Source organism: Pipistrellus hanaki (assembly GCF_964339955.1).
Source record: "Pipistrellus hanaki genome assembly, chromosome: 1".
Lineage (NCBI taxonomy): Eukaryota > Metazoa > Chordata > Mammalia > Chiroptera > Vespertilionidae > Pipistrellus > Pipistrellus hanaki.
The window spans coordinates 20,199,749-20,758,713 of NC_140503.1; the positions used below are offsets into that span (position 1 = coordinate 20,199,749).

Consider the following 558,965-nt stretch of genomic DNA (forward strand, 5'->3'; position numbering starts at 1 on the left):
TAGTAACCATGGGAAAAATTACGGAAGAGAGACAAGAAAAAAGTAAGCATTTAATCCCTGAAACCCTAAAACACTAAAAAGCAAACAGAACTGATACCCTGGAAAAGTTTAGCAATTTCTTAAAATTTAAACATAAACATACCATAGGGCCCAGCAATTTCACTCCTGGGAGTCCAACTAAGAGAAATGAAAACATATGTCCACACCAAGACATGTGAATAATGCCCACAGGGACATTACTCATAATAGCCTGAACTGGAAACTCAAATGTCCCTTAACTGATGAGCAACAGTTAAACAAAATGTGGTATGAATCCATACAATGGAACACCTGTCAGCAGTCAGAAGAAAGAACTACTGATACCTGTTACAACACGGACGAGCCTGGAAAACATGCTGAGTGAAAGTAGCCAGATTCAAAAGGCTACATAGACTACGATCCATTTATATGTACGAAGGTAGAGGGTTAGGAAGCAGGTTAACAGTTGCTGAGAGTGGGGTCGGAATTAATGTAAAAAAAGGCCACTGGATCTGGGTAGGGTGATGAGAATGTCCTAACACTGTATTGTGGTGATTGGTTGCAAAACTCCATAAATTTACCCAAACATCTGAACTGTACACTTTCGGCGGGTGAATTGTAAGGCATGCATGTTCTTCCTCAATAACAGTGTTATAAAAACAGAACTGAACAGCTCTAGTGCCAAGCCGTTCTATGCACGGCTGAATGATGCATGGGGGGAAAGGAAGGTGGTAGCCCTTAGCAAAACACGGGTGTTGTTGCAATAAAATACCCAATGTGACTTATCCTGTCAATCGCATCCAGTTCTAAAATCTAACAGCAGTCAGCTTTAGCGGGTCTCACCATCCTAAGAGGACAGCACAAATATTATCCCCGCTTTACAGACGAGAAAACGGAATCTGAAAGGGAAAGCAGCTCACGCGAGGACCCACAACTACTAAGCGGCAGAGCTGGGCCTGGGACGTGGGCCTGCCTGATTCGGAATCTGTGTTCTGTACCACTGCTCCTACCCTCCTCCGCCTACCGCCTCCCCCTGACCCTCTGGCCGCCAGCAGAAACGCACAGCAATGCTCAGGCAGGCAGAACAAGGATGCTAAGCTGTCCATCTTGCTGGAGCAAACACAACCTTTTACTTAGGTCTCCAGCACCAATGGTCCCTGGAGCCCCCCTAACCGCTGATCAAGAAAGGCCTGGATGCACGTAAGCAGCACATTTGGGTGAGGGCACTAGCGTCAGCTTCGGCCTGGAACGCGTAGTTCCCAAAGCCTGTCTGAGTGTCCCGGGGTTTAGCAAAGATGAGCCAACACTCAGGGGTAGAGACGACCTTAGGTTCAGCCATAGGCCTGCCCAGAAGAACTGCTCACTCAAGCTTTGCTTCGGAGCTGCAGGTTTCCAGAGAGCACTCCACGCCGGGCCCTACCATGCCACCCTGTCCTCCCCGCACACCGGTCTGGCAGGGAGCTGGCAGCAGCCTCCTCACCTCTGGCCCGTGGCAGACGGAGCTCATTGTTCCCTCTCTCTCGTAGCATTACCTGTTCGCTTCTGCCAGGCCAAGGCACAGAGAGACTGTGCAGCCGTTTCAATAACATTTTCTGGAGATTTCCTGGCAAGCCCACGGAGGCCTAAGGCAGGGGTCCTCAAACTTTTTAAAGTGGGGGCCAGATCACGGTCCCTCAGAGAGCTGGAGGGCCGGACTATATGAACTACTAATCCCTACTGTAACACCTCGGCTGCGCTCACTGCCCAAAAAACCTGGCAGGCCGGATCAGACTCCCCTGGGGGCTGCATGTGGCCCACGGGCCGTAGTTTGAAGACCCCTGCCTAAGAGTGTGCGAGTCTCTGAAGGGAGTGGCCCCCGCAAGTCCAAAGTCTTTCCTGTGATAAGCCCAGGCGCTGGGCACACTTGACAGGGCGTCTTCTCTCCCCTTGTCCCTTCTACCCCAGACACACTGGCTTCCTGCCGTTACTCAGGTCCATGTCCTCCTGCTGGGATTTAAAAAAAAAAATCTGTACCTGAGGAGGATATGTCATTTATTGATATTAGAGACAAAGGCGGGGAGAGGAGGGAGAGAGAGAAGAAACATTGATCAGACTGGCCACCCCTACACACGCCCCAACAGGGGTCGAACCCAAAACCTAGATAAGTGTGCCCTGACCAGGAATGGAACCACAGACCTTTGGAGTTAAGGACGTCGCTCCAACTAAGCTAACGGCCAGCGCCTCCTGCTGGCTTTTTACAAGAACTGCCCTCACTCTTTGGAACATTTCCCCAGGTACCATCTTCTTCCTTCTCCTACCTTCCTCAGGTCTTTGCTCAAATGCCACCTTTCCAGGGAGGCCTTCCTGACCACCATTTAAAATTGCAACCCTCCGCACCCCAGCACTCCCTTCCCTGTTCTGCCATATTTTCCCCACAGCGTCTACTCCCATGTCATTCTACCTATTCCCCTGATTTGTCCATCTCCCTCCCCCAGGGGTGTGCTAGGAGGGGAGGGAGTTTGCCTTTTCTAGGTCTGTCTCTATAGTGCCTAGCACAGAGCCTGACACCGACTAAGTGTAACCACTATCTTAGAAGGAGTAACGCAGACATCAAGGGAGATTTTGTCAGAGACCAGCTAGGACTTCTCAAGCCTGCTCGGAGGTGACACCAGCAAGTCTAGGAGAAACCAGGAAGGAACTGTCAACATGCCACATGGAGACAGCTGTACCAAGACACAATTCATGCCTCCCCCACACGTCTGCACAAAACTGTACTGTGGGTACCTGCAGGTGCTGGTCCATTCTACAATACCTCGTGGGCCAGCTTCTTGGGAGGCCCTCTGAAGTCTGGGTGGGCGATCCCGCTGGCTGGAACATAAGGAAGGCATCTCAGACGCCGAGTAAGAACAGGGTGGATGTTGGTTCTGGAACAAACTGTCATTCCGCAGGAACTCTGAAGAGGTGATGTCAAGTGCATGGTTAAGCGTGAAGCCCGGACAGGGCCTGGTCTGGGCACAGGCAGCTGCCAGGGGAACTGGCCACACATGCCTGAACCCGGCTCTTGTCCAGGCTTAGCTCACATCACTGAGCACCGTTCCTCTCCTGGGTCCATAGCTTCCTCCCCACCCACCTGGGCCAGGACTGTTGAGCTCAGCCATGACGACGAGCTTCACATCGAAGCTGACAGCAGCCCTCTGCCTGTGGTCACTCCATACAAAGAACGGACGCCTGGTCAAGGGCGGAGGGGTGGCAGGCAGTTTCTCCCAGCGCATTGCTCATTCTGTCCACTCGAAACCAGCTCCCTTTCCCAAGCTGAAGGCAGTAGAGGGGGAACAAAACCACAGGCGTTAAAAGCACAGTAGTGTCAGACAAGTTGGTTTTGAATTCCAGCTCTGCCACCACGTAGATGGGTAATCTTGGGCAATCTCTTTACCTCTCTGACCCTCAGTTTCCTTATCTGTAAAATGGGCTCACAACGGTATCAGCTTTGTTGGGTAGTTGTGAGAATTAAGCAGAATTCCTACGTGCAAGCCCAGTTCCTGGCAGGTGGTTAAGTGTTCCATACATGTTAGATCTTGTTGCTGCTGTTGTTATAAAATAAAGGAAGAGAGGGAGGAAGTCAACCTCTAGCTACTGGCTGCTGACAGCTGAAGACCTCCAAGGTTATGAGTCCCCAGGCAGTGAATTTGCTGGTAATTAAGGTACCAGAAAGGCAGCCTCTCTCTTTTGGGCTTCAGAATGGTGCAGGCCCTCTGAAAGGAAAAACCAGCCTGAAAGGAAACTTCTCGGTGACCATGGGAATTATTCCAGAGAGGGGCTGTCAGGGCTAAAAGTGTGACCCTGGAGGGGGAGGAGAAGAGGCCCCAAAGCCACCAAATCCCCGAGTTTATAATTAGCGGCCCAGCGTCCTCTGTGCCTGCACGAGGGCCTACCTGGCTCAGGGGGAAGGGCACACACAGTCACACAAAAACAACCCCCCAGTGGGTTTTTGAAGTGCTGAGCCTCTTTGTTTGTCTGAATTTTAATGAGGGGACGGGCAGGAGGAGAGCAGCACTCACTCCCTGGCCGGGAGTGGGCTTCGTTAGCCGCCAGCCCGCGTGGGCCTGATCCAAAGTGGCCTCTAGGAGCGGCGGGCCCTCAGATGCGATGTCTTGGGGAGGAAGAGAGAAAAACAAAAACTAAAGATGCCTCTGTTTAGAAACAGGCTGGGGCTCTGCGCCAGATCGCAGGGCATGTTGGAGACAGGCGGGGGCGCTGCGTGGGGGAGCTGTGGAGACAAGCAGCTGCGTGTCTGAGAGGGCGGAGGGAGGCCGGCTCCCTAAGAAAGCGTTTCTGCGGAAGGCTCAGGGCTGCCACGCTGGCCCCTGCTTCTGAGAACCAGGAACGAGGCTCTGGAACCTGGGGCAGAAGGAAACATGCTTTGGGAGTCTCAGGCACAGGTGGCGGGAAGAGGGTGAAAGGGGAGTGCTATCAGAAAAGCCACCAAACCCCAATGTAAGGAAGGGGTCACCTTATCACACCCCCTTCCTGCTGTGTCTTCAGCTAAGCCACCTACAAGCATGAAGGAGATAGTGTAACTTCACTAATTCAACCGAAAGTCCGCAGTAAGAAAGGTGTCCGCCAGGCCACCCAGCAGGCAGCCGCTTGCAACCCCCTTACCCCTGAAGCTTACAGGCAGATGCTCCAGGGAACTGCTGTGGCCTCTGTGATTGAATAACTTCAAGGAGGAGTGTCATTCCTTTTCTCCCTGAGCTAGCTTTCCCTCATGCTCTTCCATAGTAGGCAGAGCTCTCATAAAATTGTTTAAAAGTTGCTTCCTTCATCTCCATGAATCTTTCCAAGAGGGTGCTGCAAAGAAATGGAAGAGAGAGCCATAGGAAAAAAAAACAATTTAGCCCTGGTCCATTGCTCAATGGTTAGAGCACTGGCCTGTGGACCAAACGGTCGTGGGTTCGATTCCCTGGCAAGGGTATGTGCCTCGGTTGCAGGTTCCTCAGCCCCTGTGGGGGCGTGTAAGGGAGGCAACCAATTGATGTCTCTCTCTCATGTTGATGTTTCTCTCTCTCTCCCCCCACTTCCCTTCCTTCTACTTTCTCTAGAAATCAATGGAAAAAATATCCTCTGGTGAGGATTAAATAAAAACAATTTTAAAAGAAAAAAGCAATTTATTACAACTGAAAGATCAATGCAGTCTCCTGAAAATAAGTATTTTTATTACAAAATATTCCGTATGAAAATTCTAAGCTCTTTGCAAGCTTTTTTAGTTTTAGGCCTATTGAATTTTTTAAAAAGTCCAAAGTGGACTTTAAAAAGTCCAAAGCGGAGGTTATTCTGTGCAGAGAGTGGTCTGTTGCCCCAAGGGCTCAGGTGTGTGCAGACTGTCCCACGGGGTCCTCCTCCTCTGCCTGCAGCAGGTCTCACTCGGTGAGAAGCTCTGAGGACACCTCAGTGTACAGATGGTCCCAGTCCCAGCCGACGTCCTCCTGCCGAGAGAGGTACCGCTAACTTTCTTGAGACAAAGGAAGGCCTTTCCCTGCAGCCAGAGCCCACCACCCAAGCCCAGCAGCCAGGGAGGCAGGGGTCAGCCTGGGGAGCCAGCTGGTTAGAGGAATGATGCAGCTGAGGGAGCAGGAAGCTGCTACTGCTACGTACTTCCCTAACTTCCTGTTCTGGCGCAAGTACTTTGGTGAGGAGCTTCAAGTCGATCACTCCATCCTGTGAATGCAAAAATATATATATATATATATTTTTAAAAATGGATGTGCATTTAAAAATGGATATGCATTTCAAGAAAGATGTACTTTACAATTAACTCTTGTAAAGTGAGGAGGATCAGGTTGTGGGGGGCAGACTTCCCAAACCCAGAGCTACAGGAATGCTTCCTGAAAGAGTAAGAATGTGAGTGGACCACACAGCCACTGAGGGAACGCCACGATACCCCGCACGCTGGGCATTCTTTGGAGGAAGGTCAACATCAGGAGGGCAAGGCATGGCAGCAGCCTTTCTCTAGGCCTGCTTATCTATTGACCCCGAGTGGGCAGCCATGGAAGCAGGTGGGAGCTGCGCTGGAAAACACTGGAATGTGCGGCCCGCAATACCCAAGGACGATGCCTCCAGCAAAAGGACTGTTGCCGGGCAACCTCAGAGGCCCCTGGAGGAGATGAAAAATCCCTGGGGATGCTGCCTGGAGCCCCGCCCTCTATGCAGGAGCATCTCCACTCACCAGGGTCTGAAAGGCTGCGCACTTCATGAGGTCATTGTCCAGGTCACGGTAGGTCATCACCCGGTTTACCTGGACGCTGCAGGAGAGAGAGTGTGAGGAAGAACCAGAGGCAGGACCAGTTGCAGGAGTGCTGCTGGGCCACTGTCCACAGAGCCTCCTAGGCAGCTAGGGAAGACCAACCTGGGAAGAAAATGTCTAATAAAATGGGAACCCTGGGAGGAGCCCTCCACCAGCATCTGGGCCTGCACTGGGGGGCAGCACCACTGTGGGTGGCATTTGAAGTGTATCAGTTCACATGTTCCCTGCCTCCCTCCAGCTTTATAATCTAACATACCTGGGAGGGGCTGCCACCTGCAACACAAAATCTTCTTCTTGAACTTCTTCCAGATCCGGAATAACAGGAATATCTGCAATGAGAAGAGGCAGCAAAACTGTCAGCAGCATGAAGCGGGATCTTACCTGCTTCTTTATATATTACTTATTCCTTCAGCCGGCCAGCATGGGGCTACCAGCTCAGGCAGAATGGAGAGACACAGTCTCTGGCCTCCAGGGGCTCCCAGTCCAGGGCTATGGGACTGAACTACAGGTGCACATTAGAATCAAAGGTAGAATGTCAACAAGTCCCAATCCTAGGCTTTACCCCAGAACCAGCTGGGTTAGAACCTCCGGCGTAGGGCTCAGGCATCTGTATTTTCCCTAAGATTTCTTCGGCGATCCTGATGTTCACTCCAGGTTCGGAGTAACTGGTTTGGGTCTCCAAGGAGAAATGTAAAGAAATGAGAAGAGCTCCCAGACAGCATTAGAGGGAAAGAGGGAAGAGGAATCAGTGAATAGGCCTGGAAACAGAGGAACTGAGAAGGCGCAGTGCCATGAGGTGAAGGTCACTGACCTCCCCGTGACCAAGGTGCACATGTGCATTAGCTCATTGTAGTCCTTGCAATCATCACAGTCTCCATGGCCCTGAGCCTGCGTCTGAAGGTCACTTGACACGTAATGCTACAGCCTGGCTCCCAGCCGTGTATCCGAGACCAGGCCTGCATTTGCCAGGTCTACTGCAAAACAGTGCTGCTTCTAAAGATGATGCTTCTCTTGCTGTCGCACAGAGACTTTCCTTGCCTGGACTCTCCATATGAGACAGACATACAGACATAGAAGGAGTCACTTCCTTCACCAATTTAACAAAGTCATGCAAATGGAGAAACACAGACATCACTTAATTGTGGCAACTGACTTAAGGTACAAAAATAGCCCATGCTCTCCTGGGGACAACCTAACACCCGACAGAAGAATGTCCTTCTCCAGTGAGTATTGCTGACTGGCAGAGGGGTTTTCTTTGTTTTAACCAGACTGCAGAGAGGGGCAGAGCGAACAAAGAGGTAAGGCCGGAAAAAGACCAACTGGGCTGAGACAGTGTCAGAATTCCCAAAGTAACACAAATATCAAAAGGAAGGGGAAAATCCCAGAGAGGAAAGTGAAAAACCCTTCATTTCTGCTTCCATGGATTGAATGCAATATTATTTTTAAACGAGATGCAGAATCATTTCAAAAAAATGAAGACCCTCGCCTCTTTCAGGCTATTCAGGACTTAAACTGCAGTCAAAGTGAAGCCCACGTATTTGTGTGGCAGTTCCAAGCCCGGAGTCTTTACTACTGCTTCAGACTGTGACATTCCGGATGCTGTACCTGGAAAAAGAGAAAGTATGAAAGGGAGACACAGAAAATAAGACACACAGAGAAAGAGACAGGCGAAGAAAGATAGTGATTAAAAGAATGAAGAGGTAAAATAAAAAGAAATGGCTGCGCCAAAATGGTTTGGCTCAGTGGATAGAGCATCGGTCTGCGGACTGAAGGGTCCTAGATTCGATTCCGGTCAAGGGGCATGTACCTTGGTTGTGGGCACATCCCTGATGGGGGGTGTGCAGGAGGCAGCTGGTCGATGTTTCTCTCTCATTGATGTTTCTAGCTCTCTATCCCTCTCCTTCCTCTCTGTAAAAAAATCAATAAAATATATTTTTTTTTTAAAAAGGGAAAAGAAAAGAAATGGCTGATAGGGAAAATAGACATATTCAACCACCTCTCCCCCCAAATGATGAAGCACATTCAGCAAGTCCTCTTAGAAAGAAGCTGCTCAGCGTTAGACTGCATCTCCCTATCCTGCTAAAGAATTAGAGATGGAATTCTCTAAGATTCTGTCGTATGCTAATGGAAATTTATTGTAGCTTTCTTCCTCATTCTCGCTCTGTGACTAACACTCCACGGTGAGGGCTGCCGCTGACAGTGCCGGAGCCAGGGCGGCGGGGCCCCCAGGCTGGTGTGAGGCGCAGACCCAGCAGCAGGGTGGGGGGAGGCTGGCTGTGCCATGTGCCATCAGCAGTGTGACAGTTTTGGAGTGATCCAGTTAGCTGCTCCTGGCCCTCCTCGGACGCCGAGTCCAGCCTGAGATGAATATTCAGAAGTTGGTAAGAAAGTGCCCCATGCTGAGTGTAGGGCTCAGGACGGGTCTTCCCGAAGTCCCCTTTCCCTCCACAACACTAGCATTTGGGCCCTGTCAACTCTGCCCAGCTTCTCCAGCTCTGAGAACTGCACTGCGGCCCAGTGTCCACCCTGACTCCCCACAGGCCTCGCGCTTCATCCCCACCCCCTCCTCCAAATGTGCACCAGGGAGTGTGGGGCTGGCCCATCTGTGACAGTTCAGAGGTCAGTCTGGGCCTTGGCACAGGCGCCTCTCAGAGTGGCACTGGTGGGGCTGGCCACACAGTGGGATTTCTCTCTAATTGGAAGCCTGGTGCCCGACAGAACCCGGTGCACCGCCTGAGTGGGACAGAGCCAGCGATGACAGCCAGGCCAAGGCAAGCTGGAACATTCCGGTGCAGTGACAGCTTGAGCCATCGCAGCAGAGTCAGGCCATCCAACTCCCGGCCCCAGTGGAACAGGTGGCGGTGGAGCAGGTTTTGGGCAAACTTCAAACAACTTCACAATTTTACAGTTTCTGATTTATAATCACGGACAAGTTCTTGCTCACGTGTACATAATATGTTCTTGGGAATTTCTGTTCTTTCTCTCCTTCCGCGTTCCCTCCACCCCCCCGCCTCCCGCTCCCACCTTGCCCTAACCCCACACACATACCATGAACAAATCTAGAAAAAGAAAATGGACTTGAGAAATTCACCTCTTCACAAAATTACCTACACGAAATGGCCCCACCTGCACACAGCACAGCTAGTTGTGTGTAAACCTGGACTGGTGACCCAGTCTGATTCAGGTTGTCAAGTTTAACTTTCAAACGCTCAGGATTTTAATAGATACAACAAGAGAAATACAAGAGTACTGTTGAAAGCTACCGCTATTTTTTAAAACCTAATAATTATGTTGACTTTATTCTCATTTTCTTCCACGATGCTGAAGAACATGAACAGAAACGATGAGTTAAGCATATGGGTAGGACTCCTGTCCAGCAGTTAAGAGTGCAGGCTCTGGAGGTAGGATGGCTGGCTTCAACTCTCCCATGTCCTAGCTGTGTGACTTTATCCTCTCTGTGCCTCAGTTTCCTCATCTATGAAATTGGTATAATCGTGCCCAATGCATTCAGTTGTTGTTGAATATTAGGTGCAACAATCTTTATAAAATGCTAAGTGCTATGCTATTTGGATTCATTTAACAGAGATAATATTGAGCATGGAGAGAAAAACTATATAGGTCTCTACCATCATTTTCTCATTTACTCCTGCCCATTTTCCAGATGAGAACACTGAGGCTGAGAACATTAAGCAGTTTGCACTAGGTGAAACCATTAATAACAGAACCAGGCTTCCCACTCCTGTCTGACTGACCCAGAGCTTGTCCACACCTCACCTGTGCTCTTTGCAAAGGCACAAAGATGCCTTCTAGAGGTGAGACACTGCCTGCTGACAAACAGCTTCCACTTTTCACTCAATGTCCTCTGCTCTTGGGTATTTCTTTTGATACCAATAGCCATAAAGAAGCTAATTCTCTTACCCTAGCCCGTTTTGCTCAGTAGATAGAGCATCGGACTGCGGAATGAAAGGTCCCAGGTTCGATTCCGGTCAAGGGCACATGCCAAGGTTGCAGGCTCTATTCCCAAGGTTGTAGGCACATCCCCTGTAGGGGGTGTGCAAGAGGCATATGATTGATGATTCTCTCTCATCGATATTTCTAACTCTCTATCCCTCTCCCTTCCTCTCTGTAAAAAAAATCAATAAAATATATATTTTTTTAAAGAATCTGTATCAGCCATGCAACAGGGGGCGTGCAACAGGTAGCTGATCAATGATTCTCTCATCATTGATGTTTCTATTTCTCCCTCTCCCTTCCTCTCTGATGAAAAAAATAAAATAAAAAGCTTCTTTAAAAAAAAGAAGCTAATGCTCTCCCTCATTATGTGCCCTGACTCGCTACTTTCCTACAACAAGGCTAATCGGAGCAGCATGAAAACAGTGCATTGTCTCCAGAGCACCAATCTGGCTCTGAGTCCCACAGAAGCCTTCCTCTCTATGTCCCTTTAGGGTCTACTTTTTTGATTTGCTGATTTCTTGGTTGGAGCTTTCTTTTTTCTTTAAAAACAGAACAAAACATGTTTTTATTCTTTTTTCTTTTTTAAAGCAAGAGAGGAAAAGGGAGAAACATGGCTGGGCTGCCTCTTGCACACCCATTACTGAGGATTGAGTGAATCTGCAACAGAGCATGTGCCCTGACTGGGAATCGAACCAGTGACCTCTTGGTACATGGGGTGATGCTCAAGGAGGCTGGCTGGGGCTTTGAGTGGAATTTCCTGGTCACTATGGTTTCTAGAGCTCCGTAAAGACTGTGCTATCCTCCAGCACTTACCCTGACGCCTTAGTAAGTAATACAAGGTTGGTCTAACTTACCAGGTTCCTTGAGGTCCTTATACTGATGACATCTGTCCCTCGCTTCAACCACTAACTGAGCTCTCAATGCCAAAGGCCCTGCCTGGTAACACACAATCTCTTCCCACTCAGTGCCCTGGCCACTGCAGAGCACCCACAGGCCGTGATGGGCCCACAGCCACCCTCCACAGCTAAGTTCAACAACCAATCAACATGAAAGGGATCCGAAAATACTGTTTAGAGACACTCCAATACAAGCAACCCCTAATTTTGTGACCAGAGTCAACAGACCTCAGCAGAGCTCATAAGCAAAAGGAAGCAACATCCACAGTTTTAAGAGATGGCAACTTAAACCAGAAATCATAATTTTTCTCTGCCGCTGCAAAACTTTGTTTTACTGAACGCCGTTACCTTCTGCATCACGTATAGGGAATTTTAAACAGGCAAATGGAAGAAGGTCTGATTGAAGATGAAGTTAAGTGAAAGAAATTGGTCTCATTTAGCCCGTGACAGGATTCATCTGTGTTCCCAAGTCCACTGAGGTGGCATCATGGGCGTTTCATATTCATGAGCTGCGGCGACACTGTCCCCTCATTTACAAAGAGCCGTGTTCAGCAAATTCTGTCCCTGTGGATACTCCGTGCATTTCATGGTCTTGTCAGAGAGACATCAAACACTCCAGTAACCAAATACCAGAAAATGGCTTTAATTAGTGGATCTCAATCGTATAAATAATTTTTTTCTAAGTGAAAAAATGGAGAATTTTTTTTTAAAGGGAGAAGAAAAGGGGAAAGCAGTAGGCAACAGGCTTCAAACACCCGAAGGAACAAGGGGAAGAGACAGTCTCAGAGGAGCTCCTGAGTGAGGCCGGGCCCAGCACCATCGGTCTCTGCTCTCCCAGAGTCACAGTTCGAAGGGCAAAGACCCGCCTGCAGGTTCCTGGCTTTATGAGGACTTATCTCTTGTGTTTCACCCGACTCAAGCCGGCCCAGCCTGCACTCATTACAGGCAGAGTGGGAGAAAGGCAAAGAGAAAAGAGTCTGGAAACTGTGATGTTGGCTAAAGAGCCAGGCTGCCAAGGCTGAGAGCCGTGACTGGCCGTGAGCTAACTGCGTGGCCCAAGGTGCTGCAGAATGTCCGGGAGCAGGTCCCGGAAGAAGAATGTGATAGAGCAGCAGAGGGGAAAAGATGCACCATCCGGAGGTGCCAGGTTGGGTTTGTTCATTTGATTTTCACCCGTGTCCTATATGTTGAAATACCGCCATGCTCCTGCCAAGCCGAATCTCTCCTAATGCTGCTGGGGGAAGATCACAGACCTTAAGATCAAAATAGCTGATTGTTCCTCACAGCCCCCAAGTTGTGGGGATTCTGCTGGTGGACGATGGGTTGGAGAGGGGGGTTCAGACTGATTTCGGTTTCTGAGATAAGCCCAGCCTCAGCACAATGAGTGTTGCTGGTTCATGAGCAGAAAAGGGGCTTTGCTAAGAGTGGCGACTCAGCTCGTGGTCTATCATGGCCTGTGAAAGCCAGATCTCATCATATCTTCCACAGAGGGATGTTGTAACGTTTCTGAAGGAACCAGGAATGCAACACCTCAGAATAAGGTTTTTCCCATCACCCGAAGTCCATTGAGTGCTGAATAAGATTCTGTATTGCCCTGGCCAGTGTGGCTCAGTTGGTTGAACATCATTCCGTGCACCAAAGATTGCCAGTTCAGTCCCCATCAGGGCACATACCCAGGGTTCCAGCTTGATCCCTGGGAGGGGGTATACGCGATGCAGCCAATTCATGTTTCACTCTCACATCAATGTTTCTCTCTCTCTCTCCCTCTCCCTTCCCCTCACTCTAAAAAAATCAATAAAAAAAGAATCTGCCAAAACCAGTTTAACTCAGTGGATAGAGCGTCGGCCTGTGGACTGAAAGGTCCCAGGTTCGATTCCGGTCAAGGGCATGTACCTTGGTTGTGGGCATATCCCCAGTAGGGGGTGTGCAAAAGGCAGCTGATTGATGATTCTCTCTCATCGATATTTCTAACTCTCTATCCCTCTCTCTTCCTCTCTGTAAAAAAACCAATAAAATATATTTGTAAAAAAGAATCTGTATCAGCCATGCAAAGGGTCATCAACCAGGATGGAGCCTTCAGAACAATTCAAAGGTAGTGCTCGCAAGAGACAAGCACAGCTCAACAAGGTTCTCTATGGGAAAAGATCCATTCAGCCCCGGAGCCTGGCATTGGGAGGACCTGCTGCGGTGACCTCTAGGGAACATTGCATCACTGGCTATGGACAGTTGGAGAAAACAAAGAACAATGAATAGCAATGCTCTTCGCCATTCCAACAGCTCTCAGAGCTCCGTGGTGGTTCCAGCTTTGATCTGTTGAGTTATGTGAAGAACAAGGAGGGGTAAAGGTCTTTAAAATTTTAGAGGAATAAAGTGGCTGGAAGGAATGGAAACTGAGTAACTCTCCACTCTCTTCAATAGGACCCAAGATGAGTGACAGAAAACTCCTTCTCAGAGCCGCCAGAAGAAGTGTGTTAGAAACCAGGCATATCTGATTCTATTTCATCCTCTTTGTGTTACACTCAAAAAAACAAGACAAACTACACTGCTTTCATAATAAATCCTTAGTTTTGTATTTTCCTTATATATATTTATTAAAAAAATGCTACTTTGATCAGTGCCACCCGTGCCACCCTCACACACGGAACTCTTCTGAGCGGTCCCCTCCGTGCAAGGCCACTGCTGGTGACAGCCAGCTGGTTTTGATCACAGCCATTCCGAATCGAATTTTCATAAGATAGATGAGGAGTCTTACTGCTGCTCTCTCTCTTATCAGATGAGAAACAGAGGGGGAGGGGGGAAAGGGTCCTGAGGGAGCCACTCAACAATCAAGGGCTGTGTGGTTCTTTCTCTGTCCCTCCACTGCTGCAATTTTCAAAGGCGTTCGCCTCGGGCACTTTTAAATGATGGTGTCTCAATTCTGTAATCATCTTTCAAGAACTTTCTCTTAAAGGGCCTTTTAGGTAAACCTAGTCTGTCAACCACACTTATGGACTCAGGAATCACATTCCCAATATGTGTCCTGTGTGTGTATAGACAGACGAACACACACACACACACACACACACACACACACACACACTGAACATGTGAATTTTTAGAAAGTTGGTAGAACTAAAGCTAGATTAAGTTCATTTCTTGCTAGGGTAAAAGGTCCCCTGTACCTCTCCTTGAGATTTCTGCCCTAGCTAGAATAGATCCTTCTTTGGGAACTAATTTCCATGGGTGAGAAGTCAGCAAGAAAAGACTTCTCCACCTGAGGGGTAAGTGATGTGCTATGTCCAACCCAGATGCATAAACATGCCTGTCCCTTCCCACCTCACCTAAGCAGTATCTGGCCGTCAGTCTTCCAACTAAGTAATGCATCGTGGCCGTGTATTTGGGAGAACACAAAGCCACAATGCTACTAGTCATCCGAGGCCACAACTTGCTGTCATTTTGGTTGCAAAGACTATTTTGGAGCAGCTCTGCAACTCTACCTTCTCTTCTCATTGCAGAAAACATTATGGCTCTTTATACAGACTCCATCTTTTGAACAGACATCCTAGAGCCGCGTTTCTTTCCAGTTAATACAAATCTAAGTGGTCTAAGATCTCCCTGGGCAGTGGTCCTCACCAATATGGGCCTGTCTGCATTCAAGGCCTCTCACCTCCTCTCATCACTCATTCATGCATTCCTTCACAACTGTGTGGACAAGTCCCGTGCCTCTCCCAGAGAGCCGAGCACTGCTTAAAGCAGTCACATCTGGGACAGTCACAAAGTAAAGGGGATTGGTTTTGTCCTATCCTGATCCTGTCTTCTGTATTCAGCCAAGACAGAATCCAAGGAGTCACAGAACAAATACCCTGATCTCTATCATGATTTCAGGGAGAGTCAGCTGTCTTTGACTTGTCAGCGCTTAATGTTGGATGATTTATTATTAATCACACTCCTCCAGACGGTAGCATGATAGAATGCTGTCGTAGCTTTCTCTGTGTTCCTGGAGGGAGGTATTGCAACCTACTTCATTTCTAGAGTGCATGGCACAAGACCTGCATTCTCCCCCTTTTGACTCTTCAGATGGGGACATGCAGGTAAGCCTCTCACATGAACAAAGTAAATGGAACCCCGAGAGGTCACTACCAACTGTGTTTCAGGCAGAGATGCTCATGAAGGTAAGTTTGGAAAGTCTGGTGTGACCTAGAGATTTCAGGGCACCACCAGGGGCATAACGAGGTCTGTCCCAGTTCTGCCAAAGAAGCAGGAGGGCTGGGCCAGACTCCGGGCTATGCTTGGACCAGGGTAAGGTAGAGGATGATGAGTTCTCCTCTCCAGAGGACACAGCATAGACATAAGAATTCATTATCTAAAAGCAATCGCAATGGATTTGATAGAAGAGAAACCATGACAAGAAAGAGAGGACTGGTGAAGACTGAAGATTCTGCTTCATGTCACAGAGTTTTAAACACCCGGCCTCTGGCTCTTCTCTACTCAGCCCGGGTTTGTTGTAGACATGACTTCACAGTGGGAGGCTCAGCAGAGCTGAAGACATGGGCCAGCAGTTAAGTCTGTGCATCAGGACAGGAGAGCCAATATCCAATCTGAGTGGAGACAAGCCTCCTCAGCCAGCAAGCCTGAGAAACGAGCCTACCACTTTCCACAGCAAAGAGGGAGGCCATGAGGGCGGATGATGCCCAAAGCCCATGTCTGAATTCCAGCTCCGCCACTACTAGTGGTGGCGGACTAGAGCAGCTGGTTCGTGCTGGCTTGTAAGAACCAAAGGCTAAGTTTTTAGGAATTCTGCATGCAGGTTGTGAAACCTAAACATTATTAAAGATTATAGACTTTGCAATGAAATAAACTACATTAAAAAGAAAGGTAATGCTCAAAACTCACCGTTTCCTAAATATTACTATATCTTACTTTAACTATGCTCTCGAAATTATTGACATCTACTGTTACAGTATGATGAAAATATGATATACGCACTAGTGTGCTACTGACCATCTCTTCCCAGATCTGTGGTCGATTATGTCATGTTGGGAGCCTGAAACCAACCATGGTGCAAGTATTTACACCACAGAAACTGGCAAACACTACCAATGAAGCTGTCTCCCCCCACCAAGAGCTGGATGTTAAATACAGTAGCCCTCCGCCCCTTATCTGCACAGGTGTCAAGACCCGCAGCAGATGCCTGAAACTGAGGTAGAACCAAACCCCATACATACTATGTTTTTTCCTATATGTACATAGGTATGAAAAAGTTTGATTTCTAAATTAGGCACAGTAAGAGATTAACAACTAGTAGTAGAACAGAACAATTATAACAAATACTGTGATAAAAGCTATGTGAGTGTAGTTCTCTCTCACTTTGACAACTGATCTGATAACAGAGGCAGCTACTAAGTGACTAACACGCAGAGTGCACACAGCATAAATATGCTGGACAAAGGGAAGAGTCACGTCCTAGGAGGGACAGAGTGGGACAAAGGGCGCTTTCGCCACGTTACTCAGAACATCGTGCCATTTAAAGTTAACTGCCTTGCATGCAAAACGGAAACCTTTCCCACACACCACGACGTTTTGAATTTAATTAAAAAATCAATTTGCAATGAATATATAAAAATAAATATATTACTCACAATTCAGGTGTTCTTGAATATTTTCAGCTGCAAATTCTCACGAAAAAACGATTTTAAAGTTGGTCAGGGCTGCCATTTAGGGAAAACATTTCTTTTTATGGACGCGTGTGGCGTGTGGGGAAGGTCCGCCACTTGCATCTACAGACGCTTATGGCGTACAATGGGTTAAAACTTACGAATTGCTTATTTCTGAAAATCTCCATTTACTATTTTGAGACCACCCTGACTATGGGTAACTGAGACCGCAGACAGCAAAACCATAAATAAGCGAAGATGTCTGTATTTACCAGCACATCACTACTTATTAGCCACGTGACTTCTGGGAGTTACTTAACTTCACAAGCTTCAGTTTCTTCCTCTGTGAAAGGGTGATAATCAGTGCTCCTCACAGAACTGGGAGAATAATGGAAGGACTGCAGGACTGCAGTGCTGGCTCCTGGTAAATACTTGAACATGCATTATCAATACCATTTCTTCAATACATGACTGACTTCCTTTTTCAAAATTCTTACTCAATATCTCACTAAGAGAACAAAGCACAGAGACAAAAGATAGGACCGCTAATCTCCACCCCCCCACCCCCGCCCCCCACCCCCGCCTCTATCCCACCCCATTCCTGCTGTGGATAAGTGTAAATAAAAGGTGTTACTGTGCATGTTTGTGTCAGGGAAAGAAGAGGAGGCATGGATCTAGCATCTAGACCTTAGCATCTAGTCCTAATGACTTTAAATTTAAAACACAAATTGATTTTAAGGAACATTTAATTTAAAAATCCAGTGCCTGTTAGAATCGTTTTTGGAGAGGTAAAGGAACTAGGTTTAGGAACCACTTGAAAAATCCCTGATGCTGTATTGAGCCCAAGGAAGGAACGCTAATATAATGAAACAGTCTTACTCAGCAAGAGGAAGGAATGGAGACATCAGGGTTCCAATTGACCTGCGCTTAAATAATTCTTTCCACCTTCCCTTTCTCTGCATTAAAGCTGTTTAGGCTCAGAATGACTGCTACTTGCAGGAGAAGGGATGAAGGATATAGTGGAAGGATTAAGCAAAGAGTGAGAAAGAACCCGAAAGAGAGTTAGAAAGCCTGAAGACAGAGATGAATGGGAAGAGGGGAGAGCGAGGGCGACTGAGTGATAGCCCTCTATAGATAGCATTTTTCTAATTCCACTGACAGTCTGGCATCTCACATCTCATCCAGCCTCATTGCTTGGCTGTGTTCAGCCACTTTTACCTATTTTCCCTGTTGACATGGATAGAAAATTGAGCAATTACCCTTAAACTCGGAGCTCTCAGATCATCCAGATTGCTACACTTGCAGAATTAAGTCCCCAATTGCCCCTGGCTAGAAGGGGCTCAATTCAGCTTGTCCTTTAGGAATTAAACACTTTTTGGTTGGCAATAAGGATTTATTATTCCTAGGGTTTTGAGATAGTCGATTCTGTGAGAACTGGACCCCAGGATGCAAAGAGCACAGCCCTCTCCAGGGGGGGACACGGCTTGCTCAAGTGGCACCGGGAGCTGCCAGAAGAGGGGCGACAATTCCACCCACAGTCCTGGGTTACCCCAAGATGCAACGGTTATTAGTATATGCAAGAAAGAGCTAATCCTTTTTTTTTTTTTTTTTTTAAAGCTTCTGTGTCCAACTTGTGAAAGAGGAAAGGGAATGTCCCACCCTCAGGCTGTGATAAGGCCTGTGAAATCATTTGGCCTGGCCCGGCCAAAGCATTAGGGGTGAGTTAATTAAATGTTTGACCCAATATAGCAGGCTGATTTTCAAGCTGATAATTTTGTAAGGCCTGCAAACGAGGTAATAAGTATCCAAATAGCCCTTGGCAGAAAAAAGCTTCCCCACCCCTATTCTAAAGTCATATTTTGAGGCTCACAAATTCTTTCTTAATTTGAATTAACTCTCAGGTAAACTTTGAAAGCTGAGTCCATATCTGTGTTTTCAGAGATTGTCTCAATTTGAATACTGTTCACCTTTTTTAGAAATGAGGAATTTTTCTCCCCATTGGTGTGCCTCTCAATGTTCCTCCTTAAAATTTCACATTCTATGCAGAGTTCACACTCTAAGAGCTGGAAGAGACCAAACAGGCCTGGAGATGCTTCTGGGGTTAGGTAGGTGACATGCCTTTGCACCTGCTGTTTTCTCTACCAGGGTCTCCCACCCAACTTCTCCCCCCACTGCTGGCAACTCTATCTCCCTTCAAGTTGAAGTTTAAGTCACTTCATAGTGGCCTTCCCTCATCACCCAATTCTAATAACAGATTCCATCACAATATGTCCTTACTTATTTAGTTGTGTGACAACTTATTTAGTCCCAATTTCCCTAATTAGATTGTAAGCTTTATAAGGACAAGGACTAAGAATGTTCCGTTCACCATCATATACCCAGTGCCCAGCCCTATGCATTATACACAATAGGTATTCAAGAAAAGGTGGTTAAATGAATGAATAAATGGATGAATGACTTGCCCAAAGTCACTTGCAGAGATTGGGCTCAATCCTATTTCAAAGCTGACGTGTTTCTCTAACATATATAACTTTCCATGACAGAAGAAGTCTAAAAGCCTTAGAGCAAATAAGTAACTTGATTCCAAGAATACAATGGATGATTATGTCACTAAAAGATGGTCATCTAAGTAGAAAAATCAGTTTTGCCATCCCACAATTTGGGGATCCTGAGGTCATTTTGGGTTTGGGCTGTCCATCATTCTCAATTGTTCTCCATAACCATGAGTTCCAACTTCCCTGAAGCATTGTGTTAGCTCTGGCTGATTCTACCTCGAATCAGCAGTCATCAAATTTCATTAAAGGCTGTTTATGTGAGGACATTGATTATGTGCAGATGAGAACCAGAATCAAGGCTTAACTCTGCAGAATGACTTCTCTTCTAATTACCACGAATTCTTTATTCCTTCTCCACATGGAGTCTCCCATTATGCCAGGCAACTTGCCCGTAAGGTAGGGGTGTCGAACTCAATCAGAGAAGGGGCCAAAATCTAAAATCCAGCCTAAATCGCGGGCCAAATGGTTTACTGAACAGTCATAAACTGACAATGTCATAAACTGACAGCGGAGTGCAGTGATGACAGCGCGGTGCGGGCCACATTGCAAGGCCTGGCGGGCTGGATTTGGCCCACGGGCCTTGTGTTTGACACATGTGCAGTAAGGCCTTTCACTTTCTTCGCTTAAACAAGTCTACCCATCCTTCAGGGCCCAGAGCAAGATCTTCTTCAAGTGCCCTCAACCTGCTGGGATCACTTCCTTTTCTGAACACAGGGCCCTTAATAATGCCAACCACCCATAGCAACCACTATTTGCTGCCTTGGCCATTCATCATACTGTTGTCTATACTAATTCCTGTAATGCCTTTCATCTTTTGTCCCCCCAACAGAGTTCTGTGTTCCTTTAGAGCAGAACCCTATATCGTCTTCTAACCCCGCAGTCGCCAACCGGTGGTCTGTGGACCACTGGTGGTCTGTGAGGTCCGAAAGGTTGGCGACCGCTGTTCTGAAGGACTTGCAAATCATTTCCCAAAGGCCTGATCTAACTGGCAGATGCACTTTGTTCCGTTTATGAAGTGATTTTTTAAAATTCTGTCATTTTTTTGAAATACAAATTTGAAAACCTTTAGGCTGTGCCATCTCCTGTTTGGGATCACCACAGGCCCCACCATTCTTCAGTGTCTACCCTTCTGCTGTGCATGTGATTACATCATCTGCCTGGCCTCTAAAGGCACTTGGGCTTGTAGCTGGTGATGTTTTTGCAAACAGTTCCCATGCAACACATTCTGCTTGACCAATATCCCCAAACCACCTCTAACTATCACTCACTCTCTGTTTCTCATTCTAAAACATGCTTCTCTTGAAAGTTCATCTCTTTTTCTACTTTTCTCCTCTCTTCCTTCAGAAGCCTAAGGGAAGAAGTGCTCCTCTTCTCTCCCTAGGCATCTTCCCCAGGTGCCAAGAGTGAAGCGAGGGAGGCTGGATGCTGAGAAACACATCGAGAGACATGGCTCTGAAGGTTTTCTATAAAAGAAGGGGAGGGAAGGAAGGAGGGCCCCTCACTGGATCAGAAGCTCCTGGAGCACAAGGACTGTCTTGCCACCATCTCCAGCATCCAGAACAGCATGGCCACAGGAGGCACTGTATAGACACATCTGGCTGTCCTCTCGAAGGCCCGAAGGCCCCAAGGCCTAGGGTGGAAGAAGGCCTGAACTTTACACATTCACCTTTATTCCCTGAGGTTCATCTTCTTCTTTGAGATTGCTCGCCAGTCGCCCACCCCTACCAAGTACAAGGAAAATAGCTCCTTCCCAGGGATAATGCTCTTATAGCAATGACGACCTCAAAGAGCCTGGATGTGATTTTCTTAAGGGAACCAGTAAGTTCCCTTACAGGTGCCCACATATCTGTTAACGTCACTGCTGAATGAGCGGCCAGGGGTGACTCAGGGCGATCACTCATGGAGCCTCCCCACCCATTGGTTATTCTAAGTTCAAAGAAGCAGCCTTCACTAGCCAACCAAGTAATTCTCTGAGCAAAGATAATTCCAGAAACTAGTTATATGTAACATATGATTCCTACTGCATAATGGATTCTAAACATTCCCATACAGTGAAATGGACTAAGCCAAGTGTGAAGTGTAACATATGAACTGATTTTCCATTAAAGGACTCAGGCATAACTGCACGGACAAGAGATTTATGCCCGGAAGAGGCATTCCCTCCTAGAAGGTAAAATCAAGTGCACGCTCTAACAAGAAGGGTTTTATGCTTCAAAACTCCAGAGCCAAAATAAAGGCCAAATCACAAATTTCACATTGTAAGTTTATGACAGGGAAAAAAAATACTCGGGGTATTCTCTGAAAATTTTCTTCTCTCCTTTCTTAATGAAACTGAATTAAGCATTCTATCAATCATGCGGGGTGCTCTATATTACAAATTTGGGAACTAACACTAATACACCTACCTGTGGAAGGAGATGCCACCATAGCTGGGGGTCATATCATTTGTTACAGCCCTGAAGCCAAGAGCAAGGACACTGGGGTCAAGATCTGTATTCAAGTCCTGGTCTGGGTTGTGCAGCACTGGTGGTACAGTGGTAAGCACAGTAGTCTTCCCACCTTGCTGTCATTTACAAGTTGTGTGGTCTTGGGCCAGGTTAACTTTCTTTGCCTCGATCTGCTCATGTTTAATATGGGAGATAAAGAATAATAAAAATGTCCTTTAACGGACAAATAACAAAAATGTGGCATGCCCATACAATGATTGTTATCAATAAAAATGAACAGGCCAATGATATATGCAACCACCTGGATGAATCTCACAATCATTACAAGTGAACAAAGCCAGACACAAAAGCATACATATATATGATTTAATTTATATAAAATCCCAGAAAATGCAGACCACTCTATCATGACCAAAAAACAGGTCAGTAGTTGCCTGAGGACAGGGGTAGAGGAAGGATGGACTGAAAAGTGACATGAAAGACTTTTGGGGGTGATGAAAGTGTTCTATATACTGGTTGTAGAGGTGATTTCATGGGACATATTCATCTGTCAAAATTCAAACTGTGCACTTTAAATGAAGGCACTTTATTATATGTAAATTAAGACGTCAATATAGTTGATTTTAAAACTTTTCCATAGATTTGTTTTGTGAATTAGTGAGAGAAAAAATAGTGACTCACTAGGCTTAGTAGCTGGTACATGGCCAATGTTTGGTAATGAATGGTGATGGCAGTGATACTGTGGACACCACGGCATCAGAGCAGAGTGTTCTCTTCAGAGTCAGAAAACCAGAGTTCCCCACCAAGCTTCTTTGTATAATCATCTCTAAGCCTCAATTTCTTAATCTGTCAAATGACAGGTTAGGACAAGACAGACTACACAGCTGCTTAACGCTACAACAATTTGATTCTAACCGATGGCAGCCAGCACAACCTTCTAACAATATGCATTTATGATGTGTGTAAACCATAGTATTCAGAAGGTTTTGCTGTAACATTCAACAGCTAAAATGTATCGGTTGAAATGTATCATTTTTAAAACGATCAAAAAAATGGAGCAAGTAGGATTCCTTTGAAGGGAGTTGGGAAAAAGGTGCAAGGAAAGGTGTAGAGAGGCCTGAAGAAGAATACCAGTTGAGTAAACCTTCTGTAGCCATGAATTTAAAAAGCATCTCAGAGTTATCAGCATCGTAATTTCCATGTGCACTGCTCCCCAACAGCCTCGCAGCTTTGCTAATGTCTGGCAGGGGCCCTGCTGTCTTGAGTCCTTTGGCACATCCTTCTGGATGGTGCCCCTGCTTCCCTAAGCAACCAATGGCTATAGCAACAGGCCAGTTGTGAGGACAGGCAGAACAAAAGTGTGGCCAGCAGCCACCAATCACCAAGACACCACAGGACCCAGTTAACACTGCAAGGACATCCTAGGTACAGATCTAAGAGAACAGATTTTGGGAACAGAAATGCAGAACTCGTTGGGAATGATTAGTGGGTGGAGAAGCGACGAGGAGTTCAGTGATTAGAGCTAAGGAGAAATATCTGGCAAAAAGAAATAAGCTTGTCAATAAGAGATCACGAGACAGCAAAGAAAAATACTGAAGAATGAGAGATGCTCATAAGCTCTTAACAAATCCGAGATGGTAGACTGAATTCTTGACCTCCAGTGGCTGCCTTAAACCCCTTTGGAATGAGATGAGGGAGAAATCCTTTTCTCTCCAGTCTGAGTTCTGGCTTTACTAGTAGAGGCGCTACACCAGGGTTGTCAAACTTCAGTCTGCAAAACAATCATTCAGGGAGCTTATTGAAATTCATGCACACTCCCAGGCCCCAACTTTGTGGGTGGCCTGGGAATCTGCATGTTAAACATCATCCCAGAATATTTCACAAATGTTCTATATGACCCTTGCCCCAATCCTGTGAGTAGCTCTAAAACACAGGTAGTCATCCAAGTTTTATTGACTTAATTCTCTCCTTTACGTTGGCGTCACATGCAAAGGTTAGTTAGTACAAGGCTGTGGGACTCCTTGTATAGTCTTGAGAAAGTAACTGGTACTAGACTTGCTTTCCTGCTGGAAACAGTTAGAAAACTGGAAAAATATAAGGTACGACTGTTTTCAGACAGAGGGCAAGGTAGAACAGGATTGTGATCCCGAGAGAAGGGGGCCCTGCAGTCACCCTGGCTTTCTGCCTAGAGGCACTGCCTGGATGCTGGCACAGTGAGGTGGAGCCCCCCGAGGAGCATGGAGGTCTTCCTGAGTTGAGGAGACAGAGGTCAAGGTTTAGGGCGCTAAAGTGGCTGGAATTTGAGAAGCAGGATGTGAGAGAGGGGAGCTATGCAGGAAAAGAGATCCACAAATCTAGATGGACTGCATACTAAGCTGTGCATGTACAGGGTCAACCTCCACAAGGCTGGGCAGAGAATTACGACCAGCAATGTATGAGCTAGCGATTCCCACGACTGCCACAGAACTGCCAGAGGAACAGCTCCGCCCAGGCCAGTGGAGAGTCCCTGTGGAACAAGCAGGAATTCAGCAGACACCTGAGTAGTCTTACAGTTTAGGGCTAACTCCAGACTTGCATTAATAAAGCTTAAAAACAATTCTCAAAACTGTTGAGAACCCTAGCAGAGTCGCCTAAGATCATCTGAAAACACAGATATTTATATTATGATTCATAACAGTAGCAAAATTACAGTTATAAAGTAGCAACACAAATAATTTTATGGTTGGGGATCACCACAACATGAGAAACTGTATAAAAGGGTTGTTGCATTAGAAAGGTTGAGAACCACTGATATAGACACTCAATCTGTAACATTCATAATGGCCAGCAGCCAAGTGACAAGCTACTAATCAAGCAGAAAAATAAGAAAAATAAGTCAATAGAAACAGACTCAGAAAAGATAGAGATCATAGAATTAGCAGAAAAGGACTTTAAAGCATTTATTATAAAGGTTGCTATCAAGGAAAAATAAAAACATGAATAATATAAGGAGATAAATGGAAGATACATATGGAGAGAGAGAGAGGGAGAACTGAGAGGAGCTTCTAGAGTAGAAAAACACAATGTCTGAAACAACAGATTCACTGGATGGGCTTAAGAGCAGATTAGACATTATAGAAGAAAAGATCAGTTACACAGCAACAGAAAACTATCCAAACTGAAGCAAAGTTTAAAATAGATTAGGAAGCCGAAACCGGTTTGGCTCAATGGATAGAGCGTCGAATTGGGGACTGAAAGGTCCCGGGTTCGATTCTGGTCAGGGGCATGTATCTTGGTTGCAAGCATATCCCCAGTAGGGGGTGTGCAAGAGACAGCTGATCGATGACTCTCCCTCATCGATGTTTCTAACTCTCTATCTCTCTCCCTTCCTCTCTGTACAAAATCAATAAAATATATTAAAAATAAATAAATAAATAAATAAATAAATAAATAAATAAAATAAAATAGTTTAGGAAAAAATAACAACTAGAGCCTCAAGACCTGTGTGGCAATTTCAACTGATATAACCCACATGCACATAACTGGAGTCCCAGTAGGAGTGAGGGGGAAAATATACTCAGAGAAATAAGGGCTAAAATTCTCCAAATCTGATGAAAACAATAAATCGACAGACTCAAGAGGTTCAAGTAGATAAGCCCAAAGTAAGCCACACCAAGGCATATCATAACCAAATTGCTGAAAGTAAAAGATAAAAATAAATAAATCTTAAAAGCAGCCAGAGAAGAACAAGACACTGCATGCCGGAGAACGAAGATGAGAAGTACCACTGACTTCTCAGAAACAATGCAAAGCAGAAAACAAATAACATTAGTGCTAAAAGGAGGGGAAAGTTGTCAGCCTAGAATTCTGTATCAGGTGGAAAGACATTTTCAGCCAAGCAAGGCTGGGAGAATTTGTGGCCAGAGGACCTGCTCTACAAAAATGTTAAATGAAGTTTTTCAGGCACAAGGAAAATAACACCAGATGGAAACCGAGTTCTACACAAGGAATTGAGCGTGGAAGTGGTAAATATATGGTTTTTAAAAAAGGCTTTGATAATTTAGCCCCAGATATAATCTCCTCTCTAGTAAGTTTCTTATTAAGAGCTACACACAAACGTTATCTTTTCTCTTGAGTCTGAACACGGGCCTTAGCTGTGCACAGCTACTGGCCTACTTAGTGCTGTTTCTCCTTCGCTGGCCAGGCCAGCCATTAATTGACTAGCACACACAGTGTACTGATGATGCAAAGACAAATAAGATGTGGTGTCTGCTGTCAAGGAATTTAGAGCCCAAAAGGAAGAACATTCAAGTCAACAAAAAAAACTAAGTGTGACAGTCACTTAGCTCTGTGACTATGGGCAGCTTACTTGACCTCTCTGTCCTTTGTTCCCTCAACTATAAAACGGGGATAATGGCATTACTATCTCATAGGGTTGTTGTGGAGATTAAATGCTCTAACATCTATAAACTGGTAGACCAGTGCCTGATGTATAATTAACACCTAACAAACATTAGCCATTGCTGCTGCTGTTAATGTGCCCAGGAGATTGTAGACGCATAGAGAAAAATCAACCAATGAACTTGAATGTGTACATGTGTAACCTAGGAATACAGACACTAGAATGGTGAAGGCCTGGGGTGGGTGCGGGGCAGGCTGGGAGAGGTCAATGGGAAAAGAAGAGGACAAAGGTAATACTGTCAACAATAAAGTTTTTTTTCGTTTTTTTTTTTTTTTTTTTTTTTAAAGAACATTTATAACTCAATAGCAGAAAGACAAGTAACTCTTTTTTAAATGGAGGGGAAAAAAGGACATGAGTCAGAGAGGGAAGGCATGGCAGAGGAGGTGATGCATCAGCTGATTTTTGAAGGATGAGTAGGGTTGGCAGATGAAGAAGGGGTAAGCCCTAGCTGGTTTGGCTCAGTGGACAGAGCGTCAGCCTGAGGACTGAAGGGCCCTGGGATCATGTCCGGCCAAGGGCACATGCCTGGGTTGCGGGCTGGATCCCCAGTAGGGAGTGTGCAGGAAGCAGCCGATCAATAATTCTCTCTCATCATTGATGTTTCCATTTCTCTCTCCCTCTCCCTTCCTCTCTGGAATCAATAAAAAAAATATATATATATATTAAAGAAAAAGAAGCAGGAGAGGTACTCTGGGCACAGGCTGTAGCACTAGAGCAGCCGGTGCCTTAGCTGCAGTGCAGAAAATGCCTCGGGGGCCCTGGGACATCTCTGCAAGCCCTTCAAATTTCCTCCAAGAACGTCTTACCTCCTCCGTCATCTGATCCATCCAGGCTCTTCGGTCTGAGGCGATGACTGTGCCCAAAAAGGAAGGAAAGTAGAAAATCAGTTTTAAGCACAGAAAGAAACAACCCAAATTTGTACTGTATCCATTCTTTCTCCTAGACCAGTGGTCAGCAAACTCATTAGTCAACAGAGCCAAATATCAACAGTACAACGATTTAAATTTCTTTTGAAAACCAAATTTTTTTAAACTTAAACTTCTAACACCACTTCTTCAAAATAGACTCACCCAGGCCGTGGTATTTTGTGGAAGAGCCACAATCAAGGGGCCAAAGAGCCACATATGGCTCGAGAGCCGCAGTTTGCCGACCACTGTCCTAGATGAAAATGTCTCTGGACCCACTCTCCTCCAACTTGCTCAAACCTAACTGGGCATCTGGGTCTGCCACGTATGGCTGCCCAAGCTGGTATTGCATCATTGCACGGGGTAGCATCACACAGACTATGATGTGAATGCTCTCCTACCTCTGAGGTGCAAAATTGGATGGCCCTGACTTTATACTCCATCTTCACCAGGAAACTTTTTAAGAATGTAAGTCTTAGGAGAAGGTGAGGCTTAGAAACTGGCACTGCCTCTGGCCATCTATATCAATACAACAGAACCCATGAGTCAGTACTCTGATACCTAGACATGTAATTCTAAAAACCACAGGGTAGGAGGTATGACAGGCACCAAGGCCAAAGCCCAGGCCTTCAGTGGGAGACGCTGCATTAGTCAAACCCTTGATTCAGGAAGCATGACTCCAGCCCAGCCACAGCCAGACTCATACTGCCTATTTTGTGAATGCTGCTCAACAAAGACTGCACTGTCGACAAACATCCCCATAGGGTGCCATAAGAATACTGCAAACATACTCTTCCGCGTCTTCAAAAGCCCTCCTTCCTGACCTGAAAGAAAGAAAGAGAAGGGTTATGAGAACCTACTAGTCTCGTGCATTGGCAGGGTATGCTGGACAGAGGGTTTCAAAAGTATCATAGATGCAAATGAGCATATCCCAGCTGCTTTATTTGTCTGGATTCCTCTTTACAGACCAAGGCTCATATTCACCATGAGGGAATTATAGATACTGCAACGCCTTCTTATAACCTTACTTCAGCATGTCTCCAAATTAAATGACTGAGTTTAAATGAGCTCAAAAGTCAAATGAATATAGACGCTATGACATCCTCCTTTCTTTCAACAAGTACTGACCAATTTATTGAGCACTTTTTAGGACTGAGACCTTGGGTCCTAGTTGGAGCTGTTGTGTTAACATGTGCAGCATCTACGAACAGAAAGGAATGAGCTAGCCATGCAGAGAGGCTGCAGGCTCAGGGCCCGTCTTTCTGTATCCTCCACGTGAAGGACCAGAAGCCCTGTGAGTGATGCTGGCTAGTGCCCTCGGATATTCCGTGGGAACAGGAAGCCTGTCACACTTGTTAAGGCACTGGTTCTCAAACTTGACTGTGCACGGGAACCACTGGTAAGCCTGACAGACATGCCGACAGTTGGACGTGCTGGCCCTGGCAGCAGAGATGTCTGGATCAGATGACCTGGGGGATAGGCAGCCCAGGAATATGCATCTTAAACAAATTTCCAGTAATTCTAACCCAAGTAGAATACTACTGAGAAACACCCATCTTAAGTCTTCTGAATGAGACTGGCAAATGTTGACCATCGTTAAAGTCGGGTGATGGGAATACGTGATTACTTTTCTGTATGCCTGAACATCACAATAACAGAATTTTTATTTTTTATGACTTCTTTTGAGTTAGAAATCGTCGCCATGATAACAGGGACAAAGGGCAGTGGCAATGACATAATGGCCAGGAGATGCATGAGATGGCCCTCAACAGTGCTGGCCCACAAAGCCCCACCAGTAAGAGCTATGTTGGAACCAAACAGCAATTCCTGCAAATGCAAATAATTGCCCCCCAACAGCATAATCATAAATTAAGCCCAAGTTTAAATAGATTAGTTTCCACTAAATTCAGACCATACCAACTGCACTGTGAAGGGAGGAAGGAAGGAAGAGAATGGATTTTGGATGAAGTCAAGAAGAGGATAGGTAGGTGAGGTTGGATGAACAGGGTGAAACAACTTTGAGGGGATCTCCCAGACTATGTTTTTTGTCTCTTAAAGGGCCAAGTAAAGAGACTGAGCAACCAGAAATAGAAGGACGAGTGGAACAGAAAGGGCAGGAAGAGGCCCAAGGCAGGCTGCAAAGTGATGTCCAGGGCAGCGCCACCATGGAGCTGCTGGGTGATGGAGGTTTCCAATGCTGTTCTAAGTCAAACAAATCCTAACAGAGTCCGAGGCAGCCGCCAAAGATGCCTCTAAGTGAGAGAGAGAAGGCTCTGCTCCCAACTCACTGCCTCTAATTGTCTCGGTGAAGTTGAACTCTATAAACCCACTGTCCAAATGGCTTGATATGCCACCAACGGTAGGAGGGCTTGAATGAAAACAGGATTAGAGAATAAGGGTATTAAAAAGGCCAGGGAGCCGAAACCAGTTTGGCTCAGTGGACAGAGAGTCGGCCTGCAGACTCAAGGGTCCCAGGTTCGATTCCGGTCAAGGGCATGTACTCTGGTTGCGGGCACATCCCTGGTAGGGGGTGTGCAAGAGGCAGCTGATGGATGTTTTTCTCTCATTGATGTTTCAGTCTTTCTATCCCTCTCCCTTCCTCTCTGTAAAAAATCAATAAAATATATTAAAAAAAAAAAAAAAAAAAAAAGGCCAGGGAGCCTAGGCCAGCAATGCCTTTGTACACAAGAGACATATTCATCTCCAATTACTCTTAGGAATTATGACTGCATCGGTTCCTCCTAAGCAATGGAGGTGGCAAAAGTAGCAGTGATTTTGTCTGAAGGAGACAATAATGATAACGCTAATCTTTGGGGGAAGGCTGATTAATTGCCATTTATCCACTCCACATCCAAAAAGGGGATGAATTTTATATGTGGCTTAATTGCTGCTGAGCCCACATCTTGCTCTCTCTCACTCTAGGGGGAGCCAAGAGTCCTCCGGCATCCCATTTCACCCCATGGGAGGGAGCAAGATCAAAATGGAGCCCTCAAGGATGGTCAGCGGGATGCCCTCAGGTGGTGTTTTCTCGTGTTTTCCCCCCCCCCTCTCCCGCCCAACCCCGCCGAAGTACAGGTTCAGTGTGAGCCTTCTGCTCTGCTATGGAGATGAAAATGGCACAGAACGCTCTGCCTTTGATGAAGTTGGCCACTTCCAGGCCTTATCTAGCTTGCATATAAGTTTGGTCTGGACCACACAGCTGTTTGTTTGTTTATTTATTTAAAATATATTTTATTGATTTTCCACAGAGAAGAAGGAAGAGAGATAGAGAACTAGAAATGATGAGAAAGCAACATCGACCAGCTGCCTCCTGCATACCCCCTACCAGGAATGTGCCCGCAACCAATGTACATGCCCTTGACCGGAATCGAACCTGGGACCTTTCAGTCCGCATACCGACGTTCTAGCCACTGACCCAAACCGGTTTCGGCAACAGCTGTTTATTTTTATTTTGTTTTGTTCTGTTTTAACATCAATTTCTTGTCCAAATTCAAAGATTTTGTACAAAAAAACGAATTTCTAAATTCTTCAGATACAAACCCTAGCAACACTGGACCTACATTCCAGTGTTTTCTACAGGGACCTACATCTGAGTGTGGCTGCCCCTGAGCTCCCAGCAGTCCGTATCCAGGTCCAGTACTGGTTCTGCATCACCCAGTCTGCACTGCTAGGTCTCTACGGAAATGCAGAGGCCAGTGAAGTACGCAGCTAGGCAGCTATCAAACATGGGAAAGCAAAGGCAGACTAAGTGGGAAGCAAATTTTAGGAGACTTGGCCAAGAGTAAGTATCTTCATAGAAGTAAGAATACGCAAATAATCAGCATATGTACCTCAGTAATATAATTTAGGTGCTATTCCGAAATAAATCCACACTTCACAGATTTACTTTACCTACCTGGTCCCCAAAGGCACGGAGTCCAGTGCCAGGGCACAGAGTCCAGCACGGTGATTTTCAAAATACAGGTCATGGCCTGTTAGTGACTCATGAAATCAAGTTAGTAAATCACCACTGGTCTTTTTTTAATAGCATAGAGGATAAAAGAAAGTGAACTGCTCACAATAAGGATAGGTCTTTATCCTTATTAAAATTCTTTTCAATTTTATATGCTCACATACCCAGTCATGATGGAGAGTGTATTTTTAAATGGCGGTGACAGGTTAGACAAAATGAAAACAGAGTTGGTCTACCACCGCCCACCAGAGGACTTGGGGCCGAAGCCCTGCCTGCCACAGATTGTGGAGGCCGAGGGAGAGAACTGTAGTCCTGGGTCATCTCTTCCTTACGACATACTTCTGCGGCAACTGACCCGGTCAGCCCTCTGGAGGGGACATGCCTTTTTCCCTAGAAGTGGCTATGAGAAGGTTTGGGAACAGGACAATTATAATGATAATGTGAGACTGTCTTACACAGAGAGAGCACTCTGCAGCACTCGTCAAAGACTCGCTCAGCTGAGTGCTGGAAATGAGGCAGAGCAGGTCTCAGCGGCACGGTGACAGACGCTGGGCACTGTGCTGTGCACTTCACCCAAACCACAGAGCCAGTTAGTGAGGAGGCTGAGACCAGAATCCTTGTCTCCTGACGTCCACCCTGGCTTCCAAACACCACCTGAGCCTTCTCAACAGCAGGCACAGCTGGTTTTCAGATGCCCCACAGGCACCCAGACAGCTGTTTGGATTTACTGTGCAGACACTCCATTCCTGACTTACCACACTTAGAGAAATAAAAGATGGAGAGAATCCTTTAAACCAGGAGCTCTTAACCAGGGAGGCACAAGAGAATCACACTCAGGAAGTTTCTTCAGGGTCTATGTGCTGGGCCTCACCCCAGGCCTCTGGGCGAGTAACTTCCAGAAATGGGACCCGCTATGTGGGTGAGAATCACTGCCCTAAACCTTATTTCAGATGGTTGGCTGGACTGTCCAGTTGCTAAGCAGTGAGATGGAAACCTCCTGTCCTATCCTTCTGAGTTGCCTGCTCTCTTCTAACAAAAGTGTTGGTGAACTCTGCCTTGACCTCCAGGCTGAGCAAGGAGATGGATTCACAGACTGAAGCCCCATCCTGAGTGATCCTGAGCTGGTTATCTTGAAATTCAGACAAGACTCCATCATGTTCATAAAAACTGAGCAGTTGCTCCCAACCCTGGCAGGTCCGATTATAGAGATGCTTGTTCAATATTCAAAATGTAAAACATAGAGGTTGCTGAACCAGCACTTTGAAAAGTTAATTAAATGCCAGGTTTCTTTTTAAGAGCTACTCCATCACTTGCTGATTGCTTTGGCCATTTTGCAGAATGAAGCCTTCACTCTGGACAATGAGTAAATGTTCTCCCTCACCTCCCACCTTGTGGAGACAGGGCACTCTGGCTGCCTGCTTTCCAGGGATGATGCAGCGGCCTGGCCGGTGACTTGCAGGAGGGGAAAGCGGGGCTGTCCCGCTGGCCCTTTCCCAGTCAGCCTCCCGGGAAGCTGCCAATTCCCTGCACTTCAGGTTCTCAGGTGGAAGGCTTCAAGGTTAAGGGTGTGGTTTCATCACCTCCACCTCCATTTAAAGCCCAGTCCTTCAGCTCAACACGCACCCCGTGCCCTTCTGGTTTCCACCCCCACTTCTCTATGACTCACATGAGGTCTCTCCTCCCCGGCTTCACTGGGCACCTCAATACTCAGGGAAAGACCATCTCCAGGACCCGCCCCCACAGGCCTCTTACAGGATGACGTAACATCAGTAACATTTATTAAACTTATTGGGTGCCAGGCACTGTCATTCTATTTTCTTGTTCATATATTACATATATTATACATGATACGATATGTTATTTCATCATCGCATTATCTTATTTACTCCATTTTACAGACAAGCAGACTGGGGCTCAGAGAAGTGCAGTAACTTGCGTAAGGTCACCCAGCTAGAAAGTGGTAGGATTGGAAGACAAGCTCTGGGCAGTCTGACACAAAGCCCAGTGCAAGGGAGAGGAATATGCGGGCAGTTCTACACCAGGGGAAGCCTCATTTTATACTCTGCTTTCGGATCCAACTGATATTTTCCATGACGAGTATATACTCTCAACTTATAGAACTATCACTTGGTCAGCCTTGACAATTTGGTAATTAATACTGGTTTAATTCTTCCATATGATTTATTATGTATGTTTTATTTGCAGCATAACAGCTTGCGTAGGGCAAAGAAAGAGATTCCATGTAGCTAAGTCATCTTTCTCTCCAAGTCCTCTCCTTTTCTAAGTTCTTCTGCTCAAATGCAATGCCTTCCTTTTGGCATTCAGATGCCAAACTGGCATGCCATGGGCATGATTTGCTCAACTGATGACAAGACTAATCGCACTGGCACTTCCAGGACTGCAACCACACAGGACCATTGCCAGACACTCCATTTCATCCTGGGGCTCAGGCAGAGAGGTGCTGCAATGTAAAAACCCCGCCTGTTTCCCCACCCGCCTGGCCTGCCGTATCAGATGGAGGCCTCAGCGCTGCTTACACAGGGTACGTGCTCAAGGGTGAAAGGCAGCCCTAATGTAGACATCATCTCAGTTAAAATGTTTCTCGCGAGTTTAATGGAATACTTCAGAGATCTAAATGGAGATGAAGTACCACGGCTCAGAGAACAGCCAGGATGCTATCTTTATGCAGCATGACAATGTTCAGTGGTTAATTAGACGCCGTTAACCTATTTTAGCAGGGGACATAACTGGGATAAATGGGGGGAAGTGTCCTTGAAGTCTCTTAATATCCACATCACATACTGGACCCTAGACTCGCTCCCTGCTGCACGATGGAACAGGCTTTAAAGAGACCAAAGTGCCGGGCATCCAGAGCCCCGCCAGGCCCAGTGGAAGACCCTGCCCTAGCCCATCCAACATGGACCCCGGCCTCTGCCCCTAGGAGGCTGTGCAGGGCCTGTACAAATGGTTGCTATTACAACGTGCCACCCTGAGAGAGAGAAGCTAGAGCCACAGTAAGGAGCTCACAGGGCTCCCATGACAAAAGGAAGAGACTGTAGCCAGAGGCCAAATCTGTAAAGAAACTCATGGCAAGGGGGAGAACAGGACTAAGATACCAGCTGAACCGGAGCCAAAAGCATCACTCCTTTAAAAGAAATCAAAATGCCATTTTCTTGGTTTTCTACCCTCATAATTTTAAAATGCTCAATAACAATTTCGCAAGTGCCTCCAAACCTCATTGAGGAAAATTTAACCAAGGCATGAGTGAGAGAAGGGGCTCTGTCTCAGATCATGTAACACACCATTAGCACACCCCAAACCAAGGTTCTACTTCATAAGTTGTGTGACCCATCAAACAAACCCTCACAGGGAAACCCCAAATCTGAGCAAAGGGAAACTTTGCCATCGTAATCTTGGGCTATTGTGTCCATTCGGTATGAGGCAGTGGACTGGTTAACTGCAGTCCTTCTGCTCTAGGATGTCCCCATGCATGTAATACTGATTAAAAACCAGGTATTTCTCACGGACTGAGGTCTTCCTTGGCCAATAGATTTCTCCTAAATGAAATCTCTCCTGAAAGAAGTCCCTTCTCTTCCTCCCCTTGGTTCCTACTGCTTGCCATTCATGTGTTTAGTGTCCAGCATGTGTTTCATATTGTATTTTCTCCCTCCTTTTAAAGACAAGAAACAATTCCCCAGCACCCAAAATTTTGGCACTTTATGATTTCAGGTCACACTAGATCATATTTGGCTACTGCCGGCACGGTGTCAACAACAAGGTATTTTGTAGAAAGATGAAAACCAATGTCTATGTCCTGTCTGTAGACTGCCAACCCCTGTCAAGTTGGAGGTATATAGTGAATTATAAGGCAATTCCTGGGTGAAGTTTGCCCCCTGCTGGTCAGATTCAAAATAACAACTTTGTTCTGAATTAATCTTACAGGAGCATTTATCAGGAGGAAAAGGACATGAAATACATAGAAACAGTTTTAGTAGCTAAAAACAGTTATAGGAACATAAAATGTATGTACATGCCTGTTATCAAGAAACTTAAAAAGTGGGAAGAGTTTAGAACTCTAGATCTTGGACACTCAAATGAACATTATCTTATTCAGAAACCTTCAGTTGTCTATGAGGCACAGATGGGAGGTGTGGGAACTGGGTCATCTTTTAGCTCAGATTTACAATCTGGCTGAAGACTCACATCGTGCAGTGACTGACATGTCCTACCACCACCCACCCCATGCATCTTCTAGATGAGGAAATGGAGACCAGGAGTTGTTAAAGGGACCTGACTAAAGCCCCAAAGCTAGCTGGAACTAAGAACCAAGGTTCACACTTTCTCATCTGCTGCTGGTCCAATTATGCCCCAAACTTAACAGGGCAAGGGAGGCAGGTGCAAGCAAAATGTCATGGAAGCACTAAAAAGAAGAGGGAGCCTGGGGAGGCTTCTCAGAAGACCTGCCAAATGAAAGATGAGAAGGCTTGCAACAGGCAGGAGGCTGCCGGAGGGCTTTTCCAGCTGGAAGAAACAACCTGAGTAAAGGCAGGAAGCATGGAAGAGTCTGTATTTCTGAAAACAGCTGAAATACAGAGGAAACGCAGCTAGGAGAAGCCAGCAGGACAGTGTTTCCTTACATCTATCACTTTCAAATGCTACCTTCACTAATTTTGCTATAGTGGTGTACTTTCTGCATCTACTTTCTATTTTAAGTTGATTCCTTAATTTTACTTTAATAAATTTACTTAAAGAAAACATAACAACCTCAGCTATATAGAAGGTAACTGTAAAAAACAATACAGTTTGCCAGGCCAGTGTAGCTCAATGGTTGATCGTTGAACTATGAATCAAAAATTCCAGGTTTGATTCCCCGTCAGGGCATATGCTTGAGTTGTGGCCTAGATCCCCCGTGCAGAAGGCAGCCAGCCAATCAATGAGTCTCTCTTATCACTGATGTTTCTATCTCTTTCTCCCTCTCCCTTCCTTTCTGAAATCAATGAAAAACACAAAATGGATTTTATTATAGCTAGATATTACTACTATATTTGCCAAAAGTCTGAGCCTATGGCTTTTTTCATTGTTAAAAAGGTAGATTAGCAAGGTTAGGTAGTATGAAAGCAATCCTAGCTGCAAACTGAGACTTTTTCATTGACATGATGAGGGGGACTATGACTCAATGCCAGTCTCTGGGAAATGCAGCTGTAAGGGCAGAGAGTGAAACGGCACAGGATGTGCTGATTGAAGTCCTGGGTCCACAGTCAGGGAGCAAACTTTTATCACTGTTTCTGGAAACCTTTACTAGTACGTCAGTCCACTTTTAATTGCTCAACAGAATGGGTCTTCTACTTCTCTTAAAAAGCATTTTCTGCTCTGGAGAAACCTGTGATTTCCTTCCAGTCACTTACCCATTGTTTTCTCTGCTCTTTCCCATCCCCCAAAATGATGGTGCCCTCAGAAGCCCATGAATACACTGAGATTCAACCACGTGAGAAGGTGCTGGAAGAGGAGAGGTGCCTCCTGGCGGCAGAGGTGCCCTTTCCAGCTGCCAGCATGGGAGGCTGTCAGCACTGCAGGACTGTGTGTGGCAGCTCCTGGAAGGCGCAGGACCCACCCTGGTGAATCCCTGGTGTAGGTGAACCAAGGACACACTGGCACAGCCACCAGTAACCAGCTGTGGTGAGGGTAGCATAGGTCAAAAAGTAAAGTCACTGGCAGACTCTCTAGACCAGGCTGTGTGAGGGGGCTCAATTTCATGCGCACTTATACCTACGTATGCCTAAGCTGCTGCTTCTAAATTGAAACTGCGTCTAGTTACTCCTCAATAAAGGACTAAGAAGAAAAGGGAAGAAGTAGGTATGATGTTCACAGATGCATTTTATTTTTGAGAAGCTGAATCCATCAAAGGGAGAACAAGGAAATCATTTATGTCAGGAGACTTTTAACCAATGGCTGCCATCTCTAGCCATTCCCTCCTGGCTTTTAGCAGCTCACGCTGCAAAGCAGCGAGTCCCCCTTAGCAGGGAGCTGGCTCAGGGGACACAACTTTTTTCCTTGCAAGTTTTTTTGTTCAATAAGATTGCTTCATATGATCAACATCTCATTTCTGAGAAGGTCCCGGAGGATAGCAGTAAAGATAATTTTATTCTAACAGACTCGCTACTGCACAAATAGTATAGTCTGTGGCCTTTTCATGAACTTGAGATAAATGTGTGCAGCTTTCAAGGTTTGAGGATGGGCATGGCTGCATGAGAGGCACATTCTATTACACTAATTAGCTGCCTGACCTTGGGCAGTGGGCAAGGTGACATTTAAGGGCTTTTTAAAGATTCTATAACGGCGTCATTTAACCCCCACCTGCAGCCCTTATCTTCTCTATCTCTAAACTAAAGGGGCCACACTCCATGATTTCTCAGGTCCTTCCCCCCACTGTGAATGACACGGACGGACCCTGTCTCTCCGGATCCTGGCCCCCACCCCATCTGTTCCTCATAAATATCACTCTCTATCCTGAAAACCCCCAAGCAACACTTTCCACAAAATGCACCACGGAGCTGCCACAGCAGCCCTAGGCTGCGGGCCCTGGGCCTCGTTTCCTAAGACAAACCTCTTTCTGCTTAAGCCTCTGTTGATGAGGTTCTCTGTTGCAACCTCAACTAATACAGCACATCTAGTGGTAAATGAGAGGTCATTCTAGTCCAGAAGGAATGCATATGCTCTGAAGAAAACCAATCTCATCTATATAGATAAAAGCCTAAGCGACCATTTGACCAATGGTTATGACGTGCACTGACCACCAGGAGGCAGATGCTCAATACAGGAGGTGCCCCCTGGTGGTCAGTGCACTCCCACAGCAGGAGCACAGCTCAGCTGACCCGATGGGTGCCAGATGCCGGGCTCACGGCTGACAAGCGCAGCTGTGGTGGTGCGATACTCTCCCACAGACACTCCCGCTGTGCACCCTTCCCCCATCTAGACTGGGACCAGGATGGGGGTCAGCAACGAGACTGACTGGATGCGAGCCCCCAGTAGCTTCTTGGTCATGGGCACGCCAGTATCACCCTAGGACGGGAGAACAGAAACCCCAGTGGAGCGGCAGTGAGCCTACCCAGTGGTGGCGGCTGCTGTGGCAGGCACAATGGGTTAGGATGAGAGGGAGCAAGCAGTGTGGTGCCTGGCCCAAGCTCGGGCTCCTCCCCCCGCATGCCACTTCACACACTACTACACCCCTTGGGGGATGTTGGACTGCCAGTTTCAGCCTGATCCCCGCAGGCCACGCCGAGGGACCCCACTGGTGCATGAATCAGTGCACCAGGCTTCTAATATAATCACAATTAGTTAACCTTAGAGATGAGCAGGCCTCCACTCTAAACACTCCACTATAAAGAACAATGACGAGGCAATCCTTACAAAGAGAACACTACACTCGGAAAAAAATGGATGTCTTTTTACATTAGCAAATATCCCCAGATCCTAATTATGCCACATTAAACAGGTGTTCAGATGAAATGTGATAGTGTGTTCCTTGCATCCTTGGTCATACACCTGTCAACATTCCAGGGGCTCCCTGTTCCCTAAATAATAAAGTGCATGCCTAGAGTTCAAGGCTCTGCACATGAGCTCCTCTTACCTGTCTACCTCCTTCTTCCTCTAGGTAATCCCGGGCTTCATCTCCCACTCTGCTCATTCCAAACCCACGGGCACAGCCATGCCCCCACGTATCAGCCCCTGAACCGGAAGGCCTGTCCTTGCCTCCGTGTTTGTCAGCTATTTCAAGGCAACGATTTGTAGACTAAACTGACTTGCTTCAATCAGCCGCCTAGAAAGCATATTTAGAAGTTCAAACACACTTTCTGAATTGTAGAGGGCCTTTGAGACCACTTAGTTTTAATGCCGGAGAGACAGAGCCCAAGGGGGCAGAGCTAGTGGCACAAGGTTACACTGGATGTCTCCTGCTCATTTCTCTCAGCTCAATGCTCAGTGCAAAGAAATCCTGTGCACACCAAGGCTCGTGTATTTGGGATTTCCTGGGGTCATAACATCCTAGGGCTGAAAAGGGAACTTTGAGATTATCTACTCCAACCTCCCCCGCCACCCCTGCCCAAGGAACCTTAGCCCCAAAAGCCCACAGGACTTGCCCCATCACATGGCCAGTGAGTGGCAAAAGAGGACTAGGACACAGGCAGATGTCCCGACTCCTCATACATACGTGGGGAAGGGTGGCCCCAAAAAAGGCAGTGACCAGAGTGAGCTAAGGAAGTGACCTCCAAGGCAGATGCCTGACCGTACTGAATGTGCGCGTGGAGCACCTCGCTCTGAGCTGAGAGCCCCTGGGTTACTCTGCCCTCGGCCTTGCAAAGGGGATGCAGGTCTGAACCCAGAGGTGGGGCTGCCGGTGCACCAGTATCTGAACCGCTCCCTAGCTGCTGCCTGGGAAAGGATCCAGTTCTTGGAGGGCACTGCAGGGTTAGAAGGAATGATCATTTCCAATGCCTAATTGAACTTAATGACCAGCCTAATTAGGCCTTTTAACGGCGGGACTGGCATGGCCTTGGCTCGTGCCCCTAAGCACAGGCTGCACTCACATTCTTCTCGGGTCAGGCACCTGGCTGAGCACAGCGCTGCGGACAGGAGGCCGGAGGAGGTTAAGAAGCGGGTGGGTCCTACATTCACTCCCCGATATTCTTCCCACAGGCCAAACATGCTCGAGGCGTGTTAAGATAGCCCTCGGGGCTCTACACAGGGCAGAGGCACTAGCATTAAGCCAGGGGCCAAGGGCACAAAGATGGAAGGTGGTGAGGCACAGAGAACAAGAGCATGACCCCATACTCAGACTCACCTCAATTCAAATCCCACTGCCTCCTTACTAGCTGTGTGACTTTGCGGAAGTTACTTAACCTTTCTGAACTTCCATGTCATCAACCTGAAACCAGGGATAATAACAGAACCTTCACCTCATGGGGTTGTGTTGGAAATAAAGTAAAACAACTATGCTTAGCAAAGTACCCCGCACAAAAGACAAATAAATGCTATGTGTGTGTGTGTGTGTGTTCCAATCCATACAACAAGAGAGCTAGACAAGATGTATGGGCCGCCCACATTCAAGTTCTGCAGCAGGGTCCCAGAAGGCAGAATCTGGATCAGAGGACGAAACTGCAAATTTCCTAAAGATGAGCCATTTTTATTTATATATATGTATTTATTTATTTATTTATTTAAAAATATATTTTATTGATTTTTTACAGAGAGGAAAAGAGAGAGATACAGAGTAGAGTTAGAAACATCGATGAGACAGAGTCATCGATCAACTGCCTCTTGCACGCCCCCCCTGGGGATGTGCCTGAAACCAAGGTACATGCCCTTGACCGGAATCGAACCCGGGACCTTTCAGTCCGCAGGCCGATGCTCTATCCACTGAGCCAAACCGGTTTTGGCAAGATGAGCCATTTTTAGAAATCAGGGGGTTGATAATGGTATAAAAATTAGAAATACCCTAAATGTCCACCAACAGGGGAACAGCACATCCATGAGATGGGATCATTATGCAGCAGCTAGAAAATGAGGTAAATCTACCTGTGCTAAAAGATCTCCAAGATGGACTATTACATGAAAAGTGAAAAAAATTAAGGAGAAAACAAAATCTGATCCCATTTATGTAAAAAATGTATATATATATAAAATCTAAACTATACATCTATTGGTGAGATACCAACAAATTATTACCAGTAGTTCCTTCTAAAGAGATGATTACGTTTGGAGAAGATGGTAGTTTCAGGCAAATTTAGTTTGTGTCTTGTTTGAATTTTGTATCATTAAAGTGTTCTTGGTTTGCTTGTACAACTAAAAAAGACTTTATTTAAAAATATACTTCCACTGAGTTCCCCATAATGGAGGAATTCAAGCAGAATGTGACAGGAGATTGGATGAAACTGGCTCTACGCTTCCAGCTTCAAGGCTTCTGCACTGTGTGATAACAGACAAGGGAATATTCCATAGGACACTGTGCTTTTTGGCTGCTGTTACTTTAAGGAATATTTCTGTGCGCCTGTCATTTCTTTCCTGACCCTCAGAGACTCTCCTACTTTATAATCCTACCCCTGGCTCCAGGAAATGACCAGCTCCAGTCACAGGAGAATTTGCACTTCTGCAAAACTAGAAACTATAAAGGGCTAAAAGTCAAAGCCTTCCCAGGCAGGCTAAGAGCCCACTCTAGAATCACTCCTGGTTTTCAATTTCAAGTTAACTTGTTAACTTGTTAAGAAAAGCTGAAGGCCTGAAAGGAAGCTGGGAGCAGGCTCTGGGGAAGGTGAGGATCAGGGCCCCAGCTTTGCAGTCTCTGGCAGGGCTCTTACAGGCCTCCCTACAGGCAAACAGAAGCAGTACTACTGACTTGAGCCTTAGAAATACAGCGGTTGTACGCTGTGGGCCTTGGCTGTCCTCTCCTGGTGCACATAAGCGTCCCAAGTCACTGCATGTGCTCCTCCCTCCTCCCTGGGCATCAGGCACTCACTTCCGCTCCAGAGAGGGAACCGGACAGAGCCACTTGTCAGGAAGACTGCTCCCCTTTTCAGAGTGGGAAGTGAAGTATCCAAATGCTGCTACTCCACACGGGGCTTACAGAACAGACTGCTATCACCTTCAATTGGGAGGCACTTGACAGAATTGCAAGATTCCAATTATTTCATATTTAGTCATTTGCATAAATAAATTGGTTTTGTGACATAAGACAAGCCACCCAGGGCCCTACACTGCAATGAATATCACACAGAACATCTCTGCTTGCTCTGAACCAAAAATCACTGTCAAGACACGTGGAAGTGCATGAAAATGCCCCCCACCAAATCCTCGGTGAGAAAAAGGTGGGAAATATGCTGTGTCTCAGACACCATGTGGAGGAGAAGCATACATGCAGGCAGAAGCAAGGACAATAAAGCTGAGGCAGAGGTCCAAGCAGGAAGCACTTATAGGCATCTCCAAACCCTACAGAAACAGGGACAGGGGCCTGAGCCCTGGCAGAGCTATTTCAAATGGTGCACAACTATCTACCTAACACTTTTCCCTTCCCAACCGTCTCACATGCAACCGCCTCACCTGGTTTCACCCAATACTGGGCACTCATCTCTGATGCATGAGTGACCTCGCTGAGAACCAAATTAAGTGTTCACCCAGGATGTCCAAAACCCCTGGGCATGCCATACCAATTCTGAGCGCCTTGTGGCTGAGGGCAGCATGTGGAAAATAAATTCTCAATAAGATTGTGTTTACTGATGAAAATGTGAAGGTGAAGGATTAAGTTCTATTTCACTGGGATTCAGGGACACCTGGTCCCTTTTTAATTACTGAAACTCCCCTAATGCATCCTTGGCCTCATAAACGGTATCATTTTGTTTTTCACACCCATATGTACACCTTCTTAGGATTAAATAACGATATACCCTTATATGTAAGTAACACAGAACTTCCCCATCTTGTTCAAGACTGGAAGCAGCAAAAATAAAAATAAAAATAAAAAAGACACCTGAATGGAAAGCTGAGGTGGGCCAATGAGACTGCTCAGAGTTACAGTGACAAGCCTGGGGCCTTGGCAGATGTAGGCCTGGACCGACAGGTCCAAGGGCAGACCACCCACTACTTGGCACACCTGCACCCAAAGGGGAGGTTCCAGCTAAACTACCCTCTGTGACACCTTCCTAAGAAACTGACTTCTATGGGGATGGACAGCCTGTAACAGAGCTGAGGTGAGGGGATAAAACACGCATTTGCATCTGTGCTTACAATTCTAAGAGCCCAGCAGCATACTTTTAAAGCTTAATAAGAATTAACTTCTCGCTGCTAATAAGAAGGTAGAGACTCTGGTATGGTAGTGACACAGAGGGAGAGGACAGGAGCCCTTTAGTATTCTTGGAACATCAGGACCATGAAAAAAAAGAAAGAAAAAGCACGAGGGAGAGGAGGAGGAGGGAAGGGGCAACCTCAGGACCAGCACACGGCTGTTCTGCTGCCATCTTGATGTCCTTGAGGTGTGCAGATGGTGTGGAAGTAGCTGGCACCAGAACAGCCCACGAGAAGGAACGAGCGGCCAATGGAGATTTATGTGAGGAGAGTGAGATGGACAAGGTAAAATTGTCAGGAGGAGTTGTTAGAAAGTAAAATATATTGTGACAATTCCACTCCTGCCGTTCATCAATAAACTGACAGATCATTTAGTGTCAATTAGGAGTGATAGATGGACAAGTCCCCATGATCCTGGGCCAAAATTAATGGCTGGGAGGGAGAGGGTGATTGAAAATGACGGCTGACATTGAGAGCAAAGTCCTGAAAGTCCCTGAGGGGCCATTACTTGCCTCATTCCCTTGCAGATCAATGCAGGGACAAACCCAAAATCACACACACTTAAAGGCAAAACTTAACCAGACTACCTTTCCTTCCTCTCTTTACCAAGTCTGGATGCCTCTCTTTTAGCTCCATTCCCTATGGCCAAGTCAGTGTCCCACTTCAGGCAACTTCAGAGCCAACAAAAGCCTGGTTCCAAGATGGAATCTGACACAGAAATGACTTTGGTGACAGGAGAAGGGACAGGTTGTGACCCCAGGTCCTAGGCAGTTCTTGAATACAGCCTGTTCCTGTGGTGCAGGGATGAGCATATGAGTTCCAACCCCCAACATCTCTAGTCCATTCCATGCTCTGTTCTCTGTCTTGGGTGATGTTATGCAAATAAATTAAAGGTATCAACAGTAACAAAGAAGAAAATCCTAACTTTTTTTTTGGTAGCATGGATGGACCTGGAGAGTATTATGCTAAGTGAAATAAGCCAATCAGGGAAATACAAATACAAATGACTTCACTCATATGTGGAATCTAATGAACAAAATAAAAAACAAAATAGAAACAGACTCATAGATACAGAGAATAGATTGACAGCTGTCAGAAGGAAGGGATTTGGGGGGCTGGGTGAAAAAGGTGAAGGAATTAAAAAAACACACACACACCTCATAGTCAAGGCAACATTATAATGATTACCAGAAGGAAAGAGGGGTAGGGGAGGTAGGAGAAAGTAAAGGGCGGTAATTGGTAATGGAAGGAGAATTGGCTTGGGGTGGTGAACACACAATATACAGACAATGTATTATAGAATTATACACCTGAAACCTATATAATTTTATTAACCAATGTCAATCCAATAAATTTATTTTTTTAATATATTTTATTGATTTTTTACAGAGAGGAAGAGAGAGGGATAGAGAGTTAGAAACATCAATGAGAGAGAATCATCCATCAGCTGCCCTTGCACACCCCCTACTGGGGATGTGCCTGCAACCAAGGTACATGCCCTTGACCGGAATCAAACCCAGGACCTTTCAGTCCACAGGCTGACGCTCTATCCACTGAGCCAAACTGGTCTCGGCTCACTCAAATAAATTTAAATGAATCAATTCATCAAACAAACAAAGGTATCTGAGAAACTCACATCCTATGGCTGTGAGGGCCTAAGTCAGATCTGTAACGAGCCCTTCTAGTTCCTACTGCAGCTTCAGTGTCCTCCTACCTCCTATCCTCATAAAAGGATACCTACCTTACAGAATGGAACCCACCTAACAAGAGTTTGTGTAATGCACATATAAAGTGTGGAATGAATATTTATGCTTCCCCTAATCCCTAACGTGATGATGTTTGGGTAAGATGAGGTCATGAGGATAGAGATCCCATGATGAAACTAGTAATCTTGTTCTATATATATATATATATATATATATATATATATATATATAGTTATTATTATTATTAAATTTTTACAGAGAGAAAGGGAGAGGGATAGTTAGAAACATCGATGAGAGAGAAACATCAATCAGCTGCTCCCTGCACACTCCCTACTGGGTATGGGCCTGCAACCAAGGTACATGCCCTTGACCAGAATCAAACCTGGGACCCTTGAGTCCACAGGCCAATGATCTATCCACTGAGCTAAACTGGTTAGGGCAGAACTAGTATTCTTATAAAATGAGGAAGACACAAAACATCTCTCTCCTTGTGTGTGCACACACCAAAGAAGTCTATGTAAGGACACAGCCAGGGAAAGGGCCCTCTTTAAGTACCTGACCATGCTAGCACCCTGATCTTGGACTTCCAAACTTCAGAACTGTGAGAAATAAATGTTGTTTAACTGCCCAGTTTATGGCATTCTACCATAGAAGCCCAAACTATCATCCCAAACTATCACCTGTGCAAGCACAGGTGCCTCACACATTGCCATTATCATCATCCCACAAGAATTTAAGAAAAGTACACTACTTTTTAGTGTGAATCCTCTGCTCTAATCAGACTGACAATGAGGTTACTACCCTGGAATACTAATGCCTATATCAATTCTTGAACCAAATACCCTCCTCACAATCCTCTTTGGCCATCAGCTTCACCCAACTTGACATCGTTCACCTCTGCACGGGTCTCCCTGACCACTGTGATTACTTTCCTTTGAGGCCACATCATCAGTCTCAGCCATTCCATTCATTTCTCACTTACCATATGCTCCTTCTGCCTTCCTGATTTTTGTGAATGAAAATGCTCATCTCCCTAACTGGAATCCAAGCTCTTGCAGGGCAGGAAGCACATTTACACTCTGGACTCCCTGGAGCGCCCTGCGAGTAGCCTGTTTCCCAGCCTTCACGGGGCAGATTCTCAATGGAGCCCAACCATCGTCTGTCTTACCCTGAGTCAGCTCCCTTTCCTTTTTCTCTCTCTAATCTGTTCTACTTGCCTCCAGATGCCAGTTCTCTTTTGCTCCAACAAGTTCAACAGTCAAGTTGCCTTCCTACTTTGAAAAAGAAAAAAAAAGGCCAATCCAAAGGGAAATTTCCTAGTCCTCTCCAGCTTTCTTTCTTTTTTTTTTTTTTCTTTTTTTTTAAAAATACATTTTATTGATTTTTTTACAGAGAGGAAGGAAGAGGGATAGAGAGCTAGAAACATCGATGAGAGAGCGACATTGACCAGCTGCCTCTTGTACACCCCCTACCGGGGATGTCCCCGCAACCAATGTACATGCCCTTGACCGGAATCGAACCTGGGAACTTTCAGTCCGCAGGCAGACGCTCTATCCACTGAGCCAAACTGGTTTCGGCCTCTCCAGCTTTCTTGATAACTAACCCAGCCTTTCCAAGTTTTCTCCTGTCTTAGATGAAAAATTCTCCCACCTTCTCCAGTCCAAAGTTAGTTAGTCTCTCTTAGAAGATCTTAACTTTTTTTCTCCTTTAGGATCCTACTCCTTCAAATCCGCCCTATTTCATCTGACTCACTCTTTCCCCAGATACTACACACACGATTCACAACACAGACTTCCCTTTCAAATACTGTTTTTCCTTTGTTCCTCAGTGCAGTAGCCTACACTTCCTTTTCCTTCACTGTAATCTGCCTTCTGCCCCAAAGCAAATCACTGTAACCACTTTCTCAAATGTCCCTAGTATCCCCAAACAGCCAAGTTCAAGGTTCCATCCTTGTCCTCTTCTATTTGTGTGAGAGTTGACTCAAATTGCATTTCCTTTTTGCACTCTCTTCTAGACTCCCAAACTGTGGAAACTATCTACAGGACCACCACCAGCCCCAAACAGGTGTCTCTTCCTGCATTATCTATCAGACGGCACCACTATGTATCCCAGGTGTGGGATCATCTGGCCCGGGGGCCGTATAAGGCCCACAAAATCATCTGGTCTGGCCCTGCCAAGACATTAGGGTGAGTTAATTAAATGTTTAACCATATATAGCAGGCTAATCCTTAAGTTGATAATTTTGTATGGACTGCTAACAATGTTATAAAAATCCAAATGGCCCTTAGGAGAAAAAAGGCTCCCCACACCTGAAACCAGTCCTCAAAGATAGACACCTCGCAGTGACCTTCAACTCCTCCCTCTGCCCTACACTCAGCCAATGACGCTTCTATTAACTCCACCTCTAAAATGTCTCCAAAGCTCCTCAACTGTCCATGCTCACACCACTGACGTAGTGCAGGCTTTCATCATCCTGCACAGAGTGTGACCTTCCCAACAGGTCTGCCAGCCTTATGGAGCTCTACTTCCCACTGAAAGCCAAGTGATCAATCAGAAATACTGATCTGATCATTCATTTGCTCAATAAATAGTCACTGACTGCTTATTATGGACTGGCACTGTCTGAAGTATTGGAATAAGATATCTCTGAGTATATCTTTCTATACCATTTTATACAATAAAAAGTACCAAGTGCTTTTTTCTTGCCAAAAAGCATTAACATGCCCTTGACGGTTTTGTTCAATGGATAGAGCATTAGCCTGCAGACTGAAGGGTCCTGGGTCCAATTCCAGCCACGGGCATATGCAGGGGTTGCAAGCTCCATCCCCAGTAAGGAGCATGCAGGAGGCAGCCAATCAATGATTCTCTCTCATCGTTGATGTTTCTATCCCTCCCTCTCCCTTCCTCTCTGAAATCGATAAATATTTAGAGATTAAAAAAAAAAAAAAAAGCATTAACTTGAATCTTATCATGAGGAATCAACCAAGGAAATGTGAATGTGCAACATTCTACCAGAAAGCTGGTCTGAATTCTTTTTTTTTTTTTTTTTTAAAAAGTCAATGTTTTGGGTGGAGGTGGCGGGGGCGAGGGAGGGGGGCAGGGAGGCTGGAGTTATTTTAGATCAAGAGACTAAAAAGAGAGAATTACCAAACACAATGACCCCTGATTGGATCCTGGAGCTACAAGACCTTTTTGGGACAACTGGGAAAGTTAAAACTAGATATTAAGTCATTATTGAATTTCTTAGTGTGATAATGACACTGATATTTGGAGGATGTCCTTCATCTTTAGAATGCATGCCGAAGTCTCTAGAGGCAAAATGTCATGATGACTGCACTGCTACTTGTTTTGAAAATGATTCAGGGGCAAAAGTGAGAGAGAGTGAGAGAAAGAGAGAGAGAGGGAGTTAGTTTAGAGGTGGGAAGAAGAAGGTGTAAAAAATTGGGGGGGAAATTTGATAGTGCTATTTTGAAGGCAATAACTGATAAAGAAAATTCTGACAAAAAGTAATGTATATTCTCTGAGGAAAAAAAAATCTCTTCCTAAGTATATCTTAAGTTGTTAAAATAGATAGTTGGCCAGCCCACCGGTGTAATAAACACTTTTTTCGTTTCCCTTTCATCTAAAACTTAGTGCAAAGAATTAAAGACCAAAATGATTTGTAATCTAGCAGTTACTAACAGGCAACTCCATTCTGTTTAGAAAATTACACTAAGAACAACACTGAATGCTACAATATGAGTGAACTTCTGCCAAGTGAAAGAAGCCAGTCACAAAAGACCACATAATATATGATCCCATTTATATGACATATCCAGAACAGGCAAATCATAGAGACAGAAAGCAGATTAGTGGTTGCCTAGGGCTGGGGAGGTTGGGGGGACATGGGAAGTGACTGCTAATGTGTATGGGTTGCTTTGGGAGGCAATAAAAATGTGGTGATGACAGTACAACTCTGTGACTACACTAAGAATGACTGAATTGTACATCTGAAATGGATGGACTGTAAGGTACATGAATGCATCTCAATACAGCTGTTATAAAAACAGAAAAGAACAACATAGGAGCAAAATGCCCAAACCCACCCTGCGCACCCTCACCTCCCACAAGCTGCTGGCACTCACTTGGAAGCCTTCATGGAATCATCGGCCCAGCCTCCTTGCCTGCGGCGGGGTGGCTTGGGAGGGGGATCCTACAAGGAAAGAGAAGCCAAAATAACAATCACTCAACATGTGCATTCCAGCAATGGCTGAGGGTAAAGTCACCTAACCCAATACTCAACCTATCAAAATTTTTCAAAGAAAAATACAGCAACCTTTCAATTCACTACAAAGATCTGGGTGTTTTCATACCCTTCTGGTGGATATAAACTGGCAAGATCTGGAGGATAATCTGGCAATGTCTATGGAAGGCCTTAAAAATAAATGTTCATGCTGTTTGAGCTACCAATTCTAATTCAAGGAATTTATCCCAAGGAAGTAATCAAAGAGAAACACAATGTCAGTTTTGAACAGTGAATACATAATTGGAAACAAATGAAACAGACAGCAATAGGCATTAAGTAAATCACAAAATACACATGTGAAAATACTGTGCAATAATAAAAAACTATGTTAAAAAGGATATTTAATAATATTAGGTTCATTATACATTTAACTTTCAAAAACATGTAAAACAGTAGGCATATGCTTCTGATTTTGTGAAAAGACTATTAATACCGAACATCAATTAGCTCTAAGTACATGGGTGAAAGGGGACTTCAGTGACTGAATTATGGGAAATTTTTATTTTCCTTCTTTGTACTATTGGGAATCTTCCAAATTTTTAAATAATCAACTTATACTACTTTTATAAAGTAATGAAATAAATATGTGTGAGAGGTTTATTATTGTCCGGCATATCTCAACTAAAAACCCCAAAGGACCATCAAGCAATCCACTCAATCACTCAAGTGAGATAAAACAAAGAACAGTTCCTATTTTTAATTACCCAGCATTTACCTAGATTTTTTTGAATACCTTATCCCGCCCCCCCCCCCCCCGAACTTCAAACAATCATAACTGTTGTTCTCAGTCCAAGGAGACACTTAGGTAAATGCACTAACACAGGGTTGGCAAACATTTCCTATGAAGGGGTAGGGGTAAATATTTTGATTTTGGAGGCCATCCAATTTCTGTTGCAACTCTTCCACTCTGATAGTGCAGGGCACTAAACAGCCACAGGTAATAAGTAAGCAAGTAGGTGGAACTGTGTTCCAATAAAACTTTACAAAAATAAGCTGCGGGCCAAATTGGGCAGGAAGGATGTGGTCTCCCAATGCCTGGACTGAAATGTGTCACTAACCGTCCTTTAAATCTGTTGCTTAAGGGCTAATATAACTTTTTAAGAAAACACTCCCTCAACATGCCAGAATGCCTTTCTACCAGTTTGACCCAACTGGAACCAATGGAATTCTCTGTCCCAGGAATCTGGAATTGAGGCTCAGAGGTTAGGCTGTTCAGACCGCGCTGAGACTGGAACTGCAAGGACCAGCTGGAATCAGAATAACCCAAACTGCACCAGCCAAAGTTGTGTATAAGCAGAGACCAAGAACCTTGTCTTGTTGAGCTCTTACCGCTGGAAGGCACTGTGTTGGGAGACTTAAATATTAAGGAGAACTGTACTGAACCACAGCAAGATGTTTTTACACCCATTTGCCTTTAAACCATCTATGTGCTTTTGCAAATAACATCTATATTTCATTACCCAAGGTTAGAGCCATTTTGTGATAATGTGAATTCTTGAGTCTAAAGGTCTCAAACTTGTAGCCACATGGTTTGTTTGGCCACACAGTGGTTTGTTTTAAAATTTAAAAAGTTGGGGCGGAGGTAAGGACCCTTTTACATCTGGCCTTAGCTGTCACTTTGACTAATGATGAATATCATATAGTTAATAAAATTTCCTAAAATTAAAAAACCAAAATGATCGCTTTATCCTCTTTAACCACAAACCCAAAGAAGCCATGGCTATTGGGAGGATGAATGAAATCCTTCCCACCTAGAGGTAACAGCATGACCCATTTTCTCTAATTCTCTCCACTGCAAAATGGTACCAGTAGCTAAATTAGGACAGCATCTTCAAAATGTGGGCGAAAGGGGGTGCTATAATAAATCTAACAGAAAGTAACCTCACAGGGTGAACTGATTACCAATTCCTACCTGGGCAGGTCATGAAGTGCCAGAAGTAATCCTCTTTTCTGACCATTCAAAGGCTAACCACCCTCTTTTTAACTATCCTGTAACTTGCTTTCTACCACCTTCATGTAATCTTCCTTACATTCCCTCCTTAATTCTAAATGTATAAAAGGAAGTGCTTAACTGTTATTCTCTGAAGCATCTGAGATCTTGCTTCCTGGCCACTGTCATCAGTTTGGCTCAAATCAATTCTTATAAAAATTCTCTACAGGTCTGGACATTCTTACATTGACAAAAACAAAAAGACCACCACGTAACAATCACTCCTCCACATCCAATAGAATTCGACAACTAGTTCCAAAATCAAAGGTTTTGTGTTTGGTTTTCTTCATACTAATGAGGCCAGGCTTCATAATTTGGGATTTGTGGCAAAACTGTGCACTACTTTTCACCGAGATCACCTGAGAGAGGAAGACTTACAGAGAAATTCTCTGCACGATATGAGGCAGGATTATAGCTGTCCTCTACTACCCTGTGGGAGTCTTGGCCATCCTCAGGAGAGAATGCCAAGGCAGATGGGAGATGGGAGGGCAGACGGAGTTTACTGTCTACAAGTTAGGCGTTGGGCATTTCATGGGAGAAGTCTCTTTCCTGATGGGGAATCCTCATGTTCATGACTGAGTACCCTGAGTCCAAGGATAAAAATTTTTTGTAAATACTCTCAACCCTGAGTCTTTGTTGTGGCCACATACAGATACCCTGTTTGGATGAGACAGACTTAACTAACCATTGTTAACCAAGTTATAAAGGCTCTTCCCCAGAGTTTACCTGTGTTCTCTTGCTGGGGAGCTGGGCCTGTCCTACGCGTTAGAAAAAGCAGGATTTCATGCCTGTCCTCAAATACTGCCTCAGTTCAGTGAAACTTAATTGAGGCGGAATTCAGATTTCAAACGGCATCAAGGCTGTTTGAAATCTATGTAACTGGACGTTGCTTAATCTGAAACTTAAGAGGCCACAATGGGGGCTGAAGGAAGGTATTGGGGATGGAGGTACTGAGTGCCCTTTCATGGAGAGGCTGCATTCAGGGTCCAGAAATGAAACTGAGGAGGACTCCTCAGCCATGGGGCAGACCCACTGACTTCTGCTGTTTTCTTGTCACTTTTGGTGTTTTTATTGGGCCACTTTCTCCTGGGACATCACTAAGACTGTGTGCTCTGGCAACATGAATAAACCTTTATAGGTAACTGAAGGCTAACCATACTTGTACAAATTTGAGAAGAACTAAGGACAAGGAAAGATCCAAGTAGCTGTATGGGAAAAGTGTGGCTCACTCCAGATTGGTAAGAAAGCATTCCAGAAGCAACTAGATATAAGGTGCAAGATAGCATATAATACTCGGGCTGTAGCAAATGCTATACACTGATCATCATATTGGAGGGGTCCCTGAGAAAACTCTTGGTGGAGGGGGAGGTATGATGAGCTCCTCAGCATCCATTACTTGACAATGTAACTGATGTAACTCAAGCACAATGCAAGGGTTTGAACTTAGGTGCAAATGACCTATTTGAAACGTTGCTGGATGAGTAGCTTTTAGGGCCTGGGTGGACAGTTTGGCCTTTGGATGCCTGGCTGCTTTCCCTCAGAGCCATGATGACATCTAAATACCTATTTAGCCCTGTTTCAAAGAGCCCACGGCTCTCTCCCCAGGGTGATCTGCCTACACCAAGCCACTACTCCTAGATCAAGCTGCTCCTTTTAGGACCAGGTGCCAGAACTGCTGTGCTTCCCCCTCCCCATGTGGTCACAGATCAGATGCTGGGGCAGTTAGGAGAGGGGCGGGCCTGGATGCCCTCCCCAGGGCAAATGTCACAGCCCCAGTCCACCTGCAGTGGTAAGAAGTTGTAACCTTTAGTTACGGATCCCTCCATTTGGGCCAGGGAGCCTTCCCTCCCCAGCCCACCAAGTCTGGATAGTCAAGAAAAGACATGAATATGTGATTTATTTTTTCTCAAATCTTGTGTGTCTGAGTTTTCTGTGTTCTGAGTTGTCTGTGTAATGGCCTGGGGATTTAAAGGAAAGGGAATTTACTCTTGCTTCATCCTTGAACCTAGAAACTTAATCTTTAGGCAGGCTGAGGTCATTGTGGCACTTTTCTCATGGAGCACACACCAGTTCCAGAATCCACCTTAGCCAAGCACTTGGGAAGAAATAGCCAGTCTGTTTGAGTTATGACTTGGGAAGAAATCTGCTATTTGTTAGGAAGGAACAAAAAGAAAAGACTTGAATGAATGAGAGAGGATAGAACTCAAGTGATCTTAAAAAGCCAAAAGAGAAGGCCTGATCCTAAAATTCAAAAGTGCTGGTGTATTCTTTAAATTGTTCTGCTTGTGAAATTTTAGGGCATCATCTGCTGAAAAAACAATTTCCAATTTTGGCAGATTTACTGCCAGGTAACATTACTCAAACTTGTTTTTAGAAGAGAGCCTTAAAATGTGTAACACTGGGAGGGACAGAAACAGGGATGGTGAGGGCAGCCCTAAGACAGTGCATCCTTCGTGTTCTCTCCTGAAAGCTCGAGTCACGTCTTGGAGTGTGGGAAATGAGCACAGTCTGCCGAGTCTGCAGCCTGATGGACAGAAGGGGGCAGGACCCCGCATAGCTCCTGAGGAGAAGCAAAAATGTGCTCCCTCCAAAAATAAACAGGGGGCAGGAATAACTGTGAGTAAAGAGTGGGAAGCACATGACTGGTGGTTGCAGTCCTGAAATACCAGCTTTCTACAAAAAGGATCCTGTGACAGGCAGAGAGCGGGAAATTTAGGAAACGGCCTCTTTATATGGTCTCATCCGAATGGCCAGGATTCAACCAAGTGGAATTACCAAGTCAGAGGGAGCCCTTAGGGCCAGACTAGTTTCTGATCTTTATATGGTTCCCCCAGATTCTTAAGATGCCAAAATAGAAAAGATACTGCAGTGCCAAAAAAGGAGCCTTTTGAGTTTAGAAACTTCTCACATACTCTCACAAATCCTAGATCTAGAAATCCCATAATATGAATCAGCCCCAAATCCAAACTATAACCTGTTTCAAAAAACTAGTTCAAACACATGAATTCCCAGCAGAAAAAGACATTTGGTTAAGCAAAACCCACTGCAACTTCACACCTACCCACCTTTCAGCTTCTAGGAGCAAAAGAACTCTCATGCTCAAATCCGGATTACTGGCTAACAAGTTTCCCTTCCTTTCCCCGGCAATCTGAAAGGAGACCCGGGTTCTTATATGCTTGATGAGAGAGGATACTAACACTTATTCATAAGTGCAGACACTGTAGGGCTGGCATTTAGTCCTCAAATCTGTTGGCCGTGCACTGTTCCATTTCTGCCATTGCTTCTTCCTGCCTCAACCCTGGGTGTGACAACTAATTAATTATAGACCCGAGTTTACCCTCATGGATTTAAGGTCATAAAAGTAATGGACCATCTAAGAAACCCTATGAGTAAACAGAGCTCTTTCAAGCCGAAATGGATTTATCGAAATCAAAAATCCATTTTAAGTATAAGAAAGAAAGCTGATCATCAATAGATGTTAAAACCATTAGGTGAAAGATTGATTAATGAGGAACTGGACATTTTCTTGGTGCCAAAAAATTACCCCATATACTGAGTACCAGTTGCAATGGAGAAAACGTTCCTTAACAACAGATCTCTCCCATCATCCCACCTCAGAGATCACACACAGCAGCATTAGCAGTGGAACCCGATGTGCTGCCGCCTGAAGCACACAGCACCATTTGGGAAAAATTCTGTCACAAATGTCCAACAAGGAATCTAATCAAGCCTTCCTGTCTGATTTCCAGCTTCCTGGAAATAAGTTCAATGAGATGAAGAAGAAGGAATCAGACAAATCCAACTGGCCCACTCCCATCATCCTGGCCAGTTCTCTCAGTGGTTAGAACGTCGGCCCATGGACCGAAGGTCATGTGTTCAATGTTCAATCCCCAGTCAAGGGCACACACCTCAGTTGCAGGTTGATCCCAGCTCTGAATGGGACATGTCCCAGAGGCAAACAATCGTGTTTCTCTCATGTCGATGTTTCTCTCTCTCTCTCTCTCTCTCTCTCTCTCTCTCTCTCTCTCTCTCTCTCTCTCTCTCTCTCTCTCCCCCCCCCCTTCCACTCTCTCTAAAAGTCAATGGAAAAAATATCCTAGGATAAGGATTTAAAAATAAATAAAGTATAAAATAAAAGCTGGCAAAACATATTTTTAAAAAAGCCAATACCATCCTAGCTGGTTTGGCTCAGTGGATAGAGCATCGGCCTGTGGACTAAAGGGTCCCAGGTTCGATTCTAGCCAAGGGCACATGTCTGGGTTGTGGGCTCGAGGCTCCCCCCACCACCATCCAGTAGGAGGCAGGCAAGAGACAGCCAATCAAGGATTCCCTCTGATCATTGTTTCCATCCCACTATCCCTCTCCCTTACTCTCTGAAATCAATAAAAATATGTTTTTTAAAAATTTAAAAATCAATACCATTAAAAAGGTGAGGGTAGAGTAGGAGACTATTCTAAACTAAGACAAGAGAAACCTAATTGGGGTAGTTCTTAATCAGATCCTAGTTTGAAAAAAATAGCTATAAAAGACATTTTGGAAACAACTGGGGAAAATAAATTCCAGACTGGATAAGAGATGATATTAAGGAATGGTTAATACTATAAAGTGAGGAAAAATGGATTTCTAGGAAAAAAATAAATGCTCCTATTAAATGACATGTCATGTTTGCTTCAAAATAATTCAGCAAAAAATTATATATAAAAGACAAATGCATATTTTAAAATATTTTATATATGATCATTTAAGCAAATATGGCAAAATGCTGATAATGGTATCTGCTGATGATATGTTCAGTAAGAAAGGACCAGAAAGTAGCTTGGTCTTACCCTTCTCTCTTTAGTGAGGCAAGCAGAGAGAGGGCTAAGTGTAAAGTCTGGATTAATGAGTGATACCCAAAATAAACTGTAATAGCTTGAGAACTGAATTCAGCATACATCTTGGTACTTGGGAATTTAGTGAATGTCACAGGATTTCTCATACTAACAGAGCAGTAACTTTAAGAACAAGTGACTAAACTGGGAAGGGAGAAGTGAGTTTACCAGAAGGAAGTAAAAAGGGAAATCTATGGTTTTAAAGGTGTGGTGGGAGAGGGAAGGAGAGGTCAGGGTAGAGGGAAATGAGGAACAGTCCTGGGTTCAAATTCTAGAACTGTCACTTTCTAGCTGTGTAACCTTGGGCAAGTCACATCTTCACTAAGCCTTCTTTCCCATCTGTAAAATGAGAATGTCATGAGTCCCTTACAGATCTACTGTAAGCACTGGAGACAATCTCTGACACAGAGCCAATACTAATAAATGTGAGGGGGCTACTATATTATGTATCAGAAGTAATCTATTGGGTCGGCAACTAAGTAATTGCGGGTTTCACACATATATGGCTTCAGTTGAATTTTTAGGTTTGCAGACGTAGTACAAATGTAAAACACATTTTGTATTTGATAGTTGGCTATTCAGCTGTTAATCAGTAAAAAAAGTTTTTTGATCTGTTTTGTAGTTTTTGTTTGGCGTTCGTTGAAAAATGGAAAATCAAAAGGAACATTTTCGTCATATTTTGCTTTTTTATTTCCGCAAAGGGAAAAACGCATCGCAAGCTCATAAAAAGTTATGTGCTGTTTATGGTGACGAAGCCTTAAAAGAACGGCAGTGTCAAAATTGGTTTGCCAAATTTCGTTCTGGTGATTTTTCACTCAAAGATGAAAGACGCTCTGGTCGTCCAGTTGAAGTTGATGACGCCCTAATCAAAGCAATAATCAATTCGGACTGTCACAGTACAACATGTGAGATTGCAGAGAAGCTTCATGTATCACATACATGCATTGAAAATCACTTAAAACAACTTGGCTATGTTCAAAAACTCGATACATGGGTTCCTCACGAACTGAAAGAATCACAGTTAACGCAACGCATTAGCAGCTGCGATTTGCTAAAGAAACGTAATGAAAATGATCCATTTTTAAAACGACTGATAACTGGCAATGAAAAATGGGTTGTTTACAACAATATCAAGCGGAAAAGATCGTGGAGCAGGCCAGGTGAACCAACTCAAACAACATCAAAAGCTGATATTCATCAAAAGAAGGTTTTGTTATCAGTTTGGTGGGATTACAAAGGAATTGTCTACTTTGAACTCTTACCACCCAACCGAACGATCAATTCTGATGTCTACATTGAACAATTAACGAAATTAAACAATGCAGTTGAAGAAAAGCGGCCCGAATTGACAAATCGAAAAGGTGTTGTATTCCATCATGACAATGCAAGGCCACACACATCTTGGTCACTCGGCAAAAATTAATGGAGCTTGGTTGGGATGTTTTGCCACATCCACCATATAGTCCTGACCTTGCACCATCTGATTACTTTTTGTTTCGATCTTTACAAAACTCCTTGAATGGTAAAAATTTCAATAATGATGATGATGTCAAATCGTACCTGATTCAGTTTTTTGCTAATAAAAACCAGAAGTTTTTTGAACGTGGGATTATGATGCTGCCTGAAAGATGGCAAAAGGTCATTGATCAAAATGGGCAATACATTACAGAATAAAGTTATTTAGTTCCATGAAAAAATTGTCTTTGATTTTCTTTTAAAAATCCGCAATTACTTAGCTGCCGACCCAATATAATAATAATAAAAGCTTAATATGCTAATTAGACCGAACAGCCGAACGGCCTTCCAGGCGTCGTTCTGAACATCCTTCCGGATGAAACCATGGCAGCGGGGGGCCGAGGCAGGGGCGGTTAGGGGCAATCAGGCAGGCAGGTAAGCGGTTAGAGCCAGCGGTCCCGGATTGAGAGAGGGATGTCCGACTGCCAGGCTGAGGGACACCCCCCTTCTGCCCACATGAGTTTTGTGCACCGGGCCTCTAGTGACGGTAATAAAATGAAGACTTTGAGGAAAAAACATTTAATACCTAGGGTTGAGACCATGGGAAGTTTCTGTTAGGAAAACACTGCAGGGCCTTTCATTTGGGACTGCCTTGCAAAGTTTCATTCTAGGGGTCCACCTCTCAGCTATTTCAGCTTCCCTAAAGAGAGTAACGCTGTCAAGTATCCTGAACCAGGAGAAGAAACACAGTTTTGCTGCTCGCTGAGAAGTCAACATGATGCTCAGGACAACCACAGCACCTGGAAGTTACTCTGGTGGTGTCACATTCCTCAAATATTCCCACATACCTTATAACAAAAAGGCCCATAAGCTATATCTCAATACAGTCTTCAAACTGCCCACTTCAAATGACTCATGGCATAGGGCTACCTGCAGTTTTTTTAAGAGGCTGACTCAAAGAAAACAGATTTTTATCCCTGAAAATCATTCTTAAAATTCATCCTGAATTTTCCTCCCTTCGATAGCATCCTCTTAATCTCAATTACATCCTATTGGGTGATCCAGTTCTCCCCTTTTCTTGGGTCTATACCTCCCAGACACATAAAGAAATGTCCTGTTCTCCCATACATTTTGCAGTTCAGCCAAAATAAATATTTCTTACAGCTTTCACCATTAATCAAAACCTTTATGTTCTTGTCATTCTCATAAGTTCTTGCAGTTTGTTAAAATCCACCCAGCACGTGTGTAGCCAGAAATGTGCACAATGTCGAGAGTGTAAATTCCCAGCACTCCAAGAAGCAAGCCCTCCTGGCACCTGTGACTTTGTATAAGCAGAGTCTAGACTTGCTACCTCAACCAAATCTAGACTGGAATCACTTGGAGCAAGTTGAGAGCAGAGGAGCAAGCTGTCACCTGTGTAAGAAACCTGATCTCGCCGAGGCCGGTTTGGCTCAGTGGATAGAGCGTCGGCCTGTGAACTGGGGGGTCCCGGGTTCGATTCCAGTCAAGGGCATGTACCTTGGTTGCGGGCAAATCCCTGGTGGAGGGTGTGCAGGAGGTGGCTGGTTGATGATTCTCTCTCATCGATATTTCTAACTCTCTATCCCTCTCTCTTCCTCTCTGTAAAAAATCAATAAAATATATTAAAAAAGAAAAAAAAAAGAAAAAAGAAACCTGATCTCTCACAAGACTCCTTCAGGGTGATGATGGAAAGCAGTGGAGGAAGCTGGAAAGCAGTATTAAACCCGGCACTGGCGGCCCGATCCTGTGAGGCCTAGAGAGGAAGGCCGACCGCTCTGTTCACAGCAGTGAGACACGGACACTGCAGGTCTCTCCCTGCAGTTCTTCTTCATGCTGCTTCAGTTGTAGGAGCAAGAGAAGACACTCAGCACAGGCAGGGTCATGGCTGGCAAATTAGCACACAGTTTACTCTACCTCCTGACAACATTTCAAGTGACCCTAATAACCCTAAAAATGTTTTTAATTTCTAAAACTGTTTCCCATATTTCTAGATTTCACAAACTGTCAGTATTTCAACAAACAAATTTTATTTGTGGGGGGTTGATGTGGTTGGCAGGGGGGAGTTAATAGTTTTTAATTTTGTTAAGAATGCTTTTTTAAAAATCATCATTTCCTCTCATCATCATTGCATTAAAAAAGGGACCTTCTCAATCTCACCAGATTAGACAGGACAAAAACCAGGATAAAGAGTGATCCTTGGAGATCGAAGATGACTGCCGAGGGAAAGGCACACTGTAAGATAGTGTATGAGTGAGAGAACTAAAGGAGAGTGTGTGGATGAATGGGGAGTGTCTATCTGTGAGTGAGGGACAGCTATATGCCAAGGGACTGTGGGGGACTGCCGGACCAGGCTCCGCTGACGGGGCAGCCTCTACTGCTGCTGAAATCTCTCCCAGAGCGACTGGCTCTGCCACAGAAACTGCGCCATCTTGAAGGGGAGAGTGGCTGTGATTAGAAGTCTATTCTTACCTTCAATCGGGAATAATCAGATACCTCCTCCCAGGTGCCTACAACCACAACACCCAGGGACAGCTGCAAACCCACAAACACCAGATCTCAAGCAGTGCAAATACCCGGACTTGGACAAGCTTTGCACCTTCTCATGGAAAGGTCAGATTTCACCCATAGAAAGGTGAGGTCTGCAATCCAGGATGATGGGAGAAATGCATGCAGCAGGATCTAGAGGTTCAGAGGAAGTCTGCACCCCACAAAATCTGTGGCTGTTGGGGCCAACGTAGTCCGAGAATATGAAAGGGGGTCCATAGGGCTGCTAACAGAAGGGAACTCTAGAAATCAACACATAGCTGGGCTGGGTACAAAAAGGCAGCCTGAAGCCTTACCAGTAAACCGGCTGCGCTGTGCCAGGGGTGAGCACAGTTGCACGCAGTGCCGGAGTGAAAAAGTTGTGAGTTCGAGCACTTACTCTGGCTCTTTTTTCTCTTTAAATCCTTGCTTTAAAGAGATTACTAAACCCAGTACATAAATCACCCACTTAAAAACACTCTCAGAGTCTGCAGGGGAAAGTTGTTTTTGTGGATATCAGAGCAGGGAGAAATGAACAGAAAACCACCTCTGGGGCAGTCCATACCCCCAAACCAGCATTAAGTGCAGCAGGGAAAACAACTTCTAAATTCTGTGTAGAGAGGACTTATAGCCCCAAATATTAATACAGAAACACTGCCACCCAGAGGTTGAGTCACAAATTGACTCTTGTGTAAATACAACCACAGACAGGCTAAAAAACAAACAAATACTGCCTGCTTGAAAACAAGATTGTGGCTTATGACAAAGAGAAGTTGTGAATGCAGAAAACTTCAATCCTGTCCTGACTACCTGACATGAAACAGGCATGCCAAACAGAATATCAGAGGAAGTGAATGACCTTCACTACTGCACATTTTTTTAAAAATATATTTTATTGATTTTTAACAGAGAGAAAGGGAGAGAGATAGAGAGCTAGAAACGTCGATGAGAGAGAAACATCGACCATCGACCAGCTGCCTCTTGCACACCCCCTACCGGGGATGTGCCCGCAACCAAGGTACATGCTCTAGACTGGAATCGAACCTGGGACCTTTCAGTCCACAGACCGACACTCTACCACTGAGCCAAACTGGCTTCGGCTGCATATTTTTATCTTTTATCTTTTACTTAAGAAACTAAATTTTTTTCTCACTTGATTTTACCTTTTTAATTAATATGTTTTTATTTTTAATCAGTATTATAACTTCTATTATCTTATCTTTTTTAAGTTTAATTTTATTTTCTCTTTATTTTATTTTGGGATTAGTGTTCTACATTCTATTTTCATTTAACTTTTAGCAAGTTAAACGATAAGTGCTGGAGAGGATGCGGAGAAAAAGGAACCCTCCTTCACTGTTGGTGGGAATGCAGACTGGTGGAAAACAGTATGGCGTTACCTCAAAAATTTAAAAATGGAACTGTCATTTGACCCAGTAATATTACTTCTAGGAATATATCCTAAGAAAACAGAAACACCAATCAGAAAGGCTATATGCACCCCTATGTTCATAGCAGCACAATTTATAATAGCTAAGATTTAGAAACAGCGTAAATGCCCATCAGCAGATGAGTGGATTAGAAAACTAAGGTATATCTACACAATGGAATACTACAATGCTATAAAAAAGAAGGAACTTTTATCATTTGCAACAGCATGGATAGAACTGGAGAGCATTATGCCAGGCAGTGAGAGAAAAATACCACATAACCTCACTCATTTATGGATAATAAAGAACATTATAACCTGATGAACGAAAAGATAGATACAGAGGCAGAGAAGAACATACTGTCAAATTACAGCGGGAAAGCTGGGGGGGGGAGGGAGGTACTGGAGGGGAGGTAAGAGATCAAACGAAGGATTTTCATGCATGCATATAAGCATAACCAATGGACGCAAGACACGGGGGGAGGGGTGATGGTGGTGAGGGCATGTATGGGGGGGGAGGTCAATGGGGGGGGAAGGAGACATATGTATTACTATTTGTAATACAGTACTTTAAACAATAAAATAAAATTTTAAAAAGAGAGTAATCCTTTAGGCAGCAATGGCACCTCCCCTAGGAGTCTAGGGCTCACCAGACCCTCCCCTAGGATATGGCTGAGGTCGGCCAGACCCTGCTCCACTGAAACCATGTGTGCAAAGGTGGTGATTAAAAATGCCAATATGTCAGAGGAGATGCAAAAGGACTAGATAGAACGTGCTACTCAAGTGTTACTAGAACTGTAACATAAAAAACATTGTGGCCCATATTGAGAATGGGTTTGACAAGAAGTACAACCCTGGTACTGACTACATCATGGGGAGAAACCTGGATAGTTACATGACACAGGAAATCAAACACTTCATCTGCTTCTACCTGGGCCAAGTGGCCATTCTTCTGTTCCAATCTAGTTAAAAGCATGGTCTATGTCACATACCCAGTGATTTATCCAAAAATAAGGACTGCAGCATAAATTCCAAATACCAGAGGCTGAAATCTACAGCTTTGCCTGAAGGAACACCTTGATCTTGAACCTTTATTGTGTTGTTTTGCACAAGGCATTCTCTGTACTCATTTGTTTTGGTTATAATTAGAAAAAAGAAAAAGAATGATCCTTCATTTATTTATTATTTATTTTTAGAGAGAGGGGAAGGGAGAGGGAAGAGAGAGAAACATCAATGTGAGAGGGAAACATTGATTGAGCCTGCAATCTGGGCATGTGCCCAGAATATAACAGGCAACCCTTTGGTGCATGGTATGACACCCAACCAACTGAGCCATACTGGCCAGGGTGAGAATTATTCTTTAAATTGAATAAATGTTGTTAATAAAAAACTTACTACATTGTTCTTGGTTTTCTCATTTTGGTAAAAACTTCCTCATAGACCAGTGTTAAAACATGCTATGCTCTTATCAGTCCAAGGCCAAGGTTGATTTCGCAGACTCTCTTCCTACTCTTTCTCTAACAAGAAAGGTTAAAGGCCATTCTATTTCTCCCGGTGACAATGGCCTGACATGAAAGGCATGGCCTGGGTATAGTAACTTAATCTGTAAGTTTTGCTACACAGTTGAGGCTATAGAGGAAGACTTCTTGCCCATCCAAAGGACACTGCCAACCTCTCCAACTCTTAAGAGGCCATTCTAGATGAATTTTTCAGAGTGCTCAGTACAGCATCTGCATGGATCAGTACTTAATCCTAGATCTACAGGATAAAATGAAGAACAATGAAAATGGTAGACATGTGAGTGAATATACAAGACTATCTCTTTAATTCCTCTAAATGACAAGTGGTATTGTGGGGTTTATAACATTACTTTTAAAGTGTATGACATCACTGGCACAAAGGATGAGAGGGGACAAGTGGGACAAGTGGGACTTATAATGCAGCAAAGATCTCATATTTCATGTGAAGTGGTATAATATAAATGCTACGTAGCCTGTGATAAGAGTGCGTATTCAATCCCTACAGTGACCATTAAAAATAAAACAAAACTAAACAAAACAAAAAAAACAGTACAGAAAGCTATACCTAAAAAGCCAATAAAGGGATTAAAATGGAATATAAAAGCAATCAGCTAACATGGTGACATAATTCTCTATTATGGTGGGTAAAAGCATGTGACCAAAAATGTTTCAGTCTATCACCAATGACATTTAACATTAGTTAGTACCCTTTTCCTGTATTAAAAGAATATTTTACTATCATTTTACTCCTTCTCAGTAATTATTGACATGCTACATAATGAGAAGAAATCTAGCCTAGCTAATGATTTCAATGAGGCTAAGCAGATCAGATATTCTCTATTCACACAGCACTCTTGCCATCTCCTTGCCTCTCCTAAAACTTGGCTGGCTTTCCCCTGTGAACTTCATTTCTCTTGAAGTTCTCTCAAATACAGCCTTCTTATTCTTGAAAACCAGAGTCCTGTCCAGCTGGCATGGGCCAGTGGTTTTAACGACAACCTAGGAACCAGGAAGTCGAGGTTCAATTCCCAATCATGGCACGTGCCCGGGTTGCGGGCTTGATCCCCAACGTGGCAGCCAATCGATGTTTCTGTCTCTCTCTCCCTCTCTGAGATCAATTTTACACACACACACACACACACCAGAGTTCCCAGATAACATTCCTGCCTCACCTCTCAAAGTTCCTCTACACCAGCGGTCGCCAACCAGGGCCGTGAAATCCGAAAGGTTGGCAACCACTGCTCTACACCATTACTCTTCCACATTATTACAGAACACTTCCTTTGAAACTTATACTATTCAGCTACATCACCTTCCTTCTGGTCACTAACAATTACCTGAGTACAGATTGATCAAAAACTGGGGTATTCCTGCTTCAATATCATCCTATCACCGGAAGTCAAAGTTCACATGAACAAGTCATCTAGTGCTTTACCTCAAAGTTTCCTAACCCTTTAAACACCTACTTTTTCAAAGTTGTTATAACCTGGAATTGCTTAATCTCTGAAATATCTAGTCCCCTCCTTCCCTCCTTATCTGAAAACTACATTTTGGTTTCACTTCCTTCTCTATCAACCCAGCTCCAAGGTCCACCATATCATGCCCCACTTCCTTGTCCTTTTACCACATTTGCTGGAGAAATCCCCAAACCTGGATCAAGCCAACCATATGCCCCCACTGTGTCAACACCAAGCCTACTGAGGGGTGTTGGGGAAAATGCACAAAAATGCAAATGAAGGCTTAACAAGCTCCTGTTCTGCTTTCTCTCATCTGGGTCCTACCTGATCTCCCTGCTGCTAGTCTCGCCTTCCTCTCATCTACACTCCATACCTGCCTGGGCCCCTGGATGTTACCAAGTACCAGATAGGAAGGGGAAGCTAGGTCTCAATCAGAAGGCTTTTCTATGTAAGCATTTCTGCTATAGTGCCTAAGGCATCCTCCAAAGAAAGGCATCTTAATATTCAAGCCTATAATAACTTACCTATGATTCCTTTTCTCATTATAAATATTTACTTTCCTAATTTTGAATTATTTTTCTTGAAAAAAGTTAACTCAAATTCAACATGCCCAAAATTTAAATAATTATCTCTTCTTACTCCCCCACTCCTGATCTTAAATTCTCAGCCTCAAAAACATCATTACCTATTCAGTCCTTTTAGCTACCATGGGGTCAACTCCAGACTCTCCTTCCCTCTCACTTCCAACAGAAAATCTAATACCACAACCTATCCATCTCCCCTTACAAATGGTTCTGGGCACTGACCTCTCCTCTTTACCCCTCTGCCAGGCTTCAGTTTATTGTTTCCCCAAATCAGATACAAATGCCACCTCAGGGGTCCCCTCCTTTAGGAAGCTTTCCTGAAGTCCCAGACAGGGTTATTGCTCCTTCTGTGTTCCCACTCTGACACTACTTAAGCACTATAATTTTTGTGTCTAGAGTTAGATTATTCATTTTTATGTTGGAAAGTGTGTATACTGAATATAGGATAAATGAGTGAATGAATAAATAAATGGGTAAAATTCTACTTATAAGTATATCAATAAAAATATATATGACAGGATGGGGAAAGAAGTATGGGGAATTGAGATCTTTGTTATCACTGGTGAAGAATTAAAAAACAGGAAGAGATACAGAAAAAAAAGAGAAAGGGGAGAAAAAAAGAAACAGAAAAAGGCTCAACAGGAGAGGAAAAAGCAAAGAGAGATTTGGGAGGGAGGTCGAGGGGCCTTTTACATTTGGTGATGAGTGCATGCACACCATAATGTATTCAATGCTTTCATATTTACTAAGAACCTTCCTGTGAGATGGTATTATGCAAGGCACACACAGTCCCCTCTCTAATTGCTTCCCTGAAAGTACAGGGACCCCAAGCACAATGCCTGGCACATAGAAAGCTCTCAATCAAGTTTCATAAGTGAATGAATGGCTAAATGGATGTTACTTTCTACTCCAAGGTCACAGAAGTCAATGGATGTTACTTTCTACTCCAAGGCACCCTTCTCAATTTCTAACCCATATGCCCCCAAAACAACAAAATGATGTAAGTAAACAATTAAGAATTGTTCTCTTGTAAGGTATTGGCAAATAACTAGTCAGTGGCATAGGTAAAGGATGCTACTAGAGAAGACAAATTAAATGGGTCTCAAGCAGCACAAAAATTCTCACCTAAAGGATGCCTCATCCAAATGTTTCTTTGTCTTAAGACCCAGAGAGTTCCATGAAATAAGAATTTCTCTGTATCTTGAATAGAACTGTATCCTATATAATGAAGATAAAATATGCAAATTGACTATCACTCCGTCACAAAGATGGCGGTGCCTGAACGAAGCGGGGGCTTCTGTAACACAAGATGGGAGGCCGAGTTCCCATAACGAGCCTTAATGAGCAATCAGCAGGAATCTGAGGCTCCGCACACACACACCCTCTCCCCACCCCCTACCCCGTGGGGCTTGACAGGAAACCTCAGGCCGCACTCCCTACACTGGCACCAGTCTGGGGACTTCAGGCCACACACCCTCACCCCAGTTCCAGTCCAGGAGACCTCAGGCCATGCCCCCTTCCCAGTGGGGCTTGACAGGAGACTTCAGGCCACACTCCCACCCAGCAGGGTTTGCCAGGGGACCTCAGGCCATGTCCACCACCCTGGCACTGAGCCAGGGGACCTGAGGCTGTGCCTCCCGCCTGGTGGGGCTTGGCAAGGTTGGGTCTGGCCAGGTCTGTATCTATCCCAACGGAGTGGGGCTGGCTGGTCTGGGTCTTGTGTGATTTCAATGCGCACATGGATGGGCTGGGACTTGACTGTGGGTCCTGTGGTGCGCCCCAGACTCTGACAGGAGGAAGATTTTCATATACATTTTACTAATTTTCTTTCATCTCTGACACTTCTATTATAGAGAAAGGGCAAATAGCAATATTAAATTATTTCCTCTAATTTATCCTCTTTTAATGTACATGAATTTCATGCTCCAGGCCACTAGTTTGAAGATAAACTGATAATATTTTCTAATTCTCATGTGACACAGATAATAATAACAACAAATAATAATAGCATGTTAGGGCACTATCTTAAGACCTTTATCTATACTATTATTTAACTTCTAACAACTCTATGAGATAGCTACTAGTACCATCCCCACTCAACAGATGAGGAAACAGGCTTAGAGTGGTTAAGTAACTTGCCCAGGGCACATACCAAGTAAATGACAGAACTGGGATTAAAGACAGAAAGATCATCTATTCTACTTCTCATGTGTTTCAATAATAACAATAGCTAACTTAATGGTGCACTGCACTAAACTCTTTACATGCATTTCTCATTTAACCCTCCGAAAGGTGAGGAAGAGAACCTCAAAGCACTCTTCCCTGCACCACCTTTCACCCGGGGCTTGTAGGAAGCCAGCCATCCAGGGCAATTCTCTGCTTTATAGGGAGTAAAATGAGGCATGAGCTGTGGGAAGTGAGTTGTACTGGGAGAATGAAAGAGCAGGAGCCAGTGCTGAAGGAGAATCTTGAAATGCTACTCCTAAATGCAGGCTCTCCTCTAAGATGACATTCCCTCCCACACAGTGATGGGCCCCAGGGATGTGTCAGTGATGCGCCTATGTCCATCCCAAGGGAGAGTTCAAAACTGAAGCATGCAAAGCATGACATAAATATGAAGTGTGGAAAACACATTCCTCATGAACAGTTCTACATCGAATTCCCTGCGTCCCTCTTGGACAACGTTATCAGAAGCATCGTTTAATCCAGCCCACTGGAGAGGGACTGTGAAAAAGGCCGAAAAATGTGACCAATAGGGAAAGTTATTTTTGTGAGAAAGAAGAAAAATGTCACCAAAAAGGGTCAGCAGATAACCCTATTGGGCTGAAAATAACTGCCGCGCTGGCAGCCCTGTCGGGGGGGAATGGGCGGAGGGCGAGAGACGTAATGCCAGGCGCTAAAGGAGCTCCAGCTGAGCAAAGCTGCTGGGGGATGAGGAAATTGGCCTAATTTGGGAACATGAGCCCAGCAGCATTTTTGAGATTCCTTGGAGAGAATCTGGCTAACTTGCAGTCTGAGTCCTTGGAGGAACACCGAGGGATCAGGGGAGAGAAAGGGAACAGCTGTGTGACTCAAACACTTCTCTAGACAAGTGGATGAATAGAGTGATCAAGTGAGACTTACTCCCTCTCCGAAAGGACTCCAAGAGAGAATCAACCAAAGTCTCTCCGCTCTCTCCAAAAGTCTTTCTCTCCTGGGAGGTCTGTGTATCTACCTAGCGAGGAGGTAGGAGGTTAGGTGGTGGGTCAGTAGCTAGCCGGAGTCAGAGAAACTAAACTAGAGGCAGAGATAAGTTGAAGGACTCGGGACAAGTCACCCAACATCTCGAAGTCTCATAGCTAGAATCAGATAATAATAGCGTTTACTTCATGAGCTACCCTGGAGCTTAAATAGGATACCGCAGGTAATTAACAGAGAGGTAGCAACTGTTCCAATGTCAGCTCACATTGCTTTATTATTGCAAGGACCATCTGCAAAATAAAAGCTAAGCCACAGAGAGATCTACACCCAAGAGAGACGTGCTCACCTAAAAGACAGGCCAGCCCTGGAGATGTTTTGCCCAAGATTACTTTTCTCCAGCCTCCAGGTATGACAGTGTAACTTTACGGCAGAAAGTGTTAGGTCTTTTCTTAAAGGAGCTGTATTAAGAGTAGCATCATTTGAATGGCTACAAGGTGAAAGTTCAAGCACAGAAATCAAATCCAGTTCGATTATCAGAGCTGGTCTCCCTAGAGAAAATTATGTGCTGTAGACAAGTGAAAACTATCCTGAAACTATCTTGCAGTACAATTCCCAGTAATCGTAATGCCAACTGGAATTGCTAACTGAAATATGCATCTAGTGATCCAAGCCTGATTTGTGACAGGTGGCCAAAAAAAGCCAAACACCAGAAGAGTGCAGTCATAAACTTTTTTTAGGATTCGCCATTTCTTAAGAGGTTCCAGTATGCTGGATATGATGCTAAGCACTTTATGTGCATTACCTAATTTCATCTTCAGGACAACCCTAAAGAAGGAGACACAATTCTAACAAACTCTGAGCCAGTAAGGGTAAAACTATCAGAAGAGTTCATTGTTCTGATCAATCAGCACAATGAAATAGTTAAGTTCCTTGAACTTTACCAAATGACCAAACAGAGACCTTCCCTCTTCTTTGAGAGAGGAAGGACTGAGCCATACATGAATGTTACAGCTTGAGTGTCTATATCAGTGGTTCTCAACCTTCCTAATGCCCTTTAATACAGTTCCTCATGTTGTGGTGACCCCAACCATAAAATTATTTTCGTTGCTACTTCATAACTGCAATTTGCTAGTGTTATGAATCGTAATGTAAATATCTGTGTTTTCCGATGGTCTTAGGCGACCCTGCTAGCAGTTCTCAAACCCACAGGTTGATAACTGCTGCTATTGAGCCTAGGATCATCGGAAAACACAGTGTAAGCGAAAAGCCTCCAGGTGTTAGAAATAACTAGAGGAGAGTGACAGGAAATTTTATCAAGATTTCCTGGAACTTCAAGGGCTTACAATTTTTCACAGAACACTACACAAATTTAAATTTAAAAAACTAGAGAGGAATGTGGGTTGTTGTTGTTTTTTTAACTACTAAAGAAGGAGGAGGAAGAAGAGGGGGAGAAGAGAAAGCAGCCGCAGCAGCCACCCTAGCTGGTTTGGCACAGTGGATAGAGTGTCGGCCTGCAGACTGAAGTGTCCCGGGTTTGATTCCAGTCAAGGGCACATGCCCGGGTTTCGGGCTCGATCCCCAGTAGGAGGCATGCGGGAGGCAGCCGATCAATGATTCTCTCTCATTATGGATGTTTCTATCTCTCTCTCCCTTCCTCTCTGAAATCAATAAAAACATATTATAAAAAAAAAAAAAAAAAAAAAGCCATGGCCAGTGACTCAATTGGTTGGACGTCGTCCCATGCACGGAAGTTGCCAGTTCAATTCCAGGTCAGGGCATATGCCCAGGTTGCAGGTTCAATCCCTCATGGGGGGGCTTGTGGGAGGCAGCTGGTTGATGTTTCACTCTCACATCAAAGTTTCTTTCTCTTTCTCTTCCTTCCTTTCCCTCTAAAAATCTATCTTTAAAAATCTTAAAAAACAACCACACACGCACCTTTGCATAAATTCTATTTTTTAAAAAGGAAAAACATGTCAGTGAAAATTGCCAACCCAACAGCCATTGTATTCTCCTCTCCTCTCTAACAAAAAAACAAAAACACCCAATGTATGGGTGTTGCCCAGTTGAACACTCCTGTGCAAAATAAAGTGAATGTAAGACCCATTTCTGACCAATAAAATGTAACTGTAAGTCCACTTGTGAGGTCTCTGGCTACTGTTTTCCTAGAAAGAAAGGAGGGACACACTTGGCTGGCATGCACCTTGAACTCTTCAACTATCCTCTCTCTTCCTCTTTAGAATGCAGCTCTGATCCCAAGGGAACAACCAGCCACCCTGCTACCATGAGAAGAGGTCATAACCTCCAGATGGCAGAGCTGGAAGCTAGGAGGGGCAAGGGTCATGCAGGACATTGTCTAGTGACTGCACCAGCCCGGCCCTGCCCTCCTCTGGGCTTCTTGCTGTGAGAAAAATCATGCCTGTCTGATTCAAGCACTGGGGTTGAGTTTCTGATGGATGCAGCCAAATTCAACACTAACACACAAAGATACCTGAAAACCAATCCACCTTGAAAAAGCAGGAGTTTGAAACTCAAATGGAAGTAGAAGCCAACCAGACCAAATGTGAGTAGAACTGACCAGGTGTATTACAGTTAGAAGTGGCCAAGGAGCGAAATGGAGAGGGCAGGACGCATGTAAGCGAGTACTGTTACCAGCTCCAGCCTTGTGGGAATGCCAGCCCAGCACTCCCACCGTGCCAACACTTCTGATTTTAGAAAGAAGCCCACAATTTAGATTTTCACATGAAGTTTCCTAATTTATAAGTGATAACAACCAAGTAAAAAGAAAAAAAAAATTTAACTCTGCCCACATCAGTCAAGACATGACTGCAGGTGAAATTCAGCCTGAAAACCACCAGTTTTCAACCTTAGTAGAGATGGTTAAGGCAAACTAAAAAGAAGAGAAGTCTAGAAAAATAATGGTTAGCAATATATTGAGCATTTATGTGCCAGACTGTGTTAAGAGCTTTACATTTATGACCTCATTTTTTTTCTCTCTAGCCACCCTTACAGAGTATGTAATATTAATATCCCTGTTTTACCAACAAGAGAACGGAGGCTTGCCGAAACCAGTTTGGCTCAATGGATAGTCGGCCTGCGGACTGAAGAGTCCCGGCTTCGATTCCGGTCAAGGGCATGTACCTTGGTTGCGGGCACATCCCCAGTAGGGGGTGTGCAGGAGGCAGCTGATCGATGTTTCTCTCTCATCAATGTTTCTAACTCTCTATCCCTCTCTCTTCCTCTCTGTAAAAAATCTATAAAATAAAAAAATAAAAATAATAAAATTAAAAAGAAAAAGAAAAAGGAGGTTTAAAGAGATTAAGTAACTTGCTCGGTCAGAATCATAGAACTAATCTGAGGCAGAGCCAGGATTTGAGCCCAGGCCGGTATGACCCACCTGTTTGATCCCGAGGCCTGCGCTGTTATCCACTCGTAAAAGGAATGTCCAGTGCACCCAGAAAGCACAAAAACTGCTTGGGATCCCTACTTCTGGTGACATGAGCAGCAGCCTTGAAGAGCCTTTCCAATCAGTTCTAACAGAGACCCAGGCTTACATCCTCCTTCCTTACTAAAAACAGCAGAGCACTGTCCAATACTCCCTTATTCACTAGTTTACTGTATGAATGAACGTTTGTGCCAGGCTTCCTAGTTACTAAAGTGCTTTTAAATGCATATTTCACTTAATCCCCACAGCAACCTGGTAGTATTGTTACCACTATTTGACAGATAATAAAATGGAGGATTAGAGAGATTAGTGGACTGGTTCAAGATCCAGGCAGTTAATTAACGGAGCTGTCACAAGCCCTGGTCTTCTGATGCCAAGTCCCGTGCTCTCTCTCTTCCCGTGGGCCACTTCTCTGCTTCCTTCGCCAGCGCTCCCAACTCTGCCATCTCACTTCAAGATAACTTGTTTGAACTAATTTCCTACTTAACTCTAAAGTAATTCCAGTATGTCTGACAAGCCCAGGTACCATAGTTAGTTTCATGAATAGCCTCATCATAGAATAGAGTCAGCGAGAGGACAAAAATAAATATATCAAGTAATACACTCGGAATGTAAATGGGCACACACACAAGTCTTAGAATCTAATTTTAGAAAGAAACAGCCAAAAAGTCCCACACAGCACAGTGAGCATCTGGCCCCGGCGGGGAGGCTGCCCACACTGCTTTGAACCTCAGTTAACCCTGGGAGAGAAGGAATCCTGGAATTCTGACAGCCATTTCACTGTCAGATACACCCATGAGATAAAGAAGAGAATGACTTTTCATCATGTTCTCCCAGAAAAATGCTAACGCTCATAGTTTAAAAGAAAAAGAAAAAGAAAAAAGGAAAAATCTCTGAGGAAATAAGCAAGTATTCCAGAAAGGCTGAAACCCTAAAAGATTCATCAGAGTGTGACACTGGAGTTGTGTGCTTACAGAACTGACTCTTGCTGGAAGCCAAGGGACAGGGGGTGGGTAGATGAACAGTGCTTACTGACCCCAGCCGAGGAGCCCATTTGGTATGGGGGCCACACAGGGCTTCAAGGCCATAGGTCATCCCAGGACATCCTGGCCCATCACAGGCTCGCTCACCTAACCACTGCAGGCTGTAACCTCCTTCACCATTATGTAGACTTGTATTTAGTCTTCCTAACTGCCAATAATCACAAGAATATAAGTTCTGTTAGGGCAGGGAACCTTGTCTCATTTGTTCGCTGAAATATGCCAAGCCCTAAAATGGTGCCTGCACGCAGAAAGCTTCAATAAATATTTGTTGAATAAATGAATAAGTCATCTGGTATTGTGATGGATCCTCCTAGAAGTACAGTTTAAAGTGGCCAGAGACCAAGAATACATTTCCATTAACCCAATCATCTGCCCATTTTCTCTTTAAAGATGCACCTTACTACAGTTCAGGCTTCTTGAGATCCAGGTTGGGGATGGTAGGCCTTCTTTCACTGTCTTTTTATATTATACTACCATATCCAAACAGTATTACTCAGCCTCTAAGATCCCCCATCACACACTATGCAATTCATCCCTCCTTCCTTTGCAATGTCAAATGCATACCTGTTCTGTGACAGACACTGTGATAACAAAGATTACAATGGTCAGACACAATCCTTGCCTCCCAGACGCTCACATTTCATGAGGGAGCCAGACATGTAAATTGTTAGAATATAATGTAATAAGCACTAGAATGTGGGTGTTATGGCCAAAGTCACATACTAACAACCGTCAGGCCTAATCTAGGCCATACAGCAATTTAATTTTTGTAATTAATGGCTAACCTTTAAAAATGGTTTCTTTCATATAAAAGTTTAGACTGCCAATATCCCTTGCAAAGTCAGAGGATCTGGCAATAGTGGGCCTGTGTTCCCCACAGCATCAGTCAGCTCTGGCTATGCAGGGGTTACCCTTTTAGAAGGGTTCCCACAATCCAACTCACATTCCCCCTACTGTTTTCAGGCAATGAGGCCAAGGGTCAGCTGCCAACTTTTCTGTGCTGGCATGGTTGGTATCCTAGAGAAATTATTCTCTGTATCCACTTTTCTACAATAAATGAGAAAAATGCAAGATAAATCGAAAGGGCCACATGGAGCACTTGAAGAAACGCTGGAAAATTTATTTCGCATAAAAATGAATATGCCTATACATGTGATAGGTAAGTAAAGTGTATCTGTGTCCTGTTGCCAGAATGCTGTGCTCATGCATCCTTCTTGCCCATTGGGCTTCTCTAAACCTATATGGGGCCAGAAAATGGAGAAGCCTGCTGTCAGAGAACTCAATGTCTAGCGGGGCTGACAGACACGTAAAACGAAAATCAGCATTTAATGTGAGTTATTCTATGGAAACTGAAAAGAAGGAGCCCCACCTCAACCTGGAGAAGAGCTGACAGAGGGGATTACCCTGAAGCTGACTCTTGAAAAGGGCAAAGTTTTTTCAAACAGACAGAGGAAGGTGAAACTGCCGAAAATAGTACCCTGGCATTAAAAGTATATCGCTCATCAGGATTACCCCCCCTCTACAAAGAAGCCGGATAAATTCCCATAAGTCTGAGCTACTCAGAGGAAAGTAAGGCCAGAACTGATCCCCTTCCTCCCTGACACTGTAGGAAGTGCAGGTCCCCATGAAACGTCCAGTTGTGTAATCTAATTGATGTCACCAGCATGCCTCCCTGACCTTCATTCAGTAGAAATAAACACCGGGACTTCAACTACATTTTGAAACTTCCCAGTCCCTTGTTCAGCTAACTTTGCAAAGTTCTTCACTGAGAATATAAAGCAATGCACAGAAACTATTCTAGCATCAAAGATAAAGTGTTTCTTTTTCATTTCTAACTCAGATGACAAATGCCTAGGGAATTCCCAAATCAAGATAGAAGAGCTGACATTAAAGAGAAGAAATATGGAATACTAAATCTTTGCTCATTAGGTAATCGCTAACTTGTAGCATTTTCTCAGATTTTTTAACACCCACCTCTCCAATCAGAATCGAAGAATTCTTGCCACTGAGGTTATTCTCGGCTTGAGCTGACTCCTGTTGAGCTCGGCGACCCATCTTGGGCTCCTGTAAGAAGAAATGAGGGGCGCTGCTAACCCAAACATCTCTGAGCCACTATGAGGACAATTATTCTCGGAAGGTAAGCAAGAACTAGATTTATGAATACATGGTGGAGTAATTCGAATATTATTAGAAAATGCTCCAAACCCTAGAAGCAGTTGAGGTCAGTTCTCTTTGGTAGAAGAATAGGAAATTCATGGGTTAATGATCATAAGGTTTTCATTTAATCGCCCCACATCATTTCTACACAAAGAAATGAAACTAGAAATTCCTCTGGAATGGGCAGAGACCTCACACCACAGTTTAAGGAAGAGTGTGTAAAGGCTCCCCGTGTTCATGCAGGATTTTAGGAAGACCTAATTTCAAAGCTGCACCTTGATGTGAGAAAAGTTATTAAAAAAAAAAAAAAAAAAAAGTTTTGGGAAAGAATTCCTAGATTCCATGAGAACTGCCCAAAGAGAAATACAGGTAGCATTTGCTTTAACGTGTAAACTAAATTGGATTTCCATTTACAACATGAAAAAAAAATCTCTTACAAGAATGTTGAAACATCAGCTTTGGAAATCAGAACAATTCAAATTCTGAGTCATCACATGAACCATTGCAGCTTTTCCCCAAAGTCCTCCTGGGGTGGAAATTCTGTATCTCATATGCTTCACACCACATCAAAAACTTTATTTAGGCAGACCAATGGGCATCAAAATACTTATCTTTTCATTTGTTGGCTTTTTAAAAATATATGTTTTTATTAATTTCAAGGAGGAAAGGAAAGGGAGAGATAAACATCAATGATGAGAGAGAATCATTGATTGGCTGCCTCTTGCACGCCCCCTACTTGGTATCGAGCCCACAACCCAGGCATGTGCCCTTGAGAGGAATCAAACCTGGGACCTTTCAGTCCACAGGCTGATGCTCTATCCATTGAGCCAAACCAACTAGGGCTGGAATCTCAGTTTTATGATGTCCTAAGAACTAACTGTACTGACAAATTGAGAACGGTTACATGGGAGCTGTATAAAAACTCTGATGGAGTGTTTACATTTCAAATTTTGTTTTTAATATATTTTTATTGATTTCAGAGAGGAAAGGAGGAGAGAAACATCAATGATAAGAGATAATCATTGACAGGTTGTCTCCTGCACACCCCCCACTGGGGATGGAGCCTGGAACCCAGGCATGCTGACTGAAAATTGAACCCTGACCTCATGGTTCATGTTGATGCTCAACCACTGAGCTACACCAGCAAGGCCATTTTGAATTTAAACCAATCATTCAGGTTTCAGAGATGATGGAAACAATCTTCCTGATAATAAGCAGCTCATTTTTTCCCCTAAGGCAGACAATCCCATTGCTTCACCTGTGGTTATGCTTTTCCACTTATCACAGCACTGGATATATAAATATGGCATACCATAAGCAGTGGTTGTGCTACAACAAAAATTCAATGATCTTGTCCCTAAATGCTGTTTATAGATGATTGCTCTAAAAATTAAGTATTTTAAACTTTTTGAAGACTCTGTATAAGTCCACATGTATGGCTAATAGAAAAACTATTTCATTACCCAATTTTATATATTTTGAATATGTAGTCTGTTTATTGTCCATCTTGCCTCACTGGAATATAAGCCCCATAAGGGCAGGGACTTTGTTTTATTCACTGCACCTATGAAAATGCCTGCTCCCCAATAGAGGCTCAATAAATGTTTGTTGAAAGGATGAAGAACTACGTTTATATAACCAGGCACTAAACAAGTTCTCATATCAGAAAAGCCTGGTGACCTAAATATTCTTCTCCTTGGTCAGTCAAGCAACCTGCTTCGGCCTAGAACAATTTGTTCCTATGCTTCAGTTCCCCCTTAGGGAGGTGTGCCTTGGAGACACCAGATGCTATCAAGGTATTAAAAAACAACACTTAAGAGACTCCGCAGTCCACTGTGCAAACTTAAGATCTGCCCTGGGGCTCAATCTTCTAGTAAGTGTAATCCTGATTATTCTAAAGGTAAAGTGGCTTGGAGGGGGTGTGATGGGAGTTAAAACAAAGATCACTCTAGCTTGGTGTATTCCTGACCCTAGGACCTTGGGTAAACCACAGCTGCAGAAAGGCTGCAGCGAACTTTGCATAAGCCAGGCACTGTGTCAATGCTTTTGCGTGCATTATCCTATTTCGTCTTCGCTGCAACTCCTTAAAGCAGACAGCAACATCATTCTGAGACGAGGAACCCGAGGTTCTGAGAGGTTAACTTTTTCAGGCCCTCGCAACAGCTTCAGACTCCATCTGACCTCTGGGTCCCCAGCCCTCAACGTTATAAATCTGACTCTTGTTTTCCTTAACATAAAACAGAGGAAGCCAAAACCGGTTTGGCTCAGTGGATAGAGCGGTGGTCTGAGGACTGAAGGGTCCCAGGTTCGATTCCGGTCAAGGGCAAGTACATTGGTTGCGGGCACATACCCAGTAGGGGGTGTGCAGGAGGCAGCTGATCAATGTATCTCTCTCATAATCGATGTTTCTAGCTCTCTGTCCCTCTTTCTCTCTCTTCCTCTCTGTAAAAAACAAACAAACAAAAGTACTGAGGAAAAGCCTACCTTCCCCGGGGCTACCGGCAAAAAAAAATAGGCCCAACCCTGCCTTCACGTATAATATAGTGCGGTTTTTAATGTAAGCCTGCCCCCAAGAAAAGCCCTACGGGAAAGCTCTAGAATGGGCGCCAGGGCGACCCTGGCCGGGCGCCTCGTCACCCGCAGACCTGTCCTTTCTAGGGAAGTTGGCACTTGGGGCTCCAGAAAGCAAGGGAAAACGGGGGACATTTCCACTGACCCCGGAGGCCGGCGGGAGCAGGAGCGGGAGCGGTTTCCCACTTTTGGGGGATTTTACAGAAAGCGAACCCCCGGCCGAGCCCACCGCGGCCCGGGGGCGGGGCGCACGGAGCCACCGCCTCCTCCCCGCCTCCCGCCGCTCCGGCCGCGGGGCCAGGCCGCGCGAGGCCCGCAGGGAGCCGGGCCGCGGAGCAGGCCCTCCCCGCCCGCCAAAGCCTGGCCCCCGCCCGCTCTCCGCTCCCGCCATGGTCCTCACGGAGATGGCCGGGCCGCGGCGCCGCTCCTCGCCCAGGTCCAGCACGTCCTCCATCGCCACGGTCGCCTGACGTCACTTCCTGGAAACCTAGCGGCCCCTCGGCGTCCCTGACCACGGCCCCGCTCTTCCGCCCCGAAATTTAAAGGGTCAAGGCATTATTCCTGGATTCTCTGTGCCATCCTCCAACTTAAATATTTCCTAAACGTGCCTTGCTTGACATCCGGTAGAAACCACCAGGTATCGCATTCCGGCAAAGCTGCTCCTGTGGGACAGTGGAAAAGCATGTGTCCTTTTTTAAACACATAAGTTATTAATTGCAAAGCAAAATGGTAGTAATTATTCTGATCCCTCTTATTTATATAGTTCTTTACAATGTACGGAGGCCCTTCACAGTTATTAGCTCATGTGAAGGGCATGGCAACCTTGTATGGGAAGCAAGATATATTGCATTATCTCCATTGCACAGATGAGGAATAGGGCTACAAGGATCTGGTGTGAATAAGTGGTTTACAACAGAAAATGCAATACACATCATCTCTGTCTTCAAAAACTTCACAGAGAGGTTTTGATGTTTTTGAGCCAACACATCAAAAACCCCAGTACTAATAACTTGCAAAAGTAAATTACTCAGTTCAATCATTCATCCATGTGTTTATTGGGTAGGGTTGTGACAGCAACAGCATTACCTGGATATCAGAAGAAGTGAGGTCTCATGCTAGTTCTGCTCACAACTACCTGTGTAAACCAGGCAGAGTCTCTCTGGCCTCAGGTTTTTCTCCCCTGTAATTACTCTTAGAGATTATCCCTAATACCTTGTACTTACTGACTCTGATTCTCAGGGAGAATATTAGATTTTTTAAAAATATTTTTTTAATTGATTTCAGAGAAGAAGGGAGAGTTAGAGTGAGATAGAAACATCAATGAGGAGAGAGAATCATTGATCGGCTGCCTCCTGCACACCCCTTTCTGGTGATCAAGCCATGGCATGTGCCCTCCTGGTGATGACAATCAAACCACTGAGCCATGCTGGCCAGGCTACCCTATTAGATTTTAATCTGAATAAACACTCATTGCCAAAAATCCAAATCCCAAACAGATGAAATACAGGCTCCAGTGCATCCCTGCTCCCTTCTTCCTTGGCACCAGAAGAGGAAGAAGGAATTAACCTTTGGATATTTTCATTTCTCGTGAGCTCACAGACATACCACAACCACCTTATACCTAGCTTCCAAACCTTCACTCCCTCTTCTCCCTGAAAGCAAAAGTTGACCAATGCAGCCCTGGCTGGAGTTTCTCAGTGGTTAGGGTCACCCATTCCCTTCCCAATCAAGGGCATGTACCTGGGTTGCAGGTTCGATCCCTACCCAAGTCTCCCCCACACCCTCTCTCTCTCTCTTCCTTGCCCAACCCTCCCCTCCACTCTCTTTAACAGAACCAATGGAGAAAATATTCCTGGGTGAGGATTAACAACAACAACAACAACAAAAAGTTGACTGCTGCTCACTCTGGGCAGAAAGAAGCCCTATAATAGTGGCTTCCAAACCTTGATGGGCACCTGGGTCACCTGTGAGACTTGTTGAAAGAACATATAACAGGGCCCCATCCCTAGAGACCGATTCAGTAGAGGTGGGGTCCAGATATAACTTTAATAGTTTTCCTGCCTATTTTGCAAGTGTTTGCATAAAGCTTCGGTAAGGCATTCTCTGACTTAAAACTAAAACATCTACTTTAAACTCCAACAGCCCCTCCCCACCCCCCAAGTAGGCACTCCCTAGCCTCTTTTCCTGTTTTATTTTCTTTCATTTATTGCCTTCTCTACTGCCCCACCTCCATCTCTAGAATGTAAGCTCCATGTGCGCAAAGATTTTGTTAGTTTGTCTATGTTCACTGTGTATCCACAGAGCCTATTGTTGTGCCTGGCATATAGTGAACATCAAACATATCTTTCCAAGGCTGACTGAACTTCAGAGGCATCATTGCACTCATAGACCTGCAACAGAATCCTCAGTCTAAATGTCAGTGGTGATACATACTGGCTATATGACCTTAGACAACTTATTTTTAAGCTTCCTACACGTAGGTTTCCTCATTTGTTATGCAAATGACAATAATGCCCACGCAAACCAGAAAGCCCCTATTAAACATCACCTCCAGCACTCATAAGTCTTTTATTTGATTTTATTTTGCTTTTAAATGTGTTTTTATTGATTTTTAGAGAGAGAAGAAGGGAGAGGGATAGAGAGAAACATACATGAGATGGAACATCACTGATCAGCTGCCTCCTGCACGCCCCCTACTGGGCAACCAGAGCATGCGCCCTGACCAGAACCTCTTGGTTCCTGGGTCCACGCTGAGCCACACTTGCTGGGCAGCTGTGTGGCCTTTCAAAAATCTCTCTGTGGCCCTGGCTGGTTTGACTCAGTGGATAGAAGCTTGGCCTGTGGATGAAGGGTCCCGGGTTCCATTCCAGTCAAGGGCACATGCCTGGGAGGTGGGCTTGATCCCCAGTTGGGGGCATGCAGGAGTCAGCCAATCAGTGAGTCTCTCTCATCATTGATATTTCTCTCTCTCCCTTCTCTCTGAAATCAATAAAAGTATATTAAAAAAATAAAAATCTCTCTGTACCTTAATTTCTTCCATTGTAAAATGACCCATCGCTTGCCCCGGGATGTGGTGAGCATCCCCTTTCCTCGGTTAGTAACCTAGGAGCCAGGAGCAGGAACCAGACCAGGGGCCTGGAAGGCTGGGGTGAGGTGGGCGGGTGGCAGGGAGCAACACTGATTTCTAAGAAAGTGATCCCCTTCAGGGGCTGGTCCTGGGTGGATTCTCTCCTGGGGAATACCTAGAAGCTCAGGTTGAGGAGGAGGAGGGAGGGAGGCAGAGGGGAAAATTCCCCTCACCCATCTGGGAAATGGGCTCCTGCCAACTGCTGACTGCGCTCGCTGACGCAGATCCCCGAGGAACCCCGGGCGGGAGGGAGGCCACGAACATCTGGAGGACATTTCTGAGAGAGAGAGAGAGAGAGAGAGAGAGAGAGAGAGAGAGAGAGAGAGAAGGAGAGAGAGAGAGAGACTGCAGCGCTGGGCTCGGGGGAGGGAGAGGTGCACTTGTGTGCATGCCGGGGCCAGGCCGGGCTGACAGGGAGACTATTCTGTGAGGGCCAGCGTGTGTCACTCTGCCTCTCTCCAAGCCCCTTCTCCCCAGGGCCAGCAATAGCCCCATCCCCATCCCCATCCACAGCCACAGCCACAGCCACAGCCCCAGCCACAGCCACAGCCCCAGCCACAGCCACGGCCACAGACCCATCCACAGCCCCAGCCCCATCCACAGCCCCACCCCATCCACAGACCCAACCCCAGCCCCATCCACAGACCCACCCCATCCACAGACCCAACCCCACCCCCATCCACAGCCCCAGCCCCATCCACAGCCACAGCCACAACCCCATCCCCAGCCACAGCCACAGCCACAGCCACAGCCATAGCCACAGCCACAGCCCCCCAGCCCCAGCCCCAGCCCCATCCACAGCCCCAGCCTCAGCCCCATCAACAGTTCCAGCCCCAGCCCCAGCCCCAGCCCCACCCCATCCACAGCCCCAACCCCAGCCCCAGCCCCATCCACAGCCCCAACCCCACCCCCATCCACAGCCCCAGCCCCATCCACAGCCACAGCCACAACCCCATCCCCAGCCACAGCCACATCCACAGCCCCACCCCATCCACAGCCCCACCCCCATCCACAGCCCCAGCCCCATCCACAGCCCCAGCCCCATCCACAGCCACAGCCACAGCCACAGCCACAGCCACAGCCATAGCCACAGCCCCCCAGCCCCAGCCTCAGCCCCATCAACAGTCCCAGCCCCATCCACAGCCCCACCCCATCCACAGACCCAACCCCAGCCACAGCCCCATCCCATCCACAGACCCCACCCCTATCCACAGCCCCATCCACAGCCACAGCCACAGCCACAGCCACAGCCACAGCCATAGCCACAGCCCCCCAGCCCCAGCCTCAGCCCCATCAACAGTCCCAGCCCCATCCACAGCCCCACCCCATCCACAGACCCAACCCCAGCCACAGCCCCATCCCATCCACAGACCCCACCCCTATCCACAGCCCCATCCACAGCCCCAACCCCACCCCTATCCACAGCCCCAGCCCCAGCCCCAGCCCCATCCACAGCCCCAGCCCCATCCACAGCCACAGCCCCAGCCCCAGTTCCAGCCCAGGCCCTCCCAGCGCCGACCCGCAGAGCCTCTGTCACTGGCGGCCTCGCCACGCCAGAGGGCACCCTCGATCTGCCGGAAAACGCCACCATTTTCAGGGCCCCTGGAGCATCCCCAAGCTTCTCCAAGCTGCCTGGCTCCAAGCTTGTCAATGAAAGGGGGGGGGGGGGGGGCGGGGGGGGCGGTGCAGGATGGCCACGGAGCTCAACCCAAGCCCAAGCCCGTTCCAACCCCGGGCGCCACCCTTCCCCGAGGCGGGGACACGGCCGCCGCCTCGCCCCGCGCGCTCCGGCCCCTGCCCGGGTCCCGCCAGGCCCGGGGCGGCCCAGGACGCGGCCGGGGAGGGAGCGGAGAGCCAGCCAGGAGAGGACGGACTGACAGCTGGAGAGGGAGCCGGAGTTGGGGGAGAGAGGAGGGAGGGGATTCACCCGAGTAACTTTCCAGAAAAACAGTCAACGTGTAGCAGGAGTGACTCCAAGAGGAGAGAGAGAGAGAGAGAGAAAAAAAAGTTCAGTGACCACGTCGAACGAACGAGAAGGACTACTCGCAAAGTATTTTTCAAACGGGCTCGGCTTCCCCTGCGCCTGTTTAAAACATTAAGACCGTGCAGCCAGAGAGGCTGCTGCGTGCGCCGGTGCCTCCCTCCCCCACCCCGGACCAGAGACGTCATCGCAGGGAGGTATAAAATTTCAGCAGAGAGAAATAGAGAAAGCAGTGTGTGTGCATGTGTGCGAGAGAGAGGGAGAAGAGCGAGAGGGAGAGGGAGAAGCAGGAGAGAGAGAGAGAAAGGGAGGGAAGCCGAAAGCCAAGTCCGAGGGAATGAGCAAGGGAGACAAGAGAGACAGGAGAAGAAGCCTGAGAAAGAAGGAATAACAGCTTCTCCGGAGCAGGCGCGCGGCGAGCTGGCTTCTGTTTTATTTTTCCTTCTCCTTTTCTTTTTTATTTTTTAAAGAGAAGCAGGGGACAGAAGCAATGGCTGGGGGAGAAGACACGCCGAGGGGCTGGTGACCCTGGGCATCCAAGTGGATTATTGGGGCTGCTCTCCAGGGGCCTGTCCTCCCTGGCTCCCAATTTGCACAAAATCCCCACATCCCAGCCAAGGAAGGCAAGAGGCAGCAGCGGGAACCAGGTGATTGAGAAAGCCCCCGAGGAAGTGCACCCCAAAGAGAAAGCATGAATGGTGTGCCCGGGAGACAAGTGTGTCCTCCGCTGCCCTCACCTTTAGCCCGGCCATCAGCAGCCCAGCCCTGCCTCTCCCTGCCTCCTCGCTGGTGATCAGACTTTTTTTTTTTTTTTTACTTTTTTTTCCCTTTCCTTTTTCATTCTCTTTCCTTATTTTTCTTCGGGACCCAAGCCATGGTCCTTCTGCTCCTTCTTTAAAGAAAAGAAAAGAAAAAGAAAAAACAAACCACTTTCTCTCCATCGCCAAGCAGCCTTTGGCAATATCAGATATCCGCTCTATTTATTTTTACCTAAGGAAAAACTCCAGCTCCCTGCTTACTCCCAGCTGCCTCGCCACCCCTCCCAGCCCTCCGCTTGCCCTCCACCTGGCTTGCTGGGAGTCCAAGCCCAGCAGAACCTGTTTAGACACATGGAGAAGAAACCAAGAGCTCCAAGGCACACAGTCGGCTTCTTCGTGCTCGTGTTGCCAGCACTTCCTGGAAGTCCTGAAGCTCTCGCAGTGCAGTGAGTTCATGCACCTTCTTGCCAAGCCTCAGTCTTCTGGATCTAGGGAGGCCACCTGGTTTTCCTCCCTCCTCCTGCACGCCTGCTGGGGTCTCCTCCTCGCCAGGCCTCACAGCCCCCCCGCCCCCAGCCTCTCTCCCCGGCTCGCCCATGAAGATGCCCTTGCAAAGGGCTCTGGTGGTCCTGGCCCTGCTGAACTTCGCCACGGTCAGCCTTTCTCTGTCCACTTGCATCACCTTGGACTTCAGCCAAATCAAGAAGAAACGCGTGGAAGCCATTAGGGGACAGATCTTGAGCAAGCTCAGGCTCACGAGTCCCCCTGAGCCATCGGTGATGACCCACGTCCCCTACCAGATCCTGGCCCTGTACAACAGCACCAGGGATCTGCTGGAGGAGAGGGAGGACGGCTGCACTCAGGAAAACACCGAGTGGGAGTACTATGCCAAAGAAATCCATAAATTCGACATGATCCAGGGGCTGGCGGAACACAGTAAGTCCGAGTTTTCATGGGGGTGTCTGCTCTAGAGGGTCTGAACGGGAGTAGGGAGTCCCACCTAGGGGGGCCCGGTGGTGGCCACACAGCAGGGTCCCCTGGTCCACCCACACCAAGGGCAGGAGGCGGGATGCACAGTCAGGGTTGGAGAGGTGGGTGGGGAGGGAGACAGAGCCGTTCTGCTAAGACCTGGCACTCCTGGGAGCCCAGCAGTCCTGGAGCTGAGCGGCTCGCAGAACTCACATCCCATCCTTGGCTGATTTTAACTCGGAATTGCATGGTGTCGTCCCGTTAACATATGTGCTCGGTCGCACATGCGCACGGGCCGGTGACTGTAGGCATCTAGGTGTCAGAAAGGGGCAGGGCCGCACTCTCTCTCAAGCCCTACAGTGAGTTCCAAGACTCGGGGAGACCCCGTCTTCTCCCTGCTTTTCACAACTCACTGCGACACGTGTCCGGTTCAGTGTTTCCAGTTTTGGGGGAAGGAGAGCTACACATGAATGTATGTCATGCTTCTGAGGCCCAGGCAAGAGGCATCGTCTTGCTGTCTGGATCCTTCAGTCTCTGCCACACACGTGACCCACGTGAGCTGTGGGCGTGGGGGAAGGGCGCACACCTCTGTCCACACGGACGTGTGCTTTATGGCAATGGATAGCCTGGATGTGTACAGTAGGTAAATGCATGTGCTCAAAATGGGTGCCTTCTCGGTCTGTGGGCATGGGAAGTCGGGGCTGTGGCTCTCACGTAGATGGTCGCTGGCGGCCCTTTTGTGTCTGCGTGTCCCGGGAAGGGTGGGAGGTGGGAGGTGTGGCTGTGGGTGCAGAGGGTTCGTGGCCTGGGAGTGTGTCCTCCCAGGAGGCTCCCGTCGGTGCCGAGGAGCTGGGAGGCTTCTGGGTGAGACATCTGTGTGTTTGTACACGTGTGGAAGTCATGTGTGTTTATTGAACAGGGATTTTAAAAACTTCAACACGAGAGGGAGAGATTTGGCAGATGCTGAGAAACTGACAGCCCAGGAAGGAAGAATGTGAGCCAGGGACACTGGGAGCAGCTCTGTTTGCTTTTCCTACCAGCAGGTGTCCTCGCCACCCTGACTACCTCAGCCCTGGCTCACCTGGGAGGTGGGCAGTGCCCAGAGGGGGGCTGGAAGGTGGGATGGAGCATACTGTGTGAGGATGGTCAGCAGGGGGGGAGCTGCAGGGGGGAGCTGGCCAGAGAGAAGAGAGAGGAGTAAGTGGCTGATGGAAGGACCAGCTCTGGCTGAAGGTGCAAAAGGCCCTAGTGGGAGCCTGTGGTTAGGGGCAGGGGTTCCCGCTTCTGTGTCCTGTGGCTGCCTGGCTCGCCCTGCCTTAGGATGTGGCTACTGTGTGGGGCGGAGGCTAGCGCTCACAAGGCAGAACTAGTGCTCCCTGCCCACCGTCCTCTACAGTGGACTGACTCAGGGTCTGCCAGGGGTCCACAGTTCCCGGAGGCACCAGTGCAGCTGCATGGCTAAGCCTCCACCCCCTGGCACCTGTGAAGGCAGGAGAGAGTGGCCCTGGTCGTGGAGGAGGGTGGAAAGCTGAGGCCAGCAGGAGAGGTCTGAGGAGAGCCCAGGGCAAGAGGGAAGGACTGGGGCCCTCATGATCCAGGTCAGGAGGAGGAGTCCCGGGGAGGAGGGCTTGTGAGTCACCGGGGCCCAGCCAGCCTGGAATCCCCAGCTGAGAATGAATGAGCCAGAGAGATGCAAGGGCACCCAGGTGCCAGTGGGCCTTCATTTTGTACAGTTTCAGGGCACAGGCAGTGGAAAGTCTTGGGAAAAGCTAAAGGCAGGGGTAGGCCGCTCCAAGCTGCAGTACTAGGACCCTAAATCTAGCCGGCCAGGGGTCGCCCTGGGGCCAGGGAGCCATGGTCAGGGAGCCGTGGTCAGGCAGGGAGCAGCAAACCCTGGCACAATGAGCAGATGCCACACAGGATGTCGTGGGGATGGGCAGGGCCCAGTGGGACACGGGCAATGCCAAGGAGGCTTGCAGGTGCAAACAGGAAGCAGGCCCAGACTCTCTGCAGCTGTTGGAGGTGACACAGAGGCTGAGCAGACACAGCCTGGGCCCGCCCTGCAGCTGGTCAGGTGCTGAGCCAACCCTGGAGAGGCAGACACACAAGGCACACTGCTTATAAAGAAGGCAGTGGGCAGATGCCTACGCCCAACAGATGCTGAGCCGGAGCAGAGAGCCATCATCAGAGGCTTAGGTGAGGGGAGCCTGTCCTGAAGTGGAGAAGGTGGCAGAGGTGGTGCTGGGTCTGTGGTGGGGCACTCACGGGGTCTCCGTGCCAGGATCTCAGTGCCAGAGCCTCTGCTGAGAGAGGATGAGAACGCATTCCAGTCCCCATTTTGTCACTCTCAGTCCCCTCCCTCACCAGTGAGCAGGCACTGGGCAGAAGTGCTGGGGCAAGGTGCAGGAGTGCCCAGAGAGCTGAGAGCAGGAAGGAGTCACTTCCTGTGGTGCAGGAGAAAGGGCACAGAGGTGAGAGATGAGGGGACTGCATCAGTTAAGTAATTTTCCCCAAAAGATCAGGGACCCTCACCTAGACCTTCTGCCTGCGGAAGATATGCTGTGAAGCACTAATGCAAATGTGCAGAACACACATCTGTAAGTCCTACCTTTAACCTGTAAGCTCCTATAGAATTTTGATTAACAGCATGAATGAATCACATGCTGGGCCAAGCAGGATGGCATAGGAGCTATTCTCTTAGTAACCCTGGGGAAAGATTGCAATGAACTGAGTGCCTTCTTTCTTTGCTCTGCCTTATTTTATAGCCAGGGGATTCACATTGCTCCAAACTTCCCCCAAATTCAGCGAAAGTTTTTTTTTTTTAAATATTCATTTTTTAACATATATATTTTTAATATTGCTTATTGATTTTAGAGAGAAAGGGAGAGATAGAAACATCAATGATAAGAAAGAATCATTAATTTACTGCCTCCTGCACGCCCCCTTCCCCGTCTACCCCATTGGGGATTGAGCCTGAAACCTGGAGAAAGTGACCCAATCTGGAATTGAACCTTGACCTCCTGGTTCATAGGTCAATACTCAACCACTGAGCCACACCAGCAGAGCAAAGGGTTTTTCTTTATCTAATGAAGAGTCTCAAGCAGACTATGCAAGTGCACTGCATTGAAGCTAGTCAGGTTACCTCCCTGAGCCTCAGTTTCCTCAGCTGTAAAGTCAGAGATAATCTCTAAAGTCCTTTTGAGCTGAAACAATTTTTATGGTTCCATCTGGGATGATTCAACATAAGTCTCCGCCAGAGAGTGAAGGCAAGACTGTAATTCCTTTTATAATTCTCCAGGACTTTGCTATGGGAAGTGGGTTGAGGCTTTCTCTGACCCGATGTTGGGGAAGATGTGGCTTTCTCGGTTCCTTGATTACCCGTGTTATCAAGATATCCCCAGGGTGGTGTCATTTTGTCTCCTGCCTTTTAATTACCTGTGTCTGGCGGGAGACTCTTATTTTCATCCAAGGGAGGTGCTAAGACGGCTAGCCAAGCCCAGAGTCGCTGAGCAAACTTGGTCTTTTTAGCCTTTCTTTCTTCTTGGCTGCTACATTTAGATTGTGTTCATTCTGAAAATGAAAAGATGTATCCAGAGAACTCATTTGTTCTAGTGTAAGGTGAGGAGACATCCCGCTTTTGTTGGGACAGTCCCAATTTTTAACAATTTGTCCCGCGTCTCGTGGCTTTTTTAAAAAGTCCCGATTAGAGGAGACAAGGTGGCATCAGATCAGACAGACTTGTTCTGAGCCTAATCCCAGAACAGATAGAATCAGCTTCTAGGAGTCACACAGGGAGTACAGATTAGCAAGCTAAGGGGTAGCAGAACTCTAAAAGAAGGTAAGGGTCCTTTGGACAGGATTTCATGACCAAGCAGCCAGTGCTGCGGCGGTGGAGACCTCTCCCGGAGCTCTGGGCTCAGAGGGAAGGCTGCGCCATATTACCAAGAAAGGAGGACCTTCTCTGAGGCCTGGAAAACCCACAGCAGAGGAGACCATCGAGCAGCTGTGACGCCCCAATCGGCGCAAACACGTGGATTCAAGGGAGTTCTTCAATCACTCACGGAAAGGTCAGAGTTTACGGGGAAAACATGAGGGTTCTGGGTCACCACTGCGCAGGCAGTGACTGTACCTGCGCTGCCACCAATGGCCCCGCGCCCAGAGCTGCGCCGAAAGAGACAGGCTGCAGAGAGAATCGCGCACTGCAAGACCCAGTGCTGGGTTTGGCGTGATCTTCCCAAAAATCGGGTCTTTTTAAAACAAAAAAAAACACACCAAGGGACTTGGGACAAATTGTTAAGAATCGGGACCATCCCGCCAAAAGCACAACATCTGGACACCTTGGCGCAGACCCATCCTGCGCCTGATCCCCTTCACCCCCTTGCTTCTGAGAACTAGGGAAGGATTGCCCAGTTTGGCATATCCTGGGAGACAGCAGGGGGAAATTGCCTTCCTGGAAACAGGGGATCAGAATGAGAAGAAACAATCTGGGAACCAAGTCAATCTGGGAGCCAGCACCCAGGCAGCTTTCCTCGACAAAACATAGAGCCATAGAAAAAGAAGGCTAGAGCAGCCAAAAAGACTGGGAAGTCAAACCAGAAACACCGCCACCTAGGGGCTGAAATACAAACTGATCACCCCCCCCCTTTTTTTTTACCTTTCTTTCTTTCTTTCTTTCTTTCTTTCTTTCTTTCTTTCTTTCTTTCTTTCTTTCTCATTATTATTATTTTATTTTTTTTTATTACTTTTAATTAATCAAAAGTAAATGGACACAAATAACTAAGAAATAGCCTACTTAAAATTAAGGACTAGCTTACAAAACTGAGGTGCAGTGGAACGCAGGGGTCTGCAATACTGTCTGTACTGAGAAATACGTGTGCCAAATATAATAACAGAGGAAGTGAATGAGCACTACTGCACATTTTTATACTAATTTTTCTATTTTGTATTTTATTTTCATCTTTTACATCTTTTAGTTTATTTTCATTTTTTACATCTTTTAATTAAGAAACAAATTTTTTTTCTTTTTTCCTCACTTGATTTTACCTTTGCAATTATTACATTTTTCAATTTCAATCATCATTATTATTACTGCTATTTTGCACTTTTTGTTTCCGTTTTGTTTTGTTTGTTTGTTTGTTTTATTACCATTTTAATTTCTTTTTATTTTACATTTGGATTAGTCTTCATTCTATTTTAATCTCTACTATAGCATTCAAGCCTATCTCAACTTGACCTTTATACCATCATTCTCTTACTAACCTTTACCCTTTTCATCTCCTGTTTATCTTATCCCTTTCCAGATTTAGTTTTTCCCTATTCTTTCTGTATACCCCCTGCTAAAATTCTCATCATACTTATAGTCCTAATTTTCAACCCCCTGCTCCAAGTGCATAAATACGACTCCCTTTGCTATATTAACTAGTTAACAAAAGAAACAAAACAAAACAAAACAAAACCAAAACTGTTATCCTCTCTATCCTTTTTGTTATGGTTTGTGTGAATGTTGATTATATTGAATTTTTATGCTTTTTAGTGAAACTGATATGCTTATTCTTTTGTTGTTATTGTTGCTTAGTATTTTTTAATTGCTTTGTTTTTATTTTTTACTTCTGTTTATCGTAGCCTTGCTTAATAATAGTGGATATTGTAGTTTGTATTAATCTCCAAGTATTGTTGTGGGTATTTGCGGGGATTAGTGGTAGTTCTATGGAATTTTCTCTCTCTCTCTCTCTCTCTCTCTCTCTCTCTATATATATATATATATATATATATATATATATATATATGTATACACACACACACACACACACACACACACACACACACATATATATATATATATATATATATATATATATATAGTTTGTTTCCCCTTTCTCTCTTAGTCTTCTCCTTCTCCTCCTCCTCCTCCTCCTCCTCCTCCTCCTCCTCCTCCTCCTCCTCCTTCTTCTTCTTCTTCTTCTTCTTCTTCTTCTTCTTCTTCTTCTTCTTCTTTCCCTCTCTCTCTCTCTCTCTCTCTCTCTCTCTCTCTTACCTTCTTTCTCCCCTCCCCCCTAATTTGCCTTTCTCTAGTGATCACCTTTATTAGAGGTTATTATATATCGTAAATACATTCCTGTTCAGTGCTTTTTGTGTTGTACCTGGTAGTGGTGTATTTTGTGCCTTTAAATCAACCCAGGAGAAAGAAAAGCACATAACCAGACATCCTGAAAAGAGAGATCATGGGCAGACAAAGAAATAGCCCACACATGAAAGAAAAGCAGGCATCACCAGAAAAGGAAGTAAACGAGTTAGAGGCAAGCAACCTACCAGAGCAGGAATTGAGTAATGATCATAAGATGGCTAAAAAGAATGGAAGAGAAATTTGACAATAACCAAGAAGAAATGAATAAGAACCATGAGGAACTGAAGAAGAACCAAGAGGAAATGAAGATGAACCAAGAAGAAATGAAAAATGACATCGCTACCATGAAGAACTCAATAGAAAGCATCAAGAGTAGACTAGAAGAAGAGAGGACCGCATCAGTGAGCTAGAAGACAAGATGGGAAAAAATACCCAATTAGAGCAGCTTCTAGAAAAAAAAAATTTAAAAAGCAGGAGGAGAGCCTATGGGAGCTTTGGGACAATACAAAACAAAACAATATTTAAATAATAGGGGTTCTGGAAGGAAAGGAAACTGAGGTAGACATGGAAAAAGTATTTCAAGAAATAATGACAGAAAACTTTCCCGAGATAGAGAAGAAAAAACCCACACAAATCCAAGATGCTCGCAGAGTCCCAAGCAAAATGAATCCCAGAAGACAGACGCCAAGGCACATTATAATTAAACTGGCAAACACCAACGACAAAGTAAGAATCTTAAAAGCAGCCAGAGAGAGACAGAAAGTTACATATAAAGGAACCCCCATCAGACTAACAACTGATTTCTCAACAGAAACTCATCAGGCCAGAAGGGAATGGGATGAAATATATAAAGTCATGCAAAGGAAGGGTCTGAATCCAAGAATACTATATCCAGCAAGGCTATCAATCAAAATTGAAGGGGAAATCAGGAGCTTCACAGACAAAAATAGACTAAAGGAATTTATCTCCACCAAACCAGCAATGCAAGAAATGCTAAAGGGTCTACTGTAAAAATAAAGAAATAGGAAGCAAAGAAGGAACACAGTGGTATAGAATAAAAATGGCGTCAAATGAGTACCTATCATTAATAACTTTAAATGTAAATGGTTTGGATGCTCCAATCAAAAGACATAGAGTAACAGACCCATACATCTGTTGTCTACAAGAAACCCACCTCAGAAAAAAAGACGCACACAGACTGAGGGTGAAGGAATGGAAAAAGGTTTTCAAGGCAAATGGAAATGAAAAAAAAAAAAGCAAAAAAAAAAGCTGGGGTAGCAATACTTATATCTGACAAATTAGATCTCAGAGTGAAGGACATAACAAGAGATAATGAAGGCCACTTCATAATACTAAAGGGAGCAATCCAACAAGAAGAAATAACCCTGGTAAATATATATGCACCCAATACAGGAGCATCCAAATACATAAAACAAACAAACAAAAAAACAAAAAAACAAAACAAAACAAACAAAAAAACTGCTGGAGGACATTAAGGGAGAGACTAATAGCAATACAATCATAGTAGGAGATTTTAATACCTGTCATCCTTTGACAAATCATCTAAACAAAAAATCAGCAAAGAAATATCAATCCTAAATGACTCACTAGACCAGATGGAATTAATCGACATCTTCAGAACATTCCATCCCAAAGCCACAGAATATACATTCTTCTCAAGTGCACATGGGACATTCTCAAAGTTAGACCATTTTTTGGACATGGGCAAAGTCTCTTCAAATTCAATAAGATAGAAATCATATCAAGCATCTTCTCAAATCATAGTGGCATAAAACTGGAAATTAACTACAATAAAAATAATCCAAAGAAATCAAACACATGGAGACTAAACAGCATACTATTAAACAAGGACTGGGTTACCAGAGAAATCAAGGAAGAAATTAAAAACATCCTGGAAACAAATGACAATGAAAACACAACAATCCAAAATCTATGGGACACAGCAAAAGCAGTTTTGAGAGGGAAATTCATTTCCCTACAAGCCTATTGCAAAAAACAAGAAAAAATGGTAACAAATCATCTAACTCTACAACTCAAAGAGCTAGAAAAAGAGCAACAAGAAAAGCCCAGTGTAAGCAGAAGGAAGGAAATAACAAAAATTAGAGCAGAGATAAACGACATAGAGTCCAAAGAAACAATACATAAGATCAACAAAACCAAGAGCTGGTTCTTTGAAAGGATAAACAAGATAGATGAACCTCTAGCCAGGCTAACCAAGAAACAAAGAGAGAGGACCCAAATAAACAAAATCAGAAATGAAAGAGGTGAAATAACAACAGACCCCGCTGAAATACAAAGGATTGTTACAAAATACTACGAACAACTCTATTCCAACAAACTGAACAACCTGGAGGAAATGGACATATTCCTAGAGAAATACAACCTTCCAAAACTCAATCAGGAAGAATCTTAAAATCTCAATAGAACAGTAACTTGGGAAGAAATTGAAACAGTCATCAAAAAGCTTCCAGCAAACAAAAGCCCAGGGCCAGATGGCTTCACAGGAGAATTTTACCAAACATTCAAGGAAGAACTAAAACCTATCCTCCTCAGACTATTCCAAAAAATTCAAGAGGAAGGAACACCTCAAAACTCCTTCTATGAAGCCAGCATCACCCTAATACCAAAACCAGATAAAGACAACTCAGTGAAAGAGAATTACAGGCCGATATCCCTCATGAACATAGATGCCAAAATCCTCAACAAAATTCTAGCAAATCGGCTCCAGCAGAGCATCAAAAGATCATACACCATGACCAAGTAGGATTTATTCCAGGAATGCAAGGATGGTAGAATATCTGCAAATCAATAAACGTGATACATCACATAAACAAATTGAAAGATAAAAATCATATAGTCATATCAATTGATGCAGAAAAAGCATTTGATAAAATCCAACACCCTTTCCTGATAAAAACTCTCAACAAGGTGAGAGTACAAGGATCATACCTCAACATAATAAAAGCTATATATGATAAACCCACAGCCAACATTATACTCAATGGACAAAAACTAAAACCATTCCCTCTAAGAACAGGAACAAGACAGGGATGCCACTATCACCACTCCTCTTTGACATAGTACTGGAAGTACTAGCCATTGCAATTAGACAAGAAGAGGAAATAAAAGGCATCCAAATTGGAAAAGAAGAAGTAAAGTTATCCTTATTTGCAGATGACATGATATTGTACATAAAAAACCCAAAAGACTCCATTAAAAAACTAATTGACTTAATAAATGAATTTGGCAATGTAGCAGGATACAAAATTAATGCCAAGAAATCTATGGCATTTCTATACACCAACAGTGAACTTATAGGTACAGAGACTGAAAAAGCAATTCCATCTACCATCGTACCAAAAAAATTAAGATACCTAGGAATAAACTTAACTAAAGAAGTAAAGGACCTATATGTGGAAAACTACACGACACTAAAAAAAGAGATAGAGGAAGATGTAAACAGATGGAAGAGAATACCATGTTCATGGATTGGTAGAATCAACATCATCAAAATGTCCATACTTCCAAAAGCAATCTATAAGTTTAATGCACTCCCTATTAAAATACCAATGGCATATTTCACTGACCTAGAAAGAACTCTCCAAAAGTTCATTTGGAACAATAAAAGACCCCGAATAGCCACAGAAATCCTGAGTAAAAAGAGTAAAGTAGGAGGGATCTCAATACCAGACTTCAAGCTGTATTACAAAGCCACTGTTCTCAAAACAGCCTGGTACTGGCACAAGAACAGACATTTAGATCAATGGAATAGAATTGAGAACCCAGATATCAACCCAAATCACTATGTTCAATTAATATTTGGCAAAGGAGGCACAAATATACAATGGAGTCAAGACAGTCTCTTCAATAAATGGTGTTGGGAAAATTGGACAGATACATGCAAAAGAATGAAACTAGATCACCAGCTTACACCATACACAAAAATAAACTCAAAATGGATACAGGACTTGAACATAAGACGGGAAACCATAAAAATACTAGAGGCATCCACAGGCAGCAAAATCTCAAACATATGCTAAAAGAACTTCTTCACTGATACTGCCCCTAGGGCAATGGAAGCTAAAGTGAAAGTAAACAAATAGGACTACATAAAAATAAAAAGCTTTTTTACAGCAAAAGAAACCATCAACAAAACAACAAGAAAGCCCACTGCATGGGAGAACATATTTGCAAATGTTACCACTGATAAAGGTTTAATCTCCAACATCTACAGACAGCTTATACAACTAAATAAAAGGAAGATGAATGATCCAATTAAAAAATGGGCAATGGACCTAAATAGAATCCTTTCAAAAAAAGGCAGAAGGAAGGCCAAGAGGCACATGAAAACATGCTCAAAGTCACTAATTATCCGAGAGATGCAAATCAAAACAACAATGTGGTACCATCTCACACCTGTCAGAATAGCCGACATCAACAAATCAACAAACGACAAGTGTTGGCGAGGTTACGGAGAAAAAGGAACCCTCGTGCACTACTGGTGGGAATGCAGACTGGTGCAACCACTGTGGAGGACAGTATGGAGTTTCCTCAGAAAACTGAAAATGGAACTCCCATTTGACCGAGTAATCCCACTCCCAGGAATATATCCCAAGAAACTAGAAACACCAATCAGAAAGGATATATGGACCCCTATGTTCATAGCAGCACAATCTACAATAGCTAGAATCTGGAAACAGCCTAGGTGCCCGTCAGCAGATGATTGGATCCAAAACCTATGGTACATCTATACAATGGAATACTATGCTGCCACAAAAAGAAGGAATTCTCATCATTTGCAGAAACCTGGATAGAATTAGAGAACATCATGCTGAGTGAAATGAGCCAGTCAATGAAAGAAAAATACCTCATGACCTCACTCATTTATGGATATTAAAGAACATTATAAACTGATGAACCAAAAGATAGATATAGAAACAGTAAAGCAACAAGCAGGCTGTCAAATTAAAGTGGGGAGGGTAGGGAGATCTGGGGGAATAAGAGATCAACAGAAGGACTTGTATACATGCATATAAGTATAACCAATGGACACAAAACTCTGGGGAGGGAGGGTAGGTATTGGGGAGGGTAATGTTAAAACATGTGCACAAATAATAATTTAATTAAAAAAATAAAAATAAAAAAATAAAGAAATATTAAAAAAAATTAAAAAAATAAAAAAGTCCCAATTTTTATCCAAAAATCGGAATTTTTAAAAATGCTGCGGGACAAAAATCGGGACTGTCCTGCCAAAAACAGACGTCTGCTCACCTTATTCTAGTGCCAATGCCTTCTCCCCCCACCAACTCAGTGTTTGTCCTAATGCAGTCCAGAGGATGGGTGAGTGGGGAGGCTGGATTCCCAGGCCCACCGTTACAGAATCAGAATCTCTGGGGATTCTGTATTGTCAAACTTCCTATTGCTTCGTAAACTCGCTGAAGCGGAAGGCTCAGTGAGCTAGGGCACAACCTTCCCTTAGAGGGGCTGCACATAGGAGTGCTCACAGAGGCCGGGCAGCTAATGCCAATGACCCAGCAGAAAAGTCACAGCCCAAGCATCAGGGCAGACTGCACAGGTCTTAGGTCATAGAGAATGAGAGTGCATAGGGAAGGTGGGTGGCTAGGTAGTGGTGGGGGGTCTGAAGGGCACACACCCCATTAAGAAGGGGTACCCAGCGGGAACTGGATTGACTCAGTGGATAGAGCGTTGGCCTGCAGACTAGAAGGTTCGGGTTCGATTCTGGTCAAGGGCATGTGCCTTGGTTGCAGGCACATCCCCAGTGGGAGGTGTGCAGGAGACAGCTCATCGGTGTTTCTCTCTCATCAATACTTCTAACTCTATCCCTCTCTCTTTCTCTCTGTAAAAAAACCAATAAAATATATTTTAAAAAAAGAAAGAAAGAAAGAAAAAAAAGAAAAAAAAAGAAGGGGTACTCACAGCTCAGTTTGGGCTGAGTTTTGCAGTTAGGACTCTAGTCCAGCTTGACTAGAACATTTCCCAGAACAGCAGAAAATCTGCATCTTTCTGTAAACTTTCCCAACTTTTAACACTAGATTAAAATGCTTATAGTATTCTTATTCTAAATTAAAAAAAAAAAAAAGATGCATTGGCCAAACAACATGTCTAATACATTTAAAGGTTAATCCATTGAAAGGCTAAACCATTAAAGCTCTGGTTTCTCAAACTTCCACAACATCTGGAAGCCATGGCACCCTTTGCAAAGCACTATAAACTGTGGTTCTCAACCCTGGCTACACATTAGAATCATCTGGAAATCTTAAAAAAAAAAAAAAAAAAAAAAGCAAGCAAGCTCTGGACCCACCCACACTCCAATGTAGTGAGAATCTGTATTGGGGAGTGGGTCCAGGCAGCATCTGTTTTTAAAGGTCTCCAGGTGATTATAACACACCGCAGGGATAAAGAAGCTCGGCCACACTGATATATGTAGTCCGGTCACTGGAACCGGCAGTACTTTTCCTAGCAGAGATGATGTATACAAGCAAAGGCACAGCTATGAGCCCAGGTGTCTGCAAACATTTCAAATGGCATGGCCCAAAACCACAGTCAGCTGTTTCCAGGTTTTTCCATGAATACTCTCATAAATGTTTTTTTTTTCTTGTTTTTCTCTCAAAAGAGAAAATGGCAGCCATCGATCTATATAGTTTGTGCGTAATGGAAAAAGCTGGTCATGATTTAATTTGTAAAAGTCAGCCCTCTCGCCCAGCTCTCAGGAATACTAGTGTTCTGCAGAAGCAGGAGTTCGGCCACAAAGCTGACTGGGAATTGGTTCTTGTTGGAAGCACAGGTTGGCATCCATAGACCCATTTCGTGGAACCCTGCCCCCTTTTGTTGGTGAAACCATCCCTCCACTGGATGACCTCTCAGGAGACTTCAGAGTCTCCCCTTCAATAAAAGATATCAGAGGACCTGGTTCAAATCCCACCTCTGCCACCTATTGGCTGAGTGACCTTGCATAAGTCATTGATCTTTCCTGATGCTCCCTTTTCTCATTTGTGAAATGGTAAATTTTACTTATTCTCATTCTCCTCAAGGATTGTTAGAGGGTCAACTGAGTTAATACAAGTTCTGTGCAATGCAAGGTTGTGCTATTATACTTTGTTTACTTATTTACACTCTGACTTATTCCATAAATGATTTAAACATCATTATTATTCAGTGAATTTAATGGTCAAGAAGATGATCACATTTCCTTTTCTCTCCCGGGAAGTTCTTTTTACATCAATAACAATTGTGCCTGAGTTCTGCTTAATAGTGTTAATCTGCTCCCGTGTGACATGGCTAAGACCCCTCTGGACATCCATTTCTTTATCTGAAGGGAGACAACCCCCTGACATCTGATCTAACTGTTAGAAATCTGTAGGTCTCAGTGATAAAAAATAGTGACCTTCTTACCTCCTTGAAATTCCCACCAAGAGGAGTCAGTCCTTCTTAGAGAACAGATATCTAATTGATGGGCTGGAAGAAACCAAGGAGGGATGGTCACTAGGGTGTCTTGAAGACTCTCTTAGCTCCTTGCTCCCTCATCTCCTGGCTGCCTGTGGTCTGGACCCCTCACTGGCACGTGCCATTTTTCTGTTCCCCTTTTCCTTTTTATGGCAACGCACACATTGCATTGACATATCCTTTCCTCCCTCCTTCAACAGTTCCTGGAGGTGCTATTATAACTGAAGTCATGTTGATGACAGCTCCCTCCAGAACCAAGGATGTCAGTACTCAAGAGGGTTGCCGGTCCAAGTTGCTTGTCCATGTCTGGAGGGTTATAAACTTAAAATTTAAATTGCCATCATGAGTCCTCTTTTCGGTTCTCTCTGAAATGGTTCAGGGAATACTTGGCAAGATTTGTTCTTTCAAAGCCAATTATTAATCAGGGCTTCATTAGGTGGCATTCACACATTTGTTTTTCTAACATCTGTTCCATTAGTTTCCTAAGAACCAGTGTCAGGCCCACCAGATGGCAGTTTCCAGAAACGCTCACTCATCCTTTCCTAAAGATCAGTAGCGCATTTGCTCGTTTCCAGGCCTCTGATCCTTCCCACTTTGTCGTGACTTCCTAAACCACCCCTCGGGTGATTATGAGCTCATTCCAGTCATGTCCATTATGTGTGGAATCTGGGTCTCTGAGCTTGAGTTTCAAGTTCTGGGACCATTTGTGTAGAAAGTTTTTCTCTGGGTGTTAATGCTGCTCAGAGCTTGAGGTTGTCAAGTGTGTACAGGAGAAAAGATAAGATCTTTCTTTTATCTGGCTGTCAGGGGTGGGGAAGAGTATTCACTGCTTTTTGTCTCATGAACAGGGACTAAGAGGCCGTGGGGTAATGGAGGCTGGTATAGCAGGGACAGTCAAGAAAAGAAAGTCCTAGAGAGAAAGGAGCCATGGTGATGGACCAGCTTGGTCTGAAGAAACATTTAAACCCTGTTTGTCTACCAGGCAGGAGATGTGGGCTCCTTGTCAGACCAATGTTGCCTCATTAGGTTTTAAACCCGCTGTGGGTTATGTCGCTGAACTACTCTGACACTTTCCATGTCTCCCTACTGTTAATGAGGTAAAATCCAACCCCTCGGTCTGATATTTCAGCCTCCCTGCATGTGGCTCCCAATCTACTGTCTTAACTGGATCTCATTTGCTCCAGTGCGGCTCCTTGTGGTCACTCTTACTCACCTGCATTTCCTCCCCATCCTGCCTTTTTGTCCAGCAGACCTTACCTGTAAAATTTCTCTCCTCCCCATCCTCAAACTCTCTCCTACTACAGGACTCAGCTCAAATATCTCCTCTTCCATGAATTGTTCTCTGTTTTCTACATGTTCTGATCTCTTTGCAGTATCCTGGGCTTCTCTGCAAGCCCTCAACACTTTCCCTCTGGTCCTGTTATTTGGGCCCATGTGTTAATGATCTCCCCTGTATATTAACCTCCTTGAAGGCAGGGATCATGTCTATTCATTTTTTGTGTCTGGTGTTAGCATTGTTATTGGTATGTAGTATTTATTCAACACATCCTCAATAAATGAATGAACAGCCTGACCAGTGTGGCTCAGCGGTTGAGCATTGACCTATGAACCATGAGGTCATAGTACAATTCCTGGTCAGGACACATGTCTTGGCTGTCAGCTCAATCCCGCAGTGTGGGGCATGCAGAAGGCAGCCAATCAATTATTTTCTCTCATCACCCTTCCTCTCTGACATCAATAAAAATATTTTTTAATCCTATATAATAAAGATGTAATATGTAAATTGACCATCACTCCAACACACAAGGTGACAGCCCCATGTGGTCAAAGATGGCTGCCCCCACATGGACACAAGATGGCTACCACAAGATGGCCGGCAGGGGAGGGCAGTTGGGGGTGATCAGGCCTGTAGGGGAGGACAGTTAAGGGTGACCAGTTCGGTAGGTGAGAGCAGTTAGGGGTAACCAGGCTGGCAAGGGTGGGCAGTTAGGGGCAATTGGACTGGCAGGGGAGTGGTTAGGGAGTGATCAGGCTGGCAGGCAGAAGTTGTTAGGGGCTATCAGGCAGACAGGCAGGCGAGCAGTTGGGAGCCAGCAGTCATAGGTTATGAGAGTGATGTCTAAATGCTCCCCTGAAATCAGGCCTAAACGGGCAGTTGGACATCCCTCGAGGGGTCCCAGATTGGAGAGGGTGCAGGCTGGACTGAGGTACACACATCTACCCACACCCCACACACAACCCATGCACTAATTTTGTGCACTGGGCCTGTACTAATAAAACAAATGAATGAAAAAATACATGAAGGAATGAACCCACTGGCTATGAGATGATTAAACTATAGGAGGGACAGCTGAGATCTCCTGAGAATCTGTATTTTCTAAAAGAGTTGGAAGAGCAGGCCAGAAAGCCTGCTGGAGATGATGTTAAGGCAATGGGAGGAGGGTGATTACAGTTGACTGGCCTGCCTTCTGTGTCATGTCCTGGGGCTCAGGAGTCTCTCTGCTCCTCTCTCAGGTCTGTGTGTGATTTCAGGGCCACCAAGAATCTTCCTCCTATCTGCATGTTTAGGTCTGAGGCCTCAAGCCTCCAGAAAGGTCACAGGTGGGACCTTGGCCCCTTGGCGAGTGTCTGTTGCTATCACATTGCTCCCGTGGGCCTCACTCCTGCTGCACCTCCCTGTTGCTTTGTCTCCTAGATGAGTTGGCTGTCTGCCCCAAAGGAATCACCTCCAAGGTTTTCCGCTTTAACGTGTCTTCAGTGGAGAAAAATGGAACCAACCTGTTCCGAGCGGAATTCCGGGTGTTGAGGGTGCCCAACCCCAGCTCCAAGCGCAATGAGCAGAGGATCGAGCTCTTCCAGGTGAGCCCCTCCCAGAACAGAAGCCAACCTGGTGGGAAGCCCAGCGTGGCAGACCTGGGTGGGAATCCTGCCTCTCTGAGCCTTCGCTTCTGTGTGCCACTAAGAGGACTGAGCGTTACCTTAGGTGCTCAAAGCAGCATTCAGAAACGTGGTTTCCTCTTGCTGCCCTCACCTGCCCTGCACTGTGACACAGCCTGTGGGACTCTGTCTGGGCCTCGGGTTCCTACCCCTGTCTCTGTCCTGCAGATACTCCGTCCAGATGAGCACATCGCCAAGCAACGCTACATCGGCGGCAAGAACCTGCCCACGCGGGGCACCACCGAGTGGCTGTCTTTTGACGTCACTGAAACCGTGCGTGAATGGCTCTCTCGAAGAGGTAGGTCGACTCTGAGAATAAGCGTTTTTGAAAGGAGCCTGAGGCTCTTTTATCCTTCATAAAACAGAGGGGGGAAGACAGAATGGGGGGAGTTGCGGATCTGGGTTTAAGACCTAGCTTTGCCACTGACTCCCTGTGTGTTCTTCCTTCATTCACTCACCTCGTATTTATTAACTGCTCACGCTGCGCCAGGTCCTGGATTCAGCAATGAACAAGACAGGTGAGACCCCAGATCCTATGGGGCATTGGTTCTGGTGGGAGAGACACATAATACACGAATAAACGTATTGACAAGGAAGAACTTCAGAGAGTGATAAGTACCATGAAGAACAAAGAGTGGGTAATGTGATGACTGGGTAGGATCCAACATAGGATGCTCAGGGAGGGTCTCTAAGAAGAGGGAATTTGTGCCCTGAGGTCTGAGTGAGGAGAAGGAACCAGCCTGGGAGAGTCAGGATAAAGGATGTTCTAAGCAAAGCAAACATCAAGGCCCAGGTCCCCGGGCGAGAACAAGCTTGATTTGTTCTAGTGGCAGCAGACAGACTGGCATGGCTGGAGCCGAGTGGGCTGGGGGTCAGAGAGGTAGCTGGGGCCATATGGACCTGTCAGGCCATGGTGAGGGTTAAGTACTTATTCCAAGTGTGATGAGCTATCCTAGGAGGGTTAGAAGCAGGGCTGGGGATACGGGGTGAGGTGATTTGGTTTACATACCCCTCTGGTTGCCCTGAGGTCAATGGAAAAGCATGAATGCCAGGTAGGGCCTGACAGCAGTCTGGATGAGAGCAATAAGCACTTCAGTTAGGTAAGTAGCAGGGGGTATAGAGATGACGTGGATTTATTCTATATTTTGGAGGAGAAGCCAGTAGGACAGGCGGATTGCATGTGGTGTATAAGGACAGAGAAGGAGCCTAGAGCAGTGGTCGGCAAACTGAGGCTCTCAAGCCATATGTGGCTCTTTGGCTCCTTGAATATTTAGCAAAGGCCAGCTTAGGAATACCCTGATTAAGTTAATAACAACGTACCTACCTATATAGTTTAAGTTTACAAAATTTGGCTCTCAAAAGAAATTTCAATCGTTGTCCTGTTGATATTTGGCTCCGTTGATTAACGAGTTTGCCGACCGCTGGTCTAGATGATTTCAAAGATGTTTGGACTGAACTAACACTTATTGAAATAGGAAGACTGGGAGAAGAGCATGTTTGAGGAAGGTTCTGTCTTGGGTCATTAAGTTTGAAAGGCCTATTAGACATCTAAGAGAGCTGTTCGAATTTTACACGTCCCAAACGTCTCGCCCACTCGCTGATCCCTCACCTGGTAAAGAAGGCAATGGTTCCTTCCCTGCATGTCACCACAGGCCCCACCATTCCCCCGTGTTCCCCAAGAGTGAGGGTAGAAGTCCCGACTTAGCATGAGTGAGCCAGCTTGCTTTGCTCACTCACAGAACCTGCCTGGGCTCTGGGCATCTGAGTTTGCAGGTCCCCACCCAAGGGACATTACCTGGTGGCCGAGCTGGCAGATGGTGGGCTGGAGGCCCTGCCTCGGCTCCAAGGTCCCCGAAATCTGTCCTATCTCTCTTCCTGAGCACCAGAGAACCATGTGGCTCAGCTGACAGCAGCACTGGTGGGAATTCTGACTCAGATAGCACTCCGCCTAGACCCCGATGTGGCTGCAGAGAGAGGCCAGGGAAATGAATATCTCTGCTTCCCTGCCTGATTTTGATCAGCTCCACCTGGATGTCTCTGACGCCCTGAAGGAGTTCTTATTTTCACAGCTGCAGAACTCAATGAGCAGCTTGCATTGAGAATGATTTCCATCCTTCTGGAGACATCAAAAAGATAATTTCGCAATAGAATCTATGGGTCCCCCACCCTCCAGCCCCACCGCTGCCAATTCTGAGTTTAGTTCTTCAGTGGAACCTTCCGTTCCCTCTCGGCAGATGCTGCCCACCCCCTGCACAGACCTTGCCTTCTGTAGAGCTCAGGAGCCTCTTCTGAGACGTGGCCCCAAACAAGGCAGCGAATGAAGCAGTTGGGTGTGTGGACTACTGAGGAAACTGAGTCACACATCTGGTGTTGCAATTATTTATCAAACATTGGACGGCCTACGATGTGCCCAGTTCCCAGGCTGCTTTCTGGGTTCCAGACATGGCTGGGGCTTTCTCTAGGGTTTGGGTCCCCTGAGCTATTGCTCTACCCCACCTGCATTTCATTCATGTGCAGAGCCAGGCCTCCTGCAGCAGGTGGGGCAGGGAGCACGTCTAGCATCTGTCCCCAGGAAGGGTGGACACTGGGAAAACACAGCCATTTTGCATCTCAATGAGTGTGTGGGCATCCTCCTTGCTGATCTGTGTTGGCCTTCTCTCTCTCTGTCTCTAACAATCAGGAGTGTAGCTCTGGCATCAGGCTGCCTGGGTTTGAATCTGGTTGAGTACCTTGGACAAGCCATTACATTTCCCTAGGCCTCCGAGTCCTCCGTGTAACGAGGATAACAACAGTTCCCACTTTGTAGGATTATTATAAAGATTCAAACGCAGCATGGAGGGCTCAGAGCATGCTCTCAGGAAGTCCAGGGATGCTGGTGATTATTGCCATCACTCTGAGCTCCCTGCCTAGATAGACGGTTCGGTCCAGCCAAGCCATCATTTCACACCTGCACCCTAACCCTGACTTTCTCCCGCACATCTCTCTGCACCTTGACTTTTCAACTCACAGAATCATAGAACTTGTCTGCTCCAGGTCTCTCCCAGCCTACCTTAACGCTTCGGGATAGCAGGACGTCTTATGTAGCCCATTTCAGCTGCTCCAGCGCCTTCCTTCAGTGGCCTTAAACCAACAAGAGTCCACTCCTTACATCTCCCTCTTATACCTGACCACTATTGCTTCTGGATCAATAGAGAGTCTCTAATTGTTGTATCCACCAGAACTAACATGATACCAAAACCAACCTGGTTTCCCTGCACAAAACTACTGGATTCAGTTCAGTTTTATCACTTATTTTTCTTCCACTTCACTCAACTTTTTGTACTCATCTCCTCGCTTCACCAATTTTAGTTACTAAAACACCTGATCCCAGAACTCCTAGGAGAAAAGGCCAGAGCTATCTCTCTTCCTCCAGAATATCAGTCATCAAACCCGGCACCTTCCTGGGGCTTGTTCTCGCCGGCTCATGCCATCTGGACCCTTGGCCATGGCCCTCCTCTGGCCCAAGCTCTGGTCTCACCACTGTCTCCATGAGCAGTCTGCTTCCTCCCAGTGAGCCCTCCCCCTTCAGACTTCCCAGTGAGCAGAACGAGGATTCCCAAAGAAGCCTCCGAGGAGCCTTTATCTGCTCGTGCCCTTGCTCCTTAAGGAAAATATAGCCAACTGTCATGTTCCTTTTATCTCCTCTGGGATCTACCTCTTTATGGCAACAATCCCAGCCCTGGTAGAAATGCTGGCAGCTTCCACCCAGACTGATTCTGCCACCTGTTTGACACTGATCTTGCTCGAGCATGCTCCTGATTTAAGCTCAGACTCCACCACCTTCCTCCCATCTTGTGGCCCTTTGCGTTTGGGGCCTTTGGAATCCCTGCCTCTCAGTCCCAGAGTTCTTCAAGTTTCCCCTTTCCCTGGTCTCTCCCAGCCCCTCTGCCTCTTCCCTTCATCCTTGGCTCGAGTACCTCCTCTCCCAATAAGCACCTTTTTTATCTTCTGTCCTGCTCCTTTAAAAAAAAAAAAATTTTTTTTAATGTTTTGATTTCAGAGAGAAAGGAAGAGGGAGAGACAGAAACATCAACGATGAGAGAGAATCATTGATCGGCTGCCTCCTGCATGCCTCCTACTGGGGATTGAGCCCACAACCCAGGCGTGTGTCCTGACCGGGAATTGAACCATGACCTCCTGGTTCATAGGTCGACACTCAACCACTGAGTCACACTGGCTGGGTGCTCCTTATTTTTTTTTGCTTCCACGCATGAATGTGACAATTTTTTCCTAATACCATCTTTTAAACATAGATGAATATTGAAATTTTCCTTCCTGATCCCCACTAGTTACGCCTCCAGAAATCCATGGGGTGTGGCAGCATGAGTGGGAAGGTCTGCGCTGGCTTTGGCATCACTTTCTGTCTCCTGTGCCCCTCAGGACAGCCCTCTTCTGTCTGTGGCAACAGAGACCCTGGCCCTCTGGTGCATGGTTGTTATGCTCAGACTTCATGATCCCCAAGGACCAACCAGGGAGCCGAGACCGATGCCATAAGCAAAAGAGCCTGTCCCACTCACGCTGACAGCATGGCGGAAGACAGAGCGAATTTCGCCAAGCCCTGGGGTTTTACTCCGGTGGTGATGTCACTGCTTTGGCTGACTCTGATTGGTTGGGTGAGGGCCAGGTGCCAGCTACACAAAATGGAGGATAACTCCGCTCTGCCCCACAGTGGAGTCAGGAGTTTAATCCTCGCCCCACCCTGCCCTCTCATCCCCGTCTTGTCTTACGTGCATGAGTCAAATCATTGACTCAGCCTACTTCCTTTCAGCATAAACAACAAATACAGTTACCAAGACCCTTAGTACCACAATTCCCATCAGTATTGTCCTCACTGAAGTCCAGTTCCCCTCCTGCAGGCATCAATTCTCCTCCTGGCCTGCGTGGAGCCCAGGCTGGGGATCTCACAGGTGAGGCTGCTAGTTGCTAGGATCCAGGCCATGCAGGAGCTGGGAGTCATGTAGTCAGGTCCGGGTGCCGCGTTTCAACAGCCATGGGCGTGCTCAGGATAACAGTGTAGTGTCCCTTTGAGTCCTTGGGCAGTGAATTTCTTTATCCACACTGAGTTCCCAGGCTACAGGGTCTGTGGTGGGCACTGGCAGCGCATCTGGAACAAGCAAACTGCAGAGCCTGTAAGGACTTGAGCAAGGGAATAGTTACCATACATGATCTCCTCCAAAAAAGGGGAAACTTGTCCCAGTAAGGGGTACACCTGGCCCATAAGAGGGCGAAGGACAGGGGTTGGTCCAATTTTTACTGATTCTAGGACACATTTAGTTAAACCCCTTTTCCATAGTCTCACTTTACCTGTCCTAAGGCTAGAGCTATACTTTGAGATAACTTGGCTACAAAGGTGGGGCTGTTATCTGATACTGGCAGTCTGAATCTAGGTATAATCTACTAGTACTATATTAATCTCTTGATTACTATAGAGGCAGTTTCCATCCTAGTGGGATATACTTCAACCTAATCTAAATTGTCTACAAAAACTAGACCTTATTGATGGTGGCTTAATCTCTAAAATCCACCTACCAATGCTCTCCTGGGGAAGTTCCCTGGGACCCGAATTCCCAGGGGGACCCCCTTACCTTGCTTAGCATTTACCTGTGCACATATAGTACTTCTAGCAACTCTGCCTCACAGAAGTTCAGAAGTCTTGGTGACACTTAAATGGGTAACCTGGTGTCACTGGGCAACTCTGACCTAGAGCCTCTGGGACCAACAGTCTTGCATATGGAGGGTCCACCAATCATCTGGTCCTTAGGTGGCTTGCTTCTGTCCAGCCAATTCCTTCCGATTGCAGTTGGTAACCCTCTTTTCTCTGTGGATGGCACAGTGTCTCCATCAAAGGGCCTGGATTAAGGCCAAAAGTTCAGGAACTGTGCCCAAATGGTGTGGTCCAGGGTGACTACCACTGCCTCTGCATATCAGGTCCCATCCTGATGTAACTGCTCCCATCTGTGAACAGTACTTGTCGTCTGTTACCTCTGTGCAGTCATGAATGGGTTCCTCCATCATCATCTGGAAGCAGGCTGGCAGGGTTGATGTCCAGAGTCTTATGAATCTGGAGACAGGGCTGGTCCAGGAGAAAAGCTTGGCCCATAGTCTGCTTATCTGCCTCCTTCACCAGCAATGCTATGGTGGCCAATGCCTGGAAGCAGCTGGCCACCCTGCTGCGACAGGATCCAGTCTCTTAGACAGATAGGCAACAGGTCTCTTCCAGGGATCTAGAGTCTGAGTGAGAACCCCTTTGGCAATGCCCCTTACCTCACTCACATAGAGGTGGAAACTGGGCTTCATGACATCTGGCAAGGCTAGGGTAGGTGCTGAGACGAGAGCCTTCTCTAGCTCCTCAAAGGTCCATTGTCCAGTTCAGCAGCTGCATTCCTTTAGTACATGTTCCTTCTGAGGTCCACAGTCTTTCAATGTCCAAGGAGGCTTCCTGCTTTCTACAATAAACATACTAATTCCTTCCTATTAGTTGCTGGCCTTTTATAATTTCAAATTAACTTCTAAACTTTCTTTCTATATCCTTCAAAAATACATAACCATGCCTCAAATTTTAAAGAAAAGGCAAGGGAGGAGAGAGCAGGTCCAGTACCCTGTTCCCAGGCCTTCAGCCACTTGAAATTTAAAATGCCACATTTTTCCTACAGATACAGATTTATCTGCATTTCTAACCCCCCCTTCTCCCCCACGCAGAACATCGGTGAAAATTCTCCAAGCAGTCGCCGGGGGGGGGGGGGGGGGGGGTTAAATCATACAAATAATTATTTTCACATTGTTTTAGCACAATTCTAAATAAACATTTGTGATGAAGTCCACTTAAATCTATAAAGTAGACACACATGACCGAAACTAAAAATAACTCCCTAAAGTTTACAAAATACAAGATGCAGGTACAAGCCCAAATTCAAGCTTACAATGTGATTACAAATGACAACAATGGCATATAAAGCAAAACAAAACAGATCAAATATAAAAGATTGCATGTTACATTAAAACATCACTTCAGAAAAACTGACTTCTGTAATGCCCAAGTGTCATAAACCCCAAAGACTACCAGGGAGCCAAATCTGATGCAATTGCAGAAAGCCTGTATTTATTCCGACTAGTCTGAGCTTGGTCCCACCTACACCAGCGATGGCATGGCAGGAGAGAGAAAGAACTTAACATATCAATGGGTTTTATAGGGGGGTGGTGCCACTACCTTGGCTGACCTGATTAGTTGGGTTAGGGCTAGGGTCCAGTTACCAGGAGCTGGCCCTGCCCCGCCCTGCCCTCTCACCCCGCCCTGCCCTCTCATTCCCCCCTTGTCTTGAGACTTAATGGGCCCAATCATAGGACCATTTGCACTTCTGAAGGGTGCATAAAGTTCCTCCTTCCTGGTGCCCTGATCTGACATTTTGATCTGACAGTGTATGGGGTGTGGGTACTCCTGCAGCCAGAGCAGCCACAAACAGAATTTCCAGTATCAGGCAGGTTGAGTACGCCGTAACTTGAGCTTGAGGGGGCTGTTTCGGTCTCGGTCGATGCTCCATCGATTGGTGAAGTCTTCCCGGATCGCAGAGGAGTCAGCTGGCCGAACATGGGTGTGGTGGACCCAGGTTGCAATGCTGTCCACTTTGAGGGCAGTAGGCGTCGTCAGCACCACAATGTATGGTCCTTTCCAACGTGGTTCAAGTGTCTCCCGGCGGTGTCTTTTGACAAAGACCCAGTCTCCCGGCCGGTACTGGTGGGGCGTCAGGATCTGGCCAGCCTCATAGGTGGCCTGTAGGCATGGCCAAATGTCCTCATGCACCCTCTGGAGCCTTCTTAAAGAAAAAGATATTTCTTGGCTTTCAAATTCAGTTAGCAGTTCTGCCTTAAGATTGGGAATGATAGGCGGGGACCTACCAAACATAATTTCATAGGGAGTGAAGCCTAGTGTATAGGCTGAATTCCTCACCCGGTAAAGAGCATAGGGAAGGAGAGCCACCCAGTCCCCGCCAGTCTCCATGGTTAGTTTAGAAAGGGTCTCTTTTAATGTTCTATTCATTCTTTCTACCTGTCCTGAGCTCTGGGGCCTATATGCACAATGTAATTTCCAATTTGCCCCTATAGCCTTGGTTACTGCCTGTGTTACCTGTGAGATGAAAGCCGGGCCGTTGTCTGATCCTATCATAGCTGGGAAACCGTACCTGGGTAGAATGTCCTCCAGTAGCTTCTTAGCGACCATCTGGGCTGTTTCATGCTTAGTTGGGTATGCTTCTACCCATCCAGAAAAGGTGTCTACAAAAACTAGAAGATATTTCTACCCATCCAGAAAAGGTGTCTACAAAAACTAGAAGATATTTATAACCATACTTTCTCGGTCTTACCTCAGTGAAGTCAATCTCCCAGTGCACCCCGGGCTTTGTTCCTCTGAGCCGGGTTCCTTTTCCACTTGACCCGGCCCTTGCATTTGTAAGCTGGCAAGTTTTACAGGCTGATACAATTTGATCTATTCTGGCGTCCAGTTGGTGAATTTTGATCTTAGCAGGCCGGACCAAATCCTTTAGTTTCTGGGACCCTAGGTGAGTCGATTGGTGTATGTGTTTCAACATCGGGATCCCAAGCAGGTCTGGTAGCAGGAGCTTCCTGTCTGGAGCATACCACCAGCCTCTGACTTCCTTGTTCGTGGGATGGCTTTTGATTCGCTGTAATTCTTCCTGGGAGTATCAGGGCTGATTCGGCAGAACTCGGTTCCCTGGGTCTGGCAATTGCAGGGCCAGTGCAGGGACTGCAGTGAGGGCTACTTCTTTGGCCACCTGATCAGCCTTCTTGTTGCCCCTGGCTACAGGATTGTTGGCTTTCTGGTGTCCTGGGCAGTGGATGATGACTAACTTGGCTGGGAGCCATAAGGCAGCTAGCAAGTCGAGTATTTCTTGTTTATTTTTTATAGTCTTTCCTTCTGCAGTCAACAGCCCTCTCTCCTGATAGATTGTCCCATGGATATGAGCTGTGGCAAACGCGTATCGGCTATCTGTAAAGACATTGAGTCGTTTCCCGGCCCCTAGTGTCAATGCCTTTGTCAGAGCGATGAGTTCTGCCCGCTGGGCTGACGTTCCAGATGGCAGAGCCTCTGCCCATAAGGTGTCAGTCTCAGTTACTACTGCTGCACCCACGTACCTGTGCCTGTTTCTCATGAAGCTGCTCCCATCGGTGAACGATGTGGCCTCTGCATCTGAGAGGGGCTAGTCCGTCAGGTCCTTCCGGAGTCCATGCACCTGTTCCAAGATCCCGGTGCAGTCATGTAGCAGGGCGTCTAGGTCGGAATCAGGCAGGAGAGTTGTGGGGTTGAGGGCTGCACTGGGGCAGAACCACACTCTGGGAGGGTTTAGGAGGAGGCACTGGTAGTGAGTCATGTGTGCATTACTCATCCATCTATCAGGTGGCTGTTTTAGAACTCCCTCAATGCATGGGGGGTTATAATCCAGATTTCTTGCCCTAGAGTTAGCTTGTCTGCATCCTTCACTAGGAGTGCTGTTGCCGCAATAATCCTCAAGCACGGTGGCCAGCCGGCAGCCACTGGGTCTAGTTTCTTAGACAAGTAAGCTACTAGACGGCTCCAGGGGCCCAAGGTTTGAGTTAAAACCCCCTTCGCTACCCCTTTGCGCTCATCTACAAAGAGGTGAAAGGGCTTTGTAATGTCTGGCAGTCCCAGAGCTGGGGAGTGTAGGAGGGCCTTTTTCAACTGATAAAAGGCAGCCTCCTCTCTCTCTGTCCATTCAAATGTCTTCCCCTCTCTGGTAGCTTCGTGCAGGGGCCTGGTGATCTCAGCAAAACCCAGAATCCAGAGACGGCAGTAGCCGGCCGACCCTAAGAATTCTCTCACTTCTCTTCCAGAGGTGGGTGTGGGGATCTTTAGGACAGTTTCTTTTCTGGCATCTGACAACCGCCGCTGTCCGCCCTCCAAGATGTACCCCAGATAATTCACCCTCTCTCTGCATATCTGTGCCTTCTTCGCGGATGCCTGATACCCCAAGGTCCCCAGGGTGACCAGCAGATCCTGGGTTCCTTGTTCACAGTCCTTGGCCGTGTCGGCAGCAATCAGGATGTCATCTACATACTGTAGGAGGGTGAGGCCAGGGTGCTCCCTTCTGTACTCACCCAGGTCTTCGTGTAGTGCCTCATTAAAGATGGTGGGCGAATTCTTGAACCCCTGAGGCAGTCGTGTCCAGGTGAGTTGTCCGCTGTAGCCCTCCTCGGGATCATGCCACTTGAAGGCAAACAAGCGTTGGCTTCTGGGTGCTAGAGGCAGACTGAAGAAGGCATCCTTTTAATCTAATACAGTATACCAGATTCTAGTGGGCACCAGGGAGCTCAAGAGAGTGTATGGATTGGGGACAGTTGGGTGTATGTCCATGACTCTTTTATTTACTTCCCGGAGATCTTGCACCGGTCGATAGTCATTTGTGTGAGGCTTCTTGACCGGCAGTAGGGGGGTGTTCCAGGCAGATTGGCAGGGAACCAGCACCCCTAGACTCCGCAGTCTCTGGATGTGTAGCTGAATTCCCTTCCGGGCCTCCTGAGACATGGGGTACTGTTTGATCCTTACCGGACCTACTCCTGGCTTTAGCTCCACTAGGACTGGGGTCCTGTGAGCAGCTAGTCCTACCCCTCCTGTCTCTGCCCAGGCTGTGGGGAATTCTTGTAGCCATCTGTCCATGTTATCCCCCCCTTGTGAGCGCCTCCTGGTGGAGGCGGTACTCATCCTATAGCCTCAGAGTCAGAATGTGGATGGGGTGGCCCTTGACATTGGTGACGTGAGGCCCCCCTTGTCTGAAAGTTATCTGAGCTCCAATCTTGGTCAGTAAATCCCGTCCTAACAGTGGGTAGGGGCATTCCGGTATTACCATGAAGGAGTGGGTTATCCGGCCCATCCCTAAATCCACTGTTCTTGAATACTGGTTCATACCAGTTGCCCCTTGCACCCAGGAGTTTTTGCTAGGTAATTTTTCTTGAGGAGTGCAGAGGACCGAATGCTGTGCTCCGGTGTCAACAAGGAAGTCCACAGGGGTCCCCTCCACTCTAAGAGTTACCCTGGGCTCGGGGAGGGGGTCCGAACCCTGACTCCCCTAATCACTTAGTTCATCAAGCCCCAAGACCTTTACTCGGTGTGTCTTGCTCCCCTTCCCACTGTCTCTCTTAGGATATTCTTGAGCCCAATGCCCTATCTTCTTGTAGTATGCACATTGATCCCTCTGCAGTTTCCACCTCCCTTCCCCAGAGGTCTCCTTACCCTTCTTTCAATCATTTGCAAGTTGTCGGAGGCGGAGGTCCCATTTCTCAGGGGAGTCCGTAGTGGTGGCCCACAGGATCCTAGCCAGGTCTCGGGTCTGCCTGCGAGCCTGTTTATCTTCAGGGGACTCCTGGTTATTGTACACCTTTTCAGCCACCACCAACAGTCCTGCAGACTCTTCTCTCCCAGTCTATCTATTCTTTGCAGTTTTCTCCTAATATCTGCAGCAGACTGGTTTACAAAGGCTACAATAACAGCTGCCTTACTCGCAGGAGCCTCTGGATCCATGGGGGTAATAGGTGCGGAATGCCTCCATGATCCGCTCTAAAAGGCTGCTGGAGATTCATCTTTCTCCTGCTGTATGCTCTCTACCTTAGCCAGATTAGTCGGCTTTCTGGCAGCCGCCTGAAGACTCCCCATTAGAGCCTGGTGGTAGACCTGGAGCCTCTCCTTACCTTCTGCTGTGTTGAAATCCCATTCAGGCCTAATCAGAGGAAAAGAGGTATCTATCTGAGCCTGGTTGGTGGTAGGATTCCCATCCACGCCTGGAACCAGCTTCCAGGCCTCATTAAGGATCCTCTCCCTCTCCTCGGTGGTGAACAGGACCTGCAAGAGCTGCTGGCAGTCGTCCCAGGTTGGCTGATGGGTAAAAATGATAGAATCCAACAGATTAATAAGTCCCGCTGGCTTCTCAGAAAACTCAGGATTTTGAGCATTCCAATTATAGAGGTCGCTAGTGGCTAAAGGCCAGTAGTAATGGGGCTGATCACCCCTCTCATCTGGGGGACCAGTGGCTCACAGGGGTAAAATCTTAACAGTGGAGTTGGCGACAAAGGCAAATGGTTCCCTCTGGGCTCTTTGTCTGATATACGGCGGGCTTCCCGCTCTCCTCGTGGCGTCTGCTTCCCTCAATGGAGGAGGGTCAGGTCCCTCCTCTGGCACCCTGGGGAACTGATACGGGGGAGGAAAAATTAATTCTTATTTAGTTCCCCTCTGCAAGACAGAGTAGGGGGGAGCTGATGGCAGGGTGATTTTCTCCTCTGTCCTCTCCGTTCCCTGTAAGGCAAAAATAAGTTCTGCCTCTGAGGGGCGCGGAGCCATGAAGGGCTTAAGCCAAAAGGATGGGTTCTCCACAAGGTCCTGCCACATGATAATGTATGGGAGCTGATCGGGGTAACCCGGCTTGGGTTGAGAGACAACACTCCGAACCCGGCGAATGGTATGGAGATCGAATGTTCCCTCTGGTGGCCATCTGACATTGAAAGCTGGCCACTCACTTGAACAAGTCTGCCATTCGTTCTTCCAGACCTCCATACTAAAATTGTTAGCTTTTTCCTCTACTTCCTGAAAATGATTAATCACAATGCTCAAAGGAGTAATCTGAGTCTGTCCCATAACATCCATACAGTGAGTCCATAAAATAACGCATAAAATCACAAAAGCCACCAGGAGAAGAACTCCCCACATCAACATTTTCAGTATTATAACAATTCAATACATTCAGATGTAAGTTTTTATAGCAAATTTACAAACAAGAGCAAACTGAAACCCTTCCCTTACTTATACAAACATACAAACATACAAACAAACAAAGAACACAGGAACAGATGGGGGGGCCCCCAAGAACAGCCTTCCAACTCCGTGGAAGCGGCGCCTAAAACTAAACAACGGCCTCACGCCAACTACCTCGTCCTGAGAGGGAATTCTATGTCCCTCCTAAAGGAGGATCAAAACGTCTTTTGATCTCTCCGGCCCGTGGTCTTCAATAGCGCGTCCGCTAGACCTTTCGGGCACTTCCCACAGGAATCCCTTCACACACTTCTACCGTGGCCAGACAGGCTCTCTGGATTCAGTGTCCCTCAGTCTTGGAGATTTCGGACAAGGCCCCATATGTAATACCCAAGTGTCATAAACCCCAAAGACTACCAGGGAGCCGAATCCGATGCAATTGCAGAAAGCCTGTATTTATTTTGGACTAGTCCGAGCTCGGTCCCACCTACACTGGCAATGGCATGGTGGGAGAGAGAAAGAATTTAACATATCAATGGGTTTTATAGGGGGATGGTGCCACCACCTTGGCTGACCTGATTGGTTGGGTTAGGGCTAGGGTCCAGTTACCAGGAGCTGGCCCCGCCCCGCCCTGCCCTCTCACTTCAAAAAATACTGCATCACTGACTTAAAATAATTTTTTAAAGTGTAAGCATTATATAGATTTCTCATCTGACAAATGAGAACAAATCAATCCTTGAGATCTTTGATCATTACTGCTTATTTTTAACACATGTAATATAGTTCAGCCTGCCATCAATTCTGTGAGCCAAATTTAAACTTTACTTTCCTATGTCTCTTCCTTCTCTTACATCCTGCTTACTTAGGGAGAAGTTTCAGCAACAGATCTGGCCATTCCCTGTAGATTACTCGGGGAGGAATTGGACAATGGGAAAGATGGCTGTAGCCATTCAAATGCAAATGAACACATTCTTTAGCTGAAGACTCCCAGCATTACTATCTAGTTCCTGTCTCAGGGCCGGAAATTTCAAAAGCTGCTTACAATGACTTGGGAAACCAGTTTTAATTTCTCTCCCAGTTAACCTCCACCATTTTTAAAGCTCATTCTGTACACAGAAAAGAGTTTAAGTACAGCCCAAAACTATGCGCACTCTTTTGAACTGGCCTTTTCGCTTTACATGAGCACAGAAATTCGAGATGCATAAAAACTTTCTTGAGGAGTGGCTTCGCCACGTGTCTCCCCTCTCCCACCTCCTGCCTGCTTTGGGGGGAGAGAGTAGCAAATTTTCAAAGAACACAGAAACAGACAGAGGGCTCCTGAGAATAGTCTTCCAACTCCGTGGAAGCCAAACCAAACAATGGCCTCACGCCGACCAGTGGCCCTCCGACACTGAAAGCTGGCCACCTACTAGAATGAGTCTGCCATTGGCCATTCTGGACCTCCACCACACAGAAAATCACAACAACCAACAAGAGGGCACCCAACATCAACATTTCAACTTGAAACCAGACTTGGGAGAAGTCCACTTCTCTCTCGCCCTTACAAGAGCACAGAAATTTGCCCATGAGGCCTCTTCTCCCTGACCTGATGCCGCCACGCTGGCCCAGGCCCCCGAGCGAGGCTGCTGCCACCGCCACCCCAGCCATGCTGCTTGGGTGGCCCCGAGGAGTAAGTGTGGGTCGCCCCAGTGGCTTCCTGGCTCCGCCTCCCCTTCTCCAGGCAGCCAGCAAAATTAACCCATGTGCCTGCCCCCCCACCCCCTCCAGCAAGTCCGCCGCTGCCCAGCCGCTCTCTGACGCACAGATCGAGCCCCGCAGAAGGCCCCCCTACAACCCAACGCCGCCAGGGGGCCCCGTGCCACCACGCCGGCCACACTTCGCCGGCTCCATCCTCAGGCGCCACGCCTCCCACCGACACCAAACTCAGACCTGGGAAAATCTCCAGTCACTTTCCCGCATGTGAGGCACCAGCTTATGCCACTCACCTCGTCCTGGGAGAGGTTCCCATCCCTCTCCCCATCTGAGGGTCCCTCTAGGAGAGGATTCCACCTCTCTCCTGTCTAAGGGGCCCTCCCAGGAGGTCAGAATGTCTTCTGAATCCTCAGGCCCGTGGTCTTAATGGCGCGTCTTCCAGACGTATTCGGGCACCAATGACACAAGGGGTTCCCACGTCCCTCCAGAGTGCTCACACAAGGACACAGACAAACACACACTTATCGCGGCCAGTCAGGCTCTTCGGATCAGGGTCCCTCATGGTCCTGGGGATCCTGGACGAATTCCCCCATATGTTATGCCCAGACTTCGTGATCCCCAAGGACCACCAGGGAGCCGAGTCCGATGCAATAAACAAAAGAGCCTCTTCCATGCTAGCATGGGCTCTGTCCCACTCACGCCGACAGCATGGCGGAAGAGAGCGCAAATTTCGCCAAGCCCTGGGGTTTTACTCTGGTGGTGATGTCACTGCTTTGGCTGACCCTGATTGGTTGGGTGAGGGCCAGGTGCCAGCTACACAAAATGGAGGATAACTCCGCCCTGCCCCACAGTAGAGCCAGGAGTTTATCCTCGCCCCGCCCTGCCCTCTCACGTATATACGTCTCGATCACACAGAGTGCTTTTCTCACCCACTCCATGTCTTATTTTGCAGAGTCCAACTTAGGTCTGGAAATCAGCATTCACTGCCCGTGTCACACCTTTCAGCCCAATGGAGACATCCTGGAAAACATCCATGAGGTGATGGAAATCAAGTTCAAAGGTAACTGAGTGCACAGGACAGGAGACCCTTCTACACCCTGGGCAGAGGAACCTAGCTCCCTGGCAGAGATGGCCACTCTCCTGTACTCGAGTCATTCTGCTTTGCCCCCAAAGCAACAGGTGTGACTGTCAGTTTCTAGTCATAGAGCACACATTAGCATTTTGGAAGACACTGTTCGGTTGGTCAGAGCAGTGAGATCGTGTGGATGAGTGGTACCATCGCTCGCGGTCAGTAAAATGGGGGTGTGAGCACCTCTTTCCCAGGGTTGCTATGCAAATTAAATGAGATAACAAGTGTATAACCCAGTGTCAGGAATGCTCAATAAATAGTAGCTGTCTTCCCCTTCCCTAAAAGCAGTGGACGTTGGTGGCTGTGAATTGAGGGGTCCTGACTACTGAGCCTGCGGGTGTTACAGAGCCCACCAGATCCTTGCCCCTGCGGCACCTGGGTTTGAATGACGGCTTCAGGGCTCTGGATGTTTGTGATGAGATGGTGAAAAAGTTGAGAGCCATTTCAGGTTTTCCAGTGTGTTTCTAAGGCGCTCAACCTAGACCAGTGGTCGGCAAACTCATTTGTCACCAGAGCCAAATATCAACAGTACAACGATTGACATTTCTTTTGAGAGCCAAATATTTTAAACTTAAACTTCTTCTAACGCCACTTCTTCAAAACAGAATCACCCAGGCCGTGGTATTTTGTGGAAAAGCCACATTCAAGGGGCCAAAGAGCCGCATGTGGCTCGCGAGCTGCAGTTTGCCAACCAAGGACCTAGACCAGCTTTGGGTTTTCCTTCCATGTCTATTTTGGGTAACTGAGGCACACCTGAAGCCAGGTGGTTTATCAAGGTCAAAGCAACCATGCCATAGCCTGAGGTCCGAGGCATTTCTGAGAAATGGTGCAGGCCTGTTGGCTCTCTGCCCTGGGCAGGCCCCTTACCCATCAGGGCCTCTATTTCAGAGCCTTTTTATTTTTTAAGCCAAGCATTTGACATGCTAATTACAGAACCTCAGATTCAGATCTTTGGAGTCTGTACCGCCAGGCCAGGTCAGAACAAAATCCTTCCACCATAGTTTTGTTCATAAAGATCGTCAGGGAAGAAAATTGAAAACCCAGGCCTCTCGTTCATCTCACAGCCCAGGTCCAAGTCCCTCCAGTTACATGTAAATTAACCTCCTGGATCCTGTCTTGCGTGGAGATGGACCATCGCTGGCAGCTGTCTGTCACAAAATAGATGTCCTTTCAGCTGAGACTCTTTCTAATCCAGTCTTCAATCTTTTCCTTTTCAGGTGAAATAGCAGGTTTTCTTCCCAGAGTTTGCTTGCTAAGCTGATTATTGTGCGCTCCATTAGTGTCTCTGCGTTTTATAGTGAAACCATTTGAATGGGAACGATTATTCAGTCTCATTCCTCTGGCTTCTCTTCAAGATGTCTTACAATTGTGACACCCTAAGTTACAGCAGGGACTTCCGGGTGTCTTGACCAATTCAGATCATAAGAGGGAACTCACACCCACAAGAGTCCAAGTCCCAGAATCTAAACTAACAGCCCAAAGAAATGTTAGGTAGCTACTCAGTGACAGTTGTTCACGGGTCCAGGAGCATCTCAGGAAAGGCTCGCTGCGTCCTAAAAAAATATCTTTATTGTTGAAAGTATTACCTAGCTCACCCTCAGTGCTCCACCCCCTTCCCCCGCTTGGCCTCTTCCAGCCCATTCCCATCCACCCACCCACCTCTGGCTCTCACCACCCCATTGTCTGTGTCCATGGTTTATGCATATAAGTTCATTGGTTGATCTCTTCCCACCCACCCTCCCCTGACTTCCCTCGAAGCTCCATAATCTGTTCAGATGTACACACACACAGGAGGCATGAGAGGTCTGACCAGGGCTGTCTTGTGGGTTCCTCTGATACCGGTTCCCCCATTGAGTCTTTTCCTTCCTCACAGACCACACTGCCCTCCTCCTGGGCAGGGATGGGATGGGATGGGATGGGATGGAGTGAGAAGGCGGCCTCCACTCTTAGACAGGAGAGTGTCACCTTCCTTCCCTCCTGTAGGCGTGGACAGTGAGGACGATCACGGCCGGGGAGACCTGGGACGCCTCAGGAAGCAGAAGGACCACCACAACCCGCATCTAATTCTCATGATGATCCCCCCACACCGGCTGGACAACCCTGGCCAGGGCGGCCAGAGGAAGAAGCGGGCCCTGGACACCAATTACTGCTTTAGGTGAGCCTGGGCCACTCGGGATCTGTGAACTCCTGAGGTCGCCTGGACTGGTACCTACTGTGGGGTAGGCCCCACTCAACCAAGGGTCCCTGAGGCTGTTCACAAACGTCTTCAGGAAAGAAGATTTACAAACCTTTCTGTCTCTCTGGGAGCCCCCTAGTTTCCTGCAGCCCAGCTCTGTGAGGCCAGGATGAAGTGCCAGGAGATTGTGGGCTGAGCCTCTTCATAGTTCTCATGTTTTTAAAAAAAATGTTTTTATTGCTCTCAGAGAGGAAGGGAGAAGAAGCGAGAGACTGAAACATCAATGATGAGAGAGAATTATTGATTGGCTGCCTCTTGCAGGCCCCACATTGGGGATCGAGCCTGCAACCGGGGCATGTGCCCTGGCTGGGAATCAAACTGTGACCTCCTGGTTCAGAGGTCAATGCTCAGCCACTGAACTATGCTGGCCAGGCAATAGTTCTGTTTCAGAGTACGTGCGGGGTGTGTGTGCCTGTGGGCGATGCTTGCAGGAATCCCCATGAGAGAAGTGCTCAGTTCCCTGTGAAGCGTCCAAGGATGCTACGGGAAGAGGGGAAACAGGGCAGTCTCCATTTGTGCCAGGCAATCTGAGCTCGAGAAATTCATAAACTAATCAGATGCTGTTCAGTAGCCTCAGTGAAGAGGTTTAAAAACAAACAGAGCCTCTTGTTTTATTTAGGAGTCGTTTAGCTTCTTCTTGTTTATAACGAAGGGGCTGCTGAAGCATGCACAGCGGTTAGTAAAAGGTAGAAATGACCACATTCATGAGAAGGTCCGAAGGGTACGTGCTTTAAGAATTTGGAGCTCATCTGCGGATGCAAGGGAGGCTTCAGAGGGTGTGGAATCCCAGCCTTGGAGGACCAGTGAGTGTGGGTGGGGCCATGGGAGGAGGAGGCACTTCCAGTAAAGGAAGGGGCATGAGTGGGTCAGTCTGGCTGGAGGGGAGGGTGCCTGGATAGAGCGGGGGAGAATGACTTGGGAAGATTTTAGCTCTAAAACCATGTCTTGTTAGGAAGAGTCGAACGAATGAGGGATGCTGAGCTTGGGGAACAGAAGGGGTAAGAGAGGCCATGTGGTTGCCTCCAACTGTCTGAAGGCTGGTGTGTGGATTAGTTCTGTGTGGCACATAATCAGTTAGGAATGGATGCTCTTGGTTGCAGGGATTTGTTGTTCATAAGAGGCTGGCAGCAGCAGGCTCAGGGTTGATCTGGCTGCTTAATTATGCCACCAGGGACACAGGCTTTCCCTCTCTCTTCAGTCTGCCACGCTTAACATGGTGCCTTGCTTTACATGCTCTTGCTCATGGTCACAGTGTCTGCTGGAGCTCCAGGTAGCTTGTCTGTGCTGAGGACGAGAAAAGGGAAGAGGCAGAGCTAGTAGTGTTCCTCTTCTATGTGCGACTTTTATATGGAATCAAATATTTCTTTTTGTTGTTGCCAGAATTGGCCCTCATCGCCTGCATGCTTCTCCTTATGTCTGGTCATTGCTGTTACATGACCACCCCCATCTGCAAGGGAGGCCAGGAAAACAAGTATCTGGCGTTCTAGACTCTGTCATGGGAAGTAGCAAGAGAAGGGGGTTAGGAATGAAAAGATAATAAAGAATGTCTGCCACGGTTCACCCTCAGAACCCACAAGAAGCCAGGTTTTGGCCTTGGAAGCAGCAAGTCCTAGGTCTCAGCAGATACTGAAGTAAGACTAGCTCCCACCTGCCAAGGGTACTGCCCAATGGGCTTCTGCAGGCAGCAGAACTGATGTGTCCTGATGATCACATTGGGGGTGGTCTAGGAATCGTGAGTCTGATCATAGAAGGATATGCCTCATTTTGATTCGATGGCCTTGAGATGTAATCTAAGCAGTCTTCTCCCACAGCACATAAACTGCGAGAGCTTAAAGGTCATTTCTGGCTGGGTGCACAGTAGGAAGGTAATCAAATCAACCTCCACTGAGCTGAGTTGGCTGATAACATTCAGTGCTTGGTTTTCTGTGGAGCGATTTATGTCTCTGCTTTGATTCATAAAGTAAAAAGGAGCAGGGCCCCCTCTGTCTTTTTGCTCTTATTCATCATCTATAATACATCTGCTCGGTATGTCCCTGGGACCAGGGTCTTTAACAGAAAACTCTCTTATAGTCTATAAGGCTCCTTGCACTTGAACCCGAGGTTCCATCGATTAGACCCTGTGTTAGGATGACCAGGAAGGACTCCAAGTGCAAAGATGAGGGCCGCTGTGAAGTTGTTCATGTCAGTGGCCTGCTTTTAGGTCGGGTTTCTGTAATGTGTTTTGTGTTGCAGCAATGTGGAAGAGAACTGCTGTGTGCGCCCCCTCTACATCGACTTCCGCCAGGATCTGGGCTGGAAATGGATCCACGAACCTAAGGGCTACTATGCCAACTTCTGCTCAGGCCCTTGCCCGTACCTCCACAGCGCAGACACAACCCACAGCAAGGTACCTATGGAGCAGGACTCAGGCCCCAGGGAGCGCCAGGGCTGAGTGGACCAGGCACCTGTTTGAAATTGATGCATGAAGGACTGAATGCCGAGTGAGGGAACGATGAGCTGGAGCGAGTCAAATCCCTTCTGTGAAGGTTTTGATCTTGGCACTCTGGCCCAACCCTACTCGGGCACATTCTACCCTTCATAATTACTTACTACATAGTTTCGGCCTGGCTTTTCATCTTCTCTGTCTAAAGCATTTGTATTGTTCTGGAATTAATTTGCTCCATGCCACCCTGTATGTCGGAGATGTGTGCGCCTGGCTGGCAGGTGATGTGGGCAGAATGGCTTCCACCACCACCTGAAGAATTCTGGTAATTCCAGCCTCCTGACTGTAGAAAAGTCACTTAGGAAGATGAGGTAAAGCATGCAGAAGCAGCTAACTGAAACAACAGGAAGAAAAGGGGAGAGGGGGAGGGGAGTCCAGGACCCTGAAACCAGCTTATCTTTCCCTGGTGGGTGGGGTGAGGGGAATAAAACCAGGGCAGAAATTCACAAGGCACTTTCCGTACAGCTCATTGTCACTACATCTAGTCTGGCAATTAGCAAATGGCAAGGTTTTGTGAAGTCCATTTCTCACCAAAGTGGCCAATTAGAACTGGGAAGACCAATATAGGAGTGTTTTCTTCACAGAGAGAGAGGATTCCATGACCAATGTCAAGTCCCCCATAGCTGTTAATGTGTCAAACTGTTAACAAGCAGGTGCAGATGCTCTCCATTCCTGCTCCGTGGACGAACGGGACTGGTCACTCACGCCAACTGTTTGCATGTCCGTGGTGTTGACCACGTGCTCGGTCTCTGGAGCAGCCCCAGAGGGCGAGGAGGGTCTCAGGCCTGAGGCCTGGCTTTCCAGCTTCTAAGCGATGTCTCCTCCCCAGGTGCTGGGCGTGTACAACACCTTGAACCCCGAAGCCTCCGCATCGCCTTGCTGTGTGCCCCAGGACTTGGAGCCCCTGACCATCCTGTACTATGTCGGAAGGAACCCCAAGGTGGAGCATCTCTCTAACATGGTGGTGAAGTCCTGTAAGTGCAGCTGAGGCCCCGCCCGCAGCCCGGGGAGCAGAGAGAGAACTGCCACAGCCGGCCTGCCTGCTCCTCGGGAAACACAAAAGCAACAGACCTCACCTGGAAGCCTAGAGCCCACAACCTGCGGCGTCGGGCAAATGGCAGAGACGGAGGCTCCCTTCTGGAACGTTCCTTTCTTTTTGGCTGTGAGGATCACTGTGGCAAAGAAAGTGGGGGTCTGGTTAGGGGAAGGCCGAACTCTTCAGAACACACAGATGTTTCTGGGACGTGGACAGGTGGTGGACGGTGGAAGAGGGATGGCGAGCGGACAGTGGTGTGGCAATGGGGTTGGGGAGACGGGGAGGAGAAGAGGCAGAGAGTGGCAGGGACAGGGCCAGGCCGGAAGACACGTCTGACCGAGGTCAGATTTGCTCATCGCTGCCGCACGTCGGCTCTAGGGAATCTGGATCACGTTATGCATGGCAAGCATTTCACTTCGGACAGGTTACCAAAACATGGTCCCCAGTGTTGTCTCTCATACAACCTGGGGTGAAGGATGAAGTCTGTTAGTTTTGCAAACCGTCCTCTGGACACCCATCAGCATCAAGGGGCATTGCAGGGAAAATGGCCAGGTAATGTAGATCCCGGGCCATCAGCTCCACGGGGCCCTAGGGGTACATTGAACTCAGAAGCAGAAGGTGCGAAGCGACCCTGCTCCCGTCTGCCCTCTGGGTCCCTCCTCCCGCCTTCTCTGGTGGCATTTCCCCTGGGACATTTGGCTAGACACCTTCCAGGTCAGGGTACACATCCGATGGGGGTGTGTGCAGCCCTGGGGGCATTATGGGCTTCCGCCTGCCCTGGGCCGTGTTCACCTGGTGTTCCTGGAAGCAGGTGCTATGTGTGGGGCACGGGGGGAGGTCACTCGTGTGCCACGCAATGACTCGGCCCAGAAGCGTAGACTGAGGTATAAAGACAAATACAAATATTAATCTCAAAATCTATGTATAAATAAAATTTTTTTGGGAACCTTGCATCGTTTCCTCTTCTGGAAGATTGTTTTTAGGACAGTAAAAGCCTTATTCTAAGGTGTAAATCTGATTCAATAGATGTCCTTAGTTACCATTTCCTTAATTTCCTGTCCATGCCTGCTAATCAGAGGTACCGGGAATACGGGGTAGAGAATGGCAAATGTTTATCAAATACATTGCTTAGCGCTGTGGATGGCAAACTGTGGCTCTCGAGCCACATGCAGCTCTTTGGCCCCTTGAGTGTGGCTCTTTCACAAAATACCCCGGCCGGGGCGAGTCCAATTTGAAGAAGTGGCGTTAGAAGAAGTTTAAGTTTAGAAAATGGATGGGAGAGAGATACATCGATTGGTTGCCTCTTGCATGTGCCCCAATTGGGGATCGAACCCCCGACCTTCCAGTGCACAGGGTGATGCTCCAACCAACTGAGCCACACCAGCCAGGGCTGTTTTTAATTTCAAACTATGATCTCGCAGTTCTTAGAACTTTACCTGTAGGGATTACTAGAGCTTGGAATTGAAGGAGGATCCTCCAGAAAAAATAAGCATTTTATTCTATTAGGTGCCAGGAGCCACTACTAGCTTAGGGGACCACCTTAAACTAAATTCTCAACATGAAGGTTTTCAGGGCAGCTAGGAAATATGAATTCATGCCCAAGCTCACATGGACGCCAGCTTGTACTTCTGAAGAATCACGGAAGAGGCCCCTATATGCTCTCACTCAGCAACCAAGTTCAAGGCAGGAAATTTTCTTCCAGTGCCTGAGGGGGTGGAGGTGAGGGATTATTTCTGATTGACATAAATACAGAGAATACAGCCTTTTGGGATCCCAACTATACACGAAGGGTCTCCCACTGGGCTTCCCACCTTGGGATTTAACTGTTACCTTTCACGTGGTGCCATAATTCTGGCCCAGTACGGCTCCAGTACCACTCCTGCCTGGTGACCCCCTGCTGGGATTTAAGGGCAGAAAAGGCACCCAGGAAAATGATGTGATGGAATTTCCCCCTCATGGCTTCTGTGGCCATGATCATAACCATTCTCTTTCTCTCTCTCTCTCTCTCTCTCTCTCTCTCTCTCTCTCTCTCTGGATTTTGAAAAACCAGTCATTGACATTAACCCACTTTCTTCTTTTCTGTTTTGATGTCCTGTCCTGGAAATTCTTTTTTGCTTGGTTAAATGTCTATGGATCATACTGTTTATTTATACACTTACTTGGTGCTTATCATTAAATGAAGGTCCATTGTATCAGATTAGTTCTACAGTCAATGAGTAACACGAACATAAAATATCGTGAGAATTGCTCCTAAAATTTTTAAAGCTCCCGTGAACTACATTGTATTGGTTTGGCAGCTATCAGAGAGTCCAACACACCCGGTTTCTCTGCCAGACGCCATTCTTCCATTAGCACCGGGTTAAAGTAACAGGCTGGCATTACTTTGACACCGTGAATGAAACTATTTTTAACCCCTGGGATTGACATTTGCCAAGGTGAAGTGCATTACAAGAGGCACCCACACATAAAGAAGGCCGAGGGACCAGCACATTCCCGTTGCATGCTCACTCTGAGGCATAAGGACCCTGAGGGCAATCCTGGAGAGTTTTCCTATGTTTCTGGGGGCGAGGGACACTCCCACTTGCATGAATCACTCATTTCCCCCTTGCACACTTTTTTTTTTTTTTAATATATTTTTATTGATTTTTTACAGAGAGGAAGGGAGAGAGATAGAGAGCTAGAAACGTCAATGAGAGAGAAACATCAACCAGCTGCTTCTTGCACACCCCCTACCGGGGATGTGCCCGCAACCAACGTACATGCCCTTGACTGGAATCGAACCCAGGACCTTTCAGTCCGCAGACCATGCTCTACCATTGAGCCAAACTGGTTTCGGCCCTAGCACACTCTTTTAAATGCAGAGACTACATCTTACAAATCTTCACCTGACCTGAGCTTCCACCATTTAAAAAAATATATATCTTTATTGATTTTAGAGAGGAAGAAAGAGGGAAAGAAACATCAGTGATGAGAGAGTATCATCAATTGGATGCCTCCTGCACGCCCCACACTGGGGATCGAGCCCGCAACCAGAGCATGTGCCCTGGCTGGGAATCAAACGGTGACCTCCTGGTTCATAGGTCAAGGCTCAGCCACTGAGCCACGCTGACCGGGCGAGCTCCCAGCATTTAGCCATGTAAATATTTACTTGGGAGCTGCTGGGTAAATATCAGATGCTCTGATGTGGGGATGACCATGAGCAGTGTTTCCTATGGGGCAGAAGACCTCCACCTCCATGCAAACTGCATCTGCCAACTGCAAAAGGCCTGCTGAGGTAAGCAGCGACCCACGCTCTAGACCAGGGCTTCTGCGCCCTCCAGCTGTCTGAATGAAATGGATGCAACATTTCAACATCTGCATCGTGGCCTGTCCCATTGAGAAAAGACAGAATTCATCATGATTTCCAGGCCGGTAGAGAGGGCCCAGACCTCAGACAATAGGAACATATACATGCTTTTTCTCCCTCCAACATCTGAGGTGAAGAAGAGAAAGAAAGTTAAAAAATGACTGACATGCAAAGACTTTTAGAAATTGTGCCTTTTCAGATTTGCCCCTAAGGTCTTTCCAACTGATCAGAGGGGCCCTGGTAGCATTCCCTGGCAACTCTTTGGTTTGATGAGAAAGAGCCTGAATGAATAAACTTATTTATATCCTGAGTGACACTAGGAGAGAGGGACAGCTGGGGAGTGAGGGCCAACCTGCTGGCCCCTCACCTTCCCGGGCACAGCTCCAGTTCACAGGAATGAACAGCACAGGCACAGGAGCAGCAGATCCATTTCAGGAAACCCTGCCTGGGTGACAGGGAGGCGCCGGGCACAGCTGCGAGGGGTTTGCTCAGAGCCCAGGCAGCCCCTGAGTCAGTCTGAAAGGCAGCAGCAGGGAGCAGGGAGCTGGCCTACCATGGAGGCACCATGGAGCTCGCAGCCCCTCCCAGGGACCCTCCCTCTTCATCTCCAATGAACATTATAGACACTTGTCTTAGCTCTTACGTGCTAACACCATGCAATGGGGGAGATTTACGTTTTACTTGCAAAATCTGAGTGTCAATAAAACACTATATTAAGGAATTCTACTGTAAAGAACTAAAGTCTTACACACAATAAGCCTAATTATTCTAAGAAAAATGGATATAATTCATTTCAGTAAGATGGGCATGATAAAATTACATCATGAAATAGAAAAATATAAATCTATTTTAAGGACTTTCAAACGCCACGCAGTAAGAAGTGTTTCTTTTTGTAGCTACAGTTATTAGTTAGTATCCCAAGGGCAGACAATTTAACATGTGGCAGGCTTGCCCCCGTAAGGATACTCTAACTTCTTCCTGGCTTTTGAGAAGTTCTTTGTCTAAAGATCAGAACAGCAGACTTTTAATTATTGGAGGAAGTAAATGAAGGGACCCTCTAGACCAGTGGTCGGCAAACAGCGGCTTTCGAGCCACATGTGGCTCTTTGGCCCCTTGAGTGTGGCTCTTCCACAAAATACCAATTTGAAGAAGTGGCATTAGAAGAAGTGTAAGTTTAAAAAATTTGGCTCTCAAAAGAAATTTCAATCATCGTCATGTTGATATTTGGCTCTGTTGACAAATGAGTTTGCCGACCACCGCCCTAGACCAGTTACTTTCACACTTATTTTTTAACTGCAGTGAATAGTAAAAAATACATTTTATATGAACACACACATAAAGATCTATGACTTAATCAAAAGTCTCATAAAACAATTCTTCCTTTTATTATAGATGGACCCTGGCATTTTTCTTCTAGTTCATTCTGTTCCATTGCAGGGGGCCGGGGCGGGGAGAGAAGTGATGGCTATGACTAGAGGTATGCTAGTAAATGTGTAACAACTGGTTCTCTGTGGTAAGACAAAGAAAAGCCCGGCCGATTTTGTGTTGCTGGCCGATTTCCACCCCAGCCGACTTCACATAACTAACTAACATGCAGGGACTGAAGGCCGCGTTGGGAAGAGACACGCACTACCAGCTCTCATGAGCCTGGATGTGACCCACTCACTGACTTGATGATCCTTTGTTGGGTCACGACCCACAGTTGAGAAACCACTGCTGTGGAGTCTAGACCATCAAACTCCATAGTAGTTTATGGGAAGGAGAGCGTGGCCAGCAGACCCTGCTTCAGGAGGTACTGAATGAGAGTGCATGTGCGAGGGATGACAAGCTGCCCAGGCACTAGTGGGCAGCACCTCGTGCCGGCTCTGACTTGGGCACCTCTAAAGTACTCTGCCTTCAGCTTCCCCCAAACTGGTCAGCTTGGGGAGTGAGAGGTACCCAGCAATAACTTTAGGAAAATTACAACCTCTCTGAGCTTCTTCCTTCTTGTAATATGGGAATAATAACTTGTGTACTTTACTGCGTTGTTTTAAGGGACAACTAAGCATTCTAAAAATTACAAAGGACTCTGCAGGGTAGTATTCCTATGAAAATGATTCAACTTGACAAAACCTTATGCACAGGCAATTAAAAAATATCATTTGTCGCCGAAACTGGATTGGCTGAGTGGATAGAGCGTGGGCCTGAGAACTGAAAGGTCCCAGGTTTGATTACGTTCAAGGGCATGTACCTTAGTTGCGGGCACATCCCCAGTAGGGGGCGAACAGGAGGCAGCTGATCTATGTTTCTCTCTCATCTATGTTTCTTACTCTCTATCCTCTCTCTTCCTCTCTGGAAAAAATTAATAAAATACATAAAAAAAAGTCTTAGCATCTGAGTTCATCGATCATCCCCACCCACTTTGGACCCCATCCACCCTGCCCCTCCCCTGTTTCCAACCCCTCCCCATCCCCACCCTCTTGGTCTCCCCTCTGTGGGTCTCTGAGACTCTCCTGGGACTACTCCCTGGCTCCTCCTTCTTTGCAATTTGCTGTTCTTCCTTACATTCTTTCCCTAAGCGATTTTATCCACTCACAGCTTTGACAGGAATCTGTATAGGGATGGCTGCTAAACTCTGCCGCTGGCTCTAACTTCTCCGTGGCTTTTGAAAGACTTTTCTGAGTTTAATGTTCAGCCATCATATTGAATTTGACTTTTAAAATACAACAGTATTATCTGTCCCACTCATCCGCAATTCTGAGTGCTTTAATTCTGTCTATGGCACTCACATTACCTCAGGCCCCAAGGTTTAATTTAAAAGACCACCTCATGCATTAGGATGGTTACTATCAAAAAAGAAAAAGAAAATAGCAAATGTTGGTGACCATGAGCAGAACTGGAATCCTTGTGCACTGCCGGGAGGTGTGTAAATGGTCAGTCACTATGGAAAACAGTATGGTGATACCTCAAAGAAAATTAAACATAAAATTACTGTACAATTCAGCAATTCTACTTCTTGGTGTATGTACCCAAAATAACTGACAGCAGACTTGAACAGATATTTGTATACTATGTTCACAGCAGCATTATTCACAATGGTCAAAAGGTGGAAGCAACTCAAGTATCCATCAACAGATGAATGAATAAACAAAACGTGGTCTATACATATAAAGAAGTATTATTCAGCCTTACAGAAAGAAATTTTGACACATGCTATAATTTGGATATGCTAAGTAAAATAAGCCAGTCAAAAAAGGACAAATACTGTATGATTCCTCTTACATGCAATATCCAGAATAGTCAAGTTCATAGAGATAGGAAGGAATATGGTGGTTGCAGATGGTGGAGAAGGGAGAATGAAGTTAGTATTTAATAGGTATCAAGTTTCATTTTTGCAGGATTTAAAAAAGAACTTCTAGAGGTGGATGGTGGCAATGGTTGCAAAACAATATGAAAGCCCCCATCCCCTTGGCCATAGCAACTGCCTTAAGAGATGGCATGTCACCCAACCCAAGCCAATCACAGCCCTTCCTTGAGATTTATATATACTAATGTAGAAAGAGAAACGCTCCCCTTAATTCTGTGGTCATGAGGTGGAAAGAATAAAGCTGGAGCTGATCAAACTATACCCCGCCACCTGATCTTGCTATAAGGAAACCATAGAAGGAAGGAAAAAGGAAGATTAATGAAGCTGTGAAGATAAATTAAAAGAGATAAAGACGGAGAGAAAGAAGAGAGCGTGATGAAGAGAAAGAAAGATCTGACTATATGTAGTTTTTATCCATCCTAATGCTCTCTCATCATGTGAGTCAAAAGATGTACCTCTCAGATGTCTGAGTTTGGATTTTTACTAAAACTAAATGATTTTTTACAGAGAGGAAGAGAGGGATAGAGAGTTAGAAACATCGATGAGAGAGAATCATCCATCAGCTGCCTCTTGCACACACAGTACTGGGGATGTGCCCCCAACCAACGTACATGCCCTTGACCAGAATCGTACCTAGGACCTTTCAGTCTGCAAGCCAACGCTCTATCCAGAGCCAAACCAGTTTTGGCTGTTAAATTAATTTTTTAGGAAAAACATTCTAATAATGCCAGTGGAGGTCTAGATTCAGAGAAGGGGAATATCCCAAAGCAGAGTCCAGGTGCTCTGTTGAAAGTATTCTCAACAAGGAATTGGGGCATCCGGGTGCTTCGCATTGGTCCATATGAGTGAATCAGAAAAGCATCTGGTTTCTCAGTCTTAGCTTCCTTCCTTGTTAAATTCATCAAATGTTTAACAAATGTCTCCTACTGGATGGCAAGTAGTAGAAGAGTTGCACAGAACAGAATGAACTGGAAGCCTGACTCAACCTAAAGACATTGCACCCCTCCAGAAGGTTTGCACATTTGAGGAAAGGGAAGAAGTCAGTATGGCTAAGGCATAGAGAGCAAACAGAGTGCAGAAAGGAGGCTGGGACACCAAGAGCCAGAACATGCGTGGCCGTGGGGGCTCTGTGTAGAATTCTGACACAGTAACATCCCATTGGCCCGAAGATTGTCACAAGACAGACATCTGAGAGCACTTTCAAGATGAAGTAACGACTCGAATACATGATGAACACAAGCCTATTTTTGCTCAGAGGGTAAGCCTACAGATAAACGAAGACCTAAAAATTATGATCTAAACATTACGAACACTAACACTAGTTAGAATGTGAATGTATGCTTCCTTCAAGTAGACTTTTAAAAATTCTTAAAACTTTTTTACCTAATTAGAAGCCTTTATCACCCATTCGGAGTTCTCCTTTTGTATCACAAATTTTGTTACTGGTTGTACAGTACTATCAACACCACTTTCACTATGCATGCATTATAAAAGCTTTAAATGTGAAATAATGTTCACAGAAAAATACTATAATGGACAAAATACATAGGACTTTGTACTAAACGAAGTCTGGCAATTGATTCCGTCTGTAGACACCACATATGAAGCAACATAAGGAAAATGTCATTTTCTGTGGCAAGGTCCAAAGGAATGAGATTAGATGTTCTTAGGAAAAGGTTGCCCTCTAGATAGACATTGCTAGCATTATTTTTGTCCTTTATATATTTTATTTTATTTTATTTTTATTTATTTATTTATTTATTTATTTATTTATTTTTAATATATTTTATTGTATATTTTATTTTTTAAGATAAAAAAAAGATGAACTGAGTAGCATTAGTAAAATGTTATCCAGCCCTTCCATATTGAAGTCTGAGAATGAACCACTTTAGGGAAATGTGTCCAAAGGTCCTGGGCTAGGCAGACCTGAGGGGGACCAAGGGATCCTGCATGGCCTGACAAAGAACAAAACAACTGCAGAGGTCGAGGACCGCTGTATTTTCAAAGAACCAATCGGAGATGTTCCATCTCTGCGAACCCAACGGGAAACTGAAGTGCTGTTCACTCACCTCCGCCTCTGACCCAAACAAGGGGAACAAAGACAGTGCTCAGTCCCTGGAAGCCAAAGGGAGTCTGTGGGGTGCGGCAGGTCCCCAGAGGGCCCAGGAGATTTGCCGCTGCTTCAGAGGACAAGGAAGCAGAGGAGCAACACGAGGGCAGGCCTGGGGCACCGGCTCCACAACATACTGGCATTCCCCTCCACCAGGTGTCCATGTCCGGGGGCCTGACAATCTGAGGGAGAGGCTCCGATGGAAGAGAGGAGGAGGCAGAAATGGGCCACCCAAGGCTTCTATTTTCACCACCTCATTTCAATACCTGAGCTTCTGTGTGAAGAGTGCTTGCCAGAGGCTTGATCAGTATGGGGGCTGAAGAACATTTATTCACTGTGGTGACAACCATATTTTCAAATTCATGGAGGTGGGGGTTTTTTGTTTTGTTTTTTAATATATGTTATTGATTTTTAACAGAGAGAAAGAGAGAGGCATAGAGAGTTAGAAACATTGAAGAGAGAAAATCATTGATCAGCTGCCTCTTGCACACCCCCTACTGGGGATGTGCCCCCAACCAAGGTACATGCCCTTGACCGGAATGGAACCTGGGACCTTTCAGTCTGCAGGCCGATGCTATATCCAGAATCAAACCAGTTTCGCCTGTTAAATTAATTTTTCAGGAAAAACTTTTTTTTAAAATAAATCTTTATTGTTCATATTATTACAAATGTTCCCCTTCCCCTCCCCCCTCCATTGCTCTCCTCCACCAAGTTCCCACCCCACCCTCTGCCCTTTCCCCACCCCCCATTGTACTCATCCATAGGTGCACAGTTTATGTGCAGTCTCTTCCCACATCTCCCTCTCCCTTTTTCCCCAAGAATCGTCAGTTCACTCCTCTTCCATACCTCTGATTCTATTATATCCTACAGTTAATATTGTTCATCAGTTGTATTTTTTTTTAATTTCCTTGATTTTTAGATTCACTTGTTGATAGTTACGTATTTGTTGTTCATAATTTTTATCTTTATTTACTTTCTCTTCCGAAAGATCCCCCTTCAGCAATTCATATAATTCTGGTTTAGTGGTGATGAACTCCTTTAGCTTTTTTTTTTTTTATTTTTTATTAGTGAAGCTCTTTATATGGCCTTCTATTCTGCGTGATAGCTTTGCTGGGTAGATTATTTTTGGCTGTAGGTTCTTACTATTCATCACCTTGAATATTTTTGCCATTCCTGTCTGGCCTGCATGATTTGTGTTGAGAAATCAGCTGATAATCGTATGGGTGCTCCTTTATAGGTAACTACCTGCTTTGCTCTTGCTGCTTTTAATATTCTCTCTTTGTCGTTTGCTCTTGGAATTTTAATTATGATTTGTCTTGGTGTGGTCTTTTTTTGATTCCTTTTGTTTGGAGTTCTGTGAGCTTCCTGGACTTGTAAGTCTAATTCTTTCACCAGATGGGGGAAGTTTTCTGTCACTATTTCTTTCAGTAGGTTTTCAATATCTTGCTCTCTCTCATCTTCTGGAACCCCCATAATTCTGATGTTGGTTCGCTTGAAGTTGTCCCAGAGGTTTCTTACATTATCTTCAACTTTCTGGATTCTCTTGCCTTCTTGCTTCTGTGGAGGAGTGTCTTCTGGCTCTTTATGTTCCAAACCTTTGACTTGATTCTTGCAATCTTCCATTCTGTTTTTAGGACTCTGTATAATACTTTTTATTTCAGACAATGTATTCTTTATTTCTTGTTGATCCCTTATTATTTCTTGTTGATCCCTCATTATTTCTTATTGATTCCTTATTAATTCTAGTTGATCTCTTTTCACATCCTCATAGGCCTTATCGACGTTTTCTAGGAAATTCTTGAAAAACTTCATAAGTGTTGATTTGAACTCTATATCCAGTCACTTTTTGTCCTCCATTTCTTTCATTTGTGATCAATTTTCTTGTCTTGGCATTTTCAGAGCTTCCCTGAGTTGGTTGCCTTAAAAGTCTCTGTGTTCTGCTTGGATGGGGCAGGGTATCAGGGTGGAGCCTACAGCCTTGGCTTCCATCAGCCCGGCCCTATGTGGCTCCTGAGTCTCAGTATTCCCCAGGGACCTTCAGTACTCACTGCAAGCACCTCTGAGAGAAAGGTGCCCTCGATTTTTCCCTGCTACCAAACAGTCTAGGCTCTCCCCCAATGAGCCCAGAACTGGGGTTCAGTTCAGTTGGAAGTGGAGTTGGAGGTGGCGTTCAGAGCAGTCTGGAGCTTTTGTCTCCTTCCCGCCAGGGCAATCCCGTGGCACAGCCAACCGTCCCTTCTCTGTGCGCAATATGCACGCCTCCGGAACCTCCTTTCGCCGCTCCACCCGAATTCCGCCTTACAGACCAGCTCCCTCTGGATGAGCCTGGATCCCTGGGGTCTGGCCTAGAACTAGGGTTCAAAGCAGTCAGAACAGGGGCCCAGCACAGTCCGGAGCCTTTGTCTCCTTCCTGCCAGGGCAATCTAGCAGCAGAGTGAACAGTCCGTCCTCTTGTGCGCAATGTGTGCACCTCCGGGATTCTGCCTTTCGCTGCTCTCCTGGGATTCCGCCTCACAGCCTCCGCTCCCTCTGTTTCAGCCTGTGTCCCCAGGGTCTGGCCTAGAACTGGGGTTCAGCGCTGTCGGGTCTGTGGTTCAGCACAGTTGGAGCTTTTATCTCCTTTCCGCTAGGGAACGCCAGCCAGGCACTCAGCCGCCCCTCCTCTCCGGATCGGTCCTCTCAGCACGCGCCCCGTGTCTTTGTTCCTTAGGCATTTACAGCTCCTCCGCTCTTCCTTCTGGTTTTCTCCTTGCTTCTCATTGTAGAATTTCTAGTCAGTCGACTTTACTGTAGTTCTGGGTAATATCCATTTTATATTTTAGTTGTATTTTATTGAAATTTTTGCGTGCAGCTGTGGCTAGGTATTTACCTGTGCAGCCATCTTGGATTCTCCTCTCATGCCAGGAAAAAACTTTCTAATAATGCCAGTGCAGGTCTAGATTCAGAGAAGGGGTATATCCCGAAGCAGAGTCCAGGTGCTTTGTTGAAATTATTCTCAGCAAGGAATTGGGGCATCCGGGTGCTTCGCATTGGTCCATATGAGTGAATCAGAAAAGCATCTGGTTTCTCAGTCTTAGCTTCCTTCCTTGTTAAATTCATCAAATGTTTAACAAATGTCTCCTACTGGATGGCAAGTAGTAGAAGAGTTGCACAGAACAGAATGAACTGGAAGCCTGAGTCAACCTGAGCCCTCTCCCAGACACTACACCCCTCCAGAAGGTTTGCACATTTGAGGAAAGGGAAGAAGTCAGTATGGCTAAGGCATAGAGAGCAAACAGAGTGCAGAAAGGAGGCTGGGACACCAAGAGCCAGACCATGCGTGGCCGTGGGGGCTCTGTGTAGAATTCTGGCACAGTAGCATCCAGTTGGCCCGAAGATTGTCACAAGATGGACATCTGAGAGCACTTGTACTTTCAAAGTGAAATAACCACTCGAATACAAGATGAACACAAGCGTATTTTTGCTCAGAGGTTAAGCCTACAAATAAACGAAGACCTAAAAAATGTGATCTAAACATTACAAACACTAACACATATCGGTAGTTAGAATGTGAATGTATTCTTCCTTCAAGTAGACTTTTAAAAATTCTTAAAACTTTTTTACCTCATTAGAAGCCTTTATCACCCATCAGGAGTTCTCGTTTTGTTACTCGTTTTTCAATACTATGCATGCATTATAAAAGCTTTAAATGTGAATTAATATTCACAGAGAAATACTAAAATGGACAAAATACATAGGACTTTGTATTAAACAAAGTCTGGCAACTGATTCCATCTGTAGACACCACATATGAAGCAACATAAGGAAAATGTCATTTCCTGTGGCAAGGTCCAAAGGAATGAGATTAGATGTTCTTAGGAAAAGGTTGCCCTCTAGATAGACATCGCTAGCATTATCTTTGTCCTTCATAAATTTTATTTTTTAAGATAAAAAAGATGAAATGAGTAGCTTTAGTAAAATGTTATCCAGCCCTTCCATATTCAAGTCTGAGAATGAACCACTTTAGGGAAATGTTTCCAAAGGTCCTGGGCTAGGCAGATATGAGGGGGACCAAGGGTTCCTGCATGGCCTGACAAAGAACAAAACAACTGCAGAGGTCGAGGACCGCTGTATTTTCAAAGAACCAATCCGAGATGTTCCATCTCTGCGAACCCAACGGGAAACTGAAGTGCTGTTCACTCACCTCTGCCTCTGACCCAAACAAGGGGAACAAAGACAGTGCTGAGTCCCTGAAAGCCGAAGGGAGTCTGTTGGGTGCGGCTGGTCCCCGGAGGGCACAGGAGACTTGCCGCTGCTTCAGAGGACAAGGAAGCAGAGGAGCAACACGAGGGCAGGCCTGGGGCACCGGCTCCACAACATACTGGCATTCCCCTCCACCAGGTGTCCATGTCCGGGGGCCTGACAATCTGAGGGAGAGGCTCCGATGGAAGAGAGGAGGAGGCAGAAATGGGCCAATCAAGGTTTCTATTTTCACTACCTTATCTCAATACATGAGCTTACATGGGAAGAGTGCTTTCCGGAGGCTTGATCAGTATGGGGGCTAAAGAACATTTGTCCACTGTGGTGACAACCATATTTTCAATTTCATGGAGGTATTTTTTGGTTTTTTTTAGTATATTTTATTTTTTTTTAACAGAGAGGAAGAGAGAGGGATAGAGAGTTAGAAACTTCGATGAGAGAGAATCATTGATCAGCTGCCGCTTGCACACCACCTACTGGGGATGTGCCCTCAACCGATGTACATGCCCTTGACCGGAATGGAACCTGGGACCTTTCAGTCTGCAGGCCAACGCTATATCCAGAGCCAAATGAATTTCGGCTGTAAAATTAATTTTTTTAGAAAAAAAGTTTCTAATAATGCCAGTGCAGATCTAGATTCAGAGAAAGGGAATATCCCGAAGCAGAGTCCAGGTGCTCTGTTGAAAGTATTCTCAGCAAGGAATACGGGCATCTGGGTGTTTCGCATTAGTCCATATGAGTGAATCAGAAAAGCATCTGGTTTCTCAGTCTTAGCTTCCTTCCTTGTTAAATTCATCAAATGTTTAACTAATGTCTCCTACTGGATGGCAAGTAGTAGAAGAGTTGCACCGAACAGAATGAACTGGAAGCCTGACTCAACCTGAGCACAGTCTGAGACACTGCACCCCTCCAGAAGGTTTGCACATTTGAGGAAAGGGAAGAAGTCAGTATGGCTAAGACATAGAGAGCAAACAGAGTGGAGAAAGGAGGCTGGGACAATAAAAGCCAGACCATGCGTGGCCGTGGGGGCTCTGTGTAGAATTCTGGCACAGTAGCATCCTGTTGGCCTAAAGCAGGGGTCCTGAAACTTTTTAAAATGGGGGCCAGATCACGGTCCCTCAGAGCGCTGGAGGGACGGACTATATGAACTACTAATTCCTACTGTAACACCTCCGCTGCGCTCACTGCCCAAAAAACATGGTGGGCCGGATCAGACTCCTCTGCGGGCCGCATGTGGCCCTCGGGACGTAGTTTGAAGACCCCTGGAAAGATTGTCACAAGACGGACATCTGAAACCACTTTTAAAGTGAAATAACTAGTCGAATACAAGATGAGCACAAGCGTATTTTTGCTCAGAGGGTAAGCCTACAAATAAACGAAGACCTAAAAAATGTGATCTAAACATTACAAACACTAACACATATCGGTAGTTAGAATGTGAATGTATTCTTCCTTCAAGTAGACTTTTAAAAAGTCTTAAAACTTTTTTACCTCATTGGAAGCCTTTATCACCCATCAGGAGTTCTCGTTTTGTTACTCGTTTTTCAATACTATCAACACCGCTTTCACTATGCATGCATTATAAAAGCTTTAAATGTGAATTAATATTCACAGAGAAATACTAAAATGGACAAAATACATAGGACTTTGTATTAAACAAAGTCTGGCAACTGATTCCATCTGTAGACACCAGATATGAAGCAACATAAGGAAAATGTCATTTCCTGTGGCAAGGTCCAAAGGAATGAGATCAGATGTTCTTAGGAAAAGGTTGCCCTCTAGATAGACATCGCTAGCATTATTTTTGTCCTTCATAAATTTTATTTTTTAAGATAAAAAAGATGAACTGAGTAGCTTTAGTAAAATGTTATCCAGCCCTTCCATATTCATGCTTGGGAATGAAACACTTTAGCCAAATGTGTCCTAAGGTCCTGGGCTAGCCAGATATGAGGGGGACCATTGGTTCCTGCATCAGAGACGTCATCGCAGGGAGGTATAAAATTTCAGCAGGGAGAAATAGAGAAAGAAGGGTGTGTGCATATGTGCAGTGAGTTCATGCACCTTCTTGCGAAGCCTCAGTCTTCAGGATCTAGTTGAGGCCGCCTGGTTTTCCTCCCTCCTCCTGCACGCCTGCTGGGGTCTCCTCCTAGCCAGGCCTCATAGCCCTCCCACCCCCAGCCTCTCTCCCCGGCTCGCCCATGAAGATGCCCTTGCAAAGGGCTCTGGTGGTCCTGGCCCTGCTGACCTTTACCACGGTCAGCCTTTCTCTGTCCACTTGCACCACCTTGGACTTCAGCCAAATCAAGAAGAAGCGCGTGGAAGCCATTAGGAGACAGATCTTGAGCAAGCTCAGGTTCACGAGTCCCCCTGAGCCATCGGTGATGACCCACGTCCCCTACCAGATCCTGGCCCTGTACAACAGCACCAGGGATCTGCTGGAGGAGAGGGAGGACGGCTGCACTCAGGAAAACACCGAGTGGGAGTACTATGCCAAAGAAATCCATAAATTCGACATGATCCAGGGGCTGGCGGAACACAGTAAGTCCAAGTTTTCACGGGGGTGTCTGCTTTGGTAGGGAGTCCCACCGAGGGGGGGAGGGCTGGTGGTGGCCACACAGCAGGGTACCCTGGTCCACCCACACCAAGGGCAGGAGGTGGGATGCACAGTCAGGGTTGGAGAGGTGGGTGGGGAGGGAGACAGAGCCGTTCTGCTAAGACACTGGCACTTCTGGGAGCCCAGCAGTCCTGGAGCTGAGCGGCTTGCCGAACTCACATCCCATCCTTGGCTGATTTTAACTCGGAATTGCATGGTGTCGTCCCGTTAACATATGTGCTCGGTCGCACATGCGCACGGGCCGGTGACTGTAGGCATCTAGGTGTCAGAAAGGGGCAGGGCCGCACTCTCTCTCAAGCCCTACAGTGAGTTCCAAGACTCGGGGAGCCCCCGTCTTCTCCCTGCTTTTCACAACTCACTGCGACACGTGTCCGGTTCAGTGTTTCCAGTTTTGGGGGAAGGAGAGCTACACATGAATGTATGTCATGCTTCTGAGGCCCAGGCAAGAGGCATCGTCTTGCTGTCTGGATCCTTCAGTCTCAGCCACACACGTGACCCACGTGAGCTGCGGGCGTGGGGGAAGGGCGCACACCTCTGTCCACACGGACGTGTGCTTTATGGCAATGGATAGCCTGGATGTGTACAGTAGGTAAATGCATGTGCTCAAAATGGGTGCCTTCTCGGTCTGTGGGCATGGGAAGGCGGGGCTGTGGCTCTCACGTGTAGATGGTCGCTGGCGGCCCTTTTGTGTCTGCGTGTCCCGGGAAGGGTTGGTGGGTGGGAGGTGTGGCTGTGGGTGCAGAGGGTTCGTGGCCTGGGAGTGTGTCCTCCCAGGAGGCACCCGTCAGTGCCGAGGAGCTGGGGCCAGGGAGCCATGGTCAGGGAGCCGTGGTCAGGAGGGAGCAGCCAACCCTGGCACAATGAGCAGATGCCACACAGGATGTCGTGGGGATGGGCAGGGCCCAGTGGGACACGGGCAATGCCAAGGAGGCTTGCAGGTGCAAACAGGAAGCAGGCCCAGACTCTCTGCAGCTGTTGGAGGTGACACAGAGGCTGAGCAGACACAGCCTGGGCCCGCCCTGCAGCTGGTCAGGTGCGGAGCCAACCCTGGAGAGGCAGACACACAAGGCACACTGCTTATAAAGAAGGCAGTAGGCAGATGCCTACGCCCAACAGATGCTGAGCCGGAGCAGAGAGCCATCATCAGAGGCTTAGGTGAGGGGAGCCTGTCCTGAAGTGGAGAAAGTGGCAGAGGTAGTGCTGGGTCTGTGGTGGGGCACTCACGGGGTCTCCTTGCCAGGATCTCAGTGCCAGAGCCTCTGCTGGGAGAGGATGAGAACGCATTCCAGTCCCCATTTTGTCACTCTCAGCCCCCTCCCTCACCAGTGAGCAGGCACTGGGCAGGAAGTGCTGGGGCAAGGTGCAGGAGTGCCCAGAGAGCTGAGAGCAGGAAGGAGTCACTTCCTGCGGTGCAGGAGAAAGGGCACAGAGGTGAGAGATGAGGGGACTGCATCAGTTAAGTAATTTTCCCCAAAAGATCAGGGACCCTCACCTAGACCTTCTGCCTGCGGAAGACATGCTGTGAAGCACTAATGCAAATGTGCAGAACACACATCTGTAAGTCCTACCTTTAACCTTTAAGCTCCTATAGAATTTTGATTAACAGCATGAATGAATCACATGCTGGGCCAAGCAGGAGGGGATAGGAGCTATTCTCTTAGTAACCCTGGGGGCAGATTGCAGAGCAATGAACTGAGTGCCTTCTTTGTTTGCTCTGTCTTATTTTATGGCCAGGGGATTCACATTGCTCCAAACTTCCCCCAAATTCAGTGAAAGTTTTTTTTATTAATATCCATTTTTTAACATATATATTTTTAATATTGCTTATTGATTTTAGAGAGAAAGGGAGAGATAGAAACATCAATGATTAGAAAGAATCATTAATTTACTGCCTCCTGCACGCCCCCTTCCCCGTCTACCCCATTGGGGATTGAGCCTGAAACCTGGAGAATGTGACCCAATCCAGAATCGAACCTTGACCTCCTGGTTCATAGGTCAATACTCAACCACTGAGCCACACCAGCAGAGCAAAGGGTTTTTCTTTATCTAATGAAGAGTCTCAAGCAGACTATGCATTTGCACCGCATTGAAGCTAGTCAGGCTACCTCCCTGAGCCTCAGTTTCCTCAGCTGTAAAGTCAGAGATAATCTCTAAAGTCCTTTTGAGCTGAAACAATTTTTATGGTTCCATCTGGGATGATTCAACATAAGTCTCCGCCAGAGAGTGAAGGCAAGACTGTAGTGTAATCCCTTTTATAATTCTCCAGGACTTTGCTATGGGAAGTGGGTTGAGGTTTTCTCTGACCTGCTATTGGGGAAGACATAGCTTTCTCAGTTCCTTGGTTACCCGTGTTATCAAGATATCCCCAGGGTGGTGTCATTTTGTCTCCTGCCTTCTAATTACCTGTGTCTGGCAGGAGACTCTTATTTTCATCCAAGGGCGGTGCTAAGACAGCTAGCCAAGCCCAGAGTCACTGAGAAAACTTGGTCTTTTTTAGCCTTTCTTTCTTCCTGGCTGCTACATTTAGATTGTGTTCATTCTGAAAATGAAAAGAGAACTCATTTGTTCTAGTGTAAGGTGAGGAGACATCCCGCTTTTGGCGGGACAGTCCCGATTTTTAACAATTTTAACAATTTGTCCCGCGTCCGGCGGCGTTTTAAAAGAGTCCCCATTTTTGTCCAAAAATCGAGACTTTTTAAAAATGCCGCGGGACAAAAATCGGGACTTTCCTGCCAAAAGCGGGACGTCTGCTCACCTTATTCTAGTGCCAATGACCTTCTCCCCCCACCACGTCACTGGAGGCTGGATTCCCAGGCCCACCATTACAGAATCAGAATCTCTGGGGATTCTGTATTGTCAAACTTCCTATTGCTTTGTAAACTCACTGAAGCAGAAGGCTCAGTGAGCTAGGGCACAACCTTCCCTTAGAGGGGCTGCACATAGGAGTGCTCACAGAGGCTGGGCAGCTAATGCCAATGACCCGTCAGAAAATTCACAGCCCAAGCATCATGGCAGACTGCACAGGTCTTAGGTCATGTATAGTGAGAGTGCATAGGGAAGGTGGGTGGCTAGGTAGTGGCGGGGGGTCTGGTTGCGCATACACCCCATTAAGAAGGGGTACCCAGCTGAAACTGGTTTGGCTAAGTGGATAGAGCATTGGCCAGTGGACTGAAAGGTCCTCGGTTTGATTCCGGTCAAGGGCATGTGCCTTGGTTGCAGGCACATCCCCAGTGGGAGGTGTGCAGGAGACAGCTCATAGGTGTTTCTCTCTCATCAATATTTCTAACTCTATCCCTCTCTATTCCTCTCTGTAAAAATACCAATAAAATATATATAAAAAAAGAAAGAAAGAAAGAAAAGAAAAGAAAAGAAAAAAGAAAAAAGAAGGGGTACCCACAGCTCAGTTTGGGCTGAGTTTTGCAGTTAGGACTCTAGTCCAGCTTGACTAAAACATTTCCCAGAACAGCAGAAAATCTGCATCCTTCTGTAAATTTTCCCAACTTTTAACACTAGCTTAAAATGCTTATTGTCTTCTTATTCAAAATTTAAAAAAAAATGATGCATTGGCCAAACAACATGTCTAATACATTGAAAGGTTAATCCATTGAAAGGTTAAACCATTAAAGCTGTGGTTTCTCAAACTTCCACAACATCTGGAAGCCATGGCACCCTTTGCAAAGCACTATAAACTGTGGTTCTCAACCCTGGCTACACATTAGAATCATCTGGAAATCTTAAAAAAAAAAAAAAAAGGAAGCAAGCTCTGGACCCACCCACACTCCAATGTAGTGAGAATCTGTATCGGGGAGTGGGTCCAGGCAGTATATGTTTTTAAAAGTTTCCAGGTGATTATAACGCACCGGAGGGATAAAGAAGCTCGGCCACACTGATATATGTAGTCCGGTCACTGGAACCGGCAGTACTTTTCCTAGCAGAGATGATGTATACAAGCAAAGGCACAGCTATGAGCCCAGGTGTCTGCAAACATTTCAAATGGCATGGCCCAAAACCACAGTCAGCTGTTTCCAGGTTTTTCCATGAATACTCTCATAAATGTTTTTTTTTTTTTTTTCTTGTTTTTCTCTCAAAAGAGAAAAATGACAGCCATCGATCTATATAGTTTGTGCGTAATGGAAAAAGCTGGTCATTATTTAATTTGTAAAGGTCAGCCCTCTCGCCCAGCTCTCAGGAATACTAGTGTTCTGCAGAAGCAGGAGTTCGGCCACAACGCTGACTGGGAATTGGCTCTTGTTGGAAGCACAGGTTGGCATCCATAGACCCACTTCGTGGAACCCTGCCCCCTTTTGTTGGTGAAACCATCCCTCTACTGGATGACCTCTCAGGAGACTTCAGAGTCTCCGCTTCAATAAAAGATATCAGAGGACCTGGTTCAAATCCCACCTCTGCCACCTATTGGCTGAGTGACCTTGCAGAAGTCATTGATCTTTCCTGATGCTCCCTTTTCTCATTTGTAAAATGGTAAATTTTACTTATTCTCATTCTCCACAAGGATTGTTAGAGGGTCAACTGAGTTAATACAATTTCTGTGCAATGCAAGGCTGTGCTATTACACTTTGGTTACTTATTTACACTCTGACTTATTCCACAAATGATTTAAACATCATTATTATTCAGTGAATTTAATGGTCAAGAAGATGACCACTTTTCCTTTTCTCTCCCGGGAAGTTCTTTTTACATCAATAACAATTGTGCCTGAGCTCTGCTTATTAGTGTCAATCTGCTCCTGTGTGACCTGGCTAAGACCCCTCTGGACATCCATTTCTTTATCTGAAGGGACACAACCCCCTGACATCTGATCTAACTGTTAGAAATCTGTAGGTCTCAGTGATAAAAAATAGTGACCTTCTTACCTCCTTGAAATTCCCACCAAGAGGAGTCAGTCCTTCTTAGAGAACAGATATCTAATTGATGGGCTGGAAGAAACCAAGGAGGGATGGTCACTAGGGTGTCTTGAAGACTCTCTTAGCTCCTTGCTCCCTCATCTCCTGGCTGCCTGTGGTCTGGACCCCTCACTGGCACGTGCCATTTTTCTGTTCCCCTTTTCCTTTTTATGGCAACGCACACATTGCATTGACATATCCTTTCCTCCCTCCTTCAACAGTTCCTGGAGTTGCTATTATAACTGAAGTCATGTTAATGACAGCTCCCTCCAGAACCAAGGATGTCAGTACTCAAGAGGGTTGCCAGTCCAAGTAGCTTCTCCATGTCTGGAGGGTTATAAACTTGCAAACTTAAAATTTAAATTGCCATCATGAGACCTCTTTTCGGTTTTCAGGGAATACTTGGTGAGATTTGTTCTTTCAAAGCCAATTATTAATCAGGGCTTCATTAGGCGGCATTCACACATTTGTTTTTCTAACATCTGTTCCATTAGTTTCCTAAGAACCAGTGTCAGGCCCACCAGATGGCAGTTTCCAGAAACGCTCACTCATCCTTTCCTAAAGATCAGTAGCGCATTTGCTCCTTTCCAGGCCTCTGATCCTTCCCGCTTTGTCATGACTTCCTAAACCACCCCTTGGGTGATTATGAGCTCATTCCAGTCATATAAATTATGTGTGGAATCTGGGTCTCTGAGCTCGAGTTTCAAGTTCTGGGACCATTTGTGTAGAAAGTTTTTCTCTGGGTATTAATGCTGCTCAGAGCTTGAGGTTGTCAAGTGTGTACAGGAGAAAAGATAAGATCTTTCTTTTATCTGGCTGTCAGGGGTGGGGAAGAGCATTTGCTGCCTTTTGTCTCATGATCAGGAAGGAAAAGAGGTGGGGTGATAGAGGCTGATATAGCAGGGACAGTTAAGGAATGAAACTCCTAGAGAGAAAGGAGCCATGGTGATGGACCAGCTTGGTCTGAAGAGACATTTAAACCCCTGTTTGTCTGCCAGACAGGAGATGTGGGCCCTTTGTCAGACCAATGTTGCCTCATTAGGTCTGAAACCAGCTGTGGATTATGTCGCTGAACTGCTCTGACACTTTCCATGTCTCCCTACTGTTAATGAGATAAAATCCAACCCCTTGGTCTGATATTTCAGCCTCCCTCCATGTGGCTCCCAATCTACTGTCTTAATTGGGTCTCATTTGCTCCAGTGCAACTGCTTGTGGTCACTCTTACTCACCTGCATTTCCTCCCCATCCTGCGTTTGTTTCTAGAAGACCTTACTTGTGAAATTTCTTTCCTCTCCACCTTCAAACTCTCTCCTCCTGCAGAACCCAACTCAAATGTCTCTTCTTCCATGAAGTGCTCTCTGCTTTCTCCCTCCTCCGATCTCTTTGCAGCACCCTGGGCTTCTCTGCAAGCCTTCAACACTTTCTCTCTGGTCCTGTTATTTGGGCCCATGTGTTAATGATCTCCCCTGAATATTAACCTCCTTGAATGCAGGGACCATGTCTATTCATTTTTTGTGTCTGGTGTTAGCATTGTTATTGGTATGTAGTATTTGTTCATCACATGCTCAATAAATGAATGAACAGCCTGGCCAGTGTGGCTCAGCAGTTGATCATTGACCTATGAACCAGGAGGTCACAGTTCAATTCCTGGTCTTGACACATGCCTTGGTTTCCTGCTCAATTCCCCAATGTGGAGCGTGCAGAAGACAGCCAATCAATTCTTTTCTCTTATCACCTTTCCTCTCTGAAATCAATAAAAATATTTTTTAATCCTATATAATAATGCTGTAATATGTAAATTGACCATCACTCTAACACACAAGGTGACCACCCCCATGTGGTCAAAGATGGCTGCCCCCACATGGACACAAGATGTTATCACAAGATGGCCGGCAGGGGAGGGCAGTTGGGGGCGATCAGGCCTGCAGGAGAGAACAGTTAAGGGTGACCATGTCAGTAGAAGAGAGCAGTTAGGGATGACCATGCTGGCAAGGGAGGGCAGTTAGGGGTGACTAGGTCAGCAGGGGTGGGCAGTTAGGGGCAATTTGACTGGCAGGGGAGTGGTTAGGGAGTGATCAGGCTGGCAGGCAGAAATGGTTAGGGGCTATCAGGCAGACAGGCAGGCGAGCAGTTGGGAGCCAGCAGTCATAGGTTATGAGAGTGATGTCTAACTGCTCCCCTGGAATCAGGCCTAAATGGGCAGTTGGACATCCCTCGAGGGGTCCCAGATTGGAGAGGGTGCAGGCTGGACTGACGTACACACATATACCCACACCCCACGCACAACCCATGCACTAATTTTGTGCACTGGGCCTGTACTAATAAAACAAATGAATGAAAAAATACATGAAGGAATGAACCCACTGGCTATGAGATGATTAAACTATAGGAGGGACAGCTGAGATCTCCTGAGAATCTGTATTTTCTAAAAGAGTAGGAAGAGCAGGCCAGAAAGCCTGCTGGAGATGATGTTAAGGCAATGGGAGGAGGGTGATTACAGTTGACTGGCCTGCCTTCTGTGCCATGTCCTGGGGCTCAGGAGTCTCTCTGCTCCTCTCTCAGGTCTGTGTGTGATTCCAGGGCCACCGAGGATCTTCCTCCTATCTGCATGTTTAGGTCTGAGGCCTCAAGCCTCCAGAAAGGTCACAGGTGGGACCTTGGCCCCTTGGCAAGTGTCTGTTGCTATCACATTGCTCCCTTGGGCCTCACTCCTGCTGCGCCTCCCTGTTGCTTTGTCTCCTAGGTGAGTTGGCTGTCTGCCCCAAAGGAATCACCTGCAAGGTTTTCCACTTCAATGTGTCTTCGGTGGAGAAAAATGGAGCCAACCTGTTCCGAGCGGAATTCCGGGTGTTGAGGGTGCCCAACCCCAGCTCCAAGCCCAACGAGCAGAGGATCGAGCTCTTGCAGGTGAGCCCATCCCAGAACAGAAGCCAACCTGGTGGGAAGCCCAGCGTGGCAGACCTGAGTGGGAATACTGCCTCTCTGAGCCTTCGCTTCTGTGTGCCACTAAGAGGACTGAGCATTACCTTAGGTGCTCAAAGCAGCATTCAGAAACTTGCTTTCCTCTTGCTCCCCTCACCTGCCCTGCACTGTGACACAGCCTGTGGAACTCTGTCCGGGCTTCAGGTTCCTACCCCTGTCTCTGTCCTGCAGATACTCCGTCCAGATGAGCACATCGAAAAGCAACGCTTCATCGGCGGCAAGACCCTGCCCACGAGGGGCACTGCCGAGTGGCTGTCTTTTGACATCACTGACACCGTGCGTGAATGGCTCTCTCGAAGAGGTAGGTTGGCTCTGAGAATAAGCATTTTGAAAGGAGCCTAGGGCCCTTTTATCCTTCATGAAACAAAGTGGAGAAGACAGAACAGGGGGCGTCACGGATCTGGATTTAAGACTTAGCTTTGCCTCTGACTCCCTGTGTGTCTTCCTTCACTCACTCACCTCGTATTTATTAACCGCTCACGCTTCGCCAGGTCCTAGATTCAGCGGTGAACAAGACAGGCAAGACCCCAGATCCTATGGGGCATTGGTTCTGGTGGGAGAGACACATAATACACGAATAAACGTATTGACAAGGAAGAACTTCAGAGAGTGATAAGCACCACGAAGAACAGAGAGTGGGCAATGTGACAATGACTGGGTAGGATCCAACATAGGATGCTCAGGGAGGGTCTCTAAGAAGAGGGAATTTGTGCCCTGAGTGAGGAGAAGGAACCAGCCTGGGAGAGTCAGGATAAAGGATGTTCTAAGCAAAGCAAACAGCAAGGCCCAGGCCCCCGGGCAAGAACAAGCTTGATTTGTTCTAGTGGCAGCAGACAGACTGGCATGGCTGGAGCCGAGTGGGCTGGGGGTCAGAGAGGTAGCTGCGGCCATACAGACCTGTCAGGCCATGGCCAGGTTTAAGTACTTATTCCAAGTGTGATGAGCTATCCTAGGAGGGTTAGAAGCAGGGCTGGGGATGCGGGGTCAGGTGATTTGGTTTACATACCCCTCTGGTTGCCCTGAGGTCAAGGGAAAAGCAGGAATGCCAGTTAGGGCCTGACAGCAGCCGGGATGAGAGCAATAGGCACTTTGACTAGGCATAGCAGGGGGTATGGAGATGATCTGGATTTATTCTATATTTTGGAGGAGAAGCCAAAAGGACAGGCGGATTGCGTGTGATGTATAAGGACAGAGGAGGAGCCTAGAGCAGAGGTCAGCAAACTGAGGCTCTCGAGCCACATGTGGCTCTCTGGCCCCTTGAGTCTTTAGCAAAGGCTAGCTTAAGGATACCAGATTAAGTTAATAACAATGTCTCTACCTATCCTGTTTCCCTGAAAATAAGACAGTGTCTTATATTAATTTTTGCTCGCAAAGATGAGGTAGGTCTTATTTTCAGGGGATGTCTTATTTTTTTCATGAAGAAGAATACGGTACACATATATTGTTAAATGAAAATAAGGGAAATTTACTACCTGTATATGGTAAGGTAGTACGGTAGCTGTCAACACAAACCAGACAAACTGTGAATCCTACTATATTAAGAATTTACTCATTTATTCAATGACAATCATGTCATCATCTTCTGGAACATCATCATAACAATCGAATTCCTAAATTTCCTGGTGAATTTCTTGTGACTCCATTTCTTTCAGAATCAGTGGACCAAATCTCTCATGTTTAGCCTAGGGGGGGCCTTATTTTCCGGGGGATGCCTTATATTTCACTCAGAAGGAAACCTGTAAGTAGGTCTAATTTTCGGGCAAACACGGTATACAGTTTAAGCTTAAAAATTTTGGCTCTCAAAAGAAATTTCAATCGTTGTACTATTGATATTTGGTTCTGTTGACTAATGAGTTTGCAGACCACTGGTCTAGATGATTTCAAAGATGTTTGAACTGAACTAACACTTATTGAAATAGGAAGACTGGGAGAAGAGCATTATTTGAGGAAGGTTCTGTCTTAGCTCATTAAGTTTGAAAGGCCTATTAGACATCTAAGCAGAGCTGTTCGAATTTTACACATCCCAAACGTCTCGCCCACTCGCTGTTCCCTCACCTGGTAAAGAAGGCAATGGTTCCTTCCCTGCATGTCACCATAGGCCCCACCATTCCCCCGTGTCCCCCAAGAGTGAGGCTGGAAGTCCCGACTTAGTATGAGTGAGCCAGCTTGCTTTGCCCACTCACAGAACCTGCCTGGGCTCTGGGCATCTGAGTTTGCAGGTCCCCACCCAAGGGACATTACCTGGTGGCCGAGCTGGCAGATGGTGGGCTGGAGGCCCTGCCTCGGCTCCAAGGTCCCAGGAATCTGTCCTATCTCTTCCCGAGCACCAGGAGAACTCAGCTGACAGCAGCACTGGTGGGAATTCTGACTCAGACAGCACTCCGCCTAGAGCCCGATGTGGCTGCAGAGAGAGGCCAGGGAAATGAATCTCTCTGCTTCCCTGCCTGATTTTGATCAGCTCCACCTGGATGTCTCTGACGCCCTGAAGGAGTTCTTATTTTCACAGCTGCAGAACTCAATGAACAGCTTGCATTGAGAATGATTTCCATCCTTCTGGAGACATCAAAAAGATAATTTCGCAATAGAATCTATGGGTCCCCCACCCTCCAGCCCCACCGCTGCCAATTCTGAGCTTAGTTCTTCAGTGGAACCTTCCGTTCCCTCTTGGCAGATGCTGCCCGCCCCCTGCACAGACCTTGCCTTCTGTAGAGCTCAGGAGCCTCTTCCGAGTCTGTGGCCCCAAACAAGGCAGCAAATGGAGCAGTTGGGGGTGTGGACTACTGAGGAAACTGAGTCACGTATCTATCTGCTGTTCTATTCATTTACCAGACATCGGACAGCCTATAATGTGCCCAGTTCCCAGGCTGCCTTCTGGGTTCCAGACCTGGATGGGGCTTTCTCCAGGGTTGGGGTCCCCTGAGCTATTGCTCTACCCCACCTGTATTTCATTCATGTGCAGAGCCAGGCCTCCCCCAGCAGGTAGGGCAGGGAGCACGCCCAGCATCCGGGCCCTGGAAGGGTGGACACTGGGAACACATGACCATTTTGCATCTCAGTGAGTGTGTGGGCATCATCATTGGTGCTCTGTGTTGGCCTTCTTCTCTCTCTCTGTCTCTAACAATCAGGAGTGTAGCTCTGGCATCAGGCTGCCTGGGTTTGAATCTGGTTGAGTACCTTGGACAAGCCATTACATTTCCCTAGGCCTCCGTGTCCTCCGTGTAAAGAGGATAACAACAGTTCCCACTTTGTAGGATTATTATAAAGATTCAAACGCAGCATGGAGGGCTCAGAGCATGCTCTCAGGGAGTCCAGGGATGCTGGTGATTGTTGCCATCACTCTGAGCTCCCTGCCTAGACAGACCGGTCGGTCCAGCCAAGCCATCATCTCACACCTGCACCCTAACCCTGACTCTCCCCAGCACATCTGTCTGCACCTTGACTTTCCAACTCACAGAATCATAGAACTTGTCCGCTCCAGGTCTCTCTCAGCCTACCTTAACGATTCGGGATAGCAGGAAGTCTTATGTAACCCATTTCAGCTGCTCCAGCGCCTTCCTTCAGTGGCCTTAAACCAACAAGAGTCCACTCCTTTCACCTCCCTCCCCTTCCCGACCACTGCTGCTTCCGGATCAAAAGAGAGTCTCTAATTGTCAAACCCACCAGAACTGACGTGATACCAAACCCGACCTGGTTTCCCTGCCCAAAACTACTGGGTTCAGTTAAATTTTTTTCACTTATTTTTCTCCCACTTTACTCAACTTTTTGTACTCATCTCCTCGCTTCACAAACTTTAGTTACCAAAACACCTGATCCCAGAACTCCTAGGAGAAAGGGCCAGAGCTATCCCTCTTACTCCAGAATATCAGTCATCAAACCTGGCACCTCACACTGACTGGGGCTTGTTCTCGCCGGCTCATGCCATCTGGACCCTTGGCCATGGCCCTCCTCTGGCCCAAGCTCTGGTCTCACCACTGTCTCCACGAGCAGTCTGCTTCCTCCCAGTGAGCCCTCCCCCTTCAGACTTCCCAGTGAGCAGAAGGAGGGTTCCCAAAGAAGCCTCCGAGGAACCTTCATCTGCTCGTGCCCTTGCTCCTTAAGGAAAATATAGCCAACTGTCATGTTCCTTTTATCTCCTCTGGGATCTACCTCTTTATGGCAACAATCCCAGCCCTGGTAGAAATGCTGGCAGCTTCCACTCAGACTGATTCTGTTGCCTGTTTGACACTGATCTTGCTCGAGCATGCTCCTGATTTAAGCTCAGACTCCACCACCTTCCTCCGATCTTGTGGCCCTTTATGTTGGGGCCTTTGGGATCACTGCCTCTCAGTCCCAGAGTTCTTCAAGTTTCCCCTTTCCTTGGCCTCTCCCAGCTCCTCTGCCTCTTCCCTTCAACCTTGGCTTGAGTACCACCTCTTTCAATAAGCAGCTAAACTCTAATTGTCATACCCATCAGAACTGGTCTTAGAAGGTTTGACATTTTTATCTTCTGTCCTGCTCCTCTTTTTTTTTTTTTTTAATGTTTTGATTTCAGAGAGACAGAAACATCAATGATGAGAGAGAATCATTGATTGGCTGCCTTCTGCATGCCTCCTACTAGGGATTGAGCCCACAACCCAGGCATGTGCCCTGACCGGGAATCGAACCATGACCTCCTGGTTCATAGGTCGACACTCAGCCACTGAGTCACACTGGCTGGGTGCTCCTTATTTTTTTTGCTTCCACGCATGAATGTGACAATTTTTTCCTAATACCATCTTTTAAACATAGATGAATATTGAAATTTTCCTTCCTGATTCCCACTAGTTACGCCTCCAGAAATCCATGGGGTGTGGCAGCATGAGTGGGAAGGTCTGCGCTGGCTTTGGCATCACTTTCTGTCTCCTGTGCCCCTCAGGACAGCCCTCTTCTGTCTGTGGCAACAGAGACCCTGGCCCTCTGGTGCATGGGTGGGGAATACACATCTCGATCACACCAAGTGCTTTTCTCACCCACTCCGTGTCTTATTTTGCAGAGTCCAACTTAGGTCTGGGAATCAGCATTCACTGTCCATGTCACACCTGTCAGCCCAATGGAGACATCCTGGAAAACATCCACGAGGTGATGGAAATCAAGTTCAAAGGTAACTGAGTGCACAGGACAGGAGACCCTTCCCAGACCCCGGGCCGAGGGACCAAGCTCCCTCGCAGAGATGGTCACTCTCCTGTACTCGAGTCATTCTGCTTGGCCCCCAAAGCAGTGGGCATGACTGTCAGTTTCTAGATGTAGAGCACACATTAGCATTTGGAAGACACTGTTTGGTTGGTCAGAGAAGTGAGATCTTGTGGGTGAGTGGTACCATCGCTCTGCGGTCAGTAAAATGGGGGTGCGAGCACCTCTTTTCCAGGGTTGCTATGCAAATTAAATGAGATAACAAGTGTATAACCCAGTGTCAGGAATGCTCAATAAATAGTAGCTGTCTTCCCCTTCCCTAAAAGCAGTGGACGTTGGTGGCTGTGAATTGAGGGGTCCTGACTACCGAGCCTGCGGGTGTTACAGAGCCCACCGGATCCTTGCCCCAGTGGCACCTGGGTTTGAATGATGGCTTCAGGGCTCTGGGTGTTTGTGATGAGATGGTGAAAAAGTTGAGAGTCATTTCAGGTTTTCCAGTGTGTTTCTAAGGTGCTAAACCTAGACCAGCACTGGGTTTTCCTTCCATGTCCAATTTTGGATATCAGGCACACCTGAAGCCAGGTGGTTTATCAAGGTCAAAGCAACCACACCAAAGCCTGAGGTCTGAGGCTTGTCTGGAAAATGGTGCTGGCCTGTTGGCTCCCTGCCTGGTCTCTGTTTCAGTGCCTTTTTAATTACATTTTATTTTTATTATTTGAAAAATATATTTTATTGATTTTTTACAGAGAGGAAGGGAGAGGGATAGAAAATTAGGAACCTCGATGAGAGAGAAACATCGATCAGCTGCCTCCTGCACACCCCCTACTGGGTATGTGCCGCAACCAAGATACATGCCCTTGTCCGGAATCGAACCTGGGACCTTTTAGTCTGCAGGCCGATGCTCTACCCACTGAGCCAAACGGGTTTCAGCTGTCTTTATTTTTATTTTTTAAGCCAAACATTTGACATCCTAATTACAGAACCTCAGAGCTCAGATCTTTGGAGTCTGTACCACCAGGTCAGGTCAGGACAAAATCCTTCCACTTCAGTTTTGTTCATAAAAGATCATCAGGGAAGGAAATTGGAAACCCAGGCCTCCTATTCATCTCAGGGCCCAGGTGCCCTTGTGTGAGGTCCAAGTCCCTCCAGTGACATATAAATTAACCCCCTGGGTCCTGTCCTGTGTGGAGATGGACCATCGCTGGCAGCTGTAATGTCCTTTCAGCTGAGACTCTTTCTAATCCAGTCTTCAGTCTTGACCTTTTCAGGTGAAATAGGTTTTCTTCCCAGAGTTTGCTTGCTAAGCTGATTATTGTGCACTCCATTAGCGCCTCTGAGTTTTATAGTGAAAACATTTGAATGGGAACGATTATTCAGTCTCATTCCTCTGGCTTCTCTTCAAGATGTCTTACAATTGTGACACCTTAAGTTACAGCAGGAACTTCTGGGTGTCTTGATCAATTCTGATCATAAGAGGGAACTCACACCCACAAGAGTCCAAGTCCCAGAATCTAAACTAACAGCCCAGAGAAATGTGAGGTAGCTGCTCAGTGACAGATGTTTCACGGGTCCAGGAGCATTTCAGGAAAGGCTCGCTGCGTCTTAAAAAAAAAGTCTTTATTGTTGGAAGTATTACCTAGCTAATCCTCAGTGCTCCACCCCCTTCCGCCACTTGGCCTTTTCCAGCCATTCCCATGCCCCCCAACCCCCCAGCTCTCACCACCCCATTGTCTGTGTCCATGGGTTATGCATTTAAGTTATTGGTTGATCTCTTCCCACCCACCCTCCCCTGACTTCCCTCAAGGCTGCATAGTCTGTTCAGATGTACACACACACAGGAGGCATGAGAGGTCTGACCAGGGCTGTCTTGTGGATTCCTCTGATACCAGTTCCCCCATTGAGTCTTTTCCTTCCTCACAGACCACACTGCCCTCCTCCTGGGCAGGGATGGGATGGGATGGGATGGGGTGAGAAGACGGCTGCAACTCTGCCTTCCTTAGACAGGAGAGTGTCACCTTCTTTCCCTCCTGTAGGCGTGGACAGTGAGGACGATCAGGGCCTGGGAGACCTGGGACGCCTCAGGAAGCAGAAGGACCAGCACAATCCGCATCTAATCCTCATGATGATCCCCCCACACCGGCTGGACAACCCCGACCAGGGCGGCCAGAAAAAGAAGCGGTCCCTGGACACCGAATACTGCTTTAAGTGAGCCTGGGCCGCTCGGGATCCATGAACTCCTGAGGCCACTTGGACTGGCACCTACTGTGGGCAGGCCTGGCTCAACGGAGGGCCCCTGAGGCTGGTCACAAATGTCTTCAGGAAAGATTTACAAACCTTTCTGTCTCTCTGGGAGCCCTCCAGTTTCCTGCAGCTCAGCTCTGTGAGGCCAGGATGAAGTGCCAGGAGAGTGTGGGCTGAGCCTCTCCTTAGTTCTCATGTTTAGTTTTTGTTTTTAATTTTTTTTATTGATATCAGAGAGGAAGGGAGACAAAGAGAGAGACTGAAACATCAACGATGAGAAAGAATCATTGATTGGCTGCCTCCTTCATGCCCCACACTGGGGATCGAGCCCGCAATCTGGGCATGTGCCCTGGCCAGGAATCAAACTGTGACCTCCTGGTTCAGAGGTCAGTGCTCAGCCACTGAACTACACTGGCCAGGCAGTTCTCCTGTTTCAGAGTACGTGTGGGGTGTGTTTGCCTGTGGGCAATGCTTGCAGGAATTCCCATGAGGGAAGTGCTCAGTTCCCTGTGAAGGGTCCGAGGATGATATGGGATAAGGGGATACTGGACAGCTCCATTTGTGTCAGGCAATCTGAGCTAGAGAAATTAATGAACTATTTTAGACGTTTTTAGTAGCCTCAGTGAAGAGGTTACACAGAGCTTCTTTTCTTATTTAGGAGTCATTTAACTTCTTGTTTATAAGGAAGGGGCTGCTGAAGCATGCACAGCGGTTAGTAAAAGGTAGAAATGACCACATTCATGAGAAGGTCCGAAGGGTACGTGCTTTAAGAATTTGGAGCTCATCTTAGGATGCAAGAGAGGTTTCAGAGGGTGTGGAATCTCAGCCTTGGAGGATCAGTGAGTGTGGGTGGGGCCATGGGAGGAGGAGGCACTTCCAGTAAAGGAAGGGGCATGAGTGGGTCAGTCTGGCTGGAGGGGAGGGTGCCTGGATAGAGCGGGGAAGAATGACTTGGGAAGATTTTAGCCCTAAAACCATGTCTTGTTGGGAGCAGTGGAACGAATGAGGGATGCTGAGCTTGGGGAACAGAAGGGGTAAGAGAGGCCATGTGGTTGCCTCCAACTGTCTGAAGGCTGGTGTGTAGATTAGTTCTGTGTGGCGCGTAATCAGTTAGGAATGGATGCTCTTGGTTGCAGGGATTTGTTGTTCATAAGAGGCTGGCAGCAGCAGGCTCAGGGTTGATCTGGCTGCTTAATTATGCCACCAGGGACACAGGCTTTCCTTCTCTCTTCAGTCTGCTACGCTTAACATGGTGCCTTGCTTTACATGCTCTTGCTCATGGTCACAGTGTCTGCTGGAGCTCCAGGTAGCTTGTCTGTGCTGAGGACGAGAAAAGGGAAGAGGCAGAGCTAGTAGTGTTCCTCTTCTATGTGCGACTTTTATATGGAATCAAATATATATATATATATATATATATATATATATATTTTTTTTTTTTGCCAGAATTGGCCCTTATCCCCTGCATGCTTCTCCTTATATCTGGTCATTGCTGTTACATGAGCACCCCCATCTGCAAGGGAGGCCAGGAAAACAAGTATCTGGTGTTCTAGACTCTGTCATGGGAAGCAGCAAGAGAAGGGGGTTAGGAATGAAAAGATAATAAAGAATGTCTGCCACGGTTCACCCTCAGAACCCACAAGAAGCCAGGTTTTGGCCTTGGAAGCAGCAAGTCCTAGGTCTCAGCAAATACTGAAGTAAGACTAACTCCCACCTGCCAAGGGTACTGCCCAATGGGCTTCTGCAGGCAGCAGAACTGACGTGTCCTGATGATCACATTGGGGGTGGCCTAGGAATCGTGAGTCTGATCATAGAAGGACATGCCTCATTTTGATTCGATGGCCTTGAGATGTAATCTAAGCAGTCTTCTCCCACAGTACATAAACTGTGAGAGCTTAAAGGTCATTTCTGGCTGGGTGCACAGTAGGAAGGTAATCAAATCAACCTCCACTGAGCTGAGTTGGCTGATAACATTCAGTGCTTGGTTTTCTGTGGAGCGATTTATGTCTCTGCTTTGATTCATAAAGTAAAAAGGAGCAGGGCCCCCTCTGTCTTTTTGCTCTTATTCATCATCTACATCTGCTCGGTATGTCCCTGGGACCAGGATCTTTAACAGAAAACTCTCTTATAGTCTATAAGGCTCCTTGCACTTGAACCCAAGGTTCCATCGATTAGACCCCGTCTTAGGATGACCAGGAAGGACTTCAAGTGCAAAGATGAGGGCTGCTGGTGAAGTTGTTCATGACAGTGGCCTGCTTTTAGGTCGGGTTTCTGTAATGTGCTTTGTGTTGCAGCAATGTGGAAGAGAACTGCTGTTTGCGCCCCCTCTACATCGACTTCCGCCAGGATCTGGGCTGGAAATGGATCCACGAACCTAAGGGCTACGACGCCAACTTCTGCTCAGGCCCTTGCACGCACCTCCAAATGGCCGACACAAACCACAGCAAGGTACGTACGGAGGGGGCTCAGGCCCTAGGGAGTGGACCAGGCACCTGTTTGAAATTGATGCATGAAGGACTGAATGCTGAGTGAGGGAACGATGAGTTGGAGCGAGTAAAATTTCTTCCCTGAAGGTTTTGATCTTGGCACTCTGGCCCAACTCTACTCGGGCACATTCTACCCTTCATAATTACTTACTACATAGTTTCGGCCTGGCTTTTCATCTTCTCTGTCTAAAGCATTTGTATTGTTCTGGAATTAATTTGCTCCATGCCACCCTGTATGTCAGAGATGTGTGCTGTCTGGCAGTTGATGTGGGCAGAATGGCTTCCGCCACCTCCTGAAGAACTCTGGTAATTCCAGCCTCCTGACTGTAGAAAAGTCACTTAGAAAGATGAGGTAAAGCATGCAGAAGCAGCTAACTGAAACAACAGGAAGAAAAGGGGAGAGGGGGAGGGGAGTCCAGGACCCTGAAACCAGCTTATCTTTCCCTTGTGGGTGGGGTGAGGGGAATAAAACCAGGGCAGAAATTCACAAGGCACTTTCCGTACAGCTCATTGTCACTACATCTAGTCTGGCAATTAGCAAATGGCAAGGTTTTGTGAAGTCCATTTCTCACCAAAGTGGCCAATTAGAACTGGGAAGACCAATATAGGAGTGTTTTCTTCACAGAGAGAGGATTCCATGACCAATATCAAGTCCCCCATAGCTGTTAATGTGCCAAACTGTTAACGAGCAGGTGCAGATGCTCTCCATTCCTGCTCCGTGGATGAACGGGACTGGTCACTCACGTCAACTGGACGCGTGTTCGTGGTGTTGACCAAGTGCTCGGTCTCTGGAGCAGCCCCAGATGGCGTGGAGGGTCTCAGGCCTGAGGCCTGGCTTTCCAGCTTCTAAGTGATGTCTCCTCCCCAGGTGCTGGTCATGCACAAGAACTTGAACCCCGAAGCCGCCCCCTCGCCTTGCTGCGTGGCCCAGGACTTGGAGCCCCTGACCATCCTCTACTATGTCGGGAATATCTCCAAGGTGCATAGTTTCTCTAACATGGTGGTGAAGTCCTGTAAGTGCAGCTGAGGCCCCGCCCGCAGCCCGGGGAGCAGAGAGAGAACTGCCACAGCTGGCCTGCCTGCTCCTCGGGAAACACAAAAGCAACAGACCTCACCTGGAAGCCTGGAGCCCACAACCTGCGGCTTCAGGCAAATGGCAGAGACGGAGGCTCCCTTCTGGAGCATTCCTTTCTTGTTGGCTCTGAGAATCACTGTGGCAAAGAAAGTGGGGGTCTGGTTAAGGGAAGGCCGAACTCTTCAGAACACACAGATGTTTCTGGGACGTGGACAGGTGGTGGACGGTGGAAGAGGGATGGCGAGCGGACAGTGGTGTGGCAATGGGGTTGGGGAGACGGGGAGGAGAAGAGGCAGAGAGTGGCAGGGACAGGGCCAGGCCGGAAGACACGTCTGACTTGCTCGAGGTCAGATTTGCTCATCGCTGCCCCACGTCGGCTGTAGGGAATCTGGGTCAAGTTATGCATGGCAAGCATTTCACTTCGGACAGGTTACCAAAACATGGTCCCCAATGTTGTCTCTCATACAACCTGGGGTGAAGGATGAAGTCTGTTAGTTTTGCAAACCGTCCTCTGGACACCCATCAGCATCAAGGGGCATTGCAGGGAAAATGGCCAGGTAATGTAGATCCCGGGCCATCAGCTCCACGGGGCCCTAGGGGTACATTGAACTCAGAAGCAGAAGGTGAGAAGTGACCCTGCTCCTGTCTGCCCTCTGGGTCCCTCCTCTCGCCTTCTTCTCTGGTGGCATTTCCCCTGGGACATTTGGCTAGACACCTTCCAGGTCAGGGTACACATCCGAGATGGGGGTGTGTGCAGCCCTGGGGGCTTTATGGGCTTCCGCCTGCCCTGGGCTGTGTTCACCTGGTGTTCCTGGAAGCAGGTGCTATGTGTGGGGCACGGGGGGAGGTCACTCGTGTGCCACGCAATGACTCGGCCCAGAAGCGTAGACTGAGGTATAAAGACAAATACAAATATTAATCTCAAAATCTTTGTATAAATAAAATTTTTTTGGGAACCTTGGATCGTTTTATCTTCTGGAAGATTGTTTTTAGGACAGTAAAAGCCTTATTCTAAGGTGTAAGTCTGATTCCATAGTTCAATCCTACTATCGACATTTGGCTGTTGACTAATGAGTTTGCCGACCACGGGCTTAGTGTGATCAGCCTGTACGTGGCTCACAAATCCGCCTTCCGCCGTCTGAGAGACCACACTCTTGTGTTCTGCTTTCTTCAGTGCGTAATATTCTCAGACACACAGAGGAAGTGGCTCAGACGTGCAGACATTACACTGTATGAATTTGACCTCCATTTAACTGTGGGCAAAAGCACTTGGGATGGGCTTGCATATGGAAATGCGTTCATTTGTACATTCAGTATAAGTGGCCAACATCATCCATTTTCAAAATCTCATCTCAACATCCGAATCAATGGAGAGTTAGAGACACTGCCTGTGGCAAATGGCCTGAGAATAAGCGGCCACTACTGCCATCAGAGGAAGCCTAGGCAGAGCCCAGCAGGGGCCCCTTCTCAGACCAGGGGCCTCTTGCCAGGGCTTGGGGATGGGAGGGGACCGAAAAAGCGCAACTCAGGAGCTCTGCGTGGGTCACAGAGCCCAGGCTGCACAGAGTCCGCCCTGCCACCGATGTCCACCTGAAGCAAGCAGCCTTGTGCAGGGGTGAGGCACACGCTCCTCTGTGGAAATCGCTTTGCCTCTGGTGAAATCAGTCTAGCCTAGGCTAGATGTCTCAGGTCGAAGGATGTGGAGGATGCTGGTGGGTGTGCAGCTTGCTCCTTCTGGAGATCTCCCATTTTGAGCTCCTGAGTTTGCACAGCCGGACCTTTTCCTGCATTGTCCGTGCCCGGCCAATGCCAAGTGCTTCTCTCCCAGCCTTCATTCCATGTGGCATCATTTACTCCCACTGTACTCAGATTCTCAACCCCCCCCCCCCCCCCCCCCCCCGCCCTATAATCATGGCAGGTAGACTGATACAATTCTGGCAGGTGGACTGTGTTCCTTACCCACAGGAGCCAGTAGAGCTAGAGGGGGTGTAACACTCCCAGCCCTTTGGCTGTAGCCACTGCTATCCCAGCTTTCAGTCTGCTCACCCATGGCTGTCATTCTCAGACTTCAGTGGGTGTGAGAATGACCCCAGCGTTTATTTAAACCGTACAATTTCAGGCTGCAACTCCAGGGATGTCTTTAGGCCTGGGGCAGGGTCCATGCTGCCTAGAAACTACATTTTGAGACACAGTGTGTTATATCTGACACCGTCGGTCCTTACCTGAGGCTTACATAAGAGGGAAATAATCTCTGCGGTCCTACAATCAACTTTCCTTATTATCCAACCCCACAGGACATCACGAAAACATTGGGCTGTGGTTCATCCTAAAGCACCAAGGCAATGTGATGTGTTTCCTGAAGTATTCCAAAGAAAGCAGCACACACTGGGATTCCAATGTTCCTTTTCTGTTGGAGCTCTGCTCTGACGTAATCAGCAGATACAAATACGGGCAGGGGCCTGGATCCACCCTCCCCGGTGCACATCACTTACGGGCACTACAGAGTTCTGAGCCATTGTCTGTCCATCTGCAAAATATATGCTTGTTCTGGAGGAGGGGGAGGAGGGACCCTGGAAATGACACTGCTGTGGGAGGGGATCTTGTGATCTGTCTGGTGTACTACGACACCTGACTTCCCAACGCCAGCAGGGGACTATGAAGGATTTCTATCTAATTTGTCTCTGAACTCAATTCACAACCAAGTTAGCAAACAGCTAAGGTGGCCCTCGGACTATGAACCAAGAGAGGTCCAGAACCAGTAAAAACGGCTTGAGTTCACCTGCCTAACTGAAGGGAGTCTGGTCCTTCAGTGATCAGCACTGTGAGTGCAGGAAGAAATCAGCTCGAGATTCAATTCTGATTAGTCACCGAGGGCAATTCCAAGCACTCTCATGGTTCCAAAAGCTTTTACTGAGCCCACACCCTCTTGTCCTTTCACAAGACCCATATGGCCAGTCTCCCAAACACCTGATTTCCCAATTCTAAGCGCCAGCAGGGGACTAATTAGGCATTCTCTTTTGTCTCCAAACCACTGACAACCTCAGCAAACAGCTAAGGTGGCCCTCAGACCCTGTTCCAACCGGAAGTCCCAGGAACATCTGGAACAGTCTCTCTTTTCTCTTGCAACTGACAGACCGCATCCTTTACAGGCAGGCAAAGGGCTTCATTCAATGTGTCCAAACCTTGGTTCCCATTCATTGTGAAAGGCACCAAAGTTCCTTTCCTCTCTGCTTCTTTGGGTGTCCTTTTCTTTTGGGGTTTCAATGCTGAGTCTAGGGCACATTGTTGGAGATGCCCCAGGCACTGGGTTCTCACTCAATACCTCCCCAGGCAGCTGAGTCAGTCCTTTGGTGGGCCTGCCACCTTTTCTCCAGCAGAAGCCAGAGAGAAGACCTGCAGAGATGAGGGAGTGAAAGTGCAGAGGACAGGTGGGTAGGAGACCACCAGGCCTGCGTCGCTGTAAACGGGTTGTCTGGCCCGCATGCCAGCGGAGGACCTGTGTGTCCCCGTCTGATCATGGAGACATCGGCACCGACCAGCCTCCCAGGGGCAGGAGTAGCCTGGACCCATCGCCTGCTGAAACCAAGTGTAAGAATAAACCACCTCTTTATCGCCCACATTTCCAAAAATGAAGGTTTAAAATTTTCCCAGCAATGACACAAAATGAGGTGATCCCACCATTTTAGTCTCATTGGTGAATCCTGATGGATGGGAAATTAATCAATGGAAAAAAAAGAAAATAAAAATAGAATTACTTTATTAATTTTAGAAATCAGCAATGCCAAAGGGTGCCTTTGCCGTGGCCCGTGTGGTCAGCGGCACCCTGACTTTCCTCCTCTCCGGGAAACCCGTGCCGGAAGCTCCCCTGCCCTCCCCCCCCCCCCCCCCCCCCCCCCCCCCGCCCGAAAAGGGAAGGGCAACGCTGGTGGACAGTGTTGTGGGGAGTAAAGTTAATACTGCAATCTGGAAAAGAAGAGGAAGCGCAATGCAAATAGCCAAAGAGCCTCTTTTATATCATCTGTGTGTGGCAGCAGGAGAGGGACAGAGATACCTAAGCAGGCGGGGGGAGGGGGAAGGGGGGGAAGATACACGTGTGCTCTGACGGGGTGGATCACGCATCCGCTGAAGGTCCCCTCTGCCAAGTTCCATCCGAATCCAGCTGATGTGTTTTCCTGTCCTCTCAGTGAAAGGCTGGATTGGCTGGTTGGCAACCCACTACTGCCACTTCTGCTGGAAGGCCTTGGGGACTGAGGCAGCAAAAAAAATACTATGGACCCCAGCTGCACCCAGGGGCAGAGGAGCAGTGGGCAGGTCCTTCCTCCGCACGGTCTCGTGGCTCATCTCTTAGAGGGAGCAGGATCTGAAGAGAGAAAATGAACGGCTGAGTGACCGCAGACGGCCATGCCTGGTTTAGTTAGTATCACCGCGGAATAAAGAAGTGGGGGCCCGAAGTAAATGAAGTAGGAAACTTTTCACTTGAACTTTCATTGGAAACCTTTCTAAAACACTCCTGTTCTGCTGCTGCTGCTGCTGCTTTGTGAAGTTCCTTTTCTTCAATTTTCCCTGAGTATCATCGGCTTGCTTCTTAAATAGAAGATGCTAAATATGTTAACCTTTTCTAAAAACTCCCGGCCAGCCGAAACCGGTTTGGCTCAGTGGTAGAGCGTCGGTCTGTGGACTGAAAGGTCCCAGGTTCAATTCCGGTCAAGGGCATGTACCTTGGTTGTGGGCATATCCCCAGTAGGGGGTGTGCAAGAGGCGGCTGGTTGATGTTTCTCTCTCATTGATGTTTCTAGCTCTCTATCCCTCTTCCCTTCCTCTCTGTAAAAAATCAATAAAATACATTGAAACAAATGAACAAACAAACCAAAAAAAAACAAAAACAAAAAACAACTTGAGGTATAATTCACTTAACATAGAATTCACCATTTAATGTGTAAAATTCAGTGGCTTTTAGTATATCCATTGAGAGTTGTGCATCATCATCATAGCAATTCTCAAACGTATTAATTGAAAGAAAATGAAGCTCTATACCTCTTAGCCCTCAGCCCATGCATCTCATCCCCAGCCCTAGACAATCACTAATCTACTTTCTGTCTCTGTAGATTGGCCCATTTTGGACATTTCATATAAAGTGGAATCATACAGTATGCGGTTCTTTGCATCTGGCTTCTTTCACTTACCAATGTTTTCAAGGGTCATCCATGTTGTAGCATGTATCCTACTCCATTCCTTTTTTATGGCCGAATAATATTCCATGGTATGTACACATGGCATTTTATTTATTCACCCATCAGCTGATGGGCATTTGGCTATTATTAATAATGCTGCTATAAACACTCATGTACAAATTTTTGACAAGACATACGTTTTCATTTTTGTTGGGTACATACATAAGAGTGGAATTGCTGGGTTGTAAAGCAACTCTGCGTTTGATGGTGAGAAACTGCCAAACTGTTTTCCAAAGTAGCTGCACCACTGTACAGGCCCATCGGCAGTGTATGAAGGCTCCAGTTTCTCCACATCCTCACCAGTCCTTGCTAGTGTGTCTTTTTGTTTTAGCCATGCTGGTGGGTGTGAAGTGTATCCTGTGTAGTCTTGGTTTGCATTTCTCTCCCGTGGCTAATGATGTTCAGAATCTTTTCATAGGCTTATTGGCATTGTAGATCTTCTTTCAGGGAATCTGTTCAGATCCTTGGCCCACTTAAAAAAACTGAGTTGTCTTTTTTGCTACTGAGTTATAGAACTTCCTTACATAGTCTAGCTATAAGAACTTTATCATATACACGATTTACAAATCCTCTCTCCCATTCTGTGAGTTGCCATTTCACTTTCTTGATGGTTGTTTATAACCCGTTTCCCTACACTCTTTATATATATATTTTTTCTTAAAGGTTGTTTTATTATTTTTTAATTTATAAGTAAAGTCCTACTCAGAGATAAAAACTAGACTGCATTTAGATATACACACTTAACAAGTGATCTTTTTAGAAAATGGTTTTAAAAAAATATTAAGACTGCCCTGCCTGGTTGGACTCAGTGCATAGAGTGTCAGCTTTTTTTATTTTTTTATTTTTTTTATTAATCTTCACTTGAGGTTATTTTTCCATTGATTTTTAGGGAGAGTGGAAGAGAGAGGGAAAGACAGAAAGACACATCAGTGTGGAGAAACACATTGATTGGTTGCCTCCTGCACATGCTCTGACCAGGGACTGGGTCAGGGAGGAGCCTGAAACCAAGGTATGTGCCCTTGACCAAAACTGAACCTGGGACCCTTTGGTCTGCAGGCCTACTCTCTATTGCCTGAGGCAAACCGGCTTGGGGTCAGTCTCTGACTACCTGAAACATTTAGTCCACTCACATGTTTGTAATTACTAAGCTATTAGTTCCATTGTTTCTGTGTTTCCTTTTCCTCCTTACGGATTTCGTTTTTCCTCATCCAATTTCTCCCTACTATTTTGGAAGTTTTATATTCCTATTCTTTTAGTAGTTACTTGATTCATTTCTGCATTTGTATATATTGACTATGTAAAGCTGAAATTAAAATCTTTAACCTCCTCACTGTATAAAATCAAGTTAGACAACTTTAAAAGTTAGACTACCTTAACTCTGATCATACCTTCCCCCTTGATTTTCAGTGTTTCCCAAACTTTTGACATATGTGTACTCCTTCTATAATTTTCGTAACGCTGAGTACCCCTCGTACTCATGAGAACGTAGAATTAGGCACAGCTAAGCACAGTGCAGTGCATATCCCCACCAAACTCCGTGCAACATGTACCCCCACCAAACTCTTCCCGTACCCCTGGGGGTACGCGTACCACACTTTGGGAAACACTGATTTACATGATACTGGTGTTGAATATCTTTATCTCCCTCCACTTCTCTCCGCCCCCTGACTCCCGTCCCCCGCCACACACACACAAACACACCGCCTTTTAAACCTCATAAGAACATTATCATCACTTTATTGGTTATTTTTGTATTTGCCCATATTTTTAAACACTCTTGGCTCATAATTCTTTCTGGTCTCTCAGACCATTTTCTGGTATCACCTTCTTCTGTTGGAAACATATTCTTTAGAATCTTCCCTTTTGTCAAGGTGTACTAGTGACCAATTGTTTGGGGTTTTATGTGTTGAAATATGTCTTTATTTCATCCTCACTCTTGAAAGGTATTTTTGCTTAAAACATACTTTTGATTTGGTAACTATTGTCTTTCACCAGTGGCCACATTACAATGTATTGTGATCCCCTGTTGGTGTTGAGTGTGTGCTGTCAAACAATCGGCAGTCCTTTGGTAAGCCTTCTTTGCACTCTAGCTGCTTTTAACATCCTTGTCATTTGTATTCTGAAGTTTCAGTATGGTGTGTCTAGGTGTGGATTTCTTTAAAAAAAATTGATTTGTGAGAGAAAGGGAAGGGAGGGGGAGAGAGAGATTTGTTGTTCCACTTATTTATTGGTTGCTTCTTGTATGTTTTACCTGACTAGAGGTAAAACCTTGAAACCGTAGTGTACTGCAAGCATGTCAAACGCAAAGACTAACACAAGCCAAATAAACAAGGTTTAAGTTTCTGTGGGCCGCAAAAAAACAAAAACTTCAATTTTCATAGCAACATATGTTTATTTCGATAGAGACATGCTGAATACAAAGGGCTGAAATAAAAATCGTTAACAGAAAATAATAGAACGTTTTAATATTTTTTTCTTGAACATTAACTTACCAGATACTGAATAACTGCACAAATTAATAAGCATAACACAAATAAACCTATTTTTCTTGTTCTCCAAAAGTGAAATATTGCCTGTTGCGCACACCAAACAAGTCAGTCCAAGACTAATGACGTGGCAATCTGCTGCTAAAATATTAGCTGCTAGTATTAGTGGAGAGAAATGGTGCGCTTACGTGTAAGGGAAATGAATACAACAGGATTACAGTAACCAGTCATTAGGAAACGTCGTAGTTTGTTATTAATAATTATGTATAACAGGATATTGTAAAAACTAAGTTAAAAAATGTATTACAATGTTTCTTACATACTGTTATATTGGCTGGATTGCATGCAACCCGTGGGCTGTGAGTTTGACATGCTTGGTGTACTGGGATGATGCTCTAACCAACTGAGCTACCCAGCCAGGGTTTAGGTGTGGATTTCTTGTGATTCACTGCAATTTGATCATCTTTCATTAGTTCGGAAATTTTTTAGCCATTATCTCTTCAAATATCCCTGTCCAGTTTATTTCCAGAACTCCAATTAGATATTAGACTTCTCACTTGTTTTCTTCCATCACTTTTTCTTTCTGTGCTACATTCCAGGTAATGTTTTTAAATATATCTTCGAGCATGTTAAATCTCTCTTCAACTGGGTCCAATCTGCAGTTAAACTCACCCATTGACTTTTAAACTGTAATTACTATGTTATTTTTTTCATTCCAAAAATGCTATTTGTTTTTTTCAGATCTGCTTGGTCATAATTTAAATATAAATATATATGTATATATATTTCACAGTGGAAGGGAGAGATAGAAACATTAATGATGAGAATCCTTGATCAGTTGCTTCTGCATGTCCCCTGCTGGGGACTGCGCCAGCAACCCGGGATTATGCCTTGGGGACCTCCTGGTTCATTGGTTGATGTTCAACCTCTGAGCCACACTGGTTGGGCATCTTGGTCATAATTTTTTATTTTTTTATTTTTTACAGAGAGGAAGGAAGAGAGATAGAGAGCTAGAAACGTCGATGAGAGAGAAACATCGACCAGCTGCCTCTTGCACACCCCCTACCGGGGATGTGCCCACAACCAACGTACATGCCCTTGACTGGAATCGAACCCAGGACCTTTCAGTCTGCAGATCACGCTCAACCACTGAGCCAAACCGGTTTCGGCCCTAGCACACTCTTTTAAATGCAGAGATTACATCTTACAAATCTTCAGCTGACCTGAGCTTCTATCATTTAAAAAAATATATATTTTTATTGATTTTAGAGAGGAAGAAAGAGGGAGAGAAACATCAGTGATGAGAGAGTATCATCAATTGGATGCCTCCTGCACGCCCCACACTGGGGATCAAGCCCGCAACCAGGGAATGTGCCCTGGCTGGGAATCAAACGGTGACCTCCTGGTTCATAAGTCAAGGCTCAGCCACTGAGCCACGCTGACCGGGCGAGCTCCCAGCATTTTGCAGTGTAAATATTTACTTGGGAGCTGCTGGGTAAATATCAGATGCTCTGATGTGGGGATGACCATGAGCAGTGTTTCCTATGGGGCAGAAGACCTCCACCTCCATGCAAACTGCATCTGCCAACTGCAAAAGGCCTGCAGAGGTAAGCAGCGACCCACGCTCTAGACCAGGGCTCCTGCGCCCTCCAGCTGTCTGAATGAAACGGATGCAACATTTCAACATCTGCATCGTGGCCTGTCCCATTGAGAAAAGACAGAATTCATCATGACTTCCAGGCCGGTAGAGAAGGCCCAGACCTCAGACAATAGGAACATATACATGCTTTTTCTCCCTCCAACATCTGAGGTGAAGAAGAGAAGGAAAGTTAAAAAATGACTGACATCCAAAGACTTTTAGAAATTGTGCCTTTTCAGATTTGCCCCTAAGGTCTTTCCAACTGATCAGAGTGGCCCTGGTAGCATTCTCTGGCAACTCTTTGGTTTGATGAGAAAGAGCCTGAATGAATAAACTTATTTATATCCTGAGTGACACTAGGAGGGAGGGACAGCTGGGGAGTGAGGGCCAACCTGCTGGCCCCTCACCTTCCCGGGCACAGCTCCAGTTCACAGGAATGAACAGGCACAGGAGCAGCAGATCCATTTCAGGAAACCCTGCCTGGGTGACAGGGAGGCGCCGGGCACAGCTGCGAGGGGTTTGCTCAGAGCCCAGGCAGCCCCTGAGTCAGTCTGAAAGGCAGCAGCAGGGAACAGGGAGCTGGCCTACCATGGAGGCACCATGGAGCTCGCAGCCCCTCCCAGGGACCCTCCCTCTTCATTTCCAATGAACATTATAGACACTTGTCTTAGCTCTTACGTGCTAACACCATGCAATGGGGGAGATTTACGTTTTACTTGCAAAATCTGAGTGTCAATAAAACACTATATTAAGGAATTCTACTGTAAAGAACTAAAGTCTTACACACAATAAACCTAATTATTCTAAGAAAAATGGATATAATTCATTTCAGTAAGATGGTCATGATAAAATTACATCATGGAATAGAAAAATATAAATCTACTTGAAGGACTTTCAAACGCCACGCAGTAAAAAGTGTTTCTTTTTGTAGCTACAGTTATTAGTTAGTATCCCAAGGGCAGACCATTTAACATGTGGCAGGCTTGACCCCCGTAAGGATACTCTAACTTCTTCCTGGCCTTTGAGAAGTTCTTTGTCTAAAGATCAGAAGAACAGCAGACTTTTAATTATTGGAGGAAGTAAATGAAGGGACCCTCTAGACTAGAGGTCGGCAAACAGCGGCTTTCGAGCCACTTGTGGCTCTTTGGCCCCTTGAGTGTGGCTCTTCCACAAAATGCCAATTTGAAGAAGTGGCGTTAGAAGAAGTTTAAGTTTAAAAAATTTGGCTCTCAAAAGAAATTTCCATCGTCGTACTTTTGATATTTGGCTCTGTTGACAAATGACTTTGCCGACCACCACCCTAGACCAGTTACTTTCACACTTATTTTTTAACTGCAGTGAATAGTAAAAAATACATTTTATATGAACACACACATAAATATCTATGACTTAATCAAAAGTCTCATGAAACAATTCTTCCTTTTATTATAGATGGATCCTGGCATTTTTCTTCTAGTTCATTCTGTTCCATTGTAGGGGGCCGGGGCGGGGAGAGAAGTGATGGCTATGACTAGAGGTATGCTAGTAAATGTGTAACAACTGGTTCTCTGTGGTAAGACAAAGAAAAGCCCGGCCGATTTTGTGTTGCTGGCCGATTTCCACCCCAGCCGACTTCACATAACTAACTAACATGCAGGGACTGAAGGCCGCGTTGGGAAGAGACACGCACTACCAGCTCTCATGAGCCTGGATGTGACCCACTCATTGACTTGATGATCCTTTGTTGGGTCACGACCCACAGTTGAGAAACCACTGCTGTGGAGTCTAGACCATCAAACTCCATAGTAGTTTATGGGAAGGAGAGCGTGGCCAGCAGACCCTGCTTCAGGAGGTACTGAATGAGAGCGCATGTGCGAGGGATGGCACTAGTGGGCAGCATCTCGTGACCGCTCTGACTTGGGCACCTCTAAACTACTCTGCCTTCAGCTTCCCCCAAACTGGTCAGCTTGGGGAGTGAGAGGTACCCAGCAGTAACCTTAGGAAAATTACAACCTCTCTGAGCTTCTTCCTTCTTGTAATATGGGAATAATAACTTGTGTACTTTACTGAGTTGTTTTAGGGGTTAACTAAGCATTTTGAAAATTACAAAGGACTCTACAGGGTAGTGTTCCTATGAAAATGATTCAACTTGACAAAACCTTATTCACAGGCAATTAAAAAAATATCGTTTATCTTATCATCTGTGTTCATAGATCATCAACACCCTACTTTGATCCCACCCACCCCGTCCCTCCTCTGCTTTCACCCCTCCCCATCCCAGCTCTCTTGTTCTCCCCTCTGTGGGTCTCTGAGACTCTCCTGGGACTACTCCTTGGCTCCTCTTCCTTTGCAATTTGCTGTTCTTCCTTACATTCTTTCCCTAAGCAATTTTATCCACTCACAGCTTTGACAGGAATCTGTATAGGGATGGCTGCTAAACTCTGCCACTGGCTCTAACTTCTCCGTGGCTTTTGAGAAGACTTTTCTGAGTTTAATGTTCAGCCATCATATTGAATTTGACTTTTAAAATACAGCAGTATTATCTGTCCCACTCATTCGCAATTCTGGGTGCTCTAATTCTGTCTATGGCACTCACATTGTCTCAGGCCCAAAGGTTTAATTTAAAAGACCACCTCACGCATTAGGATGGCTACTATCAAAAAAGAAAAAGACGCCAGGACCGGTTTGGCTCAGTGGATAGAGCGTAGGCCTGTGGACTGAAAGATCCCGTTTTCGATTCCGGTTGAGGGCATGTACCTTGGTTGTGGGCACATTCCCAGTAGGGGGTGTGCAAGAGGCAGCTGATCGATGATTCTCTCTCATCGATGTTTCTAACTGTCTATCCCTCTCTTCCTCTCTGTGAAAAATCAATAAAATATATTTTTTTAAAAAGAAAAAAAAAGGAAAAGAAAAAGAAAATAGCAAATGTTGGTGACCATGGGGAGAACTGAAATCCTTGTGCACTGCCGGGTGGCGTGTAAATGGGCAGTCACTATGGAAAACAGTATGGTGATACCTCAAAAAAATTAAACATAAAATTACTGTACAATTCAGCAATTCTACAATACTTCTTGGTATGTACCTAAAATAACTGAAAGCAGACTTTAACAGATATTTGTATACCATGTTCACAGCAGCATTATTCACAATGGTCAAAAGGTGGAAGCAACTCAAGTATCCATCAACAGATGAATGAATAAACAAAATGTGGTCTATACATATAAAGAAGTATTATTCAGCCTTACAGAAAGAAATTTTGACACATGCTATAATTTGGATATGCTAAGTAAAATAAGCCAGTCAAAAAAGGACAAATACTGTATGATTCCTCTTATATGCAATATCCAGAATAGTCAAGTTCATAGAGATAGGAAGGAATATGGTGGTTGCAGATGGTGGAGAAGGGAGAATGAAGTTAGTATTTAATAGGTATCAAGTTTCATTTTTGCAGGATTTAAAAAAGAACTTCTAGAGGTGGATGGTGGCAATGGTTGCAAAACAGTATGAAAGCCCCCATCCCCTTGGCCATAGCAACTGCCTTAAGAGATGGTCACGTCACCCAACCCAAGCCAATCACAGCCCTTCCTTGGGATTTATATATACTAATGTAGAAAGAGAAAGGCTCTCCTTATTCTTTGGGCATTAAGCTGGAATGAATAAAGCTGCAGCTGCTCAAACTATACCCTGCCACCTGATCTTGCTACACGGAAACCATAGAAAGAAGGAAAAAGATTAATGAAGTTGTGAAGAGAAATTAAAAGAGATAAAGAAAGACAGAAAGAACAGAGTGTGATGAAGAGGAAGAAAGATCTGACCATATGTAGTTTTTATCCATCCTAATTCTCTCTCGTCATGTGAGTCAAAAGATACACCTCTTAGATGTCTGAGTTTGGATTTTTACTAAAACTAAATGGATTTTGGATACCACCAATGGAGACTCAGATGCCAATCATTAGAATGATGGTTTAAGCTGAATAAATGAATAAAATAATTTATTGTACAGAAAATGAATAAAATAATTAGCCCACAGAAAGAAAACAAAGACAGGAAAAAGCCAAAGAGCAGACTGACCCATTGAACCCTTAGGAGAAAGGCCACGGGTTTGCGAAGCAAAGTGCTAATCAGAGATTTCATAGAAAATTAAGCTTGGAACTTTGTCCTCTCTGTTTTCTAAAAAGTCCCAGGGGAAGGAATATACAAGTTCCAGCTAAGAAATGAGGTGGTAAGAAACATTTCTCATGTGATTATTGGAATGAGTAAGTGAAAAAAATCCACCTAAGATATAGTAGGTGCTCAATACATAGCTGATATTACATTAGGAATTTCCAAACTACAATGACAAAAAGAAAAGAGAGTTGGAAAACTGAAATCACCATGTAGATGAGCATAACCAATGGACACAGACAGTAGGATGGTGAGGGCATGTGCTGGGGGGTGGGAGTGGCCAGGGGGAGGTCAATGGGGGAAAAAGGAGACATATATAATACTTTAAATCAGTGGTCTGCAAACTCATTAGTCAAGAGAGCCAAATATCAGCAGTATAACAATTGAAAATTTTTTTGCGAGCCAAATTTTTTAAACTTAAACTTCTTCTTAATGCCACTTCTTCAAAATAGACTTGCTCAGGCCATGGTATTTTGTGGAAGAGCCACACTCAAGGGGCCAAAGAGCCACATGTGGCTAGCAGCCGCGGATTGCCAACCACTGCAATGAAGAATTTTAAGGAATTACCATGTAGAGAGAATAGAGCACATGTTTAAAGGCTATAGTAACTTTAATTTCTTTAAAAAAAAAAAATTGTTTAAAGTATTATATATGTCTCCTTTTTCCCCATTGACTCCCCTTCCCCGCCACCATTCCCACCCGCCGAGGGCAAGCCTCCACTGCCCCAGTGTCTGTATCCATTGGTTATGCTAATATGCATGCACAAAATCCTTTGGTTGATCTCTAACCGCCCCCCTCCCCTGCCTACTCTCTTAGGTTGGGTGGTCTGTTTAGTGCTACCTTGTCTCTGGATCTATTTTTGTTTATCAGTTTATGTTGTTCATTATATCCCACATATGAGTGAGATCATGTGATATTTATCTTTCTCTGACTGGTTTGTTTCACTTAGCATAATGCTCTCCAGTTCTATCCATGCTGTTGCAAATGGTAAAAGTTCCTTGTTTTTTAAAGCAGCGTAGTATTCCATTGTGTAGGTATACCAGTTTCCACTCATCTGCTGATGGGCACTTAGGGTGTTTCCAAATCTTAGCTATGGTAAATTGTGCTGCTATGAACATAGGGGTGTATATATTCTTTGTGATTGCTGTTTCTGGTTTCTTGGGATATAGTCATAGAAGTGGGATTACTGGGTCAAATGGGAGTTCCGTTTTTAGTTTTTTGAGGAAATTCCATATTGTTTCCCACAATGGCTGTACCAGTCTGCATTCCTACCAGCAGTGCACAAGGGTTCCTTTTTTCTCCAAATCTTCACTAGCACTTGTCATTGATTTGTTGATGGCAACTATTCTGACAGGTATGAGATGGTACTTCATTGTTGTTTTGATTTGCATCTCTTAGATGATTAGTAACTTTGAGCATGTTTTCTCATGTTTCTCATCCTTCTGTATGTCCTCTTTTGAAAAGTGTCTATTTAGGTCCCTCGCCTGTTTTTTGATTGAATTATTTTTCTTTTGTTAAGTTGTATGAGTTCCCTGTAAATGTTGGAGATTAAACCCTTATCTGAAATACCATTGGCAAATATGTTCTCACATGCAGTGGGCTTTCTTATTGTTTTGCTGATGGTTTCTTTTGCTGTTCAGACACTATTTTGATGTAGTCCCATCTGTTTATTTTCTCCTTAGTTTCCATTGCCCTAGGAGCTGTATCGGTAAAACTGTTGTTATGACATATGTCTGATATTTTGCTGCCTATGGAGTCTTCTAAGATTTTTCTGGTTTCCCATCTTACATTTAAGTCCTTTAACCATTTTGAGTTTGTTTTTGTGTATGGGGTAAGTTGGTGATGTAGGTTCATTTTTTTTTGCATGTATCTGACCAAATTTCCTAGCACCATTTATTGAAGAGACTGTCTTGACTCCACTGCATGTTCTTGCCTCTTTTGTCAAATAATAATTGAGCATAATGGCTTCGGTCTATTTCTGGGTCCTCTGTTCTGTTCCATTGATATATATGTCTGTTCTTGTGCCAGTACCAGGCAGTTTTGAGAACCAGGGCTTTGTAATATAGCTTGATATCTGGTATTGTGATCCCTCCAACTTTGTTCTTCTTTCTCAGATTGCTGTGGCTATTCAAGGTCTTTTTTAAAATTTTTATTTCAGATGAATTTTTGGAGTTTGTTCAAGATCTTTGAAATATGCCATTGGCATTTTAATGGGGATTGCATTGAACCTATAAATTGCTTTGGGTAGTATTGACAGTTTAATGATGTTGAGTTTACCAATCCATGTATGTTCTTCCATTTGTTTATGTCTTCCTTTATCTCTTTTTTCAGTTTCCTGTAGTTTTCCACATATAGGTCTTCTACCTCCTTAGTTAAGTTTATTCCTAGGTATCTTAATTTTCTTGGTGCAATGGTAAATGGGATCGTTATTTTAGTTTCTCTTTCTGTGAGTTCATTTTTGGTGTATAAAAAAGCCATAGATTTCTGAGTATTAATTTTGTATCCTGCTACATTGCTGAATTCATTTATTAAATCTAGTAGTATTTTGATGGAGTCTTTGGGGTTTTCTATGTACAGTAACATGTCAGTTGTACAGTAACATGTCATTTTTACTTCTTCTTTTCCAATTTGGATGTCTTTTATTTCTTCTTCTTGTCTGATCACTATGTCTAGCTAGCACTTCCAGTACTATATTGAACAGGAGTAGTGGAAGTAGGCATCCCTGTATTGTTCCTGCTTAACTTTAATTTCTTTCTCTTTAAAAACGGTTTCTATTTCTGTTTTTTTAAAAGTAATTCAAACCCTAGCCCATTTGGCTCAGTGGATAGAGAACTGGCCTGTGGACTGAAAGGTCCCAGGTTCGATTCTGGTCAAGGGCATGTACCTTGGTTGCAGGCTTCTCCCAGGCCCGGGCCCTGGACAGGGCACGTGCAGGAGGCAACCAATTGATCAATTGATATGTTTCTTTCACATTAATGTTTGTCTCTGACTCCAACTGAAAAATATCCTTGGGTGAGGATTAAATAAATAAATAAATAAATAAATGTAATCCAAGCACAATTTTTTAAAAAAATACAAACAATACAAAAGGGTATAGATATAAGAATATGTCTGCTTCCCTAGATTCATTATTAGAGTGTATGTGTCCCTTTCTCAGAGCAGTCTATGATCACACAAACATATATTCCTTTTCTCCTTTTTATACAAATGGGCTACCGTGGAGTGGTTTTTGTGGGCATCTTTTATTTAACAATATAGCTACGAAACTGTTCCATACCAACATAAATACCTACATCAGGAGAACTTTTTAGTGATCCACAGAAATATTCAAATTCCAGAAACCTTTTTGGTGTGGGTCATCTTGTGTGATCCTCTCACCACCTCACTCTCTAGTTCCACAGCTTTTTGTAAGGAAAATGAAATGGACCCTAGAATCAGTCCTTCATCTTGTTATCATTCAACCAGGAGATAACAGGAAACAGCTTCTTCCTCTCTTGAAAAACAAAGGGCCACCCTGGGGGCAGTTCCAATGAGGCAGGAGCGAATTAATTGGAGCTCAATATTTGGAGATGTTATTATACGTGACAACTCTTAGAGAGCTCTGCAAAGTAAAGGAAGAGTTTAGATTCATATTGGCAGCATTTAAGAGACCGAAAAGAAGGCTGTTGGTGAAAAGAAACTTGTCCTTGGTTGGGAATACTGACAGCTTTGCCACATGGACTCTGATGGTTAGACAACCATGAGACAATCTAGTTGACAATGAGGCTAATTTTAGAGGCTGAAGCTCCTGGAAACTCAGCGTTCTTATGAGGAGTCAGATGTCAGCTCGCTATCACCACAGAGCAGATGTCCTCTGGATTCTTTGAACTATAAAGCTTGGGTTCAACCTAGCCCATCCTACTCTTGTCAAATTCTTCCTATTAGTTCTCAAAAGGCTCCTGAGTATGTCTGTTATTTACTTTACATATATCTTCCAACCTAATCCATAGAGCCCACTAATAGTTTTTATGACTCTTCACTGGATTTTCTAAAATGTATCATTTCTCTGGGCATTATGGTTCATTGCCAGTCCACATATAAGCATGCAGCCCGAATCCCTCTTTTTATCTATTACCAATGAAAGAATTAGGGAGTTTCTCAGCCTTTTATGACCATCAGCCAAGAAAACTTTGCTCAGTTGTACTTTCTCTACTTTATGAAAGCTGTTTCTTCTTACTTTCCACACATAAAATAGTTTGACTATACTTCCTCCCACTTCTCGTTTCCACTCATCCCCTCTTGGTATGCACCTCTGGTTGAGAATCTCTATATTAGACATACACTTAAGGATTCACTGTACTGTTTCTCTGTAGTCCAGTCCATAAAACGCTCCTTTTCACACACACAAAACCTTCTTCAGAACATCAACATTTTATATCTTCCTGGTCGTAACAATCTCAGCTTCACAGAACGATAGTATGGCCAACACATTAAATCAGTCAGAGTGCCCGTGTATTTGATGAAGTTGAATCTACTTCCTCGTGTCAAAATTGCCATTTGTACACCTAACTTTTAATTTTTAGTTTATTAATAACAGAACTAAATGAGTGTAGTAGGCAGCCTTTGAGATGGCCCATGGTGATTCCTGCCTCCTGATATCCATGTCCTTGTGTAACCCCCACCTCTTGAGTGTGGACTGAACTTACTGACTCACTTCTAACACAGATAATGCAGCAAAGCCCTAGACATCACTTCCAAGGTTAAGTGATAAACACTGCGGCTTCTGCCTCGGCCTCCTCACTCTCTCTGGCGCTGCTTGCCCAGGGAAGGCAGCTGCGTGCTGTGAGGCAGTGCAGCAGTTGGCTGGGGCCTTCGTAACAAAGTACCACGAGCTGGTGGCTTTAACAAGAGACATTTACTTCCTCACAGTTTGAGAGGTTTATGTCCAAGATCAAAGTGTTGGAGGTTTGTTTCCTTCTGAGGTCTCTCTTGTTAGCTTATTTAGCCTATTAAAGACAGGCACTCTAGCATATGCTTGTTCCCTCTCCATGGAGATCTCTGGGTGAATGAAGATGAACACTAGGAACAGCTGACTGCAAAAACGGCAGTTTCTTTTTCCTCCAAAAGTCTAAGGGACAGAAAGCTTAGAAATAGTTTTTAAAACACTCATGATGTATAGGATATGAACACGGCATAGCTGCTCTTGACACTGTCTAAAGACTTATTTGGCTTATGTTAAATCTTATACAAAATAGCAACAGGTATTGATCTTTCCCACATTCACCTGCTGAATACCTACTATACGCCCAGCACAGCACTATGAAAAGGGTGGTGATAGAAAGTAAATGACTTAATTCCTAATGCCTCTGGGAGTGTATATATAACCTACAGAGCAACAAGTAAAACAAAAGAATATTATTTTAGCAAACCTATCACCGAGGAAGGAAAGGGTGACACAGCATTGATGGCAGGAGATGGAAGATGGGTAAGATCTGGGATGGGCAGGAGCTAGCCAAGGTGAGATGGGGTTTCTATGTAGAGGAGACATCCAGTGCAATGGCACAGAACCTTGAGATAGGATGACAAGTCGTTCGCAATGACTAGGATTTAAAGGGACGCAGTGAGGGAGTGGTGGAGAGAAGAGAGCAGACCATGAGGGCTGTTACCCAGTTTAGGTGCTTTCACTTTAAAGGGAGCTTTTGGAGACTTTCTAGTGGGAAAGCATCCCAATTGTAACTGCTTTTAAAAGACCTCTGTAAGCTTTATCGGTGTGAAGGAGAAAACCAGATGAGACGGAGGGCGAAGATATCCGCATGGAAAACGCTGCAGTAATTACAACAAAAAGTGGTGCCTGAATTAAGGCAGTGAAAGGGAATGAGATTGGGTGTAAGACCTGACAGGTATTTAAAGAGAAAAAACCCATTGGGTTTGTGGAGTGAGGGGAATAACTAGAATGATTCTTAGGTTCCTGGCTTTGCCTTGGATGAAGGTGAACAGGGATGGCCACAGGAGGGATGTGTCTGAGGGGAAGTGTGTTGGGTTTTAGACGACTATGGGCATTCAGGAGAGAGGCCTACAGGTGGCTGGGAGGTACAGATCCCGAGAGCGGTGTGGGCCGAGCGAGGGCTGCTGCGTGCATGTTTTATGTGCATGGCACCCCCAGGAGTGTGCAACGCTCAACCAATCTGTGGAGCCACAGGGACCGCCCGGAGTGGAAGTACAGGTTTGGAACGAATGACTGTGGAGGGCAGCTAGAGAAGAGGATCACAGACCGAGCCTAGAGCTTTATAAAGAGACTAAGCCGCCACCAGAGAGGTGAGAAAGGAGAAAGCCAACAAAACGCTATCCCCAAACTCAACATTTAAGAGGGACACTGTATGCAGATGTTACTCTAACCATTCTTGTTTATTCCTTACAAGACTTATCATTAGTCATACTTTTTATGCTGGTAGATGGTCTGGCTAAGGCTATCTTAGTCAGACTCAATTTTATCCTCAGTATTTATTGCCAGGTAAACTGCTGCTTCCTCAAGCCCCAAAAGTCCCATCGTAGCCTGATCCTGTTTACACAGTGTTTGCCTCATATATCTCTTATTTGACCCCTACTCCCGCTTTATGTTTTATTTTCATTGCTGCCTTGAATTCCTTGTTCTCTGCATCTTCTCAGTAGATATTTAATTAATAGGAATTTGTAATCATTCTTTTTCTTACTAAAAATTCTGAACTTTTTCCTTGTATATATGCTTGTCCTCTAAATTGAGATTAGAAATATTGTGATTTATTCAGTTTATTCCTTATGAGCATCTAATAAGTGTGCTGAGCATAATTATTTATTCAGAGAAAATTCCTGCCACACCCCCAAAGGCCATATCTAAGAGAACTAAGCACCTGAAAGGCGAGTTCCAGAAAACCTTTTCACAACTCTCGTTACAAGCCTGTGTGGCTCTGAGTGATTGCTCTGGCTCTGAGGTTCAGTTTTTAAAACTGGAGGTCACCTTGCCACATATGAAATCCTTTCCCCCCCCCCCGTGAATGAGATTTGAAAGCATAGTGTTACTTTAAATTAAGGGTGGTAAATGTGGCATGCGACAGGTTTCAGATGTGTAGCATTTTGAAGCTGAGCTTCAATTCTCACGGTGTCAAGATAGTTAATCGGCATAACCGGAAAAGCAGTTCCAGGTCAGATACATTTGAGAAATGCTAGGTTAAATGCAAGTATGTTTACTGAAAAACTCCTCCGAGGCTTTACTATACTAACATATGCCCCTTTAAGAAACAGCGTAATGTAAATAGCATTTCTCCATTATATTTGACTGCGAAGACTTGTATTTCACTTTGGGCAGCATTCACCTAGTTTTACAGACGAGGGCCCGGAGCCCATAGAGGTTTGGTGACTTGCCCAAGATCATACAAACATTAGCAAAGCTGCGACTTTTACATTGGGACCTCTTTTCATGATGCCACGCTGCTGGCACGCTACTGACTTTTCATCTAAGCCTTTCGGGGAGAGCGGAGCACAAAGCTGATACGGCTGACCCACAGAGATCCTGCCTTCCAAGTCTCCAAGGTTCCCTTCCCCCGCGGCAATGACAAGATGATCTTTCTGGGAGGCTGTCAGCTGCTCTGTGGCCATGAAGTCAGCTGTGGGGCGGGGAGGTGCGCAGGGGAGAAGCTCCCCGGGATGCGGTAGGGTGCTTAAAAGAAAAATGGATTTGTGCCGAGGATCATTCCTGGAACAGATGTGAAACCAAATACTTCGCATCCCAATCCTGCCCCCATGCTTTCTGAAAGGGAAATGAAATAGCAGGATTAACCTGCTCTTCGTCAGATCAGGCTTTGTTTCTTTCAAAAGTCCCATGACCGGGGCAGACTCCATTTCCTGCTACTCCCCTTCCGACAGCCATGGGAGCGCCAGGAGGGAGAAGAGGCTGTGGGTGCTCCTGCTCGGGGCTTGGGGCAGAGCGGTGGGGCTGGAGGCGGGCATGGCAGTCAAGGCAGGGTAAGGCCTAACACTTAGCATGCTACCTCCCGGGACCCGGCTGGGCATCTCCCTCTCCGTGCCCTTAGAAAGCTCTCCTGTAAATGTAATGGACACTTTAGGACACTGATAATCCATCAATCTGGAGAGAGGGAAAAATTAGAATTAGTTTAATTCTAGGCTTTCTGAAAAGAGTACTTAAAGACTGTAAAGCGACTCACATTTCTGAGGTGGGAAGCATAAAATCCAGGATTTGTGAAAGAGATGGATGAATGTTTTAAATAAACGATAACATCCCGAGCAGGTAGTGACAGAACAAAGCAGAAAGACAGTGTATAATATGTATCATCATCACAAAGCCAGCTGTTCCATGGTTTAAAGGGATTTAATAACTCAAGTGCTGGAGCATGAACTCTTCTTAAGAGCCCAAAAGGACTAGAGGTTTCCCACTGCCTGCACTTAGCAACAAAATGCCGCTCTCCCAGTGACCCTGGCGATGAGGCCAGGATCTCGGGGGGTAGTTATCTCCTCTTAACGCGGAGCTTGATTGGAAAGTGTAATTAGCTGCTCCTGGAAAGGAACATCAAGAGCATCCTGGCAGCCGGGACTGGGTCACTTGAGGTGTCTCTAAGAATCACCTTTCAAAGCCCCAACCACTTGTTCAGTCGTGTCACAAGTGGGCAGCAGGGCAGTGTACAGGGAGCGGTGCCTGTGGACGGCAGAATGAAAGGGATTAACAATGGGAGAGGAGCAATTGGTGGCACAGCCAGCCCCATTCTCAGCTGCTCTGTCTTGGATTTGGAGCACAAGGTGAAGCTTAGGGCTCTGAAACTATAGTCATGGTCCTTCTTGCTCTGTGCTGACTAAAGCAACTGAAATACCCTGGGGCCCGACACCTTTCCAAACGGGGAGGAAAGTGAGTGAGGCCGGGCCCAGGCACAGCTGCTGGCCCAGGCACACTACCTTACTTGGAAGTGCAGAGAGCTCAAGGCAAAGCTGGGTGCAGGCATCCCTCCGCCAGGGACCCAGCAGCCCTCTGAGCACAAAGGAGGCAGTCAGATGTTTGTTGAATTAATGTACAGGAGGCACTGAATCAGTATTTATTAAAGAATTTGGCTAAGAAGTAAATATAATTTCGCTGCTTACACTGAGGCTTTTTGTTTTATTTTCTACTCTTTAAGATATCAACTTCTTTAAGGTTTGAGATATACACCACATACTAATAAAACTTACCTATTTTAAGTAGAGAGCTCAGTGGTCTTTAGTGCATTCACAGAGTTGTGTCACCATCACCACAATCTACTTTTAGAACATTTCATTACCCCAAAAAGAAACCCTATGTCTAATAGCAGTCACTCCTCATTGCCCCTCCTCCCACCCCAGCCCGGGCAGCACTCATGTCCTTCCTGTCCCTATGGATTTGCCTATTCTGGATATCTCACATAAATAGAATCATATAATACATGGTCTTTTGTGACTGGCTTCACTCAGCATTACATTTTCAAGGCTCATCCATGTTGCAGTATGTATCAATACTTCATTTGTTATGGCTGAATAATACTCTATTGTATGTACACATTATATTTTGTTCATTCACTAGATGATAGACAATTAGGCTGTTTTCACATTTTGGCTATTGAGTAATGCTGCTATGAACATTCATGTACAGCTTTTATGTAGACATTATGTCTTTATTTTTCCTGAATATATATTTAGGAGTTTAATTGCTGGGTCACCTGGTAACACTATGTTTAACTGTTTAAAAACTGCCAAACTCCTTTTTCAAATCATCACACTATCTCACATTCCACTACCAATTTCTCCATAAACTCACCAAGACTTGTTATTACTTGTCTTTTGATTACATCCATCTAGTGGGTACTAAGTGAATCTCATTGTGTTGGTTTATTATTATTTTTATTTTGCATGCCCCAAATGCTTAGTGATGCATCTTTTCAGGTGCTTATTGGCCATTTGTATATCCTATTTGGAGAAATAGCTATTCAAACTCTTTGCTCATTTTAAAATTGGATTTTCTGTCTTTTTACTGTTGAGCAAATTCTGGGTATGCATCCCTTGCGGACATACGATTTGCAAATATTTTCTTCCATTCTATGGACTGTCTTTCCACTTTCTTGATAATCCCTTTGGAGCACATAATTTTTAAATGTTAATGAAGTACATCCCATTTAATTTTTGTTGTTGCTTGTGCTTTTTGATGTCATATTCCTTAATACATAAAGATTTACTCCTATGTGTTCTTCTGGGAATTTTATAGTTGAGCCCTTATATTTAGATCTTTTACCATATTGAGTTAATTTTTGTGTGTACAGTGTGAGGTAGGGGCGCCAAACAATTCTTTCTCATGTAGGGAACCAATTTCTTTAAATGAAACAGGGATAATTAACTACTTCTCTCCTTTTATAAAGCAGCTGCTGTGTGAGCAAAATCTTAGGAAAACAACATACGTGAACAGAATTTGTATTACCATTAAACTTACAGTAAGTTCTTCTCAATAATTTGAGTAAACATAATCATTCTGCTACAGGATAACCAGGAGCAAGTGTAAATAACTCATGTGGGTGAATGTGGTATATCAAACAATTATACTTAGAGCAAATTTGTCATTTTAACAAATAAACACATTTATAGGATTCTTCCCCCCACTCCCTTTTCTCTATGGCTTATTTTTTTCTTCCCTCCTCACTTATAATGACCTTTCTTCCTGGAAAATGAAGACTCCTGTGTGTTCCTGAAACCTCCATCTGACATGCACCCCACTCCACTGAATAAGAGTGAGGTCCGGAGAACTAAGGTCTAGGAATGGCATTTCCATTTGCAGCAGTCAAGAAGCGGGTGGAGGGGCTGCAGAGAGGTGCCGGGCTCCACCCAGCAGGGGAGGAGACTCTGTGGGGAAACGTGTTGTGACAAACTGACAAATGCTTCTCAACATGCATTCCCCCTTCTTCCTCCAGTTGGAGGGAAGGCAATGTGGCCAGCCAGGAGACTCTCTCTCCAGAATCCCTGTTGCTAGGGAAAAGTGGGCCTGGGCTGGTCATTAATGAGTTAGTTGGAAATGCCAAGCCTCCAAAAGAGCTTTTTAAAAAGTGGACGGATTTAGCAGGCATCTGTCTTCGCCCATCTTCCCAGCCCCCGCTCATGCCTGGGACATGGACACAATGCCAGTAGGAACAGCAACCACCTTATGACCAAAGAGATGAAAGTCAATGCGTTAGGGCTAGAAGGCAGGAGAGAGGAGCCTGGCTGCTCAGCTATGTCTCTGCAGAGCTGCACTAGCCTTGGACTGCCTGACTCCAAACTTCTTGACATGCAAGAAAAATAAAAATAAATCCTTTGCTCCTGTAAGCCACTGACTCTTTTCTGTAACCTGCAAAGTATGTGCTCCTAACTAATCCAAGGTGATTCCTAACCCCTTCTACCTCCTACCTTTAGCTCCACCCTCCACTGCAGAGGGCTTCGTCCCCATCTAAGTACTCCATCCATGGAACCCCTTTAAGAAGGCAGAAGGCCAACCTTGATCTTATCCTCCCCTGCTCAGGTCTGTCTCCATGGAAAAGAAGGAAGTTAAATGGCTGGATTAAAGGCAAGCAGCCTCATCAGCATTCGCCCCACACCCCTTGCTGAGCGATTAGATACCACCAGACACTTCAGGCAGTCCTGGCTGGAGAGCTTGGTCACCAACCACTTAACTCCATGAAGAAGGGAAGCTGGAAACATGGCATCATCATGAGAGGCCCGGAATTCTGATATGAGGGGACCGTTCAGCAGGCTCTGATAAAGCTGCCTGGATTGGAATTTCAGCCCCATTCCTGACTGTGTGGCTTGGACAGTCACACAGTGACTTTCCAACTTTGTAACTTCTCTCAGAGATAACAAAGCCACCTGCTTTTGCAGGGTTAAAGAAGATAAAAAGTGACAACTATACAGTGCTTAACACAGCCCCTAGCATATAACAAGTGCTCAATGAAATGCCGGCGACAGTTATTATTAGGGGTTAAGAGCCTTTGAAGTCAAATCTAGATTCAAACCTGTCTTCACCACCTGCCAGTTATGTGAACTTGGGCCATTTCCCAGTCTCTGTGCCTTAGTTTTGTCTTTTCTAAGCGAGGTAGGCAACTCACTCATTCAGTAACTACCAAAGATAGGCCTGTTCCACACCAACTTTTACATTCAACCCTGGGCAAAAGAAGGTGAATTACAGGCACACAGTTTCTGTCCTCATGTAACTTCCAGTTTTATGAGAGCGACAGACAATGATGGAAAATCACGAAGAACTGTACCAAATGCTACAAGGAGACCTATACAGGTCTCAGTGAAAGGGGAACGTGCCCTCATCAGAGAGGCCGGAGGAAGGAGATGCACTGGAGAGCAGGAAAGGGCATTCCAGGGGAACGGCATCTGCAAAGGCTCTGCGGGCCCACAGGCTGTGGGGAGTTCAGAGAGGGCCGGGATAGTAAGTGTGGAGACAGCATGGGGAGGGGAGTGAGGTGGTGGAGGTGGAGGGAGGTAAGAAGAGAGGACAGAGAGGCAATATAAGACCTTTTGTCTAATTTTTTCATTATCTTAAGAACAATAAGTGGCGTGTGCATGCGCATGTCAGACACGGTCAGTGTGCATTTTGAAAAGCTCACCCCACAATGATGTGAGAATGGAAAGGAGGAGCACCAGGGAGGGTAAAGCTTGATGCTTTAAGAAACCAGTAGAGTAAGTGCAAGTGAGAATGTCTGGTGACTTGAGCTTGTTGGGAAATATAATCCATGTTTTAAATCAGAGAGTTAAATCTACAACTATGAGTTTTTGGGTCAAGCTGAGGATCCTTTCCCAAAAGAAGGGGCACAAATGCAGCACACTTGATGTTCTGTACAGTTTCAGGGGAGTCATAGGTCAACTGAAGCCACGACCACAGGCCACAGCTCTTAGGTCAAACCCCATGAATTAGACAAGGCAGCTTGATAAACTCTGTGAATGCATCACTTGGTTTCACTAGTACCTCTTTCCTGAAGGTTATACTCTGCTTCTCAGACCTCCACTCGCTGCTCCCTCATCTCTCTATCCCTGTACCAAATGTCCTGGGAGGATGATGACAAGAGATCAGTTTTCCTTAGATCAGTTTTCTTTGCCCCATGAATAGGAGCTGCATAATGACCAACAAAGCAAGGAAAGGTCTTTGTTCCTTTCATCCATCAGATCCTTATTAAAAACTCCACCTCTTCTCTTAGTCATGTGATTGGATCAAGGAGGAAGCAGAAGAAAACAGTGAGTTATGCTCTTTTCATCCTACATTCTAGAATTCTTATAAAAGTTAGGTATTGTTACTAATGTTGATAGTGTGTATTGCTCTATGGCACTGAATCTGAAGAAAGAGTAAGAGGTTAAGAGTCGAGAGAACTTTAGTTTTGTATTTGAGAACATCGTGGGTTAACCTTTTTATGTGAAGCCAAGAAATAGACTACATTCCACAAAAATTTTATGCATGCTATGTATTCTTTTCTTTAGGGCTTATATTATAGGTAATGAAGCTTTAGAAGAATTGCTAGGGATTCAAGGAACATACAGAATATAATCCTGCCCTCAAGGAGTGTGTGGTCTTATTGAAGAGACAATTCACCTATGAAGTAAGTAAGTGGCAAAATACAATAAAATGATAAACTTTGTGGCAAAAATTCTAATGCTTTAGAGATTTAAAAATGGCAAGATAAATGCAGCTATAAAAATAAGGATAACTGCAGGAGACAAAACTTAACCAGATCTTTAGAGCAGCAGTCGCCAACCTTTCGGACCAGTGGTCCGCGGACCATCAGTTGGCGACCACTGCTCAGGATAAGAAGGATTTGCCTACGTGGACAGGTGTCAGCAAAAGAATAACCAAAAACAGAAATATGATAACTCACCCACTCATCCAATCAGAATTTCATATGTCTCTACACTACAGTCTGGGCACTGTGCTGAGCTCAGGAGTTTCAGAATCAAATCAGACCTCATCCTGGTCTTCCAGGGAATTCCAGCCCAGTGAGGAAACAGTCAGGTCACCTATAGAGACACTAGAGCATTGTAAATTCCACAGTCAGATAAAGTTAATCCCAGCGTTCCACTGGAGCACAGTCAAAGCCATCTAAATTGGATTGGGAGTGGGAATGGGGTATGATTAAAAAGGAGAAATGTAGGACAAACAGAAATAGCAATATTGGAGAGGAAGGGGACAAGAGGAGGCAGATGGTACCTGGGCAAAGAAAACGATATGTAAATAAAGGAACAGAGAGCAAACATGCAGTATGATGGGTGGGAATACTGCTTCGCTTCCACAGGGTTCACAAGAGATTAGCTCTGACACCTGCTTTCCAAAGCATATAGGTGCACCTTCAGTCAGCCACACAGAAGACCAGGCAACTGGCCCTTGCCTGAGAGCACAACTAGCTCCGGTCAAACAGTCAACTAGAGAAGTTATAGCTAGGGCTGCCTAAGACACATGCAATCCATGCCTTCCTCTACCTGACCAATAGCTTATCTTTGGATTACGCGGACCAAAAAGGACTTGGACTATATTAGTTGTGTCCCTCACAAAATTGTTTTATTTTTTAAAAAAAATCCTGACCAAGGATATTTTCCCACTAATTTTTAGAGAGAGTGGAAGGGGGAAACACCTGCAGAGAGAAACATCGATGTGAGAGAGACACAGAGATTGATTGCCTCCCACACGAGACCCAAACACGGCCGGGATCAAGCCCTTGACTAGAATCAAACCCAGGACCCTTCAGTCTGAGGGCTGATGCTCTATCCACTGAGCCAAACAGCCTAGGGCCTCACTAAACTGCTTTTATCGACTTGCACTGTAATAATGTGTTGCTTTTGTGTAGATCATGAAGAAGTAGTCCTGTGAACTCACTGCTACGTTGGCTTGTTGACGGCACCATTGCTTCATTCAGTGTCCTCTGTACAAAGTATGTAAAATACTTCTTACAGAGTAAAAGCTAGGAAAAAAAATAATTTTCCTCCAGAGTATTTCTTTTTAAAAATAAGAACTACCTACTCTGATTTATCATGCTTCCCTTTCTGTCCTGCCTATTAGGAGACTTGGAACCAAATTTAAACTCAATTATAATACTTTTATTTGGCCTTATATTTGAAAAATGTGAAGTATTTGGTTTTTGGCCATGATTTTCTCTTTATACTTTATTATTTTACTAGAGGCCCAGTTCATGGATTCATGCACTGGAGGGATTCATCCCTCTGGCCTGCACTCTCTCGCAATCCGGGACCCCTCAGGGGATGTTGGGTAACCGGTTTTGGCCAGATCTCTGCAGGCCCACTCCAGATAGGAGGGAGCCAGATCCAGAAAGGAGGGAGCCTGATCCTGTGCGTTGAGCGTCTGTCCCCTGGTGGTCAGTGCGACCATGAGGTCTGCTTAGGCATTTATATATATGAATTATTTTACTGCGTGTGGTTTTACATTTGAAGACTTTATGCTAACTATGATCCCACCTCCAGGAAACCACCAGAAGTGTGTAAGTTGGCAGGTTAGAGCCACATAATTAAGCCACACAGCAGCAGGCTGGCATGGCAGAAGGCAGCAGCCTTCCTTCAGCTTTGCCCATCCGCCAGTGGCACTTTGCTGGACGAATGACTGCGAAATATTCTGCTCCCATCTTTAAGCTGAATGTGTAGGTGGAGAGGAACAATGGCAGAGAGAGGCCGAGCTCTGAGTGTTGAGAACAATGGGAGCCAGCCGCTCAGGGGACAGCACGTGACCTGGTCGGAGGGAGGGGCTGACAGACTTGCTGTTTAGCCACTAGAGGTACTAATCACCCCAAGTAAGGGTGCCGGTTTTCATGAGGTCTGCTTCTTGAGAAGGTTTCTTCCCGTGTTTATGAACAATAACTGCTTAACAGAGCTGACCGGAGGGTGTCTCTATTCTTGATAACAAGAGCTATTTGGGACAACTCAAATTCTCTGCATAAAAAGAGGGTAAGTATATGTACACATGCATGATGGCAATTTCTATTTGAGAATAGTAGAAAGGATGAGAAAATATAAAACAAAAGGCCTGAGAGGAGTCATATTTCTAAGACAGAGTTGTGGCTTTAAAAATATCATATTCCATTATCTGATTAAAAACTATGAATAATTCATTACCTAATAAATTTGACAGCTCAACCGTAGTAAGTTAAAAAACAAACAAATAACTCTTGTCAAATTCCAAAATATCTTCAGATGGGCTTGTCACATGTCTTAATTTCTGCAGGGAGGAAATGAAAAGTGAATGGGAGGGGGGACCTCAGAGTCACTTTTCAGTCCAAAAGACATAAAAACAAGTGATTCCTCAAATAGATATAAAACAAGTGATTCCTCTACCTAGCAACAACAACCACACACAAAAGAACAGCATAAGCAACTTCTAGCCAGCTTTTTTCCTTCCCCACATCATCTTGCAACCAGGTTGGCTTTCCAAATCGTATGTCCATTTTACACTGGGGATGCATGCGATGCTTTACTGCTGCATCCAGGGACATCCCACACATCCAAGCTCTTCCTCTCTGCTATCAGATAACTATAATAGTTAACCTGGGTTTAGGTTTCAAGAGGGAGGGCTCCCTGATACCTGCGAGAGCCCCACAGCCATTACCTGTAGGTTTGAGGGGTGAGAACAAAGAGTGTAACAGAGGGACTGCTGTTTTACTTTGACTAGTGATGCTCTTCCTTCTTCGAACTGAAGAGAAACTGGATCTTTTTCTTGATGAGCATAATGAGAGAGAATAGAGGGCAAATATCAAAGCCAATCATGCCAACAGGCGATATTAAGTCATCTTTCTCCATGCCCTGCAGTCACACACCCACACTCCATGGGTCCCCATTCAAATTCTACAGATCAGACAAGCGGAGGTGTAAACATTTCCATGTGCAAAACTCGCCTTTTCCAAAGACAGGCATGGCTTAGCATGTCGCCTTCTTTCTTTAGCACTATCAGGCACAATTATGTCCTCGGGATAAAAGGATGGCAAAACAAAGGTATGTGCCTACAACAAACATCTCATTGAAACTAGCAGCAAAACGAATAACCACAGAATATACATGATAACGTGCAATGATAAGACTCACAGAGTAAGGCAATGCTATGCTGGTTACTTGCCCAGTTCAGGGCTACAAGAATAAACAGGACCTTTTTCCACTCAAAGCGAATGGGTACGACACAGGACAGGACGAATCTGCTACAAGATGCAGTGGCAGGTACAGCTGACAGTCTAAGCTGCCAAGAATTTTCCCCAGGAGGTGTATGGGCTTCTGCAATGGAAATGTAATTGGAGAAAGGGACCCGGCGCTTCCCAGTCTCTTTATAACAAAGTAGTAATTGTTAACAATTGAAGAATCATCACTCCTCTCTTGGGACTCTGCCAGCTCAGCAAAAGACAATATCAATTTTTAGATGTTATCTTTCTCAGTAGTCCAATTCTTAATTCATTTCAGAAATAGAGTTCCCTTGCTTTCCTTAAGTCAAATGAATGCCCTTTGGGTGGGTTCTTAGGGGTACCCCCTTCGGTCTCCCCAAACTAAAAGCCAGTTGCTTGCTCCCCCACTCCCAGGTTGTTGAGCTATGCTGGTTTTGTTTCTGAATGCAGAAACAGTTACTAAATGAAAGAGGCCTCAGGACAGGAAAGCTTGAAATTTCAATGGCTGGCAGCCAGGCGATTTTGCCATGGAGAGGGATCCACATCCTTCTTGTGTGGCCGCAGCCAGGTTGAGGCTGGCAAAACACACAGTTAAAACATCATGGGTGTGACAGCCTGCAATGAAGGCAGCACTGTGACCGGCTGCTGGAACTAGGTGGTACAAACCTGACTGATTCAGGTATTTGCCTGGTTCCTTACCCTGCAAAGGAAAGCCACTCTTCCTAGGGATGTCTGCTCTAAGAATACACATGTTGGGGATGGTATGGAGAAGTCGGTGTGGCCTCAGGAGATGAGGGAGAAGCCGGTTTCGGTCACGGGTCCCTGGGAAGGAGGTCACCGCACATCATGCAGGGTCACAGGGAAAGAACACCAATGCGGTCAGGAGACAGAGGTGGGGGCGAGGGGAATGTCTGGGTCAGGGCCTTATTTGGGGTTTCCTTGGGAAAGGCAAAGAAAAGGACAAGGTAAGCAGCTTAGGACTAGCTAGTCTGAATGGTCTGGTGGGCTTTGGGCTATAGGCCTCTGGTTGTTTGGTACCCAGCCCTGGAGTGATTTAGGGCAAGGGGAACTTTGGCTTGCCCTGTGAGAATTCTTAAGGAGAAGGTGGGAATATAAGATTGGGAATTAGTTGGTTTACATAGGAAAGGTACGCTCCTGGGCAAGCTGATATTGTCTTTAGGAATTAGCTTGGCCCGGGAGGGGTAGTCTCCCTGGGTCTGTATATGTGCCCCCCCACCCCCAATGCTAAAGCATCAAGAACATAGAAAATATAATTAGCCCTATGATATACAGATGCTGAACAGACAATACAGAATCTAAGACACAGACAATGTATGTATTAAAATATTGACATTTGCCAGGGGCAGTTACGTAGGGTTCTTTAGTCCCTAATATTCTTCAGCACAGCTCCCTCCATTCTTTGATAGGGACAAATGATGGTTTCCCAGCCTTACAGACCAAGCTGCACACGTACTTGGAATCCTCTATGCCAGTGTTTCCCAAAGTTTTGACATATGTGTACCCCTTCTATAATTTTCGTAACGCTGAGTACCCCTCGTACTCATGAGAACGTAGAATTAGGCGCAGCTAAGCACGGTGCAGTGCATATCCCCACCAAACTCCAGTGCAACGCATACCCCCACCAAACTCTTCCCATACCCCTGGGGGTACGTGTACCACACTTTGGAAAACACTGCTCTATGCTAACCTGACGGCCTCCCTTAAACCCACACAGAAAGAGGTTTGGGACTGGTTACAGCTGGTGATGACTTTCATTTGTAACGGGGTTGAAGGGGCCTCTGCCCGAGCAGTGATTCAGCCTACAATGCATTTACACACGAAGAAAGCACACACTCTGGCGAAGGGCTGTGGGCTGTGGGGCCTGCCTCCTCACTCTGTAAACACCTCCTCCCCCTGCTCACGGAGAGGCAGCCCACTGCCATCTGCCAGGCTGGTGGGTCTGCCGCTGAAGCCCCAGCAGTTACGCTGTGCGTGGGAGGCAGGACTTCTGAGGGCCTCTGACCCACTCTGTCTTCTGAGCCCATGCACACTTGGCATATGCTTTCACCCCTTCAGCTGATCACAAAGCCCAGCATCACCCATCCCTACTTATGTACACAGCTCGGGCTCATGGCGGTGGTGTTTGCAGCAGCGATTTAAGTGTTGAAAGGTAGGCTCTTTCCCAAGGCTTCTTTGAAGATGATGCTATTTCGCCATGTAATGTTCTGGGGGGATTGTAAGGGATACTAATGAAACAGGCTCAAGGAGAGTGATATTATAACTGTGGCAGGTCCAAGTCTCCCAGTCTTGGAAATGGATGGACATTAGTACTTCTTGGCAGGCCATCGGCTTGGTTTGGAGCTTGATGTCACATTTATTCTTTTGGCTGCCAGCCTCCTGAAGGAAATACTGACCTTCTCGCTTCAGTTTTCTATATTTTCTTAGTTGTTCATCATTGAATAGACTGCTGAGGATCAGAATTAAAGCACCACTGGCTAAGTATTACCGATAGAACTCTGGCTGTTTTCAGTTTCTCTGGTACATTTTGGTAGGTGACCAAGCCATGGATTTGGTGTTCCCTTCTCTCCCCTCATTCCTTTTTGGAAGGAGTTTAGATGGGCTGGGGAAAGACATCTGAAGCTTTCTGATCCAATGTAAATGAATCCTGTGGTGGGTAAATAGTTTTCCTCCCTCTTTTGCTCTCCTGGGGTATTTTGATGAATAATGCTTCTCAAATACATTTATAAATATTCCCCTAGAGGTAAGAAGAGTATTAAGCTCATAGCAGGTGTGCAATTAATGCTTTAGAATGTAGGGCAGAGCAAAGGGGAAAGCAATCATTAAAACCTGTGGTGTCATAGAATTCTCTGAAAAGTTTTGAAAGCCACCGCTGTGAACAAAACATTGAGTGCAGCGCTGGTGCAGTGTGGACAGAGCCTCACAAGATCAACTCAGGCCAGTCCTTTAGTGTAGAAGCTCCTTTTGGATGGGGGGTAGGAGGGGTTCATAGTCTGTTTTGCTGCCAATTATGGCATATGTTTATCTTAACTCAAAATAAAGTGTCATTAATTTAAATGGCCTCACCAAAAATTTAAAAAATTGTGTGTGTGTGTGTGTGTTTTAATTTTAATTGGCCCCTTTTTTGGTCTCCCATTATTTGCAAGTCTAGTTCACAATTAACCCAACTCTAGTCTTGATGCCTTAATTAATAATCATGCCACTGCAATTTGACCTACAAATATTATGTTTTTAGGTTTATTCTGTTACATTTTACTTGTAATTCAATTATGGCTTTAGTGTCTTTCATTGATTGGCCTAGCCATCACCATATTTTTAAACAAAAGCCTCTGTAATAACAAGGAATTTATTACTGCCACAGCGCCACCTACTGGGAGGCCATTACAGAAGCAAGATAGTTGTAGCTTAACTTTGACCCACAGTTTTTAGAGTTCTTCTGAGCTTTGTTTTTAGAAAATCCCAATTTCCTTGTCATTTTGAGAAACTGTAACTTATTTTGATAGCTACTGAGTCTCTTGCTGCAGCATAAAATCAGCAAGTTAGAATAAAAAATATGCTCTTACTGTTGTTACCTTAAATTGGCCCTGACTTCACCGACTTTGATTTTCTCTGTCCTATAATTGTAGCAGGGGCTCCAGATTGGGTGGGCAAAGGTTTGGATCTGGCGAAAATAACTTGGGGAGCTTCCAAAGATCCTGAAAAATGTAAAAAAAAATCTCTACTTAACACTTTACTTGATCTTAGCTGAAAGGACAAGAGGTCAAATCTAAAACTAGGATTTAGGGCATCAACATTCTCCCAGATGCTGCCATCCCCCCCCCCCCCCCCCCCCGCCCGTCCTACCAAATACCAAATCCATGCTCAGTTTCTTGCTTTCCAACAGCGTAACAGTGGGTAACCAACCCAAATTCTTATCCCTATGGCTCTGGGGAAAGAAGAACTTTTGGGGAGCAATAAAGGGCATAACACACTAAGGCAAGCATCTCAAGAGCTTTATTTATTTTTATTTTTAATCTATTATACTCCAGAGATCCACCCAGGATATTCAACAATATAGAATGCATGGTGACAAAAATAAGAATCTGATGGTGAGAATAGCTCATTCCACTGAGAGCTGCCAGGCAAGTAATTTCACTTGGAAGTTAAAGCGATTTCTAGATCTGTAGGGTCTTGGCTCCACTGGGTTTACTTTATAATAAAATCAGTTCTTTTATCTTGTCTCTCAAAGACAGTGAGGGGGCAGGCAGAGTCACACTGATGCGCTGATGCCGCATCCCCATGCAAAGAGCATGGAGTTAAAGTGCATTTTACCAGGACCCGGAATAACACTGAACAAGCACACTGCTTCTTGCTTCTTGTAAACAGAACCCATCATTGGTTTTCAAAAAGTGGCAAGGTTTCTTCTATCAACTACAGACCATTGAGAGCTTAAAAAGCACACTGAAGAAGAAGAAAGAAGAGGAGGAAGAAGAGGAGGAGGGGGAGGAAGAGGAGGGGCAGGGAGAGGAGGAGGGGGTGGGGAAATGGGAGGGGATGGGGGAGAGGAGGGGGAAAAGTGGAAGGGAACTAGGAGGAGGAGGAAGAGGAGGAAGAGGAAGAGAGGAGGAGAGGGAGGAGGAAGAGGGGGAGAAGGGGAAGGGGGACTGGGGCGGGTAGAGATTGACTGCAGGACAGGAGAGATGCAAGCAGAAACTGAGGTGCCACACTGAGGGCAGCTGGTATGGCTTCAGACCCCTACAATAATGGTAGCTGACACTATCGAGTCAGCATGAGAGAAATGTGGGTTATCTAATCTGCCTCTCTGCTATTTTAGTTCACCATCGCCACTTCAGAACTCAAGAACACCGTGGTCATAAAAAAGGAAGGCATTGGCTTTGGCTTTGAGCCAAAGGCCTTCACGACAGCTTCCTTCTCAAATTTCCAAATTTGCTGACTCCATACCTTTCCTTCCATGGCCTGAATATACAGAATACATGGCCTGAGGAAGGAAGTTGAGGGAAAATATCATCCATGGGACATCTCAGGCACTCTGCTGGGAGCTTTCACATTCACTACCTCATTTAATGTTCACAATAAAAATGTCACTGTGCCACCATCTGTGCAAAAAGACTGAGTTTTTTTCAACAGCACTCTGAGATGAATGCCTGAGAACAAAGCCACTCAGCGTTATGGCCTGCTTGGCCAGACTTGGGGAAGGCTCAAGGGACCAGGGAATAGACTTTTGCTACATTCAGGGATTCATTAATAACCATGTTATCCACCTGAGTTAACTGGATAAGACGGGTTAAAACCTTCAAAACCAGTTTAGTGATTCCTGGGTGGGCACAGACTTCTCAACTATGAGAGAGATGTGTAAATTTTTTGACTTACTATGAGGTTTATTTTTCCTTTTAAGTTTAAAGAAAAATGTTTCTGATAGCAACCTAATCTTTTTATAGCTCACCCTTCTGAACCCCTTTTAAGTCTATACAGGATATAGAAAAACACATGATTTTAGTTGAAACAATGAAGTGTCAGGTAGTTACCCCATTTCCCTAAAAATAAGACATTGTCTTATATTAATTTTTTTCTCCCAAAGTTGCGCTATGTCTTATTTTCAGGGGATGTCTTATCTTTCCATGCACTAGGTCTTATTTTTGGGGAAACATGGTATTTACTAGCTGTATAAATAACTCTAACAGGATTAGTTCATACTAATTAGCTATACTGCTCAGGTAAAATGTTTATTGGGAAGTATGGAAAATGCCTGAACCTATTCCCTCAGGTACACCGGTGTTTTCTTAAGGACCAGGACATCAGAAAAGCCATACAACAGAAACAAGTTCAAGGGACTATAGAGGCCAAGAGTCATCTGTGACTACAGCAGTAAAAAGGCTACCTAAACAAGGTGAGCAGAATATATGCTCATCTGACATAGAAGGGGGAGAAAGGTAGCTTTTAGGATCCAAGGGGAAGTGCAAGTTCTCTTTGCTCTGTGGTTTTATGCCGATATCAAATTCAGTAGGAATGCTACAAAATCTTCCAAGTAACTTCAACCGTCAGTAAATATTAACTCATGATCAAGATGCTGAAAGTCTGACCCACCTGGCCCCTCACATTTCCACTGTCCTCAGGCAGAGTGCATGCAGAGTTCAGTTCAGTACTTATCAATTAGACATGCAGATGAAATGGGCCAGGCTCTCGGATCTCACAGGCTTTGTAAACCTCTCCAGTTTCAGACCTGAAGAGCTGCAGGGGCTCTAACCACTGTACTAACGAGTACCCTTCCAACTAGACCATGATTCTCTGAGCCACTCATCCTCAGTCCCTAACCGTTCCAGGCAGAAATTTTATTTTCTTAAAAATAATTATCATGTTCTAATAATTCTTTTTTTCTCCTGAGGGGAGGGCAAGTTGATGCACATCAACAATTTCTCAAATTCAGTTCCTAAGATTTTAAGTGCAGAATAAAATCCTTATACTATTATATTATTACCTTACCTGGATGTAGTTTCAGAATCTTTCTCTCTATATTGCTTCATTTAATCCTCATAGTAACTCTATGGGATATATGAAACCTGGCTTTTCAGAGATCTTATAATCATTTTAAGGTGCGTTATGTCAACCACCAACCTGTCCCCCCTCCTTCCCCCCATACACATACGCACATTCCTTGATGGCCCCCTACTGCTCTTAAGGCCAAGCTCCCTGCACGGCTCATAAACTGCCCCTGCCACCTGCCTTTTCTCTTGCCGCTCCTGCTCCTGCCTCAGTCCCAGGTACAGGAAGGGTTCCAGAACACAGCTTTGCACACATCTTCCCTCTTCCTAGACCTCCTTCCACTCCACGCCTCCCCTCTCCTGGCTGACCTGCTCACATTCAAACCTCAGCTTTAGATGTTTCTTCCTCTAAGCAGCCCTCTCTCTAAGGGCTTGGGCCAGATTGCTTGGGTTTAAAGACAGCCCCACCGTTTACTAGCTGTGAACTTTTAGGCACGTTTCATAAGCTGCCTGTGCCATTATTTCTTCAGCTGAAAAATGGGGAGCACGGTTCCTCTATTATCAGCCTGTTTGTGAACAAATGAGTTTTACACACAAAGCGATCAGAACTCTGCCCCACACACAGCAAATGCTCCGCCAGTGTTATCTATGTGATTCCACTCGGCCCCGTCCCTGGCTTGGATGGCCCCGCAGCATGCTCCATGCTGACTGCTCTCTCGCCCTGAGCCTGTAAGGTCCCTGACAGCAGGGACTGTCTTGTTCACCGTGCATGTACCTCCGCGCCCAGAATGTTCCTTTTTCCACCGTGGGTGACCAACAAGAAATATGTGATTTTTCTCCCACTTGTCTGGTTACTTATGAGTACTTCCTCATGCATTATTACTCATAGCAAACTATCCGTGGTCCAAGGATGCCTAACTTACATGTAGGTTCCCACATTGAGAGGCTCTGAGCCCTCAGCACCTACCTGGCAAGAGACCAGTGACATTAGCATGACAGGCCTCAGATCAAAGCCCAGAGCTCAGTCTGCTCCAGGCCCCTCAACTTTCTGAGCCTCAGTTTCCTCATCTGGGGCAGCGGAATAGGAAGATCCAACTTACAAGGCTGTCATGCAGACTACGAGAGATACTACATGTGGAAATACTAGATAAACAGTCAAATACAGGCATTTTTTTTTTTTTTTTTTACTAAAGAGGATCCGACCGAAAATGGGAAATTTCAACTGTCCCAACTATCCAAAACACTATTCAATCCCAAACTGCGAATGTCCATTTTAAAGAGGAATGTAACAAACTGCCCTTTGCCAGTGCAGGAAAGCCCGAAAGCCCGCGTGCTTCCTTATTTGAACGGGAGCTCTCTTCGAAGGCAGAAGAGGGCGTGTGCCAATCCCAGTATCCTCCCTCGAGGGCGGGACAGCTGCTGAGCCAACTAACCTGAGGAGTTGGCGATGGGTACGGCTGAAGCAGAGTTAAGGTTGCTCTGGAGTCCGTTCAGCTGCCCTTCCGTGGTGGACCCTCTGAAACACAGACAGTTGGTTAGACGTATAGAATGAAAGGCAAGGTCAAGTACTGGCCCTCCAATGGCTTGCTTCTTGCTCTCGGCGCTCCCTCTCATGTGGCTCATTCTCTTGCTTTATTTCAAGCCCTTGTTGAAATGTCCTCTTATCAGAGAGGGCGTCTACGACCAACCCATCCTCTCCTTCTGAAATATTACATATTTTAAAAGGCATGGTCCATCTCTCCACGGAATGCAACTTCAAGAAAGCACAGGCTTTCATTGCTGCTGTGTCTCCAGTGCTGAGAACAGTGCCTGGCACCTAATAAGTATCCTGTTTCCCCAAAAATAAGACAGTGTCTTATATTAATTTTTTCTCCCAAAGTTGCGCTAGGTCTTATTTTCAGGGGATGTCTTATCTTCCCATGCACTAGGTCTTATTTTCGGAGGATGTCTTATTTTTTGGGGAACACGGTAAGTAATGAACATTTCTTTATTGAACGGACAAATTAAATTCCTGGCACTGACTTGAATAAATCATAAGGAAGCAAAAAGACATTTTAAAAAAAGCAAGTTTCATTAGAGCAGTGGTTCTCACCTGGTGGAGCGAGGGGGGACAGATTTTGCGTAAGGGACATCTGTCTATGTGGAGACATCTGTGGCTGTCACAACTGTGGGGGTCTAATGGGTAGAAGCCAGGAATGGTACTAAACATCTCCTACAGGGCACTGGGAAGTGCCCTCAGATAAGGCATTATCTCACCCAAGATGCCAATCGTGTCAAGGTTGAGAAACCATTACACGGAGGCACCTCCCCTCATGCCAACTTTGACAAGAGATGGGATAGAACAGTTTGCCACCCGGTTGACTAATGAGTTTGCCGATCACTGGGATAGAGTATGTTGGGTTCCCCACCATGTCTGAGGAGGTCTATGACTAGCTCAATGCCCTACAGACCATTTCAGGTCTCCGTGTTGTTTTTTTGTTGTTTTTTTGGCATTTACGAAAATTATAATTATGAAGTTGTGTAACTGGTTGCATAATATGTTATCCTTGCTAGATTATTTGTAAGTTCCATAGAAACAGAGATTGTCTCAGTCTTACACAAAATTGTATCCATAGTGCATTTTGCATACCTTGGATATTTAATAAATTTTTTTTTTTTTTTTAAATAATCTGACCCAACGCCCCCTAAACACACTTACTGTTGGGTCCATCTACCTTGATTTTAGTTGATGTGTAAAAAGTTTAGATGGTAGATTCAAGTTTCCATATGCTCAGTTCTTTATTTGTTCAGCAGCATCCAATCCCACTCTTAGTACCCCCTCTCTCAGCACTGCTTTTCCATTCATTCATTCACACACAAAATATTTATTAAGCATTCCCTGTGCTTGGTGCTAGAGAGGAGGTAGACATCACGCAAATACCTAAGTTATAAACTGTGTGATAAATGTTCAGGAAGAGAAGTATAAGATGCTATAAGAGAATGAAATGGGAGAACCAATTTAGATGGTAAAGAGAATGGTCAAGGATGATTTTTTTTGCTGTCTCACCCCACTGCTGCATAAGGGAAATCAGGCAATGTTGAGGAAGTCATATTTCAGCAGCATCATAAAGTTATGAGAAGCATGATCCTGAGTCAGAGAGGGGCTTATGATGTCAGACGAACTTTTAAAGACCAGCAAGGTAAAGGGAAAGTCAAGCAGTGTTTGACAAACATGTCCATCATACAGCTTCCGGGCCTTTCTGTTGGAACTGCAGATTCAGTGAGCTCAGATGCAGCCTGAGAACGCGGACTCTTTATGGCTCCCAGGGAAGTCATGGAAACGCTGGCTAGTGGGTAAAGGAAGGCGGGATGAGCACCACTCGAAGAGTCTGGCAGAGGCTCAGGTGCCCAGGTGGTCCCTACACGGCTGGTGGAGACAGGTCCCTTGAGAACACACCCCAACCATGATGCAAGGATCACACTGTCTTATACCCCCCCCCCCCACCTCTCCCCTCCCCACTCTCTCTTTCCACTTGCATTTTGAGGATGCCACAGGGCCCAAGAGGAGAGAATGCAGTGCAGGTCTCCACCCTTTTCCACAAGCTGCACCCTTGTTTACCTACATGGGGAATGTCTATGCATTTTAGTTCAGCTCCTTATAGAGCCCCACAACCACCCTGAGCATCCACAGGCTGGTATTTGCTCTTCCAGGCCCAAGCGAAAAGAGAAATGTTCTAAGATGAGCTTTCTTTTAGAGAAGTTAAAAGCCTTTAGGGTCATTCACCTGTGTGAGCAGCAGCTGCACTAGGGAAAAAAAAAAAAAAAAAGCAGCAGCAGCCTGGGGCTGTCTCAGTTTCATAGGGATACCCCAAGTGTCAGCTGTAAAAGGGAAGCAGGCTGGCCAAAATTTGGGGGTCAGGAGAAGAAATAAGGCCACACAGGAGATCCAGAGGTTCGACCTAGAGAGTTCATGGTCCCCCAACTCTCTCATCTTCTCCCTCTGCCCTCTAGCATGGCCATCCTGTCCTGTGCCCTCACAAGCTTTCTCCTGTTTCTCCTGACCCCATGTCCCCTCCGTACCCAGTTCCACTCACTCCTCCACCCTCCGCCCTCTGTCAACACCCACCTCAGGCCTCGAGTCACCATGATTTATGTGAACGACGTTTCTAGGGACTCTCCTGTTTCTAGCACAGGTCCCCCTTCCACAGCCACCCAAGAGGAAATTCTGAGTGAACTTTTCCATGAAAACACTGGTACACAAAACGGTTTGGGTCTGTTTTTACTACTTTAGGCACATTATGGGTAAATATGCTCTTCTTGTGATAACGTCATTTCCTTTGGAAAATACATTTCAACTTCTGAACAGCACATTTCTAAACGAGAACCTGAAATACAGCTTGTCTGGAGCCTGCATGTGAATTTTCACTTGCTGATCTGCTCCTGCAGCAGCTCTTGGCTGCTTTCCTGGGAATACCCGTGTTTTGGGAAATACACAGAAAGGTGTGTATGCGCTTCCTTGGTTGCCTCTCCGTCACTCACTATGTTTTAACATCAGGATAAAAGGGCCTACCTCAGAGGGTTGTTGCAGATTAGATGAGATGGTGGGTGAAAAACACATCTTAGCAGTGTCTGATAGTATATCAAGGGCTAAATAAGCATAATTTGTAATTTTTACTTAGAAATATCAACAATCTTTGTATTCCCTGTAAGTTTACTACACACAGAAATATTAAACTGGATGACTCACTGCCTCCAACTCAGGTTGGACTATTAGTGCTAAACTATAGAAGAATGACCGTAAGACATTCAGATCTGAACGTGAACAGCAATTTGCTATTAAGATCAAAAGGTAATTAAATGGCAACTGACAAGACAGAAATCTCATAGTCAAAATTATTCTAAAAATCCTTTAGGAAGGAAGGTCTCATTTGAGATTCACAAACCATCCCTTAATAAATTTAACACACATTTTTCCTTCCTGTATCAGAATGAGTCACCATATTTTTTTCAATTGTGCACCGAACGAGGCACTTGGCTTGCAGCAAAGGGCCATGCTGTGTAAAATGCATGTGTGAACATGAGAATAACACAGATACAGAGTTGCCTTCCTATGAGAGGCTCATAGGAAATGAGACCAATTGGAGGAAAACACAACTCCTGTCTTATTCTGAGCAGAACATCAACTGGAATCAGCCACTTTATTGAAACTACTTTCTTTTTCTCACTGAATTCCTGAATATGCAAAGTTAAATGTGTGTTTGATGTTGTGACCTGCTGTTTTCTGATCATAGCTCATATGGAATAGGAAGAGATGGCTAATGATGGACTCAGAACCACCGGAATGGTGAAAGTATCAGAGCTGTACAATGGGAAATACTGAAAAGGCGGGACGAGAAAGATGACATTAACTGTGCATCATACACATCCATTCTGCGAGCACGAGGTGTGACTCTCTGGTCCTCTAAGTGCTCCTCCATTGCTCTTCTTGGAGACGGTGTGCATTCTAGCAGATACAAAGTGTCAGATGCAGTCCCAGGTGAGAGTTAGAGGCTCAGTACAACCTCAGCTGTGGTCATGGGCTCAGGGAAGGGTCGGGACTGTTTAGAATTGTCAAAAGCTGCTGGAGGGCAGCCTTCCTGATTAACGGAGCCACTTAAAAACTGAGATAAGAAAGTGGCCATGCATGGCAGCAACAAAGAAGAATTCCATGAATACTGACCTGCTCTTTTTCCTGGGACATGTTCAGAGCCAGCACCTGAAGCGTTTCCTTACGTATTAAATGTACACGTCTTAACCCAGACTCCAGTTCTCCGGCTCCATTCCTATCTACCCCTCTTGCTCTTCCATGTTCCTGCGCCTGGCATGGGCACTACTACTCTGAGGAAGGGTAGCAAAGACATTGCTCAATCAAGTATTACAAATAGCCTCTATAAGCTGAAAGTGGCCGGCATCCATCATTGTGAAAGATTTTTTTGAGTGCAAGTCTCTCCTTAGGGAATACAAGTTGATCAAATAGCTGGCTAGGAATTCCACTGGCATCCAGACCACACCACACCATACAGCGGCCTATACTGTCTAACGTACCATCACCAGTCTAGGTGGGTCATACTGAGCAAAATCCCCATTATCCCTTTTGCTGGTAAGGCTTCTGGCAGGCTTTTTGGTGAACCTTTAGCTCCTTTATTTGTGGTTTCCTCTGTTCTTTCTTCCCTCCATTATTTTGATCAGTGGAAACTTTTATGAAAGTGATATGCTTTCTTTAAGATCTGTTTTGTTCATTACTTCACAAGGGTGACTGTGGTTTGGTGCTATATTGCTTCTCTCTGGGTTCTTTTCAAGGCTTTCCATGTCTCTGACACAGGAGTTCTAGCTTTCTGTTTCAATGGTTTAGTAAAAGTTTATCTTGGATTCATGCCACCACATCAAGGATGACCTTTCTGTAGAAGGAAGGACCCACAAAAGGAAAATACTCAACGTTTTACAGGAAGAGTGGAGCTACCTGTGCTGACCTCGCCAGGCCTGTGGCAAACAGACATAGTGGCATCTATGAAGGTCCTGAAAAGAGCCACCCCATTTTTATAAAATACCTGTGAAGGCCATCCTCTTTCAATTCCCAAAGGAGAGAAGAAATCTCAAGGCACAAGTTAAAGACTGAATACCAAAGAACGAACACGGACTTTTCTCACAGATTAAATATTTTACAGCTTTCCTTACAACACACCTATGTGCACACAGTGTATGTGCACCTTCTCCTTTATCTATCAGTCCAGGGATTATATATATAAGGTGTCCCCAAAAATGTATTTACCTTTTAACAGCTGACAACTCACTTAATTTTCACTTCTTTTCAGGTTTTTAATACTTTCAACAATGATGATTTTTAAAAAACAACAACAACTTAACTGTGTATACTACTTGCCCCACAAATAAGTGTGTGTGTGTGTGTGTGTGTGTGTGTATTTTTAAAATTAATTTCAGAGAGAAAGGGAGAGAGAGAAACATCAATGAGAGAGAAACATTGATGGCTGCCTCCCTGCTATTGGGGATTAAGCCTGCATCTGGGCATATAGGCCCTGACTGGGAATCTAAAAGTGACCTCCTGGTACATAGGTCGATGCTCAACTACTGAGTCACATTGGCAGGACTCCTTTTCAGGTTTAACTGATTTGAAATAGTGGGTGAAGACAGACTAAGCTTTCAACAAACAAAAAAATTATCTTAAAAGTGCCACTAAAATTTTACGTGGGAATACATATAAGATAAAGTTTATGGTACAGATTGCAATAATTGACAAATTGAGGGCACACAAATATTGAACAAAATAATATTTGATGTTTGCAATTTCATTGCTTCACGTTATCAGCAGTGCCTGATTGCAGGAGTCCATGCCTAGCTACTAATGTTTTTCTGATTGAATTGTGACTCATAAGGGCATTGTACTAGTAAAATTTAGGGGACACAATCATCATTTAAAAAAACACCCAGGGAATCCTTGAACTTTCTGCTTCATATACATATAGATATTTTTATTGGGTTGCATGCTAAATGTATTTTTAAAATCACAAGTGGTGGTAAAAAAAAGATTAAAGGCCACTTATTAAAGCAAATTGTTACTTCATTTAAAATATTCAGAATCCTCAGAAATTTTTGTTTTTGAGTTACACTAATATATTTAAATAAATCTTCCACTATAATGATACTTTGCCAGTTTTTCTTATAATTCTGCCAGCTTCTAATTCATATATTTTGAATTTATAATATTAAGTGCATACAAAAGCTATTCTTTATTTCTATTAATTCTATTTTTTTCTATTGCTATATTAATTTTCCTTCTAATTAGTATTGCATGGCTTATCTCTTCCCAAGTCTTTGCCATTCTGTGAGATTCTACTTTAGGTATGTCTCTTTTAAGCAGCCTATAATGGAACATTTTAAAAAATGCAGTTTGATAATGTATTTTTCAATAGAAGAATATAATCTGTTAAACATGTATTGTTCTTACTCATATATTTGGATTTATTTTTATTACTTTGGTTTTGTTTTCCATTATCATTCTTTTTTAAAAAAAAATAAATCTTTATTGTTCATATTATTACAAATGTTCCTCATTTCCGCCTCCCCTCCATTGTTCCCTTCCACCAGGTTCCCACTCCACCCTCTGCCCTTTCCCCACCCCCCATTGTCCTCATCCATAGGTGCACAGTTTATGTTCAGTCTCTTCCCTTTCCCCCCCGAGAATCGTCAGTTCACTCCCCTTCCATACCTTTGATTCTATTATATTCACCAGTTAACATTGTTCATCAGATTTTTAAAATTCCCTTGGTTTTTGGATTCACTTGTTGATAGTTACGTATTTGTTGTTCATAGTTTTTATCTTTATTTTCTTTCTCTTCCGAAAGAACCCCCTTCAGCAATTCATATAATTCTGGTTTGGTGGTGATGAACTCCTTTAGCTTTTTTTTTTTTATTAGTGAAGCTCTTTATCTGGCCTTCGATTCTGAGTGATAGCTTTGCTGGGTAGATTATTTTTGACTGTAGGTTCTTGCTATTCATCATCTTGAATATTTCTTGCCATTCCCGTCTGGCCTGCATGGTTTCCATTGAGAAATCAGCTGACAATCGTATGGGTGCTCCTTTAGAGGTAACTACCTGCTTTGCTCTTGCTGCTTTTAATATTCTCTCTTTGTCTTTTGCTCTGGGAATTTTAATTATGATGTGTCTTGGTGTGGTCTTCTTTGGATTCCTTTTGTTTGGAGTTCTGTGCGCTTCCTGGACTTATAAGTCTAATTCTTTCACCAGGTGGGGAAGTTTTCTTTCACTATTTCTTTCAGTATGTTTTCAATATCTTGCTCTCTCTCATCTTCTGGGACCCCCATAATTCTGATGTTGGTTCACTTGAAGTTGTCCCAGAGATTTCTTACATTATCTTCAACTTTCTGGATTCTCTTGTCTTCTTGCTTCTGCGGAGGAGTGTCTTCTGGCTCTTTATGTTCCAAATCTTTGACTTGATTCTTGCGATCTTCCATTCTGTTTTTAGGACTCTATTATTTTTTATTTCAGACAATGTATTCTTTATTTCTTGTTGATCCCTTTTCATCTCCTCATAGGTCTTATCGACCTTTTCTAGGAAATTCTTGAAAAACCTTATAAGCGTGGTTTTGAACTCTATATCCAGTCTATTCTTTTCCTCCATTTCTTTTGTTTGTGATCTATTTCCTTGTCTCGGAATTTTCACAGCTTCCCTGAGCTGGTAGGGTGGCTTTGTGTGCTAAGGTGTCCTATATGGTTCAGTGAGTCAACCTCCCAGTTACCTGAGGTGGACAGTCTTGGTGTAGCCCTTTGTGGGCTGTGTGTGCAGTCTTGTTGTTAAGCCTTGCTTGTTGTTGGTATCACTGGGAAGCGCCAATCTTCAAGCCAATTGGCTATGAGGATCAGAAGTGTCTCAGTTAGGAGGGTTACTGTATTCTGCTTGAATGGGGCAGAGTCTCGGGGTGGCACAGACAAGCTTTGTTGAATCCTACACAATTGGTTGCAGACAAGCTTTAGATTCCTGTCTGCCCCTCCCTAGGAGAGTCCTATTGGCAGCAAACGAGGAAGCGAGCCACTGGAAGGGCTTCTGTTCTCCACTTAGATGGGGTGGAGTCTTGGGTGGTGCAGACAAGCTTTATTCAGCCCCTCCCTACGAGGGTCTGGTTTCTGAGTCACGTAGTAATGGCAGCTGGCTTCACACACCTCCGAGAGATCTCTGCCCACTGCCTGACAGTCTGGTCTCTCCCTATCTGGGGCCGTCTATCAGCACAATAGGGTAATTCTGTTTTCCTCCCAAACAAGAAAGCCAGCCGCGCGTTAGCTGACTGTCCTCTCCGTGCACAGGGAGTAAGCTGATAGCGAACTCAGCCCGCCCTCTCCACGCTCGCAAGCAAGCTGGCAGCGAACTCTGCGGCCGCCTTTTCACGTGCACTGTTCTCCGCACCTTCACAGTTCCTGAGGTTCAGCGTGCCTTCTTTCTCCTTCCCAGATGGTAGAGCCTCCTCTCAGCCAGCCGTCCGGCGCTTCAGGGTGATGTTTCCCGTTCTTCAGTTCTAAATTCAAATTTGTTGTGGTAGGCTGCATTCGGGTGTCTACCCTATGCCGCCATCTTGGTTTCTCTTTATTTTCCATTATCATTCTTCCACCAGATTTGTAAAATTTTTACCCCCCCCCCCCCACTTTATTGGTTTGAAAGTTACAGAGCTAAATATAACAATTATTTAGTTCTTGTTTTCCTAAGAAAATGCTTCTGAGTTGCCCTTAAATGTGACACAGACCTACCTTCACTATTTACTGACTACTTGTCCTTGAATGTTTTATTTTTTTTTAAGCAGACCAACAATTATTTTTATAGTTACTAATATTCACTGGCTGTACTTTACTGTTTCATGTTATCTAGCACTTCTGTGTTCCCTTTTATCCTAAGTCTTCACCAATTCTTTCACTGAAGGCCATGGCTCCTCTTAGATTTTAAATACTTCAAATTGTATTTCTTTTGCCTTCTCTCTGGAATGACAGGTTAGCTATGCATAAAATTCTAGACTGCAAGTTGTCACTTGAACACTTTATGAGCTCTTGTTTTCTGCTGCCTACTATTGCTGGAGAGAAGAATCCTGGTATTCTGTGTTCCTATGGAGTTCGAGTGAATTTTCTCTCAGGTGTATTAACATTTCTCTTTATGCTTAATGTTCTGTTTCACTATGATGTGTCCAGATATGCATTTATTTTGGTACATGAAATTTATTTTTTAGCTGAGGACTCATCATTAATTCTAGAAAATTCTCTTATTGTATTTTGAAGTATTGCTTGTGCACCTGTCTCTCAGGCCTCTCTAGTGATACGCCTATCAGAGTCAAATGTCATGCCCCGCAAGACACTCCTATTAGATACATCATCTATTTTTAAATGTACGACCATTTAAAAATATGAATTTCATCTGTAAGGAATTCATCTTCTAGTTGTTGATTCTGTTGGCAACCTTTCTTAGTATTAGATTATTCATGTGTTTAGGAATTTTGGTTTGCAGGCTCATTTGGAATAGAAATCATTTCCCCTTGCCTCTCTAGTTGCTTATCTCTTGCAATCTGAAGATTTTATAGTTGCCTTCACCCAGACCCCCTGACCACAGACCAGATTTATAGAAGTATTTTGGTGCCTTTGCCTCAGTGATTTTTAGAAGTACAGGTGAGTTCTGAGACATGGACAGTTACAAGGGCATGCCATTATCTTCCTGTGTAGGCCCATAGTCTCATATAAAGGTCCATGCCAGCTTTACCAGTCTCCCATTGGGAGAGCCCACTGCATCCTTTAGCTCAGGTGATGTTTTTTCTTTGTGTGTTTGTTTGTGTGTGTGGGGAGGGGGTTTGCCTTGGTATTGTTGACATTTTTAGACTGGGTAATTCTTTGTTTGAGGGGAGCTGTCCTGTGCTTTACGAATGTTTAGCAGTATCCTGAACTCTACTCATTAGAAGCCAACAGCAACGTCCCATCCCCAGGCGCCCTGTTATGAAAACCCAAAATGACTCCAGAGATTGCTAACATCATCTCCAGTTGAAAACCACTGTTTTCTTTTCAGTTAACGAGCCCGGTTTTAGTCTCTCCTTTTGGGTAGGGCACTTTCCGGTCCAATATGCCACAGGAGCTGAACTGCAGGCTGCCCCGGCCTGCTTCCAAAGCAGAGGTCAGAAAGTTTGCTGCTGCAGCCTCCTTCACGGATTCTTTTATTTTTGTACATTCGGGGGCCAAGGAGATGCTCCCCTTGTTTTGAAGCTCAGCTCTGTCCTTTTGGTTTTCTTCTTTAAGCTTTTATCTCTCTTTGCTATGTGTTTGAAGCAGAGGGAGAATATTAAGTGTGAACTTATGGAGCCAACTTGACTGGAAGTCAGTAGGTCCAAATCTAATCTTTTGTTTTGTTTGAAACTAAGCCTTTGCCTTCAATAGTCATCAGTTATTAGTGTTCAGGAAATCAGAATGTGTTTGAATTTCCATAGCCTTGCTAGCTAGAGCCAAATCACACTTACGAATATCTTACAACAAAAATGTGACTTCTTTTAATGGGGAACAATGGCCGCGACAGAAATTACAATTACACCAACCAGCATGCATGGACACTAAATATATGCCAGGAAAATACATTATCTCAATTAACCCTAAGGACAACTCCAAGACATAGGTAATCTGTTTCAGATAATAAAACAGAAGCTTAGAGGTATCCCTAAATAATGGTTAATTAAGTGAAGGAAACAGGATTCAAATCTAACTGGAAACCTTGGGCTGTTATCAGCCGTACGCTTCTGCTTCTCCTAGCACTCTACACTGTATAAATGATCAATGGTAATTGCTATTTAGTGACCTCTGGTGAACACACCTTCATGCAAAGAACCATGTCACTACCACCAGCACCATTTCCTGAGAACTCATCATGCAAATAAGCTCTCTCAAGAGCTGGGGCCTGAGCTTCTCTCTTCTTTCTCAAAAACAAACTTCAAGAAAGCAGGGCTTGTTTCTGTTTTGTTCACTGGTGTTATCACCAATATGCCAGAGCAATGCACAGAATAATGGACATTTAATAATATAGATACCATAAAACAGTGAAGACAAGATATATGTCCCTAAGAGATTTATGGGAAACAGAACACATATAAAGAGGAAAAATAAGCAATAAACTAAAACCTGATCTTGAATAAGAGGCAGGACTTAGATTCAAGAGGCTACAAGCATTCTGTAGAGGGGATGGGAATGAGCATGTGGGAACAATAGGGGAGCAGACTGTGCAAGGGGGTAGTATAACATAGGAAATCCAGAGACATGACAAAGGACACACTGCAGAAGGCTTTAATGTCAGAGTTGGGGCCCAACCTGATCTTGCAGGCACTTGAAAGCCTCCATAGATTTCAGAAAAAGGCTCAAAAACAATTTGAGATGATATATATTTTGTATCCCCACCCAAGGATATATTTATTGATTTTAGAAAGGTGGGACACACACACACACACACACACACACGATGTGAGAGGGAAACATTGACTGGTTGCCTCTTGTACTCGCCCTGACCAGGGATCAAACCTGTAACATTTTTTGGTGTATGGGATGATGCTCCAACCAACTGAACAACCAGGCCAGGGCTAGAGATGGTAATTTAAAAATTGCTTCCAAGGCTTGCTTGTGTACCCTATTTCTAGATAAATATTTTATTGATTTCAGAGAGGAAGGGAGGAGAGAAGTAGAAACATCAATGATGAGAATCATTAATTGGCTGCCTCCTGTACGCCCCCTACTGGGGATTGAGCCTGCAACCCAGGCATGTGCCCTGGCAAGGAATTGGACGTGACCTCCTGGTTAATAGGTCAGTGCTCAAGTATTGAGCCATGCCGGCTGAGCTACCCTGTTTCTTTAAGAACCAATTTGTATAGTTTAAAAACTTTTGCCTTGTTCTACTTGATTTTCTTTTTACTTAACTGATAGTTTTCAAAATGACACCCTTCATCCAGTTTTTAAAATTCAGTAGCATACAGTCGTGCACAGTGCCCTTGTAATTTTTCAATCTCCCCTATGTCTACTTTTGAAACCTCTTATTTGAATTCTCTTGTTTTTCTGGCAGAGCTATGTTTATTTTCTCCTTCCTTGGCCCCAAACTAAATACGTAGTGTTTCAAACTTAACTAATTTTATTGCTTACTTTTCACTTTATATTGCTTTTTTTCTTAATTTCCTTTGATCTGTTTTTCTTAGCTTTTTCTTATTGACTCTTTTCTATGTTCAAGAGATGAGAGCTTAGTTCAGGTATGACTAATAGTTTATGTGCATCTTCACCAGTTCAGGGTCTTCCCTGTCTGTGGTAGACATTACTGATCTATCAAAGCACTCTTCATTGCAAAATTTGAGCAGTCCTCATAATTACCTTCAACTTGACACTCTGGGAAAGCAGCAGGAGCCAGAGTACCAGTTGAAGCCAATCTGCCATTTGTGTCTTGGTTAATTTTTTTCAATATTCCTATGTTTTAACAACAAAAATAACTATGATTATAAATTTCCCTTTTAGTACATATTTAACTACACTTCAAATATAAGTTTTGATATGTACAATTCAGCCCTAGCCAGTTTTGCTCAGTGGATAGAGCTCTGGCCTGCAGACTGAAGGGTCCCAGGTTTGATTCTGGTCAAGGGCACATACCTCAGTTGTAGGCTCAATCCCCAGCCCTGGTTGGGGCATGTGTGGGAGGCAACTAATCAATGTATCTCTCTCACAACAATGTTTCTCTCTGTCTCTCCCCTCCCTTTTACTCTCTCTCTCTCTAAAAAAAGGAAAAATATCCTTGGGTGAGGATTAATAACCACACAAATAAAAATAGATTTCAATTTACGTTATACATATTTGAACCACCAAAGGAAGACCCATCATTCTATGGCTCTCATGCACTTCTTTTCCCCACTGGACCATACACATCCCAAGTAACTTTTAGTTATCGTACCCAGTTCTCTGAATGTGCTGTTGTCTATGTCCAAAACAAGCCTTAAGATCTCCAAATGCCACCACGATCAAGGTCCAAATCCCACCACGATCAAGGTCCAAATGCAGATGACTGGTAGAGGAGAGAGTCTAAGTGGCAGAGTCCTTGACTGGCCCTTTCTACCTCTTGCTTTCTCCAGGTCCTTAGAGTGAGAGGGTCTCCCACTGATTTCTGAGACTACACCCTCATAGGATAAAACCCTCCACATCATTCTTCAATCTAATCCTTCCACATTTAACAGAAATCACCCAAAACCTCAACATAAGTGAGATACCAATTCTTCCTCCTGTTGAATGTTTTACTGGCCATTTAAGTGGGAAAACTGGTGGGGTGGGGGGGGTGGGGGGAAGGAGTGTAAGTTCTTAAGTGCTTAGATTGCACTTTCTCAAAGGCAGTATTGTGGATGACTGACTTGCCATTTGCTGTATAAAACGAATTTGAATAGATTGGCGGGGCCTTTGAAATCAGTGGTCTACTAAGAAGAGCCTGGGGTTAACCCAGATATGGATATCAGTTTGTTTGTTTTTAAATAAATCTTTATTGTTCATATTATTACAAAAGTTCCTCATTTTTTTCCCCTCCACCAGGTCCCCACCCCACCTTCGGCCCTTTTCCCACCCCCCATTGTCCACATCCATAGGTGCACAGTTTACGATCTTCCCGCACCCCCCACTCCTCTTTTCCCTGAGAATTGTCAGTCCACTCCCCTTCCATACCTCTGATTCTATTATATTCAACAGTTAATATTGTTCATCAGGTTTTTTAATTCCCTTGTTTTTAGATTCACTTGTTGATAGTTGCATATTTGTTGTTCATAATTTTTATCTTTATCTTCTTCCTCTTCCTAAAGAACCCCTTTGAGCAATTCATATAATTCTGGTTTGGCAGTGATGAACTCCTTTAGCTTTTTTTTTTATTTGTGAAGCTCTTTATCTGGCCTTCTATTCTGAGTGATAGCTTTGCTGGGTAGAGTATTTTTGGCTGTAGGTTCTTGCTATTCATCATCTTGAATATTTCTTGCCATTCCCGTCTGGCCTGCATGGTTTCCATTGAGAAATCAGCTGACAATCGTATGGGTGCTCCTTTAGAGGTAACTACCTGCTTTGCTCTTGCTGCTTTTAATATTCTCTCTTTGTCTTTTGCTCTGGGAATTTTAATTATGATGTGTCTTGGTGTGGTTTTCTTTGGATTCCTTTTGTTTGGGGTTCTGTGCGCTTCCTGGACTTCTAAGTCTATCTCTTTCCCCAGGTGGGGGAAGTTTTCTTTCACTATTTCTTTCAGTATGTTTTCAATATCTTGCTATCTCTCATCTTCTGGAACCCCCATAATTCTGATGTTGGTTCGCTTGAAGTTGTCCCAGAGTTTTCTTACATTGTCTTCAACTTTCTGGATTCTCTTGCCTTCTTGCTTCTGTGGAAGAGTGTCTTCTGGCTCTTTATGTTCCAAATCTTTGACTTGATTCTTGCGATCTTCCATTCTGTTTTTAGGACTCTGTATAATATTTTTTATTTCAGACAATGTATTCTTTATTTCTTATTGATCCCTTATTATATCCTCATAGGTCTCATTTATTTTATCGGCCTTTTTTAGGAAATTCTTGAAAAACCTTATAAGTGTGGTTTTGAACTCTATATCCAGTCTCTTCTTGTCCTCCATTTCTTTCATTTGTGATCTGTTTCCTTGTCTCGACATTTTTGCTGCTTCCCTGAGTTGGTAGGGTGGCTTTGTGTGTTAAGGTGTCCTATATGGTTCAGTGGATCAGCCTCCCAGTTATGCGAGGTAGATGCTCTTGGTGCACCCCTTTGTGGACTGTGTATACAGCCTGTTTTAGTTAAGTCTTAATTGTTGTTGGTATCACTAGGAGGAACTGACCTCCAGGCCAATTGGCTGTGAGGATCAGCTGTGTCTATGCTGGGAGACAGCCTTATTCAAAAGCCTCTGTGCTCAGCTTGGATGGGGCGGAGTTTCAGGGTGGAGCCTACAGCCTTGGCTTCCTGTCAGACCCGCCCTATGAGGTTCCTGAGTCTCAGTGTTCCTCAGTGTCCTTTGGTACTTGCTGCAAGCACCCAACAGAAAGGTGCTCTTGAGTTTCCCCCACTACCAAACAGTCTAGTCTCTCCAATGATCCCGGAACTGGGGTTCAGTGCAGTTGGAAGTGGGGTTCAGTGCAGTCTGGAGCTTTTATCTCCTTTTTGCTAGGGCAATCCAGCGGCACAGTCAACAGTCCGTCCTCTGCGCACAACGTGCGCGACTCTGGGGCTCTGTCTTTCGCTGCTCCGGAGTTTCCGCCTTACAGTTTAGAATCCCTCTGTATGAGCCTGGGTCCCCAGGGTCTAGCCCAGAACTGGGGTTCAGTGCAGTCGAAACTGGGGCTGAGCACAGTTTGGAGCTTTTATCTCCTTCCCACTAGGGAACTCCAAACAAGCACTCAGCTGCCCCTCCTCTCCGGCTCCGTCCTCTCCCCAGGTGCGCAGTGTCTCCGTACCTTGGGCTTTTACAGCTTCTCTGATTTTCCTCTGGTTTTCTCTTTCCTTCTAGTTGTAGAATTTCCAGTCAGTCAAGTTTCCTGTAGTTCTGGATGATGCCCACTTTATATTTTAGTTGTATTTTTTGAAATGGTTGTGTGAGGCTGCAGTTAGGCATTTTACCTATGCCGCCATCTTGGTTTCTCCTCCGATTTCAGTTCTGGCTCTGCCTTGGACCACCTGTGTACCTTGCTACACTCATGGCCTCATATTATGCCTCTATTTCTTTATATTCCAGCACTAAAAGTCGATGGTTATTGTGATAGCATGATTGATGATGATAAATATACATTTGGTCTTCTCCTGTTTTTGGCTTATAGCTTCTGAAACCTTGGAGTTCCCTAAATGCTGACAGTGATAAAGGTGTCTTCTGCTAAATTAATGAGGGAGATTTTGGAAGCACCTAAAAATGCAGGCTGGTTTTTAGGAGAACCAACTATGTGGTTAGAGGACTGGAATTTCCAGTTGAATCAATCACCAATAGGCCAATAATTAATCAATCATGCCTGTGTAATCAAAGCCTCCATAAAAACCCAACAGGATGAGGTTTGGAGAGCTCCCAGGTTGGTGACATGGGAAGACAACATGGCAGTTTTGCACCCCTTGCCTTCTGCATATCTTCCAGCTGGCTTTCTTGAACCATACCCTTTTATAATAAACTGGTCTCCAGTAAGTAACCTGCTTCTCTGGGTTCTGTGAGTCATTTTAGCAAATGAATTGGAACCTAAGCAGCAGGTTTTGGGAACCACTGGTTTATAGCCAGTAGGTCAGAAGTACAGGTAACACCCAGACTTGCACTAACATTCTGAGTTGAGAGGGTCATTAGAATTATCAATCTATAGCTCTAATCTATAGCTGCCTGGTCAGAAGCACAGGTTAAAAATCTGGGTCTGAGGCTGGCACCTGAAGTGTATGTATGTGTGTGCACACTGTGCACAGTCTTATAGGACTGATTCCTTAACCTGTGGAATCTGCTGCTGTCTCCAGGTAGGTAGAGTTAGAATGGAGGTGGATTCCTGGACACCCTGTTGGTATCTGAAAACTGCTTGTTGATGTTGAGGGGAAACCTCCCCTTTCCTCTGCCCACCTTGGATCTGGCTCCAGGAACCCTTTTTAGCTATATGTTTTGGAAATGTATAATTTAGAGAATCCTATATTTAAGGATGGATATGCCACAGATTTAATCATATTTCTTGAAATTATAAATAATAAAAGGCTAAAAGGCTGACAGAAGATGGTCAACCTACAATATGACATCTATGCTCACGTCAAGTACCTGTATTCCTGGATCACTTCAACTCCCGATCACTTTGCCTCATTTTAAATGAATCCTAAGTTAAAAAGAAATTGCTTTAAAAAGAAAAAGAAAAAAAAAAAAAAAAAGAAGAGCCGAAACCAGCTTGGCTCAGTGGATGGAGCGTCAGCCTGTGGATTGAAGGGTCCCAGGTTCGATTCTGGTCAAGGGCATGTACCTTGGTTGAGGGCACATTCCCGGTGGGGGGTGTGCAGGAGGCAGCTGATCGATGATTCTCTCTCATCGGTGTTTCTAACTCTCTCTCCCTTTCTCTTCCTCTCTGTAAAAAAAATCAATAAAATATATTTTAAAAAATAAAAATAAAATAAAATAAAGAAGAATAAACACCTGATCTTTATGTTTACATTTTTCTGATGTCACCATTCAGGTCAGATGAACTGGTACTTGGTTTTAGCATCCTGCTGAGCTCCTACCGCTTTTTTCCCACCTAATGCCTAGCAGCTTTTCACAAACACCCCTGTCCTGGGTGCTGACACAGAGCAGCAGTTACCTTCGATTTCCACTGAGGTCACCCTGAGGAAGAATATCCTATAACCTGGATAAGGAAAGTGAGTCCCAGCCGATGGAAGAAGAGCAGTTTAGGTAAGTGTGGTACAGCAGCTTTGACCCTGCCCTTCCCAGCTCATCTCTAGTCAACAAGTTTTGCCCTAGCAAACTTGAACCTCCTCAGGTTTCTTTCTTCCCATTTCCTGGAGAGTGTAACTGGCTCTGAAGAAGGGCCCTTACAAGGAAGAGACAGTCTGTGTGCATGTACTTGTTCAGAGGCTGTCATACTTCCTGGTTCAGCTGACTGCCTGGGAGAAATACCACAGCCAGTTCTGAAAGGACAATCTGAAGTGGGTACTAAATTATGAAGTGTTGCAAACACTAGAGAGGAAAATCAAGGAAGGCTATTGGCACTATAGAAAAGGTTAAAAAAATCAAAATCATTCTCTGCACAGAACTGACGAATAAGATTTAGCTAAAGGAAATATAAGACTATGACTCTGGGAACGCTAACAAAGAACTGTTGGGCCAAAAAGGGATGATGAAAATGGCTGTAAAGCACCAGGATTAAAAAGCAAATGTGCTCATAAAAAAGCTTTCAACGGAATAGACAGAAAACAAGCTATTTTGGGTAATTATTCAGTGGGGACAGTGGTTTTGTTTTACAGATGGGAAACTGAAACCTTTAGAGGGAAAGTGACCTGAATATTATCATAAAGAAACAGAACTCCACTGTTCTGACTCTCAACTCCCTTTGCATCCAAATCCAACGACATTCCATCTTTTATGTTCCATTGTTCTCTAAAATCAACCCTCTCGGATGTGGAAACTTTGATGCTCTTGGAAATTGCTTCTATATTTGTCTAACGCCAATTTCTGTGCTAGAGAATGTTGAAGTTCAACCCCCAAACAGGACTTGGCATGGTCTATAGCTCATTACAACTTCTCATTAGTTGTGTCTCTTGGGGCAACTATGGCATTCCTGAATGTGACTCAGTATCACCAGACACAAAGGAGGGTTCCTGATTAACCTGAACTGAGCCAGAGTAAAGACTGCAAAAAGCTCTAAGCAAATGAAGTAACACAGCTTGTATGAAGAAAGTAAAACAATTATACAAAAATTTCCTGAAATGCCATCTTAGTATTAACCACAATGCCTAACACTTATTTTACATATATTACACACTTGGCACTGTATTTGTGCTTGGCATTCATTAATAATTTATTTCTGTCAATGACCCTATGAGGCAGGTACTATGATTATCCCTATTCTAAAATAGAAACTGAGTCACATAGATGTTAAGTAACTTGCTGTGCAGGCAAGAAACATGAATTACTTTAGAATAATTGGACTATATCAACTGATACTGAGAATCCTGATTTCAGAAACCTTGGAAGAGCTCTGTAGGTTAAAAATAACTTCATCAACCCAAATAAAGTATGGAGTTTAGTTCACAATAATGTACCAATGGAAGTTTCTTTGTATGGAACACCCTTTAAATGTGCCATGGTGATGTAAGATGTTAAAGGCAGGGAAAACTGGGTGTATTCATCTTTACGAGTAATGTCTTTACAACTTTTCTATAAATCTAAAACTATATAATAAAAGCCTAATATGCAAATTGTCCCCTCAACCACGAGTTTGAATGTGAGTTCGACCAAGGGGTGGGGTCAGCTGGAGGCCCAGGCCGGCGGAGGTGGCAGGCAGCTGGGGAAGGGAGGCCCCAGCTGGCAGCCACTAGGGATCCTACCCTTGCATAAATTTCGTGCACTGGGCCTCTAAAATTAAAAAGTTCTTTAAAAAAACACACACAACACTTTATTTGTATACTTCACAGAGGGAGCTTTTCACTGAGTCAATGCAGATAAAAACAATGCTTTTCTTTCAGAAGAGCATCGAAAACTGTGGGGCTCGAGCCCTGACCAGTTGGTTAGAGCATCATCTTGATATGCCAAGGTTGTGGGTTCAATCCCTAGTCAGGGCACACACAAGAATAAACCAATGAATGCATAAGTGAGTGGGACAACAAATCAATGTTTCTTTCTCATATATAAATAAAATTACTGTTTAAAAAAAGAAATCTGTGGGGGCTCTCACAAGACTGCACATTTCACATGTAGTAAGATAATGTTCAGGTCCCCTTTAGTGCTAATTTATTTAGCTGCAGAGACTTGTGCTGGAGTTTTAAAGGCAAATTGGAAACTATTTCCTGGAACAACGCCTCACAGCATGCCTTTTGATTCTTGGATTATATTTCTTGAATTCTGAAGAAATCTGCTTTTTTCCCCCCTTCTGTGCATTTTTGGTGCTGAGCTGTTTCCGGTTTTCCCACACTCCTGCCTGTCAGAGAGAAGAAACCACAAAAATGCAGCAAAGCAAAGTTTGTCCATAGAGTTGCAATTCCACCTCTGAAGGCTGGAGAGCTCTCCTGCCAGCAGTGGGTTCAGGGCAGCGAGCGGCGCCTTCAGATGGCCAGCCCGCTGCCTGCTGCCCAAGCCTACCTCTCCACCAGCAGACCAGCTAGCCACATGGGCCATCAGGCCATCTCAGGATACTGGCAACCATCAGAGAATCCACAGACAGAAAGTGTGCCGGCAAATGCAATATTCATTTGCGGCTCACTCATTTTCCTGCCTAACTGTGTGATTCTCAAACCTGTACAAGAGTGTGATTTAGAAAGCGTGTGCCAGGTCCATGTACTTAACAAGTATTAACTCTACTAATATTTATCAACTGAAGCAGATATTTTTTTCACCTCCACTTCACAAATGAGGAAACTGAGGCCAGAGATTAAGTAACTAGTAACTTGCTGGAGGTCTCCAGTCAGTAAAGCGTGGAGCTGGGATGTGAATACAGGCAGTCTGCCCTGAGGCTGCACCCTTAGAATCGGACTCTCCTCTCTCCAAGGGGAGAGGCCATACAGCTTCCTTCCTATTGTGCTTCTGGCTTTCAACCAGGAATGGCAGCCTTCCTACTGCCCTTCTCTACTGCTCCAGAGAGATCTGTAAAGTCATGACAACACCAATAATTTCCAGAATGGTGCTTGACACTCAGTAGGCACTGAATATGTACTTGTTGGATAAATGAATAATGGCAGCAATGTAATTAAAACAGCCAGAAGGGATTGTTTTCAATTCAAATTCAGAATTTGATTCACCGTGCAAGGGGATAGCTGGGGGAACTGAACCATTTTTGCCATATCCTAGGATTCTTTCTTACCGAATCTGGTTTTATAAAGGACAAATGAATGAGGAGCTGCAATGAGGACAAGAGAAATACACAAAGCTCCTCCAGGTGTTTATACATTAGGAATGCCTGCCTCTTTCACACTGAAAAGTGCCCCAATTTGAAATGGAGAATTAGACCCAGCACCCTTTACCAGTCTATTTCTGGCTCACTAGCAGGAGGTAGAATGAAGGATGTGACCTACAAACATTTGATTCAGGAGTGGAAATGTGTTTTTGAGGTAAAATAGGTAGACTCACACGGCATTGAAGGGAACCAATGTGTTGCCACCCTGAAGCTGGTTTTTTGGGTTCTTGACTCTAAGAAACGAGACTCAGAGGGAGCCTGTGGCCCTCTCCACTTTCCTGCCCAAGAGATTCAGACAGAGTAGCCTACTTGGGAAGGAAGCCTTGGCTTACTCCCCTTAAGGATCTTTACCCCGGCAGGAAGACTCCAAGCCTGCTTGGCGGTGATCAGCTGAGCCCACTGGTTTTGAGTTGCCTGGCAAGAATTTTCCTGCCATGTTCCCCTTTTCCTCAGCTATCTATATAGCACCTATTCTCACTTCTGAAATCTAAGACCCCACCCCCCATTTTCTCCCTTGTCAAAATGTCTTATACACTCAATGTTCCTTGCTGTCTTTGGAATTTTCATTCTTATGTGAATTCCCCATGTGCATGTATTAAAACTCTGATTTTCTCATGTTAATCTGTCTCTATTAATTTGATTATTAGCATATACAGCAGAACTTAAAAGGCAGGAGGAAAAGTATTTATGTATATGTGTGTGTGTTTACTGATTTGAGGAAGAGAGAGAGAGAGAAAGAGAGAGAGAGAGAGAAATATTGATTGGTTGCCTCTGCACACAACCTGACTGAGGACTGACCCCTCAACCTGGGTATGTGTCTTGACCAGAAATCGAACCCGCTATCTCTTAGTGCAGTGGTCGGCAAACCGCGGCTCTTAATGAGTTTGTCGACCACTGTTAGTGTATGGGACGATGCTCCAACCAAGTGAGTCATGGCCAGGGCAGTATTATTATTATTTTAAGGCCCACAGTATCAAAAAATGTTGCCTCGGAGCCTGCTGACGAATGTCAGTGATAATCTTCATAATAAAATCCCACCCCTATGTCTTCCTATTCAAGTGCCTAAAACTGAGCAAACTAAGGAGGGAGTGGCAGGGTATTGAATTTTATATGAAATTCTGCGGCTCTGACTCTGCAGAATGACCAAGAGAGGAATGCCTCCAGGAGGAAGTTTGCATTTCCTTTCTCCAGGCCCCCAGCTCTGCATCGTTACCTGGTCCACTGTCTGATTGTAGCTCCTGCCAGAAGCTGGAAGGGCTGGTTAGCAATGACCCTGAACCCGTGGTGGTGGCAGCTCTCATCACAATCCCTGGGAACCTAAGAGAGCAGTGCCTGCCCCTCTCGCAGGGTAAGCAAGAGCCCAAATGCAGTTATGTTTCCATAGCTCCCCAGGCATTTCCAATTTGGAGCCAGAGCTGAGAACCAGAGTTAGCCTTTATCACCCATCAGGCATTCTCATTTTCAGCAAGTCAGTACAAACTGTCCTGAAGATTCCGTAAGTAAAGAGGACTATTAGCACAGAGCTGATATAATTCAGAAGATTATGGCAAACTTACTTGGAAGCCCTCTGCGATGTTGCCTTTTTGAGGACTTGTTTGTGATTGGATGGGGGTTTGGGGACCAGGGACGAGGAAGAACTTGGAGGTGGCACCACTTTCTGTGGCAGAGTGGCTGGCTTCTGGCCACCAGCCGTGGCACTTGAAATTCTGCAAGCTGCACCATTATTTATTGTCCATAAATTGGAGTTAGGTAGTGTCTGGCTGCCAAAGATAGCCTATCAGAAAAAGGAAAAAAAGAAAAAGAGAAAAAGATCAGTGGTGATGCCCTTTACAATTCAGTTGCTATAATTGGACGAGAGGTTTGTAATCCTTCGGTGGGACAAAAGGAAAAGGGAAATTGTTAAAGTAATTTTTAAGGAAAGACTTTTAATAATGCCAGTGCAGGTCTAGATTCAGAGAAAGGGAATATCCTGAAGCAGAGTCCAGGTGCTCTGTTGAAAGTATTCTCAGCAAGAAATCTGGGCATCGGGTGCTACACATTGGTCCACACGAGTGAATCAGAAAAGCATCTGGTCTCTCAGTCTTAGCTTCCTTCATTGTTAAATTCATCAAATGTTTAACAAATGTCTCCTACTGGATGTCAAGTAATAGAAGAATAGCACAGAACAAAAGGAACTGGAAGCCTGACTCAACCTGAGCCCTCTCACAGACACTGCCCCCCTCCAGAAGGTTTGCACATTTGAGGAAAGGGAAGAAGTCAGTATGGCTAAGGCAGAGAGAGCAAACAGAGCGGAGAAAGGAGGCTGGGACACCAAGAGCCAGACCATGCGTGGCCGTGGGGGCTCTGTGTAGAATTCTGGCACAGTACCATCCCGTTGGCCTAAAGATTGTCAAAAGATGTACATCTGAGAGCACTTGTACTTTCAAAGTGAAATAACCACTCGAATACAAGATGAACACAAGCGTATTTTTGCTCAGAGGGTAAGCCTACAAATAAACGAAGACCTAAAAATCATGATTTAAACATTACAAACACCAACACATATCGGTAGTTAGAATGTGAATGTATGCTTCCTTCAAGTAGACTTTTAAAAATTCTTACAACTTATTTATCTCATTAGAAGAAGATTATTTTGTATCACAAATTTTGTTACTGGTTCTTCAATATTATTAACACCACTTTCAATATGCATGCATTATAAAAGCTTTCAATGTGAAATAATGTTAACAGAGAAATACTGTAATAGACGGAATACATAGGACTTTGTATTAAATGACGTCTGGCAACTGATTCCATCCGTAGATACCACATATGAAGCGACATGAGGAAAATGTCATTTCCTGTGGCAAGGTCCAAAGGGAATGAGATTAGATGTTCTTAGGAAAAGGTTGCCCTCTAGATAGACATCACTAGCATTATTTTTGTCCTTTATAAATTTTATTTTTTAAGATAAAAAAGATGAACTGAGTCGCTTTAGTAAAATGTTATCCAGCCCTTCCATACTCATGCTTGGGAATGAACCACTTTAGGGAAATGTGTCCAAAGATCCTGGGCTAGGCAGACCTGAGGGGGACCAAGGGTTCCTTCATGGCCTGACAAAGAACAAAATAACTGCAGAGGTCGAGGACCGCTGTATTTTCAAAGAACCAATCCAAGATGTTCCATCTCTGCGAACCCAAGGGGAAACTGAAGTGCTGTTCACTCACCTCCGCCTCTGACCCAAACAAGGGGAACAAAGACAGTGCTGAGTCCACGGAAGCCAGAGGGCTCAGGAGCCCTGCTGCTGCTTCAGAGAACAAGTAACCAGAGGAGCAACAAGAGGCTAGGCCCATGGCACTGGCTCCACAACATACTGGCATTCCCCTCCACCAGGTGTCCATGTCCGGGGGCCTGACAATCTGAGAGAGAGGCTCCGATGGAAGAGAGGAGGGAGGTAGAAATGGGCCACCCAAGGCTTCTATTTTCACCACCTCATTTTAATACGTGAGCTTACGTGTGAAGAGTGCTTGCCGGAGGCTTGATCAGTATGGGGGATAAAGAACATTTATTCACTGTGGTGACAACCATATTTTCAAGTTCATCGAGGTGTTTGTTTTTAATATGTTGTTGGATACGCAAAAAAAAAAAATTTGCTGGACATGCATAACCCACAGACACAGACAACAGGGTGGTGAAGGCCTGGGGCAGGGGCAGGCTAGAAGAGGTCATTGAGGGGAAAAAGGGGATATACGTAATACTTTCAACAATAAAAATTTATTTAAAAAAATAGAACAAAATATTCAAACTAAAATCTTGCTGGGCCATCTAAACACAAAGAGTAAATGAAAAGAACAAGATCAAAACAATGAGTATAGTAAACATCTTTGTGTTAAAAAAAGGTACATATATAACAACATATACACAAAGACACAATGTTAATATCTGCATGGAACAATTCTGAAAGATTACCAAAAAACTGGTAACTTCCATGGAGAACTGGTTAACTAGGGGGTTAATGTGGGAGAGAAACTAATTTTTTACTATATACATATTTATCTTTTTGGATTTTGTACCATCTATATGTAGTTATTTATTAAAAAATAAATTACAAAAAATGTCAAAAGGAAGTCGAGTTCTAGTAATATTTAAGCAGGTAACAAATTAACTCTGAGTACAAGTAGAAGTGCTCAAATAAAGCCCAAGTTTCTCCCGGGTGGCAGAGGCTGAAGAAGGAACTGTCTGTTCCACACTATGGCTGCAAAACCAGGTTAGGTCATCGCGAGAGGCAGAGACCCAGGCAAGGGGGAAAGAGCATGGCTTTCCACTCACATGCTGCCGAGGCTCACATGGAGGCTCTGTCACTTATCAACTGGTGACCTTTCCCAGCTACTTAACCTCTCCCAAGCTTCACCCTCCTCATAAGCAATTAGTATTACTTTGTAGGATTGCTGGGGATTAAATAAAGATCACATAAGCAAATCTAGCCTAAGCATTCAATAAAAAGTTCTTGAAATAAAATTAAAGCACCAGATACACACAGCAGACATTCAACTAATGTTCCGTTCCTTTTCGAACCTCAAACGTCCACCAAGGGCAGAATGACATGCAGCCTGCCTCTAGCTGAATGCTTGTGAGAGGCAGCTGGTTAGGTATCTCTCTAGTCTCACGATGATGCTCACTAGCTGTGAAGTAAACTAGTGAAAACGAAAACATATGCTTAGGTTCCCTACATCATATTTGCTCAGTTCTCTTTGGCAGGAATACTCTTCTCCTCTTTTGAAGCTTATAAAAATTTATTTGTATGTCTTATCACATTTAGCACATTCTACCTTGTATTGCAGCCACTTATGTATGTATTTTTTTCTCTGTCTGGACAATACACATTGGAAATGGCTGGATTTCTATCTGATTAATTTTTGTTTCACCCATGGTACCTGGAATGACTTGTGCATAGAAGGTGTTTAAGAAACATATACTCCATAAATAAGACAACAACACAACACTTACATTATAACAATTATTCATTTCTTTTAGCAACAATAAATTCCTGTATAAGAGAATAGGAAAGCTTGTGTTTACATAGAAATGTAATCTTATAATAGGGCCATTCTCTATTACACTGAATAGTGCCTATTGTGTTATTTGTATTCAAGTGACCCCCAGCCCAACATGTAAGTAAGCCCTTCTGCAGATCCCAAACAAAAGTAAACTCACTTTCCCGGATGCGCACTTTGTGGCAGGACCTCAGACACTGAAATCCTGTAATAGTAGGGTCCATCTTTACAGAAACAGCAACATAAAATAAGTTAGGTGAACTTACTGCCTCTTACCTGGGTATCACTTCTTCCTTTCTTTCTAATACCACTGCCCTGGTTTTATTTGGGTAATGTGTGTTCAGCTAAAAATTATGTTCCCTAGTTCCTCCTGTACCTAGAAAAAACAGCTCTGAAATGTAAACAGCTTCCAGGTGCAGCTGTGGGGACAGCCTGTAAGGGAGGTAGTCTGGGTTGGGACACATGTTTTGCCCTTTATTGTTCTTACCCAGTGCGATATCTAGCCAGAGGTGGGCAGGCATCAGGGAAAAGTTTCCTGCTGAGGATTGCAGAGAAAGATAGAGACAGAAGGAACATGGGCTCCTGACAGCAAGCACCATGGAGTTTGGGTGAGCCTATCTCTAGACTTCGGATTATATGGGGATAAAATACATCTCTAACTTGTTTAAGCCATTGGGGGAAGGGAGGAGAGAGGGTTCAGTTACACTGCAGCCAAATGGAATCCTGAGTTGAGAAATAATTCCGAATCTACTAGTCAAGCTTGTTTAAGCCTCAATGCAACATGTATTACTGCAGCTCAGAAAAGCAGACACTTTTCAAATCAAAAGCTTCTAGGTTTTGATTTGTTTGGTGAGCAGACTCTGCTATACTGCATGGAATGAAACGATTACAACTCTATAATACACCAAATTCCAAGAAGTCTGTAATGTAGACAGGTCCCCAGGTGTTTTACCAAGGCCAAGGCTAAATGGGATGAGATTAAATCAACCAAATCTGATAAGAAACCCAGGAAAATACCCAGGCAATGGTAAAAGCAAAGATATAGATGGATATATTTAGACTAGCAGCAGCAATCCGTCTCCCCAGCCCCACAGCCTATGTGAGCCCCAATCCGAGAACTCCAATAACAGGTCACGTGAACTGTTGTGCCCTGAGAGTCGTTCATAAACGGACAGAAAAACTGTATAAAGTTCCCTCTGTACAATTTCTAAGAAATGGGAGGTGCGGGTATACAATATTAGCACTCTGTGCTTGTGGGCTGACAACCCAGGGATGGGGGCTGCACTGTCATCAGTCAATGTCCCGGGAATGTGAGGGCTGTGTAAGCACTGGCCTCCACTCAAGGCCTGGTCAACATATACAAGACTTTTGCTTCTTTATTGAGTGTGGGAAACAGCCATGCTTTAGCAAGGAGACTCAGAGAAAACCACAGTTTGAGGGTTGGCATGGCCCCAGGCTAAAGACTGGAAAGGCCCTCCTTCTCCCACAACAGAAGGGGACTCGTGGGTGGGAAGGAGGAATTTCTGATAGACAGAACGCAGGCTGCAACTTGGAAGGTCACGGGGAAGCAAGATCTGGGCTCTCTTACTAGAAAGATAATACTATTTAGAGATTAAATTCTGGGAGGTTTTTTCCCCCTAAATTCCTTCCAGAAAACACTCCTTTTGGTCTTAGGCTTCTTGGTGATGAATCTGATCTGGATGGTTCTTTGTAGTAAAATAACTCTAAATTAACTTTTTGAAAATGAAGGGGGCTAGGGCAGGCAATGGGTAATCTCTACTTGAATGGGTTAATGTCTCTGTGCCCTTTTTACTCTGATTTCAGAATAGCAAACATTTCTAGGTCTTATCTCTCCACATAAGATTTCATCCTAATTTGGGATAAAGTTCCTGTTACTCAGAATACAAAGCCACTTCTAGCATGTTTCTCCCTGGCAGCTCCAGTGCCGGGATGTGTATCTTTCTGAGCATGTAAGACACTAATCACTCACCTTACGACGACCAGACCCAGAGCTGTTCAAAGAACACATTAGGTCCTTTGTTGCATCCATACGACACTGTAAAAGCTCAGGGCCGAGGTGAGGGTGAGGGTGAGGGCGAGGGTAGCTATTTCTCTTTTGGCAAAATCAAGCTTCCAAAAGGCCTTTGTCTCCCACTGTATGGAGTTCTTGGCTGTCTTCCATTCACAGTGTTTGTCAGTTGGGATAAGACTGGAGGCTGAGCAGAGAAACAGAGTACAATTTCTGGTCCTGCTATAAGGCGCTGGGCGGTGCTGTGTCCCTGAGAGGGCTGGGGCAGAACCCCTCAAAACACTCCTGTTCATACAGAGAAAGACAGAGGCACAAGTACCGGAGGCAGCACTCTGAGCTGTCAGATGTTGAACGTCCTCTGGCACATCTTTCCATTTCTAAGATCAAGAAGCCCCTTTAGCAACTAGGAAAGAAGACTCTTTACCAGTTCAAATGATCGACTCAAGAATGTACACATGGGTGGTCACCAGGACAGAACAATTTAGGAGAAACTGATTAAGCAGCCAAAGAAAGCCACTGTGCTTCAGACAATCCCTAAATCAAGTGTAGGTGCTAACATCTGCGCAGCAATGCAGATCGTTAAAAACAGACATTCAAATACACTCATGAGCCTCAGACCCCTTCATCTACCCAAACTGAAGATACCAACAGTAGTCAGTTGCTTCCTGTAGGTGCCCCAACCAGGGACCAAAGCTGCAACCTAGGTATGTGCTCTGACAGGGAATCGAGAACCTACAACCTTTTCGTTGCACAGGAAGATGTTCCTCTTCTCACATCTTTCTCTAGCAATTGTGAACAAATTAAACTGCATGTATCTTTTGATTGTCTAAGTAAGTAAAGGTAGTAAAAAGGTAACTAATACTTTAGGAGCCTTGAACTTCTAAAACATCTTCAATATTGACTAATTTTTACTTCTGGCACAGGGGTTGAATGATAAGGCCATGTACATTTAAGGTTACAAGTAAAACATGATAGAAAAGATATTTGCACACGTTCACTAAAGCTTTAAACAACAGCTAAGCTGTAGAAGCAATCTCAGTGCCCACTGACAGATGAATGGATGAAGAAAATGTCTATACTTACAACAGAATATTATTCAGCCTTAAAAAAAAAGAAAGAAATCCTGTCATATGCAGCAAGATGAATAAACCTTCAAGACATTGTGCTAAATGAAATAAACCAATCACAAAAGGATAAATACTGCATGATTCCATTTATATGAGGTATCTAAAGTAGTTAGACTCATAGAAACACAAAGTGGAATGGTAGTCGCCAGAGGTTGAGGGGAGAGGGATATAAGAAGTTGTTCATGAGTACAGTGTTTTTGGTCATCCCAGATGACATTATTATAATGACCTATTATAAAATAATGTACATATAGCTATCAATATTGTACACTTGAAAATTGAGAGGGTATCCTTGGCTGGTTTGGCTCAGTGGATAGAGCACTGGCCTGTGGACTTAAGAGTCTTGGGTTCAATTCCTGTCAAGGGCACATGTATGGGACTTGATCCCCCGTAGGAGGCATACATGAGGCAGCCAATCAATAATTATCTCCCATTATTAATGTTTCTATCTCTCTTCCCTCTTCCTTCCTCTCTGAAATCAATAAAAATATACTTTAAAAAATTAAGCGGGTAAATCTATGCTATGGGTTTTTGTTAAAGTGAAACAAAAAATAAGACATAACAATAAGATCAATGAAACTTTATTGAGCTTTTACGTTGGGTCAGCACGGCTCTGAGCGCTTTAACATGTTATCATTTCATCCTCCCCAGCATTTGAGGTGGATCCCATCATCATCTCACACCAACCAAGTAAGGAACCATTGCACAAAAGGTTCCACAATTTGCTCACAATCACAGTTACTACTACACCCAGGGAGGAGTCTGACTTCAGAGACCCACTGCACTACACGGCCTTCCTTATTTATGCTATGCTGACTTCCTTTTACATTAAATCCACTTAAATAAATCCTCCTTCTGAAGCAAATCTAAAGCAAACCTAGTGATATGTCCAATTTTCATCAGATACACGTAGAAAACAGAATTTCACTTTCTTTACTCCAAGAAAAGGTTAAAAAAGTTTGTAAGCAAATCATTACTTAATTTTTTAAAGTATATTTTTACTTATTTCAGAGAAAGAGACAGAACTTCAATGATAAAATAGAATCATTGATCAGCTGGCCTACTGCATGCCCCCTACTTGGGATCGAGCCTGCAGTTCAGGCATGTGCTGACTGGGAATCAAATGGTGACCTTCAGGTTCATGGGTCACATTCAACCAATGAGCAGCAATGGCCAGGCCATCTTACTTATTTAAAAAGTTAAAGAATGTATGTATGTATTTATGTATATAAAAGTAACCTCAAAAGATCAGTGATGGCCCCAATTGGTGAAAAAAGAATTTATAGCCTCATTTTCAATGATCTCTTTAGCTAGCAATTTTAGGGAATTATTTATATACCAGGACACCAGTTCCCCTAATAAAAGGTTTGTGTCTTATATCTCCTGATTATATAAAATGATCTAATTAGACAAGGTAATCTCTAGATTCCCTTACTACTTTAAATTCAGAGTTTATAAAAATCAAACTTGTCTCTGTCTTCAAATGCATAATTTGTTTTATTTGACTTAGAATCTCGCATGGTTGATCTACAGTGTATCTTGCACAGACTTGCTATCATGTTTATTAAGCTTTTCCCGAGCCTGCATCCATCTCAGATGGATGGGCTTCTTTATGTTTAAAGATGAGGTCTTCCCTCACCTCACAAAGCTACTGCAGCGAGTCCCTCATACCCACAAACAGAAATAAACCACAGGTCACAGAGTGAGGGAGGAAACACATTTCTCACCAGGCAGCTGTAGTAAAGCCACATTTTAAGAATATGCAACAAACAAGATCAATCCCAAGCAGCTGATAGGTGAACAATTCTTTTATTATACCCATAACCATGGAGAGTTCTGCATTTTACTTCATAAAACTGATTCTTTCTTTTATATTTGTGTATATGAGTGTATAGCAGCAGCAGCAGCAGCAGCAATAGAATTGGAATGCCTATGTGACTGATGATAAATGTGCAAAACAAGAAGCAAAGGAACAGTCACTCTACAAGGGTACGGTGGGAGTGTGGGAAGGGCTTCGGAAGCCCTCCCGCCTGGGCTGACTGTTCTCTCTGCGATCAGCTAGCTGTGCAGCCTTGCAATAGTTACTCCAACTCCCTGAGCACCAGTTTCCTCACCAGTGGCATGAACATACTACATCTAGCACTTAGGAGACTCCCACTATACGTCCATTTCCCTGCCCTCACTTTCCTCCCACTGAGCTTCTAGGGGACACTACTCTAGGAGCAGCTCAGAAAACAACCTGATGGAAACCAGCGGACTCCCACTACTATTAGTAATTAATCAGCATAATGAACTGAGGTCTGCATTATAATAATGCATTAAGAATTAGATTTAGCCGAAACGGGTTTGGCTCAGGCCTGCGGACTGAAGGGTCCCAGGTTCGATTCCGGTCAAGGACATGTATCTTGGTTGCAGGCACGTCCCCAGTGGGGGGTGTGCAAGAGGCAGCTGATCGATTCTCTCATCGATGTTTCTAACTCTCTATCCCTCTCTCTTCCTCTCTGTAAAAAATCAATAAAATATATATTTTAAAAAAAGAATTAGATTTATATGGTACTGAACAAGCAAAATAACATGAATCATGCAAAGGTGTCATCTGTGGTATTCACATTCATAGGCACCTGCCATATTTCCTGGTAGTCTTCTCAAAGATACCTATCACAGAAATAAAATTAAAATAGTATGACCAGTAAAAATAGCAGGATTGAAAGGCCAAACAATGTGTTATACAGATGACGTTGTAGAATTGCACACTTGAAACCTATATAATTTCATTAACCCATGTAACCCCAATAAATTTAATAAAAAATTTAAAAAGGCCAAAGTGATCACTAGAGAGACAATTCCTGCTATTAGTAACAATCCACATAAGTGCTCACAATCTCCAAAGTTCCAGGAGTCCCTAATCCTGTTACTGAATAAAACAAGCACAAGGGAGGGTAAAGTAAGGGCATTGCTAAGAGTTATAAGCCCAGAAACACCTTCTTAAGACATTTCTTGAAGAATCTGTGTTAACCAGAATAAAGTCTAGGCCTGAGTTCACTGATGTTTAAGTAAATCTTTTCTTTTGAGACAGTACATAGTTAGGGTACCTGACAACAACTTTTTAAATAGAGTTTTATAGGTGTCAATAAGTTCTTGTTGAGTGTATAAACTAAGCTAAAAATTTATATAATAATACATATGGCTACTATTTATTGAATGCCTTAATAGAGTGTCAGGGAGGTGGCATATAGCATGATAGCCAAGAGTTTGGATGCTGAAGGCTGACACACCTGGATTCAAATCCCAGCTCTTCCATTTGTCACTTATGTGACCCTAATAAGGTTACATAAATGATGTTCTGTTTTTTCATCTATAAAAGGGGCTAATAAGAGGACAGGTGTGCCTAGCCAGCATGGCTCAGTGGTTGAGTGTTGACCTATGAACAAGGAGGTCATGGATTCAATGCCTGGTCAGGGCACATGGCCAAGTTTCTGTCGATCCCTAGTGTGGGATGTGCAGGAGGCAGCCGATCAATGACTCTCTCTCATCATTGATGTTTCTATCTCTCTCTCCCTCCCTCTCTGAAATCAATAAAAAAATTATTTTTTAAAAAGAGGGCAGTTGTGAGGATTCAATACAAATATAACTTCTAGTTCAGTGCTTCATACATTGTAGTGTCCCGAGGATTATAATCCTCATGATAACTCACAGGTATATTATCATCTCCGTATCAGAGATAAGCAAATTGAGATTTCAAGATGTTTGAATAACCTGTCCAGGTCACAGGCTGGGCAGGGATAAGATTTAAACTGAGGATTATCTGGCTCCAAAGCTTGTTCAGCCTGCCTATTTCAAACAACTGGATGTAGTTTTACATGTATTATCTCACATGTTTTCAATGTGTTTGTATGAGGTAAGACAAAGAAAAGAGTTTGATTTGACAAAATCTACTAACTCAAATGGTTCTAAGAAAATTCATCATCATTACCATCATTATCATCTAGAAACTAAGTGTTACAAGAGTTCCTGATAAAGGTCAGAAGGAAAACCAAAACAGAACAAAAAACCCAACCCAAACCAAACAAAACCAAAAAAACAAAGCAGCAGTAGGTTATGACATTTAAGTCAACCTGCCCCGGGAATCTAAGCACACAGGCCTCAGTTCTCTCCCTTGCGTACAAACCCCCAGCGCAGCCCCCTCACAAGTACTGTTAGCAACACGCAGAGACTCCCCTGCGCAGTGAGGCTGTTTGCTTGCTCTCTTTGTGCCATGCTGAGGAGCTAGCGTGTTATTGCTGGCTGCCTGGAAAAGCCGGTGCCTGCTGAATTTCTCTCTTTCCCCTCCCCCACAACACAAACACACAGCAGCTGAAGACTTGGAGACACGGTATTCATTCCACCAGGGGGGCAGAATTTTTCTAGACACATGCAATGAACTTTTAGGAGCAGAATAACAAGACTTGGCTGGGTTTATATGGGAATCCTTTCCACACCTGTGAGGTTGTGCATACATGTGCATGTGTGTGTGTGCACGTACACACACACACACACACACACACACACACACACACACACACTCCCCATTAGCAAAAAGCTGATTATATATGACCCTTAAGATGTTACTAGCACACGGAAGGAGCCCTAGATGAGAACACTGAGCTTTCTGCCCCCCTGCTAATCTGAAAAAATTGGGATGGTGGGAAGCGGGAAGGTAAAGAACAGATGGAGTGGAAATATGAGAATTTAGGATGCAGTTTTCTCCTGCCTTGAATTATTTCACTATGTTGAAAAGTAAGTCTACTAAAAATTGAAGGGCTTCAGGAACCAGTAAAAAATTAAAATCCCCCTCTCCAACTTGGTCGTTAAAAGAAATTTCAGCAATTCTGCCTTGGCCATCAAAATGTCCTTAATTTTTCTGTTTTGGGGCTTTTTTTTTTTCCTCTTCAGTCTGGATGAGGCTGAGAAGAGTGGGAGGGAAGGAGAGGGGGCTGGGAGCAGAAGTTTAACAAAGGATCACTTTAACAGAAACTACTGAGTAATAGCTCTGTCCTGGGCCAAGAATAACATCAGCTCAATGTCGGCAATTAGAATCAGGTCAGTCGGGCCTCACAGCCTGTGAAGCCCTCCTCACAGACCCCAGCATGGAGGGCTACTCATGCTGATGTCACCAAGTCAACCGTTGCTGAAGAAAGTCCCACGACTCAGCTGAAAGAAAAGTTTTTAACTTTTTCCTTCAGGGGCAGGAAGCCAGTCTGAGAAGGAAGTGAGAAACAGAGGGAAATTAGAGAGGAGACACACACAGGGACACATCAGCACGTAGCAGTCATTTTCTCATCCCTAGACTATCAAGATCCTGCCATTTCCCCAACCATCCTGACACTCATTTTAAATGAATTAGTATATGTGAAGCACCGGAATAGTGGCTGGACCTCGGTAAGTGCTTATTAAGTGTTGTATGATTATTAAAACACAGGGGAATAATGTGTCCCATTGCTTATCTCTTATCCACTAAAAACTTGAATGCTGGGAGCAATGGTTGCTGAGCACAATGTACCTGATAAGAAGAGTGAGCAAGAAGGTTTTCAAGATTGGAGTGAGAAGATAGAACAAAGTTCCTATAAAAAATGATTGCTGAAAATTTTATAAGGGCAACATTAAAATTTAACATATTCAATCTCCCTTCCAAAGGACAGAAAACAAATAACAAAGGGGAACATTTGTAATCTCTTTTCCTCTAATCCAATGTTTCTCAACGTGAGATACCCAGAAAAGCAGCTTTACTATCACCTGGAAACTTAGAAATGAAAATAAGTGAGCCCCATCCCAAATCTACTGAATCATAAATGGGGTTGTGGAAGCAATTGGTAAACACAATAGGCCCTCCAATTTTGTGGCTCAAAACCAGGGGTCTACAAACTAGGACTTGCAGGCCAAATCCAGCTTGTTGCCTGTTTGGTAAATAAAGTTTTATTGGAAAACAGCCACAATCATTCATTTACATATCATCTATGGCTGTCTTCATTCTCCCATGACTAAGTTGAGTAGTTGCCACAGAGACCCTATCTACAGCCTGAAAGGTCTAAAATACTTACTATATAACCATTTACAGAATAAGTTTGCTGAACTCTGTTCTGATTTGGAACAATGTCTTGAAAAAACAAAACAAAACAAAAAACCCAAACACCAAAACTGCTGGTTTTACCCATCAACGTGCAAAACCTCATAGTTTCCATTTTATCATGGTCTCTATCAAAAGGACTGAATCCCGCCAATGTCTGTACCTCTGTCCCTGAAAACCTTTGCCAATGGCACTGGGTGACTTTCCTCTCCCACACCCATGTTATAGGACCAGTTTTTAGCAGGAGTAGATTCAGTGAACAAACATTTCTAGATTTATGAGTAAAGTGCTCAACAGATATGGAGATCAAAACCAACTCCACAAGAATGTTTTGAGATGCCCATTTCCAAACTCATATCCTGAATCAGAGTGGGCCTTCTTGAAATGAATACCTTCAGTAAACTGACTACCTATCTGCAGAAAAGGATGGAGAACTTTCTCTGCAAGTAATGCAAGAAAGGCTGCAAGATCTTCCCAAAACATTTTTTAGGAGATCAGTATGAAAAGCACTGTCATGTACATAATTAATATATGGTAACATGATATACACTCTAATATATAATAAATGTAATAAATACAATATAATAAAATATAATGAATATAATATTAGAGGCCCAGTGCACAAAATTTGTGCACTGGGTGGGGGTCCCTCAGCCTGGTCTGTGCCCTTTGGCAGTCTGGCAGCCCTCAGGGGATGTTGGACTGACAGCTTAGGCCCGCTCCCCCTGGGGAGCGGGCTTAAGCCAGCAGTTGGGACATTCTTAGTGCTGCCACAGAGGTGGGAGAGGCTCCAGCCACTGCCACTGCACTTGCCAGCCATGAGCCCAACTTCTGGCGGCTGAACAGCGCTCCCCTGTGGGAGTGCACTGACCACCAAGGGGCAGCTCCTGTGTTGAGCACCTGCCCCCCTGGTGGTCAGTGTGCGTCATAGTGACTGGTCATTCTGCCGTTTGGTCGATTTGGATATTAGCCTTTTATTATATAGGACTAGAGGCCCGGTGCACAAAATTTGTGCTCAGTGTGTGTGTCCCTCAGCCCAGCCTGCACTGTCTCCAAGTCTCCAATCTGGGACCCCTTGAGGGATGCCTGACTGCCCATTTAGGCCTGATCCCACCTAAATGGGCAGTCGGATATCCGTCTCACTATCCAGGACTACTGGCTCCCAACTGCTCACCTGCCTGATTGCTCCTAACAGCTTCTGCCTGCCAGCCTGATCACCCCTAATTGCCCTTCCCTGCAGGCCTGATTGCCCCCAACTGCCTTCCCTTGCAGGCCTGGTCCCTCTCAACTTCCCCCTCCCCTGCTGGCCTGGTTGCTCACAATTGCCCTCCCCTGCTGGTCATCTTGTGTCCACATGGGGGGGGGTCATCATTGACCACATGGGAGCGGCCATCTTGTGTGTTGGAATGATGGTCAATTTGCATATTATCCTTTTATTAGATAGGATAATATAACAAATATAAAGAATCCTTTAATGTCATGTTCTATTAACAGGTCTATCTTGTGAATGAATGATAGGTAAATCAGATTTCAAGTCTATCCGCTGCTCTGAAACCAAATTGTTATATCAATGACTACCTACACTCAAGTAAAATAAATCCAAAGCATAAGAAGTTTATCAGAGAAACCATCTCTATTCTAAAGCATAATCCAAGGACAGAAATGCAGGACATATTGAGAATGCAAGCCATCTTCAATCAACAATTTAGTGGTAATTCTAACAGTCAAATCTAGCACTTTCATAAGGTGAGCTGAAAACAGAGGCTTAAAATCTCATAGGGTCTGTTCCTTTTGTAAAGCAATTCTTGTCCTCTGAAATAAAGTGCTCTAAGTTACTAAATATCCTTAATGTTAGAACATTTATTATCTTATTTGCTATTTTATTAGTTATAAACTCTTCAAGCTAATCAAATTTAGTCTCTTTAGCTCCCTCACAGCCCCAGTACTTTACTCTTCTTTGTTTTTATCTAAATAAAACTATGGGTTAGAAGAACTGGGGAAGAAAGAAAATGATGGTATAAACATATATAAAACTGTGATGAATGATCTTCTGTTCCCTCTCCAGGAGACACGAGCTAACTCCCTTCTTGGGAGTTCTGAGTCCTCCCTAAGATAGATATTCTGACAGATTCAAAAAAACATATTTTCCATATACTTCATAGTTCAGTGAAACTCAAGTAGTATAATCCTCAGTGAGAAAAAAAAAATCCACACAAGAATGGTAATACTCTGAATTTTCAAAGGAATGTGAGTTGCTGGAAGCTAATCAAAAGAATGAGGATTTATAAATGAAGCAGTTTCTAAAAGTGAACATTAGCAAAACTGTCTCCTTCTTTAAAACTTCAGTGCCCTGCAAGCACCTCCTTGTGTTTTTTTTTAAATCACCCACCATTTCAAGGTATGGAAGCATTAAAAATTACAAGAGACCAACTGTCTGGATATGTCAGGCTGTGGATTATAAGATTATGTTCAGATATGAGGAATAAGGCTACATATGACACCTCCACTATCTAGTATCCGATTCAGTTGGTATTCTCAAGTACTTTGAATGATGTTGGCTTTAGAAGTTTAAGGAGTTTTTAAAAAATTTAAACATTAAAAAATATCAAAGACACACATTTATATCTATAATTGTGAGAATGCAAACTGGCTTAAATGGATTCTCTATTCCTTAGATTTTCTAGAAAAGAGTATTTTTACCAGACAAAGGGCAGTGTAGTGATCAAAATGAGATGCTACATTACATATTTTCCAGATGAAAAGTATGGATATTTCTCTAGAAAAATGACCTAATGAACTACTTCAAAATGTCTGCACTTAGAATTTCTCAATTATAATGAATTAATCCTATATAATAAAAGCCTAATATGCTAAATATCTGGTATTCTAGTTGGCCGTTCAACCAATCAAAGTGTAATACGCTATGATATGCTAAGGTTGCTCAACTGCTCACTATGACATGCACTGACCACCAGGGGGCAGACGCTCCAACCGGTAAGTTAGCTTGCTGCTGGGGTCCGGCTGATTGGGACTAAGCAAGATGGGCCAGACACTCCCTGGAGCCCTCCCAAGATCATTCCCTAGCTGGCCAACCTCCCACATCCCTCCCTGGCCCCAATCGTGTACCCGTGGGGTCCCCTGGAGAGCTGGTTTCGGCCCTATCCCACAGGCTAGCCCAGGGACTCCACTGGTGCACGAATTTGTACACTGGGCCTCTAATAATAATATACAGAATACACTAAAACAGATAAAGGTAATCAAGTGCTCAATGATACTGCAATAAGAAAAAATGTTTGGCCGAAACCAGTTTGGCTCAGTGGTAGAGCATCGTCTGCAAACTGAAAAGTCCCAGGTTCGATTGGGTCAAGGGCATGTACCTGAGTTGCGGGCACATCCCCAGTAGGGGGTGTGCAAGAGGCAGCTGGTCGATGTTTCTCTCTCATCAACGTTTCTAGCTCTCTATCTCTCTCCCTTCCTCTCTGTAAAAAATCAATAAAAAATATTTTAAAAAAAAGAAAAGAAAATATGTTTGAACTGGGATAGTAGTTGAAAAGGTAAGTAATGATAGAGAGCACAATGACAATTATTTTATTTAGAAGAAAAACTTTGGTAAACATTGCCTTAGCCATATTTTAATTTTGCACAAACTAATGAACACTACATTTTTATAAAAAGAGCAAAAGCTGATAGAAGACATTTCTTCAAAAAACCAAATATCAGGGAAGCTCATAGCATCAATACTGATTCAGCCCAATAGAACACGTGGGACATGGTAACTGAGTCTAATGATAATCCTGAATCATAAAGAAACATTTAACTCTTTATAGCCTGTCTTTTCTGTGAAGCCATCCTTTCTCTGTAATGGGGGCCATTCTGATACACAAGTATAAAATACTCAGATAGCTCCCTCACACATATATTCAAAAAGAGTTTCTGTCACATTATAGATAGTGAGTAGGGACTCAATATTTCACTAGAGCATAGCTCCATGACAGCAAGATTTTTTAGTTCATTTTATATTTTTATTTACACTGTTTTGAGTACAAACTATCAAACCAGAAGACCAACAACTTAAGTTATGACCATTTCATGCAAGAACTTCAAAGTGATTTAGTCCTTGAAAATTTTGATAGGTTAGGAAGGATTAACATGTACTTATTGGGCCAAGTTTATGAAAACAGAGTACACTTAGAAAAAGATTAATAAAAATGCTAACTTCTAGGTATCTGAGAATTAGACCCTTTTGGGAAGTTACTAAACTAAGATCATATAATAGGAAGAGTAACTACTACACTAGAGACTTTGTGGGGAAACATTCAAATGAAAGAAAGAATGTCAAGACTGGTTCGGCATCACTTTACAGCAAAGCCAAGGCTCTGGCTTCAGAACATTTCTTCCCTGAGAGCAGAATTCCCCAGGAGCCATCCGAGCCATGGTGGTGTTTGTAAACTGTATTCCTACATTTTCCCATTGACCTTATTACTGTTATTTTTACCAATAGAAGGAAGACATTAGCACGTGGAAAATCTTGAATTACCTGGTGCCGGGCTCGACTCTGGTCCAGAAGCTGCCGGGACTGAAGTTTCTGTTGTTCAAGTTGCTGCAGGGCAAAATGGAGTTGGTAACTGCCAGCTGTGGGGTGATACTTGTGCTGGGGGACTACCCCGGTAGCCTTGCTATACGCGTTGTTTTCTACCTCTCCCTCCCAGGCAAAGCCACCTGTCTGGAGGCCCCTAAAGGGAAAAGAAAGCAGATTTCTTAGGGTGGTTGGGTGAACAAACTTAAGAGAAGAAATATCTCAGGTATTTTTCCTTTATAGAACTAAACACAGTTTGAATTACAAATCTATTTGTGTGATAAATGATCTGAATCACCCACTAAAATGTAGCTCCATGAACATAAAGACAGGTCTTACTCTGCTCTCCTTTCTATTCATTGTTTTTTAAAAATAATTTTTTCACTGATTTCAGAGAGGGAGGGAGGGAGGGAGGGAGGGAGGGAGCGAGGGAGCGAGGGAGGGAGGGAGGGAGGGAGGGGAGAGAGAGAGAGAGAGAGAGAGAGAGAGAGAGAGAGAGAGAGAGGGAGGAAGAGAGAGAAACATCAATGATGAGAGAGAATCTTTGATCAGCTGCCTTCTGCACACCCCGCACAGGAGATCAAGCCTGCAACTTGGACAATGTGCCCTGACTGGAAATTGAACCGTGACTTCCTGGTTCATAGGTCATCGTTCAACCACTGAACCATGCTGGCTGGGCTATCTGTAGCTCTTATAAGGCTTTGGCACATGGCCAATGCTCAATAAACATCTGTTGAATGTTAATTAATTAAAATAGTAATTTCACCTCCTGGTGACTGCCACAAGGTCCCCTAAGAGGAGCCCAGAGAGTCTCGAACGCAGGCTAGTAGGTTAAAGTAGGAATGGAAGCACAATCATCTTTTCTAACATCAACTTTAAAAGTATAAGGGTGAATTATACAGAATTCTTGTTTTTGCTTTTGTTTTTTTAAACCATCCAATTTAGACCTATCTAAATCTTTTAAACAAGTGTTCACATATATTTGGGCTTATATTCTCATCATAGGATGTGTGAAAAGATATATTTGTCATTATTTTAAACTTACCTCACAGCGTCTTCCTCATCCAAGTTGACACGTAGCCTGAAAAGAGGAGAAAGGTAAAGGGCCTGTGGCCTTTTGGACTGTTTAGTAGCCATGCTATGCATTTGTTAAACACTATCTCCCTTGTCCAAATTCTAAAATTTAGATTCTGGTGCCTCATCTGTGTACACCTGAGTCAAAGTCTTCACAACTATAGGTTCCTACATATCTCTAATCTCTTCCAGGTAGAAAATCCCCATTTATACCATATAATACCCATGAGGATGACTATTATTTAAAACAAAACAAATGGAAAATAAAAAGTGCTGGAAAGCATGTGGAGAAAGTGGAACTCTCATGTATAGCTGGTGGGAATGTAAAATGGTATGACTGCTGTGGAAGCACTCTGGTGGCTCCTCAAGAGGCTTAAAACAAAAATTCCATATGACCCAGCAAGTCCATTCCCAAGCATATATCCAAAATAATTGAAAGTAGGGACTCAGATACTTGTACAGAGCAGAATTATTCATAATAGCCAAAAGGTGAAATCAACCCAGCTGCCCATTAGCAGATGAATGGATACACAAAACGTGATATCTATCTATCTATCTATCTATCTATCTATCTATCTATCTATCTATCTATCTATCCATCCATCCACACACACACACATACACACACAAAATGGAATATTATTCAGCCTTAAAAGGGAAGGAATTTCTGACACATGCTACAAGGATGAACTGAAGACATGCTAAGTGAAATAAACCAGTTACATAAGGGATTTCACTTATACAAAGTACTTAAAATAATAAAATTGAGAGAAGAAAGTAGAATGGTTGGTGTCTGGGGCTGGAGAGACAAGGGAATGAGGACTTATTGTTTAATGAATACTGGGTTTTAGTTTGGGGTGATGAGAAAGTTCTGGAGAGAGATGGTAGTCATGGTTACAAAACACTGTGAATATACTATATGCCACTGAACTATACACTTAAAAATTGTAAATTTTAGACGATCCAAGATGGCAATGGAATAGGTGGATGTCACACTCACCTCCTCCCAGAACCAAACTGGAATTATAACTAAAATATAAAGCAAAAAACCTGAATAACCAAATGAAGACTAGCTTAAGGATTTAAAGAAGAAGCCACATTACGTCTGGTAGGAAGGGCAGAGACATGAAAAGGGCTGGCCCTACTCCCATGGGTGGCAAATGAAATTTCAAAGGGATATCTCAGCTGCAAAGGTTACCCCTGAGAAGCATGGGTATCAGCACAGAGCACTAGAGGCACCCAAAATCTCGTTCCGCATGCACCCAGGTCATGAAGAGGCAGGCAGAAACTGTATTGCTTTGTAGCTCCAAACAGGTTGCCAAGAACCAGTCACAAGCAGTGTCTGACATTGGCCTGCACCAGAGTCCCTTCCAAGAGGCCTCAGAACAAATACACCCAGTGGCCAGCTTCAGACATCTCTGACCATGATATGAAACTAGAAATTAATCATAAAAAAAAAAAATCAAAACACACACACATGGAGGCTAAATAACAGGTTACTAAACAATGAATAGGTTAACAATGAGATCAAGGAAGAAATCAAAAGATAGCTTGAAAAAAATGAAAATGAGAACTTGACAACCCCAAGTCTATGGGACTTAGCGAAAACAGTCTTAGGAGGGAAATCCAGAGCATTACAGGCCTATCTCAAGAAACAAGAAAAATCTCAAACAATCTAACTTTACACTTAAAGGAACTTAAAAGAACAACAAACAAAGCCTAAAATGAATAGAAGAAAAGAAAATAATAAAGACTAGCATGGATGGACCTGGAGAGAATTATGCTTAGTGAAATAAGCCAGTTGGAGAAAGTTAAGTACCATATAATTTCACTTGTATGTGGAATCTAATGAACAAAATAAACTAACAAACAAAACAGAAACAGACTCTCAGATACAGAGGACAGATTGACAGCTGTCAGAGGGGAGGGGAGTTGGGGGACTGGTGAAAAGGTGAAGGGATTCAACAAACAGAAAAACTCATAACACAGACAGCAGTATGGTGACTGCCAGAAGGAAAGGGGGTGAGGGAAATAGAAAAGGGTAACGGGGGATAAATGGTCTTGGAGGGAAACCTGACTTGGGGTAGTGAACACACAATATACAGATGATGTATTACAGAATGTACACCTGAAACCTATATACTTTTATTAGTCAAGGTCAACCCAATAAATTCAATATTTTTTTAAAGAGTGGTAAATTTTATGTTATGCATATTTTCCCACCATTTTTTTAAAAAAAGGTCCCCATATATTTTAGAAGTCTCATTTAGCAATTCTTCAATATCCTTAATACTTTTAGTTATTCTCTGAAACTTCTTTAACTATCCTGAATTTTTTCCTTTTTAAGGTACAATGACCAAAATATTGTACCTAGAAGAAACTTTAAAAATTTCATATTCGATATTTTTAAATCCTACCCCAAATCCTGCTTACAGAAATGAAATAGTGCCTAATTTAAAGGTTCAACACACACACAATCTCATTCTACATGCATAGTGATTTAAATCCTCATGTGATTCTTTCCTGTATGAATGTCCTTTGGTATTAATGGTCATCTCAATGGCAGAGATGCAGCAACACTGAGGTGGGGTTGCAGACCTCCCTGGTCCTAACCTATAGGCTGCCTAGTTATGTATAGCTTAGGTCCTAATGACCCTGACAGAGACCTGTGGGGAGAAGCAAAGTGGGTGCCAGCTGAGCCAGAAGTCCCTGCCCCTTTCTTGACCTCCCGCACTCATATTGGTCTCTGCTTGGATTCCCTGCTTTCAAAGAGCTTTCCAAGTACCTGGTTCAGAGAAAGTCTGCGTACTGTGTTCCAAAGTCTGTGGATGAAAGGCTTTCTACTCACATAATCTCACTTCCTATGTGTCACATCCCTTGATCATCTCCTCCCACAGTTTGGCTCCACAGTTCAGTTGCACGATTACACACTTTCAGCTAATCTTGAAGAACAGTACCAAAAACCTCAGAGCTTATTTGAGTATGACATTTGATCCTCAGTAATCCCTTCTGAAATGCCTCAATGTGCGAATTGCTATACAGTGAAAAAGACATGATCTTTCCCAAGGGGCTTCCGGAGGTATGACGAAACATGGCCAGCAATGACTGAATACAAATACGACTTAAATACATGGATAAAACTTTAATGTTATTTGCAAAGTGAAGTGCTGAGCAAGAGTCAAACAGGAGTTATAGGGTTAGGAAAAGTGGGGCCAGAGAAACCTGTTAACTCTTTCATTAGAAGGGAAGAGGGAAGCTTACTGAAGGATAACACTTGCAAGAAATGACTGATTGGCTAGGGAAACTAGGTGAGCTCTGAGGGGAAGGAGGGGCAAAGAAGAAAGGAATCCAGATATAAATGAAGAGAAGGTTCAGGCAGAATGGACTGAGCCAATCCTCCTTATATATAAGAACCCTGGGTCCATCGCATTCGAAATGATCAGGAGGCTCGACCATTTGCCAGGCTGCATGAGCAGCAGGCAAGTGGATTGAACTGCTGACTTCCTGGAGAAAGAGAGAGGCGGGGCTAATCAGTAGTGACAGAGGCCTGGACAGAGAAGCACAGTGATCAGACCCTGCTTCTCTCTCCCTCACCAGCAGCCAAGCCTCTTTCTCTCTCTCCCAGAGGTCAGCAGTTCAGCTGCATACCAGGAGCCTGGAGCAGCTGCTGATCAGCCACGCCTCTATGATCAGGCCAGGAGATGCTGACTGGCATAGAAACCGACCAATCAGAACCAAATCTGGGTGAATTGCAAGGAGCCAATGGCTGCCTAAGAGGCTGGGCTTTTGACTCTGACTGGCATAGAAACTGACCAAGCAGAACCAAATTGGCCAGCAGAGGAGGGCAGTTGGGGGAAACTGGGCTGGCAGGGGAGGACAGTTGGGAGTGATCGGGCCAGCAGGGGAACAGTTAGATGTTAATCAGGTCACCAGGGGAGCAGTTGGGGGGTGGTCAGGCTGGCAGATAGAAGAGGTTAGGGGCAATCAGCCAGGCAGGCAGGCAGGTAGGCAGGCAAGCAAGCAGTTAGGAGCCAGCAGTTCCGGATTGTAAGAGGGATGTCCGAGGGATTGTGACAGGGATCAGGCCTAAATAGGCAGTCAGACATCCTCCAAGGGGTCCCAGATTGGAGAGGGTGCAGCCTGGGCAAAGGGACAAACCCCCCCCCCCCCATGCACGAATTTTGTGCACGGGGCCTCTAGTGAACAAATAAACAGAAGGGAAAAGACAGATGAGACAGCAGGAACTGCCTGGATGAATAACCTTGAGATTTCTATACAAATTGGAGCAGGTATTTGAATCTGGAATAAAACTATTATTTATGATAACTGGACCAATGGTCAGAAAATTCATCAATTATTCCTCTGCTTCCACTCCTGGCTTGCAAGTTTCTAGCCACGAGTAGCAATCTAGACTAGGGATTAGATATTAAAGGATTTATGTAACCATGTATCTTATATCAGAATTCATCTCAACAGCTAGCTAGATAGGTTTTATTTCTAAAAAACTGTTTTAATAACAAATATTCCTAAGAGAAAATTGCTTTACTGCCTTCTCATTATATATCAGACATCAGAGTCTGTAATGAGGCCCCTTACTTGGAGATGAACAGCGTTAGATTCTCAGGTGTGTGAACACAAAGCCACGCATGGATGCGAGGGGTAGGATAGTCAGCAACAGAAGATCAAATAAGGGTCTTGGGATGAGAGGAGGTTTATTCATCCAACTGCACACATATTGAACAGCCTGCATCATCATAAACTTTTATAGGGAAAGCTGTTTTTAATCTCATCAGTAACATAAGCCCAGCCTCCAAATCACAAAAGCAAGTTTCTCAAGCGAGTAGAAGCTTTCCACAGAGGCAGCAATGTTTATAGTGCGACACTGGCTGGGGGCAGGAGTGCTCAGCTGCGCAAGGCAGTGTGGTAAGCTCCATGAGAAACGTACTGGCTTTGAGTTGTGGGTGTTACTCGGCCATGGGATCTCCCAATTAAAGCCCAAGCCTTTGGGGTTTGCAGTATGCAAGTGCTCTAATGACCGACACAGAGGAGGCCAGGTGCGCGCTCTCGTGGGCTTTGCCTGAGATTATATAGCTACACATGCCTCTCTATGGCACCTAATAGTTTCCTTTTCTACCCCAAATCCCATCCCACTTTCTGGAACCTCAATTCATTCTAGCTTACCAGTCATACATTTTTTACTTCCACCAAATTTTTGAGATTCATTCAACTGTGCTTCTAAAATTTGTGTTTTAGTCTATTATCCTCTAAGTATTATTCTTTGCTTAATATTAAAACATAATATTGTACATATCCCATGTAAATAACTTCTATAATAGTAGTTTTATATAATTCTAGAATGAAGTACATAGGGACAAGCAAGTTAACTGTGGGAGTGTTTAACATTTGATTCAGATTCAAAGATTCAAAATGAACTATGCTGCATTTTGCCTTTAGTACACATGCAGCTATAAGCAACACTATGGTATTTCTCACAACCACATTCTCATTAGACTATTCATGTAGAACTTTATCTTGCTTTGTTACACTGTGGCACTGCAGGGCTAAATGTTTCTCGCCATGACTGCCTTCCTGAGAACACCTCAACCTCTAGCTAATACACACCGAAGGGCAATGCTTCTCCCTCCGCTTTAATATCTGGTCCATCAAATGGATGTTGGTTCTAAGGAACCTGGAGGCAATATGTAAAATGCACCACTGGTCCTGAGTAAAGCAAAAATGTTCAGCAGGCTGATGCACTGTCCGTAAAGAAATGCCCTCAGGGTGAACGTTTCCTGAGAATGATGTGATGTCACAGTGTGGGATGTGGCAGAGGAACATGACAGCCTCCTCCACCCAATCCCAACAAAGCCTGAGCGACCAGGACAGGGATGCCACTATCCCTCTTTGGGGTGTTGGGGAAAGTGGGGGTATGCTTCCAATTGTCATGCTAATGGGGGTGGGGGTTACTGACATTTAATAGGTGGAGGTCAAGGCTGCTGCAAGTTTACAGATGCAAGAAAGGGCCCGGTACTAGGAAAATTACATGCTGCTCAAAATGCCAGTGGTGCTTCTAATGAAAAACACCGCATGGCCATGAAGAAAGTGCTTTCTGGGGGAATCTTACTACTTAAAAAATATCCACCCATTTCAGGCACTTTATGGAACGTGTAGATATTTAAGGACAGCAGAGGCTGCATTTTATTCTCAGTCTCACACAGAGCAGTTCTGGCACACCGTAAGTACTGCAAAGGAGCTGTAAATGCTACAACCCTGCAGGACAGAAGGGTTCTCTGAGCAATACCAAGCAGAGCTGGCCAGGATAAGGAACTTACATGATCAGAGAGGCAGGTCATAATGTGGTGGGAACCCTCCCCTTGACTTTGGGGAGTATTTGTGGGCATCCTATATAATAAATACATAATATGCAAATTGACTGTACCTCAGCTACACCATAAACCACACCCACCAGCCAATCAGGAGTGAGTATGCAAATTAACCCAACCAAGATGGCTACAGCCTCAGAGCAAAAGGGGCTTGGGTTTCCCTGGCACTGGAGGAAGCCAAGCTTTCCGCCCGTTCTGGCCAGCCCAGGCCTCCTCTCAAGGCTACAAAGTTTCAATTATATAAGATAAATAAATCCCAACAAAAATGGCTGCAGCCACGGAGTCAGCAGGAGGCTTGAGTTTCCCCAGCCACGGAGGAAGGTAAGTTTCCTGCACACCCTGGCCAGCCCAGGCCTTCTCTTGGGTCGCCGAGGGGACGTAGCCAGCCTGCAAACCACCACAGGCTCCTTGCCAAGGCCACCCCATGCAGCAAGGGAACCTCCACCCTGATCCAGAACACCCTTCAGGGCAAACCAGCTGCCCCCCACCCATGCACCAGGCCTTTATCCTATATAATAAAAGAGTAATATGCAGATTGACCATCACTCCAACATACAAGATGGATGCCCCCATCTGGTCAAAGATAGCTGCCTCCATGTGGACACAAGATGGCCACCACAAGATGGCCAGCAGAGGAGGGTAGTTGGGAGGGACCAAGGCCTGCAGGGGAGAAAAGTTGTGGGGGAGCAGGCCTGCAGGGGATGGTAGTTATGGGTGACCATGCCTGCAGGGGAGGCAAGTTAGGGGCAATCAGGCTGGCAGGGGAGAAGTTAGGCATCAATCAGGTAGGCAGGGGAGTCGTTAGAGGTGATCAGGTTGGCAGGCAGAAGCAGTTAGGAGTAATCAGAAAGGCAGGCAGGCCAGCAGTTGGGTACCAGCAGTCCTGGATTATGAGAGGGATCCCAGATTGGAGAGGGTGCAGGCTGGGCTGAGGGACAACCCCTTCCCCCGTGCACGAATTTTGTGCACCAGACCTCTAGTAAATAATGCTGATGCTGTCTACCCTGTTTCCCCGAAAATAAGACAGTGTCTTATATTAATTTTTGCTCCCAAAGATGCGCTACGTCTTATTTTCAGATGTCTTATTTTTCCATGAAGAAGAATACGGTACACATTTATTGTTAAATGAAAATAAAGGAAATTTATTACCTGTATACAGTACGGTAGTACAGTAGTTGTCAACACAAACCAGACAAACTGTGAATCCTACAGTATCAAAAATTTACTCATTTATTCAATGATAATCATGTCATCATCATCTAGAACATCATCATAACAATCCAATTCCTGAATTCCCTGGTGAATTTCTTATGACTTCATTTCTTTCAAAATCAGTGGACCAAATCTCTCATGTTTAGCCTGGGAGGGGGGGGGCTTATTTTCGGGGGAATGCCTTATATTTCACTCAGAAGGAAACCTGTAAGTAGGTCTTATTTTCAGAGGATGTCTTATTTTCGGGAAAACACGGTACTAACAATTCTTAAGACTTGCTGTTGGTAACTTGTGACTGAGAACAGGGAGAGCTAGCCAAATAAAATCTGGGCTTAAAATTATTTAAGTGGAATGAGTTAGATGGACCTGCCAAGAGATTTTATGCTCATGGTGACCAGTATCTTGATTTCTAAGATATTTTGGTGTTGGAATGTGATTTGAAATGATCTCTGAAAATGCATGTGTCAAAGACTAAAATTTATATTTTACCTTTGAGTTTGCTCTTTAAGACTATATACTTTTAAAAAAAAATCTGGATATTGTTGTTTGGGTTTTTTTTTATTATTAAATTTTATTTGGGGTGACATTAGGCAACATGAACATATAGGTTTCATGTGTGGATTACTAAGTTACAACTATAGACTACATACTTTTAACTTCTGTTTTGAAGCTATGTATTGAGATGATTCTTTTGCAGGAAGAGGCAGTGCTAAAGATATAGAAAAGCTCAGAAATTACTATCTGGAAAAACTATGTGAACTTTTGATGACCCTTATGCTAGGTCAAAACGACAGAACTATATGACATTATAAACGGAAGCTGATCTTTCTGCCGGAAAACAGGGCAAAAGGGCTTAAAAACCTGTAAGTATTTTGTTTATTTGAGAGGATGAAAGGCTCTTGGGAAAGGATTAAAGAAATAATCCAAGAAAGAAGGCAAAAAGAAATAAAAGGTTTTGGATGGATGCTGGAAGGAAATAAAAACCAATGCAAACGCTGGGTTAGTAGTGACAGAATCCTGGAAGAAGAGCAGAGGCCCCGTGCCCCTGGATTGCACCACAGGCTCTCAACTAGATGACCCTCAGAACAGGAGGCACCTCAACTTAGTGACCAGGAGCTGGGCTCTAGAACAAGACTGCCAGGTTCAAATCCTGGCTCTACAACCTAAAGCAACATAAACTCTCTGTGCCTTGCTTTCCTCAGCTGTGAAGTGGGAACAGAAATCAATACCACCTCTCACAGGGTTTGTCCAAGATGTAAAAGTGATGGCCCATGTAAAGCATTTAGCACAATGTCTGGCACACATAATAAATGCTCAATAAATGTGAGCTGCCATTATTAACATTCTTTCCACGGAAAATAAATCCAACCCTTTGGGGAAAACAAACAATAAGAGCAGCAAGGAACAGGTGTGAGCAAATCTATTACTTCTCATGCTAGAGAATGCCCTAACCATAGGCAGGGTGCTGGCCCTGATGGGGAAGGGAGGGCTCACTAATAATGCTGACCGCCAGGAAGGGGCAGCTGGCCAGGGAGAGGATGTGAGCGCTGATGAATGAGGGAGAGTAATCAATCCTCCTTTCCCACCTCCAATTCTGTTAATAAAAGCTTAGGTTATTAATAGTGATTACAACCCCCTCCCTTTCACCTTTTCAAAATGAAACAAAAGTAATTTTTTTTTTAAAAGGGCAAGCAAAAACAATATATCCTCAATACCATAACCTGAGAAACACAATAAGAGAGAAAGGCAAAATCCAAGTCACCTCTTTTGTCATCCAACAGCCAAAGGTGGCTACCAGACCACCTTGCTGACATTCTGATGTATGCACTTCCTCTGGGTGGATTCCTGCTGTCTGCTATAGAGTCTCATCTGGCAATGTCGTGAAAAACTTTCCACATGCTAGTCCTGATTTTTGGCAGTTCTCACTCTACTGTTACCATCTCTTACACTTAAAGTTAACCTAAATAAACCCTTCAGCCTTCTTCACACTTGAATGTTGGAAACCAAGTGACAGCTTTATGTTTTTCCTTATCAAATTCCATGAATTAGGCTCATCATTCAAGTCTGTTTAAATCTTTGTGAATCCTGACTGTCATTCAAAGTATTCAGTATCCCACCCTACTCATGTCATCTGAAAATAGGATTAGAATGTCTTCTAGATATATAAGCACCTAGAATATAGTAGGCACTTAGATAAATATGAAAGGATAAGCAAATTCATTGATAAAAATGGTGAACTAGTGAGCAAATGACAGAGCCCCAGGGACTTTATTCTCAAACTTACACTGATTCATTGTTTGCATACAGTTGCTCATTTAGTCACCAAATATCCCTAATGATAGTACTGTCCTGTTCACATTTCTCTTTTGTGTCCATGAGATTTCATTACATCTTGCCAAAACCCAGTTACAGTGATTCTTTTTAGTCCCCTGATCTTCTTTTATTAAGTCATTTTGACACAGACAACAGTATGGTGATTAACAGAGGGAAAGGGGGGTGGGAGGGTGGGGAGAAGAGAGTAAAGGGGAGATAAATAGTGAGGAAGGAGACTTGACTTGGGGTGGTGAACACACAATACAATATACAGATGATATGTGATAGAATTGTACACCTGAAACCTATATAATTTTATTAACCAATGTCACCTCAATAAATTCCATTAAAAAAAAACCTTATATGTTAGAATACAAAGAGTGCTCAATGAAAAATAAAGAATTCTACCATGAAGGGAAATGAGGATTAGTCTAGCATGACTTATTTCTTTCATGAATCAATGCTGGGCTTAAGTGGTTCCCTTTTCCTTCTCTACAGGCTGCCAAATCATTGGTTTGCTAATCCATTAGATTTGGGCTTGAATCTGACATCTCAATTACCAGTTTATATATTCAGCATCTAATTTATTTCTAGCTCTTCCCTTCCTTTCCCAGTGTCTGAGCTCCTTCTCTGCATATTAAATCAAATGCTGAATCACAATCACGAGGACTAGAATCACAAATCACGAATTAGTAATCACAAGGACTGTTCCTCTTTGAACACAGAAATTCAATTATTAAGTAGAGGAAATAAGATTGATAGCTCGTGTGAGTTTCATTTTCCTTGAGGAATAAAGGGTTTGGATAGGACAAAGATGTACCCTGAACTAAGAACCCAAATAAGAAGGAGACTTCATATGAACTGGCACCTAAAAAATAAATCTGCCACCTATTGTTTATACACATCTTTACAGAAAAGCCAGAAGTGGAAGTGGGATAACAAATTAAAATAAGATGGCTCAAGCCCTGGCCCATGTGGCTGTTGGCTGAGAATTCACCCATGCACAGAGAGATTGCAGGTTTGATTCCTGGTCAGGGTACATGCTCAGGTTGTGGGCTCCATCCCTATAGGGGTAGTGCAGGAGGCAGCTGATCAATGTTTCTCTATCTCTCATCAATGTTTCTTCCTTTCTTTTTCCCTCTCCCTCTCTTTTTAAAATCAATAAAACCATTAAAAAAAAAAAAATAAGGTGGCCCAAAATCAACAGAAGCCTCCCCTAAAAGATTCAAGAAATCAAAAGAAATTAAGAACACGAGTAGAATCCAGATAAGGTATATATTTTAAAATATATAATTTCAAGCAATTGTGAGGGGGAGCTTTCTGATTATTCAGTCAATAGCTGAGATACAGAAAAAGAAAAGGAAGCAGTAGTGATGATGGGAAGAATTCTAGGGGGAGTAATTTAGCTAACTACTTTGATTTTATTAAATACTGTGTGAGAATAACATAAACTTGGGAAGAACACCTGAGGTATCAGGTCAAAAAGCTAAGAGCTGATATGCCTGTTCTTTAAAAATACAGTGAGATCCCAGCCAGTTGGACGTGACAATGGATACAGAATGGGAACCAGACTTCTGCTGTCTCCACACTCGTACCACTCCGTGATTGATGGAATGATCCCCAGGAGGAGAAAATAAGGGCAGAAGTTGGATTTCTCAGTACATCTGGCAGAGACTCTAGGGGCAAGCTTTATGGAACGCAAAGCTGGGTATAAAGCCAAACCTTTCAGAAGGTAAAGTTCAGAGCACTGTTCTAGAAGGCAACTTAGGGTTCTGGGAGCCAGCTAGTTATGTAGATGGAGCCTCCTTGGGCCTTTATTAGCAAACTGAATCTGAAAAGGCAGACTGATCCTTAGCCTTATGAACAAGAAATGTCTTTGATCTAGCTCTTTATTTTGGCATAACCAGCATACCACATGAAGCCTGAAAAAATGAACTAAAAAAGTGAGCAGAGTGACCTTTAAGAAAGCCAAAGGAGAACTCCCTGACACCAGTTCATTCAGCAATGAAGACTGAGTCCAGCGCAGCAGGATTTTTATCAAAGTCTGATGCCTCTGTGACAAGTGCAGTCACACACGAGCACAGCTGACCCTTGCAGAACTGGACCTCCACCGCCTAGCGTTCACACCCTGCGAAGATAAGCTAGGAAAAGCCCTGAAAGTGGAAGTTAATGTGCACGGTGTCTACGGCAGCTGACATGCCAGTTTCCAACTACTTTCACATTGAATTGAAGCTGGGTTCAAACCTAGTACACACAAACAGCTTGTGAAGCATCACAAATTTAGAATGCCTGCCTCATCACATCAGTTAAGCTGTGTTAGTTTCTCCTCTTTTCCCCAAGAAGCAACACAACAGGCATCTTGGAACAGTCAAAGTCTACAGCTTTTCTGGCTTCAGTAACCTGTCTCTGCCCCCTTACTTTAATTGGCCAAGGGAAGTGGGAGACAACTCCAAAAACTCCCCTTTCCTTCCTTCTTTTCCCTCCCTCCCTCCATCTCTCCCTTCTCTACCCCACACCTTCTCCTCTTGTCATTTTTCTTTTCTTTATAAAGATTTTTAAATTTTAATTTTTTATTGATTTGAGGGAGAGAGAGGGGGTGAGGGAGAGAGATATGTCAATGTGAGAGTAAGACATTGATCAGTTACCTCCCGCACATGCCCAACTGGGGATCAAGCCTGTAACCTGGGCATGTGCCCAGACTGGGAATTGAGCCCATTACCTTTTAGTGTACGGGACGATGCTCCAACCAACTGAGCCACACCGGCCAGGAAAAGATTTTAAAAATATAAAATAGAAAAATACTAGGGAAATCAAGAAAAGATTAAAAAGGAAAACCATTGGATTAAAGGAGGGAAATAAAATGTGTACTAATGTTCAAGCCTTGTTTTACTTGAACAATCTATGAAAACAAACAAACCTTCATTGTACCAGGAACTGGCCTCTTAATCACCATGTCCATCGCATGGCTGCAATGGCACATGCTTCTCTCTTGTCAAGACAAGTCTACAAAAATTTGCTGTCCTCAAGATTTACTAGAGGGCTTAGTGCAAAGTCACAGCTGCTGCGAAACACAGGCACCTGCCTCTGCTAGGATCAGACATCACCCTGGTTCTCGGCTGCTTGCACTGAATTACCAGCCCCAGAGAGGCAGCACAGCAGAGCATCACCTGCGAATATGTTAAAAATAAAAATAATCCAGCCTTACCCCAGATCTACTAGAACCAGAGACTCCGGGATTGGGCCCAGTAACCTGTGTTTTAATAAGTCCTTCAGGAGAGTTGGACACACCCCACTGAGAACCACAGGCAGAGTGGTTAAGAGCATGGATGGATTCTGGGGCCACTTGTTTGGGTTTGAATCCTGACTGCCATTCACCAATGTGTTATCCTGGGCAAGTCACTTCATTTCTCTGTGCTTAGTCTCTTCATCTGTAAAATGAGGATGGTAATAGTACCTGTCTCAGAGGCTAACTGTGAGCACTAAGTCAGTTAATACATGTAAAGCTTGGAAAACAGCTGCCGGCACACAGTAAAAGCTATTGAATGAGATAAAGTACATAAAGCATTTAGGGCCTGGTATACTGGAAGCACTATGTGTTACTCTCAGCTACTATCATTTCTTATCTATAATCTTATTTTTGAGGTTCATACCCTAGATTTTTCATAGACCAATAGGTAATCCATATTCTTATGTGGTAAACTGTGTCTTCTTGGTATAGAGAAGCTAATTAGTTTTGGTATGACTATGATAAAAGTCAAAATATAGAATTTGAATTTTAGGAATTGAATCAAACATAAATTCTTTTTCTCTAAGATCTCTAAATCCAGACATTACATTTGCTGATGAAGAAATGGATGATTCATCTCTGAGTCTGGCTATGGCCTGATTCTCAACACACACTGAGTCCATAAATGGCCAGGAGACTAACAGGGACATCTTTCATTATCTCTTCTTCTTCTTTACATCCCTTTCATGAATCATGGTTCGCTTCTACACTTAATCTCGGCCAAAAGACCGAGGAGTGATGGATCCCTTCTAAAATACCATAGCTGTTGAACAATGTTTGTTAAACCACAGTTAAAATGACAAATCGCATTTATATGACATGTTGACAAGCAGTTGTATGATGAAGCCATTGTAAGAAACCAAGAGACCCAAATTCCACAATTTCCACCCCCTAGAATCACGGTTGTTCCCTAGTATGGAATTACCCACTCTCTAAAGTAGCCATCCTAATCTTTCAGACCTGCTGGTTCAGATCCGTGAAAGAAATTAAGTTATATCCAGAAGAGTCAGCACACAAAAGCAAGTAGAAATTTAACCCAAATTATAAACACAAGCCATACACTTACAGTTTCTTCAGTCTCTTTATGTGCTCTGCCCACACATGAAGTGTGGTATTAGTGCCTGATGCAAGTGAAAAATTGTACAGATTCATAGATGACAGTAAAGATAATTGTAATGCTGAACTATATAGCTCCAGCTACTAAAGCTTTCTTCACTTTTTGTTGTGTTGTTAATCCTTAACGGAATATATTTTTCCATTGATTTTTAGAGAGAGTGGAAGAGAGAGGAGAGACGGAGAGAAAGAGAAATATCGATGTGAGAGAGACACATTGATTGCTGCTTCCTGCACAAGCCCCAATTAGGGTAGGGGATCAAACCTGCAACCGAGTTACATGCCCTTGACTGGAATCAAACTTGGCACCCCTCACTCTGCAGGTCAATGCTCTATCCACTGAGCCAAACTGGCTAGGGCAGTTTTCTTCACCTTTGTTCGCAGAAAGATTGTTTCTTATATTTCATCAATGAATTTTTTATTTCCACCTCTCCTTTGCACATTATCATTAGTTATATATATATATATATAAAAGGCTAAGTAACCAACTGTCTGTCCATCCGACCGGTATATATGACACACACTGGTAATTTAAAAGTAAATCTTGACTCATGCATGCGCAATACATATAAAGTTGGTCACTGGGCCTTTTTTAAATATATATATATACACACACACATACATACATATATATATACATATACATATACATATACATATACATATACATATACATACACACACACACACACACACACACACACACACACACACATATATATATATATATATATATATATATATATATATATATATATTGCCAGTCACTTAGCCTTTTATATATGTAGATTTTGACATGTAATTTTCTGCATTAACATAATTACTGCACCAATCTTTCTTCTAACTAATTTCCTTTCAATGCCACTGTGAGAAGACTGGAGCTGACTTTTCTCTCCCCATTAGTGATTCCAATTAAATCACTAAAGGGCATGTGACTAGGCACTTATAAAGGGCATTTTCTCTACTAAAGGTCATGAGCTTTTCCATCAGAAAGAATTGACCCAAATGTGAACATAGCTAATGCTATTTCATCATCTATACTTACCAGGTAAGGATAAGACCTATGTAACAGCCATGTTTTTTGGAAATAAATATGATAAATTATACAAAGCATAAGAGGTGGCATGGACTGGACTCTCAATAAATGTTAGTCCTCCCTTCCTTTTGTTATCCTCTTTAACAAATGACAAAATAGAATCCTATCACTTTAAAACAAGGGAGAAATGTTTCTGAATAACAAATTGCAAGACATATTAAACAACATAAAATCAATTTAAAATTAATATATGCTTACTATGAAAATAAGTACTGAAAAGTGTAAAGAAAGATAAAAAAGTCACCCATAGTTCCATTTTGTAACCATGGTAGTTGGTATATTTCATTCTAGTCTTATTCTAGCACATTATATTTATACTAGAGGCCCGATGCACAAAATTCATGCATCCTTAGCGCTGATGAGGAGGCGGGAGAGGGTCCCACCACTGCTGCTTTACTCATCAGCTATGAGCCCAGCTTCTGGATGAGTGCACTGACCACCAGGGGGCAGCTCCTGTGCTGAGCTACTGCCCCCTAGTGGTCAATGTGCATCATAGCGACTGGTTGTTACACGGTTTGGTAGATTTGCATATTAGCCTTTTATTATATAGGATTATCCAATTTTTATCATTTAATGCAGTCAAGACATATGGATATATTTTATTTATGAATTTAAAAATATGTGTGTGTGTGTGTGTGTATGTGTGTGTGTGTGTGTGTGTGTGTGTGTGTGTAAGAAAAAACTCTCCAAACTCTGTATGCCACTGTGCTGGGAAAGGACATTAGATTTAGAAAACAAGAGGAAAGAGCCCTAGCTGGTCTGGTCCAGTGGATTCAGCGTGAAGAAGGGAGCATGCCATATGGGAGAAATCAAGGAAGGCTTCAAAGTAGAGGTGGTCTCAAAGATGTCTAGCAATTTGACAATTGGAAAGGATACCTCAGGGAGAAGGAATAGCATATACAAGAGCAGGGAGCAATAGGAAATCCAATGTAGCCAAATGTGGGGGTGTTGGAAGAGGGAGAGATGCTATAATCAAAGCTGGTAAGACATGGATTTCTCATATAACCTGAAATAGAAATGTTACTGGTAAAAATTTCCATTTAAGCAAAGCACAGCACACAACTTTAATTGGAATCACTCGTGCTCATAATGAAGCTACAATGAAAAGGCTAAAAAAAGCTAAGGTTTGTGGAAGGCAAAGGGCATGAGCAAGTGTGGCTTAGGACAGCCAAGCACAGAGAAACCAAGTGTTACTACCACTACTACCATTAGTGTGGGGCTTTCTAAATGCCTGATTTCAAGCTACCGTAATCCCCTTTCATGCCTTACCATGGCTAGTCTTCACAGAGGTTATTCTATTTTACAGAGGAGGAAACTGAGACTGAGGCTAAATAACTTCGGTGTAATTTTACACAGAAAGTAAGTGAAAGAGCTGCTTTAGCACCTCAATCTGTATGACTCCAAAGTTACAATGAAGAACGTAAGATTAGAAACAAAAATAATACTCGCTAAAACAGGCCTTTGTTTTGGGAATACTAAGACCATCCAAGACACACAAATACGCTCAACTGAGTTTTGACAAAGCTGGAAAAACCAATAGCCATTTGTTTGTTAGCAAATGGAGCTGTAGCAATTGTACACCCATAGGCAAAAAACTGAACCTCAAACTATCCTCATACTTCTGTTTTTATTGATTTCAGAGAGAGGAAGGGAGAGGAGAGAGGGGTAGAAATATCAATGAGTAGAGAGAATCACTGATTAACTGCCCCTTGCATGGCCCCTATTGGGGATCAAGCCCAAAACCCAGGCATGTGCCCTGACTGGAAATCGAACTGTGACCTCCTGGTTCATGGGTCAACACTCAAACACTGAGCCACACCAGCCGGGCTAACCTCATTCTTCTTACAAATATGAATTCAAAATGGACAATGGATTTAAATGTAAAACATACAACTATAAAAGCACCCCAAATATAATTTTTAAGAACATTTGAAACGAAGACATGCTTCAGTTTTAGCTATAGGCCCAAAGAAGATAATGATGAAGACAGGGAAGAGTAGATGCCAGGCAGTGTGCTAAATGTTTTCATTCTTTAACTCACTTTATCCTTAAACATTCCAAGAAGGCAGAGACTAACATCATAGATGAGACAACCGAGGGCAAAGAGGTCAAGCTCACACAGAGACCAGGCACTCATGTACCCTGCAGAGCCACCTGCCCTATTGCTACCTCTGCCCTACAGCAATGGGGGGTTGGGAGGGCTGGCCCTCTGAAATGATAAATATTAGACATAAAAAGTAAGATTTTTCTTTTTGATGCATGGTTGACTTTTTAAAAAATATATTTTTATTCATTTCAGAGAGGATGGGAGATTTAGAGAGAGAGAGAAACATCAATGATGAGAGAACCATTGATCAACTGCTTTCTGCATGCCCCTCACTGGGGACTAAGTCTGCAACTCAGGCATGTGCCTTGACTGGGAATTGAACTGTGACTTCCTGGTTCATAGGTTCATAGGCAACCACTGAGCAACATCAGCTGAGCCACAATTGACTTTTTAAGGTGCCTGAACAAAGTTTAAATCTAGATGGAAGATGAACTAGGAACTTCGTTCATTCTTCCATCCCTTTTCATCCTCCCTCTGTAGATAAATGGCGAGGCCAAGAGGCAAGTGCCTGTCCTTGACCACCTGGGAGTCACAAGGTCAGGGGATGCCCTTCAGCTCCAAACCATCTTCACATCTCAATCCACAGTGGCAGGTGTGGACTTCCAAGATAAACAAAGGCCGGGGCCTCCAGAGGCGCACATACTTCCACCCAAGAGCACTTCAGACCCCAGGGCAGGCTGTTACTGATGGAGGGACTGCCTGTCTGTAACATGGGGGTTCTCATCTTCTACGCTCCTCTTCAGGAAGCAAGGGGAGAAGATAACATCACTCATACCTGGTAAAACTATTGGTCAAGCAGGCTGCTCACTGTCCAGTATGAAAGCCTAATGTGGAAAGATAAATTTAGGCCTACTCTGAGGCGTTAACAGCTGTTCCTTTTTATTCCACTGCTTGCGCCCACCTTCCTTCTTTTTGCAGGAAGGGACACAGAAATTCTCTACACAACCGGACTTCTTCACAGGGGCACCACCTCTGAAAGCCGACTGGGAGCAGCTGCCCAGGTACGGAAGGGTTAAGGCGAGTCCTGTGCTGTTGGCTCTCCGTTGCAATCACTTTGAAAAGCCGCTGGGTTTACAGGAAGAGTGTGAGAATGTTGCAGCTTTCCCAGCCAACATTTGGTTCCCATTACCGTGAATAATCTCTCTCCTCCCTCCTGCCCTAGCCCCCACCCTTTTTCTACTTTTTCCACATTTTATATTAAAAGTACATCAAACACTTTTCTTCCTTTTTAATATTTTCCTTAAGCTTCCTTCACTCAATCTGCTGGGTTCTGTGATTTTTCTGGTTATTCATTACTTAGGGAGGAGGAAGGGGCAGACTTCTTGGATGAAATCAGTCAAAAACAAAACCAGGAGAGAAAAGCACCTAAGCAGTGTGGGGGAAAGCAGCTGACTCACAGGGATTCCTTCTTGGCTTAACTAACGTTAAGGAAAGAAAGAGCCCACTGAGAACCCTTTACTTTCCAGCTTCTCGGCCCCATTGTGGTGTACTCCTGTCCTAAAACAAAGCAGCCCCGAAGTAAAGTATCGGAAGACAGGGTCTACTCCTAATGCCATCATCAGTACAAATAGGAGAGAGTTTGTGAGAGGGATAAGTGATAGTCCAGAGGTTCGAGAGAAAGATCAATGGGCTGCAACGCTGGCAGGGTGTGGGGAAAGGGCACCCTCTCACTGAAGGATATATTGATATAGCCTTTTTAGAGGCCAATTGGACAGTAAAAATTCAAGTAATACATATCATTTGGTGTAAAAAAAATTCCACTTCTTGGAATGTATCCTATAGAAATACTTGTACATGTACAAAAGATATTCACACAGATCTCTAAGTTGGATATAATTTCGTACTCTTTAATAAAATGGTAAAATACATTATGGTGTACCGTCAAACTTAGGAAAACTACATACTGGCTAAAAATATTTAAGTGCATATGAACAAACAAACAAAGGAAATATTAGGGGGGAAAACTCACAGAAAAATACATAGAAAACTACACACTGGGGCAGGCTTCCTCTAAGGAGGAGACTTTATGTTTTCATAAACTATAAATATGTATTTCTATTAGATTAGTTTATGATATGGCTACATGTATTACCTGTACCATTAATTTGTATAAAGTATACACAGAAATATTATCTAAAGAATAGGAATATGTGTAATATATGCATTATTGTATTGTAACCTATTCTCACAACTACTAGAGACCTGGTGCATGACATTTGTGCATGGGTAGGGTCCCTAGGCCTGGCCAGCGATCAGGGCTGATTGGGGCCTTCTGAGTGCTGACTGGGGGCGCCCTTCCCTAACTGCGGGCCTTCCTTTGTTTCACGCTGCCCCCTGGTGGTCAGTGCATGTCATAGCGAGCAATCAAACTCCTGGTTGGTCGAACTCCTGAGGGGACACTTTGCATATATATATATATTCCCCCTTTGATTCAGCCCTTTATTGACTGTCTTCAACTGGAAGAAATGTGAAACTCAGAACATCTTAACTTTGAAATATGTACCAAGTTATAGAAAGTAGAGAGTATAGAAAATTATTAAAGGAATCCCCCAGAAAGTCAGACAGAATGACAGAGAAATGGATAAATACCAGAGAGGAAATGAATTTAAGAAGCCCAAATGTTTACAAGGGCATAGTTGTGATAATGAAAACAGTGAACACTGATCTACCAATAATTATACAATGTGTCTACTGCAAGGATGGGAGGAAGAGAAATGTGGAAATTAAGGTTGGGTGGCAGTGAGAAGATAAGGGGCAACGGATTCTCATTTTCATTATAAACCTCAAAGAATTACTTACCTTTTAAATCATGTATCTGAATTATTGTGGAACCAAGCTTCAATATAGCCCCAGATGATCCCCCCTCCTGTTATTCATATCCTTGTAATATCTCCTTCCAAAATGAATAGACTGGCATGTTGCAGAAATGACAGTGTGTGTGTCTGAAATACCTCAGTATAAAAGCTAAAACTAGAAAACTCTTAGAAGAAACATAGGGCAGAAGCATCATGACTATGGATTTGACAATGATTTCTTGGCTATAATACCAAAGGCACAAGCAACAAAAGAAAAAACAGGAAAATTGTACTTCATCAAAATCAAAAACTATGCTTCAAAGGACACTACCAAAACAGCTAAAAAGCAGTCTACAGAATGGGAGAAAATATTTACACATGATAAGGGATGAATATCCAAAACCTATAAACATCTTGCCCCAACCTCTGGAAAGAGACTGTGTTCACCAAGTCTCCCTATTAGGAATTCACTGACCATCCAGCAAACACCAATAAATACCACAAGCTTCGTGCAAAGGACCCAGACTCCAGCTATGGCCAATAAGCAGTGTATTTATACAGGGGAAATGAAGTGAATTAATTAGGCTTAAGAAAAATAGAATTTTCATATGATCCAGCAATTCACTTTGGAAATATAACCAACAAAATTGAATGTAGGAACATGAATAACTATTTGTACACCCCTGTTAATAGCAGCATTATTCCCCACAGCCAAAAGGGAGAAGCAGCCAAAGTATCCATCCACAGATGAATGAGTAAACAAAATGTGATAGAAGCACACAATGGAATATTATTCAGCCTTAAAAAGGAAGAAAATTCTGACACAGTTACAACATGGCAGGGCCCTGAAGATAGGCTAAATAAAACACGCCAGTCACAAAAGGACTCCACTTATATGAGGTACCTAGAGTAATCCAATTCAGAGACAGAAAGTGAAAAAGCAGTTACCAAGGGCTGGGAGAGAGAAAATGGGAGTTATTTTTTTAATAGATACAGTTTCAGTTTTGCAAGATGGAAAGAGTTCTAGTGATAATGAAAACAATGAACACTGGTGAGGTTGTACAATATGGGATATACTGAATGCTACTGAGCTATGTACTTAGATATTATTAAAAAGGCAAATTTTGTGAGGTGTTATTTTACCACAATTAACATAAAGCATTCTGATGATGGTGTATAACTCCTGGACGAGGTCATAAAAGACATTGTGGCTCCCGTCTTCTCCTGAGTCATTCACTCCTGGGGAAGCCAGCTGCCATCTCATGAGGACACACAGGCAGCCCTGGGGAGAAGTCTGTGTGGTGAGGAGCGGGCCTGCTGCCAACAGTCAGCATGAACTCATCGCCCACGTGAGGGTGAGCCATCAGGGAAGACGATCTTCCCGGCCCAGAGGAGCCTTCGTGTGCCTGCAGCCCGTTTGGCTGACATCTCCGCCGCAGCCTCGAGGGAGAGCCTGAGCCAGAACCCAGCGAGCTGCTCCTCAGTTCCTCACCCACAGAAACTGAGATAATGTTTACTGCTTTAAGCCACTAAGTCTCGAGATCCTTTGTTGTGCAGCACTAGATAACTCACGCAATTACTTAGATGACAAATTTTAGAAGGCAAAGAAAAATTAGCTTGCAAGCATTATCATATAAGAGTGGCCTGCTATCCTACCATAGCACACTGCAGGGCACATTATCCGGACGGGCTGCTGCTGGGCTACAATGCAGCTTGTCACAGAAGCCCAGAGACTCGCAACAGTCTGTGCTGAGAACACTCACAAGTGTGTCAAGTTTGTTCAGCATGCAAAATATATGTATGTATGTCTGTAAACATGCTACTACAGCTATGTCTGTCGGATGAATGCTAAGCTGACTGGATCTTGTGGCATGGCATTGAGCAGGGTATATTTGCAATATGCAAGAGGTGAAATGTAACATCCAACTGGTGCCAAATACAGAGTGTATGTTAGAATATAAAGACACTTTCCTTCATGAGCACAGGAGAGTCAGGGCGGTAAATAAATAACTACTCAAACAGCCATGTGGCCCAGTGAATATAAATACAGCAATTTAAGGGGCACTGTGAAATATTGCTCTAGTTCAGCGATTTTCAACCAGTGTGCCACAAGAATTTTTAAAACCTGCAGTACCTGAGAAGAGAGGCCAGGGTCACTGACCTTTTTTCTTTAGACCAAGCATGTCAAACTTGAATGCTTGCTTTAGACCAGGGGTCCTCAAACTTTTTAAAGTGGGGGCCAGATCACGGTCCCTCAGAGAGCTGGAGGGCCGGACTATATGAACTACTAATCCCTACTGTAACACCTCGGCTGCGCTCACTGCCCAAAAAACCTGGCGGGCCGGATCAGACTCCTCTGCAGGCCGCATGTGGCCCGCGGGCCGTAGTTTGAAGACCCCTGCTTTAGACTATCAAATAAAAAAAATGACAACAGCCAACACAATAGCCCTCTGGTGTGAATAGCCTGTCTTGATCCATAAATATATAGACCATATACCAGACTTGGCATCTTACTGGACACGCCAAATAATAAAGTTGCACCTGACTGGTTATTTCTAAGTACCAGAAATCTTTAGATACATAGTATAGGTACCTGATTATTATTTTTTTAAAAGTCACTTTGGGGCCCTGGCTGATGTGGCCTAGTTGGTTAGAGTGTTGTCCTGTACATCAAAAGGTTGAGAAGTTCAATTCCCAGTAAATTCCCAGTAGTGGCACATATGGAAGGCAACTGATAAATGTTTCTCACATCAATGTTTCTCTCTCTCTCTCTTCCCCTCCCTCCCCCCTCTCTCTCAAAACCAATTTTAAAAAATTCACTTTGGAGCAAAAAAGATAGGTAATTATTATTATTATTATTTTGGTAAATCAATCAAAATTATACCTATTTTATTTGTCAGATCAGCAAAAAAACATATTTTCTGGTGTGCACATAATTTTAGTAATTAGTTTCCATGTGCCATGACATGAAAAGGTTGAAAATCCCTGCTCTACTTTGATACTGATTCCACCAGGTCCACTGGATGGAGTTTATTGGGTTGTGTACTGAGCCTTTTAATTCCTTCCAGTGTGTTGGGCAAAATTCTAGTACGTGGAATTGTGCTGCACACATAGAAAGGTGACAACTGCTTCCATAGAAGGCATTTGACCAGCTTAGTGTTAAGGGGCCTTTCCGGAGGCAGCCAAGGCGTATAGCCTAGAGATAGCAAGCAGGCCGAGATGTGGCTTTTGACCTGATGCATCTAAATTTTTGTGGTGCCAACGATAGGCATTAGCTAAAGAGCTGCCCAGGAGAAATTCAGGTCTGTGATTACGAACCTAGATACTTAAATCCACCCGGCATACATTAAATTAGTGGATATTATGTGTCAGGAACTGCATGAAGGGACAGGAGTATAAAGATGTATATGTCTTGATTTCACAGGAGATGATAGCAGAAAGACATGAAGACCTAATTACAACAATATAAAAATACTATAGCTACAGACAAGTAGGCCACCTCTGGATGAGATGTGGTAGAAGGTGCAGAAAGGAGGGTTGAAATTAGGCTGAATCCAGAATGACAAAAAGAATCTGCCAGATCCGAATGGGGAAGTGAAAGACAGAGGAAACAGTAGGTATAAAGACTCAAAAATGTTAAAAAACGAACACAAAAAATGTTCCTGACTTCTCCAGTTGATGTTCATTAAAAGGCAGATGATGGGGTAAAATCCCCTTAGTATGTATGGCACATCCGGCACTGCAGCTTTCCCACCTCACCCTCAGCCCTCCCCCACTCGCACGCCATGCTTCCTCAGCTTCGCACTTCAGGCGGGCTCGTCCGGGCCTCCCTGCTTCACACACGTCTCTGCCATTTCCACCCGTCAAAAAACAACCCATCCTCTGCAAACCTTCGCTGGTCTTTCTCTCAGGGCTTTCCCTGAGGCTCCAGGTTACCTTTTACTGGCATGTTCTAACTGTGAGTGTTCTTCACAGTGACCATGCTTTACCCACTGGACCCACCATGAAGGCAGTGAGTTCACTGCTCTGGTCTTTGTCCACCCAGAGCCTGGCAACGTCCCAGCCACGCGATGTGTGCTGGAGAACAAATGCACAATTCAATTCGCACTCCTCGCTGGAGTGGTCCTACGTTCCACCCGCAGAAGGGAAAACAGAACAGATAAACCCACGAGGTGTTAGAGGAGTCGAAGCCCTGGGTTCCAGTCCTCACTTTATTACCAGGGAGACGTGAAAATTTGTACAACCCATTTAACTTCTCTGGGTCTCAAATTTTAACACCGGTGAAACAGGATATGGCTAGATTATGTGGACATGTTTACAACAGTTCCCAGGCACCATATAAAATTGCTCTTCTTATGTCACTTAATTTTCATTTGCTCCTTAGACTATCCCTAAGAAGTAGCCTCATTTAGAGATAAGAATAACAGGTTCAAAGAACTTACTTTAGGTGATATAGCTACAAAGTGGCAAAAAAAAATAAGGGATTAAAACTCATACTCTCAAACACCAAATTATACCAGTTAGATACTGAGATTCTAGATATTTTAAAAGAATTTGGCCCTCCTGGAGCCATATAATAGCACCCAAAATGGTAGTGCTTGTTTATCTGCTCTTCTCTGAGGAGAAGATGCCTTCAGGTGATGAGGACTGAGTGACAGGGACAAGCACCAAACTTCAGTCTTAAAAGGGGGAACAGTCTTACTGAATGGAAGATCTTAGCTCAAGAAAGAAAATTCAGGATGAGCCCTAACCGGTTTGGTTCAGTGACTAGAGCATCGGCCTGTGGCCTGAAGGGTCCTGGGTTTGATTTCGGTCAAGGGCACATGCCTGGGTTGTGGGCTCGATCCCCAGTGTGAGGTGTGCAGAAGGCAGTCAATCAATGATTCTCTCTCACAGTTGATGTCTCTCTCTCTCTCTCGCTCTCGCTCTCTCTCTTTCCCTCCTTCCCTTCCCTCCCTCCCTCCCTCCCTCCCTCCCTCCCTCCCTCCCTCCCTTCCTCTCTGAAATCAATAAAAATATATTTTAAAAAATCACCAATTTTAAAAAAAGAAAATGCAGGATGAGATGACATGGAAAGAAGAGACTGAAAGAACAGCCTGGAAGAAAAGTGAGGGTAAGACCGAAACTAGTTTGGCTCAGTGGATAGAGCATCGGTCTGCAGACTGAAAGGTCCTAGGTTCAATTCCGGTAAAGGGCATGTACATTGGTTGCAGGCACATCCCCAGTAGGGGGTATGCAGGAGGCAGCTGATCGATGTTCTCTCTCACTGATGTTTCTAGCTCTCTATCCCTCTCCCTTCCTCTCTGTAAAAAAATCAAAAAATATATTTTAAAAAAAGAAAAATGAGGGTAGGGAGAAGGAAACAGGAAGGGACCCTGAGCTGCCCTGAGAATGATGAAGGGGCCGGGTGCTGTTGATGGGTAGAGCTGTGGGAGGCAGGTGGCCAGGATAGCAATTCCAGCCTAAATTGGGAAATGAGATGGGACTACCTTGCTTCTCCAAGCACTGAGGGGGTTAAAAGAGAGAGCTCAGCCTGGGCTCGAGGGGAGAAGGGGGAGACTGGTAAGAAAAAGAATGACCCCATGGGTCTGAAAGGAAGAACCTGCAGACTGAAAGAGAGGTGATGACAGAGATTGCCTGGAATGGACCACTTAATGCTTTAAACCCGTGCCAAGCTGAGTAATGTGGGGCTGAATTTGTGATTTACCTCAGCTCTGGGAGAGATTAGCCTGTGTATCATCAGCAGCACAAACAAACATTACTGCTTCACAGTGGTAAGTATCATTAATACTGAAAAGACCTAACCGTGTAGAGTGCTTCAGACTTCACAAAAGCAGGTTTACGTATACGATCTCATTGAACTCCCATGACAATCTGGCACCATCACTTTCCACATGGCACAACTGGGCTGAAGTTCTGTCAAACGATCTGCCCCAAGTTAGGAAGTTCCAGGTGGACCTGGGACTGGCACCTTTGGTCTTCCCCTCCCTGGCCCAGGGTTCTTTCTGTAGGAATAAAATATAGTGCTTGCCTTTAATAGACTTCCAACTCAGGAGGGACAGAACAAAGACATAAAAGCTAATCACACAAGGAGCATATACTGTACTCCAAACGAGCAGAGCAGCCGGGAAGGTCTGAGGTGACAGCAGCCTGGACGGGGAAAGAGATCACTAAGCAGGAGTGCAAGGAGGCGGGAAAAGCTCAGAGAGGGTGCTTTGCCTACCCAGGTCCTCCCCCACAGCAGGGCACCTGAAAGTGCACCCATTCACCAAATATTTATTAACTGACACTGTGTCAAATGCTGAGGATTCAATAGTGAACAAGATCTGCAGTCAAGAAACTGACTCCCACACTGAACGTGTTCGGGTTGCATGCTGGGGGTCGTCACCTGTTCCTCTGAAAAAGAGAGGTGGTTTATTTTCAGAGCGATGCTCCAATCCATCGGAAAAATGTCGGAGCTCCAGTTTTTCCAAACCTTACGACTTTCCCAAAATAGAAGTGGACGCTGTTTGCCTCTCCTTGGGCAAGAGATCAGAAAGGGTCAGCGCTGAAAGGGGAGCAGGGAGCATTAAAGTGGCTATTTCATGACAGAGTCATAGTAAAAAAGCAAGAGGGTGTGTTTAGCAACTTACTCCACACCATTACGGTTACCCTGCCAGCATCCAAGCTCCATTGTGTATACTGTGCACATATAGTAAAGAAAAATGTGATATGGGAATACGGTGAGAGAGTCTGCAAAGTGCTGAAACAGCATACCTGGCAGCTGCTAAAACAAAACTTCAAAGATTTGGCTTCTTTGAAAAGCCATCAGGCAGCACCGCACCCACTCCCCCTGCTAGCCACAGCTTCCCTAGGAGCTAGTACACGTAACCACTTGTAACCACTTCCGCATGTTTGGCTCTGTTCCCCAGAGCTATAGCAGCTCTATATGCCAAGTCAGAACTGCCAGCCAAGCAGGTGGGGGCTGGGGGCTCGGTGAGTGTAGGGAAGCAAGACCTCTACCCCATACCTAGCCATGGCGTGTCTCAGAAAATTAAATGATGCTGGGATCTGCATATAAAGCCCCTTCCTTTCCGTCAACCCAACTCTGATTGGCTAGACCCTGCTAACACAGAAGCTCTGGGCTTTTGAGATTCCCAAGGCGCTAGAATATGCTCCTCCCATCACCACAAATTAGTTCAAGAACAGCATCTGTGGGAAATCTCTAGATCTAAACAAAGGAGGCTTGACATCTACAGATTGTCAAGAGGATAATCAAGATTATGCCTTTCTGAGAAACTCATTTCTTTGTATTTTGTAATCCACTGATCAAATTTGGGTCTGTATCACATCTTCTAGGTCAACCGTCTAGTTTGATGCTGCCAATATGGTAGCCATGAGCCCCATGTGGCTTTTGAGCATTTGAAATGTGGCTAGTATGACTAAAATTGAATTTTTTCATATTATTTAATTTCATTAAAATATCCACAATTACTTACATTTTGGACAGCACTGAACTAGTCATTTATTCACCGAACATTTCTTAAAAAGATATATTTTATAGTTTTGTTTTGTTTTTTTACAGAGAGGGAGGGAGAAGGACGGAGGGCTAGAAACATAGATGAGAGGGAAACATCTATCAGCTGCCTCCTGCACACCCCTTACGGAGGATGTGCCTGCAACCAAGGATGCCCTTGACTGGAATCAAACCTAGGACCCTTCAGTCCGCAGGCCGACACTCTATCCACTGAGCCAAACCAGTTAGGGCCACCAAACATTTCTTAAGCATTCTGCATTGGGAACTGGAGGGCTGTAAAGATGTGTTAGACTCAGGATTTGGCCTCAAAAAGCTTACAATCTAATACAGGAGGTAAGACAAATACACAAGCAACCGTAATATAACAGAAGGAGAAGTGGTAAGAGTCATGGGAGAGGTAAAGAGATAACAGCAGAACTTAGAATAGGGAGATGGCGGCCTGACATGCATTCCCCAAACTAACGACTCAGGTAGGGAATGGAATGCCAGTAAGTCTATCAAATGAAGGACTTTGAAAAAAGAGGAACTCCAACCCTGGGAAGTCACTGGTTTGATTCTCTGTCAGGGCACAGGCCAGAATTGTAGCCTGATCACCAGTGTGGGGCATGCAGGAGGCAGCTGATAAACGATTCTCCCTCGTCATTGATGTTTCTCTCTCTCTCCTTCTCCCTTCCTCTCTGAAATCAATATCCTATATAATAAAAGTGTAATATGCAAATCAACTGAACTACGGAAGAACTGGTCATTATGATGCACACTGACCAAAAGGGGGCAGATGCTCAATGCAGGAGCTGTCCCCTGGTGGTCAGTGCTCTTCCACAAGGGGAGCACCACTCAGCCTAAAGCCCAGATTGCCAGGCTCATGGCTGGTGAGTACTGCGGTGGTGGTTTTTCATCCGCTCGCACCCACCTTGGCCTGGTACTACCTGCTCACCTTCCACGGTCCTGCTCTCATTGGGGCCCGTCAGGGCCAGCAGCGCCTCCAATGCCACCCACTGCCAGTGCTGCGCTGCTGATGCCTGCCATGTTTTGCACTGCCTCCTGGTGGTCAGTGCACGTAATAGCAAGCGGTCAAACTCCCAGTTGAGGAGAGTTTGCATATTAGGCTTTTATTATATAGGATTTGTTCTTTATTTTTAAGTATCCATTTACCAAGACAGTAGGCCTTTTAGTTACATGAAATAAAAAGTCTCCTTTATAGTTAGGGCTGTGTTTTAACTAATATTTGTTTCCAATAGAAATGCTCTGCCTCAGCCAGGCTGATTCTCATTCACCATCCCTTGAAAATACCTAAACACCTTGTGCATTATCTTCCTGTTTCCCCATCTCCTTTCCTTCACCCGTCTGTAGACTATACATAAGCTAGGCCGCCACAAACCCTACCTAAAACCCTTCCTTGGAGGAGTCTTACCTTTCCACCCATTTTTAGTATTCTTTGTAAACTGTGAACTCCCCTGGACCCATACACCCCTTTTAATATTTAATAACTCACTTGATATTTCATGTGCAAAAAATAAGTAAACATACACAAGGCAGTGTTCTTTAGACTACCCTGCTGAGCTGTCAACTCAGTAGGAGTGCAGATCACGTCTCTCTGACCCTTTCATAGTTCCACACAGTGTCAAGCACAAATGTACAATTTATCTCTTAATTGGTTAAAATTCAGAGGAGAAATTGGTCACTCTGATGGGAGATCTTGCCTATCTAAGTCCCACCTATCCTTCCAGATCCATCTCACACACCTTTTTCGCCCCTGAAAGTCTTTGCTACTTCCTCCCATCAGAATGATCAATTTCTCCTCTGAATTTGGACCACTTATAGCATAATCCTCTCATTCAACAGTTAAGCACAGATTGTTTAACAATACTTCATTAGTAAGTTAAATGGCTGTGAAATTTCCTCCCTGATGATAGAGACCTTGTCTACCACCTTCGTCAGAGCTCAGCAAAGTGCCGTGCACTCGTAGGCTATTCAGTAAATGCCTGTTAACTTTTCGGGGATAACTTTGTTTTAGCAACTACCCAACGAAGCTGAACATTACTTATTACCAGTTTTACCTTTATTCTTTTTCAAACATTTCAATATGCTAAATACCTGATAAAAAAGTTTACAAAACTCTCCTTTTGGGGGCTTGTATTTCAAATGTGAGTATTGGGTTCAAGCAGCTAGCAAGACAGAGAGTCCAAATAACATAGTCAGAGCCTTTCATTTATTCCAAGTATGTCAAACTCGCAGCCCCAGCCACCAGTTTGACATGCTTGGTTTACTCAATGTTCCTGGTGCAACTCAGTTTCAGAAGAGCATAATTTGATTTCCTCTGGTCTTTAACTACATTTATGGTTTCTTTACCTGCTGTGCCAGGAATCCTACTCATCTAAATCCTTCTAAACTATAATCACATTACTGAGATGCACCCATATTTTATTTTCATCACAAAAAGACAGTAAAACTTATTTTGAAGAACAAGGCTAAACATGGTATTGATTATTGGCTTTGAAGCCAAATTCATACAAGTCTTAGCCTGATAATTCATGAAAGCCAAAAACATCCCTTTACTGCCTCTGAAGCATAAATATGCTCCAATTAGGACAAGAGCTCCAGTGTTCCTTATTGCGAACACCTGGGCCTACACCATACGATGCAACGTTCTGAATTCCTAAGCCCCTTCCCACCTCCAGCCTTATTCTCACCTCCCAAAGAACACTCGGCTTCATGGCCTTTAAAGTTTAGCTTCTCTTAGTAATCTTTAGGAGCATTTTAATAGTTTGTAATCAAAATGTTAACAAAGGGATACTTCGCAATAAAAATACCTGGAACCTCAGTACTGTGATTAGGCATCACTGCTATCCCTCTCTGACACTAACACTGCACGTGAGTGATGGCCAGTTGTAGCTAACTAAGTGGTGCAGCAATGCTCTATCCTAAGCAAGTCTAAGTTTATGCTTCTCTCTCTTCTGGAAAGGGAATTAAGAGTAATCAAAAAAACTTTACCAAAACCAGACCTTATTTCATTTCAGATGCTACAAGTCCATAGTTTTCTTTTATTAAAACAGATACTAGGCCCTGGCTGGTGTGGCTCAATTAGTTGAGCATCATCCCAGACACTGGAGGGTTGCTGGTCAGGGCATATGCCCACATTGTGGGCTTGATCCCCATTAGGGGGTGAGCAGGAAGCAGCCTGTTAATGTTTCTTTTCCTTTTAGTCTCTTAAATCCTAGAACTTATTTTTTTTTTTTTACATTGATTCCTCACTTGCACTTCCTCAGTAATATGCTAAGAGTCGTTTAGCAGAATGATGGGCAGAAGGTAGAATGGGATCTTTTACCAAAGGTTCAGGAAAGCCAGCTGGTCTTCCTTCTAAATTTGTTGAGTCAACATTAAGTAACTTTAAAGATGAATCATCAATGTTCCTCTACAGGAGTCAGAAAGAAAGATACAGTGTTTCTTCACCACGGATTCTTTCCAAACTCTTTCAAGGCTGGTAAACAAAGTTAACTTGGAAATACAGAAGATGATAGAAAAACCATGGGAGAATTAAACTGAATTATGAGTTAACTCTGATACAATTTTGCAATTCTAGAAAAGGAGTCTGAGTCGGCTTAGTACATGGATTTTTATCATTTCAGGTCTTTTAAAACCAAAATAATCGTCAATTGTGGATACATACAAAATTACAAAGTGAATAGTTGAATTAGGATCTTATCTCTAACAATGACTCTGTGTGTGTGTGTGTGTGTGTGTGTGTGTGTGTGTGTGTGTTTGTGTGTGTGTGTGAGAGAGAGAGAGAGAGAGAGAGAGAGAGAGAGAGAGAGAGAGAGAGAGAGAGAGAATACAAAGGAAAGGTAAGGTGGTTTATCCTTAATTCATTGGGGGAAGGAGGGAGGCAAACGAACTGGAAACTCCAACCCTGGCACACCACAAAACAAGCTGCATTTTACTTTGGCGTGCAGATAAGCAAAGATCCCTTTTTCTCACTCCTGAGCCTCGGCCCTGGTAGGGTGGCCAGCCAGCTGTCGTCGACACATTTCCCAAGCTTACCCACACTCCTGCAGTAGGCAGAAGCCCAGTCGTTCTGGCCTTGGTACACACGCCCATGGCACTCGGCTCTCGTGGAGAATGGGGACTGGAGAACCTGTCATGGAGCTTGAACTGACACAGAGCACAACCCCTGGGAGCTTGTGTGTCTGGCTGAGTGGGAAAGCAGCAGAGGAATTTCAGATAGAAGTGCAGGCCTTGGTCACCCGTGGCCGGGGAAACTTCTCACTCAGGGGGAAGGACTGGTGAGAGATAGGATTCAGGAGGAGGAGGGCCAGGTAAACTTTATTTTATGAGAAAAAATGAAGGATAAGGAGTGAATACTGCTTCTACAGAACTCTGAACACAAGTTGCTTTTTTTTTTTAGGGCCCCCCCTCCACCCCCAACAAGTGGTTTCTCTTTGTGATTGTGCTCTTTGGCTGGAGAACGTTGTTTATATAACAGGATAAAGTACAAAATTGTAAGTTCCAAACTCCTCCAGAGAAAAACTCTCCCAAAGCTCGACCCCCAGGATAGACGGAAAATATGAGAGTTTACTGGCTGGGACATCAAGCTACAATGGAAATTTCAACATTCAGAGAAGATAATGGAGAGCAAGGGCCTACTGAGCAGAAAGAAGTCATCTCTCAACAAAGGAGTCAAAGAAGAAGGAAGAATCTCCTGCTGGCCCCTCTGATGCCTTTCCTTCCACAGCTAGAGACCCACACCTCTGGAATCCGGCTCCAGGAGCACAAGCACGCGGGTGAGGGCCAGCTTCCTTCGAACCAGAATACTGGAAGAAGTGATGCAGCAATTGCATAGCCCAGGCAGGTCCCATTTCAACTAACTAACTTCCTCCCTCCCTTCCGTTTCTTCTTTTCTCTTTTCCCCCTGCCACGCTCCCCTTCTTCCTTTTGGGAATCTGTACTGAAACCATGCACTATACTGGCTACCTTCACAAACACAACTCGTCTTATAACTACTCAATGCCATAGACATTATTATTTGTATTTTAAGCAGATGGCTCAAAGAAGCTAAGTAACTTGCCCAAGGTCACATACAAGGCAAACCCAGATCTGTCTGACCCTAAAGTCCCTTCTCTTTTCACTACGCCATGCCATCTTCCTAAGGGGATTGATGGCCTCCTTTCCTATAAGGGACTATTTCTGAATAATTCCCTTCAATGGAGGCAGAGGTGGAAGCAAAACTTTACCATTTTGGCCACTGAATATTTTTGTTGCTCTTTCTGGAAACCATACATTATTCTTCCCTCTTCTTTTTTTTTTTTTTTTTTTTTTTTATTGTGGTAAAAAAAAGAAAAACTTTAAATTTACCATCTGAACCATTTTATTCTTATTTATTCCTAACCAACTGTACATTTCTTACAGTTGAGTAGTGTTAAGTATAGTTCCACTGATGTGCAATGGATCTCTAGAAATTTTTCATGTTGCAAGATTCAAACTCAGTAGCCATTAAACACGAATTTCTTCTCCTCTCTTCCCCTAGCCCTTGGCAACCACCTTTTTACTTTCTGTTGCTATGACTTTGATTACTTTACATAATTCATGTGAGTGGAATCATATAGTATTTGTCACTGGCTTATTTCACTTAATATACTGTCCTTGAGGTTCATCCATTGTAGCATGTGACAGGATTGAATCCTTATATATTCTTCTAGGTACTCTTTCTTCTAACTGTCTGTGCCATAAAATTGAAATCTTTGATACGTCTCCCAACACTGCTAATTGTTCCACATGTATGAGGCTCCTTTTCCCCACCAGTGATCGAATATCATGTCTTCTCTTTTATTTTTTATTTTTGTTAATCCTTACCTGAAGATATTTTTCCAGTTATTTTTAGAGAGAGTGGAAGGGAGGAGGAGAAACAGAAAGAAACATTGACATAACAGAGACACCTCAATTGGGTTATTTCCCTCACTCGCCTCGACCGGGATGTGCCCTGACCAGGGATCAAGCCTGCAACTGAGGTACATGCCTGGACTGGAATCGAATCCAGGATGCTTCCTTCAGTCCAAGGGCCAATACTTTATCCACTGAACCAAACCAGCTAGGGCCAAGTCTTATTTTTTGGACCTCACCCAGCAATCAACATTCTGTAGAAAACATGGAAGATATATCCTGGATAGTAAACTGAGAGATCTGAAACTACCGTGTTTTATTTATCACTACTTCCCGGCAACTAACGTAATGCCTGACATATAGAAAATGAAGAGAATATGTTTTTTAAAGAAAATAAACTCAATTATTTTTTAGGACTGATTGAAAATGAAAAGATGGGAAGTAGGAAATGTGAATCTCCAGCAGCATTTATAAGAAATAATCTAAGGGGAGGGAGAAAAGTATTAGCTAAACTAGAATCAAAACTTTGAAAAACTTCTCCTTGAAAATTATGTAAAACAGGGTACTAGGTTCTTTATAATTTATTACTGAGGAGAAAGGGGGCAGAGGACAGTGACTATGTTCTGAATAATTATGGCCCAAATTTTCAAGCTTTGGTGCTTCATCGTGCCCATTCCCAAGGACGGAACGTAAAGTGCCGCTGCACACCTGCTCCCTGGAGAGGGGCTGGCCAGGCCAAGCAGCACATGCCCACACGCCTTGCCCTGTCACCGCAAGGAGGAACAAACTCACGAGTGAGCTTTCGACCTCCCCCACCTTTAATATCGAGGAACAGACAAATTCTCAGGTTGCGTGTTTGAAAAAGCCAGAGGTGGATAAAAATAATCCAATGACAAATGCTGGAAAAACATACAAAGGGGCAGAAGCCAGACATTCGTGGGATTCCCTGACAGCTCGATCTACAAGGAAGGGCTGGGCTGGAAAAAAACAGGGCCTCAGGTTCCTGCCAAGCTGTCTGAGGCCCCATCCTTCCCAAACCATTCCAAGCAGCAGCCAAGATTTGACAGTAACCCTTCTTGGTCTCACAGAGAAAGATGCACTGTACAACCACCGAGTGCTCCTCACCGAGAAGTGCTCCTCCCTACGAGGCTGGAAATAATGAGAAGACACCGCTGCATATCGACTTTCAGCTCCCAATAGCTCCCCACGTGCCCGGAAAATGGACCCTTAAAAGGCAGCTGAAAAATCCTACCCATCTCATTGGCTAAATAAAAGCTTATTAAATACCCAGGTATCAGCACTCAGAAACCGAAGGGGTCCCTTTAAGAAAAAAGAGGTCACGACCACTAGTACCTGCATCCCGGAGGCCCTATTGTATAATTCTAAATTGGCCCTGCTCGGAGGCACACCTCAGGCTTCTAAACATGTGACTGGATTTGGCCCTGACTACTTTCTCTTCTGGAGAGTGGCCTGCAATTAATCTCACTTATTACCTCTGAAAAGTAACAACAGAGGAATGGCTGGCCAAGTCCAACTCCAGAGTGTCTAGGGAACTGCGAGCTACATGGCCAGGCCTCAGACTGTCTGGGCAAGTCATGGGCTCTCTGCCTTCCTCCCCACAACAAAGCTTGAACAGGGACTCCAGACAGACCAAAGGAACCGAGGGATTTGAGGAGCTGGGCTGAGCTCACGCTGACCCAATGGGAGACGACAGCCCTGAGGCTACGTTTGGGATGGTTTCAGAAAGCGGGGGAAGAACAAGGTTGTCTGGTGAAAACTTGTGTGATCCATAAAATTGAGAACAATAGCAACACCACAGGGAAATGAAAAATAACACTATTTGCAGAGTTCTCGTGAGTCACCAGTTTTCATTCCTGTGGCTACCAAGTCACTGAATCCTGATGAAAAGTACAGCCAGCAAAAGATTCTCTTTACATAGGGTTACTGTTTGCAGGACAGCCCCCAGTTCAGTGAATTATCAGAGTTTATCAGCGCTGGAATCCGCTGTTGCTATTGTAGAAGAACAAGTAAGAGTGCCTCTTACTTTCTTAGCACCCACTTCTAGGGAGATCAAAGTGCTTTAAGGGCAATCTAAAAGCTCCCGAAACAGGCCAGTTTATATGTAAGTGTGTTTACCTAAAGAAAACATTAAGCGAATAGTATAGGGTCACTTAAGTGTTAAAACCAGTAATAGAACTCACATCTCTAAGCTACTAATTCCATATTCATGAAACTTGGTCACTCTTACTATCAAGGGAGGAACAACAGGAGGCTAAATAATTACAAATCAGTGACTTACCAAGCAAAATTAGAAATCGGGGCATGGTATGAAGAATGCCCGCTATAGCCCACTTCACAGCCAGGTCTGGAAGGATCTCTGAGCATCCTCTTAGGGCTGTTTTAGGGTGGGTACCTCTGGGAATTCCCTGGAGCCAGAACTCCCAACCTAGCCTCCAGGCTGTCCTGGCAACCCTCTGGGAGCAGAGGAAGATCTCCAGGGCTACCCTGGACAGGAGTGGGAGCTAAAAACTGGCTCTTAAGCTTGAAGACCAGGTGAAGAGAGGACTGTTGTAGGTACAACTAACCCAACAAGGAAGGGGACTTTGTGAGGGTTGCTTTCTGGCACCAGTGGCTTTTGCTGATCGTACGATGTGACATTCTGCCACAGCCCAGGAGCAGTCAGGCTGGGCAAAGGCCGTACACAGTGCTGGCCTCTAAATCCTGCCTCTGACCCTGACAGAGTCCTTTTCGTTCAGTCTCTGCATTAACAGGTGCTACACCAAGAGAAGGCTCTCCTTCTTATTTTAAAAATTCTGCCAAAACCGGTTTGGCTCAGTGGATAGAGCATCAGCCTGCGGACTGAAAGGTCCCAGGTTTGATTCTGGTCAAGGGCATGTACCTTGGTTGTGGGCACATCCCCAGTGGGGGGTGTGTATGAGGCAGCTGATCGATGATTCTCTCTCATCGATGTTTCTAACTCTGTATCCCTCTCTCTTCCTCTCTGTAAAAAAATCAATATAATATATTAAAAATTAAAAAAAAGTTTTTTCTCATTCCATTTGTAACTAGTACTCAAACTCTATTTCTCCAAAATGTGTAGTTCTGACATTTTGTTTATGCAAAACGGCTGCAGCCTTATCCTATAGATAATATATCTGAGATTGCAGTGCAAATATTTTCCATAGAAATAAGGCTCTGACTGTAAAATGGAAATGGAATATTTGGAAATATTTTATATGGAAAATAAAGCTCTATGGTATAAACAGAATTTCTTTTTTACAACCTATGTTTTCAGAATTGTTTACCACTGTAAATCACCAAATGACAGACTCCGCCTGGGAAGAGAACTGTGTGGGAGGGTGCCCGGCTTGAAGTCTTGCTGTTCAGTCTTTAACTCTCTGTAATTCTCAATTGAGAAGATTCTTTTCACTCTGACCATTGTGATTACTAGTATAAAATACACTGGACCAGAACATGATGTAATGTGTTTATACTTATGTTGTTTCCTGGACAGAACCTGTTTCCAAAATTAGTTCCTTAAGAAGCAGTTCTAACACCAACATACTTTAACAACAATTAGGTATTTCTGCCAGGCCCAAGTTTTTGGTCTCCCCTCGTTTGTGGCAAGGCAGCATTAAAGAGAAGGCTGGCTGGCCCAGCTGGCTCAATGGTGAAGCACTGACCTATGAACCAGGTCACAGTTCGATTCCCAGTGAGGGCACATGCCTGGGTTGTGGGCTCGATCCCTAGTAGGGGGTGTGCAGGAGGCAGCCAATCAATGATCCTCTCATCATTGATGTTTGTAACTCTTCCTTCTCTGAAATCATAACTCATGGACAGATGAAATCAGACCCTTATTTAATAGCCACTAAAGCAAGATGTACTGGGGGACTTAAAATATGGATTGAGGCTAGAATTCAAGACAGTGATTTCTTTTTTAATTCAGAAGTTGCTTTATGGCCAGAACCTATCTGGATTTTATCCTCCGCTACTTCTCTCAACTATATAAAGAAAATCTCCTTCCTACTTCCCAAATAAACATTGACCAGGAGGCTGTTTTGAGTTTAATTTATAGAACCTAGATGAAAAGAATGTCCTTCAGAAGAAAAAAGTCCAAAGCCACTGAAATACAATGGTTTACAAGGTATAAAAAAGGTTTGATACCTAGAAATGAAGGAGAGGAAGAGAGAATGTCAAAAGTATTACATGATTTGAGTTATATGTGGAATCTAATGAAGAAAATAAATTGATGAGCAAAACAGATTCAGAGACACTGAAACATGCAACACACTGACTTATTTCAGAAGCTGCGGGGGAGGGCATAACAGGAAGAGATTAAACAAAGAACTTATATATGCATAGCCCATGGGCAAACAATAGTGCAGGGAAGACCTGGGGAGGGAGTAGGGCAAGGATTAAACACAATATAAATTCCTGCTCTTTCACCAGGAGTGAATTTATGGAACTGTATCAGGTATTTCCTTTTCATTTGCTTTGCTCACAAACTGTCCAATAAGTGAAATGAGGCCCTATGTTCAAGTGCCGTAGGACTGGGACAGGTGGGGAAAGGCCCTTTTACCAGTGTCTCTCCAGGGAGCTCAGGTGAAACTGGCTTGCTCATAACCCAGGCTATCCCCGTGCCACCCAAATGTTAGCTCTGTGGTTCTCACGTACCTGCTTCCAGGAGGGGTGGGGTGGCTCTCAGGAGCTTGGGGGTCTGACTGAATTGACCATGTTGGGCCACTAGGACTGATGACAGGCCGAAGGGTGGGGGGAGTTGAAGCACTGCTTCTGTTTATGACACCGCTTGTCAAATTCAGGTTTGATACCTAGAAATGAAGTGAGGGAAATAATCTGATTTTACAGGGTTTTAGAAAAGTTTCATTAAAAACACATGGGAAGAATTGAGTCAAAGGCAGGAGATGCTGACTCAATGAAGCTGAAGCTGCTGTGACAAAGGTCCCATCAAAGCTGGCTTCTGCACACATCCCAGAGCAGAAGCGAGGGTGGCTAGTGTCAATGTAAGCATTACTCAGTGATTAGAGCATTGGCCTGTGCACCAGAGGGTCATGGGTTCCATTCCTGGTCAAGGGCACTTACCTGGTTTGCAGGTCCAATCTCCTGCCCCCTGTTGGGGCGAGTGTAGAAGGCAACCAATTGATGTGCCTCTGTCACATCTATGTTTCTCTCTCTCCTCCCTCCTCCTTTCCACTCTAAAAAAAATTTTTTTTTAAAAAAAATCAATGGATGACTCTAGATGGTGGGCACACGTTGCAATATACAGATCTTGTAACATAGAAAACCACACATGAAACCTACAGGTTCATGTTGACAAATGTCACACCAAACAATTAAATAAAGTAAAAAGAAGAGAAAAAAAAATCAATAGAACAAAATATCCTCACTGCTTGGGTGAGAATTTAAAAGAGAAAAAAAGAACCCCCAAAATCCTGATTAAATAAGCTCAGGGTTGAAGTTAAAAAAAAAATTTAATTAACAAGTGTTTATTTTGCTGCTACCATGTGCAAAGCACTATACTGTCCTAGTTGCTGTAAAAATCAAAGGTAAATAATAGAAACAGCAAGAATTTATTAAGTATTTACTCTGTGACAGGTCAGGTTCTAAGAAATTAGGCAAACTACGTAGCCTTTCTGGGTCTTGTTTCCTCATTTGTAAGTTCTAAATGCTCAATAGAGTTTAGTTATAAATAATACTTATTATTATAAAATACAAAGAATTCATTGCTTTAGAAAGAAGAGAAGATGCACAGTCACTAGCAAAATAGACACTGACTTCAAAAATAATTTACGAAGAAGAAAACTTATTAGCTAATTAAACATTTAAAACTAGTCATTTCCCCTGGAAATCAAAAGTTGCAAATTATATTACCTCTTCTGTGTGTTATAGTAATAATAAAAAACACAACATCTAATAATGGCAAGGAGTGATATTATACAGGTACCTATGCTATTTATGTGACTATACACTGGTATAATCTTTCTAGAAATAAATATGACAATATATTATTAAAAATATTATTACAATGTTTGTACACTTTGATGCTACAATCTAACTTCTGAGAACTATGCTCAAAACAACCACATATGATCAATGACAGTGAATGTTATAATAGCAGTTACTGTTTAATGTACCAGCTCTGTATGCATCTCATTTCAATTGCCATAATTCTGTTATAAGTACTATTATCATCTCCATTTTACAAAGAAGGAAACTGAGGCCTAGGATAGCACTGAAGCCTAGAGAAAAATGGCAGAACTGGGATGTTACCATGATCTTTGGAACTTCGATGCCTGTATTCTCATACTGTACTGTACTGTGAACAGATTTTGAAAACAAGCACTGATTTTAATATTGTAAAAGGAGAAGATCTAAATGGCTAACAGTATTTTACATATATTTTGCCCTAGCAAAATAAGGAAATATTCTGTATCAGAAGTTTTTTGAAAAATATTCAAAAATATAGGAACATGCTCATTTTTTTTTTTACAATATGAAACTGTATAGAGAGCAGATTCAAAGTTCTTAAACATACACATGCACAGATATACCCTCATAAAGGACCAGAAATAAAAATCCAATTCGTAAATACATCTATTTCTGAATGGTGACTTATTTTCTTCCTTATACTTACCTATATTTTCCAAGTTTCCTATACTGGCCAGGTGATTACTGTTAGTACCCCAAAGAAAACTTTTAAGTCATTATGAGAAATACAGAGGATAGTTTGAGAAGCATTTCAGAATGAGATCTACAGGGTATGATGAAAAGAGAGGGGACACAGTTGAGCATGACACACTATGGAACAGTGACAAGAGGAGAAGTATATTTAAAAAAAGTGTTTTTCTATAAGATGTCCAAAGAAGCAAATAATTTTGACATCTTATATAATAAAAGCGCAGACCAGTCACTATGACACACACTGACCACCAGGGGGCAGACGCTCTGACTGGTAGGTTAGCTTGCGCTGGGGTTCAATTCATGCTTCGATGTCTATGGATCTATTTTGTTCATCGGTTTATTTTGTTCATTAGGTTTTAACCACTATTACTCCCACGGCCTGGGGCCACTGAACCTAGAATTTAAAATTTCACCTGTGGACGAGCAACATCTGCATTACCTGTTAGCTTGCTAAAAATGCAGACTCAGTCCAGCCTCTGCCCCAGTGAATAAAAAACTGCATTTGACAAGATCCACGCATAATTCACATGCATCTAAATGTTTGAGAAGTACTTATTGGGGGAAGAGGGAATGCTAGAAAAGAAAGGAGAAAACAGGAAAGAGGAACCACTTAATAGTTCTCCACCATAAAGCTCAGGGGATCTTCCAAAAGCCGAAGGAAATGCCCTGATGGGGTAAAGAGCAAGACAGAAAACAATCAAGGGGAAGGAGAAAATAATTCTATGAGGGATGTTAAGGTTTTACTATTTCTCAACGTTGCTTGTATGCACAAACATTAATATGAGTAACTGTTTAGTATGCCAAAGATACAAAAGTGGGTAAGATAATTTAGAACAAACTTCAAAATATTTCAAGTCTGTCTGGTCAGTTGGCTTAGCTGGTTGGAGCGTCATCCCATACACCAAAAAGCTGCAGGTTCAATTCCTGGTCAGGCACATACCTAGGTTGCAGGTTTAATTCTAGGTCAGGGAGCCTATGGGGAGGCAACCGATTGATGTTTCTCTCTCACATCGATGTTTTCTCTCTCTCTCTCTCTCTCTCTCTCTCTCTCTCTCTCTCTCTCTCTCTCTCTCTCTTTAAAAGTCAATTAAACATATCTTTGGGTGAGGATTAAAAAATAAACAAATAAATAAATAAAGTCCAAGGTTACTTGTTATGCTGACATGAGAAACAGTGGTAATTAAAAATAAACCAAAACATGTAAGCCTAAAAGCACTCAGCTTGTTAAGTATTCTTCCACCCCTGCCTTTCTGTAGCTGGGTAGCTGAGTGAATGACGGCCTGTGGCAAAGTCCAGCGACGGGATGCCACCTTGACCCAATGCTCAAGCAGGTGTTCCACCCCTTGCTGTCCTCCTCTGCTTCCTCCGCTGCTCCCACTGCCCCGGAGCGGCTCACCCACAGGTTCTACTCTTGTTCCTTTCTCCATGTCAATTTCCTCAGTGACCTCAGTGCATTTTTTTCTTTTAGGACCAAAACACTGTTTATCTTAGAGCCGGCCTTCCGAATAAGGCAGGTGAGCAAATATCTGAATGTGTGGGGCAGGGACACATTGCACACATTCCATCTAGACAGGTGTTTAAATTATAGCGGGAATAAATACAGGTGATGGATTGAGAAGAGGATAGGAGAAACAGAGAGGGAGCCAATTTCCGGCGGCTGGCCCGCCCAAGTGTTATTGCTTGTTACTGCTGTTTGCTAAAAGTAGTGCTGTTGCCAGTGCTATAATTAAAATATGATGGTACTGCCCTGATGACTTCCCAGAATATGCCACCACCCACCCAGATGCATAACCTTTTGGTATCTAAAGAGGACCAGGGCCAGGCCTAACCTAGATCACTGTTGCTCTAGTGGGCATGCTCTAGAAATGCTGGGGACCTAAGTGATCAAAACAGTCCAAACCTCAGGTAATTTGATAAATATTAGCTGCACTGCCTATTAGGGGCAAGGCCTTGGGTAAACCTTAGGGGTATATAAAGATTAAACTGTGGCCCCTGCTCCAAAGCCACAGAAGAATTTGTGTTCCCCCAAACAAACAGCAACATATAAGGCCTCCAGAATATAAGCGCCATAACAAAAGTGCTAAGGAAATTCAAAGGAGGCACCAGAGCTGGGCCTGAAAGCATCCTTTGGGAGGGAGTAGGAGATGCTGGGGGAGGGAGTGGGGACAGTAGTTCCTAGCTGGCAAGAAAATTCATAAGTAACGCAAAGACAAATAAGCTGGAAGATTGTCAGAAACAAAAAGCAGTCTACTAGTAATTTGGCAAAAGCCTAGAGCAGAAGAGAGGATGAACAGACAAACAGCTTGGGGAGGTCTTTGCATATCACACTAAAGATCCTGTTCTTTAGCTATTAGACAACAGTAAGCTTGCTCACAGGTTCTGAGAATAGTGCTGTACCAGAATTGTGGGCAGGCAGGTAGGTCTGGGATGTTTTTTGTGCAGTGGGTTGAAAGGGGCTATTAAGAAAAGTTCAGATCAGCTGAGAATCACAAGTCTGGCGAGAGGTAATATGTCCTGGGATGCAGGACATATTACTGCTGGTCTCCCCTAGTTTCCCTCCTGGGCTAAGGCAGTGTGCTGGGGCTTGGAGCTGGAGAACAGCGTTTGTAATATGATAAATTCACTCGAGTTCATGTGTTCTCTGTTCACGTTTTCTTTTTGGATCAGCCCTCTTTTGGGTTACATTTCCCCATGCAGCGGGTGAAGGAAGAAGGTGCTGCCTGCCCCTTAAGAAGAGAGGTCAGAGTGGGACTCTGAAGCCAGCTTAGTTGTAGGGCCCTCTGAGAGAATGCACGTTTCCTTCGCTGTGTCTTTCCATACTTGTCTCCAACGATGAAATGGTTTTGAGGATTAAGATTAGGGAAAGGTCTGCGGAAAGGCACCCCAGGAGGACGACTAGATGGCTCCAGTCCTTTAGTCTGGGTCTGAGGCCTGGTGGGCAAAAGAAGGCATTGCATCATATGTCTAAGTCACCAAAAAGCTTGGGATTCCACTCCGGAGTTTAGAACCAAAAATCTGACAGTAATTAAAGAAGGCTTCCACTTGAAGGATCCCCTCTGCATCTTCTCCTCAACCTCGAGATGGTGACTATGGAATCCTGGATTCCAGCCACAGTTCTCTGAATCTGTGTTTAATGACTGTGTGTGCAGTAATGTCCAGCTTCCCCATTAAACCTCAAAAGATGGTAAGGCTTTAGTAGATACTTGAAAAAAAAGAAACACAGGCTAATGAAAAAAGTGGGAAGCTGGTTTCCAGTGTGAGCCCTTGAGTCCTCACCAGCTCAACTGTTAGCCAGCATCTGCCTCTATGCACCCAGGTGCTATCAGTCCCTTAAGGACAAGACTCCACTCACAGCAAACGACAGAATGCCACATTTCTTTAAAAGTGGTTTGTTCATAAATGTAGTGACAAAAACCCTCCTCTAACTGGGCCTGCAGATTTTCACGTGACTTTACCTTTCTTGACACAGAAGCAATGTTTATCACTGTTACTTGAGGAAAACATATCTACAGCTTTGCCAAGAGAGGCGGGAATTACCCTCAACCTGGAAACTGGAAAATCAGAAACTTATTTGGTGTTTTAATCATTGGCCCTAGGAAAGCCCTTTCACCTACTTCAGTACAGTAGGATCCTGAAACCTTGTTGCCGCCACCCTGCTCTTTACTCCCCAATGTTAACTTTGTTTTTCATAAAAGAGCTCCCTCAGCTGTAAAGGATCCTTGTCATTAAAAATGCTTCAAGAGCACAGTGGCAGAGCTGTAAGAGCTTCATGCCATGTTTTGTATTGTATTATAATTGCAGGTTTATCTGTCTATCTCACCCCACAAATTACATGCTCCTTTAGGAAAGGGACTGTACCCCCAGAGTTTAGTTCAGCCAGGAGGGATAAAGCATTTATACAATATATTAAAGGCAGTAGATCTCATCTACTCCCAAACACACACACACACACACACACACACACACACACACACACTCACTCTCATTCTCTCTCTTTCTCTCTCTCTCACCCTGTGTCCAACTAGAAGGCTAGCAAGGAAATGAAAGGCTCCAAATGAACTCTTTTTGCATAGAGGGAGGGACTGCTTAGGAATTAGGGGAAATAAAATAATCAGTGACTACAGTGAGAGATAAGTGTTGCTCTTGCTAGTAACCTGCATAATTTGAGAGACGATATCTGCCTGGTGTGAAGCCTTTGGAAGGTACTCAATTGGCATAATGATAGCTTTGACATACAGATTTTGTTCCTTGTCTATACCATGTGTATACTATATTTGTCTCTCCTTAGAAATTCAACATTAAAATTTGAATTAATAATAGCTTTAATAATAGCTTTACACATAAGCAAATTGGTGGCATCACATTCTCAATGCAGCTTACAATATTGGCATAGCTCAATTTCCTCATTCTAAGATAGTCAATAAAAATCTTAGATAATTCTTGTCTGATGAGGCCCAGAGATGGGGTTTTAAAAGATTATTTCACTAATTCAACAAATATTTATCAGACACCGACTCTGTGAGTGGCATTCTTTTGAGCACTTAGGATAGAACAATGAAAAAAAAAATACTCACCTTCACAGAGATTATAGCCTGGTGGGGAACATAAAACTAAATATATAAAATGTGTGAAGCAAGGATGACTACAAATTTGGAACAATCATTTTGGGCCAAATCATTAATATTAATAGCCATATCTGACCTAACAGTTTTGAGAGACACTGGGTTTATTGGGCATCAATAGAAACCTAGTTGGGAGAGTTTCTATAAACCATTTGAAATTAACACAAATTTCTAAGTTTGAGTGTACATGTTTTTCAGGAGAAAGAATACAGTTTTTATTCAATTCTCAAAGGGATCTCTGACTCCAGAAAGGTTAAGAAGCATTTGGACCGACATGAATATGAATTTGTCTAAATCTGAATTCATGCTGTCCTCTCTGCAGGCTCAAGCACTGACATGGCTACAACTCTGGGCAATGTCACAGGAACCACAGGCTCTCAGTGCTAAGCTCAGTCATTTTAGTCTGATGAGAGGTTAGCGTCCTTATTCAAACAGGAAGAGACAGAAACGCACAAAGGGAAAGAGCAGGGAATCAGACAGACCTGGATTAGAGTCTGGTTCAGTCACTTTCCATTTGTGTGACCATAGCTGTCACTTACTCTCTAAGTTTCTATTTTCTTCGTCTGTAAAAAAAAATATGTACCTCATACGGTTAAAGAGAGAATACTTACGAAGTGCTTGGCACAATGGCTATAACAAAAGTAGACATTCAACTAATGTCAACTGTTTTTTTATGAAGGGCAGATATGGTCTCATCAATTTTTAAAATGGAGAGCAATCATTTGAAGAAATATAAAAATGCAGAAAAATTATTTTCAATTCTATTCAATTGAGCTTGCATATGAGAAGTGCCTACCAAGTTCAAGGTGCTGTGCTAGGAGAAGGTTAGAAAGAATTGCCATCATATAGCTTATAACTCTACAGCAGTGGTTCTCAACCTTTCTAATGCCGCGACCCTTTAATACAGTTCCTCATGTTGCGGTGACCGCCAACCATAAAATCATTTTCGTTGGTACTTCATAACTAATTTTGCTACTGTTAACGAATCGTAATATAAATATCTGTATTTTCCAATCGTCTTAGGTGACCCTGCTAGCGGTTCTCAACCTGTGGGTCATGACAAAGATGATTTTATGGTTGGCGGTCACCACAACATGAGGAACTGTATTAAAAGGTCGCGGCATTAGAAAGGTTGAGAACCACTGCTCTACATGAAGGAAGAGATGCAAAAGTATAATAGATTTGTTCGAGAGAGTGATGAATGAAGGGCTAAAGGAGCATAGAGAACAGACAGAAGACTTCTAGCTGGGGTAGCAGGGCCTTCTTCAAGATTCACTTTTTTATTTTATTTCTAAAAATACATCTGATTTCATGGAGAGGAAAGGAGAGAGAAAGAAGGAATGATGAGTGAGAATCATTGATCAGCTGCCTCCCACATGCCCCATACTGGGGTATTAGCCTGCAACCTAGGCATGTGCCCTGACCAAGAACTGAACCATGACTTCCAGGTTCATAGGTCCATGCTCAACCACTGAGCCACACCAGCTGGGCAAGATTCGATTATTTATTTTTTTAAATGTATTAAGTGCTTCTAATCCGGGTGGGGGGGAAATTGGTGAAAAAATGGACATGGTCCCCCTACTCAGTCCTGTAAAATCAACACATTCATTGAGTACCATCACTGAGTCGGGTTCTGAGGCAGCAAAGGAGACTGCCTTGAAAGAGCTGGCTGACTATTAAGGGAGACAGCTATCTGGACATACACAGTGGGCAGAGTGAAATGGCATTCATACGAGTGAAGTGGCATCTATGCTGAGCCCGAACGGATGTCTTAGGTGACGGGGGAACATTTCCCTTGAGAAGATAGCACATAGTGAGGCCCAGAGATGAACAGAAATTCTGGCTGAGCTTCACAAAAGAATGTGATGGGAGAGACACAGACTGGAGGAGTAGCCTGGAGCCCGATTCTAAATTAAGGCTTTGAATAACATTTAATAGCTTGGGCTTCACATTGTAGATCACAGGAAGCCCCTTGAGATTCTTGCGCAGAGGAGTACTATTATCAGACTTGTGATTCAGAAAGACGCCTTTAGAGCAAAGACAGGGTGACTGAGAGGGAGGCTGGCTGGGAGGCTGTTTAGGAGGTAATTGCAGCTGTCCAGTTGAGAGATAATTAAGGCCTTAAACAGGACTGTAGATATAAAAGTGAAACAGAGAGGATAAATATCAGAGACATTCTAAAGTCAGAATCAACAAAAGATGGCAACTTGCCTGGACGTTTAAAGAGAATAAGGAAGCAAAGAGAGACAATGATAAATCAAAAGCTCCTTACCTAAATTCCTAGAGAAACTGCAATGTCAATTAACATCGAGAGGGGAAAAGGGACAAGGGTAGGTTTTAGATATATTATTATTTTAATATTTTAAGAATATGTTGAATATTTTAACACTGGCAATACAGTTAAGTGGAAGAGTCTAGCAGGCAGCTAGAAATTTAGACCTTGCACTCAGCAAAGAGGTTCACACTAAAAGATACATATTTGGGAGAAATGCACAGAACAGTACCAGGTGGAGCTATGAGAAGATACACTTCAGAGAGAAGAAACAGTTCTGCTGTGCCTGGAACCAAGAGACATCTGGAGGATGCAGTGAAGGGCAGAGAGAGGTGGATGCCCAGGCATCACCAACCTCTTCCATCAGAGACTCTGCTGTTGACCCAGAGATTCCCCAGTGCCGTTCTCATAACTGAGGTCCATATACCAGTGGCTTAAAAACATAATCTTTCCAGTAGAAAGAAAAGAGCTCTCAAAAGAATTATTAAAGAGTTGAAGATGCTAAGGGAAGTTTCAGGTAGAAGGTGGTCAATCATAGTGCCACACGCTAAAGGAGAATGAGAATTATAAACAGGTGACCAAGCTGGCAATTTCAAGTTCATCAGTGACCAGTGAGAGAGAGTTCGGCAAGATGGTCAGAGATGAAGTTAGACTGCAAGAGTAAGGGGTGGGGAGGACTGAGGGCAGCAGGGGGTGTTCCTTCAAAAGGAATCTGGCAGTTCGGGGATGACAAGAGCTTGAGGGGGTGGACGGTAAAAGAAAGGTTATTTTAGAACAAAAGACCTCGCAGTAGGCCAAGGAATTAAGAAAAATTGGGGGCTTAAAGCCTTGAGAGACACAGAAGACGTAGGAATTAGATGAGATCAACGGGGAACTAGGCCTTAGAGCGGAGGCATAGGGATCCAAAAAGGGAGTGGTCCTGATACTGAAATTATTCTATCTTACCAATAAGGAAGTCAAGGCACGAGAAGGCTAAGTAACTTGTCCAAGTCTCACTGACTCAAGAGTGTCTGCTTTTTCGTTTCTAGGAATGAAGAGTAAGAATATGATACAAAGAAGTACCAAAAGCATATAGAACCAAAGGAGTTAGGCTGAGACAACAAACACAAAATCCGAACACAGTGTACAGGTGCTCAAGTGTGTCCAGATGAGCTAAGGAGACAGGAAGGAAGTCTGCTGGTGGTAAACTGAGTGTCACCTGTCTCGATCTAAAGGACATTTGTAACCAGGTAAATCATTTGGCTCCTCTCTGCCAATTTCACTTTCAAATTGGAATCTGTGAAATCAAGATTCACTCAAAGTCTACTGTGGACCATGAATAAGTCAGCAAGACTACAATGGTAGCTGCTACAGCAAAAGAAATGAAAAAAAACAAATTCCTCTGTGAATTCTCTGAATGCATATGAATGAGTGAGAGTGAATGAGGACTGGTGTGAACCAAGGATTCCATATCTAAGCATATAAACGTTCTATACCTAAGCATATATCCTTCTCCAGGACCAGGCAGGGAAGTATCAGGGCAAGGAGCAAAAAAATGAAATTAAGTGGTTTTCTTTTCTACTCTCCATCGAAATGAAAAATGTGAGAAGCAAAACGTGCCTCCTCCCTCCTATGTGTCTGTCAGCACAATTCCAGGAGGCCTGGCCACATCCCGGGCACTGGCTGGCTGGGGAACAGAGACTGACGGAGCCCTCGCCTGGGTGGTCTGCTGTTATCCCTTTGATTAAACTTCCAGGCGGGAAGAGCTGGAGCTGCTCCTAATGATAGCTGGGTCCTGAAAGCGCCCGCCGCACAGAGAGGGCCACTGCTCCCTCTGATTCCCTGCCTCCCCTCCTCACCACAGAGCTGGGCTGATTCGCCACATTATTTTGTGAACTCAGGGCAGTGACCACAGCGGGCTGCTTCTGTGCAGAGCGCTACAGTTATAAAAACACACACGCCTCTCCTAGCACTGAGTGAGGCAGAGATAGTAAGACCTCACACTCAGCTCCACCCCAGCACCCTGCCAGCTACTGCAGCGCTCCCCCACCACAGGTGAGAGATGCTAGTGGAAAACTGCTGTCAGGGAGTACACATTGCTTTCCAGAGGCTCCCATCCTCCCAAGATAACCAGCCTCTCACATGACACAGGAAAGACCTCAATGTGACCTGCCTTCCATTCAGACGTGGAAGGTATTTGTTGAATAATCGTACGTTGAGAATAAGTATCTGGCCCTAGCTGGTTTGGCTCAGTGGACAGAGCATTGGTCAGCTGACTGAAGGGCCCCAGGTTCAATTCTGGTCAAGGGCATGTACCTTCCAAGGGCATATACCTCCCTTGGCTGGAGGTATATGCCCTTGGAAGGTAAACAGGCTGGACCCCTGGCCCTGGTTGGGCACGTGTGGGAGGTTACCAATTGATGTCTCTCTCTCACATTGATGGTTCTCTCTTTCTGTCTCTCCCCCTCCCTTCCACTCTCTCTAAAAACCATGGAAAAATATCCTTGAGTAAGGATTAACAAAAACAAAACAAAACAAAACAAAGAACATGTATCTCTTCTAACTTCAAGCATACTTGAGCTGGCACAAATATTTCTAAAGTGGCCACTGTGGCTACTCCTTGTAGTCAGGCAAGCTTGATATTCTCACGTGTTCTTGGCCATAAACAAAGTTGTCATAGCAGAAGTAGTAAAAGCAATGACAAGGTAAATGAGGTTCTGTTTCTATATAGATTCCCGAGAACTAGCCTTTAATGTAAATTCTGGATAACTCAAAGTTTCATTATCAAGTTTTTGGGTTGTCAGAGTACTTTGCTTCTTTACTTTTGGCTAGTTTACTCTTCCTCTGCATCTCCACCAGTGAGCAGGGAGAGAAAGAAGTGACAATGCCTCATCCATCCTCCTCCCAGCTGCTTGAGGGCTCCAGCTAATGGTCTCTATGGCTCCCAGTCAACTCTGAAACGAAGAGCGAGCTCCTGCAAGGGGCATTCAAAGCTCTCCGTGAATCAGCCCTTGTCTTCCCATCCAGCTTCCATCCTCGCTGGTCCCTGCTGGCTCCCTGTCCTCCAACACCACTAACCAGATTATGAGTTAGTTCATGCTGAGGACTGTCTTCTATCATCCCCACAGATTGGTGCCAAGCCTGGAACACTCTTAAAAACTTAATAAAATGTTTTTGAATGCATAAATTTAAAAAACACATCTGAATAAAAAAATTTTGTGGAGAATGCCACTAAAACCTTTTTTTTTATTTTTATCCTCACCCAAGGATATTTTTATTGATTTTAGAGAAAGAGGGAGAGAGAAACATCAATGTGAGAAAGAAACATTGGTTGCCTCCTGCCCCAACTGGGGATTGAACCTGCAACCCAGGCTTGAGCCTTGACTGGGAATCGTACTCATAACTTTTTGGTGTACAGGATAACACTCCAAACGACTGAGCCACCCAGCCAGGACTGCCACTAAAAACTTTAATGGGCTAAATAATTGAAACTGTGGACAAAATAAAATGATTTTCCAGAAAATGGTGCTGTTGTATTTTCCCCAACAACAAAGAACCTGAAGTTGAGAGAAGTTGAGTGAATTTTCCAAAATCACACAGCTAGTCAGTGACAGAAGGCAGGTCTGTAGATGGCCAATTCAACTCTATTCCCACCACTCCACCCTGCTTATTGGATACTACAGCACCTTCCTCAGCGCTGTTCCAAGCTCTAACCAGACTATCACCAAGACTCCAAACGCTGAGACTGACATCTAATGGCAAGTTCAGAGCCCTACGAAGAGGACTCCGATAGACTTCACTGGCACTGAAATTCTTAGCTGAGGAAGGACAGGTGAAAGACAACTTTCTAATTATAATACCCTCACCTAAGACTCCCACAAGATCAGGATCCTGTCATTCTGTAAGACTTGCAATCCACCAAATGACACAAGTGGAAAATATGTAAATGCCAAAGTTGGCTATGTTTCTTTACTACAGTTGCAAAGAAAAAATTTTAATGCTTTGGTGCTTCTAGTTGCTCATTTGTAAATTGGAAACATATTCTAGTCAATGAGCCAATGAAAAGATGTGTAGCAGATCACCGGCTCCTTTCTCCCTTCCTCATAGCCTCTCACATTTCAAAATTCCTTCCCATTCTACTATGGGCATGATATTCTATTCCCTCTGCCCATTGTCCTATCACTAGAATCTAACTAACTCCCTTCAGTTCTCAACATTGCCCTTATAAGAGTCCTTGCTTTGTGTTTCACCTTGGGTCTCTTCCTCTTCCTTCCTTCAAACGATTAGAGATTTGAAAAAGAGAACCAATTACATCCTCCCACACTGGGGTGACGCTGAAGTACAGCTAAGGCTTACCTTTCATTTTGGTCCTAAATTTTATACAGGAAAGTAGGGCACCACCAGGGAGCAGTGTGTTGCCTACATTGAATATGTACTTAAAGTACAACTTCACGTTTTCTAGACTTGATATCATTACAGAGTTGCCACCATTTAAGGAGTTTGACACAACAGAGATAGAGGAAAATATAACTGTGGGGTTAAGTTATGATCATTTTTTTGGAGGACTTTGATGCCATTTTGCTTTTTAAGGAAAAGAGGAAGATATGGGTGCTACTTTCAGTTAAATGCCACAGCGAGGAGGGGGAAAAAGAATCCCAAAGTTCTTGAAAGTTTCACCTAACCTTATTGTACTATAAGCTTGTTATTATCTATCTAACTTAAAGCCAAAACCCTGGTATCTATTTCCAGCCAGCCAGCTTTCCAGATGACCTTCACTACATCATTTCTTTCAGCATCAGTTTCCCCTGCCTGTGAAATGGGGAGAATAACATGTGTTGGAGAAGAGTGTACTGAACTACTTCATTAATCAGAACCCATAAAACATCTGAGATCACAAGGTGAAAGATGGTACAATAAAAAAAGAAAAGTAAAAGGTAACGTTACGGCATTCTGGCAAAAAGATTTATAAGACTAGAAAATGTTACCAAATTAAGAAGTTATTTTAAAAGATCCTATAAAATTTATTTTTAAAGATCCATGAATTAAGTACATCAACATCATTTGCAACTTGAATTTGCAATAACTGTAACAGAAACTCATTTTCTTTCAAGTTGAACAACTCTTTGGTTCAAAACCAGCTAATACTCATTCAACTGGCATCAGTATATAGAAATAGTAAGGACAGAGTACGCTGTCGTTACTCCCGTGTCAGCTCCAAAGAGCCCTCTGGCACCCCAAACCGTGCATACCTGCTGGGTGAGGAGGCTGATGTGAGTGGAGGGCGAGTACTGCCGCGCCGCCTGCTTCTCCGCGAGCCGCTGAAGTTCAGCCGTCACCATGCTCTGGTTGTACCGCCGGCTATATGAAGGAACATCTTCTCCCTCCTTTTGCGTTTTGGCTGCTCCTGAATGCTGCTTATTTGGATGGCCTGAACCTGCTAAAATAAATAAATAAATAAATAAAATAAGAGAGAGAGAGAGAGAGAGAGAGAGAGAGAGAGAGAGAGAGAGAGAGAGAGAGAGAGAGAGAGAGAGAGAAGTGTTTTCTCATGTAAAAATAAAATGAAAACACCTTAGGATGATGACAGAGAAACCTCAGCCAGATTACTTTACTGACTACATAAGAAGACACTGTCTTCCAATGCTCATAAAAATAAAAATAAATCCTTACCATACCCTAAAAATTCTTCCTACTGCCCAATTGTTACATGCATTTATTAATGTGTTTTTATTCTCTGTGATAGCTTCGTAAGAAAGAATTTACTAGATCCAATCCTAGAATTTACTAATCTGAACAAAAATGTACCCTGGAAACGTATGATTATAATTCTTAATTTTTCTTGTGTGACTGTACTTGCCGTAGTCTATGGCATCCACTGTCAGTCATCCACAATCCTTCTAACAAAGCTCTGAGATCAGAGTTCTGTTAGTTTTGAACAATGAAATTCTGGCAAGAAAGAAATTATTTAATATAAAATCAAGGTTCATATTTTCCCTTTGCTAAAAGTCTCACATCTTACTGAAAAAAAATTAAAAAATCCAAAAGAGAAAAACACTGTAATGTGTTTTCTTTCTGTAATACTAATGCTTCTATAACTGTGATGATCATTCTGTATATATGATTTGGTGACACTGCTTTCAAAAATCTAAATATTCTCATGCTTATTATGGGATACATATAAAATTATTTATAACAGATGTATAACTCACACAGCAGATTACAGTGAACACCCATGAATTTATTATCAACTCGAGGACCACATCACCAATAAACATGCATCAACCCAGGTGCTCTTCCTGATCCCTTGTCTCCCTTTATCATGTTATTCCCTTCCCTTTAAAAAATATAACTTTATATTGGGTATTTATGTATGCATTTGTGTGTACAAATACTCAACACCAGGTAATTTTGCTTGTTTTTTAGTTCTACAAAAATATAAACCTTCCTGTAGTGGTTTCCTTGGAGTTGCTTTTGTTATTCATTACAATACGCTTAAGATTAATCCTTTATAAATAGCTAAAATTTATTAATTTCATCTGCTGCTTGGTATTCCATTTTGCAAGTACACTACAAGTTCTTTTTCTGTTCCCCTATTAATGGATATCCTAGTTATTTCAAGCTCATTGCTATTACAGACAGTACAGCATACATCCTGCAAACATCTCCTGGTACATATGTGGAAGAACTCTTGTGTATATGCCTAGGAGTAGCATTGATACTCTCACCTAAGATTCCCACACCTGAAATTAATATAATATTGTATGTCAACTATAATAAAATAAATTTAAAAAATAAAGTCTAAAGTTAAATGATAAATTAATCTCATTCCCAAACTACTCGATAATCACAGAAAAATTTGACTCCCGTCACTAGCAAGTTATTATTGCTATCTACTATATTGTTGCTGACTATTTCTGTTTACTACTATTTTAGCCATTCAGAATATGTTCTTGACTACGGTTGAAAAAAGTTAAAAGCCAATTAGGAAAAGTAGAGAATGCCAATTATATAAAAACTAAATGATGATTATACTTATAATCAATCCATGGGTAAAAGAAGAAATCACAATAGAAATTAGAAAACATTCTGGAACTGACTACTTTCTTCTGTTCCCTATCCCTCTTTGAGAAAAATAAAAAAAGGAAGGTGAAAAAACAAGTTTTGATGAAAACACAGGGTACTGGAGACACTGACATTACTGAATTTCTCACATGAGAGAAAAAAGTTCAAATCAGATTATTAGTATTACTAATTTTAGAAGATTAAAAAATAATCATCACAGAATTAGCACAGACACATATTCATATTTATGACTTATTAAAATAACCCATTTAATATTTCTGATTCAAGCCACATATTATAAAATCCATTTCATTTGAAATCAGATACTGATTAAGAAACAAACTAGTGCCCTGGCTGGTGTGCTCAGTGGTTAGAGAGTCAGCCTGTGCACTGAAGGGCCTTGGGTTCAATTCCTGGTCAAGGTTCCATCCTTGTGTCAGAGGCAACCAAAAGATGTGTCTCTCTTACATCAATGTTTCTCTCTCTCATTTCCCTCCCTTCCACTCTCTCTTAAAAAAATAACAACAAAACAGTAATGGGAAAAATACCCTCCGGTGAGAATTAACAAAAACGAACAAACAAAAAGGAAACAGACTGGCTATTTACAAAACATAGTTTAGCTGTCCATCACATTAACATGGATATCACTAAAGCATTTAAAAATCTGACTGATGCCGAAACCGGTTTGGCTCAGTGGTAGAGCGTCGGTCTGCAGACTGAAAAGGTCCCAGGTTCGATTCCGGTCAAGGGCATGTACATTGGTTGCGGGCACATCCCTAGTAGGGGGTGTGCAGGAGGCAGCTGGTCGGTGTTTCTCTCTCATCAAGGTTTCTGGCTCTCTATCTCTCTCCCTTTCTCTCTGTAAAAAAATCAATAAAATATATATTTTTAAAAATAAAACAAAATAAAAATAATAAAAAATAAAAATCTGACTGATGTTAGGATTTTCCCCAAACTGATCTACAGATTAAACTCAATTCCTATTGAAATCCCATCTGTATGGTTTTACAAAAACTAATAAGCTTATTCTAAAGTTTATATGAAAATGCAAGGGATCCAAAAATGGCAATATAAAAAAGAACAAAATTGGAAGAATCACCCTTGGTGATTTCAAAACTTACTATAATGCTACAGATAATATGGTACTGACATAAGGACAGATGTATATATCAGTGGAATAGAACTGAAAATCCAGAAATAAACCCTTACACTTTTGAGTAAAGGATTTTTGCTAGGAGTGCCAAAACAATTCATCATGGAAATAATACTCTTTTAACAAATGGAAAGGGACAACTGAATATCCACATGCAAAAAAAAAAAAAAAATGAAGTTAGACTCTTATACTATATCATGCATAAAGATGAACTCAAAATGGATAAAAGATCTACATGTAGCAGCCTATACTATAAAATTCTTAGAGAAACATATATACAGGGTGGGGCAAAAGTAGGTTTACAGTTGTTAGTATGGAAAACAATATAATAATAAATAATAATAATAATAGAATAAACTGTATTTCATGTACTCACAACTATAAACCTACTTTTGCCCCACCCTGTATAAATATTTGTAACCCTGGGTTAGGCAATAGTTTTTCAAATATGATAATAAAAACACAAGCAAGAAAAGAAAAACTAGATAAATTAAAGTTCACTAAAATTTAAAACTTTTATCCTTCAAGAAAATTGGAAGAATCACCCTTGGTGATTTCAAAACTTACTACAATGCTACAGACAATATGGTACTGACATAAGGACAGATGTATATATCAGTGGAATAGAACTGAAAATCCAGAAATAAACCCTTACACTTTTGAGTGTTTTGAAAACACGGCCAACAGAATAGGAGAAAAATCTTTGTGAATTAAGTATCTGACAAAGGACTTGTACCTAGAATATATAAAGAACACTTACAACTCAACAATAAAAAGACAATATCCCAATTTAAAAATGAGCAAAGTATTTGAATAAGAAGATATACAGATGACCACTACACACATGCAAAGATTCTCAACATCATTAGTCACTAGGGAAGTGCAAATGATGACCACACACAAAAAAAAAAAAAAAAAAAAAAAAAAAAAGATACTACCTCCAAGCTACCAGGATGGGTAAAATAAAAAATACAGATATACTAAGTGTTGGCAAGAATGTGGAGAAATTGAAACCTTCATACACTGCTGGTGGTATGGATGGTATAGTCCCTTGGGAAATAGTCCGGAAGTTCCTCAAAAAGAACTATAAAGTTACCGTGTAACCCAGCAATTCTATACCTAGGTTTACATCCAATAGAATGGGAACATAGGTCCACACAAAAACTTGTACATGAATGTTCATAGAAGCATTATTCATGATAGCCAAAAAGTGAAAACAATTGATAACTAGATAAAAAATGTGGTACATCTATCCCATGGGATATTATTCAACCATAAAAAAAAAAATAAAAAGAAAGAAAAAGAAAAAAAGAAATGAAGTACCAATACATACTACAATATGTATGAGTCATGAAAACATTATGGTAAGTGAAAGAAGCCATTTACAAAGACCACCAATTGTATGATTCTACTTATATGAAATGTCCAGAATAGGCAAATCTATAGAAACAGAAAGTAGATTAGTGGTTGCAAAGGGCTGGTGGAAGGAGAACATGGATAGTAACTGCTAATAGGTATGGGATTTCTTTGGGACAAGGTAAATGTTCTAAAACAAACAGTGGTGTTGTAAAACTGTGAAACCACTGAATTCTATACTCTAAATAGGTGAATTTTATGGTATATTAATTACATGTCAATAAAGCTATTTAATAACGAGGAAAGCCCTGTCCAGTGTGGCTCATTGGGTTGGGCATTTATCCCATGCAACGAAAGGTTGCTGGTTTGATTCCTGGTCAGGGCACAAGTCCGGATTATGGGTTCCATCCCCAATAGGGGGCAGGTTTCTCTTTGTCTCTCCCTTTTTCTTCCTCTCTCTCTAAAAATCAATTAAAAATATATATTTAAAAAAAAAAAAAAAAACCTAAAAAAAAAAAAAGAGAGAACAACTTGAATGATAAAATGGGTCTACTTCATTTAAAACTAGATACCTAGCCTAGACATCTGTAATAATGTCCACAATAAAAATACAGTTAAAAATAAAATAAAATTAGATATCCTATCTTAAGAATTCTTTGGTTATTTATTCAGGTCACTTTTGACTTTAAATACATTAAAAATTAATACTAATTTGTCTGATGTCAGGAATAATTATTTGAATCAGAAAGAATGCACACAGCACACTCACAGATCTATGATTATCTGTGATGGGAAATCTCACTTATATATATGTTATGCATATATACATATATATATATTTTTTATTTCATGATGGAAGAGAAAGGGAGAGAGAGAAACATCAATGGTGAGAATCATTGATTGGCTGCCTCCTGCACTACCCCTACTGGGGATTGAGCCCACAACCCTGGCATCTGTCTTGACCGGGAATTGACCCGTAAACCTCCTGGTTCATGGGTGGATGCTCAACCACTGGGCCACATTGGCCTGACAGAGAAATATTTTAATTAGACTGCAAGCTCCTACTAAATAAAAGCCCCGTCTTATTCATTTCTTTATCCCAGCACCTAAAAGAAATTGTTTTATTTTGTATCAATGAATGAATGCCATTGGACCAAATGCAAGACTCTTCTTTGATTATACCAGAACAATGCAGCATATCCTTTACCTTTCAACAACAACAACAAAAAAAGGCTAAGAGAAAAGGTGATATTCTCTTTTTACTGGGGCTGGGAGGAGCTGCCACTGCAGGCTGCCTTTCATTTTCTCACTCACCTGCCTTTGCTGAAGAGGGACGAGACAGTTTCTGGCTGTAGATGTGTGCAGCACTCTGGAAAGAGGAAAAGGGGCCAATGGTGTAACTGCCTGATCGACAGCGTGGCAGGCCAGCGGGGCTTGGTACGTTCTGTGTCCCAGGATGTGTGGAGGGAGAAGCACTGTCAGGGGCTGTGCTCAGCAACACTGTTGGCTGGTGAGGCACGTTGGGGATGGCCGGAGGAATCTGAGATAAAGAAGATTGGTGACCAGGCCCTTGAGAGAGGTCAGAGGTTGTAACAATAGATGACAAATGGGTGTTGGGAACTTTCTGCAGAAGAGTAGCAGCAGGACCAGAAAAAGAAGCAGAGGAAGGATTGGTAAAGACTAATTTAGTCTCTTTTTCTGCTGAAGTGGTAAGTCCTATTAAAACAAAAACAAGACAAAACAAAAAAATAGGTCATTTTAAGAAAAACTGGCATATAATCACAATGAAGCATGACATAAACATATTTAAACATCAAAATAATCTTATCATGAAACAGAAATCATGAAAAATACAGACTTTAGTGAGTATTCATCATGAATTTAATAAATTTTGCCTGCGGAGATAACTTGGCAACAGGAAGTTTGCTTTTAGTTCTTTTTCAAAGCTGGAGTTGGGACTAGCTCCATTAACCAGAGCAGAAGTTTTACAAATGTTAGGGCATCAGACAAAGTTTCTGGTAGTGACAGCTAACACCCTTCTTCTGCTTTCCAACCTTCTAGAAAAGTGCTCAGAATTTCTAAATATTAAAGTGAGAAATCCCTTGGAAGGAAAACAGGTTCTCAGTAGATTAGAGGAAATTCTAAGGGAAAAGGAAGAGCAAAGAAAAGGAACTTCTTTGGGGTAATGTCTCATGTTCTCGAATCATTTAATATCTGAAGACTTGTTTTCCTTTCGTGGATTTATCAGTGAGTAGCAAATCTATATAGTCTGAAGTCACTCACGAGATAGTTTATCAGAGTGAATTTCTGTTGCCTGTTGCTGTTTGGGCTGCTTTATTTTCACTTCTTCCATTGTCTCAGGGTGATCTAAAATAAAAGATAAATACTGACCTGAGGCTCTTCTACTAATGCTAAGGTGTCACTACATATAATTTTGTTTACAAAAATATAACCAACTATAAATCAATCCCAGGAACCAATCCTATCTCAACCACACTTTTCCAAGGATGGCCAGACCCACTTCTCTGTAGAGTGGGCAACCAACCAAATGATTCCCAATGATCCCCAAGCCCAGCTCCTGCTAACTGAACCAGGAAAAGACATTTAAATCCAAGATAGCATCCATGGACTGCCAATAGGCTAGGACATGCTCGTAAAAGAAGATAAGGACAGTCAGAATCCTCTGCCAAGAACTCAGGCTATGGGAACAAGAGACCAAGCAGGCTGGTGGTACCCTCTGGAACAAAGAGGTCATAATTTGTATGGAGCAGGGCAACCATCAAGAGATGCAAAGAATAGCCCTGATATTTGCTGGCAGGACACCTAGATATTACAATGGCTCTGTATCTTAAACTCCTTGGCTTTACTTCAATAAGCTAAGTGAGTTTACTTGAGATAGGTTGGTCAGTATATTCAACAACAAAATAAAAACTCTAATAAAATAAATTTCCACTCTAAAAAATTAGTGGGGGGTTTTTTCTGCCACAGATTACTGAAAAAGGACAGCCAGAACTATTCATATACTTAGGGGAATATTCCATAATCTTTCTCAAGGGCTAAGCTCATTGCAAAACTTACAAAAGGTCATTTTTCAGGTCATCTTTCAGAATGAAAGAATTAGGACACATGAATTCTCCTCTCCATCAGCCATGGTCATACTATCCCACATTTGTGTACTCATGTTTGAAACGAGTCCAGAAATTATCAAATGTCAAAATGGTGTTTCCTTGGTTGAGGCATTCTTTTTGCCCCTCTGGTTCTTTTTTTTTTTCTTTCTTTTTGCTAATCCTCATCAAAGGATTTTTCCCTCCCATTGATTTGTAGAAAGAGTGGAAGGTAGGGGGAAGTGAGAGAGACAGAGAGAGAAATGTCAATGTGAGAAACACATCGATTGGTTGCCTCCTGCATGTGTCCCAACGGAGCTATGAGACCTTGACCAGAATCAAACCAGAAACCCTTCAGTCCATGGCCAACACTCTAACCACTGAACCAAACCAGCTAGGGCATCCTCTGGTTACTCTTGATAGGTATAGACAGATATAGATCTTATATAAAGGCAGTCCTTAACACACAAACTCCAGAATTTCCAAGGACCCATTTATACAAATAGGTACATTTTGTTAGGGCTTCCCCATTACTGCCAGGGGAGAAGTTATATTCTGAATTGCAATCTAGGCCCTCACCTACTTGGGTTAACACACTTTTCTCTACCCCAACCTCATTATAAGAACTCCTGAGCCTCTCTTCCCCAACACTTCCACCAACCTTCTTCCTTTATTTATTCCTCCTACTTCATTCGAAGACAATAAATGTTACATAAAATAAAGGACTATGACAGTCCTGGTCATTGCATACCTACAACTATCACAATAATAGATGACACATAACAGATGCTCAATACAAATATTTAGGAGGAGTGAATGAACAGGTGAATAAATTAGTTTCAGTACTTAGGTAGGTTAAGAAAGCTCAAGTAGTGGACTGAATTCAGAACGACATCTAGAATAGAATAATTCAGTGATCTAATGAGCTAAATAGGCTTTCGTGGACTAGTCTTAGAACCTAAAATATTTTTAAAATATTAACACTGCTTTTCTGGGGAAAACAAACTCACGTTTTAAATGGCCAATTATCATGACCATTTCCACATTAGGCTATGGTAGCCTAAAGAACAGAAAAAAGCCGAAACCTATTTGGCTCAGTGGATAGAGCATCGGTCTGCAGACTGAAAGGTCCCAGGTTCGATTCCGGTCAAGGACATGTATGTTGGTTGCGGGCACATCCCCAATAGGGGGTGTGCAAGAGGCAGCTGGTCGATGTTTCTCTCTCATCGACATTTCTAGTTCTCTATCTCTCTCCCTTCCTCTCTGTAAAAAATCAATAAAATATATTTAAAAAAAAAAAGAACAGGAAAAAGCTCCACCTTTGAATCTGCTATTTAACTCCTTGACAAAATTAGTTTATTGAGTACTATATCTTACTAGTACACTTCCATCTAAATTTTAAATGAATCTTACATTTAAAGCACAGGGCTCTGTTTAGAACAGAATATCACTGCTACTTTTTAAATCATCTGATGCAACCTAGATACTTTGATCCACATCAATTCCAAAATCCCCAATCATGGAGTGCCCCAACACAGAAAACTTTTAGAAACATGTGGAAACATTTTGGTTTACTACAATGACTGAAGAAATTTAATGGAATTCAGTGAATGGGATTAAGAATATTAAGTCATCACTAGTCCTACACAACAAAGAATTATTCTACCCTAAATGCCAATGATTATGAGCTGGAGGAAGCAAAAAAAAAAAAAGGGAACAAAAGTGAGAGATCATTAGGAGGCAGAGAAACAGGTTAAGAGGTCATGCTTTGAGTCAGGCAGGCTAAGGCTCAAACTCCTGCTCCACAGCATGGCGAAGGGCATCCTTGAGCAAGTTACTCAGTCTTTTTTGGCTTCTGTTTTCTCATCTATAAGGAATTTTATAATAGCACCTACCGTACTCCATATGATTTTTTAAAGTAAAAAAAAAATAAGATCATGTCCAGCAGATTATCAGGATCTCTCACTAAATGTTGGCTATTAATTTGTCTTGAAAAGCTCTCTGTTGTTATCATTAAAAAAATCAGTTCCTGTCCCTCTTCTGCCTTTAGCACAAAAATGTAATGTAATGCCTTCTTATTTCCCATCTGGCACTGTAAAATGTCACCACCGTGGCGTCTATCACTGCTTAGACAGCACATTATTCTTGGCTCTCCTTTGCATATCCTTTTTTTCCACTTGTTCTTATTTTTCATGAATTAACCAACATACTTACCACCCTTTGCTCCGCTATCAGAATAGCTGTTGCTGTTTTTAGAGCCTTTGGAGTGAGTCCCCAGGAAGACGCTCGCAGACTTGTTTTTTTGGGTATAAAAAGTCAACACCTCCTCCAGCTCAGCCTCACTGAAATGAGGAGAGAAAGGATGGTCAGAACTGGAAGCTGTTCTGGAAAACCTTCCCACCAGATTTTATTACGAAAATGGAGTAAGCTGGAGAATGGGAAAATGAAAAGACACACTGAATACTCCTGACTAATAGATGGTTAAGCACAATATAAGTAAAGCAATCTAAAATTTTTAAGCTTTATTCCTTCCACAGTAAATTTTCTAGATCTGCACTGTCCAACATCCACCTGACCAGCAGCCTGTTTCCTATGGCTCCCAATTAAGCATGGCTTTTATATTTTTAAAGAATATGCTCTAAAGACTCCATGCAGCCTTCTTTTCTGGCCCTTTACAGTCCGCCCACCCCACTTCTGGGTAATTGAGGTATACTCACTAAAAGAGCCACTTGACATTTGGTCTATGTCAGCACAAAGAAGACCTACCCATCACCATGGAAGAGTTCCCTGACCACCTATATAATGAAGGAGAGCGAACTAGGTGTTCTCTAGGTCACTGCCAATATTGAAATTAAATGCACCTTAGGAATACCCACAAAATGAAAGTATAAGGAAATAGATGAAAGCCCTTAAGATTCTTCCAGTACATAAGTTATACACAGATTCTGTAACATCTAGAGCAGCCTCTCAATGGCTTTTTTGCATTTTCCCCCCTGGAGCCTGGCTATGTTCCAGATAAGCAGCCTTCAAATGAGCGAAATATTCCGGCATTCTTTCAAGGAACCTATATCCCGTCTTCAGCACACACTTAAATGACAACCTAAGAAATGGCATCTATGAATTTCAGGGTGAGCCTTAAGGTCTCTGAAGTAGCACAAGATAAAGGCTTGTGTAACTGCCAAAGGCCTAGCGCAGAGGCCGCCTCTGCCTGTCAGTGTTTTAGTTGGCTTTCACAGGTTACTGACAGGGAACGGCGAAGGTTGGTCAAAATACAGGCTTGCTTTATACCTCCTATCTTATCCTCTGCCCACTTCATAATTTATGTTTCCCCGCCTGGCTCCTGCAGGAGTTTGAATTCAACAACCCTGACAAAGGCATCCAAGTACCATCGAAGCGTAATAAAGCACCTATTCCCACAATTAGTATTTAGTCCACAATCAGTAGTAAATATACTTTACCTCCAAGTCTATATCCCAGCTAATAATATATATAACTCAATTTGACTCCCAAGTGGGGTCTAGTCGTGGAATATACATCACTTGTTTTTTCTTTTCTTTTTTATGTTTTAGGGATTTTTAAAATCCCTAGGAGGAACTAGAAATTAAAAATTTTAATTTAAAAGAACCATTTTCTGAACATAATCTAGTGTTTTTTCTTCTCTATTTTTATAATGTTGATGTGACAAACTGTTCCTTGCTTTGTTTCTATACCTGCTTTATCAATCATATTACTCAATACCCAAGAATGTCAACAAAATAACTACAAGATTATGAACTCTTAAAAAATGAAGTGTTTGCTATGTGTTTAAGCACATGACATTGAGGCTATGATTAGGTCTACACAAGGCATTAAACACAGACCATACCATGCTGGTGACTGATAAACCACCACCTGATTTAACTTCACAAATCAACTGAGAGTTGATGTTTCTACTGCTTTTCTCCCTACTGTGTCTTTGATGGTTGAAAACTAATTAGTGGGGTTATACAGATGTTTTATCTTTTATTTAAGTGGTTTTAAAGAAGTCTGTTTTGTTTTAGAGTTAGACAAAGGCCTTTAAGTACAAATTAAACACAATATAAATACCTTTGTTACCTCTTCCTTTGGAAACACATTGTAAATGGACAAAATGGCCTGCTAATTTATATCAAGATAGAGAGCCAAATGCTAAAATTTTCAATCCCTAAAGACTAACCCTAAGCATGAAGGACTTGTTCTATTTTATATAAATTAGGCGTAACCCTCACAGTGCTGAGAAACTGCCAATTCCTCAACCCACTCAATGTAGGCAAAATTTGGTCATCTCTCTGCTTCAGTAGGCCAGGGATAAATTCAGATCCAGTAAACACTAGAAGCCTCTAACTTCAACTTTCCAAAGGGCTCTCTCAGCACTCTGAGTGATGTGTACTTTGAAGGCTGTCTAGAAATACAGCCCAGATAACCAGCAGCAGTGTTATGATAAACTAAACCATGACAACAGCAACATAACTGGCTGAGATATGGAGAGGACAAGCCTAAGAAACTCTTTCTTTTTCCTTCTAAGAGAGATTTTATTCATATCCATATGTTAGGAACAAGGGAATATTGGGAATTCAATGGGGAGTATGGAAGATGGAATAAGACATTTTCAATTCTTCAAAAAGTGTCTTCTACCTTGCTTGTTTGATGAACTCCTGAAAATTTTCTGCATTCACCCCATCTTCCTCTTCTTCCTCAAGTTTCTTCTTTGATCTCTTTTCAGCCATCTGTTCTGTTTCCTACCCAGTCCCCAACCCCCACAGAAAAACAACAAGATAAAAGTGACTCCTGATAAATGCACATTTCATCATCTGGTTTCACAGCTTAGTAAAGACATTTAATTCCTCTATGGACTTCTGCCACACATCGATATGAGACAATGCTTTCTGCCATTATTTCATGAAACACTGTGCAATTTCCAAATAAAAATTGCAGAATAAATGTAAATTGTTATTATGTTTTTACTTTCTATTCACAGAGCCCAATGAGAAAAGGGCTTTTCATAGCATTTTACTAACGTCTGTGGCTATACTTACAGCTTCAACAATATAACGGAGACTGCATTTTGTTACAATTAGGGAGAAGAAAAATAGGTCTTTGGAGATATTCCCTATATCAACCAGCACCCAAACTGAATAAATCCTTCGTTTATACAAGACATACCAAAATTCTGAACAGATCTGGAAAAAATCGTGAGCTATGGATTCAGTTATGTTAATGTTCTGCCAATCATTCCACGAATCTTTTAAAATGCCATTTAGATTTTCAGGCCTCAGCTTTTCCTTTTGTAAAAAGACCAGATGTTTTATAAGAAAAGAAGAAAAAAAAAGTATTTCTAAAGCATTCTGAGATCCTTGGATAAAAGATGCTTTACAAAGTAATCTAACCAAATAATGTATTTCCTGGGCTTCACTGTAAAATGATGCCACTGGTTAAATGTTCTAGAGAACAAAGTATAACTCTCTCAGGAAAAAAGACTGTAGTTATATTAAATCCACAGTTCAAATTAGCTCTGAAATAGTCAGTTCACTACTGTCTACAGGCACCATCAGGACAATGCAAATTCACACAGCCCAGGAGTTATCCCAGGTGCAACAGTGCTCAAAAGAACTATACCTCATGATAAGAGTTAACTATGGCCACTGGGGCCTCAGAAGTAATAAATAAGTAGCCTTTCAGCCCACCTAGGTTAAGGAATGAGGCCCTGCTCCCTGTAATGGCCACACATGGGATAATGAGGCCAGAGAAGATAAGAAGGACCTCGTCAGCCAGTGGGACAGAGGCTTCCAGCCTGTTTCTGACGGTGCGCGGCAATCTAAAGCAAAGGCTAACAGATAAACCACCTACCTTGTTGTACACGATGATGAAGTCACCCAGCTGATGGGCCAGGATTCTCCTGCGTTCCAGAAGTGCCAGTCGTCGGCTGGGTAACACCATCCTCAGTGAGTGCTGGAGGTTACCTGATGCTCGCTTGAGGAAACGAACCACTAGCTCCTATGAATTAAGAGTCATTGTGGAGGGAAAGCAGGGGTTGTGCTAAGCAACAGAAGACAAGCTATCAAGAGATTATACAACAGAGAAGTGAAAAAAGGCAAACTATACATTTCAACAAATAAGCAAACATATTAGGTGTAGGAAGGATACATAAAACAAAGGAAATGCATTCTCTTCCCTTAATATGCTGGCAATTGGAAAATCAAAATCAATAATTATGCAATAAATAGCTGTAAAACTACCATAATTCATATACAAATAGTATTATAACAATTTAAAGTGCATATTTCACTTCTAATAGGGTGAACAGAGAAAGCTATTTAGGGAAAGTGGCATTCAAAGTTGTGGAAACAAAACCATGAGAGCAGATGAAAATATCAAAGGTGAGAAGATAAAGAATACAGAAATAGTCATGCTTAGAGATAAGTGGGGGAAGGGGAGGATCAGAAAAACAACCTAAAAACTACCCAGATCATACACACAACACCACGGTAGAAACATCATAAATGTAGAAAGAAACCCAAGAGGAAACAGTGTCATGGAAGTTGAGGGAGGAAAGGGTCCCAGGCCCAAAGCTTCCAAGAGGCTGGAGCTGGAAAGAACCACAAGCCGTGGCCCTGGATGGAGCTGTAGGAGATAATACCAAAACCATACTTTCAGCAGAGAAAGGGGAACAGAGGGAAAGGGAACAGAGGGAAAGAAAGAGCTGTTACTATGCTTGAAAGGTGATGTGTTTTTTCTGTCCTGAGGATAAGACAGTCTTTAGAATTAAGGATTGGCAAGCAGGGCACAGTGGAAGGTCATTAAGGGGAAGAATGAATGCATCTCACTTGAATGGAAGAATGGATTCTGAAATCTGAATACACAACAATCAGATCATTCATAACATCATAGATGCTTCAAAGAAAGATTTTGCAAGGCCACACGCCTTAAAGATTGTTGTTCCTTCCCTCCTCTGCCAAATGCAATAAAACTGCCTTAAGATGACAGATGTTGGAACAGTATATTGATGTGCCTTCTGTGAGTTATGTGATAAAGAATCTCTAATTCTAACCTGGATCAGAGAGACAATTCTACACCTACCTTCCTCATAAACAAGACCACTGCCACAATCCTCAGGGAATGGGTGAGGGTTTGCTTCCTAGATATATTTTCAAAAATAAATGCACAGAACCGGTATTAAGTTTTGCAGTGATGATCCTAAATATTCTTGTAAAAAGTACTGTAGGAATCCTGTGTGAATTCCAAGCTAATAGTTGAGTGGTTATGCTCTTCTGAGCTATTTTTTCTTCTTGGTTTTATTTTTTGCTATTTGATTTTGGTTCATTGTCCTTTGGTGCCAATTTATTCCAGTATAAAGAAATCGCTTCATAACTAGAGGGTTGGATTTCATAGCTCTACTCTGCTCCCTGTACTATGGGGTGGTTTAAGCTGTTATATTAAAACATTATTTTTTCACAGTGGAGCAGACAAACTGACTCTCAAAAAGGCAGTTTCAATTTTCCACTTGGAAAGAGCAGAGCTAACATTTTCCACTGATGGCTGAGAGATTATTCACAACACACAGGGTTTTATCTCTGGATTGCAGTAGCTACTTTATTTATTTATTTATTTTTAAATATATTTTATTGATTTTGTACAGAGAGGGAGAGAGATAGAGAGTTAGAAACATCGATGAGAGAGATTCATCGATCAGCTGCCTCTTGCACACCCCCTACTGGGGATATGCCCACAACCAAGGTACATGCCCTTGACTGGAATCGAACCCAGGACCCTTCAGTCCCCAAGCCGACGCTCTATCCATTGAGCCAAACCAGTTTCGGCTGCAGTAGCTACTTTAAATTCACAAGTTATTTTCTGAGACAGCCATCATGTTTTTATAATAAGCTGGGCATACTGTATGCCTCTTGTATGTGGACAACTGGACATTACAGTATGGACACCAGTGACTGGACAAAGGATGCAACTTTGTAAGACTCAAAGGTCCCTCTCTTTTTGGTGACACATCCCTGTGGTTAAAATGGCTACGGAAGGGCTGTAGCTTCTTCCATAAACATTGACTTTGCCAAAGAAATGTAAGTTCATTCTGATCCAAAAGGAAAAATCTTGCTAGAATATTAAAATCTAGGCATGTTCAAATGACTGATACACAGTAAAAATTATTACGTTTGTTTCCAGTAATCTAAGAATTTTATAAAGTTACAACTAGCAAAGAAAAAATGTTAAAATGGAGGAAGTTACACTCTCAGAGGGCCTATGATAAAGTGTTAACTTTCAAAGAGCTAACTTGACACCTCAGGACAGAAAAATAAATGCCTATGACTCATGGAAACAATGGAAGAGCAAATAATGTACCATTGTAACTTCCGGGTTCAAGTTCCAGTTTACCACATACAAGCTGTGGGACAGACAACAGGCAAGTTATTTTCCTTCTCTAGGTCTTTGTTTCCTCATCTATAAAATGGGGATGGTAGTGCCTCCCTCAGAGAGTTAATAAAACAAACTTCCTTGAGAAAATATTCTAATTGTTATTCTTTTCGAGGGCTTTGCACAGGACTTGGCATCTACTCAGCAATTTCCATTTTTGGAATGAAATAAATTGATGTCCCCAACACATAAGTATGATGAATATGGCCCCATATCAAAGATTTACTTCACATTAAAGTAAGAGAAATCTATACACTAGATCTGAAATCATTCATTGACCAGAAGAATATATTGCTCTTTACCGTAGTAGGAAAAAAAAGGGAGGGGAGAGAGAAAGAAAAGGAAAAAAAAAAGTTCCAGCAGAAGAGCCTCACCATCTGTTCATCTTCCTTGGCAGCCCAACTGGCACTGAACGTTTGACCTCCGCTGTCTTTCATCAGGCGAATTTGGACATGCTGGAGATAGGCAGAGAATGCTATTCGGGCCTGCACTTTGCTATAGAAATCCAAAACAGCACAACGTTATGAGGCAGAATGGTAAGCCTAGCAAATGTGTACTTGCCTCTCTCAAAGTGGCCCTTGAGGCTCCTTCTAGAAGGATGGTTAAGAAAAATAAAGCCCATAAACCATATAGTCGCTGAATAAAGGTTCCTTCTAAAACAGTACATGAGATTTTTTTCTATTAAAAGAATTAGAAATGGAGAATCCTATTTATTTTCTCATTATTTCCACAAGGAAAACTCAAACAATAATAGAAAATCAGGTTTCTACATACATATGTATCTTTGAACTTTTTAAACAACTTCCTTGGGGAATGGACAGGAAAAATATTGACTCTTCACCAGAGCCTTTGTATTAATGTACAATAGAAAAGTTTTTCTGCCTCCAAGGCCCATAAGAACATACTTACCAGTTAGTGCAAAAGTATGGCTTTTGCTATGGCAACTAATATTTCTGGTGTGCAAAAGCCTCCAAAGCAGGAAATAGATAAATCCTACAAAGGAACTTTTGAGACCAAATTTTAAGATCATGCTTTTCTCAACTACGAGACGAGAGTGGCAGAGGCCCAGAACAAATGAGTGAGGGCCAACAGAGTTTGGCATGGACAGGCTAGGACAAGCCCAGATGTTCAGTGGGAAAGAGAAATCCTTGCATGCAGTACAAAACTCCTCAGCGACATCGCCGAAGAACCCACCTACTACTGACTGGTGGTCTCGGTAAGAACCCAGGAAATCTGATAAGTACAGTGTGGCAGCCGGAGGAACCAGAGAGACACTGATGATTTTCATTGCGGCGGCTAATTGCAGCAGCTGTTTTCTTTCAGGGGAGATTTTGGTTACTTCAGCTGATCGGCCTTCTGACACTCTAGCCAAAATGACATCAGCGAAGCTTGGGGCCCAACACAAACTTTGTTTACAATCCTCACACATGCAATCACTGAGTGCTTTCTACTCACTGTTCCTCCAAGGTTGGGATGAGGGGCTCGTCCAGAGTAAACTGGAAATCCCAAGAGGGTCTAGGTCTAGCTTACATGTGTGTGTTAGAGGGACTGGAGGGGAAGGGAGTCAAGTTGAGGAGTAGATTTGCTTTGGAGAGTTTAATACATAAGATCTTCAGAGCATGAAATATAAGAAAGGCTACATCTTTGTTCTTAATAGGGATAGTCTATGGGAGTATAATATGACTTTGGAAAAAATAAATTTATATTTCCGAGTGTTTCTCAACAAGGACAACAATTATATTCTTGTCCACCTGGGGACCATATGTCACTTTCCCCTCAACCATTCCTATAGCTTTACCTCCACAACAAATTCCTTTCAAATCAAAGTAAATCAATTTTTGGTCAACGAATTCACCTGCAATATAATGAACTAGAAATAGCATGGGTCAGATACCTCCAAATTTAGCAGAATACCCAGTTGTATTGATTAGTCTATTAATGTTAAAACATGAAGATCTTTGAATAAGGGAATTATTGCTTAGAAGTTAAGATTTCAATTATTTTGTTGAAAATCACTAAGTTTTCTGCCCTTGTTAAAGAGATCAGTAGGATGTTAATCCTGAGTTTGCCCCTAAGGTATTAGATACATTTGTTAGCTAGTCATTTGAAACAAACAAACAAAAAGATAAAAGAATGAAAAAATGATTTACACCAAAAAAAACAAAACCACACAAAAAACAAAAGCCTATGTGGATCCTCAGTACAAAAAGTAGTTCTGGCCAGTTCTGCTCAATTGTTAGAGCATCAGCCTGTGGATTGAAGGGTCACGGGTTCAATTCCAAGCAAGGGCACTCACCTCAGTTGCAGGTTCAATCCCTGCCCCCGCTGGTGCTCCTGCAGGAGGCAACCAATCCATGTGTCTCTCTCATGTTTCCCTCTCTCTTTCTCTCTCTTCTCTTACTCTATCTTTCCCCCCTCTTCCCTCCCTTCTACTCTCTCTAAAAAAAGCTGGGGTGGGGGGAGAGAACCCTCACTCCTTGGGTAAAGATTAAAAAAAATATCAACATAGGAAATGTTATCAAGATGTGAAAAAGTCTTATCAGATTAAATATATACATATAACTAGGGGGCTGCAGCCTGGAGTCTTGAATCCTTGCCATGGACCCCGCCCAGATTCCCAGTAGCCACTCTGATGCCCCATAGAATGATGGGCAACTCCAGAAAATAGTCTGAAAAACCACTAATTTATATGAATGCACACTGCAATTACAAGTTTACTGGCTGAAAGTGAGGTCCATAAGATTCATGAAGAAATAATTATATCCTTAACAGCTAAACAGAATGTCATTGCTGGAAAGGACCTTATACTTTAGTCCAGTGGTTTTGAAGTTCTATTTCAATTCCCCCCCACCCACCCCCACCCCCGAAAGCACAGTTTGAAAACACTTGTCTAACCCCATTCTCTGGCCTAATAGAAAAGGAAACTGAGGCGTGGAAAAGCCATGATCACACCTCTAGCTGGTAAGCACTAAAGCCAGAGCCCAGGTCTCCTAACCAAGTTCAGTGTGCTCTTTACTAATGAAACTATTCTCATTTTCCAAACCTTAACTCTATCCCCCCATTTCCCAAACCCCAATATCGCTCTCCACCCCTGCAGTACTAGTATAACAACTGACCACTAACTTAGAAAATAAATACCTAAACTTCCTTCTCCTTTAACTTCTAACCACTGCATTCATCCCATAGTGCTTCCATTCTGACTTACAGGAAGAAGATACCCCTCCATTAGCCTCTGCCACCTTCCTTTAGAATCTTTTTCTGTCAATATAGCCATTTCTGCATCCCTAATCCTCCTCCCATAAAATCCTTCCCTTAGTCTATAAATAAGCTCTAGAATCCCTACCAGTAAAAACTTTTAAAATCCTTTCTCTTGGCTTGCTCTCTCACATGTATCCTCACCTTCCTTTCGCTGCCAAATCTTCAGAAAAAGTTAGTTCACAATTGCTTTTTTATTTCCTTAAATCATACTTTCTCTTCTATCCACTCTCTATCCATCCCTGGTCATAAATGCAGGCATCTCTTTTCCCTCCCATCCTAACTTGGGCTGTCTGAGGCACTCTACAGCTTGAAACTCTTACAGCCTTTACCATCCCACACGCTCCCAGTTCTTTGCCTAACTCTCTGCTATTTCTTGTCTCTTCACTAGCAAACATTGGTTTTCCCAGGGCTCAGTTTTCTTCCCTTCCCGTTGTCTTTGCTTGCTGAACTAAACTGAATTGGACAAGCACATACATTCTGAAGTTGTTAACTATCAACTATACATTTCTGTTGACCTCTGACCTTCAAAGCTATATTTTCTATCTACTGAACATCTTCATCCTGGAGCACTTTCACCTCACTGTGTCCCAAATAAAACGTTACTTGTATCATCAAGCTATGCTCCTTATCCTGACTGATGGCATCACCAAGTTGCCAAATTTGGAAAAGTCAGTCTCTCTGGAGTTCTTACATCTATAGAGACCAAGCTCTGACAATTTTAACTTGCAAATTTAATTAAGCCCATCCCATTCTCTCCATTCCTCTGGTCAAGGCCTTTATTGTCCTGGCTCTGGACTACTGTTAACAGCCCCAAAACTTCCCGCTCTACCTTCAGTTCCTCTCCCACAGTGCAATCAGAATTTATTTTCTAAATTAAGAGCTGACCACATCATTCATCTGCTTAGAAATTAGCATTTAAAAATCAAGTCCAGGCTCCTCTTTGTCTCATTTCTTACAATATCCTTCTCTCCATGACTTAACTCCACTTCACATGACTTTCCTCCTCATTATCATTCAGGACTCACCTCAAAAGTTACCTTTTTGTGTCTAAACACCAAACTAATGGAACCACACTAACACTAGACCCTGTTTTGTTGTCTTCATAGCACCTCCTACTACTGCCTGAGATTACCCTGCCTCTTTGTCTACTGCCAGCCTTCCCCACTAGAGTAAGCTCCAGGAGCCTGTCTTGGTCTCTCTCCATTGTAATTCTATGCAGCCTAGCACAATTCCCAGCACAGAGTGGGTGCTCAGCAAACACTGCTGAAGGACTAAATGAATTTTCTATCACACCTCTGTGTCTTTATTTCTTCTATTAGCACTTCCGCACTTAGTTGGTATTTCCCAAACCTCCTGAAATCCTCCTCATTATTCAAAGCCTGGTTCAAATATTGCCTCCTCCCCAATGTCTCTCTAGCCTTCCCAAGCAAGACTAATCAGTCCTTTCACTGTGTCTTAAGAGGACTTAATTCATGTTGGGGTCGTAGCCTCTGCTCTTTAAGTGTCTCCATACTGAATCATGAGCTGCTTGAGCTCCTTGTGTTCTTAGTGCTGACACTAAAACCCAACAAGTATTTGTCCAGCCAATGAAACCTGGATTTGTATCATAGCTTTATATCTTGGACAAGCCACTTCTCTAAGACTCAGTTTCATTAATAATATCATATCACAGTCATTACTTCACAGGGCTACTGTGAATAAGAGATGAAAATGGCTCTAAAGCCACCAGCACGGCACCTGGTACACAATACAAGTTAGCTGTTGCCAGTTTTACTATTATAACTATTATAATTACAAAGGGTACATACCTAAGATTGCCATTCTCTTGCAGAATCTGCATCAGGTTAAATTTAGGCTCTGGTTCCTGAGTGTCAATTTTGCAGCACTGTTCACCTTTATTAGTCCATTCGGAAACTTTCATGGCATTTTCTTTGGGTGAATTTTCTACTGTTGTGCTCAATGAGGACGTGTATTTGGCTTGATTTTCTCCAAGGGACCCTGCAAACTCTTCCTGGGAAGCTTCCGGTTCTTCATCTTCATTTTCTAATATAACTTCTTCCTCCTCTTCACTCTCTGTCTCAGTTTTAACATTCATTTCAGCTTGTTGGGTAATCACTAAATGCGAAGAATCACTAATGTTGCTGAAAAAAGGATTAAAATTTCCTCTCTCCCAATACCTTCCTTTTATCTTTTTAGTAAAAACCCATAACTAACACACAAATTAACAGCATGCACACGTCACTCTCCAATCTTATATATTCTAAAAGCTTAGTAATGACTTTCAGTAGTTGATGTCTCTCATCATAATACCAATGATTCTCTCACAACTTAAGGCAAAATAAGATCTTAGAAATCTCTTAGAGTATGTTAGAGGTTTCTGAAGGGCACCTTTCATGAAGGTACAAAGAGCAGGGAATAGCTTTCTCTCCTAAGTTTATTCTTTATCCTTCTCCTTCACTGCTTTGGAAGGTCTATGATAACAAGGGCCAAATCTTTTTTATTCACCAATGAAACACCAGGGACTAATGTGCCTAAACCAGCTGCTTACCAAATGAGGGGAGGAGGGAAAAAAGAAAGTCAGTCAGTCCATTAGTCAGTGACAAATGGATATGGAAGCATCTGGGAGAGAAAGAAGTTCTGCTTTGTCTGTCTGGGTTTAAAATATTTACAGCATTCAACAATGTCAATGAATAAACAGGACTTAATATTTAATCATGATAAAAACAGAACAATAATGCTCAGGCTTCTATTAAACTTAAGCTAATGCTATTTCTAAAGTATCAGATATTACTGAATGATGCTGAAATACAAGCAAAAACCTAAATGTGTGTGCTTCTCATGTTCAATACAAATGTTATAGAAGACTTAAAAACATAATCATTTTGAAATTCAGTTTCAGAGAAAAAGGACTATCCAAAAAACTAAGTATATGTGATCAGGACGGTTCAGGTTCATGGTGTAGTAAGAAGCTGATTAAATGAGCAGGCAGGGCCAGGTACTGGACTTTGGTGAAAGCTCTCAGCACGTACCTGGGTATTTTGTCCTCGACCTCAATTTCCCACTGCGTCGTCTACGTTTTCGCACTTCCAAAGACAGGAGCTTCCTCTCATACAGAGCAGCATGCAGCCTGGCTTTTGAATTCATACTCTCTACCTTCAATTCCGGTGCACCATCAGTCATTACTCTATGGGGGGAAAAAAGCCTTCAGAAAATCCCCTCCTTTGTTCTAAGGCTAAGCTTGACAGAAATCTGTAATGGTGATAGACTGGGCACGCTCGGTAAGTAACTCTAATCATTAGAGTCTAATGAATTCTAAAAGGTCTGACAGATGAATTGAAATGCTGAAATCTACATTAAAACTTCCCTAATGGCCTGTCTGAATTTTTTAAATATTCTGAACAAAAATATATTTGAAGACAATGTTTAAGTATTTTTAGATATTAATACTGGCTATTTATTGCAGAGATCAGAAAATGCTACCCGATACTTTATATCTTAAAAACGCCTGGGAGATACTGGTAACATTTTAACTCTCAGGCTAGGTGGTGGCTAGAGGTGTTTATTTTGTTAGTCATTATAACTTAGAATTATACAAATATTGTTTTGACTACATCATATTCAATAAATATAGCAGAGGTGAGATGGGGAAGGGATAGCTGATAATTATGAATATGGTAGCACAGAGCTGACTGAGACTCACAGGGGAAGGATCTTGGTAAAGTCACCAGAACCTTACGGCACTCCAAGTCTCAAGCATTCCTACATGAGGAGCTCCTCCCTTAGGACCACTTCATTATGGGAGTAGGTGGGGAGAAGGGACAGGGGCACTTCAGGTGTTGAGTACAGGTCAGAAGTTAGTCAGAGGCACAGAGAAGGGCAGACACAGATGCAGGACAAGGCCAAATTCAATCAGCTCATGAGTGGGAAATGGGATGTGGAAAGAAGACCACAGTAGCTACATTAGGCATTAAAATAAACCACAAATTAAAGAAGTGACAGGTATCAAATCCAATCCAGACAAGGACCAAGTAAAGTACAAGGCAGCAGGGATAACTAAAGAGAAAGAGGGTTCTCGGTCATTGGGCCAGAGAAGAATTCTCCGTGTTAGTGTCTAAAGGCAGGCAGCTTTGAACTTGCCCTCTTCAACTCTCTAGAAATCAAAGTGGATTCTCTCTGAGGTCAAAGAATCATCTTCATTCCTTTGGAAGCTTTCGGTCTCTGAGTTCAATGAAAAGGCTGTGTCTTTTAGGACTTGGAGGGATTTCTGGGTGGATGAAAAGAATAGTAAATCTTTTGGAAGCCTCCTCTTTAGAGGAGAAAATTGAGTCAAGAACAGGGAAGGTCCTGACATCAAGGGCAGAAACGGGAAGCAAACTTTAAAAATGATAGTCCCAACTGAACACTGTTCCACCCTCCCTCGTATACACATACATATATTTGTGAAAATAGACGTTTTAGGCAAGTAATTAATAAAGAAAATAGAACAAATCTGATATTTCAAAGTTTCACTTTAGTCCTATGCATTAGCCTTTTTACATACAAAGGGATTCTATTTGTTAATATTCTTTTAAGAAATTATGCATCTAGCCTGGCTGTTGTGGTTCAGTGGTTGAGTGTCAACCTATGAACCAGGAGAAATATGTTAATTCCTAAATATTTGGAGATTTTTTTTCTATTGTTACTGGTATCTAATCTCCTTGTGGTCCAGGAACATACTCTACCTGCCTTTAATCCTTTTAAGTATATTTGGACTTGTTTCATGCTACAACATAGGGTCTGTCACACCACCTTTCATTTGCTTATGCCTCTATATCACATAGAAAACCCTACTGATGGCCAAGCCATATAAAATGAGTGGCAAAAATGAACAAAGGACAGAACTCACTGATTTTTAAATATTCTCGTTGTTTAAGATTTTATCTTTTGTTCTTTTTTGTTTTGTTTTGTTGTTATTTTTCTAATTTCAAAATTGATAGCATATTCTCTAGGAAGCATATTCCTTGACTGAAAACTGGAAAAAACTTACAAACTAAGTATGACTTTCATTTAGAAATAAACTACAAACTTGAAATGTTTTCCTTTAATTAAATGGCAGTCATTAGTTTTCCTTTTGAAAAAATATGTTTTTATTGATTTCAGAGAGGGAGAGATAGAAACATCAATAATGAGAATCATTGATCAGCTACCTCCTGTATGCCCCACACTGGGGATCTAGCCCAAAAACCAGGCTAGTGCCCTGACCAGGAATGGAACCATGACCTCCTGGTTCAACCACTGAACCATGCCAGATAGGCAGTTTTCCCTTAAAAAAAAAAAAATTAGATTTATGCTTTAAAAGATTTGAGTGAGAGACCAAGTTTACCTTCATTCTTAAATGTAGAGCCAAATGCTAGATATAGAACAGCAGTTGTCAACCGATGATCTGTGGACCACTTGTGGTCCATGAGGTCCAAAAGGTTGGTGACCACTGATACAGAATGTTTCTTATTGTTCTCATTTTGCTTTTTAAAAATATATAAAGCAAAGGGGATGTATGTGATGTCTGAAACCAGAGGGTGTGAGTTTAGGTTGAAGAGTTTTGCTGGAATTGGAGTCTTCAGTTGGATAAGGCCATCCTCAGCTCTTCCTGTAAGACCTTTCTCTCCTCTGCCAAAGTGAGCAGCCATGGGTATCATGCATATTTTTACTTTCGTGGCAAATTGGAAGTAGTTCTATTCAGTCCCATAAGGTTCAGAGCTGTATGCCCAGGTATGTCAAAGATAAAACTTAACCTCTTATTTGAATCTAGCATGAATAGTCTTGAAATCTCATTGATATTTTGGTCTCTCTTACATAGCCAAAGAAGAATATTATTATCAGTTGAATGATATACCTGTAGTTATAAGCAAGCACATAAATCTCAAACTTCGTTTATAAAAAATTGCTACAGAATAATGTTTCGATAGAAAACATTTTCATGTTACTCAAGCTGAGCCAAATTGAAAATGGTTATATGAAGTATCATGCATATTTAGTCTGTGCATGATCACATATTACACACATGGAAAAAATTGCTCAACTTTTAAAAATCAGTTACCGTGTTCTTCCTGTCAATATGCTTCTTCTTGGGTTTCCCCTGCAGAAGTAGAAAGGACAAGTGGGTTAGAGCACGCTGCGGATATTCTGAGTTCACACAAACACATACACACACTTGAAATTTGTATTGTAGAGATTCAACATGAAATTATGCCAGGGAAGACATGTTGAGGGAGCAGAGAGATGACTGAGAACATGCCCAGAAAAGAACAGAGTACCCGGAGCTTGAGGGAGGATAAAAAAACAAAAGGGATAGAACAAATGAATTCTAGAGAAAAATCCTAACAATTACTTGCAGGTAATTGTTATATCTAGTCATAAGTCAAGTCATATTATTCTTCACAACAATCATGTGCAGAAGGTTATTAGCCCCATTTCTAAAAAGACCATTTTATGACATGCCCTAGGTCAGAGTTTAATAGGCTTAACTTTGAACCCAGGGCTTAGGTTTCACACTCCAGTACTCTTTATAACTGAACTGTATTAAGAAAAGAAACCAATCTCCATTCCTATGAAGTCCAAAGAGCTGCTCAAGAGAAAGAGATTTTCCGCAAATGATGCTTGCTCTCCATCATTTGTTGGGCTCTAACCAAAGGTGAATGCCATTCATGTTAAACTTTTGCTTTTTCCTTTAAAAGATTTTCTCCTCATTCAATTTCCTTTCACCTAATTGCATTTGTTCTTAAATTTCCCCCATTTTACTTGTACTCATTTGTGAATGTGTATATGTAGCTTAATACAATTTTATCACTGTGCAAGTTCATGTACCCATTTGCCAGGCAAGATACTGAATGATTCCATTACCTTAAGGATCCTGTGTTACTCTTTCATGACAAGACACTGCTTACCTCACCACCTCAGGCTCCCTTTAATCTGTTCTCTATTCCAAAATTATATCATTTCAAATTGCTATATGAATGGAATTACACAATGTGTAACCTTTGATATTGTGTGGGTTTTTAAGACACAAATGCAATCAATATCAAGATTTTCTATCTATAAAAAATCAAGTGAAAAGTTTGTCTTCACCAAAATGTTGTCTTATCCTTCCCATGTCTTCTATTCATGCTAATGTCCTCATATTGTCTTACTGTCATCAGAAAGTCTCAAGATTATTTTAACTTTCCCATCATATAATTGTTTTTTCCCCACAATTTGCAATCATTGCTTCATATTACCATCACTATGCTGTTTTTCAGTAAATACTAGTACTTCAGAGTTTGCAGGTAGGGCCAGGAGATAAACACAGGTGTTATTAATATGAAAGGGTTAAAAATACTATCATAATGTATGAAAGTATTTAAGATACTGTTTGCAAGGCAGGGTGGGTAGGTGAGGTAGGAGTAGAGGGCAGGAAAGCGACAAAATTAACCTATAAGAAATGATTAGAGAATTAGTATGAAAGTAGTTCTGACAGTAATACAAAAGAATCTGCAAGAGGAAAAACATCAATTCAAATAAGAGAGAAGAGACTTATTGGAAGATGTTAGGGCTTGCAATAAATACAATTTCAATTCTTTAATTTTTTCCAAAGCATGTGTTTGTATGTGGAGTATATTCTTGATACTGACAAAAGATGAACATAACAAAGTACTTACTCATAAAAGTCAACTTATAAAGTAGACAGTTAGAAAACAAGCAATTATAATATAACTAGAGGCCTGGTGCAAAAAATTCATTCATAAGTGTGTGTGTGTGTGTGTGTGTGTGTGTGTGTGTGTGTGTGTGTGTCTCAGCTCCGCCTGCACCCTCTCAAAATCCAGGACCCCTCAGGGGATATCTGACTGCCTCAGGGGATCGGGCCTAAACCAACAGTCACACATACCTCTCACAATCTGGGACCACTGGCTCCTAACCGATCTCCTGCCTGCCTCCCTTCCTAATCGCCTCTCACCACTCGCCTGCCTGCCTGATCACCCCTAACTGCCTCTGCCTCAGCCCCTGCTGCTGCGGCTTCGTCCAGAATGACTTCTGGAAGGTTGTTTGGCTGTATGGTCTAATTAGCATATTATGCTTTATTATTATAGAAATGGGAATTTAAATCAGACTGAAGGATAAAGAACCTCTCCTGGTCTGGGTAAGAGGATGAAGAACATAGAAAAAAAAAGTTAGGGATGGACTAAAGGTCATTCTGAGGTACAATGAGTATGAAAATATAAGGAGGCATAAAAAAGCATGCAGATGTGGTCTCGTTGGCCATGGGTTGTGTGGAGAAGTGAAGATTAGACTGAAAAGGCTGTCCAGAGTAGATCATGAAGGCCTTTCTTTGCTAAACTGGAAAATTCAGGGGTTTTCTTAACCCAAGTTTTTAGAATGCAGAATGTTAACTGGGGCTTCAAGAAAGAATTCAGGGAGTAAATAGAAAGAATATTAACTGAAACGTAGCATTACCTTCATATACATGCATGAAACCATCCTCAGTGGTATTACTGTGATTTCATTACCCAAAGAAGTAACATCTTTTTTCATATTACTTTAGAGTTGTTAAGAGGTATTTCAAAATATTGCCAACACTTACCATAGCTTTGAAATTATGGTGGTTAACGTGTTAATTAAAAAGCACATGTTACACTTATAATTTTTTAATTTTATGCTACCCCTAGCAGAATGTTTCCTAATTTTGGCTGTTGTGGTGCTCTGCCCTCCTCCTCCCTCATGGGAAGCCCAAATATGGAAGGACCTAGATACAAGCCCAGAGTCCACATCAGTTCAGAAATACAACCTGTGAGGAAGTTCATGTAGCCTGCTTATCCAAAACGAACAGTCCATTACTTATAAATATGACTGGAAATCAAAGATTATCAAATATAAGGAAATACAAAGGTATAAACTAGAAAGAATGACATGAACAAACAGAACTAATCCAGAAGAATTAAATATAATACAAACAGAAAAGAACACTAAACAAACTAAGAATATCAGCCCTAGCTAGTGTGGCTCAGTTGGTTGGGCATAATCTTATGCACAAGGAAGTTGCCAATTAGATTCAAAGTCAAGTCACATGCCCAGTCTGCTGACTTGATCCCTAGAAAGGAGCATGAAGGAGGCAACCAATCAATGGCACACTCTCCCATCGATGATTCTTTCTCTCTCTTCCTCCCTTACTCTTTCTATAAAAATCAATAAACTACTCTTTAAAAGAAAAAGTCAAAGAGATGTGAAAAGATATTATATCCATAACCTACGAAAACTAGTCAGAAAGCAAAAATAATTATTTGATATTAAAATCATATTTGCCAAATTAAAAAAAAATGTGAACAACCCTCTTCTGTGCTGGTCTTAAATAACAAAACAGGTAAGGCTGAAGTTGTTAGAGTTTAGATTTATTTAGAATTTTAGAAGACAAAGTCCCAGAATTTAAATCTAAAAGATAATGAGATCAAAATTATGAGAAAGAAGTAAAGAACTATGGAGGAAATAGCAAAAGATCCAAAATTCACCTAACAGAAGTTCCACAGGGAGAGAAAAGGCAGGATGAGAGGTACTAGTATATTTCCTACAGTTGAAAGACTTAAAATCTTCAGACTGAACACACTCATCCACTAAAAACCAAATGAAAAGTAACACATATGAACTGTAAAGACAGGGGGGCCTCATAGAAAAATCAAGCTTCTATGTTTGCTAAGTAAATCTGAAGATTTCTTTCATTAGAAGTTGCACAGTGTAATTAGTTCATCAATGGTAATAACCATAAAGTTATACAGAGAAATTGCAAATCCCATATATTTTCTGATAACAGATCATGAAATTGCAAGAAACAGTTGAAATCTGGGTATCTAGTTTAAGAATCCTGCAAACCAATCAATGTGTTTCTCTCACATCAATGTTTCTCTCTCTCTCACACTTTCCCTAAAAATCAATGGAAAAATGTCCTTGGGTGAGGATTGAAAAAAAAAAAAAAAGAGTCCTGCAAAAAGGACACGTACCCTGAATGGAATATAGGTTTCTCTAAATAACTAAAGTACCTTGTTTTGATAGTCAATTACTGAACTGCACTATAATGCAGCTATGTCTCAGGGGCAAGAAAAATATGTGGGACTAAGCGGTCTCTGATTGCTATGCTATTTGAATTCCAAAGTCTGTTTTCCATCATTTCCCCCTATTTTCTCTTGTATTAAGGTTATCAGTTGTCATTTCTTACAATTCTCAGTGTATTTATTTTGTGAATTACCTCCCCTCCACCTTTTCTAATCTGATCATTCTAATCTCTTCTGGTCTGGAAAAACAGATGATCATGTCTGCTAAAATTGTGTCTAAAAGTAAAAAGGCACTGAATAAGGGCCTTCCTTTAAAAAGAATAAAGTTTAGGGCATCTGTTAAGTTTGTTTAAAGATCTTTATTGTTTAACTTTTAAAATAAAAAGATCTTTAAAATTTACAGATCTTTATGCTTAATCCCATCTAATATTTGTTTTATATTCCAAAACACCGAAGTGCTAGATATTTGGTTAATAGCTTAGCAAAAAGGCATATTTGTTAGAAGATAAGCACATATTCCTCACTTTACAGAAAGGTAGCTTGGTTATTTTAACATTGTTAAAATAACCTCTAGAAATGTTACAAAGTGCTGAGAATGAATGAATTCTGGAAAAATGAGCTATTATATTGTATTTTCTGCAAGGCCCTTTCTACCAAAGCTTTTTACACAAAGACTTTTATAGAGCTTTTTTTTTTTTGCCTTTCACTGTATGTTCTATTCCCTAATTTTGTGATCTAGTCCTACCAAATTTATAAGAATAGCAAATCCCCACCTGTCCGGGAAGAGACGTGTTGCCAGCATATAGTTCATGGAGGTTTTGTGTTCAAGGTAGGACCTGAAAGACAAAAAAAGAAACTGGTTATTTATTAAACTTATTGAAAATAGAAAATATAGAAATAAAACCAGGAATCAAGTACAGAAGTAGCAGGTTACTAATGTACTGTTTCTAAAGCAGCAAAGGAGGAGGCAGTTGCTCAAATAAAATAAAATAGCCCAGACTGCATGGCTCAGTGTTGAGAGTCGACTTATGAACCAGGAGGTCATGGTTCAATTCTCAGTCAGGCACATGCCTGGGTGGCAGGCTTGATTCCCAATGTGGGCTGTGCAGGAGGCAACTGATCAATTATTCTCTCTCATCATTAATGTTTCTATCTCTCTCTCCCTCTCCCTTCCTCTCTGAAATCAACAAAAATATTTTTTAAATGATAAAATACTAGAGTAGCAGCAAATACAATAAAAGGAATAGAGGGCTTAGTCTAGAAAATACGAAATAAATGCAGGATTTTTGGGGTTACTAAAGGTGATATACTAAATTCAGAAAATAAAACTGAAAATGAAAACAAAACCACCATCAAAAAAAATCGTATCTAGCTGAGGGAAAAAGTCAAATGAAGTTGGAAATGGGGGAAGCAAAAACATGAAAATGTGGATGGAAGATTGTTTCAATAAAAAAATTGCTCAAGAGTTTTCAATAGCTCCTTGATGCCTATTGCTGGAGGCATACACTTACTCTTCCAAGTTTTCAAAAGTTGGATAATCTATACCACACTTTGTCCACACAGTTCCCCAACATGGATCCTGCAGTAGAGCCAGGCAAGTCTCCTTAAGATCCTCTCACATCACACCTCCCACTGATCCTTTTGCCTCTGTCTGGAAAAATTCATAACCTATCCTCCACAAGTAACTCAAGTCCACCCTGCTGCAGGGAGCCTTCTTGATATGACTACAGAGGTGCCTTTGTCTGAACTACCCTGCCCTTTAATGTATATCTGAGGGACCTGTCATCTGCTGTCTCAGAGAGTAAGGTTGTTCTTCTCGGAAAGCAGCATGACGAAGTAGGACAAAGTAGAATCTGGAGTCAGAATCCCTGAATCAAGGCCCACTGTGAGATCACAAACAAGTCACATTACTTTACTGAGCCTCACTTGCCTCATCATTAAAATGAGAAAAAACAATGATGTGCTTAAGTACATCATAATTACATAGAGCTACAAAAATCTGAGCTATTTTTTGTTGTGTATGTATATATATATATATATATATATATATATATATATATATACACACACACACACACACACAGAATTTCTCCATAATCTTACTGTTATTTCTCAAAGAGCAGGGTTCCCATGTAATATTTGTTTTATAATCCCAAAGTAACAGGCAAATATTAATACTTGGTTAATACTCAATAAATATGTATTAATAAAAATTTGAACAACAGGACTTCACTGAAATTTAAAACTTTCTGTTCTTTAAAAGCCACTGTTACAAAAGCAAAAAAGCTAGCCACAGAATTGAAGAAAATATTCACAATATAAATATCTGAGAAAGGGCTTGTATCAAAAGTCCTTCATAACACAGTAACAAAAAGATAAAAATCCACCCTAGCTAGTTTGGCTCAGGGGATAGAGCGTCAGCCTGGAAACTGAAGGACCCCGGGTTAGATTCTGGTCAAGGGCACATGCCCAGATTGTGGTCTCGATCTCCAGTGGGGATATGCAGGAGGCAGCTGATCAATGATTCTCTGTCATCGTTGATGCCTCTATCTCTCTCTCCCTCTCCCTTCCTCTCTGAAATAAATATATATTTTAAAAAGAGATAAAAATCCTAATTTTAAAATAGAAAAATAAGATACACAAATGGTCAACAGAATATGAATGCTCAATATCATTATCCATAAAAGAACAAGTTAAAACCATAGAGATATGCTACTACTAGACTGCCTAAAAGTAAAAGCCTGACAATAACAAGTGCTACCAAAGATGGGGAATCACTAGATTTATACTGTTATTTAAACATACATTTATACTGGTAAAATGGTACTATTACCCTTTATCCCTTATCAAACGACTTACCTATTCCATTCCTATGTATTTATCTAAAAGAAACATAACCATACATCCATAAAGGGGCTTGTACATGAATGTCATAGCAGCTTTCTCCATAATAACCCCAAAATGGATACAACCCAAATGCTCTAGAACAGCTCAAAGGATAAACAAATTGTGGTATATTCATATATTGAAACAGTACATAACAATAAAAAAAGGACATAACGATTACTATTACTTTAAACAACAACATGAATAAATCTCAAAAATCTTCACCAAACAAAAGCATCCTGACACCAAAGAGCACATACTGTATGATTCCATTTATATGAAATTCTAGAAAAACTAGAGCGACATACAGCAGATCGGCAGAGGTCTGAGACTGGAGGTAATGGGGGACTGACTATTAAGAGGTAGAGGGAACTTCTGGAAGTGACAGAAATGTTCTATATCTTGATTGTGGTAATGGCGGTGGTTTAACTTGTGTTTATATTTGTTAAAATTGATTGTCAAACTGCACACTTAAAATGGATGCATTTTATTGCATGTATACCAGATCTCAATGACTAAAAATAAACAATATACCGTATTTCTTAGGCACACATATAGATGATAAAACACTTTTTTTTCCAAATCAAGGTAATGATAAGCACAAAACCTATGAGTGTCCAATCCTGAGTTAGGAGAGAGGCAGGGGATTAAAAAAAAAAAAAAAAAAAAAAAAAAAAAAAAGAGGAGTAATGCACACGTAGATTAAATTATTGTTAATGCTCTAATGTTTGGGCTGATGGTATTCATACTCTTATAAATAAACAAACAAAATAAGAAAAGCACCATGAGGGGAGCAATGATGACACTGTGTCACAATTAGTCCAATTGTGTGGACTTAAGATATAGATTTCTTTTTTAAAAAGGGCAGTCACCTCACCCGTATATTTCCCATGTCTCTGATGTAGGGAATATCCGAATAAATCCACCTCTCCGATCATTCTCTTCCTTCACCCTCCGCAAAACTCTGATCTACATGGAGGAAAATAAAATAAAATTACTATCTATTTTGAAAACTGGAATTCATGTGGTTATAGGACAGAAGAAAGGAGTTATGATCCAAGAATATGAAAGAAGCATGAGGGAGAAATTATCGATAATTACATTTAAGATGCTGTTTTCTTGGGCGGGGGGGGGGGGCGCCCTTCTTGAATCTTATATTTTTCAATATAAGATAAGAGCTGGTCATGAATATTATGAGTAATTTTCTCTGAACCACAAAAGCCTGAAACAGAGTTATCTCACCTCCTCCATTGACAGACCAAGCACAGAACCACCTAGTTTCGCCGGCACCTTCTCCCGGGCTGAGCCCACAAGGTTTTTCATCTCTGCATCACTGGCAGAGAGTGGACGAGAACGCTAAAAAGAAAGAAAAACAAAAGCAAACGAAAAAAGCATTTTATTACCTTTCTTCATTTCCCTCTATTCAGTTCCTCAACATCATTATCTTTCTGAATATGTGTAAGCTCAAATCCAAAGCCCATTTTCAAACCCTGGGAAAGAGATGAAAGCTAGTACACTCAAAGGCAAGAAGAGAAAACAGAAGAATAGGAAAATACTATGGGTTAGGCGAGATAAGTAGGAAAAAAAGGATGTGCATGTGTCTTTCTAAGCTAGTACTCCTCATCTTGTTTTAGAATACATTTAATATTTTCAAGAATATGGAAAAGTCTGGGGAAAACCTCAGTATAAAATTAAGTGTGCATTTATTTCAGTAACTATACTCTTTTCAGCACTGGGGAAAAAGAGTTAGAACTGAGACGTAAGACAGGAAACCAAGGAGCAAATGTCACAGATGAAAAAGCTGGGTGGTGGGATGCTTTAGCACTTAAAGGGGGAAATAATGAGATTAGAGCCATGAGAGACTCATAAAAGAACTATGACAGAAAGAGTACAACTTGAGGAATACTCAGGTTGCTGGACTTTGAGAGACCTCAATCCTGGACGACTGCTCTGAGAATTCTGCAAGAGCAAGTAAATGTGCCATGCTCACCACAGACCCCCCAAAATGATCTGTACTATTTCCCCTTCTGAAAGATGACTAGGAATGTCACTAGGAATGTCATCTGAGAACAAAAGTTTTAAGTGACTTTGATGTTAAGTGAACAGAAAAATATAAAATGGGAAGTCAGATGGTATAAAGCATGAGAATAGATTATTGAAACAGATGAAAAGACATAAGACAAATCTGCCAAGTAGGGAAAATATGAAATAATTCAAGAAATGTGGGTGTAAATTGGCTTTCAGAATTCATAGAAGTAACTTTGTCCAAAGAGAAGAAACCCATTTGTCAGAAGCTATTCCTGCATTTATTTTTCTCTTTGTGTAGACTATCTATGAAAAGGCATTTTGGTAACTAACTTTTGACCTTTTTAGCAATACTCACTGTTATGGACTGAATTTTGTGTCCCTTCAAATTCATATGTTGAAGCCTAATAACTGTTGAGAAACTCAAACACAGCCCAATATTCAATGTGAAAACGTTTGCAATACTAACCTACTGACAACAATCTATCTATCTATCTATCTATCTATATATATATATATATATATATATATATATATATATATATATATATATATAAAAGCCTAATATGCAAATTGTCCCCTCAGGAGTTCTACCGGGAGTTCGATCGCTTGCTATGACGTGCACTAACCACTAGGGGGCAGCACAGAACTAAGGAAGGCCCTGGCCAGCCGCCAGCAACTGGGAAAGGGAGGTCCCAGCCCACAGCTGGAAGGCCCCGATTGGCCCTGATCACCAGCCAGGCTTAGGGACCCTACCATGCACGAATTTCTTGCACCGGGCCTCTAGTATATTTCAGAAGATGACTGAACAAAAGAAAGGTTATCTGTGAATTATGATATTTCCTTTCTGGAATAGTTTAATTAAAGTGATAGATATGCCTCTAAACACTGTTCATCATTTAAATTCAACTGCCTCCATCACAGCATAATCACTATCAGGAAAAGAGGATTCATACATTCCTGCAACCTCTACTCCTAAATTCTATATCCAAAAGACCTCTGTGCATTCATTTTCACATATTCTATTTTATATTATTAAACTGTTCAAAGAGTAGATGCATAAAATATGTACTATGAAAAAGTAAAGCTAAAAGGCTTTCCGTTTGGCAAATGGAGATGAAAATTTGAATGAAGTCTCCAAATGATCCAGAACTTACCTATTTAGTGTTTGATGATTGAAATTGTGCAGATATTGTATGCTATAAAAGACAGAAAAATGGAATAGAGCCTTATCTTCTCCTAACATGCCTATATTTTTCAACTCCTAGTCTATGTTTTAAAAAAACAAAAAGATGATCTCCATTCAAAAACCAAAAGCAAAAGACCTACACTCTGTGCCTGGAAAATGAGAACAATATTTTTCACACTGCTTTCTCTACCATATAGCTATTCCAGTTTCACCTTCTCACCACTGAAGTCAAAATCCTGCTGTCATGTGCTGAAGTTCTGAAGTTAATTCCCCATCCTGATAATTGTGTTTCACACAGGGTACAAACATACCCTAGTCTATAGTTTCTTTAGTCTTTAATAAGTGTCCTGTGGGCTGCTTATGGATGAGATCAGGCCATTATCTACCAGGTAGCAAAACAAATGGTGACAAATTCTCTATGATTTGCAAAGAGTCACCAATAGAAGTTGAAAGACAAACTAAGAAAAAGATCAATTCATCCAGGATTGACATACGGCCCCTAGAGTGAAACTTGGCAGAAACTCTGTTAAAGCTGTACATAAACATTCACAATCCTTCCTACAATCCTGTGGCTCTTGCCACAGACACTGCAGAAAACCATTTACAAAGGAATGTGACTGTCTAAATTCAGTTTTCCTAGAACACCTAGGTTAATCCTCTACTTTTTCTTATTAAAAATTAAAGAAAACCCTTTGATCTGTGATGATGTACTGATCAAGTACAACCCTGTTATCTGGTTTTACTTGTAATCCAAGGAAATTCCCCTTAAAATATAGCACACTCTGTTCCATATCACAACACTCTTTACAGCAGGAGATCTCAGGTAGGCAGCCCAGACTGAATCTAGTGCAAAGGCATGTCAAGTTTGGTCTATAAATACTTTTTTTTTTAATTGAACTAGTTGCCATATTCTAAAATAAGATTTCTGATTCCTTTTGACAGTAGGAAAATCTGACAACATTTGGCCCACACTCGTAGATGGCAACGATTAGCTGGAGCACACAGTAAAATAGGTGTTCCTTTTTATAGGAGGCATGCACTCTGCAGTCTCCTGCAGTCACATCACTCTTACTTCTCTCATACCTGGCCCTATTTCCTCATTTCCACTGTCTGCCTTAGACCCTGTAGGCATTTGAGTTTGCAAATCCCGTTCGAATGAAAAGTTATCTGTATGAATGCAGCAAAGAGAAACAGCATTACTCCAAGTAAGACTAGCAAGCAAGTGGAAGAGGAGGAAGAGGAGTGAGAGGAGAAGGAAGAAAAAAAGGATTAATGGAAGGTACAGTGGAGGTGAGGGAAAGAGAAAGGAGAAGGGGGAGAAGAAGCTGTTTCTGCCTTCAGAGAGCTTACAATCCAGCAGATGAGTACGGGACAATTTAAAAGCAACAAACCAATGAATGCAAAACAATGCAACAGACAACAAGTAAATAACATGAAATGAGCAGGTGAGATAATCCAGATGGGAAAAGAGGAGGAATGTGGACCTTTTAGGTAAGAAATGTTAAAGATAAAAAACAAACAAACAAAAAACAAGTGGAAACTAGCAAGGTCTAGATAGGCAGATACTGCTTAGAATAGATGATGGCGTGGATAGATAGAATGATTAGCTGACTGGTTAACTGGAATAAAAACACCAGGACTTGAGCAACATTTGATCAAATGACGTTTCAGATATGCACAGGTTTCCATAGGCATTTTATCTCACTGAAAACTCAGCCAACACCTCACCACCACTGAGGATCCTTCTGAATAGAATCACTTGTAGGATTGATGATATTTCAATTGAGCATCTTTATGAAGCTAGTCTGAAGATCAGAAAAAATGTGACACAGTAATGACCAGGAATTTGAAGGCTCTCTCTGTGCCTTATTTGTGAGCATATCAACTTGAGGGGGGGAAAGAGGGCAATTTTTAAAAGGGGCGGGGAGGGGGGAGGAAAGATAATGGAAAAAGAAGCCAAAAGAAAAGGCAAGAAGCAGATAGTAAGCCTGTTTGAAAGCATAAGCTAGTAGCCACAGATGAATGTCACTGCCTCCTGTCTAGCATATCCCCGAATTCTGCTCTAAGTGACCTCATATCCATGGAGCCTCGGCTCACTCATTTACATCGCCTGCCAATATCCAGGAAGCCTCCTTAGGGCACCTTGGTGCTGAATTTGCTTACCTGAGATTTTTGGAAAGGGTTTCGCCTGGAAGACTCAAAGGTGGGATAAATTGGCCGGGTTGATGCCCGCTGGGTAGGATCTTGGCAAACAAATCCTGAATGGAGAATGGGAAACATTAAAACTTGCCATTTTCTAAGAAATCAGCTGGTTGAGCTGCACCTTTTTTTATGATGCACTCAGTGTATCATAAAAAATATGAGAATATTACGGAGATCCGTTCTCACGAGGATTAGACATGACTCTCCCACATACACATTCTGCTTGAACTTTGAGCCACCACAGCTGGAGAGAACAAGAGAGGAAAATACACAGCTATTGTACATCAACCTTCCTCATTGGGGAGCTGAAACGTGACTCTGATGGAAAAGAGGTGTGCAGTTTTGATGAGCTTCAGCATGAAGGTGCAAACCACCATTAAAAAACACACAGTTGTTAATACAAACAAATTATTTTAAAGTGACTTCCTGGATGGTGTCTGGAAAATAATGTTTTTACCGGGAGAATCCAGAAGCAAGTGAGGAGTCTTGTCCAGTTGCAGGATCCACTTCTGGAACTGCTGAAGGTGTTCTACTGGCAACTTTCAAAATGAGCTTTGCAGGGGGATAAATGGTGATGGAAGGAGACTTGATTTGGGGTTGTGAACACACAATACAATATACAGATGATGTGTTATAGACTTGTACCCCGAAACCTACATGATTTTATTAACCTATGTCACCCCAATAAATTCATTTTAAAAAATCAACAACAAAAAAGAGCTTGGTAGCCTTTCCATGGCTTAAGAGATTAGGCTTGGACTAATTTCACTTGTATCATAAAAGGAAGCAGATTCCCATCCAAGGAGAAAAGAGTACCTAAGTTTTATAGCTTTTGCTGGTACACCAAGTGCTAGTTCATTTCAAATATATTTTATTTTGTTTTTTTAGAGTACTTAAAAAACAACAACAACAAACCAACAACCTATCCACCTGAATGCCCATCTCCATTTCAAAGTTTGGGTTTATCTACTCAAAAAGGGATTTTTGCCGCGAACTGCTTCCATTATAACTACTAGTTCTTCAGTTATAACTGCAAGCAGCTCATGTTGACACCAGCAGGGACTGTCCAGCAAAAATACAGCCAGTCTCCTTTGAACCAAAGCTTCTTCAGTGGGTCTCACTGTCCCAGCTCAGAGAAAAATATTCTTTCTCCAGACCTTTGCTTAATTCTCTTCCTCAGCTCATAATTCCTGTGCCCAGGAATTAGGTCTCAGCCCTAGTTGTGGTTCAACCTCAGGACAGGATGGAGCCAGGGGGAGCAGAACACATAAACACTTCCCTGAAAATATAATTTTTTGGTACAAGACATCCAGCATGGCTTAGGAACTGCCAATTGGCAACACCTATGTGCCTGAAAACATGGACGCTGTGGATAACTTTTATGTGCGATTTCAGAAAACACCACTACTCACCTACAACAGTGAACATATCTGAAATCATACTGGCTTTAATCTTTAGGTCCAGAGGGGCATCACTAACAGAAAAGAGAAAGAAAAGAGCAATCGATAATTTTATAGGTTAACATAATAGCTGCTCCTAACGGGCCCCAACATAGCAAAGCTTCCAAATGTTGATGAGCAGCAACACAAAGCACATCCAATCTGTGGAAAAAGAAAAAGAAATCTGGCAAAAGTACTAGAAATAAAAGCTTGATGTTAAACTCATCCTCCGACAGGCAGGCCAAACACCAAGGCGTTGATTCCCTGACATGCAATCTTTTCAGTCCAGAAGGTCTTGTGCAATTCAAATTTTGCACAAATCAAGAATACTGCTTCATTATCACTGTGGACTTTAGAGGTTCAGACTTTTTTATGAGGTGCCCACCACTGAAATTATTTTTTTCTGATGCAATAGTCAAATCACATTTGCATGCAAGAGAAGAATCTTTGGCTCTCTCTAGACTTTTTTTAAGTCAATTTTCTTAAGCTTACAGGCTTGCAAATGTGGGCAAAATAAATACAAATTATACCAAAATATGACCAAATGTTGCAGCAGGAGTCCACGTGGAGACAGAAACAGCACAGACTGAAAGCTGGAGGCCTCTGTGAGGCGGTGCCTCCATGATGGCTGTGCTGCCGAGGTGTTTCTCCATGAGCCAGATCACTCATTCTGGGGGCCTCTAACATGTTTGATGTTCCGCTAACACTGTATGTGCTGGGCGAGCTGATAAAAGCTGACTGGCTCGAAGTGTAGCACCACATCTGAAGCATCTGCAGTATCTAGCTCCACACCTTACTCTTGGGATTAAGCCAAATTCCCACTCCACAAAGTAGTCTATCTGTCTTCATTTGATTCCTTGGCATGTTGCCAACGTTGCTCATCCTTAAAAATGCAGGAGCTGGGTGGTCTCTGAAATAAATCTCCAGGGTTCCTTAGTTGTTTGGAGAAGTATATAGCAAATAGAAACTCTGGCTGTTGCTACAGATATAAGCAGTGTCTTCTCTAGTATTAAAAAAAAAAAAATGTTTCTTTCCTTCTTCTGAATAATAGACAGATTAAAAGTTATTGGAAATGTTTAGACTTAAATCTTTGGTGATTACCAGGACAAAAGGACCAACTATTATCTCCCCTACTCCAGGCCCAGCTCTATATCTTTATAGTTCATGTGGATTTGAGTCTGTATAAGCCTTTATAATAAAGGAAATACAATACCACATGTATTTCTTTAGCCATAGCAGAATACCTATAAAGTTAAAGAAAGAGAGAGAACTGGAGATAAAAATGTAAAAATGAATGCAAGAAGCATCCCTTAAAAATCCAGTAAAGTAAACATAGAGCACAAATTGACTAGTAGGATAGGGTCCATGGCTGTCAAATGGACTTGTGACAACATACCACAAATCTTCCAAATTTAGAAATTCTAGACATCTCTATCTAGTAACTAAGGAAAGAAATCTTCTAGTACCAAGAGAAATGATAAAAAATGAAAAATAAACAAACTGTGTTTAAGTGCTATTCACCGGAGGGTTTTCCTTTGCTAGTGGATAGAACAGGCTACTTACCAAGCCAAAGAAGGAGAGAGATTCACTTCCAACAACCATGGCTTCAGAGTAGAATCTATGAGCACGTCAAAGCCATAGAGTTCTAGAAATACAACAACACAATACACAAGATCAGTTTCCATGTCACAACCAAACAAAGATCTGGAAGATTCAAGCCAATCAATTCCCATCAGAGGCCTAGAAACTTGTTGAGTATCAGTAGCAAGAGGAAGCAGCAGCAGAGAATCTTTCAAGTTCAAGAGAAATTAATCAAGCTCTAGACATTATAAGAAAACAATGCTATATATATTTAAAAAAAAAAAAAAAAAAAAAAAAGCCGAGGCCGGTTTGGCTCAGTGGATAGAGCGTCAGCTTGGGGACTGGGGGGTCCCGGGTTCGATTCCGGTCAAGGGCATGTGCCTTGGTTGTGGGCATATCCCCAGTGGGGGGTATGCAAGAGGCAGCTGATCGATGACTCTCTCTCATCAATGTTTCTAACTATCTCTCTCCCTTCCTATCTGTATAAAATCAATAAAAATATATTTTAAAAGAAAAAAAAGAAAAAGAAAACAATGCTATAAAAACAAAAACAAAAAACCCACGGTTTTACCATCTGCTCTATTGACATCCTGACTCTAGAGGTTAATAGCATGACTCTGCTGTGCCATAGGCTAAAAAAAAAAAAAAAAAAAAAAAAAATTGGAAAGAGGGATGCCACAAGTGCATCCAATATCAATGCTGCTTTGGACTTGTTCTGGGTTGTTGGCCACCACTTCCCCATCACACTCTGAAAACAGAAAAGTCTATTGGAGGCCTCTCTCTAGGATTCTTCTGTCACATTTTCTTAAACCAAGATATTGCTTTTGCAACCTAGCCAAGAAGACGTCTAAATGTAAAATCCTTTTATTCTCTCCCCTTCCCTATGGTTTCATTTTCCTTTTGAAGATAGAAAATAACACAGAAAGACTGAAAGACAGAAGAGAAAGGACAGAGCCGGTGGCAGTAGAGCAGGACTGTGACAGCCCTCCTGCACTTCCTTGAGGGGACGGGAATCACATTTCCATGGCTCTGGATTCTTTTTTTAAAATATATTTTATTGACTTTTTTTTTTTTACAGAGAGGAAGGGAGAGTAATAGAAAGTTAGAAACATCAATGAGAGAGAAACATCAAATCAGCTGCCTCCTGCACACCTCCTACTGGGGATGCGCCTGCAACCAAGGTACATGCCCTTGACTGGAATCGAACCTGGGACTCTTGAGTCCACAGGCCGACGCTCTATCCACTGAGCCAAACCAGTCAGGGCCATGGCTCTGGATTCTTTACAGATTCTCTTCCTTAACTCCCCAATTGTTGCAAAGAGCAGAGCAAGAACCATGAGCAGCCTTTTCTCCCAGAATGCAGGCATGAGGCTAACTTTGTAACTTCAGTTGACAACCTTTATTTTCATTATTATTATTATTACTGAGACTCTCTCCACAGTCCTCCTTGGTATACATACATAGGATATATCAGATTTTCAAAAGTCCCACTCATTCCCAAATACTCTATTCCTCAAATAAATGGTTTATACCTTCTGTCCAGGAGAAAACGCTAGCTTCTGTACAGTTCAACCAGAGGTCACAGACCACAGCTTATACTCACAAAACACTACTTATATTTTCCAGATACTCATTTTGAAACAAACTTCTTTATTACAAGAAGAATTTTCCCATCTCTCAAGCAACTAAAAAACATAGAGAAATAATCGTAGGCTTTTAAAAAAGATGGTGCCAGTGACTCTCTTCTAGAACATAGGAAATCTGATGTGATACCAAGAATCATAGAATCCAGACCCCTGAATCCTCCTCATAACTCTACCATTGACTCACTGTGAAACTTGGGGAAACCATTTCTCTTTCCGGTATTTCTTCAGCATCCTTTGGTTTATGCTCTCACCATTTGTCAATATCTGTATGCTCAGTAAACCTGAATCCTATTAAATATGCATTCAGGTAGACATTTATATTCAGATTTTCTCTTGGGAAAATTTTCCATGAGTGTGTTAGTTTCCCTAGTACTTATTTAGGATTCCATTTAATTTGCAAAAGTAATCACAAACTCTAAGAGCATGTGAGTTGGGTTTCACCTTCATATAACTACACAAAAATCATTTTATCTATACTTTAAAAGAAACAGAGGGTCCTTCACCTATCTTCTTTTGGTAATATATTATAGTTTCAAAGCTAAAGGGCCAGTACATTCTTCTGAATAGTCTTCTAACCTGCAGAATATTCTCCTTTTAATGTGAGAAAAGTCTTTTGTGGTATAGCATTAAATATGATATTTAAAAAGAAAAACAATTTACCATTACAACAAAAAAATTAAGATACCTAGGAATAAATTTAACCAAGGAAATAAATGACCTATACTCAGAAAATTATAGGATGCTGAAAAAAGATAGAGGAAGACATAAACAAATGGAAGAATATATCATGTTCATGGATTGGCATAATCAACATCATTAAAATGTCCACACTACCCAAAGCAATCTATAGATTCAATGCAATCCCCATTAAAATATCAATGGCATATTTCAAAAGATGTAAAACAAACACTCCAAATATTTTTCTGGAATAAAAAAAAGAAAAAAAGACCCAGAATAGCCACAGCAATCCTGAGAAAGAACAAAGTTGGAGGGATCACAATAGCAGATATCAAGCTATACTATCGGGTCTAGTAATAATTAATGTCGTTTTCAACATTCGTTTAAAATCTTGCTTGGCGTTGACTTGTATTGACATAACCTTCAAACACGTGGTATCTACAGAACGTGTGAAGTGCAATTAACAAGTTTTGCTTGAAAAAGTTTGTGTTTGGTTTGGTTTTTGTTGCAGAACTAGGGCTAAGAAGAGCGGATGAAGAGCATATTCGGCACTGCATGCTTTACGAGTTCCAATTAGGAAGAAAAGCAAGTGAGGCTGCAAAAAACATCTGTAGTGCTCTTGGTCAAGATGCAGTTAGCACCAGAAAATGCCAGCGTTGGTTTGAGAAATTTCGCGAGGGAAATTTTTCGTTAGATGACAAGAGTGGTCGAGGCCGTGTGTCTAATTTTGATCAAGAAGCTCTTCAAGCTCTTTTGGTGCAAAATCCTCAAATTACCCAACAAGAGCTTGCGACAACTTTAAATTGTTCACAAAAAACAATTTCCAATCAATTGCGTGCACTTGGCAAAGTCCAAAAGTTTGGAAAATGGGTTCCTCATGAGTTGACCGACAACAGCCGTAATCAAAGAGTCACAATTTGCAGTTCACTCCCCTCTCGTCAAAACCGTTTGCCGTTTTTAGAGCAAATTGTTACCGGAGATGAAGAATGGGTGCTGTATGTTAATTTGAAAAGGCGGCCTCAATGGTTGGACAAAAATGAGGCTCCGCAGCCCACGCCAAAACCTGACTTGCATGCGAAAAAAGTGATGTTGTGTGTTTGGTGGAATTTTAAAGGAATTCTTCATTATGAACTTTTACCATCTAACCAAACCATTACAAGTGCAGTGTATAGTGCCCAATTGGAAAGGTTAGCCCAAGCTTTAAGAGAAAAAGAACCCGCGCTAATTAATCGGAAGGCCGTAATTCTTCACCACGATAACGCACGACCGCATACTGCAAGAATCACTGCTGAAAAACTGCACCAGTTGGAATGGGAAGTTCTCCCTCAACCTGCATATTCTCCTGATATTGTCCCTTCCGATTACCATTTGTTTCGTTCTTTGCAAAACTTACTTCTTGGAAAAAAATTTAATAATGAAGAATGCCTCAAAAATGCATTGACCGAATTTTTTGCATCAAAATCACAAGAATTTTACAAGAGGGATTAAAATGCTTCCTGAGCATTGGGCACAAGTAGTAGAAAACAACGGCAACTATATTGTTGATTAAATTTTGTTGTATTGTTTAAATAAATTCGATTTAAAAAAGGTATTAGAAAACGACATTAATTATTACTAGACCTAATACAAAGCCACTGTTCTCAAAATTGCCTGGTACTGGCACAAAAATAGACATAGAGACCAATGGAACAGAACAGAGAACCCACAATAGTCCCAAGCCATTATGCTCAATTAATATTTGACAAAGGAGGCAAGAGCATACAATGGAGTCAAGACAGATTCTTCAATAAATGATTTTGGGAAAATTGGACAGATACATGCAAAAAATTAGAACACCAACTTATACCATTCACAAAACTAAACTCAAAAAGGATAAAGGACTTAAATATAAGACGGGAAACCATAAAAATCTTAGAAGAAGCCATGGGCAGCAAAATAGCAGACATTTGTCGTAGCAATATCTTTACTGATATAGTTCCTAGGGCAATGGAAACTGAGAAAATAAATAAATGAAACTACATCAAAATAAAAAGCTTCTGCACAGCAAAAGAAATCATCAATAAAACATCAAGAAAGCCCACTGCATGGTAAAACATATTTGCCAATGTTATCTCCGATAAGGGCTTAATCGCCAAAATTTATAGGGAACTTAACAAAAGGAAGATAAACAATCGAATCAAAAAATGGGCAAAGGACCTAAATAGACAGTTTTCAAAAGAGGACATACAGAAAGCCAAGAGACATATGATTCCACACCTGTCAGAATGGCTATCATCAACAAATCAACAAACTACAAGTGCTGGAGAGGATGCGGAGAAAAAGGAACCCTCATACACTGCTGGTCGGAATGTAGACTGGTGCAGCCACTGTGGAAAACAGTATGGAATTTCCTCAAAAAACTAAAAATGGAATTTCCATTTGACCCAGTAATCCCACTTATAGGACTATATTCCAAGAAACCAGAAACACCAATCAGAAAGGATATATGCACACCTATGTTCATAGCAGCACAATTTACAATAGCTAAGATTTGAAAATAGCCTAAGCGCACATCAACAGATGAATGGATTAGAAAACTGTGGTACATCTACACAATGGAATACTATGCTGCTGTAAAAAAAAAAAAAAAAAAGAAGGAATTCTTACCATTTGCAACAGCATGGATGGACCTGGAGAGCATTATGCTAAGTGAAATAAGTCAGAGAAAGATAAATATCACATGATCTCACTCATATGTGGAATATAATGAACAACAAAAACTGATGAGCAAAAACAGAACCAGAGTCACTGAAGCATTGAACAGACTGTCCAACCTATGAGGGGAGAAAGGGAGGTGAGGAATAGAGATCAACCAAAGGACTTATATGCATACATATGAGCATAACCAATGGACACAGATGGTGGGGGGAGGGTAGGACAGTATGTGCTGGGAGGTAGGGACAGCTGGGGAGAAAAAGAAGATGTATGTAATACTTTTAACAATAGACATTTTTTTTTAAGTAATAAACAATAAAAGGAAAAACCTAACTGCAAAATACCTTAATAAAGAAATTTAAAAAACAAAAAACAAAAAACAAAATCTGTAAGTCCAAATTAGTATCATAAAAGCAAGAGAATAGAATGTGAGTCTCATTCAAGAAAAATAACATTCTCTTCAGATTTTAGAAGCTGAAGCACAGGATTCAACTGTTTCATAAAGTAGTAATATTATCAATAACAGTTTAAGGAACAGTGTGAGAATAATGATTGGTCCACATATTGATCAGATTTGCAGAATCAATCACAAATGAAATCAAACTGAAATCAGAATAACAATGAGACCCACTATTTCAACACCTAACATTAAACAGCCAACACATTCACTTAACTATATTCCAAATTAAGAGGCAAATTCCAAGAATCTCAGTTGAAAGGCTGGGAACCAACACTCTGGAAAAGGAAAAAATATAACCCAAAGAAAGCAAGCATCCTTTGCAGTGACAACTTAATTTTTACTTGGGTGAATAAAACCCGTCAATCTCATAACAACCTCATAATCAACTTTGAATCTAACTACATCTTGTTCATGCACCAGGTTGGATCTACTATCATTTAAGAGTGGGATAAGTTAGCCAATCACTGTGGCTCAGTTATTGAGCATCGACCTATGAGCCAGGTGGTCATGGCTGGATTCTCCATCAGGGCACATTCCCTGGGGTTGGGGGCTTGATCCCCAGCAGGGGGCAGCAGGAAGCAGCCCACTGATGTTTATAGCTCTCTATCCCTTTCTCTTCCTGTTTCTCTCTCTCTCTCTCTCTCTCTCTCTCTCTCTCTCTCTCTCTCTCTCTCTCTCTGTCAAATCAATAAAAACATATTTTTAAAAAAGAGTGTGATAAGTCCCTGGTAGCATTACAACATGGTGCAAAGCCCAGCTCACCTAAGAAGCTGGAATTGGGGAAAAGAAATGGGGTGAAAAGACAGCATTTGTATCAGGCTTATCTCTTAAAATAATTGGCTCATCTTAAAAATAATAATTTGAGTCATTTACAGGATACTAGTCTTGATAAGTTTTTTAACTTATGATTGGTCTTTTCTATGGACACTAAAGGTTTTAAAAGGTAAGAAGCAGGTTGTAATGAGAATATTAAACTTCCTCACCTTTTAATGTTGTGTGTTTTAGCTGCAGTGTCTAGAATTTCAAAACTTCAGATTCCAGGATGACATCTCCCAGTGTTCCTTCCTGTCATTGAGGGGTGCAGGCAAGCTGGGCTTTCCCAGTTCTGAGCTACTTTCTCTGTTCCTCTGTGTTGCCTTCATCATGACAGGAGAGCAAGTAGTTTCAAAAGATTGTTGCTGCCACCTTAATCAACATTTCCTTAGGAACTTTTTCCTTAGTGAGAAAAATTTCCCTAGCCTCTAGCCAAATCAAAACAAACTTGAAAATTATACTAGTGAATGGTAAGAAAAGCCTGGCTCTACTTCTTACTTTACATTACACCCTTTCCTCCCTATTTCTGCAATGCAGCTGCCTTAATTTTCTTGATGCCTATTTACTCCCCAACCCCTAAGAATGTGTTCTGCTCCCACTCTCTAATAGTCTGTTCTCATTATGATCACCAAAGACCGCCTTACTGCTAAGCCCAAGCATCTGAAGCTGTTGACCATCCCTTACTTATTGGAACTTTCTTCTCCCTTGGTTCCAGGACACTGCTCTCTGCTGATTCTCCTCCTCCTTCCTCTCCTTCTTTCATTCCTTCTCTTCTGCCCAGCTAATCACTGGTGGGTTTGCTCAGGGTGGTTTCCTCAGGTCTCTTTCCTTCTCAATTCTACTTCTCTTCTTGGGTGATCACATGTATTCTCATGGCTGCAATTAACATTATGATGATGACATTCAAATCTACATCTTTAGTCAAGTGTATTCAGGACACCAAATCCATAATTCCAACTGCCTTCTAGACAACTTCACTAGGACATCCCATGGATACTCAACACTCAGCAAAACATAATTCGTTATCCTTCCCCAAAACCTCTTTGGCTTCCTATTATTCTTCATCTTAAAAAATGGTAACCCCACCTATCAGTCTCCAAATCCAACATATTACCAGATCTCTGTCTTTATTTTTCTTTAATCCAACCTTCTGTTTTCTTTTAAAGTATAATTTACATGAAATGGACAGATCTTAAGTATACAATTTGATATAAGTCTTGATGATTCGATACACTCATATCCATCCACACAGAACATTTCCATCACCCCAGAAAGGTCTCCCATGAGCCTTCCTAGTAAACACCCTGCTTCCTTTGACACACCCTAATCACTACTCTTTTTTTTTTTCTTAATATAATATTTTATTGATTTCAGAGAGGAAAAAAGCGGGAGAGAGAAACATTCATGATGAGAGAGAATCATGTACCAGATGCCTCCTGTACACCCCAGACTGGGGATCGAGCCCATAACCTGGGCATGTGCCCTGACTGGGAATCGAACCCTGACCTCCTGGTTCATAGGTTGATGCTCAACCACTGAGCCACACTGGCTGGGCACCAATCACTACTCTTTTTTTTTTTTAAATCCTTCCCCAAGGATATGTTTACTAGTTTTAAAGATAGGAAATGAGAGGGAGAGAGAGAGGGGAAAAAAAACACACAAAAAACCCACATTGATGTGAGAGAAAAACATGGATTGGTTGCTTCTCAGATGCACTCCAACTGGGGACCAAACCTGCAACCCAGGTATGTGCCCTTACTAGGAATAGAACCCAGGACCTTTTGGGACAATGTTCCAACCATCTGTGCCACACCGGCCAGGGCCTCCAATCACTATTCTTTCTTCCACTATAGATTAGTTTTGCTTATTCTAAAATTTCATATACAAGGAAGCATGAAGTATATACTCTTTTGAGTCTGGCTTCTTTCATTTAGCATGCTTGTGAGGTTCATCCATCTATCATTGTTTCTTATTTTAAGATAGGCTTATTGAGGCATCTTTACATACAGTAAAATGCACACTTAAAATGTACAGTTTGATGAGTATTGACAAATGCATACAGTTGTTTAGCTGCCACCACAAACAATAGAATATTTCTATCACCAATGTGACCTTCTGCCCCTTTGCAGTCAATCCTCATTCCCTATCCTCAGCAACCACTTATCTGATTTCTGCCTTTTCCCCACAAAATCAAATAAATGGAATCATACTGTATTTAGCCTTTTAAGAATTATTTTCTTTCACTTCAAATGTGCTTTGGAGAGCTATCTATGTTATTATATGTATCAGTCATATAGTTCATTCCTTTTATTACTTAGCAGTATTCCATTTTATGGACATACCACAATTTATTTATCCATTCAACAGATGATGGACATTTGTGTTGCTTCCAATCTTTGGTGATTACAAATAAAGCTGCCATAAACATTCATGTACAGGTACTTATGTAAACATATGGTTTCATGTTTCTTGGGTCACAAGATAAGTATATATTACCACTGTGTACCTCTACCTATGAAATTATTTCCCTAGCACGAGTCTCTCTCCCCACTGTAGTCCATTCTCCACATGGTATCAGAATTACCTTTCTAAGACATAAATGTAATAGATTTATTAGACAGGCAGTGATTGTCAGCAACAGACCCTGACGTCAGGTTGGTCCCCGAAAGATTTTAAACTAGTCATTTCCAGTAATGTTGAATAGTTTTCTCTGTGTTGTAATTATATCATACCAAGCTTTAGATCAAATGATAAAAGTTAAAGAAAATAATAATGATCCTATTGCTCCCCTGCTCACAAACCTCCAGTGGCTGGTCCTAATTGTAAAGGCCTGAAACTTAGGCGTGTCAGGCCTATACAACTAAGCCCCAGTCTATTCCCATAACTTTATCCCCGGCCACCCAATCCTAGGCAGGCTACATCTGGTCACAATGAACTTCCTTCAAAAATGCCGCATAGTTTCATGACATTGTTTTGCATGTCATATTCCCTCTGCAAGGAATGACTTTCCCTGGCTCTTCTAGGCACAGCTGCTAACTCTTGTGTTTCCCAAGAGCACCTGAGTCACCCCACTACTTGTACAGTCAGTTATCATTTCATGCCTGCTCCTCCCATCACTCAAGGGCAGGGCCCATGTCTTATTCATCGTTATGTATCGAGCAGCCTACATCATAAAAAGAACATAGAAAGCAACCAAGAAATACTATGGTGGGAGAAAGTGGGGGAGATAAGAAAATAGAAAGAAAAAGAAGGAAGTTTTAAGTGAAAAATTGTACTATTTTTGAAAAAGACAAAAGGGTTTGCAGGTACTCCCCACAAATAATCCTAATCATGAGATGAAATATTCATAATAAAACCAACAACCATACAGAAAATAAGAGAAATTCTTATTAAGATTTTGACATATTAAGGAAAAACTTGATACAAGATGGCCTAGGGAAGGAAGGGAAAAAATATCTGATAGAGGAAATAATAAGGCATTCAAAACCTAAAAGATTACCAAACATGTCACACCACTAATTTTGGAATCAGTCTACTAACCCTCCCAGAAATAAAGTCCCAGCTGAAGCTATAATCCTTGAGGCAGTGGAGAGTGCTAACACTGTCCAGGACTCTCTGTCAGTCAAATGCTATTGTAGAAAGGAAATTCTTTTCAACTTGGCTTTGAATTTGATTTGAAACCTAAGGAGGAAGTCTTTATCTGGGATCCAGAAGGAGAATTTGGAAAAAAGCAGGTCAAGGTCCACAGGAAAATGAACCAAATAAAAGAAAAAGCCCAGAGCCAATTTGTTAACTAGTCCAATAAATCAATATGGTATCTGGCTACCATATGTAAAGGTAGATTTGGAAGGAGTAGCTAGGACTGGGTACTGTTGGTTTGAGCTGAAAGAGTGTCCTTTCTCAGACCTGATCTACTAGAAAGGATGCTATAATTTATAGTTACAGGATAGCAGGAGAATCCAGAATATGCCAAAAGTGGCCGGACACATCAAAACTTGTCTTTCTAAGGGTGGAGAAAGAGCCAAAGACCTACCTCTCAAATTTGGCTTTGCCATTTAGGCCCTAGGCCAGATTATTTAACTTCTCTGAATCTTCTTCCCTTGTATATTAACATGAGTAATAAATACAAACTATAACGAGGACTAAAGAATATAACCAATGAAGAGTACTTACAAATAGTAGGTACTTTCTACTAAGTCCCCTCTACAGTACACTTCTCTTCCCATCTAAGTAGAGCATGGGATGAACCGACAAGAAGACTGTCTCAACAAGTGAACTATTTAATGACTTCCATTATTTTTTTGTTGGTGGTGGTCAAATAGTTTACATTGTTGGACAATGTATATTGCCTGCTTTACATTGTTGGAGAATGTATATTGCCTGTTTTCATTCCTTTAACAAATATTTATGGGCATTCTCCCTTTAAGAATGTCAGCTAACTCTGTGAAATGGTCTAGAACAGTGGACAGCAAACTGCAGCTCGAGAGCCACATGCAACTCTTTGGGCCCTTGAGCGTGGCTCTTCCACAAAATGCCACGGCCTGGGCAAGTCTATTTTGAAGAAGTGGCATTAGAAGAAGTTTAAGTTTTAAAAAATTGGCTCTCAAAAGAAATTTCAATTGTTGTACTGGTGATATTTGGCTCTGTTGATTAATGAGTTTGGTGACCACTGGTCTAGAACAATAGCATTGAAAGATCAAACCTGCATTCATCCAACAAAGAGAGGTTTCCTGAGCCTGGTTTGCACAGAGCAAAGATACCATTGGTCTCTGACCTAAACAAAGCCAGTCTCAACAATTTTAGAAGCAGCATGAGAGCGGGTTCATATGATCCCAGGCTCGAGAGGAACAGGGTCATAGCCTGTCACTTAGGCCATCTTCACACACACACACAGATAAAGTCAGTGTCAGCAGCAGCATCTTTAAAGAGCAGCTAACATCCTGTTGTCTTTGGCTGCTTTTCTCCAACTGGTCAAAAAGCTGTTCTCATAGCCAGTTATCTCACGGTGCCAATTTCCTAAGCATATTTAAAGGGTTGCTGTTTAAGCATATACTTCACATGGTACCACATTTTCACAATCTTGAAGGCAGTGAAAATTAGACTGTCAAAAATATGTTTTACTGGGAGAGTTCTATAAACCGCCCTAGCCCATATGGCTCGGTGGACAGAACATTGGCCCACAGACTGAAGGGTCACGGGTTCAATTCTGGTCAAGGGCACATATCTCGGTTCAGGTTCGATCCCCTACCCTAATTGGGGCACGTGCAGGAGTCAACAATCAATGTGTCTCTCACATTGATATTTCTCTCTGTCTCTTCCCTTCCCTTCCACTCCCTCTAAAAATCAATGGAGCCGAAGCCGGTTTGGCTCAGTGGTAGAGCGTCAGTCTGAAGACTGAAAGGTCCCAGGTTTGATTCCAGTCAAGGGCATGTACCTTGGTTGCAGGCACAGTGTGCAAGAGGCAGCTGGTAGATGTTTCTCTCTCATCGACATTTCTAGCTCTCTCTCTCTCTCCCTTTCTCTCTGTTAAAAATCAATAAAATATATTTTTTTTTAAATAAAAATCAATGGAAAAATATCCTAATGTGAGGATTAACAACTACAACAAAGTTCTATAAACCAAGAGTCCTATGATCAAGATGACTTAATTGCAAAAACCCATCTTCTGACCCCTTTTCTCCAAGCTAAGTCTCTCTCATCTGAGCTCTAGATCCTGAAGTAAGAGTCTTAATTTGTCGGGATCTCAATTTCTTTTCTAATTTTTCTCTGAGGTCCTTCCAAGATGTACACATCTATGAAAAAAAACATTAAATGGCTAAGTTCTGGTTGGTTTGTGATGGTTCCTAAGTCTATATTTAAATACTAATAATACAATGCAGATATATATATCCTATATAATAAAAGCCTAATATGCTCAGTGTCTGGTTGTCTGGCCAGCTGTTCAATCGAAGTGTAATATGCTAATGATATGCTAAGGTCACTCAACCACTTGCTATGACATACACTGACCACCAGGGGACAGACAACCAATTGACCAGTCACTACGACGTGCACTGATCACCAGGGGGAAGATGCTCTGACCGGAAGGTGAGCTTGCTGCTGGGGTCCAGCCAATTGGGACTGAGCGAGATGGGCCGGACACATCTTGGTACCCTCCTATGGTGCCTCCCGGCTGGCCAACCTCCTGCATCCCTCCCCAGCCCCAATCGTGCACCAGTGGGGTCCCTTGACCTGGCCTATGCCCTCTTGAAATCCAGGACCCCCTGGGGGTTTACCAGAGAGCCGGTTTCAGCCCAATCCCGCACACCAGGCTGAGGGACCCCACTTGTACACAAATTCATGCACTGGGCCTCTAATATATAAATATATGTTACATGCCATGCACAGTTTGGTTTGAAAGGAACAGACTCTTATCTATGCCCTGCACACCGCATAAATTCAATGCCTAAGTAAACAAATGAATGGGAATATGAAAGGTACCAGGGAGCATGGTTAGGCATCAGATGGTAGGATGAGAGAGAAATAATAGCACAGAAACACTTAGATAGTAATGGAATGCTCCTGGCAAGGATTCATAACGTGGAAAGGCAGAAACAGCAACCATAAAATATATAGTGAACCCCATCACCGGACTATTGGCGTCCTCTGAAAGCACCAATGCTTTGTTCAAGCCAAATTCTTCTGGGAAACTCTCAACTCCTATTTACTCTAAAACAAATGAAAAAACGGAAAGAAAGAAAACAAACAAAACAGCTTATTCCTTGTAACTTAAAGCCCAGGGAAGGTTAGGAATCAGTGGGAGGCAAAGAGATCCACTCAAATATACACACGTTCACAGAATCATGTCTGATGGGGGAGGTAACGAAGCACACAGAATCCCAGGGCTGACAGGAAGTGGAGTTACAACCACAAAAGCCAAGATCACAGTCAACAACTTAAAAAACTCCAGATGCACTCAGTTTATTAAAACTGAACACAAGTAGGGAGGGGGAAGGAGACCATGGGTGAGGACACGGACCTCAGGGGTATTCACGAAATCAGAGAAAGTCGCTGCTTACTTCACATCAGAACTTTGATAGCCATTAAGTATAAGAAAATCTTAAGCTTCCAAAAGGCAATCAAGCAATAAACCAAAATAGGAATGGAAACATTCAGAAAAGCTTGTGATGATTCTAGAACAAAGATTTTTTTACACCAAGAAATTTACCTTCACATAACAGCCAAGCAGATGTGGAAAAGAACCTTTCTTTCTTTCTTTCTTTCTTTCTTTCTTTATTTATTTATTTTCATCTGGTAATGTTTGTAAAGTTGGAGTTACAGTCCCTACATCCTCTCTTCAAACAGTTTACAATAATTCTAAGAGCTCTAAGCCCTTACCAAATCACATTTATTATGAAGCCTACTGTCAGGCCACCAAAAGGCAATGAGAACAGGTACCAATCAGACATTCAACAAATATTTCTTGGAGGGGCAGAAATGAGGGAGACACTGTTGCTGTCCTCAAAGAGCTTCCGGTCCAGTGGGGGGGACAGACACATAACTGGATACCAGGCAACATGCAGGAACCACTGCAGACTATGAACAGTGCTGGGGGTGAGGAGATTATCTTTGACTGGAGACTTAGGAAAAACTTCTCCAAAGGAGTGATACTTGACTTAGTCTTGAAAGATGTCATAACCTGTTAGGTATTTCAGACACAGGATAAAGCAGGTGCAAAGGCAAAAGGGTTTGGAAAGGACCTGGAGGTCCAGGGAGATTGTGTGGTTTGGTTTGGCAGAAAGAAGGTGAGAGGGGTAGGGAGACAATGACTACTAAGAATTCATAAAGGCAAGCTGAGAGACTCCAGGAAAGTGTATTATATGTGTGAACAAAACACCGCAATATAATAGGAAAGAAACATAATGGAACACGTGCACAACATAACATGAAAGAGGAGACACAGGGGGCACTTTGTTAGACTAGGATTCCTAGAACAGACAAGGTCGAGGTGAGTCTTAGAACATAAACAGGAATGTGGAACGCAGGCAGGAGAATTTCCAAGCTGAAGAGCAGGCCTTACAGAGAGGCACAAGACACAGAGTGCTCAGTGGTATAATTAGATTGCATGGTATAAGAAAGGAAACAGAATTCTAGAAAAGCCAGCTGGGGTCAGATCCTTAGAAGCTTGAAGTTATATCAGGTTTGTGTTGATGATTAAAACCTAAGGAGCCATTTATGGGTTTTATAAGACATAAATATATTTGCACTTAGCCCAGCCGGCTTGGCTCAATGGTTGAGCATTGACCTATGAACCAGGAGCTCATGGTTCGATCATCAGTCAGAGCACATGCCTGAGTTATGGGATCCGTCCCCAATGGGGGCATGCAGGAGGCAGTCGATCAATGATTCTCTCTCATCACTGATGTTTCTATCTCTTCCCTCCCTCTCTTGTCCTCTCTGAAATTTAAAAAAAAAAAAAAAAAAAAAAAAAGTTTAAAAATAAATAAATAAAAAGCTATCACAACTTCTTCTTTTTCTATATAATTTTAGGTCCTTGCTTATCTATCATCTTCTATTCAGTCTCAACACTTCCCTTGGTTCAGTGGCCCTAAAGTACAGGTTATTATGATAATCGATTGAAGAAATCAAGAATTATAATGGCTAGTTATAAATAGAACAAAAAAACTGTCTATTAAGTACACAATAAAGGCCAGGCATGTGCCAAGTGCTCTGCATGCGCCGTCTCACTTGCTCTTCCTGGTACCCTGAGGAGGCAGTGCATCATCACTGCCACTTCATAGCTGAGGAACCGGAATTGGTGCAATTTGCTGAAAATCAGAACATTAGTAAGGGGGCCAAATGGGTCTCAGCCTACATCTCTCAGGCCCTACACCTGAAGGTCTTTGCTTTTCTGTTACCCTGCCTCCTACACAAGCCATGACTTGCTACTGTATTGCTTGAATTATCCCCCATCTATGAGCCTGTTGCGTTTTACTAACAAAGCCTAACACCTGCTGAAAGCCTGTGTGACTTGACTGGCAATCACTACGAGTTCACATCCACGCAGGAAACAAATGCTACAGCTCCACCACTAGTGGGTCAGTCAGCAACAGGCTTCCTGACCCAGTAACTGTGTCTCTCTCCTTCTCTGTGCAATCAGAGAGTTAGGGATGGCAGAGAAGAGGAGGAGAGGAGGAAGAGGAAGAGAATAAAGAAGGAGAGGGGTAGAGGAGGAACCCGCTGGAGAGAAGACTAAACCAAAAAGGAGGAGTCGTTGGAAACTGGGAGAAAGCACACACTGGTACCAGCCAGAGCTTCTTGGAACAGCTCCCAGTCTGGCTGCCAAAGAGCTCTGGAATATATTTGTTAGAGCTGGATTCCTGTACAGTCCGTTGCAGACTTTTTCTGATTGCACTCTGACAAAGAGACCTATACTTTAGTTCCAATCCCTGCTTCCCACACAGAAAGCTAGCTCGTTCTCAGGGGGCCTCCAACTAAGCTCACTATTGACCTCTTAGTAGGATCTTCACGCGAATTTAGAAAGGAATAAAAATCCACCACATACCTTACTCCTGCAGAATCACTAAAAATCCACCACATACCTTACTCCTGCAGAATCACTCTCTACCCCAGGATCCCATCCCAACTTCCCAAACCCCTTTTTACAAAACACTTTAAGCTTCTTGAGTCTCCTTACCAAAACAACTGCTGCGGTGAGGAACAAAGGTTTTACAGGCTGTAGCAATAGCCAGCTCAGCAGAGATTATAGTCTTAATGATCAGGTCTTCTACATGGGCCATCAACGCTACAAAAAAAAAAAAAAAGAAGAAGAAGAAGAAGAAGAAGGAGGAGGAGGAGGAGGAAAAGGAGGAACACCACAATGCACGGATTAGAAAGACTGGATTCCAAAACACAATCCTATATAATAAAAGCCCAGCGACCAACCAGAAAGACCACTCAACCAGTCTCTATGATATGTACTGACCACCAGGAGGCAGATGCTCAATGCAGGAGCTGCCCCCTGGTGGTCAGTGTGCTCCCATAGCGGGAGCAGCCACTCAGAGGGCAGTCCACAGCGGAGCAGCACTCTCACAGCAGGCTGATCCCCACAGGCCATGCCCCCCACCAGTGCATGAATCCCGTGCACTGGGCCTCTAGTCTAATATAAAAGCATGTGTCCTCATTCAAAAAAAGTCTCTATATAACAATCATGTGAATGGATGCTCCAGAAGAAGGCATATCTGTGAATAGAGGAACACAGTCAAAATGGTGGTTGCCTATGACAACAGACAGACATAATGGAGAAAGAGCGTTTCTCCCCTTCTCACTCCTCCATCACCTTCCCTGTGTGGACTGAGATAGGCCTTGTGGCACAATTTCCCATTCTGCTCAAGGCTCAGTATTGGTGTCCATTTTGATTCCAAGCCCCACAATCAAACTTCACATAGTCCATTCTCTAATTTAACATGTGTAAGAGAGATTAACTTAAAAAAGTTTGAATTCAAGACCAATATGGAGAAAATTTATTATTTGAAAAGCAGATAGCAAGTAGCCCCACTGGTGTGGCTCAGTGGTTGAGTATAGACATATGAACCAGGAGGCCAGGGTTTGATTCCCAGTGTGGGCACATGCCAGGGCTGCCATATCAATCCCCAGTGGGGAGGAAGGGGTGTGTATGCAGGAAGCAGCTGATCAATGATTCTCTCATCATCGATGTTTTGCTCTCTCCCCTCCTCTAAGATCAAAAAATATATTTTAAAAATAAAAATAAAAACCGACAGTATTTTCGTTAACAGTTCAACATTCACATAGGTTAAGTTCACCGAATATTAAAGAAGGAAGTTATGTTTTTCGAACTAGAAGAAAAGAGATTCCAGGATCATGGAAAGCATTTCTGCATCTCGTAAAAGACAGGAAAAACTGAGACCAAAACCTAATCACATCAAATGTCTCAGCAACAGTATTACAATTAAAAACTAACTTCTGATAAGATAACGGTAAAGTTATACACAGAAGGGAAGTCAAAAAGAAAAAAGGTCTGGTACTCACCAGTTGTATCTCTGCCTTCTTGTTTTAGATACCTAAGCATAGCGCTCATGCTCCATTTGTTCCCATAATCCTCCACTTCTGGATCATCACAACTAAAATAAATTAATAGATCAAGGTCACATATGCAACTAGGCCTGGCTGTAGAAACAAAAATTTTTGCAACTTCTACCTCATCACTTTTCCTTACACTTTTTTGTCACATATCCCTTTACAGCAATTTCTTCCGTTGAAATGAAAATGCGTATAGCCTGCCTTTTTGAGGAGTGTAAGGAGGAAGCAGTCAAGTCTTCCTCAAACAATTATGCGTCATGAAAGAAATGTGTGAAATAATATTAACAAGTTTAAGAGTGATTCCAAAACATTAATAGATTGAAATATTTGGGGTGAAAATCTAGCCTTTGATATAAATGTTATGAGGACATAAAACCACCTCTGATGTCATTTTCAGACCAAAATTGAGCCTGGATGGGTTAGTGAGTTACATAGTGGAGCATTTTAATGAACAAACGAAGTACAGAGTTGCTTTAGCATATGAAGCAAGCTTCCTCCTCTCTGGTGGCAGACATAGCTTTTTAAATATACTTTTTCATCTACCACTGAAGGAAAGGGAGAATGAGCAACAATAAAAGTGATGCAGTATACCTCCACAAAGCAGCAGGATGGCAAACGGGCAGACTCCCGTGACTGTTGGAAAGGTCTTGCCATCTGGAACGTGTGTTTTGCCACTGCCCACTCATTGCCTATCAGTGCCCCACCACCACCAGTTACTTATTTGCTCATCTTCCAAAATGAAGGCGATTTCTTCAACCAATTCCTAATACTGTCCACAGGATACCCAATGCAATCTACACAGCTCAGCAACCATTCAGATCCGTCCCTTTCTCTGCCTCTTTCTCTTTCTTTCTTTCTTTTTTCCTTTCTTTCTTTCTTTCTTTTCTTGGACTTTGTAGGCACCTATTTTTAGTCTGAGTAGAAAGTAACTATTTGGGGTTTTTTTTATTTTTCCACTTTCTGGCAAAATTATCAGAATTAAAGAAAACAGAGCAGAAAGAATATTTCCACACAGCTGGGCTGGTATTCCCTTCCACTGAATCCTTTTCTGAGATGGCCTCGTTTCTTTATTTAATTTATTCCTAAATTTTTCCCTCTTGATCATATAAGTATTTATTTTAGAAAAATGTAGAAAGTACATAAAAGCTCTGAGGAAAAAAAATAGAAATCGCCCATCCATAATTCCATCCACTACAGTTAAATGTTAACATTTTTGTGTCTATCTTTCTAGTTTCCTTCCCCCCTCCAGCACAAATAAACAGCTTTAGTTATCTTATATATTCAAAAAAAGGAACTGATTGCATGTAGTGTCTGGTAACCTGCTGTTTCCACCTGACAATGCATAGGGACGAACATTTGTGTCTCTGATCTTGTGTGCACATCCTTCGTTACTCCTTAAGGTTAAATTCCTAGAAATGGAATTGCTGAGTCAAAGGGCACAAGTGTTTTTAAAACCTTTGATACATTTTATCAAATGCTGAAATGAACTCATTTCTTGATTTCTAGAAAGTTTCACAGGAGCATGAAATTTCCACTCTAAGCCAAAGTGAGGGAAGACGATGAATGAGGAAGATGAAACTTGGGAAAGCATATTTTGGTAGAGAAGGTGACGCTGTTACTGTGTAAGCAATGGAGAAGCAACAGCAGATATGCGTCAGAACTAGGGTAAGTGACTTAGCTTTTCACATGTTACATGGACATCAACATGTTTGCCTCCAGGGCAACATGTTGACTGCTGATTCCACAGCACCCACATCTGAGACTGACTTCTCCAGCTCCTGGCTCTGGCGCAACCAATACCTGACATAGTCTCCGCTCTTCTTATTCACGCTGTAATTTGTCAGGTGCATGAACTGGTTCCGAATGTTTTTGGCTCCTTGATCATATCGCACAGTTGCAAACCTGATAGAAAGGGATACAGGTTAAATGCCAGGAACAGGGTTTCAAGGAAATAAAGCCTAGAACACAGGAACAAGAAGATTTCAACAAAAAAAGGGTGACACCATTACTAAATGCTGAGTGCCAACATCCATGCTAAGTGTTTCATATATAGTATCGTATTTAACTCAATCCTTATAGCAACTCTTTTAATATTATACTTAAATTTTTTAATCCTCACCCGGGGATATATTTATTGATTTGAAGTGGGGGGGGGGAGAAGAAAAGGGAGAGGAAGAGGAGAAGGGACAGGGAGAGGATGAGGGAGAGGGAGAAGGAGAGGGAGATATGAGAGAGAAACATCAACTGGTTGCCTCCCAATTGGGGATCGAACCCACAAACTAGGTATGTGCCCTGACTGGGAACTGAACCTGCAACCTTTTGGTGTATGGCATGACACTCTAACCAACTGAACCACCCAGCCCAGGCAATATTATATCTAATTTTTAAAAATATGTATCAAAACTAAAATGTGATCTAGAAAAATTAAATAATTTATACCAAATCACACTGACTCAAAAACCCATGTTTTTAACCACAAGATGCTGTTTCTCTTCTATAGAACCTTAGGAGGGATGAAAGGTGAAAACAGTTATTCACAGCCTGGGAAATTGTGTGTAGGATGCTGTGGAGGTTGAGGCATTAGCTGGTCAAGAAACACCTAGTGAGTGCCCACAGAGTCTATGGAAAATATTAAGCAAAAAGAATAAAAGGACAGCATAATAATATATAGACTTAGAACTCATCTCCAAAGAAACAACAGAACTGATCTATAAAGTTCATTTTAAGGAAATAATAATGTCGGCATCAATAGCAGACAAAGCCCATGTCTGCAGAATAGCATCAATATGAGCCCAGTGCAGGAGACTAATTCCTGAATTTGGAATGAAAGCAAAAGACAGAGAAATTAAACATGGAGTCCACTGAAAACAGGGCAGCAATTTGATATCCTGGACTTCTGTCAAAAGAAGACCAAAACGAAGTATACGTGCCTCTGAAGGAAATAACCAGGAAGGAGAAAACTTCCCAGTGATGCCCAACATCAACAAAAGGACACTTGAGTCGAATGGTTATGGTAAATATCAATGCCTGTTTACATACCACCACAACCATATCACCCTTCACTAAAGTGGTTTTCCCAAGAGGCGCATCCAAGTGTGTAGAAAAAAAATCCTCCAAGTCCATGCGTTTATTTTCATATGCTTCACAAATTATTTACATATGCTCACTCAGACTATGAAGTCAATATGAATTTTTACCACATTAAAGGTCAGCGTTTTAAAACTGTCCTTTTCTCTATTTCTTCTCACCCACCCATCCAATATATCCACCTCCTAGTTCCCTGTACTAGAAATATATGAGCCAAAGAAACAGAAGTGCAAAGACAACAACAGAAAAACCTAGGAAATGAAAATAAAACAAACATGAGGCCAGGAAGAAGGATGTGGACAAAGAGAAAATGCTGGCTAGGCATGAATGGCTAAGGCACAAGAGTTTGATGAATACTAAGTCTATACAGAGAGGAAGCTCAAATTTCCTAGATACCACCAGTAGTTAGCACCTAACGTCGAGCCGTGTCACTCCATGGTGAATAAACCTTGCCTATGTTTACCAAGCGACCTTCAGCAGACTTTATCTGAGCAACTGGGAGACAGTCATTCTCTGAATTCCTGTAAGATGCGAAGGGGGGTCCATGCTGACCCCACAGAAGCTGCCTACCTCCCCTGGACATCACCTCCTGCCACCATCTCCCCCAAAAGAATAATGATTTCAACGAAGGGAAAAGGCTATGCTTCAGAGAAGAAAGTTTTTCATCTCTCCTAAATATGAGTACTGATCAAACTGGGCCAACAACATGAAAAGATTGGCACAATCCTGGTGATTAACTGAAACCCAACACATGTCATTCCTACACTCCTTTTTTCAATAGGACTGCAGCTCTTTTTTCTTTCTTTCTTTTTGCTAGGGAATTTATATTCTGAAGCCCAGCATAAGATTATTAGTGTCAGAGTGGGTTTTTGTAGAGATGAAGAAGTGGCAAGAAGTAAAAATTAGAGAAAACAAAAACAAAAAATGTAATCTCTATGGAAAAGTTACTCAAAAGGACAAAAGTGCTACCTTCTTCATTTCACTTAGCCTGATGGGACATGTAGAAGACCGGACAGAAGGAAGGTAGATGTACATGCTCACCTTTCCCCCTAACCCAAAAAGATCTTACGGTTCTCTCTAAAATCCAAGTTACAGACCACATCCATCTCTGATCACCACTTGAAACTTTTCCTTCTTATCTGGTCCCATTAGTTTCAGATCTGGCACAAGAATCAAGTTCTGATTCACCTATGAAGGGTTTTCTTTGTTTTGTTTTTTGATTATTTGGCCAACTATTAAAAACCAGACCTTCCTTCCTGTAGCCTAGTGACAACCACAGCTCACGTGAGGAAGATGGTGAGCAGGATGGGAAGGCAGCTCAGAGGTAGTACCAGGAGGTTATGTAAGCAGAGTAACCCAGGTGGCCCATAGGGTTCAAAGCTGACACAAGGAGGGCATCAGAGTGGGGCAGAAACCAGGGAGGTCAGGAGACTGGCTACATACAAGGGAATTGAGTAAATAAATTTGTTGAAGAGAATAGGAGTCATATTTCACATTGTTGGAGAGATTTTTTTAAAAAGAAAAGGGAAAAAGCTAGAAAGAATCTTGTTCTGAACTAGAATTGGAGGTATTAGTATAAACTCATGCTTTTCAATACCAGGATATGGCAAAAGTAGGTTTATAGTTGTTAGTATGGAAAACAATACAATAATTAATAAATAATAATAATAGAAGAATAAACTGTGTTTCACGTACTCACAACTGTAAACTACTTTTATCTCACCCTGTATACAGATAAGAGACACAGATGTGGAAATAGATACTATGTAAATGTGTATGTATATGTACCTGAATGTATACATATTCTTATTTTCTAGGTTTGTCCATTGCAAGGACCTGAGAGCAGAGACAGCCCAGAGCAACGAGCATATCTAGCACCCAGATGATGACTCCTGAATTCTATTCTCCATTAAAAGCCACCAGTGCTGCCCTGGTGGTGTGGCTGTTGGGTGGGGGTTGTCCCAAGCACCACAAGGTTGCTGGTTTGATCCCTAGTCAGGGCACATGCCCGGGTTGCAGGCTCAATCAATCCCCAGTGGGGAACGGTGTGTGTGCAGGAGGCAGCCAATTAATGTTCTGCTCTCACATAGATGCTTTTCTCTCTCTTTCTCCCTCTCTCTTCCTCTCTCTCTAAAAATCAGTTTTTAAATCTTAAAAAATTAATGCTCCTTAGAAAATGCTCCTTAGAAAATATGCTCCTTAGAAAATATGGTTGATTCCAGGACTGGGACAAAGTACAAGATGAGCTTGAAACATTTTGTGCTCAGAGAATAAGGGAACATGTCAAAATAACACAAAAGCCAGTTTAAAAGGGTCCCCATGGTCCAAATCTGGGGCAATTTGAGCATCAAAATAAATCATAACAGTAAAGAATTATAACCCATTAAATAAAATAGGGATCCTTGAGTCCACATTGGTATATATAAATAAATGGGAAGAGGAGAAAGCTCTTTCTTGGAGTAAAATACTAAACAATAAACGTTAAAAAAAAAAAATGATGGAGAAAGTCATTTAGCCACCATCATAGTAATAATTCATTCAGGCAAGAAGCATAAATGGATATTAAAATTATTAGGTGAAAATGAGATGAGGAATAAGATTCTACATGCTCTCAAAGTATTTACTCAAAATGTATGGTATTTATTAATTACAGAGGGAGAAACAAGTTAAATTTATAGTGGAGAAATCTGGCAGGTACCATTTTAATCATGTGGTCAAATACCACTAAATAGTTATCATGTGTTATCAGACATAATGCAGTGAGAATACAGCATCACTATTGTGGCATTCTGGCAAAAAATACATAATCTGAGTCTAATCATAAGAAAATATCAGACAAACCCAAATTGAGAGACATTCTACAAAATGACTGGCCTGTAATCTTCAAAAACACTAAGGTCATGAAAATCAAAGAAAGACTGAGGAACTGTTCCAACCTAAAGGAGATGAAAGAGACATGACAACTAAATACAACATGTGATCCCAGATTGGATCCTTTTGTTAAAAAGAACATTACTATGACAATTAAAAATTCTGAATGTGTACTCTAAATGAAAAGGTAAAAGGCTATTCTTCATAATAATTTTACAGCTTTTGTATAAGTTTGAAACAATTTCAAAATTAAAAACCTACAATCAAAGGTATGTTTCTCAATAAAAATATAGATTTTTTAGCTACTGTTAAAAACACACATAAAAGATCTGGCAATACCACCACCTCTCTTAGTCCTTTGGGGCTCCTATAACAAAATACCATAAACGGTGTAGCTTATAAACAACAGGAAGTTACTTCTCACAGCTCTAGAGGCTGGAAGTCCAAGATCAAGATGCAGGCAGGTAGACGGCACCTTCCTGCTGGGTCCTCACATGATGGAAAGGGTGAGCAATCTCTCTGGGGTCTTTTTGTAAAAAGGCACTAATCACATTCATGAGGGCTCCACCCTCATGACCTAATCACCTCCCAAGGTCTCACCTCCTAATCCCATCCCCTTGAGGGGTAGGATTTCAACCTATGAGTTTGGGTGCTGGGGGACACAAACATTCAGAAAAATTCATGAATCAAGAGAAAGCTGAGACTCAGAAGGGCAGCAATAGAAGAATTAGGAAAGCTTACTAAGAGCCAAGATATGTCATTGGAAACCAAGACTAAGATCATCCACACCTTTGCATTCCCAATTACTATGTACGAATGCAAAACTGGATGGTGAAGGTTACTAGGGGGAAAAAATGATTCATCAGAAATATGGTGTTGAAGGAGAGCTCTATGAATACCCTGGATTGTCAGAAAGACCAACAAGTGGGTCCTAGAGCAAATTAAGCCTGAAACATTGCTGGAGGCAAAAATGGCAAAACTGAAGTTGTCCTACTTCGGGCATATCTTGAGCAGGCAGGGTTCTTTGAAAAAGATAGCAATGCTGGAAATAGAAGGCAGCAGGGAAATAGAAGGCAGCAGGAAAAGAGGAAGGGCAATCATGAGCTGGACTGATTCTGTGAAAGAAGCCGTGGACACGAGGCTACAGAGGCGGAGCAGGGCTGCTGAGGACAGGATGTTATAAACATCATTCACAGGGTCGCCAGGAGTCTGAGCCAATTCAAGGGCAGGTAACAGCCAAACATTCAGACCATACCACCACCACAAACCAAGGACTTGCTGGCACTTAATAGTAAATGCCCGTTAGGCAGAGCATGTGATCGCACTTTTCCCGTTACCACCGGACCAACTTCTCCAGTGAAGGTCCTTGAGAGCATTTAGTTTGTGCCTCTTGATTTAGGCCCTCACATACCAAATTTCATCCTATTTAGGCCTAAAAGCTCAACACAATTTCCTTCTTAGAAATAATCTAAAAGGGGTAATTCTCTATAAAGTATCCCAAGCCAAATACTTATCCTAACCCAGTGGTCGACAAACTGCGGCTCGCGAGCCACATGCAGCTCTTTGTCCCCTTTATGTGTGGCTCTTCCACAAAATACCACTTGTGGGTGCGCACATACAGTGCCCATGCGCAGAAGTTGGTTTTCAAAAGAAATTTCAATCGTTGTACTGTTGATATTTGGCTCTGTTGACTGAGTTTGCCAACCACTGTCCTAATCCATACTAAAATTTACATGATGAATTAAGTCTTGAACCTCCCTCTGAATGAAATCAAAATTTAGGGAAAGCTCTCTTGACAGAATATTACAGCCTTGACCTATAAACAACAACAACAACAACAAAACAAAAAAAGGCAGGGGCTCCACTCTTTTCACCAAATCTGAAATTGGGTCCTAGTTTGTGGCCTACTGATGAACAGAGAACTACATACCCTTAGAACATTTCTCACCTTTCACTCTGACCTTAAGACAACTCCCTGGGGAAGACGGGAAGCTAGAGCCACTCTATCTGGCTATGTCGCTCAAAGTATGTAGCTATAAGACTATGAACTCGCCGGTGAGGCTCAGTGGTTGAGCACTGACCTATAAACCAGGGAGGTCAAGGTTCGATTCTGGTCAGGGCATATACCCAGGTTGTGTGTTTCAGGCTTGATTCCCCAGAAGGGGACGTGCAGGAGGCAGCCAATAATTATTCTCTCTTATCATTGATGTTTTTCTCTCCTCCCTTCTTCTCTCTTAAATCAATAAAAGCATATTTTTTAAAAAAAGAAAAGAAATGAAGGATACACTAACTGAAATAAAGAATGACTTACATGGAATCAACAGTAGAAGATAACGAGAAACAAATCAAGAATTTCGAATATAAGCAAGCAAAAAACATCCAATCATAACAGCAAAAGAAAAAAGAATCTAAAGATATAAAGAGCCTCTGGGACAACTTCAAGTGTACCAACATTCACATCATGGGGTACCCAGAAGGAGAAGAGAGGGACAAGAAATTGAAAACCTATTTGAAAAAATAATGACAGAAAACTTCTCCTACCTGATAAAAGAAACAGACATCCAAGTCCAATATGCAAATCGACCAAATGGTGAACAACCAATCGCTATGATGTACACTGACCACCAGCACCACAGCTCCTGCGTTGAGTGTCTGCCCCTCCCCACCTCAGAGGTGACTTGGGGTGGCAGGGGCCCAGGGCAGACCAGCGGATGGCTCCAGGCTGCCAGCCAAGGCAGGTGCCAGTGGGGGGGCGGGGGGGGAGGGCAATCTCCCCACCCGCCAGTCACCCCACAGATGGCCTTGATTGCTGGCCAGGCCTAGGGACCCTACCCATGCATGAATTTTGTGCACTGGGGCTCCAGTATAGTCAATAATATTCTAATAACTATGTTTGGTGTCAGATGGGTTTTGGGATGATCACTTAAGAAGTTTCATAATGTCTAATCACTGGGGTGTACACCTGAAATTAATATAATAACTGCATGTCAATTGTAACTGAAATATTTTTTTAATAATTTAATTTTTTAAAAACAAAAAGAAAAGAGGAGGCCAGCCCTGAGGAAACCCTGGTATGTGAGTTATATCTTTCAGCAGGTGAAGCCATTCAGAGCCAAAAAGGCCTGGAGGATAAAGAGACAGCACCTCAGGCAGCCCTGCCAGAAGCCACTGGGTTTCATCCTCGCCTGACCCAGAAAAATCTTATGGGAGAGAACAAGAGGCCCAAGAGCTCTCTGATCTGCTGTCAACCAGCTGCAACCCCGAGACTGCCAAGTGCTGCAGTGACTCGGCAGCGCCCTACGGAGCCGTCTGGGAGGGGATTACCAGCCTGATCCCCTGTCTTTGGAGCCAGAAATGACTCAAGCTTCACGAACAGCAGGGGCCTGCCAGGGAGGGTGACAATGAGCACTGGAGAGGGTTTTCTCCCCTCACTGGTGTCTCTTCCCCCTTCTTGCTGCTGCGGCAGATTCTGGACAGTGTACAGCCTGTGAGGTAATATGAATTCCTTGGCAACCAGCAAGTACCTGAATTCTTTCAAAACCACAGGAATCCAGCAGAGAAAAGGTAAATATCCCCACGGAGCCAGTGTTAATTAGCAAAGAAGGCTACTGAAGAAGGAACTGGGGGTGGGGAGGAAGGGAAAGGCATTACAAATGCTTTGGGGTCTTTTATGGATTTCCATTGAATACTATGGCTGAGGCTGTCCCCATGGACCTTCTCAGAGTCCTCTCCTCCCACCCCCATAGCACGAGTGGCTCTCTCCCTGTTCCTGGAGAGGCACCTTCATTTCACCCAGCTGCCAGACATACCTATCTTCGGGTCTCTGACAACAAATTTGGTTTTCAGCTTAATTGGGTTTTAATTTTTTCTTTTCCTGTTTCAGTGAAAATTTAGCTATTGGCCCTGTCTCAAAAAAGGTCCAGTCAAATCATTTAGACCACATATTGGATCCACCTAAAACTGTAAAATCCAGAACAAAATCTTTTTGGTTTCCACCTCTGACAGGAAAAAGAATCTACACCATTTTGGTGGAGAATGCCAGCCTCTCTGGAAGGCGAGTGCCCCCTGCTGGTGTAAGGCAGCAACATATATGTGCAACTCAAAAGCAGGGCGGACTTCCAGGGGAAAATGCCGGACCCAGATGCCAGAAAGACGATTTTTTTTTTAAGATGCCTCAACATTTTGCCCACATATTAAAAAAAAAAAAAAATGAGTTTTCTTGCTTCCTATGTTAGTAAGACAACAAGAACAACTAAAATTATTAATACAGAAACAAACTGTTAAGGCTCTTTTTCCTCACTAAGTTTAGAAGGTAAAAAAACTTACAGACTTAAGAAATGAACTTAATCTGCTGTCTCCTAAGCTTTAATTTGAGTCCCAACGAGGTGATATGGGATAAGGCCATTTTTTTGTAAAGAGGAAAATCAGATATATTTGTTGTCAATTTTGTTTCTTTAGAGAAGATTATGGTTTTCCTTGGTGAACCTCAAAGTAAAATGGCTTAGTGATCTCATCCCAAATTGATTGTCTTCAGTAATGTCTACATAAAACACACGTGAGCCAAGATTTACTAGAGGCTACAGATCTGGAGATGCTATAGACTATTGTTGAATGTAATGACACACTCGAGCAGATCCTGAGGATTAAAGAGAAGCAGATGAATGCCAAGATATACAGTGAGTTAAGACACCAGAGCACAGGCACATACAGTGTTACTGCGCAGAGCAATGTGCCCTCGAAGGACTCTAGCCAATAACCTGTGATCATGTACTGTTCTTTTGTGGAGCTTTTTTATTCACCTATACTTTTAGGTAAACTGACACAAAGCCCTGAAAATTCCCATTTCTTGGTTCAATTTGATCCGAATTTTTAGAAAAACTGTTCTCTAAATTACTCTAAGAAAAAGCATGCATTTTAAAATACATAGGGGTGGTCAAAAGTAGGTTTACAGTTGTAATACAAATAAAAAATAAAATTAATAAATAACAACACAAGAATAAACACTGTTTGTGTACGCACAACTATAAACCTACCTTTGCCCATACATATATATATACTCAGTTTCCATTGAAGGCAAGAAAAGCTACTCAGTTCAGTGGATTCTGATTCTGGAACATACCAAGTAGCCAAAACTCTTGCATATCTGTAACAAATATTGGTATTGCTCTCAATCTGTGTCTGAACCATTGAGGTCTTAAAACTATGCCAAATTTTAGCAACAGAGAGGGCTATTAATATTCTAAGTGAAACGTCTTTCAAATAATATGTAAAACATGTTAGTATGATCTTTTCTCTTTTTTAAATATATTTTTATTGATTTCTGAGAGGAAGGGAAAGGGAGAGATAGAAACATCAATGATGAGAGAGAATCACTGATCGGCTGCCTCCTGCTTGCCCCACACTGGGGACTGAGTCCACAACCCAAGCATGTGCCCTGACTGGGAATCAAACTGTGACCTCCTGGTTCATAAGTCGACACTCAACCACTGAACCACGCCAGCCAGGCGGTATGGTATTCTTGAGAAATAGTGAGTGTAACCTTGAGGGTTTTTTTCCCAATGCAAGAAGTCCAACTTGTGGCAGGACAGAATCACTCCTGGGAAGGGAACAGGAGACAAGCTGGGATAAGGATGAGTGGAGGGAAGAGGAGAAAAAAGCTCATGATACACAAGAAAGCTCAGATATCTAAAATTACAAAAAACTGAAATGCTCAGCACCTTATATATCTGAGTAGAAGAGGTATACTTTAGCTTCTTTTTTTCTAGATAATATGGGGAATTGGCTTTTACACCTATATTTCAAAGAATGGCAGCACGTGTGTCTACAAACACTACAGACAACTTCTTTCCTATGAATCTGATTAGAGCTAGTAGTATGTGATCAAGGACTTGGTTCAACCCTCTACCTAAAAACTGAGAATTATTATAATATTATAAGTTTTCCCCTCCTCAATTTTGATGAAAGAGTGAACACAGGAACTATATAAAATGGAATCACTTTAACCAAGCTGTTAAAATTATTAACATTATGAAGGTTGGGGCATGAGGAAAGATTCTATTCTTGTTCTAACTAGCCTGGGAAATTAAAAAATTTTTAACTTTCCAGTCTTGTATGAATGCCTGCATATATGTCTGGACATACAAACTGAACCTCCATATATTTGAATATTCCCCTCAACAGCTCACGTAGACCACCTGGCATCCGTTAACCAGACCTTAGCATGTGACCAGACCTCCTGGGACCCACCTTCCAGACCACCTGGCATCTATCATCCAGGCTACCTGACATCTGAAAGATAAGCATCCTGGACCAATCCTAGGGCTAAGAATGCAGGACTGAAAATTCTCAAGAGTGTACTTTTTACTATAAGAAATCTTAACTTTTCTTTCTTCTTTGGAACATTTCTGGGGCTTTTGTCTAGCTGTGTTCCCAGTTTGCAAACTCTAAGACCCTTGAATAAATGTTTTACATTCATTTATAGCCAAAGCTTCCAGACTCCTTTTGATTACAATCAACAATTTTCAAGGAACAAGAGGCCAGAACTAGGGAGCTTCAGTAGCCTCCGAGTTCCTAGGGCTCAAACACGTAAATCTAGTTAAAAATATGTCAGGGCATATAAATGTTGTCACTGCCACCTAGAGGTGAAGGGAAGAAACGGCTCAACCAGCCAAAATCACCCTCAGACTATAGTCAAAGGATGCATAAAAAAAATTTGAATTTATGAAATAATTAAAACACCATTTTAAAGTAACAGTTGTCAGAGTACTATAACACTTCAATAGGTAGGCTTCTTTTAACCATTATATTTCCCATCTTCCAAGTACATTTTCTAAAATAAAAAACACATACAGACCAAGCTTTATAGCTTGCCATGACTGCTCACAGATTGCAAACTACCTTCTAAACTGCTGTTATATAAGGCCAATGCATAAAAGGAATTTCAGGGAAAGCTAGTTGATTAAAAAAAAAATACACACACTCACATACGGTGGGACAAAAGTGGGTTTACAGTTGTGATTATATGAAACAGAGTTTATTCTTGTATCATTATTTATTATTTTCCATAAAATCAACTGTAAACTTACTTTTCCCACCCCTGTATATGTTGGGGGAAGAACATAAGCAAAGTTATATGCTCATTTTAAACAATTTAAAGGGTCTATGAAAATACTGTCACCTCTAAAATTATCTGCTTATGGAAAACAAAACTTCCAATTATTATAATTTGAACTTAATTTTATAAGTTACATTACCATAAAACCTGAAAAAGACCACAAGAAAAAACAAAATAATACAACCATTGTAAAGTATATTACTTGCAGGTGGGGAGGGGGTGGGGGGAAGGAGAGAAAGCAGCTAATACCTCCTAAATACAAGAGGCCTTGAGCTCTGGAATCAGATCCAGAAATCCAAACTCCTGCTCCACTGCCAACCTGCTGGGATACCTCAGAAAAGTGACTTCAAATTTCCTTACCTCTCTAATCAGTTTCCTCAACTGCAAAAATGCATCAACTGTAAGGTTATTGTGAGCATTAAAGAAAGTGTCTGGGACACTTTGTATATAAATGTGAAATTTTTAATTCTTTTTTAATTTTTAATCCTGGATCACTGATAGGAAAGATGTGTGCTTACATACGCATAACTGCTCATACATGTGCCTATGTAAAGTAGCCTGAAGACCATCTGGGTACACTCTATTTTTCTGAGTTAAACGTAACAGAAAAAAAATTGATCTTAATATACCCCTTAATTGGTCCACTCTAATAAACACCCTCCCTCCACATGTCTCTTACCTAGCCAATCCTTCCTCATAGAGATAGATGACAAGAGGATCATAGGAAGTCACAAGCACATAGAGGCGCACATCAAACTTGAAATCTAAAAAAAAAAAAAAAAAAAAAAAAAAAAATTGAATTCACAGGAAAAACTAAGTTCATTTGTTTTGTTATAGAATAAGCAGGACAATGTAACAAAGAAACATGAAAAAACAAATAACCCTCCTCTCCCCACAAAATACACATTGTCCACACCCCTTGCATTTTGAGGATAATAATTATACATTTTGTACATATATATGAGAATTTATACATGTATATTATACAGTTCTCATATATATTTGTTATTATAGCACCTATAAAGTACTTTCTTTTTTAATATCTCATTTCATCTTTGAAATAATCCCATAAGGTAGGTAAGGAACCAGCCTCTAAAGCCATAGTTGTTAAGAATTTCATATTAGCTTAATAAAGACTTACTAGTGATTGCCAGAGGAAAAGGGATGGGAGGGAGAAGAGAAGAGGGTGTAGAATTGATAAAAAGTGCTGGAAAGAGACTTGATTTGGGGTGATGAACATACAATATACAGATTATGTATATTATAGAATTATACATCTGAAACCTATATAATTTTATTAACCAATGTCATCCCAATAAACCTAACTATATATATAAAAGCCTAAGCAACTGACCAACAACTAGCTATGACATGTAATGACCACCAGGGGGGCAAACGCTCAATGTAGGAGCTGCCAAGCTGTGGTGACTTGGCAGCTGCAGTTTTTGGGTGATGCAGCTGGAACCAGAGAGGAGGGAGCCCGATTCTGGGATGTGTCACCCAAAAGCCACCCTCTTGCAATCCAGGACCCCTCATGGGATGTCAGAGAGATGGTTTTGGCCCAATATCCATAAGCCAGGCCGAGGGATCCCACCGGTGCACAAATTTGTACAGTGGGCCTCCAGTAAATAAATAATAAGTATTAAAAATTAATAAGATCTAACCCAATCGAGGCAAGGGCCTAACCACAACTCACCATCTATGAGCAGGGGGTTGTTAATGTAACGGGAGACCAGGATGTTCTCTTCCAGGGAAATCTGGTTTGGCTATTGAGTAAAGAAAAAGAATGAAAGGACAGAAATGCAAAGGAACTCTAGCTTACAGTATGGGAACAAAGTTCTTAATCTTTGAGAAATGATAATGTAGAAAACTAAAACTCTAAGAATAAAGTTTTCTTCCAAGCTACCCATACATTCAGTTGGCCACATAACACACCACTTCCATAAACACTATAGGTTTCCAATTACAATGGGAGGAAATAAGTTTATACAGCATCTCTCAGTTAATAAATCAAGTCTAAACAGCTTTAAGGATTTCTATACATGATATTAAATAGTTACAGGCCAAAATAATAAAAGCTACTTAAAAATAAAACCTTGCTTTCTCCCAAACATAAAGTATGATGCAAATTTTTAAATGCTACCGTTATTCTTAGATAAAAGCTTTCATCAAGTTGCTTAGAGAATTTACAGATCTTACCCCCGTGAAACAGGATGGATGTTTCACTGACTCCCTCAATGGTACTTGATATATCACTATATGTCAAGATGGAACTAGATGTTTGAAATTTTTTCAATAAGAATTGTTTTTACAATAAGTAATTATGAATATTGCTGGATAGTATAGAAGGCACTGGGGAATACTGTGATGAAGTGAACAGATAATCCCTGCCCTCATAGCCTACTCCCTACTCCCAAAGAGTTTAATATTTAGGTAGATGGACAGCAAAACAGATAAAAGAACACAAAGGAGCGTATCTGCAAGTGGAACATATGAGGCTGCAAAGTGGAAGACAGTTAAGTGGGACAAGTCAGGGAAGGCTTGACCTGAAAAAGGAGGTGTGGAAGTGAGTGCTGAAAGCTATCAAGCACATGGTGGAAGGGACAGGAGACCATCATGGGAAGACGGCATGCACTCAGTCCCGCACAACGGAAAGGGGGCAGGTTCACTGACCTGGGCTAAAAGACTGAACTGAGAAATAATGAAAAACAGACAGTTAGGAGAAAGGGACCCCACTGGCAAAGGGATCTGGACCTCTGGCAAGGCGAATTTAGGTCGAACATGGTAGAAAACAGGAAATGATTGTGGAGTCTTACGAAAATGGTAAGATTAAAATATATGGAATAGAACAACTCCATGTGAGATTACATTAAGACATAAGTCAGCTGGAAGTCACCACAATCCATATAGGACAAAGAATTCTAAAGGAAAGTGACAATAGTAATAACTGTGATTATAATAGCTACAGCAGCAGCAACAGAAATAACCATTAACATCTGCAGCAAAATATGACATTTTAATCAATGTATTGAACATTTACTATGTGTTGTTCTAATTCTTCACAAGTATTATTTCGTTTAATCCTCACCTAAGTCCATGAAGTAGGTATATCACCATCCAAATATTAGAGATGAGGAGAGTCAGAGAGTTAGGAACCTGCTCCGAGTCAGACAGCTAATAAGTGATCAGGAGAAGCATTTGAACCCAGGTCTGCCTCAGAGGCTTAACTCTTAAGCACTAAAGTTCTGAACTAGAAATAATTGTCCACCAAATTCAAAAGTTTGTCTTGATAATAATGCATTTTCTATCCCAAATACTACAGTTACCATAAATAGGGATAGTTTTGTGACACATTATACAGCCACGATGAGCAACTCCAGTCGGGATGATGAGATCCCCCTCTTGCTTCCCACTGCTGCTATCTCAAGCTCAGAACACAACTTTCCCATCCTATGCATCATATGGACACCATTGCTGATTCACCCTCAAGGACTCAGTCACCCACACCATTTCCCGACTCCCTTGCATTCCTTGATCTGTTTCTCACAAGTACTATCTCAGTACCTTAGCAAGAATTGATACAATCACAGTACAAAGCAGCAAGCTGTAGGCCGTTCCAAAACGAAACAATTACAGCTCTCTTCCAAGTGAATAACACCTATAGGCTACAGATGTCTGAGCACTCACCTTTCCTGTGAACCAGCTTCCTAACACATATTTATCCTTTGAGTTATGTATAACATAATCTCTTACATTATTTTTTCAATGGCCTGTAGCTCTCCTTTTTATCTGCATTAGGAATCAAATTGTAAGCTCAGAGGAGAAAAGAATAGTTTGGGTATAGTTTCCTTATATACTATTACATACTAGTAAGCAACTAATGAAAGCTTTTTCAAATCTTCAGACCTGTTCCTCAATCCCCAATTAACTCACTTTTAATGATTTTCATTCCAAGCTCAAACTGCCCTCCAAAGTATGTGAAAGCAAGAATGTGAATTGTTGGAGAAGTTGGAAACATTTATTTTTCTAACTGGACTTTAAGACTAAAGTTCATGGTATCTGTTAGGTAATTGTAAGGTAGAACGGTACACAGGTTAAGGGTGTATCCTCTAGGTGCGGGGGAGTGGAATGGGGGGTTGAGGACAAATATGTGATACCTTAATCAATAAAGAAATTTTAAAAAAAAATAAAAAAGAGTGTATCCTCTAGAATTTGCTAGATCTGAGTTACAGTTTTGATCCTACAACTTACTAAGGAAATAATAGTAATTCATCATAAGGTTCTTATAAAAACTATCAATAAATGAGATTATATTTGAAAGGCACAGTGGTAGGCACATATTAAATGCTCAAGAAATCTGGTTGCTGTTACTACTGCAAACTCTATAGTATCTATGTGGTTCTATTTACTAAGTTCCATAACTCAGCAGCATTCATCGCAGCATGCAACATGCCATTCTATTCAGAGCAGTGCACTGAGTTACAATGAAGATCCATAAGAATTAGGAGAGTCCCTATTTCTCAAAAGGTTTTTAAGGAGTATAAGCATCTGGCACACCACAGGCACTCCCTACATATCTGTTGAACAATGAGAAAAAATAAAGAGCACATAAGATAACAACATATAAACAAACAGAAACAAAAGAGTTGTGCAGACCTATATTCACAAGTATAAGAGTGACCTAAATACACTTCTGATTCTTTAAAACATCAGGGAAATATTCACATTGCGTTTACCGTGGATAATGTGTGAGACAAGGATGACTAAACCTGTCTTCTATAATCAAATTCATACCCTAATCAGGAAACACCAGATCTTTCCCCTCCTCGATCTGAAAATACTAAATTGGGAAAATATGGCATTTAGTCACAGTTACTGAAGGAGCTGGATCAAAAACAACTCTGTTCCTTTATGATGTGTTTCCAGAGTTAAAGAGCCCGTATTAAGAGACTGTGTTTGCCAATCAGCTGAGATGCTTCCATCTGTAGGAGCTCGCACGTCTCTCTCCATTAGTACATAAAAGTAATGTTTTGTCTGTCCTTTATCCTGTTCTTGTAATGGTAAAAGTTGCTATTTGCAGAGATTTTCCAAAAGGTTAAGACTATTACTGGGGCTGTGAAATAAGAGGCCCTCTCAGCCCAGCAGGAAGACAAGCAATGATGTTTTCATTTGGCCCTCACACCTAACTCAGGCCCCACAACAGCCCTCACCCACTCTCATTAGTGCTGCGCACAGCCCCTCCGCCGGAGCACTCCCTCCTCCCTAAAACCTAAAAGGAAAGCAGGCAGCAGCCTTGGAAATAGTTACTTCATCCAGTTGGCTAATGGGTCACATATTCCATGGGAAAGGATCCAGGTATGGAAAAGAGGGGATGGTTAGGCCTTGTGTGTAAAGGAGAGAGAGAAGAGTATTAACTACATGGTTCTAAGGTCTGGGTAAAAGGTGATAAATTTCCAGTTTTGGAGTGAAATGGGAATATTTTCCCATTATGTCCACATGTTGCCAGCTCCCCTGGTGCCTGCTGGCATCTTCCCAGGCTTCTGTCTGGCACCTCCACCAAATACCTCAAAGAATCAGACTCATTCCAAAGCTTCTCTTAAGAGGAGGGGGGCCGAGGGTCCAGCCAAGTTCTTTGATCTATGCAGGGGGTCTCCAGGGATTCAGCCCAGGGAGAGGTGGGAGGGAGGAGAGCCTGCCAAGTGCATTCTCTACAGGCCTGTCACCCCCTTTATGAGACTCAGAATCCAAGGAGGAGTCAGAGCACCAGGCTCTCAGCCCCACAAGGAAAGTTTAACTCTTCTTTTCTTTATGATGTTGGTTTTAAAATAACAAATCACCAGGGCAAAAGAGCATTCCAAGAGAAAAAAGTCCCAGATGAACTGGGAATAGATCCTATTCTTCTTGACTCATGTCTAAGAAAATAAAAGGCAAACTTATACCACCGCTGACTTTCAATAGCAATTCCATTTGGCAGCTAAAACTCAAACCCAAACCCAAGCTAGTGCTGTCTATGAGATTCAAATAACACTGGAATTCCTGGCACAAAGCTGAAGGAAAAGCTATTGGGCAGGAGCCCTCACACCAAGGTCAGAACAGAGACAAGAAAAGAGACATCCAAAGCCTCTGACCAGGGCCTCTGTCACAGGAGACACAGAGCAAAAGCTTCTGGAGTGATTCAGGGCCAGGTAACAGGATTGGCAGCCTGGGCCTGGGGCTGCAATAGCTGCTGTATCAGAACCAGATCCTACATGTCTGCAGTGTTTACAATAGAGTTGTTAGTCCAGACTGAATGGACTTCCCAATGTGAAAGACCCTCAGAAAGTTAGTTTCTGTATGTACAGAAATAGCACAAATCATGTGAAAGAGAATGGGGAGGTTTAAGATGGAGCACTGAGCCGAAACCGGTATGGCTCAATGGATAGAGTGTCGGCCTGTGGACTGAAAGGTCCCAGATTCGATTCCGGTCAAGGGCATGTACCTTGGTTGCGGGCACATCCCCAGTAGGAGGTGTGTAGGAGGCAGCTGATCAATAATTCTCTCTCATCAATATTTCTATCTCTCTATCCCTCTCTCTTCCTCTCTGTAAAAAAATCAATAAAATATGTTAAAAATAAAGATGGAGCACTGATCCCACACACAACATATCTTCCTCCCAGAGCCCCACTAGAAGGACAAAGAAGATACTTTCTAAAAGAAAGAACTGGTAACAAGACTAGAAATTGGTTCAAGGACCAACAACAGACCAAAAGTTTAAGGAGATCTTGAAAGATAGAAAGCAGAGAGGATCAAGCTGAGAAAGCAGAGCAGAGGATGCCCCTGCCCAGGATTTCAGAGCTGAGCATGATCTTCCGAAGGAGGCTGGGAGAAGGTCCAAGCTGGTAGTGCACAAGCGGGAGCAGGAGTGGGCCAGGAACAAGAGCCGGCAGGTCACTAACACACAGCATTTGGAACAGAAGCCAGTGGGCCTTCTCCAACACCCACCGCATGGCCCTCAGGAAACAAGTGGTGTCCTCTGGGGAAGACAGCTGTACGAGTGCAGGGATCTCAAAGAGTGATCTCTGCTACTAACTCAAATCTCCCTGTACCTTCAAAATAAGGCTGCCCTGCTTTGGGGCCGGGGGGGGGGGGGGGGGGGGGGAGGAAGAGAGCCATGCTCCTCACTCACATCCACCAAAGGTGCAGCCTGACAGTCAACACGCTTTGCCCAACACTCCAACAGCCTCCTGTCTAGGCAGAAGCTACCAGGAAATCGGTCCTACACAACAGTAGGGGAAACTCAGGCCTGCTGTCAATTTCAGTCAGTCTCGTCTTCCATTCATAAATGAGACTCAACACACCTAAGGTTACTGACATTGAGAAAAACCAACAGGAAGAAAATAAGACAATCCCCAAGAAAATTCACACAACAGAAGACAACTTTAAAAAACTTTCAACTGCTATCTTCAGAAAGACCAGCAGACAAACAGCACTAAGCAACAATAGCTGTTAATAAGAAAGCAAGTCCTAAAATAAGAGTTTTTGCAAACTACGATAGCCAATATAGAAATACAGTAAATGAGATAAATAAACGGATAGAAATCCAACTGGTGATCCAGAAGATAGAGTGGAAAGACAGAATTTAAAATGAGAGAAAAGCTGGCACGAAGGAAAGACCCAGACTGCCTCAAAAAGGAGTTCTAGAAGTAGAAACAAAGACAAAAAAAAAAAAAAAAGGAGGAAGGGGAGGGAGTCGAGGGGAGCGTAGTTTTCCCTGAACAAGGAATACTACTAGTTTCTATATGAAAAAGGTTGACCAAACATCCAGGAAGAAGAATTAACAAAGACCCAGACTAAAATACTAGTTAAATTTCAGAATTCCATGCTATAAAGTTTCTATTGTGTTTAAAATTTGTATCCAATTTATAAACCAGAGAAACTAAATCATAGTTACTGAGGAGAATGTAAATGTTAAAAACCTTAAAAATAATAAAAAGTAATCTAACTTAGAAGTAGAAAGAGGTAGGAGATGATACGAGTACACCAAATATCAAACTGGGAATTAACAAACAAAATGCAAAGCTGAGAAAAAAGAATAAACATAATCCAATTACATTAGGTTACTAACTACTATTGCAAATCTAGGGAGCGAAACTGTGGTTGGATTTTATTTTATTTAACTTAAAAACAACTTTTAATGAGGATTTTTTGAAGAATCAATATACTAATAAATTTTGAAAAAATAAGAGGATGAGGAGGTTGGGAGGGGGGAAAGGAGGGAAGTGCAACAGGATGCCATACTGATTTGGGTAAATTTCCTTGAAGACCTTGAGGGCAAGATCCCACAGTTCTGCTCAATAAAAACTAAATGTTTATGCTACTAATTAATACTTAGTGCTGAGGAATCCACATGACAGTATCCTGAAAGCAGAAAAGGTACCTCTTATCTGCTGATACCAAAGGCTACCCTCCCCAAAATTGGATCAAGTAACTTTTCAGCCATAGAGTAACTATTGTTATGGAAAGTTACTGTCAATAGACACCTCATACCCACACTCAACTTACAGTTGGGAACGCAGATTTCCCAAGGGAACATCTGCTCTTAATGAAAAGATACCATGTTAGTAGCTGGGACAAAGGCTGCGCAGGGAAAAACAGGATGCAGAGGTTGTGCTGGATACTTACATTGTTGATCAGGTAGACGCCCCGTCCCCTAGAAGAGGCCACTGGTTTTACTATCCAAGGTCCCCGATCCTTTGAATAGCAATCTGCTCAAAATATTGGGAGATAAAAAGTGGGAGAGAGAAACAAAGAGAAAGAAGGGACATGAGATTATCAACTTAAATTTCAACAATGGTTATCTACTCAGGTACCCAGAGAATTTTACAAATTTCTAAGTGGAAGGCAGTAGCTAAAATAACCTGTATTTTTTTACTAGTCTTAAAAATGAAACAAGGATAGAGACAGAGAGAGGGGGGAGAGGGAGTAAGAGAAGGGAAGAAAACGAGGCAGGATGAGATAGAGAGAGGGAAGGAGACAGCAAAATTATAGCAAATACTACATAATATATTTTGTTCACCATTTCCTTTCTTGAATGAAAGGATTTAACAAAATAAGGCAAATAACTGGATTATAGTCTATTACTGTCACAGACAACCTTCATAAATTATTTCTTCCCTTAACTAAGGGACCTCCAGAGGCTAACAGAGCAGTCAATAGCAGTGTCAATGATAGATATCATAATATGATCACTTTCCTTAAGCAATTTTACTGAGCTTGTAAAAAAAAAAAAAAGTTACCTAAAACCAAACAATGTGCAAGTGGAAAGGAAAAACACGAATTTACAAGTGAGTAAAAGGTAGTTTACTCTTGTTCCTTTCTTAGGTTCAGCTTACACCTTAAACATCTCTGGATCATGGGAAGAGAAACCAAGCAACAGACACCGAGGCTTGCAGATGGCTCTGCTTAGAAGTGAAAAGACACCAAAGAAAAGAAAGAACAAAGAATTCTCCCTTTGCTATGAGCTAAACTGATTTTTCAAGGCCTCCATCAGGCACTTAACAAACCATTACACCAGGAGGAGAAAAAGTAGGTCTCCTTGCCCACTTTCCCCCATCTCCCCCTGCTTTTCCCTTGATGCAACCTAATTGATTTAGGAAAAATGAAATGTGCCACAAAGAATTTACAACACCATGAGCAATTCCACTTCTAAAAATATGTCCTCTAGTTCTACTCACACATGTGAAATGTATTTATAAATGTATGAAGTGTTGCAGTATAGTAGCAAAAGATGTCCATCAATTAAGTACACTATATTGCATCTATTTGAGGAGCTAGCAAACTTTTTTGGAAAAAAAACAAAAAACAGATAATATCCCTGCCAGCATGGCTCAGTGGTTGAGCGTCGACCTATGAATTAGGAGGTCACAGTTTGATTCCAGGTCAGGGCAGGCATATGGCTGGGTTGCAGGCTCGATCCCAGTATGGAACATGCAGGAGGCAGTCAATCAATGATATTCTCTCATCATTGATATTTCTATTTCTCTCTTTTTCTCCCTTCCTCTCTGAAATAAGTAATAAAAATATTTTAGAAATAGACAAGGAACTATTAAAAAAAAAAAACAGATAATAAACAATTTAGGCTTTGCAGACCATGCAATCTCTGTTGCAACTGTTCACTTCTACCATTGTACTTCAAAAACAGCCATAAATAATACACAAAGGAAGGGGCAGGCTATGTTCCAATAAAACTTTATTTATGAACACTGAATTCCATATGATATCCAAATGCCATAGAACGTTATTCTCTTTGGTTTCAACCATTTAAAAACATAAAAACCTTTTATAGCTCATGAGATGTATAAAAACAGGCAGAAGACTAGACTTCATTCAAGGGCTATAGTTTACAGACACCTGATCTATATAATGGAATATGAAGAGCACACACAAAATGAGAATGTTATTAATGAACAGAGTATGATCTCAAAGATAGTCTATTCAGTGACTAAAAAGAAAGAAAGTGCAGGGCAATGCATATTGCATGTTCCCATCTGTACACATACACACTCAAGCTATATGCTACAAACACACAGATCATCTCTAGGAGGACATGTGTAAAACTAGGAACACTGATCACCTCTGGGAAGGAGAGGTGAATGTCTGAGGAAAAAAGAAAAATAAGGCTTTTCATTATTGTTTTGTAATTTTTTTTTTTTTTGTACCATGGGAATATACTCCCTTTCAAAATATATAATTTACACAACTTTACTAATAAAGTCCTACAATAGATAACTTTATTTATCTAGATATATATATAAAAATCTAAGGGACAGAACAACTGGTCAACCGGTCACTATGACATGCACTGACTCAATGCAGAAGCTGCTCCCTGATTGTCAGTGCGCTCCCACAGCCAACCTCCCATGGCCCCTCTCCCTGGCCTCCAGCCCCAATCAGGACTGGGCAAGATGGGCCCATTCGGCCCCAATCGCAGGCCAGGCCGAGGAACACCACCCATGCACAAATTTGTGTACTGGGCCTCTAGTAGTTATAAATGACAAATTAAGCCTCTATAAAATAAAGCCACTGTATATGTGTATGTGTATACAGTTTATATTTTTTCCATTTTGCCATTTTCCCCAGATTCTAAGGAGGCAATGAGTTGAGTACAGAAGAAATTATTAATAGTGAAAGAAAACAAAAATTACAAAATTTTCTAACCTTCATTCATTGAATACTTCTAAGTACCCAATCCGTGTCAGTTTGCTAGGTGATAGATCGATCCATGCAGTAGTGACAAAGATAGCCTTGCCCTCACAGAGATTAGACTAGTAGCAAAGGCAGACATCGATCAAGTAATTACTAGTACAGAAACACTCTGAGTCATCAAGACCAAGGGTAGGGTGCCATAGGAATGCCTAAGGAAATAGCCAAAACTGTCTGGGGATAGTGTCCTCTACAGTGGCAAGTACATTAATGAAACTCTCGTTTTCACAAAAGGGAAAATCTAGCTAAATGCAATTTTTGCACCTAACAGTGTAATAATCTTATTTTGTGAACTAGCCTTATCAGAAGTTTTTGCTTTTTCGGTGCTTCACTTTTATCACATTGTTGAAATTCCAAATACCAAAGATTTGTCTTTCACATTAGGCTTTTATCCTTAATGTGTTATATATAATTTACACAACTTTACTAATAAAGTCCTATAATACAATAGAAACTTATTTACATATATATATATATATATATATATATATATATATATATATATATATATAAATCTAAGGGACAGAACAACTGGTTTTCCCCAAAGAAAAGAAAGAACAAAGAATTCTCCCTTTGCTCTTTTTTCTAGGTTCTAAAAACCTAGGTGGTTAGGAAGCAAGAAAAATACGAGGCAAATGCAGGTTGCAAAGCTTGTCAGCCTCTCAAGATAAGGACGTACTATACAGGGTCTGCGAGCCTTCTAGTGTCTCCCAGGTTCTACAGTGGCAGCCTGTGCAGTCTAATGGAAAAGCCTCTGGACCAGAGGTAGAAAGATCTGGATTCGAATTCTGGCTTTTAAACTATGGGAACTTTGCTTAAACCGGTGATCGGCAAACTCATTAGTTAACAGAGCCAAATATCAGTAATACAGTGATTGAAATTTCTTTTTAGAGCCAAATTTTTCAAACTTAAACTATATAGGTAGGTACATTGTTATTAACTTAATTAGGGTACGTGGTATTTTGTGGAAGAGCCCTCAAGGGGCCAAAGAGCCTCATGTGGCTCGAGAGCCGAGGTTTGCCGACCACTGGCTTAAACCATCCAGTCCCTTATCGATACTGAGAAAAGACTGATAGTTGCCAGAGGGAAGGGCGTTGGGGGACTGGGTAGAAAAGGTAAAGGGATTAAATACAAATTGGTAGTTACAAAACAGTCACGGGGATGTAAAGTACAGCATAAGGAATACAGTCAATAATATTGTGATAACTATCTAGCGTGCCAGGTGGGTACTGGAAATATCGGAGGGAACACTTTGGCAAGCATATGATTGTCTAACCACTATGTAGTACACCTGAAATTAATACTAAGTAATATTAAATGTAAACTGTAACTGAAAAAATTAAAAATTAAAAATAAACTGTCCAGTCTCATCTTCAAAATGAGGGGGTTTGGTCTGATTTGCTAAGTTCTCTTATAATGCTAAGTATTACGATTCTGAAAATTTACTGACTGCTTTAAAATCTAGCTAACTGCAATTAATGAGAAGTCAAAATTTTGCTCATTCCTTAAAATTATTTCTCAGCCTCTCTTACAACTGAAGGTGACCACAGGACACAATTATGACCAATTAGAAGTAAGCAGCAATCTGCTGGGTTTGGGAGAGAAGTTTTGCTTTTCTGACAGTGGTGCCACCCTGTCTTTCTTGTTTCCTTCTTCCGGCCGAGAAAGCTGTCCACTGGGCCACATGTGGCTGGAGCTGCCAGAGAGTACTAGGTTCCTCAAGGCCACAGCCCTCCAATTCTACTACACACTGCAACAAGCAACAGTGCACCCGAAGTCTTATAATCCTCACACTCTAATTACTGGCAATATCCAGGCTTTGACATCCCTTGAGGTACCGTGTTTCCCCAAAAATAAGACATCCTCCGAAAATAAGACCTACTTACAGGTTTCCTTCTGAGTGAAATATAAGGCATCCCCCCGAAAATAAGGCCCCCCCCCAGGCTAAACATGAGAGATTTGGTCCACTGATTCTGAAAGAAATGGAGTCACAAGAAATTTCACCAGGAAATTCAGGAATTGGATTGTTATGATCATGTTCCAGAAGATGATGACGATTGCCATTGAATAAATGAGTAAATTCTTGATATTGTAGGATTCACAGTTTGTCTGGTTTGTGTTGACAACTACCGTACTACCGTACCATATACAGGTAATAAATTTCCTTTATTTTCATTTAACAATAAATGTGTACGTATTCTTCTTCATGGAAAAATAAGACATCCCCTGAAAATAAGACCTAGCGCATCTTTGGGAGCAAAAATTAATATAAGACATTGTCTTATTTTCGGGGAAACAGGGTAGCAATATCCAGGCTTTCACATCTCTTGAATTACGTAGTGGTTGGTCTCTGGGCTAGATTCTACAGAGATGGGTTTAAGGTTTTCTCTTCTTAGAACAAAAGTCATAAATTCATGAGATCCAGCTTGGCTGATATCTCAGCGTCTTTAGGCAATCTTCATGCCCGTTGCTTATCAGTTCTCTTTCAAAGGCCCCACACAAACTAATTTCATAATTTTCTGTCCCTCTCAAACACCCGAACCCATCCGTAGGCCCTTCATTCCTGCATGTGTCCTCATCACCCTACACCCCAAGAGGGCTGGGAATTTGTTTCATAAACCCACTCACCTGCTTTGCTATCTAAAATCTTATCTGGGTCATCACTTGGCCTTCTTCCTTTCCTTGTTTTAGGGGAGAGACATGCCCACCTCCTTCCTAAAGCTCACCTTCCACAGGGGCTCTTGACTTAACCCTCTCCTGCCTTCTCGGGACGTCAATCCATTGTTTGTAACTTTGAGCTCTTTCCCCTCTGATTTCTCTGTGGTGTGGCTTCTCATTATTTTTCCCTCCCTTGGTAATCATATCCACCTCCATACCTGCAAATACCAGAATCTATATAACTGGCAAACTAAAAACTGCCTTTACGACTGCTGCCAAGCATCATGACAAGGATGCCTACAGACACCTCAAATCCAAACCTCGTCCAAAATTTAATACTCTCCCACTTTAACATCCTTTATGTTCCTGGTTCCACTCTCTAAATAAAGATGTAATGATGTTCCCAGCTCTCCAGACTCACGCCTTTGGAGATATCTTTGACCCCTGCCTTACTACTAGCAGTCAGATGGCAATCCTTATTTATTCTTCTGTTCTTTCCATTCTGGCCTTCCAGCTGTGTCTAGCTACACTTCCTATCTGGATTATTCAATAATCTTCAAAGTGACTACTGTGTTTCTGCCCCCTGCTCCCTCCAATTCATTTCATGCAGTTATTTTTGTAAAGGCCACCCTGTTCACCTTTTTTTCCTTCTTGAAAGTCTTCTATTGCCCACATTCAAGTAAGCAATGGAGGGTCAGAACACAAAAGTCATGGAGAAAACGAAATTTCCAAGTTATGACATGTGAGGCAGACACCAAAGGAAAAGAGAACTTAAAACAGACTTTATCAAAAAGGGGAATGTCTCTTTAAAATCGATGGGCTTGTCCCTTGTATGTAAATTTAACAATACAATTAAGCTAATGGTGTTGGATTTCTTCCCAGTGGATTTAAGTTTAGAGGTCATGAACTCAGGACAACTGGCAAAGAATGTCTAACACCCTGGCAAGACTGAAACCAAGGAGATTCCTCTTTGCTACCACATCTTCCCTGCCTTCCCTCTTCCACAAACTGTGTGAGTCCCTGCTGGGATTGTTGGGTGGCAATGGCAATAGGTGATTTGTTTGGGGGACTGAGGTACACTTGGGCCTGCAATAACTGCCCTGGGGCTAAATGTGGTGGCTGTGTGTTGCAGCTGTATTAATTCTATGTGTTCTACTGACCTTCTGAATTCACGTTTGTTAAAAGAAGAACACATAAAAGTTTGAGTAATTGCTGAAGGACCAATTCTACGGAAAGACAGGTCAGGCTGGACCTGATGAAGGAACTGATGAAGGAACCCTAACTCTACCCAATCAGCTGAATGAGCTTCCCCCCCAAAGGGTAGGGAAGAACAGCGGAATAGGCAACAGCAATTTACATTCCTTTAGTCTTTAGTAGAACATTATTCTGGACTTTAATTTCTCACCAAGAATCCAACAACAGGAGGAGTTCATATTGGGAACTGTTTTAAATTGCCAACCTGTTAGTTGAAGCATTTTCAAGCTATCGTGTTGGCTTATTACAGAAATTTTAATTTTTATTATGTATTGGTATATTTCAACATAACTTGAAATAGGAAGTAACACTGAACATTTATTGAGCTCCTATAAAGCACCATTCCAAGTGCTTCCATGTGTTAACCTATTTAAACATCCCAACAACTCTACAAGGTCAGTCCTGGGAACAGTCTTTTTACAGAGGAGAAAGTTAAAGTACAGAGAGGTTTAAGTAACTTGGCTAAAGTCACATAAAAATTCTTGACTGCAGATTTTCAGTTGCGTGCACTGTAGTATTGAAGTTAACTTCATTCATCTAATTAATACTCACTACGGACCCATTTCAGAGCCCTCTGTGGGCAAACACTGAACTGCCAACCTGTGGACCCAGCAATAGTGCCATCAGAGGAATGGCAGCCTCAAGGTGGAGCCTGGGACCATCCCTGAGGACTTAAGTCCCAGAGAAGAACACTCCACCGGGTGACCAGACCAGATTCTTAAGTCCAACTGGTAAAAGTACCAAAGTCAGGAAGTTTAGAGAGACCTTGCTTTTCCTATCCCCGTGCTTCCTCTACCCTGAAACAGAAACAGGTTCTCCCTTGGACTTATCCAGAGGAAAACTGTGTTTCTCCTCTCTGTCACACCGAGTCCTCTGTCATATCCAATCCTCCTCACAGACGTGACTTCTGTCGCTGGCGATACTGGGAAATGACCACTGTGTACGTACTGCCCGGGGTCTTTAGCCATAAAGTGCAGTGGTGAAGAGCCTGGCCCCTGAAGCCAGACTGTGGCTAGCTTACTAGAGAATTTTTAACTTTTATTATGTAGTAACATATCTCAAATATCCAAATAGGAAATAATATGGAACATTTAGGTCTGAATCCTATTCCTACCATTTGCACAAAGTTCCTTTACTTCTCTGTATCTCAATCTCTCCATCTGCAAAGGTGGGAACAATAACATACCTATCTCAGAGTAGAGGTGCCACTTAGAAGAGGGCCTGATAGGAAGGAAATGTTCACTAAGTGTCAACTATTAGTGATATTATTATTTAAACTCTCCCAGACCTGCCTCACACCTTACCTGTGCACTAAGCCCACTGAGTCAGGCTCTGTCCCCCAAGGAAAGCCTGAAACAGCCCACTCCTCTGCTTATACCTGGGGAGGTAAGTTCACCTCAAGGCAAAAGAAATAAGAAGCCCACTGACACGTGGATGCAGGCCCCATGTTCCTATCTAGCGTGACCAGCAACACAGCTGCCATCTGGATTCCCAGTTGGCTCCCAAGGATGCCTTCCAATTAATTAGTGTGAACTCCAAGGAAAAACAGTGATTCTAACTGGTACTGCCAAACACCAAAAGATGCATGAGACTGCTACCTCGAAGAACACAAGTCACACAAATAAGTCCAGAAATGAAGGGGACAGGAATATTCCCTAAATGGCAAGAGGAAAAGAGACACCAAAGAGGATAGAAATGTAGTTTACATGTAGAGGTACATACATCCCTGCATGTGCACTAACTCTTGTCAATGAAGAAGAGACTGTGTACAAGACTAGAGCACATTTACATGACACCAATGTGTCCTACATAAATGATACTGATGAGCCTATCTAAGAATGAATATACAGGTACACAGAATAAAAACCGTTTTAAAGTTATCTCTGTAGCTGTTTTACTAAAGAAACACAAGTTTTTTAAGGATTTGAAAAACCCTGATTGGTGACTGACTTGAGGCAACCCTTGAGGTCCTTCTGCCCCAAGTTCAGTTCCTGGGGATGGGCAGTGAGTCAAAGCACTTACTACAGAATTCTGCGTACTCAGCTGGCAGCAGGAAGGTCTGAGGGAGGATGTGGAAAGCCTTGAATCCATGCGTATGCTGCATCCGAATGATGTTTTTGTACAGTCGGTCCTTCCGGGTTAGTTCATATGACCTAAAAATCATAAAAGTACTTCCATTTCAGTGAACTCCGACTCAGAGGTGATCCAGTGTTATCACACCCTGCAGAGTTCATGTTCACGGTTCCAGAGCAGTCGCTGAGAACAGTAGATCCCAAATCTATCACTGTCAACCCCAAAGGTTTTTTCATCATTTTCATGAAATGGATTTCTTTGGTCAGGGTTAGTCATTAAGGTATACATTATGTACAGTAAAATTTGCCTTTTTTAGTGAATTATTCTGAATTTGAACAAACACATGCAGTTATGTAACCACCACCACAATCAAGGACACATGAGCTGTTTCCACTTTTTGGAGATTATGAATAAAGTCACTATAAGTAATTGTGTATAGGTTTTTATTTATTATTATTACTTTTTAATCCTCATCCAAGGATACACTTTTTTATTTGATTTTAGAAAGAGAGGAAGGGAGCAGGAGAGAAAGAGAAACTTCAATGTAAGAAACACTGATAGAACCCACAGTTTAAGTTACATGCCCTGACCAGGAATCGAACCCGCAACATTTTGGTGTATGGAACAATGCTCCAACCAACTGGGCTACCCAGCCAGGGCATGGATTGTACTTTTATTGTTATCTCTAGGAACTCTTTACCTAATCCAAGATCTCAGAGATTTTCTCTTATGTTTTCTTCTAGAAGTTTTAGTTTTAGGTTTTATATTTAAATCTATGACAATGTCAGGTGCCTTTAAAAGGAGCAAGGTGGCTATAAGAGCATTACCTGGGAAAATGGTTAACCTTTTGTGCTTCAGAGAGGGTGCGAAGTAAGAAGGGCTTCAGGTGGGATCCTGTCCACATTAGGTTATAGTCAGTGCTGCTTGGGTGAACCTGAGGACAGATAAAAGGACAAGATAAAACACGTCAGAGATAACCCCTCTCCAGGAAGAGCCATGCAGAAAAGGCCAGAGAGATTTTTCATCCACAGAGTACTCATGGGGGACCCAGTTAGGATGTGAGTCTAGCAAGACAAAAGTTAACACATAGAACATGGGGATAATCAAGTTTAAAGAATTAGAGATTGGGAAAATCCCAGACATAAAAAGTAGAATAGCCTGCTAGTGTGGCTCAGTGGTTGAGCACTAACACATGCACCAAAAGGTCACTGGTTCGATTCCTGGTTAGGAACATGCCCAGGTTGTGGACTTGATCCCCAGTAAGAGGTGTGCAAGAGGCATCCAATGGATGTTTCTCTTTCATCTATGTTTCTATCTCTTCCTCTCTCTCTAAAAATCAATAAAACATATTTTTAAAAGTAGAATAAATTAATCCTTCTATAGAAGTCCACAATATCTCTTAATATTTTTGCATATCAAAGTATGAGAAAAGGGCCCAACTCCAAAACTCCCTTTTCAGAGTAACCTTTTGTTCTTGCAGATGCTGCATATAAAGTACTGACCAGAAGTAAAAACTTATATAGTAGCAAACCAACTTAGAATCCACTCATTCGGTCATTCATAATAATTTATTTGTACATTCATTAAACAATTATGTATTCTGTGCATATGATGTGGTAGGTGCCAATTAAGACCTGGAGATAAAATAGCAGCAAGACAGAATATAAACTGGTACCAGAACTTCAAAATGCCTAATTCAGACTTCAACCTAGGATAAAGAGCTAGCAAGCATACCTTTATCAATTGTCTCAAAATCTCTACAGTGGTCCTTGCCAGTTTGGCTCAATGGATAGAACTCCAGCCCTTGGACTAAAGGGTCCTGGGTTCAATTCCAGTCAAGGGCATGTATCTCAGTTGCAGGCTTGATCACTGGCGAGGCAACCAATCAATGTGTCTCTCTCACATAGATGTTTTTCTTTCCCTCTGTCTCTCCCCTCTCTTCCACTCTCTCTAAAAACCAATGGAAAAATATCCTTGGGTGGGGATTAACAACAACAAAAATCCCTACAGTGGAAATCGGTCCAGCATTTTTGCCTGTCCCTTTTGATGTCAATATCCCAATTTTCCCCATTTACTTGGGGAATCACATACTCTTTGGTTTTAAAGGACCTGCCAATCATCTGTCCCTCTCTTCTCTAAGAAGTGAATCCATGACCCAAGCTGGGCCAGTCATTCTATCTTCAGAATATGGTTCTTGAGTGAAGAAAGGCACAAGGACAACAAATAGAGTTGAGTCACTTCCACCTCAATGCCTACAGGAGATGGTCCTGAAGCTTTCTGTCCTAGATTCCTGGAGCTTCCCGTCTCTCTCCTTCCAAAGGCTGCCTCTTCAGTTTTTCCTGATTCTGCTAACCATCTTAGGTACACTTTTCCTACAAATCCCTTTTGGTTTAAGTTAGACAGTTTCTGTTGTTTGCAATCAAAGAACCTTAACTGGGTAACAAACAATTCCTTATGGGCAACTGTGCCTCTAGCCTAAGCCTATAAACTTAGCACGTAAAAAAAAAACAAACAAAAAAAAACAAGCTTTTAATTGTGGAAATGTCTTCCTTGTATTGCATGGAATTCAATGCAAGTTCTCCCATCACCACTAAGCATTGGTCTCATGTACTTTCTAGTGTTGGCATGGGTAAGTAACTGAGAGTCAGGTGGCTAGGATTTTCAGCTTCTGGACAGATTAGGTGAGGTAGTCAAAATGAACTTACTTCATGAAATCCATGGGCTGTCAGAATGCTGCGTACCAGGCGACTGTCTGTTCGCACAATCTTGTAGGACAAATGATAACGTTCTAAAGAAAAACACAGAATCAAGTTCAGTAACCAGAAAGTTCACTGTAGAGACAGAAATAAACTGATTAACCCCTTCAATGGCAACATATGTAGCTTGCCCTACTGTCAGAAAATTACAGCTGTACTGTTGAATATGGTAGGCACTAGTCATGTGTAACCACTGAGCACTTAACTAGTGTGAGAGAGTAACTGATTTTTTTAAAATTTAACTTTAATTAATTTAATTCAGTTGGAAAACTTGTCTGGAACAACCTGAGTATAAAAATTGATTTTTAAACTATAACATTTATGGAACATATGTTTTTATGGATTTCAAAGACGGAGAGAGAGAGACATCAATTATGAGAAACATCAATTATGACAATCATCAATCAGCTGCCTCCTGCACGCCCTCTACTGAAGATCAAGCCCACAACCCGGGCATGTGCTCTGACTGGAAAATGAACAGTGACCTCCTGGTTCATGGGTCAATGACTGACCACTGAGCCGTACCAGCTGGGCTCATTTATGGAATATAAATTCAGATCAAGTACTCCTAATAAAAATTTTACACCATACTAACATGTGCTATAAATGTAAAATACACAGGATGTAAACTACCGCAGTGATTTTTTCATAATGAGTAAATGTGGAAAAGGTATTTTGGATTAAACAAAATATATTAAAACTAATCTCACCTATTTCTGTTTACTTTTTTAATGAGGCCTAGAAATTTTACATATGTGGTGTACATCATATTTCTATAGGTTGCTGGGCTATACAAATGCAAATTATGAAACTGACACATTAGAGGCAAATTATAAAATTATACTTCATTCTATAAAAGATTAAACTGAAAATATCTGTTGCCTATAAAACGACATCCCATTTACATGTTCAGTTTTGTGGGGGGAACAAAGGATCGAGTGAGAGGAAGAAATATGTTCCTAGAATATTTAACAAAGCATATGAAATCATATTGTACCAAAAATTTTAACAGTGAATGCAATGAAACATTTACTAGATAACAGAACAAACAAGGCTGGCACCAAACATGAGATCAACAGAAGATAACTAATGCCCCAGATACACTTCCCAAGAGGATTTAACCACAGGATTATGATCTCAGCAGATCTATGTCAGCTATTTAGGAGAGCAGAGAGAAAAAAATAGGCCAAGAATGTTTAACAATTCAGAAATCTGAGGCAGCAACTACAAAAGTCATTTAAACTGTTCTTCACATAACAGAAGGTGGAAAAAAATTATTAAACAACAAGGAATGAGGAAGATAAAGAAAATTCAAAAACAGAATTTGAGAGAAAAAAATTTAGTGGCTTTTTCTTTAATCACAGGAATTGGGGGGGTGGGGGGGGGGCGGAGAGAAGAGCCTAAAATCTTACAGGTTCTAGAAAAGTCATTGCTTGAGTAATGGAAATACTACGTTGATGGGTGCTAATTTCCAGTATATGTTAGGTATTCTAAAAAGGAAGGGCCTACCCAGCCAGTGTATCTCAGTGATAGAGTGTTGAAATATGAACCAGAAGGTCAGGTTCAATTCTCGTTCAGAGCTCATGCCTGGGTTATCAGCTCAATCCTAGTTTGGGATGTGTAGGAAGCAGCAGATCAATGATTCCCTCTCATCACTGATGTTTCTATCTCTCTCTCCCTCTCCCTTCTTCTCTAAAATCAATAAAAATATATTTAAAAAAATAAAAAGGACGTGTCTGCTCATTGCCATGAAATAAATAAATTTATGTGACAAGCACCTCAAAAAAAATTATGTTTGGAAGGAATTATTTACTTCTGTTTTTTTCAAACCAACATTTTGACTCATGTCATATTTTGATTTTGAGGGTGTTTCTCAGTAAACGTTAGCAACTCTTCAGTTGCTCAGAATTCAGAGAATATAAATGAAACATGTCCCTTTAAGTGGTAACCTAGCAACTTGCTGAGGGTATAATAACACAAGGATCCCTAGGAAGAGAGGAATATTCAATCCCACCATCTTCTTAAACCCTTGGCTCATTATGGCAAGGACAGACCTTAAATTAATCTCGAAGTACAGCAGGTTCTATTCAGAGTGTGTACTATGTGCCAAACATAGTAACATGTATTTCTCACAATGCCTGCAAAATAGGTATTATCTCCACTTTATTAGCAATGAAATGAGATAAGATGGCTTCACAGATGAATTTTATCAAACATTTAAAGAACTACCAACAATCCTTAAAACTCTCCCAAAGAGAAGGGAACTCATTCTCTGAGGCTAGCATTACCTTGATACCAAAGCTAGATGAAGGTATCACAAGAAAACCACAAACTCATATCTCTCATAATTACTATGTGAAATTATCAACAAAATACTAGCAAACCAAATCCAGCAGCATATTAAAGGACAACACCATGACCACATGGGATTTATCTCAGGAATGAAAGGGTTGTTCAACATACAAAAGCCAATCAATGCAATCCACCATATTAAGAGAATGAAGGAAACAAAACAGAATCATCTTAAATAATGTAGAAAAAGCATTTTACAAAATCCAACACCTTTGCATGATAAAAAGAAAACAAAACAACAACAAAAAACAACACACACTCAATGAAAGACTAGAAGGGGATGTTTTCAACATGCTAAAGGGAATTCTGCGAAGCCCACAGCTAACATCATACTCAATGGTGAAAGACTGGAAAGCATTCCCCTTAAGATCAGGAACAAGACAAAGATCCACCTTTCACCTCTTCTACGCAACACCACTAAAAGTCCTAGTCAGTGGTTGGCAAACTCATTAGTTAATAGAGCCAAATATCAACAGTACAACGATTGAAATTTCTTTTGAGAGCCAAATTTTTAAACTTAATCTTCTAACGCCACTTCTTCAAAATAGACTCGCCCAGGCCATGGTATTTTGTGGAAGAGGCCAAAGAGCCACATGTGGCTCGTGAGCCACAGTTTGCCGGCAATGGTCCTAGTCAGAGCAATTAGGCAAGGAAAGGTAACAAAAGGCATCCACGTTGTAAGGAAAGAAGAAAAATGGTCTCTTCTGGCAGATGACATGATCTTATATACAGTATAGACAATGCAAAAGAACCCCCAACACTATAGCTAATAAATGAGTTCAGCAAGATTTCAGAATATAAGGTCAATATATAAAAATCTACACACTGATAATTAACAACCCAAAAATAAAATAGAGAAAACAATTCAATTTATAATAGTACCAAAAAGAATAAATTATGTAGGGATAAATTTAACCAAAAAGCTTTAAGACTTGTACACTGAAAACTATAAAACACTACTAAAAGAAATTAGAGAAGATCCAAATCAATGGAAAGACATCCCTTGTTGGTGGACTGGAAAACTTTTAAGATGGTAATACTCCCAAAAGCAATTTATAGATTCAATGCATTCCCTATCAAAATTCCAAAGGCCTTTTTGCTGGTATTAGAAAGCTTTATCCTAAAATTCATATGGCATTGCAAGGGACTCTGAATAACCAAAAAAAGAAAAAAAAATCTTGAAACAGAAGAACGAAGTTAAAGGATTCACATTTTCCAAATTCAAAACTTTGTACAAAAGTACAGTAATTAAAATGATAGGTACTGGTATAAGGCTAAACATACAAATCAATGGTCTATTAAGAGCCCAGAAATAAACCCATACACCTACAGACAACTGATTTTCAACAATAGTTCCAAAAGCATTCAATAGAGAAATAACAGTCTCTTCAATTAATTATGTTGGACAACTAGATATACACATGCAAAAGAGTGAAGATAGACCCTTACCTCACATTATGTAACAAAAGTAATTCAAAATGGATCAAAGGCCATTTATCTCCAATACAAGAGCTTAAACCAGTGTTTTTCAACCTTTTTTGGGCAAAGGCACACTTGTTTCATGAAAAAAATCACGAGGCACACCACCATTAGAAAATGTTAAAAAATTTAACTCTGTGCCTATATTGACTATATATAAAGTAATTCTCTTGAATAGGAATCAAATAAACACAAAGAAAGTATTTTATAATTACTTTATTATGAAATATTAAGTAAACAAAATAGTGAAAAATTATAAAATTCTTGTCTTGTCTGCACCTACGGCACACCAGGCAACATCTCGCGGCACACTAGTGTGCCGCGGAACAGCGGTTGAAAAACGCTGGCTTAAACTATATAACTCTTAGAATAAAGCATGGGGATCATGACCATGGGTTAGGCAATGGTTTCATAAATATACCAAAAATATAAGCAACAACAGAAAAAAAAAAAACAGACAAATTAGATGTTATCAAAGTGAAAACCTTCAGCTCATGAAAAAATACTATCAAAAAGTGAAAAGACAAACCACAGAAAAGTATTTGTAAATCATATATCTAATAAAGTTCTAATATTCAGAATGGTTAATGAATTCTTATTACTCAACAACAAAAAGACAAGCAATCCAAATAAAAATTAAGCAAAAGCCTTGAATAGGCATTTCTCTAAGGAAGATATATTAATAACTAACAAGTACATGAAAAGATTCTCTATGTTGTCCAGCCGGGGGTTGAGCGTCAACCCATTCACCAAGAGGTCCCTGGTTCAATTCCCAGTCAGGGCACATGCCTGGGTTGCAGGCTCAATCCCCAGTAGAGGAATACAGGCGGCAACCAATGGAGTTTCCATCTCTCCCTCTGCTTTCTTCTCTCTCTAAAAATAACTAAAAATATATATTTTTTAAAAAGATGCCCTATGTCATTAGTCATTATGGAAATACAAATCAAAACCACAATAAGATATTTCACATCCACTAATACAATGATAATATAAAAAAACAAAATAAACATTAGTGAGAATGCAGAGAAATTAGAACTCTTATATATTGTTGATGGAAATGTAAAACAGTGCAGTCATTGTGGAAAACACTTTGGCAGTTCCTTAATACGTTAAACATAGAATTACCATACAATATAGCAATTCCATTCCTAAGTATATATCCAAAAGAATTGAAAAACTAATGTTCAAGCAAAAACTTAAACATTTTAATGTCCACAGCAGCACTATTTACAATAACCTAAAGGTAGAAACTATTTACAATAACCTAAAGGTAGAAATCAGTTGGTGAATGGATAAACAAATGTGGTATATGCATACATGGAATATTATTCAGCCATAAAAAGGAAGGAAATACTGCCCTGGGTGGGGGGCTCAGTTACCCCTGAGTGTTGTCCTAATACCCCAAGGTAGTGGGTTCAAGCCCTGGTCAGGGCACATATAAGAATCAACTAATGCATAAATAAGTGGAACAACAAATTGATGTTTCTCTCTTCCCTTCCTCTCTCTCTCTCCCACTCACTCCCCCTTCCCCTCTCTCTAAAATAAATCAATAAATTTAAAAAAGAATGAAGTACTGACACATGTACAATATGACTGAACCTTAAAAACATTATGCTAAGAGAAAAAAGCCAGACACAAAAAGTCACATATTATATGACTCCATTTATATAAAACTAGAGGCCCAATGCGCAAAATTCACTCAAGAGTAGGCCTTTGCAGTCATGGTGGCTGCCTGGATCCCTCCCTCACAGCCACAGTGGCTGTAGCCCCAGTGGTTTCAGCCCCGATTTCTGGAAGGTAGTTCAGAAGGATGTCTGAATGGCCGTTTGGTCAATTTGCATATTACCCCTTTATTATTATAGATATCCAGAAGAAGTGAGTTCATCGAGACAGAAAGTAGATTAGGGGCGGTCAGGGGCTGGGTATTAACTACTTAATGGGCACAGGGTTTACTTTTGGGATAATAAAAATGTTCTGAAACCAGATAATGATAATTGTTGCACAACACTGTAAATGTACTAAATGCCACTGAATTGTGCACTCTAAAACAGTAAGTTTTGTTTTGTATATTTTAACTGATAATAAAATAATAATAAGCACATGTATACTTAACTCTGAAAAAAAATTCAAAAGTAAAAAAAAATAATATGCAGAAAACAATTCCAGAAATGCTAATAAACCTTTCAAGTATAATAAATATAATCTTCTCACGGCCAAGACCATTTCTCTATCTATAGTTGTCAATTTCTGCAGGACAAGGTTGCAAGAGCCATGCCCCAGCCCTACCATCTGTGGGGAAGTCATACTCACCTCCAATTACTCGAATATTGTTGTCCTTGGTCAGAATTGCCTCGGCATGGAATACCAAAATTGGAATTCTCCTGCAGCCTCCAGTCCACATGATACATGGATGATCCCTACAACCATAGCAAAAAGTTTTATTAATTTACAACTCAAAATCTGAATTAACTGCTGAACCAGATAACTACGGTTGGCTGCTTAAAACTTTACCCTCCTTCTGAAACAAGAACCCTAAATGTCCTATGGGAAACATTCATTTTCCATTTTTAGCCATGTGGTTTGTTTAAAATTAATTCCATCACTGATCCCGGGACGAGTCTTGACTGGCTTCAGCCAATTAGGACATTCTATCCCCCAGTTATAGTGGCTGTTTCAGGGATGAGCACATAAGCCAATTGGAGCCAAGTGAAGGTCAGATGACATGTGGTGAGACCCTCTGACAAAGCAATGCTTTTTCTCTTCTCTGGCAGCTACAGAAGAGATGGCCTCTCTTTCCCTTGACGGTGTAAGAGACTGAGAGGGCTGGAAATGCTACTATCATTCTATGATCTTGACATCTCCTGAGTCTGGAGATGCTAGTAAAGGAGGAAGTCAGTGGGAGCTTGATTAAAAGGAGAGAAATGAGATGCTGAGTGGCACACGTAGAGCTGCAGAATCAAGTCTTCCCTAAATATGAATGAATGAAGTCCCTTTATTTTTAAGACAAAAAGTAACAATTATGTTTTAGTCCCCAGTATCCATAAAGAATCCTAACAAATAGATTCACAGTAATTTATATATCCCTTTGAAACCCTATAGTCATTTTTTTTTAAATGTTTTTATTGATTTTAGAGAAAGAAAAAGGGAGAGGGAGAAAGAAACAGTAATGATGAGAGAGAATCATCCATTGGCTGCATCCTGTGTACTGGGGATCGAGCCCAAGACCAGGGCATGTGTCCTGATGGGGAATCAAACCATGACCTGATTCATGGATCAATGCTCAACCACCCACTGAACCACACCAGCCTTTAGGCAGGGGTCTTCAAACTACGGCCCGCAGGCCACATGCGGCCCGTAGAGGAGTCTGATCCGGCCCGCCAGGTTTTTTGGGCAGTGAGCCCAGCCGAGGTGTTACAGTAGGAATTAGTAGTTCATATAGTCCGGCCCTCCAGCTCTCTGAGGGACCGTGATCTGGCCCCCACTTTAAAAAGTTTGAGGACCCCTGCTTTAGAGCCATTTTTTAAGGTCATTTGGTGACCCATCTTAAAATTCTGAGCTAGGAAACCAAATTATTACCAGTACCCCAATTAAAACCACATATTTTAAATAAAGCCTTACTAAATGCAAAAAAAAGATATTTTCCTCCCGAGAAGGATCTCTTGCATTATTTTCTTTCCTTAGCCTCATAAAATATCAGTTTAATCAATTTACAAACAGATTAGGAAACTTGAACCTCCTCAGTGCAGGAAGGTAGAATGGGAAAGAAATTACCTGAGTACCTACCATGTGCCAGGAAATAAACTAAGAGCGTTCATGCTATCTCACTTACTCCTATTGCCCCCACTATGAACTGAGGAAAAGGTGTTCAGAGAGGTGTTAAGTAATTTGCCCAAGATTGAGTAAAGGATAGATATATGAACCCAAACGTCTGTGCTCTTTCCACCCTTCCATCACCCTGATTACATTTCGGTGATGTTCTGTATATGGAACACCTTAAACTCAACTCTTTGGAAACTTAAACTATTAAATTTATTAAATGGAATAAGACACACTGAGCCAAGATTCAGTTCCCTCTCAAAAAATCACATGGCCACATCCTTAACCACAAATCTCAAGGCCAAGTCAGACCCTCCCAACCCAAGTTTAAAAATATACATACTTTGAATGAATAGGCTGCAGACTACCAACTTTAGAAGGCAGCCTTTAGACTTGGGAATGAGCTGCCAAAAGCCTTTTAGTGAGAAAAGCAGAAAACACCATACCGAGCTCATTTCCTGCTTTGTAGAAATGGAATGTGGATGCTTCAAGTCCTTGCTTTGACCTGGGTGATTGTGCCCACTTGTGAGAAAAGCTGTTTTTACAGGGTGCATTTTGTGGCAAAGATTTTTTTTATTTTTCTAGCTTTTTTAATCTTAAACACCTATAATACGGTGGGTAAGGGGTCAAGCTATTCCTGTGATCTCTTCCAACTTTAATTTTTCCACTATATTTCTAAGACAGAGGATAGAGGGGGGAAAAATAGGCTGCCTATCCAAAGTCTTGGACAGAAACTCTGGAAACTATAGAAACTCTGGAAACTATCCAAAGTTCCTTGTCAACCTGGCATTAACTACAAACTGACACCACTGTGCCTTATCACTTACACACAGTGGATCACTGTGATAAGGCAGGGCAATCAGAACACAAACAGCAGGTACACAGATGAGAAGAGCCAAGGCCTAACTACACTCTGTGGAAAGCCACATCTCTGAAGGAGAAATCTCTTCACTTACAACCCATAACAGAGATAAAAGAGGTAGCAGACAAGTTATTAATTCAATAAGGTCAACTACAAAATACTTAAGGCAGATGCTCAATTGCCATGCTCCCACCAGGTGGTGCTAAAGGGAAACGATTCCTCCGATTAGGAAATTAAAAATTGGGACCTTAAATTTTCTTTTGCACCAGAAACTGGAATAGATTAAGAAAATATGCCTTACAGGCATGAAAGGACAGCATATTTGAATGATTAATTATCAAAGTAGACCAGTTTTATGGTTGACTTTGAGAACCTAAGAACGCTTTGGGTTTTAAGAAGCAATTTCATGAGGAATGTATTATTCTTCACTCCTGGGATGCAGCCTACATAACTCAAAACTTCCACCCTTATTAATACCACTGTCCCTGCTGGAAATGCCTTCCCCAAGTCTCTGTACATTCAATCCCACACTCCAAGGCCTTGGCCCGCTCCCCCAGCCCCGAGTGATGCCTTCCTTCTCTCAACTCCTGGACCACTCATTGTATAATCACTTGTTCATGATCTTTTATTTTTTCCAAGTAAATGTTGATGATCAACTGACCACATTTTTATTAGAGAAATTAAAGTTACTATTTTTTCAGTGACAAAAGCAGCATCAAATCTTTTTATGAAAGTTTTCATATTTATAGTATATAAATTTGAATTTGGGACCCCCAAGCAAAATAGAGAAAAAAGAACCCCCTTTACATTTACCATTTGAAATAATGCCATGCAAAACAAGGACTGCCTGGACAGTTTCTAGTCCTAAAGTCCAGGCATTAACTACTTTAATACAGTCAAGGAATTGAGAAGATCTAACAGATGTCCTTGGATATGCATCTTAGGATCAAATCAACTTTCTTAGATGATTTAAGGCCTTCTAACTTCCAAAAAAAATTTAAATGTAAGCCTGTTGCTCTAAGTGTGAACAAGATTGACTTAAGATTCCTAATGTATAAAACAGACAAGATGAGCTGATGGAGCAAGATTAACCATTGAAATTCAATAGTAAGATTGTGAAAGAAAGCAAAACAAAACAAAAAATAAAGAAACTTCAAAAGGTCCATGAATTTGGATTGGGGGGGACAAGGGAAATGGGGGAGGGGGATATTACACTTTATTTCACTAATTTTTACTAGAAATTTAACATCTCTCAATTATTAATATAGGCAGCAAAGCACAGCATTATTAGAATGGTCCGAAATTAGATTTTTATACCATTTTACAGTTGATGCCAGTATATTAAAACATCACTTACATTTATCACCACTTCTAAGTTGTGTTAGTTACTAAACCTGCCACTAGATACCTGTGATCACAGTCTTCCCCATCTGGTGTGATGAGGCTCCAGGGGTCTTCAAACTACGACCCGCGGGCCACATGCGGCCCGCAGAGGAGTCTGATCCGGCCCGCCAGGTTTTTTGGGCAGTGAGCGCAGCCGAGGTGTTACAGTAGGAATTAGTAGTTCATATAGTCCGGCCCTCCAGCTCTCTGAGGGACCGTGATCTGGCCCCCACTTTAAAAAGTTTGAGGACCCCTGGGCTGGACAATGACTTAGCATCTCTCCTCCAAGCTACCAAGTGGTGACATCACACCTTGGTAGTCCAGACATGTATGAAGGTCCCAGCATTCCCCACTTCTAAGTGTTAATCAAAGACCACACCACAGTGTAATGATCTTACACAAACTAAGCAAAAACAGTCTTCATGCTGCTGTCTTTAGAAAATAAAACTTAACTTCCCCACATTTTAAATGAGTAATCTTGTTATTTAATGTATAAGAAAGCACAAAAGAAGCAAGAAAACAAAACTGTAATATATAAGGAAGCACAGCTTACTCTATCACACGTAACTTTTTTAAATAATTTGATAACCGCATTTCAATGTAATTGGTATTTTTTATGACACATATTTAATTTTAAGTACTTAAACATATTCTGACAAGGGACCCACAACATTAAAAAAGTTAAGAAAGTCTGATCTAATGTGATCTAAATCATACATTTGTTTGTTCACTCATTCAGTCAGTCAGTCAGTCAGTCAGCAAGTATTTATTGAGTTCCTACTATAATACTAGGTTGAACTATTTGAAATTGTCAATATTTGACTGGTTTTGACCTACCAAAATGGCAATTTCATGAGGTTCAAACTAATATAATACATCCTTGTCAGGCCCAACCTCTAACCCCACTAAGCAGGAAAATATTTATGGAGTAAAACAAGGATCTTAAAATTAGAAAGAGTGATGCTTGGAGAAGTTAAAATTTTATGAAATGAGTAGGAGGCAGCACACAGAAAGCAAGAAGTCATAGGAGGCAAATGGCCAGAGGGAATTGTCCATTTAATTATCCTGAATGAGGATGACCCAAATATAATGTCAAATCTCTGTTACTTTCTACAACCTAACAGTGACGAGAAGCCTTTCCTCAAAGCTTTATTAATGCTTCAATAATTTTCTAAAATTATAATATCAAATAATGAAATCTTCCACTTTGTAATAAGAAGTCCACTTTAAGCTCAATATTAAAGCAAGTAAGAATAGTATCTTATATGTGTACCACACTTCACAATTTACAAAGTAATTTCATAGACATTATTCTATTTGATCCTAAACACACTCCGACAAAATAGCCTGGGAGATATCATCCCCATTTTCCAGGTGACACAGCACATATCCAAGGGGACCTGCAGAAAATCTTAAAAACTATTCTTAACTGTAAGCCAGCTTTTCTCTTTGTTCTCTGTCAAGTAATAAGGTTGGAGGAGGCAGAATAGCAAAGTGCTACAAAATTCAGTAAAACTAGGTCTGAATCCCAATCCATCACTTACTCTCTACACATCCCTGAGAAAGTCCTTTGGTATTTGTGAGGACAAATTTAATCAAATGGGAATAATGGCATCTTCAGATTAAATGAAATACAATAGTTAAAGTCCATATCATCATCTATAGCAGCTGCTCTTACCACTAGCACTTACATTTCTATTATTTTGAGTCCCTTGCATAAAAGAACTCAGAAAAACACTATCATTCAACAGACCCAGCAAAGGCTATAGCATTCTAATATAAGGCCCCACAATGACTCTGGTAAGTCACCTGACCTCTTTCTATTATAATCACTTCATCATTGTAAAAAATTTTGAGAAAGTAACATAACCAGTATCACAGTGTTTGGAGACCTACTTTTCTTCACTATCTAAGCATTTCAAAATCTCCTATGTTAGAAGCTCTGATCAGAAGTTTACTAAGAGCTCCTAGCTGGAACACCTAGAACCAGTGTTTGGTCAATCACAGAGCCTTATATCTCATGTCAGATAAGGATGAAATAATAAGATTTTTAGTTAGATCATGGATAGAAACTAAAACCAGAATCAGGCAACACCAAAGGAAGGAGAGTGGGTAAAACAATGTGTGTAAGTAAACGAGAACCATTTTCCCATCCTAGAGGCAAAGGTTCAAAAGCAGGCTGGCTACTACTTACTCTTGGCCTATAGCCTCCTCATCCTCTGAGGAAGATGCTGTTTCCTCCAGGTCCCGGGCCATCACGATTGGCATTTCCTTTAGGGTTTGTCATGCAGTCAGCAGACGGGGGGCCTCAGAGACCTTTCTTTGCAGAGTCACTGGATCAAACAATTTGGGTGGCACAGATACCTGTAGGAAAGCCACATGATCTGAATCACGATGTAAGGACTATTTGTTCATGACAGCTGATGATCTTCCAAGCAATGAAAATGAAGAATCTTTACTTCACTAGTGCTCAACCTCTAGGTGCTTACCTTCTTTCACAGTGCCTCACATATGCCCCCCCAAGATTTTGTGTTTTTCTTTGTGTGGGTGTGTGTGTTTGTGTATGTGTGTTTGTTTTTGGTTTGTGTGGTTTTTTTGCCCAAACATACTGTCTGTCCACTGTTATCTGAAGAACTGTTACTAAGTTTGAGTTTTTCATTTTTCTTTTATATACAGTATCGAACATGCACCAAAAGGACAGACTTATCTAACTTTTAGGGAAGTCTGAGATAGGAGGGTGGTTGCCTGAAACATACATTCCTTGCTGTTAAAACCTGACCTGGGTTAAAAGTAAAAACTCAAGATTTAAAATACTTGTAAATATTTATGTGGCCTCTATGACAAACGCACAGATAAAATGCCGTCAGGTTTTCACTAAAATTCAGCTACTGAGCCAAAAGATGAATAATCTCCGGAATCGAGGTCATAAATAACCGGGGAGAAAAAATGTCTTTCCAAACACTCAAAAACGGCTGTCCCTTGCTAAAAATCACAAACCATGAATTGAATCTCAAAAAGACATTAACAAATGTGGATGTTTTCCATTTCTAACTTAAAATTTATCCAGGGGGTAAAAGTATATGTTTGCTGTGTTTGCCTAAGGAATAGAAAATAGATCAAGAAAATGAAAACATTTAAAGGATCATAATCCCACAATTCAGAAATAACCACTTGATGTAGATCTCTCTAAACCTCGTTTTGCTATGCATTCCCAGATACGGTAAAAATTATAAACGGAACCAAAAATGCCGGCCCCCCGATAATGATCCCTAGAGATCTCCAGCGGAATGGGCAACATCGAACAACCCCCAAAGGCGTTCTTCCGAGGATCCCCAATGGGATGTTCTCCATCTTCCCCAAACGTTGGCACTCCTTTCCATTAAAACTGTCTGTACCAGGCTGCCTGCAGAGCGGGGAGAGACCGGACAGGGCGTTCGCAATTAGGTGAAGGACACTCGCCCAGCAGCTAAAGGGATCAGCCTCTCAGCCCGACCCCTGTCTGGCTCACCCCAATGCCGGGCAGGTCCGCCGATGCGCCCCCGCGGGAAGGACGCGGGCAGCTCCGCCGCAGCGCCTCAGCCCAGCGCGCCCGGAAACCTACCGCAGCCCCCGGACTCGGAGCGGGAAATGCAGCGGACGGCGCCCGCCCAGACCCGGGAGCGCACCTCCCTCGGGTGGGGGAGCGCGCCAAGCGCAGGCGTTTACCTGTCTCATCTTCCCATGGCTCGGGGCGGGCCGGCGGGGAGCGCGCTCTGCGCCTACCTCCCTCCTCCTTCCCAGCCCGGCTCACGGCGGCCGCGGACGGCTGCTTCCCCGGTTACTACAACAACCAACCAGCAACCGCCCGCTCGGGGCCACTGCGCATGCGCCCGCCACCCGGCGCCCACAACGCTCCGGGCTGCGGGCGCCGACGGATGTCGTCACCCCCCGCGCAGCGCGGGCTCGGAGACCACTCTCAGCAGCGGGAGAATCTCGACTTCTTTTCCCCCAGTTTCTCCCCTCCGCCCGCCCCAACCGGGTTGAATCCGAGGCCGGAGCTCTTCCGCCACGCTCCGCAGGCGGGTGGTTTTCGCGGGGTGGGCGGTGTACCCCTGCGGACACCTGGGCAGTGGCTACCGCTGATTGGCAGCAAAGGGGTTCACGCCCCATCTCCTGCTTGAGCAGAACCGAAACAGCCAATCAGAGCGAGGAATGACAGAAGTGGCCCAATCCTGGAGCCGGGTGAGGGCGGGGGCGGGGACAAGTGATTCGGGTGGACTCCAGGCTGCAGCTTTTTCGGGGTTGCATCTTTGCTGCTGTAGCTGCTGCTGCTGGCTGGGGTCCAGACGCCAGGTGAGAATATTCCTTGAGATAGTATTTTTTTTTTTTTAAATCTCCAATTCGCATGTGAGGAAATCTCGGCTGTAAAATGTAAATGATTTGTCCAGGGTCACACAGCTACTAAATGGTAGGGACAGGATAGGAACGCCTCTCTTCTGACTCAGGTTTCACCACCACACCTGCCTGGGCAAAATCTGAGAATCGGTGTTGGATACTTTGTAGGCCCCAAGCTTTAGGAAAATGGGTCGAGGGAGTGGGGGAGCAGTTCAGAAGAATGCTCAGGCTCTCCCCTCATCAGCTAACTGTTGGAATGTCTAAGAGCTTCGGTGAAATGAAAGGCATTCGTTGTCAAAATGAGGGGGTCATCCATGCAGCTTTTCTGACCCTTAGAAGAGTCTCCTATTGAGGGAGGGTAAGAAAATAGGAAGGAGGATGGGGGTGGGGTAGGGGTCGAGGAAATCTTGGCCCAGGATGTAACTAACTGCTTGTGATATTCGTAGAACCATATTCTCTCTAGATTTGGACAAAGCCCACAGTGTGATCCGCCTTTCCCTGGGGGATTCCTCCATTCATCCTTCCTCTCTAGATTTTTTGTTCTTGTTGTTTCTTGATGCTGCACACTGTCTTGAGCCATGGCTGACTTTACTGTCTGTTTCATCTGGGTAGTGTAGGACCATACTGAAACTTTTACTGCCAGAGTGACAAAGGAAGCCTGATAGTTTGTCACCACTTCAAGCCCAAGAAGTTAACCTGACAGCAGATAAACCGTGGGCCAAAAAACCATAATGAAGGTGGGAAGAAATCATTCCATTATTAAATTCTTTATCTACATGGGTTTTATTTAAGTCAAGCTCATTAGAATCAATGCTCAGCAAGGGTTAATCTAAGCTTTTTTTTTTTTTAAGTGCATAATCTAATGTTATTTTTCTGTACAACTTCAAGACACAGTGGGGATGCTATGCTTGTCTTCCTCAAGCATGGAAACTTCGTCAAAATATTCTCAAACAATTGAGGCAGTATTGCAGTGTAGATACGAAACAGACCATGCTTCGTATCTCAGCTTGGCCATATATTAGCAGTAAAACTTCAAGCAAATCACTTAACCCCTCTGTGCCAACCCTCATCTGTAAAATGGAAATATTAATAATGTCTACAATATATGTTAAGTGCTTGTCACGGTGCATGGCACATTCAAGTGCCCAGTAACTTAGCTACTATAATTTCTCCTGCAACCCAATGCCGACATTGTGTTTCCTTCATGTAATTTCTTACTAGTTCTCAAGTCTCAGCAGTTTATTTTTAACTTTTAGGTTGTTCTTCTGTTTATGGTATACCTCAGAACCAGATTAGAGAAATCCTGAGGATGTAAATATTGCCCTCACAATTGGTTCCACTGAAATGTGGAAAGCTTCTATGCGCTTGGAAGGATCTGTCATCAGTAGCCAGGCAGGTATCTGTTAGATTTCTAATTACCTTTTAGCCACTTGCATTGTGAAGAAATGACATGAAGAACCAGCCTAGAAGTAATGCTAGAAGAGGACTGATTGAGCCAAGAGAAAAGTGTTCTGATGTAGGGTAATATTTTAGAGAAATTACTCAAGTCAAAGATAACTACTGTACCATGTATTGGAAAGTATACTGTTGATTCATCACTATTAGTATGACTAAATATTGAGACCAATTTCTGTAAGCCTTATACGTAAATCCATGTTGTTAACTTTATAGTAATATTTGTACACCTCCTCTTCTGCTCCTTTTTTTTCTTAATCTCCAATTTTTCCACTGGGTTTGTCATTTCTGCCTACTGCATTATTTAGCCTTTTTCACTCTGGGTAAAGGTCAGCACATTTTGGTTTAGGGAAAATATTGAAAGGCAGAGTGCTAATTCCATGAGTAGTATATTAAGGTGATTAATATATGAGGGAGGATGAGTTTAGGGCAGTGATTGGCAAGCCACGGCTCTCAAGCCACTTTTGGCTCGAGAGCTGCCATTTGCCGCTTTGTTGACTAATGAGTTTGCCAACTACTGTCAGGTACTAATATTTACCTCTTTGCACACATTTTGCCACAATTGCCTAATCCTCACAGCTTCCAACTGCGTGGTAACATTTAGTCTAGTGCCAGTGGTCTCGAGCTGCAGTTTGCCAACCACTGGCTTAGGGGGCTTGCTGAGGAATTTATGTGATCAATAAGTGACCAAATAAGCTTAGTACAGCCCTTAGGAGAGGGACCCAGGGGTGAGAGAGCTCATGGTTATAGGAGATGAACCATCTGTTGTCTCACATCCTTTGCCTTTGTTTCCAGGGCAAGAAGCCCTCTCAGATTTGAGGGAGCCATGAGCCGTTTCCTGAATGTGTTACGAAGCTGGTTGGTGATGGTGTCCATCATAGCCATGGGGAACACGCTTCAGAGCTTCCGAGACCACACCTTTCTCTATGAAAAGCTCTACACCGGCAAGCCACACCTGGGTAAGAAGCCAAAGAACTGCATCTTTTGTACATTGTGATTCCCAGACTAGGCTGCACATCAGAATAACTTACTAAGCCGAGACAGGTTTGGCTCAGTGGTTAGTGCCGCGGGCCTGCGGACTGAAGGGTCCTGAGTTCGATTCCGGTCAAGGGCATGTACCTTGGTTGCGGGCACATTCCCAGTGAGGGGTGTGCAAGAGGCAGCTGATAGATGTTTCTCTTTCATTGATGTTTCTAGCTTTCTATCCCTCTCTCTTCCTCTGTAAAAACTCAATAAAACATTTTTTTTTAAAAAAGAGTAACTTACTAGGAAACTTACAAACAAAGCGCAGGTGCCATGTCCCTCTCCAAATCTGGGTGGAGTCTAGGGATCTATTTTTTAATAACTACTAGTTGATTCTGATGCTGCCTATATACTAGTAGCCTTTAATAATCACTGGAGTAATAAACTTTGTGAATAGCACTTGGCCCATTTTCCCCCTCAAAGCTTCTCTGAATACCTTTTCATTCATTTTACATGGCCCGTGCCGTCTGTAAAAAAGCATTACACGGCCATCCTGGTCAGTGTGGCTCAGTTGGCTGGGCATCGTCCCATGCCCCAAAGGATTGCTGGTTCGATTCCGAGTAAGGGCACATGCCTGGGTTGCAGGCTCAATCCCTGGTAAGGGGCATGCAAGAGGCAAATGAGGAAATAGGGTTACTTGGTGACTCTCTGATGCCCCACTAGGAAGCCATAAAGAGTGTTTGCATGTTATCGCAGCTGTCTTCGGAAATCACATCATGATACACACATGGTTACATTCCATGTTGCAGACAGAGAGTAACTAGTCCATGGTTTTCCCCAACTGTGACATAGTCCCTGAGAACACAGACCAAACCCATTCAGGTTTGTCTCCAAAATGAAACTTCAGAAGGCCCAGTTTCCAGAGCCTCTTTGCTGAGAGTGTTTTCACATTGCTGCTTGCCCTTCCTTGCATTGATGTGTGGGATAGTTGGAGCTGAGGCACGGTTTCACAGCAGCTGACAATTCTCTGTCACATTTATAGCTAACCCAGATTCAGGCTCTGACCTAGCTCATTGTTCCGCAACATCTGGGGATAAAGTGAACCTAATTAGGCTAAGGCTCATTTTGAACAAAGCTCAAATATACTACCCTGTTTCCCCGAAAATTAGACAGTGTCTTATATTAATTTTTCTCCCAAAGTTGCGCTATGTCTTATTTTCAGGGGATGTCTTATCTTTCCATGCGCTAGGTTTTATTTTCGACGGATGTCTTATTTTCGGGGAAACATGATAGGAGTAAAGAATCTGGAAGGGGGGGCAAGAAAATTCACCTTTTTCACCCTCAAATGCTGCCTTCCAATGGTCTAGGTATCCTGTATAGATTAACAGGATTTTTGAGGTTATCTGTTCTAGCCCTTTGAAGTTGAGATAGAGAGGCCCATGGATCATGTGACTTGTTGAAGGGCATAGAGCTGAGCAAGAGTATGTGTGTGTGTGAGCACATGTGTGTGCGTGCATCTTCACATGCATGTGTCTATCTGTGTCCAGCCCAGAAGTAGAGACTGCCACCTCCTCATGATGATCTGGGGGCTGTCTTGTACTATGCTGATCATATCAGTACTGTGTTAGAATTTCACCTGATGCCTAATCTGCTTAAGGTTGGTGAAATATTTTCCTTTCGTAGCTCACTAATTCTTCAGTCTTTTTATCTGTCAAGGTGTTCAAAAGAATGTAGCCCACTGGGGCTAACTGCTGGGTATTTGGTCGGCATATGGAATTTTTGTTCACCTTACTACTTACCATCCAAAGGTCTTCGGGACTGTGAAATCAGAATCACTGTCTGGTTTTCCAAAGGCTGGAAAATCCTAAAAGCCCAAGTAAACATGAATAGACCCTTCATTTTTCAGTCTTGTCCCTTGAAATTTCTCTTGCTTAATAGATGGGCAAAGAAGTGTCTTTGCTGTCACTATTTTTGCATTCCAACCACTGAATGCCTCAGATCAATGGCTGTGCATTATAATCACCGAGGGAGGGGGTTTTAGAAACCACTTTGCCCAAGGCCCACCTCCAGAGAGTATGATTTCATTGGTCTGGTACCCAGGTCTTGGTCATTGTATAAAACTTTTTCAGTTGATCCTGATAAATATCCAGTGTCCAGAACCACTGTTGTGGTGGAATATGATCCATACTTTCAGGACGAGATATTTAATACAGCAGTGTCAGAACAAAGCTACCAAGAGCACTAGGTTGGCCTTGGCAAACACTAAGGAAACAGTGCTTTGTCCCCCTATCATGTGTCCAGGAATCCAGCCTGGTTTGGGCTTTGTTCAAATAATACAGATCTGGATTCAGAGAAGACCTAGAGACTCTGAAAAACCAGATGTAGCCATCTAAGTAGGCGCCATTATTTCTGAGTTCTCTCCTACACCAGCCTTAAAAGTCTGCTGACCTCCCAGGCACCTTGTATGACCAGGCCACTCTGCAGCATTCCCCCAAACCTGTCCTGATTCAGACTCACTGGGCTTCACCAACACCAGACCGGTTTCTAGGGCAGAGGTATAAACCATTACATCCAGGAGTTATTTGCCCACGTGGGCTCTTTGTTGGATTTCCACTCTTGGAAGTTCCTGCCCAGCTATAGATATTGGAAGAGGAGCTGAGCAGTTCTCATTCTGGAATTCCTTCCATTCCTCCTAGTGCCCAAGTGTGGCACCAGAGCCTCCACTTTGCCCAGCCAATGGGAGCTCAGCTCAGCTCCCTGCCTCTCATGAACTACCAGTGAAGTAGGAAGAGTTTGGAAGGCATCCTAACCTTTTTCTTTTTCTCTCTCAACACTCTTGCTTTTTTCTGCTACACAGTGAATGGCCTCCAAGCTCGGACCTTTGGGATCTGGACGCTGCTCTCCTCAGTGATCCGATGCCTCTGTGCCATCGACATTCACAACAAAACGTATGTAAGGGGAGGAAGAGCATTAGCATCCTTTTGTTCGAACTCAGGTGCTACACATGCCCACTGTGGTCCTCCCCTTGGAGACCTGTTAGTTTTGATACGTTCGCCTAGAATGTGGATGATAATAAAAGGTTAATAGGTTCCGTTCCTTCCAGGCCTAGAAAACATAAAAGGCCTAACAAGTCTTTAAGCTTTGAAAATTCTTTTGAACTGACATAGCTAAATTGTCCGTGCCATGATCCGGTGGCCTGCATCAATGCCCCTACTTCTTTACTGAAGAATCAGCCTTTCTTCTACTAAAGTACAGTAGTGTGGCGGTCTTTTTAGAGCAGCCGCCCACACATACCATATTCTCACATGCCTCCTTGAGCAGGATTGCACAGAACTCACAGTCCATGGAAAAAGGAACCCACAAGCAAACTGTTATATGCTTTTGCAGAGGAGGGTGGAAGAGAACCCAGGACTCCTCGGTGTTCTGCCTCTTGAGATACTCAGATAGGCTAGCGTGGAACAATTGCAGACAATCCTAGCCTCTTGTCTAGAGTGCTGTAGCCAGTGCTGGCCACTGGAGGGGGCTCGAGCCTTGTTCCCACCAGCAGTCATCACCACATGAAGGTGGAAAAGTTTGCTCAGGTCAGTGGGTGAGGCACCAAAACTCCAACTTGACACTGAAATCTTTTTCTTTTTCTTAAAATATATTTTATTTATTTTTTACAGAGAGGAAGGGAGAGGAAAAGAGAGTTAGAAACATCAAGAGAGAAACATCGATCAGCTGCCTCCTGCACACTCCCTATTGGGTATGTTCCCTCAACCAAGGTACATGCCCTTGATCGGAATCAAACCTGGGACCCTTGAGTCCCCAGGCTGACGCTCTTTCCACTGAGCCAAACCGGCTAGGGCAACATTAAAATCTTTTTCTCTCTGATCCAGACCCTCCGCCTCTGGGGAAGAGAGGATGGAATGGTATTTATCTTATTTTGCCTGGAGTTTTCATCTATGTGACCTTGGCTAAGTTTCCTCCTTGCAGCTGGAGAGGTAGTGATTTTCATTCCTGCTTTTGCAGATCTGCATATTAGACACCCAATTAATTTAATCTGAGGAAGACTGACACAAGTGGGATTTGAAGCAGGGCTCTTAGCCCTGCGATCTCACCAACTTCATTTTTAACTTTTTTTTTAACTTGAAACTGTGGTTTACTCGTTCTAGATTTGCATGTATTTTTGGAAACTGCCTGGGGCCTGAGAATGAAAACAAGAAAGTAAGCTCTGGTCTCAGTTCTATTAGTAACTAGCTTTGTAGCAGAGAGTTCATTGTGTACCATCTCGCTCTCTTCACGTATAAAACGAGACTAGTATTTCTGTTCTACCTCTCAGAGTGACTGGGAGGGAGTGAAGGTTGAATAATCATTTTAAAAGACCTTTACCATGAAGGATTGCTGATAGGTATTAGGGGTAACACCTTTTGCTTGCTATGCTTTTGGAATGAGCAAAAACACCTCAGACTTACCTTCACCTCTATTACCCATCCATTCCCCCTTCTCCCAATCAGGATGGCTGCAGGTGCCGGCCTGTGCTTCCAACCTTTTGTTCTCCTGGGACTTCTGTCTGTGTGCTTCTGAAGGGCACTCTGATTCTCTTCCCTCGCTCACTGGAAACTCCAAGTCCACTCGTATATGTACATGTTTACTATGTGTATTAAGACATGGGAGGATAAACATCATATGTAAGATATTGGTTCCTTCTGGGGAGAGGGTAGGCAGGAGAATGGGGTCAGATGGGGAAATGGTACACACAATGTTTTAACTGATAACTACTATTTTATTTCTTTTTTAAAAAGTATCTGAGGCAAAGAAAAATGTCAAAATGCTCAGTTGATAGAGCAGGGTACTGGTTGATTAGGGGCTGTAGTATATTATCTATAGTTTTTTTTATATATATGTTTAGAGGTTTCATAATTTTAAAAATTCCATAGTTAAAAAAGGTATCAGCAATCCAGATGGTGGAGCATCCAGATGGTGGAGCATCCTGTAACCTACCTCTCCCCCACCTTTTGGCCAAAGCTGTGGAACAAGTTCTCTTCCCATGAGGTGGTCACCGGGCCCTTCATCTGACCATTTTCCCAAGCTGAGACAAAATAACCAGCCCATGTTAGAGGAGCCCCTCAAAGCCCCCTGAGGTCCTTGCTGTTCATCCCCCATTCGGGCTCTTCGTTCTGTGGCTCCCCCCATCATGAGCCCAGCCCCTGGCCAAACACAGGCCACGTGAGCTGGGATGACAGAGTCGAGCCCATTTGAGGAAGTGGAATATGGAAGCATGGCTGACCCAAAATTGCCTCCCCTGCCTGGGCTTGCCAGAATGCAGACCCTGCTTTGCTGTAGCTGGCATACCACCTTGCTAGAACTTGGAGATCTGCCCTGGATGCCTGGACCATTCTCTCTGATTAGCAGTTAAAACCTTCCATTTTCCCACGTAGAGAATGGGTGTGAGCAAGCAGGCCAGGCCTTTCTCAGGACCAAGTCTCCTTTGCCTTTAGCCATAGTCCCTTCCTGGGTTTTCATTTGCGTGCAGCGGGCCTGGTCACCACTTTTCCTCTGCACAGAACAAGCAGTCCTTCCGTTTCTATTTCTGTCTGTACCTTCCTAGGCTCTACCACATCACGCTCTGGACCTTCCTCCTCGCCCTGGGGCACTTCCTCTCGGAGCTGTTTGTGTACGGGACCGCGGCTCCCACAGTCGGCGTCCTGGCCCCCCTGATGGTGGCAAGTAAGCATGCAACCACCCTAGACTTCCCACAGGACCTGTCCCAGCCCCGCAGACATGCCAGGGGTATGAGAGAGCACTGTGCTTACGTCAGCCATAATGTTCTCTCTGTATTTAAGGTTTCTCGATCCTAGGGATGCTCTTCGGGCTCCGGTATCTAGAAGTAGAACCCGTATCCAGACAGAAGAAGAGAAACTGATGCCAACAGTACCACCTCCAAGACTTCATCTTCCATCCTTGCTGTCTTCTCCCTTCATCCTCTCTGCGCTTTAATTTCTTCTTTTTTGCTCCATCACCAACCCCCTTTCTCCACTTCTAGCCTTTTACGTTTTGTTTGCTTTTGTTACATTTAAACTTTTTAAAGCTCTAACATGCATACAGGAAAGTATAGAACATGTATGAACATGTATGAATCATTTAACAGTGACCCCTCTGTACTTCCATCCAGAACGAACATTGCCTGCACCTCAGCCCACTGTGCCCCTCCCACTCGCAGCCTCTCTGAGGATCGCTTTTCCAGCCTCCTGCTTTTCTCGTTGTATTTCCATTCCTTGATTTGACTTGTGTGGTGGGAACAAGTGGACCATGAAACTAAAAGCCGCTGCCTCGCCCAGAGCAGCCGCCAAGGGCTGCTTCAAGGGGCTGTCCCCGCACGCTGGGCTCCTCTCTGCCGCTGGACCCAAGACTCCAAATCATCTGAGGGACGGGCAGTTCTCCTACGAAGGGCTCCCCTGTGAGTGAGCATGGCTTATGTCCTTGTGTCTATGGGTGGATTAGAGTGGGAAGAGTCTGGGCTGTTTTTAGACCTTCTGGTCAGCTGTATTTGTGTAACGAATTTTGTAATAAACAGAAAAACCCTCTGCTCCTATCAGTCCTTGTACTTTGACACCCCCCCCCCCTTAAGCCATGGGCACTCCCGCCCTCCTCTGGGCCCTCACGTAGAGAATCATACTTTCTACTAATCAAGTACACGGAGTGAGGGGGACAGCTCAAAACCCAGGCACACCAGGCTGCCTCCAGCTCCTTCAAGTCAGATCTTCCTCCCCTCCTGTCCCACCTTCAAGATTCTGAGTTCACAACAGAACAGTCAGGCCCCTTTCTTGTTTTCTTCCTAAGGAAGAAAAAGGTTGTTGAGAAAGCATAGGCAAAATACAGAACCAGGCAGCAGAGAAGAAACAGCTGCATGACGAGGAAAGGAGAACACTGGCGCCCAAAGATTATGCACTGGAGCGGACGGCATCCTCAAACAACCCGAGGGCTCCACACTGGCTGGGCCCTCCCACAGCTTGTAGACTCAAGGCCCATTCATTATTTCAACAAGTATTTCTTGAACACGTACTCCATGCAAGATACTTGGGAAAGAAATGAATGACCTGGGTAAAGACTTCACTCCCATGGTGGTCCTCACACGGTAGCCAAGGAAATAGACAACAACAAAAAAAACCAACAAGTGAAACAACAGCTTCAGACAGTGATAAGAATTCTGAAAAATATTGTAACCAAGAAGGGGAGGAAAGTGCATAACTTACATCACCAGAAGAGGTAAGATTTTAGTTGAGACTTGAATGTCTAGATATCATGTGTCTTAAGGTATATTATGGCCCTAGTCGTTAGCTCAGTGGTTAGAGCACCATGGGTTCGATTCCAGTCAAGGGCACGTACCTTGGTTGCAGGTTTGATCCCCAGCCCCAGTTGGAGTGCATGCAAGAGGCAAGCAATCAATATTTCTCTCACAGATGTTTCTCAGTCCCATTCCCTTCCATTCTTTCTTTAAAAAAAAAAGGGGGGGGGGATAGAATCAATGGAAAAATATCTTCGGGTGAGGATTAACAAAACAAAAAACAGAGAGGCAGGCAGGAGACTTGGGGTGACAGGTAGCTTGAAGTTGACACTTAATGCATTGGAAATTCTCTATCAATTAAGGCCAAGTGAAAGGAACGAAATCTACCTTAAACTAGCTTAAACAACAAAGATAACATTGGCTAACAAAACTGTAAAGTGAAGGAGATTATAAACTTTAGGAAGTCTGATCAGGATTCGGCTCCATTTCTCCGTGATTCTTTTGGCTCTGCCTACCTGTGTTGGCTTCATCCTCAGGCTGGCTTCCTTTATGGTGCCCAAAAAATGGTTGCATGTCCACAATACTACACATCTAGAAAAACAGCTCAGTTGCTAAGAACTGTCTTTCCCTTACTAACTACTGTAAGGAAGCAGAAAGAAAAGCAATGATCTTACAGAGTTAACATTTGAGTGGAGATACACATGGATCCCACCTAAGGAGTGAATGAAAACATACGATTTGCATCCTCTAGGCATGTGTCATAGAAATATGATTCCAGATAAAGATCCCAAAGGATCTAAAGAGATGATGTGTGGCTCAGTGGTTGAGCCTCTACTTATGAACCAGGAAGTCATGGTTCAATTCCTAATCAGAGCACTTGCCCAGGTTATGGGCTAGATCTCCAGTGTGGGGTAGACAGGAGGCAGCTGATCCATGATTCTCATTATTGATGTTTCTCTCCTCCCTTCCTCTCTGAAATCAATAAAAATATATTTTTTTTTAAAAAAAGAAAAGAGATGATGTGCAGTATTTAGCAGACACTATGACTATTAGGTTTCTTTAACAGCCAGCCCCGACTTAGCTCCTATGTGATTTAAAGTAGAATTGATAACAGAGATGGTACCAGAATGCCTCAGGCACAGTGTAACTCTCTAGGTGAGACATGTATGAAAAACTGATCGCAGCACACCCAAGTAACAGACCAGGTGAACACGGCTGGGAAGGGAGGAGTGGCAGTAAGAAGGACAGTTCAGAAGGAAAATCAGAACTGCGGATGCCGGAACTGTGGCCTCTGGCTAGAGCGCGGGGTGACTGTAAAACAAACACCAGCCACCCTCTGAGGCAGAGCCAAAAACAACAGTGGGCTCTCTCATCAGTCCTCACACTAGGCTGAACCTTCATGTGTACTCAGCACAGACAGCGGTCAGGGTCATGCGTTGGACGTTGACTGGCCGTTTCCCACCAAGGCAGACAGTAACCTTTAGGGCCTCATCTTTAAAAAGTAACCCACCGGGATGGTAACACCTCTGCAAACAGAGGACCACTTCTACGGGAGGCCACAGGAGCTGCTCCCCTGGCCCCAACGCCCCCACCACACCCTCCAGCCCTCAGAAATGTGCAATGACCTCAGAGGGACTACCAGAAACCCACCTCTGCCCCATCAAATGACACGGCAGACCACTTGGGAACTCTTTTATTGCTTTACAACATCTGATTTACAAATAGAAAAATGCAAATTATGTTTTAAAACAAAGCAAAGAATTTGGTAAACCTTTCGTTAATACATTTTGAGAGGATGAAGAGTAAACACCTTTCTCCTTGTCGAAAAGTAAGGCATACTGCGCTGGCCCGATTGCTCAATTGGAATGTCGACCCGTAGACCAAAAGGTGGCGGGTTCAATTCCCCATCAGGGCCCACACCTAGGTTTTGGGGGTTTGATCCCTGGTCGGGGCACTGCGGGAGGCAAACAATTGATATTTCTCACATCGATGTTTCTGTTTCTAAAATATTAATGAAAACATCTCTCTTTAAAAAAAAAAAATGTAAGGCATTCTCTCCACCCTCACTCAGTCCCCCGACCTGCAGTGTGAACCTCTTTTATCACATCCAGTGTCTGTACACACACACCCCAGCTTCTCTGGCAGTGGCCCAGCACCCAGATCTGCTGCCAGCACAGGCTGCTCTGACATGCTGTGTCCAGGGCAGTAGCCACAGCAAACCAGCACAGTGGTCCTGACTGCCGCTGCTCAGTGACCAGGCGCAATTACCAAAATGTCTTCTTTTCAGGAGATGCTACCCACCCAAGCCTATGCGGAGAGCCAGAGAGCAGGTTCAGCAGGGGAGGGGGTCAGCTTGGGTTGGCTTCAAGGGAGTCCCCTAAAATCTGGAACGTCTGATAAAAGGTTAGTGCTAGAAGGGGGTGGGTGTGCAAATACTGCCCCCACCAAAGCGGGGATACGCTTAATTCAGCAGATGTGATTCCCATTTCAAAGGCCACATTTCCTCTCATCTCAGACGCAGCTTTGGATTTCTCAGCATGGAAGGGATCGAGGTTCGTTTTCAGTAAAGGTTATAGGACAATGACTGGTATCCCCTCTCTACAGAGAAAGCAAGCACCTAGTTCCTCCAGGCAGTGCCCCTATGAAGGCATCAGAGGTGACAATGTCACGCAGAATCTCTGGGCAAGGGCTGATTTTGTAGAAAAGAACCTCCCCATTCCCTAATGGAGCTTCCCTGAGTTCCTACATACAGGCCTTCACAAACCCGCTCAGCAGGGAGCCCCCAGCACCCTCACACACCCGGGTGGCTACCTTTCCCAAATCAGTTTCTCCTTCAAGGCTACAACAAAGTCTTTCTCGGGTTTATTGATATTTGGTTTGATCAGCTCTTAAGAAAGAGGGTTCGGAGATAGCCCCCAACCTTAGGCCAGGAGAAAAGAGGACCCGAGGGTTTGGCCCGATGGTGCTTTCTCTCCCACGGAACGTTAGCCGTCAAGTCCAATGACCCAAGAAGGACCCTCATCCAGCGCAACCTCCACTCCTTAGAATTGGGTCTTCAGACACTAGAAAAAGTTAATATCCGGAATAAGCTTTCTTTCCACGATAATTTTGCAGGCTTTCCCCATGAGGGATGGAGGTGAAGAGGGAAGGCAAGGCGCAAAGCCAGGGCTGACTCCACGCCTGGCCAGCCTCTCCCAACACCAGCTCCCGGAACCTGCAAGGGGAGGGGCGGGGATCCAATCTGCATTTGGTGAAAGGTGCGATTTCCCCCAACTAGACCGTGCAGGCTCTTAAATGGGTTCCAGAAGCTAGGCACCGCCGTCCAAGCCACCAATGTTCCAGCCGGTTCCCTCCACAAGCTGCCCCTGTGAAGACCCCGGTGCTGGCAGTGAGCGGTGCTGACGGAAGAGGTGGGGTGTCCGTGTTCCCTGAGTTGCCACCCCCTTCTCGTCTCAGAGATGCTCCTCAGACAAAATGGTGGGTGCTTTGCTGGTGACATTGTCCGCTTTCACCACGTTCTCCACCTTTTCCTTTTCCTCCTCCTCCTGGAGTTTCTACAAGGCAAAACAAGCAGGCAGCCCTTAGGGTGAAGAAGCACAGGGCTCCCCGCTGGCCGGAGCTACTGCCTGGCAGGGATTCTATAGTCAGTGGGGAAAACAGGAGCCAGAGGCATATTCATGAGGGAACAAAGGGAACAAGGAAAGAAGTGCCAGCCCCTGGCTCCTGAGCTCCCTAAACACACACACACACACACACACACACAAGCACACACATACATGCACAAACGCACGCACGCATGCCATCACAAGGTCATGTGATGGCATGACCTTGGAAAAACCAAAAGGCCAACTTTCTGCGATGCCACAGTCACCACAAACCATCCCCTTCCAAGTGCCAGTGCTGCCCCTTCCTGCTCCCTTCTAAACATCCAGGCACTGACCATCCACCAGCTGCCCAAGTGCCACGTCTGCAACTCCCGAATTCCTAACTATGCCCATTTGGAGGCAGCCCCCAGGACGAAGAATAGTATTACAATGTGCATGGAATGAATACAACAACAACAAAAATGTTTATACAAGCAGGATGTATAATTGCATAGGAAAACTCAATGACTAAAAATAAGTATATATGCTTCGTGCACAGAAAAAGAGGCTTTGAGTTGATCTGGCTTTGGCTTTCTTAGTGAGAGAGTGTGCAGGATTAGAGGAGTCTTCTGGGTCACACTTGTGAGGTGGGTTTGGCATTAAATACAGCCTGGAAATTATCCAGTGGGGACACTTGGTGCATACCGCCACCTTGGGAATTTGCTCTTTCAAGAAGTGCTTTGCTTCTTAGCTCAAGGGTTCATCTAGTTAGGGAGAAGGCCTTGGGCACAGCATGGCACCACTTAGGGGCTGGGGAAGTGTGTGCAGGGCCAAGCTAGAGTCCTGTCAATCAGACTCATGGTGCTTCCCCAGGGAGTGTCTCAGGGACAGTCCATGATAATGGCAACAGCTGTGTAAATCCAACCTTCCCATTCTCAGTCTCACTAACTTTTGGCTCTGGGTCAGCCTCAGTCAGAAAAAGCCTTTATTCAGGCAGCTTAAGTCATTCAGGCAGTCTCTGGCACACGCACGTGTGCACATATGTACACACGCACCTGCCTCCTTCAGAGGCACCACCTTGAAATCACAATCAAAAACACAGATTAGTGGGGATGGAAGCATAGCCAGTCTTTTAACTAGAAGAAAAATGGAAACTCAAACCAAGATTTTCATAGTCAAGGTCAGCTGCCTACCTCCATCCCCTAAATTCTGTCTCTTTTTATCAAAATGATATATGTCACTATATGATTAAAAAGAAAAAGCAGTTCTGGCCAGATCTGCTATGTGCCCTGAATTTACATGGCTCTGATAATGAATTTGTGTGCTAACATGCAGGTCTCACTCACACTGCCCACCATGGCAGGCGTCAGAGAAGGGATGCTTGACAGCCCTGGCTTTCTTGGGTGTCAAGCCCAGCATTACTCTGACCTCCTACAGCGCCAGCTTCCCAAATGCAAGTGAGGCCCAGGGATGCAGAGTGGCTTATCCAGGGACACAGAGTGTTGAGAACCATTGCAAGATTTGTCTCTTATTACTCAGTGCTACTTTCAATACTCCAAAAAGAAAGACTAAGCCAACAACTCCAACCCTGTGTGACAAACCTGATCCGCATGCACAGGATCTGGTTGCAAGAATAGGGAAATATTGGAACAGCCTAAATATTCAACAAGAGAAAATGGAAGTGTGTGTGTGTGTGTGTGTGTGTGTGTGTGTATACACACAGACATACACATATGGATATATATACATATATATTATATGGGGATATGGACATGTATAAGTCAATGCAAAAACTACAGCATCTTATCTCTGGATGGTGGTATTACAGGATGATTTTTAAATTTTGTACACTTTTGTATTTTTTTTTCATTATTCTATAAAGAGCATGTATTACCTCTGTAATAACTTTTGGATGTTTTCTTTTTGTTTTGTTCTTTTGTTTAAAAATATCCTGCCTTTACTGCTCAGATTTGAAATTCCTTTCATCCTGGCTCAGATTTGATACCTAACATTTTGGTTAAAATGATTCCCAGCTGATGGGAACAGAGGAGAAACACTTTCCTACTGCAGATCACATCCTTGTTCTCTCTCCTTACACCATCATCGGCTCCTGCTTCCTGACTTATCCTTCTAGGGCCTGACTGGCTACCCACTGGCTCCAGTCCTTAGATCCCCATGGCACTGCCTAAGCGGCTGTCACATACCGGGACAGCCCCCTGCCCTGGGGCCGCCACTGCCATGACAGGCTCCTGCCATTCCTCTACAGCTACTGATCCCTGGGCTCAGGGTCCACGGGGTGGGTACTGCTCAGCAGACTGTGATAACAGTGACACACTCTGAGTACCAGAGCAGAGAGACCAGGGAAAGAGAAGGTAAGCTGGAGAGGAGCCTGGGAAAGAGCAGCAGAAAGGCCGTGCTGAAGCAGCCACTGAGGAAACTGGATGCTATCCCTGTTCATGAGAGTTGCACTAGTCTCACAGGCACCTTGAAATCTGTCAGCTCTCCCACCCCCAACCAGGCTGCTCCCCTGACCCCTACCCATGCTGCCACTTCCTCAGCCTGCAACCCAGATTTCAGCCCAGCCAGCTCCCAGTACATACATTCTCGGGAAATTCCATATTCGCCTTCTGCCTCCGTAGATCTGCCTTGATGAATGCTGAGGTCATGGGATTGAGAAGGAAGAGCAACAGAGACACAGAGTTATCAAGCAGACTAATGTTCAAGTCCATCCCAGAGTGGGAGCCCTAATTGTCCTAAGGCCCACGGGCATCCCAGAGCTACATCAGATATTCCAGGGAGCTAGGGGCACACTGACACCCACCTTGTTAAAGCCTGGAGCCAGTGACAGTGGCCTTGTACTTGTAAATCCCCATTTTACAAATTAGCAAATGGAAGCTCCCAGATATTGGTCCACTTGCCTAAGGTTAAACAGCTATGGAGGTTAATATCACAGCCTGGGATTCAAACAAGGGTCTTTTATTTCCAAAGCCCATGCTCATTCCACCAAAATATGTTATTACCTCCCTAGCAGATTTCCTGACAAGCCCTTCCCTCCAGCCTGTCTAGGTAATGTATACTCCTCATCTGTACAGTCAGTCAAGACACTGAATCTCAAACTGCCTCAGCGCATGAGCACCCAAAGCCTTATCTTGTCCCAAGGCCCCAACTCACCAGTGAGGCCTGCTCCAAGGGCGAGGAATACACACAGAAAGATGTTCCCAATCATGGTACCATAATTTTCGATTATCTGGCCCTGGGAAACGGTGAAAATGATCCCGAATACCTGGAAAGATACAACGATGACTGGGACCAAGGGCCCAGCCAACTAGCCCACGGTAGAGCTGAGCTGCCATAATACAAGAAACAAAGAGTCACTGCTATGCGGCCACCACCAAATAAGACCTACCTGGGCAGACACGTTGAGGAGGCCAGACGATATGCCTTCCGATTCTGGGTATGTCAGCTCCACGGCAAACTCAAATCCCAGGGGGAGGTAGCCAGTCATAAAGAACCTGAGGGCCAGACCACAGAAACAAGGTGATGGAGAACTTGCATAACAAGAAGGACAGAGAGCCCACTTCCTCCTTGATTCTACCCATCAAGACATGCTGGGCCCTTGAATGATCAGGCCACCTGCTAGAGGGCCATACTAAGGAAAGAGGGATCCTGCAGGCCAGGAAGAGGCTCATAGGTAGGCTTTGTACTCAAAAGCTCTTCTTCTACATCCAGCCACAGTGGCAGACAGGGTCAGCATTTACAGAGGGTGGGATGCCTGGGGAGCTCAGCCCTCAGCTGAGAGACTCTGTGTCATGGATACACAGACTCTACGCTGTGGGAAGTCCCTGGATATAGAACAGCATCTCCATGACTCTGTGGGACCTGGAATGAGCTCAAAGTCCTTCTTATTTCGCCACAGTCACCAGTCACCAGCTGACTTTCACACACACACACACACACACACACACACACACACACACACACACATTCATGTACTGCCCACAGTAAATAATGGGGAGGTAAAACTGAGCAGAGAGCCCTGTGCAGAAGGCATGCTTTCTCATACAACAGGTCTATAAATTTGCAATTTTAATGCCTTACACGTGCCTGCACCACACTTTTTGCTGCTTTCACATCTGTTATCTCTCTCAATCCTCCAACAACTCTACAAGGCAGGCCACTTATCTTCATTTACACATGAGGAGACAGGGGCTCAGAGTGGCTAAGTGACATGCCTGTGGACGAATAGAGAGTCTGCAGTGGAACTGAGACCAGGATCCAGACTTTCCAGGACCCACATTGTCTGAGGCAGAGCTAAAAAAGACTCTACACATTTCCTAACCTCCCAAGTCTGTAAAGAATACAGTGCATCCCAACAGCACAGGTGGGTCTGGAAGCCCCAGGCAGCCTTTTGAAGTGCAAAACAAACAAACAAATAAGTCCTCTGAGCACCATTTCCACATCTCCACACAGGTCAGTGAGAAGGCAGCAAAGGGATCCGTATTACATCCTAGGATGTCAGCAGCTCTAGGAGCCATGGGATGGTGCTTTCTGGTTAAACATGTTAGAGGTGAAACTTACCCCAGTGTGCCAGCGGTGATGAACACTATCCACAGATGCTGGAGGCTCAGGGTCAAAGTGTACACCACCATGCCCACCAGCGTCATGATATACACCACCAGAGTTGTCTCCCTACAAGCAGAGACCAAAAGGTTGACTCATACACCTCGGACTTTAATAGGATCATCTGTTCATTCGGTCATTCGGTCATTCTACAAGTCTCTATCAGGCACCTGCTCTGTGTTCAGCCCTCTGCTGTGTGCTGAAACATCTGCTCTTATAGGAGACTGAACATAATCACACAGATAATTATTTAATTGTATGTGGTCACTGCTACAAAGGGTAAGATCGGGAGTGTATGAAGCATCTTGCTGCATGTGTGTTCTCCTCCTGCAGACCCCTCTCAACAACACCAAAGAGCACTTTGACTTGTCAGTTCCTGCCCACAGCAAGAAGGGTACAGCCCTTTCCTCTCCTCGTCCCCCACCAAAAGCAAACAAACAGGAGGAACACCAGCGTGCCACCCCAGAAACCACTCAATTCTGCATGTCTACTTCACCCAGGATCCCGCAACAATGCCGAGAAGTGACCTAACTTTTACACTAAGTGGCCAGATTATAATGATCTCTGAACACATAATAATCTGGTCACTCCGTGTGTGTGTGTGTGTGTGTGTGTGTGTGTGTGTGTGTATAGTATATATTAGAGGCCCGGTGTATAAATTCATGCATGGGTGTGGTCCGACCAGCCTGGCCAGGGGGAGGAGAACATGGGTGGTTGGCCAGCCTGCCTGCTGGTCATACTCCTGGTTGAGGGGACAATTTACATATTAGCCTTTTATTCTATAGGATATACACTGAGTGGCCAGATTATTGTGAGTTCAGAGATCATCATAATCTGGTCACTCAGTGTAGTTTCCCTGTCATCTCTACAATCTTCCTGCTGCCACTTGCATGGGTTTTCCTGCTGAATCTGGTTTACTCCAGACAGCAGGAACTAACAGGGAACATTCTCCAGCCCTGAACGAAGTGTGTGACTCCAAAGTGAGAAACCTCCACCCACTCCGTCACATTTCCCCTTGTCAGTCCCCTCAGAAGGGCCATCAGCAACGAGCTGGTCTGTTTCAGGCTCACCCAGCTTGTGCACCTCCCCACACGTCTCCCGTGGCACCCACTCTGGACTCTGCTGGGGCCTGACTCCTGCTCAGATCTATTTTCCTCTCCTTGCCCTACTCACTGCAGGGGACCAGCTCTGCATACACCTCTTCCCTTCTGCCCTGAATGTTAGGTCTCAGACGATGCAAGTTTAAAAGCCTTTACACATCTCCCCTGAAGCCAGACACCTGGTGGGGGCATCTGAGGATGTATGCTATGTGGTAATGTCAAACTAATGCCTGTAGCTCTTGGGTGCAGGGAATTCTCTAAAGCATTTTACATTCATTTATTATTTCACTCAAACATTATAAAAGCCCCTAAAGACATGTATGACTATCCCTACTTTCACAAATAAGAAAATGGAGGCTTGCCAAAACCGGTTTGGCTCAGTGGATAGAGCGTCGGCCTGCGGACTCAAGGGTCCCAGGTTCGATTCTTGTCAAGGGCATGTACCTTGGTTGCGGGCACATCTCTGATACCCGGGGGTGTGCAGGAGGCAGCTGGTCAATGTATCTCTCTCATCGATGTTTCTAGCTCTCTATCTCTCTCCCTTCCTCTCTGTAAAAAAATCAATAAATTATATTTAGAAGAAGGAGGAGGAGGAGGAGGAGGAGGAGGAGGAGAAGGAGGAGGAGAAAACGGAGGCTCAAGCTAGTTCGGTTACTAGTCTAAAGTAACCTGTTGATCGGACAAAAATCTTACACCTATGGATGAAGACAGTGGCGGGGGGTAAGGGCGTGGGTTGAGGTGGGGAATCAGGTGGAGGGGAGCTATGGGGGTGGGGGGGGGGAAAGAGGAATAATCTGAACAATAAAGATTTATTTTAAAAAAATAATAAAGTAACCTGTTGAACAAATGCAGAGTTGGGACTTGAACCCGAAGCTGGGATTGGAACTCTGCGCTCTTTCCTCTATTGCACAGAGGATACGAATACTCAACTTGGTTGCAGCTTTGGAAAAGCTCTAGGCCAGAGCCTCTGGAGGATGCCCCTCCCACCCAGCACTTCAAAGCTGCTGCGCATAGAGGAGCTTTGTCCTTCCTCCGCCCTGCTCCCCTCATCTGGTCCAACCCACCCCACCCCACAGGAAGCTACTTCATGAACCCCATTCTCTCTCGCTGACCCCACCAGCTCATCTTTCACCAGATTTGTTCAACCACAGCTTCGTCTCAAACTACTGATCCGTCTAGAAAAACTATCTGTAATCCCAGCCTGAGATAAACGGACCTGACCACCGCATTTCCAGCCTCCAAACCGGACAGGACTAATCTGAGGGCCTCGGGGAGAAATGGACCGGCACCAAAAGGACTGGATCACAGTTTTCACTCATCCTTTCTCCCTGGGGAGTAGTTCAGGGAATGGCTCGCGCTGCCGGCAAGACCTAGGCATCGAATGATGCAAAGGAACGGGTGGCATCTAGGTTCTGAAGTGTCCTCTCCAGCCTTTCACTGTATTTTCATCTGAATCATCTGCTGCCCACATTCCAGCCTTAGCGGAATTCCAACTCCTCCTCCTGCCACTGAGCAAGCACTGCTCTCATGTGTGTCTGAAGCAAGCAATTGACAGATGACAGAGAAGAGTGGGAAGCCAAGCTCCAGCAGCAGTTAATTAAGCCAAGCCAAGGCCTTCGTCATGTTCAGCCAGGCAGCCACATCATTGGGGATGGCCTCAATTGGCCTTTGACTAGGATAGCCACAGTGAGACCTGGTCTGCCAGAAGTTGGTTTGTGGGGCAGAAAACAGGTCTGCCACTGTCTTGTCGCCTCCAGACACTGGGAACTTTGGAGGCCTTGTCAAAGCAGCCCAGAATGCCGCCCTGACCCAGCACAAGGCAACCCTGGCAGCTGCCCTGCTGGCCAGCATTAATTGAGCACCCAATGTATGCAGAGCACTGGGAAGATGCAATAGCCCTGGCCAGTTTGGCTCAGTGGATAGAGCGCCGGCCTGCGAACTGAAGGATCCCAAGTTTGATTCCGGTCAAGGGTTGCGGGCTCGATCTCCAATAGGGGGCATGCAGGAGGCAGCCGATCAATGATTCTCTCTCATCATAGATGTTTGTATCTCTCTCTCCCTCTCCCTTCCTTTCTGAAATCAATAGAAATATATTATTTTTTAAAAGATGCAGTAAGAAGAGAAGGATGCTGTGCCTGTTTTATTCAGTCTTTTTTTCTGAGCCTATTTATTGAATTTGAGGGAATTTGACACAAATGCAGATTGAGGCAAATGCAGATTCCCCTACTGAATTGGTATCCATGGCGGTGGAGTCCACAAGTATGTATTTTAAATAGCATCCTGAATTAGTTTGACATACACTAAAATCTTTATTCTTTTATCCTCACCTGAGGATGTGTTCACTGATTTTAGAGAAAGAGAAACATCCATTGCGTACATGCTCCAACTAGTATGTGCCTTGACCGGGAATCGAACCTGAAACCTTTTGCTGTAAGGAACGATGAACCAGGGCTGACTGACGTACACCAAAATCTTCAGAAGACCACTCTGGGCTCGTAGAAATGCTCTGGGCACCAGACCCAAAACACATCACAATAGTTACCAACGAGGTACAGTATAAGCAATTGCAAGATAATGGACTGCAAACCAAAGTAAGCACAGGGCACCATTGTTAAGGCCATGGGATCCAAGGGAGCCACGAGGACAGGCCAGTGGAATCACCCCCTCATTCCCACTCTTCGGGGTTTCCACAAATTTTCCAACTGCTGACATTTTTCTGCATTCATTTTCACTTCTCCCCTATCTGTCCCTTGCATAGCCATACCGGGGCAAGTGGTGCTGTGCTCGGCCTCATGTCCTTTACCTCTAATCTCTCTAAGACCCCCACGGGGCAGGTGTTGTCTCCCTGGCTTTATAAATGAGGAAAATGAGGCTCAGAGAAGACCCCTGTGAACCACCCCCTGGACCACTCCGTTGCCGCATAGAAACCTTTGGGGCTGCGTTGCTGAATGAACATGACATTTCAAAGGTGAATCCCCCAATTCGCGGTCCGAGAGGAAGAGTCACTTACTTGTAGGTTTTGGACCTATCCAGCCAGATACCAGAGATCATGGCCCCAAACATTCCTGCAATGACGATGGTGAGGCCTATTCTTCCAGCATTCACTTCTTCCCCCTGGGAAAGAAAACCACAACCCAAAGGTCAGCCAGTGACAGGACAAGGCCCAGAGAGAGCACAGTCACCACGAGGTGAAGGGGCAAAGGCAGGGAACTGAGCTCCATGAGAGCCAGTTCTCAGAAGGTATCAGGGCAGCCCTGTAAGAGGCTGCCAATGGGGAGAAAATACTCCCAATAGAATGTGACCCCAGATGCGGGTGCCTGCTACTGGATGCTGGGGTGAACCAAATCCTGTCCTTAGAACCACTTTGAGGAAGATTATTTCTTAAAATGTAATCCTTACAGCAACTCTTTTCTCTTGTTTATCATTATTCCCATTTACAGGTAGGTAAACTAAAATATGTATATACATATATCCCATACTTAGGCGTCTTTGAGCTCTTCGTGCCAAGAGGAATGGTAAAATAATAGCTATATGTTTTTGAGCCCTTACTTTTATGAGCCAGGCACCATGCCAAGGATTTTACATCATTCTCCCATTTAATTCCCATAATTCCCCCACCATAAGGTTAGGAATCAGTACTCCCCATTTTTCAGGTGAATAAACTGGGGCACAGTGAGATGAACCTATCAGTCCAAGCCATGAGGCATTTATTAAATGCAGAGCTAGGATTTGAACTCAGACCTGTGACACTCCAAAACCGGAACACTTAGCGACAGCGACCACCTCCATAACAATGTGACCCTGGTCCCTTCACAAAAGGGTTAAACCTGGGATTCCTGACTCCAGGATAATCAGTATTCCATTCCCAGCAGCTAGTCCTCACTGGTTCTGGAAGCATTTAAACAATATTTTCAGTTGAGTGGCTAAGAGTGCAAAATTAAACTTTGCCCATATTTTACAAATTAAATATTTCAGCTATGACTCCAAATATGTATATCTTTACTTTGTTGTCATGTGGCATGTTATGCATATGTCTATATAACATATATAAATATACACATAGACACACACACAGTATTACTTACTTTCTAATCCTAAAAATGATCTTTCAGTAATTATGCTTCTTTTGCAGAAAAGAGAATGAAAGCTCAGAGACATTAACTATCAATAGCTTGTCACACAGTTTAATGCCACCAGAGTTAGGGTTGAAACCCTCCAAATCCTGTGAGCATACCACCATACCCTGCTGCCTAGAAGTGGGGGACCCAAGCATTAACCACTACCCCAGTTCCTGCCGAGACAGACTCAGTAACCTCATTCTCTCCGGGCCCCACACGCTTAGGGGACTCCCTTACCGGATAGTTCAAGATCACCATGCGATTCAGCAGAGTGGACAAGGCATAAAAAGCCCCAGTATTCAGACCTAAGGAGCGAGGGAGAAACACACAGCATTAGGGCTGGCTTTGGAGGGGCCACTGCTAGCTCCTCCCCCCAGCAGGTCAGGAGGTCGGAAATCCTCATTTTCATTGCCACTGTGAATGGTGTCCTCGGAGAAGAAAAATCCAGCGAGTGTGAGGCTACTCTGCAGTTTTCCTCCAAGAAATACTCCAAAACAACCAAACGTAGCCATTTCAACCTGGCTCTCTGGCTCCTGGTAAGCCCGCCCTAGAAACACAGGTTCTGGGAAGCATTTCTCCCACGTCAGAATCATCCGCAGTCCTTTCCTAAGCCCTTGGCTAGATTTATGAGGTAAGTGGGACTACTGGACACCTTCCATCTCTTCCCGATGACCTGTCCCCTCTCCAGACCTCTGACCCCTGATACCACTCCCACTGCAGGTGCTTTCTCACCTCTTTCCTGTCGCCCCTTCAGCTTTCTTCTCAGAATCAATGCCACACAAAACCTTATATTTGAAACCAGAAAGGACCCTAAAAACACTTAGTTGCCTCTTCTAATTCATTAACTCATTCAACAAATAAGTGGAAAACCTAGAATAGACTGTAAGAAGCTGTGTCCTTAGAGAATGAGGTCATTTGTCCAAAGCCATATAGTGAGTTATAGTAACTAAGATGAGACTAGAATTGACCCAAAGAAGAAAGGGCCTCCTGGCCTCCCTTCCTAATAACATTCATGATGATGATGATGATGATGATGATGGTGGTGGTGGTGGTGGTGGTGATAATGACAGCAGCACATACTTGTGTAATAGACACTGTTCTATGCACCTTACAATCCTCACAACAACCTTAGAAAGCAGCTAGTGTTATCATTCCCAATTTATAGAATAGAAAAATGCACAGGGTTGAAAATCAAATACACCAGGAGTCGTTTTAGTTTTAAGTAAACATCGAGACTCATAAGACTTCCACTGATACTTGACATGAGATCCACCTAGAAGGGACACAGCTCTTGACAGAGCAGCCTTAGGGCTCCTTTTCAATGGGACCAGTACATAGAACCCCAGGTCATCCAGCCACCGAGAAACCATTCTCCTTAGCCCTTAAGGTGATAGCTCAGGGACAGGAAAAAGGTGGCTATGGCAACCACTCTGGTTTACACCTGACAGGAGCCACTACTGCTTGCAACAATGCCATACACAGTTTCCAGGGTCCCCATAAAGGACAGGACAGTGAGTCACAATACTCAGCAAAACACAAGGAATGCTTCTTATCAGATAGGAGAAGGTCTCCCAGTCCAACGGTAGTCATTTTTACCACAGAGGTCATTTTTATCATAAGCAAGGTTGCATATGTGCACCTGACTCACTCCACTTTTCAGGTTCCCAGAGAAAGGATATACAAAGTGAAATGAAGATTCAATTCTCATGCAAAATGAGAACGGAAGTTTTGTGTGCTATTCCCACAATCACACAGGTAGAAAGTGGCAGAGCTGAATTTTAACCCAGATAGTGTGGCTCTAGTGTCCTCATTTTTTTGTGTGTTTTTTTTGTTGTTGTTTGTTTGTTTGTTTGTTTGTTTGTTTTTATTGGTTTGAGAGAGGAAGGAAGAGGGTGAAAGAGAGAGAAAATCATCAATGATACCCTGGGGATTGAGCCCACACCAGGAATCAAGCCAGTGACCTTTTGGTGCATGGGACAATGCTCAACCAACTGAGCCACACCAAGTCAGGGCTAGAATCCTCACTCTTAATCACTCATTTACACTCTCATAAAACTGATTCTTGCCCTAGCCAGGTAGCTCAGTTGGTTAGAACATCATCTCAATACACCAACGTTGTGGGTTTGATCCCTGGTCAGGGCACATACAAGAATCAACCAATGAATGCATAAATAAGTAGAACAACAAATCAATGTTTCTCTCTCTCTCTCTCTCTCTCTCTCTCTCTCTCACCTCCTACCCTCCCTTCCTCTCTCTCTAAAATCAATAAATTAAAAAATAAAACTTGATTCTTAACCATTTCTTAATCCCAGTCAGGTTACCGAAAATTTCCTTAAATTTCTGCCTCTCCCAGCAGCCTGCTTCAGGGACACAATAAAGATGGGGTTTTTTTGTTTCTTTCCTCTTTTTTCCCTTGATTTCAGAGAAGAAGAGAGAGGGAGAGAGAGATAGAAATATCAATAATGAGAGAGGATCATTAATTGGCTGCCTACTGCATGCCCCCCACATGAGCCCGCAAACCAGGCACATGCCCTTGACTGGAATCAAACCTGTGACCTTTCAGTCCACAGGCTGATGCTCTATCCACTGGGCAACACTGGCTAGGGCCAAAAATGGTGGTTTCAATGCCACCTCCTGAGGGGCACAGGGCCACAGTGAGTAGACAAACCAAGGAGTGTCATCGAACATCACTACAACTGCCAGACCATGGTCATGAGGACTTGTCAACATAAGAATGTCCAAACCTATCAAGAAAACTTATAAAAATTTATTTGAGTCAAACAGAGAACATGCCTGGAAGCAAGATCTCAACAGACTGAGAAAAAATGCTTAAGAAAATTATAGTTTGCAGTTTCTTTTATACATGTGAGATTAGGAGGGAACATAAGGAAGGTTGCATGAAGGTGGGAGAAAGCAAGGCAGGGGTTGGATTACAGGATAGTTAAGATTATGTGCTCTCCTGAGGATGGTCACACTTTAGCAAGAGGGTTCTGAGAGTTTGGTCAGATATTAGAAGGAGCAGTCTGAAAGGAGGCGTTTCAAAGGAATGTTAACTTAGATGCACAGAAACATGGGCAGGGCTTGCTGAAGGCAAAGAGAAGCCCTTTACTAAAGAAGTTGCATGCCACCTGGCCAGTGTTGCTCAGAGGTTGAGTGTCAGCCTATGAACCAGGAGGTCACAGTTTGATTCCTGATCAGAGCACATGCCCAGATTGTGGGCTCGATCCCCAGTTGGGGGCATGCAGGAAGGTGCCAATCAATGATTTCCATCATTGATATTTCTATCATTCTCTCCCTCTCCCTTCCTCTCTGAAATCAGATATATAAAACTAAAGGCCTGGTGCACAAAATTCATGCGCTCAGGGGGAGGGAGGCGGTCCCTCAGCCTGGCCTGTGCCCTCTTGTAGTCTGGGAGCCCTCGGAGGATGTCTGGCTGATGGTGTAGGCCCGCTCCCCATAAACCAGCAGTCAGACATCCTTAGCGCTGCCATGGAGTCAGGAGAGGCTCCCGCCCCTGCTGCTGCACTTGCTAGCCATGAGCCCAGCTTCTGGCTGAGTGGTGCTCCCTCAGTGGGAGTGCACTGACCACCAGGGGACAGCTCCTACATTGAGCATCTGACCCTTGGTGGTCAGTGCACGTCATAATGACTGGTCCTTCTGTCATTTGGTCAATTTGCATATTAGCCTTTTATTATATAGGATTATTTTCTTTTTAAAGTTAAAGTTATAGGTTGTGGGTTAGATCCCTGGTTGGGAGGTGGTCAATCAATGTTTCTCTCTCACATCAATGTCTTCTCTCTCTCTCTCTCTCTCTCTCTCTCTCTCTCTCTCTCTGTGTGTGTGTGTGTGTGTGTGTGTGTGTGTGTGTGTGTGTCTGCCTTTTCCTTCCTCTTTCTCTAAAATCAATAAAAAGCCCTAGCTGGTTTGGCTCAGTGGATAGAGCATCAGCCTGCAGACTGAAGAATTCCAGGTTCGATTCTGGTCAAGGACACATGCCTGGGTTGTGGGCTTGATCCCCAGTAGGGGGCATGCAGTAGGCAGCCAATCAATGATTCTTTCCCATCACTGATGTTTCTATCTCTCTCCTCTCCCTTCATCTCTGAAATCAATAAATAAAATCAATTTAAAAAAAAAAAAAACATGTTCGAGGGTGAGGATTAAAAAAAAGCTGTTCAGATCACACTGTGAGATTACTTTCCATAGAACCCATATTTATACACAACTTTGAGGCTCTCGAGGACTTCTTAAGCAACAAACATACCCACCTAATCTTTATACCACACACCCAGCTACTTGGAAATTCCATTCCTGAGTCCAGGGGGCCTACAAAATGACACATTCCTTAAAAGGGTGGTGGGGTGGAATGTGGGCAGGGAGAAGAATGAAAGCAGCCCCTAGTCCTGCTCCTCACACCTCTTGGCCCCTTTCAACTTATGGTCTGAGCCTCACTCTGCAAGGGGCAAGAAAATGCTCCAAGTCAGGCTCAGCTTAAGGCACGATGGCTACTCTGAGCGTGGGCTCACCTGGAATGATGAAGGAGAGCAAAATCCACAGGAAACAGAGGGAAATTATCCAGGAGTGAGGCAGGACAGAAAGAAGTTAGGAAAAGCTCTCGACAAGTGAAATGAATAAATAGGAATAGACATCACAGGTCAATAAGCCACTAGGTACTCTCATTAGAGCCCCAAGCTCCTGGAATAACCAAAGGGAAGACAGCTATGGCAAGAAACTCCTGTAGTGGTCACAGAAGTCAACAACAAGGCCTGGCTAAAACCAAATCAATTCAAGATGGAGGAAAAACTGACCAGAGAAACACCTCAAAGCTCATTATATAATCACTAGAGACCAGATGCACAAATTCTTGCAAGAGTAGGCCTTCCTCTCCCGCCCCCCGTCCCCCCACCAACACCGGCTTCCCTCTGGCACCCAGGACCGGGCTTCCCTGGCAACCTCACTCCATTCAGTCTAATTAGCATATTATGCTTTTATTATTATAGATTATAATGACACCACAGGTAGAAGGGGAACTGAGAAGGACAAACATCAGGGCACTTTCGGAACAGGCCATATTAGGAACACTACCCCGTGCCCTCTCCCAACAAAAGGTAGAGTCATAATTTGGCACCACGAAGTGTCAGAAACAACCTGACCCTTGGAAACATAAACTCCAAAAAACTGACTGACCCAGTGAGCAATGCACTGGCAAGTTGGCCCACATCCACTCAATGTGTACTTTCATCTCTTTCACCGTGACTGGGGGAGCAGCAGATGGCAGCAGCTATCCCAGGCTCATTCCCTGAACCTGCTTTCAGAAACCCAAGTCCTAGCCTCTTTTTCTACCTAAAGAAAAAACAAAACAAACAAAAAAAACTCCTTTCACTCTCACTTGGACTTGTTCTTGAATTCATTCCTGCGTGAGTCAAGAGCCTGGAGATTCTGGACCCTGACAGGACAATCCGGTGAACAAGAGGACTGGGAGTAAAAAATCCCACCTGAAACACAAGTGCTGGTTGAGCTACACTACTAAAGCCGAGCACTTTCATGGGGACTCAGTGGTTTAGAGAAATCAGTTCCAGATAATCAGCAGCTGGTAGCTTGTTAGAAATGCACATTCCTGACACCTCCACAGACCTGCTGCAGACTCTGGAGTTCTGTAATCTGTGTGTCAACAAGCTCTCCGGGTACTTCTGATAGTGCTCAAGTTTGAGACCCACTGGCTCAGCTAGACTAGTCTGGTTTTTCAATAGTGATCCCCCACTCAAAGGCGGCCAAGAGAGGTGGTGGTGGGGAGTGGGGGGCACAGGGGAATGGGGCTCACCCTGGGAGGCTGCCATTCTTTCCAACTGTTTCTACAGGAATTGGAAATTAGGAGCATATTATGCATGGTTTCTGAATCGATCTCTAGTTTAGATGACCCTCTTCAGACAGTTAAACAGTACCAGTCCACTCCACCGCCCAAACCAAGGGGCCCAGCATTCCACAAGAAGGGCAAGAGTGAAACATGTGCTCTGCCCTGTGCGTGAGCAGGTTCTGTACTTGGGCATGTATAGCTCCAGCAAGTTAAGCCTGCTGGGTGAGGGCCATACTCTTATGAGAAAATGTCTCTTTAGGCCAGTGGTGAGCAAACTCATTAGTCAACAGAGCCAAATATCAACAGTACAATGATTGAAATTTCTTTTGAGAGACAAATTTTTTAAACGTAAACTTCTTCTAACGCCACTTCTTCAAAATAGACTCGCCCAGGCTGTGGTATTTTGTGGAAGAGCCACACTCCAGGGGCCAAAGAGCCACATGTGGCTCGCGAGCCGCAGTTTGTCGACCACAGCCCTGGGCCCATGTAAAACCCATGAGAGACCCAAGGAAAGGTTTCCATGGGACACTCGGTGAGGCTCTGGGTTCAGGTGCTCATCATGGAAGAGTTTCCAGAAGCCCTGGAGGCAAGGCTGGGGAGAGCAGGGGAAAGTATTCCCTTCAAGGACATTCTTTAGAGGAGTAGCATTTTTCACAGGGCAATTATTAAACCATCACTAGGGATGAAAAAAGATTAGAGGAAGCCCTGGGAAAGCAAGACCTAGAAGCACAAAGAGAGGGTAGCTGAAGAAAGGTTTTTTTCTTCACCCCACTCCCACCACTGACACACATTACAAGTCCTACCCAAACTCTGTAGGACCCTCAGGGGATCTGGTTCCAGCCCCATCTTCCTGTACTGCCAAACTCTGGAGGTTGAGGGCGGGGGTCTATTTTACTAGAGAAGGAGGCAGTTTCTTCTTCTTGTGATAGTTTGGCAACATCAAGCACAAACCCTTTTCTGCACCTCCTTCCTCTAAGTGGGCTGCCAGATTTAAGAAACAAACAAAGACAAACCACATACCTGGTTAAATTTGAATTTCAGAAAAATGAATCACTTTTTGGCATAAATATACCCCAAATATCACATGGGTTATTTCCACATTGCTTTTTTTCTGAGAGAATGGAAAGGAGGGAGGGAGGGAAGGAAGGTGGGAGGGAGGGAGGAAAGGAGGGTGGGAGGGAGGGAGATAGAAACATCAATGTGAGAGAGACACATTGACTGGTTGCCTCCCACACAGGCCTGACTGGGAGTGGGAGCAAATTGGTAACCCAGGTATGTGTTTAACTTGATGGCCCTTATTTTATCTAAAAAAAACACCGAAAACAAACTACCTCTAAGGGTGTGGCCAAGACCCTATAGGGAAATTCCTCTGAAGCTTTCACTGCACTTCAGCTCTGGGCAGCTGACGCAGCAGCTTTTGTTCCCATTCAGAGAACTCCAATGAGGAGCAAATGTTATCAATAGCCATCCCCTACGCCAGGCAGCTTGGATATTGAGTCAACGCTAAGTCAGAAGCGGGGAGCAGGAGTAAGGGGGGCAGAGCAGGGCTCACCCTGGAAGGCTGCCATTCTTTCCAAAGAGAATTTAAGAAATGGGGCTCAGTCCCCAATGGGGGGCATGTAAGAAGCAGCTGGTTGATGATTCTCTCATCATTTATGTTTTTAATCCTCTCTCCCTCTCCTTTCCTATCTGAAATCAATAAAAACATATTTTAAAGAAAGAAAAGAAATGGGTCCTGTCAGCATTGCTCAGTGGTTGAGCATTGACCCATGCATCAAGAGGTCTCAGGGTTTGATTCCCTGTCAGGGCACATGCCTGGGTTTCAGGCTTGATCCCCAGCAGTTTGGGGGCAAGGAGCGTGCAGGAGGGTAATATCAATTGACTGCCTCCTCTCCCTCTTCTTTCTTTAAAGTCAATAAAAACATATTTAAAAAAGGAATGGGGGGGGGGAGAGGAGATTAGGGGGTTAGAAAGACAAAAGATGGGTGAAGGTGGTACACTCAGTAACTGACACCAAAATTCAGACCTCCCATTCTTTATGCGCAATTCTGAACTCAGCGGACCAGCATTCAAGGCTCTTTCTCTAAGGCATGTCCACCCATGTCCTGCAAATGTGTTTGTGAAATGCTATTATCTGCTAGAATCCCAACCATGTGCTGAATTTATAGGGGTTTGTTTTTTAGATAATGATGATGATGATGATGATGATGATGATGATTTGGAGCAAAGAAAGTGGGAGAAGAAAGCAGAGATTCTCGGGTGAACTGCCTTTACATGACCTGCAAACCTTAAAGAGACACACACTAAGGCTGAGACGCCGTCATCTCCAAATCCCACAGATGGCTGGCCAATAGGTTGGTCCTGCTTCCCAAACCCTCAAACTCTAGATCCAACCCTAGAAGAAAGCAACCCCATGTTAACTGGTCTGGAGAATTAAATCTGAGGAAGAATACACTCCCCTGGGTAGACCCAAAACCACCTGGGCAAGTGGGCTAAGAAAGGAACCCGGCTCTGTCTCCAAGAGGCTGTGTTCTGCATGAGGAGGCAGGACGCCATTGGTTAGAAAGACGGGCTCAGGCCCCAGACAGACATAAGTATATATCCAAGCTCTATTGCTCTCTAGCTGTCCAATGGTGGGCAAGGAACTAAACCAGAGTCTCAGTTTCCTTGGGTATAAAATGAAATAGAGTTAAGGACCTATGTCATGGGTTTGTTTCAAAGATTAAAAGATAATGCATGTAAAGCCCTTCACATGGTGCCTAAAAAACAGTAATGGGCTCAATAGGCTTTTTTTCAAGTCTGTGTTTGAACCTAAGAATCATTTCCTTGTTGGCAAAGAGCCTTGTCTCCATGGCCAATTCTCTACCATGGAAATTAGGCTTGTGGTTCTCTGAGATGAGTACAGACATCCAGGTACCCCCAGGCCTTTGAGGAAAATGTTAATAAATTCTACCCACATACAGCAGAGTCCAATGCTTCAGAGACTCAGAAGTGAATTGTTTTGCCCATCAACCCACACAAGCCAGTTTATTACTGTGGATAAATGCAGAGATATCCTAAGACCCGAGAAGCTTGGAGAGAATGAGGCCTTGAGACCCAAGACCTTGAAGACTAATCAGTTACCAAGAGCTATTCCAGATGAGAGGTTACTGAACTATGTTTATGCCAGAAACACTTAGGTGTGCCTCTCTGGCCATGAACGATGCCATCTCTTATCAATGCTTTAGTCTTTGAGATAAATGGCATTGATAAGCCTAACATGAAACCATGGCATGATTTTAGGAAGGACCATAGGCAATTACTAGTATGTAATAAGCATCAAGCAGGCAGGAGCTGGAGCTAGGCAAACCTGTATCTGAGTCCTGGCACTTAAAAGCTGTGTGATCTCAAGCTAGTTACCTAATTCATCTTCGTTTCAATTTCCTCATACGTTAATTGGGGATGGTTATAGTATCTACCTAACATGGGTGTGGGGGAAGTTAAATAAAAGCATATATGAAAAGTCTTGGCACATAGTAAATGCTATTGTTGTTATAAAACCCATGGCTTATGAACCTATAGACAATAAAAAGTTATAGTTAACTGAGGTTTCACCAAGAATAAATCATGTTAAACCAATCTCATTTTTTAAATACCTGTAGAGTTATTGAGCATGTTATACATTTGTTGACTCTTGATTTTAAACTAGCTAGTTGATTAAGTGGTCAAATGTAAGACGAAGAGCAGTGCAATTGGGTAGATCCATTTAATAGAATGCCATGAGGCTCTGTTCTTACCCTTGTCTGATCTAACATTCTTATTAAAGGTTGGGGGAAAAGGTGCAGAAAACATCATGCTGGAGAGGCAAGCCAATACACAGCATAAAGATTAAAATTTACCTTAATGAAGGCAACAAAATGAAAGAGGCCCTAGCTGGTTTGGCTCAGAGGACAGAGCATTGGTCTGCAGACTGAAAGGGTCTCTCTTATCATTGATGTTTCTCTCTCTCCCTCTCCCTTCCTTTCTTAAATATATATATGTGTGTGTGTGTGTGTGTGTGTGTGTGTGCGCGCGCGCGCTAATAAAAGAGGAATATGCAAATTACTATCACTTTGTGACACCCACCAGCCAATCAGGAGTGGGTATGCAAATTTATCCGACAAAGATGGCAGTAGTTCCACCCCCAGCCACTCCAGGTCTCTGTGCAGCATGCATGCGGCCAGGCAGGGTGGGACAGCTGCTATGAGGGGAAAGGCAGGGGGCAAAGGGAGCTACAGGAGTGGCGCTCCTGCTGGAGTAAAGATTAAAGGCTCTGGCTGGAGCAAAGACTCTGGCTGGAGCAAAGATGGAAGGCGGCAGCCAGAGCGAAGGCCTGGGTCCCGGGTGCCAGAGGAAAATCAGTGTCAGCAGCCAGGGGAAGGAAGGCCTATTGCACAAATCTTCATGCAACAGGCTTCTACTTTTTAAATAAAATAAAAGAGGATATTTCTTACATTCAAATAAATACTCTGTAGGAGTCAATGTTACAAGATGAAGGAAGATGGGTGGAGAAGTGATTCATATAGCAGAACTCATTTATGCATTTATTTATTAAGAGTCATTCATTTACTCAATAACTGATGAAAAGACATATAAATCTCCGCTCTCAAGGAGATTCTTGTCTAGTGAGAAAAACAGACCTGGAAATGGAACACCACAGCGAAAGGAAAGGTCACCTAATCCTGCTTTACAGCAGTGATACTGAAGTAAGACTTGGAGGATCACCAGGCATATGCCAGATAATCTGATACGGGAAAAGAATGGTTTTCTAAGTGGATTTTGCAGAACCTGCAAAGGCCCTGAGACACAGCTGACTGTTCCGGTTGACCCTCGACAATTACTTTACATGCGCATTTGGGATCAGGAAAAAGTAAGATACATAGACACATCAGGCCTCTTGCCTCACATTCCCAGTTCAAGTACACTTCTGGACACATCTGCATCTTACCATAGGTGAGGACAAGCAGCTTGAAGTTGAGGTTTTTGAAGAGCCGGATGATGGGGCTTAAGTACGAAGTATCCGGTACTAAGGAATAGCTCAGGGATTGGGCCCTGCTGGGGGGATGTTTAGGCTTCTCCTTGAATACTGAAAGGAAAGAAACAGAGAGATCACTGAACATCCCTGTAGTTACAGCCCAGCAGAGTTACACATGGACAAGAGTTGATTCCCATCAACCAAGAAAGAGCTGGGACTCAAAAGGAAGTATTAATTCTTCAATTAAATCCTTTACAGCTTCCTCTCTTGAAGCTGCTTTTCACTGTCTATGGCTGAGTGTGTAGTCTACTGATTACTTTTTTTACATTGATTACTTTTTCTTCATGGCCTCTGGATGACTGCAATAATTGGGGCAGTGTTCAAGGATCAAGAAGTCCCATATGTTAGGGACAGAAATAGTCCCATATGTTGGGAACTAGCTATTAGTTACAAGAATGATTTTTTGTTCTGATTAAAGAAAACACATTCTGGAATAGAATGAACAACATAAACGGATGAACAAAAATAGACCCAGAGACACAGAAGCATCAAACAGACCATCAAACCTTAGAGGGAAGGCAAGGATGGGGGGAAGGCGAGGTGTAAGAGATCACCAAAGGACTTGTATGCATGCATATAAGGATAACGAATGGACACAGATAGTAGAGAGGTAAGGGCATGTGCTGGGGGGTGGGAGCGGCTGGGGAGAGGTCAATAGGGGGAAAAGGAGACAAATGTAACACTTTAAACAATAAATAATTTCAATTAATAAGAAAGGAAGAAAGGAAGAAAGGAAGAAAGGAAGATAGGAAGAAAGAGAGAAAGAAAGAAAGAAAGAAAGAAAGAAAGAAAGAAAGAAAGAAAGAAAGAAAGAAGGCTCATTCTAACCTCGTTGGGAGTTGTAAACCCTGGGAATTGAGAGCTAACATTGGAATGCAGTCCATCCTCCTTTCCTGAGAACTGCCCATCATTATGAAAATATTTATAGCCTCGTGGCTGAAGCAATCTAATCCTGGAGACACCTGCTCTTTACAACCTCTAGCCCCTATTACTGGAACTTGTAATCTGTAATCTGGTCCCGGGGTGCCCCAAGGCACCTGACCTTTGAGACCCCTCCCTCACACCCCCCGCCCCCGCCACTTCCCCACAGCCCGCATAACTTATAACTTGCAATGATTATACCATGCCTATTTCCCCATGCCTGTAATCCCTACTTCCCCATGTAATCTTTATCTTTCTACCCAGTATAAGCAGCTGACTTATAGGGAAAGGCAGAGCAGATTTTTGTAGATAACCTGCTGCTCTCCCATACCACCAGCATTACTGGAATAAACGCTCACATATGATTCAAGGTTGTACAGTTACGATAATAGCCATAAAAAAAAAAAAAAGCACTGACGAGCACTGAAAACCACACAATAGTCACACATGGATAGAAAGGACATGAGAGCTGAGGCTTTAGGATTAGTGGGCCCAGCTCATGGCCTAGCACCCAAGTTCCTACTGCGGGGGAGGAGACTGTATTGCCTGTGCTTAGCACCTAGTCTGGCACAGGGCGGTCAGTACACATCCCTACCTAAAAGGATCTTCTATTAATAAAACCTGGAGTCCAATTCCTAGTTTTTCAAAGTCTGAATCAGACATCTTCCTCACAGAGCCTAGAGCAAGCATGTCAAACTAGGCTCGTGGCCACATGAGACCCACAATGAATATTTTTTTGGTCCAGCCAATATAGTGGTATGTAAGAAGTGTTTTAATACAAATTTTGTAACTTAATTTTTACAATATTCTGTTATACATCCTATATAATAAAAGGCTAATATGCAGATTGACCAACGGAGGAATAGCTGGTTGCTATGATGTAAACTGACCACCAGGGGGCAGATGCTCAATGCAGAAACTGTCCCCTGGTGGTCATTGCACTCCCACAGGGGGAGAGCTGTTCAGCTAGAAGCCCTGAGCCAGGCTCATGGCTGGCGAGTGCAGTGGCGGTGGTGAGAGCCTTTCCTGCCAATGCAGCAGTGCTAGGGATGCCTGACTGCTCTGGGAAGTGGGCCTAAGCCATCAGTCAGACATCCCCTGAGGTTCCTGGACTACAAGAGGGTGCAGGCCAGGCTGAGGGGCCCTTCCCCCTGAGTGCACAAATTTCGTGCAACTGGCCTCTAGTATTATTAATAATGAACTACAGCATTCACTGATGACTGATTACTATAATTGTGTTGCATTCATTTCCCTTAAACACCTTACGTGCAGGCGCAGCATTTGTCTCCACTAATACTAGCAGCGAATATTTTAGCAGCTGACTACCACATCATTAGTCTTGGACTGACTTGTTTGGTGTGTGCGCAACAAGAAATATTTCACTCTCAGTGAACAAGAAAAATAGGTTTACTTTGCATTATGCTTATTAATTTGTACAGTTATTCAGTGTCTGATAAGTTAATGTTCAAGAAAAAATATTAATATTTATTAAAATGTTCTATTATTTTGTGTTAGCGATTACTCATTTATTTCAGCCCTTTGTGTTTGGCATGTCTCTACTGAAATAAACCTATGTTTCTATGAAAATTGAAGCTTTTGGGGTTTTTTTGTGGCTCACATAAACTTAAACCTTGTTTATTTGGCCAGTGTTAGCCTTTGAGTTTGACATGCTTGGCCTGGGGCAGAGGTTGGCAAACTCATTAGTCAAAAAAGCCAAATATCAACAGTACAACGATTGAAATTTCTTTTGAGAGCCAAAATTTTTCAACTTAAACTTCTTCTATCGCCACTTCTTCAAAATAGACTCGCCCAGGCCGTGGTATTTTGTGGAAGAGCCATACTCAAGGGGCCAAAGAGCGCCGCATGTGGCTCGAGAGCCGCAGTTTGCCAACCACGGGGCCTAGAGGATTAACACAGCCTCCCGTGGGAGTGGCTACTCTGACGTGAAGGACTTTTATATTCTCTTTTCAATACAACTGGTACAATCAATTTAATTGCATTGGCTGCTATTCAGTTCTCTGGAGGGCAGGTCAGTTTAACCAGTTTTCTTGGCTGAACTGATTCCCCAGTTGGGCCCAAGCAGGCACCATGTGGGGCCCCCCCTCACTCATTCCTATTCCAGTTAAAGGAAGCTCTGGAAATGATGTTCAATGTCTTGAAGAGCAAAGTCTCTCCCTCCCCCTCCAGCCCTGACTACAGAGCCCTGCTTCTTTCCTTTTTTTCCCAAAGGTTTTTATTAATATTTTTTAGTCTTTATTGTTGAGAGTATTACAGATGCCCCCCACTTGTCCCCCTATTGTACCCCTCCACCCAGCTCCTCACCACCCTATTCCTTCACCCCACTCTCTGTGTCCATGGGTAAGGCACACATGCATGTTAGTTCTTTGGTTAATCTCTTCCCTGTCCCTGCCCTTTCCCCTGAGATATGTCAGTTCCATGTCCCCATGCCTCAGGTTCTATTCCATTTATCAGTTTATTTTGTCATTAGGTTCCAATCTAAGTGAGATCATGTGATATTTGTCTTTCTCTGACTGGCTTATTTCATTTAGCATATCTCCAGAGCCCTGCTTCTTTCTTCTCCGGAAGTAGTCTGGGTAATTTCCTCCTGGATGACTTCCTTGCTGTTGGGAACCTCTCCTTCACTGTCTTGGCTGTTCGCCTCCCCTTCCATTGGGATAAAGAAAGCAAGGCAAGGGGCTGATCCCTGCCACAGCAGGTGCTTGCTTCAGATAAGATCTTTCAGTCTGTGCTTGATAATAAAATGCCAGAATGTAGACATGCCCTACCTCCAGGATTTCAGCTCCAAAGAGCCAGGCCCTCACCTGCCACAAACACAAGAATTTGGAGCTGGGAACATTCCAATTTGAAACTTAAAGTCTGGTCGAGTAAGAGGATCCCTGGCTAGATTGTTCTTTCCTGCTCTCACTCACAGCTCGGCAGCTTCTACCTTCCCAGGAACATCATGTCCTCTGTGCGAGACATCCTGTCGGCTCTTAGAGGCCTGCAGGCAGCCCTTTCTCAGCGTGGACCCAGGGAGGGAACGACGAGGTGAGAACAGCTGAATGAAGTAAATGATTATAAACTTGACTCTAGATGTGAGGCCAGAAGGAAGGAATGAAACCTTTAACATGAGTGAGTGAAACTTTCAGATATTAGGAGGAAAACCGGTTAACCTTTAGACGGGTGACTAACTGAAAATGAAAACCTTTACTCTGCTGTTTCTGAATTTATCACAGCCCATATACTATCACTCAGATTATAAAAGAGGATATAAAATTATATTATCCATCAGTTGTATGGTGAGGAATGGTTTCTAGACTTGTGCTGAGGATAAAGTGTATACAGATGTCAAATTAGAATACTGTACTCATGAAACATATAATAAAAGAATTTTCAAATTATATTATCCAAATACCTCAGTGATTAAATATACCTTCATATAAAATGAATAATTGCTACCTGAGATTGATATTAACTTCTCCAAGGCTAACTTAATGGTCATTCTTTTTTGTATTTTCTAGATTTTTTTTCATGAGCAGATTATTACTCTTATAATCTTTTTTAAAGAAAAGCATTAAAATTGTGGTACCTAGGTGAATTTATGAGATTAGCGTTTGCGGGTTAGTTCTGTTTTGTTCAGTTCCAGAAATTTAGAGTATGGCCTTACACAAATTTAGGCTTAAATCTGATCTCTGCAACTTAAGGACTATCAAATCTTGAATAATTTATTTAAGTCCCCTAAGTCTTCCTCTTTGTTAAATGGGACTGAGAATGGTACCTTCACTCCTAGGGTTGCTGAGGCTTACATGAGATCGAGCATGAACAGCACAATGCCTGTGCTGTCATAAGTGCTCATAGGGCTTCACCAAGGAGATCAGCAGCCTGACCATTAATTCCTGTGAGGTCATACGGGGGAACCGTGTAATTACAATCAAACCTTTACTGAGCCACTCGCAAAGTGCACAAGACCAGCTAGCACCCTATTGGGGGCAACTGCGTAGGCTAGAGCACTTGAAGACTATTAGAAGCCTGGCCTTCAGATTCTGTAAGTATCCACCATATTCCAGAGCCATGTGCACAAGGGCCCCACCAAAGCCATAGAACCTCCCTGCGCCCCCGCCCCCAGCAGTCTGATGAACTTACCGATGATGACAAGGATGAAAAGCAGGGTGGCAATACCTGCTATTAAGTAGAACATGATGCCGATGTCGTAGGCAAGCTTGTCCTTGTCGTTGCTATTGGGTACCAACACAGGAGGGACCAAGAACCCAATCGCAATTCCAAGCTAAAGAAGACAGAGAGGGTCAATTTTAGTTACCAAGGTGCAAGAGGTGATGGCACAAATTAAAAAGATTCCTAAGAAGAAACACAATCCCAGCCCAGCCAGTGTGGCTCAGTGATTGAGCATTGACCTATGAACCAGGAGGTCATGGCTGGATTCCAGGTCAGGGCACAGGCCCCGATTGCTGGCTCAATCCCCAGTGTATGTATGCAGGAGGCAACCAATCAATGATTCTCTCTCATCATTGATGTTTCTCTCTCTCTCTTCCTCTCTGAAATCAATAAAAATATATATTTTTTTTAAAGAAAGAAAAATAAACACAATCCTAGTATTTCTTAAAAATTAAACAGGGACGTTTCCTCTTCACGATATCAGAGAGTGCTTTCTTTTTATTGACAACTCAATGCACACACAACCCTGACCGCCCTCACCATCAATACCTATTGAAAAAAAAAATATAGCTGGGACCCTGGTTGGCATGGCTCAGTTGTTTGGGTGTCACTCTGTGCACCAAAAGGTAGCTGATTTAATTCCCTGGGCAGGGCACATGCCCAGGTAATGGGTTCAATCCGTGGTAGGGATGTGCAAGAGGCAGTCGATCAATGTTTCCCTCTCACACCAATGTATCTCTTTCTTTCTCTCCCTCCCCACCCCCCTCTCTCTCTCTAAAAAATCAATTAAAATATTAAAAATAAAAATCATAGTTGGGGTTCCCAACGCAGGATGGCTCTCCTGAAGCTGCACACTAACGAACAATGGTTCCTATACTCCAGTCTCTATGGTACAGTAAAACAATGTTGACTTTTTTGTGTGTCATTTAAATTCTTGGTTTCAATCAGAAGCTCAGAGACCAGCTTGGGGAAAGGTGAAAATTTCTACACCCTATAATTCCAAGAACTCGAATTCAGTAAGACTCAGAAGCCTAACATTATTACCACGTTTACAAACATGAAAGCTTAAGTTCATTGTGTAAATAATTTAGCAATTGACAAGGCACCTGTAGTATAAAGTCATAGGCAATTGCATGCAACTATTCACACAGGATATGGGCAAACTGGCCATAAACACACAAGTTATAGAAGACAGAGAGAGTCAATTTTAGTTACCAATGTCCAAGAGATGATGGCACAAATTTAGACATACACACACACACACACACACACCAACTAGTTAAAGCACCAGTCACCAACTGGTGGTCTATGAAGTCCAACAGGTTGGCAACTACTAGTTTCAGGAAACCTTTGGAGCAGTGGTCGCCATCCGGTGTTCCGTGAACCACTGGTGATCTGTGAGGTCCAAAAGGTTGGAGTTAAAGAATCTCATATTTGCCTTGGAGTTCAAACTCTATTTAACCTGACAGACAATGGGACTTGGATATGCTTCCAAGGTCAGAAATGCCTTGATTCTGGAGTAACTAGCTGTGACTCAACTCCCAAAGCCCTTTTGCCACGTGTCATACCAAAGCAGAAAATGAAAAACAGCCCAAGAATGCGGGCAAGCTTCAAGTTCCAAGACTGGAGGAAGATAAGTCCATTGTCTTAAGGTTCCATTTTTCTTTATTTTATTTGAAACTGCAGGTAGGGAAGCAATTTTCTTTTATTCCACACTATAATGCCATTCATCAGTTGCCAATCTGCTGACCATCTTGATTGGTTTTCCAGCCTGTCCATTATAGCCACTCAGGATGGTCGCTAGGGGTCCTCAGCTCTGGAACATTCAAAGTCATCATCTATAGGCCCAGTATAGAGTTCATCCACTGTTTGCCAACCTATAATCTTTAAAGCACCTACTATGTGAAAAGCATTCTGATAGATATTTTGGTAGGTACCCAGATGTATGTAGAGGAGATGGGGGTGTGAAATAAAGATTAAAAGATAACGCAAGTAAGGATATTTGTGTGTTGAAATTATAGAATGTTATTGTTTAGAAGTTCCTTTGTCATCATTTACTATAGCAATTTTCAACCAGTGTGCTGCAAGAATTTTTAAAACAGGCAATACCTGACTATTTTGTCAGGGGCACTGGCTTCTTTTCCCTTAGACCACATGTGTCAAACACAAGGCCCGCGGGCCAAATCCAGCCCGCCAGGCCTTGCAATGTGGCCCGCACTGCGCTGTCATCACTGCACTCCGCTGTCAGCTTATGACATTGTCAGTTTATGACTGTTCAGTAAACCATTCGGCCCGCGATTTAGGCTGGATTTTAGATTTTGGCCCCTTCTCTGATTGAGTTCGACACCCCTACCTTAGACTGTCACATAAAAAAAATGACAATAGACAACACAACAATAAATGTTCATTGTGAATGCCCTATCTTGAATCATAAATATATAAGTCATATAACAGTGTTGCATATTATTGGTCATATCTATAACAAGGTTGGGTCTGATTGATTAATTCTTGTTAGAAAAAATCTTTATATACAAGTAGAGTATAGACATTTGATTTTTTTTTTAAGTCACTTTGGAGCAAAAAGGGTAGGTAATTTCTATTATTATTTTTTTTAAATATATTTTGTTGATATTTTACAGAGAGGAAGAGAGAGAGATAGAGAGCTAGAAACGTCGATGGGAGAGAAACATTGACCAGCTGCCTCTTGCACATCCCCTACCAGGGATGTGCCCGCAACCAATGTACATGCCCTTGACCGGAATCGAACCTGGAACCTTTCAGTTCGCAGACTGACGCTCTACCAAACTGAGCCAAACCAGTTTTGGCTATTATTTTTTTTTTTTTAAGTCAATCAAAATTATACTGATTTTTGGTCATAGTGGCAAAAAATATTTTTGGTTTGCTGCAGAATTTAAGTAATTAGTTTATGTGTGCTGTCAGATGAAAAAGATTGAAAATCACTGCTCTACTGCAACCTAATTATTAGAGGGCCAAATGGAGGCTAAGTGAGGTTAAGCTCAAGAGGTTAAGTGACTTATATAGGATCACACAGAGTTCTAGCAGGTCTCACCTTCTCGGCCAGCATCTCCTCCCCTGGGCCTGGCAGCGGCCTCCTGGGCTGAGAGCCATGAGAAAGGCCCAGGTGAGCAGGCTTCTCCGGAACAGAGGCTATTTCAGTCTTTAGAGTTTTATCTAATCTTAGGTCACTCTGATTTGTCAGATTACAGTCTGGCTTCTTCATTGTAATCTGTAAGATTTAGAGTAAAAACCAGCCTAGACAGAGGTAAATGCAACCTTCATGCTGGGAACCTGGGCCTGCTGTAGGTCATATTTGGCCTTCTCAGTGCTTTGGAGGTGGAGATCTAGAAGTTACGCAGAATACGGAGGGTCCCTTTTGCAAGAATGAGGGAAGTTATGGGCCATCATCTAAGGCTCTGTGATTCTTTTACTCCCCAAAGGACCCTGATATATTGATAGGACAACCTAATCTTCAATAATCTTCTGCCTTGAGAAGTAAGGATGGAGAGGCATACTGGGAGACTCGGGGTTTTTTTTGTATTTTGTTTTATTTATTGAATTTATTCAGGTGACATTGGTTAATAAAACTATATAGGTTTTATTATATAATACATGGTCTGCATATTGTATTGTGTGTTCACCACCCAAAGTCAAGTGTCCTTCCATTACCATTCATCCCTTCTTCCCTTCCCTCCGCCTTGTCCTCTGTGTCTGTGTCTATGAGGTTTTTATTTTTTCTTAATCCCTTCATCTTTTTCACCCAGACCCCAACCTCCCTCCTCTCTGATAGCTATCAGTTTTCTGTATCTATGAGTTTGGTTCTATTTTGCTTGTTTGTTTATTTTGTTCATTAGATTCCACATATAAATGAAATCATATGGTATTTGTCTTTCTCTGATTGGCTTATTTCACTTAGCATAATACTCTTCAGGTCCATCCATGCAGTCACAAATGATAAGATTTCCTTCTTTTTTTACAGCCAGGTAGTATTCCATTGTGTGAATGTACCATAGCTTTTTTATCCACTCATCTACTGATGGATGGGCACTTGGGCTGCTTCCAAACCTGGGCTATTGTAAATAAAGTTGCAATGAACATAGGGGTAAATATATTCTTATAAATTAGTGTTTTGGTTTCTTTGGATATATTCCCAGAAGTGGAACTGCTAGGTCCTAAGGCAGTTCCGTTTGTAATTATTTGAGTAAACTCCATACTGTGTGCCACAGTGGCTGCACCAATCTGCATTACCACCAGCAGTGCACAAGAGTTCCTTTTTCTCCACATCCTCTCCAACACTTATTGTTTGTTGATTTATGTATGATAGCCATTCTCAGAAGTGTGAGGTGAAATCTCTTATACAACTCAACAACAAAATAACATCCAATCCAATTAAAAAGTTGACAAGAGGACACACAGATGTCCACTAGACATATGAAAAGATGTTCAACATTACTAATCATCAGAGTAAAGCAAGTTGAAACCACAATGGGAGACTCAGCTTTCATTTTCTGTTTTGTTTTTGCCTTTTCTGCAAACTCAACGGTGATAGCTGAACACTGTCACTGGTCATGAGCACTTCCAAAGCCAATGTCAGCATTAAAAACACGTTTGGAGGGCTTTGGCTAGTAGGAAGAAGCCATTGCTTGTCTTTCTGGCTCATGCATTTGGCAGAGCCAAAATAAACCCAGAAAACCTCTGGGTTGCATCCGCAGTAAGAGTCCCATACTTAACCCACTACAACACAAACACACCACGTGTCCTATCGACTCTAAGAGCCCTAGAACTATTCTCCCCATCACCAGGGGCAACTCAACAAATCCCCCAGTCATGACTGAATCTGAACCCTGGCACAAAGCTGCCCTCCAAAGTGCTGCCAGACCATCAAAATAGGATCCTGGGGCTTCCACAAAAGGCAGGGAGCTCTGTGTTAACACCAAGGTGAGGGCTTCAGTACTAATGGAACAGGGACAGAAACATTGGTCTCCTCTGAGCCCTTTGCTAGGATCCAGGCCATCAGCAAGGTGGATGCGGCTCTTCTTGGTTGGAAGCCACCACCTTCTCACCCACCCAACCTCATTCCTTCTATGCCCATCCCCTATCCAACCTGCTATGCAGAGAATGGTGAGCTCACTCTCAGCCCCAGGGCTGGGCGTCTATGGAATTTTTCCTTTCCCCAGGACATCTTCACCAAGTCAGAGCTGGGATGTCCTCTAGGATTTCAGGGTGTTTAGGAACTGGCTCCCTGTCACCGAGGGTCAAAAATGTCCCCCTATTGGATCAGCAGCTTCCCCTGCAGCAGACCCTCAGCTTAAAGGCTTACTTCAAACTTGATTTCCCTATGACCGACTCTGAGGCTCACGCCCATGTCATTCATTTTAAAATACATGTTTATTGATTTGAGAGAGAGAGAGAGAGAGAGAGAGAGAGAGAGACATTGACGAGTAACATCACAGATCAGCTGCCTCCTGCATGTCCCCCACTGAGGATTGAGTGTGCAAACCAGGCATATGCCCTGACTAGGAATAGAACCATAACCTCCTGGTTCCTAGGTTGATGCTCAACCGCTGAATCAAACCAACAGGGCAGCCATGTCATTCATTTTATTTTATTTATTTATCTTTTACTTATTTTTAAATCATCACCCGAGGATATTTTTCCATTAATCTTTTAGAGAGAGGGAAAGACAGAGAGAAACATCGATGTGAGAGAAACACATTGATTAGTTGCCTCCTACAGATTCATTTTAAAATGAGCCCCACACCTTTCTTCCTTTCCACCTCAACATGCCTCAGAGACATGGTCACTCTAATACAGAGGTTAAGGGGTCAGGCCTTAGGGTCATAAGGCTCTCAGCTGAGCCTGTTTCCCAATCTACAAAAGGAAGAGAACACTATCTAGTTACACCATCTAGCTCACTGGGTGTCTTGAGGACTGAAAGAGCTCATGTGAATGGCCTTTCCAAAGAATGCTTGATTCCAGACAAGGCCCTCACTCCCCAGCTGCAAGCCTGGCTCTCCCACCCTGCCCTCTCACACAGCCAAGGGGGCAGGAGGAAAGGTGGGGCCACCAGGACTCATAAGACCAATCATACTTCCCTGGTCATCTTCCTCTTCCTCTCCTGGCTCCTTCCCTCTGCTCTTTTCTCTCAGTCACCCTTGACTGGGCCCTCTCCCATCCACTCTGTCCTTGGAAGCCTGCCTTGAATCTAACCCCTCCCCTCAGACAACTGTGATCTCTCCTCCTGCATAATATATTCACGGGCACGATCCTCAGCACTTCACTGACCACAAAGTCCCTGCTCAAGGACCTTCAGGAGCCGGACCCCTCAGAGGGAGCACCAAGTCCAAACCCTCAACAGACTGTTCTTGCCTTCCTTCACCTAATTCCAAGCTACCGTTCCAGCCCCATGTCCACCTACTCCCTCTCTGAGTGTGATGGGATGATCATAATGCCAACCTTTTCATCTTCTAGTCTCTACCTTTATCTACGCAGTTTCTTGCAGGGAAAAGTCTCCCTCTTTATATTTTAGGAGACTGTCTCAAGGTCAGTTTTTCTTGATTATCCTAGCTAGGCATGATCTCTAAACATCTCTACTCCTTTGGCTTTCAGCCATTTTTCTGGCATGATCTGGTGCCCGGTAAACAGAACAAGGGCTTCCTCAACACTGCGTGTTGAATGAATGGGCTGGAGTTAACTAGCAGATCAGCAAAACACCCCTTCCCTTCAGACAGGTCGAAATGGAGTCCTACAGAAAGACATAGTTAGAAATGTAAATCTAGACAAGGCTCTCAGAGAACATTTGCTATTTAAAAAATACACAATTGAGGATCCTTTTAAAATCAGAGCCCCATGAAAGATAAATCAGGGTTCAATATAGATTTCCACACACTTAAAGCCCGTCAGCCTATCTGGGCCAGCTTAAACACACAGCCACACCCCTCCAAAGTTATATTTATATGATGAGAGACTAGATACTTGTATGTGTCCTGGAATCTCTGTAGTCAATCGCAATGGTCTTGGAAAAGATTCATCTGAAGCTAAGGTTCACAGAGTACCACAGCTGAGGAACACTTAAGCTACATAGACAAATGTAGGAAATTTTTACCATATAAATAAAGGGTTGTTTAAGTCCATGCCAATTTTATGGGCACTAAAGTGCAGTATGCCCAATCTCATACAAAAACGTGCCCACATGGGACTGCGGGGCTCGACACAGCAGTCACAGCCAAAGGAGGCCCCTGCTGGGTCTCCCAGGACCACAGCGATGGGGATTATGTGAGATGCTGGGAAGTGACTTCAACACTCACTGCCCCACTGTGTACTGGTGTGGGCATTTAAACTCCACAAAGATGGTGCTATGGAGTCACACATACATCATTCTCATCCTATAAATACCTCTTGACATCACTTTGACATTTGCTTGTACCTCACTGAGTAATCAGAGCAAAATGATGCACAAACAGGGGTCCCAGGGCCCCAAATGTAAGGGACAAGGTTAGCTGAAGGTGCTCCACAGGAAAGCCACCTTTGGACTGTGGGGGAGGCTCAAGGGCGGTCCTGGAACTCCATCTGTGGACACCCCAGAAACAAAGAGAACGAGGTGGCTGCTAGGGCACTGAGACATCTATGTTGACCTGGCAAACAAGCCCCCAGCCACGTAGGAATGACAGGCAGCTCCTAGACAAATGACAGGTTAAGCAACAATATGCATGCAAAGCCTGCTCATATGACGGTAGTTTTGCAATCCCCAAATCCAAGCCCTTAACTTCTTTTGGAAAGGCTAATTCAGAGCTGAGGAAGTAGCAGACCTTTGGGAGCAAAATCAATCCCATTGGTTTGGGGGGAAATCACTCATGAGAGGGATTTATGGGTTTAAAAGGCTAAGCTTTGGTCTCTAAGAACTTAGGGAGCAGGGTGAGAGCTGGTCAACTCTAAACTTCCTTGGAGCTCCCTCCCCAGTCACAGAGTTTGTCTGTAGCGCTGTGATTATGCTGGTGGTTTACGATACCTTGACACTCTTGGATTTCCTCTGTCCTAGAGGTGAGGGAAATGCAGGAAGCAGCAGCTACTGAAATTAAAGTAGCCTGCTGCAATGCTTGATTCCCAGGGAAGGTAATAATAGTAATAACAGCTGTACATTATGCTCACCATGCCACAGGCATCATCCTAAGCACTACACACACACACACACACACACACACACACACACACACACTTTTAATCCCTATTTTAAAATCGGGGAAACTGGCATTTAAGTAGATTGTCCCAGGTCATAACAGTAAATGATCAAGCTGGACTTCAAGCTCAGGCCATCTATGCTAGAGTCTGCACCCTTAGGCTAAACTCTCAGGTCATGGCTATTTTCCAAATTAGAAGGCAGGAAACGGATGCATAATGAGCAGCGTGCTAAAGGATTTTGCACATGTTATTCCATTCAATGCCTCACAACAACCCCCTAACGTTGGCATCATTCTCTCTGGTTTGGTTTTTACAGATGAGAAAACATCTGTAATTTGTCTAAGGTCACCCAGCTTCTAATGGCAAAACAGATTCAAACCCATGGCTGTCTGACTCCAAATCCTTTGAAGACACTGAACGTCACCGAAGTCACCGCCCTCAGACACTACAGTTCCTCTTGTCTCATATACTCAATTCTGTCATTCAAGCACCTCTCCATACATCTGGCTGTTGGAGGGCACAATGGTGACAGGTGTCTGTTTTTATTGACCACTTAGTTACTCCCTATGGGATTTCTGGTTCTTATGCAATGCTTAGTTTTGGGGTTCTTTTCCTGTAGGGTGTTGTCTCTGTAATTAGATTGTTAGCATCTTGAGGACAGGTACACTGACTAACATTTCCTTGTGTGAAATCTCCCCACACCATGCCAAGAACAGAAATGTAGCTTAGGAAACAACTTCTGAATAAAGAGATGACTCTTCAAAGCTCCAACCTAACTCAAATATATCCAGTCTTTCCTACAGCAAACCAGTTGGGCACAGTAGCAATTGGAAGTATTGTGTGAGTTTACCACCAAAAGAAACCAGATACAAAGTGGAATAACACAGAGAAAACCTCAACTTTGGAGCTCCCCAAGATAAGGCCTGGAAGCCATTGCAATATCAGCTCATCAAATTCCTACTCTCAACCTACACTCGGTGTTTATTGAACACCTACTAAAAAGGAAGGGAGGAGGCAACCGTTGCAAACCAAGAGCTCACATCACCAAGCTTATAAGTTATCTAATATACCTTGGTCTTGACCTACAGCCTTGGTTCTGGGTTTCCTCCTCATCTTTGGGGGGGTGCAAGGTAGCTGAAGAGCAGAGGTCCCCTAGGCTGTAAACAGAGAAGACGCTACATTTAGAGGAGGGGTTTGAGTTCTACAAAGAAAAAAAAAAGATTTTTTAAAATTAGGACTGAAAAGGAATGCTGACAAAGGGCTTTATTCCTTTTAGCTGAGCCTCACCCTTGTGCCTACTTTTAATCATCAACTCAGGAGGCTCCTGGTCCACATGCTCCCCCTTGTAAGGGTCAGTGTTCCTCTTGAACTTGACCTCATGGAAATATCTGCAAAGGGCCAGTCTATGTCTACATGAGAGCAGATGTGAAACCTCCTGTGCCTGCCCTTTCACTGCCAGCGTGAGTCACTGCTGGCTTCACCACTCAAAGTCCTTCTGATGACAGTGCTGAGGGCCAATGACCACAGGCTCGTAGAACTTCCCCAATGACTCAGCCAGAAAAGAGGAAAAAAGAGAGGATGTCTTTCGAACCACCAGGCCAGCTAGAAGTGGCAAAGCGCAGGCCTCATTTTCTCCAAGTTTTTTGTATTGGAAGTAGACAACATGCAAAGCTCCTCATTCAACTGCGTTGGCACTTCCCACCAACTCTGTCCCAGAAGCCAGCGCACAGCAGCCAACAGTCAGGTCCTACCGTCCTGCATGCTGTTGCCCTGTTCAACTCTACCACACCCCGCCTTTTGACAGATGGTCCTAGAACAGCCCGAACCAGGAAAAGCACTGAATGTCTGCAACGCCATATGCTGTTATTCATGTGACAATAAATGTCTCTAATCCTCCCAAGTTTCCTTCCAAGTCTGATTGGACTTTCTTGCTAACAGCACCCCCCAACTTTATTTTTATTAAATATATTTTATTGATTTTTCACAAAGAGGAAGAGAGAGGGATAGAGTGTTAGAAACATCAATGAGAGAGAATCATCGATCAGCTGCCTCTTGCACACCCCCTACTGGGGATGTGCCCGCAACCAATGTACATGCCCCTGACCGGAATCGAACCTGGGACCCTTGAGTCCGCAGACCGACACTCTATCCACTGAGCCAAAGTGGTTTTGGCATCACCCCCCAACTTTCAATTTTCAAAGGCATAACACAGGCCCAGGCGGCTGGTTACTCAGGGGCAGGACCTGGAGGAGCTGTTGCTCTCTGGCCTACCATGAGCAGAACCAGTTCCTCTTCCTTTAGGGCGTGTCCCCAGACACAGACAGGGTGGGCCCCACATAGCTGTTTCTTAAGATGCCAACTTCATTAGTTAACTAACCCTGCCTTGTGATCCCAGAGAGAAATGTGGAAAGGAAAAGAAATCTAAACCTTACACGGGGAAAACTACTGGTCACCCCTAACACCAGACCTGGTCCTGCCAGTTAGGGAGTTCCTCCTTGACCTGCTTACACAAAAACACCTCCCAGTGTCCTGCTCTGAAGTCTTCCTCCTCCTCCTCCTCCTCCTGCAATCTTCACCATAAGTCACCCCTTGCATGACTGCTTTGCAGTCTAATTTCTCCTCCCTCAAACCTGAACTCAGACACATTTTCTCCCACTCACGGTTGTATCCTCTGGGCTTGGAATGTTGCTGGGCACAGAATAGATGCTTAATAAGTATCTCATAAACAAATTAAGGCTATGGTACATTGTCTCAAAATAAAACCACCCATACTTCTCAAGGACTGACTGCTCACAGTAGCAGGGTTTCGCACTAAGCAGGTGTCGCCAGGACGGGAGCAGCCTTGGGAACCCGCATCTGCCCCACCTTTCCTGGGCCAGCCATCTCTACAGCTCTGCACCGCCCCTCCCATGCAGGAGTCCAGAATACCAGCCACCACCCTACTTTCCACCTCCCTACCAGCTGCTGATTTATTCCCAGTTGGCAGATCCCTACTCACATCTGGGAGAAGCATACCCTGCCATCAACCCCCTGCACCAGCCACAGGTCTGGCCCAGCCGCCAGAGCCAGGAGGCTGCTGGCTTGCCCTCCTACCACGGGTGCCTGGCTGGCCTGCTACCCCATCTCTCTGGGTTGGATGGACGGTGGTGCAATGAGCGCCCGCAGGGATGGCTTCCGCTGCTTGGACCTGCTGCTGCCCCATGTGCACACCCTGGACGCAGTGGGGCTGGCAGGGAACCTGGGCCTTCAGGACATGGGGCAACAGATGGACAAGGTGCAGATCGTGGATGAGCAGCACCTGCTTCTGCACGATCAGACTGTGATTCGAAAAGGTCCCATTTCAATGACCAGGAACCCCTGTCAGCAGGAACTGGTGGTATCAGTGATGAACCCCAGTGAGGTCTCCCCGGAAGATTGTCCCTCCTGAGCTCCACATCGAAATACAAAGTGACAGTTGTTGAAGTCCAGAGGTGGTTGTCCCCACCTGAATGCTTAAATGCCTCATTACTGGGAAGTGTTCTCAGAGGAGCCAAGTCTGAAAAATGAAGGCTGGTCATTGCGGAGGAAGTTGGACGAGATTGAGCTGAATCTTCCAGCAGGCAGACAGAAGGGTGCACTCGTCCCCCTCCAGACTGCCTTGGTAGAAGGGGAGGCTGTTCATTTGGCTCAGGATTTGAGTGTCTGTGAAGCTGAGTTTCCTAGTAAACCGGTGGCCGCGTACTTAATTAGACCTCATCTTGGGGGATGGTATAAGATGGCAACGAAGAAGAACATGCTGCTGACCACACAGCAAGTGTGTAAAGAATTCATGGACCTTCACAAACAAGACCGAACACCCAACAGGAACAACTGGCCAGCCCCGGTCTTGGAGGCAAACATTCAGAATTGCCTGTCTCACTTCAGCCTGATTACCCACGGGTTTGGCAGCCAGGCCATCTGTGCTGACGTGTACGCTGTGCAGAAGTACATAAAAGAGGCTTTGGTCATCATAGAAAAATCCTACATGAATCCCAGAGACCAGAGTCCAGCCGATTCCAGCAAGACCTTGGAGACGATGGAGAAGCATCGGAAACGAAACAGGTGGAAACAAAGGGACGAAGAGTCTGCAAGGGGAAAAAATCTCCAAAACCACTACCACGGGCACAGATGGGGAAATTCTTTGCCTGGGGGAACAAGTTGAGCTTTAATTGCCTTCCCATTAAAAGGGAGTTGGACCTGCCCTCTGGGAGTCCTTAGTATTTCTCTGGCGCTAAAGCGTCTCCTTAACTCTGGACAAGCGATCAGAAGGTGACAAGTACTGGTTCTCTAGTCATTAAGCTTATGTTTTATTTTGAACCCCATTCTTCCTTCTGGTCTCCAAAAGTTGTCAAACCTTTTAAATCCATCCCCTGGGCTACAAGAACCCCACCTGCTTAGCTGTTGAAATGCCAAGTCCATGTGATTCAAATCAATAATAACTTTCAGTGTTAAGGTCATTGCTGGCTTCCTGCCCACTAAATATTTATCTTTAGAAAAAAGCATTTATCTAGCATCTTCAGATAGCAGATCCTACATTCAATAGGAGGCAGACTCTCCGCTTAGCAACTAATTAATAGACAATATTGAACACACTTAAAAACCCCCTTGTTTCAAAGGGGCTTTTGGGTTTTACAAAACATGTCAAAACAAAGCCTGCTTGTTTTATGTGTGTGTTTTTTAACTTTGAAAATTAACTCTTCAAATGGGAGAGTCTTTGAAATGACATGTTCCTTTAAGGAACTGAAGCTTTATTTGCATATTTATTTCACATCTTGGTGATTCAAGTAAGCCTGAAAAGGGTAGGCATGAAGTGTTTTTTGATGCCTGTCACCCCCAGGTCTCAGAAGAGCACTGTTATTTTGAGAAACAGTGTGTCTCCTGTACAGATTTTATTTATGCATAATTTAACTGGGTCTGTAAATATGGGTGCACTTCTGAGTGATTTTTTGAGACATGGGGTTCCATTTTAATAACTTTTAAAGGTGATGGGGTCATCTAAAACACATCGTTAGGTTTTATTCATATGTACACAGGGTGTTACAAACTAGGATCCTGGGCTCTGTTCTATTTAATTGAAGCTCTCTGTTCACAAACCCATAACTCTGTGTCTCACTCCTGTTGACACTCCAAACAGGAGTGCGCGGTGCAGAGTATGGGGTGCCATGGAGATTTGGAATTGAACTCCATGCCTGTCAATGGTCACACATTAAATTGTGTATATGATACCTGTACAATAAAAGGTATTCTCTATAGATAGAAAAAAAAAAAAAAAGAAAAAAGAACAAAAAAAAAAAAGAACTGACTGCAAAGATAAGAGTGCTAACCCCTATAAGTGGTTGTGTGGCTACTCTTCCAAGGTGGTCCTTCATGAGACAGACAGGCCAAAGGGATGGCAGCCTTTACGCAGACTCTCATTTGTTACGTTACCTCCTGTCACCTGGGGGAACCGGGAAAGCTGGCTAGAGGGAATATAATCCAGGAAAGTACGGAAGTTCAAAAAGAGGCAAAGACTAAATGGTGCAGGAAACTTATTTTCTTTAATCTGCTCTTTATTTTAACGTTTTTTTTCCTTTGACTAAAAAACTGGCTCTCTCAGCACCCTAACTTATCCACCTCCCTCTCTCTTGCTTAATCATTAAGCCCTCAGGAAAAGGAGGTTGTAGTCAGCATCCAGGTGTCTTAGGAACAAGATTCTGGGTCTAAAAGGTGAGGAAGAGTAGTAAGAAAGTTGGATCAATCAAACTAAAAACAAAACTTTAGTCTTGATTGTGTTTTAGCTCCATACCCAAGAAAGTGGATCCACAGAACAAATCCTTGTGAAGTTGGACAGGACAGAAAACTCATGGCTCACATCAGGACCAGATGCAATGACCAATGACACCCTAGCCCTAGTACTAGCCAATCAGTAGAGACCATGACCCTAACTCCTTTAGTCGCCATGATTAATGATTTTCCTCTACAGAATCCATCTCGTGAAAGCCATCAGAAAGTCAGGTCTTTGAGCATTACCTACGTGTGACTCCAGCATGGCACCATCTCCTTAATAAGTCCTTACTGTCTTTGCTGCAAACTTCTGTTTGTGTCTTATTGAGCTTTAATGCTTGCTCCGGTAACAATGGCTAGGGGCGTGTGTGGGTTATTTGCCAGGGACCGAGACCAGGCCCAGGGTGGAGGCACCCTAGTACAGGTGGTGGCTTTTGGTGGAGAAGCATGAGAATTAAGGGGGCAGCCATTCCTGGGGCAGGTGATATGGTGGTACCTACCCTCTTCCCTGAGGAGAGATTAGAACTCTGGGGAGAGAAAGCACATCTTCACCAGGACTGCCTGAGACCTGTGTGTTATCTTTGGTCACTTGTGTGGTACAGCCAGGACCACCAAGCCCTTGGAACTCTGCTCCTAGGCCCCGCCCCCCAGCTCCTGAGGACAGGGACTCAATCAGTTCTGTGCTGGGCCACCACCTCCACTTTTTCCTACATGAAGGGAGGAGCCATCCTGGGCACATGTGGACTGAATTGCCGCTTTGTGCCAACCCTTGGCAAAGGCCCTTCTTGGAATCAGAATGCTCCGCAGGAGCCACCACATGGCTCAGCTCACCAGGAGCAAGCCACAGGGACACTCTGGAACCCAGCAGCTCTGGGAGAGGCTCCTACAGCCTCAGGTTGGGAAACAGAGAGCTGACTGTAAAGGTCAGAAAGCTGAGCCCTATAAACAAGGGTGTGGTCCCTAACCCGAGGTTGCACTTTACAATTTACATAGGGCATAGGACGTGATCTGTGTGGAGGGAAGCCCTTTCATTATCTGGGTCATGGGGCAAATCTAAAGTCCTTCTTTTTTTTTAAGGGCATGTAAAAGCTAGCATTACATAGTATTTTAGTTTTCCAGGCACTGCCCAGCCAGCATGTAATCAAAGCCTTACAACTACCAATATAGAGGAGGCGACAGAGCCCTAAGAGGGCATGTTGTTTTCTCCATTCATAGCTGAGTTCAAACCAATTGCTGAAATCACAGAGTTTATCTGTGGCAACGTACACATAGGGATGTCTGATGTTCCCATCCCTAGCCCTGCTCTGTTCCCACAGAACCTTGCTGAGCCATGAGGCAATGAGCAGACACACGTGTCAGAAAGATGTGGTCTGAGACTAAGGAATGACCCAGGCTCCAAGGGGATTGTGTTCAAAAAAAGGATCTGTAATAAATCTGACCCAAACCTCCCAGGGCGATCCAATCATAAATCCTAACAGGGTAAATAGTCATGCTCAGAACTACAAAAGGCTTATCTTTGCCTTAAGCAAGCCCTGTCTACCTCTTATCAAAGTTCTTTCTGAACTGTGAGTCAGAGACAGTCCAATGAGAGAAGAGAGTTTCTCTGGATGTTCCTAAACAAACCTCCAGCCAGTGATCTGGGCCCTGAGAACACAACTCATTCCTGCCTTCACCTCCTATTTCCCCCCTACCCGCTCCCCCGACTCGCTACATTACACACACAGTAGCCTTCAGACAACCAAATGTCAGCAAGGACTGTCCTCACTGCATAGATAAAGCAAGGGGTTGTTGAAATGCCATGTCCAAGGCCAGACAGCAGGCCAGAGGCTGAGACTGTCTCTTGGTGACCAGGACAGTGACCCTGGAGATGCAGGAGGCTGGTGAGGGGCTAGAGGAGGGGAAGTGTCTCCAGAGAACCAGGGATCCCTAATCTTCCCAGGCCCTGCCCCCAGCTCAGCCAGCCCCAACCAGCTGCTGCTCTCCCCTAGAACAGGCTTCCCAGGCTTTTGGAGGTGAGGAGGTAGGTGGGGGATTTTCTCAGGGCAACCGGTTGTGAGTAAAAGGTGAGGAAGAGTAGTAAGAAAGTTGGATCAAGATGCATTCTTCTCCCACCTGCACCCCCACCACACTGAGGTCATTGGCAACCACAGATAATGCTCTGGAATCTTCCTGGTAATCACAGAAAAAGCTCTGGAATCTCTGTTCACAGAAAGTACTCTGCAATCTTCCTTCAGCAATCTACACTAAGAAAAGAATAAGATGCAAATTGACCAGACCTTTGTGATGCCCACCAACCAATCAGGAGTGAGTATGCAAATTAACCCAACAAAGATAGCGGGTTATTTTGCATATCCAGGTGCTGGGGCAGTATGGAGCGCCTCAGCCACTCCAGCCTTTGGGCAACATGGAAAGGCAGAAAGGTGGCTCCAGCTGGAGAGAAGGCGGTGCCAGCAGCCAAGGGAAGGAAGATTCTTGCACAAATCTTCGTGCATCGGGCCTCTAGTCTATACATATAAAAGGCTAAGTGACCATCCAACCATCTAACTATCAGTACTTATGATGCACACTGACCACCAGGGACAGATGCTCAACACAGGAGCTGCCGAGCTATGGTGACTTGGCAGTGGTGGTTCTTGGGTGACACACCCCAGAACCAGAGAAGAGGGAGCCTGATTCCGCCTTCGGCCGAATTGTTGCTGGGGCACTATCACCCCGAATCTGGTTTACTGCTGAGCTGAAGTAATTAATATTTCTTTTAATTAATTTCCTTTCAATGTGCACGAATCTGTGCACTGGGCCACTAGTAAGAAAATAATGCCCTAAAGATAAAGTGTGAAACCAGAACACCAGTCATTCATCTTTCCATCCAAATGCTCTTAGTCCCCACTGGGTGCCAGGAATGGCCTCTTCCCAGTGTATGTCCTAGCAGCAAGGTCTTGGGAGGGCTGACCTCTCCCTAGAAGGTTGGTGACCTGGCTTCAACCTAACTCACCAGCAGAGAGTGGACAGGTGGGTCTGCTTAAGTTCCCCCAATGTATGACACTAGCATAAGGATCAGTCAGCTGAGATGAAAGAAAGTAGCTGGATTCTAGAGACAGAGAGGGTGCTTCCGTACCTGAATTTGGCTTTCGTACCTGAGTTCCGTACCTGAGTCTGGTGCTGGACCACACTTAAAAACAATTGGTTACTTCCCCAAGGAGAGAAATCAAAAGACACTTAGCTGCTGGTTTCCTAGGGTTGTCCTAGGCAGGGACGGTGTGAGAGAGGTGCACGCGCCTGCCTAGATTCTTGGTGGAGAAGAAATAGCTCTCTGAGTGAGCTCATTGGGTGGCTCCACAAAGCTCTCCAGCATCAAACAGGAAGCCCAGGACAAAGGTCTGAGGAGGTACAGATCACTGGAGGAGGGGCAGCCACCATCCAAACAAACAGCCCGTTAGAACAGGCCCTGCTTTGATGACTCACGGCTGCTCACTTTGTACAGTTCTCAGAGTAGATGGACAGCACAAATGGCCTTGTGCACAGAGAGAGCTGGTCCAGAGCCATAACTGAGGACACCCCGTTATGTTAGCACAGTAATTTGGGCTGAAGTCAGGAATTCTAGGAAAGAAGAGAAAGAAAGAAAAGGAGAAAAACTAACCCCCAATCTTGCTCCAACATCTGTGCCCCTCCCTTCAGGGCTGTCCAATCAGAAGTGGTCTCCCGGAACTGATGGGATGGGAGCCAAAGCAAACACTGCTCCACAGAGAGGTTCTGAGACACAAGAAGTTGGTGAGCAAATGGAATCCAGCCCTGCTTCTTTTCCCCCTTCCGCAAACATAGATGGCGCTGCTGGCATCTGCCCTCATGCTGGAGCAAGGCCTCATCTTGAATTGTGTTGGCGGGAAGAGGCTGAGCCAAGGATTTTGCACAGAATAAAAAAGAAAAGGTGTCTATACTGAGCTCAGAAAGCAGGGTGGGGCGTCAAAGCCTGCAGGATGCCCTCCCACCCCGAGTGACTCAGCAAAGAGAAAGGTCCTTTGTCCTGCAGAATCAAGGGGAGATGTTCCCTGGGGTTGAGTTTGGGAATGGTGTTGAATAGAGGTCAGGAGACAGAGAATGAAAAAAGAAGAAACACCAGCTTTCACCTTAATGCTATGGTTCTTTACCATCCCTGATGGGCTTCCACACTCATCATCCTGCAGTCCATTCAGGCTGTTTGATGTTGACCTTGGGAGGGTGGGGGGGAAGGAGTGGTACTGGGAGGGGCTGGGGACTGAAGTCCAGGGAAGGACATCCTGTTAATAGCACTGCTGGAAAAAGATCAAGACCCAGGCAGGGGGAAACAACTGTATCCACCTGATAAGCCTGGGCGCCCCACTTCCTTCAGCACAGCCTTAAGTTTGTGAGACGAAGGTCTGATGTGTGGGGATTGGGGTTGGCCCAGGATCTGTGTCATCCAAGACCCCAAAGTCTTCACAACAGACAGCAGGTCTCATCAACCACACACTTGGAAACTAACGCCATCTTCTAGCATATGCAAGCTTTTGATAGAGCAGCTCTCAAGAGAGACAAGTCCCCATCGGAATACTATGGTACCTGGGAACTTCCTGGAACGGCTCACCCTCCCCTATTCACCCAACATCTCTTCACTTCACTCATTGAGAACTGGCTATTACCATCCCCTCCTCGGGGAGCTGTCCTGCTTGCTCCTCATGGCACACGCTGAGGTATGCCCTTAATGCCCTGATCACAAACATCCTCGAGTTGCTAAGTGTTGGCCTTTCCTACATCAGGAGCCCCTGCAGACCGGAGTCAACTGACTACCTCTATTGGTGATAGCATCTGTTCTTCATTGACCATTTCTTCTCTGATAAACTGTTAACTAACGGCCCTCCACTCCCTTCTTATCTCCATCTTACAAACGAAGTCAAAACTTGCCTGACCTAGTGGCTCAGATGATTGAGCATCATCCTGTGCACAGAAAGGTTGCCGGTTTGCCCTGGCACAGAGGGAAGGAAACTGAACAATGTTTCTCTCTCACATGAATGTTTCCCTCTTTCTAAGCATGTTCTTGGGTGATGATTTAAAAAAAATAAAAACTTAGAAACATTAAGAAACTTGCCCAGGAGTACACAGCAGAGCTGAAGATGGTATTCTCAATCAGCTTGGCCTGGTGGGTCTGGCACAGTTCAATGCACACAGTAAGGACTTAATACTCTTTTCATTAAAAGAGTAAGATAGTCATAGTCCCTTCCTCCAGCCACCCGAGTTCTCGGTGAATTCATTGTCACCTGAATTTCTTTCATGAAATGGAGACCTGTTTAATAATTGGTCCCTCCATTTGTACTCGCCGGTTATGCCCAGAACCCTGAGATATAGGAGAGATGTAGCAAGGGTCCATCTCCCTGACACATTCCCCATTCAGTGGGAAGAGGAGCCAGGGGAGCAGGGAAAGATAAAGGAAGAGGGGGAAACACAAACCACCAGAAAACCAAGGCCAGTACCAGTACACTTAGCAACACAGAGGCCAGGGCTGCCTCCAAGTACGGAGACTGAAGAGATGATGGCAGGAGGTGAGCAGTTCCCAGCCAGAAGGGAACACTTCACAACAGTGGGGATATTTTTTTTTTTTTTTTGGGGGGGGGTTCAGTGGTAAAATATACACAGTATAAAATTTATCATTCTAACCATTTTCAACTGTACAGTCCAGTGGTATAAAGTACATTCACATTATTGAGCAACCATACCCTCTATGCACCTCCAGAACTTTTTCATCCTCCTAAACTGACTGGGTACCCCTTAAATAACAACTCCCCATTCTTTCCTCCCCCAGCTCCTGGCAACCACCATTCTACTCTCTGACTCTGTGAATTTGACTACTCTAGGCACCTGAGGTATAATAAAAATATATTTGGTCTTTGTCACCATTCCTGGCACAGAGCTCTAAACATGTCTGGAATTTTCTGTGTGTCTTTTGTCATTCATATGGAGCCCCCTCCATCACACCTGAGTTTAAGCTAATGGGGTCACCAGAAGACCTAGTGATTAGAATTTGGAAACTTTCAATCATACCCTCCCCCACCTCTGAGGAGGAGAGGGGAGCTGGAAATTAGGTTCTATAAAAAGTCTTGAACAAGGAAATTCAGTCATCTTTCAGGTTGGTGAACACATCACGTAAAAGTGCCGGGAGGGTGGTGGTGTGAGGAGTGAGGGCATGGAAGCTTTTGCTTCTCCCCAAACCTTGCTTGGTATCTGCTCCCTTTGGCTGTTCCTGGGTTGTATCCTTTATAATAAACCTGTAAATGTCAGTCAAGAGTTCACCTGAGTTCTCTGAGCCATTCTAGCAAGTTCTAGAACCTAAGGAGTGGTGGTGGGACTCCCCAATTTATAGTTATAAGTACAGTGGCCTCCAGGATTGGCAAATGGTATCGCATGGGGAGGCAATCTTGTGGAACTGAGCCCTTAATTTGTGGGATCTGCACTAACTCTGAGTAGTTAGTGTCAGAATTGAACTGAAATGTAGGACAGAGAATTGGAGAACTGATTGTTGTCAGGAAAAAAAAAAGACATCTCAATAACTTATGTAAGTGCAATTATATAGTAACTTATGACTGGCTTATTTCACTAGCTTCAAGATTCATCCATGTGTAGTATGTGTCAGAATTTCCTTTCTTTCTTAAGCTAAATAACATTCCATTGTATGTATATATCACATTTTGTTTATCCATTCCCCCAGAGATGGACCCCTGGGTGGTTTCCACCTTTAGTCTGTGAATAATGCTGCTATAAGCATAGGCAAACATCTGTTCAAGTTCCTGCTCTCAGTTCTTTTTATTTTAAATTTTTAAAATTTTTATTGATTTCAGAGAGGAAGGGAGAGGGAAAGAGAGATAGAAACATCAATGATGACAGAGATCATTGATGGGCTTCCTCCTTCATGCACCCCTGCTGGGGATCAAGCCTTAAACCCAGGCATATTTTCTTGATTGTAATCAAACCCAGGACCCTTCAATCCACAGGTCAAACCAGCTAGGGCTCTGAGTTCCTTTGGGTATATTTTGCTTAATTTTGCTGTGAACATAAAACTGCTCTAAAAAAATAAAATAAAATCTATTTTTTATTAAAAAGCTGTGTAGCTCAGTTGGTTGGAGCCTTTTCCTGAACATCAAAAAGGTTGTGGGTTTGGTTCCTGGTCAGGGTATGGGAGGCAATTGATCAATGTTTCTCACATCGATGTTTTGCTCCCTCTTCCCATCCCCACTTCTCTCTGTAAAAATCAATAAACATATCCTTAGGTGAAGATTGGGGGGGAAAAAAGAAAAAGAAAAAAAAGGTTGTTCTTTTCCTACTGAATGGTTTTGGCACCCTTGTTGGAAATCATTTGATTATATCTGTGAGGGTTTATTTCTGGACTCTAGTCCATTGATCATATGTTTGTCTTATGCCAATAGCATCCTGTCATCACTACTGTAGATTTCGTATTGGTTTTGAAATCAAGAAGTGTGAGACCTCCGGCTTTGTTGTTCTTCTCCAAGATTGTTTTGTTTCTCCAGTGTCCCTTAAATTTCCACGTGACTTTTAGGATGCATTTTTCTATTTCTGTGCAAAATTATCAACACAATTTTGATAGGGATTGCATTGAATCTGTGGATTGCTTTGCGTGGTATTGACATCTTAACCACATTAAGTCTTCTGATCCATGAACACAGGATGTCTTTCCATTTATTTAGGTCTTTAATTTCTTTCAGCAACGTTTTATAGTTTTCAGTGTACATGTCTTTCACCTCCTTGGTTAAATGTATTCCTAAGTATTTTTGATGCTATTATAAATGGAATTGTTTTCCTAATTTCCTTTTTTGGGTTGTTCATTGTTAGCGTTCAGGAATACAACTGGGTTGAAACACTGCAAATTCGGTTTTCAGAAGAGAAGTGGGGATTGGGAGGCACGGCATGGGGAAGGGAGGTGGGATGGGTGAGTACAAAGGCCGTGGAACTTTCCACCATTTTTTTTTTCTTGGTTGGGCATTTGCTAGGTTGCTGTAGATTTCTGACTGATTTTTACAGCTCTGATAAAGAAGTTATTTTAGCCAGTTTTTAGTTTATCTAATGTTTCCGGGCAGGGGTGAGGGAGGGGTGGTCTGGAGCTTCCCAGGACACCATCTTGTTAATGTCACTCTCCGGGCAGCAGGAGGCTTAGTCCTAAGCAGTGCGTCTTCATGGATATAACTAAGGAGCTACACCAGTTGGAGCTGAGAGACCAGGCTGGGAGGGAACAAAAGGCAGACAGGTAGGGTTGGGGAGGGAGCAGGGGTCCTCAAATGCTACCCTGAAAACTCAGACTGGATTCCATGAAATTAGCGGGCACCTGCAACAGTGCCTGGCAGAGAAACAGAGCCAAGAGAGCCAGGCCAACCCCAGTGTCCTCCGGGGCAGATTGAAACTCAAAGAAAGAAAAAGATTAGGAGCATCTGCAGTGGTTTCACCTCACATCCAATCAGGGATGTCCCCCTCTCCCCACCCCCACTCACATTTCCAAGACATTTTCAGAATCTTAAGTGGATCAGAACGATGAGCCTCCAATACCAGCCGGACCAGGATAGTAAGAAGCTAGGAAAAGTCCTCGGCAAGTGGCGTGGGCAAACAAAGAGAGATGGCTGAACAAACTGGCTGAGCAATTAAAGCAAACACAAGTCACCAGGGCAGTTAAGCCCCAAAGTGGCACAGGATCACCCCCAGGGGGGTCTTTCCTCCCCTGGCATATGGCTGGTCATGCGATTCGGACCCTCCCCTGACCTTTCCCCCCTAGAGAAAAATTCTAGGCCTCAGGTGTATTTCAGCTCCAGGCCTGCCAACACCAGGGCCAGCTGTGCTGCCTGCCTGCCTGCTCTGGCTCTGATCAATCCTTAAAGGGCCACCTGGAAACTGATAGATCCTCCTTCCCCCAACTGATGGACGGAGAATGACGTAAACTGCACCTGCAGCCGGACATTCCTGAGCACCTAACCAGGCACCTTATATGGACTGTGCATTGAACCACCTGCCAAATACCCTAAGCCCCTTCCCCATTCCTAAGTGCCTAATCATGTACCTTATATGAAACCACCCATCAGCGTGTACTGAGTACCCTAAGCCCCATCCCTTCCCTTTCCTCCCCTCAGAAGGCATGTTCATCCCTGCAACATGTCTGCTCTCTTTCTTTGAGAGTCTGGCAGGGGTCTTCTTCTCTTCGATCCCCTGTCTCATCTTTCAGAAATCTGATAAATATTCTGTTGAGAGCTCCCCTAAGACCTCCCCTAAACTCCCAGCCTCTAAAACCCAAATAAATAAATAAATAAATAAATAAATAAATAAATAAATAAATAAAACCTAATGCTCCCTCACTCTCCCTCCTGGGGGGCACGCTCACACTTTCGCTTCCCCCATTTCCTCCCACAGGCACGCATCTCCTAAACTTGAGACTTGCAACCAGGGGAGAAGGCAGCTTGTCCTGGGCTAACCCCTGAACCTGCCCCAAGGCCCCCTTGGCAGTGGGACTCTCCAGTGAGCTGATAGCAGCCCCACCTCAGCTTATTTCTCTCCGAGAATTTTACTAGAGAGCCAAAGCAGCCCCACCTAGGCTCACCTGATGTTTCTTCTATCCTAATATCCTAAGCCCTTCATTGTTTCGCTGTCTCCAGCCTCATGTTGCGAAATTTTTCCTGCTCCGGTGTCAAGAACCAACACACTGCGCCCGCCCAAGGCAGAGGCACTCAGGGCCAGGTCCCTGTCCAGCAGCATTCCCCTCCGTCTGAAGGGCGAGGAACTGAGCTCACAATTGCTTCCATCGGCACACAGGCCCCAGCAAACAGCAAACACCTCTTAAACCAGCCCTGACAAGAACCCAGCTCTAAGCAGGAGGGCGCCTGCCCATGGCCTGCCGGTCCCCTCTCCAGGTGATTTCAAAAAGTCTGATCGCTAGCCCCACCGGGGAGGCCAGTTGGGAATTCAGGCGTCTGGGCCCCTCCCCTAAAAAGCCAGGCTGAGGAAGTCCACGTGGGGGCCCAGGCCCCTGGGGGAGGTGAATAATCCCCACTTTCAGGAAGCTCTTGCCTCGTTTCCTCCCCAGAGCTGCTAACCTCTGATTTCTCATTTCCACCTCCTGCACCCTGACGGCTTTCCCTTTCCCCTGCGAAGGAGGAAGAAGAACTGAAATTCCATTTCACACTCCCCTCCCCCGAAGTCTCAGATGGGACAGTTTTATCTGACCCGCGGCATCTAAATGTAGGCTGTTATTTTTCTAAAGTTTTGAATCAGTCAGCAGCATTTCACCAACAATTCATAAGCCAGACATAGAAAGCCAAACAGTATATGAATCCTAGTGTAAGATCCTATGAGGTACCTAGAATAGGCAAATTCATAGAGACAGAAGGTAGGGAGAGGTAACTAGGGGCTGGAGGGAGGGAGCAGGAGGAGTTATTGTTTAAGGGGTACAGAGTTGCTGAGAGAGATGAAAAGTTCGGGGTATAAGTGGTGGTTAACACTTACATACCATTGTGAATGTATGTAATGCCATTGAATGGTACACTATGAATGGCCAAAATGATCGCCATTATGTTACGTACATTTTGCCACAGCTTAAAAAACAGATTTCACGTTTAAAAAATCTGGATTTCTGGTTTCTCTTTAAAGAAAAAAAGAGACGATCAGACAACACTGGGCCATGCTTTGGATGTCAGTGGTTGGCGGAAGCTGAAGCGGCTGCTGTCTTCAGATGGGACATGTGACCTCATGTCTGCTGTCACCCCACCACATGTACGATGTCACGTGTATATGACCTGGCACCCAAGAGCATTTTGGGATCTGCAGGCCATGGGTCCCGCCCATTCTCATTTTGGTCACCACTAACTAGCCTTCTTGATGTTTCTCTCTCATCAATGTTTCTAACTCTCTATCCCTCTCCCTTCCTCTCTGTAAAAAAAAAAAAAAAAAAAATCAATAAAATACATTTAAAAAAAAAAAAAGATACACACTTGCATCGTCTTGTTCGAGATTAACATATATGCATTGGCATGAATCATTGATAGCCACCTGTGATTGATAGCCACCTGAACTACTATGGGTACCAACAAGCTTTAAATATGGACCCTGCCAGCCAACGATGGTCGCCTGTCAAGACAGCCACAAAGGTTGGTCCTTTTGTCGGTCTGACAAGCGACGCCACTCCACGCTCCTCTCCCTGCCAGACGACAAAAGACCAAAAGACCGGCCAACAACCCCCAATCGCGATGCGACCCGAGCTCTCGGGTGAGGAACACTGGCCCCCTGCATCCGGACCAGACCAGCTCAGCTGCTGGACTCCAGAGGATAGCACCACGGGGATCTTTAATAACCTGTTAACCAGGGAGTTCCCTTTTTAATTATGTAACCTGTAATGGACGCATACTCTTTCACTAGGACGTGTCAGTACGTCACGCCCGGAGGATGTAATTTCATATTATTATTATTTTTTTTATTTATACTTAATTAAAATAAATTATATATATATATTTTTTTTCCATTTATTTATATATAAAGCACAAAGGAAAATACAAAATTACAAAAAAATAGAAAAGAATACCAACAAAAAAATGGAAACATCGAATTAAAAATTATAAATTTTACAAACAATTATAAAGATTACAAAAAATATATACCGTCCCTCTCACGGCGCAACATATATTTCCAGGACATATTCATACGTCCTACCAGTTCCTGATACTGTTTATGTTTGACTTATTTATACGTCCCGCTCGGTTAACAGGTTTTAAGCTTGTACCCGCAGCTCAGGAATTTATGTGTGTGAGTGATAAAAAAAAGCTGCATGGTTTGAAACTGCATATGTTTCATGTGGTGTCATGCCTCCGGCAGTTAATTGAATTATTTTGCATTCCCTTAAAATTAAAATTAAAGCCTTTGGTCTTTTTTGGTCCTAAGCCTGCCTTTGGTCCTGCTGGCGTAGAGCAGTCTCTCCATCAGCAACTACCTGAATGTCCCACACCTGCACGGTTCAAGTTTATCTCAAGGGACGCCTTAAGGCTTAGATAAACACCCCAGATCCTTTCCCGGGATCTAGTTGGGACAATTGGGCATCATCCTGGATGCCAAAAGGTTGCCAGTTCGATTCCCAGACAGGGCACAATGCCTGGGTTTTAGGTTCAATCCTCATGTTTCTTTCTCTCCCTCTCCCTTCCTCTCGCACTAAAAATCGATGAAAATATATTTTTAAAAATACACAAGTCTAACTGTTCTTCATTTTCTTATGAAGGCTCCTCTGTTACATAACACATTAAATAAGTGAATGTGGATGATTTTCTGTTAATATGCCTTTATCAGTTTAATTTTTAGGCCCAGCCAGAGACCCTAAGAAGGTCAAGGCCAAGTTTTTCCTCCCTACAAATGGCATCAGGGTTCCAGGTCTGTGGGCTCCAGCCTGGCTACTGAACGCAAGCCCATCATTTGCCGGGGAAGGTGGTTAGTCTGGAGGTATAAAAAACAGGCCAATTTCTAAAGACCCAGTATGCAAAAAGAATGTAAAATAGCTTGTTAGTAATATTATATAGACGGTGTTGAAATAATACTTTGGATATATTGGGTTAAATAAAATGTACTAAAACTAATTTCACCTGTTTAAACTTTTTTTAAATTTACATTTTATAGATTTTTAATGTGGCTAAGAGAAGATTCAGTTATACACGTGGCTCGCATTAGTGGCTTGCATTAGATCTCTGTGGGAAAGAGCTGTCTCCCACAGCCCAGCCAGCCGTGGCTTCCACAGAACTGATTTTATAAGGTAACTGTTTTTTCCTTACATAGAAGCCAAACTGAACGTTTCCTCTTCTCTCTCTCTCTTTTTTAAAAAATATAATTTTATTGATTTTTTACAGAGAGGAAGAGAGAGGGATAGAGAGTTAGAAACTTCAATGAGAGAGAAACATCAATGACCCGCCTCCTACACAACTCCCACTGGGGATGTGCCTGCAACCAAGGTACATGCCCTTGATTGGAATCGAACCTGGGACCCTTCAGCCCACAGGCCGACGCTCTATCCACGAGCCAAACCGGTCAGGCCTTCCTCCTCTCTTATTGGGTGCTGTGCTCTGAGCAGCCCAAGATTCCTGGAGAAGGCCCTTCCCTTTCTGGGTGCTGCAGGCTCCTCAGGGGGCTGGCGCTCACTTGAAGATTTCTTTCATCTCCTACATCTCCCTGGTCCTTGAACACCACGTTACCCCTAGACTCCATCCAGGCTTTCTTCTAACCCATGCACAACAACAATGTGTCCACATCACTCAAAACCCTGCACAGATCCCTTTCCCTGGAAACAATGGAACAAGTGTTGCTGAAAAAAAAAAAAAAAAAAAAATTGCCAGTCTGTTACCACTTGTTCAACTGGCCAGAGGGAACCGGAAGAGCCTCAGCAGCAGTGGGGGCCTCCTTCCCTCCCCTCGCCTCAGCTCCTGGGCTTGGGACATCATATAACCCCATCTGAGTTTTCTGTCTCTGAACCTCTCAGGTATGTGGGATCCCTGACTCTTTTACACATGTGGGGTTCCCATATGTACATGTGTACTTAAATGTGGTTATTTTCTCTTGTTCGTCTGTCTTGTGTTGATTTAATTATTAGGCCAGCTGAAAGAACCTAGAAGGATAGAAGAAATTCTCTCCCTCCCCCACCCAGGTAAAAGCTTGTTGAATGAATGAATGAATGAATGAATGAATGTTGGATTGAATGCAAGCAGGGCTGGTGCCTGCGTGGAGCTCTAAGAAGCACTGAAGAGAGAGGCCAGAACGACCAGGGTGCAGTGTGAAGTCTGCAGGCCATGAAGAATGATTGGGCGGAGTGACACTGAAAATCTGTTTAACAGCTGGTGGAGCCTTTTTCCAGCAAAGTTCAAGGTGCTCTGCTAATATTTCCCCTCCACTCAGTCATGCTTCACTCAGAAAGTACATTAAAACACACAATGAGAGTCAAATATGATTTATCTCTATGAGAGGAAGTATAAACAATTCCGTGTTTTCATAATTTTTTTAACTTAGCACAGTGGGTTGAGCCTAAAAATGTCAAACTAAAAAGATGGCTCTGTGACACAAATGTATCCTGTCAGAGAGTTTTAAATGTAAACGTCTTAGCATTTCCTGGCCTTGGAGGGGAGCAGGGGTGATGAATACATAACTATTGTTATTAAATTTTAAACATACGTCTGGTGTTAAGTTCCCTCACAGGTATAGGTGTGTCAGAAAGGGTCTGAAAACCTATTACTCTCTCTCTCTCTCTCTCTCTCTCTCTCTCTCTCTCTCTCTCTCTCCTTTTTATCTTTTTTTTTTTTAAACAAAAACAATTCAACATCATTTATTGTCATCTGGTAGTAATGAAAGGGTATTATAAGCCAACATGAATAAATGTTTAAGAACTATTCTCCCAACAAAGGGCACCTAAAAAATACAAACTGTATTGCTTCTAATAATTTCTCGCTCCGTTAGTCATTTCTAGGTAGAGACACGCTGGAGCAGATCCTTTCAGCATGATCCGACCTAGTTGTTTTCTCAATGAATCTCTTCTGCATCATCTAATACTCATCAAAATCAATAAAACAGCCTCTGCCCACATATTCACTGGTTCATAAAGTCACACCTGAATCTGAGATCTATTCTGCAAGTATCTGAAGATGAGGTTGATGGGCTGCACCATCACTTTTTAAAAATATATATATATTATTGATTTTTTTACAGAGAGAAAAGGAGAGGGATATTCAGAAACATCCATCAGCTGCCTCCTACACACCTCCTACTGGGGATGTGCCCGCAACCAAGGTACATGCCCTTGACTAGAATCGAACCTGGGACCTTTCAGTCCGCAGGCCGAAGCTCTATCCACTGAGCCAAGCTGGTTAGGGCTGCACCATCACTTTTTGGCCCTGGCCGTGGTATGAAGCTACACGCTCCCTCAGAGAGGCACCTCTGGAGCAAAGAATTTTATATGCTCCTTCCAAAAAGGAAAGAGATTTCTACTCCATCCTGCTGAACTTGGGAAACGTTTACTCTTAATGGTTAACAAAACAAGAGCTGGACTCTCTGAACTCACCAGGCCACCTGCAGGCTCCTCCCAGTTAGCTCTGCCCTCCCCAAATGAAAGGTTTGGGATTTGCAGCGACCCTTTCTGTATCCTGTTCTGTAGGCCAATTTCCACCTGCTCCTCCTCTTCATCACCAGGAAGTTGACTTGAGCTACGTTTTCCCAAGCCAGTAAGCCCTGCCACGTGGGCAATAGTGTAAGCAATCAATGAAAACAAACAGAGAGGGCTTCTTTAGCACACAGACAACATGAAATCTCTTACCCAGTGGGACCACGGGGCGGTGCTTCAGATAAAGAAGAGCCCCTGCAAATAAGGAGATATCTCTCTCTGGAAGCTTGAGGTCCTGCCCTTCACCCCCACCCACTGCTTTACCTCCTTAGAAAGCAAAAATCCAAAAATGTCCAACCCACCTGCAGGGCTGCGATGAGGACGTGAAAATCCAGTCACATCACTTTACAGCAGTGTTTTTCAACCTTTTTTGGGCAAAGGCACACTTGTTTCATGAAAAAAATCATGAGGCACACCACCATTAGAAAATGTTAAAAAATTTAACTCTGTGCCTATATTGACTATATATAAAGTAATTCTCTTGAATAGGAATCAAATAAACACAAAGAAAGTATTTTATAATTACTTTATTATGAAATATTAAGTAAACAAAATAGTGAAAAATTATAAAATTCTTGTCTTGTCTGCACCTACGGCACACCAGGCAACATCTCGGGGCACTCTAGTGTGCCGCGGAACAGCGGTTGAAAAACTCTGCTTTAGAGCAAGTGTTTCCCAAACTTCTCTCATGATGAGAAGCTTAGAGCACTAGTTAAGTATACAATTTTACCTATATGTTCCCAAAAATTCTAGTTTAGCACTTCTTAGTTGGGATTCAGGAATCTGTAGTTTAACAACTCCACCAGGTGATTCTCACCATGAGAGAAGTTTGGGAAACACTGCTTTAGAGAATTAGGGGGTTGGTCAACGTAATCTTTAACATCTATTTTTAGTTGCCCTGAACAAAATCCCTCGTTTCACCCCAGACCTCAAATCAATTCAGTCTTCAGAATGTTCAAACCCACAGGTGGGGAGGGGGGGAGGGAAAGCTAGGTAAGAGATTTCATGTTGCCTGTTTGAATTGTATATGCTCCTTCCAAAAAGGAAAGAGAAGAGATTCAGAGATGAGCTGTCCAGGCCTTTCCGAGGGTTTTCGTCTTTGGGAATTCAGAGGGAGATGTCTACTCCATCTCGCTGAACTTGGCTCTCAACCCGAGGGAAGGCGTTTGGCACAAAACATTGTTCCCCCTGCCCTGACTTTAGCTGTGTACAAAAGAAGGTAAGAACCGTGCCGAACGCCACCGGGCCCCGCTCGGCGGTACTAGGCAGCACAGGAGAGCGTGCACTCTAGGAAAGCTGGCTGTTCTGGCTAAAGACACCTGTACATTCTGAGGGTGCCAGCCCCGGAGCTGTTCCCTGAGGAAGGACAGCTTTCCTGGAGCCAAAGGTCTAGGCTGGTGGACTAATAGGTTAGGAATGAACTCATAAAACATCCTGTTTTTCAAAGCATGCTTTCTGCTGGGGGAGGAGAAATGGTGGGTGAAAAAAAAGGTCCCCTCCTTTTATCCACCCCCCCCCCACACACACACACACACACACTTCTCTTACACAGCCACCCAGTCCTAATCAACACCATCCATCATACAAAACCATACAGGCACCTGGAGTCACCAACTCAGCTCAAGTCAGAAAATGACAGTCTCACACACACAGTTCAGGGCGGTCAGATACAATCTAACACACTCCGACCAGCAGTGATGGAGCCACGGCCATTCCTCTGAACACCCACCACCTCTCCTACCCACCTGATTGCCAAAGACGGCGATGGAGCAGGCCGTGGAGACTTCATTGGCCCCGAACCAGACGGACGCGATGCGGGAGGGCATGCCCAGGATGAAGACCTGGGCCACGGAGCAGATGACCTGGCCCAGCATGGTGACTGGGAAGAGGTGCGGCTTCAGGCTCCCCAACTTCACCCAGGCCCCCAGGCAGTTGAGGGCAGAGCCCGTGAGGGCGATGGTGCGCAGGCCATACTTCTCCAGCAGCCAGGCCACCGGCAGCAGCAGCGGGATGTAGGTCAGCATGTAGACCATGGACAGCCAGTCGATGGCGAAGGTGCTGACGCCGTAGAAGGAGGTGAAGATGTTGTTGATGGCGCCGTACTGGATCCACTGGAAGGCGTTGCACATGGAGTAACAGCTAAACACCAGGACCACCGCCCAGCGGCGCCTGCTCACCCTGATCAAACTGAGGTCCTCCCCGCGGCCCAAGCTACTGGTCTGGGTCAAGTCCCCGGCATAGGCCATGGAGCTGGGGAAGGCTGAACTGCTGGGGTTCGCAGAGACACTGGGGTGGAAGGAGACGCTGGGATGGGCCGAGATACTAGGATGGGCCGAGATATTAGGATGCGCAGAGATGCTGGGATGAGCTGAGGTGTTGGGAGGAACCGAGACGCTGGGATGAGCCGAGATGCTGGAGTCAGTGGGGATGGTAGGTGGGGCAGGAATGTCAGGGTCCACCGCCGGCGGCGCGGACTGCTGCTCGGGGGTGACATCGCGCTCCTCCAGGTTGGGATCCTCATTCACCATGACCTCGGCCTCTCCTGGAGCCCCGGGCAGGCGCTCAGAGCTCCGGCAGTCTCACGGGGCAGTGGCCTCAGCGGGCGAGGCGGTGGCCCTGGTCCGCCCCCAGACGAAACGGAGGTCCAGTCCTGCGTCAAAGCCACCTCCAAACTTCGGCCCCCACTTTTCCGGGGGGGGAGAGGGGAGGCGCTGTCCGGGCTGCTGTTCCCCAGGCCGGTGCCGGGAGTCCTTCTACGGCGTCCTGCCCGCGTCCAGCCCCTTGGGTCCAGGAGACACTGAGCTCCGGCGCAGCCGACTCCCGACTCCGTTCGCTCCCGGCCCGCTGGGGCCTCGCCCCTCGGGCGCACGTGACTGCCCCGCCCCTGTCCCGCCAAGCTGGCCTCCCCTTCCACCCCGCCTCCCCCCCATCCCCAGCTCCTGCCTTCTCCAGCCTCGCAGGCCAGTTGTTTCGCCATAGTTTGCTGGGTGTCTTCCTCCCCCACGCCCCGGGCGCCATGGAAACCGCCGGGTTCACCCCTACACCCCGCTCCCCCCCCCCCCCCAAGTGTCACTTGCCCTCTTCTCCCCGAGGACCAGAGAGAGAACGCCGTCCGCCTCTCCGAGGTCTCCCTGCAAACGGAGCTTCCGCGCGCCGGTCCGCACCCGGGGCCGGCGCCTCCGGAGCGCTCAGGGGAACCCAGGAGGATTTCCCAACTTTTCCCCGCTGGGCCCGGCCCCTCGGCCCTTCCCGAGCTCCGGCACAGAGAGAGAGAGATATGCGTAGCTTTCGCGGTCGGGTTGCGCTTCTGGGTGAAAGGGGATTGCAGAAAACTCACGTTGCCAATTGCTTTTCGGGGCTCTCGGAGGCTCATCTGGGGAAGCCCCTATTTGAACCTCTTATGCAGGGGTTTCTGTTGTGAGGGAAAATGCACAGCCCCCTGCGTAACCCTGGGCTGCCCCCTGCTGGCCCCAGCGTCATCGTCCTTCGTGGTCACGGGATCCAAGGGCCTTTTCTATGAATCCATGTAAGGCCCGGGCGGAATCAGAGCCCACAGCCTCCCCAGGTTCAAACACCAGCTTAGCTCCTAGGTACCTAAGGCAGATTGAGGCACTCCACCTGTCTCCCCAAATGGGGATGATGAAATAATAGTACCCGCCTCAGGGTTGTTTTGAGGCTGCAATGAGTTAGGACACAAAGCACTTTGAAAGTTCCTGGCAGATGGTAAGTAAGCATTTCGTGAGTGTAGGCTATTGTAACAACTGGACAGCTCATCTTTGTTGGATTGTGCTAAACATGGTTACTACAGTATCGCGTTTAAGCGTCACAAGAATTCTGTAATGTGGTTATTCTTGCTTGCCTGCATTTTGAATTGGTCAGAAACCCGAGACTCTCAGAAGTGAAGTAACTTCTTCCTAAGGGCCCAGCTGGCCTGAAGAGCCACATTTCTCCTGCAGGTCTATTCAAAGGGCAGCCTGGCTACTCACAACAACCCCTGGGAGCCTCTTAAAGGGCCAATGCCCAGGCCCACCCCTGATGTCCTGAACTAAAGACTGCATTTTGTAAGATCTCCAGGTGATGCGTTCGTTTGCACATTAAAGTTTGAGAGCCACAGAGTGCCACCACTTTTTTTTTCATCTTTAGACTCAAAATGAAGAATTTAAAGTTCTGGGCAGTGGTTCTCAACTTGGGTTGCACATTAAAAGTCATGGTGTGGCCGAAACCGGTTTGGCTCAGTGGATAGAGCATTGGCCTGCGGACTGAGAGGTCCTGGGTTTGATCCCAGTCAAGGGCATGTACCTTGGTTGCGGCCACATCACCGGTGGGGGCGGGGGGGGGGGGGAAGGGAAGAGGGATGCAGCTGATCGATGTTTCTAACTCTCTATCCCTCTCCCTTCCTCTCTGAAAAAAATCAATGAAATATATTTTTTTAAAATCATGGGGGTGATGGTGGGGGGAGACTCTTAACGTCCGGAATGTCTCAGCCATAGCCCCAGTGCTTTAGGGAGGGTCTCTGGGAATGGAGCCTGGCCTGGGCATGTGGAAACTCCCCTGGGGATCTCAACAGGCAGCCACGTTTAAGCACCCCTAGTGGAGTCAGACCTGTGGGCGGCAAAAACCGCACCAGGTGTGAGACCAGTGGAGTCAGACAGAACCTGGGTTCAGTAACCTCAGTGCTAACAGAATTCAGAGTCAGAACTCAATCTGTAAGAGAAAGTTTATTTAGAAAGTCACAGAGGCAGCAGTGGGCGGTAGGAGAAATGGGTCTAGGAAACAAGTTACAGAGGCAAAGGAAGGACCCTTGGAGCTTAGGAGAAAGAAAGAGGCAAGGAGAATGCACCCGGGGAAGGGGTGGGGCATGTTCCAGAGAGAGAGAGCTCTATCCTAAGGGCTTTGAAGGGCAGAGACTCAGCGGGAGGCACCACGGGCGGCTCTCAATAGAATATTCATCAGCTTTCCAGGTGTGTCCTTTCAGGGCCGTGGTCTGTACTGATTGGTAGGTGCCATGGCATTGTTTGTCTGGTTTTGCTGCTTTTCTGGGCCTGAAGCAGCAATTTAGGCCTAGATGTTATCCCTAGAGGTAATGCTCAAGGGAGTGGTTGTGCAAGGGCCCTTATGGAGTCACAAGAGGCAACTCTTGGATGCCTGTTGGTACTCTAAGGTGGTCTACTGAGTGGCTATCCACATGTCTGGGGAGAATCCAAACCACGTGACCAGCCAGATGAAGAAAGGTCAGGGGGTCTAAACCAAATGACTAGCAATAGGCTCGGGGAGGAAAGGTTACCCTGGGGACCAGGTCCTTGTTTTCCCAGTTTTGCCTGTTGCTAGGCACCTGGGGCTTTTCACCCTGGTGACCTTCTAGAAGTACCTGGCGTTGTCCTAGTTCTGCTCATGCCTGTCTACTTGCCTGCAAACGGCTCACAGGCAGGGGAACGCGGCTTGGAGTCACCCTCTTTCTGCTAGAAATGATGGTTTATCACAGACTGTAATGGAATGTCTGAAGAGGAAACTTATACCCATCTGACAATGTCTACACTAACTTAACATTCCCTCTTCTCCTCGTTCCAGCAGTGTTTCCCACCATTCATTCTCCGGGGAGCACAGAACCTCCGTTCTCTCGGAAGGGCCTCTCACTGCTTCTTTCCCCAGGTCATCGCGGTCCTCTCCCAGAACTCTTCAGAATCTATTCTTAACTTCAGTTATGGAAACGGAGGTTGTATTATCCAAGTCCCACAGCTAATCAGGTTCAGAACAAACAGCAATAAGACAGATTTCCCAAATTCCCTTCCAGAAGCCTCTTCTGGGCAGTGGTTCAGTTTGATGGCAAATCTCCAAGGGTCTAACCCCGGGATCCGAGCGATATTTGGGATTGCCTTTTCTGATGGAGTGGGTTCTTTCCTGAGCTCTGGACTCAGTTCACTCAAGACGTGAAGCTCTGTTATGGCATAATTAGCTTTTGTGATCTTGGGTACTTAACCTCTCTAGCCTTCAGTTTCTGAAGCTGTAACACAAGGATAAAAATACATGCCTCAAGGATAAAAATACCTGCCTCATCAAAATGTCCATACTTCCCAAAGCAATTTATAGGTTCAATGCATTCCCCATTAAAATACCATTGACATATTTCACTGACCTAGAAAGAACTCTCCAAAAATTCATCTGGAACAAAAAAAAAGAGCCCGAGTAGCCACAGCAATCCTGAGAAAGAAGAGTAAAGTAGGAGGGATCTCAATACCAGATTTCAAGCTGTATTACAAAGCCACTGTTCTCAAAACAGCCTGGTACTGGCACAAGAACAGTGGAATAGAATAGAGAATCCAGATATCAACCCAAATCACTATGCTCAATTAATATTTGACAAAGGAGGCACGAACATACAATGGAGTCAAGACAGTCTTCAATAAATGGTGTTGGGAAAATTGGACAGATACATGCAAAAGAATCTAGATCACCAACTTATACCATACACAAAAATAAACTCAAAATGGATACAGGACTTAAACATAAGACAGGAAACCATAAAAATACTAGAGGCATCCACAGAAAGCAAAATCTCAGACATATGCTAAAAGAACTTCTTCACTGATACTGCCCCCAGGGCAATGGAAGCTAAAGAGAAAATAAACAAATGGGACTACATCAAAATAAAAAGCTTTTTTACAGCAAAAGAAACCATCAACAAAACAAGAAAGCCCACTGTATGGGAGAACATATTTGCAAATGTTATCACTGATAAAGGCTTAATCTACAACATCTACAGATAGCTTATACAACTTAATAAAAGGAAGATAAATGAGCCAATTAAAAAATGGGCAATGTACCTAAATAGAATCTTTTCAAAAGAAGACAGAGGGAAGGCCAAGAAGCACATGAAAACATGCTCAAAGTCACTAATTATCCGAGAGATGCAAATCAAAACGACAATGTGGTACCATCTCACACCTGTCAGAATGGCCAACATCAACAAATCAACAAACAACAAGTGTTGGCGAGGTTGCGGAGAAAAAGGAACCCTCGTGCACTGCTGGTGGGAATGCAGACTGGTGCAACCACTGTGGAGAACAGTATGGAGCTTCCTTAAAAAACTGAACATGGAACTCCCATTTGACCCAGTAATCCCATTCCTAGGAATATATCCCAAGAAACTAGAAACACCAATCAGAAAGGATATATGCACCCCTATGTTCATAGCAGCACAATTTACAATAGCTAGGATTTGGAAACAGCCTAGGTGCCCATCAGCAGGTGATTGGATAAAAAAACTATGGTACATCTACACAATGGAATGCTATGCTGCCATAAAAAAAAAAAATTAAAAAAAAGGAATTCTTATCATTTGCAGCCACCTGATGGAATTGGAGAACATCATGCTAAGTGAAATAAGGCAGTCAATGAAAGAGAAATACCACATGACCTCACTCATTTATGGATAATAAAGAACATTATAAACTGAGAAACCAAAAGATAGATATAGAGACAGTAAAGGCACAAGCTGACTGTCAAATTACAGTGGGGAAGGTAGGGAGATATGGGGGAGATAAGAGATCAACTGAAGGACTTGTATGCATGCATATAAGTATAACCAATGGACACAAAACTCTGGGGAGAGAGGGCATATATGGGAATGGGGGGGCAATGGTAAGATATGTACACATATAATAATTTAATTTTAAAAAAAAGCTTAAAAAAATATCTGGCTCATAGGATTGTTGTAAGAATTAAACTAGATAATGTGTGTTGATTTCTTCAGAATTATTCTGACAGCCACCAGCGTGGTGGTGTCTCTTGGCTGATTCTCACCAGGGATATGGCAGCTACATAAATATCGGGTAGATATTACATAGAACTATCCTCTATTCATTTTGGGGGGGGGGGGGAATATATTTATTGAGCAGCTTACTACATGGTATATTTATTTATCACTATGTTCTAACTCTAGGTATCTATAGGTACACCTTGCCAGGGGAGGAGAAATACATTTTAGTAGTTGCTTCCTGGAAAGGGACCCTGATTCCTGGTTCTATCTCAACTTTAGTTAGTTCCCAAGGGGAATTGAGGGAACTTCTGGCATTGAACTCAGCTTTTATGGCTCTCTGCAGAGTAGTAGCAAAGTCTGACCCCTAGAGGCTAACAACACTCATAGCAGTAAGAGCAGAACTTGGAAGTCAAAATGTCAACCTTATTGGTAGCTTACCACCACCTGAACAGAGGCTGTAGATGGGAGAGGCATGGAGTTTACTGATGGGAAAGCTAAATTGCTAATGAATGAATCAGGTTGAGACCCTGGATTATTACCCCTTAAAAAATACTGACACTTGGAATTTGTAAAAAATGTTGTCCTTACAGACCTTACATGTGTGATTTATATGTGTGATGCTTCATACTCACCAATATTCTCTTTGTTTTATCTCCCACATTCCCCATATGTTTCCAGCTCCTATTGGGTATATCTTTGTATACCATGAAGCATTTACTGAGATAAGTATGCCCCACATGCTCTCAGTCCCTGTTGGTGGAATTGAATTGAGTTACACATCACCATGAAATTTCCGGTAACTTGGACAAAGAGGTGAGCCAACAGGTTTTTCAAGAAGAAAGGTTTCATAAAACATTTTTTTTTTTTGCACAAAACAGGTGCAGAATGTCATTAGAGTTATCATCAAGCCTGGAATCTGAAGTCAGGGGAATGATGCTTTCTGAAGGTAAATGACTTTCTGCCTGGAATTTTATACCCAAAGTACCAAAAGAAAAAAAAAATTATGAGGAGAGAATAAAACATTTTCAAGCATGACATGCAACGTTTTAAAAAAAGATACTGCCTTCTCCTCTCCCTCAGGAAGCTGCTAAAGGACATGCTCCACCAGAATAAGGGAGGAAGCCTAGTTAGTAAGATGTAGGACCGAGGAAACAGGGATTCCAACATCAGAGACCATGGGTGGGAAGTGCCGAAATCATGACAAAGGAAAACTCCAGGCCGGCAGCTATGTGTCAGGTGCAGAAAGCAGTCTGTTCAGATTGAAGCTGGCCAAAGGGCTCCAGGAAAGATTTACTCAAGAAGATGACACTGATAGAATTTGCGAGGAGATTTGCAGGTCTGGGGAAGAATGAGAGGCTGGAATAGTGATTAGTATAACAAACCTAAGTGGAGAGGGCAATTATTAACTCCAGTAGAATAGTCAAAGCAACAGAGGAAAGGGATAGGGGGATCGTGCTTATCTTAAGTGACTTGGTTGTGACTAGTATCATCACAATAATACCGTGTTTCCCCGAAAATAAGACATCCTCTGAAAATAAGATCTATTTACAGGTTTCCTTCTGAGTGAAATATAAGGCATCCCCTGAAAATAAGGCCCCCCTAGGCTAAACATGAGAGATTTGGTCCACTGATTCTGAAAGAAATGGAGTCACAAGAAATTCACCAGGAAATTCAGAAATTGGATTGTTATGATGATGTTCCAGAAGATGATGACATGATTGTCATTGAATAAATGAGTAAATTCTTGATACTGTAGGATTCACAGTTTGTCTGGTTTGTGTTGACAACTACCATACTACCGTACCATATACAGGTAATAAATTTCCTTTATTTTCATTTAACAATAAATATGTACCGTATTCTTCTTCATGGAAAAATAAGACATCCCCTGAAAATTAGACCTAGTGCATCTTTGGGAGCAAAAATTAATATAAGACACTGTCTCATTTTTGGGGAAACAGGGTAATAATGTGAAGGCTGGAAGCTGATATAATAAAATATGACATAATTACATGGGGATGATGGGGGATGGGAAGTGGCACATGTGTATGATAGAGATGAGGGTAGAGTAAATATAGCTAAATCTTTGTCTGCCATATTGGAAAGCCAAAGGCAGTGCCTCACAGGGACAAAGAAGTATCAATATGCCCATGTTATTTAAAGCTATGGAGAGAAATTAGACTCATCTAATAAGAGCTGAAAGTAATTGCCTTTCAGGAAAGGGATTGAGCAACTGATATTTTTGATACATGGCCATTTGATTCTTTAGGTATAACTTTGGTGTGTGTGTGTGTGTGTGTGTGTGTGTGTGTGTGTGTGTTTATGTGTGTGTGTGTGTGTGTTTAAATAAAGCTTTCACATTTTTTAATGGAATTAAATTGAATGAGATTGAGCTGCTTTACCAAGCCCCATACATGATGTCTAGGAGTGTGGTAGATTCCCACATTCTGGGTTTTATGTTGGTTCTAAAACGGACACCCAAGACTCCAACCCTGGCATTGCGGAGATGTCTCTCCGCTCCAGCTGTGTCCTCCAGCTGTCACCTCAGAACACTGGTTACATGGTCAGAGACTGCTCTCCACACCCTAGTTTTGCTTGACCCTTCTCTTCCCCTCTTTCTGCCTCTAGCAACTTTGATGCTTATAGACTCTGTGTGTGTGTGTGTGGGGGGGGGGGGGGAATCCTTATCCCTTCTATTTTCAACTTCAGTTCCAACATCTGAAGACCATGCCAAGATCTACTTCCTCTCTGGAATTCTTTCTGTCAATGAATAGCACTGTCAGCTCCCAGTCAGCCAAACCCAAATCTTGGGAACTACTCAGACCCTCCCCTCACTCTCAGTGTCCACTGGATGCTTATGTCCTTACCATCTTCTCTCCTCTCCTTTCCCTATACACCAACTTAGTTCAGACTCTCAGGACCTCTCACCTTGATCCTGTGACCCTTCCTCATTGGCCTCATTCCTCCAGTTCACACCACTTCACAGGGCTTTCCAATTCTCTTCAGGCTTCTCCCTGCCTTGAATCCTCCAGTGGCCACCCCCAGCTTGCCAAAGGTTCTCACTTCTCAGCTTAGCCCCCAGACCTTGGTGATGTAGCTCTGGCCACATCTTGTACCACCGCCCACTCCCACCTTTCACTCCAGGAAGACAGGACCACCTGCAGCTCCCCACAAGCATTATGAACACATCATGCCTTGCACATGTCATATTTCACAAAGCAGGACCGGCATCACTGCCTCCAGGAAGCCTTCTCAGTGCCCTAAGTATGATTAAGAAGCGTCCTTGACACCCTGCACATACATTCTTATGGTAACTGCTGTCACACTATATCATATATTTTTTTACTTCTTTAAGTTCTTTGAAGTTATGAGTCATATCCTATTCATACTCAAACCCCAACCTCTAGCTCCATGTCTATCTAGCCCACAGAAGGGAAATGAAAGAATGAATGAATTGACTTCTGGGATAGAATTCCAATGATGAGTCCCACCTCCAACCTCAGCAGTTCGCTGAGTTGGTTAGAGTGTTGCCCTGATATGTTAAGGTTGCGGGTTTGATCCCTGGTTGGAACACAAACTAAAGTCAACCAATAAATGTGTAAGTGTAACAACAAATCTCTCTCCCTCCCTCCCTCCCTCCCTCTCTCCCTCCTTCCCTCCCTTTATCCCTCCCTCCCTTTATCCCTCACTCCCTCCCTCCCTTTTTCCTTCCCCTTTTCCCTCCTTTCTCCTTTATTTCTAGAATCAATAAGTGGTGGTGGTGGTGGTGGTGGTGGTGGGGATCCCATGTCAAGATGACCTCAAAATGAATGAAAACATGTTCAACTTGATCTGAATGCTCATGTTTCCTTTGTTTGCTTTCTTTTCTCTTTCCTGAGGTACCTCCTGCATGGGGTCTGGAGCTCACCACCATATCTCATGGAGCCCACAGGATGGGACGGTTGGGGGGCCATGCTGTGCTGAGTGGGATACTGGATGCCTGCTCCTCTAGAGTCCTCTGGGTTCAGTGAGTCCCCAGGCCTGTCCTTGAAGGGATGCAGCCAATACCTGCTGAGGCTAAGGGAGCAGGAAGCCCACTTTCCTTAGAGGAGAGTGCAAGAGGAAAGCCTCCTGCCTGGAGGGGGAGACACTAGGCTCTGTCCTGGATGCGTCCTGTGAGGTAGATTGTCCAGTTCCCTGGAAATACCTGGCTGCACCTGACAGCATTCATCCTTCTTTAAAGAAAAGGTTTGTGTTCATGGGTCACACTTTATTTCCTCCCCTGTATGTACTCCATTGGGTTCTGGATCCTCACCATGTTGTTCTTCATACATTTCTATATCTCTAAATACTTCTTAATAATTAGAACACACACACAAAAAAAGTTGCTTTAGCCCTAACTGGTTTGGCTAACCGGACAGAGCATCAACCTGCGGACTGAGGGGTCACAGGTTCGATTCTGATCAAGGGCATGTACTTTGGTTGCGGGCACATACACAGTAGGGGAGTGTGCAGGAGCCAGCTGATCCATGTTTCTCTCTCATCGATGTTTCTGACTCTCTACCCCTCTCCTTTCCTCTCTGTAAAAAAAATCAATAATATATATATTTTACGTTGCTTTATAAACGAGAGATAGACTTCCCTATAAAACATGAGTCAAGGAGGAAGGATATATTAAAATGGCTTTTTTTTTTTTTTTTTTTTTTTGCATAATCTACAGAAAGCCCAAAGATGTGAGGCTTTCTTTGCATAATGAAATAGAGGAACTGTGGAAGGAGCCAGTGTGTTAATTGCCAAGGCAACGGTTAAAGGCACATGAGTGACAAAGCAGAGGGGCTGCTGATGAGCAGGGTTATGTGCTATGGGAACCACAGCGTTAGAAAACAGACAGGCAGAATCCTTTGGTTCAGCCCCCTCGGTTTATGGGGGACAGCACCCAGGCCCCGAAGCTGTCCACACGGAGTCATTCACTTATTCACACAGTCATCTCCTGCAGGCCAAGCGCTGAGCTGCGTGTCAGTGAAACTGGCACAGCAAAGCCAGTGGTTCTCACCCTCTGGGACTCCACAAACCAGTGCCGAGTGAGGCAGAGGTGTGAACACGATATTAAAGGGCAGCGCAATAAATGCACGCTGGCGGTCCACGCAGATTGACAAAGCAGGAAGCCGGAGAGAGCTCAGGGGAGATGTTTCAGCAGGATCTTGGGAGGGGGGTGGGTTGGTAAGACTCAGCCAGGACCTGTGGCTGTGAAAAACTGACATGGTGGCCAAAACCGGTTTGGCTCAGTGGATAGAGCATTGGCCTGCGGACTGAAAGGTCCAAGGTTCATTCCAGTCAAGGGCATGTACCTTGATTGCGGGCACAATCCCAGCAGTAGGTGTGCAAGAGGCAGCTGGTCGATGATTCTCTCTCGTTGATGTTTCTAACTCTCTATCCCTCTCTCTTTCTTTCTGTAAAAAATCAATAAAATATATTTTTTTTAAAACTGACATGGTGTCTCCATGCCCTCCCGGAGCTTACCCTCTAGTTGGGAGGACAACGTGCATCTAATACTCACACAATAAATAAGATTGTGATAAGTACTGTGAGGACTATTTGTAAGAATTTGTAAAGAAGGACAGATGAGCTATTATAGATCAGCAATTTTCAAACGGTGTGCTGCAAGAATTTTTAAAACTTGCAATACCTGACTATTGAGTCAGGAGCACTGACCTCCTTTCCCTTAGATTGTCAGGTAAAACAATGACAACAGCCAACACAACAATAGCCATCTGGTGTGAATGTCCTGCCTTGAACCAGGTCATATAATAGAGTTGCATCTTATTGGTGACATTGCATAATAAGGCTATACCTGATTGGTTAATATTGTACTTGGCACCAGAAATTACATACAAGTATAAGCATTGATTTAAAAAAAAAAAAAACATATTTTATTTTTTATTTCAGAGAATAAGGGAGAGGGAGAGGGAGATAGAAACATCAATGATGAGAGAGAATCATTGATCCTCTGACTCTCCTGCACACCCATGACCAGGGATGAGCCTGCAACCTGGGGAATCAAACCGTGACCTCCTGGTTCAGTGGTTGATGCTCAACCACTGAGCCACACTGGGCGGGGCGGCACCTGATTTTTTAAAAAGTCACTTTGGATCAAAAAAGAGTAGATAATTACTACTACTACTACAACTACTACTACTACCATAAATCAATCAAAAGTTTATCTACTTTTTGTGTGCCACAGATTTTTAGTAATCAGTTTTTGTGTGCCATGAGACAAAAAAGGTTGATAATCACTGAGCTGGATCATAAACCAGATCTTCAGAGTGAGAAGGGCATTCCCGGCAGAAGGAAAAGTGCCTGCAAAGACCCTGAGCTAGGAGGGAGCATGGTCCTTCAAGGTGCACAAAGTCGGTGTGGCTGGGGCAGAGTGGGCGAGAGGGTGAGACCAGGGAGAGAGGCAGCAGCTAGATGGTGCAAGTGTGATTAAGGGTTTTTTCACTTTTCCCCAAGAGCAAAGGGGAGCCACTTAGAAGCAAAGGGTCTGTAAGCAGACTTGTCACTTGGAGAGGTTACGCCGACTGCTCTGTGGAGAACCCAGGCGAGGTGGAGGACAAGCGTGAGAACAGATTCTACGGAGCCTGTTGTGGTCACCCAGGTGACCACACAATGACATTTTCAAAGTGAACATGGGCAGTGGCAGGAACATGGGGGGTAGGAGTGAGCAGGTGAGAAGTAGTCGGTGGACTGAATTGGATGGGGGAAGGGGAGAGGCGAGGGATGAGTCAGGATGGTGCCCGCTGAAGGGAGAGGAACAGCTTCTGCCTGTAAGTCTTGCAGGGAGAGAAGCGAACTTGTCAAGGACAAGTGCCCTGTATCACCTCTGCCTCCTGTTATTCCCTCCTTCTTCCCACAGCTACCTCAGCCGGTGTGACATGAGTTTAAACTCAGTGTGAATTCCCATGGAAACCCAATAGGAAAGGAGTGGGTCCTGAACTCATCCTCTAGTCTTGCACTCTTTGGCATCCGCCTCCTCAAGGCGGCAGAGTGGGATGCTTGGCTCAAGTTCACCTTCATTCTGGGGGTAAATAGAATAATTAGAAACAAACAAACAAGTCTCAACTGAAACCAAGCACGTGTGGGTTCCCTTTAGGTTTGCCCTCTTCAGTGGTTGTGGAGTCCAGGCTGTTGATGCCACCAGCGGTCTTGAGCTCTGACTAGTCTGTCTCAAATGGGGAAACCAAGAATGCTGATGGCACCCAAATTTTCAACAACTTTTTTTTTCACTTTGAATTGATTGCAAATGACAGGTGCCCAGCTCAAACCAGCTTACCGTATTTTCGGGCGTATAAGACGGCTTTTGAAACAAAAAAAAAGTCAACCGAAAATCGGGGGCAAAAGACCAAAATTGCATAAAAATTACCTGCAGATCTTGACGGCAAAGTAAGTCTTTTCTTTGAAGTGGGGGGTAGTCTTATACAGCGAATATAGGCCTAAACCTATGTTTTAACTGTAAAATTAGGGGGTCGTCTTATAAGCCGGAAAATACGGAGCTCAAACCGTCAGTGCCTCCCACAACCATTCAGTCATATGTACTGAGAATAAAGTACCTCTAGAAATGAGGTACCTAGTCCCCTACCCTCTTAGTGCTTGGAGGCATCCCCATTTTCCTGATAAGGACCAGCACATTTTCCAGAGTAATGGCCAGGAGCACCTGTGACGACGAAGGCTGCCTGTGCTCATTTAATTTCTCACGCACCATAATTTGTGTGATTCCGCAGGGGACGGGATGCCATGGGCAGCTCCCTGTCTTTGCAGGGGGATTTCCTGCTGTTACAGATCTCTGTGCGGCAGCTTCCTTTCTCCTCCACCACAGTTCTCATTCCTTGACACCTTGCTGACGTCCGAACGATGGGACGCGGAAACATGAGTTATCTCGTGACTGATCAACAAGGTGTGCTTCTTATTCCCTTATGCATCTAAGAACTCTTTTTTTAAAAAAAAAAAAAATTTCTAAACTCTCACCCGATGATATGTTTTTATTAATTTATTTTATTGTTTAAATTTCTTTATTGATTAAGGTATCACATATTTGTCCTCATCCCCCCATTCCCATCCCACACCCCTCCCCACACATGCCCACACCCCCCTGCCATCCTTGACCACTGGTTAGTCTCATATGTATGCACACAAGTCCTTTGGTTGATCTCTCCCCCTTATCCCCACCCTCTCCTACCCTCCCTCTGAGATCCGACAGTCTGATCCATGCCTCCTTGTCTCTGAGTCTGTTCTTGTTCATCAGCCTATGTTGTTCATCATTTCTTCAAGATGAGTGAGATCATGTCCTACTAGAAATACACTTATAAGAACCGAAAAATGAGACAAGCAATAATGGTTATGCTGAGAGGCAAATGAATCAGTCTGTAGTGAGTTTCTTTCTGGGCCAACAGTTCTTTTGAGACCGAATTTCAATGTCAAACAGTTCCTTATGAGTACATGTCAGCAATGATATTTCAGTTCTGGATGATGGACAAATGGTGGTAATGCAGGTCCGACCCTTTCTGGTTTGGTCCTGGGCAACCTGCAGTGACGCACAGCTGCTGACTGCTAGTATGGCAAGGCAACATCAGCATCTTCCATTTCTGGACTGCTTCTCTTCTCTCTTCATGGCTGGAGTAATCCTGTCAATTCCTCTCTATTTCCAGAATCCACATGGTCTCAGAGTTGTTTTCTGAAAATATACAAACATATTCTCGACCAAAAGTTAATAAAGGAATATTTTCTATAAATTTGACTTGGGATCCTTTTTCATTTTTTTCCCAAATGATTTTCCTCTGGCTTGTTTTGACACCATGTGTGTTTTTCATGGGTGTTTTTATTGATTTTAAAGAGGGGAAGGGAGAGGGAGAAATATTGATGCGAGACAGAAACATTGATTGGTTGCCTCCTGTACGCACCCCACCTAAAGGTCGAACCTGCAACCTTTTGGTGTATGGGATGACACTCCAACCAACTGAGCTACCAACCAGAGCCCAGGAACTCTTTTATCTGCCCAACAGGAGACCACTGTTCAGCTTCCTGACCCACAAAGTCCCGACTGACACTCCTCGTTTTAGAGCTGGGTCCATGGACCAGTGATAACTGAGATGATTTCAGATGATATGTGAGCAACACAAGGGTCACTGCCCAGCTGAGGCCATCACACTCACTATCCAGGCCCAGGAGGGCAACCCAGCCCATTTGGGGAGGGGGACAACCCAGCATTGCCCTTCCTCAAAGTCCATTCTTAGGTCAAATCTCCTCCCCAGTCTTCCTCCCCTTAACTTTTTAGGACCCACTCTCATTGTGCTTAACTCCTCAACACCCCTTCCCTAAACCACACCCTGCTTTTGTCTCAACCCATGCCTGCTCCAGGTCCCTTCCCATGTCTCCTCTGCTACACACCCTGGTCTCAGTACTTTGTCCTGGTCCATCCCTCACTTCACCGGAACCTCACACCTGCAGCACCTCAGAGTCAGTCCCCACCACAACTTCCTTCATCACAACACCCCAGGGCCAGTTCTCCATCCCAGGTTGCAGCTTCCTTTTTTTAAAATAATATATTTTTATTTTTTTCAGAGAGAAAGTGAGAGGGGGAGATAGATAGAAACATCAATAATGAGAGAAAATCATTGACCAGCTGCCTCCTGGATGCCCCCCTACTGGGGATTGAGCCACAATCTGGACATATGCCCTGACTTGGAATTGAACCATGAACTCCTGGTTCATAGGTTGACGCTCAACCACTGAGCCATGCCAGCTGGGCACAGCTACCATTTTATCCTCCTGTCCCTGAGATTCCCAGAGACCTGAGGCCTCTCCCACTTCCACTCTCTCCTTCCCTTTGTGCAGCCCCTGGGGACCCAACTCTCACCTCCAGGCCTCCTCTCTGCCTTCCCACCATTGCCCACCTCTGCCTCACACCTCAGCCTGCAGGGTTTGTCCTGATGATCACACCTTTCCTTTTGGTCTCCCTTCTCTGTTAGTTTCTTTTTATAATACACTAGAGGCCGGATGCATGACATTCGTGCATCGGTAGGGTCCCTAAGCCTGGCTGAAGATCAGGGCTGATCTGTGGGGCGACTGTCAGGGTGATGGGAGGGCCCCCCCCTGCTGGCACCCACTTTGGCTGGTCTGGGGCTGGCCACACACAGCCCTGAGCCCTGCCACTGCCACTGATCACCTCCCTCTTGGCCAACCAGCGGGGTGAATATTGGGGAGACATTGCCGGCCCATTCACCAGCCGGCCCCAACCCCTGCCGCTGCTGGTTGCCTCCCTCTTCGGTGTGACTGGAAGGCGATGGGGGGTCCCCGCTGGCTGGCCTAGGACCTGTGGGCTGGGTGCAGCTTCTGAATTGAGCATCTGCCCCCTGGTAGTCAGTGCACGTCATAGCGACTGGTCATTCTGCCATTTGGTCAGTTTGCATATTAGGCTTTTATTATATAGGATGTGTCCAAGTCATAAAAGTTAGTTGATTTAAAAGATGAAGTCAAAAAGGAGGGAAGAACATACAATGGAGTCAAGAGAGTCTCTTTAGTAAATGGTGATAGGAAAATTGAACAGATACATGCAAAAAAATGAAACTAGACCACCAACTTACATCATACACAAAAACAAACTCAAAATGGATAAAGTGTGACCTGGGTATGTGCTGTGCTCTCTACCTAGAGTGGGCCTCTCCTTCAACTGCTTGATATTATTCACCCTTCAAGGCTTGATTGAAATATCATTTTCTTAGACAAACATTTCCAGACTACTCTCCTCCCCACAATATATCCAAATTGAGTGTCATGATTTCTCGGGGTGTATGTTCTCCTAGTTCTCTCTGTTTCTCTTCCATGGTACGTATCACAGTTGTCATTCACTCATTAGTGTAGTTCTTTGATGTCTGTTTCCCTCCCAGACTGTAGGCTCCATGAGGGCAGGGATGGGTCTGCTTTATGCATCCCTCCACCCCGTGTCCCTAGCAGTGTGCCTGACACAGGTGAGCCATCAATACATTTTAGTTGAATGAATGAATCAATAAGCAAATGGAAGAGCAGGTACCAGAGATGCAGCAGGGGAGGAGAGTTGATTCTTAGAGAAGAGATGCAAATACTAGTAGGAATAGGGCCTGTGTCAGCTGAGAAACCAAAGGACTCATCTTGTGTGGAACGCATTAGGACTTAGTCTTGGATTTGCATGCAGACCCAGTCATGCCCACACATGAGTGAACACATGCATGTGTGCACATGGAGGTATCAACAGTACCTCCCATATGAAGCATAAAGATGGGCTGATAACAGAAAACCTTTACTCAAGACACTTATTGAAGTTGGAGCAGAAACAGGGACTAATGTTTTAATGGCCAGAATTCGTTCTTGAGGCAAATGATTCAATCAACTCAATCATTTGAGCCTCAGTGAAAACCAGAATCAATCTTGATGGAAATCATGACTGGCATGGGCTCAGTAGTTGGGCGTCAACCTATGAACCAGGAGGTCACGGTTCGATTCCCGGTCAATTCCCTGTCTGGGCATGTGCCCGGGTTTCGGGCTCAATCCCTGGTGTGGTATGCAAAAGGCAGTCGATCAATGATTCTCTCTCATCACTGATGTTTCTATCTCTTCTCTCTTCCTTCCTCTCCGAAACTAATAAAAATATATTTATTTTTTTAAAAAAAAGAAATCATGACACTCAATTTGATTTCAATGCCTCAAGCTCTCATCCTCCAAGTGCTCTCCCATATGCCTTATGCCATTTTCTAGCATTTTTATGCCCTACCCACCCTCCTGTTAATCAAGAGAAGATCTTCAGAGAAGGAACAGGCAAAATTCTGTGTAGAGTGTCAATGGTTGATAAGACAAAGATTACTCTTGCTGGGAGTATTTGCCCTTTGGTTGTAATAAATACCTTAAGCAGCAGAAACAAAGTTAGAGGCTCTTATATCCTTGTAATTGTTTTAACTGCACTTGGAAGACACTCGGTTATTTTAGCACAAGAGCATTTTGTCATGCTAATTAGATCAAATGTCCTTCCAGGTGACCTTCCGGACAAAGCCTGGGCTGCGAGGGAAACCTGGGTCCTGGGTGCCGGGTGCCAGAGGGAAGCCGGTGCCAGCAGCTGGAGGAAGGAAGGCCTACTCTTGCACGAATTTCCTGCATCGGGCCTCTAGTTATTATATATTATTTTTAAAAGCCATTAAACTTCCAACCATCATAAAGAAATCAAGTAACGTACTTGACACACATCTTCCTTCTGTTTCTGGACCTTATCCCATCCTCACCTCCAGTCCTTCCTTCTCACCATTGATGACACATCGTAGCAGTTACCAGATCACAATGGCCCCTGAGTCAGACATTCTGCTTCATGTCAAGGAGGTGTCTTTCCTGCAAGTACGAGGACCTCCTGGTTCACTAAACTGTGACCAGGGATGACAGCTGCTGACTCCCAATTCAGTGCTGCAAGCCTGCACTGCCCTCTCTACCAACAGCTGTGTCTCCTGAGCCTTGGATGCTTACTGTGCTGACCAATGAAGGGCCTTTACCTTGGGGTCTACAAATGGGTTTCATAAAAGTCTATGAACCCCAGAAATCAAATAATCCAAATTTGAAGGATACATTTTGTAAGGGACGGAGGGGCCCATCGTTTTCATCAGATCTTTAAAGCAGTCTGATCACCACCACGTGTGAGAAATCACTGGTTTAGATGGAAATCCAGGTATCCCAGGTAACAAGAAGCCTACTTTAGGCCATGTCATCTGGTGTGTGCTCTCACTATACTTGGTGTGAGGTACAGTTGGGCAACTGGGTTATGTAGCACATAATCTAAAGTGGATTTCTTGACACAGATGATGCACTTTGGAGGCAGCCTTTGAGGACTAAACAGAGAAGTTACTGGAATAATTTTGGGCAGAGTGGAGTATGCGTTTGCCTTCTAGAAGGTGACCCTCTGTTTTCCCTCCATTTGCAACCAAGTTCTAAGAGCTGGACCTAAAAGGAACATGTGGGCGGGAGAGCAGGTACCAGAGCTGAAGCAGGGGAAGGAAACCGGTTCTCAAAGGAGAGGATAAGAATAGGGTTTATGTCAAGGGACTCACAAGCACCTCGTGTGAAAGGCATAAGGACTTTGTCCTGGGCTAGCAGACAGACCCTGCCCGACAGACTGCCCACACTTATGAAAACCGGCTCCAGGCGGCCTTGGGTTTGGGAGAAGACCCAGACGGAGCCGTGGGAAGCGCAGGGAGTGGGGATTGCTGGTCCGCCCAGCTATCATGTCCTGTTATGGCTGAGTCTGAAATCACTCAGCAGCCGCACGTTTCAGATTGAGGTAACTCCTCGCTGCCTTAAAGGTCAGGAAAGTCGCTGTGCTGACACAGGCCCATCTTCCCCTGCCAGTCTGCCCCACATTGACTCTTGAGTCATCACATCTGGATGACTAGGCCTTGATAAAAACAAGGTTTCATGGCGTGAGTTGAACTTGCGGCGGGGGGGGGGGGGGGGGGGGGGGGGGGGGGAGTTGGGAGGCAGGGCAGAGTGGTGGAGCAGGAAGAACACTGCACTTGGAGTCTGAGGATCTGAGTTCAAGTCCCTGCTCTGTGAACATGGCATGCTGTGTTGATTTATTTGGGACTCAGATGAAATTATATAATACAAGACAAGCTGCTTAACACGGTACCAGGGACACAGTGGCACTAGGTGCTCCATGAAAGTGACAGTGCAGGAGCCTTGGCTGGGACGTGATCAGCCCTGATCTTCTCAGTAACGTGTCTTCAGAGGTTGCCTGATGATCCCTGCACCTGTGGAGATGTGCATCCTGGTCATTCCTTTATTCCACAAATATTTATTCAGAGCTGTGCTCTGGGGTAGGTGCCAGATTACAGCTAGCGGTTCATTCTCTGTATCCAAGCGTCTTCTGCCAAACCACGTATTGATTGGCTGTCAGAAGTAGAACTCAAATGTCTTGGTCTCTCTTAAACTGGGAAGTGGGGCAGCCTGGAGGAGGCAGAGGGAGAGAAAGGTTTTTCTCCACACTTCTCTGTCTTGTCACTAGGTGGCAGCACCAACTGGGAGCTGCTGTGGCCACCATCCTGGCAGTAGGGCACTCAAACTTGGTCTATTGCTCCAGCTTAGGCAAGACAGCAAAGGCGAGTTTGAGTCCCATCTCTGAGTTGTGACCTCAGGCAAACCCTTCAACCTCTTTTTTTCTTTAATATGGTTTTATTTATTTCTTGTTGTTGTTGTTGTTGTTAACCCTCACATGTGGATATTTTTCCATTGATTTTTAGAGAGAGTGGAAGGGACGAGGAGAGACATAGAGAGAAAAATATCAATGTGAGAGAGAATCATCGAAAAGCTGCCTCCTGCATGCCTTCTACTGGGGATCAAGCCCACAACCGGATCATGTGCCCTTACTAGGTATCGAACCATGACATCCTGATTCATGAGTCGATGTTCAAGGTGGAACCACCCAGGCTGGGCCCTTTCAACCTCTTTATATGTAAAATGGGGGTAAAAAAAATCAATAAAATATATTTAAAAATATAAAAAATAAAGTGAGCACTAGAGCTAGTGGGGTGCCTTGGTTGGTTGGAGCATTGTCCTCCTTACTCCTCCTCACCCCCACCCCCCTACCCCCGCCCATATACAAAAAGGTTGCAGGTTCAATTCCGGATCAGGGCACATTAGGAGGCAACACAATGTTTCTCTCTCACATCAATGTTTCTCTCCCTCTCCCTCCCCACCCCCCTTTCCTCTCACTTTCTCTGAAATCAATTTAAAAAACAAACCATATTCTGGGTGAGAATTTAAAAAATGATGAGCACTTGATAAAAATTTGGGGGCGGGGGGGGGGGGGATTGGGAAGACAGAAGGAAAGTCCAAAGTATGATTTTTTAGAACAGATCCAACTTTTCCCCTTCCTTCCCCACTTCTACCTCTGTCTTCCTCTTCATTTTCTTTCTTCTGCCCTGGGATGGTCATTTTTATTTACAAATGTGTGTTAGCCACCTGCTCTGGGCAAAGCCATTGGCCAGGCAGGAGAGATGGGGAACAAAGGGAGAGGAGAGCAGAAAGACACACTGTGGAGAGAACCTCTCCCTCAGAGCTCTCAGTGTCCTATAGGCACTGAGCCCATACCCAGGCATGGTGCACCCAGTGTAATTAAACTGGTTGTTTAAAATTTTAAGTATTTACATTCTTTAAAAAAAAACAAAAAACATTACTATCTAATTGTTTTGAAAAAAAATATATTTTATTGATTTTTTTATAGAGAGGAAGGGAGAAGGATAGAGAGCTAGAAACATCGATGAGAGAGAAACATCGACCAGCTGCCTCTTGCACACCCCCTACTGGGGATATGCCTGCAACCAAGATACATGCCCTTGACAGGAATCGAACCTGGGACTTTCAGTCCACAGGCCGACGCTCTATCCACTGAGCCAAACTGGTCTTGGCAGTATTTACATTCTGGCTGCTCACTAGCCCCCTCCTTAAAGCCCCTCCATGCTTCATTGCAGGGCATGTCTTGACCCTGCTCCAGCTCCAACACTCATTCTAATGGGCCAGTGCCTGCCCTGAATTTCAATATTACACACACACACACACACACACACACACACACACACACCACAGCAGATTGGCTGGGCTCCACACAGAATGGAGTGAAGGGGACAGAGAGAGTAGCCTGGAGGCTGACTTCACACTCCCAGTGATGGCTTTCAAATTTAGATGGAACCTGGGTTTTTTTTTTTTTTTTTTTTTGTTTGTTTGTTTGTTTTTTCCAGAAGCAGCAGTGTGTCCTCCTCAGGGCAGGCACACCAGAGGCTGGTGCAGTGCTGGCTGCATGCCCAGTTTCTGATGGGACACGGGGCATCCAGAACCCTCTCAGAAAGCACTCCACTCCCGTTGGCCCTCGAGAATTAGGGCCCAGTAGCCTCCTAATGCCCCCTTCCTGGAAAAACCCGGTATCATTCATCATTCCTGGGTTTTAAGTTCTTAATGAAACTTACTCTGACTGACTTAAGGGGAAGTGACTTTGCTGGAAGGATAGTGTGTCCTCACAGGGTCCAAAGGAAGGCTGGAGAAAAGGCTCAGAATAAGGCAGGAGCCAGGGCAGTTCTCTACCACGGAGTTCCCTGCCCAGGGCTCCCATTTGGAGTGGAACTCCCACCATATTTGGGTCTGTCCTTTGCTCTACTTGATGCAGGGCTTTCGGAAGTCTGGCAGTCTGCGACCCACTGGGGTCGTGGCTTCTCACAGGAAAAATTTCAAACTGAACCAGCATGGAGTTTAAAAGAAAAGTGAGGTGGTTAGTGAAGCAGTGAGACAGAGAATGTAGACAGAGCAGTCCCGCTTTAGCAGAATTTGCTTCCTTTATCGAGGTTCATTTACTTGGGGCTGGGGTGAGGGTGGGGGCTTAGGGTATTCAATAAGGGGGAGGAATATTCAGGATCTTTTCAGGAAAGGAGTGGAGATTTCTCAGGGGAGTTCTGGTGAGGAAGGGGGTCTTACTATCTTCTTGATGTTTCTGCAGTTGCTTCTCTATATTCCCTATCTCATACTCAATAGTCAATTTCCCAGGAAAGAATCTGATTGGCTCAGCCTGGATCACATGATTGTACATTGTACCACATATGGCAAGCCCCTGATTAACAGCTCTACACACGAGAAAGAGGCAATTCTTGAGAAGGAAATTAGGGTGCTTTACCAAGAGAAGAAGTGGATTCTGGGTGGTGAGAAATGACCCCCTCTAATCACCAGAATCCCAATTCTAGGTCACAGTTCAGTGAACCTTGACTTTAGCCCCCAGGGATTAGACCCAGACAGAACTAGATCCCCATCCCAAAAGTACTATAAACCTCCTAGGGGCCACCAGATCTATTCAGTCAGCCCTGGTTCCCTAGGATTTGGAGCTCCTACCACCTGGGGAAAACAGTGGAACACAAACATCTGAGGGAGCCATAGATAACTTTAACCTGAAGTAGACAGTCTACTCTAAGAAGTCCTCCCTCCCTCCCTCCTTCTCTTCCTCCTTCCCTCCCACCTTCCCTCCCTCTCTCCTTTCTTTGTTTCTCCTTTCCCTTCCTTCCTTCCTTCCTTCCATCCTCAATCCCTTCCATGGCCCACGGGCCATGTGCTAGTAGACAATTGATAAGCATTTGATGTAAACAATGCTGACTTCCCTTGAGAAGATGCGCTAATGGAGATGGGGTGGGACCTGATACTGATATGACTCTAATGTCACTGCTCCAGCATCACAGCTATGAAGAGCTGATCCCCAGGAATGGGGACCTGCAAATGGTTTGGAAAGTTCAGTGTCAGTGTTTTAAAGTGCCACTAGATAGGGAAATGAGTTATGATATTTTCACTTGTCATGCCAGAATATTCTCCAGAAAAGCAAAAAGGGGAAATTCCAGGGATGCTCCTGGGCTTTCAAACTTTAGTATTTAGTATTTGTTAGGCTTAAAATATACATATATGCATTTTTAAACAAAAGAATAATATAACTAGTCTTGGTTTGGGCCAACACAGATTTTATTCATCTCTTTATTACCCTCTTCCTCCTGACCTCTGTGAACATTATAAAGCAACAACCTAAACATCAGAGCAAACATACTGGGTAAGTTAACAAAAGTGGGGTTTCCTGAGGGACTGTAGTTTTTAGCATATGTTTCTTTAAATCAATTCACTTTTTTATTAAAGTGTATTTATTTGTAGAGAAACACAAATAGCATTTGTTAATCTAAAAATAAAAAGGCCTTGACCTAGCCAGTTTGGCTTAGTGGATAGAGCATTGGCTTGCGGACCAAAGGGTTCTGGGTTGGATTCTGTCAAGGGCATGTACCTCCCTTGCAGGCTCCACCCTGGTTCTGGTCAGGGCGTATGCAGGAGGCAACCAATAGATTTGTTTTTCTCACATTGGTGTTTCTCTGTCTTTCCCTCTCTTCCACTCTCCCTAAAAATCAATGGGAAAATATCCTCAGGTGTGGGTTAACAAAACAAAAATGTTTGGATCACCCTGGCAAAAAAAAAAAAAAAAAAAAAAAAAAAAAAAAAAAGCCTTTCAAAGTGTGAGAGACAAAAAAGGGTTTGAGATCAATAAGAATAACTATTCAGCCCTGGCCAGTGCTTCTCACTGGCTTCTCACTGGTTGTAGGGGTGTCGAACTCAATCAGAGAAGGGGCCAAAATCTAAAATCCAGCCTAAATCGCGGGCCGAATGGTTTACTGAACAGTCATAAACTGACAATGTCATAAACTGACAGCGGAGTGCAGTGATGACAGCGCGGTGCGGGCCACATTGCAAGGCCTGGCGGGCTGGATTTGGCCCGCGGGCCTTGTGTTTGACACATGTGGGTTAGAGCATAGGACAGTGCACTAAAAGATCTCAGGTTCAATTCCCAATCAAGGGCACGTACCTGGGTTTCCAGTTTGCTCAAAGACCCTGGTTGGGACGAGTGTGGAAGGCAACCAGTTGATGTGTCTCTCTCACATCGGTATTTCCCTCTCTCTCTCTCTCTCTCTCTCTCTCTCTCTCTCTCTCTCTCTCTCCTCTCCTTTTTCCCCTCCCCTCTATCTCCCTCCTTCCCTCACCCCTCCCTTCCTTCTTCCCTTCCACTCTCTCTGAAAAGCAATGGAAAAAATGTCCTTGGCTGAGGATTAACAAACAAACAAACAAACAAACAGAATAGCTATTCTGAAATCATTGATTCAGGCAGAAGCCCAAATAATGTTCTGATTAAGAAACAAAGGTGATGGATATTTATGAGAAAGGGAAGGGGAACAATTAATTGATAGAAAAAAGGCATTTCTCTTGGTGCAGATAACATAGTAATGCTCATTCCAAACAATGTTTTTAATTTTCACTCCAGTAGCCATCTGTCCAATAGCCATAATATATGCTTTCTTGTTGTCTTTGCAAACAGTATTTTGGGGACACAAGGTTGCTTAGGCTCTGTCCAAAGGTTATTTTGCCGTTTTAACATTCTATGAGGTCTAAAATATACCAGGCTTTTTCTCTGCCATGGCAGTTCTGGCTCCATTTTAAAGTGTTTTTTGTTGATATTATTGTTTACACATTGTACTAAGTGGAAAACCCCTACACTTATTGGAGTAAATATATACCAACTAAATTAAATAACTATTATGCGAGTATTACCAAAAGTCATCCTGAATCTGTGGCAACTGAGATGGATTTTTTGTTTGTTTGTTTGTTAATCCTCAGCCAAGGATATTTTTCCATTGAGAGAGTGGAAGGAAGGAAGGGGGAAGGGAGAGAGAGAGAAACATTGATGTGAGAGAGATACATCGATTGGTTGCCTCCTGCACAGGCCCCAACCTGGGTCAGGGAACAAACCTACAACCCAGATACCTGCCCTTGCACTGGGGGTGGGGAGAGGGTGGGATGGTGTTCCTCAGTCTGGCCTGCACCCTCTCACAGTCTGGGACTCCTTGGGGGATGTCCACCTGCCGGCTTAAGCCCAATCCCTAGGGCTTAGGTTATTATTTGGGCTTCTGCCTAGGGGATAGGACCTAAGCCAGCAGTCAGATATCCCTCTCACAGTCTGGGGCCCTAGCAGTCTGGAACCCCTCACTCCTTACAGCGGAGGTGGGAGAAGCTCCCGCCAGTGCACCTGTGCTCACTAGCCATGAGCCCGGCTTCTGACTGACCACCAAGGGGCACTACTACATTGAGCATCTGCCCCCTGGTGGTCAGTGTGCATCATAGCAACCTATTGGTCTGCCATTTGGTTGATTTGCATATTATGCTTTTATTATATAGGATGAAGATCCTGGGCCCCACCTAAAGAACTACTGAAAAGATAAGAGAAGGATCCTAGGCAGAAGAAACAGCACATGAGCAAAGACTTAGTGAAAGAAAAGTGCAAATTCTGGTCAAGGACATGAATCTTTCAGCCTGGCCAGTACATGGGGTTTGTTTCCAAGAGTAGAGGGATGGACAAGGGTGCTAGGGTAGGCTAATGAGTCCAGGTCTAGGGCCCTGGAAACACTGGGGCTAGCTGGAGGCTCTCTCCCCCTCTGCAATACAGATGCTTGGGGCTGGATAATTCCTTGTTGTGGAGTCGGTCCTGTGCACTGGAGGATGTGTAGCAGTATCCATTGTCACTATTCACTAAGTGCCACTAGCACCTGTCTCCCAAGCTGTAACAACCAACAATGTCACCCAACACTGCCAAGTGTCTCTTGAGGGACAAAATCACTTCCACTTGAGAACCACTGAGTTTGGGGGAATAGTTTCAATTCCCTGTTCAGCTGTTTGCTCTCTTGGCCTTTGAGTTAGGCAGAATTAGTAAGCAGCACCCAACAGTGCAATACATAGTAGCTTAACCAAATAAACTCTTTTCCACTTTCACTTAACAGAAACCCAGAGGCAGGCCTTCCCCAGCTGGCACCATCACATTTCTGCAGCATTACCGGGCACCCAGTGCCTCTTTTCCTCCTTATACACGGGCTCCTGAAGTGATTGCACCACCTCCAACATCTCACCTGCCTTCCTGACAGAAAGAAGGAGACCGGCATGTGCCAAGTGAAAAGGCCCCACCTTTAAAAAAATTAATTAATTAATTAAAAAAAAAAAAAAAATATATATATATATATATATATATATATATATATATATATATATATATTATTGATTTCAGAGAGAAAGGGAGAGGGAGAGAGAGAAAGAAACATCAATGATGAGAGAGAATCATTGATCAGCTGCCTCCCAAATGCCCAACACTGAGGACTGAGCCATAACCCAGGCATGTGCCCTGACTGGGAATCGAACTGTGACCTCCTGCTGCATAGGTCGATGCTCAACCACTGAGCCATGCCAGCTGGACGCAATGGGCCCACCTTTTAAAGAGCTTTCCCATAAGCCCTACCCAGCAATTTCTGCTTATATCTCACTGGCCTGTGTCACATGGCCATTCCTAGCTGCAAAGAAGCCTAAGAAATGCAATCTGTGCCGAAACTGGTTTGGCTCAGTGGTAGAGCATCGGCCTGCAGACTGAAAGGTCCCGGGTTCGATTCCGGTCAAGGGCATGTACCTTGGTTGCGGGCGCATCCCCGGTGGGGGGTGTGCAGGAGGCAGCTGGTCGATGTTTCTCTCTCATTGACATTTCTAGCTCTCTATCTCTCTCCCTTCCTCTCTGTAAAAAATCAATAAAATATATATTTTTAAAAAATTAAAAAAAAAGAAAGAAATGCAATCTGTTAATCTGGGCACATTGCCATCCTAGACTCGGTGGGGATTCTGAAGCAAGAAAAAAAGGTGGGGGGGGGGGGCCTGGGGGGAGAAGGGCTTTGAGAAGTCCGTTGTCAGTCTCTGCTCTTAACTTTGGTTTCCAGGTACAGCGACAAGCTCAGCAGCCTCTCACCAGTAATTTACCAGAAGAAGCCAGACGGCTCTCCCAGGCGGCAATAAAATTTGTTTGTGCAAATTTCCCTAGTGAATTCCCCTAAGGGGCTTATTTCTGCCTGCTGGTAGATTCTTTAAACCAGGATCAAGTTTTTAGACTGTATTCCTGGCAGTAAATAAATTATATCACATATCAAGCAGTTGAAAAGCAAGACTTTTAGGAGGCATATGTCCCTCTTCCCTTCCCGACCTCACCTCCCATTCCCCTGGAATCCACACTAGGCCAGTGTAGAAGCCAGTCATCCACATAGCAAGAGTTCCATTAAACATCTCCTCTCCACACTTGTTACAAAGCCGAAAATGCCACCGTTAGGCCCTCATTCCTTTGTGTCAGGCATTTCTCTGCCAAAGTGCCTCTTAAAATGCCAGTCCCCTAGTGCAGAAATGAAAGATGATTACATCTCTACCACCTTAGTGTTGTCCTAATTCACCAGCCCTCTCCCCCTTTGGGATTCCTGAGCAGCGTTGGCCACTGAAACATGTGAGGTGGAAAGAGGCCAGGGATGGAGAGAGAGAGAGAAAGAGAGAGAGAGAGAGAGAGAGAGACAGACAGACAGACAGACAAACTATCTGTCTGGAAAGAAGTGGGGCACCCAGCTGGCTCACCTCCTTGACTGTAAAGCCACAGTCACAACCGGGACATTGGCTGGAGATATTAACAAACACTGCTGGTATGTTTGGATCCAGTAGATGGCAACCCCGTGACCTTTAAGTTGACTTTGCCTCCCTTTCTCTCCCCACCCACACTTCTCAACCTGAAGACTAAAAATCTGGCTTTCCCGTAATTTGCTTTGACATTAATTCAGGGAATAATACTACTAGCAAGAAATAGACACCAAGGATGGGAGGTGAGGAAACAAACATTCCCCAGGAGCATTCACCTCAAAGCAACAGATAAGGATGACATGTACCATTTCTTGCCACACGCCACCTGGGCTTTCCAGGGAGACAGTGTTGACCTAGATCAGGGCTGCAGACTGGCAGACTTCTGCAGTGCCACCCTCAGATTGGGCAAAGAGGTTCCTGTTCTAGACCCCCCATCTTACAGGCGCTGGCAGTGGCCCTCCTCCTACTATACCCCTTCCCATGGGGCAAGGAGTCCTTAGAACCAGGGGTACATGCCAACCCAAAGCCTCACACACTCAGGACACCAAAAACCCCTGTCCAAGTGGCCCTGAGCTGGCTCCTAGGAGCCGTAGTCCCCTTTCTCCTTCTCCGAGGTAGACCAGACCACTGGTATGTGCACCCATGGACCCAAGGGGTGGCCCAGGGATGGTTGGCTCTGTGGGAGAGTGTGCATGGACCCCCATTTTGCAGGCTGATTGTTTACCAATGTAAACACAAGGAGGAGCCAGGGAGAGGACAAGGAGAGGACAGGCTGAAGTCTGGGGCTATTTCTCTCTATGATAGTACAACATTCTGAAGCATGGAAGAATTCTAAATTCAAAACCTGCCTTCCAGGTTGTTAGGAAGATGCTAGAGGCCCAGTGCATGAAATTTGTGCACAGATAGAGTCCCTATGCCTGGCCAGAGATCAGGGCTGATTGGGGCCTTCTGGCTGCCTGCCAGGGCCTTCCTTCATTCCTTGCCAGTCCCTGGTGGTCAGCACACATCATAGTGAGCAATCAAACTCCTGGTCTCCCAGGAGTAGAACTCCTGAGGGGACACTTTGCATATTAGCCTTTTATGTATATAGATATCTTTCAAGGTAGCAGAAAATAGTATATTTTGTTTAAAATATTTAATACATTTTGTAAGCTTCATTTATAATGTGCAAACATTTAGATATATGGTATTTGGCCTTTGTTTGTATTCTTGCCCCAGTTCCTGCAAATTTTAGGGGTAAACCTACTCTACAAATATATTTTGTTTGGTTTGCAGAGTGTTTTAGGAATTGGAGGATTTCATGCAGAAATTCTAATTTGGGCTTTTCTTGACAAATGAAAGGTATGGTTACACTGGGCCTGGATTCCACATGGCAATCCAGGACAGCTGCTTGCTTTAGAAAGATAACCGCTCTCTCCTCAGTTTGCCACACTCCCCACCACTCCCAATTGTCCTAGGACTAGTGAGCCTTGTGTATTTACAGTGCCTGCCTGGGCCCTGGAGACATTTGAGTGTAAGTCAATGGCCCATCAGCAGGAGGGAGCTATTCCTGTCATGAGTAAGGAGGCTAAGACAGAACCTGGTGGGTGGGTCATCCATAGCAAAACTCTGGATGTTGAAGTCTATTCGTAACAGCCCCTCCAATTCCCCTGTGTGGAGATGAAATCAGCATTAGCACTTACCCTAGACTCAGCCCTCTGCTGGCTCTACCAGGCTGATCAGAAAGGAGAAGTAGAACTGCCTGGGGTCATTAGAAAGTGGAGACTAAAAGGGGAAGAGAAGCCCTTGCTGAGAGATGGGAATAGCACACATGAGTTCTGGCCCTTAATGTCATTCAGAAGATGCTCAGCCTAGGTCATGTGTCTTTTGTGGGGGTTTCTGGGGGGAAATCACAGTTCAAGAGCAGGGGTGGGGAGAAAAATCTCTGATTGGAAGCAAGTCTGCCCCAGGCTCCCGAGAGGCCAGGCCCTGGCAGGGCTAGCTGTAGAGAAAGCAGAGCCTAGCCAAAACCGGTTTGGCTCAGTGGTAGAGCGTCAGTCTGCGAACTGAAAGGTCTCAGGTTCGATTCCAGTCAAGGGCATGTGCCTTGGTTGTGGGCATATCCCCAGTAGGGGGTGTGCAAGAAGCAGCTGGTCGATGTTTCTCTCTCATCGACATTTCTAGCTCTCTATCACTCTCCCTTCCTCTCTGTAAAAAATCAATAAAATATATTTTTAAAGAGAGAGAGAGAGAGAGAGAGAGAGAGAGAGAGAGAATGAGAGAGAATGAGAGAGAGAAAGAGAGAGAGAGAAAGCAGAGCCTAAAGTTCTAGTTCTTAAGACTGTGAAAAACAAAAACAAAAACAAATTATTTTTGGTGCATGCAACATCTGAGGTGACCACTGGCTTCTTTGATCTGCATATGAACACAGGGAAAGAGCCACCTCATTAGTTACCGAAACCAGGCCCTGGGGGAAATGGATGGGAGAGATCCTGCTTATCACAGCCCTTCATCACATACCCTCTTCTACACTGAGTATTCACCAAGTTTTGTTGGGAGACCAATGGCTAAAATGCCAGATTCTGCATTGGAAGCAATGCTGATCCCCGGGGCAGGTCTTCTGGGCTGTCTCCCACAGGCTCTGAGCCCAGTTCCCCACACTGGGCATCCGTGGGCATCAGCTTTGGGGATGAGGGGCCCAACAGTGGCAATGTGCCTTCGAAGGTCCTTGAATTGGACTCCTCCCATAGATACGCCACACGCAGGTCCGGGTCTCCAGGCCTCTGCCGAGGTTAGTGACACCAGCCCAGAGATTTTCAACCTCTTTCATCCCATAAACTAATTACTAAAAGTCTGTGGCACAACAGAAAATATCTGACAAAACAAACAAACAAACAAAAACACCCACCAGGTATAATTTTCATGCATTCACACCAGATGGCTATTGTTGTGTTGGCTGGTGTCATTTTTTTATTTGACAATCTAAGGGAAAAGAGGTCCGTGCCCCTGACTGAATAGTCAGGGATTGCATGTTTTAAAAATTCTCATGGCACACCGGTTGAAAATCATTCCACTAGCTTAACGCTGGCATCATTCCACGAGGCAGGAAGATTTGGGCAGGAGAGGGTCTAGAGTTGAGACCTTGCCTCCAACCAACCAGAACTGTTGATCCTGGTTGAGGAGGTTCTGGCACGGGGACCTCCGTCCTGCTCCCCTCTTTTCCATCTGGTCACCACGTCCCAGACAGCAGCCGGCAGGGAGACAGCGGGCAGTGGCCGTGCCTTTGAAGGACCAAGGGATGAGACAGAGGGTAGCTGCTGAAGGGGCTGAAACAGGCGCCTCCCTGTGGGTTTTGTCCCTAGCTGGCTCAGCAGGGGCTGTGTGGGCGTCCCTGCCATTGCTCTTGGGCAGGGGTGTGGAGCATGCAGGCAGCGGGCACTTGGCCTGGGGGTCTCTGAGGAGCTGGGGGACACTGGAGCAGGGGGACCGGAGCACACTGGTTTCAGGCTCAGCCAATACCATGAATTTGAAGTTCTGAAGGCAACCCTGGGTTACCCTCCAACTGTGCTCAAAGCGGGGGCCTGCGGAGCCTCGTGGAGACAGGCCAGCGTGTGCTCTGTCACGGCTCCGGGGGAGGGCTTCAGCAGGAACGTGCCTGTGACCCTAAGCCACATGTTGCCCATGAGGGCATGAGGAAAGCACTGCCTTCCGTGAGGGGTTGCCCTTGTGTTACCGGGGACTGGCACCGTGATGGCACATTGCATGGCCAGGGCTGGCTGCTGGACGGAGCAGAGGAAGTGTCGTCGTGTGGGTGGGATGGGGGAGCATCGACCAGAATGACGGTTGCGATGAATGGCATCTTGCCCTGGTCCTTCTTCGTGACGAGAGAATGACCCGCTGACAATCTAAAAAGTGTGGGGCCATGAGGAAGGGAAGGGGAGGTCCTGGGGAGGTGATGTGGGGAGGAAAATCAAGAAGATGGCCTGAGGAAGGATGGAAGAGTCTTTGAAAACCCCAGCTCACCCAGTAGGTTAACACACGGTGGAAAAGGAGAGATCGTAGCGGAGTCTCCAGAACCAAAAAAGGCCCCAGCCCCACAGAGTTTAAGGTTTGCAGGGAAACAGCCTTGCCAAACGGGTTTCTTTTTTAAGACATTTATTTAGAAAAATAACCTTTCCCTGCTTCCTCTCTCTTGTGCTGAGGTGCTTGTGCGTCGTACCTGGGACAGCTCTGGGTTGGGCCTCCCATCCAGCATGGGTGTCCAGCACGCACTGAGGGGCTGCCACCCCGCCAGGAGGCCTCACCCACTTCCTGCTCCAGTCCTGGGTTCAGTCCTTGTCAAGGCCCCTGCCTCCGCATCTCCAGGTGGAGAGAGGCCTCTGGGGGACGAGGGCCACCTGGCCACAGTCTGTGTGCCCCTCCTGAGGCCTGCGGAGCAGCCGGGGCCTCGGGGTGTCGGCTCTGCTCTCCCCTCATCTCTGGACAAGCTCAGGGCTGGAAGCGCGGGGAGCTGACGTGAGGCTGGTGGAAGGCGTGGGCGCTATACACCACCTCGGGGGGCGAGGGCGCGCTGGCGGCCAGCACGGAGCATAGGGGCTCGTGGCTGCTGAGCACCGACGTGAAGTACTTCATCTCCTCTGTGAGCTGCTTGATCTCCTTGCGCAGAGCGGCGTTCTGTTTCTCCAGGTCTTCGCTCTCCTGCGGAGAGGGGAGGGATCAGCACTGGACATTAATGTCGGGCCAGGCCCCAAGGTGTGAGGTGTGGGGTGGGAGCAGGAGGAGCCAGATTAGATTGACGGGCACATCTGTGGGGCAGGGCATCGGGGAATTTGCACATGTGTGTGGGTGCACGTGTGTGCATATGTTTGTAGCGTGCTGTATGTGTGTATTGTATAAGCACGTGTGTATATAGTATGTGCATGTGTATGCATAGATATCAGGTTGAACCTCATGAAGTTGCTGATAATTGTCTGTTTTGACCTATAAGAATGGCAGTTTCATATGGTTCCAGCCAAGTAGGGGGTGTATGTGTGAAGGTGCATGTGAATTTGGGTGTGAGTGTGCTCCTTTGTGCATATATGTACATGGGTCTCTATGAGTGTGCACATGGGTTGAGAGTGGCAAGTGTATGTCAATGGAAACCGGCTGGCAGGCCAGAGCCTGAAAAAGTGGAAAAGAGTTCATGAGAACAGCTGATGCTAATTTCACTCTTTTTCACTCTCTGTTATACAGTACTAGTAGCTCTGTGCACGAATCCGTGCACCAGTAGCTCTCGGCCGCCCTCCTGTAGCTCCCCCATCCCTTACCCCTCCCCCCCTCATAGCTTGCTGCCCTGCCCCCTCCTGTAGCTCTCCGCCACCCCCTTGTAGTTCGATGCCCCACCCTCCTGCAGATCCGTAATCCAGTCACATTGTGCGGTCAGTCGTTACACCTCATGGCATAATGGTAATTAGCATATTCCTCTCTTATTATATAGGATTTTTTCCAAGAGGTCCCAGTATTTTCATTTAGTCTTATTGATGGGGAATATAAGACATTGGGGGGGGGGGTTGGGGGGGGGCGGGAGTCCTAGCAATCTGAATCTGTGCCAGTAACCTAATGTACATTCCTGATAGCCTATAATTAAGTCACTGCCCCTTTCTTAACAATCTGGTCCAGCAAGACCTGTTTTCCTAATGATTCCCAGTTTACAAAGGGGCCATAGACAAAGAATGTAGCAGCTTAGCTGGAGGGAGGTCACTAGCACCAGCCAGGCCAGGCATTTACTAGTAGACACGACTTACCGTCTCCATGCTAGTGGACTCAGGAGGGGCTGTGGGAGCCCACCACAACAGCCTGGTCGTTAGGAAATAAAGAAACCGAAGGGCATAAGGGGAAAGCTTCCTCCATAGTCACTCACTCAGGATCTGGAGAACTGACCCCCTGAGCCCCTGTACTAGTACATCTGAAAATAAGTGGGTTTACCCTGAGTCTCTGAGTACCCTCCCATGTATTTTTCGGTTGTGAATGGTAATCCCTGGTGAACTGTCAGTGTCACCCAGGCTATTGAATGGTCACTATTCACCGTGTTCGTTTTTGCTCAGTTCTGCTCACCCAAAAGCCTGTTACACAGCATTCTGGGTGTGCCCCACGCCCCTGTGGTTCCTTTTTTCCAGGAACACCTTTCCCCTGTTGCTCAGATGAACCATCAGATACGTGCTGATCAGGAAAACTCAGGATTAAGAGTGCTGCTTACTGATCACATTATTAATTAATCAACAGTGACACTCTGGAATTAGCATTTGCTGGAAAACAATCCCACCTTCAGAAAACTCAGGGGAAATTTCATTTCCAATGTGATTTTTGCAGGTCACAAACCTTGACTCAGTGAAACAGACCCCTCCCATTACATTGGTGCCCGCAGAGGAAGGGGAAGTGGCACCGAAGATGCAAATAAATTGTAATTTCAGTTCAAAAAGCAAACTAATATTGGGCATCGAGGCCTTATCGTGCTAGTTTTGTGTGATTTGGGTCAGCATTTTCCAAACCTACCATGTCATTAGAATGAATTAGAGGGCTTGTGAAAAATATAGTTTCAGGTGCTTCCTGGAAATCTCGAGGTTTAAACACAGTGGGTTTGAGGCTTGAGGTGAATTCAGGAAATCTGACTTTTTAAAAAAGACATTATTATTTTTTTTAACTTATTGATTTGAGAGAGAGGAAGGCGGGGGGGGGGGGGAGAGAAAGAGAGACAGACAGAAAGACAGACAGACATGGTTTGTTGTTCCACTTGTTTTTACTATAATTTGCTGATTCTTGTATGTGCCCTGACCAGAGATCAAATATGCAAATATTGGGAAGACACTCCAAACAACTGATCTACCCAGCCAGGGCTAGGAAATCTGAGTTTTAAGAAATGCCCTAGCCGAAACCGGTTTGGCTCAGTGGATAGAGCGTCGGTCTGCAGACTGAAGGGTCCCAGGTTTGATTCCAGTGAAGGGCATGTACATTGGTTGCAGGCACATCCCCGGTGGGGGGTGTGCAGGAGGCGGCTGGTCGGAGTTTCTCTCTCATTGACATTTCTGGCTCTCTATCTCTCTCCTTTCCTCTCTGTGGAAAATCAATAAAATATATTTAAAAAAAATAAAAAATATATACATTAAAAAAAAAAGAAGTGCCCTATGTCATTCTAACAATCAAAGTTTGAAAATACCAGTTAAATGTGATATCAAACTTGCTTTAATTATTCAAGCACATATGAAGTACCTGCACACAGTACATATGAACTCAAATGTTTGTTGACTGACTGGCTGCTGGACTAGAAGTTAACTCAAAATCATGATGGGCAGTGGGGAGAGGTAAGATAACTTGACACCGAAAGCTTGCCTTCAATAATACACTGGGAGCATGAGCTGCAGTCTGGTGAACGAGCTAGCTACATGGCCAACTGCCCTCACCCTGCGCCTGGCACCTGCCATTCATAAACGGCGGACGTGATCATGCACAGCTTCAGCCTGGCATTTCCGGTGGGTGGCTCTGAGCTAGAAAATGTGCCTAGGTAAGGACAAAGGAAACCCCTATTTCTAAAGTGGGGTGGGGAGTGGGGTGGGATGCCAAGAGCCAGAGCCCCTGGCTGCTGCTCCTGCAAGGTGTGGCTGGATTACCATTTGAGTGGTTGGTTCCCGGGCACGTCCCAGAGGCAGGGCATCCCCTCTTTCCCGAAAGGGAAGACAAAACAGCACGTAGACCCGGAGGGGTGGAGGGGGTGTTGGTAAGACGGGAACTGGGGGCCTGGAGCGCTGGTCCCTTCCTCTAGCCCTTTTCCTCGCCCCCTCTGAGAGTTTCCACTGGTGACAACACTTACTGTAAGTTCTGTGCTCCGAAGAGCCTGGGCAAACCCCAGGCGGCAGGGCGGGGCAGGGTAGGCGGCGCGGGGACCCGCTGCGGCGCCCTGACCTCCTCCCCGCCCAGAGGCAGGCCCAGCTTTCCGGAAGTCACAGCAGGTTCCTCTGAGCTCCGAGGAGCCTGCTGGGTGGGCTGAGCTCCCCCAGCTTTCTCCTCTTCCTCTCCCTTCCCCGCGGGCTTGCAGGCCCCAGGGCTCTAGGAGGGGGCTCCTAACCACTGCCGCCTCTAACCAGAAAGCCACCTCCTAAGACAGCAAACTTGCCTATGCCTTGGGGAGCAAGACTGCTTCCTGCTGTCCTCCCCCTCCCCCCTCCCTCCCCTTCCTCCTCCTCTCCCCTCCCTCCCCCACCGCCCACCCCAGAAACCAGCGCTGCCAGCCCAGGGCCACGCAGACGCGCACAAGAGGAAGAGTTTGACTTCCCTTGCGGGAGGAAGCGGCTGATCTGGGCTTCCTCCCTCCACCTCCCCACCTCCCACTGCTCCATCCACTCTGACCCGCTGGGGCAGACATGCCCTGGACAGGGCTCACACAGGGGCATCTGGCAAACATGGTCGTGGGAGTAAGCAGTTTACACAGAGGTACAAGGATCGCCTCCCCTGCCTGCCCAGTGCGAGCTGGGAACTTAGAACTGAGGGAGGGGGGGAGAGGAGAGGAATATTTGGGAGGTAAATTTCCATTTTACTTATAGGCATGTCTTCTGCGACCGTGGGGGAGGGGTGGGCCTGCATTGGTCCTCCGTGTAACCTGCTTTCTGCTTTTCGAAATTCATGTAGGCCCTTCGGGTTCCTCGCAATAATTCTCCAAGGTGGGTATGGAAGGCCAGCTAGGATTATTATCCCCACCTTACAGATGAGGTCCACTGAGCCCTGGGACAAACCTACTCCTCCCTCCCCACAAAAGGACTGTGGCAGCAGCTGCTGGGAAAGGGGACCAAAGGATTGACCTCAAGACACTTAGCTTCTAAGAACTCTGAATGGGTGATTGGTCCAAAGCCCCATAACCACAAAGGAGGAGTGCAGGGCTCCCACAGCTCAGCCCTGGGCTCTCTGTAGCACCCCCAACAGATTCTCCCGAGAGACTGGTGACTCCGTTGACTGAACATCTATAGGGATTACTCAAAAGTCCTTGGCTGCCCTAGAGTCTCCCAAGAGGAAAGTGAGTCTTGATTTGTGATCCGTAAGCAGCACAGGACAGGATCCCTGAGTCGCTCACACTCATCCAATCACCGAACTGGGCATCTGCCTCCTGCCCTGAGCTGGGAGGGAATCTCCGGTCCAGCTATTCTGCTAGAGGGCTAACTAACTCCACGCAACAGTGGGCTCCATCCGTGCGTGGTAACTGGGGTCAGGGGTCCTGGATCTTGACCCTGGTTGGGTGACCCTAACTGAGCCCATTACCTCACTTTGGAACAGGAAGACTGGACCAAAACAATGAGTCTCAACCTCGGACACACTGGGATCAGTGGGACCTCCTGTGGAGCTTTAACAATATGGATGCTTGCCTCTGATATAATCAGTCTGGGGTGCAGACCGGGCACTGTATTATTGAAGCTCCTCAGCGGATTCTAATTCAAGTGCACTGAATGTTAAAAAACACAGGGTCAGAAGATGTCAGAGCCCTCTTCAACTCTCCAATATTTCAGATCCCAAATTGACTACCTGAGTGTATTACTGTAGCAAACTAGAGCTTCTAATTCCCACTTGTTGAGAAGGCGTGTGTGTATGTGTGTGTGTGTGTGTGTGTGTGTGTGTGTGTGTTAGGGACAGAGGTATGAAAAATCAATTTATATTAGAAAGATTAGTAGGAACCAAAGTTTTAAAAGAATAATGCAGCATGACTTAATAACATTTATTGAATGCTACCATGTGCCAATCACTCTTTTAAAGTACCTTACAGTTATCATCATGTTTAATCTTTGCAACAACCTAATATGGTTAATAACATTATTGTGCAGAAGAAGAGTGTGTAAGGCACAGAGAAGTTAAGCAACTTGTTCGAGGTCACACAGCTTAAAAGTTGCAGCAACAGTATTTGCATTGAGGCAGTCTGGCTTCAGAAGAGCCCACCACCCTCTCTTGCCTTTGAAGTCTGTTTAAATCTTACTGATGGTTATCTCCCGTAAGGCCTCATCCCCGTTGTATTTCCAGTTTAATCTTCCCTCTTTTCCGACCTCATGCAAATCCAAATGCTAATGTTCACCATTCACCCTCACCTGTGGGCTTACTTGTTGCCACTCCTATCATGAACCACAAGCAGCTTGAGGGTGGCTTCGTGGGGGTGTGGGAACATTCTGGGGAATTCCCTCCTGGAGGGGCCAAGGAGGGGGTCACTCGAAGAGCTCTTGAATGACGGGGGAATCCCCAGGCAGGTCCCTTACCACAGGGAAGCCAGCTGGGACCAAGGCTAAGGACAGGCTCTCGCCCAAAGCTCTGGCAGGGACTCTCCAGGCATTCCGGGCAGGGCTTGGGCTCCTCCCTGCCAGCGCTGGTTGAGTGCCTTGACCTTCTCCTCGAATATTCGAATCACAATTTCCAGAAAGGGAAAACAGTCCCTGTGTGTTTCTTCACTAACAGAACATTCAGTCACTTATTGGTAGGGTGACATTTTAGCTCTCAACCACACTTAGATACGAGAATAGTGTGTGAAGCTTATGTCCCTCACACCCAGTTATATGTTCTGTCTCCACCAGTTGCCAACCCCCATCCACCCAATGCACATGCAGGGCAGACACGCCACCCCACCCCACCCCCATTTTCCTGGAGAAATCTGCAAATTGAGAGATTTACCTACACCTACTCCTCCTACTAGTCCTGGGGAAATTAGCCGTGGCTCCTGTTCCTTACCTGAGGAGGGAAGGAGAAGAATCGCAAAACCACAGGTCTTTGCACTGAATAATGTGTGTGTCTGATTCTGAGAAATCTTCACTTTCATGCCTTAAAGCTGAAGTGCTGGGACCATCAGCACCCTCCTCATCACTTGATGCTTAGCTACCTCAGCCACGCCCTCAGGACCCTGACTGGAGTCGTCACCCATTCCTTGGCTTTTAGGACTATGAGTTCATTGACCTCATCTGTGAGAAACACTGTAGGTTGGCCCACTCAGCATCTATCCCAAACCCCTTCCCCTTACTTTGCTCTAGAGAGGCTGGGGAAAGAATTCCTCAAATACCCAGCTGCTCTAAACCATGTGACAGATTCTGACCAATGAAATATAAGCAGGAGTACCCATGGGGCAGAGCATTCCTTCCCAACTAAAAAGGCCAAGCCTCACCGGGACCAAGGCTGCCTCCCTCTGCACAGATTGATGCCTGAAGGTCCAGCAGCCAGACTGCAGCCTGGAGGGCAAGAGTCACACACTGAGGTTGGCTGTGCAGACAGAGAGAGGGAGCTTGGTGCTGTGAGGACAACCTCGAACTAGCCCTAGTCTATCTGATTCTGAATGGCATATTATGAGAGAAAAATAAACCGTGACTTAGGTGTGACTCTGTCTGACAGTTTTCTATTCTTTGTAACTGACTGCACTCCTGACTGGATACCTCAAGTTACCAAGTTTATCACTAGCAAGCCTGGTCCTGAGAAACAAACACAACTAATAATTGCCATCGATACATAGGTTTGAACCTTTTGTTTTGTTTTTGTGGGCTTTTTTATTTGTTTGTTTGTTTGTTTGTTTGTTTGTTAATCCTTACCTGAGGCTATTTTACCATTGACTTTAAGAGTGGAAGAGAGGGGGAGAAACAGAGAGAAAAACAATCGATATGAGAGAGACACTACGTTGATTGCCTCCTGCAAGCAATTGAGGTATGTGCCCTTGACGGGAATCAAACCCACGAGCCTGACACTCTACCCACTGAGTAAAACTGGCTAGGGCTGTTTGTTTTTTTAAGCTGCTAGGGTTCTGAGACTGAGCACTGGGGTTAATCATATAGTTGCCCCACACTCATGCCTCACATTCTACCACCTGCTCCTGACAAAGTTCAAACGTCACTGCTCCCAACTCTCAACCATGGCTGCACACTGCCCCTACACGAACAGCTTTAAAAAAGCTTCATTCATGAACTTCACCCCCGAAAGATTTCAGTTCCATTGTTCTGAAGTGGGTCTCAGGCATCCATATTTTAAAAATACTTCCCAGGAGAGCTACATAAGCAAGGAGTTTGAGAATCACATCAATAGCTGATTAATCTTTAAAATAATGTAAGAATATAAAATATGTATACAAGCTTGAATTTTATTACATTAATTTTATCATATATATAAATATAATAATAAAAGCATAATATGCTAATTAGACTGGACATCCTTCTGGATGAAGCTGGGGCTGAAAGGGAAGCCCGGGTCCCGGTTGCCAGAGGGAAGCTGGTGCCAGCAGCTGGGGGATGGAAGGCCTACTCTTGCACGAATTCATGCACCAGGCCTCTAGTATAAATATAAAGAACATCAAAAGGGTGGAAGGACATTTCTAAGTAAAAAAAAAAAAAAAATTCTGAAAGTTAATGCCTGTTTAAGGCAAAGTGCCTCACTATTACTATTACATTATACTTAGTGAAAATAATTTCAAATAGCCCAGAATAGCTCATTTTTAAGATGGAAAGACATGAGGTGGGGCATCTATTAGAATCTCATTAATTACAGCATTATCAAACTAGTTCTGAACTATTTATTGATCATCGTCTTCACTGTTTTGTCTTCAGTGACTAGGACAGTGCCTTGAGAATCGATAATCATTTACCAACTTGGAATCGATAATCATTTACAAAATCTGAGGCCTGCAAAGGGAGAGTCCACTAAAGAAATTCGTGATGCCCATGAAACTTCCCAGGAGCGTTTAACCAACCATTTAAGCACTTGAATAGTTCCCACTTTGCAATTCCATAAATAAGTGTAAGAGAATCCAGCTTAGCAACACTTTTGTTCCCCAAACTAAAGCTACGTGGTGCAAGCAGCAGAATTACACCACACTAAGAACGCTAGCTCAGACATGACTTTCTCCATCTATACCAAAGGAAGGAGACTTGACAAGCTGCAATGAAAAACCAAATGAAACAGATAACTTCATCTGATTGATTTGTAAGAAAATGCCAGGCTCACTGCATTAAACAGATGAGTAAAGACAACTTTTCTCACATGCAAAACAAACAAACATAAAATAAAATTATTACTTTGCTTTTGTATTTGCTCTCTCACTTAACTCTTTAAACAGCCCAGTGAGGTGCTACCGCTTCCGATTTTGTAGATCAGATGTGTATGTTCAGTTATTTCAGCCAGGATTTGAAGTAGTTTTGTTGACCACTCCTCTGCCCCTCAAATCTGGTTCCTGTTTCCCAGAGCCCAGTTGCCTTTATTCCCGAGTCCTCCTCACTCCCTCGCGGGCCTCAGCCCCACAAGGCCTCTGCCTGACCCTGGACTGGCTCCATTCAAGGCTCATCTGACAGCACCTTTCCCCCAGATCTCTCCAGTCTCCTCTTGGACCCATATTTGACCTCAGATGTCCAGGGCTTCAGAATGGCCATCCCTGATCACTGTCCTCATCCCTGCCCCTTAGGGTCACTGTAACCATTAGTTACACTCTGTGATTTTCTCCAAAGCCTCTTCGTCTGATTCATGTGCTCATGCATCTGTTTTCCAGTCTGACTTCCAATTGGACGTAAAGTCCATGAAACCAGGAACTCAGTCTGTCCCTGCTGTATTCTCAATGCACCTGGCACATAGGGGGCCATCGTGTACTTGTACGGCAGAACGAATCATTTCTGCTGACTTAGCACTAGTACTGGGAGTGTGTATGATTTCCTGGACCACCCTACCTCCTTAGCAATAAGACATGTTCTTATGGGGGTGTGAGTTCAATTCCCAGTCAGGGAACATACCCAGAAAATATTTTTGTTACAGGGTCCTCAGGTCCAGGAGATGACCTTGTAGTGCTAGGATTCTAGTCCCCTCTTCTTGGCCTTGACATTGATCACTACTCTTGAATTTTCCTGAGAGCTCCAGGTCTCCCTTCTTGACTAAATCTAGGGCGACCAGATTTTACTGGGACAGTTCCAGTTCGTAATTATTGTCCTGGCATAGTTGTTTCTAGTGCCCCTTTTCACTCTCAGAAGTGTTTCCATTTGAAGGGTAAATGATAAGACCTACCAAAACCTGTTCCCCAAATTCCAGGTCAATAACATCTCTGTTCCTATCTGTTATTTCATCCAGAGTTCACTTCGCTATTTGACCATTTTCTTATGGTTTTAAAGGAAACATATACAGCATAACTACATTAAACATATATTTTTTAAATTCTACAAGATCATGATCCTAGTCCTCTAACAAGACTGTTTTCATTTGTGTATGCTGCCATCTTGTCCTTATTTAATGAACATAAAATACTTATTTTTATAAAATCTCAATCATAGTACAGATGCAATAGGTATTTTCCTTCCTGCCATAGTTTTGTTATAATCACCACAATTAATATTTTTAATGTCTATATCATCAAACAGATGATCCACAATTTACTGAAGATGGTTTTCTAATGTCAGACATGTGGTTCTATCAAAATGTTGCTATCATGAATTATGCTGCAGTGGACATCTTGATCCATTCTAGTTTTTGTTTGTTTGTTCAAATATTTCCTATATAAAGTCCTAGGAGTGAGATTACTGTGGCACAGGCTACAGGCAGGTTTCTGGTACCTGGTAAGTATTACTGAGCAAGGTGTATTACTGAAAAAGGGTAAGGTAAGATGTGCAACATCACCAGCAGTGAATGCATACATCAATTTTCTTACAACCTAATTTTAAATATTTCATTTGGCCAACTGGCTTTTTGAAAATTTCTTAGTAATATAACAAATTATTGGTTACTACAGAGGAAGAACTTGCTATGTGTCGGTTTGGTACAGCAGCAATTTTTCCCCTCAAGGGACATTTGGGGGTGTTTGGAAATATTTTTGATTGTCACAACTGGGGCAGAAGGGGTGCTACTAACATCTAGTGGATAGAATTTACATGTTACAATGCATAGGACCCCCCCCCCCACACACACACACACGTAGGCACACAACAAAAACTTATCTGACTCAAACTGTCAGTAGTGTCAGGATTGAGAAACCCTTTGTGTGTGTCATTTTCAAAATCAGAATAGAAAATAGGGTTATTTTCATTTTGGTAGGAAAAAATGTTACATAAGTTTTTATGTCATAGCTTCTGTCCACTAATCTATTGGAGTCTTGATGTTTTTCTTAAAAAAGGATGTTCTTTCTACAGCATAAACATTAAATTTGCATTTACTTAATTTGATGAAAATGCTTTCCGCAATATGTCATTGTCCTTTTCATCTTGGGCTACAACTTTAAGACCTTTTAAAATAAAGGAACACTTAGCATCAGGCCCTCTCAATCTTAGACTCTCTCCCTTTCTGGTCTCTTGCTGTATGCTTGACTTCTGAGGTGGAAGAGTCTCTAGGGCATTCAGACATACTGCCTAACTCTTGGTTTACTCTTTGCAAAAGGACATGTGAGAGCAACACCATCTCTATAACAAAGTCCTATTTAGCAATATGGCACAAAACAAAGCTAATAGTGGGGCCCTGGCCAGGTAGCTCATTTGGTTAGTGCATCATGCCCATATGCCAAGGTTGTGGGTTCAATCCCCAGTCAGGGCACATGTGAAAAGCAACCAATAAATACATAAATGTGTGGAATGTTATTATGGAACAATAAATGAGTGTTTCTCTCTTTCAAATCAATACATAATTTTAAAAGTTTTTTTTAAGCTAATGGTGAAAAGTCACAAAGTTTGGGTTCTTGGTTGCCCTTGAGAAAGACGTCAGTGTCCTCACTGGTAACACAGTATGCATCTCCTTTTAATTCTGCGATTCTATAGACAAGGGTGTCTGATGGTCATTATTGTTACTCCCTCGGTAAGCTGCCATGCGGACCCCTGACAGGACTCTCTACAAATAACCCACCATCTGAAGGGGACTTTGTCCTGTGGAATCGAACTTTGCTTCCTAGGAAGCTGGGGGCCGTACGGAGTCCTACCAAGAAGACTAAGAAACCTCCCACACTGCTTGGGCATGGGCTCTTTGGCAAGACTTTTCCATTCTTTTTAAGAGAAAGAAGGTTGGGGGATGCTGAGGACAGCTTCATAAAGAAAAAAGTCTAACTTTTTTTAATCTGATAAAAAATGGTATATATTCATCATAATAATAAAAAAAAAAAAAAACAGAAAAAAACAGAAAACAGACAAGTGCTAGGTGTAAAGTAAGCTACTCAAAACTCAGCCACTCAGAAATAACCACTGTGAGGCTTTTAGAGAATATTCTTCCAGACATCTCTCTATGCATGCAAACATGACCAAACCCACACATTTCACATTAACGGGACTGTGCTCTGCATACTGTTTGTCACTTACTTTTTTTCACTTGGTCTATGTCATTGACATCTTTCTGTGTTGATAAATACACTCTTCACAGTCATTTTAAGAGCCAGCACAAATGATAGTGGGTGAGTGTTTCGTAATATGTATAATCCCCTATTGTTGGGCATCTGTCCAACTTTATAGTATTGCTAAATGATGATGGATTGAGCTTCTTTATGCAACATTTTTCCTTCAAATTCTTGTAAGTAAAATTGCTGTTCCAAAGGGTAGTCACAGATAAGATGTTAATATTCATCCTTACACAGCTTTTTAAAAAATATTGTTTCAGTGGAGATATTGATGTATTTCATAGAGACATCTTTACTTTTTTAACCAGGCCTATTGATGGAGGGGGAAAGTGAAATTTTGGAGGATGTTGCTTAAAGAACAAAAAATAAATTCAGGAAGAGATTCAAGGAGGATATAGACTGTGGAAGATGAATACATCTTTATGAGATTCTGAAGAGGCAGTATAGCTTAGTGGTTATGAAGATGGATTTTGAAGTCAGATAGGTCCAGTTATAAGCTCTGTGGACTTGGACAAGTTCCTTAACCTAACATAGAGCTTGCAAAGTAAAGTTTTTGAACAGGTTAAATGAAGTACAGCAGATAACACACAGTTCCTGGTACACAGTCATGTGTTCAATATGTTTTTGATAAAAAAATTAATACCAGTAGAAGCCAAGAGAAATGCCTCTTTTCCACAGATGATTCACTGATTTTACACTGAAATTTTTAGGGTAGAACTAGTCAGAACATTGCTTCTTTATGGTTTTGGTTATTGTTGTTTTGTTTTATGGATTTTTTTTTATAACTCCTCAATGCCAATAAAGCTATGGAATGTTTTCCAAGAGAGAGCAAAAGGGCTTCATGAAAAGGGACTCTAGGCAGACTTGTCTTTCAGGCCTCCCCAGAAGACCGAGAGCAATAGTGTAATCTGAGGAGGCCTGGGCGGTTCACATCTTTGCTGAGCTTCTTTTCCTCTATTACTCAGATTTCTCCCAGTTATAAATATCTTACTTCTCATAGCAACAGCTTAAAGCTTTGTTTAATGCATAATTTACACTCGTGATATTTGCTATATACGGCATTAAAGATCTGCTTTGGAACCTATAAACCTTCCCCTTGTATTAAACTAGTGCAAGCCTCCTTCAGGAGCCAGCCCTGGCAAGCACCCGTCCTGCCCCTATCAAAGGGAGTACCTGAAGTTTCAGCTTTCCGATTTGACCCCGTCACTCTACCTTGCTTCCAGTTCCACCCTCAAGGCCAGAACTGACCTGCCAACAGCACAACTCTGAGCTCTTACTACTGTCTGCCTGCCATCTCCTCTACTTTTCGCCTTTTCGTGAACAAAGCTTCTCAATCGGTCTCAACTCTCTTTCCCACTGACTCAGAATCCTTCCTACTGCAAGGCACCTGAGAGCCACTGCAATGAACCAGGATGGTCACACAAATGAAACCAATTTGCTATCCCTTATATGGCCTGCTTAGTCCTGCAGACATTAGGGTTCTTCATTATAAATCTTAACGGATGGTTCTCCCAAAAGACTGAGATATTTATGGATGTGCAGAGGATAAAATGTCACAGTGGAAGACTATTCAGTGCCCAAAATCAAAATTTGAAAAGAAATCATCCTAATGTGTATGTTGTCAGGATCAATTGTTGAGAATTTAAATATCTATATTATAAAAATAAAAGCAGGTGATAAAAACATCCAAACTATATTTTAAAAAGATTTTTAAAAAAATCAAAGTATTTCTCTTCTGCTTTAGACTTTCCATCCTACTTTTCAGAAATAAATACCATTAACAGTTATTTGAAAAATGTTAAGTTTACACACACACACACACACACACACACACACATGCACAGATAAATTTTTGTCTTTATTAGAAACATTCATGGGCACAAACTATGTGCCATGTTCACACTTTTTTCGCTTAAGAGTATAGACATTTGATAATCTTTTCAGGTTAGCACACACAGATGTAACTTGTTATTTTAACAATCCATGGTATTCCACTGAACGAGCAAATTACAGTTTAATTAGTCCCCTGCTGATGGGTATTTGGCTTGTTTCCAGTCTTTGCTATGACTAACAATGCAGCAATAATGATCTTTACATGTACATAACTGTGTAATCCGTGGGTATGTTTGTAAATAGACTCCTATATGGAACATTGCCAAGTAACAGGGTGTGCACTTATAAATTGAATGGACATGGTCAAATGCCCTCTACTGAGGTTGTACCGACGTATATCCCTACTAGTAATGTGTGGTGGTACCTGCTTCTCTAATGCCTTGGCAACGTCGTGTATTAGCAGCATTTTCGTCTTTGCCAATCTGGCAGGCGACTTGCACATTGCTTTACTTGTCATTTCACTAACTATTATGAAAAGAACATCTTTTCCATATTTATTTGTCATTTATTTCTCTCTTCCTGTAAAATGCCTATTCATAATCATCGCTTGTTTTTTTCTTTCGGTTGTCAATCATATGTTATTCAATCTTACGTTATTCATAAGAGCGCTCACATATTAACTAAATATGCCCTTTTTTGGTCATATGTGTTGCAGATGTTTTTGCCAGTTTACCATTTGCGTTTGATCTCACATATAATAGCTTAAGCTGTATAGAGAATTTCACTTTTATGTATAAAGGTAATGTCTACAGTATTTCCCTTTATGGTTTTAAGGTTTTGTGTTTTATGTGGAAAAAACTCCATTCCAAGATAAAAATTTTAATGCTCATTTCCCCCAAATTTCTTTAATTTTTTTTCTTTTTCTTTTTTTTTTTTTTAAAAAAAAAACAACATTTAATCTAATATATGTAAGTTGTATAAGAAATAAAGATCGAGGGGGCGGGGAGGGAAGGAGACATATGTAAAACTTTAGACAATAAAAAAAAGATATAAAGAAGCTAGCTTCCCACTCCCCTTCTCTCCTCCCCACCTCCCTCCAAAATGGCTAGCCAGTTGTCCCAATTCTATTTATTGAGTAATTATTTTCACTCACTGGTCTGAAATGCCATCCTACTCATTTTGCATTTGAACTTGTGTCTTAGGAATTGACATATGTGATTGGGTCTTAAATTTGAATTTGTTTGAGGTTTATTTCTGTATTCTATTCTATCCAATATTCTGTCTTTTTCATATTGTTTTTATTTCTACATTTGTAATTCCCTTTAATATCTTACTTGGGTAATCTTTTCTAGTTGCCCTCCTTCTTTAGAATTTTTCTGGAAATTCTCACATGGTTATTTTTCTCTGGGAACTTAGAATAGCTGATCTAGTTCTCTTCCAAATCCCAGAAAATCCTATTGGGCTTTTACTGGGATCACATTAAATTAAATTTTAGATTAATATAACAAAATTGTTATCCTTATATAAGATATGCCTTTCCATTTATTTTGAGTGTTTCTAAGTCACTTAGAATAATTTATAGATCTTAAAGATTCAGTTATGCATACTTTTTGTTAAATTTATTCCTTCCTTCAATTTGCTGTTGTTAGTATTATAAATGGAATCTTGTCTCCAATTAAATTTTCTAATTGGTCATGGTTTACATATGGAAAAGTTATTACTTTTTGTGTTAAATTTGGAGGCTGACTGGATTCTCTTAAAATGTTTAAGTTTTTCAGCTGATTATTTTGAGTCCACTTATTAGCTACTGATGTCTTGAAAATGAACTGGTCAAAATATGCCCCTCTCCCCCCCGTCCCCAATATTATTTTTATTTTATTTCATTTTCATATTCACAAAAGATAAAACTTGAAATAGTTCTAGATTTTTCCTCCTATTCTATTGAGGTGTGGCTGCTTCTTCACACATGGCAGGGTGGGGGGAAAGGAAGGGGACTACATTCACATTGGTTTATTTGAGGACCCAGTGCAGAGTTCACCTCCTTTTAATCAATGTCTACACTAAACATAATGAACTCTATAGTTGTCTGTTGCAGGAACTTAGTGTAATGGGTGCTGTGTGAGACACACAACCAGAAGAAAATTAAAACAGAATGTGGAGCACTAGCTGGTTTGGCTCAGTGGATAGAGCATCAGCCTGTGGCCTGAAGGGTCCCAGGTTTTATTCCGGTCAAGAGCACATGCCCAGGTTGTGGACTCAATCCCCAGTAGGGGGCTTGCAGGAGGCAGCGGGTCAATGATTCTCCCTCATTATTGATGTTTCTACTTCTCCCTCTCCCTTCATCTCTGAAATCAATTAAAAAAAATTTTTTTAAGAGAATGTGGACTCTATTGATATTATGAGAAGAAGTACTTGGTCCAGTTTATGTGAGGGATAGTCAATGCTGGATGTTGTAACATTTGCATGAGATTAAATACAATCATCAAAAGAGGGTCTTTCCCTACTGTGTTGTTTTAAAAACAATTAATGTACAGTGTCTTGATGTAAACCATTATAGATAGATTGGAAAATGTTAAGTAATAAGTATCTCCCAATTTCACAAGATAATTCTTTTGGTAGTTTAAAGATAGATAGTAGTGGTAATGTTGAAATTGAGAAGGTGCCATTATCCTAATATATACGAGCCTAGCACACTAATACAAACATGGTCCTTATGTGCTGCTATAATCACAGTAGTTTCTAAACCCTGGTCTTTAAAATGTTGATAGATGAGTCCTGTGACTATGTCAGAGGGCCAGAGAATAGTTCCAGATCCTCAACATGTGGACCCAAGCATGAAAAGGAGTCCAGGGCAAACCAAGCACTCAGCCCTAAGGGTGTTGGTGATAACCAGAAGATTTTCTACCTGAATAACAAGCATAAGAGGATAATGAATGGAGAAGATGGGTAATTACCAGCTGAGAGGAAATAAACATTTAGACCAGAGCCAAACTTTCCATTTGATGGTGACAGTTTTATATATTGTGGCCAAAAGATTCTACCTCAAGTAAAAAAAAACAGCAGTTGCATTGGCTGCCATCCAAGCTTGCCATGTAAACTCTGATGTGACCTACTCATGGGGCAAAAAGTGAATGTGAAATCTTTGGTGCTCAAAAGAAAGGAGTGGGGCCAAAACCAGTTTGGCTCAGTGGTAGAGCGTCGGCCTTCGGACTGAAAGGTCCCAGGTTCGATTCCGGTCAGGGGCATGTACGTTGGTTGCGGGCACATCCCCGGTAGAGGGTGTGCAAGAGGTAGCTGGTCGATGTTTCTCTCTCATCGATGTTTCTAGCTCTCTATCTCTCTCCCTTCCTCTCTATAGAAATCAATAAAATATATTTTTTTAAAAAGAAAGAAAGGAGTGGGGAGGAGTTTGTGTGTAGATGTAGAGAAGATGGGAACATTCTAGAGACTGAGGCTCGGGTCAGGGTGTTAATATGTACTGGACTGGAGGCTCCACAGACTCCAAGCCCCAGGGATAATCCTAATCTGGTCATGACTAGTATAATCAATGGGCTAAATCTTTTGGTTCTAACTCTTATAGAATGAGAGAGCTGAGTCAGCGCTGAAAACCTGGCCACAGCAAAGAAACACACAGAGCACCCTCACTGATCTATCCCCAGTGGGTTGAATGAAGACAGTGGGCTGAATGTACAAGGAGACAATGGTGCAGCTGAAGACTGGAAGACTCCTTTGTTCATGCTAAGTGAGCTGGCATACGTGTGGAACCATTTCCGGGGTGGGGGAGTGTTGTAGAGGAGTCTGAAGCATCACAAGTGTGTCTGAACATTCCAGCCTGGAATACATCTTTCTGTGAAATTCTGTGATCTATAGATATAACATATTTTGTTATTATAAGAAGCAAAATAAATCATCATAACTAACTATATAAATATATAAAATATATAAGTATGATGACTTATTTTGTTTCTTATAAAAACTGTTAATATTACTGCTATTATCCTTAAATTTTTTGAATATTTGTTGTACACCAGACACCGTGTTGAACTCTATATACACTGTCTCTATAGGTAGTAACTGTCATTTTCCATTTTCATCTGAGGGAGGTGAAGAGGTCTCTGAGGTTGCTCACACAGACTGCAAGCAGCGCGGCTGCGATTCAGACCCTGTCCTTCTGACTGCGGAGCTGCGGAGCTATACTTAGTCCCTACATTTTAAAAAAATTGCAGACTTAGAAAGTTTATAGCGGTTTTCCAGTATCAAGACATTGTCTACTTGCACAAAAAGGAAGGTTTTGTCCTTTCTGATTTTTGTTTCTTTGTGTGTTTTTGTTGTTGGCTTGCTCTAACGAATATTGAATTAGAATCAGACTCTGGTAGAGACCAAAGTGAGTGGTCATAGATTTTTCAAGCTTAAAATAGTAAACTGGAGTATTGTGAGATCCTAAGCCATAATGAAATCATGGAGAACATATCAGTAGCAGGATCAACAACTTAACACATTTAGACAGCTGATCACAGTTACCAAAGAGAAGGACAGACTTGCTGTTCATTCATTCTTTTTCTTTGTTGCTCAACTCAACAAATATTTATGAACTTAGAACTACATTAGTATGCAAAGGAAGATACGCTGATTACATTTCCAATAAAACACAGGCAACCCATCAGAGATGTCGGTGCAGCCTGCTCTCTGCTTCCTCACAAAGCTTTTCTCTAAAACTGCATCTTGCTTTTTCTTTTTTTTTTTTTTATAAATTTACTTTTCAATTACAGTTGACGAACAATACATATTTATTTCAGGTATATAGCATAGTGATTAGCCATTTATATACCTTGCAAATTGATCACCCCAATCAAGTCTATACCCACCTGACACCACACATAAACATCTTACTTTTTCTTGATAAGATGGAATCAGCTATTCTAACTGGCTGATTTCCATTGCTAATCTTTCAAATAAACATAAGAATATTCATTTTTTTTGTGTGTGTGTGCCAATTGCTCTTTTTACCATTGAAATGAGTTACTAGGATGCTGGAGGTTTGGGAATGGTTCAGGAGGCAGAGCAGAAAGGCAGAGTTGCTAGAGAAAGTGGAGTAGATGGAAGAGGAAGGAGCCAGTGAAGTAAGAGTTTGTTGGACAAGGACCAAATTAAGGGGCAGAATGAAGAGAGGCCAGGGGATAAGGTAGGGCAGACAAGGAGGGAGTACTGCTGACAAAGCACACAGCCAGAATCTAAAAACACCAACTAGGGTTCCTGGGCTGCTGGTAGGATTGTAATTCAGCATTGAATTGCTCAAGCCAGGGGTCAGGGCCTTCTCTAGAAAATGAGACTAGAAGCAACTCAGTCAGGATGGTGAGGATCCTAAGTAAGTGCACTAGAAACCAGATATTCCACAGACCCCCCTTTGGGATATGGTTAAAGAGAGAAGTTTCAAAATAAAACCTTGATGTTCAGGAAAAAAAAGAAGTAATGTGCGGTACCCTACGGACCTCCTTGCCTCAAATGCAGGGTGGCTGCTCAACTGGGTTCCCAGGGGATGGGACTATATGAGATCCTAGCACTGTGGGATGTTGGGCTTCCCCAAAGCTCTTCATAACATCTAAATTCCTCCCAGAGACAGTTCTCCTTTCTGCTCTCTAGGCTCATGAGGGATGGAGCATCCTCTGGCTTCCCCGTCCCTTAGCAGGTGATTCTGCCTTTCTTTTAGCCTCTGGGCTTCCCATGCTCAACTCATTTACCCCTCATTCCTCCTCAGGGGTCAGCAAGAAGGGGCTCCTTTCTCTTTCAGCCTTCTGGCTCATTCCCTGCCAGAATCTTCTCAATACACTAAAAGGAGAGTCTCCTCTCCCACCTCATCCCACAGTTCCCACCCTTCTTCTTACCCGCTCCCCCGCCCACACACACACACACACACCCCCGTTTCCCCACACAGGCAGATTCAAAGCTGTGGTCTAAGCATCCATGGGAAGGCAGGGAGCAAAGTCTAAGGCTCAAGAGGATGAAGAAAGGTCTGAACACTCACCAAGTGCAGGGTGTCGGCTTTCTGTGTCTGCCTCTGTCGGCTCTTCTGGGCAGCAATGCGATTTTTCTCCCTCCTCTGAACTTTCCTCACGTCGTCAGATGAGTCCTGGGAAGAGGATATGATGAGAATTAGGCACATCTTGCTTCTCTCTTCTGAGCTAACGCAGGCTCTCCTGCTGTTTGATGTCGATCCAGCCATCCCTCCATTTCTTCATTGTTTCATTTGCCCGTCCACCCCCTATTTACCAAAAGGCCAAATACAGCAGGGAACTCTTCCCCACACTCTGTTATGCTCCCTTAGGTCTCTATAAGTTTTTTTGGCCAGAAGTTACAGGAAGAGGACAGAGACCTTGAGGCAGCCTCAATAGAGCTGTATTTGGAAAAGATGGTTAAGGCGATGAAGTGTGTTTTATCACCTCTCCCCTTCTTCAGGGCTGCTCCACCCTTACTCTCTCGCCTTTTGGCTCAGAACTTTCTTGCTATTTCTTTTCAAAACTTTTTGAGCCCCTACTATGCGCCAGCTTCTGTACAAGTGGCTTGTACCCCGTGTGCCTTCTGCTGCATTCCTGGGCTGGGGTCCCCATCCCAGATCTGTCTCTTCTTTCCCTGAATCCCCTTCGTGAAGCACAGTGACCTTGACATTCCCCATGACCCTGAGCTCAAGAGGTCAAGAATGGCTTTAATGGTGAAGGTAACCTGGCTGTGGCAGATAGTGAATGGACACTTAAAGGGACGAAGGGCCCTTGGGTGTTCTCTAAGCATCTCTCACAGATGGGCATGTCCTCTGCTTGGGCAGAGCAGTTAGCTCCAGCTTTCACCCAGATGCTGTGGGATGAGAGAAACCTTCCTGCAAGTACCCCCCCCCCCCCCCGTCCCCCTGTCTAGAGTTGTGCGATTCCTAGGACAAGACTCTGTGCTCACCAAGCATATGCCTCACTAATTTGCCCAGCACTTCCAGCCATTGCGGTAGGAGGGCATCGGGTTAGATAGGAAGGAAGTGCTCTTCCTCTGAGGGGCATGGGGACCAGGTTACCATGGAAGCCATGAGTAATTTCCTTCCTAAGAAGAGCACAGACTTCCAGGCAATCTGAGCCGCCCTGATACCATCTCGGGCAGAGGGCTGGATGGTTTGCCCTCTAGGGGCCTCTCCTGGGACTCCTCCCAACCTGCTCCTCTCCTGCTAATGCAGGACCCATGTTACAGTGCTTTTCTTTTGGCAGCACATTTTTGAAAGCCTCTTGGATATCTGTGCTAAGAAAAAAAAAAGGAAGACATTTAATCCAATGATGTATTGGAAGATAAAGAAGCCTTCCTATAGAGAAGGATGTCAAGAAAAGTGGTAAAGCCGGGACCGGTTTGGCTCAGTGGATAGAGCGTCAGACTGCGGACTGAAGGCTCCCGGGTTCGATTCCGGTCAAGGGCATGTACCTTGGTTGCGGGCACATCCCCAGTAGGGAGTGTGCAAGAGGCAGCTGATTGATGATTCTCTCTCATCGATGTTTCTAACTCTCTATCCCTCTCTCTTCCTCTCCGTGAAAAATCAATAAAATATATATTTTTTTAAAAAAAAAAAAAGAAAGAAAAAAGAAAAGTGGTAAAGAGAACACCCCAGAAACTGTGAAGCAGGCGGAGTACCCCATTTTTGGCAACCCCCAAGCTGGAAACTTCGGACTTAGACGTCACAATCTAGTCTCCAAACGCCCCAGAATCTCTACCTCGCTCTTTGGCTCAGGACTTTCTTTTCAAAACCTTTTGAGCACCTACTATGTGCCAGCTTCTGCTCAAGTGGCTTGTACCCCGTGTGCCTTCTGCTGCATTCCTGAGCTGAGGTCCCCATCCCAGATCTCTGGTTTCCCTGGAGCTGAGCTGAGCTGCTAGGAAATGTCTCCAAGTTTCTAGTCACCTGATTTATTTCCTTCCTCCTGTCCAGAAGCCACGGGGAAGAGCGGTCCTGGCCGCCGCCAGCATCCCTCCGCTGGCTGTGCTAGTGACAGGGGCAGTGCCCCAGGAGATAAGAAAGACGATAGAGCCTTCCGTGCTGCCCGGCTCCCCCTCCTTTTAACTTTCCCCCCCCCCCTCCTTTTCTCTCCCTGCCCCGTCTCTCCTGCCCTGATGGCTGTCTCTGGAGCATCGACCTCGCTGGCCTTCGGGTCCTGCCTGCCAGCAGCCCATGCGGAGGCCCCTCCTCTTGTGATTTACTGCCTGGGGGAACGCAGAGCCGTTCCTGTGAGAGACCGGAGCTCTTTGATGCTCATTCTCCCCCAGGCTTCCTAGAAAGCTTCCTGTGGTGGAAATCCAGGTGAGGCAGGCACCGCTGGAGGACAGGGGGCTTCAGCAGAATGGGCAGGAGGATTAGGGTCTCTGCCCACAGGCTCTGCTTGATTACAAATCCCATGTCTCAGGTCTAACAACCTGCTCATGCCACCAGCCACTCCCTTGCTCCTCGGCAACCTGGGCAGGATGAGGAAGCCTGTCCCTCTTTGTGTGTCCCCCGGGAGAGCCAGACGGGAGACGGGAGGGAAGGGGGACTCTACCTGTTTGCCAGGAGGGGGAGAGCGGCTGAAGCTGGAGTCGCTGCTGTCGGAGCTGTGGGGCATGGCTGCAGTCTTCTGGGCTCTCCTCGCAGCCCCAGACGCCTTTGGGTTCTCTGGTCACCAGCCGGCTTCCCTTCCTGACTGCTCCCGGGCCACCAGGTCGCCAGCCCACCCCCTCGGCAGGTCCCTCCTCTGCCCGCCCGGCAGCCACCTCTGACCCCTGTGTCCTCACTCTGGGGTGCAGAGGCACTGCTCCCCACAGGGACATGTCGTTAGCTTTGGGCTCTCACGCTCTCTCTCTCTCTTGTGGTTTCTGGTAACTCACGCTGGAAGTCACATGGGCGGAAACTTGAGTTAGAAGTTAATTTAAGATAAAGTGCATATATATCTGGGAAAAGACCCACAGAATTATGTGAAAGAAAGAAAAAAATATACACAAAACCCCAGATACCTTCCGACAGTTTGAAGCACTCTTCAATTGATGAAGATAAAAGAGAAAAACACCAGGGAGGGAAAAACCCCAGCCAGAATTAGCAAGTCCGGCTGCTGTCAACACGCGCAGAAAGGGGAGTCGAGAGCAGGGAAGGAGTTTCCATTGTCACCTGGCTTGATTTCTTAAACCAAAATAAAACAGAGACTGGGATTTCTTTCTGGTTTTTGCCTGAAAGCAGCTGCCCACCCGTCCTCACTGCTCTTCCAGTTCAGCCAGCCTTGGGGAGCGGGGGTGGGGAAAGGGGTGGGCTGGGGATGAAAAGGCCCTAGGACACAGTTCTTTCCTGACTATCACACGGAAGAAGTTATGGTCCATCTGAAGCCAGGTGGGGAGGCATCGCCTACGCCTCCTGGCAGGCTGCTCTCTTAGGGAGAAGGTGCCTCTCAGTTGAGGGTCTTTCAAGAGCTCAAACTTAATGATTCAAGAAGTTCACTAGAGCCCTGGCTGGTTTGGCTCAGTCCATAGAGCCTCAACCTGAGGACTGAAGGGTTCTGGGTTCGATTCCAGTCAAGGGCACATGCCCAGGTTTCGGGCTCGATCCCCAGTAGGGGGCGTGGGGGAGGCAGCTGATCACTGATTCTCTCTCATCATTAGTGTTTCTATTTCTCCCTCTCCCTTCCTCTCTGAAACCAATAAAAATGTATTAAAAAGAAAGTCAGTGGGTTGCTAGGTCAGAGTCCAGAGTGAAAAAACAAATAAAAAATAAAATGAGCATTATATACTTGGAGTCAAACCAGCCACAATTTGAAATCTGGCTTGGCCACTTAGTACATCTGTGGCTTTGGGTAGCTCGCTTGAGCTCTATGGCCCCACTATCTCCTCCGTAAATGGAGGAAGAAAAAAGCTGCCCTACCCATCTCTCAGGACTCTTTTGAGAAGCAAATAATATAGTTCGGATTAGAATGCCTGTAGCAGATTGTACAAGATGCTGCAAACGGCTGTTACTTGTAGTATTACTACAATAGCTTTGTAATGTTATTAGCCATGCCATCAGTACCTTTGTAGAGTTCTCAGTAAGCAATCCAACACTCACCTGGGCATTTTGGCTTTTTAAAAAGGACTTGTCTTAGTTCTAGTAAGGCTAAAATCCAAATGCTTGCCCTAACCAGTTTGGCTCAGTGGATAGAGCATCGGCCTGTGGACTGAAAGGTCCCAGGTTCGATTCTGGTCAAGGGCATATACCTTGGTTGCGGGCATATCCCCAATAGGAGGTGTACAGGAGGCAGCTGATTGATATTTCTAACTCTCTATCCTTCTCCCTTCCTCTCTGTAAAAAATCAATAAAATATATTTTAAAAAATAAATGCTTGCCTTGCTTAGTTTTAGGATCAACAGGAGTTATGGCCCCTAAAGGATCTTGTATCCACTGGCTGAGTTTCTGCCCTAAGACAACATTGTTCTGAGGGTAAATTGAGCAAAACAAATTTCTTCTCTCCTAGAAGTTGTATTTGAGTCTGGGAGGCAGACAGTAAATAAAGACATTATTACATAATGCATCAGCGTCGATTGCTTTGGAGAAACATAAAGCAGGTAGGGGTTTGGGAAATTGGGGGGTCAGTGGGTTGCTAGTTCTACAGGGTGATCATGAAGGTCTTACTGAAAAGGATCACCTGAGTAGAGACTCAAGGGAAGAAAGGGAACGAGTGATGTGGGTGTCTAGGGGAAGAACATTCCATCAAGAACCTGAAATTGGCGTGACCAAGTGGTTGAGGATCAACCTATGAATAGGAAGGTGGCAGTTGGATTCCTGTCAGGGCACAGGCCTGGTTTGCGAGCTCCATCCCCAGTGTGGGGCTTGCAGGAGGCAGCCGATCAGTAATACTCTCTCATTGTTGATGCTTCCTCTCTGAAATCAATAAAAAATATATTTTAACAAATCACCCTGAAATGGGAGTGTGTTTGATGTGTTAGAGAAACAGCAGGGAGGTCAGACTAGGTGGAGCAGAGAGGCAGTGAATGGCAGGAGATGAAGCCAGCTGTGGAGGCCACTGGAAAGATTTTGGCATTTGTTCAGAGAGAAATGAAGACCCTGGAGGACCCACCCTCCCACTTCCACTCTGTGATGCTCAGCCACTATTTATTTCCTTCGTAGCACCCACCACATTGTACAGTTATTTTTCTAGTTGATTGACTTTGCGTGTGAGTGTTTTGATTCCACCATTAGAATGTTGACTCCACTCACAAATTTCATTCAGCAAATGTTTAATGAGCACTTACCAGGTATCAGGCAATAGTCTAAGTACTGGAAACGCAGTGAGTAGTTGACTTTTTCTCAGAATGAGATGATGAATCAGTTTAGCTCTTGCTGTCTAACAACCCACAAGAAACTTCAATGGTTTGAAACAACCAATTATTTAGCTTGTGAGTCTGGTCATCTGGAAGGTCCCCCCGGTAGAGGCTGGGCTAGCAGGATCTCAGCTGGACTGTCGTGTATCCTCAGACAGTTAAGGTTGGCCAATAATTGGCGTATATAGAATGGTCTTGTCTGAGATGGTCTGGCTCCAGGTGGTCTCTCTTCCCCCATCAGGTTTGCCTGGGCCTGTTTACACAGCAGCTGCTGGGATTCCAGGGGTAAGAGCAGGAGCTTTCACAGCCTCCTGCGGCCCAGGCTCTCGCTCTGCATGCTGTTCCTTCTGTGCATGCTTTCGGACAAAGACCCTCACAAGGCCAGCCCAAACTCAGTGGACTGAGTAGCAGACTTCACCTCTCGATAGGAGGCATGTCAAGAACTGTGGCCAACCAAAACCGGTTTGGCTCAGTGGATAGAGCGTCGGCCTGTGGACTGAAAGGTCCCGGGTTCGATTCCGGTCAAGGGCATGTACCTTGGTTGTGGGCACATCCCCAGTGGGGGGTGTGCAAGAGGCAGCTGATCGATGATTCTCTCTCATTGATGTTTCTAACTCTCTATCCCTCTCCCTTCCTCTCTGTAAAATATCAATAAAGTATATTTAAAAAAAAAAAAAAAGAACTGTGGCCATTTCTGCGATCTCCCACAGATGAGGAGCCAGTGGAAGCTTTAGAGCAGAGGAGTGGTGAGCTCTAACTTGGGTTTAACCGGACCTCTCTGGATGCAGTTGAGATTTTACTAGAGGGGAGCAGCATGGAAGTAGGGAGGCCAGTTAGGATTATAGTATGAATTATTGCAACAATCGAAGTGGGAGATATTGGTAGCATAGACCATTGAGGAGGTGAGGAAGGTGGTGAGAAGTGGCCATGTGAAAACCAAAGACTGTGTTTCTCTCATCTATAGATATATGCCCAGTGCCTAGGTAATGCCTAATAAGTAGTTGTCAAGTGAATCAATGTGTGAATAAATAAATGAATTTCACAAGAACTTAGCTCATAACTTATGGCGCTTATCATGACCCATAATGTCCTATATCATTTCTCACCCATAGTATACTGAAAGCTGTATAAGGATAAAAAACGGTAATATTTATGTTCTATTAAGTTTTATTTAACATTTATTAACAACTATTATGTAGCAGAGATCACAATTATGAATAAGACAGAGATCCTGCCCTCATAGTAAGAAGGGGAAGTAGCCAACTAACCGAATGGGTTATTATAGTGTCATAATATTTACATGAATTGTAATATTGTCTTTGAATAGTCTATTATTCAAGCAAATACTTGTTGAAAGAATAATTGCTTGGTTCTGTGGTTTCACATCAATACACTTATTTAATATGTAACAGAGACTAATGAGGAGAGAAATATTGGCTGACATAGAAAGATGGTCTCTTTCAATGATATTCTTGGAATTATTTTTAAATATTGAAGATTAAGAAATGCCAGTGATTGAGCATCGTCAACCTATGAACCAGGAGGTCACGGTTCAATTCCCAGTCAGAGCACATGCCTGGGTTGTGGGCTTGATTCCCAGTAGGAGGGGTGGGGGGAGTGCTCCTGGCAGCTGATCAGTGATTCTCTCTCATCAGCAATGGTTCTGTCTCTCTCCCTCTCCCTTCCTCTCTGATATCAATTTAAAAAAATATTTTTTTAAAAGATGAAGGAATAACACACCCTTGTGTATCCACTATTAAACTTCATACATAAATTATAAACAGAGCTGAAGGACTCTGTCCATCCTTTTCTAGCCACATTCACCACCCCTACCCTCAAGCAACTATTTTCCAGAACGTGATCTTAATCCCTATTCACTTCCCTATGCTGGAACCATATTTATATGTATACCCAAACAATACCGTGTTGCCATGCATTCCTTTAAACATTTCAGTGTCAATATTTTCACATTTAACTTCTATTGGTATTTTATAGTATAGTGTACTACCGTGTTTCCCCGAAAATAAGACATCCTCCGAAAATAAGACCTAGCACATGGAAAGATAAGACATCCCCTGAAAATAAGACCTAGCACAACTTTGGGAGAAAAAATTAATATAAGACACTGTCTTATTTTCTGGGAAACAGGGTAGTAGCTTGGGCTACCTGAGGCATCACATTTGGGTTATTTGGAGAACTCCATAAAGCAACCAAGTACAGTTGTAATGCAGCCAGCACCAGTCAGCTAACATCAGCCCAGAGCCCATGAAGAATGCGAGGGTGGCATTTGCGGAACACCCCACTTCCTTATGCTGACAACGAACATGGTGTCAGGATAGCTGTTGGCTCACACATGGCCCTGGCACAAATTAGAAAACAGTGCCACCTCTTGGTCGGCAATCCCAGGCCAGAGGGCATTGGCTGGTTGGTGAGCACCTAGATGATGGGGGCTCTTGAACAGTGAACAATTTGCACAAGTTTCCAGCATCCTTGGGTATATCCTTGACTATGTGCCAAGTACATGAATTAATCCACCAATTCTCACAACAGTCATAGGAGGTAAGCATTAGTCCCCTCCACCCTAACTTGTTGGATGCGGAATACTGAGGCACAGAGAGATTAAGTAACTTCTTTTCAGGGTCACTTTTGGCAGCTGGCTTCCCACAGATCAATCAGTCTTGGAGAGAGGAAGAGAGAAAGGAAGATAGAAAGGAGAGAGAGAGAGAGAGAGAGAGAGAGAGAGAGAGAGAGAGAGAGAGAGAGAGAGAGAGAGAGCCTTCACAGTGCCTTTTTTGACCTAGTCTCCCATCCCTTCTGCTTTATTCTTTTCATTAGAAGTGAAGCTCTAAGTCACCCAGCCCACACTCAGGTAAAAGCTAGAAATAAGGCTCTACCTCTTAACAGGAGGAATATACTGATTTCTGAGGGGACACAGAGCTGGATGAGGGATGGTCTGAGATCAGGAGGGAGGCACAAGGCAGGCTTTTGCTCCTAGTTCTGTCTCCAACTGTTTTTATCATAGGAAAGTCTCTTTCCCTCTCTGGGCCTCTGTTAACCCAGGTGTTACATTGGTGGAAGGGAATGGTAGAGAGCCTTAGGACAAGCTGCTTTCATTAGTAGAATGAAATGATTTATAATCGAAGGTCACACACTTGACCACCTGTGTGGCATGGGCACTTAGCAATCGGAACAGATCCTGCTGTAACGAGTGGCTGGATTGTGGGAGGTGGGAGAAGGGGTGATCTTGAGGGATGGGAAAGGAGAAGTTGAGGAAGGGGAACCCCAATAATTTAGGGCAGCAGCTGTTTGCCAATCTGTCTTTCAGCATTTCCATAACGGGTAACACAACACCAGTGCCTACGGGATCAGCCTTGTTTAAAATTAGCAGGGTACATTGTAGGTAAATGGGCTTCTTAAGACAATTGAAAATAGATGGTATTTTTAGAGCCACAAATCTGGTAGATTCAGTTTCAGTTCTCCTATTGGTTTGCTATTCCAAGTACTTCAGTCCAATGGCCTGCTGACTTGGCTCATTTCCAAGACTATCTCAGTAGAGCACAGATGCTCTGACCAAATCATTAAGGAAGGGTTGACACTTGGGAGAAACCTGAGTGTCTGTGGTTCTCCAGGTGGGGGAAAGGGAGGGTGCTGACTGCATAACTAGGTACTTTTCCTTCAGGAGAATCATTTCAGAAATCAGGCGTCTGTCCCTGGAAGGAGGTACAAAATCTCTCCAAGTCAGAAAGAAGGAAGGAGACACTCGCTGTGACCCATCCTCAGAGACTCTGATTTTAGTTGGTCTGAGCAGAGGTGTTTTTCACAAGCTCCCCAAGCAGGGGTGTAGGGGAAATGATGGAGCCCAGTTCTCCGGGAGGGGACAGTTTGTGTCCTTAGAGTCAAGGTCATTGGTGGTCCAGAAGGAATAGCCATCACTCAGCTCTCTCATCTCTGTTCGTTCTCTCGCCTTCCCGGGAACCCAAAGGCACCCACGCGATTCCAGTGCCCTGGGCTTAACTGGCTCCAAATCTCTTCTCATCACCTCTTTGACCTGTTGGAGTTGACCCGAGTCCAGCCGTCTGCAAACCATCCCAAGCAAAATGGGGCCCCGGGAGCGACTTAGGGTCCAGAAGCCCTCCCCTGTCCTCGTGGGCTCTCACTGGTGCACGCGGTGGATATACGGGCCGTTAGCTGAATCTAGGCCCCTCTGCCTTTTGCCCTGAGAGGCAATGTCACTAGAGCAGGTTGCCTTACATTCCCGAATAGCCCCCTCTCTAGTTAGTAAAGATGAAACCCAGGTAGAAGAAAGGAAAGAAGAAAAGACTCTTCTGAGAGTGCAGGCAAATGTCCCCGGTTCCCCAAGGGCCCCACACTGAGGCCACTTGTGACTGAGGCAGGACAGGGAGGCCTTCTGCCTCCCTCCCTCTCTCCCCCTGCTGCCCACCGGCCAGGCTGCCCCCACCCAGGTCAGAATGCCTAGGTTATCGCCCCTCCCCCTGGTCTAGACCATGAATTCATTGTTACTAAACCCCGTCTGGCTCTTTTTCCAGAGCTCCATCGCATGCCTTCTTGAGGGCTGATTAGTGGATGCACCACCTTTGAGCTCTTAATGGTTGACTGCCGCTTTTTAGTTATTTGAACTAAAATAATAAAAATCCCCTAACCACCTTAATTTTTTTTTTTGGTGGAAAAAGCATAGCCTGGTACATCTTCACGGCTTACAAGGTGGCGAAAGGGGTTTTTTCTAGAAGTTTCCCAAACAAGTTGGGAAAACGTTTACCTGAGGGCAGAACTCTCCAGCAAAGGGGCCACAGGGGGTGGCCAGGTGACAACAGGGAAAGTCCGCCAGTGAGCATGGCCCGTGTCCAGCCCCCTCCAGCTTTCTTTCTTTTTTTTAATATATTTTATTGATTTTGTACAGAGAGGAAGAGAGAGAGATAGAGAGTTAGAAACATCGATGAGAGAGAGTCATCGATCAGTTGCCTCTTGCATCCCCCCCCCCCCCGCCCCCCGGGGATATGCCCGCAACCAAGGTACATGCCCTTGACAGGAATCGAACCCGGGTCCCTTCAGTCCCCAAGCCGACGCTCTATCTATTGAGCTAAACCGGTTTGGGCCCCCTTCCAGCTTTCAGTCCAGATATGGACTCCAGGGTAGCTTCTTAGGAGGGCGTGCTGTGGCCCGGCCCCGTGCTCAGATGCGGCCCTCTTGATGCTTGGGTTGGAGGATTCTTTGCTGAGAAGAGCTGGCCTATACATTGTAGGATGTTTAGGAGTATCTTTGGTTTCTACACGCTAGCTGCCAGTAAACACACACACCCCCCCGCCCCCAGTTGTGAAAATTAAAAACTGTTTCCAGCTTTTACCAGTTGTCCTTTAGTGTAAGGGTCAAATTATCCCAGGTGAGAACCAAAAACAATCATTTCTTGGTTAAGACCCGAGACAAACTGTTCCTCTAGAATCAGAACCTGGCGGCTTTCTCACAAACCCCTCAAATCTCAGAACACCTCTGGGTGGATGTGATCTGCTCCTTGAAGCCTCTGAGACCCCAGGTTTTTGACAGACTCCAGCCTGTGGCTAGAACCATGCTGACAGTGGAGACTCCAGCAGCTCCCAGAAGGGGCATCAGTTGCTTCTGGAATGTTCCCCTCTTCCCGGATCCTTTCAGACAGGTGGGAAGGGACTGAGGCCTCTCAAAGGCTGAGAGAGAGGCCATTCCATTCTTTAGTGTCCCACCAGATTAAAAAATTGGGATGTATCAATATGAGGTAACAAAAATTAGGGAGTAATTTAAAAGCAATGGACTTGTGCTAGAATCTTCAGTTATGGGATTTACACAGTTATTAATTCACTAGAGGCCTGATGCACAAAATTTGTGCTAGAGTAGGCCTTCCTTCCCCCGGCTGCCACACTGGCTTCCCTCTGGCACCTGGACCTGGGTTTCCCTCCCGGGCTTCGTCTGGAAGGACATCCGGAATGACGTCTGGTCTAATTAGCATATTATCCTTTTATTATTATAGATGGCTCTCTGGAGGCAGTACTGTCAGCAGTGGGAAGTAACTTTGAACCTGGTGAATTCCCTCTTCTCTCAGGCTGGGCTGAGTATCTCTGGCTGGACATATGACCTCATTTGGAAGTAAGGGGCTTTGGGAATGTGAGGCCTGAACCCAAATCACTTTTTTTAAAAATATATATTTTATTGATTTTTTTTTTTTTTTACAGAGAGGAAGAGAGAGGGATAGAGAGTTAGAAACATCGATGAGAGAGAATCATCGATCAGCTGCCTCCTGCACACTCCCCTACTGGGAATGTGCCCGCAACCAAGGTACATGCCCTTGACAGGAATCTAACCCGGGACCCTCCAGTCCGCAGGCCGACGCTCTATCCACTGAGCCAAACCGGTTTCGGCCCAAATCACTTTTTTTTAGCACCCTCCCTCACCCACCTAGTCCTCAGAAGAGGGAAGACCCTTGGTCAGGGAAAAGGTGAAAAAGGGAAATTTCTCCTTAGCTTTGGATTTGAATTTGCAGTGGAATATTCTGGCTCTGCCACTTCGCTACCATGAGATCTTGGACAGATTCCTTAAAACTCCGTGCCTCAGAGTTCTCATCTATGTAATGGGGATAACAGTACCCACTTCGTAGTCTTGAATGTATGTAAATTGCTTAGCACTGGTACCTAGTAAGCATATTGTACCTATAGCTATTTCTGCTGTTACATATTTTGTAGCCCAAACTGAACTGGGCCTCTCCCAGTACAGTATATCATCCAAAAGAAACACTGAGAAGAGGGAATCACATCACATACCAGCTTTCTGAAAATCCTCTTTATACATTTCCCCCCCAAAAAGTCTCCTTCCTCAGATAGACTATTGTGTCAGTCTATCCCTTCCCTTTCTGAGGTCTTTCTCTTTTCTTGCTTCCCAAATCTCACAGCCCTGTCTGTGACCTTCACTCTTATCTTGCTGAACAACACTAGTCTCTACTTCCCAACTAAATCTCCAGACCACGTGAGTATCACTAATTTTTCATCCCACTGTCTTCTTCTCCGTCCTCTCCGGCTCCACAGAACAAAGGTTTAGTAGCTATCTGGCTGAAACTAAGATGCCTCTACCAAAGTTATTGTCATACCCATTGTTGGACAATTGAGGTGTCTTCAGATTTTAACTTTTATGAATAAATGCATATTCATGTATAATTCTTTGGGGGTGGACATATGCTTTTATTTCATTTGGATAAATACTTAGAATGGAATGCCTGCAATCTCGCTAGAGTCATTTATTAGTTCTAGTAACTTTTATGTAGATTTTCTTAGATGAGCCGAAACTGGTTTGGCTCAGTGGATAGAGTGTCGCCCTGCGGACTGAAAGGTCCCGGGTTCGATTCTGGTCAAGGGCATGTACCTTGGTTGTGGGCACATCCCCAGTAGGGGGTGTGCAAGAGGCAGCTGATCGATGATTCTCTCTCATCGATGTTTCTAATTCTCTATCTCTCTCTCTCTTCCTCTCTGTAAAAAAAAATCAATAATATATATATATTTTTTAAAAAATGATTTTCTTAGATGATTGTGTTATCTGTGGATAAAGTTTTTCTTTTTCTTTCCCAATACATTTACCTTTTTTTTTTCCTCGCTTGCTTTATTGCATTTTGTGTGTGTGTTTGTTTGTGTGTGTGTGTGTGTGTGTGTGTGTGTGTACAAGTGTTTTTGAGTGGTTTCTAATCTTAAGAGGTAAGCATTCAGTCTTTTATCATTAAGTATACTATAAGTTATAGGGGTTTTTAATAGATTCTCTTTTATGAGGTTGAGGAAATTCCCTTCCATTTCTAGTTGTTGAGAATATCTTGAATGTGTGTTGAATTTTGTCCAATGCCCTTTCTGAATCTATTGATATAATCCCATGATTTTCCCCTTTTTTTTCATTACTATGTTGAATTACATTAATTGATTTTTGAATGTTAAACCAACCTTGCATTCCTGGGTTATACTCTACTTGCTCATACTTTATACCATATTTTTCAATTGAGATGTAATTCACATACTATTAAGTTTACCCTTTTAAAAAATATATTTTTTAATTGATTTCAGAAAGAAAGATAGAAACATCAATGATGATAGTTGAGACAAGATTTTGACATAATTTGAAATGGCTGGTTTTAATTACAAATCTGTAGGAAGATGAACTCTTCTTCCATTTAGAATTATAACTTCTGCTGTGCTCTTGCTGAAATTAAAGATGAATCTGAGATTGGTGACTTACTTTTTTTGTGTGGAGATAATATATTTTAATTTCTTGATGCTATTCTTTTAAAAACAAAAGTTTTTTAATTTTAATGAAGTTCAAATTGTATTTTTTTTCCCTTTGATTCCTTGTGCTTAATCCATGATCACAAAGATTTGTAACTATATTTTCTTCCAGGAATCTTATAGTTTTAGATAGTTAGGTCTCTAGACAATTTTGACTAAATTTTTGTATGGAAAGGTTTTTTGTTCTTTTGTTTTTGTTTTATTTCAAGAATTTTTGTGAGTTTGAGCCAAACTATCAGCAAGTGCTGGGAAGCAGAATCTCAATGGGATAGGAGCAGCATGATCTATAGGAATTACTCATAGGAAAATTATATTAATAATTACTTAAGAAATAATACCAACATCAGTCTTTCCCTTACCCAGGGGGTTCAGACATTGGGGCAGAAGGGAAGAGACCCTGGGACTCCACCACCCAGCCTAGAGTCCCATATGCCCCTCCCCCAGGCAGCCTGGAAGGGAGCACCACCACTCCCCCAGGAGCATGCAAGTGAGGACAACCATTCCCTGGCCAGGCCAGGGTGCAAAAGAGGATGGCCATTCACCCAGCCAGCTGGGAAGCATGGACAATTCCTGATGCAGCCTAGAAACAAGCACTGCCACCCCAAATCCAGCCCTCCAGTGTGCCCTTGGGGGCACCCCCACCACCTACAACAGCAGCAGCACCAGAGCAGCAGCACCAAAGCAACAGCAGCTGTGGTGGAGCCCCAGAAGGGACAACCAATGAAAACTGCCTTCAAGTTGGGCAACCTTGTGAGAGGACCAGCTGTATGTGGCTAGAAGAGTCTTCAGATTTTTCTTAAGATTCCTATGCTGTACGCCATCCACTGACCAGCATCGTATCAAAAGGACATGAATGAAGCTCATATAATTTTTTACAATATTGGACAATGGACAGCCAAGCCCAGTCAGTGTGGAAGGGAGGAATTCCATTCACCAAGCCATCTTTACGGATAACTTTCCATCCTTTGAACCAAGGCATATTAGCACTTGGCTCCAGCATGTTATCACCATTCCAATCAGAAACTGGCACAAATGCTACTGTGTTGGGGGTGTAGCCAATTTTCTTAATGTAGATGCTGACTTCTTTAATAATTTCCTCGTATCTTTTCTGGCTGTAGGGTGACTCGATGGAATCCATTTTGTTAACACCAACTATCAGCTGTTTCACACCCAGTGTGTAAGCGAGAAGGACATGCTCACAAGTCTGCCCATTCTTGAAGATGCCTGCTTCAAATTCGCCAGCACCAGCAGCCACTTGGTTATAGGCAGGATCAGCCTGAGATGTGCCTGTAACCAAGTTTTTTGATAAAGACTCTGTGTCCTGGGGCATCAACAATGGTCACAATATTTGCTGGTCTCGAATTTCCACAGGGAGATATCGATGGTGACACCACGCTCATGTTCAGTTTTCAGTTTACCCAAGACCTGGCATACTTGAAGGAGCCCTTCCCCATCTCTGCAGCCTCCTCAAATTTTTCAATGGCTCTTTTGTCAATCCTACCACATTTGCAGATCAGATGGCCAGGAGTGATAGACTTGCCAGAATCTATGTGTCCAATGACAATGATTCTTTAAAATTATTTTATTTATTTATTCATTCATTCTTTATTGTTTAAAGTATTACGTATGTCTCCTTCCCCCCGCCCCCATTGACCTCTCCCTGGTCATTCCCACCCCCAGCACATGTCCTCACCCTCCTACTGTCTGTGTCCATGGGTTATGCTTATATGTATGCACACAATCCTTTGGTTGATCTCTCATCCCTTCCCAGCCCTTCAAACCCTGTCCCCTAGCCCTCGACTTCCCTCTGGGGTTGGATGGTCTCTTTGATGCTTCTATGTCTCTGGATCTATTTTTAGTTCATCAGTTTATGTTGTTCATTATATCCCACATACGAGTAAGATCAGGTGATATTTCTCTTTCTCCGACTAGCTTATTTTGCTTAGCATAATGTTCTCCAGGTCCATCCATGCTGTTGCAAATGGTAAGAGTTCCTTCTTTTTTACCACAGTGTATTATTCCATTGTATAGATGTACCATAGTTTTTTAATCCACTCATCTGCTGATGGGCACTTAAGCTGTTTCCAAATCTTAGCTATTATCAATTGTATTGCTATGAACATAGGGATGCATAAATTCTTTCTGATTGGTGTTTCTAGTTTCTTGGGATATATTTCCAGAAGTGGAATTACTGGGTTAAATGGGAGTTCCATTTTCAGTTTTTTGAGGAATCTCCATACTGTTCTCCACAGTGGCTGCACCAGTCTGCATTCCCACCAGCAGTGCATGAGGGTTCCTTTTCCTCCGCATCCTCGCCAGCACTTGTCGTCTGTTGATTTGTTGATGACAGCCATTCTGACAGGTGTGAGATGGTACCACATTGTCGTTTTTATTTGCATCTCTCATATGGTGACGATGTTGATATGAATCTTTTCCTTTCCCATTTGGGGTTTGATTTAGTGGTGGTTTTCACGACACCTGTGTTCTGACTGCAAACCCGTTGATTAAATTTTACATGTTGAACCCATCTTGCATTCCTGGGATAAATTCCACTTAGTCCTATTGTATAGTCCTTTTTAACTGTTGTTGGATTTCATGTAATAGCACTTTGTTGAGAATTTTTATTGTAATCCTCTTTTGAGAATATATTTTATTTATTTTTAGAGAGGAAGGGAGAGAGAGAGAGAAACATCAATCTGTTGCTTCCGCAACACACCCCAACTGGGAATCAAACCCGAAACCTAGGTATGTACCCTGACTGGAAATAGAACCAGCAACTTGTGGTGTATGGGACAACTCTCCAACCAACTGAGCCACCAGGTAGGGCCTGATGAGGATTTTTGCATCTATATTCACAAGGGACATTGCTTATAGTATTCTTCTATAGTATTGTGATTTCTTTCTCTGGCTTAGATATCAGGGGAATATTGGTTACATAGAATGTGTTGGGAAATACTTTCTCCTCTTCTAAATTTTGGAAGGGTTTGAGAAGGATTGGTATTAATTCTTCTTTAAATATTTGGTAGAATTCACCAGTGAAGCTCTTTGGTCCTAGGCTTTTCTTTGTGGCAAGTTCTTGACTACTAATTCAGGGTTGTTATTTGTTTTGTTCTATTCAGATTTTCTATTTTTTCTTGATTAAGTTTCAGTAGTTTGTGTCTTTTTAGGAATTTTTTTATTTTGTCTATATTATCCAACGTGTTTGCCTACAATTGTTCTAGTATTCTCTTATAATTATTTTTCTTTCTGTAAGATCAATGGTAATGTCCCCTTGATTTTAATTTGAGTCTTCTCTCTTCTCTCTACTCTCTCTATCTCTCTCTCTCTCTCTCTCTCTCTCTCTTTCTCTTTCTCTCTCTCTCTCTCCCCCTCTCTCATCAGTTTAGCTAAAGGTTTTTCAACTATGTTGGTCTTTTTAAAGGATCAACTTTGGGTTTCATTGAATTTTTAAACTGTTTTTCTATTCTCCATTTGATTTATTTCTGCTATATATTTTTTTCATTCTACTTCCTTCAGGTTACTTTGCCTTTATTCTTATTTTTTCCTTTTTTTCTAATGGTGAAGGGTTAGGTTATTGATTAGAGATATTTCTTTTCTAATATAGACATATATAGCTACACATTTCCCTGTAAATACTGCTTTACCTGCATCCCACAGTAAGTTTTGCGTTGTTATGGTGTTTTTTCCATTTATCTCAAAGTATTTTATAATTTTCTTTGGGTCATTGGTTATTCAGGAGTATGTTATTTAGCATCCATACATGAATTTTTAGCATATTCACAGACTTGTGCATCTATTTCCACAATCAATTTTAGAGTATTTTCATTACTCAGTAAAGAAACCCTGTACCTCTTAGTCATCATTCACTAAATCTCTCATATGCCCATCTCCTGGAGCCCTAGGCAATTATTAATCTACTTTCTCTCTTTATAGATTTTTCTATTTGCTAATTAACTGATCTTTTAAAATATCTTTTAATTTCATCAAATTTCTTTATTATTTATCCATTTTCTCTATTTATTTGTCTACTAAGTGTAGTTGCAGTGCAGCCCTTCTATTTGCTGTTGATATTCCTGTGAATGAATATACTTTTTTAAAAATATATATTTTTATTGATTTTTTACAGAGAGGAAGGGAGAAAGAGAGTTAGAAACATCGATGAGAGAGAGTCATCAATCAGCTGCCTCCTGCATACCCCCTACTGGGGATGTGCCAGCAACCAAGGTACACACCCTTGACTGGAATTGAACTCGGGACCCTTCAGCCCGCAGGCCGACACTCTATCCACTGAGCCAAATTGGTTTTAGCTGACTATACTTTTTATTGCTGTTTTCAACTGATGATGGAATTTGGGGTTGTTGGCACATCTTTGATACTATAATTTCTAACATTTTAGTTCTATTATTTCTTTTTCTCCATTACAATTGAATATCCAATGAACTGACTTGCATCAAATGGGTAAAGACTTGCTGCTTCAAGCATGCTCAGTGATTTCCATTTTCGAGTCTCAGTTACTACAAGGTTGAAAGACTTCTTGTGATTTGTATTAGTACGTTCATGTGTCTAGTCTTTTTCTTTTCTTTTTTGAAGGAAGAAGGCACAATATTAGGGTTATCCAGAGAAACACAACCAATAGGATAAATCTATGTCTATATATGTGTATGTTTGTGTATATATACATACTAGAGGCCTGGTGCACAAATTTGTGCACAAGTGGGGTCCCTTGGGCTGGCCAGTGACTGGGGCCAATGGAGATTGTCTCACCCAGTCCAGGAGGAGGGATCACATGAGGTTGGCTGGCCTTGGGAGGTTGGCTGTGGGAACACACTGACCACCAGAGGTCAGCTCCTGCATTAAGCATCTGCCCCCTGGTGGTCAGTGCACACTATAGCTACCAGCCACTCTTAACCATCACTTAGGCCCGTGATCGACAAACTGTAACTCACAAGCCACATGCGGCTCTTTGGCCCCTTGAGTGTGGCTCTTACACAAAATACCACAACCTGGGAGAGTCTATTTTGAAGAAGTGGCATTAGAGGAAGTTTAAGTTTAAAAAATTTGGCTCTCAAAAGAAATTTCAATCATTGTACTGTTGATATTTGGCTCTGTTGACTAATGAGTTTGCCAACCACTGGCTTAGGCTTTTATGTATGTAGATACAGAGAAAAACACATATATATGTGTGTATATGTATATATGCTGTTTCTCTGGAGAACCCTGATTTTATATATGAGAGATTGATTGATGTATTACAATACATGAGAAATTGAAATAGAGAAGTTTACTACCTACAGGTCCTGGAGGAAGCACACAGCATGCTTAAGGGGCCACACAGGGAGGCCAAGGCAGAGAGAGGAGCAGGACCTGGGCCTTTATTAGAGTCCATGGGTGAAGTGCTTTGAGGTGCTTGGACTAAAGCCAGATTGGTCAGTTTAAACCCAAAAGAGCAGGGTTTTGATAAGTTTTATGGGGTCTTATCTAGGGACACCCAAGGGGAAAGCCCTGGGAGGTGGGGGAAGCTATTAATCACAAGAGCTGATGGGGGAGTCATATCAGGACCTTACTTTTGCTTGTGACTCTGCTGTGATCTAGGGCATGTGTTTGCGTGAGGGGCTGGCGTCATTTTAAGGTCACTTGGCCCAAAACATTGTATTGAACTTTCTAAATGGATGTCAAGGCAGCAATACCATGGGCTAGCTTAAGTACACTCTTGACAGGAGGGCAATCTGCTTTAATCAGCCCATCAATGGACATGTTAAACTCATCCAGACACCCTCACAAAGACACCCCGAATAATCAAATATATCTGGGCCCCCACCCTCAGCACACCCTACTGCAATGACTTGTTCATGCTCCTGTCTCCCCCATGGACTGAGTACTTCATGGTAGGGACTAAGTCTTATTCATCACTGTGTCCCCAGTTGTTTGTAGAGAGCTTGACTCATAATAGATGCTTAGTTAATATTTGATAGAATGGTGAGGCTTTTTTTTTTTTTTAAGTCTCCTGCCCTTTATTCTTTATTAAACAAACAAACAAAAAACACCATTAAAAAAATATGGGCCCCCAGGGCCTCGTCAGGTTGACACACAAAATTAATCATCATAGACACTGTGCATTGAAATGCTAAAGAACTGCGCAAAAAGACTTTTTACACGACAAGGCAGGACTGCCGAAATTGAACATGCTCTCCAGCTAAGAGAACTACCAACTACCCCACTCTTCCCCAATTCCCATCAACGTGACAAATGCAAAAAATGCAAACAAGTGTGTTTAAGTAAGGAACTGCCTCAGAGCATAGCTGGTAATGGGAGGAGAGGACACCCACAGACCAGGCTTTCTCATGTATTTCTGGAAGATTAAAAAATACTCTCTGGGCCGAAACCGGTTTGGCTCAATGGATAGAGCATCGGCTTGGGGACTGAAGGGACCCGGGTTCGATTCCGGTCAAGGGCATGTACCTTGGTTGCGGGCATATCCCCAGTAGGGGGTGTGCAAGAGGCAGCTGATCGATGACTCTCTCTCATCGATGTTTCTAACTCTCTATCTCTCTCCCTTTCTCTCTGTACAAAATCAATAAAATAAAATAAAATAAAATAAAATAAAATAAAATAAAATAAAAATACTCTCTAGTATCGAAAAAAGTGTTGGAAATAGGAGTTCTGAAGCTGACGAGCGAACGTCCAATTTAGCACGTGAAAGGAGACTGGTTAGAAGACAACGGTGTCATAGAGAACGATGCAGCCGTTAAAAAGAGGATTGCAGCCTGGCTGGTGTGGCTTAGTGGTTGAGCGTTGACCAGTGAACCAGAAGGTTGCAGTTAGTTCCTGGTGAGGGCACATGCCCAGGTGGTGGGCTCAGTCCCCCGTGTGGGGTGTGCAGGAGGCAGCCGATCAATGATTCTCTCCTGGGTTACGAGACACGATGTTTAGCATGTGTCTTTTTCTCTTAAGAAAATGCTTCTGTATTTCTTTGGGAGACTCTACTCCCAAACCACCAGACACAGGGGTTTCTAGAAGTCTAGGCTGAGGCAGCAGAACCTAGGCTGGTTCCTGAGGTTTTCTGATCTGAATCACCAGCACAGAGTCTGTCAGCTCCAGACACAGTTACACACCTGGCTGATTCTGACCAGGGGGGTGATACCAGGCTCTCCAGGGCCGCTCCGTGTGGCTGCAGAGGCTATTTTAGAATTTCTGTGTGTACTTACTTTTCAAAAGTTAATCTTGAACGTATCGGCACAAGAATAAATATCTACCTTGTACCACACTGCTCTGTAAACAATGGTACGTATGCTATGTATTTATGTTGTACAAATACACATACCATATTTCTTGCGCGCTCAGAGAAATTTAACAGACAGAGCCCACACAGAGGTTCGGGGTCACAGGTCTATAGGACTAAGGCCCGGCCCCTAACGTGGCCACTCTCCTTCCCGGCAAGCTCTCTTACCAGAACAGGAGACAGACGTCACGCTCCAGCTGCTTCAGCCACTTGGGCTTCTCCGCAGCCGCTGGTCTCTTTCTCAACTCGGCTCTTCTATTCTCGCCGCTTCCTCTGGATTGTCCCTAACCCCTTCTGGCCGGCCAGCTCCTGCTCCTCTTAGGCCTCCCCTCAGGTTTTGTCCTGGCTGGGACACATTCTGTGAGCCCCAAGTGTTGCCTTTCTTTATCGTGACATTTACAGTTTGCTGTCCTGAAATTCTATCCACATGTCCACCTTATTCACTCTGAGGCGGGAAGGTTTTATTTCATCTCTGCTCCTCCGTTCTTAACACAACTCACTACCGGGCCTCGCCTCTCCCATGCATGCCACTGTGAAGACGACTGACTAAAAACCCTACACACACACACACACACACACACACACACACACAAAGAATTAACGTCTTCTCCAGAGTCCTACTCCTTCTGGAGCGTGGGTCAAATTGCAAAGATCAGGCCATGAGTCGCCCTTCAAGAAAGAGAAGAAAGTTCCCCTTCAACAACCTACAGTCCCTCCCCTCCCCCCACCCCCTTTGGGACTGTGGTTCTTCCAGCACAAAGCACAACCAAGGACTTCCCCTGGTGGCTCCGTCAGAGACCTGGCTGAGCGAGCTCCTTCTGCAGAAACTCGATAACATCAGAGTACGGTGAGGGTTCCAGGCAGCAGCCTGTCCTTGGGTGACTGGAGGAGGGGGCAGAAAGAGGTGAAGTCCTCCTCGGAGCAGGGGCCTCCCAAGCACAGGGCGATTGGCTTCTAGGGGGTCTTTCCCTGGGGTCTTGGGGTTTCTTGTTGCTGTAGCCTCTGAGCCTCGATTCATCTCCCTCCTTCTCTGCGCTGGCCTTCTCCGTGTCTGAGGATGGACATCTCCCAGCTCCTGAGTAACGATGCTTCCATTCAAACCATCGAAGGAGCCCCACAAAGTTGAAATTCCAAACTGGGAGAGAGACTCTAATGTGCCCAGTTTGAGTTGGGGTCCGCCCTGTGTCCCTCAGCCACACACAGCAGTCAAGGCTGGCTCATTCACATACAGCTGCCAGGGCCCATTCCCAAGGCGGGTGGGGCTGGATAATTCTGTCTGTGGCGAGGCACACTCTCAAAGGTGTCTTCCATAGGAAGTAAAGAAGGAAGCATGAAAAATATAAGCTGAACTATTCAGTGCATTTGCTTTTGCAAGTATCTTAGAGCCAGGGGTCCAGCTGAAACCGGTTTGGCTCAGTGGATAAAGCATTGGTCTGCGGCCTGAAAGGTCCCAGGTTCAATTCTGATCAAGGGCATGTACATTGGTTTCAGGCACATCCCTGATAGGGTTTGTGCAGGAGGCAGCTGATCGATGGTTCTTCTCTCATCGATGTTTCTAGCTCTCCCTTCCTCTCTGTAAAAAATCAATAAAATATATTTCAAACAAGAAACACCGGGAGTCCATTCTCTAGAGAGGATGTGAAGCAGGTCTCATCCAGGTCCCAATATGCCAGGCCAGCCCCCTGCCAGGCCTCTGAAAGAAGGCAGAAAGGTAAATGCTACATTACAGGAAGTAACGGTTCAGAAAGGAAAGTCACCAAGGAGCCTCAGATGGCTGTAAGAGGCCTGTCCCTCCTCCAAGCCCACCCACACCTATTCATTCCTCCAGGCCCAGGGCACGGTTCTCAGTGAAATCTTCCCCCTGCATGCCTACTTTCCTGGAGAGAGGGACACAGGTGGTGTGGCTGTGAGAGCCAAGAACCTGGTCTACTTCTGTGTGACCTTGAGGGCCCTCCTTGTGTGTGACCTTGGTCCCGCCCCCCTGGCCTCATCTATGGGCTGCAGATGCTTGATCTGTAGGGAAGCGTTGGTGGATTTTTGAAACTAAGAATCTATGACATTTTTTTGTTTTTTGTTTTTTTTTAATATATTTTATTGATTTTGTACAGAGAGGAAGGGAGAGAGATAGAGAGTTAGAAACATCGATGAGAGAGAGAGAGTCATCGATCAGCTGCCTCTTGCACACCCCCTACTGGGGATATGCCCGCAACCAAGGTACATGCCCTTGACCGGAATCGAACCCAGGACCTTTCAGTCCCCAAGCCGACGCTCTATCCATTGAGCCAAACCGGTTTCGGCAGAATCTATGACATGTTTTACCTCCTCCCGCCTGGAACGTCTTTAGAATGCAATGTCGATGTGACATGATGCCTTTTGCAATCGTCTCATTGTGAAATGTTTCAAGATGAAAATGTGGTGGCACGTTGGTTAGTTGCACGGGCTCCGAGGATGCAACTCGCCCGTGTTCTGCAATCTTCTCATTGCAGAAGGAGCCGCTGTGGGCTGTCGGGATGCTTCCTGTGGCATCATGGGCTTTGCAAACTCAGAAGGCCTCCCGCTTCGGGTGGTTTCCCTTACCTGGGAGCACACCCTGGAGGGTCCAAGGAACATCTGTGCTGTCCCAGCTACATCTGGGACCTTCGCTGGCATTATGGCTCAGGGTTCTGCAGCCCTGGAAATTTTATTTATTTATTTTTTATAAATATATTTTATTGATTTTTTTACAGAGAGGAAAGGAGAGAGATAGAGAGCTAGAAACGTCGATGAGAGAGAAACATTGACCAGCTGCCTCTTGCACACTCCCCTACTGAGGATGCGCCCGCAACCAAGGCACATGCCCTTGACTGGAATCGAACCCGGGACCTTTCAGTCCGCAGACTGACGCTCTACTACTGAGCCAAACCGGTTTCGGCAACCCTGGAAATTTTAAACTGCAGCCTCTACTGCTGGTACCAGACTTCCTATGATAACCTATAATAATAAAAGTGTAATATGCTAATTAGACCAGATGTCCTTCCGGATGTCCTTCCGTACGGACAAAGCCTCAGTGGGCAGGGGCCGAGGCAGAGGCAGCAGAACCCCTCTCCACGGTGGCAATAGGTGGGGGCCGCAGTAGAGGTGAGTGTGGAAACGGGAGCCAAGGCCCTTGCAAAATTTTTGTGCATCAGGCCTCTATTGTCAAATAAATCCCATCGATGATAACATGGGACCGTCTGAACTGCTGTGAGACTGGAAATTCACCAACTTCCATTCGTTGAATGTATGAGGAGAAATGAGAACAGACGTCCTAGATATTTTCCGATATGGTGATAGTTTACAGAAGAAGAGGGAGAGGAAGAGCAGAAAGGAGGGGCAGGAGGAGAAGGCATCGAAGGGAAGGGAGGGGGGAGGGGGTCAGAAGAAGGAGCCATACTGACGTGTGAGACAAAGGAATAAAGAGATCACCAACCCCTCCAGACCGTACAGCGGCTGTCACTCTGGGCTCCTGCCAGGCCCTGCAGCTGGCTCTTTGCATACGGACGCTGCCCCCACTTTCTGTGCCTGCAGACGAAATCTCAGTGTCAGGTGACAGACAGTTGGAAGGGCCTTGAAACTCTACTCCGAGGAAGAAGGCAAAAGCTGAGATTTGAGCCATCTCTTCTGTCCATCTCTGCACAGGCTTAATTTGAAGTTGTGTCAAATGAAATCAAGGAAGTTTTAGTATAACAAAAAAAACAAAAAAAAGTGGAGGTAGACAGCATCTAGTCAGACAGACAAAACTGCCTCACAGGCACACCACTTGCTGGCTCTGTGACTTTGGGCAAATCATTCTGTGGTTCGGCACCTGAGAAACGAGGGTGTTCCCAGCATGTGCACCATGGGGCTGTGAGAGACGCTGCATGAGGCTTTGCTCTTGGTGCAGTGGGTGACCGGCCGCACAGCCATTGTCTGTCTCTTCTCCGGAACTGACGGGGAGCCCCCGCGGGCGGGCCGCTGTCACGGTCGGCATCGGTGTTTCCGGCAGTGCCCGGCGCCATCTAGGCACAGAGATATCTTTGTGGCAATGATGAAGCCCTGGACCAAACTGCTGCATCTGCCCCCCGGAAGGCCCCCAGCTTAGAGCGTGAGAAGTGAAGAGGGGTTATATCGAGCGACAAGTCTTGAGAGCAAAGGTCCAGCGCCCTGGACAGTGTCCGCTCCAGAACCAAGAGCCATGTAACTCCAGTCGTTTCCACAGACTGAATGTCAGCGATGGGAGACCTGCGTGCCTTGTCTGGATGGGTCATCTTGGGTCTTACAGCCAATATCTGTGTATTGTTTTCTTTTGCCCACTAGCCTCCCTGTGAGCCCACTCACCCTTCGGTGGGCTGGATATGGCAGCAGAGACACCTGCCACAGACGTCAGTCCTGGGAAACTCGCCAAAGACACACTTTACGTCACAAAGAGCACCGGCTGCCTGAGTCCCAGCTCGGCCTCCCGCCTGTGCCGAGATGCACCACGTAAGGGTTTCCCACGGCGGCCCCTTCCCTGACCCGTGGTAAAGAGCCCAGCGCTCTGATGTCTCTGCACCAAGGACAAAGCTCGCCTCTCCAAGAACATGCAGTGAGTGGGCAGCGAAGCTGAGGTTCCTAGGGGCTGTGGCTCTCACGGCCAGGTTGCCAATGGGGGGCGAGGGTGGGGTCGGATCCGTATGGGAAGAAAGGCAACATCAGCATGGCCTGTCTCCCGAGAAAGCCTCAGCTGTCATGAGACCCCAGGCCTCACCTCAGCCCCAGCCCTTCCCCTGGGGCATCGTGGGAGCCCCCTGGCCCACTCTGCAGGAAGGGCCCAGCCAAGTGACCCTGCCCTGCTAGTCCCCTCTCTCACCTGCCCCAGGCTCAGGGCCTTACCACCAAGCTGGTCCTGATAGGAGTAGCCGATACACATGTTCCCTCTGTTCAATTACTAGGCTTGGGAGGGTTTTTTTCCCTTCCCTTTTATGAATCAGCACAGAATTGGCCTGTGTGGGCCAAAGAAGGTTCTGGAAAACAAATCTTGCCTCCGGACACTCCCTCCTCCCCCAGAATCACTGGCTCCAGGGTTGCTTCAGCCTAGGCCCCAAGCTGCCTCCTGCCCACCCTGCCCCCAGGAGCCTGGGCGTAGAGAAGAGTCCCTCTCCCACTCTCACCCCCCCATCCCAGAGGCGACCTGGGGGTCCCTATGACCCCCATGCCTTACAGCAACCTCTTCTCAGGTCAAAACGAGCCCAGGAACAGGGACTGGGTCCCCTCGTTGCAAAAGAGTGGGGCACATGCGCACCTGTGGATGCAAATCTTCAGAGGCTAATCACACGTGATATTTGGCTGCGGCCAGACTCCTTTTAAAATAAGTAGTTCCAATTTTCTTTACCACATTTGTATATATAAAAATTTAAAAATTCTAATAGTGAAGCCCGACCGGCATGGCTCATTGATCGAGCGTTGACCTATGAACCAGGAGGTCATGGTTCAATTATCGGTCAGGGCACATGCCCGGGTTCTGGGCTCAATCCCCAGTGTGGGGCATATAGGCGGCAGCCGATTGATGACACTCACTCATCATTAATCTTTCTATCTCTCTCTCTCTCTCCCTTCCTCTCTGAAATCAATTAAAATATATATATATATATATATATATATATATATATATACACATATATATATATATTTTAAAAAAAAACAAACTAATAGTGCAGAAGAACTTACCATGAAAAAAAAAAATGAGAGAAGTTTCCAGAAACAATCGCCGCGGCTAGTGTTCACTGTGCACCTCCTATGCGCCATGCACTTTATGTCCTTCAAGGCTCGTGCCCCTCTGTGCGGTGGGTGCTGTGAGGATCCCACTTTGCAGGTGAGGAAACTGAAACTTGCCCGGCATCACATGACGTTAAGAAAGAGAGAGAGAGAGAAAAAGTTAATATCCTAAGTGCAGTGGCGCAATGATTAAACTCTGAAGATGGAGATGGAAGGAAGCCCGGGAAAATGAAAGCAGCTGATTTGATGGGGTGATAAGATGACGGGTTTTTTTTTTTTCTTCTTGGTAAGCATCTGTGTTGTTTTCCTGCAGCGGCGGCGGGGGTGTGCGGTACTGCAGGGCACAGGGTGGCATCCAGGAAAAGGCTTGCCCGGAAGGGGCCTTGGAGGGCCTGCTGGTGGACGCCTCCTCCCCAGCAGCCCTGCCCCCTCCCTCTGGGCTCACCTCCCAGCACTTTCTCAACAGCGTTGCACTTGCTGAGCCTGTGGAGGGAGAGTTTGGGGGAAACCCCTTCTCCCGCTCAGATTGGTGTTGCTTCTTCTTAAAACTTACTGCAAATTTGCTCCTTTGGAACCTAGGGGTTTTCCCCTTCCCTTTTATGAATCAGCACAGAGTGGGCCTGTGCGGGGCCAAAGAAGGTTCTGGAATACAAATCTTGCTAAGGTCTAGGGCTTCTCTGCTTGCCTCCCCTAGAATCACTGGCTCCAGGGTTGCTTCAGCCTAGGCCCCAAGCGGGCTCCTGCCTTAGGAAGGGAGAAGCCAGCAGGGAACTGGTCCTCCTCCCCACTCCACCCCCCAACTCACCTTCCCCTGGGGCATTGTGGGAGTCCCTGGCCAATTGATCCTGCCCTTCTAGTCCCCTCTCCCCGCCTGTTCCAGGCTCAGGGCCCCACCACCAGCTGGTCCTGACAGTAGTAGCCGGTACACGTGCCCTTGGTAAGGTGCCCCTGCTGTAACATGCTGCCCTCCGCGGGCATTTTGTGTCATCGCGAATTCTCACATCCACCCAGGGGGACTGGGTTCAGTTCTCCCATTTCTCAGAGGAGACGACAGAGTCTCAGAACCGTGATGTGACTTGCCAAGGTCCTCAGCCAGAGGCGTCAGGCTGGGATTCTCGCCTCATCACCATGCCAGACTATTACATGAGGGGTTATTCTTGTATCCCATAAGGACAGTTATAAGATATTGGGACCATGCTTTGTTCACGGACACTGCCTTCGTCTCAATGTCAGGCTGTAGCAGGGGGTGTGTAGAGAGGGAAGAGGACAGGGATGAGCTCAAGTGTTGAAGCTGAAAAGGGGCCCGGAACCCTGAACAGAAAGGCCAGGAACTGATTGCAGTCCCCTCCTCACTCCTGACCTCAGCTACAGGCCAAAAGTTATGGATTCCAGTCACCCAGGCACAGTGCGAGGGAAAGGAGGACAGAAAGACATCAATGTTTTAAAGATACACAACACCCAAGAGTGTCCCAAAACAAAAGACTTGGCTTGGAAGGCCCCAACATTTACCTTGTTGTCTGGGGCCACCAGACTTTCAATGACCTACTATCACCTTGCCTGTGTTTTCCCTGTGAACAAGTTCCTTTCCGTGCTCATTGTGTAAGCCCCTGCAAAGGCTTTCGGGAAGTGCACAAGATATAAAGTGGGAACAAGTAGATGTGTTGTATCGCTTATCGTTAGGGTGGCAGTTTGTTTCCTGATCCGAAGCCGGGCCCTGGCGGGTACATGTGCTAGCACAGACCGAGTGGGGTCCTCCTGGGGGCAGGTGCAGAGGCCCAGACAGCCTGTGACCACACGCAGCATCTCAGTTCCACTCTTAAAGAACAGGCGCCCCAACCTCAACCTCAGCGGGCTTTCTAGCCCTGTTCCGGGATTAGCCGTCCGTGATTCTGAAACTTGGTGATGTCCCCGGGAAGTGGGAGGATGAGAGACCCCTCCCAACCACTTCCTCTGCCCCTCAGTCATTTTTCCCCAGACACCATTCAGCAATTATTTGCCGCCTACTGTGTGCCAGGCTCCATATAAGCTGGAAATTCCGCACTGAGCCAGACTGGCATAAACCCGGCCCTAATGCAGCCCCCAGAATAATGGAGTTAGGGGGGAGATCACTATAATTGCATGCACTGGATGCCATAAGATAGGAGGTACGAGAAAGGGCATCTATTCCAGACCCCAGGGGTCAGGATTTCTTACCAGAAGAATTAAAATGTAAACCCAAACCTCAAGACTCTTTAAGACGTAAGTCATTTGTGTCAGAGACTGGCTTGAAGGTCGAATTTTCTAGGCACAGAGCAAGACTAGATTTCCCAGCCTCCCTTGCAGTTAGGTGTGACCATGTGACTGACTTTTAAGTTAGTGGAATATGGACAGAGTTGAGAGGTGCCACTTCCTGGCCTGGTCCACTCACCAGCTAAATGCAGAGGACTCCCCAGCCCCCGGGCAGAACACAACCAGGAGATAGAAGGAGTCTGGGTTTCTGAATCACCCAGGGAAAGCCTGCCCACAATATGGGAATGTCCTCATGAATTACAGCAGCCGAGGGAAATAAAGTCCTACTGTGTAAAGCCACGGAGATTTGGGGTTTATCTGCTACAGCAACTGGCTTCAATCTAACTTATAAATAAACAAGTAAGAGAGGGGGGGAAAGTATTCCAGAAAAAAAATACTAATCAGAACAACCTAACCTTGGGAGGTATCAGTCAGCAAATAGACAAGAAGAAACAGAGGCTCTAGAGCCAAACCAATGGGATCAAACTCTGGTTCCATCTTTCCTAGCTGTGTGGTCTTGGGTGAGTTGCTTAACCTCTCTGCATCTTAGTGTCCTCCTTTGTGAAAGGAAGATACCACCTTCCTTGAAGGGTTGCAATGAGTATTCAAGAAATAGTACCTAGCCAAAGCCGGTTTGGCTCAGTGGTAGAGCGTCGGTCTGCGGTCTGAAAGGTCCCAGGTTCGATTCCGGTCAAGGGCATGTACATTGGTTGTGGGCACATCCCCGGTGGGGGGTGTGCAGGAGGCGGCTGGTCGATGTTTCTCTCTCATCGACGTTTCTAGCTCTCTATCTCTCTCCCTTCCTCTCTGTAAAAAATCAATAAAATATATTTATAAAAAAAAAAAAGATGTTCACTGTCTATATAAAAAAAAAAAAAAAGAAAGAAAGAAGAAAGAAATAGTACCTAGAGTGGTTCCTAAGACATTCAAAGCTTGTCAAATACTAAATGCCTTACTGCTAACTACATTCTTAGAATGACACTTGATTGATAATATGCTTGGGTAACTGGTAACAGAAACGATAATAATGAATATATATTGATAACTAATTATGTCCCAAGCACTGTTCTAATATTCACACATATTAATTCATTCCATCCTCACAGCTCTGTGAATTAGGCATTTTTCCCGCCCCCTCCCCCCCCGCCCCCAATTTGACAGGTGAGGTGACAGACACAGAGAAGTTAAGCACCATGTTCAAGGTGACCAGCAGGTAATCGAGAGAGCCAGGGGTTTAAATCCCAGACAGGCGTGGTTCCGATTCCCATGTTACAGATGAAGGAACAGAGAAGTGACACGATTTGCCTAAAGCCACACGATCTCAAGGCGTCACCCGGGCTGGGGGCCCTGGAACTGCCATTACTGATTGTGATCCTGTGAGGGGGCAGAGCAGCACTCTCGGACCGTGAGAAGCCGCCCTGCTGTGTCCCAGCAGGTGTGCTGGTGGCTTTGGCCCTGATGATGCTGACAAAAAACAAATGCTGCTTCAGTCAACTGTGAACGAGCAGCAGGTGAGCGCTCCAGAGACCCTCCGAGCCCGCCAGTGACGAAACTCTGGCTGTGGAATCCAGGCTGAGGGCTTTGGTTTTTACAAAAATGCCATCTCTACCAGAGCGAGCCTCAGAGTTTAAAAGGATGCTTAATTTCAGGGGACAGTTCTAAGAAATGGGACTTGAGGGTAAATCTCAAGTAGAAGTCACTGCCCTCTAAGAAAGGCTGGGCATTGGGCCTGCTAAGGTCTCAAATGACCACCAGGGGGCAGCAAAGACATTGGTTATAGAAGGCAGAGTTCCCTTGGAGGTTCTTCCTGGAATCTTGTTCCAAGAACAGGAGATAGACAGGAGAAATGAGAAAAGGCCTCCTCCATCACTCAAGGAGCATCCCCTAGACTTGGGACCCCAGCCATTTAAAGGAGACTGGGTTTTCTTTCTTTCTTTCTTTCTTTCTTTCTTTCTTTCTTTCTTTCTTTCTTTCTTTCTTTCTTTTTTAAATGTATTTTTATTGATTTGAGAGGAAGGAAGAGGGAGAGACAGAAACATTAATGATGGGCTGTCTCCCGCACGCCCCCAACTGGGGACCAAGCCCACAACCTGGGCATGTGCCCTTGATCAGAATCAAACCCAGGTCCCTTCCGTCTGCAGGCCGACGCTCTATCCACTGAGCCAAATCGGCTAGGCTGGAAAATACAGAAAAACATGTCAATCAAACTGTGATAATTTCACCATCAAGAGAAAACTGCCTTTAGTTAACATGTTAATGAATATTCGTCTGGAGATATGTAGAAATAGATGAATATTTAGGTACACAAACACACATAGATATACATTTACATATTTTTTGGTTTGGGAAACTGACATCATACACACATTAGTGATCCACTTTTAAAAACCCAACTGCAACAAAAATATGTTTATGGCGTTATTTATCCAAGTGTTTCTCACTGGCTCCCCTGTGAGCTTCTCAGAGACCAGTCTCCACTGCACCCCACATAGGGTGATTGGACTGGCAGTGGGACGGGTGACCAGGCAGGCGCAGTGACCCCTGAGGCGCGCGGGTCACTCTGATGGGTCTCTCCAAACTGCGTCTAAGCCTCCTGAAATCTTAGTTTTAAAAAGATTCCACTTAATGACCAGGTGCAAGTTCGTTGAATTTCATCAGAATGAGTCACCCTGAAGGTGTGAAGGAGCGGCAAGGTGGACGGACTTACCACTTCCTGGGCCCACACCAGCACATCATCCTTTTACCGGAGACAGACAGAGGTGCTTCCACAATGGGGGATCCAGGCAGCAGTCCAGGCACTGATGCTTTATCTCCAGGTGTGACCGTGTCTTCCCCTAAAAAAAAAAAAAAAAAAAAAAAAAAAAAAGGACACACACACACATTCGTATTCTTATTTTCCGACTCCTTTGATCATTGTTGAATGAGCTTCAAACCTTAAACACACACACACACACACACACACACACACACACACACACACACCTGAAAGTGCAGTGGTGCTTAAGTTGGGTCTTTAAAAAGATGCTGTTCACCAGGTGAGAAGAGAGAGCATCCACCACCTGGACTGATAAGCAAGACTCGTTTAATTCACTCGACCAGATGGCACCCCGCTGATCCCCTAAGGAGATTCTCTTTGGCTTGTGCTTTGTAGCTAGACAAATCCGGTTGTGAATCAACTCTATCACTTCCTAATTGTGTGTCCTTGGGCAAGTCACACAACCCCGGAAACTCTAGGATAAGGCCAAGGAGGAAATGGCGGAGCAGTTGAGGGGGAAACATCTGGTGTTCAGGCTGGAGAGAGCATAGGATGAGAGGAGGCAGAGCAGGAGGGAGCTAAGGGGATGGCCTTGAATGCCACACCAGGGAAGGCCACCAGTAGCCACGGCCCTGGCATCTTCCCTTCTATCTGGGTGACCATTATTGGCTCCCAGGTACAGCCTGGAGAGTTCCTCACCCTGACTCTCCATCCCAGTCATGCCCAGGAAACATTCCCAGTGAACGTGGTCCGCTCTCTCAGACCCATGTGGTCACACTCACGGCTCAGATGATGCTTCTCAGCCATGCTCGAGCCTAGCCAAGCTGGGGGGGGGGGGGGGGGGGTTGCAAAGGAAGAGAAGTAAGCCAGAGGGAGGAAAGGAGAGTTCTCCTTTCCTGGCAGCTGGGGACATCTGGACCCTGATGATCAGAGGCAGCGTCCCCCGAAAGCTCGGCACACCCAGGCACCCACCTGCTCCGCGGGCGGGTGGGGAGAGTTAGGGCGGAGCATTTTGCTCATCATGCTTCTGCTGCAACGGCTATTCCGTTCTGCCTTCTCTGCTGCAGTTGGGAGGTGGCTCCACAGCCAGGGAAGAAGCCAGTCGTGCTAGTCGAAGACCAGGATCTGAATCCTGCCCCTGTCCCTGCCAAGCCCATCACTGGGTGAGCGATGTCAACCCTCTGGGCCTCTGTTTTCTTGCTGGCCAAGTGAAAAATTGCATTATTTACAAATTCTTGGGTTTTGAAAGACTTAAGAGATAAGCAGCACTTAATTCATCTACACTAGGATTACCATGACTCATATCAGTTGCTTTGTTTTTCTGTCTCTTCTGCTAGACTGGAAGCTCCTTGGGGGGCAGGAATCACATTAGATCCAGCTTCCTGTGATAAGTAGTGTGGACAGTGGCCAGGCCCAGGACACTTTTAGGAGACCATGAAGATGTTTTAATTTCTTCTAATATCAGAAGGAAAATATGATTACCTTTATCTATGCCCATGCTGTTGTAAAAACACTATATATATATATATATATATATATATATATATATATATATATATATATTTTTTTTTTTTTTAATGGAGGAAGGGGCCCACTAAGGTAAAGTGCCTTCAGCTCAGGAATGTCACCCTGTGACCTTGAGTGCAAGGGCATGGAGCGACACAGATCAAGCTTGGATCCAGCTCTCCCACTCAGCTAAGAATGTGGCTAGAGAAAGGCACTGAATTTTGGGGGGTTCCAGTGGCTTCACCTGGAGAAATGGTCATTTGAAAAACCCTGCCTGTTGGTTCATTGAATTCCACTCCCTTTTTTAAAATCACTCATTACATCTCTAATTATAGATTCCCCCACTAAGCTGTAAGCTCCACGAAGGGAGGATCTGTCTAACTTCATGATTCCAATGCATAATACCTACTGGGCTCGTATTATACACTATGCATTGCTCTAAATGAGTGACGGTACATATGAAGAGTTTTAGCCCCATTCTACAGAAGAAGAAATTAAGGCTGAGTGTTTAAGTGGCTTGGCCAAAATCACCTGATAGGAAGTGGTGGTGGTGATGTGTGTGTGTGTGTGTGTGTGTGTGTGTGTGTGTGTGTGTGTGTGTGTGTGTTGGGACCTGGGACATGTGCCGTTGGTTACAGCCTCTACATGTGAAGCTCAGCCTAGAGCCCAGCAGTCAAAGGGGGGAAAGAAGTGGGTACCTGGGCTGCCTGGCCCAGAGGAAGCCACCACTCAGTGCGGTTCTGATAAACTGAAACAGAGCTTCGTTCCTGAGTAGGTGGCTGTGAAATCGAGAGGGTGGGGAGTCATCAGGAAGAAGTCTTCCCAGCAGACAGGTGTTTTCCATTCACGACAGGGGAAGAGTCCAGGTAGAGAGGATGATCTGACCACATCAAGTGTGATGGCGGTTCTCGCCGCAGTGGATCGGAGGCTCAGTCACCCTGGGAAGCCAGTCACCTGGGCTCTCCCTGAGGTTGGGGAACTAACGAGAGCGGAGGGGACTCCCCAGAGTTCAAGTGTCATCCAGGCTCAAGCTGAATGAGCAGCACATTGCCGGCTCACTTTACGCAGCTTTCACACATATGGAGGAATTGGATTTTTGGCTTTTATAATAATTATTTACATTATTTTTATAATTATCATCTTGATTTTTATAATAATATCTATCCTATCTAATAAAGATCTAATATGCAAATTGATCCTCATGCCCTCGCACAAGATGGCCATCCCCATGTGGTCAAAGATGGCCACCACAAGATGGCCAGCAGGGGAGGGCAGTTGGGGTGACGAGGCCAGCAGGGGAGCAGTTTGGCATGGATCAGGCTGGCAAAGGAGTGGTTAAGGGGTGATCAGGCTGGCAGGCAGGCAGGCAAGCAATTGGAAGCCAGCAGTCCCAGATTATGAGAGGGATGTCCGACTGCTGGTTTAGGCCCAATCCCTGCCAGTAGTTGGACATCCCCCAAGGGGTTCCAGATTGGAGAGGGTGTAGGCTGGGCTGAGGGACACCCCCACCACCACCACCAATGTATGATTTTCATGCACCAAGCCTCTAGTTTATAAAATAATTATCTTTTTTCTGGTGACAAAATAACACACAAATATTCATCTTAGAAAATACAAATAGACACACACTGATCATCTCACTGGACAGGAATAACCTTGTTTAATATTTTGGCATATTTCTTTCTGATCTTTATTCATGGCATATGAATACATATTTCCTCCTGCACCATTGAGATCAGGTATAATATAGTTATTTTTTTGTAAACAATTTGGTAGAAGCTTTAAGAAAAATAATGAACAAAAACAAAATTACCATTACAATTACAACATGTGAAATAAAATGTAAATTTGGGTTTAGTATTCCTTACTTTCTCCTGCATGTCCCAGGCTGTGGTCATGCCCATGAAACAGGCAACGACAGGGAGTCACAATTGAGATCTTTGGCTCTTATCACATCTCCGGAATTAATGGAACTGACCTTCATTTCTACCAAGAGCAAGTGGAATCTCAGTCATTACATGTAGTGGCAACACTAGTTAGCTGCTCAGCAAACCCCGTTCCCTTTCCTATGGGGACATACTAAGACTGTATTTTCCAGCTTCTCTTACAATTAGATGAGACCATGTGATTGGGTTTTGGCCAATGACATACAGGGAGAAATGTGTTTTAGTTATCTGTTGCTGTGTAACAAATTATCCCCAAAGTCAACAGTTTAAAACAGGGGTGGGGAACCTTTTTTCTGCCAAGAGCCATTTGGATATTTATAACCTCATTCGGCAGCCATACAAAATTATCAACTTAAAAATTAGCCTGCTCTATTTGGTCACACATTTAATTAACTCACCCCCAATGCACTGGTAGGGCCAGACCAAATGATTTCACAGGCCTTTTATGGCCCGCGGGCTGGACCTCCCCCATCCCTGGTTTAAAACAACCAATAATTAGCTCACACAGTTTCTGAGTCAGGAACCTAGGAATGTCTCCCCTGGATGGTTCTGGCTCAGGTGACAGGTAGCAGTCAATCTATTGGCAGGGCCTGCAGTCTCTGTAGATTGAACTGAGCCTGGAGGAACTGTTGTGCTCAGTTCCTCTCCCATGAATTTCTCCATAGGACTGGAGGAGACAGGGCTTCCCCCAGAGTGAGTGTCCAAGAGTGACAATATCTAAAGTGGGATTCGAGAGCTGAAACATAACTTACTAGTATATCAAGATGTTATATTTACTCATAGATACCAAAAACATGCTGACAGCTGTCATAGGGGAACATGCTGGCAGCTGTCAGAGGGGTTGAGGGCTGGGTGAAAAAGGTGAAGGGATTAAGCAGGAAAGAAAGAAAGAGAAAGAAAGAAATAGAAAGGAAAGAAAGAGAGAAATAAAGGAAGAAGCTCATAGACACAAGAAAGAAAGAAAGAAAGAAAGAAAGAAAGAAAGAAAGAAAGAAAGAAAGAAAGAAAGAAAGAAAGAAAGAGGAAGAACCTCATAGACACCAGAGAGAAAGGGGGTGAGGGAGGTAGGAGAGGATAAAGGGGGGATAAATGGTGATAGAAGGAGAGTTGACTTGGGGTGGTGAACACACAATACAATATAGGATGATGTATTATAGAATTGTACACCTAAAACCTATATAATTTTATTAACCAACTAGAGGCCCGGTGCACGAAAATTCTTTTTCAGCTGATTTACTGAAATAAATGACACGTGTCTATAACGTAAGTGAAATAAACAAGTTGCAGATTAGCACATAAAACATGATTTCTTCTTTTCTTTTCTTTTTAAGAGAATTTTTATGACTTTGCTTGAACCAGACTGACAATTGCCAGGAAACAAAATCTCAATAGTTTGAGAAAATGCCTCTCATCTCTGTGTTAAAATATATGATGCCATAGAGATAGATGATAGATGGATGGATAGATAGATAGATAATAAATAGATGATAGACAGATTTGTAGAAACTTAAGAAAAAAATCAGGAGGCACACACATCAAATTATAAATAATGGCTGCCTTATTGGGGATGTGTACAGTGGAAAATGAAATGGGCTAGAATGTTTACTTCTCACTTTATGTGATTTTTAAAAAAAGACAGTATTATATATCTTTTAAAAAATGAATAGGCTTTATTGTTTAGAGCAATTTTAAGCTTACAGAAAAATTTAGTCAGAAATATAGACTTTCCATAAACTCCATCTTCTAACCCTTATACACCCTCCTCAACACTTCCCCCCACTATTAATATTTTGCATTAGTGTGGTACATTTGTTACAATTGATGAACCAATACTGATATATTATTATTAACTAAAGTTCAGTTTACATAAAGGATCACTCTTTATGTTGAATAGTATTATGGGTTTTTTAAAAAAACAAACATATTTTTATTGATTTCAGAGAGGAAGGGAGAGGGAGAGAGAGAGATAGCAACATCAGTGATGAGAGAGAATCATTAATTGGCTGCCTGCTTCATTCCCCCTCCTGGGATGGAGCCCATCACCCAGGCCTGAGCCCTGACCAGGAATCAAACCATGACCTCCTGGTTCATAGGTCAACTCCCAACCACTGAGCCACGCTGGCAGCACTATGGCTTTTTAGAAATGTATAATGTCACATATACACCATAATACAAAATGCACAAAAATACTTATACTACCCTAATAGTCCTCTGTGTTCCTCATTTCACACAAAATACTTATACTACCCTAATAGTCCTCTGTGTTCCTCATTTATCTCTCCCTCCACCTCTCTGAATCTTTAGCAACCACTGATCTTTTCACTGTCTCTATAATTTTGTCTTTTCCATAAAGTCATATAATTGAAACCATATACACACTAGGAAGCCTTTTCATGCTGGCTTCTTTCACTTCGTAATATGTATTTAAGGTTCCTCCATGTCTTTTCATGGATTGATGGTTCATTTCTTTTTATTGCTAAACATTTCATTGTCTGAATGTACCACCATTTATTTATCTGTTTACCCACTGAAGGACATCTTGGTTATTTCAACTAGAGGCCTGGTGCACAAAATTCGTGCGTGCAGGAAGGGTGTGTCCCTCAGTGCAGCCTGCACCCTCTCCAATCTGGGATCCCTCAAGGAACGTCCGACTGCCTGTTTAGCCCTGACCCAAGACAGTTGGACATCCCTCTCACAATCCAGGACTGCTGGCTTCCAACCACTCACCTGCCTGCCTGCCCAATTGCCCCTAACCACTTCTGCTGCCAGCCTGATCACCCCCTAACCCCTGCCAGCCTAATCGATGCCTAACTGCTCCTCTGCTGGCCTGATTTCCTGCAACTGCCCTCCTCTGCCAGCCTGGTCACCCCCAACTGCCCTCCCTTGCAAGCCTGGTCCCTCCCAACTGCCCTCTCCTGTTGGCCTGATCATCCACAACTGCCCTTCCCTGCCAGCCATCTTGTGGAGGCCATCTTTAACCACATTGGAGCAGCCATCTTGTGTGTTAGAGTGATGGTCAATTTGCATATTATCTCTATTATATAGGATTTTTGGCAATTGTGAATAAAAATGCTATTAACTTTTGGAGGACATAACTTTTCAACTCATTTGTATAAATAGCAAGGAGTGTGATGGCCAGATTGTATAATATATGTTTAGTTTTGTAAGAAACTGCCAAACTATTTTCCAAAGAGCTTGTACCATTCTGTATTCCCACCAGCAAGAATGATGTGGTCAGTGTTTTGGATTTGGCCATGCTGATGCATGTATGGTTTCTCATTATTGTTTCAATTTGCCATTCCCTGATGACATATGCTGCTGAGCACCTTTTTATAAGTTTATCTCCCGTAGGTATATCTTCCTTGATGCAATTTCAGTTTAGATCTTTTGTTCATTTTTAATTGGGTTGTTTGTGTTCTTATTGTTGAGTTTTTAGAATTCCTTGTAGATTTTGGCTATATGCCCTTTTTCAAATATTTGTTTGGCAAATGTCTTCTCCCAATTTATGGCTTATCTTCTTTTTTTGTTTGTTTGTTTTTTGTTAATCCTCACCCAAAGATATTTTTTCCATTGATTTTTAAGGGAAAGTGGAAGGGAGGAAGGGAGAGGAGGGGAGAGGAGAGGAGGGGAGGGGAGAGGAGAGGAGAGGAGAGGAGAGGAGAGGAGAGGAGAGGAGAGGAGAGGAGAGGAGAGGAGAGGAGAGGAGAGGAGAAGAGAGGAGAGGAGAGGAGAGGAGAGGAGAGGAGAGGAGAGGAGAGGAGAGGAGAGGAGAGGAGAGGAGAGGAGAGGAGAGGAGAGGAGAGGAGAAGAGAGAGAGAGAGAAATGAGAGAGGTATATTGGTGTTGCTTCCCACACACACCCCTGACCGGACTGGGGATGGAACCCACACGTGCCTTTGACTGGAATCAAACCTGAAACCCTTCAGTGTGAGAGCCAATGCTCCAACCACTGAGCAGAACAAGCCAAGACTTAGCCTCTTAATTATAGACTATTTTAATCATTTTTGTATTTTTCAAGTAAATGTTTATGTAAGGAAGATGAAGGTGAGCAGGAATGACTCAGCTTAGCCCTCCTGGCCCGGCTTGATTGCAAAATGACATTCACACCTCTGTGCTATACTTGTGAACAGTTTTTGTGTTTATGTAACTGATTTAGTAAATCTCATTGTTTACCTATAGTTTGTGATAAAAGAAACCCCTTTTTTTGCAAGACCCAATTAAAGAGGCACACTATGGTATGTGGTGGGGATAGAGACTGTGGACTCCAGGGGACCTGCGAGACGCATCTGCACTTTAGTGGGGAGCCCGGTCACGGGTGGAAGCCAAGTGCAGGGGCTGCCTGCACCCCCACCTGCCTGACGCAGAATGGAATGCCGAGCAGGCCCCGAAAATCAGTTCCCCGAGTGGCGGAATGCTTCACTCGAGCGTGTTTCATGAGGCAGCTGTGACCTTGGATGCCCCTCTACTCTCTAATGATGGAAGTGAAGCCTCTAGAGTGTGAGCTGGAAGCTTCTTATACATGCAAAGGCTCAGCGACTTGAAGGGAATGCATCTGAGGGAAATCTCTTCTGGCTTCCCCTTTGCCTTCAAAGAGGAACAGAGCTTCTCAGAAATGCTGTTCTGTACCCTGGAAAGGCAGGGGGCTCGGAGGCTCAGGTCCCTGGGCCCAGAGGAGGTTCCTCCCAGGCGGTGTTATGCAAATCTGGCTTCATAGACTCAGCCTTCGGGTCAAGCAAAGAAAGGCAGCAAAGGAGAATAATAACAGCCTTCACATGTGGGCCATCCACGCCACAGGAAGGAGGGCTGGAAAGAAAGAAGCTGGGGCCTTGGGGAGCCTGAATCTGCAGTGAGGCCTGGGGCCTGGTTATCCGGGTTTCTTCTCCGAGGAAGGATGATACAAGCCGGGATGGAGGAACTGGAATGGGCACCAAGCAGGAAAGGCTCCCCAAGGACACGGCCACCATCCAGGGCAGCCTTTTGGTCACCTAAGAGGGGCAAGGACAAGATGGCTGGGAAGAAAGAGTTTCATGCCCTGGCCACGGGCCGTCAGGATCAGAGGGGCGAGAACTGCTGTCAAAGATGAAAATGTTGACCTGAGAGTAACCTTGAGGGAGCAAAGTGATAAGATGGCCACTACACCGGGGTGTATGTCCAGCCAAAATGAGGTTTTATTTTCCCTGTGATGACATGAACACATACTCAAGAGTCCCCTGACCCAAGGTCACTGATTGCCCCAGGCCTGGCCCTGTTGGCCTCACTAAGGGACTGTGACCTCCCTAAAGGCAGGGATTTCGTGGGTCCATATTTGGCTTCCAGCCCAGCTCAATAAATGTTGCTTGGGTTGAATCCAGGGCTGCTAACTGCCTAAGTTTCTTCATCAGCAAAATGGGATGCTTAGTTATAACACCCACCTGCCAAGAGCCCAGCATATGGCTGATACTCAATGAAAAGCACTGTTCCCACTGAAGCCAGTTTGGCTCAGTGGATAGAGTGTCAGTCTGCAGACCCAAAGGTCCCAGGTTCGGTTCTGGTCAAGGGCATGTGCCTTGGTTGCGGGCACATCCCCAGTAGGAGGTGTGCAGGAGGCAGCTGGTTGATGTTTCTCTCTCATCAATGTTTCTAGCTCTCTCTCTCTCTCTCTCCCTTCCTCTCTGTAAAAAATCAATAAAATAAAATTTAAAAAAAGAAAAGAAAAACACTGTTCCCTTCAGTGATACAGAAGTTCCTTTTTTTTTCTACTATACTAGAGGCCTGGTGCATGAAAATTCATGTACTGGAGGGCGGGGGGGACCCTCAGCCCAGCCTGCCCCCTCTCACAGTCCAGGAGCCCTCCGGGGCAGGAGGCAACTCCGTGATCAGGAGAAGGCAACACCCCCAACGCACCTCTGCTGCTGCCACTGCCGGCAGCACAAGTCTCCGCCAGCCCTGGTTACCTGAGCCTCGGGAGACCCTGGACAGCTGGGCAGCTGCCCATCCAAGGCTTGCCTGCACCTCAGGCCAGTCCTGGGTGGCTGGGGGCTGAGGGGTCTGGGGAACTCCAGAGGCAGGAGTGCGCGGAATGACCAGACCTGCCTGGGGGCAGGCTCAGCCGTCAGCCATGCTGCACACCTGCCACCCCGGGGAAGGGAGAAGACTGAGAGGACTGGGTGCCGCCATCTTGTGCCTGTGGGTGCCACCATATTTGAAGGTGTGACAGTCAATTAGTATATTCCCTCTTTATTAGATAGGATCTGTGGTAATTTGTTACAGCAGCAAGAGAACATGAATTTACTTGTGAAAACTGAATTCATGTCACTTAAACACTTCCCTTTTGGTTTGCTTTCAGCCTTAAAAGTGCAGTGGATTGCATTTTACATAGGGGTTGGGTTAAAAAGTCAGCATGAAAATGGAAAAAAAAATGTAGATTGAAATTAGCCTTGAATATGCTTCCAATTGCTCAGTATGTTGAGTGCACTGACCAGGATCCACTGAAATGAGCAGATCAACACTCCCAAGGTGTCCTCGTCCTGGGACCAGCTAAATAAGACACACTCTTTGAATCCTCTCTCCCTCTAGGCATAGAATTACATTTGCATCAGTTCAAAGACCCTCTGCTGCAACTCCACTGTAATTTCAGATTTCTCTTTTTCCCCCTGAGCTGGCTAAGGAAAGTGTGGAAAAACAAAACCTTCTATTTGTGTTGTGGCTTGTTCTCTTTTATTTTGAAAATACCAAACATTCAGAGAAGTCTGGAGAGACCATAACCCATGTCTGTGAGCATGTCACCCACCTCTGAAAAAATCCAACATTATTCTACATTTGATTCAGATCAGACAAAAATGAAATGAAACGTTGCACCTATGGATGAAACCCAGTGTCCTCCTTACCTTTGCAGATGCCATCCACACTTCCCCTTCTCCCACCCCCAGGAGCCTCTCCCATCACCGGTTTTGCTATTTAGAGCATTCCTGGGCAAGCTTTTATACCTCTAGTACTCAGATATGTTTGTGCCCATCAACAATTATATACCAATGTACATGTTTACAAAGATTCCATAAATGGTACACTGCAGCTGTCCCTCTCTAGTTTTCCCCCTTTACTCCAGCTCAGCATTGTTTCTGAGATTTGTCCACATTGATACCTGTAGCTCTGGTTCATTCTTTTTAACTGCTGAATAAAATTTTATTTTATTTATTTTTTTTAATATATATTTTATTGATTTTTTACAGAGAGGAAGGGAGAGGGATAGAGAAATATAGATGAGAGAGAAACATCGATCAGCTGCCTCCTGCACACCCCCTACTGAGGATGTGCCCGCAACCAAGGTACATGCCCTTGACCGGAATCGAACCCAGGGCCTTTCAGTCCACAGGCCGACGCTCTATCCACTGAGCCAAACTGGTTTCGGCAAAATTCGATTTTATGAAGACACAATTTGTGTATCTGCTCTTCTGTTGCTAGCTATTTAGGTTGTTTCCAATTTCTCTTCATTACAAAACAAAGCGTCAGCGAACCTTCTTATCCATTTCCTCGTGCCCCTATGCTCGACTTCCTCTAAGGGATGTACGGAGGAGGGAAATGGCTAGGTCAAAGGATGCGTTTACTTTTAGTGTCACTGATGATTGCCTGACACGGTAGTCACACCCGTTTCCCACTGACGGCAGGTGAGGTCTCTTTAATCTGTATCCTGATCAACATGTACTAGTTTCTGCCCATCTGATTGCAAATGAGCTTTATCCCTCTCACGTTGCCCAGCTGATTTTCACGGCCACTCAGCACAGAGGACACCTGGAGGGAAGGCATAGGAGGCCCACAGAAAGAATGATGAGCCCAACGAAGCTAGTTGTGACCAATCAGGAGCCAAACAAACCCAGGAGTCTTGGAACCCAGGCACTCATCACCATGGGAACCGGATTCATGGCCAGAACACTCACTCTGTCTGCAGCCACCTGTAGAGAATAAAAGGCATTTAGAGGATAAAAGGCATTTGCATAATTTGTACTGTGTGGTAAATATCAACACTGTCCACACTAACAGAGGACAAGAAATTACCATTTTATGGAGTTTTGTATTTCACAAGACATTGTCCTATACGTTCCTCACTTGAGCCTGACAACCCCATAAACAAGACTTGGATTATATCCCACCTTTCAGATAAAAGTGAGGCCAAGGGTAGTCAGCAGAATATTGGCCTTGAACCCATTTACCTTTAAAGTATGTCTTCTTTTAAAATATATTTTATCAATTTTTTTACAGAGAGGAAGGGAGAGGGTTAGAGAGCCAGAAATGTCGATGAGACAGAAACATCGACCAACTGCCTCCTGCACACCCCCCACCGGGGATGTGCCTGCA

General features: G+C 43.9%; 7 protein-coding genes and 2 pseudogenes across 32 annotated transcripts; 5 read left to right on the forward strand and 4 right to left on the reverse strand.

Moving 5' to 3' along the window:
• Positions 1–5,188: 5,188 nt before the first annotated feature.
• Positions 5,189–77,658, reverse strand: IFT43 (intraflagellar transport 43). The gene is made up of 9 exons (XM_084893754.1): positions 77,542–77,658; positions 74,388–74,477; positions 48,741–48,808; positions 27,921–27,953; positions 27,031–27,077; positions 6,555–6,627; positions 6,221–6,296; positions 5,650–5,712; positions 5,189–5,480 (listed from the first exon to the last, which is right to left on the reverse strand). Exons 1-9 carry the CDS (start codon positions 77,593–77,595, stop codon positions 5,415–5,417), a joined length of 570 nt encoding a protein of 189 aa, XP_084749880.1. The 5' UTR covers positions 77,596–77,658; the 3' UTR covers positions 5,189–5,414.
• LOC311611732 (dynein light chain 1, cytoplasmic-like) lies at positions 61,893–62,157 on the forward strand (annotated as a pseudogene). The gene has a single exon. The product of its transcript is annotated as a dynein light chain 1, cytoplasmic-like (transcript).
• A 4,599-nt stretch (positions 77,659–82,257) lies between the features above and the next one.
• TGFB3 (transforming growth factor beta 3) lies at positions 82,258–122,871 on the forward strand. The gene is made up of 7 exons (XM_084893361.1): positions 82,258–83,943; positions 100,281–100,444; positions 100,691–100,820; positions 115,975–116,082; positions 118,135–118,306; positions 120,620–120,773; positions 121,699–122,871. The coding sequence occupies exons 1-7, from the start codon at positions 83,604–83,606 to the stop codon at positions 121,855–121,857; spliced, it is 1,227 nt and encodes a 408-aa protein (XP_084749487.1). The 5' UTR covers positions 82,258–83,603; the 3' UTR covers positions 121,858–122,871.
• A 14,130-nt stretch (positions 122,872–137,001) lies between these two features.
• LOC311627446 (transforming growth factor beta-3 proprotein-like) lies at positions 137,002–157,351 on the forward strand (the record flags this gene model as incomplete). The annotated part of the gene is given in 9 exon segments (XM_084893950.1): positions 137,002–137,040; positions 137,042–137,112; positions 137,114–137,484; positions 145,205–145,368; positions 145,615–145,744; positions 150,455–150,562; positions 152,625–152,796; positions 155,124–155,277; positions 156,184–157,351. Coding segments are annotated over 9 exon segments (1,368 nt in total). The 3' UTR covers positions 156,343–157,351.
• Positions 157,352–158,896: 1,545 nt separating this feature from the next.
• Positions 158,897–392,783, reverse strand: TTLL5 (tubulin tyrosine ligase like 5). 20 transcript variants are annotated; one of them, XM_084892427.1, is made up of 35 exons: positions 392,658–392,783; positions 391,147–391,316; positions 385,202–385,308; positions 379,010–379,092; positions 377,132–377,238; positions 376,254–376,384; positions 367,740–367,822; positions 360,775–360,844; positions 359,758–359,842; positions 347,807–347,908; positions 345,956–346,047; positions 344,604–344,711; positions 328,619–328,700; positions 327,029–327,090; positions 325,578–325,672; positions 321,443–321,556; positions 321,078–321,169; positions 318,088–318,150; positions 313,339–313,377; positions 310,292–310,446; positions 309,071–309,335; positions 304,379–304,499; positions 301,431–301,577; positions 300,219–300,322; positions 297,780–297,907; positions 294,745–294,828; positions 293,776–294,177; positions 288,140–288,327; positions 273,993–274,147; positions 235,595–235,630; positions 234,511–234,706; positions 217,238–217,455; positions 194,958–195,040; positions 190,618–190,740; positions 159,286–160,750 (listed from the first exon to the last, which is right to left on the reverse strand). In XM_084892427.1, exons 2-34 carry the CDS (start codon positions 391,218–391,220, stop codon positions 190,619–190,621), a joined length of 3,993 nt encoding a protein of 1,330 aa, XP_084748553.1. In that variant the 5' UTR covers positions 391,221–391,316; positions 392,658–392,783; the 3' UTR covers positions 159,286–160,750; position 190,618. The 20 variants fall into 20 exon arrangements, 18 of the variants coding, with proteins under 18 accessions (XP_084748548.1, XP_084748545.1, XP_084748542.1 ...); XM_084892424.1 differs by having other exon boundaries at positions 159,290–160,750; positions 288,140–288,324; positions 309,071–309,377; XM_084892425.1 differs by having other exon boundaries at positions 159,290–160,750; positions 309,071–309,377.
• Positions 392,784–393,169: 386 nt separating this feature from the next.
• Positions 393,170–402,310, forward strand: ERG28 (ergosterol biosynthesis 28 homolog). Of its 5 annotated transcripts, none has more exons than XM_084893849.1 (6): positions 393,185–393,284; positions 393,939–394,063; positions 395,577–395,740; positions 398,602–398,692; positions 401,335–401,453; positions 401,570–402,310. In XM_084893849.1, exons 3-6 carry the CDS (start codon positions 395,608–395,610, stop codon positions 401,647–401,649), a joined length of 423 nt encoding a protein of 140 aa, XP_084749975.1. In that variant the 5' UTR covers positions 393,185–393,284; positions 393,939–394,063; positions 395,577–395,607; the 3' UTR covers positions 401,650–402,310. The 5 variants fall into 5 exon arrangements, with proteins under 5 accessions (XP_084749977.1, XP_084749975.1, XP_084749978.1 ...); XM_084893852.1 differs by having other exon boundaries at positions 393,186–393,284; positions 393,944–394,063; XM_084893851.1 differs by lacking the exon at positions 393,939–394,063 and having other exon boundaries at positions 393,170–393,284.
• Positions 402,311–404,688: 2,378 nt separating this feature from the next.
• FLVCR2 (FLVCR choline and putative heme transporter 2) lies at positions 404,689–464,444 on the reverse strand. The gene is made up of 10 exons (XM_084892967.1): positions 463,329–464,444; positions 432,402–432,543; positions 427,251–427,388; positions 416,671–416,738; positions 415,326–415,429; positions 411,174–411,284; positions 410,002–410,107; positions 409,767–409,878; positions 409,196–409,251; positions 404,689–406,565 (listed from the first exon to the last, which is right to left on the reverse strand). Exons 1-10 carry the CDS (start codon positions 464,109–464,111, stop codon positions 406,464–406,466), a joined length of 1,722 nt encoding a protein of 573 aa, XP_084749093.1. The 5' UTR covers positions 464,112–464,444; the 3' UTR covers positions 404,689–406,463.
• LOC311611734 (transcription factor AP-2 gamma-like) lies at positions 433,264–444,807 on the forward strand (annotated as a pseudogene). Its single transcript has 2 exons — positions 433,264–433,326; positions 443,427–444,807. The product of its transcript is annotated as a transcription factor AP-2 gamma-like (transcript).
• A 31,035-nt stretch (positions 464,445–495,479) lies between the features above and the next one.
• On the reverse strand, positions 495,480–518,356 carry BATF (basic leucine zipper ATF-like transcription factor). The gene is made up of 3 exons (XM_084893896.1): positions 518,051–518,356; positions 515,518–515,622; positions 495,480–496,042 (listed from the first exon to the last, which is right to left on the reverse strand). Exons 1-3 carry the CDS (start codon positions 518,111–518,113, stop codon positions 495,833–495,835), a joined length of 378 nt encoding a protein of 125 aa, XP_084750022.1. The 5' UTR covers positions 518,114–518,356; the 3' UTR covers positions 495,480–495,832.
• Between the last annotated feature and the right edge of the window lie 40,609 nt (positions 518,357–558,965).

Coding starts and splice junctions, on each gene's coding strand:
- FLVCR2 (XM_084892967.1), bottom strand. CDS start 464,111: ATGGTGAATGAGGATCCCAACCTGGAGGAGCGCGATGTCACCCCCGAG. Junction 427,389..432,401: donor TTTCATCCTTGTCATCATCG/GTAAGTTCATCA, acceptor CTTTCCTTTCAG/TATTCAAGGAGAAGCCTAAA. Junction 409,879..410,001: donor TCCTCAACGTGTCTGCCCAG/GTAGGTCTTATT, acceptor GTATCTTTCCAG/GTATTCGGGATCATTTTCAC.
- TTLL5 (XM_084892425.1), bottom strand. CDS start 391,220: ATGCCAATCGTGATGGCCCGGGACCTGGAGGAAACAGCATCTTCCTCA. Junction 359,843..360,774: donor CAACCCCCTGCTCATAGATG/GTGAGTTGTGGT, acceptor TTTTTTTTTTAG/ATTTCAAGTTTGATGTGCGC. Junction 217,456..234,510: donor AGAGTCGAGCCCGGCACCAG/GTAATTCAAGAT, acceptor TTTTTCTGATAG/GCTATCTTTGGCAGCCAGAC.
- BATF (XM_084893896.1), bottom strand. CDS start 518,113: ATGCCCCACAGCTCCGACAGCAGCGACTCCAGCTTCAGCCGCTCTCCC. Junction 515,623..518,050: donor CTCCCCCTCCTGGCAAACAG/GTAGAGTCCCCC, acceptor TCCTCTTCCCAG/GACTCATCTGACGACGTGAG. Junction 496,043..515,517: donor AAGCCGACACCCTGCACTTG/GTGAGTGTTCAG, acceptor CCCTCTCCGCAG/GAGAGCGAAGACCTGGAGAA.
- ERG28 (XM_084893851.1), top strand. CDS start 395,608: ATGAGCCGTTTCCTGAATGTGTTACGAAGCTGGTTGGTGATGGTGTCC. Junction 395,741..398,601: donor CACCGGCAAGCCACACCTGG/GTAAGAAGCCAA, acceptor TCTGCTACACAG/TGAATGGCCTCCAAGCTCGG. Junction 398,693..401,334: donor ATCGACATTCACAACAAAAC/GTATGTAAGGGG, acceptor GTACCTTCCTAG/GCTCTACCACATCACGCTCT.
- IFT43 (XM_084893754.1), bottom strand. CDS start 77,595: ATGGAGGACGTGCTGGACCTGGGCGAGGAGCGGCGCCGCGGCCCGGCC. Junction 27,078..27,920: donor GCTTTTGAAGACGCGGAAGA/GTATGTTTGCAG, acceptor TTTTGGGCACAG/TCATCGCCTCAGACCGAAGA. Junction 6,628..27,030: donor TGGATCAGATGACGGAGGAG/GTAAGACGTTCT, acceptor TTCTCATTGCAG/ATATTCCTGTTATTCCGGAT.
- TGFB3 (XM_084893361.1), top strand. CDS start 83,604: ATGAAGATGCCCTTGCAAAGGGCTCTGGTGGTCCTGGCCCTGCTGAAC. Junction 100,821..115,974: donor TGAATGGCTCTCTCGAAGAG/GTAGGTCGACTC, acceptor CTTATTTTGCAG/AGTCCAACTTAGGTCTGGAA. Junction 120,774..121,698: donor CAGACACAACCCACAGCAAG/GTACCTATGGAG, acceptor TCTCCTCCCCAG/GTGCTGGGCGTGTACAACAC.